This window comes from Aspergillus heteromorphus (assembly GCF_003184545.1).
Source record: "Aspergillus heteromorphus CBS 117.55 chromosome Unknown BO70scaffold_1, whole genome shotgun sequence".
Lineage (NCBI taxonomy): Eukaryota > Fungi > Ascomycota > Eurotiomycetes > Eurotiales > Aspergillaceae > Aspergillus > Aspergillus heteromorphus.
In genome coordinates, this window is record NW_020290406.1 from 1,031,403 (window position 1) to 1,536,526 (window position 505,124).

Below are 505,124 nucleotides of genomic sequence, written 5' to 3' on the forward strand. Positions count from 1 at the left end.
GAATCTTGAGATGCGCAGGGTTACCCTGAATTTGATACCCGTATTGCGTTGAGCTCAAAGAACCCCAATAATCAAGCTGATATAGAGACAGCTGACTGGGCTGCTTGGGAGAACTTATCTTAAGAGAGATTTATTCCCCAATCTACAGTGTCACAAGTGTGTGCCGCGGAAGTTTTGTACTTGGATATATATAATTCTAAATTTTAAAAAATAATCTTGTGTTTGCAGAATAATAATCCAGAGATATAATAATAAAAGACTGCTGTTTAATAAAAGTAATCAAGCCAAAAGTATTAGATTATTAAAATAACTAGTTATATTTATTTCAAAGACTGATACTATATTCCCTCTTCTGAGACACTATGTCAGACACTTATTAAATTATATTATAATAATCTGTTAGCGGGATACTTCAGAAAAACCCGAATAGAAGCACTACTACACAGAAAGTTTCACTGAAATAGATTATAGTATGATATAGCTGAATATATCCAAACTTATCTAATATATTAAGAAACCACTGCTCCAAAGCATTAACCATATAGCAGTCTTAAATTATTATTAATTCTATTATATCTCTTTATTAAATTAGCAATAGATTTTATTACAGGGCTGCTCTCTATTATCTAATATAGAAAGACTGTTAATACTATTTTAGTTATTATTAATTAATTCTTAAAATACTGTCTTTTCTTTGCTGTTCTGTTCATAATAACTACCCCAGATCTTGCTGAACTATTCTATAAACAGATTAAATTAATCTTTGGACCCCCAAATAGGATTATATCTAATCAAGAATTAATCTTTATCAGCAAATTCTGGTCAAATTTAGTCTATAATAGCCATATAACCTTAAAGCTTTCGATTATATTTTATTCTCAAACTGATGGCCAAATAGAACAGATAAATCAAATACTTAAACACTATTTCTAATATTACTTCAGCTAGTATAATACTAACTAGCTATTAATTTTTTTAAGTACTTAATTCGCCTGCAATAACGCAGATAATATAATTACGGGCCAATTATTTTATAATATTTTTTATAGCTTTTTGCTGAACTTTTATATCAGAATTAAGACTGATTCTTAGCAGCAAGAAGTCCCAGCGGTATAGGATAAAATTAAAAAACTTAGAGAAACAAGAGAACAGCTATAAAAGATATGGCGAATAGCTATAAAAAAGTAAAAAAAATATTATAATAAGCGCAGAAAGCTATTCTACTTCAAAGAAAAAAATCTAATTAAGTTATTAACTCAGAACTTATAACTTAAAGAATTAAGAAAGCTGGCTCCGAAGTTCATAGAACTCTTTTGAATTCTTAAATATATCAGATCTCAGGCGTATTAGTTATATTTATCTGAGAAATATAAACAAATCCACAATATATTTTATGTCTTCTTGTTGAAATCGTGGAATACTAAAAGAGATTATAAAAAACTGCTCTTGATGCCTGAGCTAGATAATAAAGAAGGGAATAACAGTGATGCAGTATAGATAAAAATAATAAAAATCATGTGAAATAATAAAGAAATATAAAGAGAACAATTATAAATTACTAAAGAAATAATAATCACGAAGTAGAAGAGAAGAAGAAAGAGAAGTAATATAAAAGATTCTTTTATTTATACTTCTTCGCAGGGGATTTATCTATGCAAATATAATATAAGAGATTTTTTTATTTATACTTCTTTGCAGGGAATTCACCTATGTAAATATAATTAAATATTTATAAAACTATACAGAAATGGTATGTGATTCTGTTTATATTATATATCCCGCGAGTTTTTTATCTTTTGCTATTGGATCCCTACTATTCTGAATCAGGAATATATAAGATTATTCCTAATATTCGAGCTAGATGGCTTGTTCCAGTGGAGAAGAGCACTATTTATAATAGAATAAATCAGCTATCGGGATAAAGATTATTAAGATAATATATTATAGTGGTTGTGAGAGTCGTGTCATCGGGATGATATGTTATAGTGGTTGTGAGAGTTATGAGATTATTAATAGTGGTTCTATACCTCTCCGGCATCTATAAGATGCCGATCTTTCTGTAAGAAGCTACTGATTCTTTAAGAATCAGTCTATCTCATGAATATAGGCTATCTTTGTTATTATCAAACAAATACACGGTGTTTCATGGTTGATTCCTTACCTAGTCGACAGGCTTTCTACCCTGACAAGTAGATCCTATCACAAATAAAAATTTATAAGTATAGATATTCTTTATACTATTAAATATCTTCACAAGAATATAGATCTTTTTATAGATAGTCTATTTAATATTATTATTTTAATATTCTTTCTTCAGAATCAGAGTAATTTATTTAATAATTTTTATAAAATTATAAATATTTTTTAGCAGATCAGTTACAGACTCAAGAAATATTAATAAATTATATATATATAATACAGAGTATATAAAATTTATAAAATTATAAATCTTCTTTCCCGCGAAATAGAAATAATACAGAATAAATATCTTTATATTTAATAGATAATTAATATTATATAGAACACTCTTCTTAAAATTAAAATTATTATTTATATATCTCAAATAATATATACAGAAGTTATAGCAGACTTTAATAAGAATATTCTGCTTGAAACACGCTGTTCTCTTTGTTATTACAAAGTAATTAAAAATAAGATTAATATCTGATAAAGAAGAGAATAACAGTAATATAGTATAAATAAAAATAACAAAGATTATATAAAATAATAAAAAAATATAAAGAAAATAATTATAAATTACTAAAGAAATAACAATCACAAAATAGAAGAGAAGAAGAAAGAGAAATAATATAAGAGATTCTTTTATTTATACTTCTTCGCAGGAGATCTATCTATATAAATATAATATAAGAGATTTTTTTGTTTATACTTCTTTATAGAGGATCTATTCATGCAAATATAACTAAATATTTATAAAGCTATACAGAAACAGCACGTGATTCTGTTTATATTGTGTATCCCGCGAGTTTCTTATCTTTCGCTATCGGATCCCCACCGTTCCGAATCAGGAACATATAAGGCTATCCCCAACACCCGAGCCAGGTGGCTCGTCCCAGCGGAGAAGGGCGCCATTTGTGATAGAATAACCCAGCTATCGGGATAAAGGTCATCGGGATGATGTATTATAGTGGTTGTGAGAGTCGTGTCATCGGGATAACGTGTTATAGTGGTTGTGAGAGTCGTGAGGTTATTGATAGTGGTTCTACACCTCTCCGGCACCTATAAGGTGCCGATCCCTCTGTAAGGAGCTACTGATCCTTCAAGGATCAGTCTATCTCGTGGATATAGGCTACCTTTGTCATTGTCAAACGAATACACGGTGTTTCATGGTTGATTCCTTACCTAGTCGACAGGCTTTCTACCCTGACAAGTAGATCCTATCACAAAGAGTATGACTTTATTATCTCTTCTATGACTGATTTGATATTATTACTAATCTTTTGAAGTCAGGCTGTATAGGCGCTTATTGTTTTATTATACTTTTTTTTTATTTGCTTAATCTGCTTGAGATGCTGGTCTATAGTCTTGATTATTTTCTCGCGGTGATATATCTATAGATACTCAAATTTCTCTGTGTAGTTGTTGTGTAGCTTTGTCAGATACTTTTTATAATTTTTCTTTATCTCTTTTATAATTATCGCCTGGGATGATTGCTCTGAATATAGTATAAACTGATATTCTGACTGATTATTTAGTTTTTGCTTTGTTGCTTGTTGTAAGGTCTCTTAGTATTTGTCTTGGAGTATTTGTACTTGGTTGTTCTGCTGAATATTTATTAATTAAAGCTGCTTTATATAATTAATTTACTGAACTTTAAGATCCTAAGTTTTAACTGTTAATTAGATTTTTAAAGCTTTGACTCTGGCTGTTAGATTCTGGATATTATTATAGTAATTTCTTGTATATTTTATCTTTGTTTCTTATTTTATAGTATATTTATAAATAATAATCTTCTTCAAAGCCTAGAGTGGCTTAACCTGACCGTTATACCTTAACCTTAACCTGGCCATAACCTGGCGGTCAGGTTAAGGTATAAAAAATTTTTAACCGTACGGTTAAGGTCAGGTTAAGGTACAACCGTCACTATAACCGTTTATACCTGCCGGTCAGGAAGGTCAGGTATAGCAGGTAGGTTAATAACCGCAGGTTAATTCGTAATATATACATCCTTCTTACATAGATAATATACAAAGTGTAATATATATTTAATTACAGTATAGACATAGTAATATTCTTTAGATATAGCCTACTGCTCGACCTGCTCAACCGGTCGCCTTAAGAGGTATACTACACTCTGGAAAAGGCTTTTACAGAACCTAGTATAGAAGAAATAAGAAAAGATACAGAATATTTATTCTTTATACTGTCCGGGACGGTGATCATGATGGCGTAGGAATTGTAAAGGCCGGGTCTCTATCTCTACCTGAGTACGTGTGATAGTCGAAGACTCAGGTAAGGCTAGTTCTCCTAATTCTGATAATAACCCATCCTCTGGGTCATCTTCAAGATCATCTATATCCTCATTCTCACTAATATAGAAGGTAGTAATCACCTCATCCTCCTCTTGCTCCTTGGGTGTAAAGATGATCGAATCTGGATTGAGATCATCAAGCATATCCTGATACTCCTCACTTATAGTAAAACAATCGATACACATTTGAAGCATAACTGCTTCAATTATATCAGGATCGAGACGGCTCCGGCGATAGTGGCAGATATCTCGAGAACTGTTGAAAAGACGTTCAACACTGACACCATTGGTTGCGACCGAGAGGAAATCTCTAGCTATCTGGTAGAGAATAGGAAACTGATCACGGCGGGACTTCCAGTAAGCAAGAATATCAGTATGCCCTGTAGTACCTGGAATCGTATTAGTTCGATCGAAGATGTCTTAAGAAGCTACATACCTTCAATATCTAGATATGCCTTAAGTTCTTCGCACGTCTCGACGAGAGCTGGATATGGGACAATCTTCCGATTCTTCGCGACGCGTGTAATCTCGAGATTTGGGGGAGGAGGAAAGATCTGACTTGAGAAGCTTATCTCAGTTTGGGCATTATCATGGTTTGTAAAGGTCTGAGAAACGGAAGAAGAAGGCTCGATAGTATTCTCTGAAAATAAACCAGATGACTGCAATTGACTCATGATTCTGAAGCTGTTCTGCAAATAATAGATATAGAAAGATAGAAGCAGAAAACTCTGCAAAGGCAGTTTGTTTTGCTTCAAGACACGACTTCGCGTAAATGTGATCTATCATATTTTAACATGCAGCTGAGGCGCCCGCCGTATCTTATTCATTTCAGTAGGCCTAGCAACCAGGAATTCATATCTGGAGCCCAGAGTTATAGAATAGTCCCTTCTCTTAAACAGAGCTGCTTAAGGCATAATAGACTAGGGTAGAAAGTAGATATTCATAGGAGAGGTCTGCAAAAGGCTTTTACAGGATCTTCTATAAGAGCTGTAGTATCACAGTGCAGACCTAGTGTACCCTGTTTACCTGTTCTACCCGTTCGACCTGTTTGACCTGTTTGACCTGTTTGACCTGTTTGACCCGCTCTACCCCAACAACCCGACTGTCCGCAACCTCCTTAACTGCCTGCCAGTTCCTGATCCTGTTGGTAGCTCTTCGAGCTACATCTTGTCTATGAACCTGAGGATAGCCTGACCCAGGGGAAATAGTAGAATAGAAGCAGTATATTTATTCCCAGTATTCTAATTAGTAGTTAATATATGGTTTTTCTAGTGTTCTATGATATGATTAAGGTGTACGGCTAAAACGGAGCGGTAATTATATATCTTTACACATGTTTCTCGCTGTAAGAACAATAATTTTATAAAAAGCTGAATTTTATCAACACAACTAGGATTTCCTTATTATTTCCGATGAATAGTGATAAAGAAGATACTAATTTCTTTCTCAGTTATATTTTTTTAATCTAAAAAGCTTCTTTTTATATACTTTTAGGCGACGGTGAAGATGGCCAGGTTAATAACCGTTTAACCTGGGTATACCTTAACCGTGCTAGAGCTTAAAAAGGTATAGCGGGTAGGTCTTGGCGCCAAGAACGGTTAAGACGGTTAACCGCCCGGTTTTTAGCTATACCGCGGTCAGGTATAAAAATTTCCTTAACCTGACCATAACCTGGCGGTTAGGTATAAAAATTCCAATTAACCTGACCTGACCTGGCCGTTAGCCACTCTATCAAAGCCTGGACTTCAGTTATTTTATTATTTATAATAATATCTTTAATAATTATAGGGTCCAGTGAATTTATAATAGTCTGATTTTATAGAATAGCTGATATTAGTCGCTCTTGCTGAGTTCTTTTAAGTTTAAAGATTTCTAATCTTTTAAATTTTTCTTTATATATATATCTATCCTTCCGGACCTTCTGCTCTTGCTTTCGATCCCGATCTTAACTAATTAGTATATCTAGATATAGTTAATACTGATATTACAGTTCCCAGCGGTCTATATTAGATTATCTTGCTTCAAGAAAAAACTTAAAATTACTGTTAATATTCTTTATAAAGATAGTAAAATAGTATTTTGTTTATAGTTTCCCTGTCTTTATAAAGTAGTTATGATAGAGCTTTTTATTTTTTATTAATATATTAATAACTTGAGCAAGTTTTATGTCTGTAAGAATTAACTTCTCTTTAGCTGTAGTTTTTTGAGATAATTTAATAATTAGACTCTTACTCTTATTTAATATTATTATACTATCAGAAGAGTTGTCTGAATTATTAAAAAAATTATTAGATTTAATAAATATAAAGTCTGAGTTCTTCTTCTTCTTCTTTGAAGTTATAATTATAAATATAGTATTATCTTTTTTTTTTTTGATTTTAAGCTTTGATTCTGACTTCTTTAAACTTAAATTATAATTATTCTAGTTTTTATTTTATAACTTAAAGATTATTGTCGCTGTATTAATACTGCAGTTACTGATAAAAAAAATAGATAAAATTAGAGTAGAATATATAAAAAAAAAAAAAACAAAAACAAGAAATATAAGAAATACTATATAAAAGATAAAAAGCAAGAAAGATAGATAAAAAGTTAGAAATAAGAAGTGAGATAATAATGATATAAATTAATAGGATGAGATAAGTTAATTAAATAAGATAAGTTAATTAAGCAAGATAAGGTGAGTTAATTAAGCGATCGAATAAATAAATATAGATTAGTAAATAATTTTTATTAATTATTATTAATATCTATTTCTTTAAAAATAGCTCTCTAGCAGTAGCCGCAGTGCTTTTTTTTTATTAACTCTGTCTTTAGTAATATAAGATTTCTTATCACTGTTGCTTTCTTCTTGCTGCAAGATTTTGTGCTTTTTTTATAATATCAGAAAATCTTATATAAAATGGCTTTAAATAATTAATATAATACTTTCTAATATTAGAATATATTATAATGTCTTTCAGGATTATAGATTGTTGATAATTTAATACTCTTCTAATTAAAAATAGCCCTGCTTATTAGGATTCTAACTTTTTCTTTTTATTCTTATTAACTATAGTTTTTTATAAAAATATTAAATTGCCTGCGGTTATCTTCTTCAAAGAGCCAGATATATCTTATTATTTATAATACTGCTGTAAAGCCTCTCTTGCTTTATTTAATTATTTATTTCTTATTACTTGCACTCTGGCTAACTAATTATTATTATTATTATTTATAAGATTATCTTATCTTTCGCAGATAATATTCTGTATAGTTTATTCTTATAATAATATTAGGCTTAAATATCTTAATTTATATTTTAAAAAGATTTTGGCAGGTACAAACTCTATTAATTATATCTTTTTTATATTAATTGACTGTATAATTATGTCAAGAAACTTATTCTATCAAAATATACTAGTTTTGTCTTTTAAAATTATTATTCTTAATAAATTAATTATTATCTATATAATCCGCTCTGCAAGATCTATTAATTATAATATTATTATTACTGCAGTTATATACTTGACTTCCTCGTGCTTAATTATATTATAAAAGTTGATTCTGATAAAATAGTTTTTATTATTTATATAGAATTCTATTAGTTAATCAAATATCTTTATAATATTCTACTTAATAAAGTTAAATAATTACTAGACTGTGGCCTCGGGCAGTATCTTTATAATTATATATCTGCTGAAATAATCAGCTGCGATAAGAATATATGTGATAGGATCTACTTGTCAGGGTAGAAAGCCTGTTGACTAGGTAAGGAATCAATTATAAAACACTGTGTATTTGTTTGATAATGACAAAGATAGTCTATATTCACAAGATAGACTGATTCTTGAAGAATTAGTAGCTTCTTACAGAGGGATTAATATCTTATAGATATCAGAGAGATATAGAATCACTATTAATAATCTTATAACTTTTATAATTATTATAATATATTATCCCGATAATCTTTATCCTAATAGCTGGATTATTCTATTATAAATAGCGCCCTTCTCCGCTAGAACAAGCCATCTGGCTCGGATATTAAGAATAATCTTATATATTCCCGATTCAGAACAGTAGAAATCTGATAGCAAAAGATAAAAAACTTGTGAAATATATAATATAAACAGGATTATATACTATTTCTGTATAGCTTTATAAGTATTTAATTATATTTATATAGATAGATTCTCTGCGAAAAAGTATAAATAAAAGAATCTCTTATATTATATTTATATAAGTAAATTCTCTGTAAAGAAGTATAAATAAAAGAATTTTTTATATTATTTCTTTTTCTTCTTCTTTTCTACTTTATAATTATTATTTCTTTAATAATTTATAATTATTCTTTTTATATTTCTTTATTATTTTATATAATTTTTATTATTTTTATTTATATTATATTATTATTATTTTCTTCTTTATTAAATATCAGTCTTATTCTTAATTACTTTATAATAATAAAAAGAATAATATATTCTAAATAAAATATTTTTATTAAAGCCTGCTATAACTTCTGTATATATTATTTAAGATATATAAATAATAATTTTAATTTTAAGAAGAGCACTCTGTATAATATTAGTTATTTATTAAATATAAAAATATTTATTCTATATTATTTTTATTCTATAAAAAAGAAGACTTATAATTCTGTAAATTTTATATATTTTATATTATATATATATAATTTACTAATATCTCTTGAGTCTGTAACTAATCTGCTAGAAAATATTTATAATCTTATAAAAATTATTAAATAAACTATTCTGATTCTGAAGAAAGAATATTAAAATAATAATATTAAATAAACTATCTATAAAAAGATCTATATTCTTATAAAAATATTTAATAATATAAAAAATATCTATATTTATAAATTCTTATTAAAAAATATTAAGACTGCTAAGTATATAAGTTCTTATTATAATTAAGAAATAAGATCTTTATAATTTTATTATTAATATTCTGTTAGAAGTTTATTATTAAGTATATTAAATTTATTAAAATCTATTATATTTTTTTAATATAATTAGTTTCTTATTCTGATCTCTATATTTTACTAAAGAATTATTATATTTATAAAATAGAAATACTATTATATTTATTATTTAATAATTTAAGATATATAGGCTGGATTTCTGCTCTGCGAAACTTTTTTAATTTAATAAAAGCTATAATATATATTTAATATCCGGATATTAATAATAATAAATTAATTTTGAATAATAAGAATAGTATTATTAAATTAATTATAGATTTTTATATTTTTTTTTTAAAGTCTATTTTCTCTATAAATATTTCTGAGTTATAATAAAAAGATTTGATTATTATTATTATTTATCTTATAAATAGATAATAAATATAACTAGATATATTTAAATATCTTTTGCTATCTTATAATAAAATAATTTTATATTTATTAATATATTTAATCTATAATAATATAATTAATAAAAAATATTAAGAGATTAATATTTCTATAATTTATTTTTTAAAAATATAGAATAATTTACTAGTAATTATCTTCTGTTTTCTTAATATATAATATTTTTTATAATATTTTTAATATTATTTTATAGCTTTAAATATATTCTTTATATTTTTATTAGAAATCTATTAATTATATTTACTTGACTATTTTTTTTATTTAATTAGATAGTAATTCTGATTATTATAATATTAATAATTTTTAACTTTTTTAATTTTCTATTTATCTTTATTATCTAGCTCAGATATTAAAAGTAGTTTTTTATAATTTTTTTTAGTATTTTATAGTTCTAATAAAAAGATATAGAATATATTATAAATTTATTTATATTTTTTAGATAAATATAATTAATATACCTGAGATCTAATATATTTAAAAATTTAAAAAAATTCTATAAATTTTGGAGCCAGTTTTCTTAATTCTTTAAATTATAAATTTTAAGTTAATAGCTTAATTAGATTTTTTTTTTTAAAATAAAATAGCTTTCTATATTTATTATAATATTTTTTTTATTTTTTTATAGCTATTTACTATATTTTTTATAGCTATTTTCTTATTTCTCTAAGTTTTTTAATTTTATTCTATATTACTGAAACTTCTTACTGCTAAGAATTAGTCTTAATTTTAATATAAAAATTCAGTAAAAAGTTATAAAAAATATTATAAGATAATTAGCCTGTAATTATATTATTTATATTATTATAAATAAATTAAGTACTTAAAAAAATTAATAATTAATTAATATTATACTAACTAGAGTAGTATTAAAAATAATATTTAAATATTTAATTTATCTATTCTATTTAGTTATTAGTTTAAGAATAAAATACAGTTAAAAACTTCAAGATTATATAGCTATTATAAACTAAATTTAATCAGAATTTACTAATAAAGATTAATTCTTAATTAAATATAATCTTATTTAAAGATCTGAAGATTAATTTAATCTATTTATAAAATAATTTAATAAGATCTGGAGTAGTTATTATAAATAAAATAATAAAGAAAAGATAGTATTTTAAAAATTAATTAATAATAACTAGAATAATATTAATAGTTTTTCTATATTAAATAATAGAGAGTAGCCCTGTAATAAAATCTATTATTAATTTAATAAAGAGATATAATAGAATTAGTAATAATTTAAGATTATTATATAATTAATATTTTAAAGTAATAATTTCTTGATATATTAAATAAATTTAGATATATTTAATTATATTATATTATAATCTATTTTAATAGAACTTTCTGCGTAGCAGTACTTTTATTTAAGTCTTTCTAAAATATTCTATTAATAAATTATTATAATATAGTTTAATAAGTATCTGATATAATATCTTAAAAGAGAAGATATAGTATTAGTCTTTAAAACAGATATAATTAATTATTTTAATAATTTAATATTTTTAGTCTAATTATTTTTATTAAACAGTAGTCTTTTATTATTATATTTCTAGATTATTATTTTATAAATATAAGATTATCTCTTAAAATTTAGAATTATATATATTTAAGTATAAAACTTCTACAGTATATACTTGTAATACTATAGATTAAAAAATAAATCTTTTTTAAGATAAGTTTTTTTAAATAGCCCAGTTAGCTATCTTTATATTAGCTTAATTATTAAGATTCTTTAAGTTTAATATAATATAAATATTAAATCCAGAATAATTCTGTATATCTTAAGATTTAAACTGGATTTTTTCTTTAATAAGATTTCTTATTATCAGAGATAATATACTTATAAATTATATTTAAATTAAGATTAATAGTTTTTCTTGAGAAATAGATTTTATTTAAGATTCAGAAGATATTTTAGAAAATCTATCTGCTAGATTTAATTTTTCTGTTCTATATTTAATAATAAAATTATAAAAAATTAGACTTATAAATTATTAAGCTTGTCTCTTATTAATCTAGATTTAATATATAAAAAATTATAAGTTTAAATAATTTAATAAAATCTTAATTATTTAAAGAGCATCTTCTAAATATTATTATTATTATTTAAAAAAGTAAATAATAGTAAATAGCTTTTAATCTAAAATATTATAATTTAGCTTAATATTAGAGAACTTATAGAATTAGAATATAATTAAATAGAATATACTCTTAATATTAAATTAGAATAAAATATTACTTATTTTTTCTTTTAATATATTAGTTTCTAAACAGCAGGATTTTATAGAATTAAAATATATTAATAAAAATATTTATTAAAAGATAGTAATAAGATAATAAAAAATAATTTATTTAATTAAAATTAGATAAATCTTTTCTGACTTCTGTCTGTTAATTATTTTATAAAATAAAAAAATAAGAGATAAAGTAATATAAGAATAATCTTAAATAAATTATTAATAAAAGTTATAGAATCTAAGAAAAATCTGGATATTATAATAATTTTCGGGAATTAGTTATAAAATAATATTATTTATTTATTAAGAATTTATAAATACTCTGTCAGAGTTGATAATATACTCTAGAAATTTAATTTAGAATTAATAAAATAAATATTTTAATAATTTTATATAGAGCTGAGCTTCTTAAAGTCTCTTTAAAACTTAATAAATATACTTTATATAAGATTTTTTATTTAATAAAAAGATAAGAATATTATTCAGATATATTATATAAAAATTATTAAGAAATTCTTGAAGTATAGTATATATATAGTTTTAAAAAATTGCTAAAGTATTAGTTAATTTAAATAATATAATTATATATTTAAAATAGCTATATTAAGTGCAAAATATTATCTTTTATTTATTATCTTTCTTAATATAGATTTGATAATATATATTCTTAATATTAATTTTTAAAAAATAAATACTTCTCAAAATTTTGTTAAGAATCTTTAAAATAAAAAATAAGAGATAATAATTTTTAATAAAAATCTTATTAAGATTTCTATAGTCTATATAAAAATATAAGTTATTATTTTTTTTAAATATAAAAAGAATAGAGACTTTAGCAGGACTCTTTAAAGATTAAATTTAATCTAATTTTAGATTCTCTTTAATATATTCTTATAAAATCTTAAGTTCAGCTTTAAATAAGAAATATATTAAATTATAAAAAAATATTTTATTAAGTTTAATATTAATAATATAATCCGCAGGGCTATAAGAAGATAGCTGTTAAGAGAAATTTATAAAAAATATATCTTAGAACTATTTAAGTTTAATAAGAATTATCTTAGAATTTAATAATAAATTATAAGATTCTTTTTTTGATAGCCAGATATTTTTAAGAAGTTTAATAATAATATATATTCTTACTAAGTTTTAAGTTACTTTAATAAATTAAATAATAAAAAATAATAAAATAGATAATATACTAAATTATTACTGGCAGTTTTATACTAATAAGATAATATATAAATTATAAAATATAATTATTAATAATAGTACAAAACTGTCTTTTAGTCAGAAATTCTAATTAATCTTTATATAATATTATTTAAAAATATAGATATCTTCTTATAAATTAATAGTAGTAATAGAGACTTTTTATATATTATAAATAGAAGTAATAATTTAATTAATAGCTTTAATCTTTGGCGCAGTAATTAGAATATATTAGAGATTATAGATTTTAATAAATTAATAATTAATAATATTTACTTTAGTACAGCTATCCAGATCTGCAAAGATTTTAAGATTATTTTAAATATAGATAAAAATATAAAAATAATATATAGTCTCTATTATAGATAAAAAAATTAAAATTATAGAGTTTATTTTAATTTCTTTATTTTTTTCTCTAAATTTAATAAAAATTAATAGATTCTAGCAGATTAAACTCTTTTATTTTTAGTAGAATATTAATTTATAAGATATTGAATATTTTTATATATAAAGTATTATAATTAATTATTATTCTTTTTAATAAGATTTTTTCTATAATTTAGGATATCTTTCTTAATAATTTTACTAGTAATTTCTTGAAAGTGCTTATGTGATTTATAATTATTAAATTAATTATTATTTTGCTTATATTTTTCTTTATTTTTTTATAGTTTATAATAATAAGTAATAATAGTTATTATTTTATTCTGCTTTTTTAATAGATAGGAAATATATTCTTGAATATAATAATTTAAATTTAATAATAGCTTAGTAAAATAGAATAAGACTTTTTTTTTTTTTATTTAATAAGAAAAATATTATTTTAAGATATTAAGATAAGTATAGAACTCTTGCGGATTCTGATTATATTATTAATAAATCTATTTAAATTAAATTATAATATCTAATTAAAGAGTAATAGTATTCTAAATTAGTATAAAAGTCTAATCTTTAAATTAAGATTATAATTTCTTAAGAAATTATCTCTTTTCTGAACTTTTATTATTTATAAAATAGTATTATCTCTATTTATATACTAGATTTATATAGCTGATAGCAGCAAGAATCTTATATTTTTTTAATAAATATTTCTTAAATATATCTTTAAATATATATTCTAAATTAATAATTTATTTTTAATATTTTTAAAGATTAAAGTTCAGAATAAAATAAAAGATATTTTTAAATTTAATCTTTTTCTTATTTTTTTCTAATTCAAGAAAGAATTAATAATATTTTAAAAAGATTTTACTCAGGAAGCTATTTTTTTAAAGATAAGTTATTCTTTGCTATAAGTTAATAGCTTATTTTAATTAATAAATATAATCTTCTAGCTATTAAATCTTTTTAATAATAAAAATAATATTTAATAAGAATTCTAAATTAATTTAATTACTGAGTACTTTTATTTCTTTATTATTTTTAATAAATAGTATCTTTCTTAGATAGTTAAAAAGAAAAAGATTAGAATATAATAGAATCTACTTGTTAAAATAAAAAGCCTGTTAATTAGATAAGAAATTAACTATAAAATATTATATATTTATTTAATAATAATAAAGATAGTCTATATTTATAAGATAGATTAATTCTTAAAGAATTAGTAGCTTTTTATAGAGAGATCAGTATCTTATAGATGCCGGAGAGATATAGAACTATTATTAATAATTTTATGACTCTTATAACCACTATAATATGTCATCCCGATGATCTTTATCCCGATAGCTGGGTTATTCTATCACAATATATTAATTATTTATAACTAATATTAGAGTAATAGATTTAATATAGTCTATTATCTATAACTCTATAGATTTGAGTATTGTTATTGGATATAATATATTATGTGATATCTTTGGACCAGCTAGCTGGCACTTCTTATATAATATATAATACTTTTGTATTAAGTTATAATATTCTAATTAATAATAATAATTAATTGCTCGACTCAGAGTGATCCTGATTATAAAATATCTATAATAATTATATAGTTTATATAAGACAGACAGTAATTTATATAATAATATATATTATACTTATTTCTGGGTCTTCTCTCTGTAGATTAGATATACTTCTCTCTCAAGATTAATAAATCTAAATTATTTTATAAAATCTTTATTAATTATATTGCTCAGCAGCTGTTTGATAATTTAACTATATTATTTAGATAATCTCTAATAATTGACTTTATTTAGTTATATATTATTTTATTCTACTTACTGCTTAGCTTGCTTATATATTTTTATAGCAAAAGTCAAGAAAATAAACTCCAGTTACTTCTTATAAGTTTTTTAATATAATAATTATAATAATCTGTCAGCTATTACTTATAAGCAATCAGAGATATATATAATATTAATATTATATTCTTATAATTAATAATATTAATATATAATTCTTTTAATTATATTCGATACTCCGGCAAATATTGACTATATTGCCGAATAGTCAGTATAAATAATTATAGAATAATATAATTCTTTTATTAATTATCTTACTTTTTTAAGATATTTAATAACTATTAGAGTCTTCTTCTCTATAGTATAATATTATCTTTCTGTAGATAATAGAATAAAAAATATATATATAACCAGATATTTCTGCTTTTATATATATTATAAAGCCCTTATTCTAATTAATATATTATTAATTTAGAATAATACTTCTTCAAGCCTATAATTAGATATATCTATATTAAAATAATATTATTTCTGACTATTATCTTCAGACAGTTATATTATTTTAATATATTACTTAACTTTGTTAAAGACTTGCTGCTATTTTATATTCTACTTAAAGCTGATTAATTACTTAATAATCTCTTTGCTCTTATACTTTAATATATTTTTTATAGTTTTTATCAAATCAGTATATTTAGATATATAGATTCTTAAGAATAATATTATATACAGAAATCTTATAAAAGTTTATTTATTTATAAATACAGGCCAGTTCTTTATAGTCTTTAGTTTAACTATTAATAGCTGTATTTCTAATTATATATATTAATATTCAAGAATCTGTACTGTTAATATAAAAAACTTTGTCTTTATTAAATTTAATATTAATTATAATTACACAAGTCGAGGAAAATATTTAAAATATATAAAATTAATTATATTCTTAATAATCTCAGTACTCAACTGATTATTATTTATAAAATATTTAAAGATAACTGCGGATGATTATATTAAAGCTGATTCTTCTTGGGATTTAGAAATATCTCTTATAATAAGATTCTTTAATTAGTAATATATATCAGAAGCCTCTGTCAGACCTTGTCTTATCTATAGATAATAAAATTAATTTATAATAATACTGAACATAGTCTTATATATATATTCTAATACTAATAATATAGCCCAGTAACTATTTATAATATCAGCTTTATTAAATATCTTTCACCGCGGGTTTAATAACTAATTTAAAATAGGCTCAATTCTTTATATTAGATAGTTTATTTTAATAATAGCTGTGTTTAATTATATATACTAATAAATCATCTATAGCTTTTCTAAAGATTATAATAAATTATCACTTGGCTTTAGTAAGAACTTTGTTTTCGCTGATTAGAATAATATATAATTTACAATAATATTAATAATTAGTATTAAAAATAAATTCTTTAACTGCTAATCAATTTCCTCCTGTGTGTATAATATTAATTTTACTTATTTTAAGATAACTCTAAAGAAAGTCAGAATCCTATATTTAATAAACTATATTATTAATATATTATATATATCTAATATAAACAAATCTCTTCAAGTAAAAAATAATAATAATACTACTTTCTAATACTTATTCTCTTCTGTAACTAGTTTATCCAGTAATTCTGTATTATCATATATTTATATATATATCTTTACTGTTGCGGTTAATATATATCTCTGATAGTTACTTAATTAATCTATTATAAAATATTTTATACTTCTGTGCTTTCTTACTTTCTTCTTCAGTAAATCTTTTTTTAATATATAAAAAAATTATATAATTAAATTAATTCTTATAGTTAATATATTCTTTTCTTTTTCTTCTTCCAGATTAAAGTCTTTATTCAGCAGTCCCAGGCTTATACTAGATTAATCTAGTTTAATAAGTCAGAGTCTGCTTTATACTTCTTTTTATTAATTATCTAATTCTAGATTTTATTAATTATCTTCAGAAGCTGCTTCTGCATAGTATTTTTTTTAAATTTAATATATAAGAACAGAGTGATTCTTGTCAACTCTAGTTATTTTTTTATAATATCTTAACTACTAAAAATAATTAACTGTAACACTGTTATTTATTTATTTTTATTAATTTATAAAATATAAGTCTTATCTATATAGTTATTCTTTATACTAATTATAACTATCTAATATTTATCTAATAGAATTATATAACCGGGGACACTGTTAATTACCAGAATAGCTATAATATATATTATTCTGTATATAATTATTATTATTTATATTAATAAGTTAAAAGTTAATGTTTGTCCTATAGTTATTTTATTAATTATTTTTATTAAGACAGTTTTAGTCTTCAAGGTCTTTATTATATAATAAGAGATAAGATTATATTCTGAGCTATTATTTATTAGAGTATAATAGACTGATAATATCTATAACTGCTGATTAGTTATTATGATTTGTAGATTAGTATATATAAAAAATAAGGCGACTTTCTTAGGATGAGCCGGTTATAAATAGTTATTATAATACTCAGGATCAGCCGCATATATTAATTTCTTAATATATATTAGTCTTATGTGTTTAACAGGCTTCTTTCTTTTTTATTTATTACTTAATCTAGTAATATCACTCTTCTTGGTCTGAAGCTTTATAAGTTTATTAATCTTAATATAAGCAGCTGGAATAATATCAAGCAATTAAGTCAGTAATATTTTAATTATAATATTATTAAAGATCTTACAAAGATCTAAGTCTTCTTTATTTAATCTATTAATCTATCTTCTTACCGCACGCCTCTGTTTAGAGAATTTAGTGTCTGTTATAATAATAATTAATCTAGTGAATAGTTCTAGAGTAACTGATATAATCTTCTCTGACTTACTATTATTAAATTTTTCTTATTATCTTTTCTTCTCTGTTATTATATATATTTTTTATAATTATTTTAATATATTAGACTGATATTCTTGCCGAATCTCTGTCTTTAAGTTAATTATATAAGAATTTATAACTGTATGGCTTCTGTTTATAATCTATTTTTTAACTATATTATTATTAAGATTAATATAACTAATATTTAGACTATTTATTAATTAAGATATAGACTAAGATTTTTTATTTAACAGCGCAGGCTTGGCCTGTAGTTCTATTTTTTTATTTAATATCTATTTTAATAAGTTACTGTTATTTTCTATATTTAAAAATATTCTTGAAATTAAGTATTATTCTTTTATCTCTTTTATCTATCTTATTTAATTAGCTCTTGCTCTGTTCTCTTGCTGTATTTAATTTTGATTTTCTAATAATAAAAGCAGATTTATATATATTAAAGTAATATACTTTTGTTTTCTGTAATAATAATAAATTTAATTATTTATATTATTAAAAGACTGATAAAATTGCGGTTGGCTTTATTAAATATAAGACTGAGACTAGGACTAAAACTAAGATTTATTAGTAATTTTTAAGCTCTTCAGCTCTTTTATAAGTTTATTAATAATAAAATAATTTTAAATCTTTATAATCTTTATTATAGTCTTATTATTTATTTATAAGCTTGAAACAGTCTTAATCTTATTTATATTATTTTTTATTATCTGCAAGATCTTGATAGCTTGTTATAATATAACTTTAGTTTTTATATTATTATTAATAATATTAATAGCCGGGACTACTCTGATTGCAGCAGTTACTCTCTGTATCTGAATTTTTATATATATTAATAATATAATACAGACAGTCTTATTAGTCAATCTCTTTATAAATTATATAATCAGAGATCTCTAAAGCTGTTTTAAATTAGTAGATATTATATAGTTAATACTTTTTACTTTATTAATATATTTATTAATAGTTTAATTTTCTTACTATAAATTAGTTATCTTGCTTATTACTATTTAGATTTTATTAATTAATTCTCTTAGAGAAAATCTAGCTAGTAGCTGAGTTCTTAATATATTATAATTCAGCTAATTAACTTAAGATAATATATTTATAAATTAAAAAGTCTTGTTCTGTAAGTTTGATATTATTATTATAGCTTTAGCTTTACTTAGCTTATTATTCTTAAGATTAGATATTTTATATTATATATAATAATATTAATTTATAAACAGTCTAATATTTTCACCCGGCTTATCGGCAAACATCGGCTGATTACTTATATATAATATTATAATCTTTTATATTTAATTAATTATTTATAATTAATTAGTTTTATTTGATTGCAGTTAATTAATTAACTGCAGTTGCTTTAATTTAAAATCTTTAAAGTCTTTTTTTTATTTTTGACTATTAAAGACTAGATAACAAACTACTTCTCTTATAAAGACTGAAGTAATACCTATTTTTTAATAAAGTAAGTATAGAATAGATAGATAAACAAGTATAAGAATATAAAAATATAAGAGATAATAATTATTCTTAATCCGCGGCTTGGGCTCTAATTATTATACTTAATAATAGTAAGAATGATTTAATTTGCTATAGTATACTGCAGATAGGCAGTTCTTGTTATATAATAAAGATATTAGATAAAGCTATTTATAAATAGTAAGATACTAGTAAAATAATAATTAATTCTCTATTAACTAGATAACAGGAATTTGTAGGTGAAGAGATGATCTGTCTGGCTGATATTTCTGCCGCGGCAACTACCCAAAGGGGCAATCGCCATCTCTTTCCGCCTTCCCCCTTGGCAGTACCAAGGGTCTAATCTAGAATCTTTGTGCCTGTGGGGTGCTGCGGACGACGCTAACAGGGATGAGGATTTGATCCTGGTCCGCAGGATCTATTCACTTTGTTCACTAGGCTGGATGCCAATTTCTGCACTGTTACTGGACAGGTAAACAAGATCTAGCATGGACTTGGTAAACCAAACTGTTTGAAACACTCTGTCTATATCCGGAAGAATCCTGGGATGTTAATGCGGGAATAGGGGGTCTAGATTGATTACGGACAGCTGTGGGATGCCACGGGACTTTCAACAGTGGATGGAACATTGTCCCGAGTGGTGCCTGGTCCCGCATAGGCGAGGGAGTAACACTACCCGGACTTTGGGGGGGCAGACCCACAACGTGGGGATTCACCCAGGCGCTGTTCGGAATTCAGCCTGTGGGATTTTCAGTCTCCTATTTCAATAGGTCGATCTAAGGGTATAAGTCTCGCATCCACGTGCTTCAAATGCAGATTTCTAACCAAGTCATAAAAATAATTTCGTGGCGACCCTGTTCAGGCATTCAGGAATTCCACAGGGGTTAAATAATCAATATCTCTGTTGAAATAAAGATCTTTCTCAGGGTATTTGCTGGATCGGAATTTACGTTCACAGCAATATGACAGTTAGTGCTGAAAAATACAGTTTGTCGGGCAAAGAGCAGGCCTTTGAGTAGTTCTTGCAAATCTAACAGAAGATTGAGTGATGACATGCGATCTGGTGCCCCGAGTGGATCTCTTTGTCTGCTTTGATATCGGTCGCTGTCACGATAAGTTAACAACAATGTAACCCAACACTGAACTTGTAAGATTTCCTTTAGGCCAAGAGTATGAGATCAGTTGCAGTTGTATGGTGGGCAATCACAGTACATAATTCCCCTGCATTGATATGCAATATACTGTTATCTGACAAAGGGGACAGGTGCTTTGTAGGGTCCAATCCGTGAATTGGCCCAGGAAGAGGGAAGAAGGGGATAGTGATGGTAAATTGACCGTCACTTCTTCACTTCACTCATGAGGGCAAGGAACTCGACCAAAGCAATTTAAAAGGAAGCCATCTTCTCCCATTCCTGACCATCTCTTCCCCCTTCTACTCATCTTGAACAGCAAGCTTTGACCTCAACACAGCTCTTCAGCATCCACCTTTCATGATGCAGATTCCTTTTCTTCTCATCCTGACCCTTGTGGTCTCAGCCCTCGCCCATCTCGGTCGCCACCCCAGCCCCAGAGACGTCGCCCACCATGCAGCTCTATCGATGATGTGTGCCGATAACGTGGGTCAGGTTGGTAACGCTCGCTACAAGCGGAACCTCGCGCGTCGCTGGCATGACGGCAATACGACGACCGTGGAGGTCACCACGGAGGCACCCTACTACGAGATCATCCACAACGACACCTACGTCCTCACCCCCGAGGTCACCCAGGGACCCTACGTCTGGCCGCGCTCGCAGACCCTGCGTCAGGACATGACGGAGGGTCAGCCCGGAGTCCCCCTCTGGCTAGACGTCGGCGTTGTAGACATGGCGACCTGCCAACCCCTCCCAAACGTGCTGGTCGATTTCTGGCACTGCAACGCGACAGGTTCCTATTCCAGCTTCACCGGCCTGTCACCCGACACCCCCTTCCCCCAGCTCCTCGACAAGCTGGGCATTCCCATGAGCACCTTCGAAATCGGCAAGACTGACCTCCATACCGATAACACGACCTTCTTGCGCGGGATGTGGCCCACTGACAAGAACGGTGTGATGGAGATGAAAACCATCTTCCCCGGTCAGACCAGCCCCGTCCGATCTCAAAGGATTGTATACTAACCGCCTCTGCTGGCTAACAGGCTTCTACGTCCTCCGCACAATCCACATCCACGTCCAAGTGCACACCAACTGGACCCTCCACGCCAATGGAACCATCAAAACCGCGAATACCGTCAGCACCGGCCAGATTTACTTCAATGAGGACCTGGTGGACAAACTGATGGCGATCGAGCCTTACGTCTCCCACACGGCGATCAATCGCACCACCAATGCAGCGGATGCGGTGTTCCCGTATGACTTTGGGAATGAATATAATCCTGTTGTTTCTGTCGTTCCGATCGATGGTGAGGACGTGACGAAGGGGATGGTTGGATATATCACCATTGGCGTGGATACTAACGCGGTCGAGTATGATGATAATAACGTTGGGAATCCTTGAGGAGTCTTTCGGTTATCGCGAGGGGAAGAAGCGGCGTTCTGGATCATGGGGGGGGGAATTGAAGTGGCAGGATGAAGTGGATTTCGATAAATCGGTTTCTAGTGAAATTGATGAAATGCGTCTGGAAAGGTATCGAAGCGTAGATCCCTTGGGAGGTGCCGCTGTCCGAGGGATGGACGGCGCTCACTGGGTCTAGAATTATTCCGTGCTTAGTTTTCAAATTCAAAACAATCATTAAACGTTAAACAAAATGTATTGGCTGTCAAAGCTAGGTGGCTACATTATAGACATCCATTCCGTTTAGGAGAAGGCGAGTTGCTTAATCCTCTGATCCTCTGATCATCCACCAATTGACCATCCGCCTCCGCGGCTGTTCCTCAACTTGGGAAATTTCTCTCTCATCGCTCCGGGCAATTTCATCTTCTATGACAGATATTTCTTTAGCTTTTGGGAGAGTTTGTGTTCAAGGGTTGGTGGTGTGCTGTGATGTGGGAGGTGGGGTTTACCTTCCCAGGAAAGTTGTATTTAACCAATGTCCCGAAAGAGACTCCGGGGGAGCAATCTACCACTGACTTTGGAATAAGAGATTTGTCTCCATTCCAGTGCAATTCTATCTCCATTCCGCCTAGAAAACTAACACAAAACGACCTTAGTTGCAAATAACCACCACACCAACCCCCTAAGCCTTGGATGTGCGAACAACACCCCGTATCTCCTCAGCGACATCAACACCTTCACTTGGCAACACAATATCCCCACCATCCCTTCTCCCTTTCACCATCTCGCAGAACCGTTTCACAGCCTGAGCCCTGCTCCCCAGTGGTGACGCAGCCAGCTCACTCACGATCCGACTCCCAATAACCGCCCCATCAGCAACAGCTCCCACAGCCCGAACCTGCCCACGAGTCCGTATCCCAAACCCAACTGCCACCGGAAGAGAGCCAGCCAGGTACTTGACTCTACTCACACGCTGGAAGAATTCCCGATCGAACTGCGTCTTCTGCCCCGTGACCCCCACACGGGAGATGAGGTAGATAAACGAATCCGTCATGGCACAGAGATCCGCGACAGCCGAGTCGTTCGCAGAGGGCGGGATTATGGGGATGTAGGAGAGCCTAAGAAAATGACGCGAAAGTCAGGGATATTGATGTTGCGTTGGTGGTGGGTGATGTCCACCTCGACAGTATCCGACCAAGGGAGTAAAGCGCTACTCACCCTGACTCCAGACAAAGCTGACGGAAACCGACTGCTTTCTGGCACGGCATATCCACGATCAAGAATCCGTCGAACCCCGCGTCCCGACAATCCGCGACCATGCGAGCGTCTCCGTATTCGACCACCGAGGCGTAATAGCCCATCAAGATTACGGGGATATGAAGGCCCATGCTTCTTGCGTCTCGGAGCATTTGCATAGTCGACTGAGCTGTTACTCCGTTGTCAATGGCCTGCTTCGAGGCTTCCTGGATTGTGGGTCCATCTGCTGTGGGGGTGGAGACTGGAAGACCGAGTTCGATGATATCTGGCGAGCGAAGTAAGCACCTTGTTAGGAGGTTCCGAGGGAGATATGGATGGATAGATGGATGGTCAACGAACCTGCCCCTCCGGCTTGCATTCCGAGCAGAATAGCGGGCGTTTCATCGGGGGAGGGGAATCCGGCTGTCATGAAGGTGATCAAAGCGGGTTTACCGAGCCGTTTGCACTCGGCGAAGGTGTGATTGATGTGATCCATGGTGGTGTAGAGCAGTATGATGGGGACAGGAAGTATGATGATGGATTGGTAATAGGACCAGGTGGAACTGGAGAATGAAAATGACACTGGCCTCCTTGGGGATGTGGAATTGCGTGATATAGTGAATCAAGAATTAAGTTCTGGATTACATCGGGATGGTTCCCTGGTTCGAGGGCAGTAGATGACCTTGGCCTGGATATGGGGAAGAGAAACAGGGTTAATATAGAGCGCTGCTCCGCCGACTCCCCCGTGGTTCGGCCGACTCCCCCCCCCCCCCCCCATTACCTAAAGGGGCTTCGTGTCTTGAGAATAATAACTGTATTGAGTAAAGCATGCATAAGTTCATAATGAACGATTGGTAATTGTTGTAACTATGTGTGGGAGAAAAGCAAGGCTCAAGAAGGTGGTAGGTGATTGATAGAGAAATGATGAGATCATACAAGTCAAGCTACGTACAGGAAGAAGAGGCAAGCAACTCACCTAATTAGAGGGCTGCACGGTTACTAATTGGGGTTAGATCTCTGTGGCTGAAGTAGGAAGGGATAAAGTTAAATCTAGGGCCGCCCCTTCGCTCGCCCGACACCCCCGTGGTTCAATCGACAGTGTCTCCTTAATTGAGTAACATGTCTATATGTCAAAAGGGCGGAAAATGTGGATACCAAGTATCTATAATGATTGGTTTCCGGAGTGGCCTCGTATAGTAATACTTTGATTAATAGTTATGTAGCTTTAACCTGCCTGTATTACCTTATTCTATCTGCATGGCTTCAATCTGTGTTGCTTTAATCTAGATGACTTGAATCTGCGTGGCTGTAATCTGCTTATATTAGTTAATCTGTCCTGCGTGACTTTAATCTATATAGCTTAGTATTATATGGCTTCGCTCTGCACGCCTTCTAGGCGACTTTGGTTGTCTAGTCCCCTAGTAATATTACTATTCTATATTTTCTATCTATCTTTACACAATATTAGTCCCCTGCTCATAACACATGATTGCCAGTGTCACAGTGCGGCATCAAGTACACATTCGGACACTTAACTGCTGCACTATCAGCAAAAGGACTAGTATATAAAGCCGGTAGCTTTACACTGCGCACGCTATATAAAGGAATTTCGGAACAGGACAGGCAGGTGCCAGGGTGCAGGTCCGGGATCCGGATCACACTATGATAACCAGGCCCCTAGTATGTGTTAATTATTAAGAAAGTTAATGATAGGGTTATAAGAAATGTACTTATAGATACTCTTATATAGATGTATTTTAAAAAATATCTGATTCAATATATATATTCTTGAAATATAATAAATATCCAACTCTAGGGCTATCTCCATAAGAAAGATAAAAGAAGGGAGTATAGCCGGTAGTCTTATTATACTTCGAGACAACTTTCCCATGCGTGTAACAAATCTAGGACAAAATTCAGATATTATTGCAGAGATAAAATTCCCCCAAAGTATTCCTGCCAGAAAACTAATTACTAGACAATCAGCCTAGTTGGGCCTAGCGCTTCCTGCACGGTCGCGTTCGTCCAAGTCGGAGATAGCGAGCCCCCCCCCCCCATCTTCCCTTTACTTCCCCTTCGTGTAGCGGAACAGCAGTCACGATGCACTGGCTACGCACTGCTAGTCCCCTTTACTCCGTCTTATTGCATGATCTGTCAGAACCCAATCCAAACCCGGGAGAGAAGTTGGTCTTCGGTGAGATGGATACAAGAGGTGAATGGTCCTCGACGGTGAAAGAGAGACCCACAAATGGCGGTTATTTGAGGGGTAGGCTGGTGGTCTAAAGCCCCAGCCTCCCATGGACACTACTGAATGGCCTTTGCACCCATACACTAGACCAGCTGGGAGCTACAGCAAACCTGGCAAGAGGCGCCAATTGAAAGGTGTCGATAAGAGTCCCAGACCAGCGTTGAAGGGAAGGCGGGCAAAAATGGAACTCTTGGGGAGGAGAGAAGGGAAGGGGCGGAGGCTATTCCAGCAGCATTTACTCACGAGTTCTTCATCGCCAACATCCTTCTTATGAAGAAACAATGTCGCAATCTGGTTCGCCCAAAAGGGCTTGGCAGGCAATGGTTTCCCGTCGCGAGGGTGCAAGCATCCCGCAGGTGAAAGGGAACAGAGAGCAGCAGGGGGGGGGGGGGGAGAGAAAGAGGACGCAAAGCAGAAGGCACACGCTTAGGCAGAAGGGTACAAGGATTAAGAGTGCCCTTGACGGTCTTGATCCACTCAACCCCGGCGACAGGAACAGGGGTCTGCTCTAAGCGCTAAGACGCAGGCTTAGGGCAGGATGAGGTGCTGGCCCGGTGGGTTCGACTGGGCGAGCCCGCCTGTCTAAAGCCTCGGAGTTGGCTGCTCGCAGTGCAGTCTTGTACCTAGTCCCTGGATATTCCCCGCACGAAGTCGGCCTACGCCGGTGTCAACAGCTAAAGTGGTTCTCTGATAAAAACCAGATCCTTCTGCCCATGGTGGCACCAGGGTTGGATTGATGTAGAAAATGTCCACCGCAGTTCCTCGGCAATCAATCGGGTTTGGGACTGCAAAACAGAGCCCGTCCATGAATTCCTGTTCACTATGGGGCTCACACCGACGGGAAAGTATAACAAGAGGCAACTTCAGATCGTCATCATCAATAGTCTCTTGATTGTCCTCTCCGTGACTGCAGTTCTTTTCCGGGTCTGGGCCCGGAAGCTCCAGGGCCTGAACCTCTTCATAGAAGACTATCTCAGTTTTGTTGCTTTGGTTAGGGAGCGCGTCCCTTAACTGTTAGAGCGCCTGGACTGACTCGTCGATTGATCGATCCCTAGACATTGTCTCTTGCCGTCAATGCGTTACTCTATCAAAGTATGTCTGTCCACTTCCGAAAGGCAAAATCAGGTTGCTCACGAAGCTATCAAGGTCTTCACGCTGGGGTGGGGGAGCATGTTGGCACCCTTTCGGCCGCCACCGTCGAAGCCTATTCCCTGGTACGTATACTCGCCCACATTGTTCACTTTCCAAATAGTTGGACGACCCACTGACCAGAGGGTGGGATGCCTAGAATCTATACGTGATGCAGCTGTTCTGGAACACCTGCCTCCCTGTCATCAAGCTCTCGATTGTCCTCTTCTACCAACGCATCTTCCCGGTCCGATCTATGGTGGTTGCCTGCCAATCAGTGATGGCCTTCCTGTTGGTCTGGTACATCGCCTTCCAAACCACCGCCACCTTCCAATGCACTCCGATTTACCATGACTGGACGAAGAAAGCTACAGAGGGAAAGTGCATTGACTTTGTCCCGTTTGTCATCACACTGGCGGCAACGAATCTCTGCACGGACGTCATACTTTTGATTTTGCCCACGCGGGAGATCTGGAAGCTCCAGATTCCAACGGGGAAGAAGATCGGATTGTCGATAGTTTTCACGCTGGGGATCATGTACAGTTGCCACCGTCGATGCCCTCCCAAGTGGAAATGTTACTGACCAAGTCCCACAGTGTATGTGCGATCTCTAGTGTGCGTCTTGAGAATTTGATCGCGATTAGCAGCACTGATATCACCTGTTAGTGGTTCGCTCCATCTCTGTCAAGCAATCTCTCTAACAATCCACCCCAGGGTCGGATACATATTCGCATCTCTGGACGGCGATCGAAAGCAGCCTCGGCCTGGTTGTCTCCTGCCTCCCCAGTCTGATGCCGATCGTCACACGCATAAGAGGAAAAAAGCCGCCGGGAAGAAGACACAAGCCTTCAAAAAGCGACGACACGGGATACTCTTCCTATTCCAGCTACGCGCGAGGATCCCACCAGCTATCGGAAGTGTCCAACAAGATATTCTCGTGCCCCGACGGGGCTCGAATGCGACCGGGGGGCGATAATGACTCGGATTTACTAGGAACACGGCTCGGGCAGATCGAAATCATCACCGAGATTGAACAAAATGTGCATATTTCCTGCCGGGGTTACGTCCGCCCATAGCGAACGAATAATCCCACGGCCTCCTCTTTTCCGTTTTCCAAGTCATTGGTTCTGGCGGCGGGTTTGTTTTTTTGTCCAGTTATCTAGCCCAATTCATAAGAGTCATTTGCTGTCTTCGTTCTCATTTGTCCTGGGGTTCGACTAACTATGTCTAAGTGGATAAAGAGACAGTAAGCAAAGTGGTGGGGGGGGGGGGGGGGGGGGGGTGATGATCCGTCAGTCCGCGAACCAGGATCTGCGTCGTTAGCTGAAGGGCTATATTATCTCAATTCCCAAGGTCTCATGTGAGTGGTGACTGCTGACAGGGAAAATCGCCGCCGGACAGCGCCGCATAGATTGTTAATAATAATTTCCTCACGTCACACTGCTTGCTGGCGGCCCTTATGCAGCCACCGCCGTCCAGCACGCATCTGCTTTTATCCACTCGCACTGCTGTCCATTGAAGTGTCTTCGAGCCGACCGAACTCCCACTTACCGCAGGGAGTTTCCCGCTGGATGCAGAACTGTTGGATGGTGTATGCAACATCATCCCACCTGAGTTGGAGCGGGATCTCCGTGATGGAGTTAAGCGCCTGAGGTGACGACCTGCCAGACAATCACATTGTCCCTCTCTCGCTGCCCGGCCAGTGGGGCTGGAGACTGAGATATAACCAACACCGCAGTGCCATGGTCTGGTTCTGTGCCTGCAGGACGGGTCGTCGTCCTTGTGATTCAGGTAATTATTGTCCCCCGGATAAGCCGATCGCAGGATGATTCCTTGATAGTATGATGCTGTGAAAATCGTGACAACAAGCTTTCCATCATCCCACTGGGAGGGGGGCCAAGAGCCGGGACGAGCAGACGCGGGGAGTTCACGGATCACTTCCGGACGGCGGACGGACCAATGCCCTAACCTGGGCCAACTTCCAAGCAACAGGCCCTGCGCAGTCAAGAATAATGCCCAAGAACGATCCCAAGAAAAGCGATGGCAATGCATGCTATAGCCCTGACGGATGAGGCAATGATCATCTCATCTGCAGCCTCACCTGTCGTCCGGGCGCCCAACGGCACGACCACCACCTGCCCCGCACAACCCAAAAGAAACAGAATGCACTCCCCATCTCACACTAGAGACCTTCTGCATCTCCCTCCCCCAACGGGAGAGAAGTCGGAAAAAAAGACACCAAAAAACAAGCGCTAAACCCAACAAAATACCCATATCCACAATGACCAGACCCACAACACCAACACCAACACCAACACCCGCTAATAATCCCCACCCCGTCCGCGTTGCCATCATCGGCGGGGGCATCGCGGGCGTTACGCTCCTGCTAGCTCTCCTCAATCATACAACCCGCGAGATCCTCATCCCGCATCTCTACAAAGCGACGCCCGAATTTTCCGAGATCGGGGCCGGGATCGCCTTCGGGTTGAACTCCATGCGCGCGATGGAATTCATCGATCGCGACATGGTCGCCGCGTACAGCAAGCACGCTACCTTCCAGCCGGACTCCGGCGCCCGGGAGACGAAGCTCTGGTCGAGCTATCGAATGGGCATGGACGGGCAGGACCGCCCGAAGAATGCCCTCAAGGAGGGGGATTATATCCATGAGGTGCATGCGGCGGTCGCGCGGAGTAGTGTGCATCGGGCGCGCTTTCTCGAGGCCATGACGGCACTGCTTCCGGCGGAGGGGGATTATGTGAGTTTTGCGAGGAGGTTGGTGGCAATTGAGGAGACTGGGAATGAGGATGGGGGTGGGGATGGGACTGCCACGGTGAGATTTGCGGATGGGACGCAGGTGGTGGTTGATGCGGTGATCGGGTGTGATGGGGTCATGTCGCGCGTGCGACAGATTCTCCTGCATTGGGAGGAGGAGGCCGATGCGGTGTTTAGTGGCAAGTATGCGTATCGGGGCCTGATTCCCATGGAGGAAGCTGTTGAGGCGCTGGGCGAGTATACGGCGCGGAATAACCATTTTTTTGGGGGTATGATGGTCATCTGCTGACGTTTCCCATCGAGCATGGCAAGACGATGAATGTGGTTGCGTTTCACACGAAGAAGGATGGGCTTTGGGAACACGGCTCGCAGTGGGTTTTGCCGGGGGATAAGGACCAGATGTTGCGAGGTTTTCAGGGTTGAGGGAAGGATGTTCATGCTATTCTGTCGTTGATGCGCAATTCGGATATCTGGGCCCTGTTTGATCATCCTCCTGCGAGGACGTAGAGCATATGCATTCCGGGCGATGCGGCGCATGCGAGCACCCCCCATCAGGGGGCGGGGGTAGGGATGGCGTTTGAGGATGTCTGTGTTCTGTCGAGGCTGTTGGGCGAGGTCAAGGAGAAGAGGGATCTGGAGAGGGCTTTCAGGGCTTATGATGCCGTGCGCAGGTCGAGGACGCAGAGGTTGGTCATCACTAGTCGGGATGCCGGGCCGCTGTATCAGTGCCAGAAGGAGGATGTGTTTGATGATGTTGAGAAGTTCCGGGAGGATCTGGACGAGAGGATGTGGTGGATTTGGGACTTGGATCTGGAGGCTCATCTCGAGGAAGCATTGAGTGTATTTCGAAGCGCGGCTTAGCCAAATGGCGATGTCCTTCTTTCATTGTCGTCTCATCTTGATCCGAACTTGGCAGTCAAGCATCGACCAAGAGAACACAATATGCCTGACCAGGAAGAAAGCGTGTGTTCAAAGAGCACCCCAGTGGGTAGGCGTCGTGCGAAGCCCCAACCATCCTGTAACCTGTGTACACGACGCAAGTATGTGTGATTCAAAAGTATGGCCTCCGAATACTATGTCTGATGCTCCTTACTTGCGGTTCCAGGTTGAATATCCATGCAGTATATGCTCGAAACGAGGACTCGACAGGCTATGGTAGCATGGACTTGAACGGCTCGGGGAGTTCTAGTTACGCCAATGCCATTCACTGGGTCGCCACCCTCAACTGGATCACTTCAAGGCGGAGGAAAACCAGCACACACTCGCCGCATCTCCGATCCACCTTATGCAGGGGCCTGTATGTGTTCGAGGGCATTTTTGGCAACGATGCCTGAGCGGCCAGAGGTGGGTCCATTGATCTCGTGCTAGTTCAACTCATTCGCCAGGTCCCCAGGTAGGTCAACTGACCACATTTGTGAGCGTTCAAGGCTAATGGTTGCTCTTCAGCGCCCTTGTCTGAACGCTGCTTTGAAGCTTCTTTAATATCCTAGACAGTGGGACTCAGTCGGCGTGTCTCTTCGACGGTAAATCACGATTTCCTCCTCACGAATCGGAAACTTTGCTCCTATCGGCAGCAGGGTGGCCACTACAAGGGTGAAGAACTGGCGGATTAAGCGGAGATCGTATACGACACTCTAAAATGATCTTCCGATACATGGAGTCGCTGTAGCTCGTTGCAGGAGACCCCAAAGCCCGCACGTGCGTTAGCAGCTGATATTGGGAATCGGACTGCCCCCTGTAATGCCGGACAGTTCTACCATCATGCCCGAAGCAGAGCCCTTTTTTTCTTTTATGGCGCTATCTGAAAATAAGTTCATCCCGTCCGTGTTGATCCATGAAATTCTTTCAAATAAATCAGATAGGAATACCCACGACGCATACTGACAATAGAAACAGATTCCAACAAAGCTTTTAACTTCGCTTGCCCTTACTTCTGCCCCCAGGAGAGAAGGTTACCGACCACCAACGTAACAGGTCAGATGAGCTTTCTTCCATGTTCATTTCACCAGATCAGCTTGCCAGTCATTCCATGTCTGCAACACACAGTATGGCCTAGCCAATGTCTGACGCATGCATCAACAGTACTAAAAGATTTTACGTAGGCTCGCCTCACCGGTGGCCTTGAGCATGAAGCCTGACTACCTTTACTCCAACGGCCTATCATGTGAAACGTTTACGCAGCGGATAAATCTCCGATGGTCACCGATTAAAACCTCCACTGGGCCGCATAAGTCTATGATCATCGAACACAAGAATTACATCCCCCTGAAATGAAACGAAACCTCTCTCTACTGGGAATCCACATTCGACCCCTCATCCGCACTCGTAAACCCCGTCTCCACAATCGGTCCATTATACGATTTTCTGCCGCGGACAATATACCACCCGAAACCGAGGAAGAACTCACCGAAAAACACAACCACCGACCAGTTCATGTTGGTTGCAGTGACGGGGAGTTCTTCGGGGAAGAACGAAAAGACGATGGTGATGGTCAAGAAACAGATCGAGGCGATGTTGACGAGGATGCCCCAGCGGCCCATGGCCCACGGGCCGTAGGGGATGGGTTCGCCCTTGATCTTCTTCAGCGTGATGAGCACGATGGCGATTTCGTACGAGGAGAAGAGACCCGCGGTGGTCAGTGAGATCATCGCGTTGAACGCCGCGCTGGATCCGATGTTGATGATGCAGGTGATGGCTGTCATGAACGCGCACATGCCGACTGCGCGGAGCGGGATGGCGGATTTGGGGCTGACCTGTAGGACATTTGGGTTAGGTATTGGTATATTGGTTCAGAGATACGAGGAGTGATTGGGAGGGCGAGTCGTACTCGGGAGAGGTAGTTTGAGAAGGGCACCCCCTTGTCTCTGGCGAAAGCCCAGGTGAGACGCGATGAGGAGGCGAGGAAGCCAAAGGACGCGCAGATGGTCAGGGCAATGGGGATGGCAGCCATGACGGAGGTCCCGGCATGGGACTTGGTGGCGGCAAAGAACACCTCGATGAAGTCGTAGCCAGTTGCGCTGTCCAAAGCCGCCTCGAGATTTCCAATGCAAAACAGGAAGGCGAGGACGATGGCAAAGCCAAGTGCACCGTTCAAGAGAATCGTGGCGATCATGCACCAGGGGACGATGACGGAGGCGTTGACAACTTCTTCGGCTTTGGGGCTGTTAGTGGCTAGTCTCATAATGTTGGAGTCAATACCATGGATCGGTACTTACCCATGTGACAGGGACCATCGTAGCCTGTGTAAAAGCTGGTTAGATGAAGATGTTATCAGATCATGAGGGATCGTACCGATGAATGGAAGATTCGTGCCCATCAGTCCGATGAGCCAGGTAAGACCTGCGTTCTGCCAGCCAGAGCTGTTGATGAATGTTCCAAAGACGAATTCAGCGTCCTTGTGAGGAGCCAAGTAGACAAGGGGAATCAGGATAGCAAAGAACCCCATGGTGTGGAGGATCAGAATCAGCCCCTCGATCTTGGGGAGCAGCTTGGCTCCAATGGAATTGACCAACACGCAAATAATCAATGCGGCCCACATGAGCAAGGTCCCCTCCCACCGTTGGAAGTCATAGTGGGGATAGTTCAGCACCAGCAGGCCCTGGGTGACTGTCGCACTGAAGTAGACGCCCGAAGCCGTATTCGCCCACCATCCGATCAGGTCCACCCATCCTGTCACCCAACTGAGGAAGACCTTTTGGCCTTCGGGAGCAAGCATGGCCACCCAGTGGTATTGTCCGGCGGAGGTAGGGGCCCTGCGATCTCTTAGTGCTAAGTTTCAACCGGTCGCGGGGGGGCGTCTTTGTACATTGAAGCCATTTCAGCCAGCGAGGCAGCTGTCACCAGGGCGCCTATCCAACAAAAGATGTATCCGTATACGAGGGTTGCGGGACCGCCGTCGACCATTGCGGAGGGATTGGCACTGCGATAACGGTCAGTTCCACACGAGCAAAGGGCTTGGAGCATGTCACTTACAGAAGTACCGCCTCCCAGGTGCACATCATGGTAGTCGTGAAGCCCAGCATGGACAAGAAGCCCCAGTTCCTCTGCCATGGTTAGTAAGTATGGTCCAGTGAGGTCGTGAGCAAAGCACACCTGGAACTGCTGCTTCTTGCCATGCTTCGCCATGTCTGCATCATCACGGTTCTTGTATGGACTGGAGCCCAGCTCCTGCACCGCCATCTCCCCATTCTTGAAAGGCATATTGACGCTGGCTGTCGGGTAGAAGAAACAAAATGTCACGCACAGGGTCGAAAGAAGAATACCCGGGGAAAAGAGACGTTGAAGTAGAAGGGAACGGAACCGCTCTAATGCAGGCCAGCCTGGCTAGGGAAAGTCCAAGCACCAATACACTTGAGTCTAGGCTTGATTATCTCGGAGATTTTCCCAAGACAGGCATACCTAGAAGGGCTTAATAGGAGGCCAGCTAATCTCCTGACGGGCGGTAGGCTGCCTCGGTGCCAGGCTGGCGCTGCATCTGGGATTATGGTGGTGGCGCCCCTGGGAAACTGGGCAAAATTAACTGGCCCATAAGACAAGGATCAAGGAGCTAAACCCCAGTATTGACTGTGCACATCCATGCATATATTTGCAGGATGCCTGCTCAATGCACTAGGGCAGAATTGAACTCGTTGAGGCGCTGCTGTAACACCGTGCAAATTAATGTGTTACCCTCATTCCGGCCTTGGTTGTTGGTTAGATAGAGCCGTGGGGTTGCGATCTGACATTGGATCATCTGATTTATACCAGTTGTTGCAAGTTGTGGTAGGGGACAGTGAGGCCAGGCTTCGAACTTCATGTAGAGAATTGGCAACCAATCCAGGAAGTTTTGTATTAGACTCTGATCGACAGTGCCAGAGTTGTGCGCCAAGGGGGAGTGGGGGGTCAGCACTAAGAGAGCAGCATTGTTCGACTGGCCGGAGTCGAGGCGGGAACCCGGTCGGTGGCTGGCCTTAGAGCGACACTAATCCCACGCATCCCGCCCCGCGAAGACAGTGCATCCCCGGCCCGTCAACAAGATACCCTGGCATGCCCGGTCATTTTATTGGGATGATAGCAGCCTCGGTCATGTATTTAGGGCGATTCGCTCTTCCCTCATGCTGGAGTCCCCGGAAGATATCCAAGCCCCCCCTCCCCCTCCCCCTTTCCAGCACAATCCCGGTTGCTTTTAATATCCTGTTGTCAACTTGAAACCAATTCAGTCGAACCCTGACTCTCTGGTTAGTGAATTGACATGGGTTCCCCCAGCGCCATCAACTGGTCCCTGCGTCCAACCTACACCCCACAGCAGCTGGAGCAATACTTCGACAGGATCAGTCTCCCTCAGCAGTATCGCGCTTCTGCTGTGGTGAAGACGGGTGCGAATCTGGACGATGAAGGTGCTCTGGCTCTCTTGAGAGTATTACAGCGCTACCAGGTTGCATCCGTCCCCTTTGAGAATCTCAATCTCCACTACGCAGTCCATCGGGGCATCACCATCGACCCCCAAGGACTTTTCGATAAAATAGTGGACCCGCAGTCCCACCGAGGAGGCTACTGTATGGAAAACAGCACTCTGTTCGGGACTGTGCTGCGGAGTTTGGGATACGAAGTTACCTCGGTCGGAGGGCGAGTCAACGAGGCCGCACAGCCCATGTCTGCCTCGAGGAATTGGAAAGGACCCAAATTCGACGGATGGTATGATCCCACTCTCAGACCTGGAATACGAGACCCTCTTTCAGCTCCTGATCCCCGTCGGTTTCTCGAAGCAGGCCCACTTAAACCTTACGGTTTGAATCCATGCTGACTCGTGCGGATATAGGAACCACATGGTCAATATAGTCACTATTGGGAAGCAAAAGTACCTTATCGACGTTGGATTTGGCTCGAATGGACCTCACCAGCCTGTGCCGTTGATCCAGAACTATGAGTTTCGGAATGTAGGCGAACAGTCCGGTCGACTCATCTCTGGGGCCATCGCCCAACACACGAACAAGGACCAATTGCTCTGGCACTATGAAATCCGCAACGGAACTGGAGCATGGACTCCTGCCTATTGCTTCACCGAAACCGAGTTTCTACCCGAGGACTTCACAATCATCAACTATTTCATGAGCACCAGCCGGGAAAGCTGGTTTACGTTCCATGTTGTGTGTGTCCGGATGCTTCTGGATGGCGACGGGGAGAAGATAATAGGTGAACTGACCTTGTTTAACAACCAGTTGAAACGACGTTTGGGGGCAACGTCGGAGGTCCTGGAGACTTTCTCTTCTGAGCAGGAACGGGTTGCGGCGCTTGAAAAGTTTTTCCATATTCCCATTTCCCCGGCCGACCAAGCGAGCATCCGCCATACGATCTCAGAAATTCTGTAGTCTAGGATGGCGGATTTGCTTCCGAGGTGGGTCGTGGGTATAAGACGCCGCTGATAAGCATTCTACCCGTTAGTTGCACTCATTGCGTGGTATATATTCTAGACTCGTCAATTGGGCCACGGAGCTGCTTGATAACGCGTTAATTAAACCAGGAATAACACTGTCCCGCTGCATGTAGTTTGCCTTGATTATCGCACCAGCGGCGCTGCTGGTGGGTCTGATGGAGGGCTTTGGTTCGCCCGGGGCGGCGGACGCGGCCCGGAAGTAACCCTAATGCACCTAAGCAATAATGGCTACTGCTTAGCTCGACTCCGCATCCACGGCCGCATGCTCCTCCCCCTTCTCGTGCGTTTCTTTGTTCTATCCATCTCGCCCCTCGTGGCCCAGCATAAGACAAATCCCATCATCATCTTCCAGTTTAGATGGATCTTGCAAAAACACTCTGACTCCATCAACATCTCTTTCTCACTTTGCAAGGTAAGTACACGTTCAGTTCTGGCGAAAGTTATCTGCCTCTCGAGCAATTTCGGAAACGTACAAAGTGCGTGACTCGGGCATGTAAATTGTATATTAAATGCAAGGATATTTTGCCGTGTATTATATTAGTATGTTGGTCTCAATACATTAGAGCGACCGAGTATGTCTTAGCTCGACTTTTCTTTAGGTAGTATTAATCTCATTCATACGGCTGTACTCGGTATCCCGTCTTCCATGCAGGTAGGCCTTTGGGTCTCGATCCCACAAGGTGACTAGGAAGCGTAACTCCTGGATCTGACAGAAAGCCACAAGAAACTTTCTTTGAGATTTTCAGAGGATCCTTCCAGTTACGGATCGACGACCATGCTACAGTTCCGGCCAGTCCACCCTGTCCGTTCGACTGCATTCAGACGCTAAACCCTAACAGCTCACTCTGGGAAACGTTGTTTAATCATCGTGATAATCTGCCCCGAGTAAATCCTTTGTCTAGGCCTCTTGACTACTTCAGCGCCTCCGCCTGGGATTTAATCTACGAGTGAAATATGTGCAAGGAACGGCGCGGTCCCCATCCCTGCTAGCGGCCACCCTAAGAATGCCCTAAATCAATACTCCTTACCAAGGATGTCATCTCTCACACGGCGCAGCGTACCACTCCTTGTCAACAAAGGATTCTATTCCTGGGAGAGTGCTTATTTCACACAAGCACAATGCGTACCTCCCTTCAGGGATCCAGCCACCCCCCGGGATAATCAGAGCTATATTTTTCTTTCCATGACTGCCTACAGCATGGGGTAAGTGGTGCTACCCTGCCGTGTAATAGCTTCTGGTAAGAGTACCAGGATATGTGCGACATGATGCAAAGTAACAAACCCCAGTCGTAGCGTCTCTGCCATGTGCTGATTGACCCAGGCTATCAGCGCAAGACGTAACTGGTCAGGGTGATAAACCTCCATTTATCTGGAAACAATCCCACTCGTCGTATCTCTCACTCCCGGGTGAGAATTTCAAATGCACTCCTTATTGTGATATTGCCTTCATGGCCTTCGTCTCCCACACATCACTTCGAAATGCGCACTATCGACGTCCGTGCGAACTACCCAGAGTCACAGGTCGCTTCGGACTATGTTGATGGCATTGCTATTGCGGTCCTTTATTTGATGGTTATTATGATGATGGCTGTTCTAATCCGACTTTCCTTTCGTTTGTATATCCTTCGCTCACTACAATGGGATGACGCAGCGATTTCCCTCTCTCTGGTGTGGTTTCTCCCCCACCCCCTTCGTGATATCTGCCTTGATCAAATCCCTGTTTGTATTTTCGCACCTACTTACCCAGGGATCAGATATTCGCCATCGCGCAGTCGAGTGCGATCTTTCAAGCAACAAAGCAAGGCTTTGGGAAGCAACAATCCGCTCTGAGTGAGTATGAAGTCAACACCATTGAAAAGGTCAAGCATAGTTTCGAAGAACCTTTGCAATTTACTAATTTCGGGACAACTGTATAGATTGTATATTCCTCGGATTTACTCTATATTCTTTCTCTCAGCATTGCCAAAATCTCAGTTTTACAACTTCTCAGCCGATTGACCGTTAACACATTACACAGAAGAATATCCATCTGGGCGATGATTCTTGTCACTATGTGGACAATCCCAGCCTTTTTTGTTCTGGTCTTCCGATGCGGTATACATAATCCATGGAAATTGGAGAATGGGCATTGTATGAATAGTGTAAGCCATAACTCGCTTTTTTACTAGATCCCTATCCGGACATCAGTACTGCACAGTCGCAAATTACCCTTTAATTCTCGCTAATTAGGACAGTTCCTTTTCTGGGTCGCAATCTCCCCAGTTGACATCATAACGGAGCTCATAATTTTCATTCTCCCAATATACATCGTCAATCCTGTCCAAGTCATCGTGAGCAAGAAAGTAACCGTCGTCGTTGCCTTCTCCTTCCGCCTCTTGTACAGCCCCCCCCCCCTTCCCCCAACTCTTCATTCCACATCTCTCTAACAAACTGCACCAGCGTGATCCTCACAACCATCATCCGCCTCATTTACATCCGCGACGGCTATCCCTCCCCGGATATGACCTACTCCGGCTTCAAAACCACCATCACCACGCAATGCGTGCTATGCGTCAGCCTCATGTCAGCCTGCATCCCATGCTTGAAGCCCTTCCTCGATGCCTTTCAGACCGGTATGCTGAGCGTTACCCTCCACCATCACCTTGCAGGTAGCCAGAGCAACTCTGGTGGCAACTCGTATGCACTGGCCAGTATGGGCAGAGGGATCAAGGAGTCTGCGAGGTTGTCGCGGTTCATGGGGGATGAGGCGGAGGGGCTGGGTACCTCGGCCGCTGCATTTGCGGTTACGGCGCCGGGGGAGAGGGAGCCGGGTGTATGGAGGGATCTGACCATGTCGATTCAGAGGACGGATCAGTGGAGTGTCAGGCATGAGTATGTTGATCCGAAGGGGGAGTTGGTGAATGGACTGGACGGTAAAGGGGAGCGGGAATAGAGCTGCTAATGCCTTTTGATCTGTTACTGTATCATGATAGCGCACCGAGTATCCTTGGGCAATGATGTCTCTCTAGGGATTTCTCCATGCAAGGGTTTTCTGAAAAGTCATTTTGCGGTTGATATTTCGCGATCTTGCTGGAGATCTTTGGATTTACCGGAGGGTATGTTTCTACTTGCAGGTTACTATTTCTGATTAGAATTACAAAACAGTGGTCTGGTTCAAGTAGAGGGCTGATTCGATGTTTACGTCTATAATCGAGTGCCCTGAGAAATTATCGTGTTAAGTACATTGTCCAAACCCAATAAATATAACAAGATTGAACTTTTGAAGCGATTCCAGGATGGCCTTTAATATATATCACAAGCCAAATTTTTGTTTTATGATTCAATCTGGAACATTCTACTTCTGTCTACTCTTGTCCCTCCTAGCCTTTTCTTTCTAGAAGTGAGTCAGAGAATGTCATTTGGTGCCATTGTGTTAGGCATAGTATCGCGCCCTATTAGGGTGTCTGGACATCTTTTTAGTCGAGTGGTCTATATCACTGACAGTTATAAGCCCGGTTCATCTTAGAAGTTAGAAATTGAGTAGTGAAGTGGATTTCAGGGGTGTAGGGGTCTTATAGTAAGATTAAGACAGCTTAAATAATTAAAATAAATAAGTAATTTTATAAATATTTTAGTTACTTTAATTAGAGAGATATAAAAAGATTATAATTATTAAATTCTTAAGAATAATATTAGTCTCTGCTAATATTATTAGTTAATAAAGAAAATAAGAAAAAAAATTAATATATTAAAAAATCAAGACAGTATTGGTTCTTCCAGTGGGGAGGGAGTGCGTCGTTCCAGATGTTGATTTGGTCGAGCACGCACGACGCCCGTCCCAGCAGCGAGTGGAGTAATCTGGCGCATGCTTTCGGGGACCGCTCGGCTTCGATTCGTTGGAACTCGCTGGATGATTGACAGAATTCGGAGATCATGCTGGTGATGATTCCCAAGCGCAGCACGTAATCCGGGTTGTATGCCATGCTGATGGAGGCGGGGAGGCAGGCGTAGGAGAACAGGTTACTGGCTACGGCTTGGATTTCCTGGTTGTTGGAAACGGGTTACTGGCTGGTCTTTGGTTTTGGGGGTTATGGGTAAAAGAGGGCCAAGCTTACAATCTGTGTGAAGGCCTATCCAAAGAGCTTGCGCGCGTACTTGCTGCTGCGTTGTGGTCTGCCTCGAAGATGCATGAGGGAGCAGATTCCGGGTAGGTGGGGGTTCATTGCGCCTTGTGTCTCGCCGCTCAGATCCTAGTCTGGAGTCAGTGATGAATGTCAGGGTATGGGGGTACAGACAGGTGACTTACTGTGAACATACTCATGAACAGTGCTGCCGCGAAGGTTTCGTCTTGGATTGACAGCTCATCATCGTTGAGTGCTTGGGTCAGGGACTTCAAAGCAGCGCCGTAATGCTTCCGAGCGCTGACATACAGCTCGTCCATCCTGGAGGCATTGAAGAGCGAAAGGTAATACACGCTGAGTATGGCATTCCTCAGACAGGGCGCATTACCCCTCTCTTGATACAGTTCAGGCAGAAACGCAAGATGTCCCTCACACGGGGATCGGTGGGTGTGAAGTACATGTTGGTGGAAGAAATAGCATAGCGACTGCCACTCGAGGCAGGGGATGATGGCCTTGGGAGGGCTGGATGGGGCGAATGACGAGGGGATGAGATCGGATCTTGAACTCGGCACGGGCACCGGTGGCTGTTGTGATGGTGATGGTGATGTTCGTGACGGTGTTCTCACTCTCACCGGCTGTGTCGAATCGGGCCTCTTTTTGGTCTTTGTCCTAGGCTCAGCCTTGCAAGGCTGAGGTTCCCAGTTCGTTTTCTAAGGTCGAAAAGCAAATGCATCCGGATAGCCAGTGCATTCCCGTCCTTGAGCGATGCAGCGCCGGCATTTTGGTCGGGCCCCGTCGCACTATCCGAACGACTGATCAACTACTACTGGACCAGGAGACGATCCCTTGCTTGCTCAGCTCTCTGCCAGCCACACGACATACCTTGACTTTACGTTTACGACATACATAGCACCCGGTGCTAAGTCTCCCGGGGAAGACCATGTGTGCGGGAATCGAATCAAAGTGGGTAGGGTAGGTAGACGAGGGAAAGCCTCTCGGCCCGGGGAACAAAGGTGAAAAATTGGTGTGTTGACATACGCTGAAAGTGGTGATGCTTGAGGTGATTAAATGGTCAAATGAAGGAGATGGAGTCAGTCTGGCCTACTTTGGCTGAAGAGTTTCGACGATGGAACATACGCGGCCAATCGGCACTCGTGATGGATTGGCTCCCGAGTCCCGATCACGTGCCTCGGCCTCTAATGCTGGATCGAGGCAAGTGCCGCACTGGCCCGGCGGGCCACTCGCAAACCCACCCCCAATGCGGCTTAGTGCAGACAAAAGCCCGACCCCTCGGGCGGGTCGGGAAGGGCTTGAGACGGTGGGGGAATACCCGTTGCAGGGCAGCGGTCAGGGTCTAGATTACGCGCCCGATTCCGTATTTCCGTAGCACGACTCTTGCTCCTCCACAGACTGGATGTGGCGGTTGGGTTTCCCATCTGATGTTTGAGGCGTCAAGAGCATGTATACCTGATCCCTGGAGTAAAAAAGGTTCTCCCCGTCCTGGTTTCTCGTGGTAATCGCACAGTGGATTGGTAATAACACACAGCAGGTTCCGCAAGACAGCAAGTAAACTCATGGCCTGTACGTACACACCACGGAGTGCGGAGATATTAGCTAGGGTTAGGGAGTATACTACTGGACGATACGGGTCGCAGCAGACCGATGAATTGAGCATTCCTCCGAGAAGAGGGTCTGCTTAGCTGTTTGTTTCCATCAACGATGAAACTTGACCTTGTGAATTGGAAGACGAAAGTTGGTAGAGGGGAGTCTTTCACGACTCTCACCACGCAAGTGACATGCTGCCGTGGAAGATTCCCTGGGAGCGAATAAATCGGAGAACAGCCATGTTGATACTCCGAGTGAATGTGTCCTTCAACTGGAGGACTTTGATGTTGCCCATCTGCACATCGCCAGACCTTGGCTTGAAACAAGACTGGTGAGCTGGAAGCTAGTGCTCCGTAATACTGGGCTTTATCTCGGTTTCTTGTGCTTAATTGCCGTGTGTTTAGTCAAGGCGGTTATCATAAAATGTTCGAATCTCTGACCTGACTGAAAGGATGACATGCCCATTTTTGTTGCAGGATACCCAGACCGTCATCCGTATTGTATCAATACAGGTATCTCGAAGGATGTGACTATTTGATACTAGACACTACTTGCAATCCTCCGTACTGTGCTGCAGTTAATTTCTCCGACCTCATTTCACCCCGGTAAGAAATTGCGGCTTTCTTCGGTAACACTCCGGGGGCGGCATGGCCAGATTAAGGCTGCTGTCGTGTCTCACTTTGAAGGTTTCAATGTGCTTCGCGCTTTCGCTTCCTCGCTTCCTATGCGAAGATCCGACGGTAGCTAGCCTGATTCGAGGCAGCTAAGAGGAAAGCCACCCGCTCGGGCGACAGGATAGCTGCCGGCGTGGGTCCAGTACGCACTCAATGGACCGTATTCTCGTCGGGGACGTTGAAATATGGTCAGGGAATGATAGAACAGAGTGTTGGAGATGCCGTCCCCGAATATCTTGAAGAGAACAAGAAAAGAACCACACCCGCCCTCGGAGAACTTCGGGGCGCTTGGTCGCGTGGTCTCCGGGCGGGCACAGCGACCACAAGCGCCGGCGCGATCGAGGCATCAATCGGTTGTGGATCGATTCATTTTCACTTCACCATCTCATCGCCCAGAGTGAGTCTCTCCTCAGCGCTTCCTCCCCATGGTTCTCATCCAGGCGTGCCCTTCCCTGGAGGCGACCTCACTATCCAAAAGACTTCTTCGATTCTGATAAAATGCAACCTGCCTATCGCCGAACACCACCAGACCTCATTCGTTCCACGGTACGGAAAATGACTCCGTCGGTCTTGATGAAGAATCACGGTTCGACTCACTCGATGATCGCGACAGCCTGGTGAGCATGCGAGAATATGTATAGAATCAGACTGCGCCATGGTTGGATGCTACAATTCCCTCGAGAGATGGGGTCATGGGACTCGTTTCCACCACCCGAGGGCGATGCTACATTGCCCAGACCGTGCTTGAAACAGGGCAGGAGTTCGAAGACTAGGGCATCCTGCTAAATATACCCGGGAACGTTGCAATCGGAGAAATATCTGCTGCAGTCGTGCCGGCCCGAAACGTTTTCGGCTCGGTCGGAATAGGTCAGGAATGCTGCTCCAGCGACGCCAACATTCTCCGGGCGGAAGGCGTCGTGAACTTCTGGCTTGGATGTGCCAAGAGTGGGCAGAGTATTGGCAGCATCATGAGAAGCGACTGATCCTCCAGCTTTTGTCATTTTAATTTGCTTTCAGGTTTATGTTCTCCTTCCCAATGGCTTCAAGTTGCCACGAGTCCGGGGGTACTTTTGACAATTGCCTCCCCACCGTGTAAGGGGTCGGGAGATAATGCAAGGGGTGGAATTTGGCAGTGCAAGCAGGCCCAGGAATTCGCCAATGCATAACTCCCGGAGTGCTGATAACTTGATGTCATCCATACACAACTGAACCTAGTGCCGCACAAGCTCGCCATCTGGGCTGATGCTGGTTGGTCTTCGAGCAGGGTCGGCAGCGGTATCACCAAGAGGTCGCATACAGGACATTGGGAAAATCCACAGCAAACCGGATGTGTCGAGCGACTGGCTCTGGCGTTGCGTCATCGCCGGGTGTCGCAGAGGCCATCGACCAAAGACGGTCCGCGGCTGTGGCCCGGGTGGCTGGATAGACTTCCGTTCTGGGATCTCGACCAGCCCTGATTGGCGCGATAGCCACTTGCTGTTCCGAGCAGCTCGACCTTTGGATATCCCAACTTTCATGTTCAACCGATCGCAGTCGATAGTCGAGCATTATTCGCATTCTTTGACCGTCCCAACAGTACGTTATCGACAGTCTGAGGAACGTACCGGCAGACAGTTTGGGCTGGAATATCGTCATGCGTATCTTGGCCATACAAAGACCCTGCAGAAGCAGCCAAACTGTAAATGGTGTCTGCGCAGTCTGATTGACTGTCCAGTCCATGGACCCATGATGATCGATCAATGTCAGGCTGCAGTCCCCGCTACTGCTGCACAGTGTGAATGCTTCCTCGGGTCCGTCGAGTCCATGACGTCGTTCCCAATGCCCTTCCTAAAGCGGTCCGTTCAGCCCCATATTCATCTCCATCGGACTATCGTGGACACAGGGTGGACAATTCTTATAAAGATGTCTATTTCCCTGTTCCTGATGCGGTCTTCTTCTCCATATGCTATTATATCAATACCCACAACCCATCGTCTTTTACCACTCACTGACTATCGAAGAAGGCTGTGGGACGGCTCCACTTTTTCTTCGACTATTCGGGAGTTGCCTTCACATATTGCTATCAAGGCATACATCGACTTTCTTCCATGAGTACAACCGAACCGTGTTGAGTCGGCAGATTCCACGAGCATCGCGCCGACCATTATGAATGAATTCTTTTCCAAGCCTTCGGGCTCGGATCCGGAGAAGCCCGAAGAAGGCAGACCGGCACCTGCCCTGAGTCCCAGCAGACAGCCTGGACAAACCCATGCTGAGCATGCCGGGCAGTCAGATAACGACAGCGAAATCCGCGGCAAATTCACCGGCGATGGGAAACGAGAACTCACGGAAGATGACTGCTACGACAAGCTAGGCTTTTCTTTCCCGTGGTATAAGAAGTGGACCATTCTCACCGTGATTTTTGTGGTGCAGATGTCGATGAATTTCAACAGCAGTACCTTCGCGAACGCGGTTCCGCAACTATCAGAACACTTCCACATCAGCGAACAGGCTGCTCGCGTGGGCCAAATGATCTTCCTCGTGACATACGCCTTTGGTTGCGAACTTTGGGCCCCATGGAGCGAGGAATTCGGTCGGTGGCCTATCATGCAGGCCAGTCTCCTGCTCGTGAACATCTGGCAGATCCCCTGCGCATTGGCCCCGAATATCGGGACGATGATAGTCTGTCGTGGTCTTGGTGGCTTGAGCTCAGCGGGCGGCTCAGTCACCCTCGGGATGACTGCCGACATGTGGGAACCCGATGACCAGGGCTTCGCGGTAGCCTACGTGGTATTGTCTTCGGTCGGAGGCACCACGATCGGCCCGATATTCGGTGGAATGATGCAACAATGGCTGGACTGGCGCTGGAACTTCTGGATCCAGCTTATATTTGGCGGCGCCACTCAGATTCTCCACTTTTTCTTCGTGACAGAAACGCGCTCCTCGATCCTCCTCGACCGGGAGGCCAAACGGCTTCGCAAATCAGGCGAGGACACCAACGTATACGGCCCGAACGAGCTCAAAGCCTCTCGACTCAACTTCAAGGAGGTCATGCACATCTGGCGGCGACCATTCGAGATGTTCTTCCGGGAACCGATCGTACTCTTCCTCTCCCTGCTCTCGGGCTTCTCCGACGCGCTCATCTTCACCTGCATCGAATCATTCTCCCTCGTCTTCCCGCAATGGGGCTTCAACGCCGTCCAAACTGGCTGCTGCTTCATCGCCATCCTAATCGGCTATCTGGTCTCCTACGCCATCTTCCTCCCGGACATCCGCCGCCAACAGAAGATCCGACACCGCGAAGGCACCGCGTCACGCGTTGCCGAACGCCGCCTCCTTCTCTTACTTTTCATCGCCCCGCTCGAAACAATCGGCCTCTTCGGCTTCGCCTGGACATCCATGGGCCCGGAGTACACGCACTGGATCGTCCCCCTGGTCTTCGTGTTTCTCATCGCGATCGCAAACTACGGCATCTACATGGCCACGATCGATTATATGGTCGCCGCCTACGGCGAATACTCTGCGTCCGCGACGGGCGGTAACGGCTTCGCTAGGGATCTCCTCGCCGGACTGTCCGCCATGTACGCGACCCCCATGTACAGCAACATCGGTGGCAGGTTTCATCTCCAATGGGCGAGTACGATTCTGGGTTGTCTGGCGATTTTGGTTACCATTCCGATCTATGTGTTCTATTGGAAGGGGCCGGAGATTCGCGCCAGGAGTAAGTTTGCGCAGACTTTAGAGGCGGATAGGCAGCGGCATAAGGAGACGCGAAGGGCGAGTCAGGTTAGTGCGTCGGAGAAGAGGGAGAAGGTGTAGGGTCTTGTCTTGGTCTTGTCTTGGTCTTATCTTGTCTGCGATGGCTGTGTGTGTGTGTGTGTGTGTGTGTGTGTGTGTGTGTGTGGTGTGTGATGATGGCGGGGCGGGGTTCTCCTTCAATCCACGTATGCATAGATACCCTTTTTTTCATATTGATAGTTTAATGGCTAATTCCGATAATGTTTCATTTGTCTGTCTCATGATGTGTTTGGTGTTTGCTTTACCAGGTGTCGGTGTCGGGGTTGGGGTTCGGGGGTTATGCTTTCATCTTACTGGTCCGTAGTCTCACTTGAGGTATCCTGAGTAGAACTGTTCCACAGCGTAGTCAAAATGGCCCTACCCGGTATTTTGAACAACAAGCCGTTCGACGAGGAGCTGGAGATATGCAGGATTCTGGGGTTACTTGCTAACACCAAGAAAGATAAATACGTTCCAGCAGTGTGCATTCAGGAGCACAAGGCAGCAGGCTTCTTGGACGTGGGATTTGCTGTCAACAGGGCCAGATTCAATGATGGCGATAGGGTGATCGAGCCTATTCTGGAGGGATTCAACAGGATTTTTAGAATTTGCCTCGGCGTCCCAGAGTCGTCTGCTCGAGCAGTGATGCTTGCTTTCTGTGCAGCCTTTTCATCCAAGTGTGCGGGAATATATTCACCCCTCAAACTTATAGAGAGTTCTATTGCAGGTGGCGCCTTCCATCCACATCGCTGTTCAGAGAGGAAAAGCTAAGATTTTCCAAAGCACTGCGGACACACTTACAAGCGCAAGGTGCCATTCCCTGGGATTTCGAGGAATGTCATGTGCCGACAGATTCAAAGCCGACATGCCCATCCGGAGGTCGCGACCAAAGGGAGACCCAGATGATGCATGGAGGGCTGCTTTTGTCACCATTTTTAATAATATTTTTTGGTCCTTCTTTTGGATAGTGGTTTTCAGTGGCTTTTCTTGTGGTCTTAGTTCTTTCTTCCTCTTGTTTTTTCCTGGTGTTTTGATCCTGTGTTCGGATTGTGCTTGTTGATCTTTGCCTTTACTCTTACTTTTTGGAACTTGCTTTTTTATCTGATCTTTTGCTCCCCTTTTAATTTAAGGTGTATTTTCGATCTATGGTCTGATTTCTATGTAGAGAAATGGCCTCTGCTCAAGGGATGCCGATGGATATTTACTGCTTGGTAAGTATCGGCTTTCATTCCTCCCCCAACACCAGGGTCTATCGAAGATGGCTTCATGTCCTATTTTTATCCCATGATGCTAACAATCACAATTTCAAGTCGGGCAGCTCAGATCATGCCTTCCTTCCTGCGTCCTCCCAACATCTGCGAATGCAACACAAACTGGACTATCGCCAGAGGTCCCCACCCGGCCACCCACGAGGTTCCTCGACATTCACTCCTACTGTAACTCCACTCTCACCACTTTCTGCCATCCTACCCTGCCATTTCCCAGTTCCGAGACAATCGCTGGACCGGCTGAAGGGATCCCGGGTTCCCCGCACTCAGCCTCAGCTGCTTGACGATGCGGTGGTGGGCTGATGTCATGAAGGAATTCGGCTATCATGATGTCAAGCCCTGCAGTGCGACGAGGCTAGGAACAGAGAGTCAAACTATCGACGCCACCGAGGGGAAGGCGAGATCTCACGTCATCTGGGGGACTCCCGAGATTCGCATCAGGCGGGCCGTCTGGTAGGTTGGTGGCCTGAATTCTATTTAGTGGATATCGGAATGTTTATATGACTTGACTCTTACTCTGTACAGGAACAGCTCTCGTGTGGAAACGATTTCTCATTGACAGGTCCATCAGGGCATCTGACCGGAACCCCGCATTGGACCCTGCAGCCAAGGATTCAAGGCCAATCTCCTCCGGGCACCAAGCCAGTGAGTGCTCTGTTGCCACTTCGAGATGACATGCATGGAACAGGGGTCACTATTGGACATGTTCTTCACACAGGGAGCGGTCAGATAGCCCGACGACGACATGTCGAGAATCAAGCTCGGCACGACCTAGACCAGGGAGTACAAAGCCCTCCAGTCAGCACCCTGTGCTTGTGAGACATGCAGAAGTCCTTCTTCACCTGCTCCGAAGGATCCGGCAATGGGACGCCTGAACCAGCAACATCCATGCCATCCAGCGAGTGGTCAGCCTTGCCCGCAGGAGGGAAAGGGTCCCACGGGTAATCTTGCAGCTTGCGAGAGCCAGAAATAGCCTCGACCCCGGAGACAGCGTCCAGCATGGGCCACCCGGCCTCATACGAGCCCGACAGGGAACACCGCGACGGGTGACAGCAGGCGACAGCAGGCGACAGCAGACGTCGACGACAGAGTCATGGGCCTCATCGCACCAGGTCTCACCCGGATCCGACCCTCGTTACTCCAGTTTACCCGGATTGTCCGCTGGACTGAGACCACGATGCACGAGAGCACTGCGATGCGACATCACGGGCCAGGATGGTTCTAGGCGTCCATCCACAGCATCGCATCCCATTGCATCGCTTCACAATCACTCTCCGATCATCGCTCGTCATGCGATATCATATCGAGCCCCTCAGTTCAGCACCCCGTCTATATAAACCCCCCAAATCCACCCTCAATCCCCTCAACATCACCATCACCACCAGCACCACCAACCAACCGTCTATACCATCCACACAAAATGCACCTCCTCAATCTCCTCATCCTCCCCCTCCTCCCCCTCCTCACCACCGCTCAAACCGAACCCTCCACCCCTCCGACTCCCACCCCAACCACCCTCCAAACCGTCATCTCCGCCGCCGCCGGCCCCGCCATCGCAGCAGCGGCCGCCGCCCCCTCGCCCACCCAACCCGGCATCGCCGCCAACTGCAACGCCTTCCACCTCGTCTCCAGCGGCGAAACCTGCACGACCATCGCCGCCGCCGCCGGCATCTCCCTCGCCAACTTCTACGCCTGGAACCCCAGCGTCGGCACCGGCTGCGACACCCTCTGGCTGGGCTACTACGTCTGCACGGGCGTGAGTCCCACCTCCACGCGCCCGGCGACATCCACCACCGCGACGGCGGTCGCCACGCCCTCGCCCACCCAGTCCGGCATGGTGGGCAACTGCGGGGCGTTCTATTTGGTCGCCACGGGGGATACGTGCACCACTATTGCGCAGAAGGAGGGCGTGTCGGTCCAGAATATTATCTCGTGGAATCCGGCCGTCGGGACGGGCTGTACGAATCTGTGGTGGGGGTATTATATTTGTGTGGGGACTTTGTAGGGAATTTGCTGGGGGGGGGGGTTGGAGATATATGTGGTGAAGGAGATGGTAGGATGAGGGATGTGGCGACTTAGGAAGGGCTTCTTGTTGGGTGGGTTGAGTAATTGAGTGATTGACTGATTGAGTCTGGTTATTGAATTTTGTTTGATAGTTGGTGGGATGGGATGGTCATGGTATGGGGAGGGAGGAGGGAGAGACGAGTTAGTTAATACTATTGCTTTGAGGGTCATTGAGCTTCGGGTACATCGTCAAGTAGGAGATCTCGCCCGTAGATAGGTGATTTCCACGGGCATGAGATGGATATGCCTACTACGTGCTCCTCGCGATCTGGAGACGGTGATATCTTGAAGTATAGTATATATCAGTTGTATCTTCTGGCGCACCAAACCCCACCAGTCAGAAGGATAGTGTCTCCGCGGACCACACATCCATTTCGCCTCAGCTCGGACATAAGGCAGAGAACCGTATCAATCTTGATATATAGACAGTGAGATTTAGTACCGAATGGTGATATGAATGGTCAATTCTGTTAGTAACAATGAGGCGTAATCTGGAGGAAGATAGTGGTGGAGATGGCCCTGGCACTAAGGAAATCCCGCGCGGATGCCCTAATTATATATCTCAGATGGTATTGCAGCTACACACTGTCCTGTTCCCATCCGGGCATTAGTTGCAACTACTAGTGAATGACAACAGCAACAATTATTCACTGGTCTCCCTATCTACCCCTCCCCCCCCACTGTACCCCTGCATATTTATTTCTCCCACAACCCACTCCATCCCGCCCGTTCCGCGGCCAGCCGCGGATGACGGAAACGCGATTCCGAAACACCGCACCGGGGAGGGACCAATGCATGACCGCGGATTACCGCCGGTGGATGACTGGGCCCTTCCTTCGGTGCGGGGAATCACCACAAACAAGGGAAGGAAGAGCCCCCCCATGGCGCTCGGAAATGACGCCGTCCCGCAGGATGACGACGGGGTCCTGCTGTCACCGTCACCGGCCCCGGCTCCGTCGGCCGTGCAGATCGACGGAGGGGATAGCGCAGTTGGCTTCAGCCGAGGGAATCCAGCACCCACCAGCAGACGCACACTAAAGACCTATAAAGCCCCCCAAGGTCTGCACTGCTGAGGAGAGAGAGACTGTTGACTGCTCGACACGTTCATCGACCATCACCTCCCTCACTATGGCCGTCCAAACTATCCTTGTGGCCGCTATCGCGGTCGTCTACTTCATCATCCGCTATTTCAACCGCACTGACGTCCCCAAGATCAAGGGCCTGCCCGAAATCCCAGGAGTGCCTATCTTCGGCAACCTGCTCCAATTGGGGGATCGCCATGCTGTCGTCGCACGGCAGTGGGCGAAGAAATTCGGCCCTGTCTTCCAAGTGCGCATGGGTAACAAGGTGTGTACCCTTCCTTTCCTCTTTCGAAAAGTGGTGGCAAGGCAAGTGGCAAGTACTGACCCCCCCCCCCCCCCTCCCCCAGCGCGTGGTATTCGCCAACAGCTTCGACTCCGTCCGCCAACTCTGGATCAAAGACCAGTCGGCGTTGATCTCGCGGCCGACCTTCCACACCTTCCACAGCGTCGTGTCCAGCTCGCAGGGCTTCACCGTGGGCACGTCACCGTGGGACGAGTCCTGCAAGCGACGACGCAAGGCGGCTGCCACGGCCCTCAACCGGCCGGCGGTGCAGTCGTACATGCCGATCATCGACCTGGAATCGACCACCAGCATCAAGGAGCTGTTCGCCGACAGCCAGAACGGCGCCATCGACATCAACCCCAAGGCCTACTTCCAGCGCTTCGCCCTCAACACCAGTCTGACCCTGAACTACGGCTTCCGCATCGCCGGCAACGTCAACGACGAGCTGCTGCACGAGATCGTCAACGTCGAGCGCGGCGTCGCCAACTTCCGCAGCACCAGCAACAACTGGCAGGACTATATCCCCTTGCTGCGCATCTTGCCCAGGGCCACCGAGGAGGCGCAGGAGTTCCGCGCCCGTCGCGATAAGTATCTCACCTACCTGCTGGATATTCTGAAGGACCGTATCGCCAAGGGCACCGATCAGCCATGCATCACCGGGAACATTCTCAAGGATCCTGAGGCGAAGCTCAATGAGGGTGAGCTATTCCCCTTTCCCAATCCAACCCAGCTAGCTGCCACTAGAGACGCATACTGACTGCTGACTCCCACAGCCGAAATCAAATCCATCTGCCTGACCATGGTGTCCGCGGGTCTGGATACCGTCCCCGGCAACCTGATCATGGGCATCGCGTACCTGGCCTCGGAAGACGGCCAGCGCATCCAGCAAAAGGCCTACGAGGAGATCATGGCCGCGTACCCGGACGGCGACGCATGGGAGAGATGTCTGCTCGAGGAAAAGGTCGACTATATCACGGCCCTCGTCAAGGAAACCCTGCGCTTCTGGACCGTCATCCCCATCTGTCTGCCCCGCGAAAGCACCAAGGATATTGTCTACAATGGTGCGACTATCCCCGCCGGCACGACTTTCTTCATGGTGGGTTTTCCTTTTTCCTTCCTCCGTCAATTCCCTCCATTCCTCATCCCTCAAGCGTCACAACCCATCCACCCAACCCACTCCATTCCGCACCCCCCACGCAAGGGAGAAACCCTAACTAACAACTCCCCCCCCCCAATCCAGAACGCCTGGGCAGCCGACTACGACGAAACGCACTTCAAATCCCCCGATCAATTCCTCCCGGAGCGCTTCCTCGACGTGGCCGAGGGCTCGGGCACTCCGCACTATGGCTACGGCGCCGGCTCGCGCATGTGCGCCGGCTCGCATCTGGGCAACCGCGAGCTGTACACCGCGTACGTGCGCCTGATCACGGCCTTCACCATGCTGCCGGCCAGGAAGCAGGAGGATCGGCCCATCCTCGATGCGATTCAGTGCAATGAACATGCTACGGCGCTGACCACCGAGCCCAAGCCGTTTAAGGTGAGCTTTCAGCCCAGGGATCCGGCGGCGTTGCAGAGGTGGATTGAGGAGAGTGAGGTCCGGACGCGGGATTTGTAGGGATGATGTAGATATGGTATGGGGGTTGTGGGTCTGTGTATATATTAGCTGTGGGTTGGGTTGTGACCTTGGGTGTTGATATTTTATGATCATTCTTTATCCTTATCCTTATTTTTGTTGTTTGTCTTGATGATCATGATGTTGATGTTGATGTTGGTGGTGTTCTGGCAGTGGGGACGATATTTTATCCTCCGTACCGGGGGGGAACGGGGAAATTGAGGGTATTCCCAGTCCAGTCCAGTCCAGTCCAGTCCAGGAATGTAATGTAAGGTAACACAGGTACAAGGCAGTGTGACCGGCCACGTAGCAGTGCAGCACTACACAGTACACTGTATACTTACTATACACCCACCCCCCACAAAATAACCAGAACACAGAGAATAGCAAGCATATTATTATTCCAATAATCTCTCTCCGCATGCGAAAAGTGGATGGCGGAAAGCGGAACCCCGCCGACCGCCGATCATCGCGCCTTTCCGGCCTGAATCCTGAATCCTTCACCGCCGCCTGCCGACTTCCGCCATCTGTCTTCCACATCATCATTATCATCCACTGTCCACTGTCTGTCACCCTGTCACTCACCCACACTCATCCCCCCTGAATGGAGAGTGATAATTCACGCTCCCACTCAAACTCAATTTGCCATTCCCATCCCTCCTCAACCATGGAGCCTTGGGATCACCAACACAGCCACCCCCAGGACAGCGACCGAGAGGATAGAGGCAGAGACGGAGACGCGGAAACCAGAGATAACAATGACGAGAATGATGACCGCCCGCGCAAACGCCGTCGCAAGTACATCGCCAAGGCATGGTATGTTCCCCACTCGTTTGTACCTATATCCACACCTGTCTTTCTATCTATCTATCTATCTATCTATCTATCTATCTATCTATCTACCTACGTACCTTTGTACCTACCTCCACCCCCATGCAAAAAGAAATGTATACGGAGTATACATCATGCATTATTTCCCAGTCCAGTGAAGGTGGATATGAAGATGGAAATGAAGAAGAAGATCGAGACAGACTATCTAACCATCACAGCAACGAATGCAAACGCCGCAAAATCAAATGCAACGGGCAGTCGCCCTGCCAGCGCTGCGGCCGGCAACGCGTCAACTGCGTGTATGATAATCCGCCCAGGGGGGACGATGGGATGGGTGGGAATCAGTAAGTTTTTTTTTTTCCCCCCCGCTGTTTCTGTATTCTGCCCTTCTTTTTAAGTTTAAGAAAAAAGACGCACAAAAAAAAATCAATAATTGAAGTGGAGGAATCGGTGAATGAATGCAATGGATATGGATATGGATATGGATATGGATAGATGCATATATGCACATACGGACGACGCTAATCCTCGCAGAGAATCATTCACCCGCCTCCTCACCGCCATGACAGCCATGCAGGAGCAAATCAGCACTTTGACCAACACCGTGCAGGCCCTGACGCGGAGTAACGTGAACATGAGCATGAGCGGCAGCACCTCCCGCGGAAGCGGCGATCGCCCGGTCCGCCGCCCGGCAGGGTCCAGATCGGCTGCCTTTCAGGGCCCCACCACCTCGGCCTATAGTCTCGATCTGGCCAGGTCGAGTCTCCGCAGACGGGGGATCGTGGAGGCGGAGCATGACCACGAGCAGGCGCAGGAGCAGGAGCAGGATGATGACGATGAGGGTTTCACCCGGGGGCCGGCGTCGGTGCACCGCGAGGGAGGGGCGGGTGATCCACTGTGGGGGATTGGGAAGGCGGAGGCGTTACGCCTGTGTCGGGTGTACGAGGAGGAGATGGGCGTGATGTATCCCGTTCTGGAGCTGAGGGAGTTGTTGGGCTGGGTGGAGGGGTTGTTTGGCGATCAGACGGGGGGTGGTTTTGGGGCTGGGGGACGGGGAGGGGTCGAGCGCGATGATGTGCATATCCTGCGACTGGTCCTGGCGTGTGCCTTGACGGCAGAGGCAGGGGGCAGTAGTGAGTTGGCGATGGGGCTGTTCGAGAGCGTGCGCGAGGTGGCGGATAATTGTGTCTGGGGGACGGCGGAGATCAAGAGTATTATCTTTCTGACCTTGGTGGTGAGTATCCCGCTGATGGGGGTGGGAGGATAAACCAACTCGGACAGAGCAGCTGATCCAGACGGCGACAGGCGATATTCTACTTCCAGATCGACGAGGAGACGCTGGCGTGGCGGACGATCGGCATCGTGGAGCGGATGTGTCTCGAACGAGGGCTGCACCGACGGGAAACCCTCACGCAGCCGGGCATCGTGGCAGCAGGGAGAGACCGCGTGCTGCGGCTGTTCTGGTCGATCTACATCCTCGACATCCGATGGAGCTTCGGCACAGGGATGCCCTTCTCGCTCGAAGACACCGACATCGACCCGTGGCTGCCCGAGCCGGAGGAGAAAACGCCCTACCTGCGCGTGATGATCCGGTACAGTCGCATCGCCGCCAAGGTGTGGAAGTTCATCACGGCCTTCAACAACACCAACGAGATCAAGAAGGACGAGATGAACTACCTCGACTGGCAAGTGCAGCGCTGGACCAGCGACATCCCCGACGTGCTGCGCCTGGAATCGCGCTCCGTCGAACCCGCCCCGCGCAGTCTTCGTCGCCTCCGCGCCCTCCTATACCTCCGCGCCATCCAACTGCGCATGCTCATCCATCGCCCCGTCCTCCACTCGGCCGGACACATCGCGCGCTACCCGTCCGACTCCCAGACCGTCGTCGACCTCGCCAAGGAAGCCATCCGCTTCATCACCCGCCTCAACGAAACAACAGACATCTACCGCCTCCAGCAGATCACCTTCAACTGGTTCCTCGTGTCCGCCGTCGCCGTCGTCTTCCTGGCTGTCACCCAGGCCCCGGGCCCCTTCAGCACCCAGTGCAAGGAGGAGTTCTACATGGCCTTGGAGCTGATCAAGGGCTTTTCGACCAGGTCGTATATTTCGCTCCGCCTGTGGAAGTCGATTCGCAGTCTACGCCAGCTCGGTCCGCAGCTCATGCATCGTCAGCCCGAGCCGGAACACGTCTCGGTCCCGACGGAGAGCGATACCGTCACGGGCATTGTGGATCCCGCGCAGTCGTTGGGCCAGGAACAGTCGCCGCTGGATGGCGCCCAGATGACCCGCGAGTTGATGGAGTGGTTCGAGGCCGTCGGGAATCTGGAGACTCAGATCATGGGTATGGCGCCGCAGGGGTTTGATCCTGCTTGGACGGGACGACCGGGGCAGGTGGATTATGGGGAGGAGTTGTCGAGTGTCATGAAGGATTGTTTTTGAGTGTAGACACAGACTCACTTACTCTCTCACTCACTCACTTAGACAGAGAGAGAGACAGAGAGAAAGACAGGAGCAGAGACAGACCGGGGCACAGAGAGACACAGGCTGAGAGATATCCAGAGATAGACAAAAACGCCGTTTATTCCCGTCAGTTCTCAAAAACGCCCAATCCCCTCTTCAACCTCTCCAAACCCTCCACCCTCCAATCCGTCACCAACATATGGCCCGGCTCATGCGCAAACACCAACCCCTGGATCTTCTCCCCCCGCCGCCTCGACCGCCATCTGCGGCGTCACCCCACACGCCTTCAATTCATTAGCCGTCATTCACACTTCCAACCCCAACCCTCCCATCTACAACCAACCCAACAAATCCAACAAAATAAACAGAAAGAAAGAAAGAAAGAAAAAGAAAAACATACCCAAAAAATCGGCACCTCCCCCTCCCTCCCTACCTGCGCGTCCCCAAAATCAGGCGTATTGATATCCCGAATCCCCAACCTCTGTAGCGTCCCCCACCCCCAATCGACCGGCTCGCCATACGTCGCCCGATACGGTCGCGTGAGTTCCCCCACCCGTTCCACGTCCTTCGGAAGGCGAAATAATCATAATTATCATTATAAGTATGCGTTTCATGGTCATGGTCATGTTGTTGTTGTTGTTCACCATTGAAGGGAGGAGATGAATCAGGCCACAAATCCAACAAATCGTCCCTCCCCTTCTCAATACATTTTCCGTGTCTTTAGACGCGATACCGGGGACAATCGGTGCGGACGTCGAAGTCGGGCGTTTGGATGCAGGGGGCTGGCGAGATTAGGTGCGGGTGATGCCGAGGAGGGGGGCAGGCGACGGGGTTGCGCAGACAGAGGTGGTGGAAGTCGGTGCTGTGGCGGGCGGGGAGGATGAGCAGGTTGGCTTGTAGGGTCGAGGGGGAGAGGCCGGATGTGTTGGTTATGGTGTTGGAGCGGCTGAGGGGGCGAGTTTGGTGACTTTCTGTCTGTGTCATTGTTACGGAGGCTGTTGTTGGCATTGCGGTTGGGTTTGATGGTTCTGCCATGGTGGTGGTGGTGGTGGTGGTGGTGAACTATAGGACCATGTTAGGTAGGGCTATGTATCGATATAGATGGTGATGGCCCGGTTATCAGATTCCATATGTAACAGCCCACCCGGATAATCAGATACAGATAGATATCCTATCCCAACGCCAGTTATCAGTCTCAGTATCAGTTTCTACCCCATGTTTTGATCGGCAAACGCCTCCGATATGCGGGGATCAGTTGCTCCAAATGCTCCAAATGCTCCAACCCGGCCCCTGATAAGAGCGCCCACGCCCAATGAGGCTGCCTCGTCGAGATACCAACCGGGGCTAACCCCGTCGCTTATCAGGGCTTCGGGCCGATGGGGTCCATTCGGCAGCTGGACGTCCGTGTGATTGGCGCTGCGGCACTCTGGGAGATAGCATGGCTGGATGGAGGGTTATCAAGCCTGGTGGGCTGAGACTGGACGGTGGTCTGGCAGGTGGTTTGGCTGGTTCTTAACCCCGGATTGCCCTCCTTTGGCAGCCCGCATCACCACCAACTACATACACCATGACCACCGAGCAGCAGGACCTCTCCCTCGAGCGGAAAGACTCGCTCCGCAAGTCGACGGACGCCAAAGTCCTGGAGGAAACCGCCCTCGGCGAGATCGAAGATGTCCAGCTCGACCCCGCCAAGGAGGCGAAGCTGCTCATGAAGCTGGATATGGCTTTCGTGCCGATCATCATGTTGACGTATCTGTCTTGTTTTCTGGATCGGAGTAACATTGGTACATCCCCTGCTCTGCACTACACCGAATGCTGTACAGCTTCTGACAGAACGCAGGAAACGTCAAAGTCGCCGGCATGCCGAAAGACATCGGTGCCTCGGACGGCGAGTACTCCACCGCCGTGTCCATCTTCTACGCGACCTACGTGCTGCTAGAAGCCCCCTGGGCTGTGGCGATGAAGAAGCTGACCCCGCGGAACATTCTCACCGGGCTGTGTATCATCTGGTCTATGACTACAGTGTTCACCGGATTTATTCACAACGTCGCCTCGCTGTACGCGACCCGTCTGATCCTCGGCGCCTGCGAGGCCGGGCTCTTCCCCTGTCTGAACCTCTACCTGACGATGGTGTATCGTCGCGAGGAGCAGGCCAGGCGCGTCTCGTACCTGATGAGCTGCGCGGCCATCTCCGGAGCCGTGGGAGGCCTGCTGGCGTACGGATTACTCCAGATGGACGGCATCGGCGGGAAGGCTGGTTGGAGGTATGTATAGTACCATCCCTCTCCGTTTCCCCCCAATGCAATCTCTACCCTCAAACTAACGATGATACCAAAGATGGGTCTACATAATCGAAGGCCTGTTCAGCCTGATCATCGCAATCCTGATCTGGTTCGGCCTCCCCAACGACCCCAGCAACGCGTACTTCCTCACCCCGGACGAGAAACACATGATGCGCGTGCGCAACGCCCAGCGCGCCAAATACATGGGCAGCGAGCACTTCAGCTGGGACGAGATGCGCCTCGCCCTGCGCGACCCCAAGCTGCTCTTCAGCGCGCTGACCCAGTTCTGTCAGGATATTCTGCTCTACGGGTTCAGCACCTTCCTGCCCACTATCCTCGAGAGCTTAGGGTATGATAGTCTGATGAGCAATGTGCTCACGGTCCCGGTGTATATCTGGGCGGCGGTCGTGTTTATTGCGGTGGCCTTTGCGGCGGATCGGTACTCGCGGTTTTCGAGCGTATGTCCCGTCTCCTCTCCCCTTCTATTCCTCTAACATCCATCCATTCCATTCCCACTCCCTACTCCCCATCTTGCACGTCATATGAATGTAAAATGGTAAATGTAATTGAGGCTAATACTTGTGATGAACAGTTCATCCTAGCCGCCAACATCTTCGGAATAATCGGCTACATCCTCCTCCTGGCCACCACTAACAACAGCGTCAAATACTTCGCCACCTTCCTCTGCGGCATCGCCGTGTACACCTCCGTCGGCCTGAACCTCACCTGGCTGAACGTCAACGTCGCACCGCAGTACCGTCGCGCCCTGGCCATCGGCCTGCAGCAGACCGTCGGCAACTGCGCCGGTATCGTCTCGGGCCAGATCTATCGCTCCTCGCCGTATGTCCTCGGGAATGCGTTCTCGCTGGGCGCGCTGGTCGTCGCGCAGGGGGTCGTTGTTGCGCATGCGGTGTACTTGAAGCGCGAGAATCGCGTCAAGGAGGAGATTATTGCCGGGGAGAGGGTGGATGAGCGGAGAGTGAGGACGGGTGATGGGGAGGTGGAGTTTGTGTATCATTATTAGATGAGATTTAGGGTTACCGTTATTTGGATAGATTGTTGGCTAGCGGGGTTGATTTTATTTTATTTTAAATTTTTTTTTTTCATTCTTTTACTTTTCAACCTTGGACTAAGATACAAGGGTCACACTTAACATTTATGCTTATTTTTTTCCCAGTTCCCAGGGGGGGGGGTGCTGGGGTCAAGTCAAGGGGGTTTTTTCTGTTCGCTGACGTCACGGCCCGGTTCATGACGCCATGACTTGATCCCCGGATTTTTTTCTTTTCTGTATATAGCTCCCAGCACTCGCACCATTCACTATTCATTTGATTCCATCCACTTCACCCATTTTTCACATCTCCCTACCTTCCACACAGTCCACGGATTCTACACATACTTCTATCACAGCTGCAATCTTGATCCACAATTCCCGCCTTCGCAAATTCCACGATCACCCCCCTTCAACCGAACTCTAAAGTTCGAGGTTCGCGATAAAATCATCGAAAATGGGCTCATGCTTCTCCATGGGCCATCACCGTCGACACTATCCTCCCGGCGGGGGTGGTTGGGGCGGCGGCGGAATGCCCATGAATACGTTTGGAGGGCCGGGGAGACATCACCATGGCGGGGGTGGGCCGCCCGGGGGTGGGTTCGGGGGCCCGGTGGGGGGTTCGGCGGACCCCCTGGTGGTGGGTTTGGTGGGCATCATCATCATCATCATGGTGGTCGTGGTGGGGGTGGTCCGGGTGGCGGGTTTGGGGGCCTGGAGGGGGGCGCGGGGGTGGGAGGTGGTAGATGGGATAGTTGGTTGAAACTTGAATGAATTGAGGTGAGTGTTTGGGTCTTCGTTGGTGATGGGTGATACTGATTCTGTTTGTGATGGTCGAGATCTATTGAACATTTGGTCATGTCATTTGGTTCACTATGAGGTGTGTGACGGCCATTGGAATGATAAATGGCAAATTGATAATCGCGATAGAAGCTCAGCCTTTGAGGTATGGAGTTATGGCGTTCGGTGAGGAGAATTCGTGATCAATTCCCGGGAGGGAGGGATATGCGTTCTTGGATTGATTCCGGGGAGCCTCGTTTCGGTATCTTTGATTCCTGCGTAGAGTCAACTTGGAATTGGGTACTGCGAATGCTGGATGTTGCATCAAGTATGAAATGTTCATGGGAATGCTCGTGAGAAGTTCATTTTATCTCTTGAAAGGCGGTATTGTTGCAATATATCGAAGGGATCGGGGCTGGCATTTCCTGCAAGATAACAACCAGGATGGCCAGGAATGCAGAGGGCAATCGGCATTGTACATTTGCAGGGCGGGAGGTTTTTATGCCTGTGCGGAGGGAGCATGGCGGGGAGGAAATTCATACCATAGCCCAACGCAGGAAAGTACAGTCGTAAACCCTCGGAGAAGGAGGGATATACCTGGCCTGAACATACGAGGGAATGAATACTTCTACTGGCCTTATGATCTCGGGTTTAGAAACTATGATATTGAACTGCATTCAACTCTGGTAATTCACAACCGGCCATTCAAGTGGCTAGGCTTGATCGTCTTGATCTCTCCACACTGTTAATCGCAGAGACGATTCCCTAGCGGTTGAACACTCAGGATTCCATCAGACGAGATCAGGCCCGTTCATCGAGTCAAGGATTGGCATAAAAAGGGCTCGCAAATACATATCAGTAAGCATGTCTGCTGGCCCTACAGCTTAGCCTCTGATCTGGCGCCCTCGGACCTCATATTCCTGTTCTCCAGGGAAAGGGTGTTCTTGCTGTGGATAACTGGCGCAAAGTCGCCGCTGTTACCAAACTGGTCATAGAGCCTGAACCACGTGTCCATCGACCATTCCTGACCCCACAGAGCATTGCTGCCGCCAACGAACAGCATGCGCGTAAGACACAGTGCATTTCTCGTCTGGTTGACCCTGATACTGGCGAATGCATTGGCGACAAACTTATAGGAGCTAGTCCAGTTTAATTCCCGATAGGCGCCGACTGCTTTGGTGGCTTCTGGACCAACCGGCCAGAAATAGAATATCGAGAGGTTCATGTTCGCTTCGCTGTAGTAGGCAAAAGAGTTCGCCAAGCGAGGGTCACTATGCACGCCATTCTGACTTCCAGTCGCATCGTAGCCATAGACGTCGGCTTTCAGCAGAACCTGGTGATTGTCTAGGGTGATGTAGTAGTTGTCTTGGTCCCAGCGGTTTGCACTGCTTGAGACTACCGTCCCCGAGGAGACGATATCAAATCTCCAGGTTCCTTCCTCCGTATCCTCACGTCGAATGCTGACGTTGTTCGTATTGTAGGACAAGGGTGTCATGCCGGTGAGTGTCACTTGGGAGTTGAAGCTGGAGCTGTTCGTGGTAATAATTGTCCCATTCGGCTGGGTGATTCGCGCCCCGATGTTTCTATTTGCGATCCTGGTGGTCGAGACCCATAGGAAGACAGCTTGTGCTCCAGGCTCGAGGATGGGCTGTGCTGGGTCTCTCCCACCGGTCAGGGTGTGCGCAAACTCGTTCTCGATGCGGGAATAGAACCAGTCCCCAGTAATTTCACTCGCGGTATTATGGTAGTCAACCAGGAGGATCCTCTGGAGCTCCGCGGTGGTCAACTGGTACGGGCTGAAAGTCCCTTCGGTAACCGCTCTGATGACAACAATGACAGGAACTTGCATCCTGCCATTGGCATAGAGAGCGTCCGACCGACCGTCCGCAGTGCTTGTCTGGACGGAGAACGAGGTCACTTCCCATCTGGTCGACATTGTGGATGATGGATGACGGATTGGGGGATTGTCAAAGATGGATTGAGAGACGAAATGTAGTCGATTGAAAGGCTTGATGGTTTATTTTCGGGGCGGTTCAAAGGGACATTTATATCCCCCCCGCGGGCTTGAGCAGACGAACTGCTTGGGTCGCTTCTTCACTATGACCGTCCTCCTGCACAGTCCTCTAGGAAGTGATGCGATACTCTGGCTCGGGCAACCTGCCCTTTGCTCGTCGCAACCCATGGCGAATGGTAGGATGGCTGCCACCTTCAGCTCAGCCAGCCCATGACTCCTGCCTGGATGTGTACGTCGAGTGCCCCGAAGAGGGGTAAGTATAATAGTTGTCGATATGGACCCGCATCCTGCAGGGTGCGGCTGGATCTGTGATTGGAAGCGCTTCTCTTTTCCATCCTGGAAGGGCACGGACCGACCGGGTGGCAACAGTACTTTGGAAGATGGTACGGAGTAGTCTAGCGCCTATTGTCGCTCGCATTAGTTCAATCACACTCCCGTCGGGCGTTGCGCAGGTTCTTCAGCTTGTAATTTACACTTGCATGAGCGGAGGCAAATGGGAGGACGGATGGATGCTCCCGCCTGTCGGGCCCACACGAGCTGATTCCAACCCCAGTCAGTGTGGCAATATTCCTCCTTCCTTGTGAGGGGTATTGCTATTTTCACTGTCACTAATCCAGTTTGATTTATCCAAATGCCTCTATCCTCGACCATAGCAAACAGCAAATCTCGTGATGAGGGGTGGCTAGCTGACTTGCTGGGGAAGTGGGACCCACTGACGCCATTCCCTACGTCGGTGGGCAGAAAGCCCTAGTGAATGAGCAGATCCGCCTCTTGCGAGGTACATAACTGATGCACGAACACACAGATTGGGTTAAGCAGATCCAGTCCAGACTACCCCAGCCCGGACTATCCTGCATATTCAAGCTACCAATAGCTACATCAACCTCCTCCCGAAATGCTCTCGACGAACTGTGATTGCTCTGAGCACGGGAGCTATGCCTCGGGCATCGCCGGTCACGCAGACCCATTACTACCTCGTCAGTTGTCTTTCAGCTCGGCGTACGTGAAGATGAGGTATCCTGGGCTTGGATAAGCGTACATTTAGCATTTGGCGCGTCGAATGCGGAAGGTAGCCCTCGATTCCAGCCTCCATTCGCCTCAGACGTGCGTTTACATTTTCAGTCCGCCAAAAGCTGGGGGAAAGCGAGGGGAATGCTCTTCGCCACCCGTCAGATCCCAGAAACCCCTCTTCTTTGGACTAATCGAATCGAGCATCGAGGTGCATTGGACGACAGAGTCCTCCGAGACGGACGATCGGATCAAGATGAGGGTGTTTGAACCCCTCCATCCAAGGGTGGAAAGTCCTGTTGCCCCGGTGAAATAAGGCCCGAGACAAAGAAATGGGAATATAAACCCCCGAGTGAACAGGAACGTAGACCCAGCACTCAGACATCGTTTTCATCGGCTTCTCTCGTATGAGAACTCTACAGCGCAATCATGATCTACTCCCAAGGCTTCAACTTCGACGCCTACGTCGAGAAAGGCGTCGACCCTCGTACAGGCCAGTACACTTGCGCCATTGCCCTCTATGAGGTTCCTTCCAGTGTCCGCAATTGTCCACCCTTTAAACTGGTCCTGCACTACAATCCCTTGAACGGCAACGACATCGGACTCGGCAGAGGGTGGTCCTTCATCCTCTCCTCCTATGACCACCGTAACGCCAAAACCCTTTCCCTCTCAACCGGCGAGAATTACCACGTCACTGAATCAGCGAGCGCCGTGATAGTGAACGACCAAAAGCTGCAGAACTTTGTGTTTCAGAAAAAAAGCACCTCGAACTATCAAATCACGCACAAGTCGGGTCTGATTGAGGTTCTGACCAACGGAAACAATGTCTTCAACACCACCGTGACGACCGATATATACGGGACGAATGGTCGCTCTTTGAAGCTCGTCTGGGTCCGTTCAGGCGACCAGCCGCGTCTGAGCAAGGTCCAGGAGGATTCCCAGGACCTGGTGACGATCGACTACACGGATGCAGCAGTCACCATCACACAGGCCCCCGGCACCAATGAGTCAGCTGCATTCACCCTGGTGAAACGCAATAGTGAGCTGGTGGAACTCCGTCTCCCTCTCGCTGGCTCGCCATCCTGGAAATTCACCTACGGGACCTCTGGCCTGACCAATGTTACCAACCCTGCAGGTGGCGTGGAGGATATCTCGTACAAGGCGAATGGCCACCTGTTGCCCAGGGGGGCACCTGTTCAAGCCATTCCGTATGTGATCTCGCACACAGCGCGGCCTCTTGGTGGCCAACCCCCTATCGTCACGACATACAGCTACTCCGACTTCAACTTCCTCGGCTACGGCGGTGGTCTGGATTGGAGAGATGGAGAGGACAACCTGTATCGCATGCCTGCGAGCTACCAGTATACCTCCACCGTCCAGGTTGTGGGCGGAGCGACTACGAGGTATACCTACAACAAATTCCATCTGGTCGTCAGCACGCAGCAGCAACAGGGCACGAAAGCATCAACTCAAACCATAGCATACTACGCCTTAAGCAACACTGCCTTTGCCAACCAACCGGCACAGTACCAGCTCCCCAAGACCGCGCAAACAGCATATCGCGATACTTCAACGGGAGCCTCTCGAACAGAGACCACAGAGTACGAATTCGACAACTGGGGCAACCCCACCAGGGAAAAGCACCCGAGTGGCATCACCACTACGCGAGAGTATTATCCTGCGGCCGGGGAAATCGAGTCGGGCACAGGCAAAGTCCTCTGTCCTGCGGATCCGCACGGTTTCCAGAGATACCTCAAGCTCGAAGCCGTCACCCCAGCTGCCAGCAACTATCAGACCCCCACCCGAGCCAAGCGCTATACGTATCTCAAGATCTCGGCCGCGGCTAATGCACTGACGAGTTACTTGGTGGCCACTCAGCAGCTGCACACAGTTGAGGATGGCAAGAATATATCGAGCACTGAGTGCATGTATATCGACCAGCCTCAAGCAAGGGATCACAGTCGTTTGCAGCGACAGGTCGCACGTCTACTTGATCAATATGTCACGACGCACGAGTTTACCTACACGTACACAAACTCGTCGACGCTGAAGAAAGCCACCAAGATGACCACCTTTGATGGCCACGCAACACACGAAGATATCTCTTCGTCCTTGTTCTCCGGCTTGACTCTCTCGGAGAAGGACCACTCCGGCATCGAGACTACTAATCAGTATGACCATATGGGTCGACTCACTCAGACCACCACCTCTCCCGGCACAATCTTCGCGTCAACAGAGAGGACCGACTATTCCCTCCTCGACAACGGAGTCGGTTGCCTTGTCACTGTCACCGATCCCAAGGGGGTGCAAACCCGGTACTTCACCGACGGTCTCGAGCGACTGCTCCGTGTTGAGGCGCAGGATGACGATGGTACATGGGACATCTATCGTGTCTACACAGGGACCTTCCGTGCCATCCAGGAGCGCAGCTACAATGCCCAGGATCAATGCATCGAGGAGGTGGACATTGACTGGCTTCGCACAGATGCTCATCCCACCGAGCAGCGGAGTACCCGGTCCCTGACATACGACGACTGGGGTCAGGTCAGTCGGATCACCAAGAACAACGGTGCAGTTAATCTCTTCGCGATTGATCCCATTACCATGACCCAGACTGTTGGTGCCGAAGGGGAAGGCCAAACGAAGATACAACAGAATGCGTTCGACACCCCGGCCTCCGAGACACTCCTCAAACGCGACGGATCGACCTACACCAGGGTCGAGTATGCGTACGATGGCATAGGCCGGCGCATGCAGATGAAGGACAATTCTGGTCATGTCACCCAGTATACCTACGACAGCTTCGACCGCGTGATCCAGACGACCTGGCCCGACGGCCATGCCACAACCACCCAGTACGCAGCCCAAAGTACTGCTGCTCTACCCGTAGCTATCAATCTCAAGGGGTCATCAGGGTTCAGCACGCAGACATTCGATGGATTGGACCGCCTTATCCGAAGCACCGTCGGGGGACGCACCACCACCAACGCCTATGCCGGCGTCGCCCCGGTCCCATCCCTCGTCACGAGTCCCAAGGGAGGCCAGTCCCAGCTCACGCATGAGCCCGCGTTGGACTTTTCCTTGACCAGTCGGGTCACGACCGATGCGACAAGCTCATATCAGTACGACAAGCAGACAGCGGATCTCCTCCGCATGGCTAATTCGTCCATGACCACTGACCTGGGTTACTACCCATCCCGTCTCCTCTCCCACGAGACCAACGAAGCAACACCCTCGACAAACTCGGCGCAGTATGTCTATTCCCAGGCCGGGCGACTTCAGAAATACACCGACGTCCATGGCCAGCAGCATACCATCCAGTACGACCCATACGGTCGACCGCAAGAGATCACCCTCGGCACGCTCAAAACCACACTGGGCTACGACCTGTCGGACCGCGTAACCAAGAGCGTCGTCCAAGATGGCACGCAGGGTTCGATCCTCACCACCGACACCGCCTACGATGAATTTGGCCGAGAGATCCGCCGCGTGGTCCAACAAGGTGGAAAGACGTTGTACCAAACCGTCCAGTCGTACAGCGACACGGGTCTGGTTACTGCGCGAGACTGCACAGACGGGGATGGGATTACCATTCGGTTGGAGAGCTTCCAGTACGACAATCTGAACCGTCTAACCGACTATCAATGCCAAGGCACTCAACCACCGGTCGACGAGCAGGGCCGCTCCATCAGACGCCAGGGATTTGCCTTTAACTCCTATGATAGCTTCACACAGACCCGGACTGCCTTCGCAGACGGCAGTGATAACATTGCAAGCTACACCTACAGCCCCTCCGACCCGACCCAGCTCATCCGCATCACCAACACCCATCCACAAGACACCCCGACAATCAACCTCGAATACGACGCCAACGGCTGCCTAACCCGCGACGAGCAAGGACGGACCCTCGTCTACGACGCCTCGAGCCGCCTCGCCGCCGTATACAACCAGGGCCAGAAAGTCTGCGAGTACGTATACGACGCAGTCGGTCGACTCATGAGCCAAAAGATCCCGAACCAACCCGACACCACCCTCTCCTACCGCGACAATATCCTCATCGCAGTGACCAACGGAACCAAGCAAACCAGCTTCTCCGCCGATGGAGGTCAGTACTGGGGTGAAGTGACCCGGGATGGCGGCTCAACGAAGAGTCAGCTCTGGGCCTCCGACGCCCAGAAGTCCGTCTCCAGCTGGCTGGAGAACGGCGAGGCCCACCACCAGCAATACACCCCGTATGGCTTCAGCTCGGGCAGCACGGCGATCGGCTTCACCGGCCAGTGGCGAGACCCCGTCACCGGGTGGTATCATCTCGGCAACGGGTACCGCGTGTACAACCCGCGGCTGAAGCTCTTCCATAGTCCCGACTCGTGGGCCCCGTTTACCTCTGGGGAGATCAATCCCTACGCGTACTGCCTGGGCGATCCGATCAATCGCGCAGACCCGAATGGGCATTTCAGTTGGAGGGACCTGGTGCTGGGGGTGGTGGGTGTCGTGGTGGGCATCACGGTGGGGGTTCTCACCGCGGGAGTCGGCGTGGCCATAGGCATTGGCATCGGCATCGCGGCGGGTGTCGCCTCGGATGTGGTCACCGGCGCGATATATGATGTCGCGAGCGGAAAGGCCCCCACCTGGGGAAGCGTGGGCACGGATGCCCTGTTCGGGTTGATCGGGGGAGTTGGAGGCGAGCTGCTGGGCAGGGGACTCGCGTACGCAGGGAAGGCCGCGGTGCGGTATATCGGACGGGAGGCCCCGGGGGTCATTCGAGGAGCCCTCCGCACCCCGGTGGCTGCCATCACCGAGACAGCCGCGGGCAGGGCCACCGCGGCGACGACCCACGGGGCTGTCCAAGTGCCCGAATGGGTGCTGGAGAGGCTGCGGAAGGGGCTGCCCGTGCTGGGCCTGAGGGGAGGGGCCCCGGCAGGGAAGAAGGCTGCCAAAAAGACCACGCAGACGGTCGTCGAACGGCTGGCCTGGACGTGGGATGATGCGCGTGTCCTCAGAGGCATCGACCGTTCCTCCCTGCAACAGACACATCTGAACACATACTACGAATTCCGGGATCTTGTGAAGGCCGGCTCACATCCCTCTGAGGCTGTCAGGACAATGGGCGGAGACTTGCACTTCGAAAGGCTGAGCGGGAGGCTGAAGGATGTGTATACCATCCGGCTGAGCCAGGAGCATAGGGTGGCTTTTACGATTGACGCGCGTCAGAGGAACGTGTTCGTGCTTAACCTTGGGGGTCATTATCCGAAATTGGCACTGGCCCAGGATGGTGCAATTCTGTAGTGACGTTGATTTACTGTTAGAGATGGGAAGGAGGGATGGGTGTTGTTGGTAGGGACGAAAGTTGATACAAGGGTTGGAGGTGGTCATGCGGGGGCTTGCTCTGCCATTTGCAGTCTATACAACTGCTTGGGCCTCTTGGTTGTGAATAATACTGACACGCAATTACAAGTCCATATGTGAGCTGTAAAGGATTGGTTCATTGCCTCCATTGCATCTTAATTTGTTTTTCAATGTTCTGCTCCAGGACGTGGCTTGGTTTGTGACTACATCATCTGGTAATCATAAGATTCATTCACATACATCGAGTTGATCGGATGGATTGGCAAACCCGACAGCCTCATTGGGCCAGTATGACGCCCATTCAGGGAATCGGCTCAATCAATCAGGATTATTTCCCAGAGAATGGAGATCGAAAGTGAATCGCACCCTGAGGGGAAGTCACCGGCCACGGGAGCTGTTCCGATGCTCCACGAGTCCAGTTTCCAAGATTATCTTTCTCTTCGCTTTACATCTTCTTGACGGTCACTTATATTTACTCCCGAGACCACAAGACTCTCGGGTATATTATCAGAGCTTTACACTCCCATATCAGTCCATGCAGCGAATACACCCCCTTTGCGAGATGGCGGTAAATCACTAGGACTGGGAGCAATATCCCCTAGAAAGACACCACTACTTCACCAGGCAACCCTTCTCGCTGATAAGGCCAATGCATGGATTCCAGCAAGGTTGGGAAGGAATCTTCTACGTGGACTTTTGTCATGCCCACCACACTCCCCTTGCGTCTGTCGCCACTACTCTGGACAACTGGGAAGGGATACCCTGGACTGGGTACGAAGCAGGAATGCTCCATAGGAACATCGTCGACATGCACTCCGTCTGCACGGCCGTTATTTCCAGGTTCCAGCGGCCACCATTCTTTCTTTTTCCCTTCCAAAGCCACAACATCCTTCTTCAAAATACCCCAACACAACATTCAATCTCAGTGTATGGTTAATTAAAGGACCGCTTCGTATCAGCACCTCGATTCGCTCCCTCGGGGCTACATCACCATCCCCTTGACCCACGCACATACCTGTCTACCGGTCAGGCCTCATCCCTTGATTGACCCCACAGACCCACACAAGCTCCCCTCCATGCAGGGTCATTGCAGGTTATCTGCACAAAATATACGCAACATACGCAGGACATCTGCCGGGCTTCGACGATCCTCCCCAGAATGAGTACCCAGACGCGTGACATGTAGGCGATCATCTCTATCACACACCATGCCAGGGACCTAGGTAGTCTAGTCGTTACGTCTGCAGGACACTCCACTCCACCACCGCACAGGGGGGTCGGTCAGGATCTGCGAGAGACCGCGGAGCGTGCGACGACAATCTCTGTCGACCGACCGACCCGGACCATGATATTTGATGTTTGCAAGTCTTGTTCCGACGACGACCTCTCGCTCCTCGCAATCAGATCCACAGAGACTGACTGACTGGAGAACCGCTCAGCCGACAACATGAAGGAAGTCCTTGTCGCGACCACCGCGCTGGATGAGTATCTGCTCAAGAATGATCTGGAGTTCACGAACGACGGACAGTTCGTGCGATGGGGGAAGGACAACAAAAAACATCCTCGCAACTGGAGCACAACCCGCAAGGTGTTCGATATCGGGTTGATTTTTATGCTGGATCTGATTGTGTACGTCCCACTGTCCTCATGGCTGAGAAACTACTGACAATTCCCAGCACTGCTACTAGTACAGCCGGAGTATGTCTCGCAGTCTGCGAATCAACCACCCTTTCTGACCGTTGCAGGCATCCGCCGCGACAGCGGCCCAACATGAGTTTGAAATTGGGACGACGCTGTCGACCTTCTGCTTCGTGACCCTGTATGTCTCCCCCTGCTCAGACTGTCCGCATGCTAACTGCCCAGATTCCTCCTCGGACAGGTGGTCGGGGCTATCGTCTTCCCTCCCTGCTCCGAGTCCTTTGGCCGCAAGAAGCTCTATATCATCAGCAGCGCAGCGAGTGCTCTCTTCTGTCTGATCATCGGGGTCGTGCATTCCCTCTCCGCCGTCATCATCTGCCGCATCGCAGGCGGCTTCTTCAGCGCAATCCCCTACACCGTCGGCAGCGGCAGCAATGAAGATATGTTTGACATCCGAGACCGCATCTGGACCATCTTCTTCTGGACCATCGCATCCAACATCGGGTTGATCTTCGGACCCATCACCAGCATCGCTATCATCGAAAATCTCTCCTGGTACCCCTCCCCTCCCCACTCCCTACTCCAACCTAGAATCAACCCCACAGCAACCCCCACTAACCACACCAGGCGCTGGGTCTTCTACATCTACACGATCATCCTCTGCGTACTAAGCACCCTCTTCCTCCTCATCCGGGAATCGCGTCCCTCCCTGCTGCTCGAAAACGAAGTAACCCGCATCCGCCAAGAAACCGGGCACGACAGCCTCCAAGCCCTAAACCACGACCACACGCCGGACTTCCGGACCTTCGCCAAAGTCTCGCTCTTCCGGCCCCTGCAGCTCTTCTTCGGGGAACTGCTCATCTTCACCATCGCCATGATGATTGCCTTTTCCTTCGCGCTGATCTACATCTTCACCGAGGCTCTGCAACCAATCTACGAATCCATGGGCTTCACGCCCTCACACGCCTCCCTCCCATTCCTGGCCATCGGCGTGGGCGTCGTTTTCAGCACCCTCACCCGGATCCTCGACTTCCGGATCCTCGATTCCAGACACGCTGCCTCTCAGCCTGTCAAGCCGGAAGATAAACTTATCGGTCTTGCGATCGGGGCGCCGATCTTCGCGGTGGGGCTGTGGTGGTTCGCGTGGACGATCCCGCCCCGCGTCGAAGATGTGTCGTGGATGGTGCCGACCATCTCGCTCGCTCTGGTCGGATATGCCTTGAATGAGTTTGATACGGTGCTGTATGGGTATCTGTCTGATAGTTATCTGAGTTATGCGGCGAGTGGGACGGCAGCGGTGCAGTTGCTCAGGGCAGTCCTGTCGGGCTCGTTTCCGCTGTTCACGAGACAGATGTTTGATGGGTTGGGAGCCAATGTCGCTGCGTCGGTGCTGGCCGCGCTGGCGACGGTTTTTTGTATCGTGCCGGTGTTGTTTTTGCTCTATGGGGAGAGGATTCGTTCGCAGAGTCGGTTCGCGAAGTATAGTCTGGAGGTGCAGGCGGAGATGGGGGAGAAGGATTGAAGGGGTTGTAGTTGAGGGGTGGGGGTAGGGGGTGGGGGGGGGGGGGGTTGTTTTGTGATTTGGGTCGTAAACTGTATGATAGTTTGTCTCTTGAGGAGCGTGCGTAGCCTGTATGTATTAATAGATTGAGGACGGCGACATAAACACAGTATCGGTATTGGTCATGCTACAACTACACTCGTTCGTATTGTCTTGCTTATACACCCTTAAAATATTTTGTTTATGGTTGGATTTCCCACTTGCCTCGTACGGACTTACTAGCCGGCCCTAGCATGTATATGTAGGGATGATCAGCAGACAGCAGTCATCAGATGTAAAGGATATATATTGTGGGCAGCGTGGAAAAGGTGGAACACGAGCCTTAGCTCAAATGACAACATGTGGACATTATTTTTCAAGCCACACCTAAGACACGTCAACTGCCCTTGAAATATGATTCCAGCTGGGTACTTCCAAAGTCGACCATACCCATCGAAAGAAATGACGTGGTCTGTCTTCTTGAAGGGCTGAGCAAACCAAGCATTATCCGAATCATCAGGGGGGGATATTTTCAGGTAAACATGATCCGAGCAGTACCGGGATTCATAGAGAAAGGTAATGGTTATGACAGGAATTTGTATGGAGATTGTTTGCGCGACCTAACTATGGTCTGGGACTGGGGAATGGCTCGACAGGACCCGGACAACAGCCGTCCGTCTATTCTACCGCCCGCAGACACTTCGATATCATCGACCGAAAATGACGAGCGGAGCTAAAAAAGGCAAAGGATGTGGGATGAGATGATACTAGTCTTGGAAGATGTCCCTCGTGCCTGTATCAGAGAACGTGCTCATGGCAGCGGCCAAGAATCCCCATTCGGGACTTGAAAGCCTCCAACTTCTGTATGAGTATCAACGGGAACACCTTGTGATATCGGATAATGTGATTATTGCAGCGAGGGGCGATATGGGCAAAAGTGCACCTGAGGTTGTGGAGTATGTGCTGGAGCTGAGAAAGCGACAGGATGAGAATTCTCATTACACCATGTAGCGGGAATACATGCTTCCTGACCCTGGTTACTGCCTGCCTGCCTGCGGATAAGGTATCTAAGAAGAGGCTTCTTTCAATTGGTAGAAGATTGTTCTACTACTCGTTGAGAGGCTGGGCCATGATCCTATCCTTGTACTAGATATTCCTCGCCATGCTTTGTCAGGTATCCGGTCAATTAACAACTATATAAGCTTAATACACCCTCTGATACAACGCATCAACCTCCAGCGCACTCAGAACCACCTCTTCTGATCCCCATTATGGCTCAAAAACAAGCCGCTAGTCCCAACATCCAGGCTCTCAATGACCCGGAGACACTTCCTAACACTCTCCTCCGGCTGAATCTGCCCCTTCAGGTCCGGCTCCGCCGCCTGAAACTGCTTCAGCATGAAATCAATCGCTTGAACCACAGGTTCGGGCTTCTCTCCTATAAGAACATTAGCATCACATCCATCACCACCACCACGGCAACTCAAGATCAGAGAATCACTTACCCTCCCACGTATCCACCCAACCGGGGCTCAACGCCAACACCTTGATCCCCTTCGGCGCAAGCTCCGCCGCATACTTGGCGACCTGGATATTTATCCCGGCCTTCGCGATAGAGTACGGGACAGCATCACTCGACCCGGCTTTCCGGATGAAATCCAGATCTGCCATGCCGCTGGAAATATGCACGATCTTCTTCTGGACGCCCTTCTCAATGAGAGGGAGGAAGGCGTTTGTCGTCCAGATACCGCCATAGATCGCCGTACTAAGTGCTGGCTCGAAAGTCGCATGCATGGCTTCAGCGTCGAATGGAAGCTGGGTTGGGTTGGAGGCCATGGTGGCCATGTCGACGGCGTTGGAGTTGTGGATCAGCACGTCGAGTTTACCGCCGGTGATGGTCGCTGCGGCGGAGGCTGCCTCGAGGATGGACTTGGGGTCTGTAACATCGCCTTTGATGACGTGCACGTTGGGGTGGTTCGAGGCGAGGGAGGAGATGTCGCGCGAGTTAGGGTTTCGGACAATGGCCAGGACGGTGTTGCTTGGGTTGGCGGTGGCTAGTTGGCGGGTGAACTCGAGACCAAGGCCCTTGGAGGCTCCGGTGATGGCGTATGAAGACATTTTTGGTTTTGATTTTTGGTTTTGATTTTTGGTCAAGGTAGAAAGTATTTTCCAGTGAATATTGCAACACTTGTTCTACTTACTTCCTTGTTCTACTTACTTCCTTATATAACTAGTTACATTCCACGGCTGACAAACAAACCGGACGGAGCGGAAGATCCGGTCCTGGCGGAGCCACTGCGGGGTTCAGCCATTCACCCATCCAACATCCACCGGCCGCTCCGTTCTCCCTTTCCACCCCGTCCCGGATACGACCTCATGAACGCCACCATATCCGCAGTCAAGAGGCGGGCCTGCGTGGCCTGCACGGCTGCCAAGGCGAAGTGCACCCCACAGGCTGTCAACATGTGCCAGCGGTGCGCTCGTTTGGGCAAGTCATGCACCTACCTGGACCTTCCGCAGACAAAGCGGAAGCAGCGGGCTGCCGGTGCACCAGGGTATTCCGTCCCCACACACATGACACTCGTTGTAGTACTGATTCCGGATGCAGCCGTGTGCAGGTCCTCGAGAAGAAGGTCGACCAGCTGATGGCGCAGCTGGCTGCCTTGACCGGACAGAACGGGCAGACACCGCCCGATGATACTTCTGCTCCTGCTTCTACATCTGCTTCTAACCCGCCCACCAATGACTTGGGCTTACCTCGCAATCCCGAGCCGGATTCAACAGCCATTGCCGCCCTGCTAGATGCGGCTAAAGACCCGTCTCATGGCCTCGATCCGCCGACTGGCTCTGTTCTGCAGGGCCAGCCGTCGATCGTCGATCGAGGACTTTTGAGCGCAGCAGAGGCGGAACGTTTGGTGATGACCTTCCGGCTTGACTTTGTGCACAATTTCCCTTTCGTATTGTTGGCACATGGCGAGACGGCTGCTCGTCTTAGATGTCAAGAGCCCTTCCTCTTCTTGTGCATCGTGGCAGCGACCATGGGCAGTGCGCATACTCTGCGCCATACTGTCGCAGAGGAGATCATGAAGCATGTTACTTTAAGGGCTGTCGTGCGGTCTGAGAGGAATCTCGAACTGCTCCGTGGTCTGCTCGTTCATAGTGCATGGTACTCCTATCCTGGAGAGAGATATCACCCGCGCCTGTTGCTGTTGGTGCAGCTTTGTATTTCGATGTTGTATGATTTGGGGCTGCATCGAAAGGCCGGTCTGAATGCGGATGAGCGGCGCGCGCTGCTTGGGACGTATTGGCTGTCAGCTGGGTGAGGCTGTCTACGTTGGGTGGTATAGTAAATGGTAGATCCGAGTTGGGCTAACTACGATCAGTTTCTACGGCACACTGGGACGGCCGATTACCTTGAAACATGATGCTCGAACCGATGAGTGCATCGAGAGTCTGGCATCTACCGCACAACCATCCGATCGGTGGATCGCGCCATTCATCCACCTACAGTCCTTTCTCTCAACAATCGATGACGTCTACGCCTCGATTCACGCAAGTGGTGGAATGGCACTCGTCCCAGTTACGCGCGGCTCTCTACAGCGGCAATTCGACATCGTGAGGAAACGTGTAGAGAAAGACCTCCCCGGCTGTCCTCCCTCAACAGGTACGTCTTGGATCCAAAGTATATCTATCGAGTTGTCAGTCCCAATTGACAGATCATCGCAGCGAACGCAGTACACACCTCAATCGAATTCATCGCGATCCGCCTCGAGGAACTATCCCTCCGCGAGAACCTATGGACCACCGATCCTGCCAACCCCGTCCGAACCACCATGCTAATGGGCATGATCCAGCACAGCAAGGAGCTCATCCACGCCATCACATCCCTCCCGGCATCAGAAATCGCCCAGATCACAATCCCTACCAGCGCCCATATATGTGCCGCGGTGGGCTATATGCCCAGTGCCGTAATGACTCTTCTTAATATCATCACCACTGGCTCCTCTGACCCAGTGGAAGCCCAGGTGCAGGTGCAAGCCGTCGTCAATGAAGCAGACTACCCCGCTCTCATCACCGCGCTTGCAACCTCACTGGAAACGAAATTCGGGGGAATGTCCCCCGCAGACAGAGAGATGGATATTGTGGGGAGTCTGTGCTCGAAAATGCGGCTGCTCGCACGGTGTTATCCGTATCAAGTCAGGGCGGTTGTGGGAGTTGGATTTGGAGTTGGAACTGCGGTGTCGCGAGATTTGGGGCAGGATACGTCTATGATGGGGGTTGATGCAAATGTTGATAGGAGTGCTGGGACGCCGCTCCAGGCCGCCTGGCCGTCTATTTACGGCGATTTGGACGATATGTTTCCCGTGGAGGATATTCAGTGGGATGCTCTGTTGAGTAGTTTTACTGGGTTTGGCTAGTAGGTAGGTACTAGCTAGCTAGTGTGGCTGGTGGTTTTTTGTGGGGCAACGTGTTATGGGGACTGTTGATGCGATAGTGCATGCGCGATTTAGGGTTCGAGAGGATTAGAAATTATGGCTCTGAACTCCAGTCAAGACTATCAGTACAAACAAAGGATCCTCGTATAGGTCCGTCGCTGGAACTGGAACGGATACTCCGGTGCGGGACCGGGGGGACGGAGTTTCCGGTTGAAATCCAACGGATGATAGGTTCATCAAGGCCATTGACAGGATCACTAATCCGATTATAATCTGATTAGTGGTTAAGCATATATTCTTTCCTATATGGGATTTGGGGGGGGTCCGCGGTGTGTCTGTCTATGGCACTTCCTTCCTTTTTCATTCCCAGGTGGAGTTTATGACAGAAAAAATCACTAAGATTAAAACAATACTCCGTACTCAAGTCTTCCGGCAAAAGAAGGCAGATATCCTATCTCATTACCAATCTGTAAATACCAAGACCGACACCATGTGAGCAAGAGAGTGAATATACAGTACCACTTCCCCTTCACTCTCCGACATCAATTTTTTCCCACAAACAAACACACGAAACACTCATTAATTAAGCTCCCCCTCACCACAATCATCCACATCTCATATTTACTTTAAGTACGTACTCACAGCCCCAACGCCTCCAAAATCGCCTTCCCCACCCCCGTCGCACTCGCCGGGTTCTGGCCCGTAATAATAACCCCCCCGAGCCCCTTGACATTCGAAACAACGACCTTCTCGGCCCAGGGCTCCGTCGCCTTGACGTACTTCCCGCCCGACACGCGGTTCAGCTCATCCTCCAGCATGAACGGCATGATGGAGCTCAGCTGCACCTGGTCCTCCTCTGTGTTCGAGAACCCGGTGACCTCGGCGCCAGCGAGCAGGGGTTCGCCGGCGGGGGTGGTCGCCTTGACGAAGACGGCCGGGCCGTGGCAGACTGCCGCGACGGGCTTCTTGGCCGCCGCGAAGGATTGGATCAGGGAGAGGGAGGTGGCGTCGCTGTAGAGGTCGTACATGGCTGTTGGTTTGTGTAGCGTTGTTAGTCACGGTGTGTTTTGTTTGTGGGAGGGTGGTTGGGGATGGGTGGTTGGGATATATGAGAGAAGAGGGGGGGGGGGGGACTCACGGCCGTGACCACCGACGTAGAAGATGGCGTCGAATTCAGAGACCTTGGAGGCCACGTCGGAGAGCTTGACGGTGTTGGTCCAGATGGGTTCCTGCTCGTTGAGGAATTTGGAGGAGACGGGGTCCGATTTGAACATCTCCACGGAGGAGGGGTCGAGGGGAGCTTTGCCGCCCTTGGGGGAGGCGATCACCAGTTCGGCCTTGGAGTGCAGGACATCCCAGGGGTGGGCGAATTCAGGCTGGTGTTGATTGAAATGTTAGTGGGGTGTTTGGGTATTTGGGGTGAAAGGTGATGGTGATGGCGATCGAGAGAAGGGGAAGGGCGTATATACCAGGAACCAACCAGTAGGGTTGCCGTTGGCATTGTGATGGTCATGGGAGGTAAGAACGACGAGGACCTTAGGAGCCATTGCGAGAGAAGATCTGGTTTTTGAACGAGGGTTATCAATTGATGTTGACGGTAAAACAGAAAGCTGTGATGGTTTGCAGCTCTGGACACTCTAGTGGAGGGGGCGTACGTCAGGGTCTTAAATGATGGAAATGCATGACATCAAGGCGGGAGAAGCTTGGGGTGGGGAAGGACGATTATTCAGCGCGCATCGGCGGGGCACAGGAAACTTGCCTGTGTTGGGGATAGTGTCCGCCGGAAACATGCTTGGCTGGTATTACCAATCAGGGTTCCGTGCCTCTCTCTGCGTTTCCATTGCTCGGTTTGGGGTGTGGTATGGCCTCAGTTGCATGATCCTGGCCGTTTCCGGGGTGGAGATTGCAGATGTGGCGGGTGGGGAGGCGCAGAATCCGGATTCTAGATCCTTATCCCCGGGTATGCATGCCGGGTTTGGCTGCTTACGCGGGGCTTACGCGGGGCGTCTTTTCTTTCTGTTTCGTCCGCATATACGGAAGATGTACGGAGTACGGAGTAGTGTTCGAATTAGAGTTATGAAGTGGGAGTTATTGCTCCCGCAAATCGATTCTAAATCTATCCGCGACTCCCAATTCTTGGATGCGGATATCTACACGACAGGCCGGGAAAATGTCTCAGACGGGGAGCCATGCCCAGGGTCCTCATAGGCTGGGGAAGAGCAAGCAGATCCCGATGTCAAAGCCCGGACTCTTCCAGGGGTTGGCCTATTATTCATATTCCAACTTTTATGTACAGAATAAGGAATGCGTGATAAAACTTAGTATTGTGGTTGGAAGCTACTAGCTGTCAAACGATAAGACTTTGGAAGGGTGGAGAATATTGGAGAAAGATATGTTTTCCGTTCAAGCAAAGTCCAAGGAATACTCTCAGTATGAGTAGGACAGGTCAAGTCCACAATCCCCCAGTCCATCGAGCTGTCTGGAATCCCTGAATACATCACAGTGCCTTTCAATCTCCCCACTGCCAATGAATAATTTACAGATGAGCCAACACGGCATCCGCGCCGGAAACCTATCCACCCAGTCAGCAAACTCCAACCACAACAGAACATCCCCCATTTCTTAAAAAAAAAAAAAAAAAAAAAAAAAAAAAAAAAAAAAGAGAGAGAGAGAGAAAAACATACCTCAACAGCCCCCTTCTTCGTCTCAATCTCCGCATACGTGACCTTCCCATGATCGATCACAATCGCATACCGCCCGGTGCGCCCCGCGTTGGCCCAGCCGATGGACTCGGAGAACTTGGCATCGGGGTCGGAGAGGAAGAGCTACACCACGATGATTAGCCGATCTCACAAAATACCCCAAGAGATCCACATCAACATAAACAAAAAACATCAAGGTATGGATAAACGTACAAACTCATCTCCAGTAACCTTATTCGCCTTCCCCCACGCACTCATGACATAGGGATCGTTGGACGCGATGACAGCGATGGTCTGCACGCCCTTGGACTTCAGCTGCTGGATGTTCTGGATGTAGCCCGGAACGTGGTTGACGGAGCAGGTGGGGGTGAATGCGCCTGGTTTCAGGTAGTGAGAGGGTGTTTTGAGTTGTTGGGGTTGATGATGGAATCGGATGTAATGGAATGGAGGGGAGAAGGACTGACCAGGGACGGAGAACAGGACCACCTTCTTATCGGCCCATTCTTTCGAGGCGTTGAAGTTGATGGGGATGCCGCATGCGGTGATCTCGCCGGATTCTTCGGTCCAGGGGATGTATCTGCCTTTGCTTAGTGTTTTGTCTAGGTAGGTGGGATGAGAGGGAGGGGTACTTGAAGACTACGTCGGAGGGGAAGGAGTCGCCGGCTTTGAGAGACATTTTGGGGGGTTGTGAATATGGTGGTGGTTGTGAGGGAGAGTGTTAGGGTCGTGGGAGTGGGAGGTGAAGTGGAAGTGGAAAGAAGAGTTGAGGGAGTTTGTTTTTAAGAGATGAGGGGAACTGCGGGGTACGGGGGGACGAGCTCCTAAATAGCTAGCCAGCTAGCCTAGCTAGCTGGCTGGCTGGCTGGCTGGCAGGGAAGGATTCTGCACGATGGATTTCACCATCGATTAGTCGGTGGCGTCGACAGGGGATCTGATTGCTCGAGACGAAGCCGATGGCTGGCCGTGCAGATCGGCGTTCTCCGCGACCCGCTGAGGGCCGATGGGAACGGAGGCATCTCAGGGGAGATTGAATCGTAAAATTTCGTAAATTGCATGTCTAATGTCTGTCTGAGTCTACACATTCATGGCATCTATTCTATACAGCCCCATTGACAGTCATAATCATCATCATCATCATCATCATCATCATCATCATCATCACAGGTTGATAGCACGTCTGAACTGTACGGGCAAGTCGACCTTGGCCCCCAAGGCCTTCGCTGCATTCAGCACCCACTCGGGCTCCCGCAGGAACTGACGCGCCAACAGCACCAGATCGGCCGTGGCCTCGGGTCCGGACACCGTGTCGTTGATGGCGTGGGCCTCGTCGGAGCCCTGCACGAGGCCCTGCGCCTGTTCGGCCTCCGTGATGAACCCGACGGCGCCCACCAGGGTCGGGGCGCCAGCCTTCCGGATGGCCTTGCGCAACTGTGCCGCCAGATCGATCTGGTAGTTCGTGTTCGCCACCACCTTGACGATGTTCTGGTCCTTGTGGTTGCCGCCAGAGCTGACATCAAGCAGATCGATGCCCAGTTCCGGCAGCAGCGGCAGCAGCTGCAGCGAGCTCTCCAGGTTCCAAGTGCCCGATTCCGCCGCGACATCGTGTCCCTCCATCCACTCCGACGCGCTGATGCGCAGGAACAGCGGCGTTCCACTGGGGATGGCGGCCCGGACGGCCGTCGCGATCTCCCGCACGAGGCGCGTGCGGTTCTCGAAGCTGCCGCCGTACTGGTCCGTCCGTGTGTTGGTGATGGGGCTCAGGAACTGGTTGATGAGATAGCCATGGGCGCCGTGGATCTCGAGCACGTCCACGCCAGCCCGCACGGCCGCTTCGGCGCTCTTTGCGAACGCTTGCACCACGTCCTGGATCTCCTCCACCGTCAGTGCCCGCGGAGTCCAGTATCCCTCGCCCGTCCCATCCCAGATATTTTCCGGTCCGCCGCTGGGGCCGACGACGTCGGACGGCCACCCGCCGACGCTCGCCTCGGCCCTCAGACTGCGTTTCCCGGCTTCCGTGGCGACCCACGGCGCCGTCACGCTGGCCTTGCGACCTGCGTGGTGCAGCTGGACGGCCACCTTGGCGCCCTGGCTGTGGCAGAACCGCACGATGCGCTGCAGGCTCTTGAACTGTTCGGACTCCGGGGAGTGGTCCCACAGACCGGCGTCGTTGGGCGAAATGCGACCGTTGAACTGCACGGCCTGGGCCTCGACGAAGATCAGCCCCGCGCCTTTGACGGCGAAGTGGCCCAGGTGGGCGATGTGGTAGTCGGTGAGGGCGCCGACCAAGGGGGACGACGGGTCGCATTCGGCGGAGTACATGCACATGGGCGACACGACGATGCGGTTCTTCAGGGTCACATCGCGGATGGTCAGGGGGCGGAAGAGGGTGGGCGTGCTGGGGTCGGTGGGATGCAGCGCTGCGCCGCCGTTGTTGGCGGGGTGTAGTAGGGGGTGTGCGCGGACTTGGTCACGGCGGGGGGGTTGACGGAGCCCATGATGTCGATAGAGGCTGTATGGATGGAGATGGTCGGAAGATTGGAGGCGTGGTGGGCATGGGGTGGGCGGGGGGTTGTTTATATGTTGAACTTTGAAGGTGGTGAAGGGCGATGAGCAATACGAGGAGAGGGAAACTGTGCTGTGCTGACAAATTCGCCGCATTCGCCGGCTTAGAAATGCGACCGAAGAAGGGAAAAGAACGCGTTCAATCTGGAGAAACGCCATCACAGGGCAGGTTTGACGTGATTGTCTCCACTCTCTTTGATCTCTCGCAACACACAGCCCCGGCATCCCCTTTTGGAGACAGAGGACCGCTTCCTCGTTCACGCCGGTGGTGTCTTCCAGGAAGATATCATCCATCGCCAGACGGTCCGGCGCTTCCACGGCCTTGATATCCAACCCATCCTTGCCGGCATTTGAATCTTTAGACGCACCAGAAAGCCCATTCGCCATCTTGGTGACCACGCCTGTACTGGCACTGAAGGAGGGTCCTGCTTTCGTAGCCGCGAAACGCATTATTTTGTTCCAGTAGTCGAAGGCACCTGTCGGGAGGCATCTGCGCCACCTGCAACGAGAGGACATCGGAGTGTTTTGGCTCGACCCACGGGGCTGCTGGTTGTCAGCTTCGTCTGATGGGATGGCTTTAGGGTTGACGGACCCAACAGGACCGCCATGGGTGCCTCAGGCCAGAGGAGATCACGGCGCTGCGCCAGCAGGTTCAGGAGATAGACTGTCCCGGCACTGTGCGACATGGGGACGACATGCGCGATGGAAAGATGCGTCAAGAGCGCCGATACTTATTCTAGCCATATGCTGACTCGTCTATGCGTTGCTACGGACATTGAGCCGCCGATTCCAGGGCTGAGCTGTTGGCACTTCACCACAGTACTAAGGGGCGAATGGTAGACGGTCGACGTACCGGTCGATAGAAATCATCCTCACCCCAACTGTCTTTGCTAGGTGATCTTTGTGGTAGCACCATAGTTGACTTCCCACCATCCCTGGGACAATCAGGATGGTGGGCGTGGGCGTGCCATCGTCCGTCTCCCGCGGCCCGATATCCGCGTATGTCACGGCAAGTGGCCCATGGGAGGATGCATCGTCGATGGAAGCGACTCTGGGCCGTTACTTCGAGTAGGTGGGTATGATCCGGCATGGCTGTGAACTGTAACAGATGATATGCGATCGGATGAAGAAGAAAGGAGGAAGATAAGCACGAGGCTGATCGATCAGGCAACGAAGTTATATTAAATGTTGTACAGTCTATCTTTCCAAGTCCATCCCCATCCAGTCCAGAGAAGCCTTAACTCGGCCTCAGCCTCCTAAGCCTCAAGCCTCACACTCATACTCACTCTCACACCTCAAACACCTTCCTCCCTTCAAACCACGTCTCCAACACCGTCGCCCCCTCAAACTCCCCCTGGCTCAGATCGCGATCCACCAGAATGAAATTCGCCATCTTACCCACCTCCAAACTGCCCGTGCGATGCTGCATCCCGACAGCCTCCGCGCCACTGAGCGTTAACACAGCGCACAGAATCTCGCCGCCTCGCTGCCGCGCCGTCTCCCCGTTCGCCAGCCTCCTCGGCTTCCCGCCGGGGAAGTAGCGTATCCGCTCCACAATGGCCGCCAACGCATCGAACAACGACGGATTCTCCGGCAGCATCCAGTCCGACCCGATGGTCATCAGCGCCCCCGAGGCCAAAACCCCGTTGAACGCCCACTTATTCAGCTCGGGGTACTCGTCCACCACCGGATGGTGGAAAATCGCCGGCGACATCTCGGCCGTCACTCGGAGCGGCGCGAATCGCGCGATGTCATCTGCGGGATTGGGATTATCAGCTTAGCCTTGCATCAGCCACCACCACCACCACCACCTCCCCCCCACCACAACCGAAGTACCTACCCGAATGCACAGCATTACAGTGCGCCAGCTCGTGTTTCGGTCCGGATGGATTTCCCTCGCGGATCCGTTCGATAATGTCCAGCGCCAGTCTGGCGGATCCCTCGCCCGCCACGTGGACCTTGCACGTCATGCCCCGGGCATCGTACTTCCTGATCTCTTCGAACAGAAACTCCGGATCGAGCGCTAGATTAGTGGTGATCGGCTGGCCCCGGGCGTCCAGATCGGCCTGTGTAAACTCGGGGGGCAGGGAAGCGCCATCGAGCCAGAACTTCACAAACTGGGGATGAACGTGTCGACTGCGAAACCCCTCCACGACATCCAGCAGCCCCGCCAGACTATCCTGCGGCTCCATGGCGAAGTACACCGGCGCGGCGATCACGTGCGTGTGCACGTCCATGTCCAGACGGTTCTCCTGCTCCAGCTCGCGGATGGCATGCATGTAGACGGTGTTGGCGGAGGCTTCCTGGCAGGAGGTGATTCCGAAGCGATGGCACACGGAGACGGCGTGGTGGATGGCGCGTTTGACGTGCGCGAGCGGCGGGATGGGCAGACACTCGTAGACCTCTGTCATGGCGTTTTCGACCACCTCGCCGGTGAGACTCCCGTCCGGGCGACGCACGTAGTACCCGCCTTCTGGGTCCGGGGAGCCGTTGGGGTTGATGCCCACGCGCAGCAGGCCGACCGTGTTGAGCAGGATGCGGTGGCAGGAGACTTCGCGGATCAGCACCGGCTGCGCGGGGTATTGGTCGTCGAGGTATTTGCGGTCGGGCACGCCGTTGGGGAAGTGGCTGGCCTGGTAGAAGTTTCCGATCAGCCAGTCGCCGGTGGCGTTGGCGTAGGAGCAGGCGGAGGAGCCGTGGGCCAGGCGGGAGGTGAGGTTGTCCGGGTTGGAGTTGAAGCCGATGCGCGCTTCGTTTAGGGCTTGCAGGCCCGCGGTGAGGAGGTGGGCGTGCGCGTCGTGGATGCCCGGCATCACGAACCGATGTCGAAGGTCATATCGGATCAGGCCCCGGGAGGACGCGATCTCCAGGATGCTCTCGTTGCTGCCGATGGCTTCGATGATGCCCATCGGCGACACGATGAATGCCTCCGCCCATGGGTGGTTGCGATCGATCGTGTAGACTCGGCCGCTGTGGAAGGCGAGAGAGTTGTTCGGGTCGGTCGACGAGTACACGCGCATTCTACCGGTGGTTGGGGGCGGGTGCGAGAGGGTTTCCAGGGACTATGACCTGAAGATCTTCCGTGCTTGTTATATGTACCCCTGATTCTCGCCTCCTTGTGTTGAGCGGACGTATCTTGTTCCGGGCCTGATGTGTCACTTACTTCCGAACCCATACAGAAGTCCCCAGTCACCGCACTATGACCTGTCGCATTCCGTCTCAACAAAAGGTCTGGCCCGGACTTCCACTGTGGATTGATGTCTGGGTCTTCAATATCTTTTCCTAACGAGCAGTCCTGATCTCAATCCCATCCCCCGCTGCATAACTAGATCCTATCGAACGAGTAACCAATCCGCCAGCTTCAGCTTCAGCTGCAGCTTCGGCGTCTGACGAACGCTAAAATGTCCAGTTCAGAAGCGAAACGGAAATGGGAACGAATCTCTCCAATGAGATCTGAGCTTATCCTCTTGCTAATATACCCAATCTGCCCCAAGTTCATTAGCAAATCTCCAAACAGACGGAGAAAACCAACATCAATGGAACCAAACACTCACACACACACACACTTCCCCCCCCCTCCAACCTCACGCCTCACACCCTCTCCTCACCAACACTACTTACTATCAACCTCCCTCTCCTGAGGCACCATACAAAGCCCCACCTCTACCTCCTTTACCACCCTTATTCCAAGCTCCCCTCCTATACCCCCCTCCCCTACCCCCTACGGGATAGCCCCCGTCCCGTCCCGCCCCGCCCCTCTCCTCCCCGGAATAAACAACAGCGGCGTCCCTCCCGCTCCCACTCCCCGAATCCGACCCCAAAAATAGTAACAGCCCTCCTCGCCCTTTTCACCCTCTCTCCAAATGTTCAGGAACCTCTCCACCTTTCTCTTAACTCCCTACTCGCGAAAGCAGGCTCCCTTGTCCTCTGGTCCAGCCACACGATACCCACACGATGTCTCCGCCACAGAGTACGGAATAGACGCTTTTTCAGGGTAGGCTGGTCTGATCTAAAATTGAACCGGGGCGGCATTCAAGTATCCAGTTGGGTTGGGATTGGGATGAGTTAGTGAGGGCAGAGACAGCGCGTGGAGTGGTAGGTTATGCACAGGAGTGGGGTGGGGTATTAGGGATACGGGGAGGAGAGAGTGAAGTGGTAAATGGTTTAGGGGGTGAGGTTCATGGAAGGAGGGGAAGTGAGCAGAGCATTCTTTTCTTTTTTTTTTTTTTTTTTTTTTTTTTTTTTTTTTTTTTTTCAAAAGCTTTTTTATGCTAGGTGGGAAAATGTGTGTTGATGGTGGTAGTGAATAGATGGATGGGTCGTGGGTCTCGTCTAGGTATGGTGGAATTGGGGAGGGAAGAGGGGAAGGGGGGGAGGTGAATGCTGTTGACAGACTGAAAGGCAAAGCCGCAACAGGGTCGAGAAATTATCTTTACAAGACAGAGCAGCTGACCGGACGTGCAAACCGGTTTAACTCATCCCCTCCGGCCAACTCCAAGAATATATCCGCAACCTGAGCGGAATCTCCGCGCATCTTATCTGATCCGCACCGATCATTGGGACATGGTACTATCCTCGGAATATCACAAGGTTGAGTCCGATTACGGTGAGCTGAATTTCACTGGTCTGGGCTTTATGGGTCTGATTGGATTGGATAGTCTGCCTCGAAGGGAGGAGAGGGAGGGTTTCTTCTAGGTGTCTTGTGACGACTGAGTGATGCTGAGAGTGAGACTCGGGGTAACTCTAATCCAGAAGGTACAGTCCACCCATTTACAAGATGGAAAGAATCCCAAAAGCCAAGGTCAATTTGATTCACCTAGTCACGGTACACTACTCTCTGCCAATTTCCCGATCCTACCGATCTCCACGCCCACTCCCACTCACCACTCATCACCTACCTACCCACCTACCGCGCTCTTGCCAGACAAAACAGCCTGCCTAATGACGCTCGCGGCAGCGGCCATAATGCTGTCCAGCTCAGTTAACAGTGTCTACGATCCCCAAAAAAGAAGCAGCCGACTTACCTCATCGTGACGTTTGTAGCAATCATGGCAGCGCTCTCCGCGACGACAGTCCCGGTCCTCTTCGCAGCGCTGACCGCAGTAGTCGATCTGGTTGTGTTTTGATGTTACTTACATGTGCGCAGGGGAGATAAGGTTGGGGGGGGAACATACGCCGAGAGTTCCGTCGGAGACCTGGGTGCTTTCAGTGTCTGCCTCCGCGGGAACAGCCATGGCAAGGCCCAGGAGGGTCATGAGGGCGAGGAGGCTGAGCTTCATGGTTGTGATGCTGTGGGGGAGGTTGTGCGGTTAGGGTATGTGTGGCGTTTAAGGGAAGGTCGGGGCATACGTAATTGCTTTGACGTGCTGTCCTCAACTGGATAGAATGTTGTGATCTGCTGTGTGCTGTCTGTCGCAATTGCCGTCGTGGATGATGTCTTCGAGAACGAGTCAGAGGGTGCTATTTATATGCGGTCATAGGGACTCTGTTGTCCTTCCCCTGGATCAAAAGTGCGGGGTGACTCGTCCCACAATGTGTCATTGTCCATCACCCCTTTTCGCAGCGATCTGTACCAGAGTAGCGTTCGGAGGGTATTCATCCATGTATCTCCGCATCCTGATTGATACCACCCTGGATCATATGGCGTCTGTCTCGTTATGATCTGCTTATATTGCCCAGGTGGCGAGACGCTCCATGGAGCCCCGCGTCGCACATTTCCCCGGAATCCAGAGATTCGTGCAACATCCGGAGGAAGTGGTGGTGGATCGGCATGCTGCAGGCGGGCTGAGGGAGTAAGCACTAGCGAGTAAGGTTGCATGAGGGCTTTGCGGATGTGGGGGACTCGGCTCGGCGTTAAGGGTTTATTGGTGCGCTGGTAGAGGCTGTGCTGAATGTCGATGCTGTTATACCCCTTGGTTAGATACTCGGCTGAGACATTTAAGTGTGCGTGGTACGGGGTGATCAGGGATCGGGCCACTCGGCGCTACCATGGAGGCACGCTCGCTCGAAGGGCATTCTTCCTACCCGCCGGCGGGATACGAGATGTTTGATCTTAAGCTTGGGCGTGGCTTTGCTCAGAACTTTAAGTGGGTTCTGTGTTCGAGAAGGGGTGTGTCTGGCTGGTGAAGATGGGATTGTTGAAGATTGCCCGTTTTGACTAGGCTCTCCGGGGCAGCTGACTCGGCCCTATACCTGCCTACTTTCAAACAAACTGCGCCCTTGCTTTCGGTCCTATGTGACTTAATTCCGGAGAATTAATACGATTGCGATGTGCTGCGGCTTGCATGGCTCTAAAGCCTAAAGCAATCGCTTCAACGGCTTGAGTGTTTGATGCCATGAAGGTGACAGCACGCCGTTAGGTATACGCTTCAGGCTTCGTAGGGTCCTGCACTGAAGCATTGAATGATATGCTCAGGCGGCTGAAGGTTGTCTGTCACACAGAAGAAGAGCTTCAATCATATGACTGATCGAAATTCAGCGATGTGGATTCCCAGTGGTAGAGGGCAAGAACAGTGCCTGCCATGTGCATACGGCAGAGTCAAGCAATGCAGTACATGTTCGGCACAATATCCGACAAGAGACCCTTTGTTTGGACTCGGCAAGTCTAGTGGAGTCGTTATGCAGGCAATACAAATCCGAGCCGAAACTGTTTAAGCTCCATGGGACGGCTACTCTATTTCGAGCAGCAAGGTCGCCATTGTGCCAGCAGGGGCAATCTAAGGGCACTACAGCCTGTAGACTAACCATGTCCGGGGACAGCGGGGCTGGAGTGAAGAGTATGACAGGGAGATCAACTCTGGACTTACCACTCATTCACTCTGTCTTCAACGGACTCCAAACCACGGGCCGAGGTGGCCGAATGTCGTTCACGTAGGTGGCGAACGATTGGGCTATTCAAGACCTGGATCTTTCCAGAGCAGGCCGGACTTCGTGGGGAGCTATCTGTCGAGCTAACTTGGATCTGGATGTACTCCACCTAGATTCAGCCTCTTAACTCTGATACAGCTGTCCTCTGCATCGGATATCCCCCTGCTTAACACACCCCCCAGCATCACGCGGTGCGTTGAAGTCGAACGTGACGACCCCTCCGCAGATCAACCGTGGGTATCTGTCAAATACTGTCAAATACTGTCATATTGATTCATCTGCCATCCACGGAATGTCGTCCACCCAAGAAAAAAGCCGAGTCAACAACTCCTGAGGTTGCATTGAACCGTGGCTAACCCTATCAGCGGGCGGAATTTGGTCCGGCCACTCACCAACCCGGAACAAGCTTAAAATGGCTTCAAGGATGACCCACCCAAAGCTTGATAGCTCTCCTAGCTTAGCATAGCTTAAAGCAAACTTTGGGGCTGACTGGTTGGGCTCCGAATGCCGCGGATATTTCGAGCGTGAACGGACATGCGAAACGACTCAAACTTCCCTCCATGACGCCAACTGACGTCTACGCGACAACAGACAGCCACCATGTCCAGAAGGAAGAATAACTCCAGATCCTCCCCGAGAAATCCTCTGGGTGGTCTGGTAGTTATTTCTACTTACCTACATACGGATACCTATTTCCATTCCCCAGCAAAGCAAACATTTTCCCCCCAGATCTACAAGTGAGCAGTTAAGCGCATAGCAGAGCATTTTGCAACGCAACGATGGGCGAGATATCAGCCGAACCGATGCGTCCAGCATCATCCTTCCACCCGGTGGACATCGCCCCGACCCGTTCGTCATACACATCGCCCCAACCCCCGAAGAAAGCCAAGTCCATCACCCTGGACTGCACCCTGCGCGACCTATACACCCTAGACGACGACACATCGTCCGAACCCGTGATCCTCGCCTACGACCACCCCTGCAAATTCCCTCGCGATCAATCCACGGACACGGGGCCCGGGCGATTCCTCTACTCGGCCAACTTCCCCGGCATCAGCGCGGAGGAAGAAACCCCAAACCTGTACAAGCGCGGCGTGGCGCAGCGCTATTCCTTCGTGGCTGGCCGCTCCCCGGTCATCATGATCGATCTGAGCGGTGACGGAGGCGAAGACCTAGCCGCTATCCTCTCCACGTCAACCAGGGACGCATACCGGGTGTACGAGCAACTGTGTCCCGATCAACGGCCCGACGTGAAGTTCGTGAAAAGCCTCCAGGACGTCCAGGGCGGAACGGCCCTCCGCACGGCCCTCATCATCCCCCAGGACCATCTGCGCGAGCTGCCCCAGATTCTGGATCCGGATGATCACTACGAGATCCTCTCGAAGCGCTGGCTCGCTGTTTGCGGTCTACCGACACCACCGTCCACAGTTGTGGATCCCCGACCGGTGGAATCCTGGGGCGCTGGTCAGCAGCAACATGCCGATGGGACCGACGCGGAGATCAAGCGCATGCTGCGGCACGTCGAGGAGCGTGCGCTGCCGTTCGTGGTCAAGGTTTCCATCGCGACGTCCGGTAGGGGCACGTACGTCGTGCGCAGCGAGTCGGATCGCCAGAGTGCGTTGGACGAGCTGGACCAGGTTCTCGATGAGACCCTCCACAAGCTCCACGATAGCAATCAGAGCCTGTACCCCGCCAGCCTTGTCATCCAGGAACTAATCCCCGGGGAGGCCTGTGGTGTGACGTTCTTTGTGACCAAAAAGGGCCGCGTCGTCTACCTGGCGGCCTCGCGGCAGCGGTTCGACGACGAGGGACACTGGAAGGGCGGATGCGTCTCGTATCTCGCGCAGCCGGCATACAAGAAGCGGTACTGGAATACTATCGAGACGCTGGCGAAGAAGCTCCACAGCAAGGGCTACTACGGTCCCGCTGGGGCGGATATCATGACGGATGAAACCGGGACGCAGATGATCGTGGATGTCAATCCTCGTGTGACCGGCTCGTACCATTTGGGGTTTCTGAAGGGCCATTTTATCAGACGGGGGATGTTTGAGGCGGCGGTGCTTTCCCATCTGATGATGCGGTGCACGCGGGATATGTTCGAGGCGCAGTTCGCGTCGGAGATTGCGGATGGCCGGTTGATCATCAATGCGTGGGTGCATGATTCCAGTGGGGAGTCCAGCTATGGTGCTGTTACGGTGGGAGGAGAGGACAGTGTCAGGTTGGGCCGGTTGGTGAAGGCGATTGAGACATTTGTTGAGACAGGGGAGTGTGCTGTCAGCGCTGAATTATAATCGTACAGATCAGATCATCTTAGAGAAATTCTTTTGTAATCAACATTTATTCATGTTAGATTTGAAATTCATTCGTGTGCATTTTGTCCAGTTGGCTTTTCGTACGTCCTTGCGACGTACTACGAGGACTCACATATTCAAAATAGTCCGCAGCAAGAGAACCATCCCAATCCTTTCGTGTGTCTCTCATCCCACACCTTCTCATCGAACTCATATTCATCTTCACCCAAATCCTCTGGATCATCCCTATACCTCCCCTCACTCTCCCCCTCTCCCTCCTCCTTCTTGAACCCCTTAATCGACTCCACCACAAGCTCAAACTCCCCCTCCTGCTCTCCGAAAAAGCTACACCACGTCAGCACCCTTCCCAGTCCTAACCTCCCCACCCCACGCAACAAGGGAAATATCTGAAAACTCACCTCCTAACCATAATCCCCACCCGCCTCACACCCCCCAAATCCAACGGCTTCACCCCACTAACCTCCCTCCCACGATACGTGGGCCGAAACTCCCCCCACGGCACCCTCAACTTGTCCCCTCCCTTGGGGACCCGAAAATCGTACTCCCAGACAAGACCGCTCCGTTCGCGCCCGTCGGGCCGTCGCGGCAACAGCTCGTCCTTCAGTGTGAGGGTGTATTTCTTGCCATCGGATTTCGGGACGGAGAGCTCGAGACCGTCGTAGGGCGTGAGGTCCCACACGTGGGAGGTCGTGGTTGTGCGTTGGGAGGCGAAGCCCGCGCCGCCGAGGGCGGTGATGTCGAGGGTACCGTGGAAAGTGGCCGTGTTGGGGGCTTCGTGGATGGTGAGGTAGGAGTGTGAGGCGCCGCCGCGGACGCGGTCGTCGGTTGAGGTCCAGGATGAGGGGGTCCAGGGGCTGGTTTTTATTGAGATTTGGTGGTTAGATTTGGTGCTTGTACGAGGAAGGGGTGGGGGGTGTTCTTACCGTGTGCCTCCGAAGAGGTAGGGTGACGATTGGGGTGTATATTGCATTTTGTGTGGTTGGTGGTGTTCAATGGTGGAGAGATGACGGTATTTTCGAGCAGAGAAAGGAGAGATTGTGGGATTGAGAATTGGAGTTGGAATTGGAATCGTTGAGACGCGATCGATCGATCGACGGGAGGCGGAGGCGATGACGTCGCTGAGGATCGAACAGCTCGCCGCCGCACTTGAACTTGAATCGGTGGGCTGGAGCTGTCGGGTCAATCCGTGGTTCGGCTTTATTACTGCGACTCTGTGGAGGGTCTATTCAGTTCTTGATTATTCATTGTTATAATTAGAAGAGGGGGGGGATGTTTAAGCTTTGATCGACCGGCTTGTTGCATGAGATTGATTAGCTGACATGTGGTTTTCTCGGTGTCACTTGGTCATACAGTTATATATTTTCAATCCCCGGGTGTGATAGGACGATATGAAATTGTAGCTTTAATTCTATTATTTTCTTTTAGATACCTTGGATAACACTGGTTGCTTTTCGCAGCAATTAGGATTTCCTAGCATACCAACATAATATATCTCTCACCATGATTCTAACCCACTCCGGCTTCGATACTAGACCAAATCCTGTCATCATCGCATACATCCCTAAAGATGGAAACTTTATATAAGACTTCCAGGTGCTTGAAGCCTGAGGCTATCTCGATCTTTATCAAAATAAAATGTAAATACTTTCTATCTCCACCGATTTATCAAAAAAAGCTACATGTGATTCGGGTAGTGCTCGTCTCCCCGACCTTTCTACCTCTCAACTTTGAATATTTCTCGACTGACTAGAGGCAAATCGATAGCAGAGAACTTGATTCTCATGCAAATCGACGTCAAACATCAAGAGTATCACGATAGAAGTTTAATAACAGTGGCGACCCCTGTCCTCAAATTCTGTCATCGGTCTTCCCACGACCTGCGCCGTTGTCATCGACCAACGGCCAGACTTCAAGTCAGAAGTTAGCCCTAACGCAAATCACGATCCGAAGAGGCAAATCCAGCTTGCAGCCAACGCAACGTCTTCCTGACGCAAACATTATCGATTACCCAGAGAGCAGTGCAGACTACCCGCGAGTTATATTCCACAGCTTATAAGCTTATCCGGCGGATGGCGACCCAGCGTTGTGCTCCCGACGGATGCTGCAGTTGACGTCACTATGGCTCTATCGCGACCAGAGCATATAATAAGACGAGATGGTCCTTGTTGAATATTACACAATACATTTTACGAATTAATTGTGTATATACTGATACACACACACACACACACACACACACACACACACACACACACACAAATCAACCCACCTCATCAAAACCCAGAGCAATCAAAATGGTCGCCTACCCAGGAGGACTTACAGGCGGTCGCCCGCAATCTGTACGGTATGTGATCATCATCATCATCATCATCATCTCTATCGCCGAGCTACATATGGCAACAAGCGTACTGACTCCTGCAGATCCCGCAACATGGCCATCTTCAGCATTTTCGGCGTGCTCGCGGGCAGCTGGCTCCTCTTCCGTGCCCAGTCGCCCAGTAAGGAGGACAAGCTGTATACGCAGAAGGAAGCCCAGACTATGGTTGGGGGTCAGACGGGAGAGAATAAGATTGCCCGGGCGCCGAATCCTGAGCGCAAGGCTTGAATACTATATCGTGGGATGGGATATTGGGGTCTTTGGTTGGTACGGTGTATGATAGTATGTTCGATATGGGTTGGTGTATGGTGTTGTGATCTTTGTGTACTTCCTATTGGTTTCTGGTTGTGGTCTCTTGGGAATCTTTATGAGTGTTGATTTGTGAATGTTGAATGATTGAACGGATGTACTCTCAAGCCAAGGAATTTACTGATTCTCTGTAGTCCGTTGCAGGTTGGGTTCTCTATTCTTATATCCATCGCAGGGCTATACCCGATCCTGTAGGGCTTACAGGTAGAAAGGAGAAATGACTCTGATTGAACCCCGATCCTCCCGACAGCGTTGGGTATTCTAGTTAGACCGTTGGGCGGATACTAGGGGAAAAGCGATGATCCGCGCGGGGCATGCATGTTTAGCGCCGCGAGGCTGAGACTCAGCTGGAGCCTGGCAGGCAGTCGTATCCAGCCCCTGTTCCCGCCGTCCAGCCTTGTGAATAAATATGCTTTCGCCCCTGCCCAACCTTGACCTTTCTGCTTCACACTCAAGAGTCAAGGCAGAATGGAGTCTTTAACTGCCATCGGCCTCGTGTCCAACATCATAGAGTTTGTTGACCTGGGGGTGAAACTGCTCCGCGATGCCCGTGAGATTTACGAGTCCGCGTCCGGGGCCACAGAGATCAACGAGAATCGTGAGTTTACGACGAAGAAAATACAAGAGTTCGGTGACAGTCTGGTCCCACCAGCGAATGGAGTTGTAACTGGAAACGATAAGTTCATTTGCGACCTTGCGTGGCAGTGCAGGGGTTTGGCTCTGGATATCGGTGAGCTCTTGGATGAGGTGAAGCCTCATGATTCTGGGTCGTCGAGCCAGAATGTTTTCAATGCAACTGAAAGCAAGAGATTCGAGAAGAGAAGGGATGAACTACAGGGCCGATTGAAGATCTGTCAAGATCAATTGGGGTTGCACTTGAATAATGCCACATGGTTTGCTGCCAGTCATGACTTTTGAGCGTACTTCTGCTGATTCTTTCCAGGGCTGACATGAAGAGTGGGTTGGACTTATTTATTGCCAGTTCCAAAGAAAATGCCGACTGTATAGTGCAGCTGCAAAAGCAAGTCGAGAGCCTTCGGAGTTTGAACAATACTCTATCTGGGGATTGTCAGCTCCATCTATCAGGCTTGCTCGAGATTTCCGAAGACTCCTATGAAACGTTCCTCAGCGACCGCTTTGTTTCGTACCTCAAGGTTGACAGCATCGACAAGCGTTTTGACGATATTGCCCGCGCGCATGACAAGACCTTCGAGTGGATATTCGACGAAGATGATGATAACGATGGCATGGATCCATATCGACTCGCATACCGTCAATCCTTCAATTCCTGGCTGTTGTCCGGCGATGGAGTTTTCCACATTTCCGGCAAGCTGGGATCGGGAAAGTCAACATTAATGAAGCTGATCTGCCGCGACGCCCGCACGGAGAGCAGATTGAAAAAATGGGCTGATGAACATGAGCTCGTCATGGCCCGGCTCTTCTTCTCGAAGCCCCCAATTTTGTGTCAAGACCCGATGAGAGATCTCCTTCACTCACTCCTTTACCAGTGCCTCAAATCATCTCCGGGGTTGGTGAAGGTGGCTTTTCCTGAGAAATGGGACAAGATCAAATCCATGCCGATGATCGTGTACAATCACTTTACACTTGACACGCTCCTCGAAGCTTTTGGCCGTCTGGTGGAGAATTGCGGAGCCCAGCGCTACCGGATATGCTTTTTTATCGATGCGCTCGATGAGTTCGATGATAGTGGGATGGAGGATTATACGGCTTTGATTGACAGAATTTCGGACTGGAGTCGGGCGTCCAGAGGAAACGTCAAATTCTGCGTGTCTAGTCGGGAAGATAACGTCATTCTGAATGGGTTTTCGAATATCCAACGCCTGACAATGCAAGATCTCACCCGGTGGGATATCGATCGGTTCGTGCGCGATAAACTTGAGATTTCAGGCCCAGGTAAAGAAGGGCTACTGCGAAGTATCGGCAGCAGAGCCGATGGGAGTTTTCTCTGGGTTGTGCTAGTCATAAGACGGCTGTGTGATTTGAATGAGAGGGGCGAAACCTTGGAGAGAATGGAAAGGGAGATGGACATCATGCCAAATCGACTGGAGGATCTCCTCCGCTATCTCCTTGAGTCGATCCACCCCTCTGATCAAGGGCGAGCCTACCGAACATTTGCCGTTATTAACAAGTTGAATGAGGAAACCAGATGGGGCGGAGGATTCTTGACTATACCATTGGACTCTTACTACTTCTTCGATGATTGTTCGTCCGACTTGCCAGATGATTCCATACCTGCACTGGCTGGGGGATCGGGTGAAATGTCCAAGTTCGACCGGCATGCGCAGGCACACAAGATGCTGATGCGTACTTGCCAGGGCTTGCTCGAGCCCACGAACATAACTTTATCACCTGAGCTGTCTGAAACTGTGATCTCCTTTACACACCGGTCAGTCCCAGAATTCTTGGACTCAGTGAGGTCCCCAGCCCAGCAGGAACATCTAAATGGCTTCTGCTTGGAAAGTGCCATCTCTCGACTCCTCCTGATCAATCTGTGGGAGATGAGAGCCGACGGTGGGCAGTTCGAATACATGAGTTTTCTCAGTTATCGTATTGCGCAGATAAGAAGCAGAGCCAAGATCAGTCGGCACCCTTTCATGTTCGAGGAACAATTACAGGCGGCTTTAGCTCGGAATGGAGACTTGGATATCGACGGGGAACACGACTACCAGACGATAGGTATTCGCGCCGAGTTTGGCGCCGAAGTTGGCATTCGCAAACGAAATTATCAGATCGGAACCTGCAAACCACATGGGAAAAACAGTTATTATATCTGCAAACCCGTGTTTATTGCTGCCGTTGTTGGGAATTCAGGATACGTATTGTGGAAACTCTCTCAGGATCCGTCATTCCTGGAGAACAGAAACAACGTCGCTCTTTTGTTCTACTGTGTTTTCCACGGTTTGGAGGAGGATTCAGAATGGAGGGGCTGGGAAGACCTACCCTTTCACACTCTTCACACGATGACGACGGATATATCACCAAGCACATCTTCTCTTTTAACAAAATCGGATGAGGAAGTAACGCTCAGCATCTGGCACCATTTGATCCTGTATCGCATCACCGATGTTCCCGATTATGAATCTGGGAATCTATTCTTTCTGGAAGAAGCCTTGAAACGTGGAGCTGACGCCCGCATCGAAGTTCTGTTGACCTCAAAGATGCGCCGTGGCCTGCATGTGGTTCGGTTTCTTTTCGGAAAGGAACGCCGTCCAGTGGAGTTCCTGCTAGATCTTGAGAACGAGATCTGGGAATATGGCTATAAAGCGCTTTATGAGGCTGGCAAAGTTCGTGAGACTACGGTGGCCGATCTTTTCAATCGGGACGAAATTCTGGAGTCTCCGGTCTTGACGACCCTGGCTGCATTGGCTCGTCAAAGCAATGATTCTCCCCCGCTGTTGGATGCATCGGCTGCGGTGGGAAACAATGTCACTATGGATGGCCAATCGTCCGGTGATATACCCCTAGATACAGCGAAAGGAGATCGAAATATCGACGAACCGACAGCAGACATGGCAGACCTCAAGGCAGCACTCGAAGAACAGAGCATCGATGAACGGACAGGAAAGCCGGGGGATCCCGAAACAACCTCTGCCATCAACACCAGGAACCAAGACTCGAAAGCAAAATAACATCGAAAAATTGGTATAGGGCAAAGTCATTGTGGCTATTCTACGACTTCTTAGATGGGTTGGTCGCCAGTCCACTGTACCTGTTCAGCAATCAGCCTGATCTAGGGCCTCTTGCCCATCGTCTTTAGGATCTATCTCCATAGGGACCTAGGCTCGGCGATGTAATTAAATACTTATATACTACAGAGTACCCATAAATCAAACTAACCCTATGGATCTCATCCAGACAGGCGTTAAATATACCATAAATATAAGCTCAAGGAGCCATCCCATCTAAGCAGAACAACCCACCCCATCTTTCCATTCCAATCCACGCGCCTCTACCAACGCCAACACCACCCCTGAAAGATACAATAGCAAAAAAAAAAAAAAATCATTAAACGCCACAAACACCACCCACCCGATCATAAACCATGCGAACCCCAAATCTAAAGCCCCTCATACCTCTCCGTCTGCATCTCCGTTGTCAAAATCTCGTGGTCCGCGCCCCCGGTCCCCACCATCCGGAGCAACGCAATCGGATACTGGAACTCGCGGACCAGATCGACCGGATTGAAGAACATCAGCCAGGCGTTCACTCCCAAGATGCCACCCTGGTACTTGACCGGGAACTTGATCTCGGTGTCGCCGCCATCGACGGGCTCGTAGCGTTTGCGGAGGAGTCCGGGGGAGTTGCTGTAGGGGCTCACGCTGTAGGCGTAGTGGAAGAACAGCGCCAGGGGCACCATCTGGATGCAGATGATCATCTCGGGGAGGCCGACAGTGATGTCGGTGTAGGTCATTACGGAGGTGGCCTTGAGGATTCCGGCTGTGCGGAGGATGGTGAAGAGGATCTAGTGGTTCGTTGTTAGTTGTTGGGGGTCAGGGGAAAGGGGGGAGGGGGGAGGGAATGGACGTACGCTTTCGGCGAAGGTCAGACCGACGATGAGCTTGAAGGCGCAGAGCTTGGCGAATGCGCGACGGCCTTCCATTTCTTTCTTCAGCTGCATGTAGAATTTGAGCACGCAGGGGACGGCGATGGAGAGGGACAGGTTCTTGATGATGGTGATCTAGATACTCTCGTCAGTTTGAGGGTTGGGGGTTTTGTTGATGGTCACAGAGGGCGGGAGGCGTACCCAGATGTGCGCGAAGTAGGGCTTCTTGCTATCGAGACAATACACGCCCGCGGCCTGGGTGATGCAGGTGATGACGGTGCAGGCCAGCGCGACGAAGGGGTACTGCACAATGGCGAAATAGGTGCGCTGGGTTTGTTAGACATTTTGTTTCGCAGTTCACGTTATGAACTATATTGGGGGGAGGGTGAGGGACGAACCTTGAACCAAGTCAACCCGTCCATGGGCGGCTTCTTCGAGAACCGCTTCTTGATCTGCTGCGCCGCGAGCAGCTGCATGCGCTGCTCGTCGTCGGTCGCCATGAACTCGCACAGCAGGAGGAAGAAGCAGTACAGGGCGACGCCCTCGACCGGGTCGGGCCAGGCAGTGAAGTCGACGTATCCGGCGGGGAAGCAGACGGCCAGGAACGAAAAGATGGAGTAGACGGGGACGAGACTGCTGATTCGCATGACGCTGTGGGGTGTTAGTGGGTTGGGTTAGGTTGGGTTGGGTTGGTGATGTCTGCATACCGGGTCTGCTCGATGGGGTTGCTGAAGTGGAGGGTATGGCGGATCATGAGCGCCAGGATGATCAGACAGGCGAGTACCGTGCTGGCGCCGGAGATGATCATGTTGAAGTGGTAGAAGGACAGGTTGCCCACGAGATTGGAGGTTTCATCTGATAGGATAGTATGGTGAGATGGCGGTCGTTTTGGCATCGAGGAGGAATCAACAGACCTTCGGAGACGGCATGCGACGGGCAAGTGTGGTTGGAGCTGGAGCTACTGTGGTGGTGGTGGAAGAGGCCCATCTTGACGATGCTGACGCTGAGAGCGATACTCGGCGAATATTTCGTATCCCTGCAGGTTTATGTTGGATTTGGCAACAGGGTGAGAAGGGAAGTTCACGCGGCGAGCAAGGGTATAAAAGCCACAACAGAGAGACACCCACCGAAAGAAAACTGCCACCACCGACGCTCCTCCAGTCTTTATCACCCCGAGCCCAAACAGCAGTGGACCCAGCTGAGGCAGACTAAGCGCTCATGAGGCTCCCAACGTGTCCACCAAAGGTTCGTCCACCCCAATCAGCAGGGGCAGTGATCCTGCAGTGCCCCAGCCACAGCCTCATAGACTTCGGCCCCCAAAGTTCAAGCCTTCCGCGACGTTAACCCATTCAGGTAATCCATGCGCATCGTGAAAGTGGGGGAGGGCGTCTTTAATTATGATTTATGACCCGAGAAGGGGGGGCATCGGGCTCGGTTTCGGGTTGTTCGCTTGGATTGCGTTAAGCCGTTTGGGACTACGGCTGACTGCGCCGCAGTGGACTCTCTAGCGCAGGATTAGTCGGGCACGGCTGATTGGACCAGCCGGAAGGATCTTCGAGCTTGGACAGCAGGGCTTGGCTGACCGCTGCGAAGGATGGACGATCCCAGTGCTATCGTGGTTTGTTTTTCTTCGGGAGCGGCACAGAGAGCGTCCTGGAACTGGGCTGGAACTGGACTAGGGCTGGACTAGGGCTGGATAGCAAGGCAGTGTACGAGAATTAAATTAAGCATTCCTTTAGCACTCTCGCACATGGCGTCCAAGCCCCATTGTGGGGTTGGTGGACATCAGAGGGGACTGTTCGAGAAGGTGTCCGACTCTGACCAGCAGCTGAAGATGTTTCCGTTCAGCCGTGCCCCTGCCCTGATCTAAAGGCTGACTGGATGGAAGGACCGATGCAGTCGCACGGATATGACAGATCCTCCTCCACCGCTCCTATATGAGCGGTCTTATGAGCTAACTATGGGGCTAAACGTAGTCCCGCAGACGCGGCAGATTCTTCTCAACCGTCGGATGGGTCCAGCTCGTGTTGACAGCTTGGCTAGATAGATACTCGACTCAGCAAGTCCGAGAATTCGCCATAAATGTGGACCTGGAGCCATCCGAGCGAGTCCGCGAGCTTGGGATTGCAATTGCCATCTCCAATCCCCCTACCCTGAGAGTGAGATGTCTGTCTGTGCCGACGCCACGCACGGCAGGATGCAGACGTCTGTGCATCGACTGGCTGTCAATCCGAGAGCTGTTGGATGAATCACCTCGCAGCGATCCATCCGGGCACCGCGCATGAGGGTTCGCGACGATCTCAGAGCCGAGAGAGGCGGAGGGAGTAAATCATCCTCCTCACCACCCTCGTCACCAGCCAAGAAGGCTGATCAAGTCTGCATCTTGATCGGCACCTCCTCCGCCAACTCAGGCAGCGGCTTCCTCTTGACCTCCTCCCCGCCCCTCCTATCCAGAAAAAAGGAATCAGGGACGACCTCGGCCGGCAACTCGGCCAGAAACTCGACGGGCATCTCCGCAACCATCTCGGCCGGCAACTCGGCCGGCATCTTGACAGCCTCGTCTCCAGCATCCAACTCGGAGACACCCACACTGTCCTCCCCCTTCTCCCCCTTCCCAATCCCCTCAGTGACATTCATCCTAAACCTCTCCCCCCTCAACACATCCACCAACCCCCCGGCCTCCGCGGGAACATCCACACACCCGCCCACCAACTCCCTGACCCTGACCTTGCGGCCATAAAACTTCTTATTCGCCCCCCTGCGCTCATACACCACGCTGCCCTCGGTACTGAACCCGCCAAAGAGCCCCCTGTTCTGCCCGTAGGAGAATATCCCCGCCACGCCGCCCGAACTGATCACCCCGCCGACCTCGCCGTACCGTCCGGACGGCCCGACCGCAAACGAGACGTTCTTGCCCAGCGACAGACTGCCCATCTGCGCGAAGGTGCGCACGGCGCTGGTGGTGTTGAGCACGAGGACGAAGTTGGCGATCTCGACCCCGATCTGGCCGCCGATGCCGATGCCGACGGTCGCGATGGCCGAGGGCGCCGACCACGCGTTGTTGGGGAGGCGCGCGATCAGGATGCCTGAGCCCAGGCGGATGGAGCCCAGGATGCCGAGTTTGGAGATGGAGAATATGGCGAAGCCCTGTTTCGGACCAGGATAAGGGTGTTAGGGCGGTGATCAAGGTGGTTTCTGAGAGTTGAGGGTTGAGAGTTGAGGGGGAGAACGCACCTTCGCGCTGGAGAGGATCTTCGGTGGAATGAGACTGTCGGGCCCGTCGGTGCGATCGGGGTTCGTGAAGGTGTCGAGGATTTGCGCGGCTTTGTTGCATTCAGCTGGTGGTGATGGTGGTGGTATTAGCCTGTGTGTGTGTGTGTGGTTTGGTTGTGGTTTGGTTGTGGGGTGGTGGAGAGGGAGGTGGAGGTGTAGGTGTAGGCTGTAGGTGTAGGCATTGTAGCTGGGAGGGTAACAAGACATACTCTCCAGGGAACCTGGCAAGGGACTGTGCATCCCCTTGAGCATCTCAAAGGGTGGCATGGCTGTGATTGCAATTGCGATTCGGAAGGGGAGTGAATGAACAAACAGCGACAGTGTGAATGTCCGGTCAGGAGAAGTTGCGCCCGGAAGAATAAACACAAGCAGATCAGGGCCAATTTCCACTTTCCCCTCGCAGCTAGACAGATTAGAGCATCTGTTACAAGCTAGACACTAGAACATAGTGGGGATTATTCGGGGCTGTAGCCATTGAGGTCTATCTATCTGGCGGTGAGAATGCCACACAACACAGGATTAAAAACCGCGACGCGACCGACCGAATTTAAAACAACAACACCGATGATAACCTGCTGAAGTGCCTAAATGACCACCCCCATCCAGTCTTATCCATAACCGGACTAGAAGAACCCTCCCGAGCCAAGTCCACTGGTTCCATTGGATTAGAGTGTTGGGGATGCATCCACTCTCCTTTCCTTCCCGTGCGGTTTGATTTGATCTGCCAATGGGGGTTAACATAGGGCATGAGGGGTGGGTGTGGTGATCATGGTCATGGTCATGGTCATGATGAGATACGAGTGGGAGATCAGAGGGTAAACAAAAATTCAAGATCAATTATCTCCTATGTCAGGATTCAACTCTCTCCCTTGGCGAAGGTATAGTTCCTAAGACTTGGTCTAGACTCCAATGCATTCATGAGATCCATCAACATTATATAACATAACATAACTATATACATCCATTAAATATATCTATTCATCATCACACCCCATCAACCAACCATCCATCCATCATAATCATCATCATCATACATCATACATCCCCCTTCCTCTCCTCCCCAACCTCATACACCGGCGACGCCGCCAGCTTACTCTTCTTCCTCAGCCACGGCCCATACATCATGAACCCGATCGGGATGGGGATCATCACGGCCGCAATGCACCCCAGCAGGGTACCCGCCCACTGCACCCCCATGTTGATCATCATCTGCCGCGAGAACAACGGGAAGACGCAGCCCACCAGGGAGCGCAGGATCGTGTTGGCGGCGATGGTGGATGCGGCACTGTTATTCATCCATTGATATTAGCACTCATATCGATCGAATTTTGGAGGGTTGGGTGGTGGGGTAAGATTTATCGGGGGGGGAAGAACAACATACAGAGTGGGATAGCAATCGACGATATAGTTGAAGCACTGCAGGAAGATGCAGAAGATGCCCAGGCCAGTGAGCACGCCGGACGCGGTGGGCGCCATCCAGTGGATCTTGTTCGTGTAGCCGGTCCAGCCGAACCTGTGATGAGGAATATGAGCCATTGTTTCTGACCGTGAGAGAGGGTTGGGAGGAATACGTACCAGAACATGCCGATAGCAAAGGCCACGGCCCCGACTGTCGCGGCCGGAAGACGCCATTCGGGCACGGGCTTGCCGCCATTCGCGTCCAGCTTGCGCTTATACGAGCCCTGCAGACACAGCACGAAGACGCCGCCCAGGAGTTCACCCAGGATGAGACCGATGAAGGCGAGACCGCCGACGCCCATGCTCATGCCGTAGACGTCCTCGAAGACGACGGGGTAGGCGCCCAGCAGGGCGTAGATGAGGCCGTAGATGAAGGAGATGTACAGGGAGATGAGAAGGAGGATGGGCTCGGTGGCCAGCATGGTGAGGGGCCGGGTGAAGTTGTTGCGGACGAGTTCCTTGATATCGACTTCGACTTCGTCCTGCTTGGCGTGGATGCCCCAGTTGCGGGTCTGGCGGCGCAGGATGGCGGCCTTGCGGACGAGGATCACGGGGGGGTAGGTCTCGTCGAGGAAGCAGAAGACGAGGATGAAGCCGAGGAAGACCATCAGGGAGGGCACGTACATGGTCCAGCGCCAGCCGAGGGGGCTCATGGCGATGAAGCCGCCGACAAAGGGGGAGGCGAAGGGCCCGACGAACACCGCCATGCAGAAGGTGCACATCACGATGCCGCGCTGGGCGGTGTTGAACAGATCGGCAAAGACGGCAGGGACCAGCGAGACGGGGCTGGCCGCGAACAGCCCGCCGAAGAACCGGCCCAGCATGATCGTCTGGAAGTCCTTGCCGGTCGCGCAGGCGATGGTGAAGATGCCGCAGCCCAGGAGCCCGATGGACAGCGGCCAGCGCCGTCCGATCAGTTCCGAGGCTGGGGCCCAGATGGTCGGGCCGGCGGCGAAGCCGAAGACATAGAGGGTTACACCCAGGGTGCTGACTTCGGTTCCGACGTGGAATTCTTTGCTGACGGAGCTGATGGCGGCCGAGAAGACGGCGCTGGTAAAGGATGCAGCGAAGGTGGCGTAGCAGAGGATGGCGGCGAGGATGGATCTAGGGTTGGTCGGTCCGTCAGGGGTGTGCTGATGGGGAAAGAGGGGGTAATGGAGAGATAGTAGTATAGGCTCACCTGCGCAACATGGACCAGTTATGCGGGTGCATGGGGTCATCGGCACCGTCGAATTCCACCACATATCTCTCCGGAGCGGGCAGCAACGGGGGGTATTCCTTGCCCGCACCCATAGGCAGCCATTGCTCTCTCGGTTCAGGGGCACGGGTCGACCCTACCGTAGCCTTCTGCTGCAGTTGGTATGATTTGATGCGAGAGAGCTCGATCGGGTCGGGATGTTCGTGTTCATGATCATGGTCATGGTCATGGTCATGTTCATGTTCATGTTCATCAGAGTAATCATACTCATCACTGGCACTGTCGATAACAGGCGACTGCGTCTTCTCGAGGTCCATTCCGTGCTCCATTCTAACCGAGTACGCTCTGCGAGTGCGTGCGGCTCAAGAACAGCAACAGCGATATACAGGACACATCGGAGCCAGAGAAATTCCCCCTGGGAGATGAAACCCTGATATAGCAGCCCATCCTGGCCCAACATACCCACCGGACTAGGGATTTCGCTATCAAATTTTCTCCTTCGCACGCGATTACGCCGTGGTGCCCTCTGGCCACACAGCTCGCGAGTCCACTTGTCGCAGCCAGACGAGCCGCAGGCCCTGGTCCACGAGCAGGGAAAAGACGGCCAGATCCATCTCTTTCCGCTGCGGCTCTAGCCACAACGCCGTGCCTGGGGCCCAGCGCCGCCAATCAAGGGCCTTGTCCCTGAGCCGTTGTTCCGAAGTGACAGCGGATACGCTCGGCGTTGTGGCGCGTGGCCGCGTGGGAGCCTCGGCGTTGTGGCGTCCCCCGAGGTCAGCCGCGCGTAGCCGGCCTTCGGGGGTTTTCGGGCTCTGAAAAATTTTGTAGCTAGTAGTTATACTAGTATACAATCGCATTCATCCTGATAAGGGGGTTTTGGGCAAATGCGATGTCATCGTTGCGTGCACGGCTAGCCACGCTGCGACTGCCATTGGTAGGATGGTCTTGATTGTGATGGTCGCTGTCAACCATGTGGAGCGTCGCAGGTATAAACGTAGTCGCTGCCCGGGAAAGCAGTACCATAGGCCCTGGTGGACGATTGCTTTGGCTTGGCATTGTCGGGTCCGATATCGATGTCCTGGGCTGTTTGTTGGCTTATCGTCTGATCTGTTACTCTATGGCGTTTGTTAGACGCCGACAACTGACAACCGTATGGCTTCGACGCGTCTGCGAAGGAACGTGGGAGATGGCAGAATGCTTCCCGGGCCAACATACGGAGCGGAAGAATGCTAACCGTCTGTTATTTTGATCTGATAGGACTTATGTGGGAGCCTGGGGCTGATGCTGACGCTGTGAGAATCGAGATATATAACAAGGCGGGGGAACACACGCACGAACACGGGCCCCGATCACCTGACCCCCAAAGACCTACAAGGACCTCGATGGTTGACTTGACTGCTTACTTGGCGATTTACTAGATCGTAAATCTAACTATTTACTAACCGTTTCCTCCCTGGTTTACCCGCGATTTACCCGATGATTTACTTCCGGTTTCCTCGACCATCCCACTCAAGGATTTACTCGAACAACATGCTCATGAACATGACATTCCGAGGCACAGACCCCATTCAGGCTAAGAATCTAAACATCTCAAACAACGCACGCTTCGATTATCAACATTAAAACTCCCCAGGTCCCTTACCGAAATGCCCGCCGGCAGGAACTGTCAACCACGGCACCGAATTTGCATCATCGGTATTCGAACCGACATTGTTACCCCACCAGCTGAACGTGGTGTTGGTGTACCCCAGCGCAAAGAAAATGAGGATCGTGGCAATGGCGGTGCCCGTGTCCATGGCAGCCTGGAACAGGTCTGCAGGAAGGCTGTTAGCTCGAGTTCAGCCCAGTACGCAGCGAAGAACTCACAGTTGTACTTTTTCCACCAGTTGAAGGCGCGCTTGCGGAGGAGGTGGTTGAAGATGAAACCGAAGATGAACCAGAGGGAGTATTGTGCTATCTTTTGTCAGCTTCGTTCATGCTATAGGGGGCATGGGGAGGCGGAGAAGGCTCACTTGTGTTGGCAGGAGGGATGTTGCCAGCGGCATTGAAGAAGATCGGCACGTTGATGTACCGGACCCAGCTGGTGGGATAGCGTCGGTAAATGAGGTAGACGATACCGGTGACAATGGGCTACTTCGGATTAGCCACGGCACCAGGACAGAATCCGGGAAGATGAGATGAGACGTACCCCGATGAAGAAGAAGTACATCAGGGAGTGATACACCTGGCCCGGTTGGAACATGCGCTGGGGCCCGATGGTGCCCCAAATCAGACTGGCGTTGTACATCACCTTGGCTCCCGCACAGGTGAACTTCTGCTTGTTGTCGGTGTCGCAAAGTCCGGTGATGTTGCCCATCATCCATCGGATGACTATTTCAATTAGTTGCTGCCTTGGAACTGGTCATGAGTACTTACCTCCAGTCTGGGTCATGGTTGCCAGGATACTCGAGTACACCTGACCGAAGAAGAGCACACGGGGTGGGATTTTCTGGACAGGTCAGTATTGGACTTGATTTGGCCTCGAATAACTCACCATGTACTGCCCCAGCTTCATATCCTGGGCAAAGTCCATGCCGTGCTTGACGGAGTTGTACCCGTAGCACTTGACCATCATGTTGGCAATCGGCTTACCCGGCCACGCGTAACCGGCGATCATCTCAGTGATGATATTGAGGAAAATACGCTGGTTAGTGGTTCCCTCCAGAATGCCTTCTGGGATAATCAGGACCACGCCCATGCCGCAGCAAACCACGATAAAGCCCCAGACAGGCAGACCGGTCTCCCAATACTGCACAGTCAAGATTCCGAATCCGGCCATGAGAACAAACAAGAGCCCGAACCACCAGTCGGGTACCTCGCTGTAGGTGCGCATCAAGCGGCGATGGATGTCCTCGCCTCCGTGGCGGGAGTTCTTGAACTTGGCCCAAATCTCGGACCCGTTGTAGAGATAGGTGTGGACCACGATGGCGGTGACGGCTGCGAAGGACAAGCCGTAGGTGAGCGAGTAAGACATGGACAGGTACATTGGAGAGTACTGCTCGTATTTGGCCAAGACGAAGTCCAAGTTCGAGTCGACGACCCTGGAGACATTGTACTCCGCACCGGTGTTGTCAAACGTGTCTGACGACAGAAGAGGGAGGCTGGTAGATGATTAGCACTGTCATCCGCACAGGAAAGTTGACTGCTTACTATGCGCTGTACCAGACATCCTTGTAGTACAGAATGGGCGAGAGGAACAGGTAGAAGAACACGACCACCGCAAAGGCGTTGCAGGTAATGTAGAAGGGCGTCATGAGAGGGTATCCTGCGTAATTGATCTGAGTCCAATCCAGACTAATCGGCAGCAGCCCTAGACCAGAGTTCATCTACGTCGGTGAGCCTCTGGACAGCACATGAGTGATCAGCCTGACTTACCCCAAAGATAGTGTTGACCTTCTGGTTGTGAGGCGCCAGCCAGGTGACGAATGCGAACGTGCTCAGACTCGTCCAGATGTAATCCGGGAACCAGTAGATTACAAAGCCAAACGCAGTTGCGTATCCAAAAAAGCGATACCGACTCATGGTCCAGCCATTGGCGGGTGCCCGGTTTTCAGGCTCGTGCAGAGCCCGGAACAGGACGGTCGACGACAGCGATGAGGGCCAGATCAGGGCGCCGGGATAAACCAGCCAGCGACGGGATAGACCAGCAAGGCCAAATCTAGTAGGTCAGTCGAGCACTTGCTGCCAGTAAGGGGTCCACTTACCCCATCATCTGCGAGGTCAAGAGGTATATAAACGAGAAGCCAGCACCGTAGTCTGAGTTCCAGTACTGCGGCATGATGATGGCGATCAGCGAGCTCGACGCATAGGCCGTGCTGGCACTGATGTTGACGCACTATTCCTGTCAGAGACGTATATTATGCAGGATGATCGACCTCGCTTACAATGGCAATCAAAGCATGCTCTTTGATACTAAACGGCCCCGGATTGACATCAAACGTGAACGGTCCCAGGGGCACTCTCCACCGAGGAAGCTTTTCCCATGCCCGTCCAATGGGAAAAACCAGCAGCTGGGCGACGACATATTGAACGGTGAGAGATGGCTGGTCAGTCAGCTTTTGAAAATCTTGAAAGCCCTCGGGTTCCACGTACATAGCGCAGACTGAAGAACTGATTCACAGCTGCAAAGACCATCACAAATACCGTGAGGAGAACCCAAGCACGGACCGCTGTAGGTTCATCAGCATCTTCCTGTCCCTATGTGGGTATGAGAGACTGACTGTTGCATGGTAGGGAAGGATCATCAGTGTTGGGAACACAGGCAGCCACCTCAGGGACTAAACCACGTCAGCAAGTCGATCATGTCGGGCAGAGAAGCCGGTCTCACATGGCGACTGATCTCCATCGACGTTCCATTTGAAGGCCTCATTGGGAATGAGCTCCCTCTGCTCAGCCCTGAGAAGATCCTTTTTGAAGTCATCGTTATCTTCGAGAAACTCGCCGTCGACGTCGACGTCGGCCTCCTTGGTCTCAATAACATCCTTGGTGGCGCTCTCTGGGACAGGCGCTGAAGCCATGCTCTCGGCCATCTGAGTCGCAGTCAAGAGCAAAGTTCGCACAGCAGCGACCGTTCAAGAAGCTCTGCGCCCAATATCAGCAGCGCTGGGATGGTTCTCTTATACATCCCGCCACGAAACCCACGGATCAGCACATCTTATCTGTCGCCAACCATGGCAGCCAACACCGGCCTGGATGGCAAAAGTAAGGCAGGTGCATCTGGTGATAGACCCACCCCGATGATAACACCGCCAAAAGAAAGCACACCATCCCCCTTCCGCCTGCGCAGTGTCATTGTCATTCGGCCAACCCCGACAGCCAAGAGCGACAGTCCAGCTCTAGCAGATGCAGTGTTACGGTGTTACCAGCGACAGTGGCTCCCGATAAGCCCGCAGCCAACCCGCACGGCCTGCCTTTATCCGCGTCTATAGTAGTATCTAGTATTCCATCGGACGGTCCGAGTCCGTGCTGCCGTCGTGCATATCCAGTGGTGTGCCGGAACACCGCGTGAGAGTCGAGCCAGAAGAGGGGCAAAAGAAAAAAAAAAAAAGCATGGCCAGCTGCAGGCAGCAACCGGAGAGGCGTGAAAACTTCGGCCAAACACCATTGGGGCCAACTTTTGCGTATATGTAACTATGTATAAGGGAAGTGGTCCGATGTGTTGATTCCCTCACCCCCCCCTAAATGACGTGCTGCCCGGCCGCGATGACTGGCCTTATCTCCCACCGTCCCACGACGGCGATGGACCGCGTGGAGCAGGCATGGAGCTAGCCGCTGCTAGGCCCATAGTCTAAGCACCGAATCCCCCTCCTCTTTCGAGCTAGCTGCGATAGCATCGGCGTTTATCTCCAATTGGCCTCGTCCCCATTGGCCGTTGGCCTCGAAGCATGGGCTCGACCTTCCCCGCCTTCCCGCATCGTCTCCTCCGTGGGTATCGTGAGTTGGGAATATTCTTTCCCACCCCCAGGTTCCATGCAGCGGATCGTCGTGTGGAATTGGATTGAGGGAGGTTGGGTCCTTTTTTTTTTCTGGGGTCTGTCTGGGCGAAGAAGAGGCGATGCATTACAAACCGACACGTTGGGGTTGAGGACCGCGGAGCCCTGATTGATACTCTCCTCGTCAGACGACAATCTCTCAGGCGATAGATAGATATCGGGCTGACCACCATGCGGCTAGCCTTGAAGACAGACCCACCGAGCTTGATTGCCAGCCTGGAACTTTCGCCGCTTCCTGGGCCAAAATCCTCAATCCTGATACACCTGGGGCAATCGCGTCGAGATTAGAAGAAGGTCAGAGCTGCCTTCTCCGAACTCGGCTGTGGCATGGACTCAGAGTGTCGGCCCGCCCGTGTATTTCCTCGTCATTCTCCCGGAGCAATGTCCCAAGAGAGGAAGTGTTTCCTACGGATACTCAGGACACCGAAGCCATGACTCTTACCTTCTGACGGTAAATGATTCTGGCGGATCCGACTGCGGTTTCATGTCGCTGCAGCCAACGCATCGCAGTCCCGCCGACGGACTGCAACCGCCACATTATCAACGGAGCACCTCCTCATGGTTGGGACAAAGCAGCCATGCGGGACTGTCGGTTGGGGTTCTGGTAGATTAGCTCCGATGCACTTTAGCCCATGGTAGGATTCCCAGCTGCAGCACGATGAGCCAGAACCGGGGTAAGAGATGACCCTGGGTCGACTGATCCTGCACCGATCGCTCGAACAATCCTGCAGCAGGATTGGACCTTCTGTCAACAACCTTGTCAATCTCTGCGACGGATTCAATGGCGTCAGATGACGCCTTCACCCTAACGGCTTCCCGAAAATGCCTTCCTGCAGGGGTGAGTCCGACCGTGCGGCTACTTCAGAAGGTTCCTTTCCCATAGCGCAGGGTCTGGAGACAGGGGGGGATGCAATAAAAGGCTGTGCTGGTGTTCGTCTGACATCAGGATTGCATTCTCTGACACATCGATTCGCGTTTGTTCGAAAATATGGCTCATATTTGCCACATGCGTGAACTTGGGATTGGCTGGGTGTGGAGGCGCCTTTCTTGCGCTAAGCACCACGCGAAGAAACCCAATCCAGCTGACTGATCGTGTTGTATCACGTCGTAGAAGCGTTGGATTGCAAAAGAGCGATGGCTTGAGTCTGGCTGGCACCGACCCTCTCTTTACTGGACAGGGGTAGCTAGCAACACTGATATTTACGCAGGTTTGTCGACAAAAAGATAGGATTCGACTGAAAGGTTTTTCAAACATGCAAGGCGTCTGTTCCCATAGTCATACGCCCTCGTGGCATTCACTAGGGTGAGGGGGGCCAGGAAAGGGAACAGCATGCTGGCAGCATCCACCACCCGCAGGAGATCACTTCATACAATCTTCGGTCTTTCATATCTTTCAACTTGACCCTCGATACATTGGACTACACTTCTGTTCACAACGCAAGTTGACAGATGTCAGGTACCAGGCAGACTCTGGAGGACTTCCCCTGATCTGGTCCATGGTAGACCCCCGGAGATAAGCCCGGACATAACAGTGGGGAAGAAGATGATGAAAGATAAAAGATGAAAGAAGCGTCTCAATCCTTGCACAATCCTAAAACTGCTAGCATCGACCTTCCGGCTTCTGCACATTCCATCGAGTTGAGCCATGCAGGATCCCCATCGGCAATCGAACGCCGGAAATGCGTCCGGTCATTGCCCCTCCTCCTCCTCCTCCTCGCCTCGAATCCAAGTCCAGCTCGAGGACGTGTGGTTCGGCGTCACCGATCCGAAGGAGCGACGCAGATTACAAAACCGGCTGAACCAGCGAGCCCGAAGTAAGCCATCTCCACGGACAAAATGTGCATCTCAAAGCTAACCAAATACCCAGGACAACGCCAGCATGCGTCCCAAGCGCAACCGGCGACTTCCGAACCCCAACCCTCCCTCCCTCTCCCTCTCCCTCTAGCCCTCCACCTCCAACACCTCGACAACCTCCACATCCTCGGCCCTAAAGCCGCCAACTCCCGCCTCACAATCCAACACCTCGAATCACTCATCCACACCGAGTTCGCCACGGGCTCACCCCGCACCGACCTCCTCCTCGGAATCACCCGCCTCAACTTCCTGCGCGCCCTAAACACCAACATCGACGTCCTCGGCTACCAACCCAGCGCCATGGCCCCCGACGACGCAAAATCCATGTTCAGCATGATCGGGCCACGATGTCCGCGCACCCACGATCGGGAATCCGTCCTCCCGCCAGCCCTCCAGCCAACTCTGGTCCAGCGGACCGTCCCGCATCATCCCTGGCTGGATCTGATCCCCGTGCCGCAGATGCGCGATAATCTGATTCTCGTCGAGGATCTGGTGGATGATGCGCAGCTGTGTCGCGATATGTGTGGGAATGGGACCCGGGCGAGGGGTGTGGGGATTGGGGAGACGGGGGTGATTGTTTGGAAGGATCCGTGGGATCCGGAGGGGTGGGAGGTCACGGAGACGTTTGTGAGGCTGTGGGGGTGGGTGGTCAGGGATTGTTGGGAGCTGTTTGCCTCGACGGATGCGTGGAGGGCGAGGAGGGGGGAGAGGTCGCTGTTTCGGGGGGTTCGTAGGTATGATAATGGTTTGGATAGTTGTGTATAGTATAGTACAGCGCAGAGTACTATTGCTTGGAGATGATTGGGATGCGGCGAGAGGTCAAGACCACCCACCCACTTGGTCAAAAGGACGCAGTGCCTGCATAAAGTCTGTTCACAATGTTATATCAGTACACAGGAAGACTTGCGCTGTTTTCTTGATCATATATCACTACCCCACAGATAGATAAATTCAATACTCTAGTCGATGATAGGCTCATTTTTTCTCCCACCAGCCAGGATGCAATGCATCTATCGTTCATGCGGGAATAGAGAAGGTCTTAAGTAACCTCGCTCGATATCTTCTCATAGACGGCTAACAGGGGTTCCCGGAATTCTATGTTAGTTTATCTCTTCTACGGTATTTCTCCATCCGCATGCTTGTCTGGACAGTAAAAAAGGTTACCTCCCATCTGGTAACCATTTTGCATGATAACAAAGACCGCCAATGAGGCTGAAAAGAAGATTATAGAGAGAAAATATTTCCTACTATATATATCTATCTCCATATCAACATCTCAGATGTCTGTCAGAGCGTCAGCCTCAACTCCACTCCAGCCCTATCACCCTTATCGCTGAGGATCCGCCACAGTGCTTAACTTGATCATTGAGAGTCAAGATTTAAATCACAGCGTGAACAAAGCCGCCCGATGTAACCCGAGGGAGGACCGTGAGTCGTGCCGGAGATGGTTTCCGGGGTTGATCTGAGATCCAAGGAACTCCAATGTTTGATTAGATTGTGGTCTGAGGCACCTCCTTACTTGCCCTAGACTTCAGATTCCAGAGAGTGTTCCGGCGTATATCATCAGAAGCTGATGCCCGTCATAACGAACAATCAAGCCCCTCAGTGGCGTGGCACCAGCAGATGATTTTGATTTGCCCTTGCGTCAGCATCGGGATACTGTCACGATTTATCTGACTGTCTGTCTAAACAAGGTCCAGATTGCAGACATCTGCAGGGATGGATGGGTACTACTAGGCTGTCTTGGCTGCGGGACGAAGCACGCCTTCGCCTCCCGCGTTGATGCCATGCGGGCATTCTCCGATTCCTTTCCGCAACGAGAGCAGGGTCAGGGTTGCGCTTGCCTTATCATGAGTCGGCGTCCGGTTTGCTTTCCTGTTTATAACAATAAAACACCCCTGTGTCTGTTATTAATCCTGTCGGTTTTGGCAGTGACAGGAAAGGAAAGAAATCAAGATGGCTGTTCCCGAGGGCGTGGACAAGACGGCTACGGATAGGGTTTCTTCGGTCGTCGATGAGGATGCTGTCGAGGAGATTGACCCCGAAGCTGAGAAGGCACTGGTATTTCAATCTGGACTTTCTTTTCTTTCTTGTTTATGAAGGTGTTTGTTGGGGTTATTGACTGACTGGTTGACGGCACGGCAGGTCTGGCGCCTGGATGCCTTTTTCCTCGTTGTCGGGTTCTTAGGGTACGCGTTCAAGTACCTCGACCAGACCAACATTGTAAGTCCCGCACTGTCGTATCGCGAACGAAACTGACAACTCGCAGAGCAATGCTTATGTCTCCGGCATGGAGACGGATCTGGACCTGCGTGGAAATGAGTATAACTATTTTACCACTTTCTTCAAGTATGTCCTCCCCGGCCGGATGAACTTGAGTATAGCTGATCTGATGATGCCTAGTATCGGGTACATGGTCATGCTGTATCCATCGTGCGTGATCATTTCTCATGTTGGGCCGTCGGTTTGGTTGCCTACATGTGAGGTGAGTGATGGATGATCGAGACGAAGAATTGATTGGGACGAAGAGCTTGGCTTCTAACCCGGCTAGATTCTCTGGGGAATCCTCACTTGCTGTTTGTCGACCGTTAGCTCTGCAAAACAGGTGAGTTCATATCCTGAATCTTGCGTTTCGCGACTAAATGAGATAGGTGTATGGGCTGCGCTTTTTGATCGGCTTCTTCGAAGGCGCTACCTGGCCGGGCTACTTCACTATCATTAGGTATGTCCTGGACTTATGGTCAGGAGTGGAAGTTGACATTAGCAGCCAATGGTACTTGCCTCACGAGATGGCATTGCGGATGAGTCTATACAACATGGCCCAGCCCGTGGGCGCGATGCTCTCCGGCGCCATGCAGGGTGCGCTCTCCACCAACCTGAATGGCGCGCTGGGACGGAGCGGTTGGCGATGGGCGTTCATTATTAACGTAGGCAGACTCCAGGCTGTAATGACCATAGCTAATTGAGCCAGGGCGTCTGCACCATATTCATCGCGCTAGTCGCCTTCGCCGTTCTCCCAGGCTTTGTACGCATATATCATTCCCGCGAAGAGCTATGCTAACAGTACCCAGCCTGAAAAGCAAAACCCGTCGTCGAAGTTCTATCTCAGACCTCGGCATATCAGTACGTCTCTGACCCGTCTCCTCCTATCCTAGGGCATACTGACCCGGTAGAAACCGCCATCGCGCGCACGAAACGAGTAGGCCGCAAATCGCAGGTCGGCATCAAGCCCCAGAGCTTTCTGCGGTGCTTCCGGTTCTGGCATCTCTGGCTGTTCTCGAGTGCGTCTCTCGCCGTCTAAACGGGAATTTGCCATACTGACATGATCTAGTTGCCTGGGCGATTGGCACCGGTACCACGCCGACCAGCTACTTCAACCTCTGGCTCAAGTCGTTGAAGAACCCTGACGGGACAGTGAAATAGTAAGTCACCCACCACCTGGTGTTCGTACCTCGACTGACAAGTATAGCTCCGTCGCAATGCTCGACTACCTCCCGATCATCGGCCAGGCGATCCAGCTCGTCGCCGAAATCCTCTTCAGCGGATTCAGCGACTATTTCGGCGTCCGACTGCCCTTCCTCTTGCTGCACTCAGTAGGTTTCTCAGATGTTTCATTGATTAGGATTAATCCGAATAGGCCATCAACATCACCTCCCTCGTCATCCTAGTCATCCGCCCCAGCAACGAGCACACATACATGGCAGGCTGGTTCATGGACTACGTCGGCGCGTAAGTCACCCACCATCCACGGGAACGTCATCCCACCAAAACACAGCTAACAGCAGATAGCGTCTCCACGATGCTCCTCTGCGCCTGGGCCGCAGCACACCTCGAAACGGAGCCAGAGGTACGCACGGTCCTATTCGCGACGGGTACCCTCTTCTCGTACCTGTTCAGCGCGTTCCTCCCCATCGCGGCGTATCCGGCGTCAGAGGCGCCGAACTGGCATATCGGGGCGAAGTTGTACCTGGGCCTATCTTGTCTGGCGACTGTCTTGTTCGTCAGTATTCATTTTGTCTTTAAGTGGGAGGAGAAGAGAAAGAGGCGGCAGGGTCGGGCGGGGGATGCTTAGGGTATGTGAATAGAGGACAGGCTGCTTTAAGCAGTGTTAAGGTGATATAATCCGCCCTTGTAAAGTAGTAGCATAGTAATTGCACAGCGTAGTGTAATGATCAAGCCTGGTGGTAAGCACATGAGTCAAGTTGAGTGAGTTCAGTTACTCGAGTTAGGGTTGTTTACCTCCTGCGAATCCAAAACACCATCACCAGCGCCGATGGTCGAAGCGCCAATCGTCTAGTGGTTAGGATGCAACCTTCCCAATCCTCATTGGAGTCAGGTTGCGACGCGAGTTCGAATCTCGCTTGGCGCATTTCTTTTTGCTCTGTAAGACTAGGAAGCTGGTCTAGCTAGATAGTAGCTAGCCCTGTGAGAGCTAGTGGAGTGGAGTGGTAGCAGGAGGTCCGAGGGTATGCGAATCGCTCTTATATCTAGTTTGTTGGAGTCACGAAATGCCATGTACAGGGAGGGATAAGAATGGTATTCTGCTGCATGGAAGAGAAGTCAAGCTGGAAATATTAAAAAAAAAAAAAAAAAAAAATCTTAGGTCGAGACATTCACTACAGCGGCATCTAGCGCCGATTGCCCATGCACATGTCCCCAACAAGCTACAGGGGGCAGATCCACACAACATGCCCTCTCAACCTCCTTCATCTGCTGTCTGAAATCTATCCAGCGCCCTTTATAATGTCTGAAATGCCGTCATCCCTTGACTCAACACCTACTTGGTTGGGGAGGTATATAGCCACACGGCCGTGGTAGGGGGTGCTGGAGGACATATGTTTCTACCAGGTGATCGTTCTCCTCAATTTTCCAACTCCACTCGGCCTTTTCTAACCAATAATAGGTGTAGTTTAGACAGCTATCGCCCCAATAGGACACAGTTTTAACCAACCTGTTGCTCAGCTGAGGAAGCTGTGGTTGGGCATCGAAAGGCCGACTTGCATGACTGGTGCAGACGCTCCACAGCTTAGCGCTTGTTTTGCTTTTGCTGTCAAATCCCGACTCGCGAGTCCTGGGGCCAGGCGACTAAGTAGTTACATGGGGTGAGGGGCTGAAAGGCATCTTTTCCTTCTCAACTCTTGCGGCTCTCAGAAAATGCGATGCCATGCCGAGCCGCTGGGGATTTCGGGAAAGACTTCATATCGGGGGAGGACATCACCACGGTCGACGGCCGTCCCACGCGTCGGATAAATCTGGGCACTCGAGCGTCCTCGGTCATCCTCCTCAGATCGAGAATGAGGTCAATGCAAAAGGGGGTCCGGTCGAGGGGACGAGTGGGGATGATGAGGAGTCTCCGACGACGATTCACAACGCCCTCTGGCGTAAAGCCTACGGCAACCTGAAAGAGGGTCCGCAGACAGCGAAGTATATCGAGGAATATGAGAAGCTCGTGGATACCGTTTTTCTTGCGAAAGATAACGATGGCAAGAAAGACTCGGCCTCGCCAGCGATATCCATGGAGGAGTCCCGACTTCGACTCATCGTTGAACAGGGGTTGAAGAAGATCGAAAAGAGCAAAAGCATCATTGAACGATCAGCAAAGATCAACGATGCCATCACGCCCGTGAGAAATATTCTGGATATTCCGATGAAGAATCTGACGCAGACGGCGTTACCTTGGGCGGTGGTCACCTCCAGTCTGGATGTAAGTTGCGCGCGCCCCCTTCCTCTCGGGACAGGCAGGCGGAGCATTCGCTGATAGAAGTTGGTATGGTCGTAGCTATTGATGAAACCGACAAAATCCATGGCGACCCTGTACAACGGCGTCAATCAGATCAACTCGCGGATTCACTGGTATTCGAAAATCACCGACCGGCTGCTTTCTCGGGAGAGTAACACTGCCAGTCTGGCGCAGATCCGAGAGCTGCTCGACACCAAGGTTCTCGATCTATACCAATCGCCCTTGTTCTACCAGGTCAAAAGCGTTTGCTTTTACTACCGGAATCAGTTCTTCGGGTTTCTCCGCGCCCTTGTGGAGCTGGATGATTGGGAGGGGGATTTGTCTGCGATCGCTGATCTGGAGCAGAAGCTTCGAGATGATCTCCAGCCCTACAAGCAGGAACAGATACTGAGTGAGATCCGACAACTGTCGACTCTCGTCCAGAGCCAAGCCAACATCGCAGAGGACAGGCAGTGCAAGAAGGATCTGCGCGGAATCGACCCGCGCGCCGCAATCCAAAACATCGAAGAACGGAGGGAGAAGTCCATCAGGGAACTGTACGAGTGGGTCCTGGACACCGAAGAGTACAGAAGCTTTTTGGACTGGGCAGATCCGCACTCTCCCAACCTGCTGTGGATCAATGGGCAGGCAGGAACAGGAAAGACGATGTTGTCCGTGGGCCTCATCCAGGAGCTTCTTGCTCGGAGTGTCTCGGACGTGCACGGCCCGGAGATCCTCTACTTCCTCATCCAGGATACAGGGAAGGGGTTCAATGACGGGGCAGCAGTCCTGCGAGGCCTCATGTGGCTCCTTCTGGTCCAAAACCCGGACCTGGTGCGATACTTACGGCCGAAGTATCAAGATTCCGGGGCTGCGCTCTTCAATGACCCGATGGCATTTACTAATCTGTTGCCCATTTTCACGGCCATGGTGCAGGATGCTGATCTTGGTCGGATTGTGATTTTTATTGATGCTCTCGATGAATGTGAAGGTGCGGGCGAAGATGTCTTCCGGGTTGTAAGAAAGCTGCTTCCCGCAGACGGGACAGCATCGAAGGTCAAGATCCTTCTCACCAGTCGGCCGTTAAGGGAGATTAGCGATGAGATCGAGATGGTGAGCGTGTCTTCCAAAGCGATCATCAAGCTGGACGAAGAACCCCTTTTGGGGGCCATCGACATGTACATCGATCGAAAGCGGCACGATTTCGAGCGGAAAACCAGAAAGATTGATCTCGTCGATAGGGTTATCAATACGTTGAAGGAAAAGGCAGGAAGAACATTCATATGGGTGTCGCTGGTGTGTAAGGAGCTCATTTCTTCGCCTGAATATGCTTGGATGAGAACTCTCGAGCGCGCCCCCAAAGAGCTTCACGATCTATACGGGTTCCTGCTTGAAAGACTCAACGATCCGTATCGGGCCTGTCAGTTCGATTACTGCAAAGATGTTCTCGTGCTGATAATGCTTGCTTGCCAACCCCTAAAACTGTGTGAAATAGAAGTGCTGGCAAAGCTACCAGAAGACAGTGTGGAAGCTGTTGTTCAGGACTGTCGATCCTTTGTGACGGTCCAGCAAGATACAGTCTACTTCATCCATCAATCCGCGCAAGACTACCTGCGAGAGAACCATGCCGCGTTGAGAGAAGGTTCTTTGGAAGACCTGCATCATGGAGCTTTTGAGAGATCAGTACACGCCATGGATGGCCACCTGGAACGGAATATGTACAAGCTCCCCAACCATGGTGTGTTTGTTGAAGAGGTTCAAGTTCCCCTCTCAGGTCGGTTGGATCCACTTCGATATGCCTGCCAATATTGGACCTACCATTTGAAACGAGGTGGGCTGCAGGAGTCTGACAGCGAGATCATTTACCAATTCCTCTATCGACACTTTCTGCATTGGTTAGAGGCTGCGAGCTTGCTGCGAGTCATACCCCATGCCATGGATGCAATCAACACACTACACTCCTTGCTTAAAGTATGCTACTAACTCATTCCCGCTGTTAACTACTGACACTTAACTAATGGCAAAGTCTCCAGGGAGACGGAAGTGACGAACTTCCACAATTCCTTCGCGATGGGAGACGGTTTATCATGAAATTCGGGTCAGTCATTGCTCAAGCACCACTGCAGGCTTATGTCTCCGCGCTGGCATTTGCACCGGAAGAAAGTAAAGTGAAAGAAATCTTTCGATCAGAGATCCCTCGCTGGGTCCCAAGAGTACAGCCACTGGCGAAAGGCTGGGGTGCATTATTGTACACAATCCAAGGGAAGCGTAAAGATTATGTGGCAGTCTCTCCGGATGGCTGTCTTATGGCAACGGGATCAGACAACTCGGTCGAGGTATGGGATCTAGCTACAGGGACGCTGGTACAGAGCCTTGGAGGGAGCCGGTATTACTCCGTCGACTTTTCCCCATGCGGGCAGCTTCTGGCTGCGGGGTTAGATGATGCTAGGACGGTGAAGCTATGGGATACCGTCAAATGGAGAGAAAGGCAAGTTCTGCAGCACCCGTCGGCCGGACGTCTGCCTTTTGTGATTTGTGCATTCTCGCCGCGCGGCGGAGTGCTGGCCTCAGCATCCGAAAACACGCTCTGTTTATGGGACCTCCCCACGTCGAGTATCAAATGGTCGACAACCGACATTTGTTCTTTTGCTCTTGCTTTCTCCCCCGATGGTCAGCTGGTTGCTTCATGTCATCGCAGCAAGGTCTATCTTTACAATACCGATTCGGGGCGACTGGAACAAACCCTTGAAAGCGCTTTGTTCCCAGGTAGGGATCAAATTGGCTTTATCGACAATGTTACATTCTCATCCAATTCCCCGTTGGTGGCCGTGTGCAACGTTGAGGGAGTGCGTGTCTGGAATACCATGACTTGGAGACTTGAGTGGGCAAGGAATCAAGAACGTAGGTGTGGCATTGCATTTTCCCCGAATGATCCGCTATTGGCGATCGGGACGAAAGATGTCACAATTGAAATGTGGAACACAAAGACATGGACCCTGATCCGGACGTTGCCTTGCTCTCTTTACGTCAACGATTTGGCGTTTTCGCCCGACGGCCAGGTTTTACTGTCGGCATTGTGGCCTGATGGCATCAGTCTCTGGGATATCTCGCCCCACATGCTGCATCAGGAGCAGGAGGAGGAGGAGCACAGCCCCAGTACTCACTTGAATTTTGTGAAAGAGGTGGTGTTCTCTCCAACAGGGCACCACGTGGCATCTTTTGCAGAGGGAAAGATCGCCGTCTGGGACCCCCGAACAGGGAATACCCTCTATACCCACGAAGTAAATGACGATTGGCGAGATTTGGTGTTTTCCCCCGACGGTAAATGGCTCTGTACCTCCCAGTCGAACAGTCTCACAGTATGGGACGCAAGAACAGGAGTCTCGGAACGCGAAATCAAGGTCCTGGGGTCCTTTTTCACCGGCTTGAAATTCGAGGAGACCAGTGATGGTGGCTGGGTATGCACCAATTGTCACAACATCAGGGTACCAATTCAGGTTGACGCTCCCCTCCAATCACAGCCGAAGGAGGCCATCAAATATGATCAGGCCGACGGGTGGATATCGAGAGCCGATGGCACGGAAAGGCTCATATGGGTACCTTATGAGTTCCGACCCTTGGGTGACACCTACACTATTCACGCTGAGACCTTTGTCTCTGGAAATCCATCGGGTCAGGTTTCTTTCATATCATTCCAGTTGGAAGACACACCATCTCGCTAGATTCTCATTATCTTGGGGATATAGAGGGAGAGAGAGAGATGGTGCTACCGGACGTGAACTCGGAGATTCTGTCAATCCAAGCTGAAGCTACGATTCCCGCTTTTTACTCAGTGCCCATGGCATCATAATATGCCCAGGATTATATGAATGGTTGCAGGGGTTTGTATTGTTAGATTCGTATAGTTATCTGATGTAGTTACCGATCATGCAGCATTGACAGTCCCGATCGCGTCTGGGCAACATTACTCTTTCCCGGTCCAGCAAATGGCACTTCACGCGTTCACGTCCAGCTTTTTTTTATGCCCATTGATACCGAATATACAGCTTTCGCATAGTCTACGACCTACCTACGCAACATGTAGTCCAGCGCGTGGAAGAGAAATCAAAGGCGCTCGGGATTGACTGCCAGTATCGGCGGCTTCCTGGGTATGAGATCTCGCCGTACCCTCGAGGTGATTGGGCCCGGCCAAGTCGAACCTGAAGCCGATGGATGGATTTGCGAAGGGCGAGCAGCGAGCCCAGGCAGTTTGACTTTGAGTATGTGGAGGGCCTAAAGTAAAGAAGTGTATGATTAGAACATTGACATGTTAAAAGTGTGCCCTATGGGTCCTGACTGGACCCCGGCCTATGCCGGGCAACGGTACGAGTACGACGCTCCATATCGCCTCCCGGCCCTAAACGACGACCCAAGGATCCAGAGGCCCCTTCCCCGATCGGGCATAAGCAACGAGAACGAGGCATCCTGGCCTCCAGGATGTTTCTGTGTCCACTTAAACTGCAGAAAATAGCCCAGCCACGCCTGGTTCGGGTTCGTATGCGCTCAGGGACCGATTACGAACGGCGTCGTCTATCGCGACCGTTGCTTGCCTGCTTGGCGCGAAGAACGATGGAGGCCATAAAAGCAGACGCTGCCCCTGTGTTCTGGATCTTCCTTGCACCTCGATAGCATTGCATTGTTGATACTCTATTATCGATATTCCATTCCTTTGCTGTTACAATGAACTTCATCTTTTACTACTATACGCCTTCGGCTGCGGCCGCGGGAATCTTCATCGTCCTGTTCGGCATCAGCACCCTCCTCCATCTCTATCAACTTGTGGGGACCAGATCGTGGTTCATGATCCCCTTCTTCATCGGAGGCATTCGTAAGCCTTGTCAAGTTGTCGCTGCAAGACTTGTACTAACCTGACTCCAGTCGAAACCATCGGATATATAGGACGTCTGCTCTCGGCGGAGCAAAGCCCCAACTTCACCACAGGCCCGTATGCCATGCAAAGTGCCCTGCTCCTGATCGCACCCGCCTTCCTCGCAGCCAGCATCTACATGACCCTCGGCCGGATTATCCGGATGCTGCATGCGGATAAACAGTCGGTTATCGGGCTGAGGTGGTTGACCAAGATCTTCGTGACGGGCGATGTGTTGTCATTCTTGATGCAGGCGTCCGGTAGGCTCCTTCCATCTCGATTTCATCTAGCATGAATTTAATCGTCACAGGCGCCGGTCTCATGGTCAGCGACACGAGCGATGCCAGCACTGGCGAGCACGTCATTATCGGCGGACTTTTCGTACAGATTATATTCTTTGGCTTTTTCCTCATCACCGCCCTGATCTTCCAGAAGCGTCTGGCCAAGAACCCGACCAGTGAGTCGGTTGAGATGTCGCGTGTGTGGCGTCGGCACATGGCGGCGCTTTATGTCTCCAGTACATTTATCTTCGTCCGGTCGATCTTGCGTGTGGTGGAGTACATCCAGGGATATAATGGGTATCTGATGAAACATGAGGCCTTCATCTACATCTTCGATGCTCTGCTCATGTTTATCACGATGGAGGTGCTGCAGTTCATCCACCCGAGTCAGATCAACTGCATCCTCGGTCGGGGCGATCGGTACTCGGACCAGGTAGTCATGACGCGCAAATTTTCGCCCGTGCCAATGGAGCTGGAGGTTTCCTCGGAGGTTTAAGTGATGGTTTGCTGTCTTTAATGTTTGAGATTGGCGACTGTTATGATTTCCTGTTATAATTTCTGTTTGGGTTCGTGTTGGGATATATGTATCATTGTCATGTTTATGCTAGCAACAATAGACCGATCTGGCATTTCATTCGTCTTCCTTCTGAGGATTGTATGCGCAATCAGGTGCCGGAGTATATGACGAGAGTTGCAGCTTCGTGGCAATCATTTAGCATGGCGCGATCCACAAGGCAGCCCATACCGACTGGATGGGAGACTCGTTGTGCAGTCCGTCCTTCGTTTTTGCTCATAGTAGTCAGATTAAGCCTTAGGTAGGACTGAGCTATTGTCTGATGGATACAATAAATGTCATGTTGGCCTGCAGATGAAACCTTGAGGTTGGAGGCTCAATTTGGTGAGACAGTCGGTTAGTTGTATGAGGGAAGATTGAGAAACAACACCGAAGAAGTAAGGCGTGGGGGCTATCTGGTATGGGTTGTAAGTCATAATAATGCGGCTTATCACTTGCAAAAAGGGGCGTACCTTCCACCAATCAAGACACTTTGGCCGAGTGGTTTAAGGCGCAGGCCTGCTATTCAGCAATACTCCGGTACTGCCATAGTTGTTCAGCCTGTGGGTTCGCCCGCCTGGGTTCGAGTCCCAGAGGTGTCGCATGTTCTTTTTTATTTTTCCCCATCTCCAACAACATTGCGAAACACAGTGCGGAGTACGGAGTATTTTGCTTTTAATCCCCCCGTCTCAGTCAGTGATTGATGCACTTGAACGACGTTTTGTGACACCCATTCTCATAGCAAGGACCGTCTGTCTGCAGCTACTCGGACAGTATGCTTGACTCCGTATTGCCTCTGAAGGGCCAGGTCGAGCGATCATGCATCTACCCTTTATTTAGTGACTGAGGTCCTTAAATTACACAGGTTAATCAACCAGTTGCGATGTTGCATCGTGAGGTAGTGGGAATATATCAGCCCCCATATCGAGACTAACTAGTACTTTCGCCCCAGCCTGCAATAAAGTGCGCAGTCAGACCTGAGCCTCTGAGGGAATAAGTCTAGACCCAATAGCCCATAGCCCGTATACTCCGTGACTAGGAACAACCTGTCATGTGTCGCGTCGGAGGAATAGTAAGTTCAGCCAAGCATTCCACTAAATCAGCAGCTACCAACCTACCTAGGTAAGCTGTGGCAAGCTTAGACCTGTCACTTCAAGTCACCTCCAATACCATAGCCCACTCTATCCAACCAATCGAACAAGCTCTGTCCCCGGCCTATCAAACTGCACGATCAAGAACATGTGTTACTTTCTCGATCGCGATGAAGCCGCGGTGCTCCATAGTACTCCGGAAATAGATCGCGATGCGGGAGCGCGAGAGAAAACAAGAAACAACAGGAAAACAAACATCCGATGGAAAAGCGGGCCCGATCGATCCGCTCTCACCGCCCCCATGTCTCACCGCCCCCGCCAAATGCCGTCAGTTTCCTCCGCTTCCACCGACCGCATCATCCCGATATAGCAACACCATCACCATCAACACTAATTACTTCTCCAATCCAACACAACCCACCACACCACCACCATCACCACCACCACCGCAAAAATGCCCCCCAAAGCCCCCAAGGGCGAATACATCGAAACCGTACCTCCCCCCTCCCCCCTTCTCTCCCCCATCCCCTATCCAACCCACCACTAACCCCTCCCCTCCCTCTTAAAACAGGACACAGGCAACAAAATCTCCCGCCGGTCCCAAATCCACGGAACCCAACACATCATCCTGGGCGGAAAAACAGTAATCCAATCGGACGCCGTCATTCGGGGCGACCTCTACCGCTCCCCCACCAGCACCAGCACCAGCACCACCTCCTCCTCCTCCACCAGTACCACCAACCCCAGCGCCAACCCCACGCACCCACAACCCGCCCCCTCCGTGGCCATCACCATCGGCCGCTACAGCTACATATCCCGGCAAGCGATCCTGCGTCCGCCCTCGCGCCTCCATCGCGGGGTCTACTCGTTCTACCCGCTCAAGATCGGCGACCACGTGTTTGTGGGCGAGCGCGCGGTGGTCGAGGCCGCGACGGTGGGCAACCACGTGCATATCGGCAAGGAGGCGGTGATTGGGAGTATGGCCATCCTGAAGGATTTCGCGTACGTGCTGGATGGCGCGGTGGTGGCGCCGGGGATGGTCGTGCCGAGTTGGTGTGTGGTGGGGGGCGCCCCGGCGAGGATTGTCGGCGAGGTGGGGGAGGGGTATGGGGTTGAGGGGGGGAAGGGGGACTGGCGAGGGAGAGGTATAGGGTTGTTGGGAGGTAAACTGGTTTTTTTTTTTTTTTTTTTGATCATTGAGGGAAGGGGGGGGGGGGGTGGATGGTTATGACGTTTCTGCTATGGTTTTATGTGTGTTTGTGTTCGTGTTCAATATACCCAACTGGTTTATGTCTTGTGTTTATGGATAAATAAGGTGAGAGACAGAGAGAGGCGACAGTCTAGGTACATACATCATTCGTGACGACATTATGGAGATGGGATAGACATGAGATGGGAGATGGTCTTGCAGTTCTGCCATTACAACGAGATCCGACGCAGGCGGTTCTCCTCCGTTGTGTATTCCTGGCCGGCCTCGGTGCGCGCCATGTCATTGATCCACTGCTTGTTCGGCTTGACGGGCTCGCTCTTCGACAGCTTCGACGCGAGATATAGCCAGTTCAGCGCGTTGCCGACCGTGCTGACCTCGTCGCACACGTGCTCGAGCGCGAATTTCTTCGTCCGCTCGTACAGCTCGTCGTCCGTGCACAGGTCGAACAGGTGCTGCGCGACCGCGTCCGTATCGCCTACCTCTACCAGGAAGCCGTTCTGCTTGTCGGCGACCTGCAGTGGGATGCCGCCGGCCTTGGTGGCAATCACGGGCGTGCCCTTGTGGATGGCCTCGGACACCTTGACTTCGAAGCCTTCGCGGGTGGACAGCTGCAGCGCCACCTTGGCCTTTGACAGGAGGGCGTTGAGCACCTGGTCGGAGGGGCCGAGTCGGGCGACGCAGATTTTGTCCGCGATGTCTTGCAGGTCTTTCTCGATGTAGCTGAGCACTGAGTCGTAGATCACGGAGCCGTCCGGGTCGTCGACCGAGCCATGTCCGCAGATCAACAGCTTGGGTGGGATTTTGTCGGGCAGCGCGGCTGTGAATCGTTTGTAGAACTTGTTGTACGAGTCCACAACGTCGAAGATCCCCTTGGACGGGTCGAATCGAGCAACCTGGACAATGTAATCATCTGGCACATGTTAGCGTATGCATACCACCAGGAACAGGGTGGCCTACCTTGGGGGTAGTTGATGGTCATCATGCTCGTGTTTCTGCACACGGTGTTGAAGACACGGCCATAGTAGGCGACATCCCATTCACGCATATGCTTGTTCAGACCATCCAGCCTAGCCATGTCAGCGATGATCGGAGTTATATCATGGCGGTCTTACCAGTCTGTCGAAGCAGGCATGTACCCAACCTTCTCGGAGGGAACATCGCTCGGCACGAAGATGCTCACGGGGTGGCTGATGAATAGATCCGCAAGCTGCGCCTGCTTCCAGATCCAGCCCCACGCTTCTGCCTGCGGGGACCCGGGCTGATCGATCAGATCGCTGCGGATCTGGATGTGACTACGGAATATGACTGGTCGGTCAGGTGCCATCTGTTTGGCGATGGGGATCAAGGCGGGCATCTGCGGATCATCGACGATGATCACGTCGGCGCCTCCCTCGGACGGGTGCCGCAGAGGGCCACCCGGCGAGAGCCAGTATCGCTTCGCATTCTCGTTGATCCAGTCGATGACCTTGTCCCAGTCCTCGCTGCTCAGGCGCTCATCCGGGGGGGCCACGCCTTGCAGGATGTTGTGGTTGTTCTTGGTGATGCGAAACACGCCAGGTCGCGGCTTCGGGACATACCTGCATGCGTCAGATATACCTGCTTGAAACCCAAAATGGTCAACCTACCACTTAATGTCCGTTCCGAGCGAATGGGAAAACCTCTCCAGAGCGTGCCGCATGAGGGCCACGCCTCCACCCTGAGGGGTCGCACTGAAGAAGGCAATCTTGGTGCTTCGCTTCTTGAGGTCGTCGGCATAATACTGCACCGCATCCCAGGTCTTCTGGGTGACCGTCTTCTGGAAGTCCTCCAGCCTGGTGAGGCGCACATGGAAGGCGGTGTCGACCTCGACCAAGCCCAAGAACCCGACCTGTAGCAAGGGGATGTTTTCCGGACCAAACAGCCTGGATGGTTTAGCACGTGCGCAAAGGTTCCGTCACGGAAGCCTACCTGACGCATTTTCGGCCCATCGACTCCGCCTGCTCGTCGATGCTCTTCAGCTCCCAGTTGGTGGACCTGCGCAGGGGATGATCGACGAGGTGATCGGACCCGATGTTACTCTCCTCTGGCAGCACCAGCGGGATGACATCGAGGTCGGCCCAGAGACGTGAGCAAAGAGCCGGGCACTTCTGGGCTACCGAGGTGGGCATCGCCAGCCCGATGAACTTCTCCAGATGCTCCTCGCTATAGTCCGACAACTGCTTCAGCACATAGTCGGTGATCGCCGTGCATATGGTGCGGTCTCCTTCTGCGACGAGGTCCTGCTGGTGGAAATCTAGAAGATAGGTGGTATCGCGAATGGCCAGAGCGACGGTCACCCCATCGCTCTCGAACAAGGCGGACAGTCCGGCATAGATAGTCTGGAGCGGTCAGTCACCAAAACAAGGACCCGTCGATCCCCCACAGCTGGATCCGAAGCTATCTGCCTACCTTGGACGGTGGTGCCTCCCAGGAATTCTTGTCAAACTGGTGGGAGAGCTGGATCTGGTGGAAGGAGGAGCGGCGGTGGAACGGCTCAGCCCCGTCCCCCATGGTGGCAGTGATGATCCGAAGATGAGTCTCTTGTCAGGGGGGTGGATGAGGAGAAGGCTGTCCGTATAAAGCCAGAAGAGAAGACGGTCAGGATCGTATTCTGGGCCGGGCTTTGTATGACCGTGGGTGGTGGTGGGATGACCTCACCAGTCCTACCATGACGTAGCGGAGGCAGATAGCCGGCGGTGACAACGCGGTATTCACAACGGACGACGGCGAGCCATTGGCCATTGGCTCCGAAGGGATTCTTTAGGGGGGGGTGTCTGGTGGTCTCCTGGTGGCCGGGTGGCTTCTTTGTTCCGTTGTCCGGCGGCCCAAAACAAGGTACAATGAGCGATCTCCCCATGTATAGTATGGCGGGCACATCCGATAGGGAGGCCGTATAGAGACAGACAGACTATTGTCGGCGACTAGTGGCCCTTGGCCGTGGCACCATGCCTGAAGCGAGGCAGGGCCCAGGCTCTTTTGCATTGTCCGTCCATTGGCGCTCCCCGGTGGTCATGCATCTGTGGAGGATGCCGAGGATGAAGATATGACGCTGAAGATGTGAAGCCGAAGAGGAAGAGAGGAGGAGGATGGGCCGCGACAAGCACTGACGAGGTTCCTGAGGGGCGCCGCCCGTTTGAAACACCCGAGCCTTGGCGCGGGGCGCTTAGTCACCCGGCAGCCCCTTTTACGGAGCGCCAGTCCCATACCAGAAAGCAGCGCCAGCACTGAAGACCACCAGCACAACAGCAATCATCCTCGTGTGGATCGTGAACCCTGAAATTCTGATTGCTGCCCTCCTCCTCCTCCTCCACCCCCCCTCTCCCTCTTCCTCTGCCTCTCCCTCCCTCTCGTCCCTACTGCATTCATCCCGCAGATTGGCAATCTCGTGGTCGCCCCTGTCTTCCCTCCAGGTGAGTTCCATATGTCTTGTTTCCCTTGCATCCACGGCGCATGGTCGTCGTGATGGAGTCGCCCCGTTGACGCGGACCGCTAGCACCAGCACCAGCACCACCAGCAGCACGGAGCAATTGATCCCCCCTCCGTAGTTCGCTGGCCTCTTCCTTCCACCCCCCTACTCACTCGCCTCGATCCAGCTCCGGAATCCACCCCCCCTCATTCGCTTTTCACCCGAGACGCTCTGTCGTCCCCCATCGACTGACTCTCCTCCCAACCCTCGTCACTCCTTCGACCTCGCCAGCTATCGGCGCTTCTGAGCAGTCGCCTCTCTCGTCACCATGGGCGGTTCGGTATCCAAGATTATGGGGAAGATTTTTGGCACGAAGGAGATGCGGATTCTCATGCTGGGTTTGGATGCCGCCGGAAAGACCAGTAAGTCGTGCGGCCATGGCCACGGCCACGCCACCATCCATCGCGTTCGATTCACTGACCCGGGCGGCCACAGCTATCCTCTACAAATTGAAGCTCACTAACCAGGACGTCACCACCATCCCCACCGTCGGATTCAACGTCGAGAGCGTCACCTATAAGAATGTCAAGTTCAACGTCTGGGATGTCGGTGGCCAGGACAAAATACGGCCCCTCTGGAGACACTACTACTCCGGTACTTCCTCCCCACCCTCCTCGGGAATTGGAATTGGCTGACACGGGGACCTCGCAGGCACACAAGGATTGATTTTCGTCGTCGACTCCAGCGACACGGCTCGGATGGAGGAGGCTCGCTCCGAGCTCCACAAGATCATCAACGATCGCGAAATGAAGGACGCTCTTCTGCTGGTGTTTGCGAACAAGCAGGACTGTCCCGGACGTAGGTATCCCAATCCCCCTGCGACAGAGCTGCAATTGACCGATCCGACAGACATGAGCCCCGAGGACGTGACCCAACAGCTGCAGCTGAACAAGCTGAAGGACAAGCTGTGGTACGTGGCTCCCAGTGTCGCCACGGAGGGCACTGGTATCTTCGAAGGCCTGGTACGTTCACACCCACCCTCTCTCTCTCTCTGGTGAAATGCCGTTTCTAATCAACCCAGGCCTGGCTCTCCAACAACGTCAAGACGCAACCGGCGAAATAACCCCCCCTCCCCAGCCAACCCCTGAGCCGCCCTTGCCGAGGCCCCTGGCGGCCTCTCGTGTACAACAGTTTCATATGTACCCACTGAACCCACCATCTAACAGCTTTCGCTTCACGTTCGATTTGATGACAGAAGACGCAGCATTTGGATCCTGTGTTTGCAGTTTCGCTTCCCTCTCACGCGCATGCCGTCCCGCTTCTCTTTGCCTATCTACTACTCTTCCTTCTTCATGATATCCCCCACTGTTTCGATGCGGGTCATTTCGAATACCCCCTCTTAATAATACCGTCCGCTTCGCTTCCGTTTCTCCTTCTGTCTGTCTTCTCTGTCAATTTGATTTGATTTGATTGATTCGATCTTCCCGTTCGCTTCTCGGCCCCCTCCCTCCCTCCCCCCGCCCTGTGTCATGTGTAGAAACATTTCAAAATAGAACGACATTGGACCACATACATACATACATACATACAAGACCAGACCAGACCATATCGCCAACTCGTTCCCCCTTATGCTTTTCTAATCTGTCTTCTCTTTCTTTTTCTTCTTTCCTTCTGGTTTCGCTGTGCATACCATCAAAACGACAATGATAATACTTAGATTGGAACCTACCATCATATCTAGGTAGTCTAGTACCTCAACATCCAATGTTCAGTATATACGTACCTGACGTGGCCCTGACGTACCTCCATCTCCCTCAGGTACTTACTAGACAGTAGTACACTTACCCCGCGACAGGCCGAGGCCCCCAACTCAACTCAAAGTAATGTAAGCAAAGCAATCACAAGCGTCCAAGTAAGCTTCGCGGGTCCCCCATCCCACCAGTCGCCGTCCGCCTTTCCCCCTCCGATCCTACAGCTACAGTAAGAACCGCCCCTTCCGCGCATCTCCGCCCCCATCCACCCATCGCATCCCGCATTGTATCAATCTGACACCGGTGGCGCGCTCCCACAGCCCCCGACAAAGAAATATCGCGGGACTGTCGGGTTGTGGTGTCCCCTCCGCTAGTTAGTAGCTGACCTTCTATGTCTTCCTGCTTGCCATATTCTTTCCATTATTTGGCGTTCGCTACAGGAGTGACTTGTGTACTATATTATATTATACTATTCTATACTATATACATCAAACAACGACCCACCCGACCTTTTCTTTTCTTTTACCTTTACGGTCTAACTTACCCAGTGATACTAAGTATCCTACCCATCCATCCATCTATATTATAATAACTATCGACACTGCTCTGCTCTGCTCTGCTCTGCACGGCACGGCAATCAAAATGCCTACCTACACGGAAGGAGACACCGTCCGCTATAAGCCGATCGGGGGTATGCACACACACACACACACACACACATTACTTCACCCAACCCAACCCTCTTCGCCATTTCATCTCAATCCTACTCTACTCTATACCCCGTACGAAAGTCAGACTGATCTAGATATATAGGCCCCACCTCCAAAACCGCCTCCGCTACCGGCATCATTCGCGAAATCCTGCCGCAGACAAAGTCTGGGACCACCACGTCAGGGCGCAGCGGGAGTGCAACTGCAACTGCAACTGCAAAAGAGGGGGGGATGTTGCGGTATGGGGTATGTACTTCTTCTTCTGCTTCTGCTTCTGCTTCTGCTTCTTTTTGTTCTTGCTGTTTCCTGTTCCGTTTTGGTGTCTTCTCTTGTGGTGGTGCTGTGGATGTTGCGATTGGGTGGTGGTTGTGGTTGTGGTTGCGATTGGAGGAAGAGAGGGTGTGGTAGGTGTACGGAGTAGGATTTGGATTGGATTTAGGGTTGTCATTTGGATTACCTATCTTCCTAAGGATTTGGGCTGATGTCTTGTGTGCCATGGATGCATGCAGATTGAGAATTCGCATACGCACAAGAAGTCGACGATTAAGGAGAGTAGTATTTTGGGACCGGCAGAGTGAAGCTCATCAGAGATATCGGGTTGGGGGGGGTTAGTGGATTTTTAGGAGTTGGGTTTAGGTATTGGGTACTTTGGCATTCAGTTGTTGGGAGTTGGATTGTGAGTTGATTGGGTGGTGTTTGTTGGCGTTCGGTTTGGTGACGGATAGGGTATACTATACTATCCACGGGCTAATGGATTTGTTTCACACTTTTATCTTTGATCAAGCGTGTGCGGAGTTGAGAGAAGGGTGGGAGATGATCTACTATCAGACCAAACAGACCACTCGACTAAAAAGGTGTCCAGACACCTAAGTAGGTGTGATACTGAATGATACTAGGTTTTGACATCTACGTAGAGTATGCCGGCAACCTGGGAAGTTGGTGAAGCGATACCTGACGGTATATGCCCCAAGGTACTCGTCTTGCTCGTCTCGTCTATATATATATACTCATGCATCCTCACATCCCTCTCAACAACACTTCTCCAATCATAAACCAATTCTATCACGTACATCCAAACCATATGTTAAATACCGGATTATAAACACAAAATCGTCACATCGTTCACATACCCGCTCGTTGTTGAATCCAAAGGAGGGAAGTCGGGTATCTTACAGCTGGCCGGGCCAGATATCGTTGGCGATCTCGCGCACAAGCTTCAGCTTGGCGATCATGCTGTCGCGGTCGATCGCGTTGCCCTCGCGGTGGCTGGCAAAGCCGCACTGCGGGCTGACGCCGACCTGGTCGAGCGCCTGCTCGAGCGTGATGTTGTTGCCCTCGGCGATGAACTTGGCCGCGTCGTACACCCGCTTCTTCATCTCCTCCTTGTCCTCGAGCTGGGCGAACTTGCTGGTCACCACGCCCAGGATCACGTTCTTGTTCGTGGGGAGCTCCTTCAGGGGCTCGAACCCGCCCGCGCGAGCCGTGTCGTACTCCAGGTAGTAGGTGTCCACGTGGAGTTCCTTGAAGAGCTTGGTGGCAATGCGGTCGTAGCCACCCTCGGAGAAGTGACGGCTGCCGACGAAGTTGCCACGGCACAGGTGCACGCCGACGTGCATATCGGCGGGGCGCTTGGAGATGCTGTCGTTGTACAGTTTGATGTACTGCTCGAAGGTTTCGTCGGCCGAGCGCACATTCAGGGGATCCGCCTCCCAGCCAGCCAGCATCTTCTCGGAGCAGAAGTCTGCAAATCGGTTAGGATGGAGGTTTTGGAGGGGCATCTCAGACTTACAGGCAAGGTTGGGGTCGTCAAACTGGACGTTTCTGCAGCCAACGTCATACAGCTCCTGCAGCTCAGCCTGCACCGCCTTGGCGATGTCGCCATAGTACTCCTCGTCGGAGCTGTACACATCCTTGGGGTAGGCCTTGCCCTCCTTGTAGCGCAAGTGGTACCAGTTGGGAGCGGCCAGGGTGATCTTCAGGTTCTTGACCTCCTCCGGAGCAACGACGCTGGCCAAATACTTGAACTCCTTGACATAGGTGCTGCCAACGTGCTTGATCTTGCCGGTGCAGATGACACTCTCACCAGGCTTGTGGCCCGCCTCGAGGAACGCAGCAACATCGGGGGCGTAGGGGCGGAAGACATCGGGGTTGATGTCGTGAACCTCCTCGAATCCTTCCAGGCCAGGGAAGAAGGAGCCCCAGAACACTGGTCGCAAACGTCAGCAAGGATGAATACTCTGCGCGAAAACGAGGGCTGGCCTACTGTGTCTGCGGTACTCTCCGTCCGAGATGGCAGCATAGCCCAGCTTCTTCTGCGTCTCTGCAACCTCCTTGACATCCTTGTTCTCAATAGCAAGCAGCTCAGACTCGGGGATCTCGCCCTTCTCGAAGGCCGTCTTGGTGCTCAAGAGCTGCTCCGTCCGCAGGAGGGAACCGAGGTGCTCAGCACGAAATGGGGGGTCGCGGTGGAGTTGAGGGGCCATGATGGTGGGATCACTTGAACGTCTATCTATCTATTCTCTAATATCTCGGTAGAAGTCAGAATGCGTTCACACTGCCAACAACCTGACACGAAAAAACTCACCTAGTTTAGGCACGGGATGGCAAAAAGACGACGGCGGACAGAGGGGGGGAGAAGGAGAGGAAGGGAAAACCCTCTGCTCAAAAGCGAGTTCTCGGGCCTTGCTCATCTCCTTGTCCGAGCAGGCGAGCCCCACCTTTTTTGAAGTCACTCCAGTCTCCACAAACCTGGAACCGATTTCGCAGACCCGGACAATGCGAGGGGGGCCAGCGACCAAGGACTTCATATAACTCGGTGTGATTGTGATCGATTTTCGGGCCCGACATTGGCTCCTGGGCTACCACATCGGGGAGAGACATTATGGTGCCAGATGCACGACCGTGGCATTCCGCGCAGAGCCGAAAGCATCGCCGTTGAGGCGTCGGGGGTATGAGCGCATCGAAGATGCCGACAGAGCGAGTTGATCGACTGCGGTGGGGCGGGCCGCTGGGATTCACGTCTGACTCAGCGGCCCACTCGTCGGAAGTAAGTACTGTGTAGATGCTAGATAGGGGGAGGGGGAGGTGCAGGGGCTGGTTTGTACTTCCGATGATATGATTGATGGACGGCGTACATCCTGTGGATGAGTTCACATCCAGCATTGCGGGGATACAGTGCTCACCGGATGGGCTAATGCAGCCCCACCATTTGCCGAGCTTGGACGCGATGCACATGCACGATGCATCGTACCTTTTCGCGGCTGGCAACGCCCTGAGAGGACCTGGGAATGAACACGCTGCAGTATTTTGAGGGTGCAGATGGGTGATCACCCACATCGACTCCGCAGAGGGGGGAAGGGGAAGGGGAAGGGGAAGGGGAAGATGACTGACTGCAAAATGGCTGTCATACTGACGAGGTGACTTGTAAGCAAAGTGGTGGGTTGGTGGGGCCTTTTCCCCCCCCCGGCCAGGTCACGTGCCTCATGTGGGGCCCTCCCGGCACTTACACGGCGAGGCTCTTCCCGAACTTCCTCTCCGCCACATGCGTCAACACCTGCCACAACACCACCTCAAATGCGCCCAACGCCATTGGTATAGTCCGGATGCGAGGGTGACCCGGACCTCGTCCCCCGCTCCGGCCCCTGAAGCTACTATGTCTTTGTTTCAGCCGTCGTTGCAGTCGTCCTTGGTGTCCCTGCCGAATGAGCTTGTGGATGCCATTATCTCCTGTCTCTCCCTCCCCCCGCCTTCGCTGGCCAAGCTGCACCAGCCTCCTAGTTCGCGTATAACCACATCCACTTCCAGGGATCTAAAGAATCTGTCGCGCACCTCCTCACGCATCAGGGAGCTGGTCCTCCCCCGGCTCTTCGCGCACGCCTGCTTCAAGATCCAGGAGGTGCCGGGGTTCCTAGCTTTCGTCGCACAGCGCAAACTGAGTCGCCATGTCGTCTCCATCGTGGCAAAAGGGGTCGATCCGCTGGATGAACAAGAGAATCGATACTGGTGGCGCCCCGTTCTCGACTGTCTCAATCCGCTGCGGCTCACTGTCCTCGCTTCCCCTCCGCTCATAGCTGCCATGCTGGACACGCGTATCGTGGACGAACATAGTTGGGCCTTCGAGGTGCCCTTTCAGATCCTACAACTGGAACAGACCGCGCAGCTGCAGGCCCCGAGTGTCAGTCCAGCAGCAGCAACAGGGCTGGCTGGGGGCCTGCTGCGGACTCGAGCGTGGTCGTCCCTGGCCTTCAACGAGTCGTCTGCCCTCAGAGCGTATAATCATTACGAGTACTTTCTGTTCCAGTTTCCCTCCATCTTCCACCGGTGGGGATGTTTCGCCTATCTGCAACCTCTCCCCGAGGAAATCTCTCCCTCTCTCTCGCTGACATCTCTGACCTCGTTCCGATACACGGCTGTCTTCCCGTTCTACAACCACGTGAAGCTGGTGCTGGATACCGTGGGGTTCATGACGAACCTGCGATCCTTCAGCGTGCAGTTGGCCCCGGGCCAGGACGACAAGACCACCGAGTTGGAGCAACGAGGATCCCTGGACCCGAGCGACCCGTGGATGGAGATCGCTACGGGATACTCGCTGATTGCGCACGCTGTGAGAGACCTCGGGAACAAAGCGCAGCTGGTGAAGTTCAGCACTCGTGACTTTGACTTCGATGCGCTCCGTCCGGAGCTGTCTGCTATCCTGCGAGACGTCCTTGAAAACTGTAAGTGGGTGCATAGCGGCCATGGGACTTGGATCAGAGAGCCGGTCGAGAAGAACAACTCGGGGCCGACGGCGGAACAACCTTCTCTCACGCCCGCTTAGCATTTCTATGAAGTAAGCCTATGTAACTAAGGTTCTCCCTCTGGTCCTCTGGGATGCTTCCTTGCCGGGAGTGTATATGTAAATGACTTGTGAGGATCCAATGCAGCGACCATGAATCCACTTCAGTATATCATTGGGTGGTGGAAACCAACATGCGCCCTGCTGCTGTAAGAATCATGCAACCTGAGGATTCAGGCATACACAGGTGGAGCAGCGAACCTCAACCGCACTCGGTGGACAGCCTCGTTCTTCAACTATACCACCAACCAACCAACTGCCACAGAGGCATGTTTAATTGCCCAGTCATACCGCAGTACCATCATCGGCTTAAATTTTCTAATGCCACAAGCCACATCGAGCTACATATACTGAGCTGCCCTCAACCATGGCCTCCGCTTCCCCTCATCGCTATTTTGCCGAACCTGCTGCACCACTACTCGCCCATTCCCTCGTTTCCCACGCAGGGGAAACACTACAGTCGGGGCAGGATCCTCGACCCCACGGCACCAAGGCCTGGAACCTGAAAGACGACATCAAGACCGGCTTCCGGGACAGCAACGATGGCGTCTTTCAAACCGGAATCGTGATCGGTTTCTCCAAGCTGAGAAGCACGGATAAGGACAGCCATGAGGATGTGGATGTCGGACAGGTATGTACATCACTTTCCATTCCATGAGCTTTTCTGTATCTCCAATCTTTTTTTGCGTTTCAACGCTCGCTGGGTATTGTAGAACTTATATAAAATAAACCCACACTAACCAACCATCCCAGCTCCCCGACACCTCCTCACAACCCACCTCCTCAATTCCCCCTCAACCCCCACCCCCACCCCAAAGCCTTCATCATCCACCCCCTGACCTCCCCCCTCTTCACTCCCCAACGCCTCCTCTCCTCCCTCCTCACCACTACATCCACCAACACAAGCACAAGCAAAACCCCCCTCACCCGCCCCCAAGCAATCTTCCTCCTCGACTCCGTCCACCTCTACCCCATCACCGACCTCCCCGGCGCCACGGCAGCCATATCCCAAATCTCCCAGGCCCTCGCCCTCTCCCTCACCTCCCCAACCAACCCCTCCAACCCTTCCAACCCGCCTAACCCCAATGTCAACCCTCACTCCAATCCCCACAAAACCCTCCTCCTCCTAACCGGCCTCGACACCCTCACCGAATCCAGCATCCGATCCTCCAACGCCCTCCGCGGCGCAGCCCTCCTCTCCGCCCTCCTCCGCACTCTCACCCAACTATCCCGCTCCCATGCGGACTGGCTATCCGTGCTGGTGGTTAATGGGACGAGTGCGGTGGGGGCGTACTCTCCGTCTTCGTCGGGTGGTGGGGATGGGAGTGCGAGTGCGAGTGCGAGGATGGGTGGTGGTGATGGCGGCATTCAGTCTGCTTTTCGGGCAGGGGCGCTGTTTCCGAGTTTGTTGTTGAGGACGTTGGATGGGGGGTGGATCGGCATTTGGTTGTTGGGGGGGAGTTGGGGAGAGGGAGAGGGAGAGGCAGAGGGAGATGGGTAGGAGTAGGGTATCTGGAGGGGGGAGGTGGTGGTGGAGGTGGTGAAGGATCGGGTGGGGGGTTTGTGGGGTGGTGGGGGTTTTGGATGGTGATGGGAGTGATTTGGATGTTCGGTTTGGTTTTGAGGGGGAGGGCTGATGCGTGTGTGGTTGTGTGGTTGATGATGATGGTGGTTGGTAGTGAGTGATACGTAGCCTTGAGGTGTTCAAATCAAAGTGGCTGGCTGGCTGGCTATATCATCTCATCTCATCTCAGGGCCTTGAGGTTGAGGGGGAGGGGGGGGGGAGGTGGGGGGATGGGATATGTTTACTGTCATCTGTTATGGACAGCCATTCTATTTTCCTGGATTAAATAGTAAATAGATAGATAGATATTACTATCGACACCAAGTAACTAACTAACTAGTTCCTCGGATGCGCGCCATCCGTCTATGATCAAGATAGTGATATGATATATGCTTCCCTTTTTTTCAAACCAAACCCACTCGAGACTAACTCCAGTTCGCATTCTGCTTTTTTGTTTCCTTCTCCCAGACAAACACAGGGAGGAAGGAGGGGGGTATCAACCAAGCAATTAGTAGGTTTAATTGTGAAAGGTGAAAAAGAGAGAAAAGTTAGAATGAAGCAGAGAGATAGACAGACAGACAGACAGTTAACTTCACTGCCCCCGCATCTGCGCGTTGTCCTTTTCGGCCCACATCCTCAGAACCGCTCTCTCCACCACGTTCTTCGCCTCCTTCTCGCATTTACTGAGATCAAGAGCAAGCGTAGTCTCCTCGAAATGATCGTCTTGCTGCTGCACCTTCAGCCACTGCTTGTGACGCTCGCAGCGTTTCTTCGTGCAAACGCCCCGGGACAGCATCTCCAGGTCGTCTTTCGTCTCGTCCATGACCGTGTCGCCGTCCGCGTCCGTCGCGTCGGGATAGCTAGACGCCAGGGCCTCCGGCGTGCCCTCCTCGAGCGCCTTCGCCCCGGGCTCGGAGAGCCGCCACTCGTCGAACTCCTCGTCCGACCACGCCAGTCGGGCATCGAACCCGCAGATGTCCTTCCATCCGCCTTTGGGGTCGTTCTGCTTCAGCAGTTCCAGGATGCTCTTGGACCGCTGGCGCACAAGCGTCATGAACGTGTTCCGGGCGCGCAGCATCTCCTTGCGATGGAGGAGGTCGTCGCGCTGCTTGCGCAGTTTTTCGATCTTGGACGCTTCGTCCGGTGAGTACGCCAGCCAGTCGACGTCGAAGTCCAGGCCGAGTTTCTTGTCGCGCGCCGGTTGGGCTGTAGCGTCGACGTTGCTGGTTTCGTTCGCGTTCTCGGTCTCGTTTTCTTTCGCGTGCTCCGCGGGGAGCGAGATGATGTTTTCGCCCAGCTTGCGGAACTCTTGCGCGGATGTCACGCCCGTGACTACCGCGTTGAGGTCGCCGGCCGTCAGCACGCCGCCTTTGCTGCCGATGTCTTCTGGGTCTCTTCGGTCTGGCGTCTCGGTTCCGTCGCGGCTGGTGCCTTCAACGGACTGGATGCCGCTCGTGGGCGTTCGGCCTGCGGTGGTGATGCCCTTGCGGGGCTTCAGGCCCAGGAGATTCCGGGTGCGTTGGAGCATGAATTCCCGGCCGTGGTCGTCGGAACAATACTTGCTCGGACTGCTCTGGTTGACTCGCGCCGGCTTGCGGCATTCTTTTAACCGGCACATCGGCTTCCATGTTGTCCAGCCTTTGCCTTGTTCTTTGCAGTTTGGGCCTGGGAGGGCTTAGTTAGCCGACTGTAAGGTACATTTTAAGGAAAGAGTCACCAAACTTACAGATGTATTTGTCGATCAGATCCGCGTCTCTCCGATCGATGTTGATACACTTCCCGTGGAACCAATCCTCACAGCCCCCATCACACCCAATCATCCACGTGTGATTGTCGGGCTTGCGGCAGATACAGAACACCTCGTCGTTGTCCTCGGAGTCTTCTTCTTCTTCTTCTTCCTCGTCGTCGTCCTCCTCCTCGACCTCCTCTGTCGCGGCGTTTTTGCTGCCCTTCTTTTTGTTGCCCGGAGCGGGTGAGCCTGCTACGGACGCCGCGCCTCGTTTCCGTCCTCCGGGTGTCTTACCAGTGCGAGAAGAAGGGGTGTTGGAACGTCCATCCACGCTTTGGTTGTCGGCATCGTTCAATTTCCTCTTCTTGGTCGCCATTTTTCTCCCCGTGCCCTTTTTGGTCGCGCTGGTCGCTGATTTCCGACCCGGAGGTTTCGTGGATGTCGCGGGGGATGATCGATCCGATGATGAAGCTCTGGATGACCCTCTGTTTTTCAGACTGGCGATGTTCTTCGGGGTCGGATAATCTCCGGCGAGACCGTCGAGTTGGGGAACTCCTGGCTTGGACTCGGGCTCTCCATCCAACGGGACCCCCTCTATATTTGTGTTGGAGGGTTCCGTCTTGACGTGAGGGACTGGGGTATCTTGCTTCACGGTGGAGGTATCTTCCTGCGCGGTACCGAGAAGGCCCCCGTAGAGGTCAGACCACATATCCGGAACATTGTCCCCCTCTGAGCTGGTTGTAGCCGCCGGAATCCTGAACCGTCGATGTATTTCGTCTGCTCTTTCAAACCCAAAGTACCCGCTTTGTCGCCAACCAGTCACGCCCACCACCTTGCCTTCTCTCACGACGATGTTCGACGGGACCAGGTCGTTGTGAACTAGACAGAGAGCCTCGTTCTCGTTCTTCTCGTGGAACAACAACTCCTTTTCGGATTCCTCGGCATCGGGCGGTAAATGCGAGTTGAGCCCACTGCATACGTAGGATGGTTGATCCGGACATGGATCGATACTTGCCAAGCGTTGCGATATGCGACGGCACTGCTGCTTGAATGTGTCGATCTGTTCCTCGGTCAGGTATCTCCAAGCCACCTCTAGAGTCACGCCAGGGATCCTAGACTCGACGGTAACGTTCTTCCCGTGGATCGTCCCACAGAAATGTATGACCGGTACCGCGACACCCAGCTCCCTGAGGGCATCCTCTGCCTTCCGCGCAGCGCTCAACTCATTCGCATTCACGCACGAGTATTTATCAATCGCCGTGTCATCCACATCTTGGTCGACTCTGATGATTACGCTGCCCGCAGCGAAAGCCTCCCTGCCCTCGGGCGCATTCAACGAATACTTTGCCGTACACAACTGATTCACAGTCCCCTCCCAATACGATGTCGCTTCGGGATCCGATTCGCACCACTTGGCGTAGCGAGGCTTAAACTCATCCGCCCGAGGGGCATAGCGACCGTACTGCGTGCTCCGGGCGAGGAAGGGGTCGTCCTTGGGGAGGAGGTCGGGTTTCGTTTCGTAGGGGTTGGTGGTTGGCATTTGATCGTTCATGGAGCCATTCGCCTGGCTCTGTGTATCCTCCGCCATTGCAGGAGCCCTTCAGTGGCCTGGTCGAGCCTCCAGCGCACTAATTCCGTGGATGGTCCCGCAAACGTCGGTGGGGGACGTTGGGCGCAAACCTGGGAAATATATACCTATCCGTCTTTGTCCAGTCCAGTCCAGTCCGAACAGCGGTATTCCAAACAGAGAAATGAAAAGAGGTTCAGATTGATTCCGTCGTGTCAGGTCATACTGGAGAGTCTGATGCAGGGAGGCACGAATAGATCGCAACTCAGAGCGCGACGGACGGATCGAGCGTGGTACCGTCGTGCAGCTGGCGATGCGGCGGAGTTCGGAGGTTCGAGACGGTCGGAAATCTCGACTGCGGGTTCTGCCAGCAACGGTGTCGGCGTATCATGAGACGATAGGGGGGTGGGAGGATTGAAGGGAAGCCCGGCAGGAGAGGGACTTCCTCGATCGACTCGTTGGAGAGAGGGGGAGCTGGTCGAGGCGCGGTCGGGCGACGCGGAGGTGAAATTCGCGGAGACTGGAGAGCCTGAGGTTGCGGCAGCTTCTGCGGCGGACTTAGCCAGGGCGGTGTGGCTTAACGCCGGACACGTCTTGCTTGCCTCAGGCCTGAAGATGGGAAGTGTGTGCAACTAATAGATAGTAAGGTGGTGTCAGTCTAGCCAACAGGTAAATAGTTAAATAGAATCAGATCAAAGGGCACGTAGGTATGGAGTATCAATCGACTGATTGATTTCAGATAGCAGCAACTGCTCACTGTTAACCACCACATCCACCCTCCGCCCATCAACACATATATCATAGTATCGGCACGACTGTGCTATGTGCGATTTCCCTGCCTGGTGGCCCCAGGCATCCTCTGCTATGCCCCCAATTCTCTTAAGCGTACCCCTCTTGACTTCTACAACATTCCCATCCCATTACCACCACTACTTTCTCTTCAAAGTCCCTCAGAGAGCCCGACCTGCTAGTTGCCGTGTACTGGCAAAAAGCTGAGCCGCAAGGGGCTTCCAGCTTCCAGGTCTTTTGCATACCCCAGATCGCCTAGAAGCAGATCTTGACTCGGGCCAAACACTGACACTTCAACTCGTCTTCGACTTATCTAGACACCGGATAACAGTCGTCGAATTACATCCTCCAAAAACGCGTCGGCTGAATTCACCGCATCTCGTGGCAAAGCACGCTAGCACCCACTCACCGGGGGGTTGACTGATTTGGGGAGCGAAACGAACCCGGACCCCAATAATGATAAGCTAGCCAGTAGCCACAGCCGGCTCCTGCACTTCAGGGTCATGCTTTGGCATCATCGCTTGCCTTGTCCCTGTCCCTGCTACTCCGTATCAAGCCACGCTATCATTCCTTCCCTCCAAGCTACCAACCGCTGCTGGTCTCGTCCTTGAATTGCATTGCCTACGTTGACTCGTTGAGGATTTCGGGTGGGCGTAGACCACGCGATCTAGTGGGGATCCGAATCTCCAGGCCCGAAGTTTCCGTTCCAAGGTTCCGACATCGAAGATGCGCATGATTAGATGATTCAACGTCGGTGGAGCAACTCAGAGTTGATCTTGATTTAGCCGGACAACCTGAAGCTCGTTGCTCTCAAAACCTCCCGGTCTCGCCTACGCCTATCGGTTCAATCCTGCCTGCCTTTCGTTGCGCTTCCCGGTTCCTGCGAGCAGAGCACAGCCCTCTTCGTCTTATATGACGAATCAGTATCCGATCTTGTTGGATCTCACCTTTCCACATCCGCTTTTACTTTCTGCCCTTATTTTTAGCCCCTAACCAGGCTCTCATGTCATTACGCGGATCTTCGCTATCGTCCCGATCCACATCATTCTGGTCACCAGAGTCACCCCCTCGGATACTCTCCGGGTTGGTTGCATAGTATTAATCTGCATCTTACCTGTTAGCCTTCACCTCTACTCCGTACTTTGAAACAGAGCGTTCAGCTCGATCGCGGTTTTCATATCCAATTAAGGGATTGGACACAAGCCACTGGTCCGATACCGCCAAATTTCTTTTCCGCGGTCACCGAGGTTGCTGGCAACCCTCTGGGCCGCTCATGCTTCTCTGCTCCTTCGCTATCGCACTTCTACTCTACACGTATTGACATTTCAAGATTGAAAGCCTGAGTTACTGAGCCAGTGCACTGCCGATATTTGATTTCCGATCAATCCCATCGACAGTGGTAACTGTCGTGCGACCACAGAACGGCAGAGTCGAGCCACAGCCACTCTTAACAGACGATTCTTGATAGACACCGCTCATTGCCCCACCAATCGAAGCTTGTTGGGTGGTCCCTGCTTTGTACGTCCGATCAGAGCGGCCTTGATTATGCCAGATGAAACGGGGAACACGAGCAAGTCTGCCACAGGATCTTCGCAAATGCGGTGGCAGTTCATCGACGCTTCTGACAATAGCCGGAGAACCTTGACCCAAGTGAAACGCCATGTAATGCAAGAATATATGCGCCAAAAGCGCTCCGCCGCAGGACAGTCTGTAGTGGAACCTGGAGGAACTGCCCTGGAGAGTGGGGATCAAGAGCAGAAACCACGTCGACAACCCAGGGCCAGTGGCTGGACCGAGGATGCACGTGAGAGCCGAAGGGAAGGTTCTCATGATGGCGACAAATCTGAGGCTTACCAGCAGTATAATGCTCGATTTATCTCCGAGCACTCACCCAAGCAGCATGAGCTGAAGGAGATCGAGGATACCCAAATCTCAGGGACTGTGAGCTATCCAGTCACCGACCCAGTTAATGTGCTACCTTACAGAGACATACGTTTCCAAAGCCATGTCCATCCTTCATCGAACCCTCCAAGGAGATATCCAGCCTGGTCCCAAAGCAGCAACTCGGACACCGGCACCATGACACCATCGTCCTCCGCTCCGACATCCCCAGTCGACATGGCGTTGTCTCCCAAAACCGTCCTCAGTGCCGCACGTACCGACCCTTTCAACACTTTGCCTCTGGAGCTTGATCTCGAAGGCCAGAGACTATTCGATTTCTATGTCAATGAAATGCCTGCTTGCTCGTACGGTTCCCATTTCCGATCACGAAAGGCGCATAATTGGTATACAGCGGTGTTTGTGCCAGAAGGGATGAAGGGTCCGGTGGCGTTTCAGAATACCATTCTCGTCCACGCAGCCAACACTTGGGTTTGGGTTCGCAACGAAGAGCCGGATGAATCTGCCCTTGTTCATCGGGCTCGTGCCATTTCCATGCTTCGAGAACACAGGGAACATAACCCCGGGGACTTTTCCGACGAGGTGATCATAGCGTGTCTCAGCGCTGCAGGGCTTGAAGACTTTGATCCTCGTCCAGGCCACAAGGAAATCAGTTGGCTTCATATGCGGGCTGCAAGGGAGATGATCCGAGCCCGTGGGGGACCATCGGCTTTTGAAAATACGCGGCTAGGCATGCTTATCAATTGGCAAGATTATATCCTATCAGGGTATGAGACTGAAGGGCCAAGCTTTTTCTTCGAGTACGATCCTCCACATACGCGGCCAACAGCGCCCTACGTCCAATCGCTCGCTCCGAACCCGGTGTTCCCTCAGACTGCATCATACATTACATCACTTACCGAGCAAAGTACCACGCACCACCGTCCCCTCTCCCCACAGGAAGAAATTCAATCTCAATGTACCGAGTTCCTCGACTTTCTCAAACGCTGTGAGCAGAATTCTATCTATCAGCGAAATGTGATCGGCCCAACGATGGCACCGATTCGTCATGCCGCCTTTGGGGAAAACTCGCTACTACACCGGATACTTGCAGCGCCTCCCGGGCTACGATTTACAGCCTCTGGCAACCGCAAGCAATTCGTGGCACGGCTGGTCGCGCTGATCATTCTCAATGCTGGTCTGTGGGATTACCGGAACTCTGTCTGGCGTAGCGAGACCTTCCTCAGGACTTTGGAGCAGGCTGTCTTGGACAGTGAAGTCAACACCAGCGGCTCGGTTGAAGCACTGCTGCAAATATTGCTTGAGTGCGATGATGGTGTGCTCAGCTTCACTGAGGGCGCATCTCATTTGCGTCTCCACACTGACGTACCGGACTTCACCCAATATTCACCCACTGCGCAGACCCAATACGGCCGGCCGTGGTTCGCAGGCCGGATGCTCAAAGTAGCCAAGCGGCTCAGCTTCGACACCTGGATGAATGTGAACTACTTTCTTTTCTCCTGTCTCACGTTGCAAACCAGTGTACCCTCTGTTTCGTTTTGGGAGAACGACTTGCTGCAAGAGATTCTAAGTGCGCCACTCACCAATTATGTGATGCCATCTCTGCAATGCCAATGATTCCCGACGGTAGTGTGCCCTCTGCAATGCCCCTCTGCTTTTTATCCCTGCTGTGCAATTCCAGCGCATGCTGCAGGCCTGGACCCGGTCTGTAATCGTGATCGTTTTCATTCCCTGTCGTCTTCATTGACAAGGCTTTGTTTAATACCTCTAGGCTGAAATGCATCATTGCATATTTCCTATCATTTTGGTCATGGATTTTGGCGTTGTTTGTTTAATATACCCAAGTTCGTGCGATGAGATATGACAGTACATCGTGTCCTCATTCTCTCTCCTCCCTTCTTACCCGAGCCACCTTGGCCCATTGCGGTCTACATAGGCTGTCATGGAATGTATCATTTTGGAGCTATCATTGAATTTGGATCATTGGTCTATCTATATACTATACAATGCTATTCTTATCTGCCGACCGACGCAGCATTGGCACCCGGTCTATGATCGGGAGCGTGACTGCTATTTTGCGAGCTAACAATCATAGAAGCATCCTTGCCTTCGATACTGGTCTGCGAAGGCGAAGGATCACCTACCTGGTGTGCCGCACCCTGGCGGTCTAGAACGAAGAGACGCTCCACTTCCTCAAGGGACTTGCCGGCAGTCTCCGGATACGCCACCCAGACGATGATGGCTGCGGCCCAATTGAAGGCCGCAAAACAGTAGAAATAATTCCAGCCCATGTGTGACCGGGCGATCGGCGTGCACTGTGCGAAGACCAGATTCAGGCTCCAGTTAGTGGCCGTCGCCACCGAGGAGCCTCGCGCGCGGATCGCCGTGGGGAAAATTTCGGACGGGTAGATCCAGGAGATGAGGCCTAGACTGGTGTAGAAGAGCGAGAAGACAAAGAACATGGCGATCGCGCCCCGGATCGCGTTGGGATTAGTTGCGCTCGCGTCCTCAAAGTTGCCGTATACCTGCCCCATGATCGCTTCTACACACATGCTGGCACCCATGCCCAGCAATGACGGGAGGAGGAGCTTGCGCCGGTCGACTCGATCGATAAACAGGATAAACACCGTGTTCCAAAACTGGGCCAGTGCTCCCCAGATTCCCTGGAGGATGAGCGAGGTCGACTGGCTCAGGCCTAGGATCTGATACAGGCTTGGGTTATAGTTCGAGATCACATTCGTGCCGGAACACTGAGTGAACACCTGCATGCCGCAGGCCAGCAGCACGCGATGACGCCAGCTGGGCTGCGTGAACAGCTGATGCCAGGAGCGGACGGTAGACCGTCGTTCCTCCGCGATGCTGTCACGGATCTGGACGAACTCGGATTCGACCAGCTGAGCGTTAGACTGTCCCTGGACGAGGTGGAGACGATTCAAGATCGCTCGTCCGGCGTCCATATCGCCCTTCCCAATGAGCCAGCGAGGAGACTCGGGAAGAAACCAGACGCCTGCGCTCAGAATCACGGCGGGGACGGCTTGGAAGGCAAGGGGGAAACTCCAGCTGAACGCTCCCGCGCGCAGGGAGCAACCGTATCCCACCCATTGCTGGAGGTGATTAGACCTGAGAGTCGAGATAGATGGATGGATGAATCAGACACGTACCGCGACCACAACCCCCAGCCCGATCATCCACTGCTGCAGGGAACCCAGAAAGCCACGGATACGGGGAGGGGATAGCTCACTCTGGGAGATGGTAAGCACCGCGCAACCTGCAAATGGGATCGAACGCAACAAGGAAGACATACACAGTAGACCGGAATGATGGCCGACATCATCCCCACGGCCAGCCCGGCGATCAAACGGCCCACGAAGAGCATGGCCACGTTGACGGCGCCCGCTTGCAAGGCGGCCCCCAAGCTAGCGAGGAGGCCGCCGGTGAAGAGCACCGGGCGTCTCCCCCACGGATCGGAGAGGTAGGAGACAACGACCGAGCCCAGGATGGCACCGCCTGCGGAAGACACATCAGATCAGTCAGATTGGCCCGGACAGATAGATCATCTATCTCATCGGCGGATGTATCCGAACCATTATAGGACGCGACAATCCCGCCGGTGGCGGCGTCGGAGGGATTGTGGAAACGAAGCTTGAACGAGTCCTGATCGATAACCGAGGAGATCACGCCTGAGTCATAGCCAAACAGAAAGGATCCGAGCGTGGCAAAGAGGCAGCAGAGGGTGACGAGAAGATAGGGCATGGTCCTCCAACGCCCAGCTGGGGGGGGTTTATTGGGTGCGGTTGGCGGGGTGGCTGCGACAGCGCTGTTGTTTCTTATCCATGAAGGTATGTATCCCTTGGGTTCTAGATGCGGTTCGATCTGGAGGAGTATGGCATAACCCTATTCGGCGCTGTCACCCAGTTGGGATCCGTCCGACCACACGACCAGGATGACAACGGAGAGAGGGGGGGGGGGGAGACACTGAAGGAAGAAGCTAATTGCTGAGGATCCAGGCGGCTGCCAGCAATCAAACTTTGAGCTCTGCAGAGGGAGACTGGATGACAGATTCAGGGGAGGGGGGGGGGGGGGGGAGAAAGAGGCCGGAGGTCCAGCTGGGAAAACCGGCCGTCAGACTGCGCGTGGAGGATGAGAGGATGAGACGCCGCGCAGTTGGTTAGGGTCTGCCTCGCTGCACTCCACCTATGAATGCCATTCTATTCTGGACGCGGTGGCCATGCGCCTGGTGACTGGCTACCGCCCTAATTCCCTATCGCTGCGCTTCCATGGACCAGGGCCTTCCAGCAAGTCCACCGGCCATCTCCCATCCTCGAATCACGGAGGGACGAGGGCCTGAAAGGCCGAATGCTTGTTTCCTGCATCGGACATCCGAGGCAGCGGTCGGCTTATTCGGCCTTGACGCCGAACGGAAAAACCGGGACTTTTGGTTTTTTTTTTTTTTTTTTTTTTTTTTTTCCCCTTCTTCTTCTTCTAACTACGACGAGGTAGGCTAGTGGTTTTGCGGGAAATTCAATCCAGCGGTCGCTGACTCGCTTGTTCCAGGTCTTTTTTTGTCTTCATGGCCCGTTACACTTTACGGCCTCATCGGGGGGAGAAGGGAAGGGATCCAGATCAGCCCTATTGAGCGATTTTCTGGACTGCCCTATCCCTATCTAAACCTACCTCGTGGGACACTTGTGCAATTTTATTTTTTTATTCTTATGGGGGTAAGGATATTAATCCCGCACATTTCATCAGTTGTGTGACCGACTCCCAGTCGCCATCTCTTTCCTCTCCGAACGGTCTGTGGAATCAGGGTCTGGGCATCTCGTCCTGTGCATCCATCCTGTGCATCGGGGTGGATCTCTGCCCGTCCGTCCAACTTTGCCCTGTCCATAATCAATCAATTCCTCACCACCACCCCATCACCACCAACACTCGGACTACTTACTATAGCTAGCTGCCACTGCTAGTTACTGCTGCTGTTCCTCCTGCTGAGAGAGCTGGGATCCCTTCTCCTAGGTATTATTCACTCCTCTGGCTGTGTTCCAACCACCTCCACCCCCCGTGTTGATTCCCACCCACGTAATCCCAGGAACTCCCCCCCCTCATTCATTCTTGGGCTCATCCCCTCGTACTTTCGGCCTCTAGACGAGCGAGGCGAGGAGCGAATCCCCGAGGCCTTTCCCCCCCCCCCGGTCTGCTGTGCAGTCTGCAGTCTGCACTCGTGCTGGCATTATTTCCGATCCTGGGACAGGTTTCCGTCTGGTTGGAGCGGGTCTTTTGGTCTGACTAATTCGCGCTGACTCCAATTCTTCTCTCCAGCAGAAGAAATTCCGTCATCCCATCCCATCCCATCCCATCCTCTCTCTCTCCTCTCTCTCTTTCCTCCGGCTATCAATCAGTCATTCCATCATCCTTCCCAACAACAGTAAAACCATACCAAACAACAACAACAACAACAAAAAATTAGCAATTACCTCATCCTCCAACAAGCCGACCTCCTCTCGAGAACGATCAATTCTTCCCCCCTCACGCATCGCATCCACCCCCGCCTGGCTGCGTGTGCCTTCCATGAACCTGTGAGAAGCGTCAATTCCACCCTCGTGGAGGCCCTGCGATTCCGGTCGATCGCCACGCGGGTTCATCCTCCTTGCTGATCCCTCGTCCGCCTAGTAGTCTCCCTCGCCCCATCCCCCAGTTCCACAGGCACTTCATACCCCCTTGCATGCCGTTGCGCCGACCGCCGTGAGCCCTATCTCGTCCTTCCCCTCCCCCCCTCATGGCGTCCGATCCCAGCCCTGTGCTCGCCGACAATGCGACCGAGGATGACCCCGACTCGTTCTTCTATACCCACGAAGACCACGACCACGATGTCTCCCCGGACCAGTTCGCCCCGGACCTCTCCGGCAAAGACGATGCGCTGGGCGACGCGAAGCCCGTGAAGGACCACCTGCCCATGCAAAAGCGACGCCGGGTGACGCGCGCCTGCGATGAGTGTCGTCGCAAGAAGATCAAGTGTGATGGGAAGCAGCCGTGCACCCACTGCACCGTTTACAGCTACGGTAAGTCCAGTCCAGTCGATCCTTTCCCCGTCCGGTCGCGACTGACGCTTTTCGGGTCTCCGTCGCCAGAATGCACCTACGACCAGCCCTCCAACCGCCGTCGCAACCCTGCCCCCCAGTATGTCGAGGCCCTGGAGAACCGCCTACATAAGGCAGAGGCCCTGCTGCGCGTCGTCCTGCCCGATCTGAATCTCGATGACCCGCAATTCGACGTCCATGCCTCGGAGCAGATGCTGGCCGCGATCAACCGCGAGAAGCAGCAGCAGGAACAACCACCACAGCAACAACAACAACAACAACAACAACCATTGCTGTCCGCGCCCATCCCCGCCGCCGGTCGACGCCGTAGTTCCGTGGCCCTCGCGGGGTCTGCCGACTCGGGCGATGCCAACGGCGGCGATGAGTCGCTGCTGGAGTCGATGGTCGACAACCATGGCTACATCGATCTGGACGACCAGGGACACTGGGATTACCACGGCCACAGCTCGGGCATGAGCTTCATCCGCCGCCTGCGCAAGCAGCTGGGGTCGTCCGACATCCAGCCGCCGTCGATCCGGTCGCGCCCCGTCAGCCAGACCAAGTTCGACAGCCCCAAGTCCATGTCGGAGTCGCCGCAGGATGCCGTCTTGCCGCCGACCCACGACCTGCCGCCGCGCGAGGTCGCACGGCGTTTGTGCCACAACGCCCTCGACGACGGCTGCTCGCTGATGCGCTTCGTGCACGAGCCCTCCTTCTTCGCCATGTTCGATCGCATCTACGATACCCCCCTGGACCACTTCACCAACGAGGAGAACTCCTTCCTGCCGCTGCTCTACATCGTCATCGCCGTCGGCTGTCTGTTCTCCGACGGCGGGGCCGGCGCCCTGGATATTTCGGGCTATGAGGGTGCTATCGGGCAAGGGTGGGTGACTCCTCGGATCCTGGTGGCGTCTGAGAGGCGTCTGCTGACTGCCCTGACCTAGGTTCCAATACTTCCGCGCGGGCCAACAGCTGTTGGAGGTGACCGACTGTCGCGACCTGGTGTCCCTCCAGGCCATCTGCTTCATGGTGCTCTTCCTGCAGTCCTCCGCCAAACTCAGCACCTGCTACTCCTACGTGGGCATCGCCCTGCGATCCGCCCTGCGCCTGGGCCTGCACCGCAAGATGACGGCGCAGTTCACCCCCCTGGAGCAGGAGCTGCGGAAGCGCATCTTCTGGGTGGTCCGCAAGATGGACGTCTACGTGAGCACCCTGCTGGGGCTGCCCCTGATGCTGAGCGACGACGACATCGACCAGGAGTACCCAGAGTCCGTCGACTCGGAGTTCATCACCCGCGACGGCATTCTGACCATGCCCTCGGATCGCACGCCGCTGATGGCCGGCGCCAATGCCCACACCCGGCTGTCCAGCATCATCCTCAAGGTCGTCAAGTACATCTACCCGGTGAAGCATGCCCAGCATCGCGGGTCGGACCAGCGCTACGTGGTGAGCCACTCCAAGATCCGCGAGATCGAGCGCGATCTGCAAGCCTGGATGGAGGAGCTACCTGCGGCTTTGCGGCCAGGCACGGAGGTCTCCCCCCAGCTTGAACGGTCTGTTTCCGTCCCCATCCCCGTGTGTGTTGATTCCTTCTGACGGTGCCAGGGTCCGACAACTGCTGCGCATCAGCTACGCCCACGTGCAGGTGATGATGTACCGCCCGTTCCTGCACTACGTCTCCAGCGGCTCGCAGGCTCGCGGCGTGGACCGGCGGTCCTACGCCTGCGCGGCGGCCTGTGTCAGCGTGTCGCGGAACATCGTCCACATCACCACGGGCATGCACAAGCGAGGCCTGCTGAACGGATCGTTCTGGTTCACGATGTACACGACGTACTTCGCCATCCTGTCACTGCTGTTCTTCGTGCTCGAGAACCCGGACTCGCCCACGGCCAAGGACGGGGTGCTGAAAGACGCCATGGAGGGCAAGAACACGCTGGCTGGGCTGGCGAAGAAGAGCATGGCGGCCGACCGCTGCTCGCAGAGTCTCAGCTGCGTCTTCAAGAACCTGCCGGAGCTGCTCAAGAACCGCCAGAGCTCGACCGTCCGGGCCAACCTGAAGCGGTCCGCGCCGTCCAGCGGCAACCACCATCAGCGAGCCCCAAGTGCCACGACCAAACCCTCGCAGATGCCCCCTCCGCAGCGCGCCAGCACCTTCCCCAACCAGCTGCTGCACCGATCGACCAAGTCCGAGGCCAGCAACACCCCCAAGAGCCTCGACGACAGCGCCGCCGCGCGCAACAAGGGCCCGCCGAACCCGCGGCACAGCCAGCCGTGGTTCCCATCGACGCCCACGCCGGAGCCCGTCGCCGACACCGTCGCCTCGACGCCGTCCGAGACGGCCACGGCCAGCAGCTCGACCCGAGCCTCCCCCGTGTCCATGTCCATGCCCCTGGGCGACTCCTCCGGGCCCAACCCCTTCAACGCCTTCGCCAACAACCCCTGCAGCTTCCCCGACCTCATGCCCATCATGTTCCCCTCCGACGACCCCTTCGCCTACCCCACGCAGCCCCTCTCGACCCTCGAGAACGACCACTTCAGCCACGACCCCCCCGTCACCTCGCAATTCGCCCCGTCCCTCACCGACACCAGCGGCGTCAGCTCCCTCGGCGTCACCACCCCGACCCTCGACGGCTTCGGCAATTTCTCCGTCTTCGCCGGTGGTGGCCCCCCAGCACCGGCACCGGCACCTCCGCCCCCCAACATCTCCACCCGCCTCGCCGCCAACCAGACCCAGTCGCGTCTGCAATCGCCCGCCTCTCACTCTCACTCTCACGCCTCCACCCCCGTCAACGGCGCCGAGGCCGTCAACAGCCCCGACCTCGTCTCCCTCCCGAACCAGACCTTCATGTGGCAGGGCTACAACTTCCAGCCGTCGACCTTTAACCCCCAGGATTCTGCCCGGCTGCTGCTTCTGTTCCGGTTGCCTCGGCGCTGGGGCAGTATGGTATGGGTGTTGAGGATGCGAATGTCAATCCCAATGCGAATGGGAATGGGAATGGGAATGGGGATGGTCCCGGTCCCACTGTCCCTGGCATGGGTATGGGGTTGGATTTGGGTCTGCCGCTGGATGATCTGTTCGGCAACGCGGATGTCTTTCGTCCGGGTGGGTTGGGCGATGAGTGGACGCAGTGGATGAATGTGGAGAGTTAGTTAGTCGATTATCAACAGGGCAGGGGAGGGGAGTAAAATATTGAGGTAATACCCATATGCGCTGAGGATTGGAGATTGGAGTTGGAGTTGGAGTTGGAGTTGGAGTTGGAGTTGGAGTCTTGGGGCTGGGGCGTTTGTGTGTGTTTTGTTTGTTTGGATGGTTGGATGGATGCTTGCTCGGTTGGAGGGTTGGTTGTTTGTGTGGCTGGCTGCAGGTGCGGGTGTGGGTGTGTTTTCTGTGTTTACTATCTATGTATGTATGTAGCTATGCTTTATGTTCGTGTCAATGATCACTTATCCATCATTCTTTATTTTCTATTTTCTATTTTTATTTTCTAATTTTATTTTCTATTTTCTATCTATCTAGCTATCTAGATCTGGTCGATATAGTAAGTATTGTCCTCCGTACATGGTTTATCTTATCGTACATCCTCTTCCTTTCCCCGTTCCCTTTCTTCCCCTTCAACAAGGGGATTATCTCAAAGCCCACCCCAGCCAGGCATTCTATTCTATTCTATTGTATTCTATTCTATTCGCCGCCGCCGCCATCTCTTATCCAAGTACTCTTCATATCCAAAACAGATCATACAGATCAGATCATACATACCAGTTTCCCTTCCCCCCTCCCTTCCCCCCTCCCGCCCTCTTTCTCTACACAATAGAGAGAGGGAAAATGGCAGAATAAGAAAAAGAAGAAGAAGAAGAAGAAGAAGAAGAAGGATAGCTCACCTCCTCCTCGGCGGCTGATACCAACTCCAAATATTCAACCCGACCTTCAACCCCCTCGTCACCGGAAACGAAGCATGCCATGTCTCCGGATACCCGGAGCCATCCGCGCGGAGATTCTCCCAGAAGATCGCGTTGCCTTTTACCGGCTTGAATGTGATTCCTTCTCTTGGTGGAACTGGGCCTGCCCTGTCCCTCCCCCTGCCACAGCTCCGTCTCCAATAACATTCTGATCCCCAGTCTTCATGCTGCTGTTGGTAGCGGTGGTGGTGGTAATATCCGCGCACTCCAAAAACCGACACCACTCCCCGCCACCAGCAGCACCCCTCGGCATCCGCAGTCTCGGAAAATTCGTCCCCCCGCCCTCGCAGTCATCGTCCAGGTAGACCATGAACGTGCTCAGACGGTCGCCGCCGCGGGCCGCCGACCCGGCCCAGTCGAAGTGGTGCGCGTAGTGGCCGGAGACGTTGTAGCGTTGCGCCCACATGCGCTCGATGTATAGGTGCGGTTTCCAGCCTTGGAAGGCCGAGGCGCGGGCTTCGAGGCATCGCACTGTGTTGTCCCGGGGTAGGAGGGCGCGATCGGAGAGCCGCGTGGAGGGGTCGATTTTGGTGGTCACGCCGTTGTAGATTATTGAGGGGGTGTAGTTGGTTGAGCTGGTGGGGGGAGGGGGTTAGTTGTTGTTTTTGTTGTTGGGGGAGAGGATTGGGGGAATGGGGGATTGGGATATTGAGGGGGGTACCTCATCTCAAGCAGATGGTCCGCTTCCGCAGTAGACAGGAAATCCTCAATGTAGATGACCAGGGGCTCCTTCGAGAGGAGGTGCACGCGGTAATTGTCCTCTGGACATGATGGGATGATACCGTCCGGCAAACTGAGAATCTCCGGGTCCAGGGAGATGTCGGTGTCGGGGTCGAGCGGGATGGAGGCGTCGTCCGGGTCGAAGATGTTGGTGGTCGGCTGGGGGGAGAGCGTGCGGAGGAGGGGGGCGAAGACGAAGAGGTATAGCGGGATGAGGTAGAAGATGGAGCTGAGGAGGGTGGAGAAGGAGAGTTGGGGCATTGTTTATGCGGTGAGTTGCGGTATGGGAGGCATTGAGGTGGTGGGTGTGGCTGAGGTCTGTCTATCCAGGGGATGGATGGATGGATGGGCTGATCGGGAATCGGAGATTGATATGATCGTTGCTGCGTTGTGCTGCATCGGATCGGGACGTGGGATGCAGGTTAGTCAGCTGTGTTGTGTTGCATGGTTGCCTGGATGCCTTTCTCCCTTTCTGCCTCGCTGCCATGCTGCCTCGTGGCCTCAGGAACCACCAGCGGGCGACCGGTCACCGGTCACCGGTCACGGGGCTCCCGGTGTTTGGTGCTCCGTGGTCGGGGGTAAAGGGGCAAAGGGGCAAAGGGGCGAAGTCAACGGTTATTGACAAGATGCCCAGTTGGGTATCCCCTTCTCCGGCTTGCGGGGTCCGAGCGCGTCAGCAACCACCTCTGGCCGGGCGGCCGTTTGTCAGCGCCCCCGGTGAGCCAGAGCAGCTTGGTCGACTGGGAAGGGCGTCAGCATCGTTCATCCGGGGCATGTTCTTTCCCTGGAGCCTGGCGGATGACCGTGCCCGTCCGAGCAGTACGTAACTACTGTATCTGCTCGGCTGCGCAATGCTGAGCTGTCAGTGTCAGTGACCCCATGTCAATCGGTGTCAATAGCCGATCGGTCGCATGGCGTCATCGGTCGCAACATGCTGGGAATGCGGAGGGATCGTCCAGGTCGCAACCTCATTGTGGCCGCGTGGCGAGCCTCATAACCATATATCCCGGATTTTTGCGGAGACTCCGCACGGGGGATTCCAGAAGACGCGGAGTATCGTTCAGGAGCAGCAGCAGGCGGCGCCGGCGTGTAAAGGGACACCCGGTCAGGTGACCGCCAGTCAGCTCCGGATTCGCCGGCACGCGATGGCCCGATGCGGCCTAGCGCCGGGGGGGGGGCGAACCGCCTCGTGTGACTTACCGCGGAGGGTTTAGCGCGGACAGGAGCCTGGCGGCCTGGCGGCCTGGCGGCCTGGCGGCGACCCAGGCGGCCAACCCAAATGTTTCCAGGCTTTTTTTTCGGCTTCACCGGACTGGCTTATGCAGGTTTGAGATGCACTCCTAGTCTCCCTCCTAGTGCTCTCTCCCCAGCCGACGACCCGGGGTAAAACATTCCTACCGGCTTTAAGCTTCCTCCCCCCCCGTCCCAAGCGACGCCGATCCACAGCCAACTAACCTAGAACAGCCCCCTATCGTCGCCCATCTCGGCTGCCTTCCGGCGCCCGGCCCACCTTACTCTCACCTCACATGGCCCGCCGGGCCTCATCCAGGCGAATCCAGCCCGCTGAGCCCGCTGAATGGCCCTCCCGTGACTAATGCGCTGGACAAATGCCGGATAAAGCCTCTCGGGAATCCAGTCTCTCCCGTCCACTCGCTTAACCTTGTGGTCCCCTCCCGGTGGACGGGTGGACCGGTGGACCGGTGGAGAGCAGGAAATCTCTTTCCCTGGATGCAACGTGAGTCACCTTGCGTCTGGTTCGTCCGGGTGCCGAGTGGTGGCGGGAGAACGAATTGCTGGACTCCATCATCCGCTGGCGGACGACGATCAGCTCGTCTCCAGCGTTTGCCTCCTGGCCTTTGGCTTTCCTACCAGGGTTCAGAGTTTGTCCTAGATCTGACATGGTCCACCGGCAAAGTCTTCAAGGTTCACATCCCAAACCGGCTACCTCTACCACCTACCTACTTGGGTTCGGGGTCAACACCAGGTTGAAACAGGCGCGGAGCCAGGTCGCATCATGATGCAGTGGTTCCTGTCCGGACTCCGGATCAATGAAGTTTCTTCTTCAACAAGGATCAACAAGGAGAGAGGGGGTGGGTTATATGATGTTTTCTTTTTTTCATTCTTACAATCCAGAGGTCAGACAGATAAGCTCGGGTAAATGCCCCGAGCAGGCCGGAGGGATCGGGCTTTATATATGTCCTGCGTTTTGGCCCCCCGATCTGCGGCTGAATGTTTCCCTGACGAGACCTTCTCCGCGCCGGCTAAGCGAGACCCAAACATCTGGGGAAAACACTCCCCCGACCCAGTCTCCCACATCACGGGGCTCGAATTGTGGGAATTCGCCTGCATGGTGGGAAGCGTTAGGCCCGTTAGTTGCATGCTCGACGTATCAGAGCCGAGCTGTTCCATCTCCCCCCCTCATGATAGCCTCCCCGGATGGGGTTTGGCCACGACGTAAGTTGTGGAGAGGGTTCGAGGAACTGGAAGGGAGGAAGGGGGGAGAGGGGGATGCCAGTATCCACACGCCTCTAGGTTGCTCCGTGGGCCGTAGAACTCGTAGGAAACATAGATATTACTTATGGCCCGGCCCGCCGCTGGCTTTTCCTCCTTCTTTTCTCCCTCCCATCCAGCCATCTTTTTCCTGTTGACGGGACTCCCTTTTCTTCTTCTCCTTCTTCTTTTCTCTCAAACCCCCCTCTCTCCCCTCTTCGTCTCTCCTCTCGTGTCCCGTGTGAAAAAAATTCTCCTCCCCCCCCTCCCCCTTCTTCTTTCTCCCTTGGCTTCACACACCAGACAATGGGTCTCCTTCACCTCGTTGAGGACCGTCCCACCCCCAAAAATGTTTACAATTGGCGAGTCTACGTCCTCGCCCTCATTGCCTCATGTGGTTCCAACATGATCGGCTACACGAGTGGCTTCATCGGCACGACCATCACCATGCCCTCCTTCGAGCGGGAGTTCGGCCTCGACAAGATGACCAGCGCCCACGTGGACCTGATCAGTGAGAACATCGTCTCGCTCTTCATCGCCGGTGCCTTCTTCGGGGCCCTGCTCACCTACGGCGTGTCGCACTTCCTGGGCCGCAAGTGGAGTCTGACGCTCTCGTCGGCGGTGTTCATCCTCGGGGCGGGCCTGCAGATGGGCGCCAATGGTTCCCGTGGACTCGGCATCCTGTACGCTGGCCGTGTCTTGTCCGGACTCGGCACCGGTGTGGCATCCAACGTCATCCCGATCTATCTCTCCGAGCTAGCTCCTCCTGCCATTCGGGGCAGATTGGTCGGCTTCTATGAGTTGGGCTGGCAGATCGGTGGTATGGTTGGCTTCTGGATCAACGTGAGTCATCCTCCTATCATTCCTTCGTCTCCTTCTGTCCGCAATCCTTCCCGCTTCAGGGCTAACCTCCCCCACCCCTGCAGTATGGTGTGGAACAAACCATGCCCGAGAGCCACAAGCAGTGGGTTATTCCCTTTGCCATCCAGATCATCCCCTCGGGCATGCTGTTCCTGGGCTCCCTGTGGATGAAGGAATCCCCGCGCTGGCTCTTCCTCAAGGGTCGTCGCCAGCAGGCCATGAAGAACCTGTGCTGGATCCGTCAGCTGGATGAGGCCGACATCTACATCACCGAGGAAGTGGCCACCGTGGACCAGGCCATCGAGGAGCAGATCTCCTCCATCGGCCTGGGCTTCTGGAAGCCCTTCCGTGCTGTCGCCCAGAGCTCCAACCTCCGCTACCGCCTGTTCCTGGGATGCATGCTGTTCTTCTGGCAGAACGCCTCCGGCATCAACGCCATCAACTACTACAGCCCGACCATCTTCTCCAGCATCGGTGTGCAGGGCAACATGAAGGGTATCCTCAACGGTATCTTCGGTGTCATCAAGGCCATCTGCACGGTCATCTGGCTGCTCTTCCTGGTCGACCAGTTCGGCCGCCGTAAGCTACTCCTGTGCGGTGCCATCTGCGGCTCCATCTGCATGTGGGTGATCGGCGCGTACATCTGCGTGACCAAGCCCACCGAGCACCCCCGGTCCTCCCTCGACGGCGGCGGTATCGCGGCCATCTTCTTCTTCTACCTGTGGACGGCCGTCTACACGCCGACCTGGAACGGAACGCCCTGGGTCATCAACTCGGTTAGTCTCCTTCTTTTCTTTCTTCTTTCCTGTCCACTCTTCCAAGCAACCCACTAAACCATATCTATCTCCAGGAATGCTTCGACTCCAACATCCGCCCTCTCTCCCAGGCGCTGACCACCGCCAGCAACTGGCTGTTCAACTTCCTGGTGTCGCGCTTCACGGAGCAGATGTTCGCGACGATGAGCTACGGCGTGTACTTCTTCTTCGCGGCGCTGTCCTTCCTGGCGTGGTTCTTCGCGTTCTTCCTCATCCCCGAGACCAGCGGCATCCCGCTCGAGGCCACCGACCAGCTGTTCCGCATCAAGCCCGTCTGGAAGGCCAACGAGATGCTCAAGCAGCAGCTCAAGGAGGAGGAGGAGCGCTTCCGGGCCGAGATGAAGGACACCCCCGGGGCGTTCGAGAAGAATGACCCCCAGGAGCACCTGGAGAGCGCCTGATGATTTCTTTTTCCTTTTTTGACTCGTGGATTGCGTTATGATGTGTGTTGTTGGCGTTTTTTTTTTTCTTTCATTCATATAAAGACATGACGATAGAATCCTCCTGTATATAGACTTTTAGACTTCGCCTGCGTATATATGGATCAGGGATGATTGACCTGCTGGCAGATTTGGATTTGCATTACTTGGCTTGTTTGGGGGTTGAGCTTGGTAGATTCAGTAGTCGTGGACGGACAGCCCCCGTCCCCTCCCCTCCCCTATCTCCTATGCCCGTAATAGACTGTATTTAGGTAGTTAAACCGAGGCATAATCAGAAGAAGAGTAATAATAATTATAGTAATAATAACGTCGATGCCTAACTCCCCCGCCGATCTTTCCCCCAAACCACTCACTCACTCACTCACTCGGAATCTCTGTCACCGACAAGAGAAAAAAATAAAAATAACCACGATTCGGACCCTTGCTGTAGGATTGTTGTGTCAGATGTACCCGGTAAGCCAGATCACTGCCTACCTAGGTAATAAAACGCCCCGAAGATCGAGGTTCTTCCCGTCGGACATCTCACCCAACAAACACGTCACCTGCACGCCCGCTGTGTGACCGGCGCGACCGACCGACCCGATGAGAGGACGCAGCATATGCAGCATATGCATACAGTACGTAGGTACGTAGGTATGGAGTACGTATCTACCTCGTAGAATAAGGTGCAGTGCGTGCAGTGTCTTGGTATCGGCACATGAGTAGGACTGAATATATTTACAGTGTGTATGGTAGTAGTACAGAGTACAGGTCATCTCCCGAATATTCCAGAAAATATAACTGAAGACAGCCTGCCTGGCAAGTTGGCAGGCAGGCAGGCAGGCAGGCAGGCAGGAGGTTAAGGTAAATCCCCCACGCTTGGCGCTTACTACCACCAACATACATACATACTACTTTACTTTGTATGTTTGTACCCAGGTATAAGGTACTACTCACGTGCCCTGCCCCCCCTGTAAAATCCCCTTCTATACCACAGAGTAAAATAACAATCATAATAATAACAACTCACCCGCCAAACATGCCGCTGACACACCACCACCACCACTACCACCACCACCGGAACAACTCCGGAGATATACCGGAACTTACTTAGATCAAATAATTGGTGTAAGTAAGTAGTACCCTCCCTCTGACCTGCATCTGCCAAGCCTCCATTTTGTTCCTTTTTTTTTTAATGTAAAAAAAAAAAAAAGGACGCAGCCAAAGATGAAAAAAAAAAAAAACCCCCCATATGACTAACCGCAGCAGGAGCAACGCGGATAATAATCCCAAACTGTATGTACCGTACCGCGCCGCGCAGGATGCACCGCCGTGCAACACCCAAGCCCTTCACTTCAATCCACGGAGCGGGAAGGGGGCGCCAAGAGGAGCGAAGAAGAGGGGGGGGGGCGGCTAGAGACGCGGAGCGCCCAGCCTGAATTTTGAGGGAGGGTAAACCTAAGTCCTAAGTACTAGTATGGAGTAGTACGGCCAAGCTGGCTACTGGCTGCTGGCTGCTGGCCGCTGGCTGAGACATTTTGACTTTGAGCAGGAATGCCCGCTAACTAACTACCTGCCTTATGACTGACTAACTGACTGACTTACTGCCTTTTGGAGTTAGAGGGAAGGATGTTTTATTGGTGGTCGGGGACAAAGGGACCCGGTTTTTTTTTTTTTTGATTTGGGGTTTGGTTTGGAGGGATTATGGTGGTATTACTGTATTGTTGCGTTGGAGATTGTGCCGCTGCGCGGGGTTTGGTGGGAGATGACAGGGGATGAGGGATCAAGATGGATGACGGGAGGGATTGGAGTGGGTGTACTGTACTGTAGTGTAGTGTATGGTATGTATGGTATGGTACTATGGCTGGGCTGGCTGGGCTGGCTGGGCTGGGCTTGGACCCGGTCCCGGACCCTAAGCAGCCGGCTGCAGGTGATGACCGGGGGGGGATGTTCTGGTGAGTATTATTACTGGATGATGAAGAAGATGAAGAAGATGAAGAAGATGATGAAGAAGATGATGAGATAATAAGGATGATGATATTTATTATTCAGATCAGAAGAAAGGCTCACCCATCTGCACAGTTACCCAGTCCGAATGCTCAGTGATGGTTGTGCGGGGCTGTGGCGAGCACCGTCTTGGCCCGGCCGTGCCCAGGCCTGGCCGTGCCCTATCCTGAAGCTCTCCTGCACGGCCTGACCGTCCTGACCGTCCTGTCGCGTCTTGTCATGCCCTCCTCCGCCCGGCTGTGCAAGCGGCCTTTTCTAGGCAAGGCTCGGCTCGGATCCCAAGCCCCAAGCCTCCCCCTCTCGGCCCAAGACTTCCTCCCTTCCCCTTCTCCCCCCCCCCCCCTTCTCCCCTCCCCTGATTCTGACTCTTGACTCTTGACTCTGGCTCTCCATCGACTCTCTCTTCCTCTCCTCCACCTCCCCCTCCGCAGACATCATCATTACCTATCGTCCCTTATTATCCCCCCAGCCTCCCCCTGACAAGCCTCTGAGCCTCTCCCACCCGCCATCTGTCATCTCCCTCGCTCCCTGGCCGTGCTGACTCGCTCCCTCGGCTACTTCCTGCGGTGTCGGCGCGTTGTTGTGAACGTGTGTGTTGCCTGTGTGGTCATCTGTCTCAGCCCAGCCTGGCCTGACCTGACCTGACCTGACCTGACCGCATCTTTCCTCCCTTCCGTCTCTCTCTTTCTATCTTCTGTTCTGCTATTGATCCTCTGCTGGCCTTTTTCTGCTCCTGCTTCGGTTGGCACCCAAGAGTCTTGTCCCGCTGCTTGCCGTGTCCCTGCTGAGTCGCTTGGTCTACTTTCCGCTGCTCCCAAGACTTGGGACAAGACAGAGATTTTCTTGGCAATGTCGGAACCCCAAGACTCGACGGCCCCTTCGACCACCGCCGCCCCCATGCCTGCCTCAACCTCCCACGACCCTTCTCCCTCTCAGCAGCAGCCCGCGCAGGTCTCGTCGGCCACGGCGGCCTCGGCGGCTGCCACGGCGGCGGCGGCCTCGGCGGTCGTCAACCCCTCCATGAACGGCAACGCCTCCCGTCCGACCGAGGAGCTGCCTTGCCTGTGGACTGGCTGCACCGAGAAGTGCTCGTCGGCTGAGGTGCTTTATGTAGGTCCTATTTTTCCCTTCTTTTTCGGATCGGTGTGGATAATGGATGGTGGCTGACCGCCTCGGTAGGAACATGTGTGCGAGCGTCACGTCGGTCGCAAGAGCACCAACAACCTCAACCTGACCTGCCAGTGGGGCAGCTGCCGCACCACCACCGTCAAGCGCGACCACATCACCTCCCACATCCGGGTCCACGTCCCCCTCAAGCCGCACAAGTGTGACTTCTGCGGCAAGGCGTTCAAGCGACCCCAGGATCTCAAGAAGCATGTCAAGACCCATGCCGACGACTCCGTGCTGGTCCGGTCGCCGGAGCCCGGTGCCCGCAACCCGGACATGATGTTTGGAGGCGGAGGTGCCAAAGGTGAGTCTTGTCGCACAGTCATGACTGCTGCTGCTGCTGCTACTGCTGCTGACAGCTGCTGACCCCCGGTGCAGGCTATGCGACCGCCACTCATTACTTCGAGCCTGCCATGAACCCCGTGCCAAGCCAGGGTTATGCCCATGGCCATCCCCAGTACTACCAGTCCCACCCTCCTCCCCAGCCCGCCAACCCCTCGTACGGCAATGTGTACTACGCTCTGAACCACGCCCCTGAGGCTGGCCCCACCTCGTACGAGTCGAAGAAGCGCGGTTATGACGCCCTCAACGAGTTCTTCGGCGAGGTCAAGCGCCGCCACTTCGACCCCAACTCGTTCTCCACGGTCGGACAACGCCTGATGGGACTGCAGAACCTGTCTCTCCCCGTGCTGAACGGGGGCCCCATGCCCGAGTACCAGGCCATGCCCGCCCCCGTGGCGGTGGGTGGCGGATACAGCCCGGGCGGCGCGCCGTCGGCCCCGGCCTACCACCTGCCACCCATGAGCAATGTCCGCACCAAGAACGACCTGATCAACATCGACCAGTTCCTGCAGCAGATGCAAGACACCATCTATGACAACGACGACAACGTGGCGGCGGCGGGAGTCGCTCAGCCGGGCGCGCACTACGTCCACGGCATGGGCTACCGCACCACCCACTCGCCCCCCAGCCAGCTCCCCCCCAGCCATGCCGCGACCACCTCGGCGGGCGCGATGATGCCCGGCCATGTCGCACACTCGCCGTCCGGCACCCCCGCCCTCACCCCGCCCTCCAGCGCCCAGTCGTACACCTCGGGCCGTTCCCCGGTCTCCCTGGCCTCGGCCGCGCGTGTCTCGCCTCCCCACCACGACGGCGGTAGCATGTACCCGCGTCTCCCATCGGCCACCATGGCCGACAGTATGGCCGCCGGATACCCGACCGCGGCGAGTGCAGCTCCCCCATCGACCCTGGGCGGCATCTTCGACCACGATGACCGTCGTCGCTACACGGGCGGCACGCTGCAGCGCGCGCGTCCCGAGACCCGACCCCTGAGCGAGGAGATGGACCTGACCCACGACGGCAAGGAAGACGGCGAGCGCACCCCCACCGCCAAGGAGCGTGCTGCGTCCTCGTCGCCCGGCCGCATCTCCGCCAGCCTGATCGACCCGGCCCTCTCCGGCACCGCGGCGGAGGCCGAGGCGACGCTGCGGACCGCGCAGGCCGCGACGGAGGTTGCAGAACGCGCAGACGTGCAGTGGGTGGAAAAGGTGCGGCTGATCGAGTACCTGCGGAACTACATCGCATCCCGGCTGGAACGGGGCGAGTTCGAGAGCGACTCCGAGGCGGCGGCGGCGGCGGCAGCGGCAGCGGCAGCGGTGGCCTCCCGCAGCGACAGCGGCGAGCGCACCCCCGAGGCCAACCCGGACACCCACATGGAGGGCATGGAGAGCTCGACCCCCAGCAAGGCGCAGGAGGAGGAGGATGTGGCGAAGGCCGAGGCGGGCGACGCCGTGATGTATCCGACCCTGCGGGTGGACGAGGACGGGGACTCGAAGATGCCTTAGCTGGCGGGCCTTCTTTCTCTTTACATCTTCTTCTTCGGGATTTACTAATGCTTGTGATGATCTGGGCGCTCGTTCTTATTCCCTGTCCACCTAGTCGTGGAATCGCTTGTGATTATCTCTTCTCTTCTTTTCTTTTCTATGGGCGACCTAGGGTCGTGTAAATGATGACGACGGTGTCTTTCTTTCTTTCTTTTCCCTTTCTTTCTTTTTTTTTTTTTTTTTTTTTTTTTCTTTCTACGTGGTGTTCTTTCTTCCTGAACCCGCCCGGACTTCTGTTCCGGGGCGGACAGCTAGTTAAGTTCTCTCCGCGGAATGGACCGGACTGGAATACCACCCACCGTATTCGGGACCCGATCCACACGTAGGGTAGGAGTGAGTTAAGAGTTACGCAGAGTAATAAAAAAAAAACCAACATGTTTACATCTTCCCTGGAATCGTAGTATGTAGCGGATCCTGCTTGGTATGGGAGGTGGGTAACCCTAGCTCGGGGACTGTTTTCACCGGAGAGAGAGACAACAAAAAAGAGAGGGGGGGAGGAACGGAGAAAGAGAAAGAGAAATAGAGGATGCTACCGTCTCAGTCTCAGTCCCAGTTCCAGTTCAGTCCCAGTCCCAGTCAAGTCAAGCCTCTTAACCCCGGCTCAGCACAGCTCACATTCCAACGGCTGTACTGCACGCGGAGAATGACGCAAACAGAACCAGAAGCCAGAAGAGCGGAAGATCGGTTGATCGGGCCACTTTCTTCTTCCCCCCCCCCCCCCCCCCCCTTCCCCACACTGTTTCTGTTGATTGATATACTACGGAGGATTTGGATAAGTACTACTACTACTACTAGGAGATAAAAGATCTGGTGGGTACGGGTACTGTAGATGGATGATGGATGGGGAAGAAGGAACGCTAAACACAGCCGAGACGTGGATGAGATGGATGGTGGGATTGAGGATCGGAGGATTGGCAGCAAAGGAAAGGAAAGGAAAGGAAAGGAGGTTTGGTTTGCTTTCGCCTTTCCTTTTCCGGGTTGGGTGGTGTTCTTTTTCCTGATGGGGATGGGGGGGGATGCGACGGTGTGCCATGGATGGGGGGAGGTTAGTTGACTTGACTTGATGTCTGTTCATCTGATGATGATGGGTGGATGGATGGATGGATGACTGTCTGTATGTCTGATGATGATGATGATGATGATGATGATGGATGGATGGATGGATGTCTGTATGTCTATGTCTGTATGTCTGTATGTCTGTATGTCTGTATGTCTGTATGTCTGTATGTCTGTACGTCTGTATGTCTGTATGTCTGTATGGATGGATGTATTATTCAGGATATACTCTACTCTGTAGTCCACTGCATCAGACGAATGCACCCTTGCAGCCCAAGTCTGGGTGGAAGGGCGGCTCCACAGCCTGTTTACGGCGGTGGGGGGGGGGGGAAGTCGGGGGAGTCGGTCCAAGGTGGCATTGGATACCAGGCCCGCATATTAAATGGAGTGGAATGAACGATCCGGAGGCGATCAACTTTATTGTTTCTTTATCTTTGGAGATAGAGTGTTTTGTGTTGTGTTGACTGTTGACTGTTGACTGTTAACTCTTCAAGTGGTGCTGTTGATAGAGAGAGAAAAACAGGGCGGTGAAGGCGGTCACCTTTCCTCTGCGCTCCTGCACTGCTGCACTTTTGACAATACCGAGTATTATTGTCCAGTCCTCCGGCGTCATCACTTCACTTCCCTTCACTTCCCTTCACTTCACTTTCCTCCACTTCCACTTCCACTTCCACTTCTTCTTTCTCCTCCTCTTACTTTCTCCGCCACCAACCATCTTTGTCTCTCTCTCCCTCTCCCCCTCCCTCCCTCCCTCCCTCCCTCCCCTCCCACAATCCCTTTGTTTCTCCCTCCTTCGTCCATCCGAACGGCTCCCCGCGGTGGCTGGTCACCCCATCGCAACAGCCACTCCCACAGCGCGTCGCCTGTTGCAGCGCGGTGGCAAAGAAAGCGATCCCTTGGGTCCGCCTGTCTGGACTGCCCATTCCCCATTCCGGTTTTCTGCCGCTTCTGCCTCCCAGTCCCCCAGTCCCCCAGTCACGCTCACGCCCGCCCGTCGCCTGCTTTTCTCCCCGGCTGAACCTCATCGCGACTGACGGGTGAATTCCTGACATCAACACATCAACACTCCCGACCGACCAACCGACCGACCGACCGCTAGACTAGACGGCTTAGACGCTCCCCGGTCCCGACCTCACACTGTCGTGATCCCCCATCCACCCGTTTATTCACCCACTCACTCACCCTCTCCACCATGCCGCTTTCCAACCGCCGTCGCGCGCGGCGCAAGGAAATTCAACTTCAAGAGACCTCTGATGCGGAGGCCCCGGATTCGTCCCCGACGCGGCCCTCCACCAAGAAGCGCAAGGTGAGTGTCCCACCACCACCCATCGCACCACACGCCCAGACAGATCGTGAAGGTGAAGGACAAGGACTGACAGTACTGGACTAGGTCGAGCACCGTGCCTCCCCCCACCCCCGATCCATCAAGCCCGAGTCCGCCGATGAAGCAGACCACTCCTCCCCCGACCACGAACTGTCCGAGAACCAGGACCTCGTCGACCTGGTCATCTCATACCTGGACGCCGCGCGCGACGAGGTGCGCGTCCTCCGCGACCACTCCAACACCAAGACCGAGAACAAGCAGAGCGTCCGCGCCTACGCCAAGATCGCCGGCCGCACCTGGACCTACTACGTCAAGACCCTGCACGTCAATATCGGTCGCGAGCCCGACCGCGAGCAGAAGCTGGACGAGCAGTCCAGCCCCGTCACCATCGCCGCCCGCGCCCTGCCCGAGGTCAACGTCGACCTGGGCCCCAGCAAGTTCGTCTCGCGCCTGCACGCCGAGATCTTCTACGACGGCGAGGAGACCGCGTCCTGGCATATCCGCGTCAACGGCCGGAATGGCGTGCGGCTGAATAATGGGATCCTCAAGCGCGGCACCGATGCCATCCTGTCGTGCGGAGATATTATTGAAATCGCCAATACCCAGATGATGTTCGTTACCCCGGGCGACAAGGCCAATATCCACCCGAGTTTCGTCGACCGCGCCCAGCGACTCGCCAACGGCGAGGAGGAGCCGCCCACGTGGGACGCCTCCCAGCACGCCCATCCCCCGCCCACCTCGTCCGCCGCGACCGATGTCCCCCCCGCCACGGCCGGTCCGCCCTCCCTGGCGCCCGCACCGCAGTTCCTCAAACGCCAGGTCACGCCGCCGCCGCGGTCGCCCGACACGGTCGGCGCGCGCACCGCCAAGCAGTCGCCGCTGTACAACCGGGGCATGATGATGGAGAGCACGGAGGAAATCGATTACAGCAAAGACTCGGCCAAGGACCTGAAGCCGCCGTACAGCTACGCGACGCTGATCGCGCAGGCGATCTTCTCGAGCGAGGAGGAGAAGCTCACGTTGAACAGCATCTACAACTGGATTATGGAAAAATACGCGTTCTACCGGCACTCCCAGAGCGGCTGGCAGGTGCGTTTGCTTCGGACGGAACCCCGTGGCCATCATTTTGCTGACTGACCTGACCAGAACTCGATCCGGCACAACCTCTCGTTGAACAAGGCGTTCCAGAAAGTCCCCCGGCGCACGGACGAGCCCGGCAAAGGCATGAAATGGCAGATCGCCCCCGAGTATCGCGAGGAATATTGGAAGAAGCAGCTCCGCAAGGGCACGCAGTCGTCGGCACCGTCGTCGCCCGCCACGAAAGACCCGCACCGCGCCAACGGGATGGAAGCGGTGTTCGCCGCCAAGAAGTCGCCGCCGGTGTCGTCGCCGGGCTTCAGCTCGTTTCCGGTCGCGCCGGTCGAGGCCTACACGCCCGAACGCGGCTCGCGGGCCATCCGCAACGGCGCGGCGGAGCACCTGCGCCTCCCGCACGCGCGCGACTACGAGGAGCCGTCCCCGCTGCCCACCCGCTCGGCCACCAAGAACCCCGGCAACGGCACCAGCCTGAGTCGCAGCTACGGGCTGTCCGACGCGGCGGTCGGCTCGCCCCCGGTGCTGTCCTCGTCGTACTACGACGAGGGCCCGTCCTCGATGATCACGCCGGCCCCGCAGCGCCAGCAGCCCCGGCTGCCCCCGCCCAGCACCGCGCAGATCCCGTCCAAGTTCATGCCGATGAGCTCGCCGGCGCAGTTCTGGAAGTTCGCCGACATCGGCAGCACGCCCGCGCGCCCCGTCCCGGACATGAGCCCGCTCAAAGGCGACGGCGGCGACGGCCTGGGCAGCATCCCCAGCAGCAGTCCGCCGCCGCCGAACCTCGCCAGCCCGAGCAAGCCGGGGATGGCGACGGGACGGCTGCCGCCGCGGCGCGAGGAGGCTCCGGAGCGGGGGGAGGAGGACGAGGACGACGGCAGCGGATTTGATTTAGCGAGGTGAGTCAACTGATTTGAGTGGTTGGTGGGGGGGGGATTGATGGGAGGGATGACTGACTCGCGTAGGGGCTTCCAAACGATCGGCTCGTACCATCGACAGCTGAGCAATGCGGCGCGGACGAGTGCGGCGACATAGAAGGCTGGTTGTTTGGTTTGGTTTGTCTTTGGGGCGGGCGTTAGTTTTTGTCGTCTGATTTGATTTTCTTGCTACGTGCGGTACGTGCGATAGTGCTGATGGGCTGTTGCTGTTGCTGATACTGATCCTGATACTGATACTTTGATGCGCTACTGCTGCGATACTGATGCCGGGACGGGACTGGACTGCTGCCTTTGCTTGCCACTGCATAAGAGACGAAGATTGATGAGACGGTCATGATTATGTATTATGTATGTAGATATTGCTAATGAATTAAGAGAGACAAACTCGTAAGGTGATCGTATTATAGAGAGAGGGAGAGAGAGAGAGATGTGTGAGGCTTTTATAGATGAAATTGTGGGTACAGAGTACGAAGTACATACCAAGGGTTTTTACATTGGTAAGGAGAGAATAGAGAATTAGACAAACATACGGACAGAGGACAGATCAAGATGAATCCTCCTACTCCTTCCCCTACTCCACCATACATTTTCCTCCTCTCCTCCCTCCCATCTCCACAAATCCAATCTCATCTCCACAAATACACCCAAAAACAAGAAACAAATCAAGCAAGAAGAACAAAAAGAAAAGACTAATCTAAACATCCGGCCAAAACCCCCCCTCCAACCAAACCACCTGCCTCCACCACCTCTCGCACCTCCCCAGCAACGCCTCCCCAGCCCCACTCATCCTGTCCGACTCGACATCCCCAATCTCGATCGCAGCAACCTCATCCACCACCCCCGCTATATCCCCGACAAACGTCCCGAACGCCTCGCTCGTCCAGTTCGGGATGAGTTCTTTCCTGAGCGCGCCGCCGTCTAAGTCATTGTCGTAATCAGGAGCACCAGCACTACCATCACCAGCACTACCACCACCACCATGAGAAGCAGAAACAGAAGCAGAAGCAGAAGCAGAATCAGAAGCAGACCCATCCATCACCCCCCTCGCATACCCCCAAGAAGACAGATAACAGTACTCCGTCGCCCACAGCACCACCAACCCCTCCAACAAGCCCATCCCCGTCCCCCCCGCCGACGCAAACAAATCGCCATACGCATGCGTCACGACCCCCGGCCCCGGGACGCGTTCCCCCGTCGGCGGAACATTTAAGTCGAGATCGTACTTCCGCGCCAGGACGTCGAAGAGCTGCATTTCGCGCACGATGTTGGTGAGGCTGGCGCTGAGGAGGTGGAGGGTGCGTTGTTCGAGGGTGGGATTACTACTGCTGCCACCACTATCACTTGGACTGGTACTGGTACTGGTACTGGTAGGATACACATCCGGCAACCGAATCTTCGAAATCAGCAACCCGATGAATCGCACGTAGGCCTGCGCGTAGAGCCGGTCCTGCGAGAGCCAGCGCGAGAGTGTGTGGCGTGGGAGAGTGCCGCTTCCTGCGGCGTGCAGGAAGGGGTGCGTGGTGGAGGTTTGGAGAGCCGGGGGGTCGAGGGTTAGGAGGTGGGTCGTTAGGGTTGGGGACATTTTGGGCGAGTTTATTTATGTATTTTGCTTGGTTTGGTGTTGTTTATTAGGTGCTGGGTGCTGGGTGCTGGGTGCTGGGTTGGGTTGGGTTGTCTTGGGATAGGAAGGAGGGTGAGATAAATATCAATCGGATTGAGGGGTGGGGGAGGGGGGAAGAAAATGTGTTGAGGGAGGATGATCTTCTTCAACTTTAGGTTCCGGTTCGGTTAGGGTTGCGCAGGTACGTCACTCTGTTTACTTCTTTCTGCTTTGGATGCATCCTGTGGGATACATGATATCAGATGGATCAGATGCAGCTACCTAGGGTTGCATAAGCTTGACTCCATTCCCTGCACGGTGATCACTTCGTTATTCATCAGATAACTAGGTAGTAACTAGTTGCCAACTCCCGGTATACTGCTTCAAGCCAGCTACACAGCAGGGACTACAGCCAACCCCCCCCCAACAACAACGACACTCGCCACCAGCACCTCCATCGTGTACCGCGCATCATTCCCCGCATTGTGCAGATACCACCCATCCATCCCCAGCTCCGCCAGCACTCCCCCCAGCGATCGCGCCGTCTCCTCCCCCCGCAGCAGCTGGAACAGATCCGCCGTGTCCATCCGGTCCCGGAACCCATCGACCTTCACCCCCATGCGCCTCAGGTACTGCTCGTCCGACCCCAGGCTGTGGCCCACCAGCACCACCCGCCGCTGCAGCGTCTCGTCCAGTCGCAGCCCCACGCGCACCATCTCTGCCAGCTCCCGCAGCGCCACCCACTCGCTCTCTCCGAACTGGAACATCCCCGGGCATCCCACCACGAAGTCGCGATTGACGATGTGTCGGTGCTCGTGCACCCGCAGATGCCGCGACTGGATGCGCTTGCGCCACTCCTCGCCCTTCTCGCCTGGCGGCACCCCCACCAGCCACTGCGTGTCCAGCACCGAGATGCCCACCTCCGTGATTTGCGCGTGGCAGTGCTCGTTCGACTCCACGTCCACGCTGACAAGCACTGGCTCGCGCCAGAATGGGTGCGGCGCTGCCTGGCCGACAGCGAGGGGCGGCAGGTCGCTGACCGGGTTGGGCAGGTCCCACGCCACCGTCTCGGCCTCGTCAGGGGTCTCCATCGGACGCAGTCCCAGGTATCGCTGCACCCGTCGCACCATTTTCTGCATGTCGCGAGCATGCATCGCCCGTTTCATCTGCTTTTCCCTGGACCCTCCTTTCTTTTTGTTGCTTCGGACGGCGTCCATCGCGCCCTCCATCATCGCCTCGAACGCTGCATAGACCTCGGCAACGCACTCCCTCGGCCCAGAGTGCTGGGGGGGCGAGATGCCCGATTCCAGTTGGTCTTTGGTCTCGCGCGAGGTGCTGCGCCCGAGGTAGATGGGCTGGGGGTAGCTGTCCTGGAACGGGAGAATGAATCCGGCCCTTTCGGATGACAGGACAAGACTGCACTCCAGCTCACGGTTTATCTCCGCCATGAACCGACGCACATGGCTGGTGGGGGTAAGCAAAATGCATCTGCTGCCCAGAGCGGGCGGTGTGTACACATAGTAGCTGGAAAGTCAGCTGGGGCCGAAACAAAAAAGGATGAAGGCACTCACATGTCCCATGGACGGTTCCAGAACTTGCCTGCGTCAAAGAAACGGCTGGCCACCTGCTGAGACAGTTCGCCTTTGATCTGGCGGTAGGGATATTTTGCTATGACCAGCAGGGGGGTGAAGTGCCCGTCCGACGGCGGCGCGGGGCGTTCAGCAGTGGCCAGCGGGGCGGACATCGGTGCGGGCAATGGTGCGGGCACGGGTTCGGTCATTCGGGGAGTCTTCTCTGGCGCCACGGGGGGTGGAGTTTCCTTTGTGATTGTGGTTGGGTTGACAATGGTCTGGTCGGGGATGGGGATGGGGGCCGGGGGCGCGGGAGGGCAGAGACCCGTGTTGAGCTTGAACAGGGCCTCGTCGTCCTGGAATAGCAGCTTAAGGCGTTCTTCCGGGCCCATGGTCAGATCCGATCCTGGTAGAGAGAACAGTCGGTGCAGAGATAGATGAGAATAGATGAGGAAGAAAGAGAAAGTAGGAGAGAGAAGGTGGGGAGAAGAGGGAGGGAGGAAGGCGCGACGTGAAGAAAGGCCCGTTTGCAACCACAGACACCGGCCTTTCTTCACCGCGTCTGGCCAGTGAATGCCGATTCACGCTGCCTGCCAGTCGTCTCCTCCATTTCCTGATTGCCTGATCGCCTGGCGGGTCATGACCGGGTTGTCTGCAGCATCTGATGTCTCCCAGGAGTTGCTGTGGGGTATATATTCATGAGTGCCGACTGATGTTTAGAGCCGGGGAAGAGGAGGGACAAGCAGAGAGCCAGAAAACCAAAGGGAATGCCCCATTTTGACTGCGCTGCATCTTCCCCGCATTTTCCAGGCCGGTTGACTGGACGTCTGGATACCTGGACACCTGGACACCTGCTGGCCTGGATGCCTGGATGCCTGGATGCCTCGGTGCCTGGCGGGCCTCGTGCCTGAGGATCCCCAGCAGCTCTCCGGAACAACTAATCTCCCCGGATCGGCCCCACCGCCTCGCCCTCCAATTGGCCGGCGCGCGGTGCCAGCCGCCGCTCGCGATCCATCGGGTGTGTCTGTCCGTCTGTCCGTCTGTCTATCTCCATCCTCCATCGCCCACCTCCTCCTCCCCTACCCTCATTCGCATCCCCTCTTTAGTACTCTCGTCTCTCCTTCTCTTCGCAGCTTGCAGGCCCCCGGTCTGTCAAGCTCCCCCATGTAAAAAGTGCGGACCAGTCCCTCTTCATGGCCGCACCCTCCCCCATGGTGCCGTCCGTCCTCTGACCATCGCTCCTCCGTCTCCGCGCCCTCCGTCCCTTCTGTCCCCTCCGTCGCCCCCTCCCACTCCTACACCCTCTCCCTCTACCTCTTGGATGGCATGGCGGACCTCCACGACGCCGGTCGCCTCCTCCTTGACGGCCCCTGCGACCCCGACGCCCAGGCCACCGTTACCGACTATATCGACTACACCGAGTACCTCCCCGCCGACCTCATCCGCTCCCTGACCCTCATCCGCGGCCTCGACGAGCGCTACATCGACGCCGCCCAGGGCGTCCACGATCTCTCCCGCACATACGGCCAGCTGCCCTCCCTCCCCGCCGACGACCGCCCCGACCCCCGCGCCCTGCGCAAGGACATCTCCGCCCATCTCGACCGCGCCATCAACGCCCGCGAGTCCGCCTACGCCGAGGCCTGCCGCCTATACGAGGTCATCGACCGCCACTTCAACCGCCTCGACAGCATCAAGCAGAAGCTCGAGGCCCTCCCCAAGCCCGCCTCGCGCGAACCCACCCCACCGCCCGTCCAGCCCCTGCCAGCCTCCAAACGCGCCCGCGCCTCCAAGAAAGCCGACGAGGCCGCCGCCCCGCCCACCACAACCCGCATCACCCTGCGCTTGGATAGCCATGATACCACGCGTGCCAGCGCCGCGCAGAAGTCGCGCACGCGCCGCTCCATCATCTCCGCGGAGCATCTGGCCGACCTGCACCCCGATTCGCCCATCGCCAGCACCGAGCACTCCGATGTCGAAGGAGACACGAAGATGACGTCCTCGGAGTCGCCCGCCGCGCCAAGCGCCGCCCCGACCAAGAAGGAGAAGGCGCGTCGACGCTCGCGGGTCTCCGCGCTGGGTCCCGCCACGGCATCCGGCTCGGGCCCTGCCTTGTCGACCAGCAATGCGTTGGCGATGCTGAAACCCCCTCCCGAGGATGCCCAGCCTGGGAGCCCGGATATGCCCTGGCTGCGTCTCACCGAGTGGGAGATGACCAAGCTGCGCAAGAAGATGAAGAAGAACGCCGTGTGGCAGCCCAGCGAGGTCATGATCCACCGCGAGCTGGCCCTCCGCGGCCGCGGCTGGGAGGCCTACCGCGCCGCAAAGATGCAGGCCGACGCGACGGGGGCGGCGTTCATCGACTGTGACGACATCATGAACACCTACGTGCCGGGCAAGCTGATGAAGCGCAGCGAGGCCAATGGGGATACCGAGGCCACGTATGAGACCAAGCTGAGCAACCGCGGCATGAAGCTGAACGAGGCCAAGAAGCTCAAGCGGGAGAACCAAGCTCGCGAACAGGCGGCGGCTCTGGCCGCTGCCGCCGCGCAAGAACAGGGAACGGGGCAACCGGTGCTCGAGGCGCCCCCGGTTATCCCTCAGGAAAACCCAGCGAAGCCCAGTCGAACGGGGAAGAAGAGAAAGTTTGAAGAAGCCACACCTACAGAGGTTGCCCCTGTTCCTGCTCCCACCCCTGTCTCTACTGCCGCTCCCTTTCCATCCCCAGCAGGTGTAGAGGCTGTGGACGAGGCTATGGACGAGGCTGCAGATGAAGCTGCAGATGAGGCGGTAGAGCAGGTGGCAGAGGAGGTGGCAGATGATGAAGTCGCCAACGAAGCCGCAGATGAAGCGGATGAAACCATGAAAGACGACGCCACCAGTGAATCCGATGAAGCCGTAGACAAAGTCGCAGGTGGGGATGCAGATGAAGTCGAAGAGGCCGCAGTTGAAGCCACCGAATTCGACAAGACCTCGGATGAAGCCGCACTGGAAGCCTCAGATGATGTCAATGAATTTGCAAACGAAGGCGCAAGTAAAGCCGAAAAGGAAACCAGTCAAGCTGCAGAAGCCGGAGCAGAAGCTGCTCTAACGGCCCCCACCGCTTCCCCGGAAGTCGAGACTCGGTCTTCGCTGCGGAGTGCGAAGCGTCGCCGCACTAGCAAAGACTCCCACACCCCCGTTGACCCCATTCCCGAAGCCCCCACAGCCCCGGCCGCGGAGGCCCCAGAAAAGCCAAAACCGGCGTCTCCAACCGAGCCCAAGCGCTCTCAGCCTCCGACGGCGATCAAAGCTGCCTCGCCGCCCGCGACCCGACCCTCCTCGCGCCGCTCGGCCGCTCTTTCCCTCGAGCCGACCTCCAACGTCAGCGCCGTCGCGACCTCTGGACGAGACCTCCGCCGCAAGAGCGCCACGCCTGCGCGGCGGACCCCGGTACCGGAAACCGCCCGCGCCGCCAGCGCCAGCGCGCCCCCTCGCAAGCGCAAGCGCCCGGCCCCAGGACCGGTATCTTCGGGGCAAGATGGCGGCGCGGCGGTCAGCTACGGCCGGCGCAAGGCCAAGCCCGGGAAGAAGCGGATCGCGACGCGGGAGGTCGGACTGAAGGACGGGACCCTGGCGCGGGAGGATATCCGGATCGACGAGGACGGGGTGCTGGAGGAGATCGATCCCAACGAGCCGCGCTACTGCATGTGTGGCGACGTGAGCTTCGGGACGATGATCTGCTGTGAAAACCCAGACGTATGTATCCCCCCCCCCCCCTTCCTGATATACGCCACTAACGGGCGCAGTGCGATCGCGAATGGTTCCATCTCGACTGCATCGGGCTGTCCGAGGTGCCCAGCCGGACGGCCAAGTGGTACTGCCCGGACTGCCGGGTGCGGTTCAAGAAGGGGGTGGACGGGATTGTGAAGAGTAATCCGCGTCGATGATATGCTGGCTGAGCAGCCTCGCCCATAATCGTTTCAATCTTTCGGAGGGTGGGGAGAGTCTGGCCCGGACCGGTAGGGTCTAATTCGGTGTTTCTCGTTTCCTGATTCGCAGCGTGGCCGTGAAGGGATGGAGTTGGGTGTTGAGTTGAGCGTATACCATGACTGAACATCCTCGGTAGTCAAGTCAATAGATCTTTTTATTTCGCTGCATTTCTTGATGTCCCAGTATTGCCCGACAGCTTGACTTCTGTCGCTGGAGGCCCAAGCAGGACCCGAGTATGAGGTCGTGCATGGAATGTAATCCCGAGGCCCGATTCATCTCTCTTTATTGCATTGCATGCCCTGTTCCTCCGGGGATTGGGATTTTCTTTACATTTATAGTACATCTAATGATACAATGGAATGCACGGTGCCACGAATGACACCTCCCCACACCACCCATTAATAGATGTAGTGGTAACCCCAGAAAGGGACCATCCTCCCGAGTGAGTTAGCTTGGTTACACTTTGCACCCCCAATTCTAGTCCAGAAAGTCTACAAAATTGGCAGCCCCAGAAATAAATCCGCCACGCCCGCCGCCCGCCGCTTTGTCCCCGCCCCGGGCGTCCCTCAGGCACAAAGCCAAAGCCATAGCCATAGCCATAGCCATAGCCCTCCATGCATGCGTGCATTGCGTTCCGCCTGATTACTATACCCCAGAAGGAGGATTTCTTTCAACTGGCTTCGTTTCAGACAGATAGATAGATGGTTAAGTCTATCAATAAATCAGAAATCAAACGTTTATTGAGCAGTGCCGTCCAAATGGATATTGGGGATTGGGGATTGGATATTGGATACTGGATGATGGATGGCATTGGGCAAGGCAGGCCAGGCCAGGCCAGGCCAACTGGTCGGGTGGGCCAGGATCCAAGCAAAGGATTAAGGATGGATTGAGTGACCCCACGGGGGCGGGACGGAGGTGGATGCGCTGGATGGAGTCGATCTGACGGGGTCGGTCGGGGGTTTGGGTGAGTTGGCGGTTCCGCGCATGCCACCGACCAGACGAGGGATGCAATAACCATGCAGGAGGGTTTCAAACCGAGTATCTAGTATAGTAAGATAGTAAGTACGGAGTACTACTAGACGGAAAACTATCATCCTGCATTGCGCCCTGAGACGGGCGGTATGCAGGAGGATGAGACACCTCTCCCATCAGGCATCCATCTCCCTGCTAGTCACTTTCTCTGTAAGCAATTCTGCCCTAAACCGACAGGGATCGGACAATCGGACAATCGGACAATGGGCAATGGCAATGGCAGAAAAGTTCGGCGGCGAAAAATTGCTGAGCCAAACCCCAGGCCGCCAGGCCGCCAGGCCGCCACCGACCGTTCCCCCGTCGAATCAAGGGCCTGGACCAGCCCCGGGGCTGGCCGGGCTGGGCATCCTGGGGGGCAAAGACCCTCACCGCCCGGGCCTCCTTTTGCCTGAACTTATCCTTAAAGATTATTTCCCTTCCCTCTCCCCCTCCCTCCTCTCAGCTCTTCTTCTCCTTCCTGGTCGCGTTGCGTTGTTTTTTCTTTTTCTGCCTTTTCTACACGTCGTTTACCTTTCCTTCTTTTCTTCCTCCCCCCCCCAAACCCAGCTATCCTCCTTCCTTTCTTCGGCTTCCCTCTCTCGCCGACTCCCCCCCCCCCCCCGCATTCGTTCGTCGTCCGTGTTGTTATCAGGAGTTCGACTTGACCCGTCTTTTCTGGTCGATCCTCCCAGGCTGCCTGCTGTCGGCTCACGACCCTTGCCGACCCTTCAGCCTCTCCACACGCCGGAGATCCCCTATTGACTCAGCACGTATTTATCTCGCAACCGCGTCTCTCCCTTGCGTCGACCCCTGATCGTGTGCCCAGCCTCGGACAGCTCCTCCTCGCCAGTCTATATCAATCTCCCGAGCGCCCCCGCGTGGCTGTCCTTGACTGTGATTGTCACGCTTCCATCACACTTACGCCATGGCTCCTCCCTCCGTCTCCGTCCGCACTCGTCCCAGGACTGCCACCACATCTGCCGTTCAGACCACCGGATTAGAACACGACGTATGGAATGGCCTGTCGGTCGTCGACTCCGGAGAGGAGGACGACTGGCAGGTCCTGGAGGACATGAACCACTTCCCCGAGCCTGTTCCTAGGCGCCGCGGAGCCAAGAGCTTTTCTAACCTACGTCACCCCGTCGACGGGCTGCGCGCCCTGGGTCGTCGCCTGTCAGTGACGCTTCGCAGCAAGTCGTCGCGGCACTCGGCCCAGCCTCACCCCGAGGACTCGAGGCACTCCTGGTACACCGAAACCAGCATCAACCGTCGGCCCTCTCTTAACAGCGTGTCTTCGCTGCACGGGTTCTACGCCCCCGCGACCGCCCCCATCCCCGGGAATGGCCTGGAGCCGCCCGTCTTCCCGAACAGCTTCTATGCCGGGGCAGCCGCCCGGGCGGCGGCAGCAGCTCAGAATGAACTGACCCGGGCCCTGCGTGAGGGCCTCAAGCTGTCAGATGCCAAGCTCACGCAGGACTCGGAGAGTGGCATCGGAATCGACCTGCGCGATCGCTCCGAGCTGTCCGACCCGGCTCTGGCGGTTGTGCGGGTGGATCCGGCCACCTGGTTCCCCCCTGAGCTGATGTCGCAGGTGTTCTCCTACCTTGACCCGGAGTCTCTCATGCAGGTGGAACTGGTTTCCCATGCGTGGAAGGAGCTGGCTTCCGACCGGGCCATCTGGCGAAAGGTCTTCCGCCACACCTACCGACACCACCGCCCCAGCGGGCTTCCGTCCAAGAAGAGACAGTCAGCTGGCCTTGGGAAGGCTCTTCCGGACCAGGACTGGAAGAAGATGTTCCTGGTCCGACGGGCCTTGGAGCATCGGTGGAAGGAAGGCAAAGCCGCGGCGATCTATCTGCACGGACACAAGGACAGTGTGTACTGTGCTCAGTTTGACGAGTATGTTCCCTGGTATCCTACGGAAGTACCAACATCATTCTAACTGTGTTCCAGAGACAAGATCATCACCGGTTCTCGCGACCGGACCATCCGCGTCTGGGACGCTCACTACCCCTGGCCGTGCCGCAAGATCATCGGCCCGCCTCCCGGCGATGTGGCTGGCGTGGGCCCCGTCAACAACCCCGCGCAGCAGTCGGCCGGGAAGCCGCCCTTCCTGACGATCTGCCCCCCGCCCACGCGCTCGGCGGAGATCGTGGCCCCCATGGACCAGAGCTCGGAATACCACAGTGCCTCCATCCTGTGCCTCCAGTTCGACGAAGAGATCATGGTCACCGGGTCGTCGGATTTCACCTGCATCGTGTGGGATATCAAGGACGACTACCGGCCCATTCGTCGGCTGGAGGGCCACGGAGCGGGAGTGCTGGATGTCTGCTTTGACGACCGGTACATCGTGTCGTGCTCCAAGGACACCTCCATTTGTGTCTGGGACCGGCACACGGGTGTCCTAGTGAAGAAGCTCCTGGGACATCGCGGCCCCGTGAATGCTGTCCAGCTGCGAGGCGACCTCGTCGTCTCGGCCAGCGGAGACGGCGTCGCCAAGCTGTGGAACATCACCTCCGGGCTGTGCATCAAGGAGTTCCCCAGCAAGGACCGCGGCCTGGCGTGCGTCGAGTTCAGCGACGACGCCCGGACCATCCTGACGGGCGGCAACGACCAGGTGATCTACCAGTTCGACGCCAACACGGGCGAAATGGTCAACGAGCTCAAGGGCCACGAGGGCCTGGTCCGGTCGCTGCACCTGGACAGTATGAACCAGCGCATCGTCAGCGGGAGCTACGACATGAGCGTCAAGGTGTTCGACGCCCAGAACGGCGAGCTCTCCATCGATCTGCCCGGCTGGACGACGAGCTGGATGCTCAGCGTCAAGTCGGACTACCGGCGCATCGTCGCCACCAGCCAGGATTCCCGGGCTGTCATCATGGATTTTGGATACGGATTAGACGGCATAGACTTGCTGGAAGAATAATTAATACATTTGCTAGACGTTGCGATCTGGTTTGACGCATGGAAAAGTCACTCGTTGTTTTGGGAGGCGTTTGGGATGTTCGGGTTGCTTGGGATCTTTCCGGACATACATTGGCGAGCGATAGAGATTCACATACTTGCTTACTTACCTTACCATACTTACCATACTTATTATCTGGAATCTATCTACGGGGGCCCAGTTGGGTACTATTATTATTATGATGATGATTTGGGACCGTGTTTGCCTGAACGTAAACCTCACTGGTAAGGCACTGGCCGGTGTTTGCCCGAGACGCCCCCCGGCCTCCGCCTGAGGCACCGATCGATCGGGGAGCGGCCGTTGTGATTGGCCCGAAGCGGCCTAGCGGGAATCCGTCCCGTGGGTTTTGTCGACAGCAACAAAACATCCCCTCTGCTCGACCTCGCCTTGTTTTTCCTCGACATAAACACCGCCCTCCCAGCGCCTCGGACTGCTTCCCTGTGTCTTGCACGTCCATCTTCACCCCCCCACCCCCGTCGTCTTCACACATCCTCCCGGCTCCCACCACCCCCTCCCCGACCCTCACACAACCTTCCACTCTACCCCACCATGGGCGAATCCAGGTTCGTTGGGCATTCCAGGCGGCCTCTGAGGGGCCCATGGCTCGAATCGTTTACGCGCAGCTAACAATCCCGGACGCCAGACAAGAACTGTTGGCATGGATCAACAACCTGCTGCAGTTGAACATGACCAAGGTTGAGCAGTGCGGAACTGGGTAAGCCACCCACCCTGACAGCATGGCACCGCATGGCACCGCAGGGCAACCATTCACCGGATGTCCTCGCAAGGACCTCAATTCAATGGTGTCTGCCGCATCTGCCTCAAATCATCAGTACTGATGCAGTCTTACTTCACGCAGTGCCGCTCTGTGCCAGATCTTCGACTCGATATTCAGTGAGTCAATAACTTACCCCCTCCCCTACCCCCCCCCGCGGGCCTAGCCCCTTTTCCCTTTCGAGCCTATCCCATCTGACCAGTCTCGTCTTCTCTCTCCAGTGGATGTCCCCATGTCCCGTGTCCGGTTCAACGTGAATACCGAATACGCCTACCTGCAGAATTTCAAAGTCCTTCAAAGTACGCACCCACCCTGCAACTCCCGCTCAGCCAGAGGATGGATAGATAGAAGGATATGGATAAAAGGATAAAGGATTGCTTGGTTAACCCGGGGTTACTTTCACTACAGACGTCTTCGCCAAGCACCAGGTGGATAAGCCGATCCCGGTCGAATCGCTCACGAAATGCCGTATGCAGGACAACCTGGAGTTCCTGCAGTGGACGAAGCGCTACTGGGACCAGCACTACCCGGGCGGCGACTACGACGCGGTCAGCCGTCGCAAGGCCTCGGGCGCTCCCCCGGCCGGTGGCGCGGGTCCTCGCGCCGGAGCGACCTCGGCCAGCGCGACGCGCCGCGGCACCACGCCCACCGTCGCTGCTGGCCGGGCTCCCCGCTCGGCGTCCGGTGCGGCCAGCGCGGCCAACGTGTCGGCTCTGACCTCCGAGATCGCCACGCAGAAGGAGGCCATCGCCGGCTTGGAGAAGGAGCGTGACTTCTACTTCGCCAAGCTTCGCGATATCGAGCTGCTGCTGCAGAGCGCCATCGAGGCCGACCCTGAGCTCGAGAAGGAGGAGGATACCCTCGTCAAGCATATCCAGGGCATTTTGTACTCGACGGAGGTATGTCTTCCCTTATCCTTATCTGGAGGGTGATGAGGATTGGGCTGGGTAGAGTGTGGTCGTGGTGAGTGGCATGCTAACGCGTGATGCTGCAGGACGGCTTCGAGATCCCCGAGGCGGAGGCAGTCGCGGACGAACTGGAAACCTTCTGAGCTTCCTCGTCATAATAATGTTGGTCCATTATTAATACCCCCTTCATCTTCATGTGTAGCACAAGCGTTCCTCCGGTCGTCTTACGACGTCAACAATATCGTCTTTATCTAGTTTTCCTTCCCTCTTCCCTTCCCTTCCATTCCTTTCCCTTCCGTTAGACCGGGCAACGCGAGTGGGGATGGATCTGGTGGGAGTGAGTGGGTAGTGAGAGAGTGAGAGAGTAAGAGAGTGAGAGAGTAAGAGGGAGTGGGTGAGATGCCAAAAAGAGTGTTTTGTCCCCAGAGTCCAGACAGCCTTTGTATAGTTGGTAGTTAACCGAAGTCTATTTCATTGTGATCTTATGCTGTGTGTGTGTGTGTTTGTGTGTGTGGTCGGAATGATAGAAAGTAGGTGAGTGACTAGCGTGTAGTTGTCCTCTTTCGGCATCACTCACTCGCCCCTTTTTCTTCTTTCTATCACCAGAACGGGATCCTATATTCCTGCCTAGGTAGAGACACCTACCCTCTAGGTACACAAGTATCTAATGTCTTGATACTATAGATATGAGACATCGAGTATGCAGATAGGTCGCCAAATAAGTAGATCGAGTCGGTACCTTAGGTTCTCCATCCATCTACCTCTCACAAACACGGCATCACCATCTCACTAGTTAACTGAACCAAACCAACCAACCAACCAACCAGTCCGATTCAACCCATGATGAAAGATCGACACCCGTCCCGGCCTTCCCCCTCCCCTCTTTTCTGCTGCTGCTAGACTGCTTCAGTCTGCATGGGTATGCATGCATATGAGTCGTACGTTTGGATGGATATGTCGAGCTCTATCTACCTGAGATCCATCCCAGACCCTTCTTTCGACCCTCGCCGATCGGCCCCTCTCCCAATAGTGTGGGCGGGATGATGGCAAGATATAGTACAGTTACATAGTATAATTAAGTACATACGTCAGTCATCTAGATGCGTGGATTGTGGATGGCGGGTTGTAGAATGTAGAATGTAGAATGTAGATCGATGGGAATGCTACATGACACGCCATGCCATGCCATCAATCTAATCTGGAGAGATTCTTCGATTTCGATCCTGCTCTGACAAGTTCCATACCAGGCACGGAATAGTAATACAGAACAGAAACAGAAACATTCCTCGAATGTTCGAATCGGCGAATCTTCAACGAACATTCCAGTCCGGTTCTAGGGAGGTACTACCTCTCCCCATCCCTAGGTACTACTATCCCTAGTGTCGACATGACAGCCGTAGCCTGTAGATAGCCTGTAGCCTGTAGGCCGCAGGATTCTAGATAGATGGATGGCGCGTGCACTTGATCTTATAACAACTCCGGATGCTTGATGTAATAGTTAGTTTTAGGTGGTAGGCAGACATACACTGATGATATAAATAGCGGTCGTGGTTGTGTTTATGTTTATGTTTATGTATAAGTGTAAGTGTAAGTGTAAGTGTAGGTGTAAGAGTCGAGACCGGGTGAGTGAAGAACAGGAACGTAATGAGTGCCTTAAGTGGGGGTGGGTGGTTCTGAGACACGGATTGGGATTTGAGGGGGGGGGGAGTTACGTATGCGTGTATCTTGTTACCCAGTAGGTACAATAGGTAGTTACTAGCAGTTAAGTTTTGTGTGTTGTTGCTGTGGATGTGGTACTTGGCTGTTCTTGGTGATGGGTTGGTTTTGTTTAGGAGAGGTATCTATGCACAGAGTGCCGGGCAGAAATACTCATGTTAGGGTTGGGATGAGTCGAAGTTAGGAGATGGCGTGCATGTGTCCTGCATGCATGAAAGCGCTACTTACTTACTATCCAAGGTATCTAGTCAGTCTAGTACTGGGAGACGGACATGGAGCTTAGTTAGTCTGTTTTCGGTCTTAATAAGGGCTGTTAAGATAACGTTTTGCTCCATCTTTATTTACTTACTTACCTAGATAGATAGATACTTCTGTACCAATGGAACCTAATAAGGAACCGATCGGTATGTATCTACGTGGTATCTAGTAGTTGGTTTCAATTGCTAGCTATCCAGCTAGCTAGAGCTTGTTAATTATTACCTTCGAGGGGTAAATGCTTGACCGATTGTCTACCTACCTGGCCGTGGGTAGTTCGGTGCAGCATGATATGTGCGTGCCGAAGCAGGCAGGCAGTAAGTGTAAGTGTAAAGTGTACCTTGCAGGTTTGGATACAATTGGATCAGGAGGTTTTGTCCCTTGCGTGATGGAGTGGATTCGACTCGCCCTGTCCGTCCCGGATGGAATATTATTTATTGATGGGTCGGGTAAAAAGAAACACCCCGGAGTTTCTACGGCTGGGTTACCTTCTAGCTATGTTCTTACTCTTGGTTGTGCCGTGTCGTAGCTTGGTTCTTGTATTTGGGGGAATGATTTTTGGGCGGTTGGAGATTGGGATGGAGCTTCTTGGTTCTGGCTTTCTTGCTTGCTTGCTTATCTTTGAGACTGGACTGGACTGGATGGACTGGATAGATACACTGTCAGTTTGATTACTTCTTGCGCTGCGGAATGAACTAGCGTATGCACTGCAGGCAGGATGGGAATGGTGTTGACCCTGTTCCTTGTCTGTCTGCTGTCTGCTGTCTGCTGTCTGTAGTCAGTCTTTAGTCTGTACCTGCAGGGTGAGATAGTAGATACCTTCTTTCTCTCCCAAGTTAAGATGCTAGACAGCCCCTCACACGGGACAGACCCAGGGATTGCCGGGCAATACGGACAGCTGATAGGCACGACTCGGGCAAAGCTCATCTTAAATTAAAAAGGCCTTCGCATTAATGAGGGCGTTAGATTGGGGAGCGAAACATCGCGCCGCCCGGCGTTTTATTAACCTCCCGCTTGGCGACCCCCTTTCGGCCACCGCCCCGGGCCAATGATGCCATCAGACGGTACCCGATTGGGAGGGGAGGGGAGGGAACCTGCCCCACCCCGTACGGTACCGTACTTACTCCTGCTGTCTCTTGCTCTTGTCTCTTCGGTTCGCTCAGGATCGACAGTGTACGGTGCTGTTCCCAGTGCGGCTATGGGGTGCAGCTGCAGCTATGCGAGCGAATCATCAGGCTTGTAGGGGTACATAGTAACTAGACAGCATGGTAGGTAGTACTCGGGTTACGGATACTCCGTATAATAATAAATAATGCTGTTCAGCAGAGATCGAAGAACGATCTCTGTATTTTGTCAATAGTATTATTTCCCGTCCTACCAGGGCGAACGTACGTACGGTAAGAGCAATACCGGGATCCTGACTAGTAGATAGTAGTGACGCTGCAGGTCTAAGACCCGGCGGTTGCTAACCTGCTGCTAGCTAGTAAGCTACACCTATTCTTAGGCCTGGCCTGATCGATGCTCCCACGCGGGTGTCGGTCTTGTCGTCTTGTCGGTCTCTCTAACTACACTATTCGCTTCCCGTCTTTCGTCTTTCGACTTTCGACTTTCGATCTTTCTTTTCCTTCTCTCCTTCCCCCTCCCCGTTGCTCTTTTACTGCATCCTACCCATCCTATCCCATCCCATTATTCCATCCCATCCTCTCCTCTTCACTTCCTCTTCCCCTCCTTCTCTCTCACTTTTACTTTCCCCACCTTCTTTCCCCTCCCCTTTCCCTTCTTCCCCCCCCCTCCCCCCAATTCTTTCTTTCCCCCCCCCGGACCGGCAATCCCAACTCATCATCTCACCTCATCCATTCCGGCATATCCCGATATTCAACATCGTAAAGGATCTCGAAAGAGAAAAAAAAAAAAACAAAACAGAACCGATCACCGGTGACAGTCCTGGGTCCGGAACCTTGGTCTTAGCGTGGATCCTTGGACCGGTGGGAGGGTCGAGTGGAACGCCAACCCAATTCCCTGCTGCCCTCGACTATTAATATTAATTGTTCCTCCTGCCGTCGCCGGGCGGCCGCGCACTTCTTCACTTCTCGCCCAAGTCGCTCGGAGGAAGCTGGGTTCGGCCAGTATGGATTAGGGTCGAGCTGACTTATCTTCGCATCTATCGTCCCTGCTGGAAAGTTCGCATCGCATCGTCTGGTGGAAAGAGACGCCGTTCTTCGTTTTGCGTCTTTTTTTCTTTTTCTTTTCTTCTTCTTATCATCCTCTTTTTTTCTTCTATTTATTTGTTTCTCTTTCGTTGCAGGTATGTATGGATGGATGTCTGGGGTGACTGACCTATCTAGTTGGTCTGCCTGTGCTGGCTGGTGGGATGCTGACGCTTGACTCGTCTTAGATCTCTGTCTATGCCTTTCGGTCTTCTCTCTTCTTCTTCTTCTTCATCTAGTTACTTGACCTTGTCGGCTGCATATTCCAGCTGACGTCCGCTCCTTGGTTTCGCCATTCCACTCCATCTCAGTCACTCGTTCGACTTTTGACCGCCGGTGTCTCTCTTTATCTCGCGCATAGATCGACCTTGTTCGTCGCTCTTTACCTTCGCTTCCCAGTCGACCCACCGTCGGCTTAATCACGCACTCCTTTGCAGTCACCATTCGTGTCGGCAGGCAGACACCTTTCCTTCCAGTCTATCGCTTTATCCGAGACCGTGTGCTCGCATCTCATTCTTTCCCCTCGCAAGACTACGGCGGACCCTTAGTGGAATTTGGGCGGTTCGACGCCAGACCTGGATGTTAGCAGGATGGCCCATCATGGCACCAGTCATACTCGCTACAACCGGATGATGAGGAAGAAATCGCAGCCCGATTCGGGATCGTACGGGGACGCCGACCAGCAGCCCGACTCGCCAACCGCCATATCTCCGGAACCAGTGGTATACGGGTTGAAGGACGAACTGATTCTCGACCGGGACCACCAGAAACAGGACACCGATGCCTCGTTGCTCGAGAAACGTCAGCAATCGGACACATTGGCGAACGACCAGACGACCGTGTCAGCAACCGTCATCAACGTGGTCGATCATAATTCGCAGGCAGCTAGCTCCGGCACGTCAGCCACCCCTCCAACCACCGTCTCCGACGAGTCCACCGTGGCCGCGACATCTGGCGTGTCAACTGAGGCGGAGTCCATTATTGTATCGCTCTCTGCCAGCATCTCGGTTGCCGACAACCCACATCCCTCACCTGCGTATTCCTCGCCCACGGCGGACACCCCGGCCGTGACCAGTACTCGGGAAGCGTCATCCACGGCCCCCCTCGCGTCTAGTTCCATCCCATCGAAAACGTCCACGCCATTGTTCGGTGTCGCCGGTTCAGCGGCAACCGCGCACCCGTCTATGGTGTCTGGCAAGCCGTCGAGTGCCTTCTCCGACTACAGTCCCAGTCAGACGCAGGGCAGCAATTCGGGTTCGGGTTCGGGTTCGGGTTCGGGCACGGCAGTCAGCTCTGGCTCCGGCTCTGCCTGGGTCTTCGGGTCCGGGTCGCAATCCACCAACACTGCCACGGGTACGGCGACGACTACGACTTCTTCTTACACCGGTTCCGTGACCAGCGCCACGGACACCTACATCTCTTCGGGATCTTCTTCCACCGACTCATTCTACGGTACCTGGAGCACAGGCTCGAGTGGCGGAGCCGGCGGATCCGGCGCCACGGCCACCGGAAACGCTCCCTTGTCGACCTCGTCCGGGTCCTCCTCCGGGGGCTCGGGTGTGCTCAGCAACCAGGCCAAAGGCAAGATCGCCGGCGGCGTGGTGGGCGGTGTCGCGGCTGCGATGATCGTGTTTGTGATCGTGGCCTGGCTGCTCCGCCGCAAAAAGAAGGGCATGCAGGGCCTCCTCCCGTCCGGGACGGGCGCCCTTCCGGCCCCGGACACGGCTGCCACGGCGACGACCGAAGGCTCCTTCACCCGCATGGGTGAAATGGCCTCGCGGCGGTCCAGCAATGACCCCCTCTTTACAGCCTCGTACTTTGCCCCAGCGTTCATGAAACGGTGGCGGCAATCGCACATGACGACGCGCACCGAAGACAGCGTGAGCTCGGAACCCAGCGAACGCGGCTTCCAGAAGATCGCCGGGCGCAAAATCCCGTCGGTGCTGCATTCGGGCGGCGACGGCTACGGCGGGGGCTTCGAGCCCGGGTCGCCGACGACGTCCGAGACATTCTCCGCGGGCTCGCCCGTCCAGCCACGCTCGCCCACCACGCAACCCCGCTGGCCACCCCCTACGGCATGCCGCTGGATGCCAGCTACACCCGCGAGGCCGAGGAGACGGCGGGCCGCATGATGGTGTTCCGACCGTCGCCGGCGCGCACGGCCTCGGCCAACGCCAGCCTGCACAGCGAGCACATGGGCCCGCGTCCCGTGTCGCAGGTGCCTCAGATCCATGTGTCCGAGGCCGGGCCGTTGTCGCCGACGATGCCCAAACGGCCGGACGCGCTGGGGCGCAGCCACCCCAGCTTCGATGGCAGCCGGGGCAGTCGGTTCACGGAGAGTATCTAAAGCGGGTATGGGGTTATATACTCGCACTCTGTACATATGGTGGTGGTTATGGTAGTGGTGGAGGAGTTAATAGCGGGACATTGTCGGTCTGTGTGACATACGCCATGGTCATGTTGATCACGTCTGCAATCTGTACTACTTGCTAGCCTGTTTTCTTATGGATACCCCAATTCATCTATTTTCTGTTTGTGCCGTCGTCGTGCGGTCCATCCGTCCGTCCTTATGGAGATAAAAATAACCATGTGAATAGTGAATAATAATGTCTTATCTCTTCTTTATGTTGACTCTTACACTTACACTTACAGCGTGCCTAAGGTATCCAGTTGCTGACACTGGCGATGACATAAGAATGCCCTGCTGCTGCTCGACCAACCAGCGCCGCGGCTTTCTCATCCCCCGCAATCCCTTGCATTGGCGGAGTATATCAACTCTCTCTCTCTCTCTCTCTCTCTCTCTCTCTCTCTCTCTCTCTCTCTCTCTCTCTCTTTCCTCCTCTCCCCTCTCACTCCTCCCCTCTCACTCCTCCCCTCACTCAACATTCCGACCATGAAAGAGCCCATCCCCTCACCACCCCCCGTCCCCTCCGCTTCCTCATCATCGGCGCCGGCTCCCGAGGCACTGCATACGCCCGCGCAGTCACCACCGCAACCCAAGGCACCATCCACGCCGTCGCCGAACCTCACCCCTTTAAGCGTCAGTTCCTCGGCCGATCCTACATCTGGGGCGAGGATGGCACTCCCCAGGATGGCCAGGAATTCGCCGACTGGCGCGACTGGCTCCAATGGGAGCTGAAACGACGAGAGACGCTATCCACCCTCAACACCAGCACCCCCAGCCCAACCCCCATCGGCGTCGACGGCGTCTTCATATGCACGCTCGACTCGACGCACGTCTCAATCCTCCACGCCCTGGCGCCCCTCAAACTGCACATCCTCTGCGAAAAGCCGCTCGCGCTCTCCCTAACCGACTGCCTCTCCATCTACCGGATCCTCACCCCCAACCAGTCCACAAACATCTTCTCCATCGGCCACGTCCTGCGCTACAGCCCGCACAACACCCTCCTGCGCTCCCTCCTCCTCGTCGACCGCGTCATCGGCGACATCATCTCCCTCGAACACACCGAGCCCGTCGGCTTCTGGCACTTCGCGCACAGCTACGTCCGGGGCAACTGGCGCCGCGAGACCCCCACCGGCGACGGCTCCCTCCTGACCAAATCCTGCCACGACATCGACTTCATCATGTGGCTGATGTGCTCACCAGCTCCGAATGCGGCCTCTCGTGCTCCCCATCATCTTCCAAGCACCATCTCTTCATCCGGCGTGTTGTCGCAGTTCATCAAGGCCAGGAAACCAGCGAAGGCGGGGCCGGCGACCAATTGTTTGGCGTGTCCCGTCGAGAGGGACTGCGTTTACAGTGCCGTCAGGATTTATCATGATATGCATCTGGAGAAGGGCGACATCGACTGGCCGGTTAATATCGTTTGTGAGGATATTGAAGATGTTGTCAGAGCAGCTTCTGCTACGGCGGATGAATCCAACCCCCCCAACACCGATATCAATTCCCCCAAATCGCACCTCTTCGCCCGCCTCGCTGAAGACTACCCACCCCCCACCACCCCCGAACAAGAAACCGCCATCCACTCCCGTCCATGGTACGGCCGCTGCGTCTACGAATCCGACAACTCCGTCCTCGACTCCCAAACTGTCACCCTCACCTGGTCCTCGTCCCCCGCACAGCCCAACAATAACGGTGCCACCTTCCACCCCAAAACCGCCCTCTTCCACATGATCGCCGCCACCGAGAAACAGTGCGAACGCCGCGGCCGCATCTACGGCACCGCCGGCGAACTCACCTACGACAGCCGCACCATCACCATCTACGATTTCCAGACCCGGTCGTCGCGCACCATCGACGTCCCGCGGCCCCCGAACCCCGAGGAGGAGAAGGCCCATGGCGGTGGCGATTATGGCCTGGCGAGGGGGTTCGTGGATGCCGTTGATAAGGTGGTCAATTGGGGGTGGGAGGTCGACGAGGCGCAGAGGACGTTTGTTGGGTGTGATTTGGAAGAAGTGGTTAGGAGTCATGCGGTGGTTTTTGCGGCGGAGGAGGCGAGGAGGGAGGGGGTGGTGGTTAGGTGGGGGGAGTGGTGGGAGAGGAAACTTGGGGATGTGGAGGAGGGGGGGAGGGAGGTTTAGGGGTTTAGGGGGGGGGAGGTGAGGATGGGATAGATGTGGTAGGGTTATGGTTATGATTATGGTTACGATTATGATTGTTACGATTCTTATGATGGGATAGATCCTCGGATGGGACACGGGATAATAAGGGAATGATTAGATGCATTTTCAGGAATGATATATGTATGCACTGCACTCGGTACAGCTACTATGTTCATGCGGGTTCGATATTCTCATTTACGTGCGGACATCCGGCTCCTCACGGCCAATGTACTCCTTGAACTTGAGGAGGGACATGGCCAGGGCAACATTGTCCTTGAGGTACTCGTCGGAGGAGAGGGCGAACTTGCTGGCATCGCTCTCGTACTTCTCGATGTACAGACGGATGGTGGCGCCGCTGCTGCCGGTACCGGACAGACGGGCGACGATGCGGCTGCCGTCGTCGAACTTGACGTACAGGCCCTGGTTCTTGGTGACGCTGCCGTCGAGGTCAGTGTAGGCGAAGTTGCCGACGTCGACGACCTTGCGGCCGGAGACGGTGGAGCCGACGAAGGAGTCCTTCTTGTCGACCTGCTCGGACAGGGTGGCGATGACCTTGTTGGCGCCGTCGCTGTCGACGTTCTCGTAGTCGTAGCGCGTGAAGAACGTGCGGCCGTAGGTCTGCCAGAACTCGTTCTGGATGGACGCGATGCTGGGCGTCTCGCTGGGCTTCTGCTTGGCGACGCCCGCGATGACGTTCAGCCACGCCACCACGGCCCACAGGCCGTCCTTCTCGCGGATGTGGTTGCTGCCCGTGCCGAAGCTCTCCTCACCGCAGATCGAGATCTTCTGGTTGTCGAACAGGTTGCAGAAGAACTTCCAGCCCGTGGGCACCTCGTAGCTCTGCAGGCCCTGGGCCGCGGCGACGCGGTCGACGGCGCCCGACGTGGGCATGGAGCGGGCCAGGCCGTAGACGCCCTGCTTCTGGAAGTAGGGGATCAGCTTGGCGTGGTGGGCGATGATCGCCAGACTGTCACCGGGCGACACGAAGGTGTTGGCGCCGTAGATCATGTTGCGGTCACCGTCCCCGTCGCTGGCCGCGCCGAAGTGGATGCCGTTCTTGTCGACGGCCTCAACCAGCTCGTGCGCGTACACGAGGTTGGGGTCCGGGTGGCCGCCGCCGAAGTCGGGCTTGGGCTCGCAGTTCATGGTGCTGCTGCTGGGCAGGCCCAGCTCGTTGACGAAGATGTCCACGCCGTAGGGGCCCGTGACACCGTGCATGCCGTCGAACAGCACCTTGAAGTCCTTGTGGGTGTTGAGGAAGTCGCGGATCAGGTCGAAGTCGAAGATCTCCTTCAGCATGGTCACGTAGTCGGTGGTGGAGTGGACAACCTCGACCTCGATGGGGCCGTAGGTCTTGGTGCCAATGGTGGTGGTGTCGACGTCGGGGATGTCGACGTAGTTGTAGGAGGTGAGGGACTTGGAGGCTTCGAAGATCTTGTTGGTGACGGACTCGGGGGCGGGGGCGCCGTTGGCCAGGTTGTACTTGATGCCGAAGTCATTGTCGGGACCTGGAGAGACACCGGGTTAGATTGGCTGGGAAAAGGAGATTGCATCGTTGTACTCACCACCCGGGTTGTGACTGGCAGTCAGCAGGATACCACCGGTGGCCTTGCGGATGCGGATGAGGTTGCTGGCGGCGGGGGTGCTGAGGATGCCATTCTGGCCGACCAGCAGCTTCTTGACACCGTAGGCGGCGCCGATCTTGGCGATCTTGGAGATCACCTCGGTGTTGTAGTAGCGGCCATCACCACCGATGACGAGGAAGGCGTCCTGAGCGCCCTCGGGGATGGAGAGGAGGATGCTGGTGACGAAGGACTCGGAGTAGTGGGGCTGCTGGAAGACCTTGACCTTCTTGCGGAGGCCAGAGCTGTGGTTGTGAGTGGGATTGCGATGAAGAGAAGAGCAATTAGGGGGGGGGGGACTTACGTGCCAGGCTTCTGGTCGGTGAAGGGGGTGAGAGAGACGGTCTGGACGGACATTGTGGGTGGAGGGGGAGGATGAGGTTGAATGGAAAGGAGGAGGAGGGGGGAGGAGAGGGGGGTATCACAGCGGTATATAAAGCAGTCGTGAGGAGGGGCTCAGGGGAGAAGAGGAGAAACTAGCAGGACAGGAGAAAGACAAGCAGCGGGGAGGAAAGTAAATATAGCGGCGGCGCAAGTGAAACTACGCCCAACTCAGCCGTGGGAGGGACACCAAAACCCCCCACTTGGAGGGGCTCGACCCGGTTTGGCCGCCACTTACTCAATGCTGGCCAGTCCCTTGCCCATTGGGCATCCATACACCCTCTTCCCCTCCCAGCTATCGACTTGCTACATGCTATCTAGTAGTATCTACTTACTCACCATCCTGGCATGTACAACACAGCACTGGCAGCTCCCACGCACAGACTCCACCAGCCACTCAGCTATCCGAACAGCCGCCCCCGATAGAATCGCATCTCCTCGATGCTTTCCAAGATGTCATCCCGCGCCAGATGTACCTCCTTCTTGCCCGGAACCGCCTGTAGCAGCTCGTTCGACCCCCATCGTCGTACCATTTCCTTGAGCGCACTCACATCCACGATCCGATAATGAAGCCACTCCAGCACCGCTTTGTAGGGCCCCTTGGCCAGGAATGCCTTGTCCGCATGTACACTGTTCCCCGCCAGCAGTCCCGTCCGCGGCTGCGGCACGTACTGCTGGATGTATGCCAGGAGAGCGCTGGCCGCTTCCTCCGCCGTAGTGGTCGAGGCCTGCACGGCCGCCGTCAGGCCGGTGCGACCGTGGGTGTCGATGCACCATTCGTTCATGTTATCGAGGACGGAGGACGGGTGGTGGATGACGGTGTCGAATCCCTGCGGGTCGAGGAGGTTGAGGTCGGCGTCGGTGACGAAGCAGCAGATCTGCAGGATCTGGTCGGTTTCCGAATCCAGACCGGTCATCTACATCCACGGGCGATTGAGGGAGAAATCGTCAGTCCGGGTTTGGGAGAGAAGCAAAGGAGAGGAATGCCGCACCTCGCAGTCGATCCACACGAGGGGATCCGAGGAGCGTGGCAAAGGCATTGTGCGGAGCGGATGGTCAATTCCGTGTACTGTGTAGAGGTGTGCCGTAGATTTGGCCTCGTGTGAGATGCAGGGATTGCGGGGAGAAGCGACGGTGCTGAGGGGAAAGTCGCGGAGAGGACGAGCCTGAGAGCGAAAGCCCGTCCGGGAAGGCGCCAAGGCCTCCACCTCCGCGATCCCATTTCCACGCCCGCCCGCGCGTTTCCGCCTCAACCTCCTTCATCTCCTTTCCCCCCCCCTCTTATCCCACGTCAAACTACGGCTTCTTCATTATCCCCCGCCAGAACCTCAAGGAAGCCTTGTGTTTCCTGTCGGGAGAAAAAGAGCATGTCTAACGGCCAACAGTCTTGCGTCAGCACCTACCGCAAATGCCTCCACGCGTCAAAGCTACATCGCAAGTCCCCATCCGAGCCAGACAATGTGCATCTGGAACTGGCACCTTCCATAGAGAAACCGGAGCTCGCCGTGACATGCAGGCCTAGTCCCTCTCCGACTGCCCCCATGCGGCTTTGCTCGTGGAATCTGGGCGAGCGCACCACCCCAGCAGCCCTGTTCAGAATCCCACCCACATCACAGACCTTATGGAGGACGAGGACATAAAGGAAATGGTCGAGACGTACTTTGCCGAAGTGGATCCAATCTACAGCTTTCTCGAACGTAAAATGATCGACCGCGCGGTCGCCCACGTCATCACCACAAAGCCACCACTGTCCGATCCCTCTCACGGGGCGCTTCTGGGCCTGTGTGCCCTGACATGTCAGTTCACCGGCTATGTGATATCGCTTCTATCCAACCTCGAAATAAGTGCCCGAGTCGCGCTGGAATATTCGACGAAGCTCGAGTCTCCGACGGTGCATCACGTTGCGTGGGTGATCTGGGTGATCTACTTGCGACAAGTCCGGTCACCGCACGCGACGTGGCTGGCCAGTTGCACACTGATGCATATGGTGGGGACAGTCAGCCTACATGTAGAGCCATCCAGCCAGGCTCGGTTCCCCGCCTGCGATGCCCACTACGGTCCGGAGCAGAGGAGACGGATCTATGCCGTGGCTCAACAACTTCACATGTGGATCGCATACGAGTACGGACACCCTCGCGTGGAGCTTCACGGGGCAACCTGTACCCTTCCCAAAGACTTCTGGTCGGCGGAACAGCTCGCCATCTGGCAGATCTCCGACGCTCTGGATCCTAAGAACCACCTAGACGCCACCGCATTGGAACGGTTGCTGTTGCAAACGGTGGGGCTCAGTCTGGAATCCACCGTGCTACAGTTGATGCGCTGTAACATCGGACTGTCCATCTACCGCCGACTCCATGCTATCGGTCGTATCGTCTCCCATAGTGTCTTTGATAAAGTCCTGCGGTTGATCGATGAGAGCTTTGATCTAGCCACCACCCTAGTCGACGAAAGAACGCCCTGGTGGCATGTTATGACTGTTCCTTTCTAGGCACTGTGCCCATTGCTGACAATAGACACTCGAGAATCACGGACGCGTCAGCCGCAAGCCATTGAAACCCTACGTATGGTTTCGGGAAATTACGACACAACTGCCGTTAACGAGACTCTAGTCGGCGCCAGTTCACTCTTCAATCTATATCTGGGAGAAAAGAAGGCAGAGAACAGCTTCCTCCAGAACATGTGGGAGGACGAACTCCTTTGGGATGCTAACACCGGCCTGATATCCGAGCATCGTTCCCTCCCACATACTGTTCCACACCCACTTGCGCGCGGCCACACGCAGGAATCAAGCGACACCGAGGCACCAGCGGGCTTGGACCAGCTCCTCGCAGCGAACCCGTTCTTGCCGCGCATTCAATGCGATTAACCCAGCTGTCAGTCGCCACGATCTATCTCATTTGGTAGTGGTTCGCTTCGGCTATACAACCATCGTCACCGAATCTACCAACCAGCAGCAACAGACTATGCGTAGGACCTTCCTCCCGCCCCGGCTACCAACCAGCCCACCTTATCGGCCAGCTAATCTAGCTCCCGATACCCATTTGTCTTTGCGATATGAACCGGAGACCCCCCCCCTTCCCCCCACATCAAGCATGCAGTACAGTACCCGCTGCTACCTCAATGTCCGCTCCTCTATACATCAATCAGTCTCAAACCAGCCAAAACCAGGGCCCTCCTCGGCGACTATCTTCCAATCCAGGTCCTCCCACATCCACCGCCCTGCCAACGGCGCAGGGGAAGTCAATCCCAGTATCGGCGTCCTGGTCTTATATACTGTATACCCCCCTAAGATTTCGCTTGGCATAGGTACCTAGCTAGGATATACTCTACGTAAAAGTAAATAAAGAAAGAGAAGAGTTCGTAATTTCTGCTCGGTTGAGCTAAGAGGACTGGGACTGGGAAGGACTGGTATCTTTGCTTCTTCGCGAGATAGGGGGGTTATCTGATGGTGTACTCCGTAGATTGGATCTGCATTCACGGAACGGGACACAGGAGAGGGATAATGAATGGGAGCGGGAGGGAGGTCGGTGCGGTCCGTAGATTAGTTAGTTAGTAGCTTGGGAGTTCCACAAATTCCGCAGTGACGGGTGGCAATATTGGCAGTGGCATAGGGATGGGCAAAGCATGGCATGGCATGGCAGGCAACCCGTACCTTGGTTAAGATGGCCAAAAAACGGGGCTTTGGGTTTTGGGTTTAGGTTTTTTGTTTATACTGCGGTGCTCCGTATAGCTAGCTAGCTCTATACCCACAGAGTGCCATGAAGTAGGTACTAGGTAAATGATCAATCAATCAATCAATAAAAAAAACACATCTAGCGTGCAACTTGCGTGACTCATTGCGTCTATATCAATTACCTCCGCTACCGGATCGATTCCATCCCATCCCATTCCACCCCATCCATCCCCTACCCAGCCAGCTAGCTACCCAGCTACCCAGCTACCTGGTCTAACTAGTAATCTCATCGTCCCCTGACTCGAGTAAGTACAGTCAATCAAGCCAGCCAGCCAGCCAGTCAGTCAGATCAGCCGGCAGTCAGTCATGGGTGGTAGTGGTAGTGGTAGTGGTAGTGTGAAAAGGAGAACGGAAGAAGGAAAAAAAAAAAAAAAGAGAAAGAAAAATAGGAAAGGAAAAAGTAAGAAAAAGATAAACGACTTCAGTCATGATAAATCCGTCAGATATTCAACCGTGTTGTTTCACAACCGTAGATAGATGTCAGCCATAGATATGAAGATTGAGAAGTAGATCGTAATCAACATGATGACGATGATGATGATGATGATTATGATGATGATGATGCGATGTGACCAAGTCGAGGGCGATTGATTGGTGGGCTCTAACATCGGGTCGTCGTCATGTGTCCATGAAGAAGAAGAGAAAGAGTAAGGGAAGAGAGGATTTTGAGAGTGGTGTTTGGTGTGGCTTGGAGAGGGAAGAGTGGTTTGGTTAGGTTGGGTTTGTGGTCGACATGGTTGGAGATGGCGTGGTCTGGGTCTACTTCATAAGAGTAAAAGTCCCTCTAGGCCTAGAGTTCCTCGTCCTCGTTTTCCTGGGGGTTGTGCAGGTTCGCGCCGAGGGCATGGGCCGCGTGCGAGCTGGGCTCCGGGTCGGTGTTGGTGATTTCCTGCGAAAGACCGGATTCGATCCGTCGACGCATGGCGTCTTCGTCCGATTGCGATACGCTTGCCCGTTGCTTCTTCAACGGACTGCCGACGAATCCTCCTCCATTCAGGGGATTGACGGCTGGCTTGGGGGCTTCGGGGGCGGCGACGGGGGCGGCAACAGACGGCGGCGTGGTGGAAACGTTGGATGACGAGGGAGTCTCCACGGCGGCACGCGGGCTTCCAGCCTCAGCGGGAGGCGTGTTGGTCGCCAGCGACGCCGACGAATGCTGTCGTTTGAGCTGTACTCCGATGTTAGAAGGTGATTGCTAGAATAAAGAAAAACCGCACGGACCTTGATCTTCCGCATGCTCTCCGCCAGCTCTCCTTGTCTCCTGATATCGTCCGGGGAGAGATGCAGATCGTCTTCCTTGCCCTCTTCCTCATCAGCTTTACCCAGGATAGAGTCATCTTCATCGTCGTCACTATCCATTTCATCGTCTCGACCGGCCTTCTTGTCCTTCTTGCCCTTGCGCTGGTTTTCTGCGTTCTCTCGGAAGTTCAAAAATCCAACCGTGCCGCCAGGTTTCAGTGGACCGAGGTTGGCGAAATCGGTCTGTAATGACCGGCGTTTAGCCGATCCGGGAGTCTCCTGTGCTTTGGAGTCCTTCACAATCCCCATCTTCTGTAACTGCCCTGTGTCTTAGTCAGTCCAGCTTTTCCCATTAAATAGGGGGGGGGGAACAAACTTACGTCCACCGCGGTACATGAATGTGAAGACGGCGTACGGTTTGTCGGACGCGTCGATTCCAGTCACGGTCTGCGTGCTGATCGTCTTGGGGTCGAGCGTTTTCGGCTTCGCAAAGCTCGTTGTATGGTCGATATCCGGGTCCTCGCCGTTGCCATTTCCGCCCTGGCCCTCATCGTCGTCATCATGGGCATCGAACTGCGGTGAGTATTCGCCCCGTTTGATCTCCCCGGAGGCCAGGACACGGAAGAGAGCCACCTTGATCTGACCCTGCGACTCCGGAATCGGATCGTCATCTGAGTCGGAGAAAGACATGTCGTCGTCGGAGATATCTTCCAGCGGGGACTTCGCATCGTTGCCGTAGCGCATGATGCCCTTGCCGTCCTTGCCCGACTTGGTGTCCATCATCAAGTCACCAGTCTCATCGCGCTTCATCCGACGCTTTTCCATCTTTTGCCGTCTGCGCTCGATCTTGGCGGCTGCATCTTTCCCTTCCAGATCCAGGCCGTTCAGCCATCTCTCGAGCCCGACTTCGCGGAAAAGGAACTCGCGTTCGGCAAGACCCCCACCCTCGGATTCCGGCACACTGACCCATCGGGAGTTGACCCAGGTCTCCTCGCCTCTGCGCAGCAAAGTAGCCACCTCTTCCTTTTGTCGGCCATCAAAATAGATGTAGGCGGCGACCGTCTCGTTGGGCGAATTGGTCAACGCCTGATACGGAGCCACCATGCTGCTGTACTGACCCCGCTCCCCAGTCGATCCTGGCAGCCCACCAACCACTTTCGGCTTGGGCGTGGGGTTGTCCGGGGTCGGTTTCGGGGCGGAGTACGGCACATCCTGGGCGGGATTGAGGAGGGTGATGGAGATGGCGAAAGTGGATTGTTCAGGTCGACCGGAGCCGGACTCGGGGATCTTGGGCGGCGGCACGGGGATGAAGCAGGCTATGCGAGAGGCTCGAGACTGGCGTTGGATCGAATATTCCGAGATAGGGCCGTCCGGAGTGTGTATACTCACGGCGAGACCTTTGAAGCAGGGCATGGCGGGGCGGGAGGAGGGGCGCGGTTTCGGACAATAGAGGGGTTTCTGAGTAAAGCTCGGGGCCGGCGACGTAGCGAGCTGAAGGTGAGGCAGGGGCGGGACAAGAGGCTCAAGGAGAGTGTGCGTGGGATCGTGCGAAGGAGAGTGAGTCGTGGGTTTCGGAGGCGGTCAGGATTGTGGTGTTGTTTGGACTGCGGCCGACAGCCCTCGTCGGGGGAACGACAGGCGGCGGCGGGTCACGGCGGTGGGTGGGAACTAGCAGACAAGCATGGTCAATTCAAAGTAAGTGGGGGACAGGGTCGAGCCAGGCATCGATCGACGGAGGGGATCTCATCCGGCGCAGAACTCAGGGCAGGGCCGCGAGTTGCGCGGAGTGAGGAGTGAGGAGTTGAGGGGGGGGGGGAGGAAGGCGTTCGCAGAGGGCGCCAACCATGGGACTCCCAAACATGCAATAACATACCAACCAGCTGGGGTTGAACCGGAGGGGGCGTGAGAACAAGACGAGAACCAGACGGGACGTCGAGTGATTTGTACAGCAGGCGCCGACAAGGCGAGAACCTCGAGCAGATCGAACGGGGCCGACACGGAGGGGGAGCGAGGTGACGGAGCGGAGGAGGGATGAAAGAAGGAGAGGGACTTGAGGGAGGGAACGAGCGAGGCGAGGCGGTGGTGGTTGTGGAGGCGGCGAGGATCGACGCCGGCTTGAACTCCGCCGGCTTCCTTGGGTCGCTTCCGCTCCATGTCCATGTCAACCAGACTCGGACAGCCAGGAAGTCTTGAGATGTTTCGGATTCTTCAGATTCTTCAGATTCTTCAGATTTTTTCAGATTCTTCGGTTTCTTCTATATACAGCTCCTAACCTTGACGCCTCAGATCCCCCAGAATCATAATTATCTACACTCTATTCCTCCCAGCTAGAAACTCACAATCCTCGCCGTCGCGCTTCCTCTCGGGCAATACTGGCCAGGTCTGGGAAATCCCGGTCGAGATTGTCAAAGAGCGCCTCCGCCTTCCGTCGCTTGTCGATCTGTCTCTGCAGCTGAGCGATTTTCTCAAGGAGCGCGGCGTGCGACTCCACGAGGGAAAGCTCCAAGAGACCGTTGGCATGTTGGCCAAGCTTTTGCAGTTTTTCCTCTAGCTCGACAATGCTGACGTCGTCTGAAACGGGCGGAACGCTTGCCGCCTCTCTAGATCGTCGGAATGTGCCATCCTCTGGCGTCAGGGATGGTACAGGGGATCGATCATGTCCAGCTTCACCGGGGCGATGCTTCTCGACCAGATCGCTGATGCGAAGCTGTCCTATCGGACCGAGACCTCGCGACGAACTGGGATCGGCCGGGTGCTGCGACTGAATAATGTCTGGGACACGGGTTTTGCTTGTTTCTGGGGCTCTTGTTTCAGAGGCACCGAGATTGACAAAAGTAGCATATGCACCTCGTGGTGTTGGGTCCACTTTGTCATCATCCACCAGAAGCCTCGGCCGTTTCTGCCCAGACTGCGGTGACGCGCTATGGGCAACCGCGCTCGCTCTTTTTCCTCTCTTCTGATCAAACACATTATCCAGAAACCCCATGACGCGCCCACGAGGGTCAACTGGTTTGATCCGAGGTCGCGCCGGTTTGTCTTGACTGTTGTAGGGCTGTGGGAAGTGACAGCATCGACAATTGCAAAACTGGGAGCACTTGGGACAGATCCAAGGTTCAGTCTTTCGAAGCAATGGGATCAAGTCCACATCAAAGTGCCTATGCAGTCCACGGAAGCAGAAAAAGGCCGAGCACTGAGAGCAGGCTAACCCCTTCCAGGTCGAATGGCTATCACGACACAAGTGGCACAGGCGTTCCTGCTACAGGTGAGTTTATGGCTTTTTCAAATCATCACGGCCGAATGGAGAGCTGGGGTCATCTCGTACCACGGATTGCTTCCTTGCATCTACTGCAGCGACGGCTAAGGCCCCCAAAGTCTTCTGTCTAGAGAACTTAGGTGAGAAATTGGCTCTGGATACCGAGATTTACATAAAACAAGGGGCAAGACTGGTGGAACTTCGACGTACTGTGAGCTTTTGGGCCTTGGAGGCAATGTACTACGCGGTGGTTTCCGAGTCTCTTGGAGGATCTTACTGCAGGATTCGCGTGAAAGTAACTCAGCCCAGGCGTAGTCAGCGACATGCTTGCAGCTGCGTCCGGAGACGAAGCAGGTCAAGCACAAATCGAAGTCACCACACTCCTCGCAGTGTAGATGTCGGTTCCAGATCGTCAACCCGCAGAAGTTGCATTCAACCACAGCTCCTTGGGGGTCAATATGTTTAATCGGAACGGTTGGCTCGGTTCCCAGGTCTTCGTCATCAATCAGCTGCCGAAAAACGTCCAGGAGGAGCGATTCATCTTCCGCGTTGTGAGAACCTCTGGTCAGTGCATATAGCGGTATCAGAGGAACTCGACCAGTGTCCGCATGGCATTGCCTCTGGTAAACAGGCTGGACATAATCAAAGAAGGATGCCAGTGAGGAGTAATGCATAAGGTTCCAGACGACTTTTGTCACCATCGAACTGGTGTTCCAAACCTGGTGGGCAGTGGTAGAAGGAAACACGACCAAGTCTCCTGGCTCCTGGCTGGTGACGTAGATCGGGAACTTCGCGGACTTCAACTGTGCGATCGAGATATTGGCCCAGTCGGTGTGGGGTGACTTTCCGAGCTCCTCCATATAAGCATCGTATTGAACCTGTGAGTGTCTGTCGGTTCCGAAGCAAATCGAGCCAGACCCAGTACCTAGCTTCATCAGCACGCTTATCAGAGGATTGAGACCAATGCTATCAGATGTTTACCTTCGGACTCCACGAGAAGGTTCAGCGCAACGGTTCCACTAAAGCATCTGTGAAATCCAGAGCTGCAGCATCGTCAGCATGGTGCAGGCGTGGAGTTTCCCCGCAGACTCACAAAGACTTCCGAGTTCCGACATAAGCCATCAGCACTTCCGGGGCAACCTCCTTTGGCAGCGTTCGGAATAGGTCGAGAGAGCCCAGATGCCTTAGAGGGACAGGTAAGAGTGCTTCCAAGGCTGCGACCCATTCTCTAGGACATTGGAGGTCTTTCGCGTATAGACTGACATGGTGTTAGTCGAACGATCCGGCGCTCGGAAGCATGAACGTACAACTCTCGGGGGTTGCTGGTACTGGGCTGGCTGGTCTGCGACAGTAAATCCCGTAGCCGCATCTTGACATCTCGCCCTGTATGGCAGTTCCTCACAGGGATTGCTTGTTGCAACAAAGGTTGTCAATAAGAAGAGTTGGCTCCTGCCCGCCGTTTTCTCAAACATACCTCCTGAAGGTGAAAGGGCGCCCAGGCTTTCATTATTCAAGACGGACCGATCCCATTCCTTCATCCGAGTAAGCCCTCGAATAACGAAAGGCTTACCCTCGCGCAGCTTGTTGTCAATCAACCCGGTGGTCTCGTCATGTAGAAGGCATATATCCTGGGCAAGGTACTCGGAAAAGGGGACAAATGGCTCCCCGGCGCGTAGGAGGTCCTGTACAGACGGTACATCGTGGTTTGAAGATTCCATATCATCGAGCAAGCCAGACTAGCATTTTGACATCGCCCAGCAAACGAACAATAGCATAGTCACGGGGATCGACCTTGAAGGGGAAATGATATCAAACGCAGATCCGCCATCTCGGAACCGGGGCGGCGGTTCGGATGCTGACACGTGATCTCCGACTCCCCGCGAGGCAGCACTAACCGGTTGTGGCCAAGCGTTGCGTCGGACGGGGTGCCGTGCAGACTGACTGCAGACGGGGTGAAGTTGACAGTTCAGTTCAGCTCAGCTCAGCTCAAGCCGATCAGTGTGTTCCCTTCCACGGATCCACCAAGGACTAGATGCAAGAAGACATGCAAGGGCGAGGGGGTGCGATAGTACGAAGTACCCACCACCAACTACATACGATGGCGGATGCCCGTTTCCGAGGGAAGCTCGGATCCTGAATCCTACTCTATGAGTGATCGATCCTCTGTGATGAAGGCCCGATGAAGGGCAAGAAATATGAAAAGGTAACACTGCCCGGTCCCGTCCGTCATAAGGCTGTCAAAGCAAGCAGCCCAATCCTAATCTGATCCTCGTTCAGAAGGGACACAATGAGCTTGGTTGGAAGACGCAGGCAGCCGCTCCAACGTTGGAGGCAGTGTGAAGAAGCAATAAAAAAAGGGTCGGGTCCGACATGTGGCATTCATCCGCTCTGACCCCCCCAGTCGAGGCTACAGTAGCTCGATTCACAAACTGGCGGGAGGAATTCATGGGATTGCATGGTGTTGGTTTCAATTTCATTGTAGACTGCGTTTGTGTACTACTTGGACTTGCTTTCGACCATTGTAGACAGTAGGTAGGATGCCTTGCGGTCGTCGGTATGACGGGGTTCAGTAGAAGGCTGTAGACAGCCGCACAAGCCCGACAGGTCCGATCTATATGGGAGCCCGATGTCCACAGCATCTTCCCTCGATCACAAGACGGCTAATGAGGCTTTGCTCTAGAAGTCAAGGCTGACATAGCTAGCTTTCAGCTTCTGTGTCACCCCAACAGTCACCCCGCCAGGTGCCAGCGATCCGAGCATCGGCATTGTCTCATGGCAAAAGAATGCGCAGCGGGGCTTATTGGACGATCGTCCCGCCCGTCAACGAGTCTAACTAAGCCTAATGCATCAAGAGGGACAGCGTACAGGCAGGCCCGGAGAATCCTCCTCGGCATCCCCTTCATCCCCACATGGCGCTGTAACCCTAGGTAGGTGCTCCAAGCTCGACCCGTCCTGATCACCTGTCCAGAACCCGGGCCACTCAACTCGGATGTGGTGTTGATGGCAGACCTTCGGGCGGCGGTGGCTTGGCGATGATGTCCGCCCGGTCAATGCCCAAGCCGGCCAGCCCCTCTGCATTCGGACCGTGCCATTCAGAGGCTGGGTGGCGATGCCAAATCCGAAGGCTTGGTGTGCCCTGCTGCGGCTGACCTCGACTTCTTTCAAGGCATCTTACGGTCCACCCCCTGATCCAGAATTACTCCGTCTGGTTACACCAGGTGATCAAATCGGTTAGCTGCGTAGCTGACCCGGTCTTTGCAAACCAACCAGGGAGCAGGCAATCCTTCACCAAGGCATGCAGAGTATGGCCCAGTGTACTGCGTACCAGCACCAATATTTTCTTTCATGCTCAAGCACGGCCATGGCTGGCACGAAAGTACGGAGGAGATGGCTCCATCCTTCCAACCCCCACGTGAAGATTTGACAGCTCAAATTCTCCGAAGGAAAAGAAGGACGGACGAGTCCTCAAAGGTCGCAAAGGCGACCCACGGCCTCGGTACTTCGTCTCAGCTCACGCTCTCGTCCTCCCGTGACGCTGTCTTATCGCATACACTGGAGCCAAGAGCGTCAGGGTCCTGACCTGTCGCTTTAACCTCAAACCCCCTCCACCCAACTGGCCCCAATCCCCGCAGCCCGTGGGCTAGCCCCCCTACCCCAGCCAAGTGTAACCAATAAGCTTGCGCGCCAACCAGCGTTCCCCATATCAACATCCGGCATCAAAACGAGTGGCGTCGAGGGTGTTGCAACCAGACGCACACCAGCGGGGTTGAATGTAAACGGAGGCAAACGAGGAAGATAGTAGGGCAGAGTCGAGATGCGTGACTGAGCTTGGAGGCAAATAAAAGGCCATATTTTATCTTGTCTGTTCCAATGTAAGGCCACCCTATATTCTCTGAGTTAGCACTCTATAATAAGGTTTGCTTCAGAGTTGCTGACACTCCAAGGTAATGGAAGCCACGGAGAATGTCATACGATAGTGTTTCTTTGACTGGGTGTTTGATGATAGCTGGTGGACCATACTCGGTGGCATCATCACCCTTCTGCCCCAGTGCACGGAAGGTGAGGTGATAATGGAGTCCAGCCGATGAATCCGGGGGTTCTGTCAGCCGACCAAAATGACTCACCACGTCAGTAGGTCACTCTGGGCTTTCTGAAGCGCTGAGGATGATGGTACCAACCTAAACGCCTGTTGCCTGCTGGTACGCGGGGGGTCAGTTTCCGGAATGGGGATCCGGGGAGCGGTTCGGGGGGGTGGGAGCGGGTTGGTCGAGCCCCGATGTCAGAACGACATCAGCCAGTTTGACAGGGGATCTGCCGTGATAGTTGTACAGGATGGGAAGGGGTGCAAGAAACGGCTACACAATAGAGACTTACAGGACTTAGGCATTATCTGCGGCAGCGTCTTCCTTGAGAGCTCGAGACAACCTCGCGGGCAGCCCAATGGGCTGATGGGTTGGTTGATGGGCCTGGGAGAGGTGGAGGGTGGGATCTGCTTCCAGGAATCGCGAACCTTCCTCCAGATCAGACGATCTCTGCCCCAGGCCGGAGAACCCCGCGGGGTAGAATCGAATCGTAACCCCGGCGTGCCTGAGCAGTGAATCACCCAATTCCCTCCCACTGATTGGCCCCGGCCATCACAGCTTTGTCCCGTCTCCCTCCCCCCCCCTGGTACCTGCCCTTTTCTTCTTTTCTTCCGCTGCTCTCTTCCCTCTTCTCCTTTTCTCCTCTTCTCTTCTTCTCTCACCTTCTCTCACCTCACCCCGCACCTGTTGTGCGTTCTTCTTTCCGCGTTGCTTCCCCTCCCTTCTCTGCGTAACTTTCCTCAATATTCCTGTTACTCGTGTACTCCCTTCATCTCTTTCTTGCAGTAATCCCAAGCCTTTGTGAGATCATGGCGAAGGATGAGATCCAGGCCGTTGACGCGGCAGTTGACCCTTAGTAAGTCGTGTGCTTCCCCTTCACTAGAGACAGGGACAGGGACAGGGATAAGAACTGACTTCGCTGGTGCCATCAGTGCTGGCAATGACCTGGAAACTAAGGGCACCTCAGAGCACATTAACCTGAACAAGAATACTGCTGCCAAGTAAGTGACGCGCCCCTCTTTTCCTGATACTCATTCGTCCCGCAGCGGCTGACATTGAGACAGGATCAAGAATCCCCTGGCAGATCTCACCCCTGCTCAGGTGATCCGAGATGTCGAGGCCTTTTCCGCTGACAACCAGCTGGATGACATCTTCCCTCTTTTGAAGAAGGGGGCTCTGGTTGCACGCGACCCTGAGGCTTACGCGTCGGTGCCTGACATGACCGATCGGGAGATTGATGCCGTCCATAACGAGGTGGCCCACAAGTGGCGTCAGCCCAAGGCTCTTTACTTCACTATCATCCTGTGCTCCATTGGAGCTGCCGTTCAGTAAGTACCACTCTTGGAACTCACCCTGGCCGTCGATTCCCCGACACTATACACGTTCAAGCTTGCTGATAACCTTGAACAGGGGATGGGATCAGACCGGAAGTAATGGTGTGTACGCGTCAAGGCATTTGGCTTGAACGGTTTGCTAACTTAGACTCATCAGGTGCCAATTTGTCGTTCCCAGATGCACTTGGAATTCCTGAAACCGGTCCGGATGCGGCAAAAAACCAATGGCTTGTCGGTGTAATCAATTCGTATGTTCCTGTCACCTTATATGTGAGCAATGGACTTGAGGCTAATGCGGTTCAATAGGGGGCCCTACTTGGCCAGTGCTGTCCTCGGCTGCTGGCTGTCTGACCCGGCGAACAGATTCCTGGGCCGCCGTGGTGCTATCTTCATTTCTGCTATCTTCTGTCTTCTCTCCCCGATCGGATCGGCTGTGTGTCAGACCTGGCAACAGCTATTCGTGACGCGTCTTCTCTTGGGCCTGGGAATGGGCTTGAAAGCATCAACCATCCCTATGTTCTGTGCAGAGAATACCCCGGCGTCTATCCGCGGTGGCCTCGTGATGTGCTGGCAGTTATGGACCGCGTTTGGTATCTTCCTCGGAACTTCTGCCAATCTTGCTGTGAAAGATACTGGGAAAATCTCCTGGAGACTCCAACTCGGGTCTGCCTTTATCCCGGCCCTGCCTTTGCTCATTGGTGTCATGTTCTGTCCCGAGTCACCGCGCTGGTACATCAAGAAGGGACGCATGCGTGACGCGTATCGGTCCTTGTGCCGTTTGCGCAACACTGAACTGCAGGCCGCGCGTGATCTCTTCTACATCTACTCTCAGATTCAAGTCGAGCAGGCGATTGCTGGACAGTCCAACTATGCCACTCGTTTCATCGAGTTGTTTACCATCCCTCGTGTCCGACGTGCTACCCTTGCTTCATTCGTCGTGATGATTGCGCAGCAGATGTGCGGGATCAACATTGTTGCCTTCTATTCTTCGACGGTCTTTCAGCAGGCTGGAGCCAGTGTCACAGGTGCACTCTTCGCCTCGTGGGGCTTTGGACTTGTTAACTTCCTCTTCGCATTCCCAGCTATCTTCACCATTGACACATGGGGCCGTAGGTCTCTGCTTCTCTTCACCTTCCCCCAGATGGCCTGGACTCTTCTAGCTGCAGGCTTCAGCTTCTACATCCCAAAAGATCAGACCGCGCATCTGGCATGTATTGCATTCTTTGTCTTTCTCTTCGCCGCCTTCTACTCTCCCGGTGAAGGACCTGTGCCGTACACTTACTCTGCGGAGGTTTTCCCTCTGTCCCATCGTGGTAAGTACAGCTCGCGGGTATCCGATGTATCAATTGCTAATTTGGCTACAGAGGTTGGAATGTCCTGGGCCGTGGCAACCTGTCTCGCCTGGGCTGCGGTGCTTTCAATTACCTTTCCCCGTATGCTCGTCGTCATGACCCCAACTGGCGCGTTCGGCTTCTACGCGTAAGTACTTGCACCTGTTGCCTATCTCGCCCCTAATCATTGATCATCCCTAATTTTCTCCAGGGGATTGAATTTGACTGCTTTTCTCATGATCTTCCTCTGGGTCCCTGAAACCAAACAGCGAACTCTGGAAGAGCTTGACTACATCTTCGGCGTGCCCACTCGTATCCACATGCGCTACCAGCTGTTCCAGGTGCTGCCCTGGTGGATCAACCGCTACATCTTCCGTCGCAATGTGCACTTGGAGCCTCTGTACAAGTTTGACCACCTTGCTACCAGTGGCTAGGCGGTTAAAACATCTCGTGCGTGAACATTTCAAGTTCGACATTCCATCTTCCACTCGATGGCACGCCTTCTCATGCGGTGGAGGTCTAATTGATATGTTCTGCAATTGAGGAAGAAACTCGGTGTTTTAATGGTTTATTCTATGCTCTGCTTAGAATATGAGTGCAGGTGTGGTGGAAAAAAAGGCTTTTTTCAAGTATCTTCACAGGGTGGAGAACAATGTATTACTCTAATGAGTGACAATCTATGGTTAATGGATTTCCCATCTTTTGTAGGGGCGTAGGGCTTTTCCACACTCCATGAGCGACTAAACAAGCTTGCTACCAGAGATTTCGTGCTATAGCGAGTACTCAGCGACCCGTTCAAAGACTGTCACGGCGCGCTTCACACACTTCCACACAACCACCCAGTCCCTAGCTCCTAAGCCAAGAACACAGAAATTTTACACAAAATCCAATCCATCCTCTTTACCTGTCTGACACTCTTACACTCCCCCCCCCCCATCCAACATCTCCATGACCCCCCCATCACAAAGCCCTGATATACCCCTGAACATCCTTTCTCCCTCCTCTACCACATCAATCTACGTCCCAATCACACCCCATCACCCCTATCCTGAAACTCCCATTAGCTTGTCCATGTAGATCTGCTGTGTATATGGTTTAGTAGGTATGGTTGTTTGGTTGTCTGCCTTCACTGTAGTCTCCTAGGGATTAAAGGAGATGAGACAAGACGAGACGAGATTTCGTCCGCGCCAGATGCGATATCAGCTCGCTGGTATAGCGTATTGTATTATACCCTCATTTTCCATATTGATTTCCTCATATAGCGGTTTGCTGCGGGTCTGGGGCTTGTGGGCGCTTTTTCGCGTTGTTAGAGTGGAAGGGATGGAATGGAGTGCAGTGCAGTTGATGTGGACAGTTGGTGCGTGCTAGGTGTCTGTGTCCGGATGGCGTATAGCGTTTATGATAGATGCTGTTCGGGTTTGAGGGACTCGAGGGGTTGGCGTTGATGGCTTCGCGGGTAGTAGTTTCTTTGTAGCCTAGAATAATTGCACTGGTGGGGTTAGTTTGCGGTTGATGTGCAGGGGACGACATTAGTAGGAAAGATACTCGTGGTGTACTGTATAGTGGTCGGACAGCGGGTCACGGATACTGGAAATTAGTGTTGGGGGGGAGGATTTAATGGCAGTGGCTTTAGACGTAGATTGGTTGGTTTGAACTTGGAACAGCTGCGTGGAGCTGTTTGCGCCAGATGCTGCAGAAGGATGGTCAAGATAGTCAGGATGGAAAGGATGGTAAGGATGGTCACTGGGAGCAGAACAGCAGACGGCGGACGTCTCGGAAAGCAGCCGGTTCTTTTCGAGACGGCAGTGCAGCCCCACTCCCGATCTCGGAAGCGATCCCGAGTTGCGGGAATGGCCAGTCTTTCGTGCATGGTCACTATCTATAAGGTATATCTAAGAAAATATTTTAGGATCTTCTACTCTCTCTCCCTCTCTCTCTGTCAAATTACATGTCAAGGAGCGACGCCTGTCGGTATTCGCGCCACACTTCAAACCCGAGCTGCTCATAGAATCCTTCCACCACCACCCAATCAACAAAAACCCCTTCAATGCCTCGCTGCCTCATGTTTTCCATCGCATGGCTGAGAAGCGCGAGCCCAACTCCCTTCTTGCGATGATCCATATCGACGCCAACACAACCGATCAGTCCAGTTTGGGGTCCACACAAAGGCGGGAGAGCCCAACCCTTCTGGAGAGAGGGCGAGGAAGGATCAAGCATCAGCGTCCAGCCCACCTGTTTTCCCTGCGAGTCAAAAACCACCATTATACTGGATGGGTATTTATTGGGATCGAGTTCCTCGTATTGGGCCATCCAGGCCTATTTAACACAGTCAGCTAGGTACAAAGAGAACGGGCGTCACACGACAATAGAGTATAGACTCACCTGGTTGTCAGAAAAATTCTTCCTTTGGCCAATCAAACACTCCTCATAGTGTTCGGGCTGCAGAGGAGCAAAGGTGTAGCCCAGACCTTCGGCCCTTGCAGTGTACTGGTCAGTGGATTTGAAGTCCTTGATATCTCGATATAGATCTACATTTCGCGGACTTCTGTCCAACAAACTGAAACCACGCTTTTCAAAGAACTCCTGTACCCCTGACGGCAAATCTTCCGGAATACCAGGCCAGAAGCGCGGGAACACGCTGCTTAGCTCGAGGCGTGGGAGCTTTAGGTTTACCTTGTACCATGTAGTGACCTCGCCAAGCAGAGTGGTGCCAACACCCTGACCTTGTCTCGCGGGATCAACTGCAAGCGCCGCAATATTACCACTCATGAAGAATCGCCCATTGCTAGTATAGGTCAGGCAAAATCCGGCGACATCATCTCCGATGCGAGCAATGAAGTGGTGTCCATTAGGCTGAGCCACCAACTTTTGCAGGTTCTCTGCGGGTAGCGAGTAAGTAGGCAACGCAGCATTCCAGACAGCAGCTAACTGGGACATGTCCTTTGGATCAGTTAAAGCTGACTTTTCAATCGACAGTCGCTTTGTTTGATTCCCGACAGGCAGTGTACCCTTCGCTGTTGATGCCCCAAAGATTACTTCAGCCGCTGCCGCGAAAGCTTCGAGGGTTGGTTCATAGGTAGCGATATATGTTCCAATACTGGCATCATCCAGAAAGTCATAGGGGTTGCAAGCTGCAATGCTGACAAGTGCGCGAGCTCGCCTAGGCATTTCCAATCCCAACGTTCTTTGGTACTGTGATTCCCGCGCATTAATAGAAGTGAAAATAACGACGTCGGCAGCCTCTATGGCATTGAGCTGCTCGGCAGATAACGCTGCTTCCCCATAGCGAATTTCAACCGCTGTCGGGTTGTATTTCTTTAGTATGTCGAGGTATACTGAGGCATTATAAGACCCCTTTCTCCCCAGCCCTTCACCATCCACCGCACCACCCGCAGGGGTCTTGTCCCCAGGGAAGAGAAAAACAACATTCGAAGTACTAGACACGGGAAGAATTTGCGATTGGTCTCGGACAAGAGTTGCAGAGCGAGCGTAAGCCTGATCAGCCAATTTCGAATGAATGAACAAGTTCCTGTTTGGACCCGACCGATCTTCTCTGAGCCGTAGCGATGTATCCCAGTTCAAGAAGCTACTCTTCAGTTGAGTCACACGAAGGTAGGCCTCTTCTAACCGCGAAAGTGGGACTTCCCCCGACTCCACGGCTTCACAGACTCGGACTATCGATGCTACTTGAACCGCATACGTATGGCAGATCATAATGCTATCGCAGCCGGCAGCTAGGGCGAGGACAGAGCCTTGCTCAGTCCCATATGTAGCACGGATCCCGTCCATCTCGAGACAGTCCGTCACGACCATGCCGTTATACCCCATATCCTCACGGAGGATCTTCATCACATCCGGCGAAAGTGTGGCAGGCAGCTTCCCATCACCGATTTCAGGTAGAGAAATATGCGCGGTCATCACTGCCTCGATGCCTTCCGCTGCGGCTCGACGGAAGGGAACCAACTCGCACTGCTCTAGTTGGTCTCTTGTCTTTGGAATGACCGGGAGGCCATAATGTGAATCCACTGCCGTATCGCCGTGGCCGGGAAAATGCTTCACGGTAGGCACGACCTTGTGCTTCCGGAGACCCCTGGCAGTGGCGCTCGCGAATCGACCCACGAATTCCGGGTCATCCCCGAAACTACGTACTCCGATTACTGGATTGAGCGGTTCGGAATTTATATCGCAGACAGGGGCGTAGTCCATATTAATGCCAGCGCTGCTCAGGATTTCCCCAGTGGCAACCCCGACTTTATATGCAAGTTCGGGAGAATTGGTGGCACCCAGAGCCATAGGACCCGGGAGCTGTGGAGCAACTGGGGGTGCAATTCGGGTGACCAGTCCATTTTCTTGGTCGATGCCGATGAAAAGAGGATGCTCATGCCCTGCCGATCGCGCTTCCTCTTGGAGCGCAAGCGTTAGGGACTTTATGGAGCACCAGGATCAGCAATTGTATTTTGTTTGGGGCTGCCACTGAACAGACAGTCACTGGGATGATGGGTCTACCTGAAGTTGAGCTTCATCACTAATGTTTCGTTTGAATAGGACAATGCCTCCCAGGCCATACTCGCGGATCAGAGTCTTTATTTCGGGACTCGGGGTGAGGCCATGGAAACCGACCGCGAAGAGCTAAATAAACCCCGTTATGCTTCAGCCGGGCATTTCTTAGAGGCAACGCAGACCCGAATGGCAACCTACCTGGCCAATTTTCTTCTTCAGGTCGGCAGATGACATTTTCAAAGAGCGAATTGAGGGGGTGGAGGTTGTCAGAACAGCAGGTATCCTGCGCAGCCCGCGTGATGGTGGGGGGGCCGGGGGTTTAACGATGGAAGGATAAACGGGCAGTGGAGTCGCCTAATTTTAGATCTCGGCAAATGAGCGTAAAGCATCGGGCTGCGAGCAAGAAGGGCGGTTGTATAGCAGTAATGCTTAACCGAGAGAATTGGGGGCAGAGGGAGAAGCAAAGCGCAGGAATTGAGGGGAAGGAGAGGAGGGAGGGAAAGAAAGGGAGGAAGAGAGAAGAGAAGGAGGGACGAAGAACACCTGACCGGCGCTCTCAATCCCTGCTTCCTGCTTCATCCCACTTTCAACTCACTCCTTCTTATAAACTCCCAGCGTACACTATCTTCATCATCCGCCTTTTTTGGATTCAGCATTCAGTATTATTAGACAACATTTTATCCCGTTCGGACAGAGGACCGTCTGATGACTGGAATGCAGTGATCGCAGCCGAGGCATCCCCCGCAAGCCCGATAACAGCGCCGCCGCCCTGTTACGGCAGCATTCTCCAGCATTCTCGCGCCTTCGCATCTTCATCCTCTTCTGTTAGCAGTCGCAGTCGGCTTACCGAGTACCTGAATTGCTTAATATTCATGTCAGATAGCGATCCGTTACGCAATAGGCCGAACACCATCCCAATGACAGACACCATCACGCCTGAAACTTGTCAACAGACTCCCTCTACCGAAGCCAACAATGACATAGACAATGACAGTATCCATGAGTCTGTCCACCAAAACACTCCCGCTTCGGCTCAAGCGCAAGTTGCCTCAAGTACTGGGGAATTCGAACATCTCTTTAGAACCGAGGATACAAATGATCAACCCACGACAACCCGCAGAGAGTTATGGTCCTACTATCTGTACTATAACGGTAAACTCATCTCGGGGCACTACTGCAAAGAAGCTGTACTAAACTCTCTTCATCACTAAGGCGACAATGGAGTTGGCCCGGGATCCTATACTCAGACACTGTCAGTTTCATAATGCTACTCCCTTGCGGCATATCATGACCCGACTAATGGCTCTGTGAAGGTTTCAATGGGCATTGAACGGTGCAGGCTGGCAACCAGGCACAAATCCCCGCAAGCCATGTACGAATACATCTCCCTGTGTCGTTCCTTGGGCCGGAGGACCTCGATCAGTTTCCTCGGTTGTGCTCATTGCCAATGGTCTCAGCTTCGCATTCATGACCATAACATTCGTTTGGCTCGGAAGTGCAGCCGACTATGGCTCATTTGGTCGCTGGTTACTTCTAGGACTGACAGTAGTGTGCTGGGCCATGCAATATGGCATGATGTCAGTCAGTCATCCCAGTCAATGGCCAACAGCTATGGGGCTGTACATAGTTTCATATGTAGCATATGGCGCAACCCTGGTCTTCTACGCAGCCGTCTTCCCCCGACTCGCGCGCTATATGCCGCATGTTCGCAGAGCGCGAGAGGAGGACCTGAAAGAGGGTAGGATCAACCAGCAAGAGTACGATGCCATTGAATCTTTGGAGAGGAACCATATCAGGTAAGATTTTGTGCATTGCACTAGAGCAATTCTAACATTCGTAGCAATGTTTCAACCGCCCACAGCAACATTGGATATCTAGCCGTACTGGTTCTCAATCTGAGTATTCTTCTGCCGTTGCAGAAAAACAGTTATTCGAACAACCTCGCTCTGTGTTTGACAAACTCATGTAAGTACAGTCGCTCGAGCTTCATCATTGGCAGTCCTAACCAAGATGCACAGATTGGGTTATCCTGGGAATGTGGTGGTTTGTTTTCCAGCAGAGACGCCCCGGTCCCAAAGTCCCAGAAGGCTCAAACTATGCAACCATCGGGGTCAAGCAAATTTGGCTTGCCCTTCGTAAGGTCCGGTCTCTACCGCAGACCTTCCTGTACTTTGTTGCCTACTTTCTCCTCGCCGATGGGCTCAATACAACCGGTAGGATAGTTTGACCACGACTCTCGGTTATTCAAACTGATTTTGGGACGAAACAGGGACACTGGTATCAATAATTCAAAACGACATGTTCTCGTTCTCGTTCCTTCAGATAACGTATCTCGGGATCACCCAAGCAATATGCTCGATTGTATCGACATTTGGCTGCTGGTATATCCAAAGTTACTTCAAGATCAGGACGAAGCGCATGTTCCTCGTCACAAATTTCTTCACCGTGCTGATTCCCTTATGGGGCATGTTGGGCCTATGGACAAATCGCGTTGGCTATCATCACCGTGTGAGTACTTACGACGAGCTGTAAGGAAGACTTGCTGACGAGTTGATTGGGAACATAGTGGGAGTTCTACTTTTACAATGTCGTCTTTGGCTTATTTCAAGCTCCATATTACGCGGTATGTTCTTGGGAAAAAGCCCTTTGGTCTACAGTCATGCGCAGACACAAACCATATTAATACGAGGTCAATACAGTATGCTCAGACAATGATCAGTGAGCTCATGCCTCCCGGCTACGACAACATGTTCTTTGCCTTATTTGGAATCACCAATCGCGCTGTAAGTTGCTTCCACTCATTGAATATTTATCTTACCAAATCATAACGCGATACTCATAATGATGTGCAAGTCATCCATCATCGGCCCCAACGTCGTCCAAGCCATCATCAACGACACCCAGAGCAACTGGATGGGCTTCCCTTTCTTATTTGCGATTTGCACTGCAGCCATGATCGGGGTTGCTTTTGTGGATGTCGAGAAAGGACGGGCGGACGGGAAGCGCTTTGCGCAAGAACACACCATTGCTCGTGTCCCTGACGAGGGCGAAGTGGAGGGGGCAGGGAAAGATGGCGTAACAACCCGCGTTGAGCATGGAGAACAGAGTGGAAATTAAGAGGAGTCTGTTTTGGTGTTCTACATGGGGTGAGACTATCCCCCAGTGACCGACTCGATTCTCGATTGTATAGATAATTCAAGATTAATTATGCCAAGTTCCTAATTATATACAGGAGAAGCAATAGACCTGGTAGTCAGATCGCAAAGATAGACCGACCGACTCCAAGCCAGCCAATGGTATCTGGACCAGCCAATCCTTCCCATACGCAGATGCAGAGTTCGTCACGACATGACTAAATGAATCGTTCCACAACACTCACTACCAACCGAGCTCAGGCATTCCGAGAAGCCATCTCGTGCCCCTTCGCCTCCTCCTTAGCCCGTAACTTCGCATCAACCGCCTCCCTCCACGAACGCCCATGCTCAGCAGTAAACCACATCGCAACGCCCACGGCCGCCAAAGCCACCGAAGAAATCGTACTAAACCACCCGACCCCCAAGTTCTGATCCGCCGGCAGCACGACACCCGTCGCCACGGCCGCAAAGAAGTACCGAAAGACATAATTCGCCGCCACGACCTCGGCGCCCTGACACTCCTGATCCTGCATGACATCGAGACAATACGAATTCAGGCACGGGAAGCAAAACAACTGACACACGCCCTGCAGAAACATCGCAATCACGGGGACGGGGATCCCGCCGATTTCCTGGTCCACGGTCCAGCCGTAGACGAGGACGCAGACAGGTGTGCCGATGCAGATGAAGGGGACGCACGCGCGGAGACGGTCCTCGGGGATGCGGAGCCCGTTGCGCTTCCGGATGCATTTCCGGACGACTAGGTTGGACCACCGCTCGCCGAGGAGCGTGCCGACTAGGTAGCCGCATCCCGGGGCCAGGTAGAAGAGCCCGGCTTCGATGGGGCTGTTGAGGTTGAAGCGCGGGTTGAGGATGTAGCGGATGGGCACGAGCAGGGCGTATTGGTTCCATACTAGGGTGCCGGCGGCGAGGCTGTTCAGGAAGAGGTTCGGGTAGCTGAAGACGATGTGGGCGATGCGGAGGGGGGAGATTTGGGACCACAGGTGCGCGGCTTGTTGGGTGAGTGGTTTGCCTTTCATGTGGGTGTTGGATTTGTGGGTTAGGGTTTCCGGGAAGAGAGTGATTATTAGGAGGGCCGCGAAGCCGTTGAGGGCGACGAGGAGCCAGAATATGTAGCGCCAGGGTCGGAATGTGACCATTATGCCCTGTGGGTGGGTTGGTTAGTAGTGGTTTGATGGTTGGGGGGTGTTTTCGTACGCCTATAAAGGGACCGATGGCTGGTCCTGTTAGACCTCCGAGGAGGACCCATGCCGATGGCGAGGCCCGGGTCATGGGCGAGTAGATGTCGCCTACAGCAGAACTACCGATCACCAGGAAGGAGGTTCCCTGGAACGCGGCGCATATGCGGAAGATAAAGTAGACTTCCAGGTTTGGGCTCAGCGCTGTGGCGACGGTGAATAGTAAGAAGAGGATGGAACTGGTGATGAGGACCTAAAGGATAATGAGATCAGTATCGAATAGGATGCGATGGGATTGGTAGTATCGAATAGGATGCGATGGGATTGGTAGTACCTACAGGACGGCGACCGCAGACCTGGCTCAAGGGGCTCCAGAAGAGAGCTGCAATTCCCATAGACACAAGGTAAAGAGCGTTGCTGGCATCGATGATATCTCCTGTGGTCTTGAATGTGCTCGAAACCTCGGGAGAAGCGGCGAGGATTGCAGTCGAAGACACAGGGGCAAGAAAAGCGCAGAAGGTTAGAATGATAACAAGTATGGTTTTCCGAGCAGGCGAGAACCGAGTGTATTGTACTGCGCCGGCTTCTTCATATGTGTTGGTATCTCCAGACCAGCTGTGGTCTGTGTTGCGAGTAGGAGAGTGAACTAGAGTGTTGGATATGCTGGGAGGTGGTCCGTAGTCTGATCCTGGGCCATGGCATCCATCTGGGCCAGCTTCTGTCGCAGACAGACATAACGTCTCCTTGTCAAGCATGGTGCCGGTCTCTTTGGACATCATATAAACAGGGGGTGAGAAAATCATGCCACGGAAAGCATGATATGTTGCTGTTCTCCTTTGACGAATTCCAGTTGGTACAAAAACTAAAGAACTTTGAAAGATACAGGATGTCGAGCAACAATGTGGATTGACAGAAACGAAAGGAAGGTAGTTTTCGAAAAAAGCTTGAGGGTCAAATTCTAATGAGGGGACAGGGCTTCAAAGTACCCAGTTAGACAAATGAATGACTCGTTATACGCACACAAGGCATGAGAAGACAGCATGGTGCCAGGACGATCTTTAAATGATTAAAGGTAAACTAGGAGGGGATCCTCGATTTTAGGGCTGTACGTCGCAAAGACAGATAAGACTCCATTGTTCAGTATGTCTATTGGCATCTCATCGATGTGAAAGGCCAGACCGGTGGACTAACAGGCCGCTAAAGACGCCCAGGGCTCTTAACGCCTAGATCGGTAAGAGCTGAGGTAACTGTCTCGAGCATGAGGTTGATCTAGCCCTAGATCAAACTTTGAGTCGCGGAGCCAATGGTGTCCACAACGGACAGGCACGCCTCTGGCAACCATAAGCGCGGAATAAGAGCCCGGAATACCATAGCTTGCCCCCGTGTGGGAACCTGTTGATCGACACGGGCCAGGCACACGAACTCCTCCTGCGCAAGCATCGGCGTGTTGACTCTATTGAGTCGAGTGGTCCGTGCTGGAGATAACAGATACGAGGGCAACCCAAACAATCCCATTGTACGTGGGTTTTGTAGCTTGTACACCTGCGGATTTGTTTCTGCAGCTGGTCCGGGAGTGCACGTTGCATGGTAGCTCCCACGCGTAGGCGGCCAGAGCCGCGACCCGGTGGAGAAGCTCAGCAACCAAATTCAGGTACATCGAGTCGTGACTATGATTGTTGGCTTCGACGATCACGTCCACTCAACATGACTTGATTTCGGTCTACCTGACAATCATCGACGTTTACCCGAGACTTTTAACCGCAGGTGGTCGATGCTTCCGCTTGACCAGGGATGATCTGACCAGACGAGGCTAACACGAGTCTAACAAGGCATTATTGTTTGCGGACATCTGCCCAGATACTGATCGTGTCTGTCACGTTTTCTGAGATCATCTGTCCCGGATCGTTCTTGTTGGGGGGGAATCTTGGTCGGGTGGGTTACCCGTCGACCTGAAAAGGAGGAAATCCACGTAGCTTCCTAAGGTTTCAACAAGGAGATTAGCATTCCGCTTTCGTCCGGATGCAAGCCCCAACTCCCTGACCAACCACTTATTATTATTAACGATTGCGTCTGCCTTGTAGCCACTGGCTAGTACTATCACGGCGCACTCCGGCATGGTGTTTGCGGTTTGCAAGTACTCCCGTGCTGGACGGGGGAAAGAGAACCGGCGGATTTAGGATCCTCCAGCTCCAGGACTTGCTCCGTAGAGATGCCTGATTTGCAAGGTCACGCAAGTGGGAACAACGATGGATTAACCCGGCACGCGGCAAACCATTCGATCCCAGATCCCGATGAACCAGTCCCGTGGGCCTGGATAGCTTCTTTGAAGCCGAATCCCAGGGAGGCCACGCCGGTCGGTCGCCAAGTCGCCAAGTCGCCGAGACGCTACCAGGGGTCAAGGTTCAGGCGCTCGGAGAATAGATAGATATAGCTAGAGAAGCCGTTATGGTGTTATGGTGGTGGCATGCTCGTGTTTCTTTCTTTTCCTTTTTTTTTGGGGTCTTGTTTCTTCCCCTCGGTGACTGTGTGGTCTCTGGGCCGTAAATCCGAGGGGATGATGAGGTGGCTGGTCTCCGTGAATTCTCCGCATTGAAACATGTTGGTTGCACGCGAGCCAGTCTGCGCAGCTGCAGCCACCAATGAAGAGGGGAAGAGGATTCGAGCGAGTATCCAATGATGCCAGGGGATGTTGAGGAGTTGGGATTGTACAGTTGGCAGATGCCATGCCAGTAAGCCCGGCAGTCGGAAACAAGAGGCGACGCAACAAGGCCGCAACGCAATCCGCGGGGGCCTCAGCCACCCCATGACGTCGAACGGACCAACCCCTGCGCGGGTGGCTTGGGGGGAAGACTGGGAGGGAGAGCGAAACAGAGAACAGACTCGGGGACCGGGACTGCGACTCACGAACTTTGGTCGCCTGGGGCACCCCCCCCCCCCCCCCAATGACATCTTCCCAGCCCAACTTCATCTCTCCTCCCTCCTCCTTCCTCCCCTCCTCCTCCCCCCCCTCCTTTTCCCCTCCACTTCGTCCATTTCTTCCTCGGTGGTTATTCCCCAGGCCTCGACTAAGTGAATTTGTCCTGCGCCCTATCTCCTTATCCCGTAATTCTTATCACTTACCCTCCCCCCCCTCCCCCCCCAAAAATGAGTTCCAGCAAGGATCCACAGTCTGGCGTTCCCGCCAACAGCAAAGGTTCCTGGACAAGTTTCCTCAAGGTATGAAGTCGGAAAACACCCGATCCCTCCCCCCACCAATGCTCTTAACCCCATGAAGTATCTCGGGCGCGTTTGGCTCGAGGGGCTACAGCTAACACCCTGGTTCTGTCCTCCAGTCCATTGCTTCCTTCAACGGAGACCTTTCCTCCCTGACCGCTCCGCCCTTTATCCTTTCCTCCACCTCCTTGACAGAATATTCTGCCTACTGGGCTGAACACCCCGCTCTTTTCGTCGCGCCCGCCAAAGAATCCGATCCGGAGAAGAGAGCCCTGGCCGTCCTGAAGTGGTTCCTGAGCACCCTCCACCAGCAGTACTGCAGTCGCAGCGAGAAGCTGGGCAGTGAGAAGAAGCCCTTGAACCCCTTCCTGGGAGAGCTGTTCCTCGGCAAGTGGGACTCCGATGCCGACGTGGGTGAAACCACCTTGATCAGCGAACAGGTTAGGTAGGTGGAGATGCTGAAGCCACATGGCTGGGCCCTATTGACTTGTCCAGCCACCACCCTCCGGCCACGGCCTACGCCATCCAGAATGCGAAGCACGGTGTCGAGGTATGAAGCCATTCCAGTCGGTCCAGCTGCGATCCGTGGTCTAACGTGTCTCTCAATCACCCAGCTACAAGGATACAACGCCCAGAAGGCCTCCTTTTCGAGTACCATCCAGATCAAGCAGATCGGACATGCCCTGTTGACCCTGACCCCGCCCGGAGCGGACAGGAACGATCCGGCTCAGCAGGAGAAGTATCTCATCACCCTGCCTCACCTGCACATCGAGTCGTTGATCTACGGAACGCCGTTCGTCGAGCTGGAGAAGTCCACCCGCATCGCCAGCAGCACCGGCTACGTGGCCAAGATCGACTACTCCGGCAAGGGATGGCTTAGCGGCAAGAAGAACACGTTCACCGCCCTCCTCTACAAGGAGAGCGAGGGCGAGAAGAAGCCCCTCTACACCGTCGATGGACAGTGGTCGGATTCCTTCGTCATCAAGGACTCCCGCAAGCATGAAGTGGATCGGTTCTCGGTCAAGGATACGCAGACCACCCCGCTGACCTTGGCTCCGGTCGAGGAGCAGGATCTGTACGAGAGCCGACGGGCATGGGGCGACGTGGCGGCCGGCATTGAGCGCGGCGACATGGATGCTGTGTCTGTGGCCAAGTCCAAGATCGAAAACGCCCAGCGCGAACTCCGCAAGATCGAGAAGTCGGAGGGCCGGGAGTGGGATAGGCGCTTCTTCAAGCGCGTCAACGACAGTGATGACGCCAGCTTCTGGCAACTCGCGAGAATGCTGGGCATCACGTCCCTGGACAGCGAGAAGACCGGCGGTGTCTGGCGGTTCGACCAGGCGAGCGCCGTGGACGCCAAGCCCCCTTACCACAAGATCGGGGGCGAGGGTCTCGGCATCTAAACGAAACAAGCATCAGCAGACATGATACACGTCGCGGTGAATCAGCCTCCCTTTACAGTCTGAGGGGGGACGGGTGAATTGGCAGGCACAACTGTCACCATAGAATGCGTTTATCTTTTTACATCGGGATCTATTCTTTTGCTTTGACGGGGATGTTTTGGTACCTGTATATAGAACAGTGGCGATAGCTGCATGGGCAGTAGATCTCCCCCGCAGATCTGCTCCTGCTTTGGATATGGAGTAGGTACTCGACACGGAGTCGCCATCAATTGATTTAATTTTCGCATTCCGGGGGTCTCTCAGTAACATTGACGATCCGAAGCCGGGCTGGGCTGCTTTGCCTGAACGTTCCCACCCAGAAAGCTTGTCGGAAGCCCGGCAAAATTGTCATTGATGGATACTGTTCCCTGTCCTGATGTTAACCGGGCCAGCATTCGATAATCTGACTTGATCGGCACTGTAACTGTCAACCCCCAGCTTCGCGAGTCAGTTCGGTGTTTACGCCGAAGCTTATCGACCCTCACTCGAGTCAAGCTTTCCGCCTGTCCGAAAGTCAGGCAGAAGTAGTAAACTATGACGGTCTGTTTTGATGGAGATCGGGTAAAAGTCGAGGAGATTGTTAGCTGTGACTGAGGAGGTGTTTGAGAGGTGTTGCAGAAGGATATGATGTTTGCAATCGTTTGCATAGGGTGTTTATTGAGTGAGCATGCTGAGTATTTAAGGTATGTATACTCCTGATAGCAATCTATCGCACAATGAAAGAGAAAAAAAGACAGAGAGAAGAAGAAGAGATCATATAAGCCATAACACATTACTCGCAGAGATAGAAACTCAACCGCTCACCGCATCCTCGGTAGACAGAAGCTCCATCTCAGTCTTCCCTGGCTCAATCTGTCCCGGGTATTTGATGGCCCAAATGACCATGACCAGCCACATCAACACCGCATCAAACACATACAGCGGCCATTCATGGGTCAAAAAATACCCATCCATGCCCATTGTATACTCGACGACCCGGTAAATCGATCGGATCAGAATGAACCCACTGACTGCGAAGAGGGTATTCATGTGCTGTCTCCAGGGAACGCCACCCGCCGTCGGAGGAATCTGCTGCGCGCGCCGATAAAATACCACCGAGGTGACGATGAAGAAGCTGAACATGGCCATCTGGATGACGAGCCCGACGATCACAATGACCTTGGACACGGTTGCCATGTTCTGCATCACCATCAAGCCCGCTCCGCCGCCTTGCACCCAGAATGCAACAATGTCGCTGATGACGAATAGCCTGGTCAGCCAGCTGACCGGCACCACGGAGAGCTCCTCCGCGTGGATGCTGCGGATGATTCGTCCGAGGGTCATGTATACCGATGCGGCGTACAGGACGGGCGCGAGGAGGATGAGCACGCTTTGCACGGAGTATGAGGTGATCGAGGCTGTGTTGTTGTAGCAGACGATGCGGAAGATGTAGCCGATGAATTCGACTGCGTCTTGATTAGCTGTCGTTCTTCCCGGGGGGGGGGGAGTTGGCTGGGGTGTCATACATGCGCCTCCAACAACAAAGGGGACGTTGAACCATGCGCGAGTTCGCCATAGTTTGAAGCAATGGACGCAGGTGATTCCTCCGAAGAGTACAGCAAAGATGGCCGCTGCGGTGATCGAAGGCAGGTATTTCCAGAGGTAGTAGCCTCCTGCCAACGGTTCTAGATGGGCCATGATGGGTGGAAGTAGACGCAGATGTTGGTGGAGTAGGTTTCTGACTCGTCGGGAGAATGATGAAGGGAGAATGGCATGATGAAGAGCCTGGACTCTGCATCCATCTTGAATCTTATATCTGTCGAAGGTCAGTAGGGGGCAAGTTGATAGTTACTGCGCGGGAAGAGTCCGTTCAAGATCAATCATCGAACCCGGATACGGATACGCGTATAGAAGATGCTGCTTGTTCGGGCCAATCAATCGAGTTTGGTGTCGAGCAGTGGTCCGTGCATACGCGGATTGGTTGCCGGAGTCTCTCCACTTCTCATCGCAACTGCTGGAAGTTGGAACCTGGACAGTGGATGGTTGCTGAAAATAGCTATCTCAAGTCTCAACCCTATGGACGTTTCCCGAGCGGAGACTTACTGGGCCACATTTTAAGCTTATGACCGGATTCTCACCATGGCAGGTCTTTAACCGCGAGGCAAGCCGGGTAGTTCCCGTTTTATGTCCGTCGCCACATTGGGCGCATGTTCCCCAGGAGATGCGTGTTGAGGCCTCAGCCAGGTCATAAGGATGCCACGCAGAGCCCACAAAAAGTCGCGCAACGGCTGCTTGGAATGTAAACGGCGCCATATCAAAGTGAGTGCGACGGAGGCGGTGGGAGTGGCGGATAACTAGTTATTGGAGCTGAGTCACTGACAATTGGACCCTGCAGTGCGACGAGAAGCAGCCGTTATGCTCCAACTGCCGTTCCTCTGAGCGCTTTTGCGAATACGCGGATCCATTTGTGCGCTCTGTGCCTCCTCGATCCAGCAATTCCTCGACCCCGTCCCCGGCTGGCCCAATGACGAATGAGCTGCTGTCATCGGGTCATCTTCCAGTCCCAGTCGCTTCTTCTTCTTCTTTCCCTTCTGCTCACTCATCAGAGCTCCCACCTGTCAATTTGATCCATGTTGAGCTCCTCTACAACCTCACCGTGGAGACTCTCCCCTCTCTGGCCGGTGCTACCAGCTGGATTACGTCCACAGATGTACAACGGGTTGCACTCGCAACACCCTATCTCCTGAATGAGCTGCTGGCTTTTAGTGCCTTGCATTTGAGCATATCGCGTCCAGCAGACAGAGAGCGCTATCGGCGTTATGCAGCCCAGCTACAAACACATGCCTTGGAGATCTACAATCAAATGAGTTCCGAGGTCACTACAAAGACTTGCGTCCCATTGTTCCTTTTCTCGTGCATGCTCGGCATGCACATGCTCTGCGACGTCTTGGTTTACCGCGAAAATAGCAGCTTTGACGGGTTTCTCGATCGGTATGTGCATTCCTTCAGACTCCAACTCGGTATTCGCGCTGTGATTTCCGGATCCTCGTGGGAAATGCTGCGCGAGTCTATATTGCGGGCACCGCTTCAAAATGGGGAGATCTCATTCAATTGGGACGTGGAAATGAGGCCCCAGTGCCAGAGGCTTATCGAGCTCATTGAATCAGCCAAGTTAGGCGATGCCATCACCTCTACCTATCGACATGCGATCATGGCCTTGAACGTGGCAATGAACGCGGCCGTTGGGCCCACAACTCAAAATATCAACGGCATTACTGGATGGACCGTCATCGTCAATCCCGAGTATGTCGAATACTTGGTGCTACGCCGGCCCGAAGCCCTTGTGATTCTGGCGCATTACGCTGTTCTGATTCACTGGCATCGAGGTTTGTGGCTGTTTGGTGATAGCGGCCGGTTCTTGATCGAATCCATCAGCAACCACCTCGGTCCGGACTGGGCTCAGTGGTTGGAGTGGCCGAACCGGTTCTTGAGGGAGACGGATGTGAATAGCCAAGGTACTAATGTATCGTGATTTCTGGAAGCCAACATGTTTCGCCTAATCTACGCTCCGGGCACCACTGCTCTTCGGTGCCAAAGCAAGTGTGAACAGCGGTAGATCTGCGTTTGATCCCTGCATCCTCTCTGGCCCATTAACGGCACCTCCATGAAATGCGTCCCCGACCTGATCTACGAGATCCGGATCCATAACACCTATGCCCACACGCTGTCTTTGTACTAGAAAACTGTCTGCAATGCGTCCCGGCCAGTCTGGTCCAGTCCCATGTAGCCAGGATGGACGCCTCAACAGGCAATGTTTCTAGCAGGACTGTCAATAACCTCAAGAAACCCCACTGTATATCCATGTGTGTATAGGAAACAAAAGCGAAAGTGGTTTTTATTCACCTCCCTCCTTCCTTCTCTCCAGCCACCCTTTCACCTACGTACCCTTTATAATAAAGGTTGACTGTCACCCTCGGGCACCCAATCCAGCATCCAGCGGTCAACACCCACCAATCCCGCTCGGTCCTCCCTGCATCCCCATGTGACCTGTACCGGGGGGATGGACGAGGGGCATGCAGCATCATCACCCTCCTCATCACCTGAACCTCCTTTTTGCCCATCCACCCATCGATGGTGATCACCCACCTTGGCTAACCAAACACCCCGGGTGTTGGTAAGCTTATTTCAATGCAAGTGGAATAACGATACGACCATGTGAGTTCTCCATATCATTCATTCATCCATTCATTCTATTACATGGACTTGGGATGGGAATAACGGTTTTTGTTTGGACGGACAGACAGACACACATACAGACACACATACACACACACACACACCGGATCATCTCACTCGCTCCTTCGTGGAATGGCCATTCGTCCTCGACTTCTTACCCTTCCGCACTAACTAAACGTTGCTGAATAACACCCCGGCACTTAAGCCGGTGTTCGTCGTTTCATTGGCTCCGTGAGAGGAATAGTATCACGGTACTATTGGGTGACGTGACGTCATTCGGTGTTAGGGGGGTTACAATCTCTGGCCTTGAAAATATGTAAGTACGGCAGGCTTTGGTGTCATCTCTATTCTCGAGGGTGCAGATATGGAGTTGTGTTTTTTGGCCGGGGGGGGGGGGGGCTCTGTTTGCGTTTGCCACGTACTCATGTTGCATAGTTACGCAAGGGCATACACAGTACAACATGGGGGGATTGCGTCGGTAGACAAATGGGGTATATACGAGGAGATAGAAGAGGGAAAGGGCAACAATTTCCCGTCCGCGACAGGATAGAATCTTCTCAGCCCGGGGAGCAAACAAACGCAAACGCATTGTTGTCGGACGGATTAGATATCGACGAGCGGATCGATCGACGTTCCCTCGAATTTGGAGTTGGAGTCAGAGACAGAGACATAGTCCTGTGACGAAAATATCACCGGATCATGAGCCACCAGCTCTCCATCGAAGTATTCGGGACCGGCGAAGACCCGAACCATCGATCACACTGGGGATTCATGATTCACCGACCACCCAACCGTACGGGCGACCTGCTGCATGTGCGACTGCTCGATCTGGACAGGCTTTGGTATCAGTTCGAGGCGCGGCTGGGGACGGACTTGCTCACGATGCAGGCCGTCGGGATATGCAAGATCGCGGAGCTGAGTGCCCAGCAGCGACACCAGGCTATCGAGGTCATTAAGAATGAGCCCGCTCCTAGAGACGGCCGCCGCAAATGCCAGGACTGGGTGTTCAGTACCTTGATTGCGCTGGAGGTGGAGGAGCTTGTTCCTCCTGGGACTTCGGAGTTCTGGAAGAGCATGGTTGGGAGGCCGGCGCGGGGAGTTGCCCGAGCTGTTGGGACGAATTGGACGTCGTTTGGGCGTCTGTGATCGGTCGATCGATCCGTCAATCAATCAATCAATCAATCGACTTGGTTTTTTGCGAGGAGGCTGGACTGCTGAAGCGGCGAGTGCAATGCCGCAACTCTCGCTCCACAGACAGGACGTTGCGTAGCTTAGATGCATGTATACGCCATCATCTGGTAGTTGAGCTCTTTCCAAAACTCATACCCATCATCCGGAAGAACAGTCGTCAACAGCTCAATCCACTCCGGATCCAACGCCGACCACCGCATGCAAAAATACTCCCGTTCAGGCACACTATACCCTGCAGCCCCCCAGTCCACGATCCCAGTAATCACCCCATCTCGCACGAGGATATTAGACGGATGCAAATCCCCATGCGTCAGCACCTTCACCTCCTCATCTCCCTCCCCCTCCCCCTCCGCATCCCCCAACCCCACCCCAGCCTCCAAAACCATCTCCACAAACCCCTCATCCCTCCCCGACAGCCGCCCCCCAGGCCTACTATTCCTCAACGCCTCCACCAACCCGCGATTAAACTCCCTGCGCGACCCAAACGGCCCATAGGCATACCTGACATTCTCCCACGGATGATGAAACACCACATCAAGACAGGGCCCGCCATCCACCGCGCCATAAAACGGTCCACGAATCCGCCGCCACGCCTCCACATACCCGCGCAGCTGCTCCGCCACGGACACCTTCATGGCCCGCGACAGGCCCTCCCAGGAGTCATCCAGCTGGTCGCCGGGCAGTTTCTCCATCAGGATGAACCCGATGTCGTCGATCAGGTAGGCATTGAATACGCGGGGGATGATGGGCAGAGCGGTTTGCTGGCGCGCGAGGATCATAGCTTCTGCTTCGGATAGCTGGACGCGGTGGGAAGGACCTACTTTTAGGAGTTGCGTGGGGGTGAGTTCCAGGAGGTAGCTGTTGTTGATTCGGTGGGGGGAGAGGTCCTGGGCTTGTAGGATTGCGTCTTTGGTGACGATTGGGGGACGGGTTGCCTGGAGGGACGGGGCGTAGTGGATGGTTTGGGTGGTGTCGAGGACGTGGCAGATCCGGTCGAGGAGCTCTGGTCGCGGATTTTGTGTCTGGATGGAAAGTTAGAGAGTGTCTCGTAGAGCAGATAGTTACTTGATCAGAGGGAGGGTGGGGGGGGGGGGCTTACTTCGCTCTCGACGGCGGTGTCGGACATCTTGGTCCTGTCCTGTCCTCTGATGTGATGTTCGGTCTGTCTTGTCTTGTCTTATAGCCGGTGGGGCGGGGCCTATCTACCCCATGGTCTAGAAGAGGGGGGGGGAGTTAACGTTCTAGTTCGAGTTCGAGTCCGAGTTTGTGTGCTTTGTTCAGCTTTGGTGACTATCCAGATGAGACACTTGTAGTTGGCGAAGGGCCATCACGTGTGTTCTTTTTCTGGTCGCGCGATAAACTACGACTACTTGCTAGTTGCGATTGGGTTATCTGGAACTAACCCAGATCGGTGCTATTGCGAGGCCACCCTTCACCAATCCACGCGCGGGAGGACCCCGGAAATATACGAGCAAGGATACAGGTGAAATCAGATCCGTAGTCTGGTTTGGTCCGGTTGAAAATTGAACTTGCAAGCGGCGCTGCTACTGTAACGGTTAAATGTTCGCAAATGGGAACCTTGACCCTGGCTTATGTAGGTAACTTCTGAAGCCTCTATCACAACAACAGGTGCTGTGGTCTAGTGGTATGACGTCACGTTGTGGCCGTGCCAGCCCCGGTTCGATTCCGGGCAGCGCCAATCATCAATCATTATCTTTTTGGAAATTGCATTTTTTGGACTTGACGGTTGATGGGCCTGTCATGCTCTTTTTTTTCTTGTACACTTTGTAATACAGGTTGTGGGGGTACTTGAATAGTTTGGTTGGTTTTGGTCTTCGTCTGTCTTCCTTTTTCTCACTCTCCTTTGGCTCAATCAATTAATTCTAGACAGGGTACAAGAGCTGCAAACAGTGGACTATCAACAGTGGTGTCTGTTATATATTTCCCCACCGTGATCGGGTATTGAGTATAAAATCGATCCCCAGCGATATTCTCCGAGCGTACCATGCGAAAGACCGAAATCGCCAGCACATAGCCATGGGGCTGCTTAGCTATTGCATTATCCGGAGGAAGAATAAATTCTAGCCATCTGATGAAGTACCGATGCTCAATAACCACACTAGCGACAACACAGACACAGACCGCAATGATATCATCCAAGCAAACAAACAAGACTGCTCGAGTAAAAAACTCAACCACGCCATCTTTCCATCCATGGTTGTCATCGAGCACACCCTACAATACCATGTCATTGAATCTGTCAAGCAGCCGGAGGGCCCATAAGCATAAGAACAATGCAATGTATTGGCAGCGTTGTATCATCCAGTCCCCCTTCTACCAACCCAAGAAGCTGTATTGTCGTGGTGACCATCGCCGTCACCCCAAGACTACTTGACCAAAGTGTGCAGAGCCGGAGGAAAGTATCTACCAATTCCGTCGAGTTGCTGCAGCTGTCGTCTCAAAATTATTCGCACTGTTCTGAGAGTATTGTTGTCAGCTGTTTCAGTTTCCGCAAGCGTTGGAAAGGTAGGAGAATCGTCACTCATCTGAATGGAGCTCGAAGTCTCGATGTGACTGTAGTCATCGCCGAGACAACAATAGATCGCACGAAACCCTCGGCACAATAGAGTATTATAACTTGAAGCCTCTCAGTAAAAACAATCCATACACTGTTGGTATATTGAGTCATCATTGAGGAAGTGATCTGTTACAATCTGAGTAAGCCACAGAAGTAGAAGGCTAAGTATGAAGTGAAGGGCAATATAATGCCACGGTCCCTGCGGCGTAGTGGAGTGCTGCAACCTGGAGCTTCTCAGTAAACCTAGTGTTTACACTGCTGGTGTATTGAATCATCATCGAGGCAAGCATTAAAAAGAACAGAATTTGGATGTCACAGTACCCCATCAGAAGAAGGCACTTCTTCATCATCGAGGCCTGACTGAAGATGTGTGTTAGGATAGACGTTAGCTATTTCCAACTGTCCGCCAGTATGTGCCCCCTCAGAACACTGATCTCGAAAGTTTATCATTGGGGCCGAATCTGAGAATAGAAGAGATAGATGTTTTTTGGAGATACATCGGCTTTCGACGATTATACTCCGGCATAGGCCTCCTCAGAAGACGGAGCTTAAAAGTTCCAGTCAAGTATCATCACAGGGAATGAATTTGAAGAAATATTAGAAGTAGATTTGGGTAGTATAAAGTGGGAAACCGAGAGCCACGCCAGCAGTGCTGAAATCTCTCGGTGCAGGCCTCCTCAGAAGACGGAGCTTAGAAGTTCCAGTCAAATTTCATCACAGGGAATGAGGTATGATTTGGTTTGGTTTGGTATAGTTTGGTTTAGTTTTGGTTGGTCAAAGACCAAGGCCAAAGATGAGAGGGACCTGGTTAACGCTAGCTGCTGCCACGTCGTCAAGATGCCTCCCAAAAGGCCCTTCTAGGCTTCACTTCATGTCTTCGAGGGTCAGGCCTGCGACGCGTGGGCTGGGGGAGGGGAGGGTGTTACCTAGCTTTTAGACGCGACGTTGTCAGTAAAGCTTCACATGTATGATAGATTATAGGGAAGGCATCGAAGCAACCTACCTCAAATATCCTCGACTCAACTCAACAGAGAGAGGGAGGAGAAAGAGAAGAGAGAAGTTTGTGGGAGAAGAAGAGAAGAAGGAGGAGAGAGGAAGGGAAGAAGAGAGGAGGGGGGAGGGGCGGCGTTAAATAGGCAAGCCCGGTGCGAGACTTAGCGAGGAGTCAGTGAATGGGATGCAGTGAATTGCTGGCTGGGAATCATGGCCAGGTGCGAATGAAGAGAATATTGTGGCCTCAAGATGCAGTTCACCTTGGCCACATGCATAGCCAAGTTGATATGTATTTGCCGATCCCGAGTAATATCCCGGTTGATACGAGCCCAAGATCACAGCATATTTAGTCAACAACATTGTAGAGCAGTGGAGGGATTACAGATTCATTCACGGTCCCGACGAGACCATCCGAGTAAACAAGCAACTACAGCGCCTACGAGCTTAGAAGAAGACTCTGGATTCAGGTTCAAATGCACGCAAGCCACTCCATTGTGTTCATTTCCCCCATCACTCTATGCTGAGTTACTTTTGTACACCGGAAGCAAAGGACAACGCCATCCCGGTCAATTCATTGCATTCTTGAACCCCCGTCCCTTGTCCTAATCCAGCCAATTTGCATAAAGGAAGTCCCAACCGAACCCAAAGAAGTAGTACAGGAAGTGGAAAGTATGCAAGTTCGACAAGAGCAAGAGAGACTCCGAATCGCGGAAGGGAAAGAAGCCGGAGAGCAAAGGAGAAAGTTGGTGTAGAAAAACATGAGTTAAAGAGGAAGAAGACATTGGCAAATGTCGTAAACCGTGAACAAGCAACGCGAGTTGACAAAAGAAAAAAAAAAGAAAAAGAAAAGAGATAACGTTTTTTTTCCATTCAGTACATCATGAGCGCAACCCTGCAGGAAAGATCAACCAAAGATGTAAAACCAGCCAAGCTCTCATAGAGAGTAGAGATTACACACTTGAGAGTGACATAAGCGGGAAAGTGTTTAACAGGTGAATATAAAGTAGAGATGTTTTCGATCCTGGGCTTGTCGTGCCCGAGATAAAAAAAAAAAAAAAAAGCGAAGAGCGAAAAAGAAGCCGGTAGGAATCCCATCACCAGAAAATATGCAACGCCATAATCCTTTAGTGACCGTAGTTTCCTCCCCAGCCCCCACGCCCACCACTGTTTCCATAGTAGTTAGCGAAGCCTGCGCCGCCGTAGTTACCGTATCCAGTCGGCTGGTGGTGGGTCTGACTAGCCGCAGCTTGATGACCACCGAGTCCACCCAGCCCTCCGCCATACTGAGGGTTCAGGTGGGGATATCCGCCAAAGCCTTGTTGCTGGCCCTGCTGGCCCTGCAGCGGAGGAAGGCCGGCTTGGGCCTGAGGCTGACCAGGGGCGCTGTTGGTCGCGGAGCCAGGACGGTTGGCCTGGGCGAGCGAAGGGCTGGGTCCCGCGGCCTTAGGGGTATCGAAGCTCTTCGTTTCCTCCGTGGTCACCGGGGGCTGCTGGGTCATCGACTGGTTCTGCCCAAAGCCGCCCTGGGAGCGACCGAAGACGTCAGACATGCCCGTGGAAAAGGCGTTGGAGCCGGCGGCAGCCGACTGTTGACTCTCAGATGGCTGGGCGGATCCGGTACGGCCATAGACCGAATCACGGCCCGGAATAGCCTGGTTAAAAGTGGCCGCTGTCGCAGGCGACGACGAGTGGTCGTAAGAGAAGGCATGAGGCTGACCGTACATTCCAGCCTTGCCGCCGTACGGGGCATACTGGCTTCCGTAACCGTACTGGTTGCTGTGAGGCATGTAGTGGTCGTCGTATCTGCGAGCATCATCGTACATGGGGCGGTTCCTGCCGTACTGGTTCATCTGGCTGACGTACGAGGCATAGTGGGGGTTGGAGTAGTATGGATATCCGTACTGGTAGCCGTGAGCCCCTTGGCCAGGCATGTGCTGCGCCGTAGGGGTCTGAGTAGCGCCAGGAAGGGTGGGGTTAGGGGTGGTGTGGCCACTGTTGGTAGCTTCAACGTGACCGTAGCGGCTGGGAGGTTGGGTGGTGGGGATGTGAGGTTGCACCTCGGCGCCCGAGACACCAAATCCTGCCCTCTGGGCAGCGACGGTGGCGTCCTGGGACTGACCGTAGGAGCCGTAGTAGCTATAGGGAACTCGTTGATCGACGGCGTAGAAAGGGGAGAAATCGCTACCAGTCGTGACGGTAGGCTGGACGGGGGCTTGGTTGGCAAAAGGCTCTTGGATCTGAGGTTGAGGCTGCGTGACCTGCTGAGTGAAGGGGTCGTAGGGTTTGTGAGCGTCGGTGTAGCGGGCGAAATCGGTGAAGGAGTTCTCAGCAGCAGACGCCTGGGGAACGGGGGGAAGTCCAGGGGCGGGGCGAGAGACCACAGGGGTTTCTGTGGGCACCTGAGCCTGGGTGGAAGGAGGCAACGAGGCACGAGGAGCAACGGGAGAGTGTTGAGGGGGCTGGGCACGAGTCTCAGCATCTTCTCTGTTCTCATCAATGTCGATATCGGCGGCATCGCCGTTGAGACCCATGCTGCCAAATTGAACCGCAGCACGATCCACGGCGTGGTTTCCTGGCATGACCACGGCCTCCTGCTGCTCCATCACACGGCGCTGAGTGCCGGGAGTCCGCGTGCTCTGCTTGAAGGCACTGGTCGCGAAGGGTGCGGCGGCAGGGCGTGTGGGAGTTGCAGCCGCCGCGAGATTGATAGGATCAAGGGCACTGCCCACGGTGCTGGCTGCAGTAGCTGTGGGAGCAGGGGGGGAGACATCAGGGATCTGGGCAAGGTTGTTCTTCGTCAAATCATCCTTCGGAGCAGGCACGTCGGCGGATGATGGGGTAGCGACCAGTGGCTCTTCAACGGGTTGAGACAGAGGGATGACCGGTTCGGGTGCTTTCTCTGCAGGTATAGGGACAGGAAGGGGAACGGGAACTGGAATAGGAGCCTGGGCGGGAGGAGGCGTCGGTTCAACTGGCTTCTGCTCTGGGACGGGCGCAGGAGCAGGCTTCTCGGGGGCAGGCGCAGGCGCAGGAGCAGGAGCAGCTGGTTTCTTCTGAGGAGGCGGCGCAGGTTTGGCGAACAGACTAGCCCAACCCTTCTTCGTTCCCTCCGGAATCACACTGCTCTTAGAAACCTCCTTGGTGCTATCGTTGGAGGCATCGGTGGGCTCTGCAGTTGCCGGCTCAGCGTCGACAGTCTGTTCAGTCGTGGCAGCCTCGGAAACCGCCGTTGCCGGGGCTGCAGTCTCACCAGCAGCAGGAGCAGTAGCAGCGACGGCCGGCTTCTCGATGCGAGTTCCGTTGGTATGAGCACCGGCTCTACCACCACGACCTCCGCGGCCGCGGTCTCCACGAGCGCGACCACGACTCTCAAAACCACCACGTCCACGGCCTCCTCGAACTGAAGGGATGACTGTTTCGGCCGGGGTGGTCTGTAGCTCCTTGGCCTTGGGGCGGGTGCGGTCCGTGGTCTTCTTCTTTACCTCACCCCACTGAGCGACGTTGCCTGTGCGGATAGAAGCAGCGGTGTCAGCAGAGAGCCCAACGCCCTTGGGCCATCATTGGGGCAGGGAAGGAAGCATACCTTCACTGATGCGATCAATTGCCGCCTCGAGGTCACCGTCGGCATCCTCCAGAGCAAAGATCAGATCCTCATCAGTCCAGTCAGGGAACAGCTCGTTCAGCATGGGCAGAGTGTCGGAGTATTTCTTCTTCATCTGGCCAATTTCTCCCTCGTCTTCGTATGCGGTGGGTGCGCCGTCTAGACTGTCTGCCTTGGCGGATCTGCTACCACCTCGACCACCTCTGGAGCTATAGCCGCCACGGCCACCGCGGGCGGATACTCTGCCACGAGAGGCAGTGGGCCTTGATTGGACTTCAGACATATCTGTTGGTGGTATTTATGAATTCTCCCGGATGGAGAAATAAGATGGAGGAATCGGAGAGGACCCAACGTGGACGAAGGGAGGAAAACAAGGTGCGGCTAGTGGGAAGAAAAAGCGGGTAAAAAGGTCGTAACTTTAGTGTACGGTAGCAATGATGAGATGCAGCCTCACGAGCGAGGTCAGCACCGAGAACCACTAAGGGCACACAAGGACCGCCAGGATTTTGTTTTGGAGGAGGGGGGAGAGAAGGTGGGGGGAGGGGGGGGAGAGAGAAGAAGGTAAGAGACGGAAGATAAAGAGATGGAGAAAAAGACAGAGAAGCTGGAGAACTCAAAAAAGGATAAAGGGAAAAAGGGTGGTGGAAGTATTAAAGGTTGAAGGGGGTGGAGGGAGGGAGGAGGTGCAGAAAGTTTGGTAGGGAAGAAGAGCAGATCGAGTTCATCCTCAGGCTCAAGCCAAGCCCAGCAAAGCAAAGCAGGCGTGCGTGTTGGAAGGCGACTTTCGACTTTCCGCCCGGTCGGTCGGTCGGTCGGTCGGTCGGTTTTGGTTGCCCCGGACCCGGTTAGCGAGTGACTGGATTTACTACTATGATGATGATGATTATTGATTGACTGATTTTACTCTCTTAATGTAGACTCTAGTTAGGTAGTTCAGTAGTAGTTAGTTAGTAGTGGAGGTTTCGTCATCCATTATCTATTGCTTGTGCTAAGATGGAACGAACTACCACTAGTAGTCCAAGAATTACATTATACTTGATACCTTCACCTCCCTGGTGGTTTGTCTGCAGTCTGCAACCTGCAGTCAACACGTACTATACCTTCTACTAGTAGTAGTACTGTGAGGTCAAGTCGTGTCCGCCCATTTGATCGCGTGGTGAGGAACAGCAAGCAGCAGCAGCAATCACAGCAACCGCCAGCCGCCGCCGCCGCAGCCCTTGTTCACCGCCCGTCGATTCAAACCGGGACTCCCGCCCTTGCAGGCCACTCCGTACACCCTCCCTCATATGATCATATCTCCCCGAAAGTGAGGAAGGTGACAACCATCGCCCTCACCTCCTATTACATCCTCGTCACCATGCCGCCCCGAAATACACTCGCAAAATACTCCCAGTCTCCCCCTTCAAACTGCATCATCCGTTGCCTCATAAGTCCGGAGAGTTGCTGAATGCCCTCACCTCCTCCTTCCGTCGTCAACTCGACCGCGAACACCCGACCAACAACTCGCCCGCTTCTGAACCCAGAAATGTCTTGGGCAAGCACTCGCCACCGGAGAACCCCAATTCTTCCATTCATGCCACGGATAAGCACCTTCGAAACATCTTGGACAGCCCTCTTTTCAGACAGTGTGCCGCAAACCCGAATCGTACGCCCGTCAATAGGTACTGGGGGCAGAATCTGGCGACAAACCCCATGGCGGTTTTTGATGAGCTGGTGACTGTAGGTGAAGTCACGGATGCTCGCCTTCGCAGATGCTTGAAGTCCCAGCTAAAACTCAACACGGCCGCTCCCCAAGGTCGCGTCGTGGAAGCCATGAGAGACTCCAAAGCGGCTTCCAGGGTTGTCAACTGGTGGTGGTCAACCGATGAAAAGACAAAAAAGACGCTTTTTTACAGTAGCGAGACAATGTACCTTCTCACGAAATTCATGGTTGCGGAAGGCATGCAGGACATCCTCCTGGTGTGGTTGAAGACGTTCGCACAACCGGGCTGGCCGCTCTCTGCATCTTCTATCTTTCTATCAGAGTTTCTCCGCGCCGAGAAAGATCATGGGCGAGGGCTAGCCTCTTCAATGCGACACTACCTACGGGCACGGGACATGTACGTGTCGGAGGGCTTTGACCTTGCCGGCACCGACTCAATGGGATCGCAGGTGTTATTCCTTGCGGGTGGTCATTTGCTTCGGTGGTTCAGAGCCAACAGAGTGCATAATGACAAAGGGTATGACAACAAGGTCTCTGCATCTGAATCCGAAGACTACGAAGACTTCGCCCAGCTGATGTCCACGGTATCTCCATTCAAGCTGTATTCCACGTCTGTGCATCTCTATCACCCTACACAGCCTAACGCTCAGCCTTTTCTCGAGTTTCTTCGTACCAAAGAAGGTGCCGAGTCTCTGTCATGGCCATACCAGAGGCGGAAATACCTTAAGCTTTCTAGCTTCGATGCAATTCGTATCTTGAATGACCAGGGGAAGTCGGAGGACGTTAATTGGCTGATGGGTGCCCTGCAAGAGCACCTGTATGAGTCGGAAGCCGACGGCAAAACGTCCATGAAGGAATTGGAACAGAACAACGTTGTGCGACTAGATCTTCTGGCTTTCTGATCCCAGTAGATATATTCCACAACGTTTTCAGACATACCGCGAGGAATCTTTGGCTTTCAATACAGCTGTCACCAGGGGCATGCTGCGGTGGCTTGCTGCTTCTCATTCACGTCATAGATCTTAGCAGCGATGACGGCTATGGTTCGTCTATTACCTGCCCAGCTGCAATACCTCAATGGTCACACCAACACCACCAGTGCCACTCCGCTTCTCCACTCATGCCGCTAAAGCGGGCTTTCTCCTCTTCTTGGCGTGCTTACCTCCAGGAGAATGCCCCAGGGAAGCTAGGGCTAATCTGTACCCCTTGAGCTGAGCTGAGCCTCGGAATAATAATAACTCTTATTGGACCTACTTATTCCTCGATCTGGGATACGCTGACGTCCGAGAGGTGGACAACCGAGATTGAGTTCTCGCGTGAAACGGGTTAGCGCCTGTGGCCGTGCCTTAGTAAACGTCACCGCGCAACCTCACCTCTTGCCCTTCCACGTCCTTCTACCTCCAACCACATCCTCTCAGCGTCCTTTTCTCCGCCACTAGTCCTCCGATTCGTGGCTATATCAGGTCGCTTTTCGTTTGCGATCAGAACTTTGCAGAAAATCCCGATTTTCCCTTATCTCGCGACAGCATTTTCCGTTTTATTTACCTGACTGCGTGCTACTATGGCTTCTGAACCGAATGATCGCTCCAACACGCCTGCAACCTCTGGTATGTCTAAGCACATCGCACTGGTGACCCATCCGGTCTTAGCCTCGAACATCTGCACAATTCCTGGATGATTCTCTGGTCCAATGCTGACGTCTCTGCCCCTAGAACCCATCAATGGGGCCGGTGTCGATGCCATCAAGCCGTCTACGGATGAGCCATCAAACCAAGCGAACGGTGACAGTGTTCTAACTAACCCTGGAAACGCAACTTCCCCCGCTGAGGAGAACAAGCCTACCGCAGACGCAGAGGCCGTTGATGAAGCTAAGCCTAATGAAGAGACCAAGACTGACGAGCAAGCCCCTGCTCCTGTGACTTCGGATCCCAAGGAATCTGCTACCGGAGATGAGACAGAACAGCCGACTGTAGGTGACAAGCGAGGCCACGAATCAACTTCAGAGCCAGCGAATGCGGATAAATCGAACGACAAGAACACGACAGAGCCTACGGTCAAGAAGCAGAAGACTGACGCGGATCACGCCGGAGTCAAACAGGGCACCCCGGCACCTACAGCCGCGAAGGGCGGTATACCGGATCCAGCTACGAACGGGAACAAGAAGGGTGGTCGGCCCAAAAAAGCGAAGGAGCCCGTCAAAAGGGACATCCCCACGGGTGGTATCGGGAGCCGAACACGCAGCCGCACTAAGGCTGCTTCTTGAAATGCGTCAACTCCTACTTTGACACCATTGAACAATAGTTTCAACTCGAACGAGATCATTTGACTAAGGTGGCTAATGAAACACCGCAAGCTAGCTGTGGTAAGGAGTTGGAATGGGGAACATTTGGCTATGCGTGTATCTATGGGCTATTCTTGGAATATCAACGTAGGAATGAAAATGTTCGATAATGATGATGCGATACGGCCGATCGAGGCTACTACGTATCTACGTATCTACGTATCTACTACTCCGTAATGCTACCTGAAAGCATCGCATGATCGGCAACCGCCGATATCGGCCGGCGCCATGGCTGAGTCACACCCCCGGAACGGAACAACCACCACTGCTCCCCCGCTATCACTAGAGGGGCAAGTCTGTGTCATAAGTCCAGCAGCGACAGCTTTATTATTCTCCGGTCGAAGAGCCTAAAATTTTGATCCTGAACATCAACTCGCTACAGTGGACTTCCAATTGATACCCTACAATCATGTCTTCTAACAAGATCTGGCTGCGTGCCGAAACCAAGCCCGCCGAGGCTCGCTCTGCCTGTAAGTATATCGTGAACAGCCCACCATTACCATTGTGCCCCTGCTCCAATGGCTCCCCCCACCCCCTTCCAGATGGACAATCGACGCAGGAGAACTGACATGACATAGTGACGCCGACTACCTGCAAGGCGCTTATGGATGCCGGATACGAAGTGACCGTCGAGCGCTCGACTCAACGGATCTTTGATGGTAAGAGTCACTGACCTTGTTCTATTCAAATCAAGTCAATATCTAACTGTCTCCCTCTCTTTAGATGAGGACTTCGCAAAGATCGGCGCGCCGCTGGTGGAGGAAGGTTCCTGGGTCAAGGATGCCCCTAAGGACGCCTACGTTCTCGGTCTCAAGGAGCTCCCCGAAGAGGAGTTCCCTCTCGAGCATGTTCACATCTCTTTTGCGCACTGCTACAAGCAGCAAGGTGGCTGGGAGAAGGTCCTTGCCCGGTGGCCTCGTGGCGGTGGCACTCTCCTCGATCTCGAATTCCTCACTGACGATGTGGGCCGGAGAGTCGCTGGTGAGCGCTGACGGTCTCTCTTAACCAATAGAAGGAAGCTAATTCATGGCCTTTTAGCTTTCGGTTGGTCTGCGGGTTATGCGGGCTCGGCTTTAGCCATCAAGAACTGGGCCTGGCAGTTGACGCACCCCGAGGGTGTGCCCCTGCCCGGAGAGACCCCGTATGCCAACCAGGATCTCCTGGTTGAGTCGGTCAAGGAGTCGCTGGAGGCTGGCAAGAAGCAGTCCGGTCGCTCTCCTAAGGTTCTTGTCATTGGAGCCGTAAGTTGTTTGACCCCTCTGCTCAAAATAATACCTCTAACAATACGACAGCTCGGTCGTTGCGGCAATGGCGCCGTGCAGCTGGCCAAGGATGTTGGTATCCCCGAATCCGACATCGTTCAATGGGATATTGCGGAAACTAAGAAGGGTTCGTTGGCACCTTATTTCTTTGCCAAGTGTTGGTGCACTAACATATATCTACAGGCGGTCCCTTCAGGGAAATCGTGGAAGACGTCGACATCTTGATCAACTGTATATACTTGGCCTCGAAGATCCCGCCCTTTGTCACCCCCGAGACGCTCACATCCCCCAACCGTCGCCTGTCGGTCATCTGCGACGTCAGCGCCGATACGTAAGACATACCAGCCTTTAATCGTGTGGAGAGATCTAGCTGACCATGGAATCCCCGCTTACAGCACCAACCCAAACAACCCGCTCCCTGTGTACAGCATCACCACTACCTTCGACAAGCCCACAGTCCCTGTCACTTTGTCAAGCGGCAGCCAGGTTGCTGGCCTGAGTGTGATCAGCATTGACCATCTTCCTTCTCTCCTGCCCCGTGAGAGCTCCGAGATGTTCAGCCAGGCTCTGCTCCCCAGCCTGCTCCAGCTGAAGGACCGAGAGAACGCTCGTGTGTGGAAGCAGGCCGAGGATCTCTTTAACGAGAAGGTTGCTACGTTGCCTTAATTTTGTGCGGGCATGGTTGCATCCTTGTGAAGCCACCTCGTCTTCAGAGAGAGAAAAAAAATCACTTTTGCGAATGTTTTGGATACCTGATATGATGCTTTTGCTGGGAGATACGACGAATCGTTGGGTGTTAGCACGTTATGATATGAAACCACCGAGAATTAGGCCGTGTGTATAGAATAGATGAATGAAGATCGCGGATCACTAATACATATCTGCTGGAAAGGGATCGGGGGATCTAAGTAGATAGTAGATGGCCTGAGGCTGAGGATCAGGCAACCGGAGGACACCTGATGACCAGCAGTCGTCGAGTACTTTTTTGTAGAAGCCCCTCTTTTCCACCGGTCGATCACTCGACTCTGCCATTGCTTCGCGGACGGCTTTTCTAATATTGATCATGGATCCCAGCACACATACCTACGAATCTACCTATCTACCTACCTGCATAGATGCCAGCATGAGTATCATCTGACTGCTTCAACATGCTCGTCGCCACCCGACTATTCAGGAGGTAGCAAGGGATCTGCAGGCCTGATCCCCTCTTCCAAGCCTTCACCCACAAGCCCGCTCGTATGCGGATCGACGCACTTGCCGGCTTACGGTACATTGGATCTGCCAATAATCCTCACACTTCCGACCGGATGAATCAAGTAGAACTCAATAGAAGGCCGTGGGGACCTTCAACCGTCCTGGGTCTGGGAATTGGCAAGCGCCGGAGTCTCCCGCCAGTGCGTTGCGACAACGACGGGCGCTCGGCGCAGAGGAACATCCGAGCATACCAAGACAATGGCAGCAACAGCTCCCCTCCCGCCGCCAGTTCGACAACCAGAAGTCTGCCGTTGCGGCTATCGCGTTGAACACGATTGCCGGGTCTTGCTGGCATCTCCTGGAGTGGGATACCGACGCCTTGGCTCTCTGAGCCTTCGACACTGACTAGTAGTTCTCTATTCCCGGTGAGACCGCTGTCATTGGCGGCCCCCCCTCCTGTCTACCTGAAGTTACCCCATGCCTCTCCACATCCTCGGTTCTAGTGTTGGGGGATGACTGCTGACTCTAATCCCGATCACAGTCGCCGAGAACTGAACGAATTCCCCTTCGCGTCCTGGCACAAGCTGAAGTCCTCTTATATATGATACTATCTGGGAGGAGCAAGGAGGAGTCCGACTTGTGCTAATCTTGGCACTGGAATTCCGTGTCCACTCGAACCGTTTATCTTCATGGCACGCCTTTCAATGGAGCGACCACAGCATTGACGCCAGCCACCTAGATTCCTCCCTCCCCTCCACACACCTCGACTTCATACTTGTTTATATCGTCTGGTGTGTACATAAGGGTTGATGCAGGAAAAGTCGACCACTGTAGCCGCATACGCGGCGGGAGCGTCTCTTGCGGCTATCGCTCTGTTCTATGTCTTTGGTCCCAACTACACCATCGACGGAGACGACTCAAACGACAGTATCCGCAAGAAGAATATCGTGGGCTTGTCCAACCCGGCCAATGACTGCTTCATCAACTCGGTTCTACAGGCTCTCGCAGGGCTCGGAGATCTGCGTGTTTACCTGATACGGGAGCTCCATCGACGTGAACTCGACGGTCCCGACATCTACAATGTTCTCCCAGCACCAGACGAGATGCCACGTGGTGGCAATGCAGATAGGATAAGAGAGTTACAGCAGGGGACCATCACCAGGGCCCTCAAGGAGATGTTGGATCGATTGAATGAGCGCCCGATCTACAAGAAAACGATCTCTGCACGGCCTTTCATTCACGCACTGGAATACGCCTACCGAACGCGAATCAGTCGTAACCAGCAGGATGCGCAGGAATTCTTGCAGATTGTGGCGGAAAGGCTTTGCGACGAATACCATGCCGGTGTAAAAGCCCGGCAGAGGGCGAAAGGCTTGATAGAGCCGTTTCCCAGCCCGGGAGCCGCAGAAACTAGCGATGAAGTCGCTCCCAGGAGTCCTGCTGAAGTCGAGGTGCGGATCGATGATGGGTCTGAGAATGGCCTTCCGGCCATTATCGACAACAAGCTCAAGGAAATCGACCACGAGTACAGCTTTCCTTTCGAGGGCAAGCTAGAGTCTCAGATCGAATGCACATTCTGCCATTACCAGTATAAACCCAATCAGACTTCGTTTGTCAATCTGACATTGCAAGTACCTCAGAAGAGCTCCACCTCTCTCAGCGCATGCTTTGACGGGCTACTCAAAACCGAATATATCGAAGATTTCAAATGTGACAAATGCCGACTACAACATGCTCTTGAAGTGAAGACTCAAGAGATGCGCAGGGTCCGCACGACAGAGGATAAATCGCGACTGGAGATGGAAATCGAGCGGATTCAAACCGCCATCGCTACGGATCCTGAGGGAGCTTTGGAGGGAGTGACTTTACCACCTTCAGAGCTTGCCCCCAGACGGAAAATCGCGCGGCATATGCGGATCACGGCCTTCCCTAAGATTATCGCAATTCACCTCTCACGGTCAATTTTCGACCACAGTAGCTCTACCAAGAATGCAGCCAAGGTGTCCTTCCCCGAACGCCTTCCCCTCGGTGGTATCTTAAACAGGGAATGGTTCAGGCTACTGGCGATTGTCTGCCATAAAGGCAGCCACCACAGCGGACACTACGAGTCATTCCGCCGCAACCACCTTTATCCGCCATTTTCCACACCAGATGCGTTTAGCTCGTACTCCCAGAGCCGCGTCGCCAGCGAAAACCCATCCGAAGCCCCTAGCCCCCAGCTAAAAGCCCAGAATCCCTCAGATGGTGAGCCTTCATCCCTCGATATCTCAACGTCGAATGCGTCACCGACCCGCTCCTCTCAACTCCAACCTCCCCCGTCGCCAACCCCCCGACCAACGTCGAGTCCAAGGGTCTCCTTCCAGAGCAACCGCTCCAAATCGTCTACATCCAAACAAACCCTTTCGCCCGTGTCCGATCCACACAGCCCTTCCTCCGAGGGTGGACGCTGGAGCAAGTCTTTCTCGCGGGCGTCCTTCACAAGCGACCGAAGCACACCCGCCACGTCGGTCGAGGCATCAATCGGCCCTGCCGCTCGCCTTCGCCGGCGCCGCAAGCCGATTGATCGCTGGTGGCGCGTCTCGGACGAAAAGGTTAAGGAATGCAAGACCTCCGACGTGCTAGGCATGCAGCGCGAAGTCTATCTCTTGTTTTATGAACTGGACAAGCCATCGCCCGACGTATAAGCATCCGCGGCGTATTCAACCGTACAGAACATACAAAAGTGAATGCGAGAAACCTTTGGGTAGACAAAAAAGTTTCGGGCTACATATCATCACTGGCAAAACATGTAAGGAGTATTGTTGCGCATGAATGACACAATGCAGAGTGAACATAGAAATCTTATCAGGCATTTGAACAGACATACTGCAGGTCTAGTATTGTCACTTCGTAGGCAAATCCCAAGTAACACCACCAGTGAATACCAACTCCTATTCACAGCCTCATGACAATGGCGAGGTTGTCTGACCCTCGGTCGTATGACGAGAGCCTCCAATTAGAACACTTGGGGGGCCTTAGTCAGAGCCCGCCGGCGGGTCCCGCCCCAACGCCAATTCTGATTGGAGCGCACAACACTCAAGTCCTGGATACCGGGACTCTCCATTGGGATTCTTATTTATTATGATTAATATTCCAGGTATTGTGTTCATTCATCCTTGCCAGTAACACCCACACACTCGCCATCACCACCACCCCCATCCCCCCTTCCCCGGATCTTTCAATTCTCTCCATACTAGGACCATCTGTCCCCGTCATCACATTCCATCTTACAGTCCTACCACTCGTGCTTCTTCCATACTGCTTTTCGTCGCTTTACGACATCCCATCGCACAATGCCTCCCAAACGTGCTGCGAGCGCCGCCACCAAGCGCAAACAGGACCAGCCCACCAACAACAAGACCAAGGCCGAACCGACCACTGTGAAAGAGGTCGCTGCGCCGGTCAAGACTGGCGGACGGAAACGCAAGGCTGCCGACTCGGTCGAGGAGAAGTCAGGGGCCACCGCTGCTGCTCCTGCCGCTGCGCCGCGGGTGACCAAGAAGCAGAAGGGTGAGTTGGTTGTGCGATTTGAGGATAGTCGAGTTGATCTAATGGACTAATGCGATGATGCGGATGTGGATCTTTAGAGGCTCACGCTATTCTGAACTACGCTCCCAAGCAGCTCCTCGATGTGTACGTCTTCGGAACCAACTGCTACGGCGAACTCGGACTCGGCGACGCCACGAAGAAGTCGGAGATCCCTGGTCCCGTCCTGAACCCCAAGCTCTCGGCGGACGCGGCTGGCGTGGTTCAGCTCGCTATCGGAGGTGTTCATTCTGCGGCTCTTACGCATGATAATAAGATTCTTACTTGGGGTGTCAATGATGAGGGTACGTTGGGTAGGGATACGAAGGAGGAGCGCAAGGAGGTCGATGCTCCCAATGGCGATGCCAAGGAGGATGAGTCGGACTCGGATTCGGATGACGATGAAGTCGATCTTAATATGAAGGAGGCTACCCCGACGGCGGTGGATTCTGATCTTTTCCCCAAGGGCACTGTCTTCACACAGCTCACGGCGACGGATAGTGCCACGTTCGCTCTCACTCAAGAAGGTCAGGTTTATGGTTGGGGAACGTTCAGAGTGAGTTTTCCTGGATGTTGAAGTCGGTTGTCTCCTTGCTTACATGATCTCAATAGGGCAGTAACGGTGTGATCGGTTTCTCCCCCGACACGAAAATCCAAACCAAGCCGGTTCTGGTCCCCGGACTCGAGAAGATCACATATCTTGCCGCTGGCTCGCAACACGTCCTGGCGCTGACCGCCAAGGGCGCCGTTCTTACCTGGGGTTGTGAGGAGCAGAACCAGCTTGGTCGGAGAATATCGGGCCGTCTGCATGGCAAGCTCGAGGGTCTCATCCCCGGGCAGTGTGCGCTCCCGTCGGACGTCGTGAGCATCGGAACGGGCTCGTACCACTCCTTTGCCATCCGCAAGAATGGTCGGGTGCACGCTTGGGGCTCGAACAACTTCGGACAGACCGCCGTCCCCATGAGCGCCGGTGAAAGCGACGCCGTGGTCCTCTACCCGACCGAGGTCAAGTCGTTCCGCAAGCACAGCAAGATTGTCTCCATCGTTGGTGGAAAGGACCACAGCTTGGCCGTTACCGAGGATGGAAAGTGCTTGACTTGGGGACGTGTTGACAACAAGGCCCTTGGTATCCCCCTCGAGGAGATGCCTGCGGACGAGATTGTGCATGATGAGCACGACCGGCCCCGTATCCTCACGATGCCCACTCCCCTCGTGGATATCAAGGAAGAGATCGTCTTTGCCACCGCCTCCAGTGATCATTCATTCGCCATCACGAAGGACGGTAAGGCGTACAGCTGGGGCTTCAACGTCCAGCGCCAGGCGGGACACCGTGACCAGGATGAGGTTGAACGGCCAACGCTCCTCTCAAACAAGCACGTCAACGATAAGAAGCTGGTGGGCGCCGCGGCGGGCGGGCAGTTCAGCATGATCGTGGGGGAGAACTCGCCGCAGGTCAACGGCAATCACGCATGAACATGAGCATGATCTCCACTAGTTAAGCCAGTTTTTGTAACAGTCCTGTTATCTACCCTCGCGAATTGATATATCTGTATTAGTACTATTTCCACTACACCTACTACTATCTTGTTATGATGTGACCTGCAGTTAACCCTCCAGTCAATGTAAGAAAGCGTTAGGCGTCCTTTCTCCGGATAAGGTGGATACTGGAAAGCGTCTCCTCGGCTGGTTGCTTTCGACGTACGTAGACAGTAATAGATAGATAGTACTCCGTACTAATCTTGTTGGTCGTGGTGCGGTGGACACCGGCGTGGGAGTCGTACGAGAGCTGCAGGAGAGCGTTTCGCCGAGGGAGCTCCGGGATTCGTACTCAATGGGCTGAGGGCATCCCCAACCCGGGGGTTGTCGTCCAGGTCTCCACCTTATGTATATTATTGTTCTTTTCAGATCAGCTGGACCGGGGCAGACAGTTCTAGGCCGTGGCCGACAGAAGAGCAGCGAAATGATTGGAATAAGTAAGTAGCGGACCGGAGGAGCGATCCCCGCTGCTTTCTCCGATGTTGGGATGAAGCACGAAAGAAACACGGAGGGAACAGGAGCCCAAAGGGTCCAGTAGCCGAACGGGTTGGTTTGTACAGCCGGATGTCGACCCCCACGACGGAGTACCAAATATGGGATGGGTTCGGGCAGACCCTGAGGAACACAGAGAATGCTCTGTCTGGTTCCTGCCGTTTTAGGGATTTGGTTATTCGTAGCCTGCTGTTGACGCCTTGAAGCCTTGACAGGCGACCAAGCATGTTGCAGCCTTGCGGCCTGGCAGGTCGGATCGGATGATGTCATGTGATGGGCGCGGGGATTCCCGGGAGGCCGCCGGCCTGAGGCCGCCAACAGCGTCATTGCGGGCTTCCGATCGAACCCCACCATTGGCGGCGAACAGGATGGAAGATGGAGGCATCATCGCCCATAGCCTCGGACGGGTTCTGCCCGGTTCAACCTGCAACTCGGACTCTGGACTCTTAAGATCCTTTTCCCCTCCTTCTCTGTCTCCTGTCTCCTCCCATCGTCATTCCTCGTCCTAGCTCACTACCCTGCCCCGTGGAACCCCTCCGACCGTCCACCAGTCCACTGATTTCATCCTGAACACATCATTCCCCACCACCCGGTGAGTCCTTTCGAGCAACCTCAGGCCCTGCTGCCCCTCCATCTCCCCCTCTCCAACCCTCCTAGCGAGTCGCTGCCCCTCCTTCCCGTGCCCCGTGCCCGTCATTCCAATCTGCAGCTCCGTATTCGTCGCTCGGTAAAGCTCTTAGTCCTCTGCTGGCAGAATTTATTACTTGCTACCCCCTCGCTCCCCCTCTGCTCCTCCTCTCTCCTCTTCTCCTCCTCCTCCTCCATCTACCCACGCAATTCAATTACTCATCTCTTCCCCCTCCCACAGTCCTCACTTCCAACTACAGCCACCATGGGTGTCCTCGAGAAGCTCTCCCGCAAGTCCGGTGTCATCGTCGGCGATGACGTCCTCCGTCTCTTCGAGTACGCTAAGGAGAAGCAGTTCGCTATCCCCGCCATTGTAAGGCTCCCCAACCCATCGAGGCATATATGCCACCTCCCAAAGCACATGCTGATAGCTTCATCGGATAGAACGTGACCTCCTCCTCCACTGTTATCGCTTCCCTCGAGGCTGCTCGTGACCAGAACTGCCCCGTCGTTCTGCAGCTGTCCAACGGTGGTGCTGCCTACTTCGCTGGCAAGGTATGTTCTGAATCTCCTGTTTGGGGATTCCCCCCCTCCCGCGGTGCGCGCGCAAGAAACAAGACTGATAGTCCGCTCCAGGGTGTCAGCAACGAGGGCCAGAAGGCCTCCATTGCCGGTGGCATTGCCGCTGCCCACTACATCCGCAGCATTGCCCCCGCCTACGGTATCCCCGTTGTCCTCCACACCGACCACTGCGCCAAGAAGCTCCTGCCCTGGCTCGATGGTCTGCTCGACGAGGATGAGCGCTACTTCAAGCTCCACGGCGAGCCCCTCTTCTCCAGCCACATGATCGACCTGTCTGAGGAGGAAGTCGAGTACAACATCAACACCACCGCCGCCTACCTCAAGCGTGCTGCCCCCATGAAGCAGTGGCTCGAGATGGTATGTCCATAATCTTTCGAGTATGTCAGGAACCCACACTAACAGCGCCTTAGGAAATCGGTATCACCGGTGGTGAGGAGGACGGTGTCAACAACGAGGACGTTGACAACAACTCCCTGTACACCCAGCCCGAGGACATCCTCGCCATCCACAACGCCCTCTCCGCCGTCAGCCCCTACTTCTCCATTGCCGCTGGTTTCGGTAATGTGCACGGTGTCTACAAGCCCGGCAACGTCCGTCTCCACCCCGAGCTCCTCTCCAAGCACCAGGCCTACGTCAAGGAGCAGACCAAGTCCTCCCTCGACAAGCCCGTCTTCTTCGTCTTCCACGGTGGCTCTGGCTCCTCCAAGGCCGAGTACAAGGAGGCCATTAGCTACGGTGTCGTCAAGGTCAACGTCGACACCGACATGCAGTTCGCCTACCTGTCCGGTATCCGTGACTTCGTCCTGACCAAGAAGGACTACCTCCTCACCCCCGTCGGCAACCCCGATGGCGAGGACAAGCCCAACAAGAAGTACTTCGACCCCCGCGTCTGGGTTCGCGAGGGTGAGAAGACCATGAGCAAGCGTGTCCAGGAAGCCCTGGAGGACTTCAACACTGCTGGCCAGCTGTAAAGGGTCTTTTGACGTTTAACCTGAATTGATGTGTCTTCGGAATATGACGAAACCAGATACCAGTACATAAAATGACCAATCTAAGAACGGCAAAAAATAAAATTTTGTTTGACCGTAATTCTGGAGCAAGTGATCGGGGCGATTGGGCCTGTTGGGATTCGGAGTGAGCGGAGTTGTGAGATGCGATGACGATGTATGTAGTCTTTGAAGAGACGAATCAAAATAATGTCTGCTGTATGCACCAATCTTGTAGAATTATTCGGTAGAGCCGTAGAACCAGCCAAGCTTACCTTACCTACGGAGTACTCCGTACGGATTACACCGTCTCACATTCGGCCAAACTGCCGGGCGATGACTTCATCAATCTGTAGCAGCAGCAGCAGGAGGGCTTGACGGCCCGAAGCCCAATGTCTCGGCAGTGGCAGCAGCCAGTCCGCGATGCCGCACTGGACTCCAGTTGGAATATTAATAGAATCGCTGATATGGATCTGCCAGCTTGGCCCATGATTATAAGGGTCCAACCAACCAACCTGTACCGGTGAGATCGACCTCCTCCCGTTCGTACACACCCGGGACCCCGAACAGTAATATGTGCATACCCATTACCCACTGCACAAGGAAATCCCTGCCCGATGCTGTCCCTGTTACCGTGTTACGAGGTTCAGTCTGCGGGTGGCAGTTACCTCCCTCCATGGGTAAATTGGACCCTGAGCCCCGTGCCCCGTTTATGTCAGTGATTGTCCTGACTCCTGAGGGTCTGAAGTCCTTCCCCCCCCTTCCCCCCTCTTTAACCCCCCTGATGATGCTCCCAATATACTTGATAATTAATATAATATATATATATGATGGTCCCTCACTATTGGCAATAGTGGTGCAAATAGCGGTGCTGGCCGATCTTGGGCGGATTAGATAATCGCGAGATCAGATACTGATAGTAGTACACTAACTAGCCTGGCAGTCAGCCACATTAGCCAGACTGTATCTGTATCTGTATCTGTATCTGTATCATGGGGTAGATGGATACTGGATACCAGACACTACTGCAGTCATCCACCACGGTCATACTAGTAGGTGCATTGATCACAGTCTGTGATGTGCCCCTATTGGCCGGAGCATGAAAGGGTCCTTCCTCCATCAATTCAGCATGGCATCCATCTGATCCAACGCCACATCGGTCGCTTGTCAGCCACACGGTATGGTCAGGTAAGGTACCCGAGCGACTGTTCTTATGGCGGACAGCCAATCACCGCGCCCAGAGGCCCCGTTTTTCAGCAACTCCACCCGCGACGGTGTCTCAGTCCAGACCGCGCTAGGCCCGAGATGATCAGACGTTGTTCCAGACTTGTTCGCAATGGCGGAGCCGGATTGGTCCACCAAAATAGTAGCCGGCCGTGAACCAACCACAGCGCGCAAGTGGATCAGGGCTGTTGTGTTTTTTTTGTGTTTTTGGCCTTGGGTCTGTTTTTGAGGCGAGTGGACAAGTGGGCATTGGCAGTGGGCACTGGCACGCCCGGGTGTCACTGGGACAGCAAGCGTGCGGGAACTGGAAGAACGAGGCTGAAATTGAATGAACGGGCTTGGATGTCTATGGCATCGAGGTGATGGAAAAAGAAAGAAGAGGAGAGAGCCCATTATTTACTGTTGAATGTTGGCAGGCCTCGGCTTTCTCCATCGATGTGTTCTCGAGCCAATCGACCCCAGGCCTCCCCAGGCCTCCTCCACTGGCGACGTATGCGCCCATACACGGTACACGTCTTCCTGTACGTAACCCGACTTAAAGTGTAAAGTGCAGTGCATCAATCAATGATCCCCGGGGCCGATGTCCATACATGGCATACATTCAGTGTTGTGTTCCAGACCCGCCGGCACCACCGAAACCCACTCGAGTCTCTCGCGGCTTTCTCCATCATCATTCTTTTCTTCCTTGGCCATCCATCCGCTTAACTGTCGCGTCTCTCTCCCCTTCCCTCCCTCCGTCCGTTGCTCTCTCTCTCCGTTTCTGCTTCTGTTTCACGTTCGTTTCTGCCTTGCCTTCCCCCTCCCCTCCGCGGCACCGTCTTTTCTCCTCGTCTCCCCCGGCGTCCCCCCTCTTCTCCTCCATCCATGCCGCCCCGTCTCAAACGGCATCACCATGCATCCTAGCGCTCTCCAGCGGCGCGACGAAGATTCCACGGAGCAATTCCTCAAACTCATCTCGAATCCCTTCCAGTCTGACGTATGTCTTCTTGCTCGCCATCTTCTTCCCCCCCCCGACACTTTGCTAAGGTACACCCACAGTTCCAAGTCAACGCCATCTGGGCCTCCTTGGCCACTTCCGTTGGCTTGTCCATCGCCCTCACCCTCCTGTTCTCGCTCTTCCGCCCCCGTCACTCGGTCGTCTATGCGCCCAAGGTCAAACATGCCGATCGCAAACACACCCCGCCGCCGGTGGGAAAGGGCTTCTTTGCCTGGCTCAAGCCTGTCCTACAAACCAAGGAGCCCCAGCTGGTTGACTGCGTCGGCCTGGATGCCAGCATGTTCATACGCTTCGCCAAGATGTGCCGGAACATTTTCATCTTTCTGAGCATCATCGGCTGCGGTGTCATGATTCCCCTCAATCTGACACAGAGCACCGGGAATACCGTGTCGGAATTTGGCGCGTTCGCCACGATGACCCCGCTCTATGTCACCACCGAAGCCATCTGGGGCCAGGTGGTCTGCGCCTGGGCATTCGATATGATCGTCGCTTTTTTCCTCTGGAGGAACTACAAGGCCGTGTTGGCGCTGCGGAGGAAGTTTTTCGAGAGCTCCGAGTACCAGCGCAGTCTGCACGCGCGGACCCTGATGGTGCGTTAGCCGGCGGAGAGAATACAGTGGACCGATGTCCGTGTACTGACCCATTGGCTGGCAGATTACAGATATTCCCCCGGCTGCACGATCCGACGAAGGTGTCTTGCGTTTGACAGATGAGGTGAATCCCACGGCCGCCGTCCCGCGCGCCTCCATCGGCCGCAACGTCAAGGGGCTCCCCCGCTTGATCAAGGAACACGACGAAACTGTCCGCGAACTCGAGACCGTTCTCGCCAAGTATCTCAAGAACCCTGATCAACTACCCGCAAAACGCCCCACCATGAGCCCACCGCGAAAGGAGCGAGGCGAACACCGGAGCGGCAGGGTGGACGCCATCGATTACCTGACGGAAAAAATCCAGAGGCTGGAGGAGGAAATCCGGCATGTTCGGGCGTCGATCGACAGACGGAATGCTATGCCCTTTGGTTTTGTTAGCTGGGACATGATCGAACATGCCCATGCCGTGGCTTATAATACGCGCAAGAAGCATCCGGAGGGGACGACAATTGTTCTGGCGCCGCGGCCGGATGACCTCATTTGGGAGAACCTGCCGTTGTCGAAGGCGGCGCGCAGATGGAAAGGATTCGTGAGCGCGATCTGGGTGTCGCTCCTTACGTTCGTGTATATTGTTCCTAACGGTCTGATCGCGGTTTTCCTGTCCGACTTATCCAACCTGGGTCTGGTTTGGCCGGCTTTTCAGACATCGCTGGATGCGAACCCTTACGTGTGGGCTGCCGTCCAAGGTATCTTATCTCCGGCTGTGACCTCGCTTGTCTACATCATTCTACCCATCATCTTCCGTCGGCTGGCGATCCGGGCTGGCGACACCTCGAAGACGTCTCGAGAGCGCCATGTCCTCAACAAGCTCTATTCCTTCTTTGTCTTCAACAACCTCATCGTCTTCTCTCTCTTTTCCGCGGCGTGGACCTTTGTTTCGGCCGTCATCGATGCCGAAAACAACGATCAAAATGCCTGGCAGGCGCTCCGCGACGGCGCGTTTTATACCAAGGTGGTAAGCGCACTGTGCCAGGTGTCGCCGTTCTGGGTGACGTACTTGCTGCAGCGGAACATGGGTGCCACGATTGACTTGGCCCAATTGGTCACAGTGGCTTGGGTGTGGTTTTCGAAGACGTTTCGTTCGCCAACTCCTCGACAGTCGATTGAGTGGACCGCCCCTCCGTCGTTTGACTACGCCAGTAACTACAACTCCTTCCTGTTCTACGCGACCGTAGCCCTCTGCTTTGCCACATTGCAGCCGATCGTCCTCCCCGTCACCGCGCTGTACTTCGGACTGGATGCGATGTTGAAGAAGTACATGCTGCTGTACGTGTTCGTGACCAAGACGGAATCCGGAGGCCAGTTCTGGCGGGTCCTGTTCAATCGCATCGTTTTCGCGATGATTTTATCCAACATTGTCATTATCCTGGTAACCATTGCCAAAGGCACCTGGACGATGGTGTATTGCATGATCCCGCTGCCGTTCATGATGCTGGGGTTCAAGGTCTTCTGCATGAAGAAGTTCGATACCGGAATCACCTACTACAACAGTGCGGAGCTGACGGATGCCGAGGCCCTGGCGGTCAGCAAGCCGAACAAGAAGGCGTCGGAGCGGCTCAACTCCAAGTTCGGCCACCCGGCCCTCTACAAGCCATTGATCACGCCGATGGTCCACGCCCGGGCAGGAGAGGCGTTGAAGCGCATCTACAGCGGACGACTGGGGACCACGGAGTTCGAGGGCGAGTACTCGGACATCGCAATGGACGCCATGTCGACGTCGCACCCGGGCAAGTCCATGATGGACACCGCCGCCCCGGCTCCGTTCGAAATGGTTCCGGAAAACCACCTGGATTTCTCGTACTACAAGGACCGCCCGGACTTCCGGGACGAGTTCGGCGGAGGCATCTACGGCCGGCCCGACGATGTCATGACGGAACGCTCGCAGACGCCGCACAGTGCGCTGGGCGAGTGGTCACCCACGTCGTCGCGGGCCTCGTCGCCAGCGCCGTCGGTCCCGTCGCTGTCCGGCATGAGGGCGCATGACTCGTACGATCCGACAATGAACGACCACATCCACCCGGCATTCCGCGTGCCAGCCCCGCTGGGCGGCGGGATGTACCAGCAGCGGAACGAGAGCGAAACGGAGCTGCTCAACAACGCGCAGGGGCCGGCGGTGAGCGAGACGGCGACGCCGTTGGACCGGTGGCGGTCGAGGGGATATGGGCCTGTAGAACAGGACGACCCCAGCTTCACCTCGTACGAACACTACCGGATGGCCGGTAGATGACACTGATTTCTAGCGATAACGAATGGGGATTGGTTGGTTGGTTGATTGATACCTGCATAGGCAAATACTGGGCTGGGACGGTTTGCTTTGGACGATTTGGATGGACGGCGTACGGAAGAAACGTGCCTACGACTTTTTTTTTTTTTTTTTTTTTTTTTTAACTATATCTTTTCTTATAGACATCAGCTGTACATAAATTGCATGTCAAGCATATAGATTTTTTAAGCAGTGTTCAGATAGAGTTCGTATAGTGTTGGCGTAGGGTTCGTCTAGTGCTGATAGTGTTAGTCCCTTGCGTACCTGAAAGTGGATGCTTACCAAAGCCCCGAAAGGGCCGAGCTTCTTCGTTTGGTTTGCCCGCAGAAGATCAGCGACTCCAAGATCGTCTTTCTTCTCTCTCCTGTCTTCCCCCCTCTCGCCGCGACATTGCATGTTTTCTTCGAGCTCTGCTATGCCGCGGCCTTTCGTCTCCGCTGAATGACCCCTCGTTGGCCAATTGCATCATACCACACACACTGACGCGCCTCATCGCTGTCCCCGGATCTCCGACTCAAGCCGGCTGGCTGCGAGCATCGACCGACTCCACCATTATTATCTCCTGCTCCTGCACAGCTCACCACACCACCATCCCATCCATCACTGCACGCATGCTCCCTGTCCGCCCTCCAGCATATTACACCCACATTCTCCGTCCCGTTGACCGCCACACCGATGCTTCTCCTGTCCGCGACCCCGACACCACGCCCCCGAGCCGATTGAACATCCCCCTCCTCCACCACCGATCCCTCTCCCCCGACCGATACCGATACCCTACCGAACCCCAACCCACCAAATGGCGTGGTATTCGCTCCTCCCGCCGGAATTCATCTCCTTCGAGACATGGATCGTGCGCATCTTCGTCCGTCTCCCTTCCCCTCCTCTCCCTCCCCTCTCCCATCCCATCCTTGCTGGACCGCAGACTACGGAAATTGAAGCTCCGCACTCGCGCACACACACACACACACACACAAACACACACAGAGAGAGGAAGTGACTAACTATTCCATCCACAACCGCAGATCTTCCTCGGGTTCGTCACGATCTTCCCCTGGGCCGCGCTCCTCATCTTCGATATCGCGCTGTATGTGTGGCGCATGGTGACGTATGAGTTCCCGGTTGTTGGGGGCCGGGCGCGCGGGAGGTCGCGGCCCAGGGCGCCAAGTCTAAATGAGAGGCCCGGTGGAAGGCCGAGGGTGTTGGTTGGTTTGGGGGGGAATAGCTTGGAGAAGGAGAGAGAGTGGGAGAGCAGTCCGGGGTTGAAGAGAAGGAAGGGGGTGGGTGTGGATGGAGATGGGGATGGGGATGCGGCGGATTGATTAATCCCTTTATTCCTGTCTCTGGATGTTCTTTCTTTTCGGGCGTTAGGTTTGTTGGTGCGTTGGTTGGCTTGTTGGAGATGGCATGCCTCCTGGTGAGGTCTTTGTTCCTGACGGGAGGGAGCGAGGGGAGGAGGAAGTGGTGGGGGGGGGAGTTGTCTATCGATACCCTGTATATATCTATCCACTGACTATGTCGAAGCTATCTAATGCCTGCTTACAGAGCTGCCACTGCCACTGCCACTGCTATCTATCTATCCTTCTGATTCACTATCCACTCGGAGCTTCGAGCAATCGGCGTCGAGCGGGCAGACTGGCCAATCGCGGGCCGCGACGCATGTATAGCACTGATAACCAAGCTTCTATGCTCCTCCTCTCCTCTCCTCTTCTCTCTCCATCTCTCCATCTCTCCACATTCCCCTGCCTCCCTCCCTCGCTCATCCCCAACCCCCTCCAGACCTTCAAGATCTAACAATGGACCTAGACGCATTGGTCCTGCACATCCAGCAGAACCCCACCGTGGTGGTCTTCCTCGTCCTGGCCCTGTGGCTATTCGGACGATGGAATCGAGTACGTATCCATACACCGTCTATCTACACACAGCATGCAAGCTAGAAACTCATCTAACATTGTCCACAGCCATCCCCATCCCACCCCACAGCAGAAAAGACTCCCTCAGATACCACCCCGGCAGCAAACACAATCACAATCACCCCCCTCCCATCCTTCGACTGGGAGACCACCGAACCGACGCAATTCCGGCCCTTCAAGCCGAAATATCATCTTAGCATGGGCATGTCGATCCTTCCCATCCTCAATCCAAACCTTAACCCTCAACCCTCAACCCTCAATCTCCATTCCTGCCCTAATCCACTCCAATCCACCCCCAACAACCCCCAAGCTAACACCAACAGGCCTAACAACAACCACCTTCTCCGATCTCATCCCCATCGACAAAACCTACCAAGACCGCCTCGCCCTGCGCGCATCCCTCCTCTCCCAACACCCCTCTGTCGTCGTCGGGGTCACCCCCGCCGCCGAGACCCCAGGGAACATAGTCCACGCCGCCGTGGCAGAGCTATATGAGTTCGTGGTAGGCGAGTATCTCCCCACGCGGTATCCGAGCATCTTTGTCCTAGAAGATCACCCCCATCATCAGAACCCAGAAGCAAAAGAACAGGAAGGAAAAAGAACCCTCTACAACAAAATCACCACCCAACGAATCCCAACCACTCTCCCGGGAAACTCATCCCGCTCTGCCCTTGAGACGCTAGGCACGTTCGTGGATGAGGATTTCCTGGTCTTGATGCCTGAGTCTCTTGCCCATCCCAATCCCACCTCCCCTTCCCCTTCCCCTTCCACAAGCAAAGAACAAGAACCCGAGGGCGGCGAAGGCGAAAAATACATCCTATCAGCCTACAGCACCTTCTTCCCCGCGGGCTTCGACACCCGCGAGAAGCTGGGCCAGCGGCTCTCGACCATCCACGCGCCGGTGCCCCGGTACAAGGAGAAGCTGGAGAAGAGCATGGATCGGTTCTTTGCGCGATTGGAGGTCGGGAGGGTCGTACAGAGGGTAAATTGGAGTGTCACGACTCAGGCGGGACTGTTTGCCGCGTTTGGGGGCGTGCATGGGGATGAGGGGAAGGAGGAGGAGGTGGTGGAGATGGGGAAGGAGGAGTTGGTTGTTGAGCAGGTGAGCTTTCTTTTTTTCTTCTTTTATTTAATTTGTTTTATTGTCTTTTGTCTGGGGTTGGATGAGGAGGGTTGGGGTTGGTTGGTTGTGTATGCTGACTCGGCTATCTATCTATGTGTAGACGTTCCTGCGGTGTGAGCGACAGCTGCTGCATCGGTTGCCTCGCACCAAGGCTCTGGTGTTCAACTTCCATACGTATACGTATCCGATCCAGAAGATCAAGGAGGAAGGGCTGGGGGAGGAATTGGCTACGGCCATTGATGGGTTGAAGGAGGGCAATGTACCCGAGATTCATCGGTACAAGAGAGGGCCGGTTTGGGGGGAGGCAGTTAAGGCGTTTTTGCGGTCGTAGAGTCAATCACCCTATCATACTCCGTACATACCATACATAAGTACCATATAGTATATAGTATACCGTATATAGACCGACCATTATCACTACCTATTAACCTGACCTATGCAAATTGCATGCTCGTATCATTTATCTCTCGTATATAGATAGATCAACATATAGATAGGATCAACTTTTCCCCTCCCCCCCCCCCAACCAACCTAACCTACTGCAAGCGCTGCACGACCTTCAACAAATCGGCCGTGACACCCATAGCAGTAACATCGCCACCAGCCCCGGCACCCTGGACAATGAGCGGGTTACTTCCATAGCGCTTGGTATAGAAGCTAATGATATTATCACTGCCCTTGAGGCCGGCAATGGCACTGTCCTTATCGAACCTCTGCAACCCCACCCTGACCTCCTTCCTCGCCACATCGATACTACCGACATACCGCACCACCTTGCCCTCCCTCTCCGCACTCTCCTTGATCTCCGCCATCTGGGCATCAAACTCGGGCAATCTCTGCATGAAAGTGGTGACGCCCTCGCCCGTGGACGGCAACGCGGCCAACTCCTCGGGAATCAACGACTCGATAGGGAACGCGTCGGGCGCCTGGACCTCCAGGCCGGCAATGCGCGCCAGGATGGTCAGCTTCCGCGCCACGTCCATCCCATTCAGATCGTCCCGCGGATCGGGCTCCGTGTATCCCAGCTCCTTGGCCTGGCTGACCACCTCGCTCCATTTCGCGCCCGAGGCCCCAGACACGGGGGCGAACGTGTTGAACAGGAATGACAGCGTGCCCGAGAACACGCCCTCGATGCGGGTGACTTCGTCCCCGGTGGAGACGAGGTCCCGCAGCGTCGAGATCACCGGGAGCCCCGCGCCCACGGTGCTCTCGTGGTACACCAGGGCGTTGCCGGCCGCGGCCGACGCGAAGATGTCTTTCCACAGGGACAGGTCTGAGGAGAATCCCTTCTTGTTGGGCGTGACGATCGAGACCCCCTTGCGGAGGAAGACCGGGTACGAGGCCGCTAGGGTGGGGTCGCTGGTGTTGTCGACGAGAATGGACCGCCCCGGGGCCGAGGAGAGGTAAGAGGCCATTTCTTCGGGCGAGAGTGCCCCCGATTTGGTGAGCGAGGGGCTGGCGCTCGCCGTTTGGTAGTCGGTCGCGGGGATGGCGGGCGTGTAGCTCGGCGTGGGCGAGAGGAGGGTTTGCGTGGACCGAGCCAGGAGGATTAGCTTCGGGGCGTTGGGGAGGCGGGAGAGTTGTTGTAGGAAGGCTGTACCGACGCCGCCGACGCCTGAAGGGGGAGGAGGGGGGGGTTAGTATGTATGTATGTATGTATGTATGTATGTATGTATGTATGCGCGTGAGGTTTTGAAGTTGTTGGAGGGAGGTAGATGGAGGAATGGAGGGGAGGGGAATGGTGGGAATGGGGGGTGGATTGGGAAAGGGGAGATGGGGAGCGTACCGATGATGCCGAGGTAGATGGGGGCAGACATGGTCAATGGATCTCTGATAGAGGAATTAAGTGTCCAGGAGCAGAATTGACTCGATGGTGAAGGAGAGAAGTCGACGAGGAGGGGAGAAGATGAGCCTATCGCGGGGCGCTTGCTAGATCGGGCTGAGTCATCGTCCTATATCGGCCGCCGGTCTTCTGCCTTTCTGCCTGCCTGCCTTACTTCATCACAACCGCTAACTAACTAACTAACTAACTACTGCTCTGCTACTCCTCTCTCACTCGAACTATACACCACACCACACCACACCACCACAACCCTCAAAATGTCCAACCCATCCCTCTACGGGCACGCACGAAACAAACAAAAACCGTCTGCCCACTCCCAATCCACGTCTACCCCCTCCTCCTCGACCCTCGCCTTCACAACCACCCTCTCCTCCCTCATAACCAAAGACGAGTCCTCCACCTCCACACGCGGCCGCCTCCGTCCCTCCAAAGCCCCGAAATCCGACCTCTTCAGCCGGCCCAACAAAGGCGCGCAGAAGCGCGCGGCCGCCGACCTCCGCGACGATGGCGACAACTCCGCGTTCGAGCAGAAACACCAGCGCACGGAGGACATCGGGGCGGTGGAGCCGGCGACGCTGCACCGGTCGAAAAGGCGCATGGAGGAGAAGGCGCGCATGTATGATGATCTGAAGAGTGGGAGGTATCTTGCGGGTGGGGGGAGCAGTGATGAGGATGGGGGTGGGGATGTGTATTTGGCGAGGTTGAGGAGGAGGGAGAGGGAGGGGTTGGTGGATTTTGATCAGAAGTGGGCGGATGAGGAGAGAGGTAGAGAAGGTGGGGAGGAGGAGGAGGAGGCTGATGATGATAATGCGTCTATTGTCTCGTATGAGGATGAGCTGGGACGGTCGCGGCGAGGAACGCGAGCCGAGGCAGCGGCTGCGCGGGCGGCCGCGCTGAAGGAGCAGGAGGCTGGTGGTCGTGGTCGTGGTGGTGGCGATGCTGAGCGCTGGCGACCCGCACGTCCGGATAATCTGATCTACGGGGCTACGGTGCAGGCGGAGGCGTTTAACCCGGATGCTGAGGTGGCGTCGCAGATGTCGTATCTTGCTGCGCGGCGGGATCGCTCGCCCACACCGCCGGAGGAGACGCACTATGATGCCGATGCGGAGGTGCGCAATCGCGGAACCGGTTTCTATGCGTTCTCCAAGGATGAGAACGTTCGGAAGCAGCAGATGGAGGAGTTGCTGCATGTGCGCGAGGAGACACAGCGGGAGCGCGATGCTCGGCGCGAGAGACGCGCGGAGCGCCAGCGCTTGCGTGATGAGCGGAGGATGAAGGTTGATGAGCTGCGCGCTAAACGGCGCGCGGAGATGTTCCTGGCGGGTCTCGGAGATGTCGGGGTTTTGGCCGGGGGGGGTGCTTAATCATAGAAGTGGTCCAGACTTTTTTTTCTTTTTTTGATGATATGATATGAGATGAGATAGATAGATACCCCTTTGCGAGAAATCATTAATGATGAGCTTGTTTTAAGTTATTCTTTTGGAAACATGGTTTATACAAAATCCGTCCGTCCAATCCACTCAAGACGAACGGAGGGTATCAGAGTATCAGGGTATCGATCACTCCAGTCCACTCCACTCCCTGGTTCGGAATCATATCTGTGCAGTGCAGCAAGTGTAGATTTGATCAAAAAACATTCAAGCAACAACCGTCATCATGGTAGGTAGGTAGGTAGGTAGGTCATATCGTCATAATTCGTAAATCATCAATCGTTATTACTATTCTTCGTCCTTTTGCAGCCAGCGGCCGCTATGCAATTCGTAATTCGTTGTCATCTCATCTCATCTCATCTCATAGATCCGCGAGTTCGACCATCGTGTCCATGAAGCCCTGGGCATCTGCTCCCATATCAGTCAGTATGTGAAACGCATTACTCCTTAACGATGGAGGGTCCACCCATACCGGATCGATTCGTGAACCGTAAGATATGCTCCCCCTTGGGTGTCATGGGCGGGTTATAGTCAGGGAAGGTGAAAATGGTCCGCCTCAGCTCGCGCAGCACGACGACCTTGGACTCGGTGCGACGGATCCAGCCTCTGGTGCCGATGTGCTCTGTGATGAAGGCAGTCCACACAGGCATTCTATCGAAGCTGCCCAATTAGTAAGGATGGTTCGAAGAGCGTACATACACGGAATGTCTTACCGCTTCATTTCCCCTTTGTGGACTGACGCTTGCAGCCTGACTGCTCCGGACACGTTATCCCGGTATACGCGCAGGGCGTGAAGATAGTCGTCATCGACGATTTGCCTGTATCCGTGAGCCTGGGCCTGAGCCTTCGTTCGTGGCATAGCAGCGGTCACTTACCCTCCGAAATGCTCGTCCTCGTCCTCGAGCTCGTAATCACGAATACGCTCCACGGGCCGACCAGAGTCCTGGGATCGAAGCGCCAAGAACGTGCCGAAGAAAATCACCATCTCTGTGGTTTGTTAGCATCGCGCACCAGAGGTTGTTGCGTAAATAAGCATCTGATTCATACGTACTTTCGATGGTGTGGAACTTGAGATTGGCCCATAAGACAAGCTCCGAGCCCCCACGACGCCGTCGACAGATCTGCAAGCAGGAACCGACGCGCACGATCTCCAGCAGGTTCAACGGCAGGCAGAAGTACTCGCTGGCTCGGGTGGAGCCGCGAGATTTACACACAATCCGTGCGCGATGATCTTCTTCTCGCACGTAGAACGATACGTGAAGGTTCGTTTCACTACCGAATCCTCTACAAGACAGTCAGTCCTGTTCCTCGTGCTAACTCATTCAGCAACCTACAGTTCAACCACCTCTTCGAACTCTTCTTCATGAAGCCAGCCTTTGACGCCATTTTTCACCTCCCCGAGGCATTTCGAGCTGCATTGGTCTGTTAGCCATCACCGTTCCCGGTTCGGATACAGAGTCCACCCACCTTTCGCCGACATAGGGGATCGGGGTTGTTGAATGATCGCCCTGGAATACTCGTTTGGCCCAATGGTCGCTGGTAATACTAGAGTTCACAGAGTAGCTGGTGGCACTCGTGCTAGCGGTGGGAGATTCCGGGGCATCGGGAGCAGAGGGTGGGATGTCGGAAAACGTGGCCGACGACGTGGAGGTGGGCGATTGGGGCGAGGCATGAGCTGGCCGGGCTCGCTCATACGACCGGCGGGTGCGAGGCCTCCGGTCACTGGCCGGACTCCCCGGGTCAGCGCTGCTGCTGCTACTGCTGCTGCTGCTGCTGGTGGAGGTGGCCGGCGAGCCCAGCGAGAGGGAGCCCAAACGCGGTGCGAGTCGACTGTCCTGCCGGACCAGTAGCCCTTTGAGGTTGTTGCGGATCGAGGACATCAGCCGGGTATCAGGAAACTTACTGCGGCGTTGAACAGAGCAGGTTAATTGACTCGAGCTGCAGAACAAAAATAAGATAGGATGGGATGGAGCCCACGTACTCCTTCATTATACACTCCAGATCATTCAGGAACCGCTTGTATATGGCTAACCGGGTAGACAGCGAGTCCTGGGATTGCTCCTTGAAATAAGAGCAGAGCTCGACCCAGGTTCGCTTGTGGGCCTCGCGGCTGGGGCCTTTTCGCGTGTCGGTATTGCCGAAGAACTCATATACGTCTTCGAGCGTGTACTTGAGGCTGGTACGGACCAATTCGAGGTCCAGTCGGATGGCAGGGTAGTTGTTACGGGAGGCCCGGTTGCATGACAGGTCCTCCAGGCTTTTGAGAGCGGTGCTGATGCAATAGAGGTCGGCCACCAGGCTGGTGATTTCGGTGGCATGCTCCGGTAGAGGGTCGCGGAAGATGCAAAAGCCAGCTGCCAAGTCCTCCGCGAAATCGGCCGTAGAGCGCAATGACATGGTCAATGTCAGCTAGGGTGGTCCATGCATATATCAAATATATATACAGTGGGGGGGGTTCACGCGGAATAATAGGCGGTGAACGGGGGTCGACTCCCTGGGGTAGGGGGGAAGACTGAAGATGGGCAAAAGGCAAAGGCGAGCAGTGGGAGGACGGGTGGCTCAGGCGGGTCTACAATTATATAGAAGACCTAAGGCGAGGATGCATGGAATGGAGCAGAGGGAGGGACGGGATAGGGCCCACGGAAGCCGGGGACTGGGAGGGGCAGCGGACAACTCAGTAACTCAGAGTAGGGGAGTCGGAAAGGGTCCTCTTATCGGCGGGACCAGCCCTCGAGTCTCACCAGGAGAGAGGCGAGAGTTCGGGTTCGAGACTGGGCCAGAGGGGAGAGAGAGAGAGAGAAGTACGATCAAGGGAGAAATAGGAAGGAATCGAGGGTCGAGATCATCCGCACACACAAAGGAATGCAGAACAACAAGAAGAAGAAGAAGAAGAAGAAGAAGAAGAAGAAGAAGAATCATCCGCGAGTGGGGCAGGGATCTAGTCCCTCCCTCGCCCGAACGGGCAGCAGTAGATAATCTAGCAAAACAAGAGTAAGTAATTGCGGCTCTCTGCGATGGGACCAGATGGGACCAGAGACTAGAGATGCCTCTGCCCATCGTCTCACTGACGTGTTCATGCGGCCGGGGAACGCAGAGGCCAATGATGGCGGGTGGAAATGCACGAAGATGCAACCCCGCTGTCACTGTCCTTTGCCTTTTCTTGCCAGGAGAAAAAGGAATAATCATCTTAGTAGATGGTGAAACCGCGAAACTCCCCCTCCAACCTTATTTGTCGCCGTCTCAGTCCGGCCCAGTCACGAGACGCCGACTGTCCGGAGTAGATATCTGTATTCTGTATACTCTGTATCTTCTGTATCTCCCGGATGGCCCCTCGGGTGTCGGTGAGTCGGTGAATCCTCTGAAGAAAATTGTCTGTACCAGATTATTCTTTTTTTTTTTATTTTTTTTCTTTGGTTGTCTCCAGTCCATGGCGTTGAATTCGATGGAGACGGTCGTGGTTGCCAGCGTGGTGTCGTGAGCCAACACAGCCAGCCAGCCAGCAGTACTATATACTATGGCTAGTGTTCGCAGCCATGTCAGATGGGCTACACGTATATGTATGAAGTAGTATATGAAGTAGATCATTCGAAATAAACAATTGATTTGTTCAAAGATAAAATATTTTTCAAGTCAGGCAAAGTATTTATATCCCCACACCAATAAGTCTAATAAATCGTGCCATCGTTGCCAGCAATCCACCGCCAACCTACCTACCTATACATAACAAGACCAACCAACCCATGATGCAGGGATCACATACCTAGTACTACCTACCTAGTACCTACTAGTAGCCTCCCCTCCCATCAAACAAGGGAGTAAAAAAGAGGCAGTATATATTCCTACAAGTCATCGATATTCCGATCATCCCACCCCCACACTCTAAAGTACGATAGTCAGATCATCATCCCCGATCAGCCTGGGCCGAGTTACAGGCTGTCCCGTCCCTCCTCCATCTACCTATACTCACTCTACACTATACACTCAGCCAAAAAAAAAAAAAACAAAAGATAGCATAGCAGCTCCTGTGATCTTATCTTATCACCTTAGCCGACATGAATAAATGAATGATAAAAAAAACCTTCCTTCAGTTCTACTTCTACTTCGTCGATGACAATGGCACTGGCACTGCCAAAAGAAAAAGGCAAAGGTCTATAAGACACAAGTACCTCCCTCCCTCGACCAGACAGGATATGTGCGGGATATCCCACACTGCACGGCAACCCAAATACGCCCTGCCAGCAGCCGATACACGTTGGCCCAGGAGGAGGCCATCCCACACACACACACACACACACACAGAGTGAAAGAGAGAGAGAGAGACAGCACAGCACAAAATCAGACACCGACCCCAGCCTATCCAGATCCAGAGAGTACTTTTGTATACCCACTGAGTTGTCTTAATTAAGGTGTTGTGCTTACCAAGTGTTTGATGGTATCCCTCCTTGGTTGGGTATGTATACAGCCAGCACAGCCAGTGGCAATAAGTCCATCCATCCATCCATCCATCCATCCTGGAGACGACAAGTGGAGGGAGAGATGGAGAGAGGAAGGGAGAAAGAAAGGTTGCCATGGTTCCTGCCTGACCATCCACATCCACCATCATCACTCAACAATCACCTGAGGTCTAGATACTATTGTAGTCTAGATAACTACTACTGTACGGCCCCAAGTTGCCGCGGTTCATCTGGCGAGTGGCAAACCGCCTCAGGCACCAAGGCCGGCAGGGCAGGGCAGGGCAGCCCGCGGCCGGAGATATCGGAACCCCGACGCGTCCAACACGTAAACAAGCTGTCGCCCCGCGTCACCGCGGGAGCTTGGGCCATCTCCTGCATAAGAGCTTTTCCAGCTTCATTCGTCGGGCGCATGACGGGCTAGATACCATCCCCGGACGGAGATGCAATACGTTTTCAAGAAATAGACAGGGGGAGGCGGACAGGGATATGGGTGGATCAGGCTATGGTACAGCAAGCCTTTGCTTGCCTAAGATTATTTCCTGCAGGCTTCAATTCATATTCCACCATAGGTACTCAAACAAGGTTCTCCCGTCGTTGTGAAAACCAACACAACACCGGGCTCCTTCAATTCAAGTCAAATTCGTCCCGTAGTCCCCAGTCCGTACAGTAAACATTTCCCATCGAAAATCCTTCGTGAACAGAAAAGGATAGAATAGAAACCGCCATCATCCCATACCAGAAGCCGTTGAGTAGATAAAAGAGGAAATGTAGGAAGCATCAATTACAATTCAGACAATCAGCAGTAGAAACGACACGAAAACGCCAATCGGCCAGACGAGACCCATCATAAGCAGAGGAAGCCGTTTAGGACGACTCCTCATCTTCCTCAGCGGCAGCCTGTAGCAGAGCAGTGTTAGTCGTGTTGGGAAGGGGAGGGGAGCAGCATCTACTTACGTTGTAGCTGGCCTTCTCGTCCTCATAACGCTTCTTGTCGGCGGCAGCCTTCTCCTCGTAAGGACGACGACCAACGTCATCCAGGTTCTTCCACTTCTCTCCCAGCATCTTGCCGACCTGGCCTGCAAGGAAGTTAGACATCGGAACTCATCGACGATTGTCTTCCGCTGGTACTTACCGAAGGAGATGCCCGGGTTGTCCTCACGGACCTTCTCGCGGTTGTCGTTGGCGAAGAACATGTAAGCGGAGAGACCACGCTTGGGGGCGTTGGGGTCTAGGACACCTGTCAGCAAAAGCCTGGACAACGGGGGTTCAAGCAAGGTCGAACTTACCCTTCTTTCTGCGCTCAGCACGGGGCTTGACGGCCTTGCGGGTGGTCTTCTCCTTGGGCATTTTGATGGGTGTCTGGGAGGACTGTTAGAAGGCTGGAGAGTTGACTGGATGGGGTTGGACGAAAGGTCCACGATGGCAGCAGAGAGGGGCAGGATAAAGACAGAAGACGGTGAGGAACATGAGGGCGACGACAGAACAGGCAGTGACAAGCTCAGGGACGTAGCGCGCGCAGTGCAAGCGCTGGCCCGCCGTGCGGACAGCCCGTGGTTTGCGCGCGCCCAAACAAGAGGGATCGCGGTCGCAAGTCAAACGACACGACGAAGGAAAAGGCGCGCAAAAAAAGGAACTTACCTGAGAATTGACTCAGTAAAAAGCACTCAGATAGAAGATTTGAAGACGGCAAATTCAGCCTGTGAAGGAAAAGACAGTCCGGGTCAGCTCAGCGGTACTGGAAGTATAAGAGAGCCGGTGCAGCAGCAGCAGCGCGACAGCGAGGTCGCGCAACGACGAAGGGAAAATCAAGGGAAACAGAAGATGAAAAGAAGGATTCAGAAAGGAAACGAACAGTTTCCGAGAAGAAAATAAAAGGGCGTGGGTGTTGTAGAAGCAATGCTCAGAAGCGGAATGTTTATTAGGGAACCCACCGGTGCGGTATATGCAGTACTTTTTTGTATGGGAGAGAGAATTGTATGGGAGGAGGGCGTAGTGAGAGTAGGTAGAGAGTGAGTGAGAGAGGGAGAGGGGAGAGTAGTAGTAGTAGGAGAGGAGCGAGGGAGACGGGAAGGCGGGCCACCACCTACCTAACCGCGCTCGCACTTGGGAAGGGGGGAAAGAGTGGGCAGCACAGCAAGGGAAAGCGAATAGGTCTGCCGGCTGCGACTGGCTGGTTGCCCGCTGGAGAATGGCTGGTATGGTTTCATACCCGTCACGTACCGTCATCTTCCACCTCCCCTGCGACGCTCCGCGCCCGCATTCTGGCGCTCTCTCGTCGTCCTGGGTCAAAGGAACCAAAGAAGGTGTGGCCTGCAAGGTTGCAGATTCTAACCCCCCAATACCCAATCCCACTCCATGGTGTAATCACACCTGCGACTGTTAGACAAAGATGGAGCTCTGTACCGGCCATTGTGCTGATGGGGAGGCCTGGGGAGGTCCACCGTCACCTACCGTATTGAATCTTACCATACTACCCTAGTACACCATTTTGCGCCACTATGGGGTGGATAATTTGGCCTTGGGTAAAATACACGGCGGTATGATCGATGATGGGACTGAGGAGGAGGGGGGAGAAAGAACTGCTGGTTCGGCTGAGTGGTGTGTGGCCTGCCCAGATTGAGGGTATCGGTCGTACCGTACTCTGTTACTCGTTACTGAGAGCAACAGTACTATGCCTAACTGGCACTGCTAGTCCGGAGTACCAGGTAGTACCTTCCATACCGCGCAGCACTCCGAGGGTACATGATTCCTGTGCGTGTCTCGTAGGCAGGCACTACTACTACTATGACTATTACTACACTACTACTACTTACTTATCTAGGTAACCAGGTGCTACCGCAGAAAAGCATATATATCGATAATGGGTGATAATTGAGAGGCATATTATACACTTGGCTCTTTGGTTTCTGGAGGGGTTCTTCCAGTCGTATGAGCTTCCCCATTGCTGCTAGTATGGCCTACTTATTAATTCTGCCACGCATCGTGTTCGGTACCTCGGTGTACATGGCCTGCCTGCCTTGGGCGATCTTCGAAGATAATAAACCCGCGTTGATAATTCTCCGCGGTTTCTTACTTACTTTCTCATACAGGGCGCCCACCAGTACCTGTACCTGAGGCAGTGCAGCTGCTTCTTTCTGGCATTAATTAGTACCCCAGCATACCTAAGTACCTGCCACCCACCCACCCACCCACCCACCTGAGGGGTAGGTATGTGTCTGGTTGTAGCGACTCTAGCGAGTGCGCCATACGGAGTATCTATCATCTTCTGTCTGAAGTCCCGCCTCCCGTGTAGTTACGCGTTTGATAGCCAAAGGATTCGTCAGTCAAAAGCCTCAAACCCTGATTCCTGATAGCGAGAGGTGTCTACTAGATACCTTTGGAGAAATAGCAGTGGTATGATGTGGATACCTTACAGCTCTCCTTGCACAATTGAGCTTTTATAGGCCGGAGGATGTGCTTGAGCGAGGTGCTGAGGCTAGCCAACCTTACCATTGCCCAGTGACACTAAGGAGCGCTCATCTCCTAGCATACGGACACACGCCCCAATAAGGGACGAGGGAGACCAGGAGTGATGTAGTGATGAGAACAGGAGGGTTGTTAAAATAAATTAATGGCTATGATTAATTCAACAGCCATGTAGATACAGGTCCGTACGGAATACTGGGAGCTGTTTACCTCGCAATACTCCGGAGTAAGCGCTGGTTACCGCTCCTGAAAAGAATAATATACCAGTCACAAACCATTTGACACTGACTATTGTGCCGAATTGCCAGGATTAGAAGTACGGCCATGGTTTCTTCATGCGGTCTACGCCGGAAAACAGTACTAGCAGTGCCCTGGGCTCTATCTAGAGTCTGAACATAGGACGCCTTGACCCTGGATCGCAGGGAGTATTTAGATATGTGCTTCAGTCCATGAGTCCAACCAAGTATCTACACAGTAGTGCCTGTGGTAGATGGATAGCTGCTAACATACGTACTCTGTCGTGGCAACCCGATCATTTCCACATGAGGGATGAAGTCCCGGTGCGACAGCGGCGTGTTTGCTTGTCGACTATTGCTCTGCCAAAACATTAAACCAGTCGATCGTAATGGTCTATTGTCGAGCGCTGCACAGATCGCTCGCCCGGGGCGACTGGATGCTCGATGTTTAATGCCACCGCATTCCAGTTCCAAACAGCACCGTGGAAAAGTTACCGGAAAAATAGTACTGGATCGGTAATGTGAGGACACGACCAATCCTGCTGATGATACCTGCCGATTACTCTCGGTATTGTAAGGCAGCTGGCTTTTGCGGGTATTCTTAATAATAGGTAGTGAGGGGGTTGAGGCCGTTACCTGGTTCCAGGTGGAAACACCGGCTCCTCTTTGGCTTGGTTACTCTCTCCCCTCACGAAGCTTTCGTATGCCCACTGCTCACATGCTCGCAGGAGATGGTTTGTCGGCTTTGGGAGGCGGGCCTTAGTACGGCATATTGACATGCAGCGAATCCGATTGTCAATTTTCGGCTGTCATGTCCCTTCTATCTGCTGCAAGGGTTTTTCACCTTATCATTCAGCCGGCTGGCGTTTTCTTCCTTTCTCCCCTACCAAGCCTTCCGTCGGAAAGCTCTTTTGGCTTTGGACACGGTATGACGAACGCTGCTCTGCTTGACTTTGCCCCAGTGGGCCATGATGTCACGTGGGTCGCACACCATCTTTCTTCAGCGCTCCGGTTAAGGAAGTGACGATTCGGCTCACCCAGGCATTCATTATTATTACTAATCCGCTGCGGAACAATCGGACCTGTCATCATCGAGCCCGGAAATGTGATCAATCAACAGAAAGAACGCATCTTGTGTCTCTATCAAGTAATCAAGGGTATACCGTAACAACGCCCAACAATCCAAGTAAATCCGAAAATCCAGAAAATCCAGTAAAAGGATCAGGTCATCAATCATCCGAGTCGTCCAGCACCAGAGCCGTGAGTCTCTCGTCTTCGGCCCAGTTCACTCCACTGCCGACAACCATCGCGCTGGCGACGTTTTTCATGGTTTCCCATTTCGCTTTGCTTTTTCGGCGGTCCGCTTCGAGCTGCTCGAGCTGCGCCTTAAGTTCCGGGTCCTCCAGCTCCTCCTTCCATGATTCATCATCCTCCGTCAGAGCCAATAGCTCCCGGATGAGCTCCTGGTTTTCCCGGTGGATCTGGGAATTTTCTACTTCCAGCTTGGAGAGCTTTTGGAGAGTTGCCGTGTGTACAGTGTTTAGATTTTCATGCACCAAAGATAGCACATCGCGACGATTAATAAGACGCAGCAAGGCCCTAGTGATGGTCAGCAATAGAAAGGTCGACGGGCTAACGGAGGGCAAAGAAAAAAAAAAGAAAAAGAAAAAGAAAAGAAAATAGAGCAGGAAAAAAAAAAGAAAATCGAACGCGCAACGCACCGTTCAGCTGGTGTTGTGGCTTTCAGATGAACAGCCTTCAGAACCGGATCAGTCATAAGAACGGTTCCAACAGCCTTCCTCCTGACTGTGTAAGTGGCCCTCGCTTCGAGAAGTTCACGTTCTGCGATGGCGAGTTGCTCTTCCGCATCATCTCCAGAGAGGAAATCGGTATCTGTAGGGGGGTGTCAATGCTGGCGGAGAACGGGCCGGTAATTTGTCGCAGGCGCGCAATAATAGCAACAATAATGTAGACACCGACCTTGCTGGAGTAGCGCCTGCTCTAACTGCTGTTCCTGGATCTGCTGATAAAGCTGCAGGATCCAAGCCTCTTTGTCGGACAAAGATACGGCGTCGCGAGGATCGTCGGTCGCAAGATCCAACAGGGAGGCCTCACCTGAACCCAGGTGAGGGAGGGGAGGGGCGCTTTCGGATGTCATAATGTCATAGAGCGCGACCTCGTGGCAAGTCGGGGAAATTAATCGCGTGACGCTGGAAGGAAGCTGGAAGGGGTTCGACGGAGTATAGAACTGAGAGCAGTAAGTAAAGTAACGAACAGGCTGTAGGGCGGTGGAGATCGCGGGATGCGGATGCGGTGGGCGGTCCCCGACGGCACCAGGCCGGGGGGAGCTCTCGGGGGCCTGGAGGCCTGAAGGCCTGGAGGCCGGGAGTGAATTTAGTTTAAGTACAATAGATACATGACTCCCTTATCATCTCCCTCCCGCATTCCTTCCCCAGGCAACTTCGGAGCTTCTTTGCTCGCCTTGTGAGGAGGGGATGTCTTTGCACATCTACATCGCTCACACCGGTGAGCATTTCCTGACCGATCCGGTCTCGTTCGCCTCGTATGTCCCTTCCCTGTCCCGTTCCTGCCTCCATCCCAGGTTCCTATGTCACCCACACCCACATCCACCGCCCTTCGAGCCCGGACCATCCCTGGAGCTCTTGCTGCGACCAACCCGAACACTTCGGTCCCCTGTGGATGCTCACTGACACGATCTTCTGTTCTTCCTAGGCCGGACGCACTGCGATCATGGATCACCCGCAACACCACCATTCCGCCCCAGAGGCAGATCTTAATGACCGCCCGGGGGAAAAACGTCAAGATCCAAACCCTTGCCACGGAGGTACGGCCCCCCGGATATTGACCACTTACCCTAGACTAAATGCGTCGTATCTAGAGCGAGATATTCGTCTACGATAGGCGGTACGTGACCGAGCCTGCCAACTTCGAGCTCCCAGAGCTGCCGCCGCCGCAACCGCTCAATGCCGACAACCCGCCCGATACCCTCACGGACCAGAATGACCTACAAGCGTGGAGGAACCTGTATCTGGCTAGGAGGACGTGGACCGTGGAACTCACGAAACGCTGCGAGTCCGTGGATAAACAGATACATGAACACAACGAGCGCACCGACATCATCAACCGAGCTGCCAGTGTCGCTCTCGAGAACCTCAAGACCCACGTGGGAACCCTGGAACATCGGTTCCAGGAGGCTCAGACATGGGCGAACGACTTGATAAAGGAGCAAGAAGCGGCGCTTGACGGATGGAGAAAAGCACTTTCAACCCTGGACACCGTCCCGGCTCGGAAGGACTTCTCCTTCGTGGGCCGTCCGTCAACACCAACAAAGAGTGGCGATAGGGTGATGGGGACTCTACGAAACTACGTGGATGTGGAGGAGGTGCAGAAGGCGGGCTCGGAGGCGCCAGAGGTGTCTGCGCGCTTTGCTCGTCAAGTGACCAACATCGAGGAGAAAGTCGAGAAGATTGCTGCAGATACCCAGCGCCTCATCGAGGACGCGTTTCCAGCAGGCGTCGATGGCGTGGAGGGCCTATTGCAGGAAGTGGAAACGTTATCCAAGAAGATACAGTCCGACTATGAACATGTTCTGGCCCTACCAAATAATCCCAAGACGCTGGCGAATATCTCTAGGCTTGCCCTCAGTCATACAAAAGATCTCCTGCCATCACTCTTGGACGTTAGCAACGAAATTCAGTCTAGCCTAGAAGAAGCCGTCGAGCGTTATAATGCGGCAACGAAGGCTGCTTCTAGTCACATGCGGCTCATATCTTCTATCGAGTCAGGCCTTGCTGATGTCCAGGCTCAAATCACCAACCTGAACTTTCAAAGCGATGCGTTTGACGTCATCTACTCAGTCTTCCACATGCCTCTAGTTTATGGGTCTGTCCTGATCGAGTCCGTGCGGCGTCGCGAGTTCAATGACAAGATGAAGAATGACTCGCTGACTCTGGCGGAGGAGATGTCCGTCTTCCGGGACGAGGAGCAGCGCCGGAGAAAGAAGTGGATGAAGAACATGGGTGATTTCATCTCCATGTCAGATGCTACCACCCCTGGAATCGAAGTTAACCTGCGGGGCCAGGAGCAGGAATGGCCTATGGTCAACAGAAAAGAGGTTGAGTCTTACATCGAGGACCTAAAAACTAAGGCCGGTATGGGGAACTTGGCGCAAGACTTGACGCAGCTTTACAAAGAATTGGATGCCCCAACGCGCGTACAACGCCGCAGAGCAAAGGCTTTCAAGCAAGGAAGTCTGTTCGACCTGAGCCGGAGCTCACTTTTGCTTCGGAGTGATGACATGGTTCGCAGCCTGAGGGACGAGAAAGGCAAACTTGAAGAGAGGCTGAAAGGCTCCGAGAGCCGTATCCGGAAGCTGGAAGATCTTCTTCATCGCCAAAGCCACATGAGCCGGCCTTCCAGCGGCAATTTCTCATTGGACTTTCCCAGTTCGCCGGCGTCGCCTCACCCTGATGCTCTTTCGAGAAGATCATCGGTATCATCGAGGCGGATGTCATCCAATCAGTCCCCCGAGGACAAAGCTCTTGTCCAACGCATTGTCCTTCTCGAAGCTGAGTTGGCGACGGAGAAAGACATGGTGCAACGGCTTCAGAAGGAGGCGCATGTTGAGCGCAAATCCAACACCGACAAGATCGAGGAGGCTCAATCGACAAAGAAAGATCTCATTGGCAATCTAGAAGCGCGACAGCGTGAGTTTGACGATGAGAGAAGATTTCTGGAGGGCGAACTGAAAAGGCTAAGAATCCGGACCGAGGAGCTCGAAGAGGAACTGGACAGGAACCTTGATGGTCGCGAGCACGAGAAGCAGGACGCCGATGAACGGATACACCAGCTTGAGATGGAACTTCAAGATGCCCACTCTCGGGCCGAAGGAGAGCTACGAAGGGCCCATGAGATGATTGAGCAAGTGCAGGCTGAGAAGGATACGAGAGATAACCTCCGGGCTCGTCTCGGCGAGCTAGAAAGTCTCGCCGCAAAAAATGCAAAGAAAGATAAAGAGAGCCACCACGCGCTGCAAGCCGCTCTCCTGAATCTCTCGCCTGGAGGCTCTGTTCCTGCTGATATTCCTGAAATTATCAAGGCAATCGAGGTGCTGTCCGAGGGACTGTCGATCCACGCCAACAATGCAGAAGAAAGCGCCACGAAAGCGATAGCCGAAAGCAAGGCACTTGAGGAGCGCCTCGGCCAGATGGAGTCTGAAGTCGAAGAGTTGAAGAAGAGCACGGCTGCGCGAGAGTTAGACCTTTCCCGAGCCCGCGATGAGCTGACTCAAGAACGATCGAAATTAAGCATCGTCTCGTCCGAGCTGGACGACGAGCGATCCAAGCTCATTGCATTGCAGTCCCAATTTGCTGCCGGAGAGACTGGCTCCGATGCTCTCCGAGAACGCGTTACTCAAGAAGAGCGGAAGTTGACAAGCCTGTCTCAAAGGCTGGCCGAGGTTGAGACCTTCGCTCGCCAGTCCGAAGAAGAAGTCACAGCCTGGAAGAAGAAAGTGGAAGCTGTGTCAGAGGCGGAACAAAAGGCGATCGTGCGGTTTGAGACTTGCGGGTTCAGGTCCCAGGAAATATCCAAACAGCTCTTCGCACAGGTGGAGAAATTGGAGCATATGCTGGAGCAATTAGGATTTACCATCATTCGTCAAGACGGAGACATCGTGGTCCAAAGATCGTCCAAGGTCAATGCAATCTCCGTCACTGGCGACGTTCTTAGCCAGTCCGGAGTGGTTTCTGTGAGGCCAGATGCGAGCCTTCTGGACTGGATGCAGGCCGACAGTCAGGAGGAAGAGACAGACAGGTTCATGGCCTTCATGGAATCACTATATCAATTCGACGTGGACATATTTGGCGGCGCGGTGGTCAAACGTGTCAAGGACATTGAAGGACTTGCTCGCAAATGGCAGAAAGAAGCCCGGGGGTACCGTGACAAGTACCACCGGGTCCAGAGCGAAGCTCACGATAAAATCGCATATCGGTCTTTCAAGGAAGGGGACCTTGCCCTGTTCCTGCCCACTCGAAACCAAACGATCCGGTCATGGGCTGCGTTCAATGTCGGCGCACCGCACTATTTCCTACGCGAGCAAGACGCTCACAAGCTCCAGGCCCGGGACTGGCTGCTTGCTCGCATCACCAAGATCGAAGAACGCGTGGTCGATCTCTCCAAATCATTGAACGGCGCCAATCCCGACCGCCGATCCATCGGCGAGGTCAGCGACGGCACCTCACTCGACGAAGAAAACCCCTTTGAACTGTCCGACGGTCTCCGCTGGTATCTCCTCGATGCCACGGAAGAGAAACCCGGTGCTCCAGCTACCCCCGGCCTGGGCAAGAGCACCGTTGCGCCGGCGCACGTAGACGCCAAGGGCAGCATCCGCTTGAAACGTACGTCCGCCGGGGGAAATGTCGCCAGAACATTGAGCAAGAGCCTCGACAGCCGCCGGAACAGCTCTAACTCCAAGAAAGGGACTTCCACGCCGCTGCAGCGAGGCCACGAGTCAGCAGCAGATCTCTCCAGACAGGCCCAGCAGGACACCGCTGCCAGCTCTCAGTCACGGGAGGCAGCCCCCAAACCTGACGAGGTTCGCCGCGACCTTCTCTGGGGTCCGTGAAACCCACGGCCCAGGATTTTCTTTTTCCACCTTACCGTCGTCTGAGCGGAGCTGACAGACCGTCACAGGGCACGGAACGAACGCCAGAGGGTCGGATATCGCCCTCGTCTGCGCGTGTCGAGGATCTCGAGGCTTCGTCGACGCCCTCCTCCCGACGAACCTCTAGATACCGGCCATGGTCTCAACTCTGGTCTGTCGACTATCGCCTGGAGAGTGGCAATAGTAGTCGATGAGCGCAGACTTGCATGTCTCTTATCTGAAGTGGCAGATCTTATGCGACCTTTTAACAAATCAGGCCTCAATGATACCCGTTTTTATGGAGAATTCGGCCTATTCCCTACGTGATTTTTTGGGTCTTTTTTTCATTTATTTTTTTTTACCTGTCCATCAGTCCGTTAGCCCAGTGGATTAGACGTGCATCTTTTTAGCCCCTGCTGGTAGTTATGGTGTTACAACGAGGACAAGATAAATTGATCTGCAATATGCCATCTACTCCGAGTCCATACGGCGCCGACGCCGCCTCATCCAGTAATTCAAGCCCTTATGATAGTCGTTTAAGTAAAGACAAGAGTAGAAAGTAAAATGAAAAAAAAAAAAAATAAGATTCCTGTGCATGTGCATGTGCACATGGATTAATCAAGCTGTTCAGTGAACTCTTCCAACCCTCCAACGTCCTCCCAGAATTGCGAGAAGCTGACTCCGTTCTCTTCGAAAAGCTTTTGCACCTGGAGCATGGCCGAGCGCTGCCTCTCCGGCGTGAACCCGCCCGGCAGGGTACTCTCATACTGGATCAGCTCGACCCAGCGGAAGAATAGGTCCTCCTTGCCCATGGCGGTCAACTTATCCTTGAACGCGAGGATCTGATCGCGCTGGGCGGACCGGACCGGCTCCTCGGGGGTACTGGGGCCGGGATTCGGGCCGGGAGTGGTGGCATTGATGGCCTCGTTCTCGTCGCCGACGTGCCAGATCAACCAGCCATGGGCATCGGTGTTGACGATGACGGCGGTGCGGAAATCGTCCAGGCCGATCTTCTCGTACTTGTGGGGGTCGGCGACCATCTCGTGCGCGTGGATCATGGCATCGTAATCGAGGTCCCAGTCGGCGTCGACAAGCAGATATCCGGTCTTCATGAGGCGCTCCGGGGTGACGGCGGCGACGATCTTGTCGCGCGTTTCCTCGTCTTCCCGGATCCAGCGATCACGCTTCAATCCCTGCGTCATGTCGGGCTGGCTGCGTCGGACGATGATCTCGTGGCCGCGGAACCCGACGGTGCGACGCCATCGCACCGGCCCGAACCAGAACCGGATCGGCCAGGAAAACAGCACCGTCACGAGGAAGTAGTCGAGGAGAACGGTTCCGATGCGACGGAGGGCCACCATTGCGATCTCTTCCCATTCCATTGTTGATGTGTCGAGGCTCATGGAGCTGTTCATCCCGACGACGGTGGCTAGCATCGCTGGGTAGATGTTGCGGACCATGTAGACCCGGTAGGCGAGGATGGCGACGATCGCGGCGTTGATCACGCATGGTACGATGAACGCTTGCTTTTTGATGTCCACCGGCGCGGTGTCGATGTGGACGAGGTAGACTTCGCGTTGCGGGAACGGTTCGAGGAATGGTTTCAGGGATTCAGGGGCTTTGGTGAACGGGGGGATGGGGCCCGATTGCGAGTTGGGTGTCGAGGTGCCCGAGGTGTTTGTCGAGGAGGTCGCTGAGGCCTTGACCTTGGGACCGCGGCGGGCGGATTTGGCCATGTTGGCGGGTGTGGGTGGGTGTGGGTGTTGGTGCGGTGGGTGGTGTGACGCGGAGGAGAGGATGTCTTTATTTAGGTGCGGGAGGGTGGAGGATGGGTGGAGGAGAGGCGCAGTCGATGCGGGAGGGGCGATCGGAGGAGGGGAGGAGCTGTGGATGAGTGCGAGGATCTCTGTCACATCGAGCAATGTCGGATTTATAGAGCCATGCGGGGAGGAAGAGGAGGGGACACGACAACGACGGACGATTCGCCTGACCGGGTCACATGTCGGGTCAGTAACGACGCTCAGATCGGATCATTCGCCGGAGACAATGGGCATGATCGACTGACCTGGAGGCTCCGCAGAGGGCGAAGGGCAGATTGGCAGAGTTGAGGCGGACGGAAGGTGGAATGAATTGGTTTGTTGCCTGTTGGATGGCTGGATGGATGGACGAGACGGGATCCGCTAACCCCGAACGGGCCAGCAGCCCATCCACCTCTCGGCTTCGTGTTGCGATGCTTCGGCCATGTTTATGCTGTTGTCCATTCACTGCATTCTCCATCCCCCCCCTTACTCTCCCCACAATCTCCTCCCTCCACTGGACGGTGCTCCACCTGAACGAGGGGAGAGGCCTTTCCTTCCGTCACCATGCCTACCACTCCCGAGCGCAGGAGCGACCACGGACTGTTGTCGCGTCGTCGCACTTACGGACAGTCCGACCACCAGCGCTCCCCCTTCGGTCGAGCTGCTCGAGCCCACCTCACCCATGACTTTGACGCGTCTCGTATCCCCAGTCCACCCCGCGAGTACAGCCCTCAACACCACCGACGCAACTTCAGCCAAACCGGAACCCTCCGCGGAGCCTGGGAGCACTTGTCGCGTCCACCCAACATGTCGGACCGCGACCCCGCGCCCTTCACCCTCGGCACCTCGAATCGGAATCGAAGAGAAAGCTTCGAGATCGCATCGCCCGAATCAAACCCCCCGGACGAGTTAGTCGAGGCGTACCGGCAGATCGACGACGCGGGAAGCCTGGCTGATCTGGACCCGGAGGATGACTTCAATATCTCCCTACGAGACAGTCGCAGCAGACGCTCCTCGTCGGTATCGAGGCTACGGGGGGATGATTTGTTTGCGATTACCGATACCGATTTCTTGAACGACGTCTCCGACGACCACGACGCCCTTCGCCGGAAACTGGTCGACCATGTCGAAGATGAGAAGCGCTTCCGCCGGGCAACATCCAGCCGGTCGCCGGTTTTGAGCAACGCGGGGACTATAAACCCATTGACGTCGGAGAATCTCCAACGGCGCAATGAGGAGGAGGAGGAGGCTGGGATGATGGAGGACGACGACGATTTCAAGCCCTCGGTCCAACTTCCGTCCACCTGGGGTACCCGGGCGACTTTTCGCGGTGGCGACTGGCTGAAGAAGATGGCGCGCCGCACTGAGCTGCCATTGACTAAGGCGGAAAGACCGAAGGATGAGCCCTCGCCCCCGAGGTTCAAGTTGGAGAAGGACCTGCACACCAATCCTGAACGAAATAATCTCGATAGCAGAACGTCGGGCGATCGTGCGACGAACAGATACACCCGCGTTCCTTTGTCGGACACACCAAATAACCTGCTTGCCGAGCAAAAGCCCGACAAGTTGACGCTGGGTGAACATATACCATACACGCCAGTTACGGTCTTCAACTCCTATAAGAATTCGACGTTTACGAAGCGGAGTCCGACGAAAAGGGATTCCCAGGATCTGCTTCGCAAACTAGCGAGAGCAGAGAGTCCCAACCAGCGAAACGAGATGAAAACCCCGGAAGCCCAAAAGATCCCCGACAGACGCATCTACGACAAGACACCGATTGTGACGGGCGCCTGGATTGACACCCCAGTGACCGAGCGGGTGAATCAGTTTCCTGAACACCTTTCTCGGGACATAGTACCGTCGCCACCAACGAATGATAGGTTTGAGTCGTCGTTTGTACCCGTGCAACCCAGGATCGACGAAATGCCTGAGACATTTGAGTTGGGGGAGACAAAAGTTAGGGATAATCAGGAGAAACAGAAGAGGGGGGAAGAGGAGAGACAGAGGGAGGAAGAAGAGGAGAGACAGAAGGAGGAGAAAAAGAGAGAAGAAAGACTACGGGAAGAGAAGCTGAAGGAGGAGAAACGGAAGAAGGAGGCACAGAGAGAAGAACAGCAAAGGGAGGAAAAGCTCAAGAAGCAACAGCAGGACGCAGAAAAGCAGGCCCAAGAGAACAAGAAGAAACAAGCGGAACCAGCCAGCGGAAAGGCAAAGGCAAACAAGCCACCACTGGTCAAGCCTGATCTGCCGAAAAGTGCCCTGGAGACAGTCCTGCAGGATTACAAAGAGCATAAGGATTCCTTGGATGTTGGTGACGACACGATCGAGTCGCTCCAGGAGATCATTGATGGACAACCCAGTGAGCCCAAGACGGAGGAAGAGGACGATGCTGCATATGAAAAAGAGATCCTGAAGAAGCTGGAGCTCGCCAGCACGGGGGGGCGAGACACCATGGATCTAGACAGGCTGAATGAGAAGTTGCGGTCGTTGGCTGAGAATATCCAGAAAGTCAAGACAGGGCTGAATGGCCTGGAAAACCAGGTGTCCCGGGATGCCGACGTTCTCTCGGCCATCCAGTCGCCCCCGAGGGGCAGAAAGGGCCCAAAACAGTACACCTGTTCAAACTGCCAAGGGGAACACGATGGCCGAGTCTACACAGAGATTTCTTTCCCGCGACTATGGAAACGCAACCCCATCTCTCGTCGCATTCGCCCTACCCGCCTGGGATGGTGCTCCTTGATCCTACTCCTTTGGTACTGCTCCGAGTCAACCATGTGCGATGCCTACTGCCATCCCATGGTCTCCAACACCTGCAACGGCAACTGCCTACGTCCAGACGCTCCCCGCTTCCCATACGTGATCCCGACCATGCTCTGGCGCTGGCTACATCTCTCCTCGATCTTCACTCCCCTCTGGGCTATCTCCATCGCTTTCTTCCGACTCATCGCCCAGCTCCTTGGTTTCTGGGACGGATACGTGGAAGAGGCACCCGTCCCGGTGAATTTATCTGGCGAAATCCGCATCAACGGCAGTCGGGTAGACAACATCCCCACTGCGTCAGCTACATCTCGAGGATTTTTCTCGCCTCCGAAACTGTGGCCTGAGAAGGAACAGCGCGCGGCAGTCCCGGAACCAGTTCCTGAATTGAAAGTCGAGGTGGCGGATATCCACATCAGAGAAGGAGGAGCATCATCATCATCATCATCATCATCATCATCATCATCTTGGGAGGAGGATGGCTTCATGGATGACGATGAGTTTATTTAGTCTAGTCTATCTAGTAGGGAGTCCTCATCTCATCGAACTTCGAAGGTTTATTTAGCGCGTTTTTGCTTCGGTGGTGTCGGGTTCATATCATATCATATCATATATCATATGCATATTGGTGGATTGGGCGGGATAGCTTGTTTCTATACACGCAGTATATTTCATTGGTCGTTATTTATGACATGAATTCCTCCAGGAATAGAATACTGGTTCGATGAAACACCCCGCAGAAAAGACTAGGAAATTTGTATGTACTAGGTAGTATATTCTGTCGACCGTCGAGTCGAATCCACCCTTATCTAAGGTTATCGCCGATCTGCACGAACCCGCGCCTTGGCTGTTCCGAGTTAGTCCGTCCGCCACCGGAGAGTATCTAGTCTACTATCTATCTATCTAGCTAGCTAGATATCTAGTAGCGAGCTTTACCAGCACGCAGCACTCAGCACTAGATAGTAGATAGTAGACTAGGCACTGGAGCAGTGAGCGTGGGCCCCCGACTCGAATGTATGTTATGTTATGCAAGGAGTTTCATCTCATAGATAGTGATCAATAATCAAGAATCAAGAATCAATACTCACTCGCCTCGCAAGGTATGCTCCAGGTTAGGTAGGTAGGTAGGTAGGTAAATCGGTAGTAATGATAGATCCGATACGACGCGATCAATGTTGCTATGTATTTGTATTTCTGTGTTCTCCTAGGACGTCGTTAATCAAGCGAAGTAAAAGAATATTCATCCTGTTTCTGATTGGTAGAGAGAGAGAGAGAGAGAGCTCTGCTCCCGGTCTGCTCCGCTCTCTGCTCTGCTAGTGCTTTGTGCTTTGCAGTAGGGTACTGTCCTGGACTCCTGGACTCTCTCTCGGTAGTACGGTGGGGAAAGGGCTTCGTGAGGTTTGAAGGGCTGTGCTGCTGTGCTGCTGTGCTTCTGTGTACTTTGTACAGGGATACGCTTTCTTTTCTGGTTGGTGGGTGGTGGATGGTGGATGGTGGGTATGGGGTGTGAGTGGGAGTGGGAGTGGGAGTGTCTGGGTGGTAGTTAAGAGGTAAGATAAGTTATTAAGCTATAACTAATAACTAAGTCTGTCATTTCCTTGCAGTTGGCTGGGTTTGGACGTGGTGGGTAGGGTAGGGTAGGGTATTGAGGAGGATTTAATCTTTCATCTTTCTTAGCATTGGCATTAGCAGGCTACAGTACTACATAGACAATTAAGAATGGATGGTTAGATAGTACTAGGTTGATTTTGATCTACTTTGTTCGTGTTGATTGTGTAGGGTCCAGTTGACCACTGCTTTCATATATTAGGTTGGGTTGGGGCGTTCGGCCTGGTGGATACTGAATTGAATACCTCGTACTTGGGCTAAATGGGCTGAGATTGCGGAAGGGGGTGTCGAGATGAGGTGGGGGGTCTTTGCAGGTATGTATATTGCAATTACACGAACGACGGGGCAGGGAGACGGGGCAGGGAGGGGGGAAACAGCCAGTCCTCAAATGGCCCAGACGCACGACCGCCATGAATGCAAGATACAACCTCCCAGTCAGTCAGCAGACAAAGAGAGCATGTAACCGCAACCCGCAAGTATGATGTGATGTGATGTGATGTGATGTGATGTGATGCAAATGGGCAAGTAATGGGTAGGTAGAGGAAATCGATTTTTTCGTTTTTCATTTCATCAGAATACATCTAATTTCAGTAAGACGTAATCCCGACCTAGGATAAGAACTCGGATTTTATCGCGTCTTCCCAGTGGTAGAACTCCCGCGGTTGATTCACACAACAGACACTTTGCTTTATATGAACTTTAAAAAATCTCAAGAACCCCATTGCTTCTTCCCACACATTTAAGCGGACTTAGCGGCAACGGCCTCACGACCCTTGGCGATGCGCTCGAGGATCTGCTCACGGTCCTTGTCGAGGTGGAGCTTGGTGATGACGACGTTGGAGGGGGCGAGGGGGAGAGGGACGCTCTGGCCGTTGCTCTTGTCGCGGCTGATACGCTCGACGTGGATGGCCCACTTTAGGCGGTAGACGCTGGTGACCTTGCCCTCACGACCCTTCTGGCTACCACGGACGACCGTAACCTTTGTTTCTGTTTAGCGATTCTCCTTTCTTTTTGATGGTTCTTCTTTCACTATATTTAGTGAAGATTATGTGGGGCCTGAGCTCACCTCGTCGTCCTTGCGGATGGGGATCGAGCGGACCTATCGAGAAGGAACGTTAGAATCGGAATTTTTTTTGATTATATTTGGTTGGATTGCAATTTCTCGTGTTTCGGTGTGCCTGGTGTCTGTGGCCGGTTTCCCTCCTGTCTCTCCCACAGTTGGAGAGGCATGTATGTATGCAAGCACACAAAAGCATGTCTTATCCCATCACTGCCGAGACACAGGGATTTTGCCAAATCCATCCGGACTTCCGAGGGGAGGGGAATTGGGTTTGCAGATGGATGATTTCGGTGCTTTATCGAAAACGTACATTGTACTTCTGGCGCAGCTCCTTGGAGAGGGGAGCCGACATGATGACACGGCGCACGCTGGAGGGAGCATTGAAGTGAGCCGCGCGCGACTTGCGGCGCGAAGAGGCGAGACCTGAAGCCCAAGAAAAAAAAGACCATCTTGTCAGTCACATTCGGTCGGACCGCGGGGATGTAATAGCGAATTTCAACGCACCGGAGTTCCTGACAGCCATTTTTGAAAGAGCCTCCTTAAGGGTATCGTGGAAGCGGACGGGTGTCGTGAGGGTCGTCGTGAGTCGTCGGGGAAGGTCGTCGAGAAGAGTCTTGATGTGAACGATCGTTTGTGGCCGAAAAAATGGGTTGTGCGTCACATGACCGCCCGCTTCGCCTAGCGCCGTGTCCCGCCCTCTGATTGGGTGCCGCCGGCTTCCGCCCGGGGCCGCCTTACTGTTTACGGACTTGCGTGCCTTCCTTTCTGGACGGAGGAGAAAACCCGTCGATGTTGTGGCTGCTGGTTGGACTTGGATTCGTGCCTTGTCGATGCACTGCCGTGTAGGGAGTAGACAGCAGGTGGGTTGCTGGTGAGGAATCATCCAGACCCAACCAGTGTGCAGGGCACTGGCTGTCCCGAACCCTGGATGGCTTGTGTGGTCTGGAATCTCCCTCTCCATTCCATTCCGACCTTGATCTCAAGAGAAGTCGAGCTCGACAACATCCCTCCTAAGCCTCTTCACGGCTACCTCAATGAATATCAGCCAGCCTTCCATATAGATTATAGAAATGGTCCTGGGGTCTAGCCGCCCCCGCCCTACACAGAGCACGTGACTCCAGGCTGGAGTGGATCAGGGCACATCGACGATCTGACAGGCCAATCAGCGTAGATGCTGGGCATCCACTCTTCTGTCAGGTCCAGCAATCGACATCGCAGAGCCGGAGCTCTGCAACTGCATTCTTCTACAGCACCAGGGCGGGTTCGATCGGGATGATCAGTCCTAAGAATCGAATCACAGATCCAGCATTCGGAGAGAATGTCGCCGCACTTGGGCAGATGCATCTGTACAGCCATGTTCACGGCTTGGGACCCACTCACCGTCACCTCCAGCGAGGAGGCCTTCATGATGATATCGACGTGCTTTTTCAGAATGCTATGGCTAGTTATCTCACGGCCTGCATCCTCTACCAGGGACGGTGGCGATAGATATAATTCGATAATGACTTCCATGGCTATCCTAAATACCATCGCCATGAGACTGGGTGGGATAAGTATTCCGCCGCAGCCTGGCGAACCATGCCTGGAGCCTTGTCTTTGATATTCGCAAGTAGGTCTTACTCGTGGGACTAGTCCAGAGGAGTCGTATGACCGGGATGAACTGCAACTCTTTAGTTCCGATAGCATACGCAAAAGCAGTGGGAGATAGATGCCTCTGACACAGCAATGACAATCCGGTTCCCTATGGTCGCGAAGTCCCGCTCAGAAGCACCCTGAGAAGTGACAGTCACTGCAGCGAAAAACGCTATAAGCGCACTACAGCCCTCAAGACCACGTTCGACTGTTTTCGAGCAAGTGGACAACGTCTGTTTCCATAGATATCACTGAAATCATCGAGAAAGTAACCCTCCCCAAATCGGCCAGCCGCTCACTCTCTCTCAAGCAACAGTTCTGGCCTCGGCAATACGTAATGTCTGAGGAATACAAAAAAAAAAGCAAGAGACATCAAATACAACATCGGCAATACCAGAAAACCAACACAAAGCCAACCCCGCGAGCAACCAAATATCTTTACATGACGTCATCCCTTCACATCTCGGCAGAACTTCAGAAGTATATAGTTCCGAACAGAGGCCAAAACCGGCCATACAGTACTAGATAAATCAACCAGCCAAAACACATCCTACACAACACGATTCAACCCATCCAACCATCCAACCTACACGTCCTCCCCCGCCGCCCTTTTAACACACTCAACAACAAACCGGGTATTACTCAAATACGGCGCATTGGCCTCCTGACAGCGCTCGACATGGAAGACGCCACCACCCTGGGCAATCATCCGCTCCTGGACGGAGCAAGGCAAGGCCCAATCATTCTCACAGACGATCTCGCGATAGGCTGTGCACGTCACGGGGACGTTCATGAGGGCAGGGGGAAACGAGCCCAGGAGATCGGTTGCCTCGTCGATGTCGGCGGGATCGCAGCCGTTGTAGAAGACGTCGCGGATGAAGTCTTTGTCGAGGGGATGAAGTCTTTGTCGAGGAGGATTGAGCCGTCCTGGTTTGTATCATCAGTATTAGTCTCATATCTGATATGCCCTTGCCCCCTCCAAAAACACAACCAAAAAAGTAAGCAAATACATACAGCCGTAAACCTCACCTCCCCCCGCTGGACCTGCCCCCCCCCCACCTCCTCCCCTCCTCCACCTCCACCTCCATCTCCAGCTCCATCCCCACCTGCCCTTAATGCGTCCACCCCTCCATCAATGCCATCCCAGCCATAAACACCAACCGAACCACCCCGCCCTCTCTCGACCCTGCCGCGCCCGTGCCTCCCTCCCTAACCCCTTCACGGCCTCCGACATCGCAATCCCCCCCGAACGAGTGCGCGAGGGCGATCACCTCCCGTCCGGAATCAATGTAGCCCAGGATAGTCCTGCGCACGGCCTCCGCGTCCGGCTCCCAGGTGGTCGGGGGGGGGATATCTACTAAGGTAGTAGATGATGGAATGACAGGTCGAGGGGTTGTGATAAGCTAAACAGGGGGTGTTAGTCACAGCTTATGGAAGGGGTGGGCATATAAGATAGTGAGTGACATGGCGGTGAGATTCATAGATGGGCCGAGAGAATTGAAAGCTGATAGATAACAACCAGTTTAAGTGGTTCTTGTATACATGGGTCGTTTATCTGATGCGAATGATGATCATGATGATGCGAGTAATAGAGATAGAGTATACATTGATGTACAAATCATATATACAAGTACAAGTCTATTTAGGACATATCTGTCTATCAAAAACCAGGTCTATAAACAGGGTATAGCGAAAAGCCCACAAGCTCGAAAACGCCAAATGCAGCGAACCGGTCTATATAAAAAGCACACAACACCCAAACACAGGCTCAAAGTTTGACCTTCTCCAGCCACTCTCTCTGGAGTTCCCTCTCTCCCTCCAACCGCCACTGAGCGTTCATCCGCAATCGCTCATCCACCTCCTCATCCGTCAACGGAACCGCCTTGTCGAGCGGGATCTGCCGGGTCCCTAGAAGTTTGTATCCGATGTAGGTGATCTCCCCAGACAAGGGGGTGCCAGCGGCCATCTTACCGGCCACGGCATCGCGACAGAACTCGGCCGTGACGTCGTAGAAGCGACGGCCCGAGGGTGTCCCCATCATGACCATCCCGAAACAATGCGGCATGCCTTCGAATTGCTCGACGACGACGGGGGCGCCGGCTTCGTGGATTCTGCGCGCGAGGACAAGACCCTCGTCTGAGAGACCCTCCTCGCCCATGGCGATGAGGACCGGGGGGGCGTCTTTCCAGAGGTCCTTGCGGGCGGCGATTGGGGAGACGAGCGGGTGGAGGAGGGCGTTGGCGTTGGCGTAGAGGTCGATGCGGGGGGGCTTGGCGGGCCAGATGTCGTCATCGGGCACGCTGATGGGGCGGTAGATTGAGGCGGGATCTTGGGTCGGAGGGGCGATGAAGTCGTAGATGGAGTTGTGGTGGACGGAGGGCATGGACCGGGTCATGTCGCACCAGGGGGAGCTGGTGGCTACGCCGGCGGGGAGGTCGATGGGGATGTCTCGGCCGTGAAAGCGGATGGTGGGACAGATGCGGCGTAGTGTGAGGAGGGTCTGTAGGAGGACGATGCAGAGGTTGCCTCCGGCTGAGTCGCCGGCGAGGACGATTTTGCTGGGCGGGACGGGGTCGTGGAGAGAGCCCGGGGGAGGGTAGATGAGCGAGAGGTATGCGACGAGGGCGTCGACGAGAGCGGCGGGGAAGGGATTCTGAGGCGCAAGACGGTAGCGCACTGACAGGACGCGTGCGCCGGTTCGCTTGGAGAGCTGGGTGACCACCGGGCGATGGGTACATGGGTCGCAGAGACTGAGGATGGATCGTGTTAGATTACTTATGCCGACATGCCTATGCCTCCTGTCATAGGCCATAGACTAGGAAAGGAATGCACTCACAAGTAGATACCCCCATGGAAATACAGAATCACCGTCTCGTCCGTAGACTCCCTGCAAAGCTCCTCATACTTGGCCTCCTCTGAGATATCCGGCTGAGGGGTGTTCTTCTCCACGCCGCTGCGATGTCCCGTCCACTCTGCCTCAACCGGCGCCACGCCCGGAATGCTGTATGTCTCGTCGCCAACCTTCAGATCCTCGATCGCCTTGATCACCGCATCCTGGACATCATTTTCCGGCTGGGGAAGAGTGACCTTGGACACCCACATGGGGCCTTTGATGCCGGGATCGCGGATGCTGTCCTTTTGCTGCTGGCCGATGGGCGAGTTGAAGGTGAGAAACGAGCGGATAACGGCGACGGTCAACTCGGTGCGGAGGTCCTGCTTCCCCGTGACGTGGGATAGGCGGATGGCATGGAGGAAAATGGTCTTGATGATGAGGGGCACTCGGATCAGGATTTCTCTTAGCAGGCTGATGGGGTTATCGAGCTTGCCCATGATGTGATGAATGGATGGCAGGCGACAACCGTAAAAAAAAGAGTGTGGTAGAGAAAACCCCAAAATAAAAAGAACAAAATAAAAGGACACGGCTAAACTAACCCGATAGCCTAGCAGAAACGAAAGCTGGACAGGAAGAAGAAGAAGAAGTCAAAAAAGATAGGGGAAAACGAAGAAGAATGGCCGGGGGCAAAAGACTAAAGAGAAGAAAAGGGAAATCCCCCGCCGGTGCCGAAAACAAGGAAGCCTCGGCTTGCCGGTGGCGATCCACGCAGATGATTAGTAGTTCTGGGCCATCAGGACCAGTCGGAAGTCCACTCCGTCCTCGACAAGGTACCTACCTACCTATTATTGGGAGTTTTATTTCCAATATAATAATACACCGCAGATCTACTACCTCCAGGTATACAACATTGTGGACTAAACCCCCCGAAACCACCGACCCATGGAATCCCAACAGGGTTTAGACTCCTGTACCCCAGATTCCTTCCGGGTGGCGCGCCTGTCCTAACTTAGTAAGAATTGCACTACTAAGTAACTATGTATCTAGTGGTATCATTCTCCGATCCAAGGAACCCCCAAATACATCTATGACGAAACCACACACACACACACACACACACTTAGATGATTACATATCCCAATGCATTCATTATTTAATGATATAATCGTACAATGGACACCCCTGCGTAGTAGTATTTCCCAGCCCTTCATGCATGCATATCATCAAGCGTAACCATAATAACTAATTTCCATCCATCTTTATGTCGGGCCCCCTCATATCTTACAGATCCTTCGCAGCGTCCTTAGCCTTGCCCTTGGCCTCTCCAGCGACTTCTTGCGCCTTGCCCTTCGCCGAGCCCAATGCTTCCTCCGCCTTGCCCTTGCCCTTGCCGGCTGCTTCGGATGCCTCGCCCTTCAGTTCTTGCGCCTTGGCCTTGGCCTTGGACGTGCTGCCGACGGAGTCTTTGAGCTTGCCGGCGGCGTTTTCTGTGGTGGTGTTAATTATGGGACTTGGGGGGGAGGGGGGGGGTTTGTGTGAGAGAGAGAAGGGGGGTAAACGTACCGCTGGCTTCAATGCCCTTCACGGCGGCATCGGAAACCTTGCGATCGGCCTTCTTGAGTGTGTCTTTGGTGGAATCGATGGCCCCCTTGTCTCGACGGGTGGTGGCGGAGATGGAGCGGGTGGTGCCCACGGACAGGGCAGGGGAGCTGGTGGTCTTGAGGGATAGGGAGGCCGCACGAGCGGAGGGAACAATGCGGGTGAGGAAGGACATGGTTGTTGGAAAGGTTGAGTTTGCTGGTAGTGGTAGGTTGATAGAGGATGGATATAGATGTGGTATGTAGTAGGTAGCTGGTATGAACAGCGAACAGTATGATTTGATCAGTCCGCACTAGTGTAGGAGAGCAATTGCAAGAGAGAATCAACCAGCATCCTAGACCTTGAGGCTTTATAGGCGAGTCCAGGAAGAAGACGTCATGGCTGGGTGAGTGTCTCTTACGTCGATGCCCTGTCACAGTCCCTCCCGATCGGGCCTAGCGGGAGCCGTGACCCGGTTTGTGCTGGGGGTCTTGGGGGGCTCGCTAGCGGCGCGATCGACCCGCGGGGAACTCTGGTTTGTTCCAACTCTCATCTCCCCTCACCGCGCGCCGTCTCATCTGAATTGTTTCTCCACGTCCACCATCCGGGCCCCGCCTGCTGAGTCGCTCGTTTCTCTCGGCGGGCGGGGTCCATCCAGAGCCCTATCGAGATGCTTCAAAATGCTCACCAGGAAGAAGAAAATTGGGGGGAAAAGGCCAGAAAGAAATGACAAACTGAAGTTCAGACTCATGTTCTACCCGAGACGCGTTGCCTGTTAAACACCAAGGTGACGCCACCTCTGCCATGCTCCCCCCACTGTATTATGTTTCCTTTTTATGACCACCCAAATGCTTTAATTAACTCCTCTTCATCTCATGCGCCGCAAAAATGCAAGATCTCAAGAAACGACAAAAACTCCAATCCCTTTCGTGCATGTCATTTACTCATTATGTTCTCTCTATTGTCGTCTTTATTCCTCACTTTGGCGACTTGTTTCTCTCACCTGTTTTTCAGTTTTTTTTTTTCTCTCTCGTTTCTTTTCTCTTACTATTGTTCATGTCTTGCGTTGAGTTTCTCATCAGAACAGCCCCGCCCCCCCGCTGGCGTTAAAGCTAGTGGTGAAGTTGGGACGAGGAGGCGAGCTCCCACTCCGGACTCGCAGCCCATGTGCATCTGGCATGGTGACTGTGACCTCATGCGGGATGAGCGGTCCGCTCAGATTGGGATGATACATCGGATATCCAACAGTTGGCGGCAGAAAGGCGGCGGGATATTGCACCGGAACTGCTCCCACCCGCTGTCTCGCATCACCCACATCCACGCGATGGGCCCCAAAGTGCAACGTTGGTAGCTCGGCTGCCCAGACCGGGTCGACGGCAGCGAGCTGGCCCTCAAGCGGATGAATCTGTCTCATCTGAGTCGGTCCCGCGTAGGAAATCTCGGGCTGACGGGCGCTGGTCATCGGGCGTGACGGTCCTTGCGGCGGCGAGACTTCTCCCAGCCAGCCTCCAGTACCGGAAACAGCGTGCTGTGCCGCTAAAACCTTAGGCACACCACTAGTTAAGGCGGGACTTCCGGACACACGAGGAGGCAGTGGAGAGAATCGCGGCGGAAAAATCGGGTCGGTGGACCACGACTGTTGCGATTGCCCTGAGATGTTGCGTGCCATCTCGGGCGCGGGCTCAGATGTATACCCGGCCGTCGGATCCATCATCATTGGGCCTGGAGGTGAGATTCCCGGCATGAATGCAGAAGGGTGAGATACCTTCACCGGTTTGGCCACTGAGGGACCGATGGGGCCAGCCTGGGCTGCGCTGACCCGCCGCGATGATGAAATCTCAATGTTCTTTTCATACGGAAGCGGAGGGGGCGGCGGGAGATACACGATTGATGGCTCACTTGCAGACATGTCTGCTACCGGAGGTGCTATAGGCCTCGCCGTTGACAAGTGACGGGTGCGGTATGGGGCCTCCGGCGTTATTCCCAAGTCGAGAGCATTCAATTGCTGCTGGAGGCGTCCGTTATCCGGCTCGCTATATGTGGACTGCGTCATCGTATTGGGCTTGAACTCGGCGGATAGCGGCGATGCGACTGCGTTGCTGACCCGGCTGTGCAGTGATTCCCCAGAAGATCTGTTCTGCAACTGGAGTAGAGTGGGCCTGCTCTTTCCTCCGGGATTCGATGATGATCGCTGGTTTGTCGACCATTCTTCGCCCAGATTCTGTCGAGCTGCGACTGTGGCATACGTCGGCGCGTTTTCCTGATCGATTGACGGTCGATGAGCCAATTGTCTCCGAGAATATGGCGGTGGGCTTGAATGCTGTACAGCAGTAAGGGCATCCGAGGCCGAGGCGAGAGAGCTTCGACGGCTTTTCCCCAGCGTACTGCTTGACGCACTCCTCCCTTCGACGGGGAAAATTTTCAAAATTGGGGCAGCCAGTTGTGAGCTTCGAATGTTTCGAGGGAATCTCGGTCGGCGCCTTGTACTTTCCTCTTTATTTAACTTGGGTTTCGACTGTTTCTTCACCAGATGCCAGCCTCGGTCATCCATCGGCGGCGAGGAACCGGAGGCCTGTGAAGATTTAGGTCTTTCCGTTGCCTGGCTCAATTGCGACAGTGCCGGTGATGAACGGACCACAACTTGAGAACTCTCTCTATCAGTTTCATATCCTGCGTCTTTGTCCAGACTAGACTCTCTGAAGATGTGCGGCAAGAACGGCTTTAGATTGACTCGCTGTCTTTGCGTAGGCATCTCCTGCGGTGACTCCACAGGGGGGGTTGCCATATCGCTCCATTCCCAGCGCGGAGCTCCCTCCTCTGTCGTTGATTCAGGAATAGAGGAAGAGGAGCTGCTGGATCGGTCAAAGACGGATCTCTGTCTGCGGATTGATTCCTGCGAAGAGTTTGGCGAGATCCGGTCGATTTCATGAGCGATGTCTTTCAAGACTTGTCTGATGTCATCACGGGCTTCCTTTAGGAATACTGGCTCTCCTGGGGATCGTTTAGGAAAGTAGTCAAAGATCCTTGATGCGTGGGTTTCATATTCCCGAAGGTCTTTGACCAACCCACAGTCATCACTGCGTTCCATGCGAGACCTGGCGCTTCCATACGAAGTGCACAATACATGGCTAGCGACGATTAACCATGAATCATAGAAACCGGCGTCTGCGCTGCATGAATCCGAACTCAAGCGCTGCTTACTCCTCTCCTCTTCGTCGTGAATCTTGAGTTCGTCGCGGCAGAAGCCTTGGACAACACTATGAATTTTGATCACATCAATGGTCCCGGAGTTCTGATACACTGAGAAAAAGGTGTCTTGGCTACCCTCCGTTTGAGACTCGGACAGGTCCGGGACCACCAATTTGACATCCAAAACATTTTCTTTTTCCACCTGTGGGGATAGAGTCCGTCCTTGAAGTGCATACGAGTCGGATACTCTCTCAACCAGTCCATATCGGATAAGGATCCCGAGAGTGCTGTCCATGTCACCTGGTTCACCACGCCTGCTGCTAGCGAGGACATTGACGTTCCACTCGTGCAGAGCGGCCATCCCCAGCTTTATGAGACCAACGGGAACATGGTGGCTGAAGAATGATACCAGATTAATCAAATTTAAAGCCTCAAATTGTTCAGTCTGGTAGAGGTCGTGCATGATGCTGAGAAAAGGCTCAGCAAGCTTCTCGTCGGTGAGGTGCGAATCGATGTGGTATTTTTCCATCGGCTTGGACGTTGCGCTGAGCCGGTGACTAATGGCGTGGATGGCGAGGGGGAGGCACTCATAATGGGTGACGAGCTCAGTCCCCTTGAAAATTTGTGCCTTCGTGGGCTTCCTGATACCGAGGTCCTCGAACAACAACCTGCAAGCGTCTTTAACCTCGAGAGGTCGTACTTTGAGGCAGTACGGCTCATAGAGGCGCTGCTTTTTTCTGAGCGTTTTGTCAACGGACGTGTAGACAATACTGCACTTCTTGTTGAAAGGAAGAAACTGCTTGAAGTGGTTGAGGTCGTTCTCGTGAGCGAAACTGATGCCATCGAACACTAGCAGCCATTCTTCCCGATTTTGCATCCAATTCCGCACCGCTTCCACATACTTCTGGGACGTATTTGTATCTGGGACTTCAAATTCTTGCCCGTCGGTCAATGTGGCGGCCTGGGCAATGTCCCAGAAGCATTTGAAGGTGGATTGCCGGGATTTGGCATCGACCCAAAAGATTCCACCGGGGTAGGAATCACGATGGGTCCAGACATACTGCCGTGCGAGATGTGATTTTCCAGACCCAGGGCCTCCGCAGATAAGCACCGCCATGAGCCGCTCCGCTCTTTTCTTTGCCCTAAAGACCCTGGAGTGCAGAATGTCTAGCTCCTTAGCCATCCCCACAAAGGTTGCATTGGGGTGGAACCCCGGGGCACCACGAACAGCGGATCGGCAAGAAAAAGAGAACGAGACATTGCGAGGGTTGTGCTTTCACCGAGATTTGTTACAAGCGACCTCCTTCTTTCGGGCAAAAATGCCATCATTTCGGAGTTACCTAATGGAAGAGACAGAGTCAGCGGGATCTGACTTGACAATTTGTTGATAAAAGGATTCAAAACTAGGGTACAGGAAAATCATCATCGCATGATAGAAACAAGGCTTCTTCCCACCAACGCCGTTAGAAAACGGGACAATACATGCTGAAGGAAAGGAGATGAGGCCTGGTGCCCCCCGAGTCTGTCTTCATTCTTGCTTCCAACTACATCCATCCGACTACGCATGCTTTCCACGATGAGAAGACGACTCGGGGGCCTCCTCAACCTCGTAATCGTTCAAAGTGATAGAAGATGCAGGGTCAGGGAGGAGGTGTTTCCTACCGATTGTGCGAAGGTCTGGCACGCTTCTTCCAATCGTTTCGGTCTCAACCCGTTCTACATTTGTCAGTCCATGCTCCGGCTTCATAAATCCTATGACAACATACCGTGGCTGAAAAGTTCTCTCACTTTGGTCTGCTTCTGCACACGTCGAGTCTTCTCTTCTTCAACCCAACGATCATAGATAGTATTGGGAGCGTCACGCGAATATCGCAACAGGGCCTCGGCAACGGCCTCGTATCCCGGAGAATTGTCGTCATCGAACTTGCACATGTGGCTGTGGTCGGCTTCGATACCCATGCGTTCGACTCCTTCCATGTACGGCGCGGCGGAGCTCTCATCGACGATCAACTCCCGAGTTCCCTTGATGTCACTTGACAACGTCTCGTGAAAGAAATAGATATGAAACCGACTAGTTATGTCGGCGAAGAGACTGTTGATATTCTGCAAGGTCTCGTTATTGGTCTTCAGGGTCTTGACGAGCTGAGGCGATGACTCCATGAACTTCTTCGGCATGACAGCACTGCAGATATTCTGCAAGAGAAGGCCCCATTTTGCGACATCGGATCCGTTGTGAGGGGTACCCAGGAACAGAATACCGTACGTGGAGACATAAACCGAGCGAAGATGCTCGATCTTCTCATTCGATACATTGCGACAGTATATCAGTGTTCTCTTCACGACCAGACCACCCAGCGAGTGGCAAACGAAGATAATGGGACGATCAGGACATCCGCGGAGCTAGAAGAGTCAGTGACCTGTTCTCTTGAAACAAAGAGACACCAGAGGAATCGGCAGGAGACTTACATTGCGGTTCGCGGCCAGCCCCGAAGCCAGGGTCTCGGCATGGTTGTGGACCCGGTCCTTGGAGGCACCGTCGGTGAAGGCCGTGACGTTGGCATTATAACCATAGGTCAAGATTCTCACACGGCTCTCGGCTAGGACTTCGGGCAGGAGCTCAGCAGGCCAGAAGGTGCCGGTGTTCTTGGAGGTCCAGGTATGATACGGGTCACCATTAAGACCGTGGACGAAGACAATGTCAACGAGCGGCTTTTCGGGGCTACAGTAGACCTGGGTCAAGCCGTACTGCTTGATGCGAGCGGCAAGATCCGACATGGCTCGAGTCGTCCTGGTTGGAGACATCAACTGGGATGAGGTGGATGATGGTTAGCAGGGACGGGGGGGGGGGGGGGGGACGGAGCGAAGACTCGTGAAGTTATGCTCACCTTCCACGCACAGAGATGCCTGAAGCAGAAGGCTAGATGGAAAGCCCGTGGGTTGCGACCATGCACGATCCCACGACTGTCGAGTTAATTTGGGACGAACTGAGGGAGTGAAAACGAATGATTCCGGGAAAGGGTAGGGAAGGGAGCAAAAAAAAAAAAGGGAAGCAACAGGGATGGTGGGGAACAAGAGTGATAGTGACAGTGATGGGTCAAGTGCGAGAGCAGGTCCTCGAGATATTTATGGAACGGAGGAGTTGCTGGTGGTGGGAGGGGAGGAAGGAAGAGGGAAGAAGAGGAAAAGGAAGACGAGGGAGCATGAGGCCTGCAGATGACTGACTGGGCGCGGAGTTGAGTGTGCCTGGTGCCTGTGGCTGTCGTTGTTGCTGTTGCTGTTCGTAGTTACTTACTTCGTACCGTGAATCACTCAGCCTTGTCCTTTCTTACTTACAGTGACCGTACGGTAAAGAGTAGTTCCCGTGGACATCAGGGGGGCTGACCAACTGGAGGTCATGCCGTCTCCCTCGCTGACCTCTGCAGCTCCATCCAAGCTCACCTGCAGAATCGCGGGGATGGATTTGGACTTGACTTGCAATTTGCAGCTTTTGAAGTTGGAGTTGGCGTTGTCAACTTCCTCCCGATGACTATATAGTTACCTTACTATGTAGATAATATCCATGCGGTACCGCCTCGATCCGCGGGGCGTGGCTGTGACGCCCGAACGGGCTGTTCCTTCCTGGATCCATGGACGCATGCAGGTTGTCAACAGGCCCCCCCCCAGCCCTATCTGTAGTACCTACTAGTACTTACTACTTACTATCTACTAAGTAGTATCATCTCATCCCATTTTCCCGATCGGAGATGCAGGTGCCCGGAGGCTGTGCCGTCCAGTCGTACAACTCCATGTAGCTAATATGTACGTATATACCTACGTACTACCCACTTACCTTAGGTAGTACCAGGTATATGTATGTATGTATGTATGTATGGAAGTGATACCGCCAAGCAGGGCAAAGAAAAAAAAAAAAAAAAGAAAAAGACGAGAGAAAAAGGGAAAAAAAAAAATAAAGGAAGAAAGAAACAAAAGCACAATACGAGGCTCAAAGCAATGGATGGATGGATGGATGCATCGCCTTCCTGTTTCACCCATTTACCCCCCCCCCCTCTCCCAGGAGAGAGACATGACACATCATCGACGCTGTCTGGACAGGGCTGTAGAATGGACCTGAAATCTTGAAATAGACAGACAACAACAACAACAACAACAGCCGCCAGACAGTCATCATTGTCGCTCGTGCTTGCTTCTTTGACCCATTCCTGAAGAAAGAATCGCTTTCCTCGGGCGCTTGTGGAGCCAGGCGGGTCTGGCCGGGAGGATCCAGGGTTCTTTCTGACTGCTGACTAGATCTATAGTATGTAATTGTAATGATTCTATCATAAAGTACTATCTAGTAGTTATCTTGGTCTCTCTTTCCAAGAATACAAACTCCAGATTTAGAATATGATACCCTGTCATCCACCTACTATAGTGAGTCCATCTCTAGGTATCCTCCGTAAATACTCCCCTCCCCGACTCCAAACAGACGTCTGCCTGAATCCAGCCACCAGCCATCAGGCCCACCAACCCACCCACCTTTCTATCAGAACAACTACCCAGTCAGTCCATTTTCAAACAAACTACAAATCTCAACCCTCAAACCGCAAAACCTAGTAGAGAATCACTCATCCAAGGGTCCCGAAATACACACGAGCGGATTATGATATCAGACACGAAAAAAAAGAAAGAAAAAAAAAAAGCATGATCTCGAGGCCAGCCGTGTTTGTGGCTTGGCAGCAGGGCACCATAGATATAGGTAGGTAGGTACGGTGGTACCTAGGCTGCCTATCTACTGTAGGCACTACTTGGACAAGAGATGACTCACAGGTTACACGTAACAGTTCTAGAATCTTTTTGATTTTACAATTTAGATACTCCGTAGGTAGGTATAAAAGTCCAACTTGACATTCACAACTACGAGATTACCTATCCATAGAAATTACACTATACCCTCAACAACCAATCACACATACATATAGTAATACATCTCACCGCCCCTTATACACGGGCATCCTCTTCTCCGCAAACGCCCTGAGCGCCTCAAACCGATCCTCAGTCCCCATGACTCCAGCGTAGGCCTCATTCTCAGCAACCTCACCCTTCTCCCAGCCGTCCACCGCCTTCAACGCCTGCCGGATGGCAATGGGGCCACCCTCACAGATCCCCAACGCGAGCTTGATACTCTCCCGCAGGACCTTCTCGCGGGGGACGCCCTCCTTGCCCTCCTCCTCGGGCAACACCTCCACGAGCCGATCACACAGCCCCATGAAATACGACTCGGGGCCGGACACCCGTCGCCCGGTGAGGATCAGGTCGCGTGCGCGGTTCACCCCGATCAGCGCGGGGAGGCGGTACGTGCCCCCGGCGCCGGGGATGATGGCGAGGCGGGTCTCGGGCAGGCCGACGGTGCAGGAGGAGCCGAAGACGCGGAGGTGCGTGCACAGGGCCAGTTCGAGGCCGCCGCCCAGTGCCATCGAGGAGACGGCGGAGATGGTCGGGATGGGGAGCGTCGAGAGGGCGTGGAAGGTGCTGCGGAGTTGGGAGAGAAAGGAGGCCGTTCTGTGGGTTGGTAGATAGGTGTGGTTAGTTCTTCATCTCATCCATTGTTTCGATTGTATTGGGGGGGGATGTACTCCTCCGCAGTCATCTTCGCGCGCTCCTTGAGATCCGCGCCCGCGCAGAATGCCGCATCCGCGTTGCTGCCGATCACCAGGGCGCGTGTCGGCCCGGTGCCTCCCTCTGCGGCGATGGATTTCACGTGCTGCGTCAGTCCGTCCAGCAGGCTTCGCGAGATGGCGTTGCGGGCGTTTGGTCGGTTCAGTAGGAGCACGCGAACGCTTCCGGAGCCTGGCGCCGGGACGTTCTGTGTCTGGATCACGGCATCGTCGCTGCTCGTGCTGAATCGGGAGACGGTAACGCGGAAGGAGAGGACGGGGCGGGGGCGGAGGGTGGCGGAGAGAGGGAGACGGGGTGGCATTGTGGTGGTGGTCAGGGGGATGAGAGATGGAAGCGAGTGAGTGAGTGAGTGAGTGAGTGATGTTGCGCAACAGGAATTTGCCATTTGGGAGAGTTGGAGAAGCGGTGGGGAAGCCGAGCTGCGGCTGCGGGGAAGCCGCGGATAAGCGCGACTTGGTTCACTTGATCGATCGTAGAATAATATCAATAGGCGGGAAATTCCTTTATTTTACACTTCTATTTACACTAATGTACAGTATTCGTATAGCGATCGCTGGCCCGTTGCGATTCCTGCTCCCCGTGAGCAATGTAGTCCAAAACCTCCTCGTCACTCGGCCAGCTCCAGCCACGGGAGGCGCCGATGATGTCATACGCCTCCTGCAGATTGGGATCGGAGAATGTCAATCCCTCAGACGAATCGCTGGCTTCAGCCTCATGGCACCACCCGTGCAGATCACGCGGGGATTTCGTGGACAGGTTTTCGGGCCCGTCAAAGACCTGGGGTGACCTTCCCCAGTCTCCCTCCAAGAACATGCGGATGGCGACCATGGTCCGCCGCATAATCCTCTCGCCGTTCATGTTTTCGTCATACTTCTCTTTGAGCGTGAGCTCATACTGCTGCATCCACCGGAGTAGGCTCAGCAGACCCTCAGTGTCCTCCGCAACCCCAAGGGCCCGCACAAAGGTATGCAGGACGGCAGGCGACGGGACGTGGAACAGAGGCGGCACCGTCACTTGAGAGGCAGTGGCGTGTTGGATCGAGGTCCTGCTTCGTTCGAAGAGTGACGAGGTCTTCGGGTCCAAGAACACCAGTTCGTCAAACCGGGCCTTGAGGGTGATGAGCCCACTTTGGACCATGTCCGCGAATTGTGGGGAAACGGAGCCAAACGCGGTCAGTCGCCCTCGCCGGGCCAAGTCGCCGACCGCCTCCAGCCCTTCTTCCACCGAGTCCGGGTTTCTGATTCCTACAGCCACAACCCGAGTGAAGCCGTAGCAGAGGGTCTGGAATCCTTCCAGGCTAAGCTCAATGCGGCGCTGATCCATCCGGCTAGTAAGCTCCAAGACCTCGTACCAAGAAAAGACCAGCCGGGCATGGCGTCCAAGTCTATGATATCGACCCCCAACACGATCCTTTACCAGCGCCGACATGATCTGGATCCACATCTGGGGTGAGCGGGACCGTTGGGCCTGAACAAGTTGGACTGCGTGGGCAAGGAGTTTTGGGTGACGAGGGTCCTCCCATGTCTTCATGTCTTTAGCGTAGGTGAACAGCGTGGTCGAGTTGGAAGGAGTCGACCCACGACGGCCTAGGAGTATAGGAAACACATCCCCCACAGGAGTGTCGGGATGCGCTGAACTTCTATGCCCAATATTCGCAAACCTGCACAAGAACGTAATGAAGGATGAGATTAGATAGTTAGGCAGCTCGCCCAAAGCCTTTTCAATCCGTGCCTGGGCAGAGGATGTGGGTCTTGAGACCGTGCATAATGCTTCTAACTGCTCATTGGTCAACTCACTGCAGGAGAGGTAGTCCAGACCCGAGCCAAACGTTTGGGCGTGACGCAGAAGCAAGGCCAAGAACCTTCCCCCGGGTCGGATGCCATTCGAGAGCATTTCTCGAAGAAAGTCATCCAACGGGGGCGGCTCCGTGGAAACGTAAATCCAGTCCCGGATAGAAGACGGCTCCGGGAAGACCTCTTTGCCATCACCCGGTAACGCTTCGCTAGTTTGGAAGTTACTGTGAGCCGTCTCTTGTTGGAAAACCAGCTTCTCAGCCATGGCGGCATAAATGGCACCCCGTGGCGGCAGGCCCTGTTCCTGGTACGAGAGGAAACATGCCCATGCTTCCCGCACCGTCCTCGTAGCACGGATCCGGGCTGCCCAGATAGCGCGGTGATCCGAGTGCCCAGAAGACCCATGCAGGGTCTCCGGACGAGACACCAAGGACCTTGTTTGAATCGTCGGGCTTTTGTCCGTATCCCAGCCTGCTAGGATACTGGACGCCTCTTCCCAGCGGGATTGAGAGTAGCCCGCCTCTTTCATCTGAGACAGCACTCGCATCGCGCGGCTTTTCATGCCCTCGACGCCTCTCTTGACGTCGAACCCTATTTTGTCTTCCTTCCAAGGAGGCCATGACGCGGCTTTGAGTTCCGCAGACTGCCGTTCCGCGAATGTCTTCTTGTGGGCGATTTGGACCGCAATGATCCCCTGGTAGCCACGACGTGTGACCGGCAAAACGGGCTGGTGCCGAGCCATGGCCCTGAGGAGCTCAAACTGGGCTTGCTGCTGGATAGAGGCAGACTTAAACGGACCATGCCTGCAGGGCAACGAGAGTATTCGAAGCACGGTATTGAACTTGTCGGCCATGAACTGATTGACCCGCTCCGTCACACCGTCGCCTTCACCCTGAAGACTGTCGAGATAGAACGCAAACGCACGGGCGATGGTGAGCTGAGCCTGTGGCCACAATTCACGAGCATGGTGAAGCAAGCGGACGACATAAGTCACGCACATGTTAGGTTCGAGCATCGGCTTCACGCTACCCCTTTTAGGATGTTGGTCGAAGACTGCATCGTTAGACATCGCTTCCATTGCCATGCCTGAGGTCGGAACCGGCTGGCCAGTCATCAGGTGCAAGGAATAGATCAAGAGAAGACGGAATGCCTTGGTATCCAGGCTCTGGCGCAAGAGGAGGAGCGGGATGAAAGGGGGAATCGTTTGCATCGAGCCACCGTGAGTTGAACTGCGATCTGCTTCCCAAAGAAGTACTCGAAAGATAGCCTCGTAAGGCGTACCGCTCTTGAGCACCCATGCCCACCCCACCACATCGGTGACGGAATACCGGCGCGCAGCTAAGTATTTGAGATTTTCTTCGCAGAAGACTAACTGTAGAGCCTCAACCCACTCCGATGTTGCAGGGGGGTCCCCGCGAGAGCTGGCTGGATCCAATAGGGGGTCCACCAGGTGTATATAATCTGCCACAATTTCCTGCAAGGAAAGCCGATGGAAGTGTTGGAAATTGTCTCGTTGTCTTTGGGTTAAAGGCACCATAAGCTTGGTATATTCTGTCATACTCGTCCAGTTACGGCTTTTGGCGCCATAGAATTGGTGTGCGTTTTGCAAGGTATCGATGAGATACTCGGTAGGGGTACAGGCCCGCGACTTGCTTCCCCTGCGCGGGTCGGACAATCCATTTTCTGGCCGGGACCGTCGGTCTTTTTCTCTCTGTTCATACGATATCGAGTCCGTGGGTCGCGTGTGGTGTATAGGTTTCGAACAAAGGCCGTCGCTGGCGGACAGATCCCCGTGTTGCTCCCAACTTCCGCTTTCTGTACAAATCTCGCCTTTCCTGCGATCCCCAGGTTCTTGAGCTGCCCCATTCTTCTGGCGTGCAACTTCTTTCTCGATTTCTGTCCCCAACTGGTTGGGTTGTATAGCTGTCAGGCCCCGCCTGTTTGGAGCCGCATCCAACGGAATGTAGGACTTGTTCAAGGGGGATTGAAGGCGTAGCATGGACCAGTAATCGCGTGAAGTAACATCGTACGGTTTGTCGAGCTGTTCCGTCACCAATTGCTGGTCCTGTGTAGGTTCGTGCCGGAGATGGTCCGGGCCTCCGAAGGTATTTAGGAGCCGTTGCGACGGCGAGGGGCGGAAAACAATTGGAGGGGGGTTCGGAATCGGAGCCGTGACCGGCGGGAGGAAGCTATAACAAAGACATCCCTGGGAAGCAATTGGATGATTAGCCCGGCTCGAAAAGGAGCGAGAGGCCTCGAATTCCTGGTACCTTCCGCCAAACACGGCTGTGGGACAAATGCGCCGCTCTCAGAGAGGAAACCCTCGAGCGGCTGGACACATGATTCAAGACCGATGACATCCATGAAGAGAGGTCATCGAGTAGCTACAGCACCGCCAGGAATCGCGCGGTCGAAGCGGGGCCGACGAGATGTATGCTGCCTGTCGACGACTGGAACAGGGACTGGTGGAAGCTGTTGGTCTGGACGGGGAAAAAAGACGGGTCACGTGCGGGGCTGTCACGGGGTGCGCTTCGGGGCCGGGTGGAACTCTGTAGTCTCGCTCGTTCTCCTCCCGCCTGGCGATGGAGTCCGACTCTCGTCCTCGCAGCTCCGCGCCCTGACCTGATCACTTCGGATTCACCACCAACGCCCCCCCCCCGTCCTTCCCGCGGCCCTGATTCGCGTGTCACGTCTCAAACTCTCCCTCACCCCCCCCCGTGTCCTCGCATTTCCGCCCTCGCGCCGCTGTATGCGCCCGGATCGATCCTCCCTAGTTGCAGCAAGCGCACCACCATCCTTCCAGCCCCCGTAACTATTGGCGCATCCGCTTCGGAGATCCAGGAACACTCGATCACCGACTGCTGGGTTCCCCCCTCTCCTGGATCACTACTTCTCTCCCCGCGATATCTCAATTTCTGTGCCGGGTTCCAATTCCCCGTCGCGTCTAATATTTCAAGATCAGATCCCAAATTGCCTCGGAAAAAAATACAGAGGGCAGAAAAAAAGGGCCCTTGATCCTCGCGTTAAAGAAGTCTCGGACAACGGCGCGTTCCCGAGGCCATGAGTGCAGACGAAGGCGGAGGGACGGCCTCAGTGCCGACCACCAACGGCGAACAGCCTCAAAACACACCAGAGCCCTCGACCCTGGCGACTCCCGGCAAGCGAAAGCGTGTTTCGAGCCACGATGATAAGGTCGCCCAGGATGCTGGGGCTTCTGCCGTGCAAGCGCAAGAAAAAGCAAAATTACAGGAGACGCTGCGTAACCTGGTCGAGATATTGAGCAAGTGAGCGCTCCGCGTCGCCAGTGATTCGTGTTTGCGCACAGCTAACCCATATCAGGAACGACACCGATCTCCATCTCCTATCATGCCCGTTACCGCTGTCGCCCGCGAAGCCGCGCTCGAAACGCGCCAAGATGTCGGGGGACAAGGACGAAAGTTCAAGCATACAAGTACGGGTTGCGTCGGATCGCTATAACAGCTTGTCGGAGTTCTTGAGCGACATTGAGAAGGCGTCAGCCGCGGTGATTGAACGGAACAAAGCCCAAGCGACCGTCGCTCCGGCCGATGGAACGCCTTTGACGGAGACGGTCAACCGCATCGCGGCATTCAAGAAGCAGCTGAACAGCCTGGTCCGCCAGGCGCACGTGAGCCAATCGAACATCAAGACAGAGGCATCGGAAGAGGATGGAGAAGCCCCGGCGAAGTCTCCCCCTGCCGCTGTGGAGACCCGGAGTGAAGGCCTGTCGCTGACACTATTTGGCAATCCCGCAAACCCCAAACAGCTCTACTCGAGCTTGCAGAAGACCGTCAAGGTCCCGCTGTCTTCCGACGAACCTGGGGCGGACAAATTCGTGGAGGTGCAAGCGCCTTTGCCCGAGGTTGGCTTGCCCAACGGGATCACTACCACCAAGGTGCAGTTGTTTGATGCCGAGGCTGCGACCAAGGGACCTAAGAGGACTTTCGGCGAGGTGTTCGCTCCGCGCTCAACTCTGCCGCAGTTGGAAGCACCGCGCAAGGCCAGGGCTTCCACGCGCAACACAACAAACGGCTGGATCGACCCGTTCGAGGCTATCACGGACTACAAGGCGTTTCTGGGGGATAGAAACAACTACTGCCTTGCGCCTCTCCCTTCGGGGCAATGGCTCCAGTACGGCGGGGTCACCTCGTCCCCGTCCTCTTACAACCGTCGACCAAAGCAGCAGTCTTCTCAGCAGCCGGGGGAGGAGCTAATCAACGATGACCCTGCTTTGGGGCCAGATGAAGATGCCGCGCTCCTGCAGGGAGTGTACTCGTCATTTGCGCCTTCGTTTGATAGTTCCGGCTCCGTTGTGCAAGTCGACTCGAAGAACTTGGTGTGGTGGAGTAAGCGCGGTGCAAGACGGCTGCATACGCTGGTCTCAATTCCTCTGCTGGAAGAAGCGAAGGAGGGGTCTTCAACAGTGCAACCGGGAAATATCGGCGAACTGGACGAGAGCACCCTCGAGGAGATGGTGAAGACGTTCAACCCGGAGGACTTCACGGACAACGTCTTTCACACCGATAAGACCAGCGAAGGGGAAGAGGGCGGAGAGTCACGAGAGATGAGCGAGGTACTAGGCGAAGTGTCGGAGCTGCTGGAAACGCTCAGTTCATACCAGAGAATCCGAAATCTCGAGCCCGTACGCCCGACGACTCAAAGTACCGGCCCCAAAGAAACGACCCCCGAGAACAGTGGATCCGATACTCCATCAGAGGCAGAACAAATGGTCTATGAAACGCTCAAGTCGAGTCTGGCGACTGTGGTCTCAACGCTGCCGCCGTACGCGGTGGCCAAGTTGGACGGCAACCAATTGGCAGACCTGAACATCAGCCAGAAGATCCTGATCGAGAACCCGGACTACTCGGGCACGATGGAGAAGGATGACTACGCGCTGCAGCAGGAACGCGCGATGGCCATGGGGATGCCGGGTGGTGCCAACCGGACGTCGACGCCGTCGCGCACAGGGAGTTTCCAGGCGCCGCCGCCCTACAACCAACGCGCCTATACCGCCAACGCCGCCAATCCCCGGCCGCCGCCTCAGGCCCCCCCGTTCCAGGCGCCGCAGCCTTACTATCCGGGCCGCCAGAACTCGGCCTCGGCGCCTTACACCCCAGGCGGCGCGCAGTCGTTTGGAGGGGCGCGTCCGCCGTCGACCCCCCAGCCGAGGCCCGGCTACTTCCCCGCGTATGCCCAAGTCACCCCCTACAACGCTGGCAACACCGTCCCGCAATACCAGCGCCCCGGCCAGAACGGCTACCACCCATACCCAGCACAGCAGGGGTCACCGCAGCCCTACACCCCACGCCCCGGCCAACCCGCGCCCTACAACGCGTCCTACGCAGCCGGAGCCGGGGCCGGGGCCGGGGCCGGACGCAGTGCCTCTCCTCAGAAACCCCCTGCCTACGCGACCCCCCGAGGCTCGTACATCCCCCCGGGCTCGGCTAACCCTCAGCAGCGCTACGTGCCGCAACAACAACCTGGCCAGCAACCTCCCCCGTACGGGAACTACCCATCCAACCAAGCCCCCCCGCCATCCGGAGGCTACTCCAACTCGGCTGCCGCAATGACCTACGCACGCAGTGCCGCCGAGCAGGCCATCATGATGGAGCGCAACAAGGCCCAGCTAGCCGCCGCAGCCCAACACCGGCCCAGTTCCGCCACCCCACAGCCAGTGGGCGAAGGAACCCTCTCTCAAGATCGAAGCGTAACACCGGGGGGCAAACCAAACGGGACACCAATATCGTGACGAACCGAGCGGATGAGATTACGGTTGAGATGTAGGGATATGCCTTTTTTTTTTGTCTCCTCGTTTTTCTTTCTTTCTCTTCCTTTTCTTCTCTCAAACCCTTCTATATTCTTCCCTCCTGTCTACACTATACCATTGTTTCCCCGGAAGGCGGCGCTTTTTAGAAAGAAAAAAAAATACTCAGTCAGAAAACTCGACCAAAAAAAATAATGATGTCCTCGAAGACAGAGGTTCTTTGGATAATGGATGATGATGATACCTTTATTGTTGTGTTCTTCGCCCTTCCTCCGTTTCTTCTTCTTATTATCCCTTTCATCCTTCTCCCCTTCTTTCTCACATAGACCCCCCCCCCCCCCCCCCCCTCGAAAAAGAAAGAAAGGTCAAGCCAGCAAAATGCAAGGCCATGCGCGGGAGTCGTCTTCCTTCCTTCCTTCTTTCCTTCTTTCTTTTAAGTCGAAGTATGAGTATTATTATTATTACCATGTACCACTTTTATTTCATTTCATTTTATTCTATTTTCTTTTCTTTTCTTGTTCACATCCACTGTTGAGCTACTGTAACTTGCTACCCCTCTTTAATTCCTATTTTTCTTTCTCTCTATTTTCCTTTCTTTTCCTGTCCTTTTTTTTTATCTGTGTTTTTCTTCAACCGGTCTATCGGGTGCTTTATGGCGTATCTATCTATCTATCTTAGCGATTGGCGTGGTTTGATGGCATGGGATCGGATCAGGTAGGATAAGAAGGAATGTTTTGTCTGTCTGTCTGTCTGTCTGTCTGTCTGTCTGTCTGTCTGGGCTTGGTTGAGCTGGGATGCGAGGGGATGGGATGTGATGCGATGGGATGCGATGGACTGATACGCGATGGTTTGGTTTGGGTGGCGCAGAAAGAACAGATTCTTCCTCTTGTGATTTGATTATTTGTTTCTTTTTTTTGTTTCTGTTTTGTTTTGTTTTGTTTTGTTCGAACACTACACTATTAGGGTAACGGATCTTTAGTTCTTTATTTTATTTTACTTTATTATTTTATCTTATACCATGTCTTATATTGTTTATACTATCTTCAGTGTGCTATTAGCATTGTTTTTGGATTGTGGATGCAGGCTTCGGGTTCAACTAAGCTGGAAATGGTACACTGACTTGCCTTGCCTTACCTACCTATGGGTGTGTTTGTTTGCCTGGTCTTTGTCCTGGGGAGGATGCTGTAGATGATTGGGAATTGGATGAATAAGTAGAGTAGGTATATAGGTAGATAGTATACTAACTGAACGAATGTAGTATACATCAACCAATCAACCAATCAATATGGTCATTACACAAGCTCAAATTACATCACAAGAATAAGAAAAGAGTAAGAATAAGAAGAGACAAAAGACGCTAACAAAAAAAATAAAAATAAAAATAAAAAGCTGCAAAAGAAATACAAACAGCAAGAAAGGTCTTTGGTCTGGTCTGGTCTGGTCTGGTTTGGTCTGGGTCCCATATTCCGTACGTAGTAAGTAGGTTGGTTGTCCTGTCCGTTTTCCTATATGCATACGCCCTTGCCTGCCTGCCCGCCTTTTCTCTAAATATCCTGTGTTCAATCTACCAGTTACCTGACCCAAAACCCAACAAACCGTGAGTGAAGAATTTCAGAAGGGAAGAGGGAAAGAAGGAAGAATGATCACATGCGCTGCCCAAAGTAAACTCGTGGAGTCGTGTCATTAGATAGATTGATTAGTGGATGAGGTATTTGGTTGTTCGTTCCATGACCCGTATCACGGGATGAACATGGCTGCGATGCTCATGAATGCGAAGTATCTGGGTACGCATTAGTACGGGAGGGCGTGGATATGGGTATGAGGTATTCGAGGTAGATGAGATAGGAAGAAGAAAAAACATACACGGTGGCACATCTCCATCCATCCCGGGAGTCAACGACCTGGTCGGCCCCCGCGGAGTGGTTGGATGCAATGGCAGCGGCGGCACCGCCCACGACGGCAACCAGCAGAACACGGCCGGAGAACTCGGCGATCATGCTGAATGCAAGCAGGGGGAGGAGCACGGCCGCAGAGGCGATGATGATGGCGGAGAAGACGGGTTTCGCGGTGGAGGTGGGAATGGTGCGGGGAGTAAGAGAGACCAGGTCTTTGGCGTGGTCTAAGAAGCGCGTTTCAGCGACGACAATGGGATTGGCTTGTTTCATCCAAGCGCGATAGGTGTTGATGTCTTGGGTGGAGGCGCAGGGGAGGGATTGGAGGACTCTGCTGTATGCGCTGAGGGCGTTGTCTGGAGGGAGATGGTCAGTTCTGTAATTCTGTGCATGTGCCTCGCAGGACTCACTATATTGCTCGGTCTTGCGGGCCAGAGCTCCCAGCAGCTCTTCCCGCCGGTAGTGCAGAGACGAATAGACCTGTGCTTGCGCATCCATGCGCCGGGAGGCAGGAAGCATCTTCGTGCCCTCCTGCTCCGCAATCGCGGCCCGATGCATTTCCTCGTGCTCGTCGAGCACCCGTAGATCTTCCTCCATCTGCGCAATCTCATCCTGGAGGTGCAGCAGCACGCGATGGTTGACGTCCTCGAATCGGCGATAGAGCGGTGGAATGCGGGCCTCCTGGCTCTCCGTGGACGAGCTCAGCCGAGACGCGACAAGACCATATCCAGAGTGACGAGGGGCCGTCTTGGTATTCCGGCGACGCTTCCGATTGGGGCGATGGAGGTCTTCTTCTGGGCTTCGCGGGGGCGATGGGGGCAGCGGTGGTCGATTGAATGAGGCGGAACTCCGGGGATAGTACGCTTCTGGCCTTGCGCTCAGATCCATGGTCGAATTCTCTGGGAAAGCTCCTACCGCACTGTAAGTTCCATCCATGGAGAGTTTGCGGTTGGGGATATTACCCCTCGAGATGTGCGACGCTGCGGTGCTCGGAGGAGTGTCGATTGAGCTGGGCACAGGTTGCGAGTTCGCTGAGGATTTGGACATCATGGATGAGGCACGGCTGCGAGAGTCAGTCCCCGGGGTCGTTGTCGGATATGTCTGGCGGCCGGAGCCTGTGTATGTCGTCTTTGGATGGGATGTTTTGGGGACCTGGAGGGATTCGTACTCATCGAAGGAGGAGTCGTCATCATCCGAGCTGGTGGAGTTGTCCTCTAGATACTCGAACACATTTGGCGCTTTCCGGTCCGGTCCAGCCTTCACCTGCGCAGACTGTGTCCGCGGAGCATGTACATTGCTTGATCCACTGCTCTTTGATGCCGTGGGAAGCGCCCGGCCGTCGGTTTTGGATTTTTCCCCGGAGGGCTTGGAGCTTTTCGGGGCAGCATGCGAGTTCGTCGAGACGACTGAGGGCGTGGACGTTTTGTTGGTCCCATCTTTCTTTGATTTCCTGGAGCGCGAAGATCCAACATAGAGCGGCATGGTGGGCGGTATCGGTGGGTGGTCGAGGGACCGTTGAAGATCGAGGCAGCGGAGACACTAGTATTTGGATCTCAGGCCATGCCCTAGAGACGGGTGAAGGAATGATAACATGAACGACGGCAGCGGTCTATGAGATGGTCTGGATTGTAGGGAGGGGGCAACAATGGAGGCATATCAAGGGAGCGCAGGTAGGGCCAGTGGAGCGCCAAAGAATGTAGGACAGAATGTGGTCTCCCTTGGACAGGTCGCGACTCCTTCCAGTCGGTCTATTTAGTAGTATTTCGAGGATCGGTTGCTTGACAAGCGGATGGCTGAAGATCGCTGACGAAGGATGGATCGCTCCATACGGCTTGTCTTTAAATCGGATGCTGGTCGGCAGGATGGAGATGAGACAGTAGGACAAGGGCAACAGCAACAGTAAATACCCCGAAGGCCAATGTTGGCGCTGAGACGGATCTCTGACGAGAGCCACGACGCGGAATATCAAACCAAAGGTTTCATTCGTTCTAGCAGACGCCCCGAGTTACAGATCCGAGGGATCGTCTTCCCTGTCGGGAGGGATGGAGGGGGTTTCTTTTCTTTTCTTTTTTTTTTTTTTTTCCTTTCTTTCTTTCTTTTTCCCCCTTAGGTAGTCAGAGGGATATCAAGGATGCAAGACATAAAAGAAGGAAGGAAGGAAGAAAAGGTGGGGATGGGAGAAGGGAGAAGGAGAGGAAGAAGGAAGAGCGTTTTCCAGTGGTTTTTGTTTCCCTTCTGTATAGATAGTCAGTCAGTCAAGTTGCAGCCCCCCCTCCTCTCCACTGGAACTCTATGCTGCGTTGGCTGACGGTGACTCGCTGCCGATCCCACCTTGCGTCGTCTCTCGTCATGATATTCGACGCGGGTATTATCGCGCGTGCTGATGCGATGAGTTGGATGTATAGAGTCAGTCATTCATGAGCTACCAACCCGGATTCCTGCGGAAATCGAACAACTTCCTTTTTTTTTTTTTCCTGAGCGGCCCGGAGCATGTGGGGGAGAATAACAGTAGTTGCGGGCTTTAAGCTAGTGGGGCATTTACATGACCTAACTTAGTATTGCTTGCGGCGATACGGAGTAGTTTTACCTTGCATATGTTGAACAAGCCATTCAGTCCAGGATTTGTTTTGATCATATGCAGCGGCACAAGGATGAATGTACTATACATAGTTACAACATTTAGGCTTAATCAGTTTCCGGCGGAAATTTTGTTTTTCTTGTCCCCAACAGTCAGCTGGTATCATGTACCCCGGTGTCTCCCTCGCGATGTGCCATTTGACAATTGATAGAATTTTAAAAAAGTATATGGCTAACAACAGCTCACCGGACTACAGAGCACTATACCTGGAGGCAGAAGAACAGAGAAGATTGGCCGAGAAGAAAGAAAAACAAGATCTAGAGCGAGAACAAACGCGTCCTACCAGCTTCGGAGAGCTTATTCGATACTGCCACCTTTTTTTTCTCACAGCGTTTGAGAACCGAAGCACCATCTCGATCGATCACGAAAGTGCTGCCCGTTGCGAATTCGGCCGTGGATAGACTGCAGCGCCAGTCAAGAGCAGATCTATCGTTCTGTGTGCGACTATCTATAATCATTGAACAAGAATGCGGGATTTTTGTTCCAGCCGCGTCTCTACCTGAAGGCCCTCGGAGATGAATTCAGCGAAAGACCCATAAGCAGTGAACAGGATCTTGAGAGTTACGAACGATTTTGCGTTGAAAACCACGTTCGCGATATTATTGCAAAGCTGTGCACGATAAATGCTGCTCGGGACGAATTTAGGTTGGGCAAAGATATCCAATTTGACAACCATGCCAACGCTCTTGACACAAACGAAGAGGACAAATATGGGAAAGACAAGTCAACCGGTTCGCGGCGATCCAGACCCGACCAATTCTGCGTTCATCGCGTGGATGGCGAAAACAAAGCTCTTCTGATGACGGTCGAATATAAATCATCTCACAAGCTGTCTGTGGAGAATCTTCGCGCAGGACTCCGACCGATGGACTTGTGGCATGAAGTGGTCAGACCGGATTCTGTTCCCACGGAGGGGCCTGAGAAACTGAAATACAACGCCGCCTGGCTGACGGGCTCGGCAGTGGTGCAGGAATATCATGTTATGATTCAGGAAGGTCTCGAGTACTCGTATCTGACAAACGGCCTCGCCTTGGTCTTGCTGAAAGTCGACTTTGATAATCCGAGCACTCTATACCACCACCTCTGCGAACCTAATATGGAGGTCAATCAGTGCAAGAAACAGGATCCGCTACAGCAGCCGGTGACATCCGTTGCGCGGGTATTGTGCCTGTGCTTGATGAGCTTTCAATCGCGGTATCAAGATCAAGAGTAGAGGAATACAGCGCGGGCGCACCTGCCGGAATGGAAGACAAGCTTCGACCACACACGTTCTCAGATCCCTGAATCAGAATTGCAGCACAACTCTCCCGGCTCGTTGCGCAGGCTTCCGCCATGGGCAGGGTGGCCAACGCCCGAAGAACACTGCACCATTCTGCACTCAGCGTTTTTTGCTAGGTCTGCAACAGGGAGGTGAACTGGATATGCAATGTCCCAATATTGTGCTTTACCAACAAGGAGGGAACAGCCATTATCATGTGATTAGTGCAGAGATCATGCTCAAGCAGGTCAAGCAGCAGTTGGACGAAAACATCGACCATGGCTGCGCACCGATTGGACATTGTCCGTTCAAGATCACCTGCGCTACATATGGATATACGGTGGTTGGTAAAGGAACCACACGACCACTCTGGCATCAGGTTTCCCGGGAGGCCGAAATATATCGTGTGTTTTCGCGGGTGCAAGGGTCGGCTGTGCCGGTATTTCTCGGTAAGCTCGACTTGGACAAGTTCTACTTTGTCCATGGTGCTGGAGAAACTCGCCATATGCTGCTGATGGCTTGGGGTGACGAGTCGGTTGGTCAGAAAATGCAGGAAAAAGCGGTTAATGATTTGTCATTGGGGTTTTCTTGTATTGCATCTTGCTACATACATGTATATAACTCCGCGCTTGTCACGTCTCTATCTATACCCCTAGGGAAGTCCCGGATTATGGAGACTTGATTTATTGCCTACATAGTAAGAGTAACTAGTAACAACTAGATAGTTCGTAGCATCTGAGCAGCTCTGTGTATTTTATTCGTGTATCCCCTCCGGTTCAATACCCCAGCGGTGAGCGTAATCATTACCGTCCGATACGAACTGCCCGCAGTATTCTTTGGATTCTTCCCCATTGCCATCATCTGTCGCCATCATCATCATCATCAGCATCAGCATCAGCATCAATTATTGTGGTCGCCATTCGGCAACCAAATCCCCCGATTCCTTCTCCTCCCTCCCCTCTCCCCCATCCAACGAATCACCCCTGTCAGCCACCACAGGGCTCATGCTTCGACCATGGCTTCGTCAGTGCCCAAGAGCCACCCGCTCGCTCGCCTGCCCGCAATGCCGACCACCCATTCGCATTCGCGCCCTTGACGCCCTGCACACGCACACGGCCCTCCCTTCTTCCTCCCTCTCGCGTCCCATTCGATCCCTCCAAACCTCCGCCCCCGAGTCGCAGGACCGCATCCCCCTTCGCAAGCAGCTCAAACAGGACGCCAAGGCCGTCAAGGCGCGCAAGCGACAGACCCGCGAGAACGAGGAGGCCTCCCGCGGAAAGTGGGAGTTGACCGTCGGCATTGAGATCCATGCGCAGCTGAACACCGAGTCCAAGCTATTCTCCAGTGCGTCGATGCCCTCCAGTGACGGCACATGCATGGGGGAGCTGTCTGGCTGATGACCACCCTCGTGAGCAGGAGCCCCGACGTCCTCGACCGATCTACCCAATTCGAATGTCGCGCTGTTTGACCTGGCGTATCCGGGGGCGCAGCCGGTCAGTTGATCCGCTCTGCTCTCTCCCTCGCGTTGAGGTCGACCGCTGATGACAGATGGTTCTACAGGAGTTCCAAATCGCCACGCTCCTGCCCGCCCTCCGCGCCGCCATCGCCTTGAACTGTGACGTCCAGCCCGTGAGCAAATTCGATCGGAAGCATTACTTCTACCAGGATCAGCCCGCGGGGTACCAGATCACGCAATATTACGGTATAATCCGATCACGTCTACGGGATGGGTTTCCAGCTCTCTAACGCGCAGCAGAGCCCTTTGCGAGAAACGGCTATGTCGACCTCTTCCGCCACGACGGCATTGCGCCCGAAGACGGTGACTCGGTTCGCATCGGCATCAAGCAGGTCCAGATGGAACAGGATACCGCGAAATCCCAAGAATACCCTCCCTCGCTGCAGCTGCTCGACTTCAACCGCGTCTCCCACCCGCTCGTCGAGATCATCACCATGCCGCAAATCCATAGCCCCGCCACCGCGGCGGCATGCGTCCGGAAAATCCAGGCGATCTTGCAGTCGTGCAATGCGGTGACGACTGGCATGGAGCTGGGAGGTCTGCGGGCTGACGTCAATGTCTCAATTCGCCAGCGCGGTGACGCAGCAGGCACGCACCACTACGGCGGGATCGGGGGTCTCGGGCAGCGCACGGAGATCAAGAACCTCAGCAGCTTCAAGTCCGTGGAGGACGCGATCATTGCCGAGAAGAACCGGCAGATTGCTGTCCTTGAGAGCGGCGGTGTGGTGGCGGGCGAAACCCGGGGCTGGACGATCGGGAGCACGGAGACACGCAGACTGCGAGGCAAAGAGGGCGAGGTTGATTACCGCTACATGCCGGACCCCGATCTTCCGCCTCTGTATATCGGGGAGGACCTGGTGTCGGAGCTCAGGCAGACCCTGCCGACGTCCTCGGACGCGCTCCTCGAACTGCTGGCGGGGCCGGAGTACCAGCTGCCCATCGAGGACGCGAAGCCGCTGATTGAGCTGGAGGACGGGGCCCGCTTGGAGTACTACCAGGAGGTCGTGGACCTCCTGCGGGAGCTGCAGCAGGACCAGGACCCGCAGGCGCAAAAGAGCCTCGCACGCGTAGCGGGCAACTGGGTTCTTCACGAAGTTGGAGGCTTATTGACCAAAGCGGAGCTGGTATGGGACGCGCAACGGGTGCCTGCTCCGACCCTGGCCGCCCTGCTTGACCAGCTTCAGCGGAAACGGATCACGGGCCCGACGGCACGACGGGTGCTGGCCATGGTGTTTGAGGGCGACTCGCGGGCGATCCCGCAGCTTCTGGAGGAGGAGAACCTGATTCTGCTGCCTTTGTCGCGGGAGGAATACGTTGCGCTGGCCGAGGCCGCGATCGATCAGAACCCGGCGATGGTGGAGCAGATCCGGGAGAAGAAGCAACTGGGCAAGCTGGGGTGGTTTGTCGGACAGATGATGCGGATGGGCGAAAAGGGGCGGGTAGAAGCGCAGAAGGCGGATGCGATTCTGCGGGAGTTGATTCTGGAGGGTCGGAGGTAAGGGGATGATGGATAGAAGATAGACCTCGGTAGCGGAGCAGTTCATGATACCCAATCCAATCCAGCATCACAAGTCACACCAGTCACAAGGCAACAAGCACATCTCCCACTCTCCCCCGAGGCAATCTCCGGGTTTATCAGGGCGTAAATAACATGTCCGGCGAATCAATTGCTAATGGAAACGGGGGGTGGAGAGCAGAGAAGGGCCGGAGCGGGCATCTCTCCTCGACCTGTACTTAGGGGAAGGCCTGATCCCTAAAAGCAGGTCTTAGCGATCGCGATGCCCCACGGCTTTGCCTTGCCCGCGCTTTTAACCGCCATGGATCCCTCTTTCTTCTTTCCTCACTCCCTCATCTTCTTTCACTTTCATTCTCTCTCTCCCTTTGTCTCCGTCTCCATCTCCTATCTCCTGTCTCCTGTGTCTCTTCTTCTTCTTCTTCTCCTCTTTGTGGTTGTTTGTCCAACGGTTCTTGCCAGCCTCGGATCGTCTCCACCCGCTCGATCTTATCTCATCTTTCGCCCGCCCTTCTAGAACCTTTTCTTTTTCTTTCTTCACTCTTCACGCATTCAACTCTCCCCTCTCCATCGACATCATGACTTCCCCCTCCACCATCCGACAGAGATTCCTCTCCAAGCCCAACCAGCTGGGCGTTGTGGCTGTGGGCTTCAATGGCGGTCAGGTACGTGCAGTGCAGCATTCCCGGCGACCCCCCCCCCCCCTCTCGTCGATCATCGTCACGGCACACCACGGCAAACAGAGCGCAGGCTAACTCCCCGGCGATGACGACAGTGCAAGATGGGCGTCGAGGCTGCCCCGATGGCCCTGGTCGAAGCGGGTCTCCTGGAGCAACTCCGCGACGACCTGGGCTACGACCTCCACTATGACGACCAGGTGCACAACTACGAGGACAAGATGCTGGCGGAGGACCCCGACCACCGCGGCATGAAGAAGCCGCGGTCGGTCAGCGCCGTGACCGAGACCCTGAGCTCGCAGGTGTACGAGCACGCCAAGGAGGGCAAGTTCGTGCTGACGCTGGGCGGAGACCACTCGATCGCGATCGGCACCATCTCGGGCACGGCCAAGGCCATCCGCGAGCGTCTGGGCCGCGAGATGGCCGTCATCTGGGTCGACGCCCACGCCGACATCAACGTCCCCGAGATGAGCCCCAGCGGGAACATCCACGGCATGCCCATGGCGTTCCTGACCCGCCTTGCCCGCGAGGAGCGCAGGGATATCTTCGGATGGCTGCAGGATGAGCACATCGTCAACACCCGCAAGCTGGTGTACATTGGTCTGCGCGATGTCGACCGCGGGGAGAAGCAGCTCCTCCGCGAGCATGGCATCAAGGCGTTCAGCATGCATGATGTTGATCGGTGGGTTTCCCTCCGTCATCCCTGTCCCGTCTTTTCTCTTTCATGTGTGTGTGTGTGTGTGTGTTGTGCTGACCCCAACGCAGGTACGGTATCGGTCGCGTGGTCGAGATGGCCCTGGCTCACATCGGCAACGACACGCCGATTCACCTGTCGTTTGACGTCGATGCGCTGGACCCGCAGTGGGCGCCTAGCACGGGCACCCCCGTGCGCGGTGGCCTGACGCTGCGCGAGGGCGACTTCATCTGCGAGTGCGTGCACGAGACGGGCAACCTGGTGGCGATGGACCTGGTGGAGGTGAACCCGAGCCTGGAGGAGTCGGGGGCCAGCGACACGATCCGGACGGGCTGTTCGTTGGTGCGCAGCGCCCTGGGCGATACGTTGCTTTAGGGGGCGACAGAAATGAGGCATGAGATGGGAGATTGTAGACAGTATAGTATACATACATACCTTAGAGGATGGGACGGATAGAATGCGCCGTCGTACGATATGATATAATGAATGACTCGAGCAATCGACGGATTAGTTTACTTCTCTTCTTTCTAGTATCCAGTACGCAGTATGGTTACGGAGGGTAGGAATCAGGACCACTGCCGAAGCTATTCAGTGTCTTGGATGGATCCTCCCCTGCCCTCCCCTGCCACCGCATATAGTTACTGACTAGTCCGGATTTCCTGCCACCGGCTTTTTTTTTATTTTCCCTCCCTCACGAGTTGCTGTCATTGTTAACCCCATTCTTCGAATTCAATTCATTCCTTCCATCCATCTATCTATCATCATCATCTTTCCTTGTTTTTTTATCGTGTGTTCCTGGTCTGTTTCTTGTGCCTGACCAACCTGACCCGCACCCGACCAACACATCAATCAGCCCCATTATTATTATTTATCGTCACTCTTCTTCTCCTTCTTCTTCTCTCCGATTCAATCCAGAACCCCCTGGACCGACACCAATGCGCTGTCCCTCCCTCAGCGAATCGAACTCAAGGCGAAAGTGAGAGATTTCGGCCTGATCGGTCGATGCCCCGCCGGGGCAATCCAATCCAATCCAATCCAGTGCATGCCCTGCTATCTGCTATACAGCGGTCAACCATCACATCACCTCATATACACACCATCCTTCCTCCTACCACTACTACACTCTCTAAATATCAATATCCCACTATACCAACAACAACCAATGGCCGGGGTCCGCATCCACCGTCGTCGCCGCTACCACTGGCCCGAACTCCAACTCAACATATGGATCCTCGTGGCGCTCTCTTCGTCCGCCATCTGCCTCGGTATCTTCGCCTGGTTCATGACCGTGCAGAATGAGTTGCATTTGGATATTCCTTGGTTAGATCCTCTTCCTTTCTAATACCATCACCCCCTTCCCCCCACAATCAATATATCAATAACCCAATAACCTAATAATAATAAATACCAGGATATTCCCATACATGGTCGTCTCCGGCGCCCTAGGAATCTTCTTCGTCATCCTGATCCTGGTCCTCGCCGCGCAGCGCTTCCTCCTCCCCGGCATCATCATCGTCGGGAGCTTCATCCTCTTCGTGCTGTGGCTGACCGGCCTCGTCGAGACCTCGCTGCAGCTGTACGGCGTCGTCGCCGACGTCGATAGCAATTGTCGCAATTATATCACCGAGTGGGGCCATCCGCAGGGTGATAATGTTTATTCCATGGCTTGGTTGACCGAGGATACCATTTGTATGTCTTTTCCTTCTTTCCTTCCTTCTTTCTTTCTTTCTTTCTATCTATCTACTTTTTTTTTACTTGGGATTGGGGTTGAGCTTGAGCTTGGGCATGATAAGACATGATTTTGATTGATACGTATCATATGATATGATATGATACTAATTGCCAACTGCCAACTGCTAACTGCTAACTGCTGTTGGGAATCGGGGGTAGGTAACTGCTGGAAAACAGCTTTCGCATTCGAGCTCGTCAATACCATCTTCTACGTCTGGATGATTGTCATGTCGTGGCAGGTGAATCGGGATATATATCGCTGATTTTCTTCTCCCTCTTCTCCTTCTCTCTCCGACTCCCTCCTTCTCCTTCCCCTTTGTTTTTTCCTCGCTCTTGTTATGCCTGGGTTTGGGGTGGGTATGTTATGACTACTACGATTATGTTTACTTCAATGGCCTATGGCTTACTTATGATCCGATATCGATATGGATATGATATGGATATGATATGATATGGCCATGGATGCATGTGTACGAATGAAACGCGAATGAATAAATGAACAAAGTTACATATCAACGAATGTACTAGTTATGTATATGTATGGAACAGGATGGAGTGGAGCAGTTATCAGGTAGTAACCAGCTCAAATATTGTGATTTTTGATTGATTCTTCTTCTTCTTCTGGTGGTGTTGGTGGTGGAGGTGGAGGTAGAGGTGGCTGCTATCACACATCGTCGCGTCGCGCACGCAAAAAGAAAGACGCCCTCGCTATGCCATCGTTGCATCGCGGCCAGTTCGATTCAAGTCAAATCAAATCAACTCGCCTCGCAAATCAAAATGCTCCCTGTGTGTGATGTGACATACATCTGCCGCAACGCCGTCTCGGACATTCAAAAAAGTAAAAGAGAAAAAAAAGAAAAACAAAAAAAAAGAGCAAAACAACCCCCAACATACAATTCAACATACAACCCCTAAGTCCTAGCCTAACTTAACCTAACCTAAGGAAGACTCATTCGTTCTCATTCGCAATCTTCTCGTCATCCGCCGGCTCCTCGCCGTCTTCAAACGCCGCCATCATCTCCCGCTCGAGTTCGTCGTCGTCTTCTTCCACGGGCTCCTGTGGCTGGGATGTGGGCTCCTCGGGCGTGTCGGCGTCGGTGTCGGATGGGACCTGGGCCTGGGCCTGGGCCTGCTTGAAGGCCGACTCCACGCCCGCGCTGGCAACTTCCTTCAGTCCGGTGGACCGCTCGTACGACCGTTTGATGCGCTGCGCCAGACGCGATCCGTGGACGTCGACCTCTTCGCTGGGGTTGTCCGTCTCCACGTCGTCGGCGCTTTCGTCCTCTTCGCGCTTCCGTTTCTTGCCGGGACTCGGAATCTCGTCCAGAACCGACACGTCAGTGTCGCTTTCGCTCTCGTCGTCGCTGCCCAGGAACTCCTTCAGTTCGTCGTGCACAGCCGCTTGCTGCTCCTCGTCGTAACCGATGGGCGACGTCGCGTCAATGCCTGCGAACTGGGACATCTCCTCGTCGACCGACTCGGCCATCGCTTCGTCGTCCGACGAAATCCACGAACCCTCGGCCATTTCCTTGGAGTCGGGGGAGATCGGCTCCCCCCGGTCTTCGGGGTGCACGGGAAGGAGGTAGGGTTCCTCCGGGAGTCGCTTCCACTGCGTCAGGCAGTCGAGGAGCCACTGCGTCGTGACGATCTGGATTTTGGAGTATCGGGTCGCCTCCCGGACCTTGGCAGTGCGGTTGCGTCCGGCGACGAGGTGCGTGGTTCTCCCGTTGATCTTCTGAGAGATGGCCACGCCGAAACTCTTCGCCCAGAGGGAGATGTCTGCATTCTGCGTGTCCGTTCCAAGCGGAAGGACTCCGGAGAACACCAGGACCACACCAGTGAGGACGGGACGCTTGATAAGGGGCATGATATCCTTGATGTCAGGCACCAGTTTCAGGTCGACGTCCTTCTCCTTCGAGGGCGCCTTCTCGCCTCGCAGCGCAGCCACTCTCCCGCCCAGCCCTCGCGACTTCTGGCGGTCGTATTCGTCGAAGAAATTCCGATGTACTCGCTCCAGTCGGACCTCCAGATCAAACAGCTCCCGGTCGTTGTCTTCCAGCAGATGGTGCCGGTGCTTGCTCATGTCCTGCGACTCGTCCATGCTGCTGGAGGAATCGCTGCCACTCTCCGCCGCATCATCTTCCGCGTCCAGCTCCCTTTGTTTCTGCAACAACGGCCGGTCTTCCACCTGATGCATGATTGACTCTTCTTGCGCGTCGCTTTGCTCCTGCAATAACCTCGGATTGTCTCCACCACCCATCGTTACCAGCTGCTCTAATGTCGAAACCTCGCTCTGCTCGTCTGTCTTCGCGGTTGCCCCATTCACGTGGTGCTCTTCAAGCGCTCCCTTGGATGGCTTGGGCGCCGGCTTGTCACCGGACTTGCCCAGCTCCTGTTTCTTGGGAAGGAAGCTCGAGTTGATGTCCCCAATACCGACGAAGAACTCATAGGGAGACACCTTGATGAGATTAGGGCTCCAGCGCCAGACATCCCCGCGGTCGTCGATGATGACGACCATCTTCGTGTCCACCGGGAACAACCGGTGCAGGTTCTTGGCCGTCAGACTCCCACTCTCGTCTCGACTCAGGATACGGTCACCGAAGAGTTTCCGGTCAGGATCTATAATACTAGCGATATGTTGCGCATAGGACCTGGTTCCCATGGTGTAGATATGCAGCTCAAACATCTCCGACACGTTCTCCAGAAACGACTCCAGCCCCGGCCGTAGCTTGACATAGTACCAGCACCCGCGCATCCCCGGTCCATCGTCCACCAGCTGGAAGACACGGACATCGCTCAGAGCCTGGTAGTTCGGGTTGTCTTTATCCTGCATCCATTCTCCCACGGTCGGGTCAACAGTAGCGTGGATGATAGTCTGATCCAGATCCACAACGAGGGACAGCTTCCGAGTCGATAGTAGACGACGCTTTGCATCTTCTTCCACGCGCGTAGCTTCTCTCGCACTGACAGTGAGCGTGGTATTATCGTGGGCCATCTGAATCGGGGCGCGCATAATGTCCGTCACTTCGGTATTGTACGAGGACCTATAGCAACCGTAAGCATCCAACACCTTACCCCAACACACAGCTACCTCAACCCCAGCAACACTTACTCAGTCATATCCTTGCCACACTCCGCACAAAGCCCCCCAAACTGAACTTCATGAGCACATGGCTCATCAATTTCCAAAACATCAACCCTATAGCGAAAATTGAATCGTCAGCCCCGAGCCCCCGAGTCCCCAAACCAGCAAAAGTAAAGGGGTAAATTAGAAAAAAAAAAAACATACGGTTCATCAATGACATCCCCCTTCGCCACCTTCCACTGCACGATCTCGCCATCAACCGTCGACTCAAACTTAGTCGGAAACTTCCGCTTGACCTCCACCTTATTCCCTAGCCCATCACCCTCCGTGACAGTCGTCTGGTACACATACCAAAACAGCGCCTCATCCCGTTCCACCGCATCACCGGGCTGTTTGAGCAGCGACGTGACGGTAATCGGGTAATGAAGACTAGGCGGTAACCGGAGAAGCATGCCGTCACGTATTTGCTTCAACTATGTATGTATGTTCCGATCTTCTCCAAACCCCCTCCGGATTCCCCCGTCCTCCCTGTCGCGTGGATGGAGCTGGACAGCTCTGGTCGATCGGATGGGATGCTAGATGGAATTCGATTCGATCACCGAGATGAAAGAGGTATCGTATCGAGCTCGACGGACGGGCTACGGAGCCATGCCCGGGGCGACTGGGGATGGGTGGAGTGGGTGGCCAGGAGTGAGGTGACGCGATCGAGGGGCTTGTTTGCGATGGACGCGACACGGGGAAGTGGGGCGTGGTTGCGATGGGTGAATGAATGGAAGGTTGGTAGGTAGGTAGGTGGGAGTAGTGGGAGTAGGTCGGGTTGTCACAGGTGGTGTGCTTCGTCACGAGACGACGCGACGAAACCAATGATGAGGCGGGCGGATCTCGGATTGAGATGCGGGCGGGTGGAACTGAGCTCTGTTTTGAAGGCGCAGGGCGAGGATGGTAGAGATAGTGGAACGGGGGATGAAGAGTGTGGATGGATGATGAAAGAGAGAGACAAGAGAAAGACAAAACGGCCGCTGGGGTGGTGGTCGTGAAGAAGAAGGTTTGGCCGCCAAGAGTCAGCGGGTGCGTCGGTTTGGCTGGCCTGTGCGGGGCGAGACTCGGCCCAGACCCCGTCATCGTCTTTGTCTGAAGCCCATCATCATCATCATCATCATGCCTGCTTGCTTTGTACGCCGTTGTACTACTCCCTACGCCCTCCACTACTACTGTACTATTACGTCAATCCTCATCCTCTCGGAACTATATCATGCATTGCCATCAAAACAAACTCCCCAACGCGAAGCTATCATTCCCTGGTGTCTAGGTTTACTTGTATCGCATCATCCGCATCATCCGCATCATCCGCATCATCAATCAAGATCACAGCATGGAAGTAAATCAAGCAATATTATGGGCATTCATTGGAGATCCCTAGAGCCTACCCGGCAAGCGCTGGCAACAGGGGAAACCATCCGTAACAGATTACGCCATGTTCGTCTGCGAAGACTAGATCAAAGCCGTCAAGCTCGACAGATCTCCCGAGCCCCAAATAACAATGACCGCTGCGGGGAAGGGTCATGTACGCGGTGCCATCCCCTCAGGGAACAGAAATAATTACCGATCCATCATTTACTTAGCCTTGGCCAGACCAACGGCGCTGTTGCCGAGGTCATACACGCTGTAGTACCTCCTCAGGAACGCATCACCCAGGATGGCCAGGGGGCCCACGGGCTCGGGGAAGTCCATGCCCATGAAAGCACTGACACAGGATCCCTGAACCTCCAAGGTGTAGTCGAAAGCGGAGATCGTGAACGGGTGGCCGCTGAGGGTGAAAGTCACGTCGGGTAGGGACGAGCGCTTCTCGCAGTCAATGGTGTACTGGCCGCTCCAGCTCTTCTTGGCACCAATCTGGGCGTTGCTTTCGGGCAGTGAGCAAGTGTATCACAGGCAAGGGAGCAGTCACTTACATCATCTCAGCAAGGTCGGCAGGCAGGGCAATCAGAGAAGTGCCGGTGTCCAGAATGACACCAGTGTTGTCGAGCTCAGCAACATCGTCACCGAGAGCAATGGAGTCAAGGTCGACCTCCCAGTAGGCCTTGCGGCGGAGGGGGATCTTGATCAGCTCACCGGTGTAGTGAGACTTGTCGATGCCACCAAAGGTAGCCACGGATGAGTCACCCTCCGTGTTCGCATCCCCCAGGTAGAAGGCGAAGACAGGCTCGTCAAGGAGTCCCTGGTTGATCATGTTGTAGAAGGGAGGAACAATCTTGTTCACGGAGATGGTGTCGTAGCCCAGGCCGAGGATGCCGTCGAACCGACCGAAGGCAAAGGCGAGGCCAGGCTCTTGGGTCGCCTCGGCGAAGTCCTGGTCAGGGATCTTCAGGTCGCCAATCTTGAGCGTGTCTTGGGAGATAAATCCGCTGAGGCTGCCAGAGCCGTATCTAATAGCGAACTCGCTGCCGTTCTTCTGGTACGTGCTCGAGGAAGAGGAGTCGTACTTCTGGTGGAGGTAGCAGGCGATCGAGCCACATGAGGAGGACGGAACCCACAGGTTCGAGCTGCCAGTGTCCAGGACGACCTTGAACGTCTGCGGGGGAGTTCCCAGCTCGATCTCAGAGAAATCTATAGGGTAGTATGTCAGTAACAGTCACCGATAAGGCACGGCCTAGCTCTGGGCCATTGGCTCCGTACATTGTGCGTTCAGGAAGTTGTCCACCAGGACATCGTGACGAGCCATGTCATTGATGGGGTTCTGCTCAACCAGCTCCTGGTGAACATTGGGGCGAATGCCCATGTACTTCTGGCCCAGAGCGCGGACATGGGCGTCAATGTTGTGCGTCAACTGCGATGAGAGGGTCAACGTTAGAGGATGATGAAGCTTCAAGACACTCGCCTGCTTCATTCAAGGCAGTCAGAAAAGCTTTACTCACCAGCTGCTCCTCCATAGGGACCTTGTTGAGCTTCAGCTTGTGAACCTCGGCGGAGGCACAGCCCAACAGCACGGAGGCTGCGAGCAAGGAGGTCGACTTCATGATGGGCGGCAACGGAAACAACAGGCCCGTATGATGCGATGGACTGGTTTACGATGGCGGCAGGGACTCAGGAACGGATAAGGATGATGATGAGGATGATGATGATGATGGAGCAAGAGGGAGGAGATGGGGAGAGGGAGGACAGGTACCAGGGGAGGAAGAGGGAGGTCTGGGGTGAGAGGGCGAGTGATGCGGGTGACGAGACCCGGGCTCGCACTGGTTGCGGAGCGACTGGTGGGCCTGCCGCAGCCAATGGCCGGCTGTCCCGGCTGCGTCATGGAGAGGAGTGGGCAAGCCGATCGTCACGCGTTATCGGTCGGTCAGTTGATCGTCTTCCACGGAGGCATGGAGATACTACTGTGTAACTGCATCTATCTACGGTGTGTGGGAGTATACTGAGCATTACTTCTCTTCTACCAGTGTACTTGACTTCCGGTTGCCTGACAAGGTACAGGGATACTTGCTCTGCAGGATGGGGGTTCCTGCTCGGCGCCTTATCTTCGCTCGGATCACGCGAACCCGTCGGTGATGATGTAAGACCGCCTTCCTGTGGCTGCCTCCTTCTCACTAGCGCCATACCTTGCGAAACAGGCACTACCTACCGCTATCTATCGGTAGATAGCCAGCGAATACGTAGCACTCAAGGTGCCAGGATAGGCAGCTAGTTAGCTACAGAGTAACTACCTAACTACCGCAGCTACGATTAGTCAGACTCCCAAGACACCTGGCAGCGCTGATGTGTTCTACCGTCTACTCGTCCCAACAGATAAACTACTCCAGCGGCATCCCAAAATGCATCAGTCGTTGTCCTAATATATGATAGCCTAGATGTTGATGATACAGCTAACGATCCCCCTTTTCGCCTTGCACAATCCGATATCCAGCCTAAAAAACACGTACCATGCTCGTTTACCGGTAGAACTCAAGTCTGTGGATCTGGTCAGCTGTGTCGGCACAACGGGTAAAATGGGTAGAGACACGTACCTGTCCGACTCCTGCCCAGTCTTGACTTGAGCGGAGTAGGCATCCTCGAGGTCGGATTGGATGATGTTGTAGCGGTTCTTCCGGACAGCACGGAGACCCGCCTCTTGCATAATGGCCGCGATGACCGCACCCGAGAGGGGCTCGTTGCGAACGATCAGCGAGTCAAGGTCGACTTCGGGGGAGAGCGACATCTTAGACGCTATCGTAGAGAAAATCAACCGGCGTTCACGCCGGTCGCGCAGGTTGGGGAACTCGATCTTGCGGTCCAGACGACCCGGACGTAGCAGGGCAGGGTCCAGGGTATCCGCTCGGTTGGTGGCCATGATGACCTTGACGTTGCTGGTCTGTTCGAAACCGTCCATCTGGTTAAGAAGTTCCAGCAAGATACGCTGGACTTCACGGTCCGCACCGGTTTGGGCGTCGAAACGCTTCGTGGCGATGGCATCAATCTCATCAATGAAGATGATGGCCGGGGAGTTCTCCCGTGCCATTCTGAAAACATCACGGACCATGCGAGGACCCTCACCCAGATACTTCTGAACGAACTCAGATCCGTTTACACGAATGAAGCTGGCGGTTGTGCTGTTTGCCACTGCCTTGACCAGCATGGTCTTACCCGTACCGGGAGGTCCATAAAGAAGGACACCACGGGGAGGGTCGATACCTGAGTCGGTCAGCATTCAGGAATAGACAGCTCCATAAGGAGTGACAGGGATGGAGAATCAAGGCGAACCCACCAATCTGCTTGTAAAGGTCAAAGTGTGTCAGAGGCAGTTCGACGGCCTCCCTGATCTCCTGCTTCTGCATGTCAAGCCCACCAACATCCGCATAGGTCACATCAGGCTTCTCGTTTTCACCCAGCATGGCAATGGAGGAGTCCGCTTCCGGGGGCAGGATATCAACAAGGGCATTGGAGTGACGGTGGAGAGCGACCGAGGAGGATGGCTTGAGCTTCTCGCGGTCGAGGGTGGACAGGATACGGACGACGTAATTCGAGCCGGTCGAGGACTGCACGATACCGGTACTAGATAGAAAATCAGTTATTACAGTTCATCTTCCCAGAGTTATTGGGTATCATACTTCTGATCGATCGCTTCCATGAACTGGCCGATCACCAAAGGCACGCTCTGTATCCGCTTGATCTCCTCCTGTGCGCGAACAAGTTCTCTCTTCAGGCTCCTGTACAAACACCCTCGGTTAGCCAAGAAAGCCAGGTATAACAGAAGAAACAGGGACAGCCTGCCTTTGCTCATCCTTGATGTACTCCTCCTGAAGCTGAATGTACCTGTTGCAGGGTCAATAGGTGCCGCGGTAGCTGCCATCCATGCTCGAACGTACTCCAGGTGTCTCTGCAATTTCTTCAGCGTAGCATATTCATCACCTCCATCGCTTCCCGTGCCTTCGAGGGAGTCTATGTTGGGAATCGTGTCCAGCGGAGCTGCCTTGCTGTGAGGCGTGACGTTGTTCGCCGGATTCTCAACGGCGACGTCTCCCATGGCGGCGAATGTGTGTCGGAAAGCAAAGGAATATGGAAGAAAGCTAGCGCAGTCGATATCGCGAAAGAAAAGCCCTCCGGGTACGAAAGGAGATTGGTTGTGGGTGCTTTGGAGAAGGACGTAGGCTGTTTGGATCTATTGCGTCGATGCCAGACGGCCGGGCTCACGAAGCTCACGGCACCGTCATGTGACCGGGGAGCTCGGTCGCCCGCATCGAGTGGCAACCACTGGAGCTCCGCTTGACCTCCCTCCATCATGCTGTGTAGTAGATGGTTTCTACGCATAGATGTAGACGTTTGTTGGTCTGGGGAATTTCACCTCGATCAGTTCATTTCTGCTTCGACCGGAGGATATTTTCCTCTAGTCTCAGGGCCCGCCAAATAATATTTACAAATCATTATTTATGGACTCTGCTGTGGCCCTGAGATATTGAATTACTACTAGCAACTGGTAGTATACGCATGGAATCAATGGAAATTGTTACTCTCGTCGCCCACATGGTGATATATACCTAGTAGGGTGCTATGGTCATGCTTCGCAGGCAGCGTATCCTCAGGGGTTTTAATTGCTTGTCATAGCGGATATATACATCGACAGGGCTCATTGTCTCATCTCGAGTGATGACGGACAGAATCCGGCCAGCAATCGGGAAAATAGAAGACATGATACTATCCAACATGGAACCAATGTCCGAAGAAGACATTAGCTATCGCAGTTCGACCCCTACAACCCTGTGAAGATGCTGAAGCATAGTATCTAGTCCGTAGAGCAGTCGCATATACAGACCGGTCACATGACGCATAACGCATTACATAATCTGATTTGGGTGCCCGATCGGGTAAAGCATCCAGCAGCCCGGAGATGAATGCTGGCTTTCTGCGATCAGATCCTGGGATAACACTCAGTGGACTTGGATTCTACTGCCAATAGCAATAACCGCGACCAGGGTTCTTCTGACTAAAAAGCCTCCCAGGGAATTTGCGGCCCATACGCGTGATGCCATTGCCCATATAGGAATCCGAAGTTATCAGTTATCCTTCGGGAGGAGGATAGATAGTTCCACAGTCCACAGGCTGACAGTGGAATGCCACGAGCTGGTAGGGCCACATCGAGCCATGGCATGCGCCACGAACTATAGCACAATGCTCATCAACTCTTGCAGGTCCCGCATGTCTGACCTGCCGGCAGAAATGCCGCAAGTGCGATCGTGCTCGCCCCGACTGTCAACGCTGCGTCTCGAAAGGCCTAGTATGCGGAGGATACCCGGAACAGTTTAGATTCTGTGGCATAGCCAGTCGGGGGAAATGGAAAGGTGCCCGCATCCCGGTCAGCAATAGAAGCTCCACCAGATTGCAATCAAGACCAAGCAATAATGTACCCTCGGAGGTCCATGAAACGCCAACGTCGGAGGTTACCGTGACTGTTGTCCCCGCGAAAGTTGACCAAGCTTCCCCAGCCGAATCGGACGGCAACTCCAAGCCCCCAACTAATGACGTCCTGGTTCCTGGTAATTCCCCTGGGGAACGTAGTCGGCCCTTACCAGAACTTCCAGACGACGTTACTACACTCCTCAGTTCCTCCAACACGGCCAGACTATTAAGCCATTGTATGTTACTGTCCCCTTGATGTGGGAGGTGATCCAAGAATACTGACGCCGCTCAGATGATGAGATTATTTGCCCTCATCAAATCGCTGAGGTAGGATTCGGTGCGGAAAATCCTTATCGAGCATACATTCTCCCCCTGGCGCGAAAGAAGATCGGCTTATTGTATGCTGTTCTTGGACTCTCTGCTTCCCACCTTGGACGACTGATTGACGACGAATTCCTGCATGAAGCTACTGCGGTCGAATACCGAATGAAAGCCATACGTGCGCTCAGTGAGGAGATTCGAAAGAGCCAAAGAACCTCTCTGCTCGAAGATGAGCAGGATACTGTTTTGGCCATCATCCAGATTCTATTACTTCACGATGTAGGCTTGCCATGAATCACATTTCTCGACGCGTGTGCATAAGCTGATAAAGATTAGATCTCTGAATCCGGGGTATCGAGTCATGGAATTCATATCACGGGAGCCATGTCCGTCTGTAAACAGTTACTTATAGCCGAAGGATTGCATGGTCGACGGCAGCGGGCTGTATTCTTTCTGGGAAACCTAGCGTGGTATGTCCAAAATGAACCAGTCTCGAAACAAGGCCCACTAACCAGCGCAACACAGGTTGGATATCATTCGAGCGTTTGCTGGTTCTGAACGAATGTGTTTCTCCCAGGACATTCGTGAGTTGGTTGCTTGCGCAAGTGATCGGAAGTTCGAGTTGGTCAATGGGTGCCCTCGAGAAGTTTTTCTAGTCATTGGTGGAGCACTGGAGAAAGCAAAGGAATACACGCTGGGTTGGCTTACTTCGGATGACTATCAAATTGCCTTGCTTGTGGCTAGGCATAAGCTTTATTCATGGGATCCACGAGGGAGAGAGTATCCTAGCTCCGACTCTCTCTGGCTGGCGATAGCCGAGGCTTTCCAGTTTGCGTGTATACTGCGGATTCTTCGGTTGTTGGACCCGTTAAAACCCGCCAGAAGCCCAGATATACAGGAATGCGTCACTAGAATACTCGACGCTACCGCCTTGATTTCTTCTGAGTGTTCGTTACTGGAAATTCTCGTCCTACCTCTCTTCATGGCAGGTTCAGATTCCATATCGCGTCATGCACAATACTATGTTCTGACAAGACTGCGTGAGATCGAGCGGAGGTCTGAATTTCGCAACCCAGTACCGGCTGATTTATTGAGAAAGGTGTGGGATGCTCGTGCAGCGCAGACCCCAGATGATGATACAAATATCTCATGGACGACTTTTGTAAGTGTCGGTGTTCTATCTTCAACTGACTCCGGACTTACCAGGCGAGCCAGGCATACTGTCCCGAGCTGATACGGCAACATGATTATTTGATCATATAAGTATGTTCGAAACACTCATCGGATGAGAATGGCTCTCGGCTGCGATATGATGAGGCCATCGTAGCATTCTGTGTGACGAGGAGAAGCTGATTTGGGTTCCGATATCCCATGACTACAGTGACTTATGGGCAAGCGATTGAGCGTTGCAGGTGGATTGTCATCTCTGGCATTTTCAACGTGAGATAGAGTATCGGCTATCGTAAAGTCTGGAATCACTATATGTCTTCTTTGATTTGGTGCTCAGGATCCATGCTCGTTTCAATGCGGCGGATAATTCGGGCAGGGTTTCCAGCAACAAAGTGGAAGGGTGGGACGCTCTGGGGGATGGGTTAGTCTCGGAATTCGAAAATACTAGTATGCGGTCAAGCCACGAACGTACCTTCGTCACTACAGAGCCAGCCCCCACCGTGCTTCCTCGCCCGATTCTGACTCCGGCCAAGATGATAGCACTGCCTCCTATCCACACGTCATCTTCGATGTGCACCTCTTTGCCGGCTTCTGGGCCCTCCAACCCTCGCCGTACAGCCGGGTCCATGGGATGAGTAGCACCATAGATGCAGACATTAGGGCCAAAGAGCACCCTTTCGCCAACCGTCACTAGACAGGTATCCAAAACAAGAAGGTTGAAATTTAAGAAGCTGCCCTTGCCGACCTTAAAATTCAGCCCGTGGTCCACGGAGATGGGGGGATCCACAAAGGGATCGGTGTCGTTGAAGAGTTTCTCATCTTCCTGAGGATTCGGATGGACCGGAGGTAAGGCACGGCTGTCACCGATGATGCTATCACGCGTCGTAGAGTCAGATAGGACTGCGATGCTTCTCAATATTCACGGAAGATTTTACTGACTCTCTCCATAACTCCACCCTGCGACGTCGAGACACCTGACCCGCTTGGTTGAACGCGTCACATGCTGCCTTACAGCGCTGTCGATTGGCCTGAAGGTCTGCATCCCAGGCCCAATACAGCTCACCGTTGAGCATTTTTTGCCATTCTTTTGATGCTGCCATCGTGAGAAAGAGAAGGGCTGATGGATTTATTTCTCATGGTTGTTTCAGGGAGGCCGTTGCCTCTTCTATATGTTGCGCCTGCAGAGCCAACATGGGACTTACTGGAGCAGAACTGGGTCCACAAGGTAGATATAAAGAAAAGTACTCGATGGGCCAAGAGACAGGCGGTTGGAATTACTTCCGGATTAGGCAGGTCATGCCTCGGCGGGCATGTGCGGCGCCGTGACACATTCGAGGGCGTGTCGGGGAGGTCTGGCCCGAACCATGGGATGGAACCTGTTCAGATGGATCGTTCTTATAGCCACAACCTAATACGGGTGACTGTGCGCTGGACATCCGCAGGACAATACTAGTACTACGGGGATCCGTCACTCGTCTGTAGATAGATGTGGTTTGTTGTTGATCCAATAAAGTTTGGCGGCTTTTGCTCTTGCCCCTGGCGCTGCTTCCCTCAAAATGTACCCCGTATACTAGGTACGTACATAGCAGAGCCTTGTTGACTTGAGTACCTCTAGGTATAGATGTAGGATCATAGTAGGAGGAGGACGGTAACAGCAGACAGCAGCGATGATGATGATGATGATGTAACGCGTGAATCGACCCGCGAAGATTACCTAATCTGCCGCGGGGGTCCGCCTGCTGTTTCGGCTCACCCCTTTTACCCGCGCCCGACTCCTACCGACCGACTTGTGCTCTGCTCCTGCTGCTGCTGCTGCTCCAGGCCGGTTGCTGCTACGTACTACTGGTAAGATAACCTTACTGGAAAGCCATACGCCTCTCTGTCCCTTTCATCTTTCGCATACCTTGCCTGCTCCCGTTCCTGGCCGACTCGATTCTCGACTCCTGAGGCGTCTTTGGTCGCTCCACGTCCGTCTCCATTCCCGCCTTCCCAACCCCGTGTGCCTCCACCTTTCTAAAGGGAACCCCCCCCCTTCCTTTCCCCGGCGAGCAACACAAAGCCCAAAAGAGCCTTAACCCGAATTCAATAAAATTACCGAATTCCCATCTGGTAACTGCTGTGTACTGATTCCTTACGGAGCTTTCCAAGCCCAGGTACGCCTGTCATTCCTGACTATTGATCCCCCTTCCCTTCCTTCCCCCCCCCCGCCCGCTTGTCTTCCAGTCATTGGATTGCCCCCGTCCACACGCCTCTCACAACTGTGGCCACGCACTAGTCAGGTGCTGGCCACCCTTTCGCCATTCCTCGGGACTACCACGCACGTTTCGCGCCCTTCACGGGTTGCAGGCTATCAGCCTATCCATGACCGATCCGTGATTCCTGTTGTTGCATGTACATGTTATCGTCGTGATTGGTTTCGTGCAGCCGCTGCTGCTGTCACCCGAGGCTTGCTGATCTGATCGGACTTCTGCCACCCAGTGCCGCTCTCTCCCTCCCACACGCTCTGCTGCGGCGAAACCTCGACTGGTTTTCTGCCACGCCCATGGTCCCGTGACCTGCTCGATCTTCTCGCAATCTCTCTCTCCGGCCTTCCAACCACTGCCATTCGGGACCCGGCCTCCATCCGCTTGTGAGTCGGCATTTTTAGTTGTCCAGCCTTGTCGGTATGTACATCCTGCTTGTTCCCTTCAATTTTCCTTTTTGAGTAATTATCAATCCCCCCCAACCCCCTCTGATCGTCCCTACCCCCTCCCCCCACGGCCGACACGCTGGGGTGGCTGTTCTCGGTGTGGTCGTTGCTTCGCTCGTGTCGCAGAGCGAAGCGCGACGCCCTCACTGCCAGCTTTCTCACCTGACGCGTCTAGACCGTCTGCCCACCCTCCAACCTTTCCCTGGTTTCTCTGGAGCTTGTGTCATCTTGTCTTTCCATGTTTAAGCTTATAATGACTGCCCAATCTTTGTTCCCATCGATCGCGTGTCGATGACGATGACGGGGGTGGCCCTCTTACCCGTGTGTCTTTTTTTCTGACAGCTCTCGTCGCCTTGCAGATGGGTTGGTAAAACCACTCGACATGAATGCCTGGCTAGCCGACGCCTCGAACCTTCCGAACCATGACAATGGTGCTTTCCACCAGGCGACCATTGATCCTTCTGCGGCATTCCTCCACACCTCTCCCACTCCCGACCCTACCCAGTACCAGCGCATGTTCAATGGCGTGCCGCGAAATGCCTCGCCTGGTTTCCACAACCCGAACCAGGTGATTCCTTCCAAACGGCCTCGGCCAGAGGATGGAATTTCAATGTCGCCTAGGCAAGCACCGGGCGGGATCGCCGCATCCCGATCACAAACTCCTCATCAAGTGCCATTTCCAGGGTATCAAGGAGCTCCGAATGGCGCGCCTCAGTATCCCCCGCATCCAACCCCGTACCAGCATCTCCAACAAGGAGCTTCTCCCAGTGTCACCCAGTCTCCGATAATGCAGGAGTTCGACCAACACGGCGTACAGCGAATGGGAACAGCTTCTCCTAGTCCGTTTTCCCCAGCAGGTCCTCCAGTAGGCTCCCACATGTCCCCTTCGCAGTCAGATCATCCGAGTAGGGTGAATACTCCGCAAAATAACGCGTTCATGCCCGGTCAACCCTTCCCCCAGGCCATGGGCCCCCAATTCTCGCCCGCGCCTGCAATGACGTCTGCCGCCGTACAAGCGCCAATGCAGGCCCACTACGGCGGTATACCGCAGGGCTATCAGCAAGCGATAGCTGCTCAGCAGCAGCAACAGCGAATGCATGCTATGCAGATGCAAAACCAAGGGCGTCCGATGGGTATGAATCCAGCTATGGCTGGGCGACCGGTGGCTGCTGGCATGAATGCGATGGCAAATCCTCAACAGATGGCAGCTATCAGACAAATGCAACAGACCATGGCTAAACCACCTAACCCAGAGGGGTTCATGAGATCGTTGCAGAAATTCATGATGTCGCGCAATTTGCCATTGGATCCCAGTCCCATCGTCTGCGGTCGCCCTATCAACCTAGTCCAGCTCTATGCAACGGTCATGAAACTTGGTGGATCGAAGAAGATTGCTGCGACAAATATGTGGCCCGTCATTGCGCAGCAGCTTTCGTTTCCACAAATGCAGCTTCCGATGGCCGTGCAGGAGATTCGCGAGCACTATCAGCGGAACCTCGCTGCATACGAACAGGCTTTCCTCAATACACAACAGAAACAGTTTGCGGAACAAATGCAACAGGCGCCGCTGCCGCGACAACCCAGCGATCCATCTGGCATGCAGTTCCAATCTCCAGCCGTCAAGCCGGGCCCGGGTTTCGAGACTCCCCAACAGATGGGACACCCGTCACCTAGTGCTGCGCCTACGCCAGGCGCTGTACATCACAGTGCGTCAAATGGATTTGCGACGCCCACGCCGGTCAAGACCCAAAGCAAACCTCAAAATCAACACCGTCTCAGCATTTCTCGCCAGTCACAGCCCCCAGCAACACCACATGACCCAACCGGTCAAATACCAGGCCAATCGCCTGCGCAGCCCGGCAAAGCCCCGGGTCCCATGCCTGGGAAACCCTCAGAGCAGTTGGAACAGTCATCAAACCAGCCTCTGAAGCACCAGATCGAGGATACTTTCAAACCTATGGTCCTACCTCCAAGCAATCTGCATGGTCCGATAGCCGTTGATGAAATGTATCAGATTGGAGATGACATTGCGAGATTTAAGCCAAACGTTCCCACGTTTGCTGAGCTGGGTGTCATCGACATCCACGCACTCACGATGAGTATTAAGTCCGGGATACATGCGGAGATGCGCATGGCTCTGGATACTCTGACATCTATTTCTTCCGAGCCAGCGATCCAGATTTCGTTAGAGAATTGTGAAGATCTGGTGGAGAGTTTGATAGAATGCGCCGAGGATCAATCGGAGTTCCTTGCGGAGCATACAGTTGAAGTTTCGGATATGATGCTTCTATCCTCATACGAGGAAGTAACTCGAGGATGTCAGTCAGAGTGGACATCCTTGGCGGACATTCCAGAATTTGGAAGCATCGACTATGAGCTAGATCGTGCCGTCGACCGACTCATCTGCATCACTACTATTTTGCGCAATTTTTCGTTTATCGAGTCCAATTTCGGGATCCTGTCCACGCCCCCGGTCGTTCAATTTATGTCTACCATTATCCGCTATCTCGGCACTCGCAATATGCTATTACGGACGCATCAGAACACCCTGGATTTCATGAAGGATACGGTTATTTACTTGAGTAATGTGGCCCACTTCATCCACCTACCGAGTAAAGAAGACGCTCTCTGTCTTTTACATTTCCTTTTGTCGTTCGCGCCGTTTCCATCACCCACCGTGGGCGTGGAAGGAATCATGTTCACGTCATACAACCCCTCTGTCCATAAATACACACCTGCAGCGGTTGATGGCTTGGCCAAGCTTTTGATGCGGGATGAGCCCAACCGGACATTTTTCAGGGCGATCTTTTCTGGCGACGGTAGTTCCGTCCAGCAGGAGCTGCTTACCCGGGCTTTTGGACTCGCGATTTGCCCGGTTCCTGATCAGCTCCGCAAACCCTTGGCCATAGCGGATGCCCGCAAGGTCTTCCTAATGCAAGGCCTCCTGGCTGCAGACATTCTGTCAGGGTTTTCCGATGGCCCTACTTCCAAGCTATGGCTGGAGTCCACTGATGGGTTTGCCATCCATCTTCTTCGCCTTTCCTGCCTCCTGAGCATGGATCGAGTCCCTCCGCCCACCACCAACTCACGCCAGTCCCACGCCGCCAGGGGCCAAGCGGAAGCGGAGGCGTCTGCGTACAGCTCGATAATCAATCGAGGCCTGGCAATTCTCCGCCGACTAGCTGAGAAATCGAAACTTGCGGACTCCAGTTCGACATTGCATTTCCCGTCGGGGATTATCCCCCGGAAAGAAAACCTGCTCGGCGCACTGTTGATGCCGAACATAGATCCGGGGGTTGTTCGGCAGCTGATAACATATGCACGACTTGCGGAATGATAGCGGTATAACTTCTGGATGGTTGGATTCTGAGCTGTTTCTAGCGAAGGCAAAAGGGCTTGGTCGCGCTTTGAATGTGCCTTTTTATTTCCTCTCTGTTTTCTTTTTCCCCTGCCATGTCTTCTATTCGTCTTGAGTAAACTACTATCTTATATCTCATTCTCCTTTTTTTTTTACTTGCTTGGCGCCGGTGGGAAGATTATCGAGAGGCGTGACAAATGTGTATCTCTGTGCTTTACCGCTGTACAATGTTCAATACCCTCGGGCGAAAAAAAACCATGCTTGATGTCTAAATGGGTAAATTTCAGATCATGGTCACCACCAACAATCTCGATATACCTTCTCGATGCGATACGATACAGATCAAGGGATTTTGCTGATTCACCACGATAATTCCAGTTCTCCAGGCTGAACTGGCTGTAGCGTTGGTCCATGACCGGAGAAAATCCGTCACATAAGATGGCAATACCACTTCTCGACCTAAGGTAGGTAGGTACTTAGGTAGTAATTCAAGTGTTACACCCAAGCCAGTGGTGCGCAAATCATAGTGACTAGATAGATAACCAACCACCACCACCACCCAGGCCTCTCTGAAGGTGGGAACGGCAGCATCGCATGTACGGAGTATTTGGTTCAGCGCAAATCGTAGGTCACGTGTAAACACCTATGTATCAATCTAAATCCAGTAGTTATGTCAGTCTTGACACTAACGTGAAGAAACTCTCTCATCTGATGGACCCTTGAAAGCCTCACTCAATCAAAATTGCGTTGGTTCAATGCTCCGCTAAATTAGAGATGGATGGGCACTGTGTTTGTCCCATCTACGGGACTTATATAACCCCGTCTAGGGTCATATTGTTTACGTATTTCCTAGCATGCAACTTTCTTGTTCTGGGAAGAGCACTGTCTACGTGTGAGAGAGAGCTACGAGGCAGCAGGTATGAAGTGAAGGAGGTCGCGTAAAGCAGGAAAATAATATACCGAACCAGCAGTTCGCCGTAGAGTTGAAGAAATCACGCCAGTATACAGTAACAGCCAGAAAGCTTCCGGGAAGAGGAAATTGAGACAGAACACCAGCACTATGACAGACAGTAATACACGGTGAATAAGATAAAGTAATAAATGGAAATGAAGAAAGTGGAGGGGGGAGAAAAAGAAGAGAGACGGGGAAGGAAAGAAATATCCCTGATCACTACCATCGATTATGGCTGTTCGTCTCATCCCATCATCCGCCGTCTTGCACCCAGTCAGTCAGTCTGTGCTCGTGTTTCTCCGGGCCCTGGATCCCCCCCGTCACTCCTTGGTAGATATCAGTGACAATGTGCATACGCGCGACAGAATCGTCGGATCGTAGATGAATTATAGACGATGGAGGAAAGTGGGAGGGGCGGAGTCGACTGAGGGATCCAGGGATGCGTCTTTTTTTTTTCGGTGCCTCTTGTTTAGAAATTACGTTCCTCGAGGAACTTGAGAATCTCGGGTTTCCGCCAGCCCTAAAAGTAAAAAGCAAATCAGCCCAGATCCGCCAAAAGTAAACAAGGGTCATTTAAGGCGTACCTTTACAACGATGTGGCCGTTGAGACGGTTGATTGTTACATCGGAGCTCTTGGGAGCGCGCGCGTCGCCCGACTCAACGCCCAAGTACTGTGCCAGATCGTTCCTCAGGGCATCCAGATCGCCCTCGGTCTTCTGGAGCTTGGTCTGCTGCTTGGTACCACCGGCCTTGGTGACGAGATAGACGGGAAGCTGGTTGGAGGCTGTGCGACGGATGAAGTAGGGGAGGTTCGTAAGTTGCAGGTTGGCCGCGGGTTGCGACGCCGGAGGGCTGCCCTTCAGGGTCTGGGATTGCCGCTTTAGTTGAACGAGGAAGGTTCGACATTGCTGAGCGGCAGCCTTGTGTGTGTTGGGGCGGAGGGAGGGAAGGAGAGTGGTTTCTAGAGGAGGTCAGTGGGAGGCTTTCGACGTGCCTGTTCGTCTGTCTTTTGGGAGGGTTTGCTGCTCAGGAACATAACAACGATGCTTACTGTCCCGATAGACAGACCGACGACGGAACGAACGGAACGAACGGAACGAGTCGCAACTTACGAGAGGTGATCGAGCTAGGAGACGAGCATAGCGTCGAGAAAGAGCTACGCGTCCCCGATGAAGCAATGGGCTGTGTGGCTTTGTGGAGGTAGAAGGGGACGGTGGAGGAGGACTGCTTGCGAACGGCCGAGCAGAGCGGCAGAGACTGCAGGAAGGACGCCATGGAGGTCGGAGGGGGGGGGAGATGAGGTTGTAGGAGAGAGAATGGACGAGTCGAGTGCCAACCAGCCGAAGGGAGAGGGGTGAGGAGAGGATGGACTGACGGGACGAGCGACGACAGGCTGGAGATCCGGAACATACGACATGCAGAAATGAAGCGATGATTTCTTGCTTCGGCGCGGAGACCTGCCGCTAGGCCGAGTCGGGGCTAGCGCGTCGAGCAGCCCTCCCGCCCACATTTTCGCCAGCGCAAAAGCCGCCGCACACTGACTGAGACTGCCAGCCCGACTGATTGAGCGCCTCCGTCTCTGTCTTCGGAAGGTCTCTATCTCCATCTCCATCTCCATCTGAGAGATCCCTCCTCCTCCTCCCCCCCCTCCCCTCCCCCCCCCCTCCCCCTACCCCATTTCTCCCCTCTCACCATGGCAGACAACGCCCCTCCTTCCGCTGAGACTCTCCTCAGTGGTGCCGCCGCCCACCCCCCAAGACCGCTGAAGAGATCGCCAGCCAGTATGATCTCCTCCCCAAGTTGATCCCCTACCTCGACCGCCATCTCGTCTTCCCTCTCCTCGAATTCAGCTCCGGTGGCCAGGATGACGACAAGGAGATCATCCGTGCCAAGTACGAGCTCCTCAAACACACCAACATGACCGACTATGTGGCCAACCTGTGGCAAGAAATCAACGACTCCGACACCGTCCCCGACGAGTTCTTGAAAAAGAGGGAGGAGGTTCTCGCCAAGCTGCAGCACTACCAGGACCAGAGCGCCAAGATCACCGAGCTGCTCCAGGACGAGAGCGTTGTCGGCAACCTGCGCAGTGACAAGGCCGCCAACTTGAAGTTCCTCGAGGAGGAGCACGGCGTCACCGTCGACATGGTCAACAGCCTCCACGACTATGGTCGTTTCCAGTACAGCTGCGGTAGCTACGGCAATGCCGCCGAGCTGCTGTACCAGTTCCGTGTCCTCTCCACCGACAACGACCGGGTTGCCTCCGCCACATGGGGTAAGCTCGCCTCTGAGATCCTGACCACCAGCTGGGAGGGCGCCATGGAGGAGGTCCAGAAGGTCAAGGACTCCATCGACACTCGTCTATTCAACAACCCCCTGGGCCAACTGCTGAACCGCTCCTGGTTGATCCACTGGTCTCTCTTCCCCTTCTTCAACTACGACCCCGCCCGCGATGTCCTGACCGACCTCTTCTTCTCCCCCGCCTACATCAACACCATCCAGACCAGCTGCCCCTGGATTCTGCGCTACCTGGCTGCCGCCGTCATCACCAACCGCAACCGCGCCCACAAGAGCACCAGCGTCTACCAGAAGCAGCTGAAGGACCTGATCCGTATCGTTCGCCAGGAGGGCTACGAGTACAACGACCCCATCACCGACTTCGTCAAGGCGCTGTACGTCGACTTCGACTTCGAGGAGGCCCAGAAGAAGCTGGGTGAGGCCGAGGATGTGTTGCGGAGCGACTTCTTCCTAGTTTCCGCCGCCGATGCCTTCGTCGAGGCTGCCCGTCACCTGATCTCCGAGAGCTACTGCAAGATCCACCAGCGGATCGACATCAAGTATGTGCTTGCTCCGTTCTCTCTCTCTCGCCCGCGACGACCCTCGTGGAAATCTTGCAATCTTGCTAACCGGACTTTCTATTTCTAGTGACCTGTCCACCCGTCTGGGCCTGAACCAGGACGAGGGCGAGAAGTGGATCGTCAACCTGATCCGGGATACCAGAGTCGATGCCAAGATCGACTACAAGGAGGGCACCGTGATCATGAACCACCCCCCTCAATCCGTGTACCAGCAGGTCATCGAGAAGACCAAGGGTGCTTTCTTCCGGACGCAAGTTCTGAGGTACGTCTCCGTCTCCAGCCCCCTCTTTATCCAACCCACATATACTAACCACCACAACCCAACCAACAGTGCTGCCGTCGCGAAATAAACGAATGACACACCCTTCTTCTTGAGCTTGCTCCTTTTTAAAAAAACAAGAAATCTTCGTCCTTTTACCGTTCTCTTCATGGTTCTGTTCATGTTACCTTACTTACTAGTAGTCTTCCCCCGCGCCGGGGCCGGAGTGTGTGCGGAAAACTTCCTGAAGCTAAAAGTGTTGTGATGAGATGGGAACCAAGCAAGAGTGGGCATCAGGCTGGCGTTCAGGTGGTCCACTATTTATTTCTTCTTTCTTTTTCTCTCTTTTTTTTTCCCGTTTCGTGTCTCATTTCCTCCCCACTATAACGTTTATTTACCCCCCCGTGTATCTCTTTTGTGTTGTGTTGATGACACCCTTCGGGATTTGGTGTGTGATGACTCCCCACAAGAAAAAAAAAACAAAAACAAAAAGAAGAGAAGAAGTACCGTCAATTTTTATCCACGAAGTGAAGTCTGTCTGGGCATCTTTTATCAGATAGGAGGGCGACGAGGAGGAGAAAAAAAAGCAAAAGGAAGGACTGGACTGGACTGGACTGGAGAGAAACACGAGTCTGGGCCAGACTCGCACCCTTCCTGGGGGGTTTTCTCTCGTCCGATGGATGCTATCGCTTGGCCATGTGATTGATCGATCTATGCTGTTACGAATGATCTATAGAGATGATGGAATCAAATACTTAACCCTAGACCTGTTGTTTTTGGATCGGACTTCGATCTGCCTTATTTGTATTATGAACGATTCTTAGCCTGATCTCCTCGGCTTGCGGGCCAGGCGCACGGTATCCAATATCACGGCAGGGACCGTACCTACTCACATTATCCATCATATCGCTCAGAGTGCAGGCATATCATTCAACCTGAGTGAAAACTCCCGAAAGCGCAAAAAATGGAAGAAGATAAAGGAAAACAAAAGAAGAGTTAAGTCAATCACGTCTAACAAGGTATCTGTGAAACAGAAAGAAGGCCCCGCTGGAAAATCAAAACGGCTTGAGCAAAACATAGAACAACCCACAAATGTCACGAACGCGAACTCTTCTTAGCCCGCTAGATCAGTAAGCCCGTCGAGACTCATGCTCTATAGGTCTCCGGCGACTGCCTGAAATCCGAACCGGGACAATTTCATTGATGTAGGGCTCCGACTGTCTGGCAGAGCTACTGATGCCGGTATCTCCTGTCATTCGGACAGATTCCTGGCGCTCGTATTCTCGAGACATCGTAGCGAGGTCGTCGATTTGCTCCTACCGTTGAATGTCAACAATCTACTCATGGAAGAAAGGGAATAACAATGACAGACCCGTGTAAGAGGCACACCGACTATCAGGTAGCCGTCCCGGCCCTTTACATGTCAGAGCTGTGATTTGGGTCCATTCTGCCACGGCGTTGAAAGTTACCTGGTAGGAGTATGGCCTGACACTTGCCGATGGGCCTAGGAAATATTGTATGTGACCTAAGACAATATGGCGGGACAGCCCGTAGCCTGGAAGCCAGTACTGCTGGACTTGAGACATGTTCGTAAATGAAGGCAGCTAGCGTGGAAGTAAATAAATGGGCGCGAGCGAGGTAGCGTTGGGTGTATGCTTATAGGGGAGCTACTTTCGATCATGATGGCCGTGGCTTGGGGCCTTCAAGAGACCCGTATAAATAGCCAGGTAACGTTCCGGCCATGCAAGGAAAGCGATAACAAACGAGCATCAGATTCATTCGTCACAACGCGGTGGGTTCGATGTGGATATGTCTCTCGACTGTCAGGATGCCCTAGGGCAATGTGACTGTACAAAGTCACTCCAGAGTCGATCAGCACGCCCGCCATCGACCCGAGAAAAGTCTTCCAGTCAAGATTGCGCCTATGCAAATGTGGCTTTTGAAATAGATACCTTTGCGAGCGAAATGGAACGCCTGCAAGGTCTGCTGCTCACGTCCGATTCCGGGGAAACCGCCTCACTCTTTCATCCAACCCCTTTGCGCCGGTAAAGTGAGGCTTGGCCCTCAAGAAAGACTAGCAATTTCCGCAAATCGAAGGATATTGCGCCCGGGATTCGCGTTCTTCTGTCTTCGAATGCTTGGCTGTTTCTGCGGTGAACATGCACAACTGAAGTGGTCTGCGATGGAGGTATGTAGCCTGTACGGCCTGTGTGATGCCGTGGCTCCATGAACCAGGCGCCGCGGATGCAGCTAGTATGCTATCTCAAAGATTATTGGCGAGCGCCCTAGATCTTGCAGACCCGAAATGGTTTCGCACAGCTCGGGATTTCTTGCGTCTCGAGTCCAGACATCCCAGTAGATGGTGACACCTGCATGGCACCGGAGCGATTATATAAACCGGTTGTTCGCAGACATGAGAGGCCCTAGGGCTCTTTTTAATCCCACGTAGTCTGGCCCACTGGGCGGGACCGATCAAGCTGGAAGGGTATATACAGCCCGAGTCATAGTGATCGCTTTGGCTTCTCCGTGTTCCTTATTTTGACTTATATTTTGTTCTTTTCGACCTTGTTTGTCATCAAGGCGATGTATAGATGAATACGCCGTAGTTGTCATTGGGCCGCCCAGAAATACAAGCAAAACACGCACCGCGTCAATTATCGTGTAGATTTCGCACGAGGGTTATCTCCTAATACCGGTCTCGAAATGAGCCACTGCAGAAAGGAGGACGGTCCTCATCAGACGGCCATAGCCATCAATCCTGGCTAATGAAAGCGTCTGCCTATTGTCGGACAGAAATATTGCACGGGCGATTGTAGAGCTTGTAGGGAAGGTGAACTAGCAACCCTTTCGGCTACATATCGTATCATATTAGCATTTGCTGGGAAGACATCAGACATCAGCGCCTAGTCCTACCCAGTGAACACTTGCGTCACTATGAAGATCCGAGTGGACAGTCGTCTTCGCTTGCATGGGCCTCAAGTTTGCCATATACATATGTAGTAGTGGGTGCGAGTTTCGCTTCTTTCTCCATCGCTGGTCGAAGTGTCGGAGAGCGGGGCCGGTTATTGCTTTTGTTATTTCAGCCAGAACATGCAGACACAGCCGATCCGACGGCCCACGGGGGTTAGCTGAGTCTGGACTCGTCTAGCCATGGCCGTGGATCGAAACATAAGCCATGCAATGATGCAACGACGACCGCCAATCATTCCTGATCTTTGCTTTCAGCTGGAGACGAGGATGTACCCTTCATATTTGCGAACTAATGCCCCAAGGCGTAAGGCTAGCACCTAGACATGGCCAGACCCGGGCGATCTTGTCCTTGCCAGTTATGTTGCTCCAGCACTAGGTAAAGTAACTCCTGCCCAGGATTATGCCGATGCCTAGTGGTTTTGTTCAGCTTATCTCCTGCAAGGGCATCGCGAGAAGTACCTAACAAGGCTGAAAAAAGAACGCTTAGTTATACCCAGGCTGCAGGGTACCCTTGCAAGTGCATCGTGAGGGATTCTTCCCGAGTAACTCACAGCCACAATGTCCAGAGCGATGGAAGGAGCAAGGAAAAGTCCGACTTCCCATCGTGGAGCTACAGTTGGACCAGAAGAACACCCGGAGTCCGCTGTGAAGAGAGGTACAGTCTCATCTATTCGACCGCGGAGAGTTCAATCCTTAGACGGTTTGCTTCAGGGCGTTTGAGGCGAAGACCCACAGGAGGGCTGATTTGTCCAGAGAGCTCCATTGACTCAGCGTCGTTCACGGACGCAGAAAGCGAGAAGTCCAGCAAGGCGACAGTGGGGCATCAGGACGTGGATGATGGCAAGAGTACAATCAATGTCAAAAGCAGAAGAAAAGAGATTTTGAGGGAAGAAAGGGAAGGAGCCGAATTGGGCAGGCGCCGAATTGGGCAGGTGCCAGGGAAGGAGCAAAAACAACCGGCCGCAAGATAATAACTCATAATACCTCAAAGTAGATGGATCCAAATAGTACTCAAGTAGACCAGGAATCTTAATGCTTCGTGTATTATTGTCTATACTCTTTTCATGACTCGTCCAGAAAACAACGTTCGCCGCAAATACCACTAACTCTTCAGCCAAGGCACCTTAGTTTCCCTCCGGGGGAGCATACGGGTGTACAAGCATGTCGCTAAATCTGTCGGGGTGGGTGGTGGGTTAGCCATCACGGTGTTTCTGCAGATGGCAGATTCAGATATAACTTACTTCTCAAGCTTCTCCTTCCCTCTGACCTCCTCAACCAACAATGGCATGCGGACGACGTTGAAATCCTCGTACAGCTCTTCGATCTGTTCCAAGTACTTCTTCTGCATCTTCCTCCGTGCGGTACACTGCTCGCATTGGCTGCCTTCTTTCGGGAACAGGAGCTGGTTGACCACGATAGCATGGGTGTCGATGTTGTAGCTCGTCAGCTCTTGGATCATGCGCTCGGTCTCGTATAGAGACAGGAACTCGGCAATGCAGACACAGACGAAGGTGGTCAGGTCGGCATCCTTGAATTGCGAGTTAACCTCGCTAATTGTTTCCCTCAGCGACTCCATCTTCTGCAACAGCTCGTCGATGTTCTGACCGCCTGGTAGACCACCGCGGGAACCGAGAATCGAGTTCAACATGGGGCCGAACTGAGATGACAGCTGCGACAGCTTCGCAAGAGCCTTCTCCAAAACGGTTGGAAACTGGAGGAAGCGAAGGGTGTGGCCGGTCGGCGCAGTATCGAACACGATCACCTCGTAGGACAACGACTTGACCTGCTTCAAAACTTCGGCAAAGGACATGGCTTCATCGACACCGGGAATCTGATACGATCAGCGATCTTCCAAGAGACGAAGTTGTGCGGTTAGCCATGGCACGCGGCAAGAAAGACATACACTGAACGCCAGATCCTGCATCATACCGCCGACGCCCATTCCAGAAAGAGGGTCATCACCCTGTCCTTCCCCACTGGCCAACAGATCCTGGATGCTACCGTTCGGGTCGATCTCCATGGCGCTGAGGTTCGAATACCCATCGACCAGCCGGGCCTCCTTTCCAAACTTCTGTCCAAAAGCATCGCTCAGGTTGTGTGCGGGGTCGGTGGAGATGAGCAGGACGGATTTGCGAGCTTTGGCAAGCTGAATCGCGAGAGAGCAGGAGGTCGTGGTCTTACCCACACCTCCTTTACCGCCGACAAAAATCCAACGGAGGGTCTTCTGGTTGACAACCGACTGGAGCGTGGGCTCCATGAGGTCGTCGCCCTGCACGATAGCGGTGGACATGATGGAAGCGCGCGTGGATCAGTACCGGCTTCGATTCGTAGTCTGTTTAATCCCCAGCTAGATGAGCTTCCGTACGTAATTGTTGATGGCCCCGAAGTTGTTGTAGCTTGGACTCACCACGTATGATTTCCCCGCGGAGGCCCAAAACTTTTGGTAGTGGCGGCTGAAGAGCTTCGAGAACCTTCCCGGGAGGATCTGAGTCACCCGCACGCTAGATTTGGATGGACCGAGTAGGGGTCTGGGTGGTAAGAAGAGCGCGAAAGTAAGAGATGCTGGAAGATCAGGTACGACTAGCCCCGTGCGGTGCAGCTGCAGAGGTCCAGGAAGCAGCGCCGTTATTACTCCGTACTACTCGCGGCACGTGCTGACTCTCCCCCTCTGCCTGAGGCGACTCCGCCCCCGCCGAACGCCGTTGGGGATGCGAGAGTTCCCTGAGGCTCAGATGCGATGATACCTGCCTCTCTGACTAACCGCGCCTGTCGCAATTAGGTAAGTCCAATCTGCATGGCGAGGTAATTTGCTTGCCACCCACTCTGCAATGAAGAATTGGGGAGTTCCAGTTTGCTCCATGGCAGTAGCACGGGCACATCAGTTGGTCCAGGACGGCATTGCGGCCACTCAAATGCCAGAACAAGGGATATTCTGTAAACTAGATCCCATGGATCGTATAGATGCAGCATGTGAAAGGCAGATAGATAGTCCTGGAAGACGGGCACGTATCTCTCGCTCGCTGTCCACCAAGTCGAGTCACCGCGACTGGACCCCGCCGAAGGTATACTCCGGGATGCCAGGGCAGCTGCTGTCGGTGCTCTCCGATGCATGGGAGGCGGAGATAGAAAACCCTCCTGGCGCGCACTCGACCTCCCCAAATCTCTCACCTCTTCTTCAAATCCTACAAATTGCGCTCTATCCATCCCATCTCCTCCCTTAATGGACTTCGGATCGCAAGTCCAGCCGTCAAGTGATCAACTTGGTAAAATCACAGACCGTCTAGCCCTTTACCGCAACCAGCTCCTCTACACATCAGATCCCTCCTCCGCAGGACAGACCCCCAACCCCGACACCACAACATCAAACCCTGGACAAAAGTCCACCACCGCCCCGATGTCCCGCGATCCCATCACTTGCCACGTCCTGAATACCCTGACGGGTACGCCCGCCGCGAACCTCCCGGTGACTCTGACGCTCTTGTCCGGGGGCCCATCGAGTAGCAGCCAGAGTCCCATCAGCTTTCGCGCGACGACCGATGCGGACGGACGAGTCAAAACCTGGGAACCCGCGACTGCGACTGCGACTGCTTCGACCGCATCGGTCCCCACCATCCTCTCCGCCCTCCCGGCTGCCGATAGCAAAACGAATTGGGCTGTTCGGTTTGAGGTCGGTCCGTGGTACGAGGCACAGGGGATCGAGAGTTTCTGGCCCGAGGTAGAGGTGAAGTTCACGGTGAAGGGACGGGGCCGCGAGGGGGAGGAAGGATGGCGGCACTATCACGTTCCCGTGCTGTTGGGACCCTGGAACTATTCAACTTATCGGGGATCGTGACGCATCGATAAAGCTTTTGATACGGTAGATAGATAGATGTACGGGATACGGAGATGGATCTTATCGCTGCGGAGGACTATCGTGGAGACTGGAGTCCCCCCCCTGCAATGACGTATCTGGAGAATGGTGAAACGTGACGCTTGTTATGGGGGAGTGGATATCAACGAACTGAAGTTTAAATAATGCCACTGTTGGACCTACATATAAGTTAATTCAGACCTCCGAAGAATATCGATAATATCATATGGATGTTTCCTCTCCATCTAGATTGCTGGCTATCTTTCCACAGAACAACCAAAATTATGGGACAATGGTAAGTAAACGGTGCATGGAGAACCGAAGAGTCAGAGTATATCCAATGAACCTGAATCATGCCTGCACCGATATCCCAGTTGATAAGAGAAGACAATAGTGTGCGTTCTAGACCTGAATCAAACCATAGTCGGAAATCCTGCACGAAACACTGATTTTGGTGGCTGCATAGTAAAAAAGCTAAACGGCAGCAGAGGTGCCATTCACGCTGGGCGTATTACTACTCCAAGATACTTGATACTCCGTACTCATTATGCGGCGCGAGGCTCTGCCATGCTTATGTCGCAGTAGGGGCCCTCCTAGGCTCCTACCGGTCCCCCCCTCCGAGAAAAGCCTACTTGGTAGATAGACCTCGTGAGGATTCCGGATGTCTCTGCATGCCCGAATGCGCATGCATGACCGGAGCGTTTACAGTTATTATTTCTTTTCTTTTCCTTTCTTTTTATTTCTGCCTGTCCCACAATAGGTCCAGGCACTTTTAAGTACCCAAAACAACATCCAAGATCATGTGTCTGGAAAGAAAAGACAACACCGACGCTAAGACGTTGGGCATAAGTACGGTACGCTGAGTGACAGGGATACTATCCTTCCAGCCTTCCTCATCGCAAGAAAACGATTCTTCATTCGGACATATGCCATATGCCATATGCATGGGCCCATGGAGTGGCTGCCATGCGGACGCAGAGCATCAACTACCGCCGAGTCCATCGACGTCGTGGTGCAGGGGCGAAATGCGGGCGTCGAGTCCTCCAAATCGGTATCCATCTATCGCGTGGACGGGTGAGTGGTGGCAGCGATATTATTGTTAGCGTGTAGCACGCGGTATCACCTGCCAAGACCCCGACGCGACTTGTGGCAGCTGTACATAATGTAGGACTGACCATTCTGTCCTTCCTCTTACTGACGATTACCGATTTGGTGAGACATCTAGATTCTACTGGGTCGGGGTTCTCGATAATAGTAACGGGGAGGGCCCATAAATCTACTCCGAACCTTCTGCTGCCTCCTCCTGTCTCCCCAACCTTCGAGGACTTGAATGGATTGTCCAGAATCCCAGTGGCAATCCACTAGAATCCCCCGTCCTTGTTTTGGGCCCCAACGAGACCGCGACACATCGCCTCACGTGATGCTTATCCACGGGACGGAGGTCCCAGAACGCATTGCGTCATCGGAGGGGACCCAATCAGCAAGCCGACGTGTCACTCGACCGTTCCGAGGGAAGATTTCCCCCCTGACTCCAGCAAGAGAAGAGCCCCAGAAACCGGAACACGGTGATCGAGGGCCGAGAAAGAATAATAATAATAATAATAATAATAATAATCGGAAGGATTCTTTCCTAGCAATGGCACTGGCCACTGACCATCTGGCCATCTGGATTTTCATAGTAGAAAGTGATCCGAAGGGATGCTCACCGCCCTGCAGTCGGACCAACATGGTGTCTTTTCTCCAGCCCTCCCAGCCCTCTTTGAGCCGTGAGTCGAGAGTCTCTGCACGGCGGGGGCTCGGATGCAGGCCCGTGAGTGGCTGGGCCAAGTGGGGGCGCTAGCGTTCGCGAGTGGCCACCACCCGGCTGGTCCGACAGTCCGACAGCCCGGGAAAATTCCTGTCGTCGTCACCGTGATCTCATCCATGTCTTTTTACCCCTTCCCTTCCTTTCCCCTTCAACCCGCTGGCCAGTTTGTTGCACCCGACTTGTCAACGTTGCCCTTTCTGTCCGCGCCGTCCGCTGTTTCTCTCGCACAGAGCTTACATTTGGGTTCTGGAAGTCGTCTTCCTGGTATATCCCATCCCTGGATAGCTGGCAACATTCTCAATTCCCAAACCTTTTGGTTGGTACAGAGCACTCCGTACCAACTTGGTGGTGTGTGAACTGCCTATCGTTTCCGTCGTCATCCAACAATCGCGTCCACTGGGTTTTCCGTTCCTCGGATTGGTCGAAACGTCTTGCCGGGAACCCACTCGTCTCCAACTTCGTTTTGCAAGTAAGGGCCAGCCAGCATTCGCCTGCATAATCAATACAGTGCCTGATCACGATAGGGTAAGTTGTTCTTTTCTCATTTCCCCTTCCGTGCTTGATTTGCCCCGGAGTATCAATATTCCTGCTTTGAAATCAAACCCAACCCGAAGAAGGGCAGACAGGGCCATTTTGAACAAGGAAAGAGGAAGGACAAAAAAAAAAAAAGAGGGAAGGACAACAAGAAGTTTGGACCTGGATAAGAGAGGAACCAAGAATCAAAAAAAAAATAAAAACCATTAAAAAAAGAAAAGCAACCAGAAAAAAAAAAGGGAAAGAGAATTCCTCAACCTTAGTGTTTCGAGGTTGCACTTTAGCTGGTACCCGCGGGCTTTTTGTACTCAGGGTTGCATGGTTTCGGCGTGACAAGAAGGCGAGTGGTTTAGGCCTAGCGTCCCTTCGCGGCACTCGACCGCCTCCCCTCCTCCTCTTCCCCCCTAAATCTCCCTGTCGAACCCGGACTACGTCACAACTTTTTCACTTTCCCTCCCCTACCCTACTCGAATCTACTTACTCAGTGACCTTCGGGGTACAGTGCGCAACCGCGATAATACGGATATCTCAAGACATCAACAAGTCGCATTTACTCCTCCCCACGTCCCTCCCCCCAGTTCTTGATTTCTATCTCTCCGTCTCTCCACCCCCATTATCATTCCTGGTCCATCTCGTCGCCCGTCGGTCGCTGTGCCATCGCCACCTCTTCCGCTCGCTTTCCTAATTTTTCCTTACGTCGCCGGGTCACCTGTCGGGCCCCTTCGCTCTAATATATCGACCTCCTCCACGCTACTATGTCTGCGGCGGTTGCTTCGACAGTTTCCACCACTATAACACATCATTCTGATCCGCGTAATTCTTCCCCAATGGACGCGAAAAAGGCGGGCTTAGACAATGAAGGTGAGTGCCGTGTCATGTTCTGATGCTTCTGTGGGCGCGCGCGCGGCTCCTAAACGGAATCCCTGGTAACTCGATGCCAAATCCTTTTTGTATTATGCATTCCTTACTTTATGTCGAGCCTTGGCCTGTTCTGGGCAGGTTGTACGCCACGGTTCCCCAAATGTTCTGTTGACTGCTTTCTGCCGCCGGGATGACCTCACAATTGGCGTCATAGGCAGGAAGTGATGTTGTTATCAGATCATTGTCGTTCCGTCAACCCCTTCTGTTTTTTTTTACCCCTGGCCCAAACAACCTCATCATTGCATGTCGCACTCAACGCTAGCTTTCTTTACTCCTTGACTGATGCGAGCTTCTGTCTAACAGACTCTCGGGCGACGTCTTCGGATATCAAAGATACGAAGCCTGAAGTAGATGGTCAATCCTCGCTGGCGCCGCCTCCACGTCCAGCCATAACAAGCACTACTGACACTCCTGATTACTTCAACTCAGTCCACAACCCTTTCTCTCTAGAGCCCAACCCTTTCGAACAGTCCTTCGGCAGTGGTGGCTCGTCGAGTGAAACCCCGGGAAAATCGATCCTTCCCCCGGTCGCAGCCCTCACCTCTCCTGCCCTACCAGGCGCTACCTCCGCTGGTGGTGGCTATAGCTGGTCAAACTCATTGCGCTCTGGCCCGTTGAGCCCTGCCATGCTGGCGGGCCCGACTGGCTCTAGTGATTACTTTGACAGCATCGGCCGGGGGTTTCCTACTCCCAACGAGTCGTCTCTTCGTACTGGACTAACCCCGGGCGGCGGGGGTTCTATGTTCCCGGCCCCCAGCCCCAACTCCCAGGCGCTCTTGCAGCAACTGCAGAGCGGGGGAGCGACACCCTCCACCATTGAATTCCATCGTACTGCCTTGAACGCTGCCAAGAAGAACAGCTTGAACGGGCCTACTTCTAACCCAACCACGGAGTCTGATCCCGCTCAGAACTCCAGTATGGATGTTAAGCCAAACCAATCCACCGGTGCCGATCCATTCGGTCACCATGACGCAGCGGATGCGGCTAATGGGCTTTTCATGCTTGCTAAAGGCGGGCAGGCGAATCCCAACCAGTTCCCGGTTCCTAACCAGACGTCGATCCAACCGCAAAGCCTCCAAAGTAACGATCAGCCACGCGACCCTGCCGATAGACGCAACTCTCAGAACATGAACGGTGCAGTGAACGCTGGCCGAGAGACAAGTGGCGACGTCTCCGATATGCAGGGCGAGGCGAAGCCAGCTGGTAAGGGCAAGGCCAAGAAGGGCGCCGTAGCGAAGACCGCGAATGCGGGAAATAATAGGCGCAAGGCCGAAGATGCGCCCAAAGGGGGTAACAAAAAGGTCAAAACCAGTAATGGACCTAGCAGTGTTGACCTCGAGCCTCCTTCCGATATGGGGGAGTCAGATGACGACGACGATGAAATGAAGAGAAAGAACGGGGACACAAAGAAGATGACCGACGAAGAAAAGAGAAAGAACTTCCTTGAGAGGAACAGGTAAGCTCCGAGCCCAGTTGTTAGTAAACTTGGCAGTGGTGATTTTGCCTGCTAACGCAAATGCTATCAGGGTCGCGGCGCTCAAATGCCGTCAGCGCAAGAAGCAGTGGCTTGCCAACCTTCAGGCAAAGGTTGAGTTGTTCACCTCGGAGAACGATGCACTCACTGCCACCGTCACACAGCTTCGCGAGGAGATCGTCAACCTCAAGACTCTATTGCTTGCGCACAAAGATTGCCCTGTCTCCCAAGCTCAGGGCATTGGTCCCATCATGATGAACGCCATGCCGACAGGCTACGAGTCGCACCCGTACAACATCCCGGGGGGCATGGGAATGCAACCTGGACCCATCCCCGCACAGGCTATGCGGCGATAATAAGCCCATCCCTCCAGCGCAGGGCCATAATACTGCGATCTCGGCCCAGATCCGGCTCCGGCTCCATCCCCCTTTGCTCAAGGAAAGGCCGACCGATCGCTTTGCTTCCGGGGGTGTTGGGCGTTCATCTTGACCAAGGACAGCGCTTTGCACACCCGTCACGTTCTACTATATTTTACTGGCCGCGAGCCCCACTGGCATGGATAGGTGTTATGATGTATACGAATTCAAAAAACGGACGGCTGAATTTGAAGGTGTGGAATGGGTTTGTATTTGCCCACCAGAAGGTGCAAACTTGGCGCAAAAGCTTGGCTGGGTTCATTTTCTTGTGTTTTCTTTCTCCTTGACCCTCGAGAGCCCTTGCCCCGTATGGTTTGCGGTCTGCAGCACTTGCAGGCCGGGGTTGTGTATTGTGTATTCCTTCTTCCTGCCCCCTTTACTTCCTTTCTACAACCCCACGTGCTCCGAGGTCTTCTATTCGCCTGTTTGATACTTACGGGACACTGGATGTTTGACTCTTTTTTTTTCCCCTTCTCTTTGCTAAGAAACACGGTTCTGGGCGGCGTACTGGAGGTTTTTTGCTGTGGCGATTCATCCCGACTTGCTAGATGTCAGTTGAGCGTCTAGGGAATTTGATTAGCTTGAATGCCAATGATTTCAAATTGCTTTAGACTCGTACGGTACCGTAATTGTCGGCCATGAAGTTCTTGTAGCAAGTAGTATCTACTGCGTACTGGGCTTGGCGAGACGCGGGCGGGATCAAACCACTCAAACCGGACAAACAACAACAACATCAGCAGCGACCCTCCCTCCGTCTTCCGCGGCGATGGGCCTCGACGCAGCCGGTCCCTAACGACGACTCCGAATCTGTCTGTATGCGATAGCGACTCCAAGGGTCTTCCTTCGTTGACTGGTGCGGGACGCCATGCCCTGTTCTGCCGAATCCCAGTGAATTGGAACCCCCGAAGCTGTCTTCGATCCTCCGCATCGCGTTGGGCTACTATCGGAACTCCACGCCAGCGCCTCTCCCCCAGACAGAGAAAGCTAAACCGGAACCTGACAGTCTCTCCAAAGAACCACGCCAAAGTTGAACTGGTGCACTGGACGGCGCCCCGATATAGTCACGAAAAGAAACCATGTCGATCCGTGACCAAAAGTCCGCGGAGCGCATCGAGGATGGCTTCGCCCAGCTTGTTGACGCTCTGCTGTCGACCCGGGGAGACAATGCCCCAGACGAAGACAGAGAGCTCACACCGGAAGAGGCAAGATGGCGAAATGGAATTCTCGAACGCTCATGGGACATACTCAACACATACACCAGCCCAGCCAACGATCCAGCATCGCCGTCGGGTGCTGCAGGCACGGGAATCACCAGACGAGGAAGCCTAGCAGGCGGGGGAAAAATCAATAACGCGTCGGACTTGATCAAGCGGAAGCTGTTTCGCGAAAATTCCACCCCCGACAAGGCCGTTCGGTTCTCGAATCTCTACTCCCGTCTGTTGACCAGTCCGGTTGTGTCGCAGAAATGGGCTTTCCTATACATGCTTTACCGACTCGCGTGCCCGGATGACTACGAAGGGTCTTGGGATGAGGAAGGAGGAAGCGGAAGCCCGCAGGTGGAGATGGCGAGCCTACAGAATATACTCTGGAAAGGACAAGGGCCGGGACAGGTCTGGGGACCGGATCAGTTGGATGATGATGGCCCTGCTATCAGCTCGTCTGCGTCTCAGATCCCGGCGCGGCTGGAGCGGAAGGCTTCGGTGCGACGGCCAGAAATGGTGGTCGACCAAGGGCCAGAACCTGAGCTAGATGCCTGGTTTCCAGCGGTGGAGAGGGCCCGAGAAACCCGGGCGACTCGTAGCCGTGCAAATACTGGTGTGAGAGAGCCGCTCAGTGATGATCAGAAGACAATACACCCGGAGGCCGCTTTGGAGAAGGAACAGAGGCTGCCGGGACCTCTTGAAAGCGGGCTTCTACGTGATTTGCCGTTTAATCTGCAGGGTCTGTCGTCGTCAAACCTGCAATTCTCCTCGCCTACCACCCTGAAACTACCGCCGTCATTGCCAATGCCGATGGTATCGCTCCTCAACTCTCTCGCAGAGCCCTGTCTCCTCTATCGTGGCTTGTCGGCTTTTGTTGAGGGCTCTGACGGTGGGCTTCTCAGCCAGAGTCTGCGAGCAGCTCTTTCAAACGAGCTTCGCTCCTATCTAGGCCTTGTGGCCATTCTGGAAGGAGAAATCCGACGGGCCTTGGCCTCGCCTGCTGATCCGAATGATCCTAGAAGCGCAACAAAGAGCGGCGTCACGCTGAAGCGGTGTGTTGTGTGGACTCGAGATGCAACGATGGCGCTACGGTTAATGAGTTTGATTGTCGAAGAAGCCAAAAGTAAGGATCCTTGTGTTGAATCCGGTCAGGGCACCTGCTTACTGTGATGTTATAGATAAGAAGGGCGGCCAATTGATCTCTCTGATCCATGGCTTTTCGACTTCTCATGGTGACCCTTTTGTGTGTGCATTTGCGGAAAAACTTCTTAATCATATTACCCGACCATTTTATGACATGCTGCGACTCTGGATCTATGATGGCGAGCTGTCTGATCCATACAAAGAGTTCTTCGTTGTCGAGCCCGAGTTCAGGCCCAGCACGGACCCGCGCCGCATTGCAACCAGTGTCTGGGAGGATAAGTACAAGCTTGACGATGAAATGGTACCTTCAATTATCACACAAGACTTTGCCAAGAAGGTCTTTCTGATCGGAAAATCGTTGAACTTCATACGGACCGGCTGTGGAGACTCTGGGTGGGTTGAGGCCTACTCAAAAGAGGCCTCGAAAGAACTGCGGTATGGCGATACAGCTGGTTTGGAGTCTTCCATCGATGAGGCCTACAAAACGACCATGGCCCGGCTAATATACCTCATGGATGAGAAGTTCAAACTCTTTGATCATCTTCGGGCGCTGAAGAAGTACCTGTTACTTGGACAGGGTGACTTCATCGCCCTTCTAATGGAGTCACTGGCTTCTAATCTGGACCGGCCTGCCAATTCGCAGTATCGACACACTCTGACTGCCCAGCTGGAGCATGCTATTCGTGCTTCAAACGCACAGTATGACCCCCCAGACGTCCTTCGTCGGCTGGATGCTCGCATGCTAGAGCTCAGTCATGGAGAGATTGGCTGGGATTGCTTTACCCTGGAGTACAAGATTGATGCTCCGGTGGACGTGGTCATCACCCCGTGGGGCTCCACGCAGTACCTCAAAGTCTTCAATTTCCTCTGGCGTGTGAAGCGAGTCGAATTCGCGCTGGGCAGTACCTGGCGGCGGTGCATGACTGGTGCTCGAGGCGTTCTCGGAAGCGTCAATGACAAAGTCGGGCCTGACTGGAAGCGCGCAAGATGCGTCATTGCCGAGATGATCCACTTTGTTTGCCAACTACAATACTACATCCTGTTTGAGGTGATTGAGGCCAGCTGGGATCAGTTGCAGGCGTCCATCTCCGAGCCCGGCTGTACGCTGGATGACTTGATCGAAGCCCACACAAAGTACCTCAACTCAATCACGCACAAAGGCCTGCTAGGCTCCTCATCCTCGTCCAAAACCGCATCCTCTACCAGCAAACAAGAGGAGGGTTTCTTGGTTCAACTGCACCAGATCCTCAAAATCATGCTTTCGTACAAAGACGCCGTGGACGGTCTGTACTCCTTTTCGGTAGCAGAGTTCACGCGAAGACAGGAGCTCAGCGCCAAAATCGAGACGCGCACAGCCCAGGGCCGCTGGGGCGTCACAGAGCGGGATCTTCTCTCGTCCAAACGTCCCCGCGGCCACAAAGACTCCGTATCGTCGATATCCCCATCGCTGGCCTATACGCCAAACGTGGGCGGCGACGGCATCGGCACCCCCTCATCAATCTCCAACCACGACCTGTCTGCTGACGATCACATGCTTGCTTCCCTGCGCGTCCGACTCCGGGAGCTTTCGGCTGAGTTCCGCTCACGCCTGAACATCCTCTTGGGTGACCTTGCGTACCAGCCTGATGTCGATATGCGCTTCCTCGGTGTGGTCATGAACTTCAACGATGTGTACGAACCCGTTCGCAGACGGAGAACCGCCGGGCCTAGCTCCCGCGATAAGGAGAGAGCCAGACGTAAGGCCGCCGCTGCAACCGCGGAGAGCAGTGCGTCCAAGGAAGCAAGGCGCGAGAGAAAAGATGCGTACGGGACGGAAACGAGCGGCAATGGAAGCGGGGCTGGGCTATAGACAGCTAACTGCTGTCTGGGAGACAACTATTCAATTGAGGTTTGTTTATACAGGTGCACTTGGGTCTTGTCTTGTTTATGGAGTCCCGGATATTGGTTTGGTTGGTTGGCTGGCTGGGAAGGGAAGCGAAGTGGTAAAAGTAATGATCAAGTGATGATGATAACCCTACGGTCTATGCATATAGATACATCCCTCAACTATTATATCGTATTCCTCCTACAGAGTAGCCAGTACTACCTTGAACATCAAACTCATGCTCGATATACTTATTCATTCTTACTACTTACTAGCTTCGGCGGCCAACCGGGGCGGTCGAGCGATCTCCGCAACTCACGTGGAAAATTTCCCCCCCAAACCATTCCATCCACATTCAACCGACACTTTCCCTCCACCCACCCACCCACCCCCCACCGCAAATTCTCCAACTATATATTTCCTGAATCGGAGAATTCTAACCTGCGCGACTCCGATCACCTCCGTTTTATATCTCACACCACGCGATCCGCGCGCAATGGCGGGCGACAAATCGTCCTCCTCTGCCCGCTCGGCGGAGAAAAAGTCGGGGCTGAAGCGCAAGAGTACTAGTGCGAGTGTCAAGGATGAGGGGGAGTCGAAGAAATCTCGCGGTGGAAAGAGAGAGGATAAGGAAAATGTGAATGTGAATGTGAATGTGAATGTGAATCAGGAGGAGGAGGTGGAGAAGAAGCAGCGGAAGAGTAAGAAAAGACGGATTGATAATGATGATGACGATGAAGATGGCAATGGGAATGACAACGACGACGGCGATAAGGAGAAAAAGACGAAGAAGAAGAAGAAGGATGTCGATGTGAAGGAGGATGCCGAGGACAAGACAAAGAAGAAACAGAAGAAGAGGGTGTCGTTCTCTGCTGCTGTGAAGGAATATGATGGGAGCGAGGCCGAGGATGAAGCTGAGGTCGAGGCCGAGGTCGAGGTCGATGTCGAGCCGTCGGTGAAGGCTGATGCAGAGGAGAAGACAAAGACCATGGAAGAGGATGACGCGGAGGAGCGGAAGAGGAGGAAGAAGGAGAAGAAGAAGGAGAAGAAAGAGAAGAAGCAGAAGGAGTACGGTTCAGCCACGGGGGATTCTGCGACGACTGCGACTACGACTGCGAACGGGGGGGAGCCGAAAGTCCACGAAAGCCCGCTCGTTTCCTACCTCAACCTCTACCACAAGCATCGGTCGGCGTGGAAGTTCCAAAAAAATCGCGAGACGCAACTCTTCAAGCAGATCTTGTCGCTGGAGCATGTTCCCGCGCAGTACAATGCGGCGTTGCTTGCCTATCTACAGGGGCTGAAGGGTGAGGCGGCGAAGTTGCGCCTGCGACAGATCGCGGAGGAGGTTGTCAAGGCGGATGTCGAGGCTGAGGATCAGCAGCAGACTACAACTACGGAGCAATCGAAGGAGGAGTCTACGACGACGACGACGACGACGGATTTGGAGAAGTACAATACGGCGGTTGGGCTTTTCCGGAAGGGTTTGCCGGATGGCGTCTGCAACATGGATATGGCGGACCAGTTTGATCCCGAGACGTTGAAGAAACTCGAGAAGAGACAGAGAGCGGAGCTCATCCTGTTTGCTGTCATCGGCACGTTCTTCGACTACCAGAGGCCCAAGGGCGCAAAGAAGGCGACACAGAATCAGCCCAACAAGAAGAAGAAGAAGAACCGTACCGTTTTCGTGGAGATCTCGAGCAGCAGTGAGAGTGAGAGTGAGAGCGACAGCGAAAGTGATAGCGATAGTGATAGCGACGATGAAAAGACGGCCAAGTCCAAGAAAACAAAGACGAAGTCCAAGCCTGCGAAGAAAGCCAAAGACAGCAGCAGCGACAGCGACAGCGATTCCAGCTCGAGTGATTAGTCGACGTCCTGTTTTCCTCTCTCCGTGATCTCAACCATCGTCCCTCATGAAAGACCTTCAATGCTTCATTTGCATGTCGCAAGCCCAACGTCGAGGCTTTTTTCGTTGACTTCAGAGCATCGTTAGGGGTTTAAAAAGTATTGATACCTAGACCAGGCATATAAAAGGAGTTTTGTCCGTATTTAGAATATTGTGCTTGTTTGCTGCTGCCCGCGGAGGGACTATACTGTAACATTCGTGCCATGCAATAGATCAGTAAATGAAGTAGATGAAGTTAGTTAATGGAGTGGCATAATGGACGGTGCCGGAGAAGGCGGTGACGGGGGAGCTTACTCAAACGGAGCCCCGAAGCTTAGAGCTTCGGCCAGGCACCCTCTGGCACGCGTCCTCTGCCTCTCTTCATCCCCTCCCCCCCTCCCCTCCACGCATCCTCTTTCCTTGACTATCCCCCCTACATCCGTTCGTTGATATTGTGTGTTTGATTTGAGCTGGATACATCACCGCAATCATGTCTGGTAGGGTCTTCCCGCTCTCTCGACTGACCCGACCTCCATGACTTCATCAGTGGGCTGACAACCTTCTTCGAACAGGAAGTGCATATGACAGACACATTACCATCTTCTCGGACCAGGGTCGTCTGTACCAAGTTGGTAAGTGACTCTCCCAGGCACCACTACCCTCATCCTCTTCCCGACGACGTTCGACGACCCCGACCCCGACCCCGAACTACGCTCGACCATCAAGACTGCCTACTCACCATCGATCCCTCCGGCACTTAGAATATGCCTTCAAGGCCATTACCTCCGCAAACATCACCTCGCTAGGTGTGAGGGGAAAGAACTGCGCCGTAGTTCTGTCCCAGAAGAAAGTTGCCGTAAGACCGCTCAGCCGCCGTGCAGACGGGATATCGGGGCATGGTCTGATAATGATTCCAGGATAAATTGATCGACCCGTCCTCCGTTTCGCATATCTTCAGACTCTCCCCGTCGGTCGGCTGTGTCATGACCGGCTCCATCGCTGATGCGAGAGCAAGCGTTGACCGTGCTCGTGGTGAGGCGGCCGAGTTCCGATACAAGTACGGCTACGAGATGCCGTGTGATGTTCTGGCCAAGCGACTTGCCAACATCAACCAGGTCTACACGCAAAGGGTTTGTGTCACTTGTCTGAAACACTAGTCTGGACCACACGTACTGATGCATCATTGTTCTGGGCAGGCTTACATGCGTCCGCTCGGTGTGGCCATCACCCTCATCTCCGTGGACGACGAGAAGGGCCCTCAACTCTACAAGTGCGACCCCGCCGGATACTATGTCGGATACAAGGCGACTGCGTCCGGACCGAAGCAGCAAGAGGCGCTCAACCACCTGGAGAAGAAACTGAAGAACAAGGATTACGCCGAGGGCAGCTGGGAGGAGGTTGTCGAGCTAGGTATCACGGCCTTGAGCAACGTGCTGAGTGTTGATTTCAAGAAGCACGAGTTGGAGATTGGGATCGTCGGAGGCCCGCGAACTGATGGCAAGGAAGGGACAGACACTGGATTCCGGGCTTTGACGGAGGAGGAGATCGACGAACGGCTGCAGGCCATCAGCGAAAAGGACTGATCTCTTTCGCCTGATTGGGGGGGGCCATCCATGTTGGTAGATGCAAACGATCGATGAATATCATTTTTCCCTGACGCTCCATGCTTGCGTTTTATTGATGAAACTCTCTTCTCTGCTCTTCCCCGTTCGAGGAGGATTTGCTTGAGCTGCCCTCTTTTTTTTTTTGGTCTTTTCTTTTCTTTTCTTTCCTCTTCTGGTTTACATGACGCCAACACCTGGAAAGCCCCCTTGCAGCATCCATGACTCGGAGCTAGCGATCGGGAGGGTCCGCCTTTTGCCTGCTTCTCTAGCCCGGTGGCGACTGAGGACTGGCACGTCGGTGTGATAATAAAGTATGGTCTTTGCAATGTGACAGGCTTAGAGGGAGGTCGTCTCACCTGCACGTTCCATGTCGGGATGCCGGGATCTAAAGAAAGCAACGGTTCAAGCTGGAATGACCGATTTTATGCCCTCTCGACCAGCTTGCAGGGCGAGCTCTGTTCACTTCTGTGTACTGGGACCGCTGTGGACATGCTAATTGGGGGTTGACTGGGAAAATCGCCACCGAGTGACTCGGAGAACGGAGATTCTGCTTCGTATTATGTATTATTATTATTGTGCACGGAGTATCGATAGCCTAAGGCTACGCGCGGTGTTTGCTTTTCCCTTTTCAGCTGGGTCACTAGCCGCCCTGTGGCTGAGCTGGAAATGTGGCTTTCGCGGCGGTTCCCCGTCGATTTGTTTACTTTTGGCCAACTTTCTCGCTTTTTCTTCTTCTTCTGCTGCTGCTCAGTCCGTGCCTGGAACTCAAATGAGTCAGTACGAGGCCTCTCCCTTCTTTGTGCTGGAACGAGGTCTCAGGACTACTTCCCTTCTCGTCGATATCTCCGGTCCAAACTCCAAGCCTGCAGCTGGCTAGGGTGTGGCGTTAACCGAGGGTGGATGATCCCCAGCTGGCTGTCCTCGCGCTTCTTTTCTTAGTGCCAACCGCTGGGTCTACGTATCATGCCATGATGACGGTCCTTCCGCTCATGCCTGCCCTTCCCCACTATCTACCGACTACTGGGCCTGCAAGATGTCCCCATCCCATCGGTTTCCGAGATCCAGCACCACCTAAAAAAAAAAAAAAAAAAAAACTTTTTTTTGGCGTCTGATACTTCCTCTTCCCCGCCGGTCCGGTACGGTGACACATGCAACGATGTATCAATCATTCCTTTGGACCTCTACCCTCAGCCAGTGGGGTCTTGGGCTTCGGGTCTAGTTTCGAATTTTCTTTTTCGCAACCCCCCTCCCCACCCCTGCTTAGTAGCTCCCCTCTGATGTCGCCGGTTTCTGTGACCCATTTTGTGTATATCTCATTTCCTTATGCATATGCAGACCCATCAGCATTGATCCCCCTTCCTGGGCCAGCTGCTTAGTTTCACGCTTAGATATCAGCCTGGGCTCCATTTGCTGAAACCCGACATCCCAGGCCCTTTCGGACACATGGCTCTCCTGGGGCTTGACTCCTACCATTGATCCACAATGGATGTCGTTATCCAGCTGCAGTCCCTAGCTGTGATGTCCTGGCCCTTCTCCATCAGCGTCCGCCGGTGCAGCCAGCCACGGCTAACGATGATGATCCTCTTTCACCAGGTTCTCCATTACCGGGCTGATGGCTGATGACTGCCAGAAGTACCCATGGCTGAACATTAAGCTTAAAAGGATATCTCGCCCTCGAGTGTGACTACCATGAATGAAACAACCGCTCTATCTATCTGAGTAGAAGCATCCCATTGCCTTCCTAGCTAGTCAATTGACTCGACTATTGCTCCATCGTCCCACTTATCCTTTCCTGGCGAAGCCCTTCTGTCGTCGTCGGCTTCTATCATCTACTCTTCTTTTCATCCTCCGTTCCATTTCGAAGCCAATCTAGAGCAATCACAATCACCAATGGCCGACGGACGTAAGCATTGTCTTTTGTCTCTTTGTCAAGACCGCGGAGTCTTTAATATCATAGACAATGGCTGATTGATGTCCATGCTGTGCAGTCAACGAAGCTCGTGCTTTGCGCGTGGCAGAGATCATTAACGACTACCGGACCCTTCTTGTGCACATCTCCCAGCAAAATGTCCAAGTCCCAAGAGAAGAAGTCAACGAGGAAGGGTACAAAGCGATCAGAGAAGGTCTGGCCGCTGCACAGGCTCTGATGTCATCCAACTTCAACCCCAGCATGGCACCCGCCCAGTCCAACGTGGAGACGGAAAAGGCAGAACTCCAGAGGTATGCAATTCACCAAGGGTACAATTGGTCCGGAATTGGTCTGACCTTTCCTTAGAGTCATTCTCGATGCCAGCTCCCGGCGCTTCCAGGCGCATCGCATCTACCTCCGGGTGGCCGCCGCTAGAAGATGGGCCATCAATCGCCAGAACATCCTCCGGGGCCAGCGCGCAGGACCACAGCACGCCCCACAGCTTAAGACCGTGAGCAACACATTCCACCAGGTTAGTCCAGACCCGTGGGTTTCGTTAAGGCGAACAATTGATTGACTCTGGATGCGAATAGGAACTGGCCCAAGTAACAGACCAGCACGTCGTTGCTGATCTCCGGGCCGCGGACATGCGGGCTGGCCATTGGCTCGCCGATGACCCAGCGCTGCCTGTGATCCTTAACTGGATTCGCTCTCATCCATAGAGGGTCCGCTTCGCAGTGCGCGAGAAGCAAGCGCCTGGTTTTGATTTTCCAGGCCAAAAGAGGAGGTAACAGTGTACGGATACGATGATTTCCAACCGTCTCGGGACCACGGCACCCAGGTTTCCTTTTTCCTGATCATTTCGTTATACCCTTTGTCTGGGCGGCATGATATCCATGAGTCGAGCGCGGGTCGCTCGTTGCTTAGTTTGACGCAAAGAAAAAAGCTGTGTGATGTTCTACATATTTGTCTTCTATTTATGTCTGTCTGTCTGTCTGTCTGTGTGTTTGATTTGTTTGATTTGTTTTCCGGTTCCAATCTCGGTCTGTTATCTTCATGGTCATGATATCCTGTTGGGGTGATGGTTTACGCTAGATGCGATTAATTGGAGATTCTAAACTTCAACTCCCCGTGAGGATGGAGCAACGGTTTTCATCTGATCTCTGTTTTCTTTTCTATATGTATGGTCTGTACCGGAGTACTGGTATCGGCTTGTCTATTCTTGGCGGCGGCTATCTCCCTAAGGCATACATGCATGCTACGCACAGATCAGGTCTGTGCCTGGCTTACTACTACAACACGACTTGTTCGATTGCATTCTTAATCAGAATATAGACTAGATGCCAAAATAGGGGAGGAAGTTGCGTTGCCAAGCCAAGGGACCGACCTCGTACGATCAGGGCAACACATGGATGTTGGATCGTCTGTAACACACTACTAGATACTACGACGGCGATGAGGTCGATGGGGATGGAGATGGGAACGGAAAAGAGACCTGTTTCAAGTTCAGATTCCCAAGCGTTCGTTTCCTGTCAGGTCAGCAAGACGGGACGGTAGATAGATAGGTCGTAGGAATCCATCCCGTCGGGTGGATCCCCAACGGATAGTGGAGAGAGACGGTTGGAAGTGGAAAGGGAAGTTGCCCCCGGAGTCGATAGTAGTGCGTTTCTGCCTAGATACAGAAGTAAGATGCAAGCAGTAGGATCAAGGGTGCGTGGCGAACCTACCAGCTGAATTGCAGCCATGCGAATTTTCTGATTGGCGTTGAATTTTCGATGGAGACATTGGTACCTCCGTAGTCCATCGGAGATACCGACCGACCCGTGCATTGGGCTGAAGCTAGAGATATCTAGTTAGAGACATCCCAGCTGAACAGGGCGCATGGGACCCATGCTGCATGCGCCCGGAAAACCTCTTCCTCTGACTGTGGCCGTGCAACCGTGCCCTGCAGTAGCTTAATGCCCGCCCCGCCAATCAGCGGGCGCGCGATGGGGTGACGGGCGCCGGTTCAGCTGAGGATGTTCGACCAAATGAATGTATCTACGACTCTGCAACTCTGCAACTCTGCAACTCCACTCCATCCCTCGCCCGTTTAAGGTTCTCTCGCACTTACACCCGTTCCTGGTTGCTTCATCTCCTCTCCTCTCAGCAAGGTGGTCCGGGTTGATCCTGGTTGATCCCAATGCGTTTCCAGGCCACGAGGTTGCAGGACTACTAGTGTCATCTGCCACGTTATCCTGCCAACTGCCAGGTTCCGGGTCTGACTGCCCCTCGTTTTTCTTTTTCCCTGCCGTCATCCTGGGCCTATCGCCGCCTGCCCTGCGGTGCGGTGCGGCCCTTCCAATAGTGGCCATCGACTCTTCCTGTGTCGGTTGACCTCGGTCATGATCCCGCATCTTGGTTCGCTTCCAGGCTTGCTTTGCTCGATCTGAGATCTGGCAGGCACGCAGAGTGAATGAATGCATCATGCGGTCTGGACCCCTATGATCGCCCGCATTTGGCTGGATCGGATCAGATCATCCATTCCTCCCCGTCGCGGTCGACGTATACACACACACACTCTCTCTCTCTTTTTAAGAAATTCTTCAATGCACGCTGCCATCCGGGTTGCTTCATTTCGATGTCACCCACGGTCATCCTGAGCCCGGAGAACTGTAACCTCAGCGCGCATGATATGTCCCCGGAGTTACGAACTATCTTGAAATCAGTCATGCGCGCGAGAGTCCCTTGATGTCATCTGGATCGACGTTTTGGATCGGAGGCTCAATCCGGAAAGAGTCTGGGGAGGGGATTGTCTCGAGCCGGGGCCGTCCCGTTCCCCCAGAGCCTATCCCCATGCTCTCGTGACTCAGGATCAGGTACATATCACTTGAGAGAACTGCCGGCATTCCTGCTCCAGTCGAGCCTAATCGAGCCACTCCGATCTACACATCTCCCCGGGGTGGGAAACTCAAAAGGGAACACGCGATGGAATGTCAAGTCATGGAGACATATATTCCCAGAAACTCTGTCCCTTTCGGACAGAGGCATGATAGTAAGGTCAGACAGGGGAATGACCGCCGCCACCGATTGTACAGCTGGTATGCCAGAAAGGGTTCCCTACTAGACGTCGATATCGATCGGACTTCCTTGTCCAACAGAGAGATATAAATTCGCCTCCTTCCATCTCCTGCTGGTGTACGTAAAACTTGCACAGCTCCACGAGATCCGAGTCAGCCACATCTTGTTTCATCACATAAGCACCGAGTGACAGCTCCCCAGCCACAGTTGCACTGCCGCAATCGTATCACGACCAATCAGCGCCCGTCTGTGTTGTTATTTTGGGCATTGACCTCACTAAGGCAGGTACAACCACTGATCGAGTTCCATCTCTCGTCTAACAGTACATGGCCTTACCAGCATTCCTCTGCTGGTAAGTCTCAGATCCTGATGGTGTCCTGCCGGCTGCTCCACTACCTGGTGCTCCCTACCCTGGCCCTAGTCCTCTCAGTTTGGTATTTTTTCAATAACGCAGCTGTGCCTCCACTGCAGCCGATCCCTGCAACCACCACCCCGACGAACCTCTCTGCCCCAGCCATGTCTTCGGGTCTCAAGTCGGTGGCGTACTTCGTCAACTGGGTGAGTAGATTCCCAGCTGCCGAGAAGTAACCTATATGCCGTTAGCTCGTATAGGTTCTAACGGCAAATGCCAGGCGATTTACGGCCGGAACTATAACCCCCAGGATATCCCCGCCGATAAATTGACCCATGTGCTCTATGCATTTGCCAACGTTCGCCCAGAGTCTGGTGAAGTGTAAGATAACTCGTATCCACTTTCCTGCAGCCTCATTTCATCCCTTCACCACCGCACCGCACTGCAGTTGTTTTTCACACCTCTTGCCACCCCCCACTCTCCATTAGTATTATTAGCCGCACGCACTGACTCTCGCCACAGCTATCTGTCTGATACTTGGTCAGACATCGAGAAGCACTACCCCACGGACTCCTGGAATGACGTCGGCACCAATGTCTATGGCTGTGTCAAGCAGCTGTTCTTGCTCAAGGCGCAGAATCGGAAGCTGAAGGTCTTGCTCTCCATTGGGGGGTGGACCTATTCTCCCAATTTTGCCCAGGCCGCTAGCACTGATGCGAGTCGGGCGAACTTTGCGACGACTGCGACTAAATTGGTCACTGATCTTGGCTTTGATGGTTTGTGACTGGCTTTTGTTTGGGGTGGAGTGCGGGTTTATTTGCTAACGCTGAATGGTGCAGGCATTGATATTGATTGGGAGTATCCCAAAAGTTGGTTCCCGGGGCATTGGATTGCCCAAAAAGCCAGTACATATGCTGATGACTGTTTAGATGATACGGAGGCCCAGAATATGGTCTTGCTTCTTCAGAAGTGCCGCGAGGTGAGCTTGTCTTGCAAATGTGGTGGGGTAAGTACATGGGGATTGACCATGTCTGTAGACTCTGGACGCAACAGCCGGTGCGAACAGAAAGTTTTACTTGACTATCGCCTGCCCAGCTGGTCAGTGAAGAACCTTTGTTGCCATAGACGAGGAAAACTGGAATATAGTCGGGTGTTAATGCCTTCCAGGTCCTGATAATTACACCAAGCTCAAGCTCCCTCAAATGACACCCTATCTCGATTTCTACAACCTGATGGCTTATGACTATGCAGGAAGTTGGGACACTGTTGCTGGTCACCAGGCGAACCTGTATCCTTCGACTAGCAAGCCAGCATCCACCCCGTTTTCTACCAATCAAGCAGTGAACTACTACATGCAGACTGGCGGGGTCCCTGCGTCGAAAATCATCTTAGGCATGCCGTTGTACGGACGGTCCTTTACTAACACTGCCGGACCCGGGACCGCCTATTCGGGTGTCGGACAGGGAAGCTGGGAGCAAGGCGTCTGGGACTACAAGGCCCTGCCCCGTCCTGGCGCCACTGAATCTGTGGATGCCAGCATTGGCGCATCCTGGAGCTACGATGCCAGTGCGCGGACCATGATCTCATACGACAACGTGGCCGTGGGCGAGCAGAAGTTGAACTACATCAAGCAGCTTCAGCTCGGGGGTGGCATGTGGTGGGAGACCAGCGGCGACAAGGGGGGCAAGACGGCCAACAAAGCAGATGGTAGCTTGATCGGAACCTTCGTGGAAGGGGTGGGCGGCGTGGCGGCGTTGGATCAGACGCACAACGCGCTTTCCTATCCTGAAAGCAAGTACGACAACTTGAAGAGGGAGTTCCAGTAGGATCGAGAACCCTCTTTATGATCTGATATTACGGCGAACATGTTTATCTGCTTAAGACGCGTACTTGCTTTACGGGGTCAGATATACTACACGAAAAACCGAGATCTTAAATGGATGTGGTTTCGAATTTTTTTCATTTATCATTTCGAAGTCACTGTTGGGGCGATCCAAGCGCACACGCCCCGAACCTCAACCCCACCCAACACTCACAACCAACAATGCCCTAGCCCATGACTGCACTAAGCGTTACCGGAAATAAGGAAAGGTGGAACGGTCGACATAGTCCGCTTATTTGGACTCGTCGAAGACGTAGGTGAGGTGGCACTTTCCGCAGTACTGGCGGTTGTGCATAGCGGCCATGAAGATACCAGCACCGCACTAAAAGGGATTATTATTAGCAAACCGAACACCACTTATACACAAAGGGGGGTAAAAAAAAAAACATACCTCGGGGGAGGGGCACTCGCGGCGGAGACGCTCGATCTTGCCATCACCGTCGACCTTGTAGTACTTGAGGACGGCAAGCTTGGTCTTCTTGTGCTTGTGCTTGATCTTCTTGGGGGTGGTGTAGACCTTCTTCTTGCGCTTCTTACCACCACCACGCAGGCGCAGCACCAGGTGGAGGGTGGACTCCTTCTGGATGTTGTAGTCCGAAAGAGTACGGCCGTCCTCGAGCTGCTTACCAGCGAAGATCAGACGCTGCTGGTCGGGGGGGATACCCTCCTTGTCTGTGCGAGGATCGTTAGTGATGGTTGTTCTTGTTGTGTGGGTGTGGGTGTGGGTGTAGGTGTAGTGTATGCTTACCCTGGATCTTGGACTTGACATTGTCGATGGTGTCCGAAGACTCCACCTCAAGGGTGATGGTCTTACCCGTGAGGGTCTTGACGAAGATCTGCATCGTGAAGAAGGTCTGGAAATACACACAAAGATTATCATTAGTTGACTGTCGCCATAACATCAAGCATTTATTTCCCTCTGCCCTTGAATGGAGGGGAAGGCGAAGCCCGAGATCATCCATCTATCTCACTCATCTCCCCCGCCGCCATCCATCCAGCCAATTTTGCACCGCGCAACTTCTTCGTGAATCGAAGAAGCGATCGATGCATGGTGGAAAGAAAACGCAGAGAGTAAGGCGCAGATGAAGACTCTCGGGTTCGCATTCCTCTCTTCAAGACCCTGGGTATAGGGGCGTTCAACTCACCTCGACAAGACTTGTCTTCCTAAACCTTCGTTGCGATCGTTGTGGTAAAATATCTACGGTGGAGGGTCTGCTTCGTTAAAATCGGTTGTGCGGTCACGTGGTGCCAGTGTTGCCGGTTCGGGTGTAGCGGGGGTCTGCCTCGGATTATCTGTCTTCCGGGGGGCTCGGTCATGTGATAGAGAATGGCTGCCTGGGGATGTAGGCATGAAGATTCAGACCATCAGGCAGTAAGGCAGCAAGGCAGTCAGCATCCAGGCAGTCAGCATCCAGGCAGTCAGCATCCAGGCAGTCAGATCCAGGAACAAGGCACCAAGGCCGCCATCCCGCCCGGACCCGAAGTCCAGCCGCGCGCCCCGTCGCGACGTCAGCATCACCATCAATCATCGTCATCGGCGCCCAATCGCTGCTGGCCCTTTATTGACCCGGATAGCACCGCGATGGGCGTCAATTATTTTCCCGCTATTGCAGAGGAAGGGAGCACCATGGGCTAATAATGTTTCAAACCCTCACTGACCACAGGTCGCCCCCCCCCCCCCCTCCGCTCCCCCCGGGCCGTGAAGGATGTCGAGAATCGATAGTCATCGCGATCTGGACTCGGGACCGCTAGGGGCATCCGTGAGCACCAGAACCAGAAACCAGCTCCTTGCAGGTGCGAAACTAATCCGCGGGATCGCAGCCTTAATTGCGTTCGGACCAGCTGGAGCCAGGAGTCAGTCCGAGCCACTGCTAGCCAGTAGCCAGGGATCCGATCCACCGCGCAGCCCAAATCGCCGGCTCCATGCCAAGGGGCTCTGGTTTCCCCGACGCCTCAACTCGGCCCCCGTTGCTAGGCCAACCACGCCATTGTTGATCTGAACCGTGGTCGGTGGATCGCGATAGCTTCATCATCTCCATCCACCGTTCCCTGGTTCCCGCCTCTAAATACCCTAGACTTCCTTTGTCTTGCTCCCCCCATCTTCCTCCCCTCAGACCTAGGAGTTTCAGACGTATACCAGCCCGCAGGAAGCTTCCAAGGCTTCGGTTGCGTCTTCGTCTGCATTACAGATCTATAGCAGGCGTCGCCCAAAGTCTCTTTGCATAGATCTAACGCAGAGCCCACTCTGATTTATTGACTGCTCACTTTTTCCTGCTCCGTTTCTCTCTTACCTAACCTTCCCTAGCGTGAGTGATTTGGTTGTAGAGTCCACCGACTGACACCATTGCAGGGGGTTTCAATACCATCTTGTCGGCCCAGCCGTGTGGCTAGCATCGCGCGAGGTTGGTATACCGACGGTGAATGCGCCTGGCGCGCAGGGATTGTGCAGAAAAGCTTACCTCTTAAACCCTACAGATCCTACCAAGAGGTCCGTCAATTCGTCGACCAAGCAACCTGCGACGAGTATTCCAAGAGCCATACACTCATCATGTTGTCGTCCACTGCGCACGGCAACCTTCATGACCGACATCGACAACATCGCCGGCAGATCTCGACGCCGTCCGCCCTCGATGCCATGAAGGTGCCCAGTCTTCCCGCGCAAGCGATGCATCGTTACCACGCTCATCGCCGCGGCCAGAGCTTCGACCACAGATCTCTGCGTGTTCAACGATCACAGTCCATGCAAGATGGTACCGTCTATCCTACTAACCTACCAGTACCACAGCAACCCCCAATCATGCTTGGAGAAAGCCAGCAGCAGCAGCAGCAGTATCTCTGTGTAGCGCAGCCGTCCTTTCCTCAGCAGCCATCCCCCATGCCCATGATGTCGGAGTGCCAGACCTTTAGCCCCGAAGAATTGCAGCCTTTCGACCATCGCATTGGCCAGGACAGTCAACCGAACATGGCTTATATCAATGCAAACTTCATCAAGGGCGGGGACCTGAATATGCATTTCAACCTCATGGAGCAACAGCAATTACAAAGTTCGAAAGTCCCGTGCAACTCCGCGCTGGAGGGCCAAATCCTCGAGAATGCTGCCTGGGATATGTACCAGCAACACAACGCCGCAGCGACCTTCCCGCACCAAACCCTCCCCATTGCTTCCGACGTGAGAAAACTATCGGTGCAGTCGGACGCTAGCCCTTGCCAACAACCGCATACGCCCAAGCACAGCAGCTCACGTAAGTCAAGTACACTTCCATCCACGCAGTATACACGGTTTACTGACCATCTTTAGATTTTGTCCCTATCACCCCAGCCACAACACCGTTCAAGAAGACAGTGGGTCTTGCCCACTATGGTGGAGACATCCAGTCAACGCCCACCAAGGGTCAGAACCCGTCCATTCCCGGATCAGCCCAGTCGTCGTATATGCAGCGAGCGAAGTCTCTCCAAGGAGTGGCTGGAACTACGTTTTCGCAGCAGAAGTTTGACATGCCCTCCCCCTCGAACACAGCCTCATTTGAAGTGGATAATTTTGATACGTTTAACTATGAGCAGGGTTCCAGTTTCGACATTCCTAAGTCGGAGAGTCTATCACAAAGCCAATATGCCTCGTCGTCGTCCGCATCGTCGTCCTTTATGTCGTCTCCAGAACTTGCAGCCATGCCTTGTCCCGAGGATGGCACTAAGGCACAGAAGCTGCCCATCTACCCTGCTACTCCCAGCCGTGCGCACCATGGAAAGACGCCGAGTGTGACGCCTAGCTCCACCGCAAAGGCCAGGCTTTCTCCACGGGTAGCAAATATCGACAGCCTCAACCTCGATGCTCGAGTGCAGGCATCCATCAAAGAAACAGGTGTCACTATCGATGAGATTGCGTCGTTCATTCACGGACCAGACCCGGAGGATGGAAAGTGGGTATGCCTGCACCCTGGCTGCGAGCGTCGCTTCGGAAGAAAAGAGAACATCAAGTCCCATGTGCAGACTCATTTGGGTGATCGCCAGTTCAAGTGTGACCATTGCGAAAAATGCTTTGTCCGTGGACACGACCTCAAGCGGCACGCCAAGATTCACACCGGGGACAAGCCTTACGAATGTCTGTGCGGAAATGTGTTTGCGAGACATGATGCCTTGACTCGGCACCGGCAACGCGGAATGTGCATTGGTGGCTACAAAGGCGTTGTACGCAAGACCATGAAGCGGGGTCGTCCCAAGAAACACCGACCTGAGATGGACGAGAGACAAGAGAAATCGTTGAGAACGCGCCAGAGAATCGCGGAGAAGACATCATTCGACTCTTCTGCCTCTGATTCATCCCGTAACACGCCTCCCTCCGACGTCTTCGAGAATATGAGTCTCCATGGCTCGAGTCCCGCCGAAGAGATGCCGGTCTTCACCGACCCCAACTATTCCTTGCCGCCAGAGGTCTTCACGTTCACGCCTCCTCAATCGCCCGGGCACAGCACTGGCAACGCAGCATCACCTGCCCGCGATCAGCGATCGGTTACCCCCAGCACGGAGGACGAGATGCTGCCTTCCTCGCCATCGAAGCCTCCCTTCCATAAGCTGATCAGAGACCCTGGCTTGCCCTACATGTCTGATCCCGAGACTTGCCCGTACACCGATGCTTCTGGCTCAGCCAGCCACACGCTGTCTTCTCCACATGCAGCCCCTACTCTGTCCGAGTCATCTCACGGCTCTGATCTGGACATCTTCATCAGCCAGGAATCGACCGCAAGTCTAGACCTCGCTGACCCAGACATGGTTGCCTTCCCCGACTACGTCAACACCACGGCCTTTGAAACCGGGCTGGATCTGTTCCCCAACAAGAACTTCTGCTCCGGTCCCGCCATGGGTGACGACTTCTTCTTCCAATTCCAGGTCGACGAGCCGCCCTCCGATGTTATGACCAAGGAATTCTTCATGGACTAAAAGACGAAAAAGAAAAAAAAAGTTACGATGACGATCTACACGCAACTTGACGAAATGCGAAAAAAGAGACACGACACGAATTTAAGAGAAAAACAAAAGACAATGCAATACAACGACAGACAGGCGATTTGACGACGCGACGACTAGGCTTACCGGCCCATGTGCAACAAGACTCTTACGATTTAGGACTGGATGAATAACTGGAACCATGCATATAAGAAACGAATCATCATTTTCTTTTTTTTCGAAGAAAATAGCACGACACGAAGATCTATGTACAATTCAACGACCAACCAAACAAACAAAATTCCTCAACGACACAGAATTTTTTTTCTTCACCAATGCAAATGAGTTAACTGTGATACAGCAACAAAAAAAAGCTTTTTACCTCCACCCTGCTTCGGGGGCAGGGGGGGGGGCATGGCATATGACTTACTGTACTTCCCCTGCGAAATTCGCATCTTGCATCTGATGTGTTTTATGATTTGATTTGATTTGATTTGATTTGATTTTTTTTTATTTTGTTTTCCAATGCCAATGCAATGCAAATGACACTCATACACATACACATGTACGACCACCGAACAACCCTGGGATCTGCCGGAAATGACTTACTGTTTTTTTGTTTTTGTTCTTCTCTTTTGCTAAATACGGAGTTCTACAGGTCGGTCATCCGTTCTTTGTTTTTCATGATCACACTCAATGCGAGATGATGATATCTTTGATATCCTTGATCTGATTCGACTTAATCGATCAAATTGTTGCATTGACTTGATTTCTGCATTTGGGATTTCCATATTTAGTTTTTTTCTTTATTTTTTCTTTTTCTTTTTTCCTGTTTCTATTGACGCCTGTGATATGATGACTACGCTTCCTATCTTCGATTGTCTTCTTTGCACGCAAAAGATTGATTGAGTTACCAACCAACCAAATAACCAACCAATCAATGGATTTGTCTCTGTTGTCCGTTGTTTTCATTCTTGTTTGCAAAAAGAAAAGGCAGAAGATTCCCACTCTCGTTTATACTATTTACGAATTTACTTAATACTACTTACCCTTTTGCTGTGGTCGCTTGGCTTTCTTTTTTACTTTACTTTACTGAGCCTGGCCTGGCTGAGCCTGTACTTTAGTTAGCGATAGATTAACATCAATCTGCAAATCTGAAAGAAAAAGATCATCCTTGAGTAAAAAACAATACGTATCGATGATCTTCGACTGTGCTAGATTAGATAATGGTTTGTTCTGATACTCCGGACATGTTTATTTCACAGTTATATATATCTTGTGATGCTAATGCAGACGGATTTGTAGCCATGCAAATATGCTCTATATTATGGAAACACGGTTTCTTCTATGAATGACTGAATGAATGATATGAATGTGCGTGGCGTATGTCCTGAATGGGGAGATGGTGCCCATCTTATCAGGCCTCCCTCCACGTGATCTCTAGCTCAAGTGGATGGTCTTCCGGAGTGGCGAAGACCTTGCTCTTCGTTGCGCCCTTGGGCGCTTTGTCTGCGAAGAAGCTCGTATTGCCGTGGAAGGAGAGCATTCCGTCCTCGACCTGGACGGGATTAGTTATATATCCATGCCATTTCGCTCGATTTTTGGAAGTGATGAAGACTTCATATACAAGGGGGAGGGGGGGGGGGGGGTGATAATTAAAAAGAAGACACAAGAGATGAGAATGCTTACACTAAACTCCGTGGGAGAAGAGATGAAACCCCCGCAGGTGAAGACATCATTATGCGAGAACCCGCAAGCTCCCTTGCTCGACTGCAGGGTAAACGTGTCATCTAACAATGCATATTGTCAGCAAATCGGCTCTACTTCGGTAGTGGTGGATGAGGTGGATTCAATAGTAAAGATAGGGGGAAAGATAAGGGAGAGGAGAAGAACGAACCAGACGCCTTCTTAGTCGTGAAGGTCGCACAAGTGCCCGAGGTGAACCACGCGCCGCGACTGATAATGCAACCTCGCTTCTGGCCCAGGGTCGAGATCATGAGGTTGCCTTTTCCTGAGAAGGGGGTTCCCGGGGAGGTGGGTTCGGCAGGCCCGCGTGATGTCTTGGTTGGTTCGTGACCGTTTCGGGGAGTTTTGGGGATGTAGTGAATGCCGGTCCGGGGGCAGTTGGATGTTTGGCCATCTGGTGATTATTATAGGGTTTTGTTAGTGAGCTGCGTGAGAGTGAAGGGGAGGTTAGATGGGTTGACGGACCTGGGTCAGATGGGACGAATTTCCCGGTCTGCAGGGGACCCGCCACGTTGAAGTAGTACCAGACTTCGTTGAGGGCTTGGTGGCGACAGCGGACGGTGACTTCGGCGCCGTGGGCTTTGGAGAGGGTGTCGACGATGTCGGCTAGGTTGTAGGTTTGGGTGTAGGAAGGGATGATGCCGGCTTTGGCGAGGGTCTGGAGGTTTTACATTTGATTAGCATCATGATGGCTTGGGGATTCCAGAAAAAGGGCGACAAACCTCGTAGGTGGGTAGGGTTCGGAAGATATCGACGGTCTTGTCAAAGTAGTCCACGACTTCTTGCTGTGGGTAGTAATCGCTGTAGCAGTGAGTCTCTAGAGTACTGACACAAGTGCCGTGCTTGTTCCACTCATGCTCCCAGAGATTCGGGTCGTCGCCTCGGAAGTCCTTCCAGAAATCGCTCATGTAGTCGACTAGATCACCGCGACCGGAGTCGATCAGGATCAGCGAGATGTTGCTGTATCTGCGTTTGGAGTCGCAGTACTGGTCGAAGCCGCCGTTGCAGTGGTCCGGCCTAGCGTGCGGGGAGGAGTCAGTGGCGATGCCGGGTGGAATTGGGGGGAGATGGTAGGGAAATTTCCGGGTCAGGGTAAAGTGTGGACAAGCTCACCAGAGTCCATGAATGGTCCAAGAGTCTTGCGGTCCAATGGCTGGGTCAGCGTCCCAGAACTGTGTCTGTAGCATCTGTCCGCCGGGGTAGTTGAAGCAGCATAGATCCTGGCCATGATAGCTGGTTTGACAGCTCACTTCGGCCCCGGGACATTGCCGGAAGACCGTTTCTTCGGTCAAATGCTGTGGGCTTGAGACCGAGGAAACCCCCAATGTGCCTGTTATGGCCTTGAGGACCTGCTGCGGCCCTGGGATGCTTTGGAGCAGTCGGTCTCGCATGGAGGAGGCGGTGGAGCCGATAGCACTAGTGCTATCCGTGTCCAGCATGACGTGTTTGGGGGGGGGGGGTGCGTGGCTGGCTCTCAGCAATTGCAGGGACGGGGAAATACAAAGCACACTGCGAGGGAGTAGTAATTCTCAGGGGAGTCAATTGAATTGCGAGAGAGAAGGGAAGAGCGTCAGGGGCGAGGCAGAAGAAGAGGCGAATGGACGAGTCCCAACAAGCAGCCGCACGTGCAGCCATCCCATGACGGGTCCCGGCCTGACTCAGCAGCAGCTGATCGGTCATCTCGCCTCTGACTGGTCCGTCGGGCGGATCCGCCGATAAGCCCCGGATTTGTCGATAAGGGCCACTTACGTAGTGTGCAATAACAATGGGTATCAATTATCGAAGTCATAACTATCTATATACATGAGTGGAGATTGAGGCTGCTCAATCCAACTTTACCGCTCATCGTCCTTCTGGCTCTGTATCTCTTGTTCGTGAATGCGCTCCTTCCAGAGTCGCAGAACCTCAAAGCCCACCTCGACCGCAATGAGCAAGATGATGATCCACTCCAGTCGGAGCCCATGCGTTTCGCTCAGCCTTTCCCGAAGAACGCTGGCAATCTCCTGTGCGTAGTCCATTTTCTCGTTCAGGAGCTTGATGCGGATCCCGACATCGAGCGCCCTTCCAACTTGTTCGTAGTATCCTTCCAGTCCAAGCTCATGTCGGCTATCCCAGAAGATGTCGGGTAGAGAATCCGTGAGCTCCGAGTAAAGATTGAGCTGTGCACGCACACTAAGCAGCTGCCCCGTCTTGCGAAGTATGAAGTCCCTCGTGAAGGGGAGACGAGAGCCCTTCGATAAGAGCGTGGGGATTGTCCTAGTAGACTCGAAATAGTTTGATAATAGGGACTCCAGGACAGCCAGCTTCGTGCTCCGAGCCAGTCCTGACGAAAAAGCTACCTTTGTCAGGACCGTGTCGACAGGTTGCCGTGCTGCTGTGTGTGGGTCAAGGATGTCATTGCCGGGCTTGGTCCCGAGGATGATGGTGTCGCCTTTGATGCTGCTGTTCTCCCGCTGGGGATCTTCCACGAACTCGAGGTCTTCCGTCTCCAGGTCATCAAGATGCGCTCCCCGAGCCGCAGGCAGCAATGTTCTAGTCGCTAGGAAGGAGGTAAACCCCTCTGGGAGTGACCAGGCGACAACGGTACCGGACGGAAAGACGAACACATCGCCAACTTCGTTCGGGGCCAGATCTGTGGTATTCGGGTTGCTCACGCGACGGATCGAGTCGAGAGGAACTTGAACGTGGACGACCTGGGGGTACAAGTCCGTCTCATAAGGGTCCGGTTCGTAGCCCTTTTCCTGCAAGATCTCTCTGACTTGGCGAATATCGAATTGTTCGGCTACCGCATATGCTGTTATGGTCTTTCCATCCAACAATTAGCAATTGGCCATGGATCCGCGGGGGTCGGTCGCACCTTGGTCTGAAAGATCCCCCGCTCTCGGAGCTGGGCTTTGGACACGATGCCATCCTTGGATCTTTGTGCCTCCACCGCGACTCGCCGGAGCGACGTCGTTGCTGCCGGCGACCGACTACTCCGTTTCCGTTGCTTCTGGCCTTCTAAAAGCGGCTCCTCTGTCGCATCACCATTCCGGGCCTGTTTCTGGCTAAGGTAGGCGTTGGAGGAGAAGAAATCCTTGCGGCGAGGCGAGCTCAATGGCGGTGAGGCGTGAAGATACTGGCTCCGCGGCTGTTTGAGGAGCCTGACGGTCGGTGGCCGGGAACACACGGCGCAGACATACGGCCTTGCGAACATTCTCACGCGGCCAATGGAGTCGGATCAGTCAATCGGGGCCGATGCCCTGCGGGGTCAACAGAATGAACACCGTCTCTCGCACGCTCGGAGAAAGAAAGATCGACTGCAGAAAACGAGCCGGGATGACGATGCTGAGTCAGCGTGCATTGGACTAGCCCGATGGGGCGGCTACCTTAACCAACCCGCCCGACTGACCGTCACTCACCTACTGACTTACCCAGTCAGTTACCCCAGCTCCAGCTGTTGCTGCTCGGCCCATCGGTGCCATGAAGCTTCCCTTCCCCTGCGCCTAGTCTCCGGAGCTCGAGGTCCGGAATCCCCTCTCGCCATGGACGCGCCTGGCGCGACAGAGGCAAACGATAGTGTCCGGCAGGACAGCCACAGCCACGACCCCGATGCCGTGGTGAGGAAGAGTACATACCCGGACAGCAACCACCCCGGTCGGCCCGACCATGGGCACCACCACCACCACCACCACCACCACAATGGCATGAAAAGCGAAGGTGAAGGGGGTGGGGAAGACGAGGAGGGGTCAGAGGAGGAGGATGACGAGGATGATGACGAGGAAGAGGAACCCCGACTCAAGTACGCTCCCTTGACCAAGCACTTAGGGGCGGTGTATCGCAACGGCGATGCAACCAGCTCCTTCCTCGCTGCTGGGGACAAGATGGTAGGGTGATCCAGATATCCTGAAGAGCACTCGAGACTGAGACCGTATCTAGATAATTGGTTCGCACAATGGAAACATTGTAGGTAGCTGAAATGCCGTTTGAGATGCACCCCCCAGAACTGACCCCTCCCAGCATGTACTATCGGTGCCCCAATTGCGCTCTCTTCGCGTATATCATGCCCATTCCGCAAGCATCACTTCCGTCTCGGTCTCCCCGTTCCCTCCTCCCTTACCGAGCGTGAAGCAAGAGCTCTTCAGCAGGGTCCCCGACGACCTCGAATACCCCGCGAGGCCCTCATCCGGCGCAGCCAGCCTCCGTGGACGCCGGTCAGGCCACCAGGCAAACCTGCCTTTCACACCTTCCAATTCGATATATATTGCCACGTCTTCCATGGATGGAAACGTTTGCGTCGCATCCCTCGTGGATTCCAAAGATGTCCTCTTGCGGAACTTTGGCCGGCCCGTCCAGGCCGTCGCACTCTCCCCCGAATATAAGAGTGACAGGACGTTCCTGTCTGGCGGACGGGCGGGGGATCTGATTCTCACGGTCGGCGGTCGAGTGGGTGCCAGCACCAATTCTACAACAATGGGAGGCGCTGCAGCTGCGGCGGCGGGTTGGCTCGGATCTTTCGGTCTGGCAGCCAATACCGGCAAGGATACCATCCTCCATAGTGGCGAAGGCGCTATCAGTACGATTAAATGGTCTTTATCGGGGAAGTATGTCGTCTGGGTCAACGAAGAGGGCATCAAAATCATGCGGTCGAACCTGTACCTAGATTCGATGGACTCGGACCTTGCTTGGAAGCGGGTCAGTCACATTGACCGTCCCAGCCTTCCGGGATGGGAGGAAATGGCAGGTGTCTGGAAGGCCCGTGCCGAGTGGGTGGACGAGAGCACTCTGGATGGTGACGATCGTCCAAGCAGTAAGGGAGGGGCGCATAAGGAGACATTATCCCTGCCCCAGTCGACTATCATCAAGGAGAAGGTGGAGAAGCTGGTCGTTGGCTGGGGAGGCACTGTTTGGGTCATTGACGTGTACCCCGATCGGCCAAGCAAGAACAACAGAGATCACAAGATCGGGGCTGTTGAGGTTTCCACAATACTGCGGACAGACTGCGTCATCTCCGGTATATCAATGTATACGCCTAGTCTTCTGGCGGTTCTTGCTTACATCGAGGCGGAGGAGGATGTCTCAGAAGAGCGCACCAAGCTGGGAGGCCTTCGTCCCGGAACGCGCCGGCGGCCAAGGGGACTGGAGCCTGAGCTACGCATCATCAACATCAACACCAAGGAAGAACTTAGTGCTGATACCATTTCATCCAGCCGCTATGAGACCCTGACCTCCTCAGACTATCATATGTGTGTTCTTCCTCCCTGGAAGACGACCGTGCCTGTTTCCCAACGGGGTACACTGGAAGCTCTCGGAAATGGACTATGGGATGCAACGCTCTATCCTGCGCGCTTGTTCAGCTCGGGCGCCAGTATTCGCAGTACAACAAGCAGTGGAGACAAAGGTTCCATTAGGGCACCAAGCACCATTGCCTCGCGACGGATCGTCCACGAGGAACTCCCGTCCAAGGAGGTCCAGGACATTGCAGGGAGCGTGGGGGCCAAGATATTTATCCACAGCCCGTATGACTGCATCGCCGCCCTGAAAAGGGACCTCACGGACCGCCTGGCGTGGTTAGACGCGCATGAGAAATACGAGGAAGCGTGGGCGCTTCTTCAGGAGCATCCCGAAGCAGCGGGTCCTGCAAATGACCTGAACGATCATACCCCTATAACTCCCACCCGGTCGCTGAGTAGTAGCGTTGGCGAATCCTTCATCGATGACGGGTCTTCAATCACCACTACCGGCCGGACCATTGGTTCTGCTGCCGAACAAGAAAAGCGCCGCATTGGCGAGCTATGGATCGAACAGCTCGTTGATGGAGACAAATGGAAGGAGGCCGCGGATGTTTGCGTGAAAGCCATAGACACCGCGCACAGGTGGGAACACTGGGCTTGGGCCTTCATCAAGAACGATAAGCTGGACGAGATCTCGTCTGTCATGCCTACCCATATGCGCCCCAGCCTCCCTGCGAACCTCTACGAAACCATCCTCGGACACTATGTCGCACACGACCGGTCCAAGTTCAGCGAGCTCGTCGACTCATGGCCGTTCGATTTGTTTGACGTCAACAACATTGCGACCGAAGTGGAGGAGCAGCTGCAAGATGAAGCAACAGCCCCGGAGAACGATGACTGGCAAGTCTTGACCAAGTGTCTTGCTAAAATATACCTTGCGGGAGGCCACTACGGCAAAGCGTTGCACTGCTACATCCGCCTCCAAGACGCAGAGACGGCGATGGCCCTGATCAAGGACCACCGTCTGTTGGATACGCTCACGGATGACATCCCCGCGTTCATCCTGATCCGCGTCTCCAAAGAACAGCTGAAATCGGCGCCTGTCTCCGAGCTCGACGAGCTCACAGCAGAACCCATCAGACTCCTCGTCAGCGAAGCCTACACGGGTATTGTCCGACCGGATCTCGTAGTCGATCAGCTGCAAGCAGCGAATAAACTCCTCTACCTATACTTCTACATCCGGGCTCTCTGGCGAGGGGAGTCCCTTCCCCATGGTGCCGCAAAACCCCGTAGGGGTCACTTCGCTCACGTTCGAGACGCAGCCAGCAAACTCGCCGCGGATGAAGGGAAAGCCCTGGTCGACAATTTCGCCGACACGGCGGTGGAACTCTTCGCCGACTACGACCGTCCCCTGCTCATGGAATTCCTCCAAACCAGCACGTCCTATTCCTTCGACATGGCCGTCAGCATCTGCGAGGGACGCCACTTCACCCCGGAGCTCATCTACCTGCTCTCGAAGACCGGCCAGACCAAACGCGCCCTGAACCTCATCCTCTCCGACCTGAAGGACGTCTCGCAGGCCATCCAGTTCGCCAAGTCCCAGAACGAACCCGACCTCTGGGAAGACCTCCTCGACTACTCGATGGACAAACCGCGTTTCATCCACGGACTCCTCGTCGAAGCAGGCACCTCCATTGACCCCATCAAACTCGTCCGGCGCATCCCCAGCGGCCTCGAAATCGAAGGCCTCCGCGAAGGCCTCACGCGCATGATCCGCGAACACGACCTTCAAGCCAGCATCAGCCAGGGAGCCGCCAAAGTCCTCCAAAGCGAAGTCGCCGTCGGCATGGACACCCTCCGACAGGGCCAACGCCGCGGAATCAAATTTAACATCATCGAAGAGGACAAGTCCATCCCCGGAACCCCCACCACACAAGCAACCACCACGCCCGAACTGGCCAACAACTACAGAGCTAAGAGTGACCTCGGCGCCGAAAACGCCTCCACCACAACAACAAGAACGGCAACATCATCTGCCGCCCCGGCAGGACGATGCGCAGGCTGTCATCGGCCTTTCCGTGCAAATGGTAAGAACAACCCCCCCTCCTCCTTCTCCCCCCAAATCCCATCCTATCATAATTAAACCCGCTAATCAAAAAACGTACCTACACAGAGAAGGAAATCCTTGTCGGTTTCGCCTGCGGTCACGTCTTCCACTTATCGCACGTTCATTCATCGGAATCCTCCGCTAGCACTCCTGGCAGTCGCTCCGCTGTTCAAACTCCCCGTCCTTTCTCGCCAACCCAGACCTATACTCCCATGATGGATGAGCTGTCACTGTCTACATCCCGGACGGTTGGCCCCAAGGTGACGACGGCTCGATTGCTAAGAGACCGGATCGGCGATGGATGTCGCATCTGTGCTTTGGCTAAGGAGCTGGAGACTATCGGGGATTCTGATGCGTAAAGCTCGCGCGTCTCCTGCGCGGTGAAATGCGGGCGGAGATGTAGGCTGTCACGTGCTATTTATGGGGTCTATGGTGATGACTACAGCATTCTCGTCATCTGCTTCCTCTTTTGACTTCAACATTCGAACTTCTTTCCTCCGGAACAGCGACCTCGGCGATGGGCTCAACTCCATGGGGGTAAGAGGGATGGGGATAGAGGCTACCTGCTCATGTGGTATATAGGTATCAACTGGGTAACGTCGGCTTGGTGATAACTCAGCGTGCCAGTGTGGGTAGTTGGTGACGGATGGGCTTCCCGCTACATGTTCCATAGTATAACTGGACAGGTGTATGTTTATTCTTTAGGAGATACCCATGGTAGCAACGATTTACTGCGCAAATGAGATCAAGGCATTTAAGGTCCGTAAGACTTTGATTAGATTAGGCGGTGACCGGCCGCTTTAACTAGAAACAATCAACGGGATATTAAGGGAGCCAGGTGTAGTCACGCATTGCGTCCCGAACTTTCATGAAAACAAAGGAAATCGTCACAACGTCGACTCATAATGAAACTTTTCAGCAAATGAAGAAATAATCAATTGCTCCAGGTCACCGAGCACACCCCTTCAACGGGAGAGCATGCAAGGCTGAGCATCAAATCGAAACTTAGATGCCGAAGCCAACAAGAATACCAGCAAATGCCAGCAGACCAGAGCGCATACCTCCATAGCCACGAGCGGCGTTGGCGGTAGGAGCCGCAGACGTGTGAGTGCTGCTGGGAGCTGTGGTGCTGACAGACAAGGTGGTGTGAGAGGCAACAGTGTGGTTGCTGCTAGTCTGCTCACCCGAGGACACGGTCGAAGTAGAATTACCGGTCTCGGTGGTGGGGGCACTAGCTGTCTCCGAGGAAGAGGGAGGCTGCACCGTGGTACCAGGGGCACCCTGAGTCACAGAAGTGACAGGAGCAGCTCCAGTTCCGGAAGTAGCAGGCTGTGCAGTAACCCCAGTGCCAGCGGTAGGGGCAGCAGTGGTTCCAGGCACAACGGGAGGAATCACGGTGGTAGCACCAGTAGCGACAGTAGTGAGAGCCACAGGAGGAATCACAGTACCAGTAGCACCAGTGTGAGGCAGAGTAGTTCCAGTAGCTGCGGTATTGACAGGACCAGGCTGGGGGACCGTAGTGAAGGTAGAAGCCACCGAGGTCTCGGTCTCACAGATAGTCTTGATGATGGTAACTAAGGTAAAAGTATTAGCAACAGTGACCTTCATCATTGTTGATACGCAAGACAGATAAGACAGTATGGAATCAAGGCAGATTTACCATCCCGAGGGAGAACGTCGTTGATCGCGTGGAAAAACGCGTCACGGGCTGCAATGTCGCGTCAGAACAGACAGTTTGTTATGGTACGAGGGGGCTCAAGGAAATTACCAATGGGAGCCTTCATGATAGACTCATCATTGTAGGCAACTCCGGTGTCTTCAAAAGCATCTGGTTGAGGTTAGCGGACGGAGGATCAACGAGGAGACTATACTTACCAAAGGCAGCGCCGAAGGCCGCGAAGGCAAAGACAGCCACGAGGACTGCAAACTTGATGGTGAGCTTCATGATCATTTTAACGATTGTCAGATCAGAAGAACAAGTAAACGAAGGTGAAAGTAACGAGCGAGGGAGTCAGGGAGATGAGTTCTTTGACTGAACAGGATGAGTGGAACGAGCGAACGTCAAAGATGGATGAGAGGAGATGGCAGAGGATGGGATGAAGAGGGGGATGAGGGGAAGAAGAAGACAAAAGAGAGGACGAGGAGGAAGAAAAGGAAGAGGGGGGGGAGAGTCAAGTCAGGTGTCACCCAGGCGAGTGTGCGTTCAAGGAAAGTGCGACAACAACGTCCCAACTAGGCAAGGGCAAGACAAACGAGTCGAGGTGAATGGAGGGAGTTACACCGCGACAACTGTACGGAGTACTTCACGTTCACTCCAACAGCAGAGCAGAGACTGAATACTTCGGAGGGGGGGGGGGGGGGGGGGTGGTTCTTGCGGTGACATGATATCCATCGAGATGATGTCTTATATCGCTGCACGCAAAAGCAAGGAGTGGCAGTGTTTCGGCTTCGAGTGCGCACTGGCTCCCATAGCAGGAACTATGTATAGTAGCTTGTCTTAGAATCTACCCCGCGAGATGGTCAGGGAGGCTGGTAGGTAGCACTACATGCTACCTGGGTTCATCCCAGTATACCTACAGATGTGAAGTGAAACCTCGATGAAAACACCAACAACCCCCCAAGTCCACTCGATAAACAATGCGATCGCCCTAAACTCATCATCATCTCATCACTCTCTTGATCTACAGCCATCCCCCCTTCAGAACGATGTCGATATCAATATCCAGATGCCACCTCAACCCTTCACCCCGCAGTCAAGGACCCTACTTGCCAAACAAAGTAGAGCAGTAGTAGTACCTTACCTTACAAGCGACATCAGCAAAACTGTCAACCAAACAACCCGAGGCAGATCGACCAATCAATCCTCGCCGAGGAGCCCAAAAAAACTGGATCCAGCTCGGGAGCGAGATCTCAGTGGCAAATAACACGGTTCTCCCCTGGATACGACAGGCACGTTTGAGCAAAAAAAAACAACCAACCTTAAATGTTGAATTGCGATCCTGCAGCCTCCTTTTTTTTTTTTTTTTTTTTTTTTTCCCAACGGCCGTTAGGCTAAATAGACCCTTGCGCCGTGCAAAACGTGCTAGTGATGGGGTCGATTTGACATCATGGAAGTAAATAGGTAGGGTAAGTATAGTATATGCTACGAAACCACGAACCACGAACTACACTACCCACCCGCAACCAAATCTCACGGCCTGATCGTCGACTCGATCGATCTCGATCGATTCTCTAAGGTAAGAGTAACTAGTAGTAGTGTAGTACCTAGTTAGGTGGGCATACATAACAGTACAAAGTCCATCCATGTCTCGATGTTAACTAATTGTTCCTGCGTCCCCGAGCGAAATCTGTATACTAACCTTCTCACCTCATCTCACTACTATAGTACCTAGTACCTTCCCTCTCACCCATAACCAACCAACCCACTTGAGCCTAGGCAAGTATACATACAGCCACTCCATACATGTATCTTACGGTTCAGGTTTCCATCGTCCAGCCCCGTCTGTCCGCCCGTGTTGCCCGTACGCCCATACAAACGGTACAGGTAAGTAACTCGGTACGGAACGCTAGCGAAAAATACCGCGCACCGCCAGACGACCGAAACCAAAGACCAGGAGCAGAGCAGAGCTTGGGATCCCCACCCCGGCACGACCCGCGTGGAGGCGCCATACAGCAGAATTTGACCTGATGAAGGCCGCTGTTCCAAGGAAATTGACAGGCACTAGCCAGGCTATGACGACATGGCAAGGTACAAGTCAGATCCAGATCCCAAAGCCCTGGGTACAATGACATCATGGGTGTTTGTGGCGCCGGCGCTGGGCCCGATTCGGCGGGCTCCGTCGGTGTCCTCGCGGGCGGGAGGAGAGGGGGGGGAGGGGAGGGGGGAGCGTTGGGATTATGGTTACTACTAACTATCTGGATAGGTACTAGGGAGTAGGTTCTAAGGAAGAAATAAATGATGGGGTTTTCGTCTCGTGTCTGTGGGAGTCGGTTTGGTTAATTTAGGTGTGGAGTGGCTGGTTGGGTGAGGGGTGGTGTGCTACTCCGTACTAATATATGTACTAGTAGTAGTACTACATAGAAAGTTGTGTGTCTAGGCCACTTTACCTACCTAGGTAGATATGGGAATTGGAAATATCGTAATTACTTCCCCCCCCCCTTTTTTTATTTTTTCTTCTTCTTCGTCTTCATGCTGTCTCAATCATTCCACAAATAGTAAGAGAACCACATATCGGTACTCAGTACTCCGTAGATACTCAATACTATCTACCCACCACTTCCCCTCCCCCCCGCCCAATCCCCAAAATAAGACAAGTGATACAGAATTTGTCACCTCACACACCAGAAAGGAACCAAACAAAGAAAGTGAGAGGGAAGAAAAAACAAATTTAGAAAACCCCGACCGGACCAAAAAAAAAAAAAAAAAACCACCCGAAACGAACCACCAAACAGAGAATCAACTCAACTCCCAAATGGCGGAATTTCCCCACTCCCCACGAGATCGGCAGGTGCAGTCCCGACCCAATCGACGATCTCGGATGGATGAGGAATTTCGAATCATCCAGGCCGGGATCCGTGGTTCCTATTGTTCTCCAGACTCCAACTCCAGATAGATAGCGACCAAACGGCGTGCACGATAAGCCTAAAGTCTAAATGTCTACGTAGGCCGAGGAATCTGGAACCTAACTACCTACCCATGAGTTATTATTATTATTATTCCGTAACCGATTTAGTACCTTCTCGCACTAAGCACAAGAGGGGGGGAGGGGGGAGGGCGGAAGAGGGGCGGAGAGGAGAAACGAAAGAGGAGAAGAGAAGAGAGGAGACAAGAGGGGGAGACATCCATGCCGCCAACTCAATTCAGGAAGGTGAGAATGATTGTCCCGAGTTGCGAGTCGCCGAGACAGGCCATTTATCTTAGTGATAGTAGTAAGTAGTAGGTACCTAGTCTAGACTCTAGATAGACCTCGGTGGCCACGTTGTCGCACAGTAGTACGACCGGGTGGATGAAACGGGCGATCATCATCTGAGGTGGTTTTATCTTTGGGTACCTACTACTAAAGTAGGTAGGTAGGTGGGTGGTATGTATGTATGGGTGCAGCAGTGCAGCAGTGCAGCAGACTAGCAGTTGCAGCGAGTAGTACAGAGTATCGTTTCGTATTCTGTCCATCCATCCGTCCATCCAGATTTGATACGGAAGCATCTCCCCCCTTTCCGTGTCTTAAAAACCGGTTGGTTGGTTGGTTGGTTGAACCTGCAGCAGCACACGGAACAGATAGACATCACTGCATGGGTATCCATTATTGAGCATGGACTTGCTGTTAAGGAGAGAGCCGACGCACTGCAGACTGCAGAGATCTCGCTACCGGACTTGTTCCATAAGCAAGCCCTGCCCGTGCGCTTTCTGTAGTGTGTAAACACGCGCACTTATTAGCCAAATGAAGTTAGAGACAGCCACCGGCTAGATATCTAAGACGGTGTAGGTTTAGGTTAGGTACTGGTAGTAGCGCCCAGTACTCTACCCAGGTACCTGTGGTACGAGGTCCGTACGGGAGTATTTCCGAGGACGCCAAACACCAATTATACCTGAGATACGGAGTACGGAGTACCCTTGGGGAAGGTATGGTACCTATAAAGCGTAATCCCATGTACGGTATGGTATGCCTGTAGGTACTGTACTACCTTACCTTATGAATGTACCTTATGTACATAGAACGGGACTGCTCGGAGATCTACAACCATTGCCTTACCTAGGCAGTGCCTACATAGGTAAGTACCAAAACAACCACCATACCGAGCCTCATGCTATCGACGGTCCGGGAGAATGAATGTCCCCCCAAGGGCTGAAGAATTTGACAGAGGGTCCCAGGGGTAGCGAGGGAGGGGGGGAACATGGTTCGAGAGAGACGGAGTAGAAATAGGAGACCGTTCGGGGCTGACTCGGGGACTGACTCGTCTCGAAGGGCGAACCTCCCAGGGTTGCAAAGTTCAATGCGGTGGTGGTGGGTGACGAACGGTACGGCGCCCACCGCTGAACGGAATGGAAGCTTTCCCGACAGTTTGACGGAACGGACACCCGCCATTCAGATTGCTTTCTGCTGTCGCGCTATTCCCCTTCCGATCGGGCGGATTCCAGGCTAAGAGATCGGCAAGCGCCACGGCGACGTCCCTACCGTCGATGGCTTGTCGAGATACGCCTACCACAACACGCTACGCTACAGATGTCCCACCGATGCAAAAAAAAAAAAAAAAAAAAAAAGAGTACGTATGTTTGTTATGATGTCATTTCATCGTGGGACGGTTTTTTTTTTCCAATCGCAACTACTGGGTCTCGACGAGGTGGTCCGGACATTTGGGAGTCGGAAGGTTCGATATCAAGCAATTACCAGAATTACCAGACTACACGAATCGCTAAGCAACCCAAGATGAAGCTGTAGAATTGTGGACTGTACGTTCGTATATCACAGAAAATTTTAGAGCTCAGATCTTCATACGAGAAGCCAAAACCACTGCTGTACCAAAGAACGGGAACAGCCAGGTATCCAGGAGGGGGGAAAGCCGCCCAACAAGGGCCACAAAAGACAAAATGACAGCAGACCAGGTATTTCTGACAAGAATGGACAGGGTATCTTTATCGTGTTCCTCGTACCTCAACCAGATCCTCGAAATTAAAAACCACATAAGAGAAAAAAAAAAAGTATTCGAGGTCGTGTATCCCCAGAAAGCCCAAATAGCGTTGCAGACAATAGCGGATGTAGGAAGGATATCGTCGGAACATATACCCCAAGGAGATTCAAAAGAAAATAAAATGAAGATAAAAACAGCAAGAAACAGTAAATATGCATGCATATGGCGACAGGGTATCATTGCTCGGGAACTCGTGTATTATTCCCTATCCAACGAACGCCCCGCAGGATCGTTGCAAACAGAACCGAAACTCCGAATGAAATAAAGATATCGGCTTGAGTAATGGATTTGACCAAGTGTACCTTGAAATCACGCACCAGGCGCCAATTAGATTGAAAAAGTCTCACCCGAAAAGGGCCCCTTCTGCTTGGGCGGCAGATGTCAGCGAAAGGTAAATAATTTGAAGTGAAAATTTACGGTTTGGCGAAAAGAGAGGAAGGCAGAGGGAATCGTATATTGGCTGAGCTATCAATAGCTCAATTTGACCTCGACAGCTGAGTTGAGGTTAGCAGCTCCTGTAGCTGCTGCACTCTCGAGAGACGCAGTTTCGGAAATCTCGACGACCATGTCTTGGCCATCGGGGAGCTCACGGACGACGTCGTCGTCGACCATGATCTTGAGGCCATTCTGCTTGACATGGAGAACCCGTACTATACGCTGAGGATCGATTCGCTGTTTCACGGAGATCTTCTCCATCAGATCTTGAACAGTCCGTTCGGTCAGGTAAACGGCCCGGTAGTAATCATCCTGCGGTTGATCATTGCGCGGAAATCGGACGTAGAAACAGGCGACTAGAGTTCTGTTAGCTCAGAGGTCTCACACCTCAAGTGACGCGGGGGCAACTTACTCGGCTTGGCAGGTCGATCCACGGGTGGCCTGTATGTCGGGTCGATATCCACTGCTTCAATGAATCCCATTGGGGCCTGGCTGTTACTTGAACCGACTTTGTGGACTTTGACGGGATGCTTAAGGGACATCTTGTCGCCTAAGGCTTCGGAGCCGGTGCGTGAGTTCTCCCGCGAAGTGCTCAATGATCCATGGTATGCCGAGTCGTAGAAGGTGTTGGACTGCGTGTTGGTTGGATGGGATGGCGAGTTGATCGAGATATTACTACTGGTTGGTGAAGCGCCGTGCAGGGATGCATCAACGCTGAAGCGGGGCCCGCGGCTATTCTCGCGCTTGACGAATTCGCGCGACTCTGGAAGCACCACAGGGAACAGGTCCGGGTCGTCTTCTTCTTCACCCCGTAAGCCTAGAACGCTTACCGACCGCGTCGACGTGAACATGTCCTGCATCAATGCTAGCTTCGCATGAAGGTCATCTTCCAAAGACATCTTGCCAGGGCCATCCTGGGAGCCCATGGACCATGTGCGTTTGTGTTTTGAGATTTTGGCAGGGCGCGGGTCAGCGCTCTTGAGAGCGATTGAGCCACCGCTACGCTTGCGCTTTCCATAATTTCCAGCGCCGATCTCAGCCTGGGATATCTGTTGACGGAGTTTCTCAATGGTTTTCTTAACATGGGCAATGTCGTTAGACAGCTTCCGCTCGGCTCCATGGTCACGGAACAGTTTGACTCTGCAGTAACACACTTCGTGCTCTCCAACTGAGCTGGGACTGATTTCATCTGGGGCAACTAGCTCAGTCTTCGCACACAGACGGACCGGAATGCCCTTCACGCCCTTGGAATGACTGAAATCCGTCGACAGGAAGTTGAACCGGACCGGGATAGCACAGTCCGACGTCCCCGTCGCGGGATTCACAGTCCATGTGACGCAGAACCCATCGAACGATGAGCTCTCAAGTTTAATCTGGCGGTTCTTCGTGTCTTCGATGCCGCCTTGAACGGGATCGACATACTCGACGGCTTGAAGCTTACCGCCTCGCTGATGCGCTTCATTGGATCCTCGACCTTCTTTCCACAATTGCCAGCAAGTAGCCGGCTTTGCCCGTTGCTCCTCTTCTTGGAATGATACACGGATGAAGGTACGGTACTTGAGAGGTTGTCCAGTCCTGGGAGGCGGGGTAGAATCGATGACAGACAAAGAGTATGCTTGGCCTTTGTTGAGATATGTTACAGGAATTTCAGTCTGGTGATTGATCATTGCCGTCGGTGCGCGTAGAGTGGCATGGTAACGAAAACTGAATCCTTCGTTAAATATAGATGTCAGACACAGGGAAAGGGGACGTTGCAAGCTTACGTTTCACCAGTATTTTGGACGCTCATTTGATCGTCTTGGATCGTCTGTGCAACCAGATGAGAAGACGGGTGGCCCTGCATATCAACATCATTTAGAGACAATTCCTCGCCAGACTCGTCCATGGCATCATAACCTGTATCACTCTGAATAAAAGCGCTAGGCGCGAACGACCCTTGCTGCGTAAACGGGTGTTGATTATTAAAGGGCGGTGGAAGATACTGTTCATCGAACTGATCAAGACTTAAGGCCACAGGGTCGGCGTTGATGGTAGGTGCAGGAAGCTGCTGGGCTAGAGAAAGCGGGGTGATCATGTTCATAGCCATGCCAGGAGTATGTAGGTCTCCAGCCTGGTTGTGATACACTGCACTTAACCCGCCCGAGTTTGGAGTATAGTAGCCAGGAGGCGGTAACGGATTGAAGACCGGGTCCATATATTGCGCTGCGTAGCGGAAGTCGTGTGATGCGCGGGAAGTCGGTTCATTGAGCTTCATATCACTGCCCATGCTGAGTCTGACGGGGGAGAGTCGAGTTAGCTTTCCTCTACAGAGAATCCACGGGGCGAGCGAAAGTCGGGTTGGGCGCAGTTCTTGGTAGCGGATGAATGTATTTACCTGGCAGGAGTGATAGGTCCGATGCCAGGCATCTGACCGAACCGCGGGTCTTTGCGGTGAGAGACCGTTGAGGGCATGACGTCCGAGAAGGTCTTTTGAAATTTCTGAATGAGCTCATCGTCAGGCTTCTGGGAGTTTTGTCTGTGTGGGTGATGAATCCGGTAAGCAGCAGAACGGCAGGCGACTTGCGAGTCGCAGCATCCGATCGGGACACGGCAGCATACCTGTTACGGAGCATGATGTTGGCGGTTGGAAGGATTTAAGCCTCCAGGTATCGTGTTCGTGGGCGCCCGGGCCGATTAGGCGCAGAACGAGACCACAGAAGAGAAAGAGGGGGTGACTGAAGACAGAGGTGGCATCCAACTCCCGCGGTGTTATCCGAAAGCGTATAGATCGTACGTATTATACAGGCTCTCCGGTTCGGTTCTCGTGTACTTGCTGTGGGCACAGGGGTAAAGTTTCACATCACAAGCCACTGTAGATGGATAATAACTGCGATCGCACGGTCTATCACCGGGGAGAACAGGTGTATTGGAATCGGATCGTAAAGAGCGGAGAAGAGGAGTGATGTATTTCAGTATTGTGAGAAGGGGGAGGGGGAGTAGTCGGCGTGGGTGTCGAGGAGAAACGGGATCGGGACGGTACTTGGTTTATAGCAGAGGTACCCCTTACTCGGCGATCAGATGAGCGAGAGGCGGTGGTGGTGGAAAGAAGAGAGAGAGAGAGAGAGATGGCGAGAGAGGGAAGGGGAGGAGGGGAGGAGGGGAGGGGGGGGGGGGGGTGTTGGAGGAGGGTGAGAAGGAGCGCACGGGAGGGCCAGGAAAGGAAGTACAATCTGTGCGCAGGAAGAATGGCGGGGGAAGAGGGAGAAGAAGTACTTGGGGGAGGGCCCAAAGGAGGGGAGAGCGCGACAGGCAGTAGATGAGGAATGGATGTTGGGGGAAAGCACTGGGACCAGACGGTAAGACAAGCCCCCAATAATAGTAGTTCGGAGGTAGAGTGTGGATAAGGACGCTGCCTGCTGCTCTGAGAGTGTTCTTTGGTTCTTTGGCCACTGCTGGCTGCTGAAGAACTCGGGCCTAACAAAAAGCAATCACCCCCCAAGAGCAGATGATTTTTCGAAATAGGAATTTCTGCTCGGAGGTTTTGTGGAAAGAATGTGATAGTTATTAATAAGAGTCGAGAAAGGGGGCCACATGGGAGAGGCGTCCTTGACGTGCAAGACGAATAAATAATAACGGCCGTTGGTTGAGTGATAAAACAACGCAATGAGGTATGAGGGAAACCTTCCAGAAACCTACCTAGGTACTACGTAGGTAGGTAGGTAAATATTCGGTCCCTTTCGCTCCTGCTCTTTCTTTCTCTGACACTCTTTCCCGAGTAGTAAAAAAAAAAAGTCGTCCTCTTTTGTTATGCCTTTTTTTATTTTTTCGGGATTAGATTAAATCTCTGGGTCAGTCTCCGAGATGATTTTCTGGGTCGGACTCAAAACAGACGAAGAAGACCCAGGATCAGTGGGGAGGTGTGAGGGGGGTGGGGTGGATCCCGGTAAATAGTAATATCCCGTGGTAATACTGCCGTACAGTACTCCACGTATCTCGCACTGTAACTTACCATTTCAGTATCTATACCGGTGATGGTACTATACCTGCCCTATACCTCAGTAACCACCTCCATCGTATATACGCCAGCTACTCGACTAACTACCTACAGGTGCCTACCACTGTACTAGAAACAGTAGCCGCTCAATAGACTGCAGGCAGAGAGATTCCGACGGCCATGCATCCCTGTTCCCCGAGACGGGGATATCCGGATATTCTGCTGGATGATGATCGAGATCAAGCGGACTCAGCCTACTCCGTACTATGGAGACTTTTGGTCCTATACTACCGTAGATCATCTGTATAAGTATTAGGTTACGGTATGTTGAAGCCGGCACCAGCACAGCAAGCGTCAGGTACTGGTGGTACCTGGTCACAATCATACATACTACCGTCAAAGCCCGGGCCTGACTGTGGATTCGAGTCGATTTCCGATGTCCCAATTAACAAGCACGGATACTCAGCTCCATCTACGTCATTTCGCCCAAGCATTCCCAAGGCTCCAATTGTCGTTGAGGGTGCGTCCCTACCCGCCTACCCTGGTTCGCATGGCGGTACCTTAGCGGTCAGGTTCAGCCACACTCACAAGCCATCTCACGGCGGTACTTACCTCAGGCGGATATCCATACAGATTATAGAGGGTGGTGGGATTTTAATTGAGTTGGGCGAGCACCTAGATAGACGCCATATATCCTCCTCCGTCCTTTCTGGGCAGTGCTTATGGCTCAATCATCAACCGTGGTCGGCTATAAGTTACAATGCCGCGTATGTACGTCTGGATTATACACCCGAACCATACAGGGGGGGGACAACAACAAGCGAATGGAACATTCTGGAGATCACTCACTCGGCTCCCGATTGGGGAGAGACACCGGGCGAACCTGGGCGAAAGGGGACGAGCTGTCCCCAGCCTCATGGGACATCTCATGGGACATGGGCTATCTTTCCACTACCTTGACTGTGCAGAAGGAGCGAGCGATATCATCATCCACCTCAACTCTCAAGACATCACCTCCGACCCCCCCCCAAATTAACGTCCCCGGCAGTGGAGCATCGACTGACATTTTAATTTGGAAGAGTCGGACTACTGCCGAAGTAGGCATATGGTTGGACCGACTCAGCCTGTCGATCTGCAATTTCCATCACATGGGGCGATGACATTATATGATTTATGTGTCCACGGGAGCATGCCTTGTAGGCTTCTGCAGTCTTTCTCTGCCCCCGGTGTCCTGTCCATAAACAGACAGGAGTAGTCTGTCTACCACTGCCATCAGATAGGTGGGCTACTATGTCGATGATGGGACAGCGGAAACGGGTGCTGGGGACGCCATGCCGCTCGGGTTCGTATCGAGATCGATCACAGATGCAGCCAATCGAATCATATGGACCTGCAACGACTCTTCGGGTGGGGAGGGAAGGAGGGAAGCCACATCGGGAAAGAAGCGAAGTGGATGAAACTATACAAGCGCGAGCCTGGTTCCGAATGAAACACCCGGACGGCGGACGACCTTAACAGTTAAACAGTTATCTTTGGGCGGAAATCTGGACCGGGAGCTTATTCTCCAGCGGTGCACGGGGCCTCTAGTGAGCACCAACCCATAAAAGCGGTTATGTCGTACTAAATAATACTAGGTAGATAATGATAGGTGGTGCTACTATAATAGTAGGTAGAGTTAAGATTCCACTTTACCGTGGAATTTAGCAGCCATGACACAATGGGTGCCAAGCCCCAACATGCAGGAGTTCTCATGGCTCTGGATGTAGGGCAGAAGCTGATTAACTTCCAGTCAGTGCATACGTTTTTTTAAACCCCTTTTCTTAAACAGAACTATCTCTTTTTCTCACCGAGAAGATATGTCGGATACTGGAGGTTTTTCGAACGGTCGAGGGCCGATACTGTACCATACTGCATACACAAATCGTACGGGGGCTGTATCTGGCTGTAGGGCTAGACCGGCGCCGATTGCCTGGGAAGACTTCCCGCCAATCAAAAGCATGGGATGTCGCGCTCCGGGTCACATCGGACGGCACTCCTAAGAACCTTATTACCTAGACAGCGGCGTTCTGGTATGGGGAACCAAGATGTGACAGTACTACTACCCGCAGAAACGATAAAACTGGCAGCAGGAAAAGGAACCGGTCGAGGTACAGCAATTATCAACCTACCACAGTTCAGAGTCGATAATTTATTTACTTTGCCGACCAGTGGACACACAAAATTTTAAATTGGGACTGTTTCCCTTTTAAGATAAGAGCCAGGGCCTCGTAATCTGTCTCAGTGGTGGGTAGCCTTTACTAGATACTGTGTACCTGGACTGACAGTTCATGCCCGCCATTTCAGAGAATTATTTCCAGCTGACAAGAGTAACAATAATAATAATAATAATAATCGGCCCTAGATAGGTGAGTGGAGATGACAATTCACCCAAAGGGTCGTAGTGTGATGGGGGTGTCCATTGCAATGGTCAGCTCTCATTTGTGGGTGATTGGTCCGAACAAGGGGGAAGATGGAGCCGCCCCGTTTTGCCTATCAGGGGCCGGAATTAACGCCATGGGTGATGTCATTGTATTCATTGGAATTCTGAGGAGCCCTGTTAACAACAATTCGACTCTCATAGCTCCCCTCCAAAGCTGTCCCACAATGCGGATACTTTAAAGACCTTTGGCATCGTCATTTGGAAGAATTGGGGTACTTTTTTTACCCCCATCTGGCGGGTCCGATCTAGACGCGGGTACCTGGGATATCAAAAAAAAAAAAAAAAAAAAAAAAACACAGATGCCGTACAGTACATATTCCGGTACCTTGATACTTCTTTCCAATATTCTATTCCGTGTGGTTTGCATAGAACTGTGTAAAAGTGGTTCCAAGGTATCTCTCCCAGAATAAGCATGTAATAGATATAACTTTTGTTTTTCTCTTGCGACCATTTTGGTCCGCCGGGGGAGTGAGGGGAGATCTTCAATCATATTTCAATGGGGGAGAGAGATGGATGGCTGCTCTAGTCCGTTTGAGCCTTATCGTGGGCACCCCTGTCAAGCTGCTCTTATCATGCTCCTTCATTCCTTCAATTTAAGCTAAGCTAAGCTACTATGCGTCCATAGATAGCAGCCCAAGCTTTGAGCAGCGATAGATAGAAGAACGTGTCCTTCACAATAAGTAATAATAGAGTCCCTCCTGTCAACTATGTAGTAGCAACAGTAAAATGAAACAAACATCCAAGACAGCTGATAAACCAGTAGACTAAGCAGTATAAATAGACTTCTCCCTTGTCGCCAACTAACTACAAGGTACATACTTACTAGTAAAGTAGACTACACCGTACCCATGTAAGTAGGTACCTAACCCTTGACTCCTATAAGCAACAGCCGGAGCAACATTACTGCCAGTGCCTACTTATTTACCCAGCGCTGACGTATTGGCCGGAAGACAGTCGCGCAGTCTAAGACCTATCAGTCAAGGTGCATAGCGCATTGCAGTTTGTACTGTATGTGAACTCGGGATTTGGTCTGCTGAGACAACGTTGTCCGTTGCGGCATTGTCTGATGGAAACGAATATCATTAACGGATCGAGAAGGTAACTAGCCCTACGCTCCCCTACGGTACGTACCCTACTTGCCGGAATGAGGAGGAGACCCTTCGCATTTATTTCCGCATCTCCGTGCCACTAAGTACTAGCACTGCCACATAAGCGACAACAACGGGTCGGGTCATCTATCTATCTATCTAGATGACGATGATGCCACCCATGGGGAGAGGGAACTGGAACCACAGTTTACTTTTCAATCGGACCCTGCAAAATGAATCCGTGAGGCGCTGATTCGCTGGGCCGCATTCCGTAGGTTACCTCGGCCAAAAAGTCACCTACTTAAATAGGAGTAGAGAAGGGATATTATTAATAATGGATGTATGGGTTCTGTGGTTCTTTCTTTCTGACTAACAACGGTAGGTACCTTATTACTAAGTTAAGTACGTAGTACGGTGTTAGGAGATGAGGGGAGGAGGGAGGAGGGAGGGGAAAGTCTAGCTGGCGATGATTCATAGTTACCCCGTAGAGCAAAGATCAGATTTCAAACCCCGACAGACATATCCTTTGTTTTTTTTTTTTTTTTTTTTCTATTGTACAAAGTATGTATATGGTGTACTTGGTGGGTGGGTGGCCCTCTGGGTTTCTAATTTCGATGCTGAAACTGCCATTCATCGCATGCAGCCCGCATAAATTCTCCGGGGGGTGAAAAGGGGGGGGGGAGTTGGTACTGCGCCACATCAGTCAGAGGGTGGGAGGGTCGATCGATGGTTAACTACTATCCGTACTCCGTACCTCGTACCTATCTACATATATACCAATCGGCATATTTATTATAATTACTCTGGATATTAATGTTGCCTTGGGGGGGGGGGGAGGACGGGAGGTGAAGTCTGGACTTTTGTACGGTCGGACTTGGCCTGATCTGGTTGGGTAGATATATACTAGCCCATCGGTCGTACTTCGTCGCCATTGCACGGGGAAACGGACGGACATCTAGATATGTACAAAGCATGAAAGCATAATCTGAAAGAAAGGTTGCGATAACCACTCTCGACTCTTGACTCAACACCCTCGCCTTGAGGCGATGAGTGACTGACTGACTGGCTGGCTGACGATCTCGCCAAGCCCAATCCGGCAATGGGGTGATCGTATTACGTGCGCACGACATGGTTTCCCCGGTTTCCCGAGACACTGCCTACCACTATATACTGTGTACTCCGTGCTACACTGGAGAAATAATATACAGTAGTTTAGTGGTAGATACGGAGTGTACGGAGTATTAGTATCTTTCTAGTGGGTGTGACAGTTTCGGATCACCGGCCATCCGGTGCTAGCAGCAGCTGGGATTTTGAGGTTGGTTGACCCCCCTCCCTTCCTTCTTAGCCTGAGGCTTTGACCTACGGTTCCGATCGAATGAAAGGAAGTCACGTTCTCCCGCCCTGCCGTCCGACACGGCAGAGAAGGAGGGCGGCAGGGATCAGATCGGTGGCGAGTGTACCACCACCACCACCACCACCACCACCACCACAGTGTGTAGTATGTGTACCGTGTCTCCTGGTCGCGAGGGGGAAGGTGCTGATATTATTATTCGATCTAAGCGATGCAGATCGGATCGGATTCGCTGCATTGATGGATGGGCAGGTGGATGACCTTATCATTACGTATGTGTTATGTGTTATGTGTTGGGGGGAAACCATGCGGGCGGAGCTGATCAGATCCCATCCGTCTTATTGATTGATTGATTGATTGATTGATTGCTTACTCTCTCGGCATCCCGGGGCGGCCGCGTGTGTGTGCGTGGGTTTCGTGTCGGTTTGTGGGTTGAGTGGCAGGTAGGGGAGATCGGCAGTAGTGGGCAGGTAGCGAACGGAGAGGAGTAGATAGTACGGGAGGCGAATTGGATCCTCTGCGTACGATGTATGTAGATAGTAAGTAGGTAGGCGGTGCTCCTCCATACCATACCCATTGACTGACTGACTGACCGACCGATCGCATGCCACACACATCCACACCACGCTGCTCGGAGTATGTGGAATAATCATATCTATGGAGTAAGTACCGACTACCGAAGGCACGCACCATCGTGCAGTGGGTTGAAGAATGGACCTCAAAGAGGAAATACCTATTGCCACCGGTAGGTAGGTAGGTAGGTAGGTAAGTAGGTAAGTAGGTAGGTAACTACTATGTATGCCGGACCAGCATAACCTAAACGACCACCACGCAGCCCATGTGGCATGCAGGAGCAGAAAGCTCGCAGCAATCCATCGCCAGCACTATTGTTCCATGGTTCATTGCATCTTGGATTCCATGTACTCCATCAGGTAGCAACGCATGTGACTGAAGAAGTCGAAGGCTCGAAGCGCCATGGCTTTCCGAATTGGGCAACAGCCTGAGAGTTCCGGGAGGAGATGGGAGATACGGTACGGAGTAGATAGATGGATAGATTGGGGGGGGGCTTGCGCGACTGGCAAGTCTGGCGAAACGGGGCAGTGAGAGAGACAGACAGACAGACAGAGGGAAAGGGAAAAGAGCCTAAGTACTCCGTAGGTAGTTAAGAGGGAATAATTCCACTGTGGCGTAGATAGTGACCGAACTAGTTCCCCTTGGCTCTCTTCTGGGCCAGTATACGGAGTTACTACTTAACCTACCTAACACTTATGTACAAAAAAGGTACGTGTAGTGATGGCCCCTTGCGTGGAATGGGTATGGAATCTTCGAAAGGCTGTCGCCGCCGCTGCTGCTGCTGCTGCTGCTGCTGCTGATGCTGATGCTTGTCATTCATCCCATTGTCATGGTCCCAGTGGCGCATCCAATCAATCCATACTCAACTGCATGGCGTTTTTCCTTCTCTTCGCTCGTCCTGATCTGGCCCATCGAGCTCTGGAGCTGGATGGGAGTCAGATGGTTGCTCGATCGAGAACCTACTGACTCAGAACCACCGCCTCCCGTCGTATCGCTGGCGGAACGTTGCTTACCGAAGTATCGGGTCCTGTCATCCTGTCCCGCGAGGGCAATTCATTACATGGATCCATTACATTCGATACATACTCGCGGTAAGATTACTCCTCGGTTATAGTATTACCACATGGTAATCAGATACAGGCAGACTTACACACTCCAAAGAATGGAACTGGAGGCACGCAACCCTTCTCGGTAACCACCATCAGCAATCACTGCCCTAGGTGTAAGTAGAGTATGTTGTATGTAGGTTAACATCCCAAGTTCACAATCCCCAAAAGCTTGGAAAGCTACCACTACCAGCCAGTACATTACCATCTAATGCCCGAAGCTTGCTCCCTCGCACGGACGCCGTACCACAGATCGGTCCACTACTACCTTAGTATACACTATACCTCCTACTCAGAGGAGACATCGATCATCGATCATCCTCATCCTCATCCTCACCCAACGTTCGCCTCGCCTGAAGAAACAAGGACAAGGACATGGGATGGTAAAGAGGAGGGGGCTGTGCTCCGTAACGAAGGTTAATGGATTCCGACATGGGGAAGGGAAGGGCGGCAGGTGACGACGGTCGCAGCAGCCTTCAGCGGTAGATATGTGAGTAGGTACAAAGTCGCAGACTTGTACTCCGTAGATAGGCACTACTAGTACTCGGCAAGTACCTTACTCAATAGGACAGGACAGGATAAGGATATGATAGGACAGAATAGGTAATGTAAACTGCCTTTTCTCATCCCAAATATTTAACCGGGCTGGCGCCACCGACGAGCAAACCTTCGGCTGACTGGATGGCGGCGGTATGGCTGACACGGGTCACATCCATTGGCTGTGCGGGTGACTAGGCAGGTAGGTACCTGACGCCGTGGCTGAACCATAAGGCTGATGCTGATCGGGTCCAGGATGTGGTGTGGTGTGTATGTGCCTCCTTGAAACGGGTTGATCGACATGCAAGAGTCCAGAATGAGGGGGTGTGGTACTACTAAAGGCTGGATGCAATGCAGCTGCAGCTGGAAAAAGCAAGAGACCTGCCTGCGAGGAGACTACCGGGGGAGAGTTGGAGAGTTGGAGAGAGAGACAGAGACGGACAGAAAGAGAGTTTCGGGTTGAGCGAGATGGCCCCCGAGGCTGGGCTGGATCTACCGTACCAAGCTGGAGTAAACTTTCAGCTTTCTAGAATGGAGTTTCTGAAGTCGAGAGCGAGATAGCCCCGAGGCTGGACCTACCGAGCTTGAACAAGCTTTCCACAAGCTCGTGGGTGCCCTAGTATTCATGAAAGGGAACAGGGTTGGCTGTCATCTTTGGTAGATGGTGCCAGGGCATTGCCCCTTTCAGAAGGGATTCATGTCACCGCTACTGGGACCCATGGGAGGGCCAACCTTGCATACAATCCGCATGTCCTGATCAAGGGAGCGCGCCGAGGACGCACCTAGACAGACCCCGGTGAAGGAGTACTCTCGGCTGCCAAAGCGACAGGATTAACCTAGCGGGGAGAGACGTCAATGAAAGTGCCAACAAATGGCGATGCAGTGCATGTGCAATTATCTATAAGCCGTCAGGCCAACTATCAATTATGTTCCCTAAACAAGTATGTCCCAGTATGAATCGCCATGATTCTATAAGTCCCGCTTATCTCATGGCATGCATGCACCACGTACTGACCCACCCCGTATCTTCAGTAACAGTCCCTCAGCACAATGCTCCAAAAGGGGGAAGGAGAAGGAAAAACACTCGACAAAGGAAAAAGGAAGCAATGTAGGTCACCGTAACTCCTGGGCGCCGCCCAATGTAGAAAGGTCAACAACACTCAAAAGAAAAACCAGACAAGAAGGAACAAGAAAGGTAATGACGTATAGACACTTGCGCGCTCCGGCGCAGGCAACATGCTGCAACACTCGAGGTCGAGAATAGAGTTCGCTGGGTAAATGGCCTTTGGACAGCATACTTGCTGCCGCTCAACAGAAGTCGATGGGCTTCAGTCAAGCTGCAAAGGACGTCAAAAATGAGATTTGAATGGGTATCATAGAGGTCCATTCGGCGATGAACATTAAAGTGCGTCGTCCCGCTCCAGCCTCGGAGGTGACGGCGCGGACAACGTTGAGGGTAGACCCTGCTTATGACATCTAGGCACTGCTATAGCAAGTCAAGTTTGCTCAGTCGGGGAAGGCGATGACTTGGATGGCTCGGATAGCTCGCCAGACTGCGAGCGTTATAGACATGGCTGTCACCTTGCAATAGGAGCTCAATGCATGATAATCAACGAAAAACCATCGAGCCAAGCGCCGCTGGATCCGGAGATACCAGCAATCTTGTATCCAAGAGGGGGAATCACAGTATACCTAGAGACATCATGTTAGAATGGACGCCCAGGTAGTGGTGAAACGTTCAACTTTGGGGCGTTCATACCCTGTGCCTCCTTGGGCATTTCCAAACAGTCCGGATTTCCTTCCCTGGCTGGTCAGAATCTCGATACCTTCAATCCATTGCCCGGCTCGGATAAAGAAGCCAAGCAGAATCTCCCCTCTGCGAGTATCTATTTCAACTTGTCAGAAATGATTCAGTAACAAGGTCCATCTGAGAAAACATACCGATAACGAAATCGTCACCTCCGGGCTTTCCTCCCCGGTTGCCGAAGAGCTGACTTGTCGCATCTTCATAGAAGAATTCCAGCCCGTGAACAGCGTTTTCATGGTAGATCCGGACGGAGGTCAGGAGCTTGGTTGTTGCGGCGTAGTCCAACAACATCTGTTCGGGTTGACTACCCTCCAACTGCGAGAATCCCAACTTACTGCCCTTATACCCAGTCTGGCTCTTGGGGAGCTTCACCAAAGACTGCTTCGATTTCAGGTCGTTGACCGATTCGACGATATGGCTCCCAAGGCCGCCAGAGAAAACGGCCAACCTGATGTTCTTCTTCTTCTCCTTTTCAGTGCCAAAAACGCGCTGCCGAAGCTCGCTCTCCGTCAACGTCACCTGCTTGGGCAGTCCGTTGTTGCTGGACTCGCTGTTAAGATACTCGATGAAGTTGTGACATACGTTGTCACCCTCAGCGTACAGTTCGATGAACGCTATACCAGTCGGGGCAGTGAACAAGATCTTGCCGTTCTCGACGGGCCAGACCTGGATGCTCTCGTCCGAACCGATGGGAGCATCACCGGGAAGCCGGAAGCAAGGGTGGAACCGGAAGCGCAAAGCGTCGAGCCGATGCCAGCTACACTCATCCTGAGGTAGACACAGCTTAAGGCCCTGGGTCTTTGTCCGGGTCGCAAAGGGTTCGCGGGTGAGGAATGTCCGGTTGAAACGGACGTAGTCTCGAAGCATGATGCCCGACTCTTGATGCGGGCATCCGAAGAGATGGCCGACTTCATGCAGATGGGCACCGATACCAATATTGGCAGCTTCCCAGCTGGATCCGCCCTCGCCAGAATCGTTCGCAACAAACTCCATGTTTGTCCTGGTGCAGTCCGAAAAGGCGTCCACGACGTCCTCGAGACTGGTGGGGTAGCTCTGCAAGCTGTGGGAGCCAAAGATCGCCATTTTCAGATCCCCCGAGCTCGAACCCAGGGCAGCGTGACCGGTGATAGTCTCAGAGCTCGTGTCCCAGTGGGAATCTAGCAGTAAGACCGAGACATACTGCTTCTGTCCCGGTTGAAGGTGGAAATAGTCCTTCACGGCGTCTCGTGCGATCCGGAACAGCTCATCCTTGTGGGTGGCAGAATCATTCTGCTGGGCGAGGTCGAGGTCCCGGAGTTCTGCGACTGTCTTGTCAGTCCGGATGACATGCACCTTGGCCTCGTTCCGCATCACGCCGTTGGCTGCGTCACGGCGACTCAAGGTGCCCGTCTGCCACTCTTCTTCGAATCGGAAACAGCGACGTCCGAAATTGTTCCGGAACATTTGTTCGCCGGTAAATGCCTGCCAGAGGTACGCCGCCATACGGTACTTCTGGATGGCCGTTTCGAGACCGTTTCCTTCCCGCTGCTGCCTCTCCGGAACAGCGTCAAACGTCCCATCGGAGTCCTTGCCTTGGAGGATCACGAGATGCAAAGGCGGGGCGTTGACCAAGGGGAGATAGTTGATGCAGACATAGGAAGAATGAGAGCTCGGGTGGGAAGTACCGGATGAACTCTTGGCCGAGACAAATTCGAAGCGCAGTCGATTCGGACCCGGAACGAGATGCACCAAGGTCTTGAAGTGTGACGATGTGACCGGCCATGACGCCGACGGAAAGCTGTCTTGATGGTGATAGACTGTTACAGTCCCGTCCATCGGGTGCTGCCTTGGGTCCCCTATTTGGCCGTACACTAGCAGCACCTTTTGGTGTACCTGCGAGAAGAATCCAGCGGCGTCAGCTTCAGTCCAACACACAAACACTATCTGAAACCCGCACAAGCCAGAATGGGGGCACCAACCCAAGAGTTATCCGAGACGGAAACCAGCCGAGGAGCGTAAGGGGAAGTGGGTGTAGGTGACCGCGAAGCACCATTGACGGACATATTACTGCCGAACTGTTCCACGAATCAAACGGTCGGTTAGTTGAGGAAGCCAGCACAACGTCGTGGACAACACTTACGTAGGCGCTGTTCCGGTTCGATGAGGGGGCCGTGAGGAGACCTGGGCGCTGGAGAGGCGCAGAGACCGGGGAAACCGCGGTGTTGTTAGAGGCCCCGTTGCTCTCGCTGAGCGACGGGAGGTTGGGGGAGGATTGGTTTGGCTTGATAGAAGAAGGCGGGGTGAGAGAACTGTAGGAGGCCGTTTCAAGCGTGGATGATGATTTTCCCGAAGTCATGTCCCCATTGGACTGGGATTCGGTGGACTTGGCCTCAGGAGACTTGCTCCGGTTGATATTGGCCTTGGAGCGACGGCGAAGGTTGAACAACGGCATGATGGAATGGGGGTGACAGCGGTTGCTGCTGCTGTTGTTGGAGAAGGGGGGGGAGGAGGAGGAAGCAGTAAGTATACCGGAGAGGGAAAGAGCCTTGCCTCCGTTCGTTGCCTCGATGGATTCCCAATGGGCGCGAAGTGACCTGCCAGGGATAAACGAGTGACTGTACTGTCTCTTGCTTGCTTGCTTTTTTTTCTTTTGTGTTTGTGCCCTTTAATCGGGTTGGATTCTTATTTTAGTTTCAACCACGGCTCTGTGGACAACTCGGCGCGGATGTTGGCGAGGAGAGCGACCGTTTGCGGTAGTGAGTGACGAACGAATGGCTCAGGCACACCCCGCAATTCAGGCACCGGGGCGAGGAGGGAAACGAGAGCGATGGACTGGGGGGGGAGGACAATTGGTTCAGCGGGTGTCCATTGAGAGAGCTGAGGCGGATAAACGAAAGAAAGAAGAGTCCCAGGGAGAGGAAGGAGGGACTTTGGGGGGGAGGGAGGGAGAGGGAGGGAGAGAGGAGAGGAGAGGAGAGGAGAAGGGAGGGGGAGGAGGCAGAGGAGGCAGAAAGAAGAGGGGGCCGGAGAAGAAAGGCCGAAATAAAAAAGGGAAAAGGGAAAAGGGAATTGGCAAGCTGGAAGGTATCTAACCCAGTTAGCTAGCTGGACTGCTGGAGAGGAGCAGATAATAATAATATGGAGACTGGAGAGGAACAGCCAGATGGGGCCGATTAGTGCCTGGGCGGCGAGCTAATCGCGAACAATAATGTCATTGGGATGTGAGACAGAGACTACACCACATAGCATTTTGTTGCCCCCCTCCCGGCGAAGCTTGTTCTGGCTCTGGTGTTGCAGCTTGAACTCTTAGGTTCTGTCTATCTTCTATCTTCTCTCTTCTATTTTTTGTTCTTTTCTTATTCTTTTTTCTTTTTTTTTCTTTTTCTTGTCTTCCTCTCTCTATCTCCCCCCTCTCCCCCGATGATTGGAGCAAATCCTGAACTGACCCTGATTGATCGATCCCCACGCCCTGCCCCGACCCAGTAATAATCATCATCATCATCATCATAATAATAATCGCAATAATCCCCTTTCCCAATCCGAGCGTGAGAAACAGCAACTGCCACCCCGAGTGGGGCGCCGACCAACCTGCAAGCTTCTTGTTCGTTGCGAATAGACAAGGGCGCGTTACGTAGGCCGGCGGCCACTGGCCAACGGGCGGGAAGAGATAGCCTTCCTGTTTCACCGTCTCACCATCCGAGACGGTGGAGCCCGCGAGCCGGTGGGAGTCTGGGAGCCACAAGGCGATCGCTTCTGCTTCTCAATTGCTATATTTGTCTGCTGGTTGCTGGTAGGCTCGGCTGCAGGCATCGGACGCTTTAGCTCCGTCCCTGCCATCCTATCTCTCTCTCTCCAGAGTCCAGTCTCCAGTTCCTGACGCGGTCGTAATCATCTTCTGACCTGACCTGACCTGACCCGACCCTTCCCTTGACCCTTGACCCTTGACCCTTGACCCTGGCGGGCTTTTTTAGTGCCCAAGGTGCCCACGCCCACGGAGTATCCCAACTCCCAGGTCCTCTCAAATTTCAGGGTGGCTAAGGAAGCTAGTCCGGGCCTGTGCGAGGGATGGCGAAAGCGGGCAAAAACTTGGATATGGCGCAGTATCTAGTGGTTAGTGTCTGCCGATTGCTGAGGTGGAAGTGCAAGTGCAAGTGGAAGCGGAAGTGTGGAAGTGGGAAAAAAAGAGGACACGGCTCAACTCACCCACCCCCTTCGGTCTCACCAGCGCCAACCCAGAAATTCAACCACTGGTTATCCTACTTTAGACTACCACTACTACTGACGACTACCATGCTTAACCGGGGACCTCGATCGGTATTAGTAGCTGGTTCCTCAGCATGTCCTGCAAAGTACATACGTACCTCCCACTCCATAAGGTACTTAAGTAGAGGTAGTAGTAGTTAGGTAGTACATCCTGTACGCCCATGCGGCGTCCTGCGTGGCAGGCAGTAGTAAGTAGCACAGCATGTGTACTCCCTCCGTACTGTATGCCATTGCCCCTCCCTCCCCCTCCCCCCCCTCTCCCCCTCTGGGTTCTATCTACTATCTAGGTGAGGGTTGATATCTGCTCCTTACCCAGTTACCCTGGCGCTATCTTCGTTCCAAAGAAAGTTCAAACCCCCCAACGACTAACTACTGCTCACGATGGATACAATGGATACCTCCAAGTTAGAGACCTGCCTATCCAAGTACGCTATACGAAGATAGATACTCGATAAAACCGAATTCGAGTCAAGTCCATCCATCCATCCATCCATCCCCTCTCATCCCCCTCTCCCCCCTCCCCTTTCTTTATCAACCGCCGCAACGCACGTCCTACCAGTCTCTATCTCTATCTCACTAGTATTACCGCCAAGTTGCCCAAGGCTTTTGCTGCCGACTAACCCCATTCAGGCGTAGTGGCTGGTCCGGGCCAGTCCCGATGGGGACAAAGGGGCCTTGGCGGGCAGGTGCGCGCCTCTTCCATCCCAGCTCCAGCCCTTATTTTTTTTTTTTTTTGACCCTTTTCCCTGAACCCAGAATGGATCCTGCTAATTTATTACAATTTACCATACCCCTTTCCTGCTAGCGTCGCACTTGCGGCGCCTTCCAGGTAAGTTCGTTCCTTGAAATCCGTCCTTGACTCCTTAGGCGTTAGGCTGGCTTTGGGGGGCCTGCTTGGCTTTGCCGGTGCGGGTGTGAGTGGCCGGCCAGCTTGCTTGCAACCTTGGGCTTGGAGAGCTGAGGGACGACACACGTCCCTTTTCCTTATCACGGTCCGGTGGCGGTGTTGGCCCGCGCATCTGACTCTGATAGGGTCAGAGGGCAGTATAATAGTATAATCGATTCAGATATACCCGGCTAGATATATCTGATGGACTATTTTCTGGATATAGTTTATATATATGTATATATATATATATATATAGGCAAGCTTCGAGCTCTGAATCCATCACTCCTGAATTATAGGTTTATTGTTTATCAGTGAGAGCTTATCTACAATAATCATCAACTTTGTATTCTCTAACTACTACATAGTAGGACGTATAAGAAGCTAAACAGTAGTTAGGTAAGTAGATGCAAGATCTACGGCAACACGAGCCGATTGACCAACCGCCCCCCATACTACTTTTGATAGGTCCAGAGCCTTACAGGCATAAAAGCAACACATACCCAAGGTAACCTGCATGACCGCACATGCCGGTCAAGAAGTAGATAAGTAGGTGATGCTGCGGTAGGTAGATAGCTAGTCCTGTTGGGAACGAACCTGAGCCAACCATCGACCCATCCAACTGACGTGTCAGGATTTCAGGGTAGCTTGACGATACGATTGGAATACCGAGAAGAAGCGGGGAAGCTCCCTCCCCTCGTCAGTCGCCACAGGCGCAATCCGGAGGAGTTGTCGGTCCGGATACCAACCAGGGCTCCGAGTATAGTATCTTGGCATGATTATTTCTAACTTTGCTGCAATGATGTAGTGATAGTGAAGTCGGTTGGGATTTCACATGGAGGATTTCTGTATTATTTGCGTTTGGCTCTTAGACCATATTGTGCGGTGTTTATAAGCAACTAGAGGCCTATTGGCTCAATGGTAGAGCGTCGGACTCCTAATCCGAAGGTTGTGGGTTCGAGTCCCATGTAGGTCGATTCTGACTGATTTCTTTTTGTTCCCCTCATCGGATTGTTTGCTATGGTGTGTTTCTATTTTGCTCATCCCATTTGGACAAATGACTGGTGGATAAGGGGGATGAATGGATGGTAGAGATTTCGTTGGTGACGAAACATCCCCAGTGTTGTAGTCACCATGTACGTAGTATATCCCCATACCCATGGAACATTTGTGGAAGATCCATATTTGCGGGAGTTTGGCCTGATCTATTAACGCAGAAAAGACCAAATGTACAGGCAATTATTTTTTATTTATTAATTTTTTTTTTTGTTCCCCGAGGCAAATGTTGTTCTAATGATGACGGTAATTAGACCTGGCTCACGGCAACCGCATGGCAGGCCGCGCAGGAACCGAAGCCAATACTGGCCGGCGAACCGGCCTTCTAGGGCTGGCGTCCAGTTCGCCCAGCATCTCTTTTCCGCTGAATAATCGCTTCAATGAACGAACCGACCAGCCAATGATAAATAGTTACTGCTACTTACCTATGCACCTACTCCGTAACGAGGTGCCATGCAGCTAATTGACCAACCCAGTTAAAAGGGAGCTGACCAGTACAGCGCACTCCCACTAGATAAGACGAGTAAGCAAGCCTGCCTCAAAGACACCATCGACAGGTGAGCCAGAGGAAGCAAGCAAGCAAGCAAGCAAGCAAGCAAGCAATGACGGGACGATTCAGAATGTCAGGTATCACTCCTCGGGACCCTACATGCCAGGCATCGTCGCACCGTCGGCCCATTGGCAACTCCCTCCCTACATACATGCACCCGACCAACTTGCTCGGACGCCCCTTGGATTGTCACAGCCGTCGGAAAGGGATGCGCATCCACTGTTGGCCAGCATCCATTGGGAATCGACCCCGATGCCACTGACATCGCGATCGGTTACCGTTGCGACGACTGCCACATGTAAGCGATCACACCATCGACCCGTAAGTACTTGACTGCTGTAGGGACGGCAGAGGGCCCGGGGGGTGGGTGTGTTGTCAGATCATGGGTGTGGCTGCGGCCAGAGGCCCAGAACACCACGGCGGACAAAGCCTTCCATCTCCGCGAGGATACGAGGAACGCAGTAAGCACTGGTATCTATCTAGGTAGCGAGAGTTACCTCGGGTGATACCAGGTACGGGTGGGTGGATTGCCACCGTGTCCATGTTCATATCCCTCAATTGAAACAACAATCCTTCCGCACGGATTGTTATTTGAACAAGTCGAAGGAAACGAAGAGAGGGGCAGGAATGAACGGATCGGAGATTTCGGAGGCATCCTGGCCAGTGGTTTGCCGTGCGCAGGAGCATTCCGAGTTGATCGCAGGAATCATTGGCTCCGAGTTGACGAAAGCCATCTGGCTGCTGCTTGAGAGATCGCGTCGAAGCTTTGGATGTGCATACTGTTTTGTACATATAGTTACCGTGCAGGTGTAGCATGGAAGGTGATGACGGTGTTGACCAGTAGACGTCTAGACAGAGTATGGAAGTTCCTCCCGGTCGTGAGAACCCATAGGCACAAGCTCCGACAGCATTCCCAGTAGTATCGAGTACTAGTAATGTACTCCGTATGGAAGAGAGTCTACAGCAGTTGCAGTGGGTGGTTTCCGTGGCAGATTTCAGCTTCCCCGGAGTTCCTGGCTGCCTGGGGCTTCCCTTCCCTTGGCCTGCCCCGAAAAAAGCCCAAAACCCAACCGCTAAACCTCAACTAACCTCACTAACCTCCCCGACTAACCTGCCGAACTAACTTCCAATTGGATTGATCGATCGACTGCCCTTCGCGTTCGCTGTCCCTCTCTGCCAGCTAGCTGCCTCTGCCTCTCCTCCCTCCTCAGCCCTCTCGTTTCAGTCGCCCCGGATCCATCCCTTCCTGACTTGGTCTCAGCCCTTCTTTCACGGGCCCGCATCTCGTCATCCTCCACCCTCGGTTGATGACCACCGTCAGTCGTCGTCCTCCCCCCCCCCCCGGGTGAATAGCACACTCCTGCAGTCGACACCACCGAACAATGGCCCTTATCCAACCGTCAACCTCGGAGAAGACGATCCGTAAAATAGACATTGCCCAGGTATGTGTTAATCTCCTCTTTTCGACCCGTTGGAGCGGTCTGAAATTTTCTGTCCCCCGGTCCGTCTGTCGAACAAGTCTAATCAATGGCTTTCTTTCCGGTTAGGTGTCCCTCAGCCTCCAGGACCGTCTAGGCCTCGCCAAAGTCAAATACCAGAACGGCCGTCTACATGCCCTTGAACCGAACCACACTGGCGGCATCCAGGTCGCCCTGGGAAGTGACCGGCCGTCTGATTCCTCATCCGAGATCTCCCACAGCCGGAGTGAGACCCCATTGACGCCGCCGCCCTTGCCAAACTCATCATACTCAAAAGAGCTGCCCCGATCGTCCCGGAATAGACATGCGGCAACCTTCGATTCCAAGGTGATGCAGCCTATGTTGTCGGCAAGCCGGAAACGGTTGCGGTCGGATTCGATCACCGACCGCACGGTCAAGGCTCCCCGGGTCTCATGGAAAAGCTCCTATCAGCTACCGGAGTCGTCTCCGGGCTTCAACCGACAGCACACGAACCGGCATCTCCCGCTTCCGTTCATGGCAGAGATTCCCGAATACTCGTCTCCGGCATACCCCCCGCACTCCGAGGACGACAACGACCCTGACCTCCCTGTCCACAGCTTCCAGCACGTTAGCTCCATGACCGGTTCCTCCCCCCCTCGTACCCCTCCTCCGAAGCACGCTCGTCTATCTCGGAACGACCGAAATCTGCGGCATGAGAATGGGGCCGATCTGCTTCTGTACCTAGCCAATTCCCCCACGCCCGCCAAGGTCACGACCAAACCCCCCGCGCGAGACTTCCCACCCTCGACCCCCCCTAGCCAGCATGCTGCTCTACCATCACTGACCCCGACCCCTGGCGGCGGCGGCGTGTTCCCCAACTTCGGCACTCCGAACCAACAGTTCAATTTTGCAGATTTCGTGAACGTGACGCCCAGTCCAGCCCAGCCAGCTTGGGGTGGTCGCACGCCTGGAGGGCCCTCAAGAACGCCCCTTGCCAACAAGGAGCGAAAGAGGTCCAACCTCGACGGCCTGCTGCCCCCGAGTACGGACAGCCCCGGACTCCGCGATAAGTTGCCCACCAGGGTGCTCCAACTCGGTGAAGAACTGCGGCCCGAAAACCGTAAATGAGCCAAGGGCACTCCGTACAGACTCGTCATCAACTTCTTTTTCTTCTTGTTCATGCATTCCCATCCCGTTGCTTACTTACGACTCCTAACGACTGTTATGTGCATCCCATTTCGACCCCCCCTGTCACCTCCGTCTTCATACCCCGCCGCTGTAACCGGTGTTTACCATATTCCCCTTGAATTGTACAGCCACGTCTCCCCGTTGTGGCTGGTGTCTAAAATAATGTACACGTCATTGTCCATATCATACATACCCTTTCTTATGTCGGGTGTTCCAAATGTCTAGCTTTTGGAAACCGTTTCCTTTGTGTGCAAGCATTGTGTGATCCCACACCATCATCATCACCACCACCACTACTGTTCGGCTAATGTTCGATGTCTTTTTTTGTCTGTTGTACTATTTCCTGGTTCATGTTTTCTTGCTCCGAGAATGAGAACCATGTATGTATGTATTTACACGATTTCTCCGGGTCTTTATTACTTCTTCGGAGAAAAGGCCACTCGATCAGAGGATTAAAGTAATTACCACCACCACCATCTCTTTAAAAACACACCGACATTTACTCCCACCAAACCACACCATACCACCATACCACCACACCACCACATCACCACTATCTACCCCGATGACGTACCCCCCAACAAACAAACCCCCAAATCACCAAAATATATAAAGAAAAAGAAAAAAAAAAAAAAACCTGCTCCCACCAACCCACCCCCACTATAACACTAACACTAACACTAACACTAACACCCAAAAAAGCTAAAACCTTTACCCGCCATCCCAACTTCCAACAACCAAAGTGGATATGTATCTACTTAGGTACCAAGTACAAGTACAGTACTTAGATAGTAGGTAGGTAGGTAGGTAGGTCGCACCAAACGAATGCGGAAAAAGTCAACAACAAATCCACGTCCCACCCACACTGAGCGCAAAAAATAAAAATAAAAGAGGGGACCACGCGACGCGTCAGATTCCCCAGTTCCGTGGTTATTTCGCGTTCGGGCTAGACGGGATTGGGTTTAGCGGGGAGAGAAAGAGATGGAGAGATGGAGGGGGGGGGGGCGTCGGTCGTCGGGTCGGGGAATTAGCTGCTTTGGGGTTAGTGTGTGTTGTTAGGCGGAGATCTTGATTTGAGATCGCATTACGGATGAGTTTGGTTGGGCACGTGATGATGATGATGATGATGATGATGGTGATCGGGGAAGTCAACTTATCTATCTATCTGTCTATTTACTGTAATTTTAGTACTTGTGGGGAGAGGGTGGGGTTTAGTGAGGTGGATGGGAAGAGTTCTGCTCATATTATTGATTGATTCGTTAGGAGAGGAAGTTTTGGAACTAGGCTAGTATATATTAATATATATAGGTCGTAGAAAAGTAAGTTGCATTCAATGAACCAATGGGGTGTTTCGTCTAATACAGCGAGTAAAGAATTGTTCCTGGATCAAGAGAACATGGTGTTGTGTTTAGGGTTTTTAGAAACCCGTGCTTTGACTCCATGGTTGCATAATCCAGACCAGGAACAGGGGATTTTATAGACCTTATTTACAAGGTAAATCTCGCCAAGAATGTCATCTATCGGTAGTCCAATGCCCCCTCAAGCCTACTCTCTGGCTTCGGAATCACCTATAGAAGAGGAAAGTCTCTAGCTAGTAGATGGGGCTCCCACTGCCCTTGTACTTGGCCTGCTGAGGGAAGGAACAGATGGGACGCTGGAGGCGGTGCCGTTGTTGTCTACGTGGGTTTGGAAGTAAATACTGCTCTCGATGGGGAGCGTAGGATCAGATCGACCGTGGTGGATGAGCTTGCCTCTGCAAGAATGGAAGGGATGATGTCGAAGTCGTCGACCGTGGAGTTGCCCGGATCTAGATTGTCGGCGAAGTCGACGCTTGTTTGGGTAAATCCAATTGGATCCGAGCTTCAGGATGGATTGGGAAAACTCGAATTGGTTCTTGATGGAGGAGAAAGCCGGTGGCGGTGGCGATGTTCCCCGAGGTTTCAGTGCCGCACAGGCAGTGTGGGAGGACGGAGATATCAACGAGATATCAACTAACCAACTTCCACAGATAATTCCTCCTGCCATCCCAGCTGCGTCTCAGCTGGGCGATCTCCGTCCAGCTTGGTCCGTTCAGACTGCTTTCTCCAGAGATAGGCGAGATAATCAGAAGTAGTAGCCTCATCGATCGACTTGTCCTCGCGGACTTTGAGGAATCGAGGGAACCGGAGACTGAGACCCCGTTCATCGCTCACCAATCCAATGGCGGCCGTGTACGTCGGACTGAGCGTGATATCTGCAAACGCCATTTCCCAGACTTCCTGCGGCTCGAACCAGACATCCGGCTCGCCGTAGTATTCGACGTAGCTGGGACGGGAGATCACGTTGGGGGTGCCCTCGGCGTACTTGTCCTTGTTGGCCTGGTAGAATTTATCGGTGAACCCGGACATGCATTTGGTCACTGCTTCCAGACTTCCTGTCTCGGGGTTGCGAGCGGCGAGGAGGATCGGCGACCACCATTTGGCCTTGCGGCCTTGGCCGTGCCATCCAGCCACTGGAATGAGATCGAGGGTTTCGGATGACGTGCTGTAGTCTTTCTTGACCTTTAGCCAGGATTCGAGTCGCTTGTCGGGCTCGTAGGTAGATAGCAGAGCCTTTCGTCGGCTGCCTTTGGCGTTCTTCGACTCGGACTTTTCGCCTGTCCTGGGTGGTTGCTCCGGTGTATCGGTGGTGTCGACAGCCGGTGTCCCATTCGGTTCAAGGTCAGACCTGGATACATTGTCGAGGACTTTGACCATGATTCCTTCGCACTTGGCGTCTGTGGCACTCTTGAAGAAGTCTAATACCACTTCTGAATCGGCAGATGTGGCGTCCAGGCTCTTCACCCACGTGAATCGGTTGGGGATTTCCACGAAGAGGCTCCGCAGTAGCTCCCTGCGTTCGCGGAGTGATCGATCTAACAGTGGCAAGCCGTTGAGGTACATCAGATCAAACGCGAAGAGACAAACGCTGACTCTGATAGCTCCGATATCGACATTCTTCTTCGCGCGGTTGGTTAGAATCTGGAAGGTCTGCAACTCTCCGGTTTCTTGATCTACGGCGACTACCTCCCCTTCCAAAATGAAGCTGGACACCCCCTCTCCTCTGATCTCGGGAACGAGAGACACGACGTCCGGGTATTTCTCTGTCATGTTTTCCAGGTGGCGGGAGAAGACCGACACTTTCCCTTCCACGTCACAGTGTACCTGCGCACGCTGCCCGTCGTACTTGTACTCGCAGCTGAAATCGCGCCCTTGCAGCTTCGTCAGCATGTCCGACAGATCTCGTGTAATACTTCCCAGCATGGGTCTCAACGGGATATGCAATTGTAAACCGCAGCGGACGAGCAGTTCTTCTGTAACGCCGACTTCGAGTAAGCATGGAACGAGATCGCCATAATTTGGATGCCTGGCATAGGAGGCCTTGACGATTTCTTCGGCGTTGCTGTAGATTCCAGCCAGCTCCTCTTTCTTCAACCGCGCCATGTCACGCTGAGGATGAACCGAGAATTCGGCCCCCTCCGGCTTCGAATACAGGAATGCTCGAGCCAGCGCAATGAGCAAGGTGGTTTTGACGGCTCCAATACGTAGATTCTGGACCAGTGTTCTAACAATATACCGACTTTCTTCCGCACCACGAGCATCCTGCAACAATTTCTCGACGATTCTTTGCTTCGCCTCCTGACTTCCACTTCCTTTACTCATAGCTATCTTCTTGAGGGACTGGTAAACCCCCTTTATCCTCAGCGGCTTAGGCTTGATTAAAGTGAAACTCTGTCTCTTCTTGGCCTCGAATGCCACATCACCAGCGTCTCCATGCTTGTCATAGAGGCTCTTGAGGCCCTGGCTGTTCAGCCCGTAAACCTTCTTGAGCGCCTTCGATATCGAGGACCCGCCAAGCCCGAGCTCCGATTCGTCGTACGGCGGCGATATCGAGTTCGTTGCTAGCCATACCGCGGGAAGCACGCTGGAAGGGTCGCCTTCGATCAACACGCGGAGGAAGTTAACCAGCGTATCCACAATTCTGATGCGACTGGTGGTGGCATTGGCAAGCACAAACGCCCGGGTAAGAAGGGCATATGAGGCATCGCCACCTTCAGCAACCCAGTGCCCCTTCAGCTCTCCAACATATTTTGCTATGTCGAATGTGGTGGGATTCTGATCGAAGGGTACGGCCAGAGAAACAGTATCCTCGGTGCCAGTGGATGATTGCAGTGAAAGAATGCCTTTCCTCTGCACCTTGGTCGGTTCCCGATCGTTATCCCCGGTCTCCAACGGTGTCGCGATAGGTCCAGTGCTGGAGGTGCCATCCGTCTGGGCAGCTGACGCCGCATCTTCCTGGTTCCATTCGGCCTGCAGCTTGCGAGCGAGCGCTTCATCGGATAGAGTCTGTTCTGAGGGAGCTTCGGGTGTCTTCTCGGCCTGCCTGCTTGCCTGGCCCTGGAAGAATGAGGCTATGCTCCGGGTGCGCTGCGAGGAAGTTCCCGGATCGTCCCTCTTGCGCTTCTTGGCCGGACTGGACATTTCGGAGACTCATGTGAAGGGGGGTTTGTGCGCCATGGCCGTCGGGGGGTAACGGTGGGACGGCTGTGGACGGCGGAAGTGACGTTGTTGCGGAGGCGGAGAGAGTTGGAGTTGGAGTTGGCGGAGTTGGCGGAGTTGGCGACACCTCGTCTTCTTCCCCGCCAACCCTCCTGCGCCCCAAACACCCAAGCAATGGCCACTCCCCTGCCTGTCCTGTCGTCGCATGAGAGGACTCGGGTTGAGGACTACCTGAACGACAAGCTGCAGGTCTCCGCCGACTTCGAGAGTCTCGACTCATTGTTGACGAGTCTTCGGGCCCAGCATGATCTCCAACGCAAGCAGGTACCGCGCTCCCCTCCTCGTCGGGCTTCACAATGGGCTTTCGCCAAACACTCGCTGACAACTAGCTCTTATAGTTAGCGGAAGCGCAAGAAGCCCTCTCCAATGCCTCGAAAGCCTCCGACGACCATGCCGAAGCCACTCGGAAGCGGGCCGAAGCGTTCAACGAGCAGCAGGCGGACATCGACCGGCGCCTGAAAGCTCTCACGGGATCGGACTCCAGCGACGAGGCAGCAAAACGCTTCGAAGCGAGCATTGAGAAGCTACGGAGGCTCGAGATCTCCAGGAACTATATGACTTTGCTCAAGGAGGCGGAGCAGTTGAGGTATGGAAACACAAGAGGTTCTTGGGAAGACTACGGTCGCTGAGATCGCATACAGCAAGGAAGCCGTGAACAACATCAAAGACCAGCCCCACGTCGCGATCAAATCCTATACCCGACTGCGGAACATCTCTCGATCCCTAATCGAAGCTCAACCGGCAGCAGAAGGAGCGGCTCCTCACCTGGTCGACTATGTGGAAAAGCTGGCGTCCGCTCTCAGGGAACAGATGAAGGCAGAATTTACTCGACGACTCCAAGGGACGATGGAGGAGATGAAATGGCCATCGAAGGATCTAAATTTCCCAGAAGAGCTACAGGCACAGTGGACGGAAAACATCAAGTTACTTCTTGGCCTGCAGAAACCGTACGTACCCCGGAGAACAACATGAATGTTTAGTTCTAACCCCTTTGCAGGGAGCTTCAGGACCGGGCGTCTGCCTCGGCTCATAGCAGTACTGAACCCCCAGTCCTGCTGCCATTGGAGGCGATGGTACATCCGCTCGAGCTTCGCTTCAAATACCATTTCAGCGGAGACAAGCCGACAAATAGGCTAGACAAGGTATGTGTTTTAGTTGAAGCCAGAATTGATCGAATTCTAACGCGACGCAGCCCGAATACTTCTTAGCCCATATCATGGACCTAATCAACAACTTCGGTGGGTTCTTCGCTTCATACCTGCAGCCCATCTTCGATGAAGAGGCGCAAAGCGTTGGTGCCGACCTAAAGTGGAATTTCTACAATGCCTCCCACGCCTACATCACGGCACTCATCCCCGTGCTGAGATACAAGATCTCCACGTTCCTCCCTCAGATATCGACTCACCCGCAACTCCTCAGTCACTTTGTGCATGAACTGATGAACTTCGACAACGAAGTTCGCGAGTCATGGAACTACCTCCCCGATCCGTCTTCCAACGAGGACTGGAGGGGAATGACCTGGGATGTTTTGACCAAGCAAGGCTGGTTCGACCGCTGGCTGCAGGTTGAAAAGGACTTTGCCCTGGCCCGTTACAAGGAAATTGTCGACACACCAGAGAGTGGCCACATCGACTACGAAGGCGTCGATCTCTCGTCAACCAAGCCGACCAAAGCTGCGATCCGTGTGAACGACCTTCTCGAGACCATAACTGAGCGCTACCAGCCCTTGTCGTCATTCAGCCAGAAGCTCCGCTTCCTGATCGACATCCAAATTACCATCTTCGACCATTTCCATGAACGTCTCCACTCAGCACTGGAAGCCTACCTCGCCATGACTTCGACGATCGGACGGACCGTGCAAGGCGCCGACGGCGCCAGCATCGAAGGCGTTGCAGGATTGGAGCGGCTCTCCCGGGTCTTCGGAAGCGCCGAGTACCTCGAGAAGAAGATGGAGGACTGGAGCAACGAAGTTTTCTTCGTGGAGCTGTGGACCGAGCTCCAAGAGCGCGTCCGCCTGAACAAGGACGGAGGCAAGAACGTTGCGGGCAATATGTCCATCGCCGACGTTGCCTCCCGGACCTCCCAAGCCGTCAACAACAACAGCAGCAGCCACGGCCCCGGCACCGCCTCCGATGGCGCGCTCTTCGATGAGACAGCCTCCGCCTATCGCCAGCTTCGCCTCCGATCCGAATCCATCATCACCTCGACTCTAACCTCGAACGCGCGCTCCGCTCTGAAGCCCTACTCCCGCGTATCAACCTGGGCCAGCATCTCCGCGACCACATCCGCCACTCCTCTCCCCCCCACCTCGGACCTCGCCCCAGTCATGCGCACCATTTCCGGGGAGATCTCGTTCCTCGCCCGCGTGCTGGGCGTCGCTCCCCTGCGCCGCATCATCCGTCAAGTCCTCCTCGCCATCCAGACCTATATCTGGGGCAATATCCTCACGAGGAACACCTTCTCCGCGGCCGGCGCAACCCAGTTCATCAGCGACATGGAGCATCTCTGCAGCGTCGTCGATATTGCGCTCGGACCGGCCGGCCAGACAAGCGGTTCCATGAAGGTGATGAGGAAGCTAGGCGAGGGCCTTGTTCTTCTCGGGCTCGACAGCGCCGACCAGAAGGTCGAGAGCGGCGGTGACGCCACACAACAGACCGAAGATGGTTCCGAGCAAGATACCCGTGCCGGGCTGTGGGAGGTCGAGAAGCGGCTGTTCAAGGACAACGAAAGCGCCCGAGTTGTCCTCGCGGAGCTGGGTATCGAGACCCTGACGGAGGCGGAGGCGAGAAGCGTGCTGGAGCGACGAGTCGAGATCGGGAATTAGCCCGAAAGATGATCGTTGTATATAGCATGATATTGATGCCTTTACTACACAGCTGCTTAAGATATCCATTGCGACCTTCTTCATTGCGATTCCAAATTTGCCTCGCGGCTCCTGTTTATCCGTGTCTTATATACCTCTATAGATGATTCCGAACTTTTCTCTAATCCTTGTGACCGATCACTCATCCGTCCGTCTATCATCCGTCCAACCAACCAACCAACCAATAAATACTATATCCAACCCGTAACCGTAGATGTACAAAATTCCAAAGAACTCACCAAGCTGGTCCCTATCTAGGACCGACGCTCCGCCGTCAACGTCTCCACAACCACCGGCCCCACCTCCTCAATGGCCCTCACCAACGCCTCGACCGTCTCCCTCGAAGTCTGCACATTGACCACGCAGCGGAAGAACTTTCCATTCCCCACGGCATCGTCATCGCCACTCGGCGGGGCGAAGTCCACCATGAACCCCTTCTTCACGATGGCATGCGTGACCTGCTCCGTGATCTTACTGTTCGCTTTCCCGCGCTGCGTCTCATCCGCCACGCCACCGGCCCCTTCTCCCCTCCGGTAAACGAACTCCCTGCCCGGCGCGTAATAGAAGCAGACCTGCAGACACGGCGGCGGGTTCTCGCTGACCAGGATGAAGTTGGGGTTCTTCTGGACCAGGGTGGCCAGATGGATGGCGACGTCGCAGGCGGAGTCGATCTGGCGCTCGTACCCGGCTGTGCCGTAGTAGGTCCATCCGAGGAAGAGTTTCAGGGAGTCGGCGCGACGGCCGCACTGGAGGGTGAGGTCGGCGAGGTCCCAGACTTCTGGGGAGTCGATCTGGAGTTCGGTTTCGCCGTTGAGGGTGTCCGGGTCGGTGTCTTCGTTGTGGAAGAGGTAGCCGGCGGGGAGGGTGTTGGCGAGATGGAAACGGCGGAGGTCGGCGGCGAGGAGGAATGAGCAGGTGACGGGGACGCCGAGCATCTTGTGCGGATTGATGGCGATGCTGTCGGCTTTTTCGGCGCCGGAGAGCTTGGGGCGCTGGCGGTCGGAGAAGACGAACGAGCCGCCCCAGGAGCCGTCGATGTGGAACCACAGGTTGTATTTCTTGCAGATGGCGGCGATGGCGTGGAAGGGGTCGAACGAGCCCATGACGGTGGTGCCGGCCGTGGCGTTGACGTAGAAGGGCGTGCGGTCTTCGGCGAGGGCTTTCTGGACGAGGGACTCGAGGGCGGAGGGGATCATCCGGCCCTGCGCGTCGATGGGGACCAGCCAGACGGAGCTGCTGCCGAGTCCCAGCATCTGCGCGGCCTTCTCGATGCTGTAGTGCCCGTGGGCGCTGGTGAAGAGCACGAAGCGGTAGTTGCCGTTGCCGTCTTTCTTGGTGCTGGGGAAGAGGTTGTTGCGCGCGATGACGATGGAGGTTGTGTTGGAGGCCGATCCACCCTGTACGGAGATGCCGCCAGCGCGGGGCCCCGAGAGGCCGAAGAGTGAGGCCAGTTGCTTTCCAGTGTGTTTCTCGATGATAGTCAGCGCGGGCGAGACCTGGTAGACGTGGACGTTGGTGTTGAGTGCCGCGAGGATCAGCTCTGATGCGACTCCCGGGGCGTTGGTCGAGGCGTACAGCTTGTCGAGGAAGCCCTGGTGCCAGGTGTTGACCGAGTAGCGGAGCACTTTGCGCAGAACCTCCACGAGACCGTCTTGTCCGGTGCCTTGATCGGGGAGGCTCAATTGTAGTAGCTTTTGCAGCTCCTCGGGTTTCTTGTGCTCGACGAGCGAGGCGCCTTGGATGTCGCCATTGGGGGTGCCGTTCTGCTGCAGCGATTTCGGGCCGAGAGAGTCCTCGTCGGCGCTTCGGATGAAGGGGATCAGGAGGTCTTGGACGGCAGTGAGAAGCTGGTGTGAGAGAGGGGGTCAGTTTTTCTGCTGGTGTAGGGTTTGAAAGGGCAGGAGGAGGCGTGACTCACTTTTTGTACTTCTTCTGCACGACTGGATGGCGGAGAGGCGGCCATGATGCGGGACGGACGGAAGGGAAGGGAATGAGGTGTATGTACAGGGTCCAAAGGTTGGATGAGGAAGGAAATGCACTCGGAGGGGGGGGGGGATTGAAGGTTATTTCAATGGCATTGTGGAAGGTTTCGACCGATCCCGATGGCGGAGAGGATGTTGAACCCTTTGGCGGAGGGGATCCACTGGGGATGATGACATTTTCCGGGTATTCGACATCATGGGCCCCGACGCCGATCAGGGCTCGTCGGGGGGCATCGAGAGCTTCAGGGAGAGGGCGGAGGTCATCTGGGGGTGTTTCTGAGTGGTCCTGGCAGGGAGTTGGGTGATGGTTCGGGGGTTGGGGAGTTGGGGAGTTGAAGTGGTTTGAGGTTATCGCGATGCAAGTTGACTGCCGGTCAATCCCCGCATTCGGCATTTATGGAGGGGTCCGTGGAGGGGCAACCACACAGGAACAACCATCAAGATCAACATCAACAACAACAACAACAGGAATAGTATATTGGGCGTGGAGGGTGGAATGGAGAATATAATGCCACAAATAATATTACAACCCTGGCTCAGGACTTTTACCCACTCAACGCTGACACACCCCAAAGAGAGATAGAGATAGCTAATATACATGCCCAAATAGTAGTGATCATAATACATCCCAGAACAGCAGAAGAAACATTACACTGCGGAGTAGATGGCCGACACATGTCGTCCGCACTCCACCCGCTGCTCCATGCTCACGGTCCGCCCTTCCACCTTGCCCTTGTGCCGGGGCATGATCTGGAGTCGGGCTTCCTGCTGGTCGGTGCTCTCCAGAGGCGCGTGGATGTAACTCGGCTTCGACAGGTTGCTGCGCTTGCCCGTACCCAGCTGGTGGTTCTCATTGCCTCCCCACCAGAGTGCATCAAAGCCCCAGTCCTTGTTTTCATCCAAGGATGCCGTGGGAGCCGCGTCCACGTGGGTCTGGTTGGCCATCACCGCCGACACGTGTGTCGTGCCGACGGAGATATCGTGGATTCGGATGGGCGACAGGCCGTTGGCGCGTTCATCGTATTCAAACAGACCGCTCAATGTCTTAACCTTGGTCGGGGCATCCTGGACGTGAGTCCATTTCCCATTACCGAGAGCGCCCCAGATTCCTCTTCCGCAGGTCCAGGTATCGGCGGTTATGCGGCCTAGGTCACGGACGGTGGAAAGGTTCTCATCGGGACCGAGTGCCCGTTGTGCATCCACAGCAAAGAAGCTGTTGGCACCTCCAGCTGCAATCCGGGTGGTTTTGGTCAGCCAAGGACCCCGGTAAAGGTTCCTGATAGGCACCCGAGTGGGAGCGTCGCGGAAGGGCGACGCTGGGTTGAATGTCATTCCCAGCTGTCCAAAGGAGTTGTCGCCAAACGCGAAGACATTGCCGTCTTTGTCAAGCGCTAGAGAGTGGTAATCACCCGCGGCAATCTGGACGATCTTAGAGCCCTTGAGGGCTGTGACCTCGTGGAGGGTGTCCACGGGTCCTTTAGGGCGAGTGGCCCAGGTCAAGCCTGGAACACCGAGCTGTCCAAAGGAGGGATAGTTTTCGGTGGAAGACGCGACGGAGAAGACCCGACCAGAGCTTGTCAACAGAAGGGCATGGTCCAATCCACCGCGGAGTGCAGTCACCCGCTCGCCCAGCTTCAGACTGGGCTGGAGGACGCGATAGCTGACGTCGGCCGTCCCAGACCAGTAAGGCACCCAGGATCCCTCCTTCAGCTTGCGGCCGGATAGCTGATCCTCCTTGGCAATCGGCAGAGAGTAGATCTTGCCGTCGGAGGACAAGGCAAGGATACGATCATTAGACGTGCACAGCGAAGTCAGGTTCTTGCCGGTCAGAGTCTTGACAGGCTTGAATTCCTTCTCCGAATAGCCTTTGCCCCATTGCACCAAGTCGCCATTCGACGTGATCGCAGCACCCGAGCGCTCCTCGATCTTGAGATCCCTGAGCACTTGGCCTTCGAAATAAGTGAAGTTCCGGGGGGTCTTGACGACGGACTCCTTCGAGTTGGGGTCGGCCACACGATAGGCGTTGTTGCCCCATACAAAGACGCCGGGGCTCTTCAAGCTTCTCTTGTGCTGCACGAATTCAGAGCTCAGATCGCCCGCGGACTTGGAGAGATCTTGGACTTTCTCCAGGGGGCTCTCGACCGGGTGGTTTCGGTTGGACGTCGCATATTCGTAGATCAGAAATGCAGCCGTACCTGCACCGGCCACGCCCAAGGAATTCCGGAGCCAGTGCGAGTCGGCTGGTTGTGGGGATCCCTTGAAGCCACCGCTGGCGTAACGTCTCCGCGACGGGGTGGCGGCAGGCCGATTGCCTGTAGCAAGGCGACGCGATGAGTGGGTGACGATGGAGGCCACCGATTGTCGGCCCCGATATGTCCACATGATGTTGGAAGATTCTCGGCCCGTCCTATGGCATGTTCTGGGGCCAATTTTGGCAGTCAACGCGAGTCACTCACGTAACTTGACACGAGGAAAGCCCGAGAGCAGCTGCGAATGCGAAAGCGTTGCGTCAAATAGCGTGGGCGGCGACAGGCGGCAGAATAGCGCATTGAAGCCACGGAGGAGGCACCGCTTCCTCTTCCTCTTCCTCTTCCTCCCGGGGCCTGATCGAGGGTTGCTTGCCTGTTATGCTCGAGGTCTAGCCACAGGGGCAGTCGCGTCCGTTTCCTTTCCGCCGGATTTCCCCTCACAATGCGCCAACAAGCTGCCGGCCAGCGAAGTCGACGCCAGACTGCTCCGTCGGGTCCGGCCCTGGAGCTGCAGATCAAGCAGATCAATGAACTCGAGGCCATCCCAGATAGCTTGGAATCGATTACCGACATTCACAATGAACTGGACTTTGCGCAATGGTATGGCGAAGTGGAGGAGAGCCTGCTGGAAGCCAGCTACGATGAGTACCAGTAAGCGGCGCCGACTGCGGCCAGCCCCCGCGAGGAAGCCCCTGGTGGATGCTAACCACTCTTGCTGCTAGAGCCTGTCTCCAGGAGCTTCAAATGTCTAAATCCCATCTCGACTCGCTCCTCGCCGATACCTCGTCCACCCTCAACCTGTTGACTAGCCTGTCGAACGACTTCGGAGCGGTGGAATCGCAGACGTCCAACTTCCAGAAGCAATGCGAAGGGCTGCTCTCGGCACAGAAGCATGACTCGGATCTTGCGGCGGATATCCAGGAAAACCTCCAGAACTACGACTTCCTCGACCCGGCTTCGCGGAGACTGAATGCCCCGGGGGCTGGGAACACCGTGCGAGGGAAGGACTTCTCGGATATGCTCAGACGGCTCGATGAATGTTTGGACTATATGGAGGTTCATGTCAGTGATTTCGGACCGCTCCACCTGCATCTAGGCTAATGAGACTCTACCCTGCAGCCCGACCAGAAAGAGGCCGGTGTATACCGCTCCAGATACCGATTGCTCATGACCCGCGCCCTCACTCTTATCCGGACGCACTTCGTTTCCTCCCTCCGAGACGTCTACGCCGATGCGTCGAAGAAAATCGCCGACAAGCAACTGAACGATACCACCATGTCTACCTTGCTCTACGCGAAGTTCCGAGTCGGCGCACCAGAACTGAAACAGATCGGGCTCGAGATCCAGAAGCGAGCTGTCCCTCCGTTGGATCCGGACCAAGGCACAGAAGCCGAATACCAAAGCTTACTCAACGAGCTGCACGCGAACTACGCAGCCACGCGCGGCAAACTCATCATCCCGCTGGTCCAGAAGAATCTCAGCGACATCGCTCTGTCGCCAACGTCATCACAAGATCTCGTTTCGTTTGCCCGTGCGAGTATCAGCTACATCCGTGGCGTGTGCTTGGACGAGTTCGAGCTCTGGGGCGAGTGGTTCCACGGCCACGGGGGGCTGTATGACTTCCTAGAGACGATCTGCGAGCCCCTCTACGACCACCTCCGGCCACGAATCATCCACGAGGACAAGATCATCAAACTGTGCCAACTCTGCACTCTTCTCCAAACCCGCTACCTGCTCGACCAAGACGAGGAGATCGAGCAAGTCGACGCCAACCAACTCGACTTCCCCACTTTGATCCAACCCGCCCTCGAAGATGTGCAAACCCGTCTGGTTTTCCGCGCGCAGGCTTTCCTCCGCGACGAAATCGAGCGCTACAAGCCCCGTCCCGAAGACCTGGACTACCCGGCACGCAACAACCAGGTCTCGATATCCGTGACCGAGGGCCAGATCACCGGCCGTAAGATCGCCGCCACAGACGCACTGGCGAATCTCCCCAAGCCCACAAAATCAAACGAAGATGGCGGCAACGGCAACGGCAACGGCGACTCATCCGTCGACCAAGACTCCAAATGGGATCTCGATTCCCAAAGCGCACTCAGCGGATGGTATCCCACCCTCCGCAAAGCTATCTGGCTCCTCAGTCGAATCTACCGTCTCGTAAACGTACATCCCCCTCCCCCAATCCCTCCCCAAAACAAACCCACACCACTAACCCCAACCCGAATACATATAGTCCACCGTCTTCGACGACCTCGCCCACCAAATCGTCCACCAAACCACGACCTCCCTGCACCACGCCAGCACCCTCCTAGCACCGAAATCCACCACCGACGCCCAACTCTTCCTAATGAGCCACCTCCTCATCCTCAAACAACAAATCGTCGCCTTCGACATCGAATACGTCGCCCCAGAAGTCTCCTTCGACTTCTCCAGCCTAACCAACACCTTCTGGGAACTGCGCGAACGCGGCGGCCTCTTCAACCCCCGCAACCTGATGCTGCTGGTCGGCCACGGCCTCCTCCCGCGGGTCGTGGAGAACATGCTCGACGCGAAAGTGGAGCTCGACGGGCGTCTCCGCACCGTCATCAACGACTTCATCAATGGTTTCGCGACGCGGATGACCGCCTCCTTACCCGCTAAATTCGTCGATGTGCGGACGCTGGGCAATCAGCACCAGCACCAGCGAGAGGGGGCGGTTGTGTTTCCGATGTGCGCGAATATCGAGAAGGAGGTCCCCGAGTTGAGGAGGGTGTTGGGACTGTATCTGGATGATGGACGGATGAGGGAGACGCTGGTGGGCGCGGTGCAGGATCGCGTCATTCAGGTTTATGAGGATTTCTTTGATATGTATACTTCTGTTGAGAGAAGTAAGGGGAATCCGGTTAGTGTTAGTAGGAAGGGCAAGGGGAGGGAGGATACCGTGTGGGATGTGGATACGTTCGCAGAGTGGTGTGAGGGCATTTTTCGCGTGGGGTTCGTTAGGTCTAGTTCTGGTCAGGGGGGTGGTGGTGGTGGTGATGGTGATGATGATGCTATGAGTCGGGGTGCGAGTCCGGAGTCTTAGATCGGGGGATTTTTTTTCGTTACGTTTTTTTCTGTTTTTACTCCTGTGAAGGGAGGGATGGAAGGTCTGGTGATGATCATGATGATGAAGAGCGGTAGATATATTTTATTCTTCTTCCAATGTATATACAAAGTAGCGAATCTTCATAGCAGTAGCAAGAGAAGGATAGAGAGAGGGGGGGGGGGGGAGAGCATGACATTCATCACGTCTCATAAACAAAACACGATGCAAAGCAAAGCAAGCAAAACTAAGAATATCCAGATTGCCATATTCAATTCAAGTAGGGAATCCCAACCAAACGTCGACGAACAAACTATGCACACCGAATGCGAAATGCTGCGTGAGCTGGGTATGATGCAGGGGAAGAGAGAACAAATGCATGGCCGAAACGCTGGAAGATAGAGACGCTTGAAGCTTTTGTTATTGACGAAATCTGGGTCTTGGTCTTAGAGGACGTGGCGGATCTTGGCGTAGAGCTCGGTATCCAGGAAGTTGTACTTGGGGTCGGGTTCACAGAAGGGATGGCGGGTGAGTAGGGTCTCGGCTGTGGGGCGATCGAGCGAGTCCCTGGGGAGTGGGTTAGTATTGTCAAAGATTTCGAAAAGGAAGGGGGAGGTAACATACACTGTGAAGCAATCGTACATAAAGGCGAGTGCTGCTGGGCTGATGTTCATGGAAACATCTTCAGGAATGGGAGGGGCTTGACTCAGACTGCCGAGTTTGAAGATGGCCCCGATTGCTTCTTCCTTGCTCCACGGCCGACGGCCAGCAAACATCTCCAGCACCACACATCCGAGAGACCAGATGTCCACCTTGGCACTGTAGCCCTGTCCCTGGGACTGGATGACCTCCGGCGCCATCCAGAAGACGGAGCCCTGCATGGAGTTGGTCGAATCATTTCCGTAGATGTTGTCCGTCTTCTTGGAGATACCGAAATCGGAGATCTTGCAAGTGCCATCCAGATCCAAGAGGATGTTGTCTGCCTTCAGATCACGATGCAGAATCCCCTGATCGTGAAGGTACGCCAACCCTCCCAGAGTCTGGTGCGTGAGCGACTTCACGACGCTCTCCTCAAACTTGCCATGCTTGCGAAGACAACTGCCAATGGAGCCACCAGAAATATATTCGAGGTAGATCGAAATGGACAGATCGCCTCGTTCGCAACCCAGATACTGTACAATGTTGGGATGCTCGAGATGTTGCATGGTGTCGATTTCCTGGTCCATGGCCGCAACCATCTCCTTGATGCGGTCTGTATCTGTCCCGGCAATCCGAGGGTTGATCTCCACCTGTTTCACAGCCAAGACCTCACCATTGTCAGCGTTCATGCCCAGGTACACTCGGCCATAAGTTCCCTTGCCGATAAGCTGACCGCGGATGATGCGGAAAGTGGGTTGTCTCTGGGGTATATTCCCTGGGGGGGCCTGGTTCTGAGGGATAGGATCAAGCTGGCTCAAGCGGCTGCCACGCTTCGGACTGATTTGCATAATCTTTGCGCCAAACATCTTCGTGCTCTTGCGACGCAGAATATCTCCCGACCTCGGGTTGCCAGTGGAAGAATGCACACTCCGATTTCTACTGGCCTGGTTGGCACCCTTTGCCACTTCTCGAATGGACTTCATTCGCGTGAGTCCGCCCCCGGAGCGGCTGATGTTGCGGCGGGCAACGACGCCTGGTTCTTGGGGCTTCATGGTTGGCTCGCTAGAGCCGACATTATTGTCACCCGGGGGAGTGGGGTGTGGCGTGGTGTACGGCAGACCCTCCGGCTTTTGTTTATGGACTACATCGTTCTCAGCCGCAACCTTACTTGCTGGCGAGGAGGGAGGCGACATGCCCATTCCCTGCCCCTCCAAGTAAGGTGTGTCAAGGTCGATATCAGGGAAGAAGTCGTCCAGGTGGTCAATGACGCCCTCCACGGGGGGTCTGCTTGCCCACACATCGCCTCTGGCAAACGAATCCCTGCGAGGCGGCCTCTCTTCCTCAGGGGAAGTTGTCATGTCAAGGAAGGACCCGTTCCTGGCGTGCCCTTCCCCACCAGAGCTGGCAAAAGTCTCGCGTGTAGCGCTCGGGGACCTAAAGCTAACGGAAAGTCCCTTTCGCAGCCTGTTTTCCGTATTCAAAGTAAGGGACGGCTTCCCGGCCCTCCTTTGCGACTCTGGTGAGAGGCTCATCGGTGGCTTTTCTTTGACCGGGGTCTTAGTATTTACCAAGGGAATGGCGAAGAGACCATCATCCGAATCGTCATCGGAGTCATCCTGGGGCACCGGGGAGCGTTGGAAGGAAACCTTGGTCTCCTCAAAATCGAACTCGGGCCCAAATGACTTGCGAGATTGGAGGGTTGGTTTAGGCTCTTGAGGGGTTGCAGAGGAACCGTTTGCGGAAGACTGGCTGGAATGCACCGTTGGGGTAGTTTGATTGTCCTGCTCCGTAGTCGATGGTGAGGGTTCCATCTGTTCCTGACCAGGCGAGGCCGCCGGTACCGACGGAGCCGGCGTTCCAATGGCGCTGGTCATTCTACCCACGCTAGCCAACACGGCTCCCAGGCCGTGAGTTTGGGTTGCTGTAGGCTGAACACGAGGACGGTCGCTGTCTCTCCTTCGCAATGAATTGACCTTTGTGAGTGTGCTTGACTCGTGAGGTGCTGTTGGGGGTTTGCGAAGTGGCACCAATGTTTCGGACTTCTTGTCTTCGTAAGGCGATATACGGGGAGAATCGAAGTCAATCACCCCTTCGCGCCTATAACCGGTTTCGCCATACGCGTCCTTTCTTGGCTGTGACATAGGCGGAACCTTCGAGATGCGATACGCCCGTTGCTTCCGTTCAACCTCCCGCAAATGCTCTTCGTGACGAGCTAGCAAGTCTGCCTTTTCTGCATTAGCAGGAAGTCCTGCTTCCACGGTGCCATCCACGGGGGATGCTCCGAGGGAAGTCTGTGAGATTTCCCGTGGGGGGAGTTTAGCAGCAGGAGCCTTCAGCTGCGGTCGCGAAGTAACCTGGGGAGATGTGGGCTTAGCTGGGTTGTGGGGCGAGATCCTGCTAAGCGCTTCATCGTCCAGTGGCTTCCTGTGTACATGATGAGCGGACGTCGGCGAGGCAGTGCTCTTGTCAGGAATCGAAACACCCAGACCGGCAAAGTGAGAGGAGCTGGTGGCACCAAAATGCATGTGTGAGCCCCGTACGAACAACTTCAACGAACCAACAGAATCCGACTTCGTTCTCCGGCAGAGGGCCAGACTAGTGTCGTTCAGCGCCTCGTCATGTTCAGTCTGACCAGGCTCCGTCAGGAAAATTTGCGCGCCTGTCCAGTCCGCAATCCCAAGACTTTGGCATATGGCAGAGCGCAGTGTTTCCACCGAGTCCATTTCGGTTATGTCCACCAAGCGAAAGTTCCAACCATCCAAGGTTACGAAGGACCATTTCTTGCCCTTCGGCGCTGGTTTCGCCCGCAATGTCAAACGTTCATGATCGGACATGGACGAAGAGGATGGGCGCTCACCCAACGACATGTCGCTGGCATTGAAGGCTGCCCTCGCGTAAGGGAGGTGGGAACCGTTCTGGCGCGTGTTCACTGGACTTGTGGGAGATTCCAAAAATTGCTCCTCGGGAGACGGGTGGTTCGAATCACCCGTTCTGGTTCGCTTCTTGAAAAAGTTCAAAAGCCCCGTACGGTGGTCCTTTGGGTAGGAGGAGGGGGTTTCTCCCCCGGGTTGGCGGTTGTAGAATTCCTGTGGCGAAGGGCGCGCTCCGTCTTGCTTAATGGACTCATAGTATCGGCGCCCTGTGGTGGAATCGGAGCTGTTGCCACGCGAGTGCTCGAGCTTGACTCCCAAATCACCCGCGGACGACGAAGGGTCCATTTGCGCAAGAAGAGCATGCTGCAGAGCCGGACTACCACTCTTTGGACTGTCTTCATACTGCCGGATGGGGGCCTGGAAGGTCCCGCCCTCACTGGAAACCGAGGGGCTCTGCCTTTGATGGTCACCGCCGATGGTAGACAAAACGGCTCGCGAATAGTCGGATCGAGGCCACATTGTACTGCCATCATTGGCAGTAAACTCAGAGGGCGCATGGTCGTGGTTCATGGACATAGGCGCTGTGAAGGAACGCATCTGCATGCTCTGCCTTTGACTGAAGGCCGGCTGGGGTGCTTTGAGGTTGGGGCTGTTCGCGACATTTCCTGAGCTTGGGCCTGCAGATCGGGGCTCGTATGTGAATTTCGGTGAAGCTTCGGGCCCGGCCTCGGGAGCGCTGTTCGGGTGGGAGTCGCGACGCTTCTGGATAGCTATCTCGGCATCATAGCTCCCGTCATCATGGATCTGGCGGATCAACCTGCGCATGCGCTTCCCCTCTTCTCGTTCCCGGATGGGGTCCCAGCCAGTGCCACTTGCCTCACATGCTTTCGCAAGCTGGGGGTACACAACGTTGTGCATTTTCCCCAGGTTTGGCCGACCATTGAACCCGTGTCCGAGCTCAAGGAAGTCCGCCCCCTCAATTTCCAGGGCTCCGAATGTCTCTTGCCAGTCTTTGGAAAACCCGTTGTTTGCAAGCCACATTTGGACGCGATCGAGGGGCCACTGAACTGCAGCCTCGCTGGGCGACATACCGCCCAGCAAGGTGCTATTATTATGTCGATGGCTGGGAGATTTTGTGAGTTCGGCAGGCTGCGCCGTGATCTGTTGGACTGCATTTTGAGCGCTTGCGGAATAGCCCGCTGAGGCTATGTCATGAGCACCGTCATTGACGGCTAGCGAGGAAGGGAGAGTGCGACCCGATGGCGTAGGAGGAATGTTCGCATCCCGTTTATATGTGGACGAGTCTGTGGTAGGATATTCATAGGCTTGCGCAGACGCGAGCCGTTGTCTGTCACTGGACTGCATGGTCCCCATATTTTCGTACATCGGAGGGGCATGTACGTCGAACGGAGGTATCCCAACCCCCGGCCCAAAGGTACCCGGCTGCGGCACATAGGTTGCAGATGTTCGAGACTCGGCAGAGGGAATCGACAGAGCCGCCGGACGGCCGTACGGGGATTGGTTTGTAGGGACCATGGGAGGAGGCGGAGGAGGCGGAAGGTACCCTTGAGACAGTGCCTGCCGCGCCCAGCTCTGTTGTTGCCACCCAAGGGTATTCTGATGTTGGAGTTGAGGGTTGGTGAGCTTCGGAGCACCGTATGCGGTTCCTGGAGGTGGTCCAGGGGGAGGAGGAAGCATGACGCCTTGGGATTGCGTCGGGGCGTATCGGGGCGGCGGCGGCGGTAAAGGCATGATGTGCGATTGCGAGGATTGTGTCGCCGAGGAAGGCGGGGTACCGGTATGTATTGCTGCGGCCGCTGACCGTCCATGTTGGCGATGTCTGCGATGTCTCCAAGCAAGTGGTGTAAGGTGACACGAGGAGGTAAACAGACAAACGGTCGCCGTGGGGAGAGGGGGGCGAGAAGAATCTGCCCTTATATACCTCACTGCGTGCGCAATCAAGCACGTCCCTTCTGTGGGGGGATATAGACCATGGACGCTTAGAAGGCCAGGAGATTTCGCATTCTCGGTGCTGCGAAGACGCGGGCGGCGGCAGGAGATGGGCTCTGGTGGTACGGAGAGGCCGAGGGAGAGGATTATTCTCAAAGCACGTTGATCAGGCACAGATAGTAGTAGCCTCGCAATCGGCGCGGGCGACAGGAGGAGGAGGTAGTAAGCAGGATCGGAGGGTGCAGACTGCAGCCATCGGCGGGCATCCAAGTGATCGGGGGAGGCTGGAGATGTCACACGCAGTCGCGCTGCAGATAGATACGGGAAAGGAGCGCAGGATCGGAGGGGGACGGAGGGGGTCTCTGGGCGTGTCTAAGTCTAAGATAGCGAGATGGATCTCGGATGTCAGCCCAATCTCCTGGAAAATTGCAGTAATCAACCCCTGATAGAGTAGTGGGCAGGCTGTCCCCTAGAGAGTCCCTAGTGGAAGGGGAAGCAGCCGCGGAAGGCTCGACGGGAAGCTAAAACATACCAGTAGACCCGTCGCTAGATTGGTCGCGGTCGGTCGTAAATTAGCAGCCCACCGCGATAGATTAATTAATTATGGGGTTCACTGGAAGACTGGCAAGACTGGCAAGACTGGCAAGACTGGCAGTCTGGCAGTCTGGCAAAATCGTATTATTCCAAATCTGGTTTATGATTTAATCCGTCCCCCAAACGAGGGAAGAGCTTTGATGCGCTGGCCGCCTTGGCGCCTTAACGTCCCGCCCGATCACGTGGTGCCTGCCCCCGATAAAAACAGTCCAAGCAGTCCAAGCAGTCCGAGTCCCTGGCTTGGCGGTACCCTGTACTCCTCCTACCTTAGTCCCTTATATACCCCACCCGAGGATACGGAAGTACCCGGTACCATCGTCTTCTCGCCCGCTCTATTGAAGCCATCCGGGCCCGACATACGTACGTCCCTACGTATCCCTGGCGTCCTCTATCGCTTTGCTTTCGAATTCGTCCCCCTTTGAGCTAGCGATTCCCATTCTCCCCTGATCAGAAAACGGACTACATGTGACAATGTTGTCTCCTTGGAAGGATTGCGTTACGGAGTATGCCAGGGTAAGCAAGAGTACGCAGTGAGGAGTGTTTAAACAGCATAGGATAGGTTTGATATACGCGCTGTCTCCGCAACGCCCATTGAGGCTGAAGACACAAAGATTGTGACACATGATCATATTCGGTATTATTATTTGGAATCATTACACGTCATTATCTCCATCCAGACCACTTCTGAGAGTGACGTCTGCGCTCCTGCAGGGAGTTACAATCGAAATGCATCAGATACCACCCTCATTACTTGTTGCGAGTGGCCGCCGCCTCAGCGGTGATCTTCAAAGCGGCCGGGGCATCATCACGAGGCATGTGAAGTTCCACCAACTGGGTTGTCTTGGTCAGCGCTGCTGGATGCTATTTCAAGGGAAGGGAAGGGAACTTTTGTCTTACCTGCAAGCATGGCGCCGAGGCGAATTCCTCGTTGGCAAAGAGTTCCAGGAGCTCATTTCTCGTGGTCACCTTGTAGCCCTTGTACTTGTCCTTGGCTCCGAAGACGGTGGGAAGGGCCTTGATATCCCATGGCTGGATGTCGTTGTAGCTCTCATCCCATCCGTGGATGTATCGCTCGATGGTGTATCCGTTGTTGCAGATTGCAAAGCTTCGTCAACGTCAGCACCCGTCCGCGATGACAGTGACAGCAGAGATGACTTACATAATGGGGTTGAGCTCGTTCTTGATCATGGTGCTCAGCTCCTGCACGGTGAGTTGAAGACTTCCATCGCCGACAAACAGGACGGTCCGATGCTTGCCCAGCTCCTTTGCTGCCAGTGCGGCACCCTGACAGGCTCCAACCGAGTAGCCGATACTGCCCCAAAGGACCTGGCTGATGGCCGTGACGTTCGCCGGGAACCGGGTTTCCCAGATGCCGAAGTTTGCAGTACCGGTTTCGGTGATGACAACATCGTCCTCCTTCAGCCATTGTCCAACATTCGGCCAAAGCCAGTCGTGGGTGATTTCCTGGTTGCTTGAAGTCTTCTCGTTCTCGGAGAGCGCGTTCGAGAGATGCGGGACTGGCTCGGCGTTGACCTTACCCATCTTCTGGACAACCTTTCGCAGAACGCCCTTCATGTTGATATCCGGGTATTCGGAGTATCTCACGCGCACGAAAGTGCTGTGGAAGTCGATGGTGTTGAGCTGTCCAATATGGTACGAGAACCCGCTCGTGTTGAAATCAGATTTGATAGCACCGATGCTCAGAATCAAATCCGACGACTCGACTTGCTCGCGAACACCAGCATTCGATCCAGTTCCTGCATACACGCCTCCGTAGTTCGGACGGGTCTCATCCACAGCTCCTTTGCCCATCGGGGCCACGAAAGTGGGCAGTCCGGAAACCTCCATCAAATCGTGAACCTCATCAAGCGCCCGATGGCGGATCGCACACGCATCAACGAGGATGACGGGCTTCTTTGCGGCATGCAGATATTTCAAAACGACATCCACCACGTAGTCTTCTTTCTCGGGGTCATTGGGCGGCAGCGAGAGATCCAGGGGCTTGTCAAGTCGGTCTCCCTCGATCTGCTGCGTGATCATGTCCGTGGGCAGGCTGATATAGACCGGTCGACTGCGGACCCAGCATTCGCGGATGGCATTGTCGATGAGCGTCGCCGCCTGGAGAGTGTCATTGAGCTGTCCAAGGGTGCAGGAGATGCCTGCGCTCATTTTCGCAAAGACATTGAAGTCGCCATTTCCCAGGGTGTGGTGCAGCAGCATTCCGTCCTTCTGCGACTTGGTGTTGGGCTGGCCAACAATATGAACGATAGGCACGAACTCCGAGTATGCACCGGCGATGGCATTGAGCGCCGACAGCTCTCCTACACCGAAGGTAGTGATCAGGGCACCCATGCCATTGACACGCGCATATCCATCTGCGGCGTAACCTGTAGTTTCCCGCGTCAGACACCCATGACTCCTTCCAATCCGGGGGGGAAGGGGGGGTCAATTGCTCGCAAAGGGTTGAGGCATACCGGCATTGAGTTCGTTGCAGTTCCCTACCCAGTGGAGACCGCACTTGGGCAAGTAATCCAAAGCAGCAAGGTTGTAGTCGCCTAGTCCAATCCACAGGAATTAGCAGGAGTGGCCATAAGCCAGTCATCGTCCAAGACGCGCTCACCGGGGACACCGTGCACCGAGCGAACGCCGACCTCGTACAGGCGACGGAAGAGGTACTCGGAGACAGTGATGGGCTTCCGAAGCTCCCGCGTAGCGATGTCAACGTTCGCCATCACGACAGTTCAGGTAATAGGAGGTAGAGTGAGTTGGATTCCAGGTAAGCTGGTAGTGGTAAAAAGCAGGGTGAACTTGGGAGAGAGGAAATGGGAATGTTTACACCAGGTGAAGAGGGGAAGGTTATAAATAGGCGCCGCGAGTGCGACAACCGGAAGACAGAGACCCAGTTGTGGCCGTACGTCATGAAGGCGTGATGTCATTTGCGCGCCGTTGGGGATACAGGCAGTTACCATACAACCACCACCACCTCACCTCACCCCTCACCTTGCAATCGCATGCTTGAGTGAATGAGAATGGGGTGGACTTGAGATTACAGAGACCAACCCTACTGGATAGAATCGCCTTCGGTGATTGAATTGCGGACAAGAGTTCTCCGGGCAATGATAGCAGAAGGGGGTGGTTCGATGGATTTGCCGGACCAAATAAGCTATATCGGGAACCCTGGGAAAAAGGTGCCGCAAAACGGTTGATCTTCTGTGTACTACTCCGTACGGAGTAGTTTAGTAGATACTTTGTAGATGTCCACGCAATCAAGGGACGCTCCGGCCGAAAGGGCCAGTGTTCAGTGACAGTCCATGGCATTCACGCCAATCACTCCACCCGGTGGGATGATGGGCGATTCCCGGCCGCCCCGCTAGTCCTCATGTGGAATTTTAAACCCCTCCACGCCTTGCCTTTCCGGTTCTTTCGTCCTGCGCGTGTCACCCTGTAGCGCATCTAGAACTTCAAGGCCCGCTCTCTCCTCTCCCGAGTCAGACGTGCATGCCTTGATCTGTCTGGAATACTAGTCTGCCGCCCAAGTGATCCGATCCCGACAGATCCCGACAGACACCGACAGACACCGTATTGTCGTCGTCGTCTCATCCCACGCATTGAATTCCTGCCCATGGCCGGATCGGGGAAGAGAACCATGCCTAGTAATTCATCCGTTGGGCCCGCGAAGAAGAGAAAGGTTCGCTCCTTCTCCCCCTGAGATGCTGGAATGATGCTTGCCCCCCTCCCCCCCCCAAGCATCACCCCATCGATTTCTCTTACCACCTTGCGGATAGTTGTCTCATTGTGATACAGGGTGGCAGCCAATGGCACAAACAACAAGGCAAAGGCAACATCGAGGGCGGTGATTGGGGAGTGTTTGTTTCCTGCGATATGGGAAAAGAAGGAAAGTGCATGCCAGAGGCAGTGGATCTTTTCTCTCAGGTTGGTACAGTGAATGCAATCCTCAGCATAACCATCATCTACTGTCTTGTCGAGTGTGTGTGGTGTGTGGTTTTCATCCCTCTGACATATGCTGCTGCTTAGAGCGTGGAATCCACCGACGGTGATGACCACGATGACAAGTCCAACTCAGATGACGATGACGAGGACATCGAGGCTCAAATCAGAAGGGAGGTGGAGGGGCTGAAGCCCAGCGCGGGCAAGTCCCGTCCGTTTCGTGCTATCCGGATGGATCTCCCCTGTCGTGCGTGGGCACCTTCTCTCTCATGCAAGATCTACGTTCTACCGATGCTAATCTTCTGCAGTCTCATTCATACGATTCGACAAGTCCATCGACCCCGAGAAATTGGTGTATCAACTTTGCACCGAGGCTGCTGCCAACCCAGATAAGAAACGATCCCGATGGATTCAGCGCATGACCCCTGCAAGATCCGTTCGAAAGACTCTTAGCGTCGACCTAGAAGCTTTTGCGCGGGAGATCCTCAAGCCTCACTTCCATTCTGGAGGGCCCCCGAAAAAGGTTAGTCTTGATTCGGAGTGGGAGAGGGACGACGTCGTGGGCATCTGCTAACAAGATCGGTCCAGTATGCCATCCGACCCATGGTGAGGAGTAACAAGAAGTTCAACAGGGACTTCGTCATCAAGACTATTGCGGGTGTCGTCGGGCCCGAACATCCGGTTGATCTGAAGAACTACGACCTGATCATCCTTGTCGTTGTCATCCAGGTGAGATTCCGTCGCTGCTGGGTCCTTGCATCCTTTAGTACTGACAGCAAACTCGCAGAACATCATCAGCATTAGTGTTGCCGGGAGCGACTATGACCGTCTGAAGGGGTACAACTTGGCTGAGCTATACAATCCCACACCGGCGCCGGCGCCGGCACCGGCACCCGAGCCTGCAGTCAAGCCTGCAGCCGAGCCTACTACTGTCGAGCCTACTGTCGCTACCACCGAGCCTACTGTCGAGCCCACTGTCGAGCCCACTATCGAGCCCACAGAATCTTAAACATATGCCTGACTAGATACCTAGCTTTGAAAATATCTTCATTTCTTGATTTGGACCTGACATGTGGCTGGATCCCCCCCCCCTCCCCCCGCGCTTTCCGGCGACAAAAAGCAAGAAAAGTTGTGTATATAGAGTTCGTGGGACCCTCGCGGCTACCATCCGGGCTGAGAGCCACATAGGTTCTAGAGCATTTTTATGCAGATGTAAAGTTTTGGACCGGAGATGACCGACCAGAGTGCTTACTATTTTCAACATGACCGTCCGGATGGATGAAAGAGGGGTGTCAGAACAAGGATGTTCCAAACCTTCCTTGACCTAGCACTTTGATGTTAGTTCGGCGGATGGCGGAGACTGGACGGACGACTGAGGCAGGTGTAGCGACGGCCGCCTACAGCCTACAGCCTACAGCCTACTATACTGCCCACTCCGTACCTACGTAAATATCTATCGAGACCTTGAAGGCTTGAACCTATAATAGCAGGCATTAAGCGTCTCCAAGGTCTCAGACTCCGAGTCATTGTCTTCGGTAACAGGGGCATCCGATTGGACCGGTGCGGTTTCACCTGCATGGCGCCTTTCTCAGAGCGGGAGCCTTAGGCGAGCCCGCAGTTCCGAGACGAACTCGGATTGATCTCATCGGGCTCCCTCAACCAGCAAACGCAAACCAGCTCCTCCCCGCTTGGGCACTGGCAAGTCTGGCACTGGCGACTGTGGAGATCTCGGACGGAGATCTCCCTCTTCGGTCAAGATTTGACAATGCCGCCCCCTCCCTTCCCCCCCTCCCCGTCCCCGGATATCCTTATGGGGCCCGCCCCTTCGCTTAATGTCATCACATCAGGCATATGCTCCATATTACATCTTCGCCGTTCGCTGCATCCTTTACTCAAATCATCTGACCCCCCGAAAACGAAGACACGATTGCGACCAGTTAGTTCGGTTTGCTGGGTCGAACAATGCAATCCGCCTTCATTGGTTTCGGGGCGAGTGACTTGCATCGCGCCTACCTACTAGTAGGTACTTTATGCCCCAGGCTAGGTCCAGGTTCCATGGGCTCGCTATACCCGGGGAGGGAGAGAGAGAGAGAGAGCGAGAGAAGAGAGAGTTTCGTTCTTGCTTGACCCTGTCCCTGACTCCCCTCGGGCCCCTTCTCGAGGCTGCCATGTTCGCGCGAGCGGAAAAGGCTTATATTCCTGGCTCTTCCACCGTCTGATCATTCACCATGTCCGGCGATTGTGCAAACGTGGGCTCTCCCTCGACCACCGACTGTTCTCTCGTCATGCCGTTTCTATCACCTCCCGACCCCCAACCCTCTGACCCCATTGGTGCGGTCCTTCAGCGACACTTCTCTCCCTCGGTGCAGGTCAAAGGGGTCTACTCCTTACGGGGCCATCTACATTCCATCAATCGGATCGTGTTATCGAATGGCGATCAACTACTCCTGAAGTGCTCCCCGGGGCCAACGACCCCCCTCTTGCGGCGGGAGCAGCTGTTGCTGGAGACTGAGGCTCGCGCCCTTTCCATCCTGAAGCAAAGTGAAACCCCATACATCCCCTCCTTTGTTCACTATGGTCTCCAGGGAGGCTCGATGGGGTCGGCCTTCCTCATGCGGCACTATGTTACCGGTTCCACGTTACAGGAGATGGAGCCCCGGCTTACTATCCAGGACCGGGACGGGATCGACCGAGCTCTGGGGTCATTAGCTTACAGGATCGGACAACATGCTTCTGACTCCTTTGGGTCCCTGGAACAGGTAGCCTGCGGGTCTGGCAAACGATCCTGGCGGGAGGCGTTCGTGACGCTGTTAGAAGGCATTCTTCGAGATTCGGAGGACGCCTTTGTCCATCTTCCCTATGCTGAAATCCGACACCAAGTTCGCCGGTTGTCACCTGCACTTGAGGAAGTGACGTCGCCGCGGCTCGTAGTTGTTGGCTTGGGTCAACCGTCGCAGGTGCTCCTTAATCCCGAGTCTAAGCAACTGTCCGGGCTCATCGGGCTGGAGTATGCCCTCTGGGGGGATGTTCAGATGGCGGAAATTTTTGGGGAGCCGTCCCCGGCTGTGCTGGAAGGCTTTGGCTCACGATTGACGGAAGGCAGGTCCCATGTGGCCCGGCAGCTATTGTGCGTAATCACCAAACACCCCCGGGCGAACGGTTGACGTGGATGAAGCTAATCACCAACCCCCAGATATGCCTGCTACCGCTCTGTTCACAAAGTCACGATCCATTACTACCGTGACCAGGGGATGACCACCGAGATGGACGCCAGGAGGCAGCTAACGTCTGTACTCGCAGAGATGGCTACGATCCGCGGGGACTGAAGGTGGAACATTTGGGCGCAACACCTTCCTGGGAGGCGAGAGGTTGACACTCCGATTGATATGTCAGGAACATAGCCCCAACCGGACTATCGATTAGTCCATCCCCAAGGTCTCGCGTGCCATCATGCAGTCCGACGTACTGGAAGCTTCGGACTGGGCGATCGTATCCGTTCGATGATGTATGTCTAGCTAGCGCCGGGCGGTCCTCGATGGAGTGCCGGTGCCATGCGTGCGTGAAAGAAATGCGATCTTGGCAAGCCCATGAAAATCGTTGCTGCCTAGGAGCAGCTGATATCCACTGGCTGTAGGGTTCTTGGCGACAAGGGGAGAAGATCCTGAAGCTTTGGGGGGAGGGGGGAGGGGGGAGGGGAAGTAGTACAAAGCGTAGTAAGCTGAGGGCAACTGGCAGGGATATGTGCTCACTGTGTACGGAGTAGTGGGTAGAGTAGGTAGTAGTGTGCCAGACCAGACCCTTTGATGTCACTGAAATGGTAGAAAGTCGTCCCAATACGAGGGCGCAAGGGAGGAGGATCCTAGAGGGACCACCAACCCAGCCCGAGCGGGGCAGATCGGCCGCCCTGCAAATCAGGCCAACACCAACCGCTTCCGCTTCCGCTTCCACTGCCACTTCCACTTCATGGCGTCAACCTTTCTTCTTCCCGCGGAGTAGATCGAGATCAATCCTCTCTCAAACATCCTCCTCCCCTGGGGTCACCGCTCCCCAATCCGAGTGTTTGTTCTTGTTATCCTTGTCCATCCCCAACTCCCTTTCTTATCCGCTCCCTTCTGGCCATCCCTCCGTCCCGTCCCGTCCCGCAAGAATGGCGCATTTCCTGCGGGGAAAGCAAGCCGGCATCCAGAAGGACTTCTCCGAGAACTTGTCGCCGGACCTATTCAACCTGGAAGATGTACGTCTTCACGCCCCCCCTCCCCAGCATCCAACCGAACCTACCGCTCCTTCGGGCTAAACACCACCATACTGACTTGCCTTTCATGCTTGCCCTATAGTTCGCACGATGCGGCATCAACTCCCAGATTAGCGCTATCGCCTACGATCCCGTGCAGTCGCTCCTCGCCGTCGGAACCAGTGACACCCAGTTCGGTCAGGGTCAGATCTACATCTTCGGTCAACGGCGGGTGGCGGCCGTTTTCGCCTTGCCCCGGAAGGCGTCCGCCAAGTTCATCCAGTTCTGTGCCGACAAGCTGGTCAGCGTCGACTCCAAGAGCGAAATCACCATCTACTCCCTCGCGACCCGACAGACCCTGGTCTCCTACGCTCCTCCGACCCATGCTAGCGCGTTGTTGACGGACCCCAGCCTTGATTATGCGTTCATCGGGCTACAAAATGGTATGGGAATGAATACTGGGGCGCGGGATGGCGGATGCCGCGGGTGTTTGGGACGATGATGATGATGATGATGATGATGATGATGATGAGATCGTGTTGCTAACGACGCTCAGGCGATATCATTGCCTACGATCTAGACCGTGAGACCCTCACCCCGTTCCGAGTGCCCAACCTGTGGGCTCAGCGCAACCCCCGAGCCCGGCTCTGTCCCGTCGTCAGTCTCAGCTTTTCGCCTCGTGATATCGGTAAAATCTTGGTCGGGTATCCGGAAGGTGCGGTGACGTTTTCATTCAAGCAAAACGTGGCTCAGAAATACTTCGAATATGAGGTCCCGCCGGGTGCACTGGGGGGTAATGGTGACGTCCCGTCGCCAGATTTGCGCAGACCCCGGCTGACTAGGGCTCTTTGGCATCCGAATGGCATATTCGTGTTGACGGTGCATGATGATAATAGCCTGGTGTTCTGGGATTCCAAGGATGGTCGCAAGATTATGGCCAGGTCGATTCAGAATCCCAATGTTGATCAGCCGGGTGTAGGCCCCGAACAACCGCCTTCGCCGGGTACAAGTGGGATGAAGGATCCGATCACTAATGTGGTATGGTGTGTCAAGGACAATGGTGATGATAGTGGACTGTTGATTGCGGGTGGCCGGCCCAAGGCTGAGACCACCAAGGGACTCTCCTTCATCGACCTGGGCCCGTCACCAAACTACCAGACTTCTTCATGGGCGATCATCTCGAAGCATTTTGAGTCCCCCAAACGCAACATTGTCCTTCCTACTCCCCCGGGTGCGCAGGTTGTCGACTTCTGTGCTATCCCTCGCAGCACTCCCTACTATGGCGGAGCTCATGATCCTATTGCGTTGATCGCCCTCCTGTCTTCTGGAGAAGTGATCACGATGAGTTTCCCCAGTGGACACCCGATTACGCCTACCAACATGGTTCATCCCTATCTCTCGTTTGTGCAGCCTTTCGTGAACAAGGCTATCCTGACTCCGGTCGATCGTTCTGCATGGTTGGGCCTGAAGGAGCGCAGATCCCAGGGACCCAAGTTCTTGCTCGGAGGTGCAGAGGCAAACAAGTCGCTCAAGCGGTTCGAGGATCGCAATGTCCTGACAACGGCCCACGCGGATGGAACCATTCGCATTTGGGATGCCGGTAACGACGACGAGATTGAGAACGGCGAGGTCGTCCAAGTGGATTTGGCTCGGGCTGTTGGCCGTGTTGGCAACATCGAAGTGACCGAGATGTCGCTTGGCGGCTCGACTGGTGAGCTTTCCGTCGGCCTGAAGACCGGCGAGCTTGTGGTTTTCCGCTGGGGAACCAACCAAAGCTATGGTCGTGAGGAGCCTCCGGGTGCCAATGAGGGGCCTGGGAAGTTGACCAAGATCAGCCACAGGGTCGACCCTGGACTAGAAAAGGGTGTTCTTCCACTGACGCTCCTGAACATGCAGCAGGGCCCGGTCACTGCCTTGAAACACAGTCAAGTGGGCTTTGTTGCAGTTGGGTTTGAGGGTGGTGGTCTGGCGATCATTGATTTGCGCGGGCCTGCCATTATCCACACTGCTCATTTCTCAGAACTGCTCAAGGTAAACAAGAGAAGCAGCATCTTTAACAAACGCAGCTCCTCGATTCCCGCCCCGGAATGGCCTACCAAGATTGAGTTTGGCGTGCTAAGTTTGGAAGGCGAAGGTAAGAGCGGTTGACTGAAAGCTTCAAAGGGTAAACTGACGTTCTTGAAGACTACTCTAGCATCTGCTGCTTTGTGGGCACCAACCGAGGAAACCTGGCGACTTTCAAGATCTTGCCTTCGGAGAATGGCAAATACATGGCCACGTTTGTCGGTACGAATATGCTGGACGACAAGGTCATCAGCATCATCCCGGTCAACGCAGATGACGGCAGTCTCGCATTGGCCACGCCCAACCTGGTCGGAGGCCTACGGAACGGGAATCGTGTGAACGGCGTCGTCATTGCGGTGACTGTTTCTGGCTGCCGGATCTTCAAGCCCGCGACTTCCAAGGGCGCGCATCGGTCCTGGGACGATTACCTGTGCGACTCGGCCGCGGTGGTCAAGACTGAGGCCCGTGGCTACAGTCTCGTCGGGCTGTTTGGCGACGGACACACCCGTGCCTTCTCCATCCCCGGTCTGAAAGAGATTGGCTCCCGTCCGATCAACCAGATCGCTGATATGAGACGTCTTTCGGATGCGACCATCTCCTCCAATGGAACCGTCTTGGTCTGGACAAGTCCTTCCGAAGTGGGACTGTTCAGCGTCTGGGGAACGGGACATGGACTGTACGCAGCACTCGAGACTCCACCCACCTCGCCAAAAGCTAACAGTTCCTACAGACGACCGTCGGAAGACCAGCTCTACAACCCACAAGCAGTCATTCCCCCGCGACCTACCATCACCAACATCCAGTGGATCTCCGGTACCCAATACATCTCCCCAGCGGACATGGACATTCTCAGTAAGCCACCCCCCTTTGCGTTACCACCAATCCAATAAACTAACACACCACCCTCAAGTCGGCGGCCCCGACCGGCCCCCCTCCAAGCGCATGCAGGAGCAGATGCGGCAGGAAGACGAAGAGCGCCGGAGAGCTTTCCGCGAAGGCCGCACCCCGACCACCTCATCCACGCAGTCAGGCAGCCAGGAAGGCTACTGGTCCTACATGCAGCGGCAGGTGCAGGAACGCACCGAGAAACTCAGCTTCGCGGGCGATAACATGGATCGGCTGGAGGAGAGCAGCAGTAACTGGGCGAAAGACGTGAATAAGTTCGTTCAGAATCAGAAGAAGAAGGCGGTTCTTGGCGGTGAGTAATACATCTATCACTATTTATTACCTTTTCCTTGGGTCTTGACGTGGGCTAATTGGATATACAGCGCTGGGTTCGAAGTTCGGTATTTGAGGGGACTATTACTACGAGGTAGGGAGGGTAGTTGGAGGAATGGAGTGCTGTTGTAGGGAGACTTGGGGAAGAGGAAGAAGGAAGTCATTAGAACATTTGTTCTTATACATACCCGGAATCGGTTGGCGTTTTTTTTTTCTTTCTTTCTTTCTCTTTCGGGTTTCTTCGTTTGTTATGCATTTGGTTTATTAGGTATGTCATGAATGAATTCAAGAATTATGGTCGTCTTTTTCTTACTATAGCTAGATATGTCCGTCCGTGTATGCCATCCAATTTCGATATTCCATGTTGACGAACTGAACCTAGGTTATTACATAGATAGTATCCCAGAAATCGACTTGTCTTCCAAATCCCCTACTAGACAATCACTCCCTATCGTAGATGGAAATTAATAATAGTAGTAGTAGTAGTAGTAGTAGTAGTAGTAGTAGTAGTAGTAGTAGTAGTAGTAGTAGTAGTAGTAGTAGTAGTAGTAGTAGTAGTAGTAGTAGTAGTATGGGCTATGTGGTTGGAGCTTGACCTACTAATTATACTATACTAGTAACTACTACTAAGTATAGTACATATACATATAGCGTCCCTTAAGTAACCCCATCCCTCAGTTAATACTATTCACCACCAACTCAACTCAACTCACCAACTTACAACACCTGGACACCAGCAAGACACTTACTTACCTACAATCAGCATTATGTACTGTACTCCGCACGAACCCTCGAATAATGCAGTTCCCTTGCTTTCAGTACTTGCTACCTACTAAGTAGGTACGGGTTCACCGCAGGTTGCTGTTGTAAATATAGTAGTACTATGTACGGAGTGGTCGACACTTACCATACCTACTACTACTACTACTACTACTACTACTATGGGCACCGAGCAGAAGTTCAGGGGGGTTCGGAGGTAATCAAGGCCAGTCAGGTAAAGGTAAAGGTAAAGGCAAGGGTTACAATCGGTTAATTAACTTTGTTATCTACCTACTTACCTACCTACATACCTATTCTTAGCTAGTTATCCTCAGCTATTCTCACCTAGTACTATTGCTACACCATATTATATGATAATATCCCACCATTCTCACCCCCTTTCATCCTCCCTATTCCATATTCCCACTTCCCAATTTCCATTCCACCCCGAATCAACCAACCAACTATATCGACTGCCCACCGGTATACCATCTATCTACTCTCCACGGACACAACAGAAATGCTACTGCAATGGAACTCCACCGATGAATGTAAAAGCAAAAGCCTAGCGACGTGCAGTGCAGTGCTGGATCATTGAATTTGAACTTGAAATAGTGAACTGTTAATGGTGGACTGGTCGTAGTACCATACATATCCATAGCAATAAGCAATAGTCCCAGTGAAAGGAAGGGAAGGGATTAATTGCTTATGTTGGTAAAGGAATGAATGGATGGACGGATGGATGGATGGACGGTGGCGTTGTGCAAGTTACACTGCAGTGCAGGAGCGGAGCGGGAAGATATTACTACGTAGTAACTACCTAAGTGACGGAGACTGAGGTGAACAGTAAGTACTATTTAAATGAGCACTACTAGTACAGAGTACAGAGTAGAGTAGTGGATGGTCGGTCTGGCTGGGCCTTGCGTTGGGATGATGTGCGCGGTTAGGGATAAGGCAGTTGCTATGGCATCGGAGGTCCTTGCGTTCTCCAGTTTTGAACGGTGAGGAATGTACCTAGTCTGTCTAACAGTAGGAAGGTAGGTAGTAGTAAGTACTCCGTACTATTGCATCCTAATGGCAATGGCTGGACATGGGTGTTACGGAGTCATGGGAAAGAGGACGGATGGAGAGAGATGGTATTCAAGCGGTTTGATTATGTTGGTTCTATGCCATATACTAAGTACTGCAAAGCCTGAAGATATGATAGATGATATGTCATGAAACGTTGCAACCCAATCATAAAATCATTCGACGGATGGATCAAAAGAGTAAGAGAAGAGAAGAGAAGAGAAGAGAAGAAGATAACCAGATCCCAGCGTGTGGAGGCAGTTTAGTGGACCATCAGTTCCGGCTGATGTTGGGTCGTGGGGTTGTTGTTGTCCTTCTGTTCGGCGTCATCGCCCATCTCGACGTCCTCGTCGCCATCGTCGCCGTCCTCCTCATCAAGCTCCTCCTCGTCGTCGTCACTCTCGTCCTCAATGTCCTCACTCTCCGCATCTGAGATGTCCTCCTCTTCCTCCTCCTTCGGGGCAGGACCATCGTTGCCCTCGACTTCCATGTCGTGATCTTCGCCCTTGGCGGGCTCGGACTCCTGCAGCTCTTTGATAAGAGCAGCTTCGAGTTCTGTTTCCTCCGCACCATACGTAGCACTGTCGTCCACCAGATCGGCCTCGGGCTGGTCGGGCGGGTATTCAGCGGGGGCAGATTCCTCCGAGTCCCTAGCAACGACACATGTTAGCCCATCAAGATCACACACAAAAATAAAGCGTAGTACGAGGCACTCACCACTTGATCGCAAACCGGGTGACTCTGGGCTTCTCTGCCAGGATGTTGCGGCGGATGCGCTCGATGATCGGCTTCGCGGGCGGTTGGAGGGTTAGCTCCTCCGAGTCGTACTCGTTGTTGACATAGTATCCCACGCGCACAAACTCGCGGCCATCGTAGCTGCAGGTGAGGAGGATCACGGTGACGCCCAGGATCTCGGACGTGGGGATGCGCTTGAGGTCCGGGGGGTCGGCCTCGAAGATGAACTTGTTGACCCCGACGGGGATGGGCCCCACTAGCAGGGAGTCGAGTTCCTGGTCATACTCGGAGCTGAGTCGGTCAGTACAGAAGATCTCTGGTCGCTATGGTGATCGGTTTCAACTTACGATGTGGCGGAACCAACGTAGGTGAGCTTCCACTCCAGATCTGGCAGACGGTCAGCGTTGGCGAGGTTGGCTGGGAGATGACGCTCAGCTTACCCTTCTGGAGCTGTTCCAGGCATTCAAAAGTGATCTCGAATTGATAAGAGTCGAGGAAAGACGCCGGGTTGTTGACGATTTTGACCCCGAGGAGAGAGACGACGGACATGGTTGTAGAGGGGGCGTTACGCCGATGAAGGAGGTATCGAACCAAGTAGTGCGGGGTGTAGAGTAGTAGACGGTGTAGAGGGTTGTAGAGTCAAGTAGAGGTGGTGTAGGTAAAGGAAGCTCTAGTCAGTAGGGAGGAGAAGACAGAGAGGGTATTGAGAAGAGAAAGGAAGGAGAAGTCTGGACTGAAGGGGGAGACCGGAGAAGAGAGGAGAGAGAGAGAGAGAGAGAGAGAGAGGAGGGGATGCGGCCAGCAGGTGCCAACCACAAACCACAAACAGACCGACGGGGCAATTAAAACATGCGAGCCTGAGAAACGATCGCCGACGCGCCGCGTGTGCGAGACGCATCTTTCGCGCCCGCTGCCCACCGCCTTCCGTCTTGGTAACACATCACGTGCGCCGTGCCGCCCGCCGCAGCTTCTGCCTCAGTCCGCCAGGCAGGCAGGCTCCGTGACTTCGTCAGAGTCAGACAGAGCCAGCCGACTGACTGCAAAGGCCTTTCCCTTGTTCCCTACTCTCGTCCCTCCTCGTCCCTCCTCGTCCCTCCCCTCTCATCCCCCCTCTTCTTCTCTCTCCCACCTCACTCATCCACATTTATTCACCTCCCCCCCCCCCCCCCCCATTCCATCCTTCGCGCCCTCTCGACCGGTCATCCCCCCCCCCCCAAGTTCCTTCCAGCAGTGTTCGCTCGGTCACGCATTCGGCGGCTCCCTGCACAGAGCCCCCGACGCTAACAAGACTCGACTCGCGCAGACTCAGATTGACGCAGACTCCTGATACCCACCCCCCTCGTCAACACAGGTGTCGCAAGCGACACCTCATCCCTTGGTCATGGCCGAAGATGATGCTGAGCAGGCCTTTTTCCAGGCACAGGCGATGAATGTGGAGTCTGTGGACTACAAGGCTGTTGAAGAGCAGGGTGCAGATAGTTCAGATTCAGATGATTATGATCCTTCAAACACACTGCCAGATCAGTATTCTGTTCCCTTCACAGACTCCAAGCAAACTGAAAACCTTCCTTCCGAGACTCCTTCCGATTCCAACCCCCCTGAACAGGCTACTACCACGGCCGCTGCCACTACCACTACCACCACCAACACCAACACCACTACCTCTGCCCCCCCTCCCCCTGAATCAGACCCTAGTCCGCCTGCTGGCGATGGCTCCCCTTCCCAATCACCTTCACGAGCTGAGTCTCAGGCATCCGCGTCGGGCCTCGCTACCGGGGCCGCAGCGCCGCCAAAGACCAGGACAATCGGGGGCTTTGTGGTCGAGGATGAGGATGAGGATGATGCGGGTGATGCAGATTATGAGCCACCAGCTGTACTAGGTGTCGAAGACATGAATACTATACCTTCGCAACCCATTTCAGGCAATGCAAATGAAGCTACTTCTACCCCTGATGTATCTGTGGATGAAGCTGCGCAGGTGTCTGCCAGCACGAAGAATGTCCCTAATAGTTCTCTCCCTGCTGCTTCTAAAAATGATGCGTCTGTGACTTCGGGCCAGGATCTGTACAGTGCGCCTCCCCAGCAGCCGGACAGTGCGCAGGAGGCGGCCACGGCCACGCCAGAGTCCCCGTCCGCCGCCAGAGGCCGGCTGCCTCACGACCGGGTCGGTATCCTGGAGGACCGCATCCAGGAAGACCCCCGAGGTGACATTCCCGCCTGGCTGGAGTTGATTAACGAGCACAGAAGTCGCAATAGGATTGATAACGCCCGCGACGTGTATGAGCGTTTCCTGAGGGTCTTCCCTTTTTCTGTAAGTGCCCCATCATGTCTCGGCGGGAGAAAGAAGATGGACTCACTGTGTGCAGGCCGAGCAATGGGTGGCGTACGCGAGCATGGAGTCCGAGCTCAATGAGCTCTTCCGCCTGGAGCAGATCTTCAATCGCATTCTGCTGACCATCGCCGACGTCCAACTCTGGACCGTCTACCTGGACTACGTCCGTCGCCGCAATCCCCTCACCACAGACACCACGGGGCAAGCCAGGAGAATCATCTCGTCAGCCTACGAGCTGGCTCTCACGCACATTGGGATCGACAAGGACTCCGGCTCCATCTGGTCGGATTACGTCCAGTTCATCCGCTCCGGCCCCGGGAACGTGGGAGGCTCGGGATGGCAGGACCAGCAAAAGATGGATCTCCTCCGCAAGGTCTATCAAAGGGCGATCGGCGTCCCGACGCAGGCGGTCAATACTCTGTGGAAGGAGTACGATCAGTTTGAGATGGGCTTGAACAAGCTGACGGTATGTACTGAAAGACGCCTTTTTTGAGCTCTGCTAACATTGCCTTTTTGTTTCAAATAGGGGCGGAAGTTCCTGCAGGAGCAATCGCCGGCCTATATGACCGCCCGCAGCTCCTTCACCGAACTCCAGAACATCACACGAGACCTGAACCGGACGTCATTGCCGCGGCTGCCTCCCGTACCCGGTTCGGACGGTGACATCGAGTTCCTACAGCAGGTCGAGACCTGGAAACGCTGGGTCAAATGGGAGAAGGGTGACCCGCTGGTCTTGAAGGATGAGGACATGGGCGCCTACAAGACGCGAGTGGTTTACGTCTACAAACAAGCTCTCATGGCCTTGAGATTCATTCCCGAGATGTGGTTTGAAGCGGCCGAGTTCTGCTTGCACAACGACATGGAGACGGAAGGAAGCGATTTCCTGAAGCACGGAATCGACGCCAACCCGGAAAGCTGCTTGCTTGCGTTCAAGCTGGCTGACTGGCTGGAACTCAATACAGAGTCTGAGCAGGACCCCGTCAAACGGGGCGCTAAGGTTCGGGAACCCTACGACAAGCTTCTGGATTCGCTCTACGATTTGATTGCGAAGGCCCGTACCCGGGAGGCGCAGGACGTCGCTCATCTGGAGGGCAACTTCGCGAAGATGAACACCAGCAACCCACCGGCCAAGAATGAGGATGACGACGATGATCAGAGTGAAAGCAAGGCGCGGGACTCTGTCAAGAATGCCCAGATTGAAGCGGTCCGGCATGCCCATGCGATTCAGATCGGGATCCTGTCCAGGACCGTCTCCTTCGGCTGGATCGCCCTCATGCGCTCGATGCGCCGCATTCAGGGCAAAGGCAAGCCTGGTGAGATGCCCGGGTCAAGGCAGATCTTTGCGGATGCCCGCAAGAGGGGTCGGATCACGAGTGATGTCTATATAGCCAGTGCTCTCATTGAATATCATTGCTATAAAGACCCCGCCGCGACCAAGATCTTTGAGCGCGGTGCGAAGCTGTTCCCTGACGATGAAAACTTCGCGCTGGAATACCTGAAGCATCTCATTGACATCAATGATGTTATCAGTAAGTTGATGGTTTAACTTGTGACTTGGTGAACAATGCTAATAACTCTTCAGACGCGAGGGCCGTGTTCGAGATGACCGTGAGGAAGCTGGCAGCAAACCCCGAGAATGTCCACAAGACAAAGCCGATCTTTGCATTCCTTCACGAGTACGAGTCGCGGTACGGGGACCTGGTGCAGGTGATCAACCTCGAAAGCCGCATGCGCGAGTTGTTCCCTGAGGACCCAACCCTGGAGCAATTTGCCCACCGTTACTCCATCCCTAATTTCGACCCTACCGCCGTACGACCCATCATCTCCCCCTCTCAGACCAGACCCAAGATGGCATACCCCACGGAACCAATGATGTCCCGTCATGACACCCCTACTTCGAGATACCAGGATGCCTCCGCGACCAACTCGCCCAAGCGGCAGCTGGAGGACTTCGACGATGACATGGGCCGGCCGCGCAAGTTCGTCCGCGCAGAATCTCCTCTCAAAACGACGCAGCGACGCCAGATGGATCAGAAACGCACGCAACAGACTCAGAACTCCCAGTTCCGGCCCCAGGGATCGCCTGCTCCCCTGCCCCGCGACATCGTCTATCTGCTGAGCATCATCCCGTCGGCCTCGGCATACAACGCCGGGCGATTCTCGCCGGAGAAGATGGTCGATCTCATCCGGAGGATCGATATACCCAGTTCGATCTCACATATCCCGCTTCCCCGTGGGCTGGGAGGCGGACAAGCACCGCAGTCATTTCCCGGTAAGTCTTCCTTGCTTACTACCTACCCAGCAGCACGAGTGACCCAGCTAACCCTTTGCTCCCCGACAGGTATCTACCGTTCGTAACTTCTTGATGATATAGACCTTCCGTCACGCAGCTCTTGACGCATAAACGCTCACCTTCGAGCCTATGCCCGTATCCTTTATTCCCCACGCTGGTCTCGATGGCATGCCGCCGCGGCGTGGCTCCTGGAGTGTATAGTTGTTGGATGTCGTTTGCATTTGATGAATCGGCGTTTTTCCCTTGGTTTGGTATCACGATGAGAACTTTGGCGGCTGGGCCTTGAGTGGAACATGATTATTCGACATTGATTGATATTGGTTGATTCCTTGCACTGGGTGGGGTCTTGTACAGTCTTACAGTCTTTATGGTGCAGTTCAGCATGGAATGGAGAGATTGTAGTTGATAGTTTTTCCCCCCTTCTTTTAATCATGCCTGCTTTACATATTAATGGATAGCGTTATCTTTATTCTTATTTCTCGTGTATTTCAACTGGAGACTACAATGCTCCGGCTGTAGGAGTATACTCGTGATAGACAAGGTGGTAGTTAGGCAGTACTACTAGTATGGTATGTCCTCCTGTGATACGTTCAACACCCTCAATCCTGATTTGTCCGATCTGCGGAGATCGTCCCAACAGACTAACCCATTCCGGCTAGTTGTATCCCATTCACCGCCTCCGCGCGGTCAACTTTTTCTGCCGCGAAATTTGGAAGAAAATCGCGGCGAAGATTCGATTCGACATCAGCAACTCCAATCAACCAGGCAACATGGCGCCCTCACTTTCCCCGGAACCCGCGGTGGACGAAGTCCAAGACCACTCGTCCTCCGACTCGGAGGTCGAACAAACCGACCTGCAAACCCGCACGCCCAAGAGGAGACGTCTCTCGGAGTCCTCCACGGACTCGTACGTCGCGCCGGCGCCGCTCCCCACCCTCTCCCGTATCAAAAAGAAGGGAGCCAAGGACGAGCAGCCCGCCGCGGCAGAGAAGGACGAGCCGGTCCTGATCAAAGATGCGCTGGAGATCGGGCTTCAGGACGCCCAGTCGTCATTCACATCTCTCAAGGTGGCGCCGTGGCTGATCGGCGCGCTCACCACCATGGCCGTCCGCAAACCAACCGCCATTCAAAAGGCCTGTATCCCGGAGATCCTCAACGGCCGCGACTGCATTGGAGGAAGCCGCACCGGTTCCGGTAAAACGATCGCTTTTGCCGTGCCCATGCTGCAGAAGTGGGCGGAGGATCCGTTCGGTATCTTTGGCCTCGTCCTCACCCCGACCAGGTACACATGCCCCTCCCCCCCCCCCCGAGGCCCAAACTCCCCCTCTCACGACAACAACCATCTAACCCCCCCCAACAGAGAACTCGCGCTCCAAATCTACGAGCAAATGAAAGCCATCTCCGCGCCCCAGAGCATGAAACCCCTCCTCATAACCGGCGGCACGGACATGCGTCCACAAGCAATTGCACTCTCACAACGACCGCACATTGTGATCGCGACCCCCGGCCGTCTCGCCGACCACATCAACACGTCCGGCAGCGACACGATCGCCGGCCTGAAGCGCATCCGAATGGTCGTCCTGGACGAAGCCGATCGCCTCCTCTCCCCCGGAGCCGGCAGCATGCTCCCGGACGTCGAAACCTGCCTCGGCGCGCTCCCCGCCTCCAGCGAGCGACAGACCCTCCTCTTCACCGCAACGCTCACCCCGGAAGTGCGCGCCCTGAAATCGCTCCCCCGGCCCTCCAACTCCCCCAAACCCCCCATCTTCGTCACCGAAATCTCCAGCGAAAACACCGGCTCCATCCCCCCGACCCTCAAACAAACCTACCTCAAAGTCCCCATGACCCACCGCGAAGCCTTCCTGCACGTCCTGCTCTCCACGGAAGCCAACGCCAAAAAACCTGTCATCATCTTCTGCAACCATACCAAGACCGCTGATCTCCTGGAACGCATGCTCCGTCGGCTGGATCATCGCGTCACCTCCCTGCACAGTCTGCTGCCGCAGTCGGAGCGAAACTCCAATCTGGCGCGGTTCAGAGCGTCGGCGGCACGCCTGCTCGTCGCCACGGACGTCGCGTCCCGTGGTCTGGATATCCCGTCCGTCGGTCTGGTGGTGAACTTCGATGTCCCTCGGAATCCGGATGATTATGTGCATCGGGTTGGGCGAACGGCGCGTGCGGGGAGGGAGGGTGAGGCGGTGACGTTGGTCGGGCAGAGGGATGTGGGGTTGGTGTTGGCGATTGAGGAGAGGGTGGGGAGACAGATGGAGGAGTTTGCGGAGGAGGGCGTGAGTGTTGAGGGACGGGTGGTCAGGACAGGCGTGTTGAAGGAGGTGGGTGAGGCGAAGAGGGAGGCCATGGGCGAAATTGAGGAGGGGAGGGATGTCTTGGGCAGGAAGAGGAATAAGTTGAAGAAGGTGAGGTAGATGGAATACATAGATGGATGGATGGTTATAAGTTGTACATAATGATTTTGTTTGAGTCGTTAGATGTTGAATCTGCTATACAATGGTGGTGTGGTGTATCCTATCAAACAAGACAATAGTGGTATCATTGACTCTATCTAACATTGCAATGGCAATGAATCTGATCCTATGTATGTATGTATGTATGTATGTATGTATGTATGCATGTATGCATGTATGTACCTCCCTAAGGTATGTAGGTCGGACATGTATGACAGCCAGCCAGCCACCAACCAACCATCCAAGTAGTCGGCAGCGCGATATCATCCCCATATGTAGACAAACCAAGCCATCAATTATCACCTTACCGCACCAATTCTAAACCAAATCCAGAACAAACACGCTAACCAACCAACCACCAAGATAGCAAAAACAAAACAATAATCCTCCTTTTTTTTTTTTTTTTTTCTTTGTTGACAAAATCAACCACTCCAAACCTCCAAGTTCTCCACAGTATGCTGATCGGCCGTCTTCATCAACTTGAGCAACCCATCCACGGCATCCCCTTTCTGCGATAACCGCCGTTGTCTCTCGGGCTGCGACATTTGCATCTCGTCCTCGTCCATGTCCCCCTGCATCTCCATCTCCATGTCTTCCTCTCTCTCCATCTCCATCTCCATCCCCTCGTCGTCGTGTTCTTGTTCCTCCCGGGCCCCGAACTCCACAGTCCGCCGTCTGGACACCGTCGCGGGCGGACTGCTCAGCTGCATGGGCGAGCCGGTGGTTGTCCTCTGGCTACTGTTGTGGTTGTGGCTCTTCTGGGTGGGGGTCTTCATGGGGTCGTCTTCTGCCGCTGGGGCGGAGAGAGGCGGCGAGGAGAGGCCGGAGACGGTGATGGTGGGTTGTTGTACTTGTTGGGGCTGCGAGGGGGCGGGGCGTGGGGTGGTGGTGTTGGAGGTGAAGTTGGCGTTGGGGAGGGCTTTTGTTTGCGTGGGGGTGGTTTGGTCGGCACGGTTGTAGGTGGTGGTCGTGGTGGAGGGGAGCGATAGGCGGGGGTGTTTGCGGCTGTGGGCTTCGAGTTCGGATACGCGGCGATCGAATTGGGGGTCGCGGACGTGGCGCATGGCGGTTTGGAGGCGCGTGCGGAGGAGGGTGGCTTTCTGGGGGGTGTTGGTATGGAATTGATGGAGCATAGAGTATGGAGGATGAAGTATGAATGGGTGGGGGGTATGTGTAGGGTAGGTTATATGGGGGTGATTTGGATGGCACATACCTCTTGGATGAAGCGTTTGCGCGTCGCTGGATCTTCAGGGACAGCAGGTGTACACTGGGGAGTAGTGTCTTGTTGTGTTGGTTCGGGGTGGGCAGGCGATTGTTGTTCTTGTGATTGTTGTTGTTTATCTGAGTCTAGAACCGGCACGTCGGATCCCGTGGCGCGTGGTTGAACCTGGCGTTCCTCGGAGTCAATTCCCAGTCCAGCAGATTGGTCGAATGGCGACCTGTACGACTTACCTGGGGATGGGCCAGCGTGGAATGTGTCTGGGGGGTGTCATCCTGGGAATCGGGCGCGGCGTGTGGCCGGCCGTCGCTGGAGGGTGTCGGCGCGCGGTGGTCCTGGCCGTCGGTGGCGTCTTCTACCTGGTCGATGGAACGCTTCTGGCCGGCGAACAGGGGCGAGGGTAGGAGTTTCTTGGGAGAGGAGGAGGAGTCCAGGAAAGGGCGTTTGAGGGGGGAGGCAGAGGCGTGGCGATGGGGATGGCGGGCGGGTGACAGGCACGCGTTGGCGGGCTTTTCCCCGAGCACTCGCCGCCCGTCTTTGACAGGGCTGGTATGTGAGGACATTGTGGAATGCATGTCTATTGTCTTGAGGGGAGGAAGGAAGAGGGGGTTTATAGGAGGAGAAAAGACGTAGAGAAGTTGGGGGTGGAGGAGGAGGAAGGTAGAGTAGAAAGTCGCGGAGGAAGTACTAGTAGTAAAGTAGTGTAGCGTAGTGTAGTGTCACGATGCCACACACATACAACACGCGCGCGCACACGTCGTCAGGACTCCGGGTCACGAGGAGCTGCAGCCACGTCCAGAGAGTTGGAAGCAAGGAAGCAAGGACACAGACAAAGACAGAGGTTCCCGTCAGGAGACTCAATGGCGCGGTGTTGGGGAGCGATGGGGACGGAGAGCGAGAGGGTCAGGCGCGTGGGCATCCGCGTCGAGTCGGCGGTGGTCCCTTGCGGTGAAACTAAGCGTCGCCGGCCTCATCGCGTGTCCGGCCCTCCACGCGTCGGCCCAATTCAACCATCTTCAACCAGCTTCACTCTCGGGGGAGGGAGTTGTCCCATTTCTGATCTGATCAGTCACATATATTTCCAACAATGGTGTGATGTTTGGATGTTTTCTTCCAGTCGAAGCGATTGAGGTATCCAGTTTGTACTCGGACAGCCAAGGTCCACGATCCTCCAACATTTGATCCATGGCTGGCTGCAGCACAGGCATAAATCTCCCTCCTGCTTCCAACATGAGCAGCTGCGCGTCAGAAGTTCAGAACACCCTTTCTTTGCTGCATTTCACACAAGATGTGGAGTGCCTCGATTGTCAGGCTCTCAGGTTCTCAGGCTGTCAATCGCTCTGCCCATCGCTGGGGGAGACTAGAGACTATAGTAGCAGTATGGACTATCAAATGAATACTAGATTCTCGAGGCTGTCGCAGTACTATCAGGCCAGCATCGGAATAGCCAGCATCTTTCAATTCCTTTGAATGCAGGACGAAGTACATCCAACTGCCCATCCCCATGTCCCAGATATATCAGGGACATGTTTTTTCTTTTTTTAGATATTTGTCTCGCGATAGTCCACAGAACCCACATCGAGAGATTCATTAACATGATGTAAGCAATAATGCTGGGCCTTTAACACCTGAACAACACTCATTGTTCTTTCAATGAGGGTGACTTCGACGGAGCCTCAGGAAACCACCCCGAATGTAGGGCCAGACACGCGCGGGGTGATTAGACCGAAGGGGGTTAGGGCCCATTCTCTGGCCCAGGCCAGCCCCTGATTGGAGGCACCATGAAGTGGCATGTAAAGAAAGTCTTAGGAATATCTAGTAACCGTTAAGCATCGGTCTACCTGCACGCCGAAGTTTCTTTTATTTTATCGCCTCTCAATACCGATGCTTAACGGTTACTTTCTAGTTGAGAGGCGATACACTACCTACCAGTAGCCTATTGCCTATAAATAGGATACGACCACCCTCGATCGTCCTTGTTCGTCTCAGAAAGACACTCGCGGTAACGATCAGTGCCCATCACAGCTCTCACACACCACCTCCATGGCTGGCTTGAAAGGCGAGAAGCAAGCAGGCGGGATTGCAACCCTGTTATCCTCATTCGGCTCATATGTCCGCTCGTTGCATGAACTGGAGAGAGGGCCAGGCTTGCCGTGCAGAGGAGACGGGGATATGCTGGGTGCAGACGCTTTGAATCCCCAAGAATCAACTTCGTACGCAACTGATGTCCGGACTGGTCTTCTACTGCCAATACTGCCAACACAGTCCCCAGATGGCCAGAAAATGGGATGATGGATGGTGTTGGTGAGGGATTAGCTCAGCCCCCCCGACGCGCCATCCCCAGCTTTCCCCGCATTTCCGCCTGCTGCTGCCACTGTTGCTACGCAAGTTGACCAAGTTCTGCGCCATTGCGTGGTAACTATCGTCCTATCAATGACTTTGCTTGGAACAATATCCCAAGGGATCAATTGGTGTCAATTTCACCACGGCCCAGCCTGGTTGATCGTGGGCCTGAAACCCGACGACGATCCACCGATTGATTGCATCATCATCATCCGCAGGCATGCTGATCCCTGGCCGGCCTTCCCTTGGCTTCTCCGACCTCTCCTCCGGCTCTCGGACTCTCCCTCTCTCCTTCATCCATCAGCCAGACTCATGGCATTGCTCTCCCCATCCCCTCCATCATCAGCGTTCCTCTAATTCTTCCCCTCCATCCTCTCCGCCGGTCGGATCTACCTGATTGACCGCAATGCGCCCGTCCCTTGCGCTGCTGGCAGCCGCCCTTCAGGCGACCGCTGGTATTGCTTCCTCCTTGACGCCGCCGGTCCTGCCCCTGATCGTGCGGAATCCCTACCTGAGCACCTGGCTGGGAAATGCCCGCGACGTGCCATGGTCCAAATGGCCCATTTTCTACACTGGAGAGGAAGTGGGCCTTTCCCTGATGGCCCACGTCCCCAGCACGGGCACCGTCTATCCGCTGCTGGGCAAGCCTCATGAATCCCTGTCCGGGTATGCAGCTGTACAGAACCCAACATCAGCACCCCTCCTCTAATCCCCCTGCCAGGTCCTCGCAGGTCGATTATCCCACCTACCTCGGAGCCAACTATGACGCGTCGACCACCAACCTGACCTACCGCCTCGACTCTGCCACCGCTGCCTCGCCTCCGCTGGAGATCACCGTTTCGTTCCTGTCCCCCATCACCCCCACATCGACTCTGCGGCAGTCGATTCCCGCGTCCTACGTCACGATCCATGTTCACGGTGGGGTCAGCGTGAACGTCTACATGGACATCAACGGCGGCTGGGTGAGCGGAGACACCGGAAGCCATATCAACTGGCAGTATGACGGGTTCGATGTGAAGGACAACAAGCCGACTCTGCGAAGATGGCGATTCCAGAGGCAGAACGAGCTTCTGCTCTCGGAGATCCGTGATCGCGCGGAATGGGGCACCCTCCATTTCACTGCACCTGGCGTGCGTATACCTTTTGCCGATGCTAGGCTGGTCAATCGCTAACCTGTCGATGCAGGATGTCCAATATCAGTCTGGAGAGGCTTCGGCAGTAAGGAAGACATTCTTGACCCAAGGTGTCCTGGACAATGTGAATGATGAGGCCTTCCGTGCGATTGGAGACCGGGAGCCGGTCTTTGCGTTCTCCAAGTCCTTCGTGCTCGCCCGGAAGGGTGGTCCGACCAGTGCCAGCGTGACCTTCAGTATTGCCCTGATCCAGGATCCTGTCGTCCAGTATGCCTCAGCGCGCGGGTTGACCCTGATGCGTCCGCTCTGGAGATCGTGGTTCCCCAGCGAGGAGTCGCTACTGAGCTGGCACTACCACGATTTCTCGCATGCGGGCGTGCTGGCCTCAAACTACTCTGAGCAGTTGGCTAAGGACGCGTACCAGTCAGGCGCACACGATTATGTTGACATCGTCGCGCTCTCTGCACGCCAAGTCATGGGAGCGACCACCTTTTCAGGGACACCAGATGACCCGATCTTGTTTCTGAAAGAGATCTCGTCTAACGGGAACTTCCAGACGATCGATGTCATCTTCCCTTCGTTCCCATTTTTCTTATACACCAACCCGCGGTGGCTGGCGTACCTCCTGGAGCCACTGATCGAGCATATGTTGAGCGGACAGTACCCGAACACGTATGCTATGCATGACTTGGGAACTCACTTCCCCAACGCCACGGGCCACCCCGATGGAAACGATGAGTATATGCCAGTGGAGGAGTGCGGAAATATCCTCATCATGGGCTTGGCCATCGTCAACTCGCTGCGCTACTCCGAAGACTCAGCTGCGTCATCAGTATGGTCGACACAGGGCGAATCTCCCGTGTCCGACGACCATCCCGGTTTCTTCCCTCTGGTTGACCTCCAGGTGCAGGGCGGTATTGACAAGCAGGATGGAAGATGGGGTGGTGGCGCACAAGGCAAGCGCGAGGCCGAGCAATGGCTTCAGCGCAGCTACCGACTCTGGAAACAGTGGACTGGCTACCTGGTGGAGTTCTCCCTGGAGCCGGAGAATCAACGTAAGGATAGCCATACAGCACGACTGATCCCAGCTAACAAGAAGCAGTGTCTACCGATGATTTCGCCGGTTGGCTCGCGCTCCAAACGAACCTGGCGCTCAAGGGCATCATCGGGATCAATGCCATGAGCAAGCTAGCCGAAGTCGCTGGAGATCAAGAAGACGTCTCCTACTACAAGGTAAGTCCCCATTGAAATCTCAACCCCAGCACCACTAACCGCCGCAGAACATCTCGGACACCTACATCGCCAAATGGGAGAAGCTAGGCATGTCTCGCGACCAAACGCACGCCAAACTCGCATACGACTGGTACGGGTCGTGGACCACGATCTACAACCTGTACGCCGATGCCCTGCTCTGCTTTCACCTCGAGAGCACCGACATCCCTCCCCACGCCTCCCAGCAGGAACCTCTCCACCCCCCACCCTACAAGAGCAAGAAGACCGGCTTCGTCCCCCGCCACATCTACCAGCGCCAGTCCATCTGGTACCACAACGTGCGGCAGAAATACGGTCTCCCCCTGGACAGCCGCCACCTATACACCAAGACGGACTGGGAATTCTTCTCCATGGCAGTCGCCAGCGAGAATGTCCGCAGCGAAGTTCTCGAGTCCGTCGCCAAATGGGTCAACGAGACAGTCACCGACCTCCCGCTGACGGATCTCCACAACACCGAAGGCAAGGGCGAGTTCCCCGGCCCGAACTTCTACGCTCGCCCCGTCATCGGCGGCCACTTCGCCTTCCTGGCTCTCCAGCGCGCCTGTGGCGGACGGGCCATGGATGGCCTCGCCTATCTGGACCGCGGGAATAATGTATTCTCGACCAGCACGCTGTCGGACTGGGAACAGGCCGCCGCGGACGCCGTGCAGGAGTTCCAGGTGTCTTCTGACAGTGTCGATGAACAGCAGGATGACAGCGACGACAGTCATGGATATGGCTCTGAGAATTTGGAGTTGTGATTGGTTTATCACCTGCATGGCTGGGTCATGTAACACGAATGTCTGTGTCTGGGCCACGAACAATCTAGCTATCAACTATATATCTATTTATCTATATATATAGTTCAGTTGGATGAATACCTTTTGGCTAGAATTAGTCTACTCTGTCTATTTATAGCCAACATACGTCGGAAAGACCATCAGACACTGAACCATCTATTTATCAAGTATTGTGTGCGATTACCAATCCATCCTGGCCAATACCCCACCACCACCACCACCACCACCTCAGATTTGACCAACAGTAAGAGTAAGATTAAGATTTAAGCAAACCGCACTAGCACTTGACCCCATCTGTCCTGATCTGTCTGACTCTCTGACTCTGATTCTGACTCTGACTCTGACTCTGACTCTGACTCTGACTCTGACTCTGACTCTGACTCTGACTCTGACCGGGGGCTAGGGGACCAGACCAGGGGTAGATAGATACTTATCTAGCGAACCAACCAACCAACCAAGGAAGAAGAAGGATCGATTGCTTGATTGATTGCGTATCATGTCACCCCTACCTATCCTATCCTATCCTATCCTATCCTATCGATCTCGAGTCCAGATATAGATAGTCTAGAGTTCATGTCAGTGGACAGACAGACCCTATCTCATTAGTTCAATTCCCTGATCCTGATCCTGATCCTGATCCATCATACGTGATGAACCCTAGACCCTTAATCATTGATATGAACAATGATAAAATACATCAGGGTTCAGAGTTCAGAGGAGCAACACTACCCACTGACCATATAGTAGATATCTACTTAGGGGTGGGTATATGACTCCACACTTCATCTATCTATCTATCCACTTATCTACTTGTCTACAGTCTACAGTATACACATCTAGTATAGTACATACAGTATACAACGCACCCCATCCCCCCCATCCTCCAAATAACCAACTACTAATATACTAATGAATACAATACGGAAGTACAGTAGGTCAGTATGGAACATAGTAAGTTTTGTTTGTCACTTTCCTAATTTTTTGACATTCAAATCAAATTACATGGGAGTAACCACATTTTGAAATTCATTCATCGAGAGAGAAAAAAGGAAAACAGAGACAATAAAAAGAAAAGAAGCAAAAAAAGGCGACGAAAGAAACAACAAGGTCGATGAAAAGAATCCGGAGAAGAAGACGTTGGAGAAGTTGGCAAAAAAGAGTAAAGGTTTTAAAAAAAAAAAATAAAGGTGGTGGTGGTGTTAAGAAAAATGAAAAACAAGGGTGTTTCCTGTCCTTGTGTGGTAAAGACAAGAAGGAAGACACCCCCGGATACGTAAGATTGTTTTTTTTTGTCTCTTTTTTTTTGCTCGGTTTTTGTCCTGGCATCGGATATCCATACCATACCTAGACCTAGGGGGTGAATAGATAGATAGATAATTTGACTTGCATATGTTGTCTCCAGGGAAAGCAAGGAGGGGGTGGATTTGCTTGTGGAGGGTAGGGGCCATTTGCACACATAAAACCTTCATTCGTAGAATTTCTTTCTCTTAAGTATTTTTTTTCTTCTTTCTTTTTCTTTTTTGAGTTCTCCTTCTTCCCGTTTTCTTCATTTCCTCCTGGTTCTCCGCGCCTTTTCTTCTCTCTCTCTCTTTAAAATCCTGTTCTCGGATCATCCGGTCCCTAGGCGTGAACGGAAGGGATGGATGGTGCCATGCGGGGCGCATGCATGCATTTATTTACCACCGAGGGAGGGGAAGTTCTTCTCGTCGACGGTGACGGAGGCAGAGGCGGGGCCGCTGCGCTCGGCACGGGGAGCGGGACCGTCGCCGCGGCCGCCGCGGGGACCACCACGACCACCGCGGGGACCGCCACGGGCGCCACCACGGCCACCACGGGGGCCGGGGCACCACCGGTGCGGGGAGCCTCGACGAAGCGCATGTCGACATCGACGAAGTTCTTCTCCTTGCGCTGCTTCTCGCGCTTGGACTTCTCGTCCTTGCCCTTGAAGTAGGCACCCTCGTCACGGGGCTTGAGCTCGGTGGCGGCAGCCCACTTCTTGTCGAGCTTGCTGCCCTCGTTGGCGGAACGGATGGGCTTGGCGCTGAGGTCACCAGCGGCGGCCTTCTCGGCAAGGTAGTCGTCGTAGGACTTGCCCTTGGGCTCCTCGGGCTTCTCCTCAGCGGGGGTCTGGGGCTCAGCCTCGTCGGTGTGGGCAATCTTCTCGCCGGCCTTCTCATCGTCCAAGGTCTTCTCGCCGCTCTGGTTACCCCAGCCCTGGTTCACCTGCTTGCGGGTGTCGCTATCACATGTTAGGTCGGACGGCCTCATTCCCACGGGGTGTCTTCATATAGCTTACGTCTGGCCGGTGCGAGACTGGCGGTCGTGGCGACCACCCTCACGGCGGGGTCCACGCCGTTGGCCATCCTTGGCGTCCTCAACGGGCTTCTCACGGTTGTTGGAGCGGCCGGCGTTGCGGTCACGGAAAGCTAACCGAAGCAAAAGCGATCAGAGTCAGCCGGGAGATGTTTCCCTGGGGGGTGAGGGGACCAGAAGAGGCGGGGTCGTAGGTAGAATACGTACCGGCCTCGTTGCCAGTAGCACGGCCACCGCGGCGGGCGTTGTTGTTCTCACGGGGGGGCTGGCTGACGACTTCCTTGGGGGCGTCGCGCTTGCCAACACGGGCAGCGGGCCTGTCTACAGCCCTCGTGGGAGGCTCAGGGGCTCTGTTGGGGTCCAATTCAGGGTCATTGCCTGTAGCAGCGCAGCGCGAGCAACAGCGAGCACGAGGTTAGAGATGATATAATCCTTCAAACGATCGGGGTGGATGGATCTGCGAAGCGCGAAAGAAGCAAAGAGGAAACACGATGGGCATTGGAGCACGGGGCAGGACTCAGGCTGGCAGGGAGGGGAAGGGCGAGAATTACCAAGAAGCTCGTAGAGGTTCTATTCAAGAAGACGGGTTAGCTTGGCTGGTGCTCATTCAGGTGTTTGGTCCGCTGTGTGGGTGCGCTGGATGGGGTTCGTGGGTGGATGGACAGAATTGCAGCAGCAAGCTGCGTGCAGGTTCGTTCATTTTTTGCTCCAACCCCGCTCGACCGCTCGATCGCTTGATTCCATCAGAGTCACAGCCCGACTCGGTCCTGGACGGACGGGCAAGGCGACCCCTCCAGGACACCTCACGGACCAGTTGACTCCCCGTCTCACGACAATCCAGCAGCGACCGCACACAGGGAGCTCTCGAGGGCATGAAAACGCACCTTGGACCGGATCTCCGCCATGACGCCTGTTGTTATGCGGGGCCTTCCGGGGAAGGCTCTTTGTTATCGCGGCAATTCGGTCCGAACGGAGTGGCGCAGGAGAGTCGACACGGGCGAAAACCTCGACGACGGTAGGTATCCGGCCTCTCCTTTTTTTCGGGGGGATGGGATGGGATGGTGGTTGGAGTGAAGGGGTTGACTGACGGTGGATGGAGAGCGACGTTTGTGGTTGCACCCGCCCGATCCGGTAAGGCGCGGATTGCTGCTAAGCGAATCCGGCATCGCGGGCTGTGATTGGTCGTAGCCAGCTAGGGCTTAGGGTAAACGCTCGCGGATGACGCTGCGATGACTCTGGGTTTGTGCTGCTGGGTGCTGCTGGGTGCTGCTGGTTGCTGCTGGTGCTGCTGCTGGTGCTGCTGCTGGACCTACTCGGAGTACTGGGAGGTGTCCCGCTACGGCTCTCTCTCCCCCGGCAGTACTCCTACTTACTTACTACTACCACCACCTCGACTGCTACTTCCACACATCGACGTCACTACGCACTAACTCCCTCCTACAAACTATGCGCGCTTGGCTCGTGCTCGTAGATCTTCCATTCCATCCATACCCTCCCTCAGGAAGCCGCTCGCCGGTAGCTAATGACAGGCAAGTAGCTAGCTACAGCTACCAGCTCGAGGAGCTCCCCCAAGAAACATACTTCGCCACCACTAGCTCGGTCATAAAAGCATATGTGAAACACACATAATAATAATAAAAAATGAGAAAAACAATGAGAAGAAATAATACTAAAAAATATAATATATATATATATCTGAAAATATGAACGCAATGCCGCAGGAATGCTCCTTCACCATGCAAGCCACTGTTTCACCGCAGTCAAGAATCATCACCATAAACTGAGACACCGCTCATCCCCAGCCATAAATCAAATAAACATCAGAAACATATAATAATATGTCCACAAGAGCTGAGAGTCCGGCCCGAGGGCCTCAAACTGCACCGCAGTCGCCCTCGGGTCCATGAGACCAGTCATGCATGCATGTACAAGAACCAGTTCCCTCTTTTCGGCATTTTCCAGCGCCTCCCAAACAACCGACCGCTTTTCCGTTCCTTTTGGGGGAGGCAAACAAAACAACAACAACATCAGAAACTGAAACAAATGGTATCAACCGCAAAACGCCAGGCAATGCTTCACAAAGTTTTCAACTTTTGTCTTCCTGTCATAGAAGAAAGCTATGAAAGAGATGCCGCCATGCGAGTCGCCCCGTCGGCGGGGGACGTGACGAACGAAAACAGAGAGGGAAACAGAAGGTTAATGGCGGGTGGTATTATTCTGCTCGTAACTGAAAGGGGTCTGGAAATGCATGCTGGCGCTCAGCCCAAAGGGGTCGGCATCCAGCATCGGCTCGTAGTTCCCCATGAGGTGGTTCGTGTTGCCGTACGCTCCGTTGGCCCCCTCTCCCGTGTGGGTGTTGTACTGGTTGAGACCATGCGCCCCCATGGGGTGGGAGCCAGCGGCGACGGACGCGGGGTTGCTGTAGCCGGCGACATACGGGGACGCGCCCACCGTCGACGAGTCATGCTCATCGTCGATCATGTCGGCCTGGGCATCGTACTCCTGTTCTATGCGGGCATTAATGACAGGGTTCCCCTCCACGACGGATCTGCCACCGGCACCGTGGGACGGAGTCAGCTTACCCAGTTGGTCATAGTGCTTCTGGAAGGGCGATGGGTAGTACGCGGAGGGGACACGGGGAGCTCGAGGGTTGGTGCCACCCGGCATCGCGGACTTCGGGTCGGTCGAGTCCGGCTGGCCGATGCTGATCGGGGGCGTGGTCTGGCTGAGCGTCCGCGAGTGCGAGAGCATCTGCGAGCGCTGCGCCTGGGGGTCGACCCCGACAGGCGACATCGCCCCCTGGAAGGGGAAGCCGGGGGACTTGGCGTGGGACGGGGAGGAGACGTGAGAGGGCGGCGTGGCCTGGAACTGTGGTGATGGAATACCATACGCACCGTCGCGATGCTGCGACATGCCGAAGGGCTCCTTGGGCGCGATGCCGGGGTGTCTCTGGGCCGAGTTGCGGTTGGCAGCCGCGGCACGCTCCAGGCTGGAAGGCGGTTTGGCGGCCATGGGGTTGTTGGGCTTGCCCGCGCCAGCCCCGGGGGCCCCGGCCTTCAGTCGGAGTTCCGCCTGGACATCGATACCTACGACGGGTTAGCCTGGATGTAACCACGAGGATTGGCTGTGGGGAGACCCGGGGTATGGGGATGGAAGGTCGGCCTCCCCACCGGGGACGCGATAAGAACCCACCTTTTTCGAGTAAGATGCGTTCCAGAAGCGAGTTCTTGTAGCGCAGCATCAAGCACTCATCAGCAGCGGTGCGGTGACTCTGCTGCAGGGACTGCAGGGACTCCTCATTGCGCTTGATGGTGGACTCGAGCTGACGGATGTACTCTGTGCGACGCTCGCGGAAGGCGGCCTGGGCCTGGCGGTTGCGCTGCTTACGTTCCTCGGAGGTGGCATAGATCTGAGGGGGGGGGAGAGGGGGGCGGTTAGCGAAGGCACGAGTAGGCAGACAGCAGGAGATAAAATAAGAAAGATAAAGCGAAAGATAAAGGGGGACGGATAAGGCAGGAGGTGCAGGAGAAAGATAAAGCAAGGTGAAGGAATGGAAGGGAAGGAATATGAGAGGACGATAAGGGGGAGGGGAGGCAGGATTATTGGGAGGGGGATGATCAATCGCAATGATAAATGATAATCAACACCACGCAGTGCGGGGCCCCGGACTGCACGCAGGAACAAATGGCAGGGGATCAGGAGATAAGGGAAAAGCAATAAGAAATAAAAATAGGGTATAAAGGGCAGGGCAGATCCGGGGAAAGACCAGACAGATCTTACGTACAGGTTTGCGGCCTCCCTTTCGCTTTTGTGTCTGGGCCACATCTGGCGTCAACACATCCCCTTCGGGGTCCGGCGTTGACACGGCGGAACTGATCGAGCCCTCCGGCAGGGGCTCGGTCTTAGGGACGACCGGGTCCAGGGCCGGGTCATTGTGCGTGGGTTGGGCGGTCTCAACCATAGAGACCATTGGGTTGAATCTATTCGAATGGGTGGGTGTGAATCCCGGGGAACAGCACCCCTTGCGTGCTTGGGGAGGTGGATGATGACACGCCGGACGGTCCGGGGGATTGGGGTTGAGGGAGGGGAGAGACACGCAGTATAAACCGGAGATATCAATCAAGACGGCGGACGGCGGACGGCGGACTTAGTTTCCCCCAGACACCCTGAAGCCAGAGTCACCGACAGACGCGGCGAGTGATGAACTGACCAAAGGGCTGGCTGGCTGGCTATACGCGATAGGAAAATTTCTAGCCGGCGGGGTAAGAGCACGAAGTATGAGGTGAGTAGTTAGTATGGGATCGGATGGTTCAGACGCAGAAGGCGCGCGGCTGGGCGGCAGAAAGGGACGTGCGAGCAGCAATAGTGACAGCAGCAATGAAGGCAGCGACCAAGGACAATGACATAAAGGAAACTGGTCGAGGGGATAAAGAGATAGCCAGCAGGAGGAAGTGGAAGGGCAGAGAGGGAGGGAAGGAGGCGGGGGGAGGAAAGATGTGAGGTAAAATTATTGACTAAAAAGAACGGGATGTTATTAAAGAGAAGAAGGACGAACAGGGAGCAAGAAAAATACACTGGCGTGGGAGATTTTCTTTTCCTTTTTTTTTTTTTTTTTTTTTTTTTTTAACCCTTTCTCGTGGCCTTTCCCTTTGGGTCAAGGGCAGAGACTTTCCAGGGGAAAAATCCAGTCTATCCCAATTATTCCCAACTGATGCTAACCCACACCCAGAGAGGGGGCGGGCGTTTGTTACTGACGGGGACGGACACTCGCCGCTGAAACTTACTGGTTGCCCTCGAACGGCACACGCCTTCCGTCCATGCTCGAGAACATCACCCTCGAACATTCAACCTCGATTCTCGAATGCTTTTTAAACACCTGGACCCGTCCCGGAACGGAACGTTGGACTACTGTTTGACTTCTATCTATCTGCTACGAACTCTCCCTTAACTCTTACTCTCCTTCTCCCTAACTCTTTCTCTCCCTCTCCCTCTCCCTCTCCCTCTTCCTCTCCCTCTCCAACTCCAACTCCAACTCCCATGACTCCACCCCTCCCTCCCCCCCTCCCTTCCAGCCCTTCCCGCCCTCATGAGTGTCAAAGAAGAAAAAGGCCCAAGACCGCCGTACCAAGACCGGGAACCACCAGAACCGCCATCCTCCTCCACTTGGTTCTCGACTGCCGAGACGCAGGCTCAGCATCGCCCTCCTTGCTAGCCTTTCTCCTCTCGGCCACTCGTCAACCCTTGACGCAGGACTAGGTACCTCCTCCGTCCGTCAGTCGACTGACGAGATCCACCGCAAGGTCAGACCCAGCCGAAGATCCGCCCAGGGCAGGGCGAAGAGTCGTCACGGCCTCCGTGGGCGGCGGGCGCCCTGGTCAGACCGTCAATGGTCGGTCACTCTACTTTACTTTACTCCCTACAGTTGCCCTATTCGATGGTCTTACGGGGTGGCCCGTCCGCGTCCGCCTGGGTGGCCATGCAGCCATGCAGATTTGCACTTTAGCAGGTGCAGTCTCCGAAACGGGTGGAGAGCAGCGAACGTGGTAACGTGTTTCCGTCCGGCGCCGCCCCAGTGGGCGGGCAGCCCAGCACAGCAAAGCCATTGTGGTTGAGGGGAGGCAGGCTAGCCTAGCCAGGGGAAGGGTATTGAAAAAAAAAACAGGCCAGCGTAGTTAAATAGGGCGGTGGTGGCAGGGTCGTATTTGCTGCCAGCCAGCCGTAGAGGGTTCCGCATCAGGCGGAACCGGGCCTCCCATGCTAATATTCTCATCATCCCGCGGAGATGTTCCGGCAGGTTGCGACAAAGTTTTCCGTGGTTCAGCTGGGGCGGATTCCTTGTCCCTGTGGTCGTACGGTGGACGGGGGAAAGAGACGAGAGGGGAGAGACCGGAGGAAGTTCCTTCTACAGCTGCTGTTGAGGATTATCCTGAACATCCGAGTCTGTCCACTGTCTGTCCACTGCCTGTTTATTGCGGTGTCTGCTCCATTTTTCGCCAGACTGAGCAGTGATACGGACTGGCGGGCGTGAAAAATCACGCAAACTTGCCCGAACAGGGCAATACGCGGAGCTGCCATCTCGTGGGGGAGATTACACGGTGAGCTGACGGCGGTCTTACCGTACCGTACCAGACCAGACCCTCCCGTCATCATCGCATCAGCAACAGCATCAGCATCATCATCATCATCATCATCATCATCATCATCATCAGCATTCCTCTTCCCAGTTCCTCCTCCGGTCGGTCAGTCAGCGGGATCTCAAACTGCAAGAACCAACAATCCCTGCCCGCACGAGCACCTGATCTGACAGCCGACATCCGGGCTTCCCTCGAACAAATCTGACTGCATATGATCCTGATCTAGGAAACCTCCGATGAAGGAGGGAGCTCTCCGCTAGTCAGGCACTTCGCTGACGGAGGCGTTGCTCCAATGCTCCTAGCATCGGCTCGAGGCAAAGCAACGGTGGTCGGACATCACGAGGTCCCGCCACGGGATCGCCTGAGAACAATGGTCTGATCGATCGAGTTAAGTACAGTACACAGTACACTTACAGTACTTCCTGACTAGCAGCAGCAACTATCGACAGACGTCTTGGCGGGGGGGGGGGGAAGGGGGGAGTGGGATGTTGAGCAGTATGCATGTAGATACTATGTAGATGTCTCTCTAGTATCCCCCTGAATGATCGATCTGCTGGGCGGCCCGTCAGTAAGACCATTGGCACACCGCAAGCACCGGACTGGCGTTGGGGGCCGAACTAGAAGCATCGTCGCCTTCTTCCAGATGCCGCCCGTCTGTCTGCGAGTGACGTTGGTGGTGGCCCTTATGTCATCCTCATCCTCCACCAAGAATACTGCAGTGAACTGTACACCAGACAAGATAGATATATCTACATCCCAAATAGCATAATTCCCAAATCCATATCCCAATCCATTCCCCATGGCGACAAACCCAACAGCCGCGGTGCGAAGGGCCAGCAGCCAGCAGCCAGCAGCCAGCAGCCCGCTCGCCAGTCGGCAGATGGACTGAACGGAACTGATTATTCATTCATTCGGTCCTTTCCATGCAGTTGACTATCTTTTCACATGCTCTCTCTCTCTCTCTCCACCACCACCACAACCACCATCAGCAGCTTCTTCTCTAGACATCAATCACCTCCTTCTTCCCTCTCTCTTCCTCCGCAGCACCTGAACGCGTCTATGCGATCAACCCCCGCCAACCCCCACTAACATAACCTGCAACCACCCATCTTCCCCCCTCCGTCCCCTCATCCCCCACCTCGGCTATCAGTTCTCAGTTGAGATGGCCTCTCCATCGGCCTCCCCCGCCACCACCCCAGGCGCAAACCCCAACTCCCAATCTGCATCATCGTCATCGCAGTTCGAAAAGCCCTCTGCTACATCCAGCGACGCCCAACCAGCCTCCCCGAATGCGCCCTCCGAGACCCCTGCGCCGTCGCGCGGGGCGAATGTCGCCAGCGCCGAGGATGATGATGATGACTCCGATTTCGATGATCTAGATGGTATACTCTTCCCCTCCCTCCTCTTCTCTTCTTTTCTAGACACTCTTCTCTTTTACAATCTACACCCTACACTTGCACTACACGATAAACAAAACTAACCCACCCCCCAGAAGTCCTCGACGACTTCAAACCCACCCCGAAACCCGCCTCCGCCTCCGCCACCGCCCCCGATGCCTCCCCCGCAGCCGACGACTTCGACGAAGAAGCCTTCCTGAAACAACTGGAACAAGACATGGCCAGCATGATGGGCGGCGCAGGAGGAAAGAAAGACTCCTCAGCGTCCGGCTCAGCCGACCAGCCCCCTCTCGACGCCGACGCCGAGACCTTCGCCAAGTATTTCGAGGAAAGCGGCATCAATGCCTCGGATTTCTTGAAGCAGCTTGTCGGCGATGTGATTATGAAGGGAGACGATGGGGCGTCGTCTAGTGGCGCGGGCGCGGGTGCAGGTGCAGGAGCGGGGTCTTCAACGACGGCAGCAGCAGCTTCAACAGGGTCAGGATCAGGATCAGCAGCAGCAGGCGGCGCGCCCGAAACCTTTAACGACACAATCCAACGCACGATCAACCGGATGAAAGAATCCGGCGACAAAGCCACGGCCGCAGCCTCGGAGGACGAAATATCCGATGACCTTGTCGCGCAGCTCCTGAAAGCCATTGAGGCTGGTGGCGGCGCCGGCGAGGATGGCGGGGACGAGGGCGATCTCACGAAGATGTTCATGGGGATGATGGAGCAGTTGTCCAACAAGGAGATCCTGTATGAGCCGATGAAGGAGCTGGATGAGAAGTTCGGGCCGTGGTTGGAGGAGAATCGCAAGAAGGGGACGGTGTCGGCAGAGGATCTGGAGCGGTTTGAGAGGCAGGCGGCCGTGGTGAAGGTTATCGTGGCGAAGTTTGAGGAGACTGGTTATTCCGATGAGGATCAGGCGTGTAGGGAGTTTGTGTGGGAGAAGATGCAGGAGGTGAGTTTTTTATTCTTCTTTTTCTTTCTTCCTCTTTCCTTTTCTTCTGCTTTCGCTCTTATTTATTGGAAGAGTATTGATGACTGACCTACTGACAATATTTGATACTACAGATGCAAGCAGCCGGCAACCCCCCCGACGAATTGATCTCTGCGCCGTGGATGGAGGGTCCTGGCGCTGCCGGTGCCGGTGCCGGTGCCGGTGCTGGACCTGGCGCCGGTGGAATCCCAGATTGTCCGCAGCAATGAGTCCAATAGATGTGGATGCATATCACAGAATCCATATAATATCGAATCTAATCAAATCAAATCACATCTACCCAGACATATTGAAAGCGTGCCGTGTCGTGCCCTGGTTGGTGGCTTTGTGGCTGTGTACATACATGCATATACTACTATTACTACTAATTATCTCTTGCTTAAGTAAGTTCCCTTACTACAATGGTGAAAGTCTTGTAGACATGGACCCAGTCTGAAGAAATGAAAGCCAGTATAATATAGATAAGATATACTACATAACTCACATTAGTAGGATATCAGGAAGATAGAGCTGTGTCCTGTATTAGTAAAAGCTTGTGGACAGCATGCAACTTGAATAATTAGCATCAATGAAAATATTAATAAAACAGTCAACGAAGTAACAGAGGCCTGTCGTTCGGACTCTGGATTCTTGCTTAAAGGCGCCGCAAAGGCGGTGACACAAAGGCGGTGACGTTCCGTGGCAGAATAGCTAAAGGCGGCGGAGGCGGCGACACAAAAGAGATGACGTTCGTTGGGGCAGAATATCTGCTTTCCTGATCGCACCTTCCACCTCCGCATACTACCTTGATGGTGTTCCGGATCTCCCACCTCCCAAGTTGATTCCTCTTCATCATGTCTTCACCTGCAGCAATGCCGACTCTAACCAAAGCTTCGAATTTCGTGACCCCTTTAGTCGGGGCGAGTCTTGACTCCATAATCAAACCAAGTGACAACAACCACGTGCTACCACCGGACGAACAAGAGCAGGATCAAGTGTTAAAGAAAATCAGATCATTCTGGGGTTCCGGCTCAGGGAAGTTACGAATACAAGTTAGCGACTCACTGAGGACTTCAAAAAAATTTAGGCAGGTTTTGAAAGAAACCCTCTTGCCTAATGCATACTGGTTCGAGCTAGATCTTTTGGTCATCCGGGATATGCGTCCCGTACACGGCAGTCTTGCTAGATTCGCTGGCGAATGTCATCAACGTTTGAAGCAGCAGATGCTCACGTCTGAGGAGAGGGATTGTGTTTATTTGGGCGGGAGCGACGTGACCTTTCTTCAGGGCATGATCCCCGGTCTGGGCAAAAAACCGCAAACGTATAGGAAAGCTCCTGATCAGTCGTATACCATGACTAACCCGCAGACTGGTGTACGGATACAAACCGTGATGTTCGAGGCAGGATTCTCAGAATCTTACCATGATTTGGCCCGCGATATGAAACACTGGCTGCTCAACAGCAGCGGCCGAGTACAGCTTGTCGTGTTGGCAAATATCCAGGAAGACAGGCGTACTCTCATAACACAGCAAAAGACCGAGGAGTTTAAGGATAATATGGCCAATCTTCTGATCGAATTCGGAAACACGTACGGCAAAGCCAATCATGCAGATCTCCTAGAACGAGCAACGAAGGCCTGTACCAAACAAGAGACGAATACCATGGCGGCTTACGAGAAATGCTATCAAGAAGTGAAAACTGATGATTGGGTTGGGCCAATTACTGCAGCACTCGAATTCTGGGAACTGGATGATAGCTCTGAACCCCACAAACGGGGGGAAACTGTTGTAAGTTCCTTAACTATAGCAACAGTACTGGGATCATGGACGCAACTGACAACAATCAATGTCTATAGCATGTGTTTCCTGGACCCGTCGTCGGAAGCCTGCCACCGATATATATTAGCGATATAATTCATCCGCGTTGCCATGAAAGTTTTCCGAGTTTTGATTCATCTCGGAGACTCGATTTAGACCCGTGTGGATTCGTCAAAGCGTTGACCGACGGAATCAAAGACCTTGCTGTCATACGCGCACACGATCTTATCTGGCCAGACCCGCCAGATAAAGGGGACTACGACTTTGAAGAGTAACTTCCCTCGATTCGATTATGCGAACGCTGAATCTTGCTGATGAAATAAAGGATGAGATATTCTTCCTCATGTCCACAACAGCAATATGGGAAGCTCATTCTGTGATCCTGTGGGTCACCGTGCTGCCGTGGCTTCTTTCTTCCTCAGTAATGTCTAGTTTAGCTCTTCAAGTGTATTATTACCTTGCTAGCCTGTCAAATTGAATCCGGTTAAAAGGCCTTTTTAAGGAATGCAACCAACAACCTACCACCTTGTCGCATATAAGGGCTAGATAGTCAACGTCGACTCGGTTTATTTAGTTTCATTTATTTTCACCAGCTAACCCGAACATTATTAGATATGTCTAGAAAAACAAAAGTGTACTATGTAAAGTTATGTATCGTCGTCCCGCGACAAGCCCTATCCCATCCCAGACAAGAGTAAGTAATCAACCAGCCCATCGACTTACCAACCAACTGTGATCCACCCGTCAATCCATCCAACGCCTGAACCAGAACAAGAAACATGAACAGTGTACTCCGTAGAGTATGCGATATGCAACATGGAATATGCAACTATATGCAACACGGAATCTGCACCACGCAGAGCCAAATCACGACATATCCATATCCTGACTATGGCTATGACTCTGACTCTGACTCGGCTCTCCCGCCAGATCCATGAACAAATCATCGTACTCCTCATCGCTGAACGACGCAGCAGCAGCAGCAGCGGCAGCAGGATCATAATACCCATGCCCATGGGACGGGTGGCCCGCACCCATCATGTGTCCCTGAGCCTGTGCTTGTTCCGCACTCATAGCCATATTCATACGTAGATCCAACGCGTCCTCTTCTTCCTGGATATACTGCATGTATTCGTTCAGAGCGTGCGGGTCGATGTTTTCTGTAATGGAGTCAGTCAGTTATCCGTTATCACTCACGCATATGCACTTGCACATGTACATGCATATCAGAAGAAAACGTATGACAGGATAGAAAGGAGATATACATACCCTCTTCATTCCAATTCCCCCCTCCTCACCCTCATCCTCATCCTCCTCACCCCCACCAACGCCAGCCTCTCCCCCCTCCTCCGCATACTCTCCCCCCACCGCTTCTCCTCCGCCACATGCTCCATCAGCACCAACTGCTCGCCGCGATTCTCGAACCGCCCGTCCTCGCGCTCGCGCTTCACGCGGTTCAGGAACAGGCTGCGTCGCGCAGACGGCGAGGTATGTTTGGCCATTGGGTTCGCGATGGTGGATGCATAGCGCTGCGCGTAGCTGGGGGAGCCGGAGGATTTGGAGCGGGAGGAGAAGGTGAACCCCCTTTGGTGTTCTTGTTGCTGGCGGGGGTGGTGTTCCGGGGAGCCGAAGGCAGAGACAGAGGGGTAGGTGGAGGTGTAGGGGGTGCGGAGGGGCGTGGTGCTGGTGAGTGGACTGGAGAAGTTGAATTGGGGGGTTTGGGGGTCTGCGGGGGGTTGTTGTTGGCGGCGGGGGGAGAGGGGGGAGGGGCGCGCGGGGGAGAAGGTTGGGAGCATTGTTGGTCCTGTTGTTGCTGTTGGTGCGGGTGCTGGGTGGTCTTGTTGGTGGTGGTGGATGGGGTGGGTTGCGAACATCATTGTGCTTGGTTGCTGGTCGAGGTGGCCTCGGTCGTCAGTCGTCAGTCGTATTGAAGTTGAGCGGTGAGGTTAATGGATCCCGTGTTGGGGACTGTGCTGTGGGGGGCCAATGGAGTAGTAAGTAGTAGTGCAGTGTAGTCTCAGACGTGCAGCTGGTTGATACTGCTACTGCCAGAGAGGAATAAGGAAATGGAGCCTCGACTGTATTTACAGTGGAGGGACCAAAGCCACCGGCGCGGGTTGAGGGCGGCTGGGATTCTCGCGCGCGTCCGTCCGACACGCCGCCACGTGCCGCTAGGCTGCTTCGGGGCATATCGCATTCCTTAGGCTGTAAGGCTGTTAGATTCCGAATCAGGCTGCAAGGCTGCAAGGCTGCAAGGCTGCTGTTTATTTGTATGCCTGGAGAATATGGCGGTTAACAACATTGTATAAAACCACAGAATCAAAAGAACGAATCTAAGCCATACAAAACGTATCCCACCCACTGCCTACGGTCATCCCCGAGTTACCCGTGTTCGTCACCTATGTGCATAGGTAGCGGCATCTCGTCAACCGAGGTAGTTTACCTCTGAACTCACAGCAGACTACTCCGTACCAATGAATCTCTACACCCGGTTAAAAGAGCCAACACCAGCCATCCAACAGCTCACATGCCCGCTATCCAATCTGATCCAACCACCAAGACAAACAACCCCATCAGCAATCCCATCTCCCATCCGGATCTACCATCTACACCGCCAACAACGCAAGACAAAGAAGAAAGACCGCCGAGAACGATAGCTAGAAATAGAGTTATGGCTTGAATATTAGCTTGGTAGTCGGTGAGGGAGGGAGGGAGGGTCTTGGATCTTGGCTGAAAGGAAGCGTGAGTCGGATACTCGGATCGATCAAGGATAAACACATACATAACTATCTACAGTAGGTAGATACTCCGTAAATATACGGAGTAAGTTAAGCTACAGACCACACCCCGGCGAGCACATAAGACACGGCGATATGAGGCGTCTCACGCGGCGGCTAACTGCAGGGACGTTGAAGGCACATAGATACATGGCCGGGTTATTGGCTACGGATATCACCCTGTGCGACTCTCCGCGGCAATGCAGAGGAACTACGGAGGACAAGGAAGAACTGGAATGCCCTGACGATCCTCGACTATTCGACTGGGGTGAGTGGCTGCTTAAGGTATGTACCGTGTATGATTTACTTGCTCGGATGTGCTCAAGTCATTTCTCAAATTAAATACATACAATCAAAAGCTTTTTGCGGCAAAGATCGAAGGACCTGTAATCCAGAGCAGAGATTGGAGACGACAGGCCGTGGCCCTCGTCTCACGAGAAAGAAAACAAATGCTCGAGGGGGGAATCAAAGTGAATCGACCAACCATGAATGCTAGAACAAAAATCGCTGTGCTAAGTAAAGGAGCGTGATATCGGAGAGCCGACAGTGGTCTATCAAGCGGGACAGAACGGGTGGGTTGGCAGGCAACGCAGACCAGAATGAGAGTAAGAGAAGAAAAAGACAGACCCGAGGATTTCCTCGCCGGAAGCGCCAACAATAACTGCGTCATAATCGTACAAATTTACAGTCTCGAGAGCGGTATCTAACCACAGACCACATGCTCTGCTTCATGACCGCAGGTGAACAGAGAAACGTGAATGTCATCGGACAAGAGCCCGAGCATCCGAGTCAGTCTAGAAGTTGGAGGCGGCATTGACGGGCCCGGGGTTGTGATATTGGTCGAGCGTAGACTTGAAAGGCGTGCCCCCACCGGGGCTGGGGGCCTTCTCGCGAGCACCCGCACCCACAGCCGTGCCGCTCATGAGATCCGCAGCCTCGTCCTGATCCTGCGCAGCGCGACGGGCGTGGATCCTCCAGCCCACGACTGCGAGGGCTCCGAGAATAATGGCACCACCCACACCCACAACGACACCGATGATGATCTTCTTCTGGGAGGACGACAGGCCGGAGCTGCTCTTGTTATCCGATGAGGTACCGCTTAGACTCGGAGAGCCGGTGGAGTCACTGCTGGCGGGGGTGGACGTGGTGGTAAGCGTAGTCTGGACGGGCGTTCCGCTGATGGTCTCGATGGTCGTGACCGTCTTCACAACGGGGGTGGCGGTGGTCTGCTGGGTGGTGCTGTCGGCCGTGGTCTTTCCATTCTTCTTGGTGGTAGCAGCCTCGGTCGTCTGTGCATCCGTCGTCGCCGCCTGCTGCTGGGTAGTCTTGGCTTGGGCTTCCGTCGTGGAAGAGGTGGTCTCCTCCGACTTGGACGACGATGTGCTGGTGGTCTCGGCTTCCTTGGTGGACGAGGTACTCTCCGTGGTGGAGGTCGAGGTCTCGGAAGTGGAGGTGGAGGTGGATGAGGATTCCGACGTGGTGGCAGCAGCCGCGGTGGTGGCCGCGGCGGCAGCAGAGGTGACGGCGTTACCTACGCTCGTGACCGCGGCGCTCTGACCAGCGACGACGGCCACGAGGGATAGGGAGTAGAGGAAGAACGAGAGACGGGCGGCTCGCATGGTGGGCAAGTCGGATGGATCAGGGTATGGTAAGGCGTTCTCAAGGCTGCCAGAGCCGGATGGGATGGACAGTGCGAGCGGACTGGAAGACCGAGACAGGAGTCAGACTTCAGACAGCGTAGATACTGTGGATAGCGATCGTACGTTAGACGTAGGGAGTCGAGGCGAGTATGGAGTAGTGGTTGTCAAGATGGGATGGATGGATGAGTTCGTTCGTTGTAGATGGTGGATGAGGGAAAAGGAGGGGTTAACGAGTGACTGCAGATATAACACGCACACAAAAGGCACACGATGATGGGTCAGGAAAGAGTGTAAGGAGGCGGGATGGAGATGAAAAGGACTGGAGATGAAAGAGGGCGAGGGAAGGGCACCGGGTCACTGGGGGGGCCCGGCGGGACTTCTGCGCAACACGGGTGGAGGAGATTCGCCGAGCAGGCAACACAAACCACCAATCCCGGCATCGCGCCCAGGAGGGGGCGCCCTCTAGCGCGCACACTAGGGGGCCCGCCGGCCATTCAGCGGCTGCAAGTTGAGACAGCCCGGCCAGGGGGACTCCCACTGGCCTGCAGGTCTGCATTTTCGGGCGCCTGACTTCGGGCTAGTGCCTGTCTTTGGGTCTGCCTGGTCTCGGACTCTCAGACTAAGGCATTTTAGCCGTCAATTGTATTCTGAAAAGGCTCTCAAGAGTCTCTAACACTGCTAGTTCGGGTGCTTAGTGCACCGGGATTTCGGCCTCGCGTGGTGGTAGTCTTCAGTCTACTGGAGGAGATCACGAACTAGGATCCTCCCATCGCTGCAAATTATGTCCTTCTTCGCCTTTTCTGGCACCGACTGCTATTTTAAGGTCCGTACCACGGCTGCCGGCGTACCGTTGGTGACCGTACCACAGGTCACTGGTCAGGTTCATTAACTAGTAGTTAGTTATCCTTCGCGTCTTATGTAAGACTCGGCACCACAACAACTAAACAAACCAACATTATTGTTGTGTGCCTGGCGAGGTTCGTCAGTCCACGCCGTCCGATCCCCATACTTACGACCCAGTGGAAACGTGGAAACAGCAGAAAAGGGAAAGAGAGAGAGAAAAAAAAAGTCTTCTCTCGGTCTCAGAGTCATCCGACGTTCCGTCCTTATGCAGTTGTACGCTAACACAGTACCTACTCCGGGGTTACTGGATACTGGATACTACTAGGGAGGGAGTCAGGGACGGGGACAGACAGGACAGGGAGACCCTCTTTTTGAAATCCTTCCCTGAGACCCATCGACGCGTGCCGGCTCAGCCGACTGCTGCAGTAGCGGCCCTCCGTGCGCCACTGCTGGCACTGGCAGCCTGCCTCGATAATAATTAGTGGCGGCAATTTACAGACACGGAGTACGCCGTCTCTCGGACTCTCCTTCTGGCTGAGGGAGGGTCGGGCTAACCAGGACCCTGCGTCGCCGGGACACACGCTCCCATTCGTAATGATTCATCCTTCATAAACCTTAGTGCGGTGCCACCATCTATCTCCATGCCCCGTGGCTTTCGACTTAGTCTAGTAGTCTCTACCGAGAGTAGAGTCTAGATATCTACACATACTACTGACTACTACCGTTACGACTTACGAGCACATCCAGTCGGGTGATCGGCAGCCCATGGGGGTTCTAGATCCCTCTCGCAATTAACCAGCTGCCTCGTCAGCAGGCTTCGCGGAGTGTCTGGAACGTTGGCACCCTTGGTCAGGTCGGTCTGTCTGCCGTGTCCCAGCATGCCTGGGGGGTCTTCTGGCGACTCTTAAAGGAATAAATGGACCGAGTATGGAGAAGTTTACGTGGACGGGGGGGCCCTCCGACTCCATCGACCGTCCTCACCCCGGACTCCCTGCGCATTCCAAGTTCCAACGCCATTAACCTGGAGGGCGGGACGACTCGGGACGTTTTAGCCACTGATGCTTAAGTTGCTCGTGTGACAGGACATACTCGGTATATGTCTTTTAATTGGGTGGTTGGCTACTAACTTCCTTCGATGCAATGCTGATTAGTCAAGTCCAGACATTAATTCACCAACTACGTACTTACTACTATGAAATCCAGTGCTGGCATATTTACCATCGACATAGGTTGCTAATTATGCAGGGAAATGACTCATCGAGTCTCGTATCCCAAGTCTGCCTTACCCTCTGCCTGGTGGGCGGTGGCACGTATCAACTCACCTGCATATGCAGGTTCCGCAGAATAAGGTAGCCCTGGCAGCGATGCGAACTCGTGCCATCGTCCCTGCGAGTGGCGTGAGACATACCGATCCTGCCACCCGATTTCCGATCTACACATCACATGGCTGATCCGCTCAGGGTTTGGTACGAGGCACCCATCCCAGGTGAGGTCCCCTGTGGTGATCATGGCACTGATAGATTTTCCGTGGTAGATGGAAACCTGGGCATTTTTTGAACTAAATAACTACGGAGATTCAACAGCATCTATGAGACCATATCTGTCCGTGCCTCCGTGTCACCTTGCGGAGTCCACTCCACCACACGGTCAAACAGCCGGACAAGGCGTACGAGGCGGCGTTTCCCCTCTGACGAAATAAGGATGCAGTTCAAGGGACATACGAACCACCTCAACCCAAGCCATATCCGATAGACCACGGGTTCATGACATGGGATACGAATGAAGACAATCGAAGAGCGAGAGGAGAGCAACGAAAGCACCATAATTGCTGGGTATAAAAAAGTAATGGATATCAAGCCCTACAAAAAACGCCGAAAAAGAGCAGAGCCTTCACTTACTTTTCCCTCCCCGTGAATCAATCCTTTTTGGACGGTTTCTTCCCCTTCATCTGATCCCTGATCTCTTCCATGAAGAACCGGAGGAATTTATTCGGGTCCGTATCTAGACAAGGAGCAGATTAACCACACCAGTCTCGACCACTTGGACGGGCATTCCTATGCGGGAGAACTCATACCAGACTGATCCCGCGGCGGGGGTGGGATGCCATTAAATCTGCGATAGGCGCTCCCGACCATCCTGTGAAACATTTGGCTTCGCAGCAGCTGTACGAACATGGCGAGGTCAGCGCCACGCCCCGGTTGAACATGGTGATGGTCAATATCATAAACAGAAACGTACCCGAGCTACAAGCCAAACCTACGCAAAGACGTTGTTAGCACCGATGCCCGTGTGTACGTACGGAGTAGTTTTATCGGGATAACGGGATAGGACAAGTCCGGTTCTGATACGCACCTCCATACTGTGAATTAAGAGCCCCCACGGTGCCATCTTGCAAAGAACCAGCCGTCGAGCCAAGGGATAGGGGTAATGTTGTACTCCGTACGTAGCTTGGACTCTTTCCCTGCGTGAGGGGAGGTCGGGGCTGGGAAGTGGAGAGGGCAACAAGGGAGAGACACTCGGATTCTTGAAGCCGAGGGGAGGAAAGGGCGTCGAAGCATCGATTCCTTACCAGTAAGTAAGTAATCGATTGACGTCTGAGCTTAATGGGGACTAGTGGCACCGCGGCTGGGTGGCAACGACAGGCGGCGGGCCAATCACCGCCCCCGATGAGGGTATCGGATGAAACGTTCCTCCGAGCGGCGGCAGGGATTGGGCGGCGAAGCTGGCGATGGCGGTGGACGGATCGGGATTTCTGAATCATGCCTCGTCCAAGTCGTTCCAAGTCTCTATCTACATCCAGAAGGGATCCCCTGATCCTCCCTCCAGCCAGCATTGCTCTGACATCACCGCCTGTGGCCCTGGATCAGCCCTGGATCAGCCCTTAATCAATCCTCCGTCCGTCGTAATGTAACTAATCTCTTCCCAGGGCGGTCTCCATACCGTCCTGAATAATCAATCAATCAATCAATCAATCAATCAATAATAATAATAATAAAAATCGTAATGGATATCCGGGACGCTGTTTGCCATCGTCGCGGTCGGGGGGCGCTTCTTTCTATTCCCCCCCCTCTCCCATCTGTCTATCCATCTCGAATGCTGCCCTCGCCTTCTCCGGTACAATCCTTGCCAGCTCCCACTCCTTACTCGGTGGCATTCCATGACTCGACTGATCTGATCGGACTGCTGGCCACGTCTGAAAGCGACGAGTGCGGGGAGAAGAACGAAGAACCACAGCATTGCGCGCCAGAAGTGTCGCGAGGGGCTCACATCCATTCATCCATCCATCCACTTCTCTCCTCTCCTCTTCTGCTGCGCGTTAGCCGCTCTCGCCTGCTGCTGCCCGAGTCACCTCTCGTTGAATCCTTCTGCTTCCTTCCTGCCTGCGCGTGACGGCTGTCGTGGGTTGTCGGATCCCATCCGGCATACAAGTCACCCTGCCTCTCCCTCGCCCTCTCCCCCGACCGCGCATGCTGCCCTTGAGAAACAAAACCCTGGCCAGGCATAATCTTACGTCGAGGGGCAGCTTCCACAGCTGTCCCGATCTGTCTACACTACAGATATCATCATCCTCCCTGCCGCACGCCCCCAACGGCGCGCACCCCGACGATCCGTCCGACACCACCACCACCACCCCCGAGGGGGAAGTCATCACAGCCCCAACCTCCCGCTCCCCTTCGCCCGATACCTTCAGCCTGCGCCCCGGTCCCCGAAAACTCACTTCGACTAGGAAGCGGGTCTCCAAGAAGGCGCGCGGCGTCCTGGGCAAGGTTCGGGCCTTCCACAGGATCGCTGCGGCCAAGATGGCGCATCCCACCATCAAGATCGACACCAGCGTGCAGGCGACCAAGCGGGCGCTCCCCGAGGACAACGACGATGGGTTCGAGATCGTAGAGGGGCCCGAAAATGACGACCCGGGGCTGGAGGCCCGCGATAATGAATCCGTTCCGCCGTTTTTGTGTCAGTCCGTACTAGGTTAGTTTGCGCCCGGTTGACTTTATCCCCGCTGACTGACGGGCGTCTCTCGCTCGTTTTGTCTTTTTTTGCGCGCGCCTACCGCAGTTCTTCTATTTTTCGTTTCAAGGATTCAGCTAATATGATGATGATGTGTCACGGCAGAAATCCACCAGAAATTCGAAGAACTCGAATGGATCCAGAGGGCCCGCATCCATGAGGGCATGCTCGCCAACGACCCCTCACATCGTTGGGCGCTAGAGGGAGACCCCGAGGTCAAGGCAAGAAATCGGTATATGAATGTGCAGGCCTGGGCGAACGCCCGCATCCACCTGCGGGTGCCGGAAGGCGAGTGCGATTTCATCAACGCATCGCCGATTGTTCTAAAGGACTCGGTGTCCCAGCACGCACGGCGGTTTATCGCGACACAGGTAGGCGCAAGTGTACATCTTGGATGGGGGGGACTGTTCTAATCCGTGACCGCGCAGGGACCCAAGCTCGGCCATCTCTCGCACTTCTGGCATATGGTGTTCCATGAGAGTCAGGAGGTCGGCGTCATCGTCATGCTTACGCAGACCTTCGAGGCAGGCAGAGAGAAATGCGCCCAGTATTTCCCGCTGGATGACGACAACGCGACGATGCCTCTGCGACGGGTCGAGTATGAACCCTACGTGAACGACGAACACCAGGAACCCGACGAGGACCTTCTGGGCCAGGTCACCCTCCTCGAAACGCAGTGGGATCCGACGTCGCGTTCCGAGATCCGCAAACTGCAGCTCACGCTGGGCACCGAGTCGAAGATCGTCTGGCACTTCCTCTTCGCCGGCTGGGCGGATTACTCCAAGCCCGAAGGCGAAGACCGCGATGCGCTGCTGCAGTTGATCCGAGTATCTGGTTCCAAATGCTCGCCCGACAGCCCCCGGATCGTCCACTGCAGTGCGGGTGTCGGCCGGACGGGCACCTTCATCGCACTCGACCACCTCCTGCAGGAACTCGAGTCGGGCCAGCTCCTAGACGCGAGTGACCCCGACCACGACCCCGTGTTCGAGGCAGTCAACCAGATGCGCGAGCAGCGCATGATGATGGTCTACAACGAAATGCAACTCCAATTCATCTACGAAGTCCTCCGCGAGCAGACCGACCTGAAACTCGGGAAGGCTGTCGATTCCAGCGGACGCCGGTCGGACGAGAGGTCCACGAAGATGGCCAAGCTGTCGTCGGACGACAATTACCTCCCATCCGCCAAACCTGAGCTCGAGGTCGAGCCCGAGCCCGTCGAAGATCGCCATTCTTCCACACCCACCAGGAGCTGGTCAGGGACCCCAGAGGTGTCTGACAACGAATGAGACAGCCCCAGAGACTACTACCTACTTTTTAACTTACCTTTCCACGTACATATAAGATTCTAATCACCTATTGATGCTTTTTTTTCCCCTTCTGGTCTACTCAACTTTGTCCTGTTCTGTTCTGTCTCTTGCCATGACTATGACTAGCCACGAGTTCTCTGATATGATCTGCATCTTCAACATGCATTGCCCGTTGCGCCATCTTGCATATCACCATCACCATCACCATACCACCACCATGATTATCACCAATACTACCACCACTACTCTTATTTACTATTTACTATTTTGAAGATACAACGACCATTCAACCCGCCCGTCACCTGTCGCGGTGTCCCTTTGGCACTCACGACCCTCATCGATTGATCGATTGATTGATTGATGCCCCCCTCCCCTAACTGGTTTTATTATTTGAGAGTGGAGGATGACACTCGTCCAGCTTTTTTGACTTGACCCCCTCGCATTAGAAATACTGGTGTACCATACTGGATTTGATTTGAATCGGCATGGAATGAATCATGTATCTGTGTGTACTGTGTCGTATCTTGAGTGGTTGTGTCTCGCATCACGTCACATATCATATCATAAGTGAGGCTGTCTTGGTATATATGATTCGTTGGTTGGTAGGTTGTATGGGTAGATGCTGTAAACCCTTAAACCCTATAATAGACAGATGAGGTACATCGTCTTGGGTACCTTGGGTAGAAGGGTAGAAGGGTAGATGGGTAGGTGGGTAGATGGGTAGGTGGGTAGTTGGGTACTGAGGTGGGTGTTGGTGAATCCATCCATCCATATATCCATCCATCCATATATCCATACATCCATATATCCATACATCCATACATCCATACATCCACCTATCGAGAAAGGAGAGGAGAGGTTACTATATCTCCGTCCCCAAAACCCAGTATTTACCTACCTACCTACCTACCTACCCTACTCCGCCAACCCATCAAAAACGAAAGTGGTATCTAGTACCTAGGTAGGCAAGACAAAGATTCATTCATATATTAATTAATTAATTAATATCCCCGTCCCGCTGTCCCGCCCTCCCGCACTCTCTCTCTCTCTCTCTTTCTTTCTCTTCCTCACATTCTTTCTTTCTTCCTTCCCTCCCCTCCCCTCAATCCAACTATATACACCAAATCAGATTCCATGGATTCAGGTCGTTTGCCCGCAGCGGGAGTATTGAGACAAAGAAAGAAGAGAACAGAACAGAACAGAATACCGCACCTCTCTCTCACACACACACACAGCACCTCAGACAAATAAACAAAAACAAAAACAGACATAGAAACAAAACGAAACATCATAACATAAAACAGACAAGGCAGAAAAAAAAATCAGGTATAGAAATCGACACCGAGGAAAAGAGAACTTCAAAAAAAAAAAAAAAAACAAGGAGCAAAAAAGCGGCAACTCGAAACTCCGGTCATGTCATGTCATGTCATGTCGGGCGTGTCATGTATGACAAGGGAAAGATAAGGCGAGGTAAGATCGTGGCAAGTGGATTAGGTAGATAGGTAGGTAGGTAGGTAGGTAGGTAAGGAATTACTTTTTGTTTCTTTTGCGTAGCGTAACGTAGCGTAGTAGACATCGTTGGAGTGGATTGGATGGGACAGGACCGCCAGTAATAGAGATTGTGGATTGAGGGTTGTGGGACAGGGTGAGATGCTAGATGAGAAGTTTGGAAGGAAGGAAGGAAGGGGGGTTGGATTGGAGAATATCGGATCAGTCGTGGAGGGGCGTGCGATTGTGGGTGGTGAGCGAGCGAGTAGGAGAAGATTGGAGGGGAGGTTGGTTATAATGGAGATGATGAGTGGGGGTTGGTTGGGGAATCGAGTACGTGGTGTGTGTGGCATGGCACAGCATGGCGTGTCTCTCGCCCTCATTCTGTCTCTCTCTCGTTCTCTCTCGGGGTATTCCCGCGTCCGCTTTGTGTAGCGGAGATGGAGAGTAGACATCCAAGAAAGACAGAAAGAAGAGAGACGACGGGTGGAGGTAACAGAGTGAGTATGTAGGGTGGGTAGATAGATAGATAGATAGATAGATAGAATGGACATCAATCATCGATCAATCAATCAATCAATCACTCCGCTTCTTCCCATCCGATCCATGAAGTCCCGCCTCACCCGGCGATGAGCGTTTCGAGTCCTCCGCCGCCGCCGCCCCAGCCAAATCATCCGGTCCATCCTCGGTATCCCAATTATCGACGGCATTTTCATCCCAATTATCGACCTCCTGTTCGAGATTCATGACACCCGACTCCTGCGGCCCGAGACCCTCCTCCTCGTCATCATGGAGATGGCCCAATTCGACATCGTTGTCGGCGCCGTCACCGCCGAGGGAGCCGAAGCGGGCCTTGCGGCGACGACTCAGCATGCGGCGGTGGTACCAGCTGCAGAGCCCAACGGCGCCGAGACTGCCGACGATGTTGGCGAGGAGGTCGAAGGGGTCGAAGGCGCGGCCGTTGGGGAGGATGCCCTGGACGATCTCGGAGCCGATGCCGAGGATCAGCGTGCAGACGAGCAGGGTGAGGTGCAGGGTGCGGCGGCGGGTGGTGTCGAAGACCCAGTAGAAGACCAGGGTCAGGAGGAAGAAGGTGACGACGTGGAGGAACTTGTCATTGGGTTGGAGTTGGGACGGGATGGTGGGTGATGTGCTGTGGGGGAGCAGCCCGATGTAGGCGGCGAGGATGAGGAGGAAGAGAAAGGCGCCTGGGGTGGGAGGTCAGTGGGTTCGATAGCGGGGGATGAGATGGATATGATTGATGGGTGAGAAGGGAAGGGGATGGTGGGTGGGGTGTAATGTGTGTCCTCGAGATTGAGGCCCAGTTCTCCGTTTTGTCTCACGATGCTTTCTTTCTTTGGGGATTGAGGCTGTTGGGATAGGATGGGGGCGGATCGGGGAGGAGAGGAAGACATACCCGCGAAAGGATATCGGATTCGCATGCTGGGCGAGTTGGTCGGAGGAAGACGGGGGGAGTTGGGGGGGGGGGGGGGGCGAGGGGTGGTTGAGGGAGGGCAAGAGGAGTGCTAGGAAGATGAAGCCATTGATGGACGATGGATGGATGGATGATGCCATGTCAGGTGTGGTGTGTATCGTATACGCGGATCTTACCGTACCGTCACGATCGAGGCCTGGGGCAGCCCGAGGCCTCAGGCTCCCCGGGCGTAGATCGAGTTGGTCGCGATGCCTTGATGCGATCGATGCCAGAACACCAACAACACCTCCCCGGTTTTGCAGCATTCCACCCCACGACGAGGAGCGTGGGAGGTTGAGTTGCCTGCTGTTCTTAGACGGTGCTATTCTCTCTTTTCCCCAGCCTCCCTCTTCCTCCACATTAGGTATTACTACCACTACTACAGTACGACTACTACAGTACTCCCGAACTGCGCGGTTGGTCTGAAACCTGCGGCCGGCGTTCCGCCTTCACGCTCGACTTCACCTCATCCGTTCGCGCTGCGACCCTCGTAAAGAAGCCCTCGCTTCTGCATCACTTTTCCACCCCCCCGCCATCACTTGGCTCCCTCAAATCATCGTCCCGCACTTCCTCCCGCCCTGCCCTTGGCCTCTATGTCTTTTTCCGCGCCCCAGATCCTCCCCGCGCGCTCCAGCTGGACCTGATCTCAACCGTGGAGGACGAGCCCCCCTCGCCCACCCCCAGAACCGGGGTTTTGGAGCGAGCATGTCGCTCGGACACCACCACGCCGGCCTCCCCCCCGGCCACCTGCGTCCTCCCGACGATCTCCACGACGCGCGGTCCATCAATGGCTATAGCAGGTTCCTGTCCGGCTCCCGAACCCCCCAGATGCGCGCCTCGGCCGATGCCGACGGATCTCACGCGGGCGGTCTGATATCAGATGCCGATATTGCAGGCGACGAGGACCCGCGCATCCCCATGTTCCGCGAACTGTACAAGCGCAGCGAGGCGCAGATTAATACCCTCTTTGCCAACCAGAAGTCCGCCGAGGACGCTCGCCGCGCGGCCGTCGCCGACTCCGAGGAGCCCCAGACAAAGACCCAACGCGCCGACGAACCCGCTCCGCCCCCGGCGCCCCCCAAAAAGCCCGCCAGGAAGCTGGACGATGACGACTATGACGAGTATGACGACGAGGACGAGGACGAGGAGGCTCCCTCCCCTCCCAAGCCCAAGTCCCTCGGCCCGTCCCAGGAAGCCAGTAGCTTCCCGTCGCCCAGTCGCCCGTTCGGCTCCATGTCGCAAGCGCCCGATGCGCAACGCGAGACCAAGAAGGAGACGTTGGAGGACATCCGCAAGAAACTAGAGGAAGACAAGAAGGCAACCGAAGAGGCCGCCCGAAGAAGCTTCCACACGCTCTTTTATACACTAGAGAACGATAGAGACGCCATGCTGGACCAGCAGCGGCTAGAGGAGTCAGAGCGACAGGTCGAGGCGGAGATGTCGGGCCAGGCGAACGCGGGCAACAATGCGAACCCCAATGCCACTGGCTATGGATCCCTGAGTAGCGCGAACCTGGGCGCCTCGAGCCTGACCCTGAAAAACCTGATCGCAAGAATCGACATGAAGCGGACGATGGTCCAGGCGTCCGATGCCGAGCTTCGCAGTTTGATGAGCGAGGTCCGCAAGAACCGGAGTAAATGGGCCAGCGAGGACAAGATCGGCCAGGAGGAGCTTTATGAAGCTGCGGAGAAGGTGCTCAGTGAGCTCAAGGCAATGACCGAGCATTCCACTGCGTTTTTGACTCGAGTCAACAAGCGCGACGCGCCCGATTACTATACAAGTGAGGCACCCTGACCCACGAGAGAGGAACGTGTCTGTTGTTGCTGACCCCCGCACTAGTCATCAAGCATCCCATGGACCTCGGAACCATGACCAAGAAGCTCAAGGCGCTGCAGTACAAGTCGAAGCAGGAATTCGTCGATGACATCAACCTCATCTGGTCCAATTGTTTCAAGTACAACACCAACCCGGAGCACTTTCTGCGCAAGCATGCCTTGTACATGAAGAAAGAGACGGAGAAACTCGTCCCCCTCATTCCGGAAATCGTCATCCGGGACCGCGCGGAAGTCGAGGCGGAGGAGCGAAGACTGCAGATGGCGGAACTCGACGGCGCGGAAGAGAGTGACGATGAGCCGATCATGTCGTCCCGAGGCCGAAAAGCCCCGGGCAAATCGTCCTCGAAGAAGGGGACCGCCCCCGTGCGCAACACCCCAAGTGGGTCTGAGCCTCCAGCTCCGGGAGGTCAGAGCCAGGCCTCCCAGCCTCCAGGCCCCGTGCGCTCCGACTCGGATGCTGCTCTGGAGGGGACTCAGAACGGGTTCGCAACGCCGCCTCCGGGCACGCAAACCCCATCCGACCCGGCTGGCGTCGGCGTCGGCGCGGGCCTGCCAGGAAGTCAAGGGGACGCGATGGAAATTGACGGGTTAATAACACCGAGCACTGCACTGAGTGCGTTGCCTGCGTCCGGGGTGGAATTCGAAGACCCCGAGTACAAGGTCTGGAAGCAAGTCACCAAGAAGGATCGCGCTGTCATTGCTGCGGAGAGGCACCGTCTCTTCAAAGGCGACAAGCTCAACTCAGACGAGCCCGCCTTGCTGCGGACCAAGGCCGGCATGCGGCGGTGGATCAGGAACCAGCAGCAGGGCAATGCCGAAGGCGACAAGACGCGTGAGCTGACGGCACAAGGCATGGGTCCGGGCACGGCTGGTGCGACCCTGGCGGAGGGGATCGAGGTGGACGAGGATCGAGTGATCCCCGACTACTACGATGTCATGTCGGCGGTGCCCGACCTGCCTGCCCAGCTGTTCTGGAAGGAAGACTCGGACGGCAACATTGTGGATGCCTCGGAAGAGTTTCTGAGAATCCTCCCCAAGGGCTCATTCACTCAGCCTGATAGCAAACTGGCGCGGAAGATGGATGCCAACATGCGGCAAATGCAGGAGACCCGGAAAGTGTGCTCCAAGGTCGGCATTGTCAAGCAGATGCAGCTGCAGTCCCAGGTAAGCCATCTCTCTCTCTCTCTCTCTCTCTCTCTCTCTCTCTCTCTCTGCTGGCAACATCTGTTGGCTAACCCTCCACAGATGTACCAGAATCAGTTCCAGAAATACCAGCCGGAGCCGTTTGTCGAGCTGGACGTGCCAGCCCATGTGATGAACGACGGGGGTCCTGTCATCGCTCCCTGGGTCTGCCGGGCGGCCTTGCAGCGATCCGTGGCGAAGATCTTCTACCACACCGGCTTTGAAGAGTATCAGCCGTCGGCGCTGGAGGCAGTCACGGACGTGGCCTCGGACTTCTTCCAGAAGATCGGCGAGACCTTGAAGTCATACATGGAGATCCCCAAAGTCCCCGCCACCGAGACGGCGGTCGAAGCTACAACTGCGCCGCAGTGGAAGCGGGCCTATACGGAGCCGGAAATCGTTCTGCACACCCTCGCGTCCGTGGGTATCGACGTCGAGGGGCTGGAATCCTACATCAAAGACGACGTGGAGCGGCTGGGCACGAAGCTGTCCACCGTCCACGACCGTCTGCGGTCGTTGCTTTCCGAGCTCCTGCGACCAGCCCTCGCCGACGGCGGCGAGGACGGGTCCAGCGCCTTCCACGACGGCAGCGAGCAGTTTGTCGGGGGCGATTTCGCCGAGGACATCGACGAGGACTTCTTCGGGTTCAAGGAGCTGGGGCTGGACCGCGAGTTTGGCCTGGCGACCCTCAGCGTGCCGCTCCATCTCCTGCAGAACCGCATGTACAACGCCGCCCAGGCCCAGAACACCAGGTATGTATTGCATCTACCCTCTGCCCGACCTCGACCCATACTGATGGATCCGCAGCGCTGCACAGACCGTCACTCTCTTCTCCCCGCCCGCTCCATACCCGCGCATCTCCGCCGAGACTCTCCCGTCGCAGATCGGCCTGGTCCAAGGCTTCTTCCACTCGAAGCTCCAGGCAAACAACAACGAGCCCCTGGTGGAAGACCTCGAGCTGCCGCCGAAGCAACGCCCCATGGCCACCCGGCCTCGTCTGCCCGCGTCCGGCAAGATCCCGCCCCCCTCGGCGCCCTCTGGCCCGACCACCAGCCCGCAGAAGCGACCCATGCCTGCCTCCGCGTCCGCCCCACAAGCGGGCAAGTCCGGCGGCGAGCCCAGCAAGAAGAAGCTCAAGAAGAACAGCGGCGTCGCCCAGGGCGCGGACGGCGAGGACGCGGCGGATGGCACGAAGGCCCCCCCAACCCGAAGGCCACCGCGGCCACCACTACGGCTGCCGACCCCTCAGCCGGCACGACCGGCGACGCGAGCATCAAAGTCGAAGGCGAAGGCGAGGGCGAGGGCGCGGCGGCGGACAGCAGCGCGGCTGCAGAGGCCTCCAAAAGTAACGACAGCGCCGCGGCCCTCCCGAACGGGATGGCGGACGAAGCGTGATGATGTGTATGTGTATGACCATCTTATCTTGCCTTGGTATATCGTTTTACAGCCGGTGGGACCTGGTACTGGGTCGGTGAGGAGCACAGCACACTTCGGAGGCTTGGTTTGGTTGGTTCTTTTGTATTATTGTAGCATTTTCTTTCCTTTTTCTCTTTTTTTCTTCCTTCTTTCTTCCTTCTTTCTTCCTTCTTGCTTCCCTTTTTCTTTCTTCCCTGATTTACTTTACACTATTCCCTTTCTTTCGTCATTGTCTTCTTTTCAGTATATTTATCCTTTTTTTTTTTTTTCTCTTTCTTTCTTTCTTTCTCTCGCCATCTTCCCCAAACACCTCATGTCTATCTACATTCCTCCGTATTTACCTATCTACCTCCCTCCCTCCCTCCCCTCCCCCTTTCCTCTTCTTTCTTCCGTCTGTCTTTTCTCCACCTCAAAAACAAACGAGATAGTGTGCGATACGCAGTCATCAGTCAGTCCCCAGGCCAAGCAGAGAGAACATTAAGTAAGTGAATGAGTGAGTGGTGTGTCTAGTCTAGTCTAGTCTAGTCTAGTCTAGTCTGTCCTGTCTACAGCAAGCGAAAGAATTGAATCATGATATTTTAGTTCCATTTAACCTTTTTTTTTTTTTTTTTTTTTTTTCTTTTCTTTGCCAGGTACGGAGTAGGTATAGCAGTTACTGTAGGTAAAGAGGGACAGACAGGAGATGGGATGGATGGTGTAAGGTGACACCCGTCGTCATATGCGCCGTCCTTCTGGGCCGAGGCGATGGGAAATTCTCCGAGGGTGGAGCGTATCGTATGCATGCATGCATGGATGCATGCATACATGGGCTGGATGGTTTGCTTGCTGTATCTATCTATCTATCTACCGTATGGGGTGGGGTGGGGTCGGTCAATCGGTGAGTATGGATGGATGGATGGATGCCATCGTTCCAAGGCAGGCCTGGCATCTCTCTCTCTCTCTCTCTCTCTGTCTTGGCTAGACACACCACCACCATCACCATCACTACTATCTACCAGCCAGCAAACGAGATCAGCCACCCGTCCACCATCAAACTAACAACTCTTTCACTCGTCCTTGCCAAGTCCCAGTCCCAGGCCAATCAATCAATCATCATCATCATCATCATCATCATCAAACTACTTTGTTTTTGTACGCAACAGACAAACGACCCTGTCCTTGCCTGTCTGTGCTTACCTGTACACCTGTACACGTCTTGTACCCCCCCTCCCCCCCCCGCATGTAATGTTTCAATGTGTCTGTCTATGCAAACAATGATGGAAAGATCTCTTCTAGTACTCTCCTCTATCGCGCATCCTGCAAACGGCCCCTTCCCACTCCTATACTTCCCACGCCCTGCATCCATACAGACCAAATACCTACTTACCCACTATCTGTCTAATATCTACTCCGTATGTATCATATACTTGACTTGTCTCGTCTGCCTGATGCCGCGTGCCGTCTGCATGGCTCCGCTACGGGGAGAGGGTGGGAGCATAGCATTTCTGTCGGTTTGGCTTCGTACGATATACTCGTCCTATTTTTTGGGTTCCTTCTTTCGGTTTGTCGGTCGGTAACGGACATCTCTCGGCTTGGGCTGGCCGTCTGTCCTACAGAATTGGTCTGGGGTCCCTTCGGGATCTACAAACGGGATGCTCACGTTTCCAAGTCGTCCCTGTCGCACGCTACGCTACTGTAAGCCGGGTAGGCTAACTAAAGCATCGATTCAACTAACTAAAGCTCAATTAATCTCAAATTGCAACTCGCACCCCACGGAAAGCCACCTCTGTTCTGGCCTGCACTGCCCTGTCGTCCAGATCCATCCGCCCCGGAGGCAGTCGGTTCCGGTCAACTAGGCTATGCTACCTGATCTGAGGACGTGCGATCCGTAGCTCGAGCCGGACTAGCAAGGAAAACATCGCAGGATAACATAGCAAGGAAAAAAAAGCCAGACTGGATGTACTGGACGTGACGGGATAGCAACAAAGGAAATACGCTCCAAGTTCTCTCCACCCTCCGCAGTCGCGCTGCCTAGATGAACCACATGGTGAACGGAAGGCGGTTGTGATTCTTGCCGAAAATGGGGAGCAGGGTAGGATCGACCGGACGGTTCTTCGGCTTGGGGTTGGTCAATTTGATGATGGCGCCGCTCTGGGGACCCGAGCTAGCAGGGACGTCCTCGTGCGAACGAGCGCGGTTGGAAATCAGGTGCGCATAGTAAATCGCCGGGTCTGCATCGTCCCGCAGGTTAGCCAAGTCACACTCAAACGAAAGACGGGCGATGGGAACTTACACAGGGAGACCGAAGTGGTCGAGCGCATGTACTGATAGCAGTGGTCATAGATCATATTCTGCAATTCATGCGGCTTGTGACCGATCTGGTCGAGGATGACATGGTAATGCACGGGACGTGCGGTACCCTGGAGAGCAATGTGAGAATAGAGAAGGAAATCCCAGTCATGCGGACTGGTTACATCCCGCTCGATCAGGATTCCAGGCACCGGGTTGCCATTCTTATCAGAACTCACGCGGTCTCCGACCTTGGGGAACGCTCGAATATGGTGACGCTTGTTCGCCACGACGACGGTGAACTTGCCCTTCCACTGATCCTTCGTCAGCTTCATGAAGATGGCCTTCATATCAAAGACCTCCTGCTCGAGCACGGCCTGGTGCTGGCCACCAGAAACCCCATCGCGGAAGTAATAGACATTGGTGGGGACTGCTCCCTGGTTGACGGTAGACATCCACTCACGAACGAGCGGAGTCAGCATGTGCTCGATGTTCGAGCGTGCAATAATCTCTTGCCTGTCTCCATTGGCCTCGCAAGCGCCCCAGTAAGCTCCACCAAACGAGTCCATGCAAACCGACATGGCCGCCATGGAAGGTGACCACACCCCCATGGGAGGATGGGTCACATCTGCACCGATAATCATTGACGCAGGTCGCAGGGCTGCACCGCTGGTCTTCGTCACCACACGAGAAGTGCATCCGCCAAGCTTTGCGTTCACCTTCATCAAAACGTTGGAGTGGTACTGCGGGTTGCCCTTGGCCACATGAGCCGACTGCAGCACCTGCGAAGGCACACCCCAGCGGCAGTCACACGACTTCTTGATACGCGTGTAAGTGAACGAATTCTTGTCCGGGACAATGACGAGGAGCAGCTGCGGCGCCGTGTGATGCTTGGCTCCGGCGGCGTTGAATAGCCTCTTGATCGCGTCGCCGATGTCTTCCTTCAGTTCCAGGATGATCGGGCGCTGAGTGACGGTACCGCCATGGCCGGTGTAAGTCTTCATGAACGTATCAGCAAAAGTCTGCACCTGCTTCAAGTTGATCGCATTGCGCTTTCCGGGGAAAAAACCGATACCCCAGAGCTCAAGTGCCCTCTTATTGGGCTGGTAGAATTTCTTGCCGCGCAGATCCCAGCGACCGGCAGTTCCAGGGGAAATGCGCTGGTTTCCACCAAACTGAATGTCAGGACTCGGGAGAAGGCGAGCCTTCGACTTGATCATGGTGTTATCGATTTGAAGACCGAAATTCTGCAGCACAGGGTCGTGGGCATGGTCGAGCAGTGCCTTTGACTTCATAATAGAGCTCAGTCTCTCGGCCGGACGAGACGCCGCAAATTTGATCATCAAAGAAGTTTGCCATTCGTTCAACTTCCAAGGATAACGCTGCATGCCCTCGATGTTGAGGACCTCCATGGGATAGACGACACCCTTCTTGGTCATCTCAACCATGGGGAGGGCCCAGTCGTTCAGGTGAACGTTGTATCTGCTCCTGAAGTATTCTTCGATGCTCATCTTGGTAACTTTGCCGGTAGCCTTGTCCTTGTAATCGATCTTGTACTGGCGGGCATTGCCGTTGATGAGACCCTTGACGGTAAAAATGGTACCCATGACAGGGCAACCGCGATAGTAGGGTGTCACAGTCAGCTTGCGCAGGCGCTTGTGGACTTCATAGAAGGTGTCGGACTCGGTCACTCCACCATAGCCGTCATCCTTAGCCCTGAGGAGGGAGACAAGATGCTGATGGTCTCTAGCATCCGTGACGGCCATTGCGGCTCCGGTCAAGCTGGTGCGAGCCCAGAAGCAGGTGTTCGAGACGTCAACATTGACGATCAGGCCGCGTTTCTGCAGCAGTGGTTAGATTAGGCTGCCAACAGGAGAGGAAAGACTCACAAGGGCGGGTCGAATGGCCTGGTACACGCCCTTGAAGGCGAGCACACCATTGCCAATGTCCGCCTGATCGGCCTTCAGATCAAAGTATGAACGTTTGATAGCATGGAACTTGGACGACGGATGCTCCCGCAGAACGTGGTCCAAGAAGTCTATAGCCGTTGGCTCATATCTTGCACTTTGGACAAAGGAAGCACTCACTTAGGGCCTCCAGGACAGGGTCTTCGAAGGAAGTGCGCCCCTGGAGCCACGAATTGAGAACTGCCAAGTTGACCTGTCGAGTGGGGCGAACCACCAGGCGGAAGACATTTGTGACCTTGCCATCCTTGTCGACTCTGCCGCCCTCACGTCCCGCTTCAATGTCAAGATCGACAAACTGGTTGAACTCCGGGTACGAGATCATCGACCTGCCCTGGGTCAGTAATGGTTTCTTCGAGATGCACACTGCGGGACTTACCATGCAAGCTTCTGGCCGTCGTACACAATGCTCTTGAGCGCCTTCTTTCGAACCTTCGAGTCCCAGACCTTCTTGTGGACAATAGCCTTCTCCGTACCCTGTCCAATCAAGACCTATGCACCATGTCAGCGAACAGGTACGTCCATGCTGGGGGGTTGGGGGGTCACTCACATCATACTGATAGATGATGCGGTTGGGGAACTTGGTGATCGGATAGGCATTCAACTGCATGTCAACCTCCTTTCCGGTGGTGTTAAAACCCGGGCGAGGGACAGTCTCGACGGGGATATTGTACTTGACCAGCTCGTCAGCATCCCGCAAACGAAGGTGGCGGAGCCCCCCCTCCAACTTGTGAATCTGTTCTATATTTTCCATGATAAAAGAACAGACGCAACAGGAAAGCCTTGAATGGATTTGTGTGAAATTGGGTAGCAGAAATCAGATAGTGGGAAAAAGGAAATGGGTGGTGGGGGAAGAAGAGGAAGAGGGAGGATGGAAGAGGAGGAGGGGGTTTAAATAATTGATAAAGCTGAGGGATTTGCATGCTGTGAAGCATGCCCATGGTGCCAGTGATAGTCCAACAAGGAGATGAATATCGGCTTCCAACATCAATGGTCGATTGGAAGAGGTGAATCGCTGCAACCTGGTGGCGGAGCGCGTTTGATTCATAGGCAGGGTGAATATTTTCGGTGGAAATGATGAAGAGGCCACCGGTGAAGAAGCATCTTGAGGATGTAATACAAAGAAGACAAGGGATTGTGTCCGGTGAAGCCATCCAAGAAGTAGTTAATGGAGTGGGGGGGGATCAATGACTGGACGATAGCGCAGGAGAGGGGAGGAGGGGGGCAAGTCGAGGGAATACATGAACTCGGATGGGCCTTAATCCCCGAAGGGAGCGCAGGGTCCAGACCATTACACAACATGATGCAGGGCGAACGACGGCGGCCGAAGTCGCCAGCTCGAAGATCCAATCCGGAGAGCACACTTACCAGGTGGTTTATGTTAAATGCCGAAAATGGCAGATCGACATTCCGACACATGTCGGTTTTCAGTTTCGGCCGATCCAAGGCTGGGTCCCTCAGGGGAGCCTCATCCTTGCTGGTCATGTTGACGGTTCCAGACTCGTCTGCGTGGATTATGGGTTTAAAACGGGATTGTGGTTGCTTAGTGGTGTTGTCTCCCGGGAGACGACAGCTGGTGAAGAGAGTTAAGAGGAAGACGCGTGGGTGTGTGGGTGTTTAGGTGGAGGAGTGTGAAGGAGGGTGGGAGAGGAGAGGTAGGAAGAGGATGAGAGAGTAGAGAGGAGAGGTTAAATAGGTGGAGAGAGGCGAGAACGCCTAGGGAGAGGTGAGAGGGCGATGAGAAGGGATTGAACGCGGGCGAAGGCGAGGTGAGATCTGATATGATGGAGGAGGAAATAAAAATGAGAGGAGGAGGAGGAGGGGACGCGCCGGGGGAGGGGGGGGGGGGGGGAGGAGGAGGAGGAGGGGGCAGTAACACGTCCGGGTCAACAGGTCAACAACGCGCGTGGTTGTCCAGAAGAGGAAGGCGCGAGGGACAACGGCCTCTCGTTCCTTCCCAATTCGGTGGGTGCGTCGGCTGGGGGTTCCATGCGGGGATTGAACTGATTGGCGAGGATGGTTGGAGGAGGAAGTGAGGCTATACGGAATGGATGGGAGGAGAGATACGACTCGGAGGGTGGTGTTGACCCTCAGATCAACTTGCCGGTTCGTATCAGCTGCAAGTCTTTTCCGCGCAAGCCATCCGATGAGCCCTCGAAGCTCTCCATACGCCGCTACTCTCAGTCTTGGATGATCTGTATTGCTTCATCTATCTACTTCAATGCCTCGGGCATGTCAAGACGGGCAGACAGTATGCGACTACGATATCCGATTCTATCAGGATGTGTGGAGTATACCGGACGACCGGCCTGCTTTCCCGTGGTTTGTTTTGATCCCTGCGAAGCAACCAGCGGTGTCTTCATTTCTGGTGGATGGAACCATCTGGACCGCAACGTCAACATGCCCGGTGGCTCTGGGACGGAACCAGGTGCACTGGGGGGGGGGATGTCGATCCCCCATTCCCCCATGCAGGCAATGAGCCCCCAGGAGATGGGGTATAACAGAACAATCTAGACAAAATTTCAAGGCCGGGGAGGCTACGAATCCAATCCCTACAGGTTCATTCTATACAGATGACACCATGCAACCCAACCATCCAACCCATGGATTGAACCAGAGCAAGTTCCAAGGCAAAAATATACGCCAACGCACAAACGATCGGCATAGATTCATCGGTATATACCAGACCCATGAGTGCCACATCCCAGGATGAACATGAACCTAGATGATTCCCTTTCTTTATTCCCTACCTGCGATGAGTCCACCCAGAAGTAACCTCGAGCAGCAATTTGCCACCCCGGCGTGAAGGATCCCAAGACTGAGTGATGGAAAGTCTCCTTCACGGAAGAACTTGGCCAAGTTCATTGGTTTCCGGATCCTGCAGCGTAAAGCGCCTCCAATTGCCCCCTCCTCCTCTCTTCCTCTCCCCCACTCCTCTCCTCCTCTCGGATTCCATTGCAGTCCTCTTCTATCTTCCTGACAGCTCCAGACCGTGATTTGCGCCTTCAAACTACCCCAATGGGTAACCCAAGCTCGCTATATCAAGCGCCCGCTAGGTCATGACCTTCCAATTGGAGGGTCGATCAAGATATCAGTATGATATTCTCTCTCTCTCTGTTGCCTGTCTCCTTCCACAGCTACTGATATGTGTCTTGTTCCATCTAGATCGTCTCCAGCCAGGCTGAATAATATCCACCAAGCGTTCCGAAATAGACCTGACCATAATGAACCAAAAAGCCCTGGATATAGTCAGAGAACTCTGCTTGCATGAAGAAGAGAAACCACCATGGCGACACACTCCGCCAAACCACGTATCCCACCCGCAAAACGCAAAACGCAAGACGCAAGACGCAAGACGCAAGACGCAAGACGCATCCCCGAAGCCATAACCACAACTTGGTAAAGAACCAAGCCGACAACATGGCCATCCTCGCCAAGAAATGGGAGACCCGGCAGTCGCGGTGGATTATCTGGGCCTCGGCCCGTTTATTCGACTTCCTACGAGTCAGCGATTACGCTCTTTTCCTAGTGAACACTATCCTACCAGTTAGCCCGTCATGTCTAACTTCGAGAGGTAATCTGGGGGGTTAATGCTTCCTCCTCGCGGCGAGGAGTGTATGCATGTTCCAGTTTGCAGTATGCCATCCTGGGATGTTGGGACAGAAGTGCAATAACTGCTTCTATCATGGAGATATCATTGTCTATAGCCTATCTGCAGTGTTGAGATACAACGGACAGGAAAGCGTCAAGTAGAAGACAAAAGACGCATCTGCGAAGCCATAACCGGTCTTCCGGGGCAAGAACCATGCGACAACTCCAGCTATGGACAGAAAGCCTATCTGTCGGCCTATCAACCTGAGTCCCAATCTTCTGAGCACTGCCGGCGCTCGCTCCTGGTAGAGAAACCAGCACCACACGGCATCAGAATGTTTCCGTGCAGGGTATTTCCAGAATATAAATAAAAAACGCCACTCCCAATCCACAGGAGATACCGGGTCCTCTTCTGGACTGCATCAGAGAATGCGTCCAGGAAGCCAAGACCAGGCCAGGCCAAGCCGGCGTGCATCAACGGTGATGTCGTGAACGATAACCACCCAACGAGCCATGTTCAAACTGCGCAGAACAATGATCCTCTGGTATGCGTATCGAGTCGAGATTGCTGTCTGCGGAATGGAGTCGACTCGCACTGCCTCGGGCTGTATAGGGTCGGCCCGGACAAAAGCTGCTACTTTGACGATTTTCTGAGGCACGTCCAGCGAACCGGACGGACGGTTCACACCTTCGATTCCGATATGTGGTGTTGAACACTGTCATCGGGACATTAGAGTGTTCAGATTGGTCGCTGGAAGGTATCATCTCTTCATCAAACACTCCACTTTCCTCTTCTACTGGTCCGTTGCGACTGGAACACCGAATTCCAAAAGAGCTACCGGTTAAATCTGAAGTCTTCGGCACGATCTATCCATCCTCATTTGAAGCACCACTCCGACATGCTTGCGCAGGCAGGCAGACCTCCAACCTCGAGTAATTAGCTTTGCCAGGGAAGCGCCGGACCGGGCCAGGCCTGGCACTCTAGTTGTACTAGACTTTGAGTCTTTCTTAACCCACCACACAGCGATGGAGCGTGGCGTTGGTTTTTACCATCTACCATCTCCATCTCCACCTACACAGAGTCCAGAAATGAACAGACTTGTACTTTTGCTTTGCTGGCGATGGGATGGATGGGATGGGATTTATCGTTGTATCACTATTGCGCTATCTAGCTGGTGTCGTGAGACTACTTATTATTATTTAAGATCTAGGATCTAAAACGTATTTTATATTATATGTTTATAAACTCTACATCATGAGAGTTGACTAACTGTCCTCGTATCTGTCCTACAGACCTACTTCTCTCTCTCTCTCTCTCTCTCTCTCTCATCTATAGCCTTGGTCTATAACCCATATATAGTAGCCAACATGGTGTATAACCCCTATATAGTAGCCAACATGATGTATAACCCCAAGATTGACAGACAGACAGACAGACAGACAGACAGAAAGAAAGAAAGAGGGATAGACATTCTCATCTCCACCATTAAATCAAACCAACCCATCCATCCATCCGTCCATCATCTATCCCAAAAGGGTTAAATAAGAATCTTATCTAGATGAATCATATCTACATCTCCAGGTTCAGATCGCGGACAGTAACACCTAAGCACTCAGTCAATCAATCAGTCACTATAGTTATACCAGTACCACCCACAGAACCAAAAAAAATAAAAATAAAAAAAAATAAAAAAGATATACACACCTAACTTAACCCGACCATATCCAAATCCAATATATCCTATATCCAGGCTGGATTATTACTCCCCACTGACCACACTTCGTCTCCTCACACCAGTACCAGTACCAGTATCAGCCCCGCCCCCCCGCCCCATCCTCTGCATATCATATGCATCTCCCCTCTCCAGATCATCATCGACCACATCACCTTCACTATCGTCTCTCCGGCCAAGAACCTCCCCTCCAATCCCATGCTCATCCCCATTTTCATCCGTACCACTCCCACTCCCACTCTCACTCCCCCCATGCGCCCCCCCCACACTCCGCATAACAAACTCCCCGGCAGTCGGCGCATCCAACACCCCCAACTCCTCCCTGCCAAACCACCCCGGAAAAAGGAGGACCCGAACGGGGACCAACGCCAGAATGATGACGGGGAAACCAATCGCCGCAATCGTCTGCGTGATGGCAAAGGTCGCGCCGAAGCCGACCAACTCCACGACAACAAAGGCCCAGACGGCCCGGCGGCGTTTGAGGCGTTTGAGCGGGTTGGAGATGGGGGTGAGGGCGCGGTCTTGGGCGAGGAAGAGGAGTTTGTGGGTGATGCCGTTGGATTGCAGGGCTTGGACGCCCATGATGAAGAAGAGGCCGGCGAGGACGGATTGGGGGATGAGGTGGAGGACGAGGAGGAGGGGGCCGGTCATGGTGCCGAGGGTGAGGAGGCCCTGGGTGAAGTTGGAGAGGCGTTGTTCGACGACGTGCGAGGTTGTTCGCACCGTTTTGCCTTTGTTGGTGTCGGCGGTGTCGGGGAGGTCGAGGGTCACGCAGAGAGCGGAGGTGTGGAAGGGGGCTTGCGGGATGAGGCCGTTGGGGAAGGGGATGCCCAGCAGGCCCGAGACGAAGGTTGTTAGGCCCAGGAGGAAGAAGTCCCAGTGGAAGCCCGCGGGTTTGCGCAAGGGGAATTCGGTACCTTGGGCGATCAGGGAGGATACTTTGTCTGGTTAGTGATGTTTTTTTTTTCTTCCTATAGGGGGGCAGGTAATACCGTTATGATCGAAATAGAACAGAATCGTCAACAGCACGGCGAACGGAATCGCCAAAAACACATCCCCCACACTGATATCCCAGAACTGCACCAACCAGCCCCGATCGGCCGTCGGAAAGAAGGCCTTGCTGGTCGGCAGGCGCGCGACCTCGACCTCCCGCATATGGCCGATATGGACGAAGCCCGTGAAGAAGATGATGGTCAGCGGGGTGCCGTAGTCCTCGAGGAACTTGCGGATCTGACGCGTGAACAGACTGCTGTTGCCCAGCTCGCCGCAGATCCAGCCGCCCATGAGCACCAGCAGGGCGACCATGATGCTGAGATAGGCGGAGGTCTCGCCGGCGGAGCCCCACTGGCGGGTGAGGACCTGGATGCCCTTCTGCAGGTAGATGAAGGCGACGTAGAAGCCGAAGATGTCGCAGGAGAAGCGGGTGACGTAGGTGAGGCCGTTGCAGGCGTTGGTGATGGCGAGGAGCCAGTGCATGATGAGGGACCATCTGTCTGGTCAGCGTAGTTTCTTTGATTCGAGAAAGCCGCAGCATCAGAGAGAGAAACAAAAAAAGATACAGCAAACTTACATCCCGATCCAACACATAAACGCCAAATAATTCGTGCCGCGACTCGCAATGATATCATAGACGGTATAATTAAACACGGTAATCGGGCCGGTGACGCCCACAATGACCAAGGGCTGGGCAGCAAAGAGCGAGAAGACGACGGCGGCCAACACCGAGGCCAGGAGGACTTCGTTGACGCCGTAGCTCTGGTTGGTTTTCTCGAACATGTCGAGGGAGAAGGCCAGTGCGGGGAGGATACTACACGCGATGCAACCCAACCCATGTAATGTCAGTGGACCTAGTATTTCGGAGGCATCTCTTTCTCTTCCAGGCATAACCGAAGGAAAGCCAGCCTGAAAAGAAGCGAAGGGAAACGGGAAACGGGAAACGAAACTCACTTGGCAAAATACATATACACCGTGGCCGGCACGACGCGATAATCCCAGGCATCGGTCCAATCACTCCAGTAGTAGGGGATGCGGCGCTGGACGTCCCTTCGCATGCCGCGGAAGAGATGGACTTTGTACCATTTTTCTGCTTGACCAGGACCGGAACCGGAACCAGAGGACTGTTCTCTCTGCATATTGGGGTTCGATCTGTTTCTGCTCCTTATGCTTCGTAAACCACCCCTGCTATCTGCCCGGGAAGGGATATTTTGCTCTTTGTGTTCGTGGTGCTGTGGTTGAACCCGAGAGAGATCTCCGTAATTCTGCTGGACCGCATTTCCACTTCCCTGCGTATCATCCCTACCCCCATCCCCAACGGAAAGGGAGGAGAGGGAAGCGGGTGGCTGCATAGTCTATAATCTATGGTGCAGGGGAAATCAAGAAAAGCAAACACGGATGTCGATGTCAGATTGGAAGGGGGGAAAGTAAAAAGGCAAACTGCCGAAGGGCTCGGCGGAGCAGCCGAGCCGGAGTGACTGAACTCTGGGGAAATAATGATGGAAGGTGGAGCCGGACACTAACCAACAGTACCAGAGAATATTATTCTTCAAGAAAAATAAAAAAAAAGTGAGAAGAGGAGAGGAGAGGAAAGAAATAAAATAAATAAAATAAATCCATGATGGGTGTTCTGATTATCCGACTTTCTATATTTCTTACGGGAAATAAGAATCTGTCTGACTCATTGACTCTACAGTGTAACTACAGTCCACTCTACATTCTACATCAGTCGCAGGGCAGCCATGCAGATACCCCTGCAGCGCCCGGATGCTCATACCCACGCCCATACCAAGATCAAGTCTACTCGACTCGACTCATACGCAAGCAAGGCCATAGCCATAGCCATAGTCATATCCATAGCCAAGTAAGAACTAACTAATACATAGAGAATTCCAGATTCGCCGGCAGACCCGACAATTCCACCCCCAGGCAGACGCATCCCATCATCAATTTACCGGACCATTCCACCGGCCTTCGTTAAGGATCGATTAGTAACATGCACAACTTTTCCGACCGTCGCCTCTAAGCCGGGGGAGGAGGGGGAGGGGGCTGGTCGCTGGGAGGCTGTATCCAGTTCGTTAGCAGTGGTTTCGGTTTTAAGATGCAAAGAAAAATACATACCGGAGGCGGGGGTCCCTCGCCAGGAGGAGGGGGAGGAGGACTGCCCGAGCCGTAGTACGAGGGCATGCCCGGGGGCGGCGGAGGCGCTCCCAGACCCGGAGGAGCTCCCGGCGCGCCCATGCCAGGGTACGAGGCATATCCTCCGTATCCGTACGCCTGCCCACCAGGCGGCGGCGGCGGGGCCTGCTGCTGCTGGTGCCAGGGAGCAGCCGCTCCGGGAGCACCCCCAGGAGCACCGTAGCCACCGCCGTAGCCACCGTGCGAACCGTAGCCGTAGTCGCCGCCGCCGCCACCGCGGGGGCCCTGCGCCGCCCATGGAGGGGGACCGCCGTGGTCGCGGGAGCCGTAGTCGTCCCGGCGGTCGCGGCCGCGCTGTTGCCAGGGGGCGACGTCGCTGGGAGGAGGTCCGCGCTGCCAGGGCTTCGCATCCCGGTCGTCGTACCCTTGGTCGGGGCCAGCCTCGATCCGACGAGGGACGTGACCGTCTTCGCCGGGGGCGCCGCCAGACAGTTCATTCATGAGTTGCTATCGAGGTTAGTGTCACATTCGACAGACCCTACCAGACAAAGACTTACCTCCATCTCGCGGTCAACGGCGTCACCACCGCCAATGGCCCGGGGCCCGCGCTGGCCGAAGCCGCCGTTGTTGTTGCGCCAGTCGGAGCCGCGCTGGCGGTCGGGACAATCGCGAGCCATGTGGCCGGCGTTGCCACAGACACGACAGATGATGTTGGCGGTGAAGTTGCGCTGCTCGGGGCAGTCGTACTTGCGGTGACCGATTTGGCCGCCTGAAGTTATTAGCCACGTATATTAGAAGGGGGGAGAAAGAAAGAGAAAACTCACAGTTCTGGCAAGCCTGGTTCTCGTCGTCACGGAGAGTACCGTTCAGCGCAGCCAGCTCACGCAGCTGGTTCCGCTTGAGCTCGTTCTGACCCTCGGGGATGGAGGCGGCCTGTCTGCGGTTAGCACGGATCGCTCAGCGAAGAAGTTCCAGCCGACATACCGTCTCGATGACATTGTGCACCAGCTTCTTCGCCTTGTTAACCTTCTCCTCGGTATCTGCCATGATCAAACAGTGAAGATCCTCCTCCTGGTTGCTGGCGTGGGCGGCGTCAGAGCGACCCTTTCCTTCCTTGACGGAGCCCTTGCCACGGATCGCGATCTTCGCGCCGGACTCGGTCTCCATCTTCTTGAGGGTGTTTCCACGGGGTCCTATGAGTAAGCCAACTTGAAAAGGTAGCAGAGAGCTAAGTGTTAGTGCACGCTGTTTCAGAAGGATTTGAGAGTGAGTGAGCGGGGGAAGGAGAGCAAAACGGAGCAATGTGCAATGCAACATCAAGCAGCAAGGGTTAGCAAGAAGCGAGCTGGAGAAGGACGACGCGAGACGTCTTCATCAGAAGCCCGGCTCGAGCAACAGAGTAGGAATACAGAAGAACAACGGTTAGGAGTTAGAGGGTTAGTTATCATACTGAAGTTAATCTCTGGATAGTCATTCACAGGCACGTAGACCTTCTCCTGGGTCTTAGTAGGGCGCCTGTAGTCAGAGGGCGGGTGGTAGTTAGGGATGGTCTTCATGGCCTTCTCGACGAGCTTGTGGCGCTCATCCTCGAGGCGCTTCCGATACCGGTACTCTCTAGTGTTTACACGTCTGCCAAAGTTATCGTACTGGGGGGGAGGAGAGGGAGATCTGTCCGAGTTAGCGGTGAGCTCATGGCATCATAAAAAAAGAAAAAGAAAAAGAAAAGGAGCAGCCTACCTATCGCCATCCGCCGGAACCACATCATTGATTCTCAGCTTCTGACTGATCTCCTCGATGCGCAGATGCAAGGTATACGCCTCCAGCTGTTCATTGGTGAAGTTTGCCATGATCATGGTGGGCAAGCCCATGAGACCAGCGGCCTTATTCTCCTGCGCATCGCCCCAGCGGTTGCGCTTCTTGCGCTTCTTGACGCCATCGACGGGGGGTTCAGCTAGAGATGATTAAATATCAGCAGAGTCCACTGTGTAGAGACGTCCTCCCTCTGAGTACGAACGAAAGAAAGAAAGACTCACCACGAACAGGGCTCCTCCCACGCTTGTAGCCGCTATCGCCGGCCGCGGAGGCGGGTGTCGCGGTGCGGCTGTCGTCGTCCGGACCGTCATCGCCTCCAAACCGTCTCCGGCCCAGAGGGATGTTGTTGGAGCCGGTGATACCCTGGTTCCGCCAGGCCATGATGACGGGGAGGACTGTGAGTTGTTAATGGGGTTGATGGGCGAGCGAGCAAGCAAGATGGTCTCGGGTCGGGATGAGGAGAGGCGACGGCAGCGACAAAAGCGAGGGCGGCGAGGTGGCAAGCTTTTAGGACGCACGTGGGATGACTAAGCAGTCGGGTTTTAGAGTGAAGCAAGTCAACATGATATTATTGTATGATTTTCAGAAGACAATTCCTGACACTTGACAGTCACCACGTCACTTGGCCGTCACCTTGCCATCACATCACATACTAACTATTTACAAGACACAGACAGACAGACAGACAGAAACAATCCAACCTAATCTAATGCTTCGCATCCGCCTTCATCCCCTCCTGAATCCAAGCCCTCGCCTTCTCCGCAGCCTCCTCCGCGGCCTTCTTATCCTTGATCAACTCCTTCATCGTATCAGGCGTGGGCACATGTCTCCCCTTCTCGACGCCCTCCCTCGCCGCCATTCGCTCCTCCCAGGCCTTCAGATTCGGAAACTCGTCGATATCGACGCCGGCCCACCCGGCGGCGGCCACCCACCCCCAATGCGAGATATCGGCGATACTGACATGATCGCCAACGAGATAGCCGGACTGCGACTTGGCGAGATGGGCGTCCAGCACGCCGTACAGCCGGCGGGTCTCGTTGACGTAGCGCTTGACGCCGTACTCGATGCGTTCGGGCGCGTAGCGCGAGAAGTGGTTCGCTTGGCCTTGCATGGGCCCGACGCCCGCGTTCTGGAAGTACAGCCAGCTGTTGACGTCGTAGGCTTCGCGGGTTCCCGCCGGGTAGGAGATCTTGTGCGTCGGGTCGTATCGTTCCGCGAGGTAGGTGAGGATGCTGCCGGATTCGAACAGCGCGATTTGTTTCCCGTCCGAGAAGGTATCGGTTATGGCGGGGATGCGGCCGTTGGGGTTGATGGCGAGGAACCAGCTGGGTTTTTTCGGTTGAGGTTAGTGGGGGATATCATGATGAATGAGAGAGGGTGGGGATAAGTGTTTTGGGGGGGATGGGGATGGAAACATACTCCTCCTTCTGAACATTCTTGCTAATATCAATTCTCTCGACTTTGTACGGGAGGCTGTTAACACAATCATCAGTTCCTGGTGCAGCAATTACCCAACTTCCCAGCCCATTCGCTGACAAGAGAGAAAGACAGAGAGACAGAAAGACAAGACATACCCCAATTCCTCCAACGCAATCGAGATCTTAATCCCATTGGGCGTCTGGGCCGTGTAGAGGGTGATATCCGGGGTAGCCATTGTATCAGACCGACGGGGCGACGAAGAAGAAGCAGCAGCAGCAGCAAAAGATCGAGATCGAGTTTGTGTATTAATCTGGGTCCGGGTCTGGACCTGGGTGTGTAGACACAATGTCGAAGACAAGAAACGAACAGGAACAGGAGGGGCAATGCCAGAAACTCCAACCCTGGGGATGCGACAGAGGTTATATACCCTGGCCGCACGAACCCCGCTCATAGTAGTGATAGCGCCAATGGTAATTAAGTCGGTACGGGTACTATCTAAGTATCTAAGGGACGATGAATCATAGGATACAGAATACGGGAGGGGAGCGAGCAGATGATGCCATCTGGAAAGTTGTCGTCTCCGTCAGCGGCGCCCCACCCAGTCTGGATTTGATTTCTAAGCTGGGGGGTTTATTCAGCGTCGATTGCCTTCCATGGCGTATCTCCGGTGGGTGGATGGGTGGTACGTAGTTCAGAGATAATTAATTAATAAATGGAGAATGGATGGGATAGGTTAGGTTGGGTATGAGGATGACTTATTTGGTGGTAAGCTGTGAGTCATGCCATCTATGCGGTCTTTCGGTTTCTTCATGGCCGTGCATCCTGTGTAATGGTAGTCTAGATGTTAACTAGTTATGTAGATTGATGGATTGATAAGCTTTGACTCTTTCGGTTAGCTGGATGGAGCTTAGACTAGTAGTACCAGCTACTCCTAGTCGCTACTAGCCCCAGCTTGCTGAAGCAACAAATCTATCATGGATAACTATGAACGGCGAAGAACAACATCAAATCTACAATGAAATCACATCCCCATCAAAAAATAAAAATAGTCAAATAAATGCTTGATATGTGCAGCCGAAAGCCAAGTAAGTAAATAATAAAGTAGATACTTCCAGAACAGGACGACTAGGTATATACCCGAAACCCAAACACCAGCTCGTCGCACAAAACCAAATCAAAGAGAGGAAGTGATACCTCGTGTCATTGGCAGCTACGAGCCCAGGGAGAGAGATGGTCCAAGAGTAAGACTAATATCCCAGTCCAGCCAGCTAGCACAAGCGCGACGATGGCGTCGTGGCTGAATGGGGGCCAACCCGGCGACCACTCTTAAACCAACACCCTCCCTCGGACCGTTTGCAAAACAATCTACTTTACCTCACCAGGTAAAACTCTCCTCGATGAAATCGACCTGCGAACGATCCTGTCTCTTGCGACAGACGCGTCGGACATCATCGCTCAGACCCCCATTACCGCACACGAGCACGCCCATGGCCCCGATCTGGTTCTCGACCTCCATGCCAATCAGGGTGTCGATGTTCGGACGGCCCGGGAACATCTGCACGGTGGCACTGGGGCTCTGGATCTCCTTGGTATTGCGCGGGCGGGTGATGAACAGCATGACGCGGAGGACTTCCCTTCTGCGGTCCATGGACAGGATGCTGGTCATCCAGGGACGGATCCATTCGAGGTGTTCGGGCGACTGGATGGTCCAGATGAGGGTGACGCGGCGGGCGGCGACGGTGCCGTCGGCGTGGCCCTGGACGAGGTGGCGGACGAAGGGGACCTGGTGGGTGATGCCGACGCCGCCGGCGAAGAGCATGACGGTGCCGTACGAGTCCATGGAGTGGATGTTGCCGTAGGGGCCCTCGGCGAAGGCGCGCAGCGAGATGCGGCCCCCCATGGCGTTCTGCGCGCGCTGGAAGAGCTTGTCGGTGAAGCCGGTGCGGCGGCGGACGAGGAGGGAGATGGTGGTTTTTTGCAGCGCCAGGAGGTCTTGCTGCGTCATCGGGATGCCTTTCTCGCAGGCGGGGAACTCTTCCGCGTCGCTCCAGCCGACTGAGAAGGGGTGGCTTGTCCACCAACCGACCGCCGGGATGTAGAGGTAGATGTGCTGGCCCGGGTGGAAGGTCCACGGACGCGCCATTTTCAGGGTGATGCGCATGGCGTCGCCGGGGAGGGCCTCGACGTGCGCGGTTGTGGACTCTCGGCCGCAGTTGCGGTAGAGGAGAGTGAAGATACGGGCAGCACGCTGGATGGATGGTTAGTGGGTGGGGTTTGGACGGTCTGGGGCTGACGTACCTCGAACGCCCAGAAGATGATGGCCACCAGCAGGTAGCTCTGAGAGATCATGCCGTTCAGGTGGATCCACAGGAAGGCGAACGAGACCACGATCATTATGATGTGGAGGTGGAGGAAAGTCTCATAGAAAGCATGGCGGATAGGCGAGGGAGAATGGGCCAGGAGACCAACAAAGGCACAGGCAGCCTGGATATCAAGTTAGCAAACGCTCAATCGTTGCAATCGCGGATACTTACGACCAGTCCGCTGAGCATGAAACTGCTCTCTCCAAACACCTTCCCAACGACACTCCAACCTTCTATAGGAGCATTAGCATTTGAATGCCGACTATCCGCTCAGGATTACAACTCACCATCCTGAACCTTCGGGATACACCAGGCGACCACATGCGCAATGGCCTCCAGGACCACAATGCGGGCGAGCCAGCGATGCATCAGGTTGAAGGTATCAAACGACACCTGCAGCAGGGGGATCAAGGGATTATTGCGGCCGGCAAACAGCACGACGGGGATCAGGTTGACCGTGGCCATCGTGCCGGTGCGGTTGCGGACGAGACCCGCGACGGTGTCCTCCTGGGACCCGTAGGGCACGGTGACGACACACAAAACCACGTTCATGACGACGATGCCCAGCAGCAGGAACGAGTGGAAGCGGCTGGGGAGGGTGCCCATGTTGACGGCGCGCGAGAGCTGGAACTCGCGGTTGTGTCGGTTGCGGAACAGGGGGGCGTAGGTGATGTGGTTCTTGACCTTGGCCAGCGTCTCGTGGGGGGCGGCGAAGTATCGTTGATGCTCGTTGTTGAAGCTGGCCAGCCGTCGCATGTGGCTCGCCAGTCGGTGCGACGTCTTCCACACGTAGATGGCAACGGCCATCAGCCCCAGCACCAGCAGACTGAGTCGCGCGAGGTCGTCGTTGAGCATCTCGTATATCGAGGAGCCGCCGCCATGACGCTTCTCGAGGTCGGCTGCGGACGCCAGTCCAGCCAGGGACCAGCAGAGAAGAAGAGAATGCGAATACATGGTGAATATCGAAAAGAAGGATCGTTTCTTGTACAAGAGACCAGCTCTGTCTGTCCACGCAATCTGCACCGAAAACAGACGAAGAAGAAGAAGAAGAAGCCGAGAGACCCCTGTCAATCAGGCTCGCGAGGGATTGTCTATCGAATCTTGCGGTTTATTTTTTTTTCTGGGCAGCCCGGGGTAGAAAAGCAATACGCGACCTCCAGCAGAGCAAGGCT

At 53.2% G+C, this 505,124-nt stretch overlaps 176 protein-coding genes and 4 non-coding genes across 180 annotated transcripts; 92 read left to right on the forward strand and 88 right to left on the reverse strand.

Moving 5' to 3' along the window:
• Positions 1-2,941: 2,941 nt before the first annotated feature.
• On the forward strand, positions 2,942-3,124 carry BO70DRAFT_357422 (uncharacterized protein; the record flags this gene model as incomplete). Its single annotated transcript, XM_025542036.1, has 1 exon — positions 2,942-3,124. A coding segment is annotated over one exon (183 nt), but the record flags the coding sequence as incomplete, so codon positions are not given.
• An 18,241-nt stretch (positions 3,125-21,365) lies between these two features.
• Positions 21,366-22,404, forward strand: BO70DRAFT_367486 (intradiol ring-cleavage dioxygenase; the record flags this gene model as incomplete). Its single annotated transcript, XM_025544565.1, has 2 exons — positions 21,366-21,984; positions 22,046-22,404. 2 exons carry the CDS (start codon positions 21,366-21,368, stop codon positions 22,402-22,404), a joined length of 978 nt encoding a protein of 325 aa, XP_025404032.1.
• Positions 22,405-23,173: 769 nt separating this feature from the next.
• BO70DRAFT_259865 (tryptophan synthase subunit alpha) lies at positions 23,174-24,124 on the reverse strand (the record flags this gene model as incomplete). The annotated part of the gene is made up of 3 exons (XM_025538901.1): positions 23,174-23,519; positions 23,620-23,923; positions 23,998-24,124. Coding segments are annotated over 3 exons (777 nt in total), but the record flags the coding sequence as incomplete, so codon positions are not given.
• Positions 24,125-26,617: 2,493 nt separating this feature from the next.
• On the forward strand, positions 26,618-26,956 carry BO70DRAFT_7042 (uncharacterized protein). The gene has a single exon (XM_025548661.1). It carries the CDS (start codon positions 26,708-26,710, stop codon positions 26,894-26,896), a length of 189 nt encoding a protein of 62 aa, XP_025404034.1. The 5' UTR covers positions 26,618-26,707; the 3' UTR covers positions 26,897-26,956.
• Positions 26,957-27,060: 104 nt separating this feature from the next.
• Positions 27,061-27,989, forward strand: BO70DRAFT_402186 (uncharacterized protein; the record flags this gene model as incomplete). Its single annotated transcript, XM_025547011.1, has 4 exons — positions 27,061-27,550; positions 27,610-27,674; positions 27,728-27,813; positions 27,900-27,989. The coding sequence occupies exons 1-4, from the start codon at positions 27,186-27,188 to the stop codon at positions 27,987-27,989; spliced, it is 606 nt and encodes a 201-aa protein (XP_025404035.1). The 5' UTR covers positions 27,061-27,185.
• Positions 27,990-29,205: 1,216 nt separating this feature from the next.
• Positions 29,206-31,398, forward strand: BO70DRAFT_376012 (FAD-dependent oxidoreductase; the record flags this gene model as incomplete). Its single annotated transcript, XM_025545100.1, has 7 exons — positions 29,206-30,054; positions 30,089-30,156; positions 30,293-30,625; positions 30,702-30,825; positions 30,908-31,082; positions 31,171-31,178; positions 31,280-31,398. Exons 1-7 carry the CDS (start codon positions 29,295-29,297, stop codon positions 31,396-31,398), a joined length of 1,587 nt encoding a protein of 528 aa, XP_025404036.1. The 5' UTR covers positions 29,206-29,294.
• A 652-nt stretch (positions 31,399-32,050) lies between these two features.
• BO70DRAFT_402194 (amino acid transporter) lies at positions 32,051-33,985 on the reverse strand (the record flags this gene model as incomplete). Its single annotated transcript, XM_025547012.1, has 7 exons — positions 32,051-32,538; positions 32,613-32,956; positions 33,001-33,024; positions 33,077-33,537; positions 33,591-33,704; positions 33,758-33,828; positions 33,878-33,985. 7 exons carry the CDS (start codon positions 33,983-33,985, stop codon positions 32,074-32,076), a joined length of 1,587 nt encoding a protein of 528 aa, XP_025404037.1. The 3' UTR covers positions 32,051-32,073.
• A 1,030-nt stretch (positions 33,986-35,015) lies between these two features.
• Positions 35,016-36,221, forward strand: BO70DRAFT_402202 (arylamine N-acetyltransferase family protein; the record flags this gene model as incomplete). The annotated part of the gene is made up of 2 exons (XM_025547013.1): positions 35,016-35,458; positions 35,583-36,221. The coding sequence occupies 2 exons, from the start codon at positions 35,016-35,018 to the stop codon at positions 36,130-36,132; spliced, it is 993 nt and encodes a 330-aa protein (XP_025404038.1). The 3' UTR covers positions 36,133-36,221.
• A 1,455-nt stretch (positions 36,222-37,676) lies between these two features.
• On the forward strand, positions 37,677-39,176 carry BO70DRAFT_402206 (uncharacterized protein; the record flags this gene model as incomplete). Its single annotated transcript, XM_025547014.1, has 5 exons — positions 37,677-37,865; positions 37,952-38,056; positions 38,114-38,338; positions 38,432-38,574; positions 38,637-39,176. The coding sequence occupies 5 exons, from the start codon at positions 37,677-37,679 to the stop codon at positions 39,127-39,129; spliced, it is 1,155 nt and encodes a 384-aa protein (XP_025404039.1). The 3' UTR covers positions 39,130-39,176.
• A 692-nt stretch (positions 39,177-39,868) lies between these two features.
• Positions 39,869-41,239, reverse strand: BO70DRAFT_402208 (uncharacterized protein; the record flags this gene model as incomplete). The annotated part of the gene is made up of 4 exons (XM_025547015.1): positions 39,869-39,878; positions 40,005-40,219; positions 40,483-41,007; positions 41,204-41,239. 4 exons carry the CDS (start codon positions 41,237-41,239, stop codon positions 39,869-39,871), a joined length of 786 nt encoding a protein of 261 aa, XP_025404040.1.
• A 2,459-nt stretch (positions 41,240-43,698) lies between these two features.
• On the forward strand, positions 43,699-44,599 carry BO70DRAFT_7064 (uncharacterized protein). Its single transcript, XM_025548663.1, has 2 exons — positions 43,699-44,366; positions 44,422-44,599. The coding sequence occupies exons 1-2, from the start codon at positions 43,819-43,821 to the stop codon at positions 44,474-44,476; spliced, it is 603 nt and encodes a 200-aa protein (XP_025404041.1). The 5' UTR covers positions 43,699-43,818; the 3' UTR covers positions 44,477-44,599.
• Positions 44,509-46,561, forward strand: BO70DRAFT_7067 (MFS multidrug transporter). The gene has a single exon (XM_025548664.1). The coding sequence runs from the start codon at positions 44,722-44,724 to the stop codon at positions 46,372-46,374; it is 1,653 nt and encodes a 550-aa protein (XP_025404042.1). The 5' UTR covers positions 44,509-44,721; the 3' UTR covers positions 46,375-46,561.
• Positions 46,562-49,020: 2,459 nt separating this feature from the next.
• On the forward strand, positions 49,021-49,605 carry BO70DRAFT_391720 (LysM peptidoglycan-binding domain-containing protein; the record flags this gene model as incomplete). Its single annotated transcript, XM_025546233.1, has 1 exon — positions 49,021-49,605. One exon carries the CDS (start codon positions 49,021-49,023, stop codon positions 49,603-49,605), a length of 585 nt encoding a protein of 194 aa, XP_025404043.1.
• A 1,043-nt stretch (positions 49,606-50,648) lies between these two features.
• BO70DRAFT_357425 (cytochrome P450) lies at positions 50,649-52,922 on the forward strand. The gene is made up of 4 exons (XM_025542037.1): positions 50,649-51,011; positions 51,094-51,727; positions 51,803-52,125; positions 52,270-52,922. The coding sequence occupies exons 1-4, from the start codon at positions 50,793-50,795 to the stop codon at positions 52,642-52,644; spliced, it is 1,551 nt and encodes a 516-aa protein (XP_025404044.1). The 5' UTR covers positions 50,649-50,792; the 3' UTR covers positions 52,645-52,922.
• A 260-nt stretch (positions 52,923-53,182) lies between these two features.
• BO70DRAFT_7108 (uncharacterized protein) lies at positions 53,183-53,940 on the forward strand. The gene has a single exon (XM_025548670.1). The coding sequence runs from the start codon at positions 53,246-53,248 to the stop codon at positions 53,867-53,869; it is 624 nt and encodes a 207-aa protein (XP_025404045.1). The 5' UTR covers positions 53,183-53,245; the 3' UTR covers positions 53,870-53,940.
• A 600-nt stretch (positions 53,941-54,540) lies between these two features.
• BO70DRAFT_357426 (putative C6 transcription factor) lies at positions 54,541-56,269 on the forward strand. Its single transcript, XM_025542038.1, has 2 exons — positions 54,541-54,706; positions 54,778-56,269. Exons 1-2 carry the CDS (start codon positions 54,617-54,619, stop codon positions 55,909-55,911), a joined length of 1,224 nt encoding a protein of 407 aa, XP_025404046.1. The 5' UTR covers positions 54,541-54,616; the 3' UTR covers positions 55,912-56,269.
• A 383-nt stretch (positions 56,270-56,652) lies between these two features.
• Positions 56,653-56,967, reverse strand: BO70DRAFT_391723 (DUF1445 domain protein; the record flags this gene model as incomplete). The annotated part of the gene is made up of 1 exon (XM_025546234.1): positions 56,653-56,967. One exon carries the CDS (start codon positions 56,965-56,967, stop codon positions 56,653-56,655), a length of 315 nt encoding a protein of 104 aa, XP_025404047.1.
• Positions 56,968-57,499: 532 nt separating this feature from the next.
• On the forward strand, positions 57,500-59,257 carry BO70DRAFT_376017 (allantoate permease family MFS transporter; the record flags this gene model as incomplete). Its single annotated transcript, XM_025545101.1, has 4 exons — positions 57,500-57,716; positions 57,773-58,196; positions 58,270-58,672; positions 58,807-59,257. 4 exons carry the CDS (start codon positions 57,500-57,502, stop codon positions 59,236-59,238), a joined length of 1,476 nt encoding a protein of 491 aa, XP_025404048.1. The 3' UTR covers positions 59,239-59,257.
• Positions 59,258-60,712: 1,455 nt separating this feature from the next.
• On the reverse strand, positions 60,713-62,074 carry BO70DRAFT_357428 (uncharacterized protein). The gene has a single exon (XM_025542039.1). The coding sequence runs from the start codon at positions 61,976-61,978 to the stop codon at positions 60,920-60,922; it is 1,059 nt and encodes a 352-aa protein (XP_025404049.1). The 5' UTR covers positions 61,979-62,074; the 3' UTR covers positions 60,713-60,919.
• Positions 62,075-63,493: 1,419 nt separating this feature from the next.
• On the forward strand, positions 63,494-68,489 carry BO70DRAFT_327401 (uncharacterized protein; the record flags this gene model as incomplete). Its single annotated transcript, XM_025540696.1, has 1 exon — positions 63,494-68,489. The coding sequence occupies one exon, from the start codon at positions 63,494-63,496 to the stop codon at positions 68,348-68,350; it is 4,857 nt and encodes a 1,618-aa protein (XP_025404050.1). The 3' UTR covers positions 68,351-68,489.
• Positions 68,490-69,857: 1,368 nt separating this feature from the next.
• On the forward strand, positions 69,858-71,570 carry BO70DRAFT_402239 (MFS general substrate transporter; the record flags this gene model as incomplete). The annotated part of the gene is made up of 3 exons (XM_025547016.1): positions 69,858-70,039; positions 70,274-70,603; positions 70,676-71,570. The coding sequence occupies 3 exons, from the start codon at positions 69,858-69,860 to the stop codon at positions 71,568-71,570; spliced, it is 1,407 nt and encodes a 468-aa protein (XP_025404051.1).
• Positions 71,571-72,838: 1,268 nt separating this feature from the next.
• BO70DRAFT_305685 (SDR family oxidoreductase) lies at positions 72,839-73,706 on the reverse strand (the record flags this gene model as incomplete). The annotated part of the gene is made up of 2 exons (XM_025540016.1): positions 72,839-73,026; positions 73,094-73,706. Coding segments are annotated over 2 exons (801 nt in total), but the record flags the coding sequence as incomplete, so codon positions are not given.
• A 258-nt stretch (positions 73,707-73,964) lies between these two features.
• Positions 73,965-76,107, forward strand: BO70DRAFT_327405 (uncharacterized protein; the record flags this gene model as incomplete). Its single annotated transcript, XM_025540697.1, has 4 exons — positions 73,965-74,143; positions 74,179-74,907; positions 74,972-75,252; positions 75,315-76,107. The coding sequence occupies 4 exons, from the start codon at positions 73,965-73,967 to the stop codon at positions 76,004-76,006; spliced, it is 1,881 nt and encodes a 626-aa protein (XP_025404053.1). The 3' UTR covers positions 76,007-76,107.
• Positions 76,108-76,420: 313 nt separating this feature from the next.
• Positions 76,421-77,615, reverse strand: BO70DRAFT_357430 (type 1 glutamine amidotransferase domain-containing protein). Its single transcript, XM_025542040.1, has 3 exons — positions 77,494-77,615; positions 77,163-77,400; positions 76,421-77,054 (listed from the first exon to the last, which is right to left on the reverse strand). Exons 1-3 carry the CDS (start codon positions 77,569-77,571, stop codon positions 76,663-76,665), a joined length of 708 nt encoding a protein of 235 aa, XP_025404054.1. The 5' UTR covers positions 77,572-77,615; the 3' UTR covers positions 76,421-76,662.
• Positions 77,616-78,331: 716 nt separating this feature from the next.
• Positions 78,332-79,500, reverse strand: BO70DRAFT_357431 (peroxiredoxin family protein). The gene is made up of 5 exons (XM_025542041.1): positions 79,356-79,500; positions 79,191-79,303; positions 78,940-79,103; positions 78,709-78,849; positions 78,332-78,596 (listed from the first exon to the last, which is right to left on the reverse strand). The coding sequence occupies exons 1-5, from the start codon at positions 79,400-79,402 to the stop codon at positions 78,561-78,563; spliced, it is 501 nt and encodes a 166-aa protein (XP_025404055.1). The 5' UTR covers positions 79,403-79,500; the 3' UTR covers positions 78,332-78,560.
• A 384-nt stretch (positions 79,501-79,884) lies between these two features.
• BO70DRAFT_367504 (NADH:flavin oxidoreductase/NADH oxidase) lies at positions 79,885-81,738 on the reverse strand (the record flags this gene model as incomplete). Its single annotated transcript, XM_025544566.1, has 2 exons — positions 79,885-81,235; positions 81,503-81,738. 2 exons carry the CDS (start codon positions 81,736-81,738, stop codon positions 79,885-79,887), a joined length of 1,587 nt encoding a protein of 528 aa, XP_025404056.1.
• Positions 81,739-82,447: 709 nt separating this feature from the next.
• Positions 82,448-84,336, reverse strand: BO70DRAFT_357434 (amidohydrolase). The gene is made up of 2 exons (XM_025542042.1): positions 83,129-84,336; positions 82,448-83,043 (listed from the first exon to the last, which is right to left on the reverse strand). The coding sequence occupies exons 1-2, from the start codon at positions 84,306-84,308 to the stop codon at positions 82,577-82,579; spliced, it is 1,647 nt and encodes a 548-aa protein (XP_025404057.1). The 5' UTR covers positions 84,309-84,336; the 3' UTR covers positions 82,448-82,576.
• A 1,521-nt stretch (positions 84,337-85,857) lies between these two features.
• Positions 85,858-86,567, reverse strand: BO70DRAFT_348716 (uncharacterized protein; the record flags this gene model as incomplete). Its single annotated transcript, XM_025541626.1, has 4 exons — positions 85,858-86,031; positions 86,199-86,279; positions 86,313-86,399; positions 86,463-86,567. 4 exons carry the CDS (start codon positions 86,565-86,567, stop codon positions 85,858-85,860), a joined length of 447 nt encoding a protein of 148 aa, XP_025404058.1.
• Positions 86,568-88,934: 2,367 nt separating this feature from the next.
• Positions 88,935-90,446, forward strand: BO70DRAFT_425027 (putative solid-state culture specific protein; the record flags this gene model as incomplete). Its single annotated transcript, XM_025547648.1, has 1 exon — positions 88,935-90,446. One exon carries the CDS (start codon positions 88,935-88,937, stop codon positions 90,444-90,446), a length of 1,512 nt encoding a protein of 503 aa, XP_025404059.1.
• A 54-nt stretch (positions 90,447-90,500) lies between these two features.
• BO70DRAFT_357435 (CIA30 family protein) lies at positions 90,501-91,528 on the reverse strand. The gene is made up of 3 exons (XM_025542043.1): positions 91,391-91,528; positions 90,866-91,321; positions 90,501-90,791 (listed from the first exon to the last, which is right to left on the reverse strand). Exons 1-3 carry the CDS (start codon positions 91,435-91,437, stop codon positions 90,584-90,586), a joined length of 711 nt encoding a protein of 236 aa, XP_025404060.1. The 5' UTR covers positions 91,438-91,528; the 3' UTR covers positions 90,501-90,583.
• Positions 91,529-92,659: 1,131 nt separating this feature from the next.
• Positions 92,660-93,307, forward strand: BO70DRAFT_357436 (uncharacterized protein). The gene is made up of 2 exons (XM_025542044.1): positions 92,660-92,811; positions 92,889-93,307. The coding sequence occupies exons 1-2, from the start codon at positions 92,762-92,764 to the stop codon at positions 93,070-93,072; spliced, it is 234 nt and encodes a 77-aa protein (XP_025404061.1). The 5' UTR covers positions 92,660-92,761; the 3' UTR covers positions 93,073-93,307.
• A 245-nt stretch (positions 93,308-93,552) lies between these two features.
• On the forward strand, positions 93,553-97,026 carry BO70DRAFT_357437 (uncharacterized protein). Its single transcript, XM_025542045.1, has 2 exons — positions 93,553-94,046; positions 94,097-97,026. Exons 1-2 carry the CDS (start codon positions 93,622-93,624, stop codon positions 96,801-96,803), a joined length of 3,132 nt encoding a protein of 1,043 aa, XP_025404062.1. The 5' UTR covers positions 93,553-93,621; the 3' UTR covers positions 96,804-97,026.
• Positions 97,027-97,161: 135 nt separating this feature from the next.
• Positions 97,162-98,935, reverse strand: BO70DRAFT_425031 (OSTA/TMEM184 family protein). Its single transcript, XM_025547649.1, has 6 exons — positions 98,632-98,935; positions 98,425-98,572; positions 98,116-98,368; positions 97,919-98,044; positions 97,703-97,852; positions 97,162-97,636 (listed from the first exon to the last, which is right to left on the reverse strand). Exons 1-6 carry the CDS (start codon positions 98,702-98,704, stop codon positions 97,232-97,234), a joined length of 1,155 nt encoding a protein of 384 aa, XP_025404063.1. The 5' UTR covers positions 98,705-98,935; the 3' UTR covers positions 97,162-97,231.
• A 938-nt stretch (positions 98,936-99,873) lies between these two features.
• Positions 99,874-101,257, reverse strand: BO70DRAFT_425032 (DUF500-domain-containing protein; the record flags this gene model as incomplete). The annotated part of the gene is made up of 3 exons (XM_025547650.1): positions 99,874-100,864; positions 100,952-101,055; positions 101,200-101,257. The coding sequence occupies 3 exons, from the start codon at positions 101,255-101,257 to the stop codon at positions 100,088-100,090; spliced, it is 939 nt and encodes a 312-aa protein (XP_025404064.1). The 3' UTR covers positions 99,874-100,087.
• Positions 101,258-101,966: 709 nt separating this feature from the next.
• BO70DRAFT_327412 (MFS transporter) lies at positions 101,967-103,963 on the reverse strand (the record flags this gene model as incomplete). The annotated part of the gene is made up of 4 exons (XM_025540698.1): positions 101,967-102,275; positions 102,372-102,503; positions 102,566-103,552; positions 103,629-103,963. 4 exons carry the CDS (start codon positions 103,961-103,963, stop codon positions 102,026-102,028), a joined length of 1,704 nt encoding a protein of 567 aa, XP_025404065.1. The 3' UTR covers positions 101,967-102,025.
• A 1,239-nt stretch (positions 103,964-105,202) lies between these two features.
• Positions 105,203-108,202, reverse strand: optC (small oligopeptide transporter, OPT family; the record flags this gene model as incomplete). Its single annotated transcript, XM_025545615.1, has 13 exons — positions 105,203-105,459; positions 105,513-105,599; positions 105,659-105,776; positions 105,835-106,016; positions 106,062-106,134; positions 106,180-106,786; positions 106,836-107,011; positions 107,061-107,343; positions 107,390-107,520; positions 107,570-107,728; positions 107,778-107,854; positions 107,906-107,962; positions 108,013-108,202. The coding sequence occupies 13 exons, from the start codon at positions 108,200-108,202 to the stop codon at positions 105,266-105,268; spliced, it is 2,334 nt and encodes a 777-aa protein (XP_025404066.1). The 3' UTR covers positions 105,203-105,265.
• A 2,620-nt stretch (positions 108,203-110,822) lies between these two features.
• Positions 110,823-111,897, forward strand: BO70DRAFT_402264 (bZIP transcription factor; the record flags this gene model as incomplete). Its single annotated transcript, XM_025547017.1, has 3 exons — positions 110,823-110,991; positions 111,045-111,757; positions 111,802-111,897. 3 exons carry the CDS (start codon positions 110,823-110,825, stop codon positions 111,895-111,897), a joined length of 978 nt encoding a protein of 325 aa, XP_025404067.1.
• Positions 111,898-112,920: 1,023 nt separating this feature from the next.
• Positions 112,921-115,121, forward strand: BO70DRAFT_402267 (MFS general substrate transporter). Its single transcript, XM_025547018.1, has 14 exons — positions 112,921-113,092; positions 113,177-113,254; positions 113,301-113,380; positions 113,435-113,516; positions 113,583-113,636; positions 113,683-113,753; positions 113,799-113,958; positions 114,003-114,056; positions 114,103-114,154; positions 114,205-114,312; positions 114,363-114,453; positions 114,501-114,624; positions 114,669-114,760; positions 114,821-115,121. The coding sequence occupies exons 1-14, from the start codon at positions 112,988-112,990 to the stop codon at positions 115,101-115,103; spliced, it is 1,434 nt and encodes a 477-aa protein (XP_025404068.1). The 5' UTR covers positions 112,921-112,987; the 3' UTR covers positions 115,104-115,121.
• Positions 115,122-115,313: 192 nt separating this feature from the next.
• BO70DRAFT_t15 lies at positions 115,314-115,400 on the forward strand. Its single transcript has one exon. It is a non-coding gene; the product is annotated as a tRNA-Gly (tRNA).
• Positions 115,401-116,195: 795 nt separating this feature from the next.
• BO70DRAFT_376030 (WD40 repeat-like protein) lies at positions 116,196-120,741 on the forward strand (the record flags this gene model as incomplete). The annotated part of the gene is made up of 3 exons (XM_025545102.1): positions 116,196-116,735; positions 116,811-118,721; positions 118,784-120,741. The coding sequence occupies 3 exons, from the start codon at positions 116,196-116,198 to the stop codon at positions 120,470-120,472; spliced, it is 4,140 nt and encodes a 1,379-aa protein (XP_025404069.1). The 3' UTR covers positions 120,473-120,741.
• A 680-nt stretch (positions 120,742-121,421) lies between these two features.
• BO70DRAFT_376031 (RTA1 domain-containing protein) lies at positions 121,422-122,546 on the forward strand. The gene is made up of 3 exons (XM_025545103.1): positions 121,422-121,617; positions 121,668-121,916; positions 121,967-122,546. The coding sequence occupies exons 1-3, from the start codon at positions 121,470-121,472 to the stop codon at positions 122,431-122,433; spliced, it is 864 nt and encodes a 287-aa protein (XP_025404070.1). The 5' UTR covers positions 121,422-121,469; the 3' UTR covers positions 122,434-122,546.
• Positions 122,547-122,977: 431 nt separating this feature from the next.
• On the forward strand, positions 122,978-123,092 carry BO70DRAFT_t16. The gene has a single exon. It is a non-coding gene; the product is annotated as a tRNA-Ser (tRNA).
• A 943-nt stretch (positions 123,093-124,035) lies between these two features.
• Positions 124,036-124,748, forward strand: BO70DRAFT_391747 (dynactin subunit 5; the record flags this gene model as incomplete). Its single annotated transcript, XM_025546235.1, has 3 exons — positions 124,036-124,074; positions 124,153-124,685; positions 124,733-124,748. 3 exons carry the CDS (start codon positions 124,036-124,038, stop codon positions 124,746-124,748), a joined length of 588 nt encoding a protein of 195 aa, XP_025404071.1.
• A 197-nt stretch (positions 124,749-124,945) lies between these two features.
• ccg9 (putative trehalose synthase (Ccg-9)) lies at positions 124,946-127,320 on the reverse strand (the record flags this gene model as incomplete). Its single annotated transcript, XM_025547019.1, has 6 exons — positions 124,946-125,701; positions 125,749-125,858; positions 125,904-126,368; positions 126,417-126,692; positions 126,739-127,148; positions 127,219-127,320. 6 exons carry the CDS (start codon positions 127,318-127,320, stop codon positions 125,001-125,003), a joined length of 2,064 nt encoding a protein of 687 aa, XP_025404072.1. The 3' UTR covers positions 124,946-125,000.
• Positions 127,321-127,824: 504 nt separating this feature from the next.
• BO70DRAFT_357446 (uncharacterized protein) lies at positions 127,825-128,424 on the reverse strand. Its single transcript, XM_025542046.1, has one exon. It carries the CDS (start codon positions 128,228-128,230, stop codon positions 127,994-127,996), a length of 237 nt encoding a protein of 78 aa, XP_025404073.1. The 5' UTR covers positions 128,231-128,424; the 3' UTR covers positions 127,825-127,993.
• Positions 128,425-128,543: 119 nt separating this feature from the next.
• BO70DRAFT_367513 (ADP-ribosylation factor family protein) lies at positions 128,544-129,338 on the forward strand (the record flags this gene model as incomplete). The annotated part of the gene is made up of 5 exons (XM_025544567.1): positions 128,544-128,637; positions 128,711-128,869; positions 128,927-129,073; positions 129,125-129,237; positions 129,297-129,338. The coding sequence occupies 5 exons, from the start codon at positions 128,544-128,546 to the stop codon at positions 129,336-129,338; spliced, it is 555 nt and encodes a 184-aa protein (XP_025404074.1).
• Positions 129,339-131,786: 2,448 nt separating this feature from the next.
• Positions 131,787-133,385, reverse strand: BO70DRAFT_7614 (cobalamin-independent methionine synthase II family protein). Its single transcript, XM_025548697.1, has 3 exons — positions 133,261-133,385; positions 132,940-133,203; positions 131,787-132,882 (listed from the first exon to the last, which is right to left on the reverse strand). The coding sequence occupies exons 2-3, from the start codon at positions 133,157-133,159 to the stop codon at positions 131,846-131,848; spliced, it is 1,257 nt and encodes a 418-aa protein (XP_025404075.1). The 5' UTR covers positions 133,160-133,203; positions 133,261-133,385; the 3' UTR covers positions 131,787-131,845.
• On the reverse strand, positions 133,144-134,083 carry BO70DRAFT_7617 (uncharacterized protein). The gene is made up of 4 exons (XM_025548698.1): positions 133,859-134,083; positions 133,781-133,813; positions 133,261-133,665; positions 133,144-133,196 (listed from the first exon to the last, which is right to left on the reverse strand). Exons 2-3 carry the CDS (start codon positions 133,810-133,812, stop codon positions 133,338-133,340), a joined length of 360 nt encoding a protein of 119 aa, XP_025404076.1. The 5' UTR covers position 133,813; positions 133,859-134,083; the 3' UTR covers positions 133,144-133,196; positions 133,261-133,337.
• A 145-nt stretch (positions 134,084-134,228) lies between these two features.
• Positions 134,229-135,685, forward strand: BO70DRAFT_7628 (F-box domain protein). Its single transcript, XM_025548699.1, has one exon. The coding sequence runs from the start codon at positions 134,329-134,331 to the stop codon at positions 135,490-135,492; it is 1,164 nt and encodes a 387-aa protein (XP_025404077.1). The 5' UTR covers positions 134,229-134,328; the 3' UTR covers positions 135,493-135,685.
• A 192-nt stretch (positions 135,686-135,877) lies between these two features.
• BO70DRAFT_391753 (uncharacterized protein) lies at positions 135,878-137,011 on the forward strand (the record flags this gene model as incomplete). Its single annotated transcript, XM_025546236.1, has 2 exons — positions 135,878-136,145; positions 136,329-137,011. The coding sequence occupies 2 exons, from the start codon at positions 135,878-135,880 to the stop codon at positions 137,009-137,011; spliced, it is 951 nt and encodes a 316-aa protein (XP_025404078.1).
• Positions 137,012-137,471: 460 nt separating this feature from the next.
• Positions 137,472-140,343, reverse strand: BO70DRAFT_327430 (putative PHD transcription factor; the record flags this gene model as incomplete). The annotated part of the gene is made up of 2 exons (XM_025540699.1): positions 137,472-138,739; positions 138,801-140,343. The coding sequence occupies 2 exons, from the start codon at positions 140,341-140,343 to the stop codon at positions 137,667-137,669; spliced, it is 2,616 nt and encodes an 871-aa protein (XP_025404079.1). The 3' UTR covers positions 137,472-137,666.
• Positions 140,344-142,298: 1,955 nt separating this feature from the next.
• BO70DRAFT_7641 (sigma-70 region 2 family protein) lies at positions 142,299-144,874 on the forward strand. Its single transcript, XM_025548701.1, has one exon. The coding sequence runs from the start codon at positions 142,705-142,707 to the stop codon at positions 144,673-144,675; it is 1,971 nt and encodes a 656-aa protein (XP_025404080.1). The 5' UTR covers positions 142,299-142,704; the 3' UTR covers positions 144,676-144,874.
• A 147-nt stretch (positions 144,875-145,021) lies between these two features.
• On the reverse strand, positions 145,022-147,015 carry BO70DRAFT_357453 (sugar porter family MFS transporter). Its single transcript, XM_025542047.1, has 4 exons — positions 146,643-147,015; positions 146,363-146,565; positions 146,220-146,300; positions 145,022-146,162 (listed from the first exon to the last, which is right to left on the reverse strand). Exons 1-4 carry the CDS (start codon positions 146,809-146,811, stop codon positions 145,074-145,076), a joined length of 1,542 nt encoding a protein of 513 aa, XP_025404081.1. The 5' UTR covers positions 146,812-147,015; the 3' UTR covers positions 145,022-145,073.
• A 1,524-nt stretch (positions 147,016-148,539) lies between these two features.
• BO70DRAFT_357455 (putative C6 transcription factor (Mut3)) lies at positions 148,540-152,576 on the forward strand. The gene is made up of 5 exons (XM_025542048.1): positions 148,540-149,114; positions 149,184-150,015; positions 150,077-150,685; positions 150,738-151,953; positions 152,073-152,576. The coding sequence occupies exons 1-5, from the start codon at positions 148,832-148,834 to the stop codon at positions 152,280-152,282; spliced, it is 3,150 nt and encodes a 1,049-aa protein (XP_025404082.1). The 5' UTR covers positions 148,540-148,831; the 3' UTR covers positions 152,283-152,576.
• Positions 152,577-152,940: 364 nt separating this feature from the next.
• Positions 152,941-154,132, reverse strand: BO70DRAFT_357456 (oxidoreductase, 2OG-Fe(II) oxygenase family). The gene is made up of 3 exons (XM_025542049.1): positions 153,751-154,132; positions 153,217-153,664; positions 152,941-153,157 (listed from the first exon to the last, which is right to left on the reverse strand). The coding sequence occupies exons 1-3, from the start codon at positions 154,068-154,070 to the stop codon at positions 153,008-153,010; spliced, it is 918 nt and encodes a 305-aa protein (XP_025404083.1). The 5' UTR covers positions 154,071-154,132; the 3' UTR covers positions 152,941-153,007.
• A 2,315-nt stretch (positions 154,133-156,447) lies between these two features.
• BO70DRAFT_376043 (sugar porter family MFS transporter) lies at positions 156,448-158,503 on the forward strand. The gene is made up of 3 exons (XM_025545104.1): positions 156,448-157,142; positions 157,226-157,936; positions 158,011-158,503. The coding sequence occupies exons 1-3, from the start codon at positions 156,606-156,608 to the stop codon at positions 158,374-158,376; spliced, it is 1,614 nt and encodes a 537-aa protein (XP_025404084.1). The 5' UTR covers positions 156,448-156,605; the 3' UTR covers positions 158,377-158,503.
• Positions 158,504-161,411: 2,908 nt separating this feature from the next.
• On the forward strand, positions 161,412-163,646 carry pacC (putative C2H2 transcription factor PacC). Its single transcript, XM_025542050.1, has 3 exons — positions 161,412-161,511; positions 161,581-161,872; positions 161,947-163,646. The coding sequence occupies exons 1-3, from the start codon at positions 161,422-161,424 to the stop codon at positions 163,410-163,412; spliced, it is 1,848 nt and encodes a 615-aa protein (XP_025404085.1). The 5' UTR covers positions 161,412-161,421; the 3' UTR covers positions 163,413-163,646.
• A 1,922-nt stretch (positions 163,647-165,568) lies between these two features.
• BO70DRAFT_7746 (putative forkhead transcription factor Fkh1/2) lies at positions 165,569-167,978 on the forward strand. Its single transcript, XM_025548707.1, has 4 exons — positions 165,569-165,813; positions 165,898-166,920; positions 166,978-167,822; positions 167,889-167,978. The coding sequence occupies exons 1-4, from the start codon at positions 165,700-165,702 to the stop codon at positions 167,956-167,958; spliced, it is 2,052 nt and encodes a 683-aa protein (XP_025404086.1). The 5' UTR covers positions 165,569-165,699; the 3' UTR covers positions 167,959-167,978.
• Positions 167,979-168,555: 577 nt separating this feature from the next.
• Positions 168,556-169,565, reverse strand: BO70DRAFT_376046 (putative transcription regulator PAB1642; the record flags this gene model as incomplete). The annotated part of the gene is made up of 1 exon (XM_025545105.1): positions 168,556-169,565. Exon 1 carries the CDS (start codon positions 169,441-169,443, stop codon positions 168,556-168,558), a length of 888 nt encoding a protein of 295 aa, XP_025404087.1. The 5' UTR covers positions 169,444-169,565.
• A 288-nt stretch (positions 169,566-169,853) lies between these two features.
• Positions 169,854-171,424, reverse strand: BO70DRAFT_391765 (uncharacterized protein; the record flags this gene model as incomplete). Its single annotated transcript, XM_025546237.1, has 2 exons — positions 169,854-170,985; positions 171,033-171,424. 2 exons carry the CDS (start codon positions 171,422-171,424, stop codon positions 169,854-169,856), a joined length of 1,524 nt encoding a protein of 507 aa, XP_025404088.1.
• A 162-nt stretch (positions 171,425-171,586) lies between these two features.
• BO70DRAFT_7766 (uncharacterized protein) lies at positions 171,587-172,225 on the reverse strand. Its single transcript, XM_025548713.1, has one exon. The coding sequence runs from the start codon at positions 172,091-172,093 to the stop codon at positions 171,749-171,751; it is 345 nt and encodes a 114-aa protein (XP_025404089.1). The 5' UTR covers positions 172,094-172,225; the 3' UTR covers positions 171,587-171,748.
• A 133-nt stretch (positions 172,226-172,358) lies between these two features.
• BO70DRAFT_348743 (putative PHD finger domain protein) lies at positions 172,359-174,958 on the forward strand (the record flags this gene model as incomplete). Its single annotated transcript, XM_025541627.1, has 2 exons — positions 172,359-174,767; positions 174,818-174,958. 2 exons carry the CDS (start codon positions 172,359-172,361, stop codon positions 174,956-174,958), a joined length of 2,550 nt encoding a protein of 849 aa, XP_025404090.1.
• Positions 174,959-175,538: 580 nt separating this feature from the next.
• On the reverse strand, positions 175,539-176,107 carry BO70DRAFT_7789 (uncharacterized protein). Its single transcript, XM_025548714.1, has one exon. The coding sequence runs from the start codon at positions 176,017-176,019 to the stop codon at positions 175,687-175,689; it is 333 nt and encodes a 110-aa protein (XP_025404091.1). The 5' UTR covers positions 176,020-176,107; the 3' UTR covers positions 175,539-175,686.
• A 513-nt stretch (positions 176,108-176,620) lies between these two features.
• On the forward strand, positions 176,621-179,060 carry BO70DRAFT_305735 (F-box/WD repeat-containing protein). The gene is made up of 2 exons (XM_025540017.1): positions 176,621-177,911; positions 177,966-179,060. Exons 1-2 carry the CDS (start codon positions 176,938-176,940, stop codon positions 178,936-178,938), a joined length of 1,947 nt encoding a protein of 648 aa, XP_025404092.1. The 5' UTR covers positions 176,621-176,937; the 3' UTR covers positions 178,939-179,060.
• A 253-nt stretch (positions 179,061-179,313) lies between these two features.
• On the forward strand, positions 179,314-181,141 carry eb1 (microtubule-binding protein BIM1). The gene is made up of 6 exons (XM_025540018.1): positions 179,314-179,540; positions 179,621-179,692; positions 179,837-179,871; positions 179,974-180,051; positions 180,161-180,651; positions 180,747-181,141. Exons 1-6 carry the CDS (start codon positions 179,527-179,529, stop codon positions 180,801-180,803), a joined length of 747 nt encoding a protein of 248 aa, XP_025404093.1. The 5' UTR covers positions 179,314-179,526; the 3' UTR covers positions 180,804-181,141.
• Positions 181,142-185,027: 3,886 nt separating this feature from the next.
• Positions 185,028-187,421, forward strand: BO70DRAFT_357471 (uncharacterized protein). Its single transcript, XM_025542051.1, has 2 exons — positions 185,028-186,865; positions 186,946-187,421. Exons 1-2 carry the CDS (start codon positions 185,429-185,431, stop codon positions 187,183-187,185), a joined length of 1,677 nt encoding a protein of 558 aa, XP_025404094.1. The 5' UTR covers positions 185,028-185,428; the 3' UTR covers positions 187,186-187,421.
• Positions 187,422-187,534: 113 nt separating this feature from the next.
• BO70DRAFT_383932 (Gfo/Idh/MocA family protein) lies at positions 187,535-189,380 on the forward strand (the record flags this gene model as incomplete). Its single annotated transcript, XM_025545616.1, has 2 exons — positions 187,535-187,604; positions 187,741-189,380. The coding sequence occupies 2 exons, from the start codon at positions 187,535-187,537 to the stop codon at positions 189,378-189,380; spliced, it is 1,710 nt and encodes a 569-aa protein (XP_025404095.1).
• A 122-nt stretch (positions 189,381-189,502) lies between these two features.
• On the reverse strand, positions 189,503-191,475 carry pgmA (phosphoglucomutase PGM2). The gene is made up of 3 exons (XM_025540019.1): positions 191,328-191,475; positions 190,967-191,268; positions 189,503-190,909 (listed from the first exon to the last, which is right to left on the reverse strand). Exons 1-3 carry the CDS (start codon positions 191,378-191,380, stop codon positions 189,597-189,599), a joined length of 1,668 nt encoding a protein of 555 aa, XP_025404096.1. The 5' UTR covers positions 191,381-191,475; the 3' UTR covers positions 189,503-189,596.
• A 217-nt stretch (positions 191,476-191,692) lies between these two features.
• Positions 191,693-192,551, reverse strand: BO70DRAFT_357474 (oligoribonuclease). Its single transcript, XM_025542052.1, has 2 exons — positions 192,397-192,551; positions 191,693-192,321 (listed from the first exon to the last, which is right to left on the reverse strand). The coding sequence occupies exons 1-2, from the start codon at positions 192,442-192,444 to the stop codon at positions 191,806-191,808; spliced, it is 564 nt and encodes a 187-aa protein (XP_025404097.1). The 5' UTR covers positions 192,445-192,551; the 3' UTR covers positions 191,693-191,805.
• Positions 192,552-193,076: 525 nt separating this feature from the next.
• BO70DRAFT_7844 (fungal specific transcription factor domain-containing protein) lies at positions 193,077-194,129 on the forward strand. Its single transcript, XM_025548721.1, has one exon. It carries the CDS (start codon positions 193,107-193,109, stop codon positions 193,890-193,892), a length of 786 nt encoding a protein of 261 aa, XP_025404098.1. The 5' UTR covers positions 193,077-193,106; the 3' UTR covers positions 193,893-194,129.
• A 1,641-nt stretch (positions 194,130-195,770) lies between these two features.
• On the reverse strand, positions 195,771-197,907 carry BO70DRAFT_7847 (uncharacterized protein). Its single transcript, XM_025548722.1, has 3 exons — positions 196,757-197,907; positions 196,359-196,699; positions 195,771-196,305 (listed from the first exon to the last, which is right to left on the reverse strand). Exons 1-3 carry the CDS (start codon positions 197,787-197,789, stop codon positions 195,928-195,930), a joined length of 1,752 nt encoding a protein of 583 aa, XP_025404099.1. The 5' UTR covers positions 197,790-197,907; the 3' UTR covers positions 195,771-195,927.
• Positions 197,908-198,679: 772 nt separating this feature from the next.
• BO70DRAFT_7893 (uncharacterized protein) lies at positions 198,680-201,450 on the reverse strand. Its single transcript, XM_025548724.1, has 6 exons — positions 200,937-201,450; positions 200,723-200,887; positions 200,611-200,672; positions 199,840-200,554; positions 199,699-199,756; positions 198,680-199,629 (listed from the first exon to the last, which is right to left on the reverse strand). Exons 1-6 carry the CDS (start codon positions 200,996-200,998, stop codon positions 198,712-198,714), a joined length of 1,980 nt encoding a protein of 659 aa, XP_025404100.1. The 5' UTR covers positions 200,999-201,450; the 3' UTR covers positions 198,680-198,711.
• A 2,816-nt stretch (positions 201,451-204,266) lies between these two features.
• BO70DRAFT_327469 (galactose-proton symport) lies at positions 204,267-207,264 on the forward strand. The gene is made up of 7 exons (XM_025540700.1): positions 204,267-204,567; positions 204,644-204,712; positions 204,776-205,039; positions 205,122-205,147; positions 205,203-205,293; positions 205,352-206,524; positions 206,588-207,264. The coding sequence occupies exons 1-7, from the start codon at positions 204,521-204,523 to the stop codon at positions 206,808-206,810; spliced, it is 1,893 nt and encodes a 630-aa protein (XP_025404101.1). The 5' UTR covers positions 204,267-204,520; the 3' UTR covers positions 206,811-207,264.
• Positions 207,265-208,235: 971 nt separating this feature from the next.
• On the reverse strand, positions 208,236-211,337 carry BO70DRAFT_425067 (putative beta-N-acetylglucosaminidase). Its single transcript, XM_025547651.1, has 4 exons — positions 211,075-211,337; positions 210,883-211,005; positions 208,759-210,801; positions 208,236-208,692 (listed from the first exon to the last, which is right to left on the reverse strand). The coding sequence occupies exons 1-4, from the start codon at positions 211,108-211,110 to the stop codon at positions 208,321-208,323; spliced, it is 2,574 nt and encodes an 857-aa protein (XP_025404102.1). The 5' UTR covers positions 211,111-211,337; the 3' UTR covers positions 208,236-208,320.
• Positions 211,338-211,793: 456 nt separating this feature from the next.
• Positions 211,794-213,993, forward strand: BO70DRAFT_282245 (uncharacterized protein; the record flags this gene model as incomplete). Its single annotated transcript, XM_025539041.1, has 9 exons — positions 211,794-212,028; positions 212,089-212,128; positions 212,190-212,672; positions 212,717-212,841; positions 212,895-213,089; positions 213,146-213,384; positions 213,443-213,499; positions 213,576-213,659; positions 213,730-213,993. The coding sequence occupies 9 exons, from the start codon at positions 211,794-211,796 to the stop codon at positions 213,991-213,993; spliced, it is 1,722 nt and encodes a 573-aa protein (XP_025404103.1).
• A 203-nt stretch (positions 213,994-214,196) lies between these two features.
• Positions 214,197-215,964, reverse strand: BO70DRAFT_305760 (putative MFS transporter; the record flags this gene model as incomplete). Its single annotated transcript, XM_025540020.1, has 3 exons — positions 214,197-215,176; positions 215,229-215,462; positions 215,548-215,964. 3 exons carry the CDS (start codon positions 215,962-215,964, stop codon positions 214,268-214,270), a joined length of 1,560 nt encoding a protein of 519 aa, XP_025404104.1. The 3' UTR covers positions 214,197-214,267.
• Positions 215,965-217,492: 1,528 nt separating this feature from the next.
• Positions 217,493-218,106, reverse strand: BO70DRAFT_8198 (uncharacterized protein). Its single transcript, XM_025548747.1, has one exon. The coding sequence runs from the start codon at positions 218,012-218,014 to the stop codon at positions 217,661-217,663; it is 354 nt and encodes a 117-aa protein (XP_025404105.1). The 5' UTR covers positions 218,015-218,106; the 3' UTR covers positions 217,493-217,660.
• Positions 218,107-218,353: 247 nt separating this feature from the next.
• On the forward strand, positions 218,354-219,825 carry BO70DRAFT_282972 (OSBP family protein; the record flags this gene model as incomplete). Its single annotated transcript, XM_025539067.1, has 4 exons — positions 218,354-218,425; positions 218,542-218,867; positions 218,918-218,972; positions 219,037-219,825. The coding sequence occupies 4 exons, from the start codon at positions 218,354-218,356 to the stop codon at positions 219,823-219,825; spliced, it is 1,242 nt and encodes a 413-aa protein (XP_025404106.1).
• A 750-nt stretch (positions 219,826-220,575) lies between these two features.
• BO70DRAFT_357487 (RTA1 domain-containing protein) lies at positions 220,576-221,719 on the reverse strand. Its single transcript, XM_025542053.1, has 2 exons — positions 221,370-221,719; positions 220,576-221,309 (listed from the first exon to the last, which is right to left on the reverse strand). The coding sequence occupies exons 1-2, from the start codon at positions 221,539-221,541 to the stop codon at positions 220,657-220,659; spliced, it is 825 nt and encodes a 274-aa protein (XP_025404107.1). The 5' UTR covers positions 221,542-221,719; the 3' UTR covers positions 220,576-220,656.
• Positions 221,720-221,891: 172 nt separating this feature from the next.
• On the forward strand, positions 221,892-223,375 carry BO70DRAFT_383942 (uncharacterized protein; the record flags this gene model as incomplete). The annotated part of the gene is made up of 4 exons (XM_025545617.1): positions 221,892-222,180; positions 222,239-222,409; positions 222,452-222,553; positions 222,596-223,375. The coding sequence occupies exons 1-4, from the start codon at positions 222,097-222,099 to the stop codon at positions 223,373-223,375; spliced, it is 1,137 nt and encodes a 378-aa protein (XP_025404108.1). The 5' UTR covers positions 221,892-222,096.
• Positions 223,376-224,140: 765 nt separating this feature from the next.
• On the reverse strand, positions 224,141-224,868 carry BO70DRAFT_8267 (uncharacterized protein). Its single transcript, XM_025548754.1, has one exon. It carries the CDS (start codon positions 224,666-224,668, stop codon positions 224,300-224,302), a length of 369 nt encoding a protein of 122 aa, XP_025404109.1. The 5' UTR covers positions 224,669-224,868; the 3' UTR covers positions 224,141-224,299.
• BO70DRAFT_357489 (uncharacterized protein) lies at positions 224,471-225,250 on the forward strand. The gene has a single exon (XM_025542054.1). It carries the CDS (start codon positions 224,779-224,781, stop codon positions 225,223-225,225), a length of 447 nt encoding a protein of 148 aa, XP_025404110.1. The 5' UTR covers positions 224,471-224,778; the 3' UTR covers positions 225,226-225,250.
• A 100-nt stretch (positions 225,251-225,350) lies between these two features.
• Positions 225,351-226,568, reverse strand: BO70DRAFT_425075 (kinase-like protein; the record flags this gene model as incomplete). The annotated part of the gene is made up of 2 exons (XM_025547652.1): positions 226,370-226,568; positions 225,351-226,292 (listed from the first exon to the last, which is right to left on the reverse strand). Exons 1-2 carry the CDS (start codon positions 226,394-226,396, stop codon positions 225,351-225,353), a joined length of 969 nt encoding a protein of 322 aa, XP_025404111.1. The 5' UTR covers positions 226,397-226,568.
• A 330-nt stretch (positions 226,569-226,898) lies between these two features.
• On the forward strand, positions 226,899-226,969 carry BO70DRAFT_t17. The gene has a single exon. It is a non-coding gene; the product is annotated as a tRNA-His (tRNA).
• Positions 226,970-229,315: 2,346 nt separating this feature from the next.
• Positions 229,316-229,838, reverse strand: BO70DRAFT_8300 (uncharacterized protein). Its single transcript, XM_025548759.1, has one exon. It carries the CDS (start codon positions 229,709-229,711, stop codon positions 229,367-229,369), a length of 345 nt encoding a protein of 114 aa, XP_025404112.1. The 5' UTR covers positions 229,712-229,838; the 3' UTR covers positions 229,316-229,366.
• BO70DRAFT_8299 (putative RNAPII degradation factor Def1) lies at positions 229,839-232,814 on the reverse strand. Its single transcript, XM_025548758.1, has 2 exons — positions 232,425-232,814; positions 229,839-232,346 (listed from the first exon to the last, which is right to left on the reverse strand). The coding sequence occupies exons 1-2, from the start codon at positions 232,723-232,725 to the stop codon at positions 229,966-229,968; spliced, it is 2,682 nt and encodes an 893-aa protein (XP_025404113.1). The 5' UTR covers positions 232,726-232,814; the 3' UTR covers positions 229,839-229,965.
• A 70-nt stretch (positions 232,815-232,884) lies between these two features.
• Positions 232,885-235,046, forward strand: BO70DRAFT_391787 (uncharacterized protein; the record flags this gene model as incomplete). The annotated part of the gene is made up of 2 exons (XM_025546238.1): positions 232,885-232,903; positions 233,836-235,046. 2 exons carry the CDS (start codon positions 232,885-232,887, stop codon positions 235,044-235,046), a joined length of 1,230 nt encoding a protein of 409 aa, XP_025404114.1.
• Positions 235,047-235,376: 330 nt separating this feature from the next.
• BO70DRAFT_8317 (uncharacterized protein) lies at positions 235,377-236,452 on the forward strand. The gene is made up of 2 exons (XM_025548761.1): positions 235,377-235,751; positions 235,857-236,452. Exons 1-2 carry the CDS (start codon positions 235,706-235,708, stop codon positions 236,405-236,407), a joined length of 597 nt encoding a protein of 198 aa, XP_025404115.1. The 5' UTR covers positions 235,377-235,705; the 3' UTR covers positions 236,408-236,452.
• A 442-nt stretch (positions 236,453-236,894) lies between these two features.
• BO70DRAFT_327488 (bifunctional saccharopine dehydrogenase/ubiquitin carboxyl-terminal hydrolase) lies at positions 236,895-241,801 on the forward strand (the record flags this gene model as incomplete). Its single annotated transcript, XM_025540701.1, has 9 exons — positions 236,895-236,955; positions 237,064-237,144; positions 237,209-237,466; positions 237,524-237,726; positions 237,778-237,874; positions 237,931-238,078; positions 238,143-238,403; positions 239,177-239,265; positions 239,746-241,801. The coding sequence occupies 9 exons, from the start codon at positions 236,895-236,897 to the stop codon at positions 241,623-241,625; spliced, it is 3,078 nt and encodes a 1,025-aa protein (XP_025404116.1). The 3' UTR covers positions 241,626-241,801.
• Positions 241,802-242,100: 299 nt separating this feature from the next.
• On the forward strand, positions 242,101-244,154 carry BO70DRAFT_327493 (Ran exchange factor Prp20/Pim1). The gene is made up of 3 exons (XM_025540702.1): positions 242,101-242,490; positions 242,568-243,061; positions 243,118-244,154. The coding sequence occupies exons 1-3, from the start codon at positions 242,274-242,276 to the stop codon at positions 243,976-243,978; spliced, it is 1,572 nt and encodes a 523-aa protein (XP_025404117.1). The 5' UTR covers positions 242,101-242,273; the 3' UTR covers positions 243,979-244,154.
• On the reverse strand, positions 243,944-244,938 carry BO70DRAFT_8426 (uncharacterized protein). Its single transcript, XM_025548775.1, has one exon. The coding sequence runs from the start codon at positions 244,885-244,887 to the stop codon at positions 244,123-244,125; it is 765 nt and encodes a 254-aa protein (XP_025404118.1). The 5' UTR covers positions 244,888-244,938; the 3' UTR covers positions 243,944-244,122.
• Positions 244,939-245,017: 79 nt separating this feature from the next.
• Positions 245,018-246,826, forward strand: BO70DRAFT_383948 (fructose-bisphosphate aldolase FBA1). The gene is made up of 4 exons (XM_025545618.1): positions 245,018-245,533; positions 245,605-245,715; positions 245,797-246,099; positions 246,153-246,826. Exons 1-4 carry the CDS (start codon positions 245,426-245,428, stop codon positions 246,711-246,713), a joined length of 1,083 nt encoding a protein of 360 aa, XP_025404119.1. The 5' UTR covers positions 245,018-245,425; the 3' UTR covers positions 246,714-246,826.
• Positions 246,827-248,685: 1,859 nt separating this feature from the next.
• Positions 248,686-251,959, forward strand: BO70DRAFT_305780 (putative DUF221 domain protein). The gene is made up of 3 exons (XM_025540021.1): positions 248,686-248,928; positions 248,991-249,539; positions 249,604-251,959. The coding sequence occupies exons 1-3, from the start codon at positions 248,845-248,847 to the stop codon at positions 251,824-251,826; spliced, it is 2,856 nt and encodes a 951-aa protein (XP_025404120.1). The 5' UTR covers positions 248,686-248,844; the 3' UTR covers positions 251,827-251,959.
• A 407-nt stretch (positions 251,960-252,366) lies between these two features.
• On the forward strand, positions 252,367-253,065 carry BO70DRAFT_8549 (uncharacterized protein). Its single transcript, XM_025548788.1, has one exon. It carries the CDS (start codon positions 252,474-252,476, stop codon positions 252,861-252,863), a length of 390 nt encoding a protein of 129 aa, XP_025404121.1. The 5' UTR covers positions 252,367-252,473; the 3' UTR covers positions 252,864-253,065.
• A 370-nt stretch (positions 253,066-253,435) lies between these two features.
• Positions 253,436-255,324, forward strand: BO70DRAFT_357501 (heme-dependent oxidative N-demethylase family protein). The gene is made up of 4 exons (XM_025542055.1): positions 253,436-253,751; positions 253,821-253,974; positions 254,096-254,874; positions 254,996-255,324. The coding sequence occupies exons 1-4, from the start codon at positions 253,656-253,658 to the stop codon at positions 255,224-255,226; spliced, it is 1,260 nt and encodes a 419-aa protein (XP_025404122.1). The 5' UTR covers positions 253,436-253,655; the 3' UTR covers positions 255,227-255,324.
• Positions 255,325-255,418: 94 nt separating this feature from the next.
• Positions 255,419-256,774, reverse strand: BO70DRAFT_425085 (homoserine dehydrogenase). The gene is made up of 2 exons (XM_025547653.1): positions 256,682-256,774; positions 255,419-256,510 (listed from the first exon to the last, which is right to left on the reverse strand). Exons 1-2 carry the CDS (start codon positions 256,710-256,712, stop codon positions 255,432-255,434), a joined length of 1,110 nt encoding a protein of 369 aa, XP_025404123.1. The 5' UTR covers positions 256,713-256,774; the 3' UTR covers positions 255,419-255,431.
• A 140-nt stretch (positions 256,775-256,914) lies between these two features.
• On the forward strand, positions 256,915-258,162 carry BO70DRAFT_425086 (CCDC174 family protein). The gene has a single exon (XM_025547654.1). It carries the CDS (start codon positions 256,996-256,998, stop codon positions 258,100-258,102), a length of 1,107 nt encoding a protein of 368 aa, XP_025404124.1. The 5' UTR covers positions 256,915-256,995; the 3' UTR covers positions 258,103-258,162.
• A 36-nt stretch (positions 258,163-258,198) lies between these two features.
• On the reverse strand, positions 258,199-261,045 carry BO70DRAFT_357505 (uncharacterized protein). Its single transcript, XM_025542056.1, has 8 exons — positions 260,150-261,045; positions 259,636-260,070; positions 259,503-259,580; positions 259,220-259,452; positions 259,044-259,155; positions 258,882-258,986; positions 258,641-258,819; positions 258,199-258,576 (listed from the first exon to the last, which is right to left on the reverse strand). Exons 1-8 carry the CDS (start codon positions 260,563-260,565, stop codon positions 258,530-258,532), a joined length of 1,605 nt encoding a protein of 534 aa, XP_025404125.1. The 5' UTR covers positions 260,566-261,045; the 3' UTR covers positions 258,199-258,529.
• A 2,116-nt stretch (positions 261,046-263,161) lies between these two features.
• Positions 263,162-264,370, reverse strand: nhp6 (high-mobility group nucleosome-binding protein). The gene is made up of 4 exons (XM_025545106.1): positions 263,909-264,370; positions 263,755-263,850; positions 263,577-263,698; positions 263,162-263,519 (listed from the first exon to the last, which is right to left on the reverse strand). The coding sequence occupies exons 1-4, from the start codon at positions 263,967-263,969 to the stop codon at positions 263,487-263,489; spliced, it is 312 nt and encodes a 103-aa protein (XP_025404126.1). The 5' UTR covers positions 263,970-264,370; the 3' UTR covers positions 263,162-263,486.
• A 2,619-nt stretch (positions 264,371-266,989) lies between these two features.
• On the forward strand, positions 266,990-267,570 carry BO70DRAFT_8865 (uncharacterized protein). Its single transcript, XM_025548814.1, has 2 exons — positions 266,990-267,301; positions 267,365-267,570. The coding sequence occupies exons 1-2, from the start codon at positions 267,135-267,137 to the stop codon at positions 267,489-267,491; spliced, it is 294 nt and encodes a 97-aa protein (XP_025404127.1). The 5' UTR covers positions 266,990-267,134; the 3' UTR covers positions 267,492-267,570.
• BO70DRAFT_391799 (centromere protein H) lies at positions 267,553-268,481 on the reverse strand (the record flags this gene model as incomplete). Its single annotated transcript, XM_025546239.1, has 3 exons — positions 267,553-267,922; positions 268,045-268,216; positions 268,304-268,481. The coding sequence occupies 3 exons, from the start codon at positions 268,479-268,481 to the stop codon at positions 267,553-267,555; spliced, it is 720 nt and encodes a 239-aa protein (XP_025404128.1).
• A 337-nt stretch (positions 268,482-268,818) lies between these two features.
• Positions 268,819-272,969, forward strand: atg11 (autophagy protein ATG11; the record flags this gene model as incomplete). Its single annotated transcript, XM_025539021.1, has 3 exons — positions 268,819-268,886; positions 269,057-269,168; positions 269,223-272,969. 3 exons carry the CDS (start codon positions 268,819-268,821, stop codon positions 272,967-272,969), a joined length of 3,927 nt encoding a protein of 1,308 aa, XP_025404129.1.
• A 433-nt stretch (positions 272,970-273,402) lies between these two features.
• On the reverse strand, positions 273,403-274,825 carry BO70DRAFT_8910 (uncharacterized protein). The gene has a single exon (XM_025548818.1). The coding sequence runs from the start codon at positions 274,721-274,723 to the stop codon at positions 273,602-273,604; it is 1,122 nt and encodes a 373-aa protein (XP_025404130.1). The 5' UTR covers positions 274,724-274,825; the 3' UTR covers positions 273,403-273,601.
• Positions 274,826-275,277: 452 nt separating this feature from the next.
• On the forward strand, positions 275,278-278,226 carry BO70DRAFT_357513 (uncharacterized protein). The gene has a single exon (XM_025542057.1). It carries the CDS (start codon positions 275,351-275,353, stop codon positions 278,051-278,053), a length of 2,703 nt encoding a protein of 900 aa, XP_025404131.1. The 5' UTR covers positions 275,278-275,350; the 3' UTR covers positions 278,054-278,226.
• Positions 278,227-279,430: 1,204 nt separating this feature from the next.
• BO70DRAFT_357514 (60S ribosomal protein uL24) lies at positions 279,431-280,813 on the reverse strand. The gene is made up of 4 exons (XM_025542058.1): positions 280,716-280,813; positions 280,522-280,634; positions 280,218-280,250; positions 279,431-280,130 (listed from the first exon to the last, which is right to left on the reverse strand). Exons 1-4 carry the CDS (start codon positions 280,732-280,734, stop codon positions 279,891-279,893), a joined length of 405 nt encoding a protein of 134 aa, XP_025404132.1. The 5' UTR covers positions 280,735-280,813; the 3' UTR covers positions 279,431-279,890.
• A 1,616-nt stretch (positions 280,814-282,429) lies between these two features.
• On the reverse strand, positions 282,430-283,077 carry BO70DRAFT_391804 (uncharacterized protein; the record flags this gene model as incomplete). The annotated part of the gene is made up of 2 exons (XM_025546240.1): positions 282,430-282,770; positions 283,005-283,077. 2 exons carry the CDS (start codon positions 283,075-283,077, stop codon positions 282,430-282,432), a joined length of 414 nt encoding a protein of 137 aa, XP_025404133.1.
• Positions 283,078-283,518: 441 nt separating this feature from the next.
• On the reverse strand, positions 283,519-285,345 carry BO70DRAFT_376080 (alpha/beta hydrolase). Its single transcript, XM_025545107.1, has 2 exons — positions 284,680-285,345; positions 283,519-284,593 (listed from the first exon to the last, which is right to left on the reverse strand). The coding sequence occupies exons 1-2, from the start codon at positions 285,171-285,173 to the stop codon at positions 283,612-283,614; spliced, it is 1,476 nt and encodes a 491-aa protein (XP_025404134.1). The 5' UTR covers positions 285,174-285,345; the 3' UTR covers positions 283,519-283,611.
• Positions 285,346-285,859: 514 nt separating this feature from the next.
• Positions 285,860-286,883, reverse strand: BO70DRAFT_357518 (uncharacterized protein). The gene is made up of 2 exons (XM_025542059.1): positions 286,240-286,883; positions 285,860-286,163 (listed from the first exon to the last, which is right to left on the reverse strand). Exons 1-2 carry the CDS (start codon positions 286,448-286,450, stop codon positions 285,958-285,960), a joined length of 417 nt encoding a protein of 138 aa, XP_025404135.1. The 5' UTR covers positions 286,451-286,883; the 3' UTR covers positions 285,860-285,957.
• BO70DRAFT_383958 (LipA and NB-ARC domain protein) lies at positions 286,839-292,687 on the reverse strand. The gene is made up of 7 exons (XM_025545619.1): positions 292,329-292,687; positions 291,910-292,248; positions 291,210-291,843; positions 291,033-291,159; positions 290,665-290,749; positions 287,892-290,617; positions 286,839-287,810 (listed from the first exon to the last, which is right to left on the reverse strand). The coding sequence occupies exons 2-7, from the start codon at positions 292,243-292,245 to the stop codon at positions 287,333-287,335; spliced, it is 4,386 nt and encodes a 1,461-aa protein (XP_025404136.1). The 5' UTR covers positions 292,246-292,248; positions 292,329-292,687; the 3' UTR covers positions 286,839-287,332.
• A 1,622-nt stretch (positions 292,688-294,309) lies between these two features.
• BO70DRAFT_357523 (putative mitochondrial methylglutaconyl-CoA hydratase (Auh)) lies at positions 294,310-295,600 on the reverse strand. The gene is made up of 2 exons (XM_025542060.1): positions 295,056-295,600; positions 294,310-294,981 (listed from the first exon to the last, which is right to left on the reverse strand). Exons 1-2 carry the CDS (start codon positions 295,397-295,399, stop codon positions 294,411-294,413), a joined length of 915 nt encoding a protein of 304 aa, XP_025404137.1. The 5' UTR covers positions 295,400-295,600; the 3' UTR covers positions 294,310-294,410.
• A 23-nt stretch (positions 295,601-295,623) lies between these two features.
• On the reverse strand, positions 295,624-299,196 carry BO70DRAFT_327528 (uncharacterized protein; the record flags this gene model as incomplete). The annotated part of the gene is made up of 1 exon (XM_025540703.1): positions 295,624-299,196. The coding sequence occupies exon 1, from the start codon at positions 298,888-298,890 to the stop codon at positions 295,624-295,626; it is 3,267 nt and encodes a 1,088-aa protein (XP_025404138.1). The 5' UTR covers positions 298,891-299,196.
• Positions 299,197-299,563: 367 nt separating this feature from the next.
• BO70DRAFT_383961 (uncharacterized protein) lies at positions 299,564-302,991 on the forward strand. Its single transcript, XM_025545620.1, has 2 exons — positions 299,564-300,175; positions 300,231-302,991. The coding sequence occupies exons 1-2, from the start codon at positions 299,952-299,954 to the stop codon at positions 302,656-302,658; spliced, it is 2,652 nt and encodes an 883-aa protein (XP_025404139.1). The 5' UTR covers positions 299,564-299,951; the 3' UTR covers positions 302,659-302,991.
• A 972-nt stretch (positions 302,992-303,963) lies between these two features.
• Positions 303,964-306,047, reverse strand: BO70DRAFT_376087 (uncharacterized protein; the record flags this gene model as incomplete). The annotated part of the gene is made up of 3 exons (XM_025545108.1): positions 303,964-304,453; positions 304,537-304,921; positions 304,976-306,047. The coding sequence occupies 3 exons, from the start codon at positions 306,045-306,047 to the stop codon at positions 304,411-304,413; spliced, it is 1,500 nt and encodes a 499-aa protein (XP_025404140.1). The 3' UTR covers positions 303,964-304,410.
• A 1,249-nt stretch (positions 306,048-307,296) lies between these two features.
• BO70DRAFT_383962 (uncharacterized protein) lies at positions 307,297-308,348 on the forward strand (the record flags this gene model as incomplete). The annotated part of the gene is made up of 4 exons (XM_025545621.1): positions 307,297-307,572; positions 307,605-307,639; positions 307,670-308,205; positions 308,315-308,348. Exons 1-4 carry the CDS (start codon positions 307,308-307,310, stop codon positions 308,346-308,348), a joined length of 870 nt encoding a protein of 289 aa, XP_025404141.1. The 5' UTR covers positions 307,297-307,307.
• A 348-nt stretch (positions 308,349-308,696) lies between these two features.
• On the forward strand, positions 308,697-311,476 carry BO70DRAFT_348783 (glutamyl-tRNA(Gln) amidotransferase subunit PET112; the record flags this gene model as incomplete). The annotated part of the gene is made up of 5 exons (XM_025541628.1): positions 308,697-308,996; positions 309,292-309,805; positions 309,878-309,954; positions 310,022-310,163; positions 310,218-311,476. The coding sequence occupies 5 exons, from the start codon at positions 308,697-308,699 to the stop codon at positions 311,474-311,476; spliced, it is 2,292 nt and encodes a 763-aa protein (XP_025404142.1).
• A 350-nt stretch (positions 311,477-311,826) lies between these two features.
• BO70DRAFT_383964 (arginase) lies at positions 311,827-313,381 on the forward strand. Its single transcript, XM_025545622.1, has 3 exons — positions 311,827-312,155; positions 312,266-312,849; positions 312,933-313,381. Exons 1-3 carry the CDS (start codon positions 312,069-312,071, stop codon positions 313,234-313,236), a joined length of 975 nt encoding a protein of 324 aa, XP_025404143.1. The 5' UTR covers positions 311,827-312,068; the 3' UTR covers positions 313,237-313,381.
• A 235-nt stretch (positions 313,382-313,616) lies between these two features.
• On the forward strand, positions 313,617-315,109 carry BO70DRAFT_357531 (uncharacterized protein). The gene is made up of 3 exons (XM_025542061.1): positions 313,617-314,181; positions 314,273-314,550; positions 314,752-315,109. Exons 1-3 carry the CDS (start codon positions 314,024-314,026, stop codon positions 314,853-314,855), a joined length of 540 nt encoding a protein of 179 aa, XP_025404144.1. The 5' UTR covers positions 313,617-314,023; the 3' UTR covers positions 314,856-315,109.
• A 320-nt stretch (positions 315,110-315,429) lies between these two features.
• On the reverse strand, positions 315,430-318,482 carry fcpA (protein-serine/threonine phosphatase). The gene is made up of 3 exons (XM_025548843.1): positions 317,882-318,482; positions 317,705-317,791; positions 315,430-317,636 (listed from the first exon to the last, which is right to left on the reverse strand). Exons 1-3 carry the CDS (start codon positions 318,127-318,129, stop codon positions 315,542-315,544), a joined length of 2,430 nt encoding a protein of 809 aa, XP_025404145.1. The 5' UTR covers positions 318,130-318,482; the 3' UTR covers positions 315,430-315,541.
• On the reverse strand, positions 317,861-319,166 carry BO70DRAFT_9351 (uncharacterized protein). Its single transcript, XM_025548855.1, has one exon. It carries the CDS (start codon positions 318,797-318,799, stop codon positions 318,134-318,136), a length of 666 nt encoding a protein of 221 aa, XP_025404146.1. The 5' UTR covers positions 318,800-319,166; the 3' UTR covers positions 317,861-318,133.
• BO70DRAFT_327541 (pepsin-like aspartic protease) lies at positions 318,904-320,694 on the reverse strand (the record flags this gene model as incomplete). Its single annotated transcript, XM_025540704.1, has 4 exons — positions 318,904-319,580; positions 319,630-320,284; positions 320,354-320,504; positions 320,593-320,694. The coding sequence occupies 4 exons, from the start codon at positions 320,692-320,694 to the stop codon at positions 319,292-319,294; spliced, it is 1,197 nt and encodes a 398-aa protein (XP_025404147.1). The 3' UTR covers positions 318,904-319,291.
• Positions 320,695-321,334: 640 nt separating this feature from the next.
• Positions 321,335-323,174, reverse strand: rpt3 (proteasome regulatory particle base subunit RPT3; the record flags this gene model as incomplete). The annotated part of the gene is made up of 7 exons (XM_025544568.1): positions 321,335-321,355; positions 321,470-321,557; positions 321,595-322,342; positions 322,416-322,702; positions 322,759-322,847; positions 322,915-322,963; positions 323,017-323,174. 7 exons carry the CDS (start codon positions 323,172-323,174, stop codon positions 321,335-321,337), a joined length of 1,440 nt encoding a protein of 479 aa, XP_025404148.1.
• An 894-nt stretch (positions 323,175-324,068) lies between these two features.
• On the forward strand, positions 324,069-326,214 carry BO70DRAFT_9374 (Zn(II)2Cys6 transcription factor). The gene is made up of 6 exons (XM_025548856.1): positions 324,069-324,271; positions 324,337-324,780; positions 324,837-325,144; positions 325,202-325,335; positions 325,391-326,027; positions 326,081-326,214. Exons 1-6 carry the CDS (start codon positions 324,259-324,261, stop codon positions 326,126-326,128), a joined length of 1,584 nt encoding a protein of 527 aa, XP_025404149.1. The 5' UTR covers positions 324,069-324,258; the 3' UTR covers positions 326,129-326,214.
• A 129-nt stretch (positions 326,215-326,343) lies between these two features.
• Positions 326,344-327,135, reverse strand: BO70DRAFT_282232 (sugar O-acetyltransferase; the record flags this gene model as incomplete). Its single annotated transcript, XM_025539040.1, has 3 exons — positions 326,344-326,445; positions 326,559-326,907; positions 326,975-327,135. 3 exons carry the CDS (start codon positions 327,133-327,135, stop codon positions 326,344-326,346), a joined length of 612 nt encoding a protein of 203 aa, XP_025404150.1.
• Positions 327,136-328,885: 1,750 nt separating this feature from the next.
• On the forward strand, positions 328,886-332,315 carry BO70DRAFT_357539 (putative ARID/BRIGHT domain protein (SWI1)). The gene has a single exon (XM_025542062.1). The coding sequence runs from the start codon at positions 329,107-329,109 to the stop codon at positions 332,059-332,061; it is 2,955 nt and encodes a 984-aa protein (XP_025404151.1). The 5' UTR covers positions 328,886-329,106; the 3' UTR covers positions 332,062-332,315.
• Positions 332,316-333,392: 1,077 nt separating this feature from the next.
• BO70DRAFT_9425 (mitochondrial 54S ribosomal protein mL49) lies at positions 333,393-334,417 on the reverse strand. The gene is made up of 3 exons (XM_025548861.1): positions 334,147-334,417; positions 333,619-333,995; positions 333,393-333,554 (listed from the first exon to the last, which is right to left on the reverse strand). The coding sequence occupies exons 1-3, from the start codon at positions 334,307-334,309 to the stop codon at positions 333,504-333,506; spliced, it is 591 nt and encodes a 196-aa protein (XP_025404152.1). The 5' UTR covers positions 334,310-334,417; the 3' UTR covers positions 333,393-333,503.
• Positions 334,418-334,727: 310 nt separating this feature from the next.
• BO70DRAFT_367564 (eukaryotic translation initiation factor 3 subunit E) lies at positions 334,728-336,242 on the forward strand (the record flags this gene model as incomplete). Its single annotated transcript, XM_025544569.1, has 4 exons — positions 334,728-334,770; positions 334,803-335,871; positions 335,960-336,154; positions 336,224-336,242. The coding sequence occupies 4 exons, from the start codon at positions 334,728-334,730 to the stop codon at positions 336,240-336,242; spliced, it is 1,326 nt and encodes a 441-aa protein (XP_025404153.1).
• Positions 336,243-336,951: 709 nt separating this feature from the next.
• On the reverse strand, positions 336,952-338,042 carry BO70DRAFT_357544 (uncharacterized protein). The gene is made up of 4 exons (XM_025542063.1): positions 337,823-338,042; positions 337,621-337,755; positions 337,524-337,565; positions 336,952-337,467 (listed from the first exon to the last, which is right to left on the reverse strand). The coding sequence occupies exons 2-4, from the start codon at positions 337,735-337,737 to the stop codon at positions 337,279-337,281; spliced, it is 348 nt and encodes a 115-aa protein (XP_025404154.1). The 5' UTR covers positions 337,738-337,755; positions 337,823-338,042; the 3' UTR covers positions 336,952-337,278.
• A 2,100-nt stretch (positions 338,043-340,142) lies between these two features.
• BO70DRAFT_357546 (ArsA family ATPase) lies at positions 340,143-341,644 on the reverse strand. Its single transcript, XM_025542064.1, has 3 exons — positions 341,025-341,644; positions 340,363-340,952; positions 340,143-340,294 (listed from the first exon to the last, which is right to left on the reverse strand). The coding sequence occupies exons 1-3, from the start codon at positions 341,409-341,411 to the stop codon at positions 340,246-340,248; spliced, it is 1,026 nt and encodes a 341-aa protein (XP_025404155.1). The 5' UTR covers positions 341,412-341,644; the 3' UTR covers positions 340,143-340,245.
• Positions 341,645-342,208: 564 nt separating this feature from the next.
• BO70DRAFT_357549 (hydroxyisourate hydrolase) lies at positions 342,209-343,188 on the forward strand. The gene has a single exon (XM_025542065.1). The coding sequence runs from the start codon at positions 342,231-342,233 to the stop codon at positions 342,951-342,953; it is 723 nt and encodes a 240-aa protein (XP_025404156.1). The 5' UTR covers positions 342,209-342,230; the 3' UTR covers positions 342,954-343,188.
• Positions 343,189-346,067: 2,879 nt separating this feature from the next.
• Positions 346,068-348,063, forward strand: atfA (bZIP transcription factor atfA; the record flags this gene model as incomplete). The annotated part of the gene is made up of 3 exons (XM_025539025.1): positions 346,068-346,173; positions 346,537-347,689; positions 347,760-348,063. The coding sequence occupies 3 exons, from the start codon at positions 346,068-346,070 to the stop codon at positions 348,061-348,063; spliced, it is 1,563 nt and encodes a 520-aa protein (XP_025404157.1).
• Positions 348,064-348,194: 131 nt separating this feature from the next.
• Positions 348,195-348,735, forward strand: BO70DRAFT_9552 (uncharacterized protein). The gene has a single exon (XM_025548876.1). It carries the CDS (start codon positions 348,325-348,327, stop codon positions 348,688-348,690), a length of 366 nt encoding a protein of 121 aa, XP_025404158.1. The 5' UTR covers positions 348,195-348,324; the 3' UTR covers positions 348,691-348,735.
• A 155-nt stretch (positions 348,736-348,890) lies between these two features.
• Positions 348,891-352,503, forward strand: BO70DRAFT_376099 (tubulin gamma complex associated family protein). The gene is made up of 2 exons (XM_025545109.1): positions 348,891-350,448; positions 350,504-352,503. The coding sequence occupies exons 1-2, from the start codon at positions 349,200-349,202 to the stop codon at positions 352,315-352,317; spliced, it is 3,063 nt and encodes a 1,020-aa protein (XP_025404159.1). The 5' UTR covers positions 348,891-349,199; the 3' UTR covers positions 352,318-352,503.
• A 220-nt stretch (positions 352,504-352,723) lies between these two features.
• On the forward strand, positions 352,724-354,359 carry BO70DRAFT_357552 (WKF domain-containing protein). The gene has a single exon (XM_025542066.1). It carries the CDS (start codon positions 352,829-352,831, stop codon positions 354,194-354,196), a length of 1,368 nt encoding a protein of 455 aa, XP_025404160.1. The 5' UTR covers positions 352,724-352,828; the 3' UTR covers positions 354,197-354,359.
• Positions 354,360-354,704: 345 nt separating this feature from the next.
• Positions 354,705-355,797, forward strand: prs2 (proteasome core particle subunit alpha 1; the record flags this gene model as incomplete). Its single annotated transcript, XM_025541629.1, has 5 exons — positions 354,705-354,711; positions 354,787-354,846; positions 354,976-355,070; positions 355,132-355,344; positions 355,411-355,797. 5 exons carry the CDS (start codon positions 354,705-354,707, stop codon positions 355,795-355,797), a joined length of 762 nt encoding a protein of 253 aa, XP_025404161.1.
• A 1,911-nt stretch (positions 355,798-357,708) lies between these two features.
• Positions 357,709-358,449, forward strand: BO70DRAFT_391831 (uncharacterized protein; the record flags this gene model as incomplete). Its single annotated transcript, XM_025546241.1, has 4 exons — positions 357,709-357,721; positions 357,807-358,038; positions 358,094-358,259; positions 358,321-358,449. The coding sequence occupies 4 exons, from the start codon at positions 357,709-357,711 to the stop codon at positions 358,447-358,449; spliced, it is 540 nt and encodes a 179-aa protein (XP_025404162.1).
• A 2,396-nt stretch (positions 358,450-360,845) lies between these two features.
• BO70DRAFT_10025 (glycoside hydrolase family 18 protein) lies at positions 360,846-363,154 on the forward strand. The gene is made up of 8 exons (XM_025537783.1): positions 360,846-361,068; positions 361,151-361,345; positions 361,420-361,520; positions 361,662-361,915; positions 361,979-362,008; positions 362,069-362,118; positions 362,177-362,237; positions 362,307-363,154. The coding sequence occupies exons 2-8, from the start codon at positions 361,157-361,159 to the stop codon at positions 362,963-362,965; spliced, it is 1,344 nt and encodes a 447-aa protein (XP_025404163.1). The 5' UTR covers positions 360,846-361,068; positions 361,151-361,156; the 3' UTR covers positions 362,966-363,154.
• Positions 362,982-364,196, reverse strand: BO70DRAFT_357559 (ubiquitin-ribosomal 40S subunit protein eS31 fusion protein). The gene is made up of 3 exons (XM_025542067.1): positions 363,770-364,196; positions 363,413-363,693; positions 362,982-363,343 (listed from the first exon to the last, which is right to left on the reverse strand). The coding sequence occupies exons 1-3, from the start codon at positions 363,861-363,863 to the stop codon at positions 363,254-363,256; spliced, it is 465 nt and encodes a 154-aa protein (XP_025404164.1). The 5' UTR covers positions 363,864-364,196; the 3' UTR covers positions 362,982-363,253.
• A 1,063-nt stretch (positions 364,197-365,259) lies between these two features.
• On the forward strand, positions 365,260-368,124 carry ace2 (putative C2H2 transcription factor (Swi5)). The gene is made up of 3 exons (XM_025537786.1): positions 365,260-365,423; positions 365,497-366,263; positions 366,320-368,124. Exons 2-3 carry the CDS (start codon positions 365,570-365,572, stop codon positions 367,954-367,956), a joined length of 2,331 nt encoding a protein of 776 aa, XP_025404165.1. The 5' UTR covers positions 365,260-365,423; positions 365,497-365,569; the 3' UTR covers positions 367,957-368,124.
• Positions 368,125-369,191: 1,067 nt separating this feature from the next.
• Positions 369,192-371,206, reverse strand: BO70DRAFT_327576 (T2 family ribonuclease). The gene is made up of 6 exons (XM_025540705.1): positions 370,822-371,206; positions 370,431-370,725; positions 370,174-370,366; positions 369,860-370,102; positions 369,652-369,752; positions 369,192-369,520 (listed from the first exon to the last, which is right to left on the reverse strand). Exons 1-6 carry the CDS (start codon positions 371,145-371,147, stop codon positions 369,380-369,382), a joined length of 1,299 nt encoding a protein of 432 aa, XP_025404166.1. The 5' UTR covers positions 371,148-371,206; the 3' UTR covers positions 369,192-369,379.
• Positions 371,207-371,477: 271 nt separating this feature from the next.
• BO70DRAFT_327578 (RMD1 family protein) lies at positions 371,478-372,904 on the reverse strand (the record flags this gene model as incomplete). The annotated part of the gene is made up of 2 exons (XM_025540706.1): positions 371,478-372,512; positions 372,566-372,904. 2 exons carry the CDS (start codon positions 372,902-372,904, stop codon positions 371,544-371,546), a joined length of 1,308 nt encoding a protein of 435 aa, XP_025404167.1. The 3' UTR covers positions 371,478-371,543.
• Positions 372,905-373,133: 229 nt separating this feature from the next.
• BO70DRAFT_357566 (CLH domain-containing protein) lies at positions 373,134-377,773 on the forward strand. Its single transcript, XM_025542068.1, has 4 exons — positions 373,134-373,574; positions 373,627-373,653; positions 373,708-377,008; positions 377,095-377,773. The coding sequence occupies exons 1-4, from the start codon at positions 373,233-373,235 to the stop codon at positions 377,385-377,387; spliced, it is 3,963 nt and encodes a 1,320-aa protein (XP_025404168.1). The 5' UTR covers positions 373,134-373,232; the 3' UTR covers positions 377,388-377,773.
• A 75-nt stretch (positions 377,774-377,848) lies between these two features.
• Positions 377,849-379,245, reverse strand: BO70DRAFT_376108 (uncharacterized protein). The gene is made up of 4 exons (XM_025545110.1): positions 378,904-379,245; positions 378,797-378,856; positions 378,689-378,736; positions 377,849-378,602 (listed from the first exon to the last, which is right to left on the reverse strand). Exons 1-4 carry the CDS (start codon positions 378,977-378,979, stop codon positions 378,034-378,036), a joined length of 753 nt encoding a protein of 250 aa, XP_025404169.1. The 5' UTR covers positions 378,980-379,245; the 3' UTR covers positions 377,849-378,033.
• Positions 379,246-384,183: 4,938 nt separating this feature from the next.
• Positions 384,184-386,762, reverse strand: BO70DRAFT_367575 (grainyhead-like protein; the record flags this gene model as incomplete). Its single annotated transcript, XM_025544570.1, has 5 exons — positions 384,184-384,506; positions 384,563-385,854; positions 385,914-386,423; positions 386,525-386,665; positions 386,749-386,762. The coding sequence occupies 5 exons, from the start codon at positions 386,760-386,762 to the stop codon at positions 384,184-384,186; spliced, it is 2,280 nt and encodes a 759-aa protein (XP_025404170.1).
• A 9,986-nt stretch (positions 386,763-396,748) lies between these two features.
• BO70DRAFT_10197 (uncharacterized protein) lies at positions 396,749-399,610 on the reverse strand. The gene is made up of 5 exons (XM_025537800.1): positions 399,184-399,610; positions 399,023-399,118; positions 397,199-398,936; positions 397,017-397,143; positions 396,749-396,949 (listed from the first exon to the last, which is right to left on the reverse strand). Exons 1-5 carry the CDS (start codon positions 399,493-399,495, stop codon positions 396,853-396,855), a joined length of 2,370 nt encoding a protein of 789 aa, XP_025404171.1. The 5' UTR covers positions 399,496-399,610; the 3' UTR covers positions 396,749-396,852.
• A 3,486-nt stretch (positions 399,611-403,096) lies between these two features.
• Positions 403,097-403,168, forward strand: BO70DRAFT_t18. The gene has a single exon. It is a non-coding gene; the product is annotated as a tRNA-Arg (tRNA).
• Positions 403,169-405,180: 2,012 nt separating this feature from the next.
• Positions 405,181-406,365, forward strand: BO70DRAFT_281662 (uncharacterized protein; the record flags this gene model as incomplete). Its single annotated transcript, XM_025539023.1, has 2 exons — positions 405,181-405,240; positions 405,346-406,365. The coding sequence occupies 2 exons, from the start codon at positions 405,181-405,183 to the stop codon at positions 406,363-406,365; spliced, it is 1,080 nt and encodes a 359-aa protein (XP_025404172.1).
• Positions 406,366-408,416: 2,051 nt separating this feature from the next.
• Positions 408,417-410,924, reverse strand: BO70DRAFT_367578 (putative DNA ligase I; the record flags this gene model as incomplete). Its single annotated transcript, XM_025544571.1, has 1 exon — positions 408,417-410,924. One exon carries the CDS (start codon positions 410,922-410,924, stop codon positions 408,417-408,419), a length of 2,508 nt encoding a protein of 835 aa, XP_025404173.1.
• Positions 410,925-411,102: 178 nt separating this feature from the next.
• BO70DRAFT_376113 (RINT-1 family protein) lies at positions 411,103-414,012 on the forward strand. The gene is made up of 5 exons (XM_025545111.1): positions 411,103-411,266; positions 411,341-411,588; positions 411,644-411,949; positions 412,000-412,144; positions 412,195-414,012. Exons 1-5 carry the CDS (start codon positions 411,117-411,119, stop codon positions 413,824-413,826), a joined length of 2,481 nt encoding a protein of 826 aa, XP_025404174.1. The 5' UTR covers positions 411,103-411,116; the 3' UTR covers positions 413,827-414,012.
• On the reverse strand, positions 413,933-415,902 carry BO70DRAFT_376114 (pyridoxal phosphate-dependent decarboxylase family protein). The gene is made up of 2 exons (XM_025545112.1): positions 415,784-415,902; positions 413,933-415,712 (listed from the first exon to the last, which is right to left on the reverse strand). The coding sequence occupies exons 1-2, from the start codon at positions 415,826-415,828 to the stop codon at positions 414,120-414,122; spliced, it is 1,638 nt and encodes a 545-aa protein (XP_025404175.1). The 5' UTR covers positions 415,829-415,902; the 3' UTR covers positions 413,933-414,119.
• Positions 415,903-416,357: 455 nt separating this feature from the next.
• BO70DRAFT_357577 (RCC1 domain-containing protein) lies at positions 416,358-418,295 on the reverse strand. Its single transcript, XM_025542069.1, has one exon. The coding sequence runs from the start codon at positions 418,227-418,229 to the stop codon at positions 416,496-416,498; it is 1,734 nt and encodes a 577-aa protein (XP_025404176.1). The 5' UTR covers positions 418,230-418,295; the 3' UTR covers positions 416,358-416,495.
• Positions 418,296-418,453: 158 nt separating this feature from the next.
• On the forward strand, positions 418,454-421,319 carry BO70DRAFT_425136 (Golgi transport complex subunit COG3). The gene is made up of 4 exons (XM_025547655.1): positions 418,454-418,747; positions 418,819-419,158; positions 419,216-420,259; positions 420,330-421,319. The coding sequence occupies exons 1-4, from the start codon at positions 418,539-418,541 to the stop codon at positions 421,158-421,160; spliced, it is 2,424 nt and encodes an 807-aa protein (XP_025404177.1). The 5' UTR covers positions 418,454-418,538; the 3' UTR covers positions 421,161-421,319.
• A 21-nt stretch (positions 421,320-421,340) lies between these two features.
• Positions 421,341-426,424, reverse strand: bck1 (putative MAP kinase kinase kinase (Bck1); the record flags this gene model as incomplete). The annotated part of the gene is made up of 3 exons (XM_025545623.1): positions 421,341-421,727; positions 421,785-426,026; positions 426,057-426,424. 3 exons carry the CDS (start codon positions 426,422-426,424, stop codon positions 421,607-421,609), a joined length of 4,731 nt encoding a protein of 1,576 aa, XP_025404178.1. The 3' UTR covers positions 421,341-421,606.
• Positions 426,425-427,963: 1,539 nt separating this feature from the next.
• BO70DRAFT_367584 (alpha-keto acid decarboxylase family protein) lies at positions 427,964-429,948 on the reverse strand (the record flags this gene model as incomplete). Its single annotated transcript, XM_025544572.1, has 5 exons — positions 427,964-428,047; positions 428,114-428,321; positions 428,376-429,603; positions 429,691-429,771; positions 429,837-429,948. 5 exons carry the CDS (start codon positions 429,946-429,948, stop codon positions 427,964-427,966), a joined length of 1,713 nt encoding a protein of 570 aa, XP_025404179.1.
• Positions 429,949-430,862: 914 nt separating this feature from the next.
• On the forward strand, positions 430,863-432,173 carry BO70DRAFT_348814 (THUMP domain protein; the record flags this gene model as incomplete). The annotated part of the gene is made up of 6 exons (XM_025541630.1): positions 430,863-430,904; positions 431,021-431,149; positions 431,252-431,411; positions 431,473-431,687; positions 431,753-431,893; positions 431,952-432,173. 6 exons carry the CDS (start codon positions 430,863-430,865, stop codon positions 432,171-432,173), a joined length of 909 nt encoding a protein of 302 aa, XP_025404180.1.
• A 788-nt stretch (positions 432,174-432,961) lies between these two features.
• BO70DRAFT_305892 (putative SNARE-dependent exocytosis protein (Sro7)) lies at positions 432,962-438,980 on the forward strand. The gene is made up of 9 exons (XM_025540022.1): positions 432,962-434,291; positions 434,358-434,450; positions 435,167-435,220; positions 435,311-435,398; positions 435,499-435,838; positions 435,952-437,529; positions 437,580-438,311; positions 438,370-438,657; positions 438,728-438,980. The coding sequence occupies exons 1-9, from the start codon at positions 433,393-433,395 to the stop codon at positions 438,751-438,753; spliced, it is 4,098 nt and encodes a 1,365-aa protein (XP_025404181.1). The 5' UTR covers positions 432,962-433,392; the 3' UTR covers positions 438,754-438,980.
• A 1,595-nt stretch (positions 438,981-440,575) lies between these two features.
• asf1 (nucleosome assembly factor ASF1) lies at positions 440,576-442,063 on the reverse strand. Its single transcript, XM_025542070.1, has 4 exons — positions 441,680-442,063; positions 441,587-441,626; positions 441,222-441,530; positions 440,576-441,154 (listed from the first exon to the last, which is right to left on the reverse strand). The coding sequence occupies exons 1-4, from the start codon at positions 441,786-441,788 to the stop codon at positions 440,767-440,769; spliced, it is 846 nt and encodes a 281-aa protein (XP_025404182.1). The 5' UTR covers positions 441,789-442,063; the 3' UTR covers positions 440,576-440,766.
• A 379-nt stretch (positions 442,064-442,442) lies between these two features.
• Positions 442,443-446,299, forward strand: rna14 (cleavage polyadenylation factor subunit RNA14). The gene is made up of 5 exons (XM_025542071.1): positions 442,443-443,550; positions 443,606-444,037; positions 444,098-445,100; positions 445,154-445,843; positions 445,913-446,299. Exons 1-5 carry the CDS (start codon positions 442,621-442,623, stop codon positions 445,927-445,929), a joined length of 3,072 nt encoding a protein of 1,023 aa, XP_025404183.1. The 5' UTR covers positions 442,443-442,620; the 3' UTR covers positions 445,930-446,299.
• A 323-nt stretch (positions 446,300-446,622) lies between these two features.
• dbp8 (ATP-dependent RNA helicase DBP8) lies at positions 446,623-448,290 on the forward strand (the record flags this gene model as incomplete). The annotated part of the gene is made up of 2 exons (XM_025540707.1): positions 446,623-447,146; positions 447,225-448,290. Exons 1-2 carry the CDS (start codon positions 446,635-446,637, stop codon positions 448,288-448,290), a joined length of 1,578 nt encoding a protein of 525 aa, XP_025404184.1. The 5' UTR covers positions 446,623-446,634.
• A 425-nt stretch (positions 448,291-448,715) lies between these two features.
• BO70DRAFT_357585 (uncharacterized protein) lies at positions 448,716-450,244 on the reverse strand. The gene is made up of 3 exons (XM_025542072.1): positions 449,782-450,244; positions 449,543-449,716; positions 448,716-449,429 (listed from the first exon to the last, which is right to left on the reverse strand). The coding sequence occupies exons 1-3, from the start codon at positions 450,109-450,111 to the stop codon at positions 448,752-448,754; spliced, it is 1,182 nt and encodes a 393-aa protein (XP_025404185.1). The 5' UTR covers positions 450,112-450,244; the 3' UTR covers positions 448,716-448,751.
• Positions 450,245-452,204: 1,960 nt separating this feature from the next.
• Positions 452,205-455,228, forward strand: BO70DRAFT_305905 (putative glutaminase). Its single transcript, XM_025540023.1, has 5 exons — positions 452,205-452,557; positions 452,613-453,021; positions 453,077-454,079; positions 454,127-454,257; positions 454,305-455,228. The coding sequence occupies exons 1-5, from the start codon at positions 452,298-452,300 to the stop codon at positions 455,034-455,036; spliced, it is 2,535 nt and encodes an 844-aa protein (XP_025404186.1). The 5' UTR covers positions 452,205-452,297; the 3' UTR covers positions 455,037-455,228.
• A 1,467-nt stretch (positions 455,229-456,695) lies between these two features.
• stm1 (putative telomere and ribosome associated protein Stm1) lies at positions 456,696-458,293 on the reverse strand (the record flags this gene model as incomplete). Its single annotated transcript, XM_025546242.1, has 5 exons — positions 456,696-457,314; positions 457,372-457,501; positions 457,596-457,766; positions 457,940-457,958; positions 458,273-458,293. The coding sequence occupies 5 exons, from the start codon at positions 458,291-458,293 to the stop codon at positions 456,696-456,698; spliced, it is 960 nt and encodes a 319-aa protein (XP_025404187.1).
• A 1,291-nt stretch (positions 458,294-459,584) lies between these two features.
• On the reverse strand, positions 459,585-461,349 carry BO70DRAFT_367590 (bZIP transcription factor; the record flags this gene model as incomplete). Its single annotated transcript, XM_025544573.1, has 4 exons — positions 459,585-459,895; positions 459,971-460,474; positions 460,581-460,797; positions 461,173-461,349. 4 exons carry the CDS (start codon positions 461,347-461,349, stop codon positions 459,585-459,587), a joined length of 1,209 nt encoding a protein of 402 aa, XP_025404188.1.
• Positions 461,350-462,261: 912 nt separating this feature from the next.
• Positions 462,262-462,686, reverse strand: BO70DRAFT_10724 (uncharacterized protein). The gene has a single exon (XM_025537847.1). The coding sequence runs from the start codon at positions 462,583-462,585 to the stop codon at positions 462,355-462,357; it is 231 nt and encodes a 76-aa protein (XP_025404189.1). The 5' UTR covers positions 462,586-462,686; the 3' UTR covers positions 462,262-462,354.
• A 1,786-nt stretch (positions 462,687-464,472) lies between these two features.
• On the forward strand, positions 464,473-466,111 carry pex19 (putative peroxisomal membrane protein receptor Pex19; the record flags this gene model as incomplete). Its single annotated transcript, XM_025545113.1, has 3 exons — positions 464,473-464,904; positions 465,015-465,862; positions 465,976-466,111. Exons 1-3 carry the CDS (start codon positions 464,685-464,687, stop codon positions 466,108-466,110), a joined length of 1,203 nt encoding a protein of 400 aa, XP_025404190.1. The 5' UTR covers positions 464,473-464,684.
• Positions 466,112-466,642: 531 nt separating this feature from the next.
• On the forward strand, positions 466,643-468,162 carry BO70DRAFT_425150 (uncharacterized protein). The gene is made up of 2 exons (XM_025547656.1): positions 466,643-467,667; positions 467,736-468,162. Exons 1-2 carry the CDS (start codon positions 466,735-466,737, stop codon positions 467,970-467,972), a joined length of 1,170 nt encoding a protein of 389 aa, XP_025404191.1. The 5' UTR covers positions 466,643-466,734; the 3' UTR covers positions 467,973-468,162.
• A 136-nt stretch (positions 468,163-468,298) lies between these two features.
• On the reverse strand, positions 468,299-469,493 carry BO70DRAFT_425151 (uncharacterized protein; the record flags this gene model as incomplete). The annotated part of the gene is made up of 2 exons (XM_025547657.1): positions 468,299-468,857; positions 469,055-469,493. The coding sequence occupies 2 exons, from the start codon at positions 469,491-469,493 to the stop codon at positions 468,565-468,567; spliced, it is 732 nt and encodes a 243-aa protein (XP_025404192.1). The 3' UTR covers positions 468,299-468,564.
• A 1,233-nt stretch (positions 469,494-470,726) lies between these two features.
• On the reverse strand, positions 470,727-471,311 carry BO70DRAFT_10928 (uncharacterized protein). Its single transcript, XM_025537862.1, has one exon. The coding sequence runs from the start codon at positions 471,142-471,144 to the stop codon at positions 470,827-470,829; it is 318 nt and encodes a 105-aa protein (XP_025404193.1). The 5' UTR covers positions 471,145-471,311; the 3' UTR covers positions 470,727-470,826.
• Positions 470,785-472,366, reverse strand: midA (putative cell wall protein). Its single transcript, XM_025542073.1, has one exon. It carries the CDS (start codon positions 472,091-472,093, stop codon positions 471,269-471,271), a length of 825 nt encoding a protein of 274 aa, XP_025404194.1. The 5' UTR covers positions 472,094-472,366; the 3' UTR covers positions 470,785-471,268.
• Positions 472,367-474,764: 2,398 nt separating this feature from the next.
• BO70DRAFT_10855 (uncharacterized protein) lies at positions 474,765-475,901 on the reverse strand. The gene is made up of 3 exons (XM_025537857.1): positions 475,310-475,901; positions 475,196-475,213; positions 474,765-475,119 (listed from the first exon to the last, which is right to left on the reverse strand). Exons 1-3 carry the CDS (start codon positions 475,788-475,790, stop codon positions 475,064-475,066), a joined length of 555 nt encoding a protein of 184 aa, XP_025404195.1. The 5' UTR covers positions 475,791-475,901; the 3' UTR covers positions 474,765-475,063.
• A 428-nt stretch (positions 475,902-476,329) lies between these two features.
• On the forward strand, positions 476,330-478,543 carry ptpB (tyrosine protein phosphatase PTP1). Its single transcript, XM_025537861.1, has 3 exons — positions 476,330-476,929; positions 477,074-477,339; positions 477,397-478,543. The coding sequence occupies exons 1-3, from the start codon at positions 476,425-476,427 to the stop codon at positions 478,252-478,254; spliced, it is 1,629 nt and encodes a 542-aa protein (XP_025404196.1). The 5' UTR covers positions 476,330-476,424; the 3' UTR covers positions 478,255-478,543.
• A 1,102-nt stretch (positions 478,544-479,645) lies between these two features.
• BO70DRAFT_11041 (uncharacterized protein) lies at positions 479,646-480,412 on the reverse strand. Its single transcript, XM_025537872.1, has one exon. The coding sequence runs from the start codon at positions 480,315-480,317 to the stop codon at positions 479,766-479,768; it is 552 nt and encodes a 183-aa protein (XP_025404197.1). The 5' UTR covers positions 480,318-480,412; the 3' UTR covers positions 479,646-479,765.
• BO70DRAFT_348827 (VanZ family protein) lies at positions 480,340-481,205 on the reverse strand (the record flags this gene model as incomplete). The annotated part of the gene is made up of 2 exons (XM_025541631.1): positions 480,340-480,971; positions 481,181-481,205. 2 exons carry the CDS (start codon positions 481,203-481,205, stop codon positions 480,340-480,342), a joined length of 657 nt encoding a protein of 218 aa, XP_025404198.1.
• A 737-nt stretch (positions 481,206-481,942) lies between these two features.
• On the forward strand, positions 481,943-485,729 carry BO70DRAFT_376133 (SAGA histone acetyltransferase complex subunit SPT7; the record flags this gene model as incomplete). Its single annotated transcript, XM_025545114.1, has 5 exons — positions 481,943-483,017; positions 483,077-484,236; positions 484,318-485,006; positions 485,062-485,655; positions 485,702-485,729. The coding sequence occupies 5 exons, from the start codon at positions 481,943-481,945 to the stop codon at positions 485,727-485,729; spliced, it is 3,546 nt and encodes a 1,181-aa protein (XP_025404199.1).
• Positions 485,730-487,368: 1,639 nt separating this feature from the next.
• BO70DRAFT_305913 (putative eukaryotic translation initiation factor eIF-2C4) lies at positions 487,369-490,751 on the reverse strand. Its single transcript, XM_025540024.1, has 6 exons — positions 490,453-490,751; positions 490,282-490,394; positions 490,026-490,231; positions 489,828-489,976; positions 487,943-489,779; positions 487,369-487,880 (listed from the first exon to the last, which is right to left on the reverse strand). The coding sequence occupies exons 1-6, from the start codon at positions 490,654-490,656 to the stop codon at positions 487,681-487,683; spliced, it is 2,709 nt and encodes a 902-aa protein (XP_025404200.1). The 5' UTR covers positions 490,657-490,751; the 3' UTR covers positions 487,369-487,680.
• Positions 490,752-491,795: 1,044 nt separating this feature from the next.
• Positions 491,796-492,590, forward strand: BO70DRAFT_11075 (uncharacterized protein). Its single transcript, XM_025537875.1, has one exon. The coding sequence runs from the start codon at positions 491,919-491,921 to the stop codon at positions 492,414-492,416; it is 498 nt and encodes a 165-aa protein (XP_025404201.1). The 5' UTR covers positions 491,796-491,918; the 3' UTR covers positions 492,417-492,590.
• Positions 492,591-493,169: 579 nt separating this feature from the next.
• BO70DRAFT_391867 (uncharacterized protein) lies at positions 493,170-493,493 on the forward strand (the record flags this gene model as incomplete). Its single annotated transcript, XM_025546243.1, has 1 exon — positions 493,170-493,493. One exon carries the CDS (start codon positions 493,170-493,172, stop codon positions 493,491-493,493), a length of 324 nt encoding a protein of 107 aa, XP_025404202.1.
• A 1,570-nt stretch (positions 493,494-495,063) lies between these two features.
• Positions 495,064-497,358, reverse strand: BO70DRAFT_402473 (anion exchange family protein; the record flags this gene model as incomplete). The annotated part of the gene is made up of 5 exons (XM_025547020.1): positions 495,064-495,098; positions 495,451-496,170; positions 496,219-496,715; positions 496,797-497,033; positions 497,174-497,358. The coding sequence occupies 5 exons, from the start codon at positions 497,356-497,358 to the stop codon at positions 495,064-495,066; spliced, it is 1,674 nt and encodes a 557-aa protein (XP_025404203.1).
• A 1,413-nt stretch (positions 497,359-498,771) lies between these two features.
• Positions 498,772-500,635, reverse strand: bbp (putative zinc knuckle transcription factor/splicing factor MSL5/ZFM1). The gene is made up of 6 exons (XM_025537879.1): positions 500,392-500,635; positions 500,096-500,309; positions 499,809-500,026; positions 499,343-499,566; positions 498,916-499,291; positions 498,772-498,865 (listed from the first exon to the last, which is right to left on the reverse strand). The coding sequence occupies exons 1-5, from the start codon at positions 500,549-500,551 to the stop codon at positions 498,938-498,940; spliced, it is 1,170 nt and encodes a 389-aa protein (XP_025404204.1). The 5' UTR covers positions 500,552-500,635; the 3' UTR covers positions 498,772-498,865; positions 498,916-498,937.
• A 93-nt stretch (positions 500,636-500,728) lies between these two features.
• On the reverse strand, positions 500,729-501,824 carry BO70DRAFT_327638 (glutathione S-transferase family protein; the record flags this gene model as incomplete). The annotated part of the gene is made up of 3 exons (XM_025540708.1): positions 500,729-501,495; positions 501,590-501,643; positions 501,745-501,824. 3 exons carry the CDS (start codon positions 501,822-501,824, stop codon positions 500,877-500,879), a joined length of 753 nt encoding a protein of 250 aa, XP_025404205.1. The 3' UTR covers positions 500,729-500,876.
• A 1,140-nt stretch (positions 501,825-502,964) lies between these two features.
• Positions 502,965-504,906, reverse strand: BO70DRAFT_348833 (ferric reductase family protein; the record flags this gene model as incomplete). Its single annotated transcript, XM_025541632.1, has 4 exons — positions 502,965-503,837; positions 503,888-504,073; positions 504,124-504,185; positions 504,240-504,906. The coding sequence occupies 4 exons, from the start codon at positions 504,904-504,906 to the stop codon at positions 502,965-502,967; spliced, it is 1,788 nt and encodes a 595-aa protein (XP_025404206.1).
• Between the last annotated feature and the right edge of the window lie 218 nt (positions 504,907-505,124).

What these genes read in the sequence shown, in the direction of transcription:
- BO70DRAFT_7042 (XM_025548661.1), top strand. Translation starts at nt 26,708, where the DNA reads ATGGGGCTCACACCGACGGGAAAGTATAACAAGAGGCAACTTCAGATC.
- BO70DRAFT_7064 (XM_025548663.1), top strand. Translation starts at nt 43,819, where the DNA reads ATGCTGGTTGGTCTTCGAGCAGGGTCGGCAGCGGTATCACCAAGAGGT. An exon ending in CAGTGTGAATGCTTCCTCGG is followed by an intron (nt 44,367 to 44,421) that starts GTCCGTCGAGTC and finishes CGGTCCGTTCAG; the next exon opens with CCCCATATTCATCTCCATCG.
- BO70DRAFT_7067 (XM_025548664.1), top strand. Translation starts at nt 44,722, where the DNA reads ATGAATGAATTCTTTTCCAAGCCTTCGGGCTCGGATCCGGAGAAGCCC.
- BO70DRAFT_357425 (XM_025542037.1), top strand. Translation starts at nt 50,793, where the DNA reads ATGGCCGTCCAAACTATCCTTGTGGCCGCTATCGCGGTCGTCTACTTC. An exon ending in TGAGGCGAAGCTCAATGAGG is followed by an intron (nt 51,728 to 51,802) that starts GTGAGCTATTCC and finishes TGACTCCCACAG; the next exon opens with CCGAAATCAAATCCATCTGC. An exon ending in CCGGCACGACTTTCTTCATG is followed by an intron (nt 52,126 to 52,269) that starts GTGGGTTTTCCT and finishes CCCCCAATCCAG; the next exon opens with AACGCCTGGGCAGCCGACTA.
- BO70DRAFT_7108 (XM_025548670.1), top strand. Translation starts at nt 53,246, where the DNA reads ATGGAGAGTGATAATTCACGCTCCCACTCAAACTCAATTTGCCATTCC.
- BO70DRAFT_357426 (XM_025542038.1), top strand. Translation starts at nt 54,617, where the DNA reads ATGGGGCTGTTCGAGAGCGTGCGCGAGGTGGCGGATAATTGTGTCTGG. An exon ending in TTATCTTTCTGACCTTGGTG is followed by an intron (nt 54,707 to 54,777) that starts GTGAGTATCCCG and finishes AGACGGCGACAG; the next exon opens with GCGATATTCTACTTCCAGAT.
- BO70DRAFT_357428 (XM_025542039.1), bottom strand. Translation starts at nt 61,978, where the DNA reads ATGTCGACCAGATGGGAAGTGACCTCGTTCTCCGTCCAGACAAGCACT.
- BO70DRAFT_357430 (XM_025542040.1), bottom strand. Translation starts at nt 77,571, where the DNA reads ATGGCTCCTAAGGTCCTCGTCGTTCTTACCTCCCATGACCATCACAAT. An exon ending in ACCCTACTGGTTGGTTCCTG is followed by an intron (nt 77,401 to 77,493) that starts GTATATACGCCC and finishes AATCAACACCAG; the next exon opens with CCTGAATTCGCCCACCCCTG. An exon ending in CTACGTCGGTGGTCACGGCC is followed by an intron (nt 77,055 to 77,162) that starts GTGAGTCCCCCC and finishes ACAAACCAACAG; the next exon opens with CCATGTACGACCTCTACAGC.
- BO70DRAFT_357431 (XM_025542041.1), bottom strand. Translation starts at nt 79,402, where the DNA reads ATGTCTCTCAAAGCCGGCGACTCCTTCCCCTCCGACGTAGTCTTCAA. An exon ending in GGTCCTGTTCTCCGTCCCTG is followed by an intron (nt 79,104 to 79,190) that starts GTCAGTCCTTCT and finishes ACCTGAAACCAG; the next exon opens with GCGCATTCACCCCCACCTGC. An exon ending in CGAAGAAGGGGGCTGTTGAG is followed by an intron (nt 78,597 to 78,708) that starts GTATGTTTTTCT and finishes CTGGGTGGATAG; the next exon opens with GTTTCCGGCGCGGATGCCGT.
- BO70DRAFT_357434 (XM_025542042.1), bottom strand. Translation starts at nt 84,308, where the DNA reads ATGCGCGTGTACTCGTCGACCGACCCGAACAACTCTCTCGCCTTCCAC. An exon ending in CTGTAATGCTGTGCATTCGG is followed by an intron (nt 83,044 to 83,128) that starts GTAGGTACTTCG and finishes CCAATCCCGCAG; the next exon opens with ATGACATCGCGCGATTCGCG.
- BO70DRAFT_357435 (XM_025542043.1), bottom strand. Translation starts at nt 91,437, where the DNA reads ATGCAATATACACCCCAATCGTCACCCTACCTCTTCGGAGGCACACG. An exon ending in TACCTCTTCGGAGGCACACG is followed by an intron (nt 91,322 to 91,390) that starts GTAAGAACACCC and finishes AATAAAAACCAG; the next exon opens with CCCCTGGACCCCCTCATCCT. An exon ending in GTGGGGATTATGGTTAGGAG is followed by an intron (nt 90,792 to 90,865) that starts GTGAGTTTTCAG and finishes GACGTGGTGTAG; the next exon opens with CTTTTTCGGAGAGCAGGAGG.
- BO70DRAFT_357436 (XM_025542044.1), top strand. Translation starts at nt 92,762, where the DNA reads ATGGTCGCCTACCCAGGAGGACTTACAGGCGGTCGCCCGCAATCTGTA. An exon ending in GGTCGCCCGCAATCTGTACG is followed by an intron (nt 92,812 to 92,888) that starts GTATGTGATCAT and finishes TGACTCCTGCAG; the next exon opens with ATCCCGCAACATGGCCATCT.
- BO70DRAFT_357437 (XM_025542045.1), top strand. Translation starts at nt 93,622, where the DNA reads ATGGAGTCTTTAACTGCCATCGGCCTCGTGTCCAACATCATAGAGTTT. An exon ending in CACTTGAATAATGCCACATG is followed by an intron (nt 94,047 to 94,096) that starts GTTTGCTGCCAG and finishes GATTCTTTCCAG; the next exon opens with GGCTGACATGAAGAGTGGGT.
- BO70DRAFT_425031 (XM_025547649.1), bottom strand. Translation starts at nt 98,704, where the DNA reads ATGGGCCTCTTCCACCACCACCACAGTAGCTCCAGCTCCAACCACACT. An exon ending in ACGGGTTGACTTGGTTCAAG is followed by an intron (nt 98,045 to 98,115) that starts GTTCGTCCCTCA and finishes TAACAAACCCAG; the next exon opens with CGCACCTATTTCGCCATTGT. An exon ending in CCTACTTCGCGCACATCTGG is followed by an intron (nt 97,853 to 97,918) that starts GTACGCCTCCCG and finishes GAGAGTATCTAG; the next exon opens with ATCACCATCATCAAGAACCT.
- BO70DRAFT_402267 (XM_025547018.1), top strand. Translation starts at nt 112,988, where the DNA reads ATGGCTGTTCCCGAGGGCGTGGACAAGACGGCTACGGATAGGGTTTCT. An exon ending in GATGGGCGTTCATTATTAAC is followed by an intron (nt 113,959 to 114,002) that starts GTAGGCAGACTC and finishes TAATTGAGCCAG; the next exon opens with GGCGTCTGCACCATATTCAT. An exon ending in CCTGACGGGACAGTGAAATA is followed by an intron (nt 114,454 to 114,500) that starts GTAAGTCACCCA and finishes TGACAAGTATAG; the next exon opens with CTCCGTCGCAATGCTCGACT.
- BO70DRAFT_376031 (XM_025545103.1), top strand. Translation starts at nt 121,470, where the DNA reads ATGAACTTCATCTTTTACTACTATACGCCTTCGGCTGCGGCCGCGGGA. An exon ending in CTTCTTCATCGGAGGCATTC is followed by an intron (nt 121,618 to 121,667) that starts GTAAGCCTTGTC and finishes ACCTGACTCCAG; the next exon opens with TCGAAACCATCGGATATATA. An exon ending in ATTCTTGATGCAGGCGTCCG is followed by an intron (nt 121,917 to 121,966) that starts GTAGGCTCCTTC and finishes TAATCGTCACAG; the next exon opens with GCGCCGGTCTCATGGTCAGC.
- BO70DRAFT_357446 (XM_025542046.1), bottom strand. Translation starts at nt 128,230, where the DNA reads ATGGAACTCACCTGGAGGGAAGACAGGGGCGACCACGAGATTGCCAAT.
- BO70DRAFT_7614 (XM_025548697.1), bottom strand. Translation starts at nt 133,159, where the DNA reads ATGGCCCCTCAACTCCACCGCGACCCCCCATTTCGTGCTGAGCACCTC. An exon ending in CGGAGAGTACCGCAGACACA is followed by an intron (nt 132,883 to 132,939) that starts GTAGGCCAGCCC and finishes GTTTGCGACCAG; the next exon opens with TGTTCTGGGGCTCCTTCTTC.
- BO70DRAFT_7617 (XM_025548698.1), bottom strand. Translation starts at nt 133,812, where the DNA reads ATGTACGCCGTCCATCAATCATATCATCGGAA. An exon ending in CATCAATCATATCATCGGAA is followed by an intron (nt 133,666 to 133,780) that starts GTACAAACCAGC and finishes GCCCCACCGCAG; the next exon opens with TCGATCAACTCGCTCTGTCG.
- BO70DRAFT_7628 (XM_025548699.1), top strand. Translation starts at nt 134,329, where the DNA reads ATGTCTTTGTTTCAGCCGTCGTTGCAGTCGTCCTTGGTGTCCCTGCCG.
- BO70DRAFT_7641 (XM_025548701.1), top strand. Translation starts at nt 142,705, where the DNA reads ATGCCAGATGAAACGGGGAACACGAGCAAGTCTGCCACAGGATCTTCG.
- BO70DRAFT_357453 (XM_025542047.1), bottom strand. Translation starts at nt 146,811, where the DNA reads ATGCCCTATCTTCTCGTCACCCTCTGCTGCCTCTTTGCCACGCTCGGA. An exon ending in GATTGTCGCGTCCTATAATG is followed by an intron (nt 146,566 to 146,642) that starts GTTCGGATACAT and finishes TGTCTTCCGCAG; the next exon opens with GCGGTGCCATCCTGGGCTCG. An exon ending in GGCTGGGGGTTGTGGTCGCG is followed by an intron (nt 146,163 to 146,219) that starts GTACGTGTCTGA and finishes AATCACCTCCAG; the next exon opens with CAATGGGTGGGATACGGTTG.
- BO70DRAFT_357455 (XM_025542048.1), top strand. Translation starts at nt 148,832, where the DNA reads ATGGCGTCCGATCCCAGCCCTGTGCTCGCCGACAATGCGACCGAGGAT. An exon ending in GTCTCCCCCCAGCTTGAACG is followed by an intron (nt 150,686 to 150,737) that starts GTCTGTTTCCGT and finishes TGACGGTGCCAG; the next exon opens with GGTCCGACAACTGCTGCGCA. An exon ending in CCGTCAACAGCCCCGACCTC is followed by an intron (nt 151,954 to 152,072) that starts GTCTCCCTCCCG and finishes GCGCTGGGGCAG; the next exon opens with TATGGTATGGGTGTTGAGGA.
- BO70DRAFT_357456 (XM_025542049.1), bottom strand. Translation starts at nt 154,070, where the DNA reads ATGCCCCAACTCTCCTTCTCCACCCTCCTCAGCTCCATCTTCTACCTC. An exon ending in GACCATCTGCTTGAGATGAG is followed by an intron (nt 153,665 to 153,750) that starts GTACCCCCCTCA and finishes TCCCCCCACCAG; the next exon opens with CTCAACCAACTACACCCCCT. An exon ending in ATGTTATTGGAGACGGAGCT is followed by an intron (nt 153,158 to 153,216) that starts GTGGCAGGGGGA and finishes ATCACATTCAAG; the next exon opens with CCGGTAAAAGGCAACGCGAT.
- BO70DRAFT_376043 (XM_025545104.1), top strand. Translation starts at nt 156,606, where the DNA reads ATGGGTCTCCTTCACCTCGTTGAGGACCGTCCCACCCCCAAAAATGTT. An exon ending in TGGTTGGCTTCTGGATCAAC is followed by an intron (nt 157,143 to 157,225) that starts GTGAGTCATCCT and finishes CCACCCCTGCAG; the next exon opens with TATGGTGTGGAACAAACCAT. An exon ending in CGCCCTGGGTCATCAACTCG is followed by an intron (nt 157,937 to 158,010) that starts GTTAGTCTCCTT and finishes ATCTATCTCCAG; the next exon opens with GAATGCTTCGACTCCAACAT.
- pacC (XM_025542050.1), top strand. Translation starts at nt 161,422, where the DNA reads ATGAACGGCAACGCCTCCCGTCCGACCGAGGAGCTGCCTTGCCTGTGG. An exon ending in CGTCGGCTGAGGTGCTTTAT is followed by an intron (nt 161,512 to 161,580) that starts GTAGGTCCTATT and finishes CCGCCTCGGTAG; the next exon opens with GAACATGTGTGCGAGCGTCA. An exon ending in TGGAGGCGGAGGTGCCAAAG is followed by an intron (nt 161,873 to 161,946) that starts GTGAGTCTTGTC and finishes CCCCCGGTGCAG; the next exon opens with GCTATGCGACCGCCACTCAT.
- BO70DRAFT_7746 (XM_025548707.1), top strand. Translation starts at nt 165,700, where the DNA reads ATGCCGCTTTCCAACCGCCGTCGCGCGCGGCGCAAGGAAATTCAACTT. An exon ending in ACTCCCAGAGCGGCTGGCAG is followed by an intron (nt 166,921 to 166,977) that starts GTGCGTTTGCTT and finishes TGACCTGACCAG; the next exon opens with AACTCGATCCGGCACAACCT. An exon ending in AGCGGATTTGATTTAGCGAG is followed by an intron (nt 167,823 to 167,888) that starts GTGAGTCAACTG and finishes TGACTCGCGTAG; the next exon opens with GGGCTTCCAAACGATCGGCT.
- BO70DRAFT_7766 (XM_025548713.1), bottom strand. Translation starts at nt 172,093, where the DNA reads ATGGAGGATGGAGATAGACAGACGGACAGACGGACAGACACACCCGAT.
- BO70DRAFT_7789 (XM_025548714.1), bottom strand. Translation starts at nt 176,019, where the DNA reads ATGGTTATTGCATCCCTCGTCTGGTCGGTGGCATGCGCGGAACCGCCA.
- BO70DRAFT_305735 (XM_025540017.1), top strand. Translation starts at nt 176,938, where the DNA reads ATGGCTCCTCCCTCCGTCTCCGTCCGCACTCGTCCCAGGACTGCCACC. An exon ending in TACTGTGCTCAGTTTGACGA is followed by an intron (nt 177,912 to 177,965) that starts GTATGTTCCCTG and finishes ACTGTGTTCCAG; the next exon opens with AGACAAGATCATCACCGGTT.
- eb1 (XM_025540018.1), top strand. An exon ending in GTTGAGCAGTGCGGAACTGG is followed by an intron (nt 179,693 to 179,836) that starts GTAAGCCACCCA and finishes TACTTCACGCAG; the next exon opens with TGCCGCTCTGTGCCAGATCT. An exon ending in GAATTTCAAAGTCCTTCAAA is followed by an intron (nt 180,052 to 180,160) that starts GTACGCACCCAC and finishes CTTTCACTACAG; the next exon opens with ACGTCTTCGCCAAGCACCAG.
- BO70DRAFT_357471 (XM_025542051.1), top strand. Translation starts at nt 185,429, where the DNA reads ATGGCCCATCATGGCACCAGTCATACTCGCTACAACCGGATGATGAGG. An exon ending in CATTCTCCGCGGGCTCGCCC is followed by an intron (nt 186,866 to 186,945) that starts GTCCAGCCACGC and finishes TACACCCGCGAG; the next exon opens with GCCGAGGAGACGGCGGGCCG.
- pgmA (XM_025540019.1), bottom strand. Translation starts at nt 191,380, where the DNA reads ATGTCCGTCCAGACCGTCTCTCTCACCCCCTTCACCGACCAGAAGCCT. An exon ending in ACCGACCAGAAGCCTGGCAC is followed by an intron (nt 191,269 to 191,327) that starts GTAAGTCCCCCC and finishes TCACAACCACAG; the next exon opens with CTCTGGCCTCCGCAAGAAGG. An exon ending in TGCCAGTCACAACCCGGGTG is followed by an intron (nt 190,910 to 190,966) that starts GTGAGTACAACG and finishes GTGTCTCTCCAG; the next exon opens with GTCCCGACAATGACTTCGGC.
- BO70DRAFT_357474 (XM_025542052.1), bottom strand. Translation starts at nt 192,444, where the DNA reads ATGCCTTTGCCACGCTCCTCGGATCCCCTCGTGTGGATCGACTGCGAG. An exon ending in TCGTGTGGATCGACTGCGAG is followed by an intron (nt 192,322 to 192,396) that starts GTGCGGCATTCC and finishes CCGTGGATGTAG; the next exon opens with ATGACCGGTCTGGATTCGGA.
- BO70DRAFT_7844 (XM_025548721.1), top strand. Translation starts at nt 193,107, where the DNA reads ATGATCGACCGCGCGGTCGCCCACGTCATCACCACAAAGCCACCACTG.
- BO70DRAFT_7847 (XM_025548722.1), bottom strand. Translation starts at nt 197,789, where the DNA reads ATGCCCTGCTTCAAAGGTCTCGCCGTGAGTATACACACTCCGGACGGC. An exon ending in ATTCATGTACCGCGGTGGAC is followed by an intron (nt 196,700 to 196,756) that starts GTAAGTTTGTTC and finishes ACTAAGACACAG; the next exon opens with GGCAGTTACAGAAGATGGGG. An exon ending in AGAGCATGCGGAAGATCAAG is followed by an intron (nt 196,306 to 196,358) that starts GTCCGTGCGGTT and finishes ATCGGAGTACAG; the next exon opens with CTCAAACGACAGCATTCGTC.
- BO70DRAFT_7893 (XM_025548724.1), bottom strand. Translation starts at nt 200,998, where the DNA reads ATGCGGCTACGGGATTTACTGTCGCAGACCAGCCAGCCCAGTACCAGC. An exon ending in ACCAGCAACCCCCGAGAGTT is followed by an intron (nt 200,888 to 200,936) that starts GTACGTTCATGC and finishes ACACCATGTCAG; the next exon opens with TCTATACGCGAAAGACCTCC. An exon ending in CCAAGGCCCAAAAGCTCACA is followed by an intron (nt 199,757 to 199,839) that starts GTACGTCGAAGT and finishes TAAGTTCTCTAG; the next exon opens with ACAGAAGACTTTGGGGGCCT.
- BO70DRAFT_327469 (XM_025540700.1), top strand. Translation starts at nt 204,521, where the DNA reads ATGGCGAAGGATGAGATCCAGGCCGTTGACGCGGCAGTTGACCCTTA. An exon ending in GACGCGGCAGTTGACCCTTA is followed by an intron (nt 204,568 to 204,643) that starts GTAAGTCGTGTG and finishes TGGTGCCATCAG; the next exon opens with TGCTGGCAATGACCTGGAAA. An exon ending in GGATCAGACCGGAAGTAATG is followed by an intron (nt 205,148 to 205,202) that starts GTGTGTACGCGT and finishes TAGACTCATCAG; the next exon opens with GTGCCAATTTGTCGTTCCCA.
- BO70DRAFT_425067 (XM_025547651.1), bottom strand. Translation starts at nt 211,110, where the DNA reads ATGTCATCTGCCGACCTGAAGAAGAAAATTGGCCAG. An exon ending in TGAAGAAGAAAATTGGCCAG is followed by an intron (nt 211,006 to 211,074) that starts GTAGGTTGCCAT and finishes GGGTTTATTTAG; the next exon opens with CTCTTCGCGGTCGGTTTCCA. An exon ending in GTGATGAAGCTCAACTTCAG is followed by an intron (nt 210,802 to 210,882) that starts GTAGACCCATCA and finishes TGCTCCATAAAG; the next exon opens with TCCCTAACGCTTGCGCTCCA.
- BO70DRAFT_8198 (XM_025548747.1), bottom strand. Translation starts at nt 218,014, where the DNA reads ATGGGGTGGCTGAGGCCCCCGCGGATTGCGTTGCGGCCTTGTTGCGTC.
- BO70DRAFT_357487 (XM_025542053.1), bottom strand. Translation starts at nt 221,541, where the DNA reads ATGGCCCATCTAGAACCGTTGGCAGGAGGCTACTACCTCTGGAAATAC. An exon ending in CTTTGTTGTTGGAGGCGCAT is followed by an intron (nt 221,310 to 221,369) that starts GTATGACACCCC and finishes ATCAAGACGCAG; the next exon opens with TCGAATTCATCGGCTACATC.
- BO70DRAFT_8267 (XM_025548754.1), bottom strand. Translation starts at nt 224,668, where the DNA reads ATGCGTTTGCGTTTGTTTGCTCCCCGGGCTGAGAAGATTCTATCCTGT.
- BO70DRAFT_357489 (XM_025542054.1), top strand. Translation starts at nt 224,779, where the DNA reads ATGAGCCACCAGCTCTCCATCGAAGTATTCGGGACCGGCGAAGACCCG.
- BO70DRAFT_8300 (XM_025548759.1), bottom strand. Translation starts at nt 229,711, where the DNA reads ATGGAAAAAAAACGTTATCTCTTTTCTTTTTCTTTTTTTTTTCTTTTG.
- BO70DRAFT_8299 (XM_025548758.1), bottom strand. Translation starts at nt 232,725, where the DNA reads ATGTCTGAAGTCCAATCAAGGCCCACTGCCTCTCGTGGCAGAGTATCC. An exon ending in AATTGATCGCATCAGTGAAG is followed by an intron (nt 232,347 to 232,424) that starts GTATGCTTCCTT and finishes CTATCCGCACAG; the next exon opens with GCAACGTCGCTCAGTGGGGT.
- BO70DRAFT_8317 (XM_025548761.1), top strand. Translation starts at nt 235,706, where the DNA reads ATGGCTTCTGAACCGAATGATCGCTCCAACACGCCTGCAACCTCTG. An exon ending in CAACACGCCTGCAACCTCTG is followed by an intron (nt 235,752 to 235,856) that starts GTATGTCTAAGC and finishes CTCTGCCCCTAG; the next exon opens with AACCCATCAATGGGGCCGGT.
- BO70DRAFT_327493 (XM_025540702.1), top strand. Translation starts at nt 242,274, where the DNA reads ATGCCTCCCAAACGTGCTGCGAGCGCCGCCACCAAGCGCAAACAGGAC. An exon ending in GGTGACCAAGAAGCAGAAGG is followed by an intron (nt 242,491 to 242,567) that starts GTGAGTTGGTTG and finishes GTGGATCTTTAG; the next exon opens with AGGCTCACGCTATTCTGAAC. An exon ending in ATGGTTGGGGAACGTTCAGA is followed by an intron (nt 243,062 to 243,117) that starts GTGAGTTTTCCT and finishes TGATCTCAATAG; the next exon opens with GGCAGTAACGGTGTGATCGG.
- BO70DRAFT_8426 (XM_025548775.1), bottom strand. Translation starts at nt 244,887, where the DNA reads ATGGTGGGGTTCGATCGGAAGCCCGCAATGACGCTGTTGGCGGCCTCA.
- BO70DRAFT_383948 (XM_025545618.1), top strand. Translation starts at nt 245,426, where the DNA reads ATGGGTGTCCTCGAGAAGCTCTCCCGCAAGTCCGGTGTCATCGTCGGC. An exon ending in CTGCCTACTTCGCTGGCAAG is followed by an intron (nt 245,716 to 245,796) that starts GTATGTTCTGAA and finishes AGTCCGCTCCAG; the next exon opens with GGTGTCAGCAACGAGGGCCA. An exon ending in TGAAGCAGTGGCTCGAGATG is followed by an intron (nt 246,100 to 246,152) that starts GTATGTCCATAA and finishes ACAGCGCCTTAG; the next exon opens with GAAATCGGTATCACCGGTGG.
- BO70DRAFT_305780 (XM_025540021.1), top strand. Translation starts at nt 248,845, where the DNA reads ATGCATCCTAGCGCTCTCCAGCGGCGCGACGAAGATTCCACGGAGCAA. An exon ending in CGAATCCCTTCCAGTCTGAC is followed by an intron (nt 248,929 to 248,990) that starts GTATGTCTTCTT and finishes GTACACCCACAG; the next exon opens with TTCCAAGTCAACGCCATCTG. An exon ending in TGCACGCGCGGACCCTGATG is followed by an intron (nt 249,540 to 249,603) that starts GTGCGTTAGCCG and finishes ATTGGCTGGCAG; the next exon opens with ATTACAGATATTCCCCCGGC.
- BO70DRAFT_8549 (XM_025548788.1), top strand. Translation starts at nt 252,474, where the DNA reads ATGCTCCCTGTCCGCCCTCCAGCATATTACACCCACATTCTCCGTCCC.
- BO70DRAFT_357501 (XM_025542055.1), top strand. Translation starts at nt 253,656, where the DNA reads ATGGACCTAGACGCATTGGTCCTGCACATCCAGCAGAACCCCACCGTG. An exon ending in TATTCGGACGATGGAATCGA is followed by an intron (nt 253,752 to 253,820) that starts GTACGTATCCAT and finishes CATTGTCCACAG; the next exon opens with CCATCCCCATCCCACCCCAC. An exon ending in AGGAGTTGGTTGTTGAGCAG is followed by an intron (nt 254,875 to 254,995) that starts GTGAGCTTTCTT and finishes ATCTATGTGTAG; the next exon opens with ACGTTCCTGCGGTGTGAGCG.
- BO70DRAFT_425085 (XM_025547653.1), bottom strand. Translation starts at nt 256,712, where the DNA reads ATGTCTGCCCCCATCTACCTCGGCATCATCG. An exon ending in CATCTACCTCGGCATCATCG is followed by an intron (nt 256,511 to 256,681) that starts GTACGCTCCCCA and finishes CTCCCCCTTCAG; the next exon opens with GCGTCGGCGGCGTCGGTACA.
- BO70DRAFT_425086 (XM_025547654.1), top strand. Translation starts at nt 256,996, where the DNA reads ATGTCCAACCCATCCCTCTACGGGCACGCACGAAACAAACAAAAACCG.
- BO70DRAFT_357505 (XM_025542056.1), bottom strand. Translation starts at nt 260,565, where the DNA reads ATGTCATTGCGCTCTACGGCCGATTTCGCGGAGGACTTGGCAGCTGGC. An exon ending in CAAGTTCCACACCATCGAAA is followed by an intron (nt 259,156 to 259,219) that starts GTACGTATGAAT and finishes AACAAACCACAG; the next exon opens with AGATGGTGATTTTCTTCGGC. An exon ending in CACAAAGGGGAAATGAAGCG is followed by an intron (nt 258,820 to 258,881) that starts GTAAGACATTCC and finishes CAGCTTCGATAG; the next exon opens with AATGCCTGTGTGGACTGCCT.
- nhp6 (XM_025545106.1), bottom strand. Translation starts at nt 263,969, where the DNA reads ATGCCCAAGGAGAAGACCACCCGCAAGGCCGTCAAGCCCCGTGCTGAG. An exon ending in TGCTGAGCGCAGAAAGAAGG is followed by an intron (nt 263,851 to 263,908) that starts GTAAGTTCGACC and finishes CAGGTGTCCTAG; the next exon opens with ACCCCAACGCCCCCAAGCGT. An exon ending in CAACCCGGGCATCTCCTTCG is followed by an intron (nt 263,699 to 263,754) that starts GTAAGTACCAGC and finishes ACTTCCTTGCAG; the next exon opens with GCCAGGTCGGCAAGATGCTG.
- BO70DRAFT_8865 (XM_025548814.1), top strand. Translation starts at nt 267,135, where the DNA reads ATGTCCCTTCTATCTGCTGCAAGGGTTTTTCACCTTATCATTCAGCCG. An exon ending in CCAGTGGGCCATGATGTCAC is followed by an intron (nt 267,302 to 267,364) that starts GTGGGTCGCACA and finishes CGGCTCACCCAG; the next exon opens with GCATTCATTATTATTACTAA.
- BO70DRAFT_8910 (XM_025548818.1), bottom strand. Translation starts at nt 274,723, where the DNA reads ATGGCCAAATCCGCCCGCCGCGGTCCCAAGGTCAAGGCCTCAGCGACC.
- BO70DRAFT_357513 (XM_025542057.1), top strand. Translation starts at nt 275,351, where the DNA reads ATGCCTACCACTCCCGAGCGCAGGAGCGACCACGGACTGTTGTCGCGT.
- BO70DRAFT_357514 (XM_025542058.1), bottom strand. An exon ending in AGCTGCGCCAGAAGTACAAT is followed by an intron (nt 280,251 to 280,521) that starts GTACGTTTTCGA and finishes CCTTCTCGATAG; the next exon opens with GTCCGCTCGATCCCCATCCG. An exon ending in CCATCCGCAAGGACGACGAG is followed by an intron (nt 280,131 to 280,217) that starts GTGAGCTCAGGC and finishes ACAGAAACAAAG; the next exon opens with GTTACGGTCGTCCGTGGTAG.
- BO70DRAFT_376080 (XM_025545107.1), bottom strand. Translation starts at nt 285,173, where the DNA reads ATGGGCAAGCTCGATAACCCCATCAGCCTGCTAAGAGAAATCCTGATC. An exon ending in TTCCATGGGGGTATCTACTT is followed by an intron (nt 284,594 to 284,679) that starts GTGAGTGCATTC and finishes ATCCATCCTCAG; the next exon opens with TCTCTGCGACCCATGTACCC.
- BO70DRAFT_357518 (XM_025542059.1), bottom strand. Translation starts at nt 286,450, where the DNA reads ATGTCCTTCCTCACCCGCATTGTTCCCTCCGCTCGTGCGGCCTCCCTA. An exon ending in GAAGGGCATTGAAGCCAGCG is followed by an intron (nt 286,164 to 286,239) that starts GTACGTTTACCC and finishes ACACCACCACAG; the next exon opens with AAAACGCCGCCGGCAAGCTC.
- BO70DRAFT_383958 (XM_025545619.1), bottom strand. Translation starts at nt 292,245, where the DNA reads ATGTCTCCAACCAGGACGACTCGAGCCATGTCGGATCTTGCCGCTCGC. An exon ending in TTGCCGATCCGCTGTTCGTG is followed by an intron (nt 290,618 to 290,664) that starts GTGCCCCGGGGT and finishes GGGATGGCTAAG; the next exon opens with GAGCTAGACATTCTGCACTC. An exon ending in ATCTCAGGGCAATCGCAACA is followed by an intron (nt 287,811 to 287,891) that starts GTCGTGGTCCAC and finishes CGCCTTAACTAG; the next exon opens with TGGTGTGCCTAAGGTTTTAG.
- BO70DRAFT_357523 (XM_025542060.1), bottom strand. Translation starts at nt 295,399, where the DNA reads ATGCCACCCCGTCTCCCTCTCTCCGCCACCCTCCGCCCCCGCCCCGTC. An exon ending in GCGAAGATGACTGCGGAGGA is followed by an intron (nt 294,982 to 295,055) that starts GTACATCCCCCC and finishes ACCAACCCACAG; the next exon opens with AACGGCCTCCTTTCTCTCCC.
- BO70DRAFT_383961 (XM_025545620.1), top strand. Translation starts at nt 299,952, where the DNA reads ATGAGTGCAGACGAAGGCGGAGGGACGGCCTCAGTGCCGACCACCAAC. An exon ending in CTGGTCGAGATATTGAGCAA is followed by an intron (nt 300,176 to 300,230) that starts GTGAGCGCTCCG and finishes AACCCATATCAG; the next exon opens with GAACGACACCGATCTCCATC.
- BO70DRAFT_383964 (XM_025545622.1), top strand. Translation starts at nt 312,069, where the DNA reads ATGACTTCCCCCTCCACCATCCGACAGAGATTCCTCTCCAAGCCCAAC. An exon ending in TGGGCTTCAATGGCGGTCAG is followed by an intron (nt 312,156 to 312,265) that starts GTACGTGCAGTG and finishes CGATGACGACAG; the next exon opens with TGCAAGATGGGCGTCGAGGC. An exon ending in AGCATGCATGATGTTGATCG is followed by an intron (nt 312,850 to 312,932) that starts GTGGGTTTCCCT and finishes ACCCCAACGCAG; the next exon opens with GTACGGTATCGGTCGCGTGG.
- BO70DRAFT_357531 (XM_025542061.1), top strand. Translation starts at nt 314,024, where the DNA reads ATGGCCGGGGTCCGCATCCACCGTCGTCGCCGCTACCACTGGCCCGAA. An exon ending in TTGCATTTGGATATTCCTTG is followed by an intron (nt 314,182 to 314,272) that starts GTTAGATCCTCT and finishes AATAAATACCAG; the next exon opens with GATATTCCCATACATGGTCG. An exon ending in GTTGACCGAGGATACCATTT is followed by an intron (nt 314,551 to 314,751) that starts GTATGTCTTTTC and finishes AATCGGGGGTAG; the next exon opens with GTAACTGCTGGAAAACAGCT.
- fcpA (XM_025548843.1), bottom strand. Translation starts at nt 318,129, where the DNA reads ATGCTTCTCCGGTTACCGCCTAGTCTTCATTACCCGATTACCGTCACG. An exon ending in GGGGATGTCATTGATGAACC is followed by an intron (nt 317,792 to 317,881) that starts GTATGTTTTTTT and finishes TTTTCGCTATAG; the next exon opens with GGTTGATGTTTTGGAAATTG. An exon ending in TGTGGCAAGGATATGACTGA is followed by an intron (nt 317,637 to 317,704) that starts GTAAGTGTTGCT and finishes CGGTTGCTATAG; the next exon opens with GTCCTCGTACAATACCGAAG.
- BO70DRAFT_9351 (XM_025548855.1), bottom strand. Translation starts at nt 318,799, where the DNA reads ATGACGGGGTCTGGGCCGAGTCTCGCCCCGCACAGGCCAGCCAAACCG.
- BO70DRAFT_9374 (XM_025548856.1), top strand. An exon ending in GGCCAGACTATTAAGCCATT is followed by an intron (nt 324,781 to 324,836) that starts GTATGTTACTGT and finishes GACGCCGCTCAG; the next exon opens with ATGATGAGATTATTTGCCCT. An exon ending in AGATTCTATTACTTCACGAT is followed by an intron (nt 325,145 to 325,201) that starts GTAGGCTTGCCA and finishes GATAAAGATTAG; the next exon opens with ATCTCTGAATCCGGGGTATC.
- BO70DRAFT_357539 (XM_025542062.1), top strand. Translation starts at nt 329,107, where the DNA reads ATGAATGCCTGGCTAGCCGACGCCTCGAACCTTCCGAACCATGACAAT.
- BO70DRAFT_9425 (XM_025548861.1), bottom strand. Translation starts at nt 334,309, where the DNA reads ATGGCGTCCTTCCTGCAGTCTCTGCCGCTCTGCTCGGCCGTTCGCAAG. An exon ending in TCCTAGCTCGATCACCTCTC is followed by an intron (nt 333,996 to 334,146) that starts GTAAGTTGCGAC and finishes GACCTCCTCTAG; the next exon opens with AAACCACTCTCCTTCCCTCC. An exon ending in ACGGCCACATCGTTGTAAAG is followed by an intron (nt 333,555 to 333,618) that starts GTACGCCTTAAA and finishes TTTTACTTTTAG; the next exon opens with GGCTGGCGGAAACCCGAGAT.
- BO70DRAFT_357544 (XM_025542063.1), bottom strand. Translation starts at nt 337,737, where the DNA reads ATGTCTCAAGTCCAGCAGTACTGGCTTCCAGGCTACGGGCTGTCCCGC. An exon ending in TCAGGCCATACTCCTACCAG is followed by an intron (nt 337,566 to 337,620) that starts GTAACTTTCAAC and finishes TGACATGTAAAG; the next exon opens with GGCCGGGACGGCTACCTGAT. An exon ending in TCGGTGTGCCTCTTACACGG is followed by an intron (nt 337,468 to 337,523) that starts GTCTGTCATTGT and finishes ATTCAACGGTAG; the next exon opens with GAGCAAATCGACGACCTCGC.
- BO70DRAFT_357546 (XM_025542064.1), bottom strand. Translation starts at nt 341,411, where the DNA reads ATGTCCACCGCTATCGTGCAGGGCGACGACCTCATGGAGCCCACGCTC. An exon ending in TGCAGGATCTGGCGTTCAGT is followed by an intron (nt 340,953 to 341,024) that starts GTATGTCTTTCT and finishes TGATCGTATCAG; the next exon opens with ATTCCCGGTGTCGATGAAGC. An exon ending in GGGAAGGAGAAGCTTGAGAA is followed by an intron (nt 340,295 to 340,362) that starts GTAAGTTATATC and finishes CCACCCCGACAG; the next exon opens with ATTTAGCGACATGCTTGTAC.
- BO70DRAFT_357549 (XM_025542065.1), top strand. Translation starts at nt 342,231, where the DNA reads ATGGGAGGCGGAGATAGAAAACCCTCCTGGCGCGCACTCGACCTCCCC.
- BO70DRAFT_9552 (XM_025548876.1), top strand. Translation starts at nt 348,325, where the DNA reads ATGGGTTTGTATTTGCCCACCAGAAGGTGCAAACTTGGCGCAAAAGCT.
- BO70DRAFT_376099 (XM_025545109.1), top strand. Translation starts at nt 349,200, where the DNA reads ATGTCGATCCGTGACCAAAAGTCCGCGGAGCGCATCGAGGATGGCTTC. An exon ending in GATTGTCGAAGAAGCCAAAA is followed by an intron (nt 350,449 to 350,503) that starts GTAAGGATCCTT and finishes GTGATGTTATAG; the next exon opens with ATAAGAAGGGCGGCCAATTG.
- BO70DRAFT_357552 (XM_025542066.1), top strand. Translation starts at nt 352,829, where the DNA reads ATGGCGGGCGACAAATCGTCCTCCTCTGCCCGCTCGGCGGAGAAAAAG.
- BO70DRAFT_10025 (XM_025537783.1), top strand. Translation starts at nt 361,157, where the DNA reads ATGGTGTCCTGCCGGCTGCTCCACTACCTGGTGCTCCCTACCCTGGCC. An exon ending in TGGCGTACTTCGTCAACTGG is followed by an intron (nt 361,346 to 361,419) that starts GTGAGTAGATTC and finishes GGCAAATGCCAG; the next exon opens with GCGATTTACGGCCGGAACTA. An exon ending in CGCCCAGAGTCTGGTGAAGT is followed by an intron (nt 361,521 to 361,661) that starts GTAAGATAACTC and finishes CTCTCGCCACAG; the next exon opens with CTATCTGTCTGATACTTGGT.
- BO70DRAFT_357559 (XM_025542067.1), bottom strand. Translation starts at nt 363,863, where the DNA reads ATGCAGATCTTCGTCAAGACCCTCACGGGTAAGACCATCACCCTTGAG. An exon ending in TGTCAAGTCCAAGATCCAGG is followed by an intron (nt 363,694 to 363,769) that starts GTAAGCATACAC and finishes ATCCTCGCACAG; the next exon opens with ACAAGGAGGGTATCCCCCCC. An exon ending in GCGAGTGCCCCTCCCCCGAG is followed by an intron (nt 363,344 to 363,412) that starts GTATGTTTTTTT and finishes AATCCCTTTTAG; the next exon opens with TGCGGTGCTGGTATCTTCAT.
- ace2 (XM_025537786.1), top strand. Translation starts at nt 365,570, where the DNA reads ATGTTGTCGTCCACTGCGCACGGCAACCTTCATGACCGACATCGACAA. An exon ending in GCCCAAGCACAGCAGCTCAC is followed by an intron (nt 366,264 to 366,319) that starts GTAAGTCAAGTA and finishes GACCATCTTTAG; the next exon opens with ATTTTGTCCCTATCACCCCA.
- BO70DRAFT_327576 (XM_025540705.1), bottom strand. Translation starts at nt 371,147, where the DNA reads ATGCTGGACACGGATAGCACTAGTGCTATCGGCTCCACCGCCTCCTCC. An exon ending in GAACCCTACCCACCTACGAG is followed by an intron (nt 370,367 to 370,430) that starts GTTTGTCGCCCT and finishes TAAAACCTCCAG; the next exon opens with ACCCTCGCCAAAGCCGGCAT. An exon ending in ATTCGTCCCATCTGACCCAG is followed by an intron (nt 370,103 to 370,173) that starts GTCCGTCAACCC and finishes AATAATCACCAG; the next exon opens with ATGGCCAAACATCCAACTGC.
- BO70DRAFT_357566 (XM_025542068.1), top strand. Translation starts at nt 373,233, where the DNA reads ATGGACGCGCCTGGCGCGACAGAGGCAAACGATAGTGTCCGGCAGGAC. An exon ending in GTTCGCACAATGGAAACATT is followed by an intron (nt 373,654 to 373,707) that starts GTAGGTAGCTGA and finishes GACCCCTCCCAG; the next exon opens with CATGTACTATCGGTGCCCCA. An exon ending in TCGGCCTTTCCGTGCAAATG is followed by an intron (nt 377,009 to 377,094) that starts GTAAGAACAACC and finishes GTACCTACACAG; the next exon opens with AGAAGGAAATCCTTGTCGGT.
- BO70DRAFT_376108 (XM_025545110.1), bottom strand. Translation starts at nt 378,979, where the DNA reads ATGATCATGAAGCTCACCATCAAGTTTGCAGTCCTCGTGGCTGTCTTT. An exon ending in GGCCTTCGGCGCTGCCTTTG is followed by an intron (nt 378,857 to 378,903) that starts GTAAGTATAGTC and finishes AACCTCAACCAG; the next exon opens with ATGCTTTTGAAGACACCGGA. An exon ending in CGACGTTCTCCCTCGGGATG is followed by an intron (nt 378,603 to 378,688) that starts GTAAATCTGCCT and finishes CTTTTACCTTAG; the next exon opens with TTACCATCATCAAGACTATC.
- BO70DRAFT_10197 (XM_025537800.1), bottom strand. Translation starts at nt 399,495, where the DNA reads ATGCCGTTGTTCAACCTTCGCCGTCGCTCCAAGGCCAATATCAACCGG. An exon ending in CCGTCTCGGATAACTCTTGG is followed by an intron (nt 398,937 to 399,022) that starts GTTGGTGCCCCC and finishes TTCTTCTCGCAG; the next exon opens with GTACACCAAAAGGTGCTGCT. An exon ending in AGGTGACGATTTCGTTATCG is followed by an intron (nt 397,144 to 397,198) that starts GTATGTTTTCTC and finishes AAGTTGAAATAG; the next exon opens with ATACTCGCAGAGGGGAGATT.
- BO70DRAFT_376113 (XM_025545111.1), top strand. Translation starts at nt 411,117, where the DNA reads ATGGCCACTCCCCTGCCTGTCCTGTCGTCGCATGAGAGGACTCGGGTT. An exon ending in AAGGAGGCGGAGCAGTTGAG is followed by an intron (nt 411,589 to 411,643) that starts GTATGGAAACAC and finishes GATCGCATACAG; the next exon opens with CAAGGAAGCCGTGAACAACA. An exon ending in CTTCTTGGCCTGCAGAAACC is followed by an intron (nt 411,950 to 411,999) that starts GTACGTACCCCG and finishes ACCCCTTTGCAG; the next exon opens with GGAGCTTCAGGACCGGGCGT.
- BO70DRAFT_376114 (XM_025545112.1), bottom strand. Translation starts at nt 415,828, where the DNA reads ATGGCCGCCTCTCCGCCATCCAGTCGTGCAGAAGAAGTACAAAAA. An exon ending in GTGCAGAAGAAGTACAAAAA is followed by an intron (nt 415,713 to 415,783) that starts GTGAGTCACGCC and finishes CTCTCACACCAG; the next exon opens with CTTCTCACTGCCGTCCAAGA.
- BO70DRAFT_357577 (XM_025542069.1), bottom strand. Translation starts at nt 418,229, where the DNA reads ATGTGGACATATCGGGGCCGACAATCGGTGGCCTCCATCGTCACCCAC.
- BO70DRAFT_425136 (XM_025547655.1), top strand. Translation starts at nt 418,539, where the DNA reads ATGCGCCAACAAGCTGCCGGCCAGCGAAGTCGACGCCAGACTGCTCCG. An exon ending in GCCAGCTACGATGAGTACCA is followed by an intron (nt 418,748 to 418,818) that starts GTAAGCGGCGCC and finishes TCTTGCTGCTAG; the next exon opens with AGCCTGTCTCCAGGAGCTTC. An exon ending in TGGACTATATGGAGGTTCAT is followed by an intron (nt 419,159 to 419,215) that starts GTCAGTGATTTC and finishes TCTACCCTGCAG; the next exon opens with CCCGACCAGAAAGAGGCCGG.
- BO70DRAFT_305892 (XM_025540022.1), top strand. Translation starts at nt 433,393, where the DNA reads ATGTCCGGCGATTGTGCAAACGTGGGCTCTCCCTCGACCACCGACTGT. An exon ending in CATGTGGCCCGGCAGCTATT is followed by an intron (nt 434,292 to 434,357) that starts GTGCGTAATCAC and finishes ACCAACCCCCAG; the next exon opens with ATATGCCTGCTACCGCTCTG. An exon ending in GTCACCGCTCCCCAATCCGA is followed by an intron (nt 435,221 to 435,310) that starts GTGTTTGTTCTT and finishes CCGTCCCGCAAG; the next exon opens with AATGGCGCATTTCCTGCGGG.
- asf1 (XM_025542070.1), bottom strand. Translation starts at nt 441,788, where the DNA reads ATGTCCGTCGTCTCTCTCCTCGGGGTCAAAATCGTCAACAACCCGGCG. An exon ending in CCTGGAACAGCTCCAGAAGG is followed by an intron (nt 441,627 to 441,679) that starts GTAAGCTGAGCG and finishes ACCGTCTGCCAG; the next exon opens with ATCTGGAGTGGAAGCTCACC. An exon ending in ACCCGGTTTGCGATCAAGTG is followed by an intron (nt 441,155 to 441,221) that starts GTGAGTGCCTCG and finishes TGTCGTTGCTAG; the next exon opens with GGACTCGGAGGAATCTGCCC.
- rna14 (XM_025542071.1), top strand. Translation starts at nt 442,621, where the DNA reads ATGGCCGAAGATGATGCTGAGCAGGCCTTTTTCCAGGCACAGGCGATG. An exon ending in TGGGCTTGAACAAGCTGACG is followed by an intron (nt 444,038 to 444,097) that starts GTATGTACTGAA and finishes TGTTTCAAATAG; the next exon opens with GGGCGGAAGTTCCTGCAGGA. An exon ending in TGACATCAATGATGTTATCA is followed by an intron (nt 445,101 to 445,153) that starts GTAAGTTGATGG and finishes ATAACTCTTCAG; the next exon opens with ACGCGAGGGCCGTGTTCGAG.
- BO70DRAFT_357585 (XM_025542072.1), bottom strand. Translation starts at nt 450,111, where the DNA reads ATGTCCTCACATACCAGCCCTGTCAAAGACGGGCGGCGAGTGCTCGGG. An exon ending in CCACGCTGGCCCATCCCCAG is followed by an intron (nt 449,717 to 449,781) that starts GTAAGTCGTACA and finishes GAGGAACGCCAG; the next exon opens with GTTCAACCACGCGCCACGGG. An exon ending in GCAAACGCTTCATCCAAGAG is followed by an intron (nt 449,430 to 449,542) that starts GTATGTGCCATC and finishes AACACCCCCCAG; the next exon opens with AAAGCCACCCTCCTCCGCAC.
- BO70DRAFT_305905 (XM_025540023.1), top strand. Translation starts at nt 452,298, where the DNA reads ATGCGCCCGTCCCTTGCGCTGCTGGCAGCCGCCCTTCAGGCGACCGCT. An exon ending in TCCATTTCACTGCACCTGGC is followed by an intron (nt 453,022 to 453,076) that starts GTGCGTATACCT and finishes CTGTCGATGCAG; the next exon opens with GATGTCCAATATCAGTCTGG. An exon ending in CCTGGAGCCGGAGAATCAAC is followed by an intron (nt 454,080 to 454,126) that starts GTAAGGATAGCC and finishes AACAAGAAGCAG; the next exon opens with TGTCTACCGATGATTTCGCC.
- BO70DRAFT_10724 (XM_025537847.1), bottom strand. Translation starts at nt 462,585, where the DNA reads ATGCTGAGCCTGCGTCTCGGCAGTCGAGAACCAAGTGGAGGAGGATGG.
- BO70DRAFT_425150 (XM_025547656.1), top strand. Translation starts at nt 466,735, where the DNA reads ATGTCTTCACCTGCAGCAATGCCGACTCTAACCAAAGCTTCGAATTTC. An exon ending in ACAAACGGGGGGAAACTGTT is followed by an intron (nt 467,668 to 467,735) that starts GTAAGTTCCTTA and finishes CAATGTCTATAG; the next exon opens with CATGTGTTTCCTGGACCCGT.
- BO70DRAFT_10928 (XM_025537862.1), bottom strand. Translation starts at nt 471,144, where the DNA reads ATGACGCAGTTATTGTTGGCGCTTCCGGCGAGGAAATCCTCGGGTCTG.
- midA (XM_025542073.1), bottom strand. Translation starts at nt 472,093, where the DNA reads ATGCGAGCCGCCCGTCTCTCGTTCTTCCTCTACTCCCTATCCCTCGTG.
- BO70DRAFT_10855 (XM_025537857.1), bottom strand. Translation starts at nt 475,790, where the DNA reads ATGCTGGCTGGAGGGAGGATCAGGGGATCCCTTCTGGATGTAGATAGA.
- ptpB (XM_025537861.1), top strand. Translation starts at nt 476,425, where the DNA reads ATGCTGCCCTTGAGAAACAAAACCCTGGCCAGGCATAATCTTACGTCG. An exon ending in TTTGTGTCAGTCCGTACTAG is followed by an intron (nt 476,930 to 477,073) that starts GTTAGTTTGCGC and finishes GTGTCACGGCAG; the next exon opens with AAATCCACCAGAAATTCGAA. An exon ending in GGCGGTTTATCGCGACACAG is followed by an intron (nt 477,340 to 477,396) that starts GTAGGCGCAAGT and finishes GTGACCGCGCAG; the next exon opens with GGACCCAAGCTCGGCCATCT.
- BO70DRAFT_11041 (XM_025537872.1), bottom strand. Translation starts at nt 480,317, where the DNA reads ATGTCCATTCTATCTATCTATCTATCTATCTATCTACCCACCCTACAT.
- BO70DRAFT_305913 (XM_025540024.1), bottom strand. Translation starts at nt 490,656, where the DNA reads ATGGAAAATATAGAACAGATTCACAAGTTGGAGGGGGGGCTCCGCCAC. An exon ending in AGGCCATTCGACCCGCCCTT is followed by an intron (nt 489,780 to 489,827) that starts GTGAGTCTTTCC and finishes CCACTGCTGCAG; the next exon opens with AAACGCGGCCTGATCGTCAA. An exon ending in GACCACTTCGGTCTCCCTGT is followed by an intron (nt 487,881 to 487,942) that starts GTAAGTTCCCAT and finishes GGGACGATGCAG; the next exon opens with ACCCGGCGATTTACTATGCG.
- BO70DRAFT_11075 (XM_025537875.1), top strand. Translation starts at nt 491,919, where the DNA reads ATGGTTGGAGGAGGAAGTGAGGCTATACGGAATGGATGGGAGGAGAGA.
- bbp (XM_025537879.1), bottom strand. Translation starts at nt 500,551, where the DNA reads ATGGCCTGGCGGAACCAGGGTATCACCGGCTCCAACAACATCCCTCTG. An exon ending in TGGGAGGAGCCCTGTTCGTG is followed by an intron (nt 500,310 to 500,391) that starts GTGAGTCTTTCT and finishes AATCATCTCTAG; the next exon opens with CTGAACCCCCCGTCGATGGC. An exon ending in GTTCCGGCGGATGGCGATAG is followed by an intron (nt 500,027 to 500,095) that starts GTAGGCTGCTCC and finishes TAACTCGGACAG; the next exon opens with ATCTCCCTCTCCTCCCCCCC.